The sequence below is a fragment of the Mobula birostris genome, chromosome 6 (genome assembly GCF_030028105.1).
Source record: "Mobula birostris isolate sMobBir1 chromosome 6, sMobBir1.hap1, whole genome shotgun sequence".
NCBI lineage: Eukaryota > Metazoa > Chordata > Chondrichthyes > Myliobatiformes > Myliobatidae > Mobula > Mobula birostris.
In genome coordinates, this window is record NC_092375.1 from 185,231,944 (window position 1) to 185,723,052 (window position 491,109).

Below are 491,109 nucleotides of genomic sequence, written 5' to 3' on the forward strand. Positions count from 1 at the left end.
TGTAATCTGCCATGATCTTACTGATTGATGAAGTGGTTGCGAGAAATCAAATGGTCTTTCTTCTCCTACTTATATCACTGACTCCTGAGAAATTCTGGCTGTATTCCATGTTAAAGCTAGTTGAGGTAAGTAAATCTACCAGACCTAGTGTAAGTGTTCTCATTTGCTTCACAGGCAACGTAATTATCTTCTCTTTCAGCTCAAGTATTATAATTGTAATGGAACCTATTCGATGCATGTGTCCAATCAAAATGCCAGGGAACTGCTTTCATTTTCTCTAAATGACTTCATTGCTTTATCACACTGAGGCCTGACATGGTCATTCTATCAGAAACCTCAAAGCAGGTGTGCTTTGGGAAGACCGGATCGCGGGGGCATTTGAGCAGAAGAAAGCCAAATAGCAGGAGTTGGGAGAGCAGTGCCGGCGATGGGCGTCAGCATGATGCAAGCCTATAGAAGTTTTGCTGGCTGCTCACTATGCAGAACCTACTCTCTCCTTGGCACTACGGGGACCGCAAACAGGAGATAATCACGGAGGCTGCTGAGAGAGCCTCCAATGGCTATGGATGAAGAGGTGTGACCCATGGACCAATGCTACTGGGGTTCAGCCAGGGCCTGAGCAACCCTGGTTGGTCCCTTGGGTGACAGCGTCTGATATTGAGAGACCCAAAACATCCAAATATCCCAGATTGCATCACTGATGATGTGTCCAAGACTATCCTAGGATGTATCTCAGCATCAAAGATAGTTTCATCACTCCACAATATAGTCAAAGTAAATGACTGAGAGAAATTCAGGGTGGTTTTTACAGCAAGTAATGAAACTGCTCTGAATATCTACACATCAATGTCACAAAGTCAAAACTCATAGATACATTTTCAATGACCATCAACTGCTTTACAGCATAAAGGATATCCTTGTTTCAATTTATTTATGGTGAGATTAAAGCCTACATTTAATTTACAGTAGTAGCAGCCAGAGATGTCAATGGTTAAATTGTTATTATGAATCAAACTGCATCAAACAGAAATGCAAAGATACTTTCCTGATTTATGGGCTAAATGAAGCACGAACTACAAATTGACAAATTCAGTAATGTCTCATCAAGTTATTATCTCTGGGGAACAGCATAAGTAACTGGTTATAATGATGTGTGAGGAATACATTTTATATGTAATCGCTTTCTGTTTTTTATTAAAGTATAATCTGTGTTTAGGATAATGGCAAAAGAATAATCTCTGTTTAGAATAATACCAGGATACAACACAACTGCTAAAATGGCAGCTGATGCTGCCTTTACTTAGAATAGATAACATAATGATGACTCAAAGTAGTGGTATATTTAAATAGATTCAGTTTGAATGCTTTGTATTTACATTTTTAAACAATGTTCCCTTTGAATTTTTTTTAACAGCTACGCAGCTCAACCATTGTTCTGGGCAGGAATATTTACACAGCCTGACACCTGCGCAGGACTTTACAAAAACCTGCATCATCGTCATCATTATGAGGCCATAAGACATAGGAGCAGAATCAGGCCATCTGGACCGTCAAGCCTGCTTCATCATTCAATCATGGCTGATCCTATTTTTTTCCATCTCAGCCCCACTCTCCGGCCTTCTCCCAAACATCTGATGCCATGTCCAATCAAGAACCAATCAATCTCTGCCTTAAATACACCCAATGACAGCCTCCACAGCTGCCTGTGGTAACAAATTCCACAAATTCACCAAACTTTGGCTGAAGAAATTTCTCCACCTCTCTGTTTTAAATGGACGCCTTTCTATCCTGAGGCTGTGCCCTCTTGTCCTAGACTCCACCACTGTGGGAAACATCCTTTGCACATCTACTCTGTCTAGGTCTTTCAACATTCAAATGGTATCAATGAGATCCCCCTTCATCCTTCTAAATTCCAGCAAGTACAGACCCAGAGCCATCAAACGTTCCTCATATGGTAACCCTTTCATTCCTGGAATCATCTTTGTGAACCTCCTCAGAATGCTCTCCAATACCAGCATATCTTTTCTTTGATGAGGAGCCCAAAACTGTTCACAATACTCAAGGTGAAGCCTCACCATTGCCTTATAAAGCCTCAGCATCACAACCCTGTTCTTGTATTTGAGACCTCTTGAAATGAATGCTAATATTGCAATTTTCTTCCTCATCACTGACTCTACCTGCTAGTTAACCTTTAGGTTGTTCTGTACAAGGACTCCCAAGTCATTTTGTATCTCAGATTTTTGCATTTCCTCCCCTTTTAGAATATAGTTTGCACATTTATTTCTTCTACCGAAGTGTATGACCATGCATGTTCAACAATGTATTTCATTTGCCATTTCCTTGCCCATTCTCCTAATCTGTCTAAGTCCTTCATCAGCCTACGTGTTTCATCACCACTACCTGGCCCTCCACCAGTCTCTGTATCATCTGCAAACTTGGCAACAAAGCCATCTAAATCATTGATATACAGCATAAAAAGAAGTGGTCCCAACACTGACCCCTGCGGAACACAGCTAGTTACTGGCAGTCAACCAGAAAAGGATACTTTTATTCCCACCCACTGCTTCCTACCAATCAGCAAATGCTCTAACCATGCCAATAACTTTCCTTAAGTACCATGGGCTCTTAACTTGGTAAGCAGGCTCATATGTGGCACCTTGTCAAAGGCATTCTGAAAGTCCAAATATACAACATCCACTGCATTCCCTTTATATATCCTACTTGTAATCTCCTCAATGAATTCCAACAAGTTCATTAGGCAAGATTTTCCCTGAAGGAAACCATGCTGACTTTGTCCTATCTTCTCCTGTTTTCACCAAGTACTTCAGCACCTCGTCCTTAACAATTGACTCTACCATCTTCCCAACCACTGAGGTCAGGCTAACTGGTCTATAATTTCCTTCCTGCTGCCTTCCTCCTTTCTTAAAGAGTGGAGTGACACTTGCAATTTTCCAGTCCTCCAGCACCATGCCAGAGTCCAATAATTTTTGAAAGATCATTACTAATGCCCCCACAATCTTTACTGCTACTACTTTCAGAACTATAGGATGCAGTTCAGCTGGTCCAGGTGACTTATGTACCCCTAGGTCTTTCTGCTTTCTGAGCACTTTCTCTCTTGTAATAGTAACTGCACTCACTTCTCTTCTCTCACACCCTTTAACATCTGGCACTTTGCACAGTGAAGACATGCAAAATACTCATTTAGTTCATATGCCATCTCCTTGTCCCCCATTATTATTTCTCTGGCCTCATTTTCTAGGAGTCCTATATCCACTTCCATCTCTCTTTTATTTTTTACATACATGAAAAAGCTTTTACTATACATTTCGATATTGTTTGGAAGGAAAGGTACCTCGCATCTGGAGTTCCTCCAGTTAGCAGGCGATTTCGCTCCAGGCCTTTCTGACGCAGTGGGGAACCATGTACGAGGCAAGTGACAGCAGTGGTTTGCCATTACCTTCCGCCTGAGTTTCCAAAGAGATCACCAGCTCATAACCCAGCACAGATGGAAAGCGTGCAGGGGAGCCGGCTGGATTTGAACTTGGGACCTTTTGTCCCGAAGTCCGGCAGTGATGCCACTACGCCACCAGCCGGGTCTGATATTGTTTACTAGCTTGTTTTCATATTTCATCTTCTTCCTCCTAATGATTCTTTTAGTTACCCTCTGTAGGATTTTAAAAGCTTCCCAATCCTCTATCTTTCCACTAATTTTTGCTTTGTTGTATGCCTCCCTTTTGCTTTTATATTAATTTTGACTTCCCTTGTCAGCAATGATTGTACTATTTTGCCATTTGAGTATTTCTTCATTTTTGGAATACATTACCCTGCACCTTCCTCATTCTTTCCCAGAAACTCACATCATTGTTGCTCTCTGTCATCCCTACCAGCATGTCCTTCCAATTTACTTCGGCCAACTCCTCTCTCATACCACTGAAATTTCCTTTACTCCACTGAAATACTGCTATGCCAGACCTTACTTTCAATCTATCAAATTTCAAGTTGAACTCAATCATATTGCGATCACCAGCTCCTAAGGGTTCCTTTACCATAAGCTCCCTATTCGCTTCTGGTTCATTATATAACACCTTATCCAGTATAGCTGATCCTTAGTCAGCTCAATGACAAGCTGTTTCAAAAAGCCATCTTGTAGGCATTCAACAAACTCACTAAATTGAGATTTATTGCCTTTGACACACCTTTTGACATGCCTTTTCTATTTCCCGTTATAATATATGGTCCACATCCCAGCTACTGTTGGTAGCCCTATATATAACTGCCATCAGTGTCCTTTTACTCTTGCAGTTTCCTAACTCAACTTTCGATCCTATGTCACATCTTTCTACTGATTTGATGCCGTTCTTTACCAGCAGAACCACACTACCCTCTCTGCCTACCTTTCTATCCCTCCGATACAACATGTAACCTCAGACATTCAGCTCCCAACTACAACTATCCTTCAGGCACAATTCAGTGATGGCCACAACATCATACCTGACAATCTATAAAAGTGCATCAAGATCACCCACCTTATTTCTTCTACTCTGTGCATGAGATATAAAACTTTGAGTACTGTATTTGCTAACTGCACCCTTAATGCACTGATGCTCACCCTGCTGGATGCAATTATGTCCTATCACCTGCCTGCCCTTCCTGGCAGTCTGACTGCATGCTATCTTCATTTTTTACCGTTTGTCCTATCCTGAGTCCTTTCACTTCAGCTCCCACCCCCCTGCTAAATTAGTTTAAACACTCCCCAACAGCTCTAACAAACCTGCCCATGAGAATATTGGTCCCCCTTGGGTTCAGGTGCAACCCGTCACTTTTGTAAGGTCATACCTCACCCAGAAGAGATCCCAAAGATCCAAGAACCTGAAGCCCTGCCCCCTGCATCAGCCACACACTTATCTGCCAAATCATCCTGTTTCTACCCTCACTGGGATATGGCACAGGAAGCAATCCAGAAATTAGTAACCTTGAGGTCTTGCTTCTCAACTTCCTGCCTACCCCTGTAAATTCTCTCTTCAGGACCTTTTTGCTTTTCCTTCCAATGTCATTGGTACCGATACGCACCAAGACATCTGGCTGCTCTCTCTCCCCCTCCAAAATGCTGTGGACACGATCTGAGATGTCACTGACCCTGGCATCTAGAAGGCAACATACCATCCGGGTGTCCTGTTCCCATCCACAGAATCTTCTGTCTGTTCCTCTGACTATTGAGTCTCCTATCACTACTGTTCTCCCCTTCTCCCTCTTTCCCTCCTGCACCATGGACCCATGCTCAGTGCCAGTAACCCAGTCTCTGCGGCATTTCCCAGGAGGTCATCCCCCGCAACAGTATACTTATCATTGAGGGGAATGGCCACAAGGGTGCTCTGCACTCACTGCCTATTCACATTTCCATTTCTCCTGATGGCCAGCCAGCTACTCAACTGTAACTCTGATCGATTATCTCCTCTCTCTCTCTCCCGTACAAGCCAAAGGTCATCCAGTTGCTGCTCCAGATCCCTAATAAGATTTTCAAGCAGATGCAGCTGGATGTGCTTCCCTGGGAGACTCTGGGTCTCCCAGGACTCCAACGTCCGGCATGAAGAACACACAATGGCCATTTACTACACTAGGTGCAGTAAGAGAAAAAAAGAGGAGCCGTAACAGTAATTTACCTAGAGCCAAAGCCTGACACTCTTACTCTCACAACTGGCCTACTCCCAACAATGGCCACCCCGCATATTCTTTCTCTACTTTTATTAAACTCACTGTGCTCTGCTCCCACTGCTGATTGGACCAGAGGAATGAGCCCGAATGCCCATGAAGCCCTCCTTTTAAACAAGCATCGCCGACCTGCGAGAAAACTCGTCACCTTGCTCGGCTCCCACCACTGACTGGGCCACCAGAGTTATGTGCCGTTTCATATGACATGGGCGATCGTGGTCTTCCTCCTGTCTTTAATCGGAGAAGTTGCAGTAAGCTCTTCGAAACTTTTGCCCGTTCATCCCTTGATGTAACTCACGAATGATGTGTACTGTTGACTGCAACGTTTTCTTCTGCAATTTTTTTTCCCATTGCTGCAAGTTGTTCGAGCTTCTCTTTCCTCAGTACGTGTCCCAGAAATCCCAGCTGCATGGCAACAAAGGTTATGTGCGCGGGAGCATTTCAGTCACTGCGTTGCTTAGAGGGAACAGTATTTCTAAGTCATTTTCCAAAAATACAGACATAATCAGTTGGAGATGTTGCCAGATAAATATTAGTCAAAAATACTAACTCACCATTTGTATGCTAAGTAGTAATAAATATTGTTACGTCTTGTGTGGGAGACAAACAGTCTATCTGTCACTGGGGAGAAATGATTTGATGGAATTAAATAAAAGGGAGTGGGAGAAGACTCAAGTGGAGTGTAAACACCCACACGAACTGACAGGTTTTAATGGCCTGTTTCAGAACTACGTTCTTCATTATACAAGCACTGTATGTTATACTGGCAAAGCCAGAAAGTAAATTCTCTGTTGCTTGTACATTAAGATTAATGAGTTAAATGTATTTTTCTCCCTTTTAACTTCATCCTCCACTTTCTTCCCTTTCTTCTGTACATGATCTAACTTTAAATCTACTGCCATAACTGACAATTCCTGTTAAGATTACTAGTTAATGACTCTTCAGTCTGTGGTAAACCATGTATATATGTTGTAACACGGTTACCTGTCTGGACACACCCCTCTGCTGACTGCCCCTGTGGCTCCTCCCACAGAGTCCTGTATAAAGGTGTTCGCCTTGCCCCTCCCCCTCAGTCCGGGGGCAGACACTCACTGTGGAGGTCGTATTGTACAGCGAATAAAAGCCTTTCAGTATTTTACCAAACCTCAATCTTTTGGAGTAATTGAAGGTGCTTCAATTTTATTCGTTGTACAATACAACCTCCACAGTGAGTGTCTGGGAGTCACCCGGCTTTTCCACTTCGTGAAAGCCCGGAACCTGCCTTACTCCCTTGAGGAGATCAGGATGATGACCAGGGACTGCCAAGTCTGCGCAGAGTGCAAACGGCACTTCTACCGACCCGAAAAGGCACCACTCATCAAGGCCACCCGCCCCTTTGAGCGACTGAGTGTTGACTTTAAGGGCCCCCTTCCCTCCACCGACCGCAATGTGTACTTTCTTAACGTAATTGACGAGTACTCGCGGTTCCCCTTCTCCATCCCCTGCCCCAACACCACTACCACGTCAGTTATAAAAGCCCTGCGCAAGCTCTTCACTCTGTTCGGATACCCATGCTATATCCACAGTGACAGAGGGTCCTCGTTTATGAGTGACGAGCTGCGCCAATACCTGCTGGCTAGGGGAATTGCAACTAGTAGGACCACGAGCTATAATCCCCAGGGGAATGGACAGGTAGAGAAGGAGAATGGCACAGTGTGGAAAGCCACACTCTTAGCCCTCAGGTCAAAGGGACTGCCGGTCTCCCGCTGGCAGGAGGTCCTTCCCGAGGCACTCCACTCCATCCGCTCCCTGTTACACACGGCCACCAATGCCACCCCTCATGAGCGGCTCTTTTCTTTTCCCAGAAAATCGACCACTGGGACCACCCTACCAACTTGGCTGACGTCCCCGGGGCCAGTGCTGCTTCGGAAACATGCGAGGAGCAATAAATACTCCCCAATAATCGAGAGGTTTCACTTACTTCATGCGAACCCCCAGTATGCCTACGAGGTTTTACCTGATGGGCGGGAGGACACGGTCTCCATCCACGACCTGGCGCCCGCAGGAGCTCCGGGCCCCTACCCTGAACACTCCGTGGTGACTATTGACCCCATACCCACCAACGTATGTACCTACAAGACACTGTGCACCCCAAACCCTATACAGACACCACACGACACTCCCATACCGGGCGCGACGCACACGCACGAGGGATTACTGACGCCTAACGTGCTGGCACCTGAAGTCAGGCCGGAGCCAGCACAACCGCCATCGCCGGTGCTACGTCGATCACAGCGACGGACTCGACCGCCTGATAGACTTAACCTGTAAATATACTTCTTGTAAATATTGTCAGTCACTTCACCCCGCGGGACTCTTTTTAAAAAAAGGAGGGGTGAATGTGGTAAACCATGTATATATGTTGTAACTCGGTTACCTGTCTGGACACACCCCTCTGCTGACTGCCCCTGTGGCTCCTCCCACAGAGTCCTGTATAAAGGTGTTCACCTTGCCCCTCCCCCTCAGTCCGGGGGCAGACACTCACTGTGGAGGTCGTATTGTACAGCGAATAAAAGCCTTTCAGTATTTTACCAAACCTCAGTCTTTTGGAGTAATTGAAGGTGCTTCACAGTCCAATTGTTCAAGGCTTCCACACTGTTCAACCGAGGTCCTAAATCAGTCTGGAAGGATTTGCAGGATTTTAGCAGATGAATAATTATAACAGCTCGCAAAATATCCAGAGTCAAGTGCATGTTTATGTTGGCTGCAGAAACTAGTCCAATGTATCCAAAGATTTAATAAAATCAAAACATACTGTCTGTTGTAAAAGTGCTATTGCCTTTTCTCAGTTTCTTCGCCTCCGCCACATCTGTTCCCAGGATGCGGTTGTAAAGAACGGGGTTTCCCTACTTCCACCATTGCTGCTGTCCTCACCGCCATCTCCTCCGCTTCCCGAACATTTGCGCTCACCTCATCTTCCCACTGCCTTAACAGTGTATCTACCACCCCGTCAGCCCCTGCATCCAACACACTATACTCTGCAACTTCCGCCATCTGCAGAGTTATACTGGGGGAACGCTTCATTGAGCACCTCCACTCCATTAACCACAAGTGGAACTTCCTGGCAGCCAAACATTTTAATTCTGATTCTCATTCCCATTCCGACATTTTGGTCCATGGCCTCCTCTTGAGCCAAGATGAGGCCACCCTCACGATGGAGAAGCAATACTTTATACCCTGTAACCTGATCACATATATATTACTTTCTTCTTCCGGTAAACAAATTTACCACCCCCCCCACCCACCCCCAACACTTCCTCTGTTTCCCACTTTAACCTTTCCCCTCTTTTCACTTGCCTATTACTTCCCTCTAGGTCCCCTCCTGCTTCACTTTCTCCTATGGTCCACTCTCCTTTCCTATCAGATTCCTTCTTCTCCGGCCCTTTACCTTTCCCACCCACCTGGCTTCACCTATCACCTTCTAGCTAGCTTTCTTCCTCTCGCCCCGCCCCCCACCCCATGTTCTCATTCTGGCATCTTCTCCTTCCTTTCCAATCCTGAAGAAGGGCCTCAACCCGAAATATCGACTATTTATTTCCATAGATGCTGCCTGACCTACTGAGTTCCTCCAGCATTTTGTATATATTGCTCTGGATTTCCAGCATCTGCAGAACCTCTTGTGTTTATACTGAGGAATGTATTACACATTTATGTATGTTTTATGTGTCCTAATAATCACACAATTTTTCTTTATAATGACACAAATATACTCTAGGAATGTATTTTGCATTTTATTTTTCCTTGAAAATGCTTTCACTTCTTAACAACAGCACCTTCAGATGTTAGAAATTGGTATTTTTTAAAACATACAGATATGGGGAACAGATGAATTTTGCCTCTATTATTATGCGCTGTCTTCACTGTGTTGTATTTGGAAGTTATATTGAATAAACAATTTCTCTAGTTGAACTGCAGTTTGACAGCACAGAAATTTGTTCACTGTTCACTTCATGGACTGCAAACTGCTAACTTTTGCTACTTCACTAATTATTGCTTATATTCTTGCACATTATGGAAGTATTATTTCCTTATGATAACAAGCCATTTGTTTACTGTAACAGACATAAAAATTGCTGGTGAACATTGCAGGCCAGGCAGCATCTATAGGATCAAAAAAAACGGGAATTGCAGGCATGGATCTGACGGAGGATGAAATAACGGGCAGGTCCATTACAAACGGCGAAGAAAGTGTCCCGAAGGTGTGGAAGGGTCTGGGATAGGGACGCCAAGTACCTCCTCATGGCGGAGAGGATCGCCTTCAGAGCTTGACGGGAGAAGCGACGGGAGGCAGAAAAAATGTGAGTATCTGGGATCCTCAGATGGTCCAAATTGAGAGGCTCGAAAATGAGTCCTAAAGCCAACTGGAGTAAGTTGGCAGCGGAGACACGTTTCAAGAAAGGATACATGGCTGTAATAGCGAGTCTGAGTCAAAATGTGGTTGAAAAGTTGAAGGGTTGAAGAAATTATAGATGGGGAGCAGTGAGAGATGGTTTCACTAAACTCCTGTCGAAGAGAAGATTTAAACTTCTTCGGTGTAGGCCTCACTGGAAGAGGCTTCGCAGTAGTGTTTACTGTATTCATCTTTGCGCTATCCTCATCACATTTACATTCTCGTCACACCAGCGGTCAGTACTCTGATTCCGGGGAAAGTAATGTTCCTCCAGGATACTGAATTCCGCTTTTACAGGAATTCCTCTGCAGGATCATTGCCTCTGCTGTCATGTAATATATACAGCACTGTGCAAAAGTCTTAGGCACTTATAGTATATTGCTAGGGTGCCTAAGACTTTTACACAGACATCATCATCATAATTAGCCGGTTGGTGGTGCAGTGGCATCTACACCAGGCTTCGAAGTGAGTGGTCCTGGTTTGAATCTGGCTGGCTCCTTGCACACCTTCCATCTGTTGAGCTAGCAGCTCAGCCTTATAACAAAAAACAGACAGATGCTAAAAAAATGGCAAAGTTGCTGCCCGATGTGCCACAAGGCACGGAGAGGAACAACAACAACGTCATCATCATCATGTGCTGTGTCGTATGACGTGGGTGATCGTAGCCCCATGACCATGATTGCCCTTGGCAGATTTTTCTACAGAGGTGTTTTGCCATTGCTTTCTTCTGAGCAGTGTCATTACAAGATGGGTGACCCTAGCCATGATCAATACTTTTCAGAGACTGTCTGTCAGGTGTCAGTGGATGCAGAACCAAAACTTGTGATGTGCACCAGCTGCTCATACAACCGTCCACCACCTGCTCCCATGAGCTTCACCTGACCCTGATCGGGGAGGGGTGGGGGAGGGCTAGGCAGGTGCTGTATCTTGCCCTAGGGTGACCTGCAGGCTAGTGGAGGGAAGGAGTGCCTTACACTTCCTTTGGTAGGGATGTGAAGTATCAACAACCTGCCACGCATTCTGCGCAGTACTGTAGTAATTTTATGTATTGCACGGTACTGCTGCCACAAAAAAAAATTTCATGACATATAGTCATAGTCATAGTCATACTTCATTGATCCCAGAGGAAACTGGTTTTCGTTACTGTTGCACCATAAATAATTAAATAGTAATAAAACCATAAATAGTTAAATAGTAATATGTAAATTATGCCAGGAAATAAGTCCAGGACCAGCCTATTGGCTCAGGGTGTCTGACCCTCCAAGGGAGGAGTTGTAAAGTTTGATGGCCACAGGCAGGAATGACTTCCTATGACGCTCTGTGTTGCATCTTGGTGGAGTGAGTCTCTGGCTGAATGTACTCCTGTGCCCACCCAGTACATTATGTAGTGGATGGAAGACATTGTCCAAGATGGCATGCAACTTGGACAGCATCCTCTTTTCAGACACCACCGTCAGAGAGTCCAGTTCCATCCCCACAACATCACTGGCCTTATGAATGAGTTTGTTGATTCTGTTGGTGTCTGCTACCCTCAGCCTGCTGCCCCAGCACACAACAGCAAACATGATCGCACTGGCCACCACAAACTCGTAGAACATCCTCAGCATCGTCCAGCAGATGTTAAAGGACCTCAGTTTCCTTAGGAAATAGAGACGGCTCTGACCCTTCTTGTAGACAGCCTCAGTGTTCTTTCAGCATTCCAGTTTATTGTCAATTTGTATCCCCAGGCATTTGTAATCCTCCACCATGTCCATACTGACCCCCTGGATGGAAACAGGGGTCACCAGTACCTTAGCTCTCCTCAGGTCTACCACCAGCTCCTTAGTCTTTTTCACATTAAGCTGCAGATAATTCTGCTCACACCATGTGACAAAGTTTCCTACCGTAGCCCTGTACTCAGCCTCATCTCCCTTGCTGATGCATCCAACTATGGCAGAGTCATCCGAAAACTTCTGAAGATGACAAGACTCTGTGCAGTAGTTGAAGTCCGAGGTGCAAATGGTGAAGAGAAAGGGAGACAAGACAGTCCTCTGTGGAGCCCCAGTGCTGCTGATCACTCTGTCGGACACACAGTGTTGCAAGCACACGTGTGAGTGATGATAAACCTGATTCTGATACGGGGCTCTGTTGTGGACTGAGAGTGGGGATTCATGGTTGGGAAAAGGGAAGGGAGAGCAAAGGGAGTGGGAAGCACCAGAGAGACATTCTGGAATGATCGATAAACCAATTATTTGGAATAAAATGACCTTGCCTGGTGTCTCAGGCCTGGGTGCGCCTGCACATGTGCCATCCCCTGCCCCGGACACTCCTTCTCTGCCACCTGTCTCACAGCCCTCTCAAGGACTCCACCCTCACCAATCCAAATATTTGCTCCAGTCATTCAGAACATAAGAAATAGGAGCAGGAGTAGGTCATCTGGCCCATCAGGCCTGCTCCGACATTCAGTAAGATCGTGGCTGATATGGCCATGGACCCATTTCCAATTGCCTGCCTTTTCCCCATAACCCTTAATTCCCCTACTAGGTAAAACTCTGTCCAATCCTGTCTTAAATATATTTACTGGGTGGCCTTCACTGCTTCATAGGGCAGAGAACTCCACAGATTCACCACTCTCTGGGAAATGCAGCTCCTCTTCATCTCTGTCTTAAATCTACTCCACTGAATTTTGACGCTATGTCCCCTTGTTCTAGTCTCACCTACCAGTGGAAACAACCTTCCTGCCTTTATCTTATCTATCCCTTTCATAATTTTACATGTTTCTGTAAGATCTCCTCTCATTCTTCTGAATTCCAGTGAGTACAGTCCCAGGCAACTCAATCTCTCCTCATAATTTAACCTCCTCATCTTTGGAATCAACTGATGAATCTCCTCTGCACCACCTCCAAAGCCAGTATATCCTTCCTCAAGTAAGGAGACCAGAACTGCACACAGTACTCCAGGTGCGGCCTCACCAGTACCCTGTACAGTTGCAGCATAACTTCCCTGCTCTTAAATTCAATCCCTCTAGCAATGAAGGCCAACATTCTGTTTGCCTTCTTGATAGCCTGGTGCACCTGCAAACCAACCTTTTGTGATTCATGCACAACTACTCCCAAGTCCCTCTGCACAGCAGCCTGCTGCAATTTTTACCACTTAAATAATAATCTGCTCTTTTATTATCCCTTCTAAAGTGGATGACCTTGCATTTACCAACATTGTACTCCATCTGCCAGACCCTTGCCCACTCACCTGACCTATCTATATCTCTCTCCAGACACTCCATATCTTCTACACAATTTGCTTTACCACTCAATTTAGTATCATCAGCAAACTTAGACACAGTATGTTCAGTCCCTTCCTCCAGATCATTAATATATATCGTGAACAGTTGCGGTCCCAGCACCGACCCCTGCAGCACACCACTCACCACTGATTGCCAACCAGAGTTACACCCATGTATTTCAACTCCCTGCTTTCTATTAGTTAACCAACCCTCTTTCCATGCTAATACATCACCCCAACTCTATGCATCCTTATCTTATGGATAAGTCTTATGTGGCACCTTATCACATGCCTTCTGGAAATCCAACTAAATAACTTCCATCTGTTCCTCTCTATCCACTGCACTCGTTATATCCACAAAGAACTCCAGTAAGTTTGTCAAACAGGACCTGCCTTTACTGAATCCATGCTTTGTCTGTCTGATGGGTCAATTTCTTTCCAGATGCCTCACTATTTCTTCTGTAATGATAGCTTCAAGCATTTTCCCAACTACAGATGTTAAACTAACTGGCCTATAGTTACCTACCAGTATAGTTACCAATCAGATTTATAAACTCACCCTCTGCTCTACATTGATAAACACAGTACTGTGCACAATTCTTAGGCACATTAGTTATATATACAGTATATATAGAAACAAGAAACACATGATCAGCTCAGTACACAGCATCATCTCCTCAAAGGCAGCACAGTTCCTTAATGATTCACACTGAACCTCAGGGCTGAATTGCCACAAGTTTACAGAATGAACAGGAAAAGCTTTGTAAAGCCACTGCAATCATTGGAACAGATCTCTTGTCTGATAAAGATGAACTCTCAATCTACCTCGACATAGCCTTACACCCTATTTGTCTTTCCTGCACTTTCTCTGTAAATGTAACTTTATTTTTGCCTTTTCTTTTGTCCACTCTCTATGTCAGGGGTTCCCAGCCTTTTTTTATATGTCATGAACCCTTAGTATTAACCAAGGGATTGGTGGGACCCAGCTTGGGAACCCCTGCTCTAAGTGGTTATGTATGGAATAATCTGACTGGACATACAAACAAAAGCTTTTCACTGTATCTCAGTACATGTGACAATGATAAACCAAATTATTTTTGTGGATCTGTCAGCAACACAGTCGCCAAGAGACATCATATTTGGCCTCTGTATATCCATTATCTTGTAATGAAGTATGGTGCATCATTTGAGGACTGTGACTCGACCTCAGATGTGAAACGTGGGGCAGCCATCAGACTGAATCCCTAAACTGTGCTAAATGCGTCAGCTAGGACAAGGTACTTATGAATTTGAACTATATGCATTTCAGATGGAAATTCCTGTGCTTCATTTTAACTCTTTTCTCTGACTTAGCAACTAATACGACGGCCTATGAATGCTACTCAAGTAGCGAGTCAACAACGCTACGTGGGGAAGATACCTATAGAAAATGAGGTGGTGATCTCAAGACAGCAAAAATCTTTTGAAGGAACTACAACCTCATTCTTTCATTGACTCTTTCAGGGTTCCAGTGCTGGATACAGCACCATGTCTTTCACAGCTCCAAAGATAACAATCCAGAGTTTCTGAATCACTTGGGTCCACTTAGCTTCCCTTGGCTGGCACTATATTTCACAAGAGCCATCAACTAGGGGAATCTATCAAAAATCCAATGAATATCAATGGTTATCTGTTTCCCATAACCTGCTAAAGACCCAAAATCAGGTATTAATTATCCTTTATAATTACTTCACTCTGAAGAACAGGGAATTCTCCAATAATAACACCAGAGAATCAAGTACATGATCTTACCATTTACATTAAACACAGTCATTATCGTTCTTAAACTCAGTGCAATAGATGAAACGGTGGGACAATTGAGTCCAATCAATAACATTTCTTCCTGTTTCAATAGCCTAGTTATGGTATTCAAGGGTTACTTCACTGGAAATTTTTCACCGTGAACACAGATTTTAAATAAAAAACTAGTATTCAGAGAATTAGTTTTCGAGGCATCTGGTTATCCAAATGATCTGTTCCAATCCCAAACTTGTTCAAACTATGTACCAATGACCTGCCACTAACTCAATTACAATAAAAAAATCCCGTGAAAAATGACATGCCTCAACTTTACCTGAGCTGGAGAAGACAAAGTAATATTGCAAAGATGGTCAACTAATGCAAGATAATCCATCTTCAGCCTAGCATCCGTAAACTCTGACATAGTTATAGAGTCATAGAAAAGTACAGCACAGAAACAGGCCCTTTGGTCCATCTAGTCCATGCCAAAGCATTTAAATTGTTTTGTCCCATCTACCTGTCCAGGGACTATAACCCTCTATACCCCTACCATCCATGTACCTATCCAAACTTCTCTTAAATGTTGAAAATGAGGTCACTAGCACCACTTGTGCTGGAAGCTCAGCTCATACTCCCACAACTTTCTGGTTGAAAACCTTGCCCCTCATGTTCCCCTTAAATTTTACACCTTTCTCTCTTAACCCATGACCTTTAGTTGTAGTCCCACCCAACCTTACTGGAAAAAAATTGCTTGCATTAACCCTATCTATATCCCTATTAATTTTGTATACCTCTATCAAATCTCCTCTCAAGCCTTTGCGTTCTAAGCAATACAGTCCTAACCTATTCAATCTTTCCTTATAATTCAGGCCCACCAGACCCAGCAACATCCTTGTAAATTTTCTTTGTATTCTTCCTAACTTGTTTACATCTTTTTCTGTAGGTAGGTGACCAAAACTGCACATAATACTCCAGATTAGGCCTCACCAATGTCTTATACAACTTCAACATAACATCCCATCACCTGTACTCAATACACTGATTTATGAACACCAAAGCTTTCTTTACGACCCAGATCCCTGAGGTAGAAATTAACACTCCATTGAATGGCCTAAGGCTGAAGTGTAAAATATACTTTTCTTCAGCATTTCCCTGGAGTACATATGACCATACAAAAAGAATTTTTGGGAGGCAACAAAGAATATCAAGATATAACCATTCTCCATAAGTTAACAGGCTCTGAAGACCTTTACCCTTGTCATCTATACCAGAGAGGAGATGACCAAAAATTCCTATCAGGGGATGGTAGTGATTTAAAGTTCCTGTTGTGTCCATTACTCAGTAATATTACCCAGTAATATCTGGCCCACTGGGGTGTATGGGGTGTCCAGGGAGGGGTAACACCTCTGGTGAAGTGGCTTGTCACATCCAGTCTGAGGCAGCTCTCTCACTTTAGCCCCACCGACTACTCAGCTCTCACCTGTGATTCCAAGTAGTTGGCCGCATGTGGCAGTAGCCACACCCTGGTACACCGCTTCAACGGGCTAAACCTGGGAAAACAAGGTAGCCAGTGGCCTCATACCCTGGTGAGATAGGGACATGTCTGTCCTTGCATGCGAAGTCAGCTCTAGCGGACTGGGCAGATGAGATCTACAGTGAAATCCAACGGCCAGGAAGGTGGCACTGCAACACTCCATGAAGAGCGAAAGGCAAGACAAGGCAAGGAAGACATCATAGTCATCCACTGCAATCAAGGGTGACTCCAGTTTGTGACGCTTCTTTGTACCACTGGTCATGGACTTTTGAGGTCGAGAGGGGGGAACAGCACCAGTGCAATGGCTTTTGCACTTTAAAAAATCTCCCGCATGGATTTCCTGTCACTTTTGGGTACGATGGACAAGCACCACCATCCATCTCAATATTTTATGGAGTATCAGGAACCTAAGAAACAAGTTAGGGCAGTGCACATTACTCACCAATATCTGGCCCAATATTTCATGTGGTTGGCCCTAAGTTACACAGGGGCTTTCTCACATGTTTCTCACTCTCTGATAGCTTTCTTTGATTCTGGCTGGGTTTCAATTTTATAAAGGAACAGTGATTGAGAAACACTACTCTGAAAATTAATCAATACAATATCTGTTTTGCTGATGTAAAGTTAGCACTTAAATATTTGATGTGTGTGCTGTTAACTTGTTTTATAGCTAAAGACAAACATCAAGAATTTTGGATAAGCAAATAGCGACATCGGTTTTGTGATTCCTTTCCTCAAAGTGACCTGCCAGGAACCAGTAGGTGCTTGTTGCAATACAGTCACAATAATCGAATAGATATGTGGCTTAAGTATCGGTTGTCATTGGCAAGGAGGAGTTTGCATGCCTTTTTATAAATTACACTGGACAGCAAAGATTTTGCTTCCTCAGTACATTTGGGTGTGTCTTATGGATTTTGGGCTGCATGAAATTTCCCTATCACACACCATTTTTAAAGAAAAAATCACCTATATTTGGTATTTCAATTCATAATTCAAATCAGAATAACTGATGCCAAGATTAAGGAAGGCACTTTTATTGGTCCACAAATCAAACAAGAAGTCATCAATAATAGGCAATTCGAAGAATTTCTAATGGGAACAGAGAAAATCACCTGGAAGGCATTCAAAGATGTTGTTGAAAAATTTCATGGCAACTACAGAGCACCAAACTACATGCAGCCATTTGCCAATGTGCTTCAAGCATACAAAACCATGAAGTGCAACATGTTACTAAAGATTTATTTTCTGCATTCCCATTTGGTCTTCCTCCCTGCAAATGTTGGTGCTGTCAGTGACGAACATGGTGAAAGGTTTCATCAGGAGATTGTGGTCTTGGAGAAATGGTGTTAGGGCAATTGGAATCCATCAATGCTGGCTGATTATTGTTGGACCTTTAAGTGAGAAGCCTCAGACACTGAATACAAAGGAGAATCATCAACAAACATTTTTAGCTTTGTTGAACTATGGCATCATTATGCAATTCCATGCATTATATTAAATAAAAGTTTATTTCTTGTTTCTCCAAATTCCTACATGATACAAGTGGTCTGAAATTATGTGTTCAGCTTCAAGTGCTGTATCATAAACACAAAAAAATACTGAGGAAACAATACCTTTGAAAAAATTTGCTTTCCAGTGTTCTGCATCAGTTAGGTAATGGACGAAACTAAGCTGGACTTGGCCTACTGCCTGGACTTGCAGCAACTGGCCCCTGCCAGTCTGTGCTTACCTGGCCTCAATACAAGGGCTAAGGAATCAGACAGTAGAACACAACACAGCATCTAAGCCTCAGAAATCCTAAACTCTCTGCTCCCAGAATATCCTGACAGCTTTTGACAGGACACAAGTAAGAGACAAAGCTTCATTTGTCAGAAATCAAAGGCATTTGTAACAGTTTTTAAATGTCTTTGACATTGAAGGATATTTAAAAAAGTTTTTAAAATTGTAAGTAATTTCAAAAATAGAAATTACATAAATAGGGTACTATGTAGAAGTCAGTGAGGATGTGGAGAGCAAGTTTTTAAATCTGTGAAGCAAGGGATGTTGAGAATGATGAGGGTAGAGCGCTGTGGGAGGGATATGAGACAGGGGGCAGAGAAGGGGTGTCATGGGCAGGGGATTGGTGCAGATGCAGACACACCCAGCTCTGAAACACCAGGCAAGGTCATTTAATTCCAAACAATTGGTTTATTGATCATTACAGAATGTCTCTCTAGTGTTCTCACATCCTTCCCTCTCGCTCACCCTGTTCTCAACCATGATTCCCGTCTCCCTGCACCCCTCCCACTCTCAGTCCACAATAGAGACTCATATTAGAATCAGGTTTATCATCACTCACGTATGTCATGAAATTCATTTATTTTTGCGACAGCAGTACAGTGCAATACATAAAATGACTCAGTACTGTGCAGAAGTCTAAGGTAACCCAGCTGTATATATGTGCCTAAAACTTTTGTGCAGTACTATATGTTAATAAAGAACAAATTAAAAATGTCTTAACTCCAGCTTTGCAATCATTGGCCAAATCCAGCCTGATTCTGCCCATCATTCTAATACAAATTGAATATGAAACGGCATTTAATGGGCACCTTTATCCTTTACCTAAGTTAATGTCAACTATGCAAACAAAATGTTCTAGTTATTCCAAGCATGATGTGGAGAACATTCTCAGATGATTTACAGCGTGGACTAAAAAATAATAAAATAGATCAAAGAAAGGAACATTGCAGCACAGGGAGAGATTGAGGTGAGGTGATTGACAGCGTACATTATGAATGGAGAGATATATGAATAGGTAAAGAGGTTTGACCTTCTGAAAGTACAACATAAGTCACTGAAGAAGCTATCAAATGTAAACAGAGTAAAGATGAATTGATCAAACTGACAACAGAAAGTTGAAGGTCCTGAAGAGAATCTACAGTAATGTGCAAAACTCTTAGGCATATACAGTATATATACCTGGGGTGCCTAAAACTTTTGTAATTTTATGCGTTGAACTGTACTGTTTTTGTTGGGGGGTTGGGGGTTTGATATTCTTGTTGCCATTGTACAGGTGCTGCAATCCGTTAATTTTTTGTGCGAGTGAGGGGCTGGGGGGTGGATTGGAATTCGATGTTCTTGTTGCTGTTTTCTGTGTAGCACGATCTAAGGTTTTTTATGTAAGGGAGATGATTTATGGATTTGTGAGATTTGTTAGTTTTCTTGTTTGGGGGAGCGGAATTTATGTTTTTCTTTGAACAGCTTCCATGGTTTTCATGGTTTAGTAGCTATCTGGAGAAAATGGATCTATACATATTTTGATAATAAATTAACCTTTGAACTTCAACCCTTTGTACTGCTGCTGCAAAAAAAACAAATTTCAAAACATATATGAGCGATGATAAGCCTGATTCTGATATGAAGCACAGAAACATAGAAAACATACAGCACAATACAGGCTCTTTGGCCCACAAAGCTGTGCCAAACATGTCCCTACCTTAGAACTACCTAAGCTTCACCCATAGCCCTCTAATTTTTCTAAGCTCCATGTAGCCATCCAGGAGTCTCTTAAAAGGCCCTATCGTTTCCGCCTCCACCACCGCCGCCGGCAGCCCATTCCACGCACTCACCATTCTCTGCGTAAAAAACACCCCTGACATCTCCTCTGTACCCACTTCCAAGCACCTTAAAACTGTGCCCTCTCATGCTAGCCATTTCAGCCCTGGGGAAAAGCCTCCGACTATCCACACGATCAATGCCTCTCATCATCTTCTACACCTCTATCAGGTCACTTCTCATCCTCCGTCGCTCCAAGGAGAAAAGGCTGAGTTCACTCAACCTATTCCCATAAGGTATGCTTCTCAATCCAGGCATCATCCTTGTAAATCTCCTCTGCACCCCTTCTATGGTTTCCACGTCCTTCCTATAGTGAGGCGACCAGATTGAGCACAGTACTTCAAGTGCGCTCTGACCAGGGTCCTATATTCCTGCAACATTAAATCTCGACTCTTAAACTCAGTCCCATGATTGATAAAGGTCAATGCACCATATGCCTTCTTAACCACAGAGTCAACATGTGTAGCAGCTTTGAGTGTCCTATGGACTCGGACCCCAAGATCCCTCTGATCCTCCACACTGCCAAAAGTCTTACCATTAATACTTTATTCTGCCATCGTATTTGACCTACCAAAATGAACCACCTCACACTTAACTGGGTTGAACTCCATCTGCAACTTCTCATCCCAGTTTTGCATCTTATCAATATCCTGTTGTAACCTCCGACAGCCCGCCACACTATCCACAGCACTTCCAAACTTTGTGTCATCAGCAAATTTACTAACCCATCCCTCCACTTCCTCATCCAGGTCATTTATGACTCATAGAGCGAGTGCTTTGTAAGAAGACTTCCTTACCAGCTCTCCTTAATAGCCCCACTGCAGTTAATAAGTCAAATTTTAGTAACAGCTTCGTGGTTGGCAGCACTATAAGAATTTGGAAGCAGGTTCAACTACACATTAAGGCCCCAAAAACTTATATTAACACTCCAACTTGTGACAATCATTCTTTTTTGCCTGGCCTGAATGATACTAGTTTTTCTACCTGGAAACAGAGAGGCATCTGTAGTGTAGGTGACCTATATATTAATGGAAACTTTGCCTCATTTGCGCAGTTACAAGCAGTTTACAATATCCCTACATCTAGTTTTTTTAGATATTTACAAATTCGAGATTATGTGAGGAAATATATACCTAACTTCGAAGTTTTAGACAAATATGAGTCCCCGGAGGCAATAAATAAATTTGATCCTGTTACTCGTGGTGCAGTATCCTACTTTTATCAGATCCTACATAATGGAGCTCGGGTGAATACTGTAGGTCTTGGGTGGACGAATTGGGTACAGAACTGACAGAGAAGGTCTGGGATGAGTGTTTAAAGAATATACATGATTGTTCGGTCAATGTCAGACACGGACATACGGTGTAAAACAATACATAGCCTTCATTATTCCAAAGGAAAGTTGCACAGTTTCTACCCTGATGTTTCACCAGTTTGTAATAGATGTAAATCTGTGAACAGTAACTTGCCACATTCATTCTGGTCATGCTGTCAGCTTTACGCATACTGGAAAAGTATTTTTCACTGTTTCTCTGAGGCTTTTGGGAAGCGGTGGGAACCAGACCCGCTCATAGCCACCCTTGGAGCAACAAGCTCCCTATCTTCAGCCAATAAGTATGAAGAAAGGATGTATTGTTTGGCATGGTGATTGCTGAGAAGTTAATCCTGCAAATGTGGAAAATGGACTCTGTGCCTACGTACGATCTGTGGCTGAGAGAACTAGCAAATACTTTACATTTGGAGAGACTGAGACTATGTAATGAGGACAGAGGGAACATCTTTGAAAGGATATGGGGCCCTGTATTGGACTTTCTCACGGGGTGAGGACTGAGGTTTTTTGGTGTGGTGCACCTCTGCTGTGTATGTTTACTTTTGCCTTTATATTTTTCTCCCTTTTGCTGCTCAATATTTAATTAGATTTTGTTAAGGTCGTGGTTTTTGTAGATGTGCTGTTTTTTTTGTTTTTTTGTTTTTTTTGTTTGTAATAAAAAACATAAAAAGAATACGTCATTTATAAAAATCACAAAGAGTAGGGGTCCCAGAACAGATCCCTGATGCACACCGCTGGTCACTGACCTCCATGCAGAATATGACCCATCTACAACCACTCTTTGCCTTCTGTGGGCAAGCCAGTTCTGGATCCACAAAGCAATGTCCCCTTGGATCCCATGCCTCCTTACTTTCTCAATAAGCCTTGCATGTGGTACCTTATCAAATGCCTTATTAAAATCCATATACACTACATCTATGGCTCTACCTTCATCAATGTGCTTAGTCACATCCTCAAAAAATTCAATCAGGCTCATAAGGCACGACCATGCTGACTATTCCTAATTATATTATGCCTCTCCAGATGTTCATAGATCCTGCCTCTCAAGATCTTCTCCATCAACTTACCAACCACTGAAGTAAGACTCACTGGCCTATAATTTCCTGAGCTATCTCTACTCCCTTTCTTGAATAAGGGAACAACATCCACAACCCTCCAATCCTCCAGAACCTCTCCCATCCTCATTGATGATGCAAAGATCATTGCCAGAGGCTCAGCAATCTCCTCCCTCGCTTCCCACAGTAGCCTGGGGTACATCTCATCCAATCCTGGTGACTTACCCAACTTGATGCTTTCCAAAAGCTCCAGCACATCCTCTTTTTTTAATATCTACATTCTCAAGCTTTTCAGTCCACTGCAAGTCATCCCCTACAATCCTCAAGTTCCTTTTCCGTAGTGAATACTGAAGCAAAGTATTCATTAAGTACCTCCGCTTTTTCCTCCGTTTCCATACACACTTTTCCATTGTCACACTTGATTGGTCCCATTCTCTCATGTCTTATCCTCTTGCTCTTCACATACCTGTAGAATGCCTCAGGGTTTTCCTTAATCCTCTCCACCAAGGCCTTCTCATGGCCCCTTCTGGCTCTCCTAATTTCATTCTTAAACTCCTTCCTGCTAGCCTTATAATCTCCTAGATTCATATCATTACCTAGTTTTTTGAACCTTTCGTAAGCTCTTCTTTTCTTCTTGACTGGATTTACAACAGCCTTTTACCCTACCATCCTTTCCATGTCTCATTCCAACGTACCTGCTCAGAACCCCACACAAATATCCCCTGAACATTTCCCACATTTCTTCTATATGTTCCTGAGAACATCTGTTTCCAATTCATGCTTCCGTTCCTGCCTGGAAGCCTCATATTTCCCCTTACTCCAATTAAACGTTTCCCTAACTTGTCTGTTCCTATCCCTCTCCAATGCTATGGTAAAGGAAATAGAATTGTGATCACTATCTCCAAAGTGCTCTCCCACTGAGAGACCTGACACCTGACCAGGTTCATTTCCCAGTACCAGATCAGGTACAGTCTCTCCTCTTGCAGGCTTATCTACATATTGTGTCAAGAAACCTTCCTGAATACACCTAACAAACTCCACCCCATCTAAACCCCTCACTCTAGGGAGATGCCAATCAATATTTGGGAAATTAAAATCTCCCACCACAACAGCCCTGTTATTATTACACCTTTCCAGAATCTGTCTCCCTATCTGCTCCTCGATGTCCCTGTTACTATTGGGTGGTCTATAAAAAACACCCAGTAGAGTTATTGACCCCTTCCTGTTCCTAACTTCCACCCACAGACACTCTGTAGACAAGCCCTCCATGACTTTCTCCTTTTCTGCAGCCGTGACACTATCTCTGATCAACAGTGCCACACCCCCACCTCTTTTGCCTCCCTCCCTGTCCTTCCTGAAACATCTAAAGCCTGGAAGTAGCCATTTCTCCCCCTGCACCATCCAAGTCTCTGTAATGGCCACAACATCATAGCTCCAAGTACTGATCCATGCTCTAGGCTCATCTGCTTTATTCATGATACTCCTCGCATTAAAATAGACACATCTCAAATGATTGGACTGAGCACGTCCCTTCTCTATCACCTGCCTATCCTCCCTTTCGCACTGTCTCCAAACTTTCTCTATTTGTGAACCAACCTCCCTTTCCTCCTTCACCTCAGTTTGGTTCCCACCCCACTGCAATTTTAGTTTAAACTCTCCCCAATAGCCTTAGCAAACCTTCCCTCCAGGATATTGGTCCCCCTGGGATTCAAGTACAACCTGTCCTTTTTGTACAGGTCAGACCTGCCCCAGAAGAGGTCCCAATGATCCAGAAATCTGAATCCCTGTCCCCTGCTCCAATCCCTCAGCCACACATTTATCCTCCACCTCATTCTATTTGTATACTCACTGTCACATGGCACGGGCAGTAATCGTGAGATTACTACCTTTGAGGTGCTGCTTCTCAACTTCTTTCTGAACTCCCTGTCATCTTTTTTCAGGACCTCCTCCCTAATGGGTCTCTATTGTGGACTGGGAGAGGGAGGAGCATTTAATAGGTAGTGGGTGCTTATCCCCACTACCTCTCCCGGCTATGGCAACCTTATAGAACCAATCAAAGAGATAAGGAACCTTGACATATCACAGTACCAGAGCTTGTCATTCTTGATTTTGGCTGGTACTTGCACTTCGTGGAAAGGTTGAGAGGAGAGAAAGGAAATGGAACAGTGGAAAGAGCTGGGAAAATGGGAAATATTTCAAATGGCATAGGAGAGTCACAGAACCTAAAGTAAGACAACTTACAACAACTCATTACCTTGCCCTACATAATCAATGTTGAGCACAGGTTCGAAGGCAGAGAGAAGAAACTCAATAAGAGGCAGTTGATGAAGTAGTTCTAGAGTCTATGAAGATAAAAGTAAGTTGAAGATAGCTGGACAGAATAGGTGGATAGAGAGTAGATTTTTATTTTTATGGAATATTCCCTTATTTCCATTTCTCAAGACGATGAGATGGTGGTGCTATTCCAGTCCATGCAGAACAGATATTTACAATGCATGTGGTTCTGCTTAATTTTTTAAAAAATCCCATATTTACATGCAACAAGTGACTTTGATAGCCCATAACACTCAAAGGCCATTGGAAAGCCAGGGTGTTGCATTATTCAGCTGCACAACAGCCCTTGCAAAGAAGCTGCTTTTCAGCCTTACTGTCTTGGCTAAGATGTTCCGCATCTCCAGCTATATGGCAGGAGATTGAACAGACCATTCAGTCTGGGATGGGATGGGTCTTTAATGATGTTACAAGTGTGCCGTAGGCATTGAGAACTGTAGATTGTCTCCAAATCCAGTAGTTGGGTCCCAGTGATGAGCTGAGCCATCCTAATCACCCATCAGAGTGCTTTGTGAGAAAGAGGAAAGAGGATAAAGACATTTTTTAAGCAGAAGCACAGGGTCTGTGAGGAATGCTTTACCAATGGGCTGTCATGGTGTGCCCTCAGAAGGCAGGATCCAAGAGCTGTGTATGGCAGGCTCACAACTTGACCCTGGAATAGAGGAATGGCAGGATCCACAGGAGGAGATGGAAACAAGAGGTTAAGCATAGGAATAGGAGTAGAGCCTCGGGGTAACTACTGAGCGACACCATGCGATAACTCTTTCTCTCCAACACAGTGACTCCACTAAGGCACTAAATGAGAGTCCTCTTTAAATACTCATTGACTGTGGGAAACACATGCCAGTCACCACTAACTTGACAAGATCAAACCAAAACCGCAAGGGCTTAACCATTAGTAAATACAGATAATCAAACCCCTGGAAGGTCAATGCTCTACAGCAAGCTGCAGAGGCTGCAGAGCTCATGACCTGGGCTTGCATAAGGTTGAATAAACAGCTCTAGAGTCAAACTCCCATTATACTTATTGTAATGTTGCTTTGAGCTGCAATGCTGTTAATTATGGTTACAGGGTGATTGTTACAATTTCTTGTTTAGTGTCTCAGGAAAGAGTATTTAAAAATAGTTGGAACTAAAGAAGACTAGTAGAACGAGGAAATGGGCGATTCAGCCTATACAGACCACAGAGTTGTAGAATCATTCAGCACAGAAACAGAACCTTTGGACTAATTTGGATATACCAACTGTGTTGCCCAGCGAGCTAGTCCCATCTGTCTGTGTTTGGCCCATTGCCCACTATACCTCACCTATCCATGAACTTATCTAGACGGTTTTTAAATGTTGCTAATGCCCATCTTGGGGTGGCGGGGTGGAGATACGTCTCTACCAAACGAGGAACAAGGCACTCCTTCCCTCCACCAGCCTGTAGGTCACCCTTGGGCAAGGTACAGAGCCTACTTTGCCCCCCGAACAGGGTCATGTGAAGTCACGGGAGCAGGTAGTGGATGGTCATATGAGCAGCTGGTGCATATCACAGGTCCTGGTTATGCAACCACTGACGCCAGGCAGACAATCTCTGAAGAGTATAGATAATGGCTGGGGTCACCCATCTCGTAAAGACACTGCCCAGAAGAAGGCAATGGCAAACTACTTCTGTAGAAAAATTTTCCAAGAACAATCATGGTCATGGAAAGACCATAATCGCAAGTGTCATATGACAAGGAACATAACAATGATGAAGAATGCCATTTTAACCACTACCTTTTTTTAAAATTACACTTCTAAATCGCAGAATTCAATACCTAAAACTATAAGGAATGTCTCATTGATACTTTTCAATGCCAGATCAAAACCTATTTATTAACGTTGCTTTTAACTAACATCTTTTTGTCTTTTATTGTCATGTTTGCACTTTTTTCTATTGTAAAGCATTTTGATATGCATCATTCTTATGAAAAGTGCTCAACAAGTAAGTTATTATTATTATTTCTGACAGCTCATTCCAAATATGCATCAGCATTTGCAAAAAGAAGATGACCTTGATATCCTTTTTAAATCTCTCACTTCTGATCTCAAGTGTATGCCCTCCTGTATTTAGAAACCCTTCCCTGGAGAAAGGACTATGTCATTTCACTTTGTCTATGTCCCTCATGATCTTATATACCACTATCAGGTCATCCCTCAATCTCCTACATTCTTGGGAATAAGGTTCTAGTCTCTCTGTTAAGTCTGGGCCCCAAGACCAGGGAACATCCGAGTACATATTTTCTGCACTCAGCCTAGTTCAATGACATCTCTCCTATAATAGGGTGCGATGGAGAGCTCTAGGTAACCACACTGCTTATACACTCACCAACGTTACCTTGTCATCCTGCTGTCATTGTGCTGAGTGTAAGCACTTCAATGTCTTCCCCGGTACATTCTCCAAATGGGTCGGAAACTGAGCTGATGCACTCGGGTCAGCCCTATGATGTCTTGCCCGCCGCACACGGTGAATATCCCATTCCTTTAGTAATGAGGATGTGCAAATATGTAGATGTCGTTTGGATTCTGTATTGGAGGTGAATACTTCTGTTTATTTTGTAATATGATTGTAACTACATTGTGGGGTGCATCATATTCTAATTCATGTGTAGTCTTAAGATAACTTTGTGGGTAATTAAAGATGGTATGTCCTGGTGCCTAATAAACAGGGCACTTAACTCTCTGGAGGAGAGAGAGATCGAGGCTGCTTGGAGTTCACACTGGACAAAAATAGTACAAAGCTATTTTGTGTTTACTGGTAGATATCTTTTTATAGTTATTGGCAGTTTTCACAATTTTTGCTAATTTTTTTTAGATCAGATTAGATTATGAGGACACTCAGTCCTCATTTATTGTCATTTAGAAATGCATGCATTAAAAAATGATACAACGTTCCTCCAGAAAGATATCACAGAAACACAGGACAACCAAGACTAAACTGACAAAACCACATAATTATAACATATAGTTACAACAGTGAAAAACAATACTGTAATTTGATAAAGAGCAGACCATGGGCACGGTAAAAAAATGTCTCAAGTCCTGATAGCCCCATCATCTCACGCAGACGGTAGAAAGGAGAAACTCTCCCTCCCATGAACTCCAAGCGTCGCCAACTTGCCGATGCATTGAAAGCACCCGACCACAGCCGACTCTGAGTCTGTCCGGAAACTTCGAGCCTTTGACCAGCCCTCCGACACCGAGCACCGAGCACCATCTCTGCCGAGTGCTTCGACCCCATCCCAGCTGCTGAGCAACAAGCAAAGCCGAGGACTTGGGGCCTTCCCCTCCGGAGATTCTGGATCACACAGTAGCAGCAGCAGCGAAACAGGCATTTCAGAAGTTTCACCAGATGTTCCTCCGTGCTCTCACGTCTGTTTCCATCAAATCAGGATAGTGCACGGGCACCCTACTTGATAGATAACAGATATCATTCATCGGAGTGGCCGCTGCGAGCTGCGTCGCGCCGCTATCTTCTCCTCCCTCTTAACATAACAATTTGACTTGTTATGCACCTAATAAACACCCTTTCACTAAAGTGTTACGCGACTCCAACCATATTTCTTTCAGTCATAACCTACGTATCTAACACAGGTAGCTCCAGGTAGAGGAGATGAATGGTGGTGTGGTAGGAAGACTATGGCAGGTGAATGATAGATGGAAAATAGAATATAGAATACCACAGCACAGTAAAAGCCCTAGGGCCCACGATGCTGTGCCAACCCTTTAAGCAAGGTCAATCTAATGTTTCCCTCCCCCATTGGCCTCCATTTTTCTTTCAACTATGTGCCTATCTGAGTCTCTTAAATCTCCCTAATATATCTGCCTCTATCATGACCCCTGGCAGTGTATTCTACCCACTCACCACTCTGTGTACATCCAACCACCCTCCATAATTCCCTCCAATCACCTTAAAATCTCTCGTATTAGCTATTTCCACACTGGGATAAAAGAGTTGGCTGCCCACTCTACCTATGCCTCTTATCATTATGCACATCTACATCAACTTATCTCTCATCCTCCTTCGCTTTAAAGAGGAAAGACCTAGATCATCAAACCTTTCCTGATAAGATATACTCTCTAATCCAGGCAGTATCCTAGTAAATTCCATCTGCACCCTCTCTAAAACTTCCACACCCTTCCTATAACAAGGCGACCAGAACAGAACACAACGTTCCATGTGTGGTCTAACCAGGGTCTGATAGAGCTGCAACTTTACCTCATGGCAATTGAACTCAATCACCTGACTAATGAAGTCCAATACACCATATGTCTTCCTAACAATCCTATCAACTTGTGGGGCAACCTTGAGGGATCTATGTACACAAACAGTGTGCAATTCCTCTACATTGTGAAGATTCCTGCCATTGACCTTGTCCTCTGCCTTCAAGTTCAACCATCTACAGTGTATCACTTCACACTTTTCTGGACTGAGCTCCATCTCCCACTTTTCAGCCTAGCCCTTCATCCTATCATAGTCCTATTGTGACCTATCACAACCTTCTACACTACCCACAACTCTGCCAACATTCGCATCATCTGCAAACTTACTAACCCACCATTGCACTTCCTCATTGAAGTCATCAAGAAACATAACAAACTGCAGGGGTGCCAGAACAGATCACTGCAGTACACCACTGATCACTGACAAAGGCAGACAACATGAGTGGAAACAGATTCTTACAAAATCAGCATTTGCAAGAGAGAAAGAGTGGGGAGGAATGTGAAGATGGGAGACAGATATTGGAGAGTGTGCATATTTTTGGTGTCATCAGCAAACTTTCTAATCATACCACTTACATTCTCAGAGATCAAAACATTCAAAGTTCAAAGTAACTTTATTATCAAAGTACATATATGTCACCATACACTACCCTGAGTTTCATTTCATGCAGATATTCACAGTAGAACAAAGAAATACAATAGAATCAATGAAAATTTACGCACAAACAAGGACTGATAAACAACTAATGTGCAAAAGAGGATACTCTACGCAAATACAAGAGCAAAAATAAATAGATAGATAGATAGATAGATAGAAGGATAGATAAGTAAGTAAATAAGTAATAGAGAACATGAATTATTGAGTCCGTGGATTGCGGAGCCATTTCAGAATTGAGGTGATTTGTACATTAACGTAACTGCAAACACACCATAGACCATAGGAACCCAATCTGAAAACCAACTCTCCACTACCACCCACCAAACCAATTTTGTATCCAATTGGTCAGCTCACACTGGATCCCACGTGATGTAACCTTCTACCCTAGTACCATGCAGAATCTTGTTAAAATCCTCGATAACCTCTACCCTCACCATTGTCAATCCTCTTGGTCATTTCCGCCAAAAGCTCAATCAAGTTCATGAGACGTAATTTCCCACACATAATCAGCCTAATATCCTTAATCAATCTTTTCCTTTCCAATACAGAGAGATCCAGCCTCTTAGAATCATTTCCAGTAACTTTGCCAGCACTTATTTTTTGCTCATTGGCTTGTGTTTCCCTGCTTTGTCCTTGTAGGCCTTCCAGAGTAAAGGTACACAACATTAGTCACACATCCGTCTTCCGGTAGTTCATCTATGACTAAGGAAGATGCAGAAATCTTGATGAGATCCCCAGCAATTTCTTTCTTACCTTCTCACAGCATCCTGAGACATATTTGGTTGAAAATGTCCCACATTTACCTTGATGCATTTCAACAGTGCCAGCATCTCCTCTTTCATAAAGTCAATATGTTTCAGTATATCAGTGCTCTTTTCTCAAATTCACTGGCTTTCATGACCTTCAACGCAGTTAACACATATGAGATGTATTCATTTTTTTGCAAATATTGGCAGCTTTCTTTTTGTTATTTTCATTAATTCTTGTAAGTTTGATTTTGTCTCACCTAGCAAACACCCTTGCACTAAAGTGCTAAGTGGCTTCAGCCATTTTTTCTTTGATCATAACCCACGTATCTAACCCAGGGAAACCAAAACTGTATACTCTAAATGCAGCCTCAACTCATAATGCAACAAACTTCCCATCTCCTATACTCAATGCCCTGAATGGTGAGGCCAGCTTGCTAACTGCCTTTCAACCTTCGTGGCCTTGGGACATGGGGATGAAAAAGGTAGAAATCTGTGTGGTCACTGGAAAATGTGCAAGATCCACACATAGTGCACCAGAGGCCGGGATTGGACCCAGCTCCTGTAGCGTGAGGCGACAGTGCTGTTTGCTATGTCACTATGCTGGCCAAGATGTAGTCAAAACTAAAGTTCCAAAGTTCAAAGTTCAAAGTAAATTTTATTATCAAAGTACATATATGTCACCATATACAACCGTGAGATTCATTTTCCTGCGGGCAGACTCAGCAAATCTATAGAATAGTAACTATAACAGGATCAATGAAAGATCAGCCAGAGTGCAGAAGACAACAAACTCTGCAAATGAAAATAAAAATAAATAACAATAAATAACAAGAACTTGAAATAACGAGGTAAGGGGTCCTTAAAGTGAGATCATTGGTTGTAGGAACATTTCAATGACGGAGCAAGTAAGTGTAGTTATCCCCTTCTATTCAAGTGACTGAATGTTGAGGGGTAGTAACTATTCTTGAAGCTGGTGGTCTGAGTCTTGAGGTTCTTGTACCTTTTACCCGATGGCGGCAGTGAGAAGAGAGCATGACCTGGGTACTGGTGCTCTCTGATGTTGGATGCTACTTTCCTATGACCATCATTTCACGTTGATGTGCTCAAGTTTAGATAGTTTAGATATTCAAACCAATGAAATTGATTCCTCATTCTGAGTTGAATTAGCTGTTCTCAGTATGAATGTCAGTATGTTTGATGAGACTAACCTTAGCATCTCTGTAGCCATTAAATTCAACTCTGTGGTATGTCTCAGTCGCATATTTATAATATTAATTAAACATGAATTTTTCAGTCTTCTTTTTAGCTCAAACTGCTAATAAAAAATCTGTTAACTTTATCTTCTCCATATCACTTCCATAAGTGAAAGGTAGTCATTTACAGTACTTAACTAGAGCATTATTGTGATGCACTAAATCCCCTTGGACACTGGGACTGGTTTATTTATATCGAGTTAATTTGCTCTCAGAGATGTTGTCAGATCCAGAGGGAATGTTGGGATAGATGGGAATAAAACGTAGGCAAGATCATTTATTGAAGGAAAATTCTGCAGCTTAGCTTTTACAACAATGGCCTTCAAAGCAATGGAGGGGAAACATGGATGTACAGTATCAAATGGTCAAAAGGGATTTTGCCAGGAATGTATCAACTATTTCAGTAGTTTCTAATGATTTGATTCTTTTGTTTATCCACTGATGGCACAGCTCATTGATTGGCATCCCAGTCACTACCCATCTTCAATACACTAAGGACGTAGTATATACTACAGGCAAAAAGGAAGTGTTTATACTCACTTAATGCACTCTGACAGAAACCTACCAAACTTTGCCCTCTACCACATGGAAAGGCAAGCCCTTTCTCATAGCTCTCCATCATCTACACAATCCTCCCACCCCACAAGTTATCCTGACTTGGAAATCTTTTCTTGTATCTACACATCATGGCGTTGAATTCCTGAAACTCTCTATAGCACAGCATTGGGAGAATATTTTCACCCCAAGGGCAGTATGATTCCGAATGATAGCTTGCCATCACCTTCTCAAAGCAGCATATGATACTTTTACCAATGATGTTGATGCACTGTAAATAAATCATTAAAGTATTATTCTTTCCATGGGTTGCTCATGTCAGCTCGAGTCTCCAGACACAGTGATTTAGCAAGATGGTAGGTGGCCAGCATGTCTGACACTATCCATTATTGATAATGGAGTTTCCCATTTTAATGTTCCTGTGAGCATCTGCCCTGGATAGCTCAATAGCTGCTATTGATCCCCAGTTTCTCAGGAGTGAATAGGTTACTTTCTTATTATCGTCACGTGAACAGAGGTACTTTAAAAAGAACTGTCTCAATGCCCTCTATGCTTGCTTTGACCAACAAAACAAGGAGGAACTCCCCGATGATCCTGTGATTTCGGTCTCTGAGTCCGATGTGCGAGCAGTCTTCAGGAGGGTGAACCCACAAAAAACATTCAGCCCAGAAGGGGTACCCGGCCAATAATAAAAACCTGTGCTGATCAACTGGCTGGATTCCTTCATCTCTTGCTTCAGCAGCCTGAGGTACCTACCTGCTTCAGGCAGGCTCCAATTACACCAGTGCCTAAGAAACTTGGTAAATTGCCTCAGTGACTAACATCTAGTTGCACTCTCAGTATATCCACATTGTTGAAGTGTTTTGAGAGAGCGGTGATGAAACGTTTGAACTCCTGACTGAGAAGTAACTTGGTACTGCTCCAATTTGCCTACAGGTACAGTACTATTATTATTTCTTTTTAGATTTGCACAGTTAGTTTTCTTTTGCACACCCAGTTCATGAGGTCTTCCATTGATTCTATTACCGTTATTATTCTATCATGGATTTATTGGGTATCCTTGCAAGACAATGAAACTCGGGGTTGTATATGGTAACATGTATGTACTTCAATAATAAATTTACTTTGAATTTTGAACTTCCTTGGGTTGAACAGTAGGAAGAGCATGATGAGGAACAGAAAACACCACGTTTATCCTCTGCAGCAAAAAAAGACCCTAGTTTGTTACTTGATCGTACCACTGGACCCGAACTTCTGTGGTTGAGAGAGTGGAACCGCCCCAGTGCAATGGTTTTTCCGCTTTAAAAACTCTCTTGTGCAGGTTTCCTGTTATCGTTGAACATGACGGACAACCACCATCTAAACATAGGAATTATGTGTATTCTTTTTCTCTTAGGTTAAACACTGCACCAACAAGGTAGAGGAAATTGTTGAAATTGAATACATTAATCACAGCCTCAGACGAACATTTTCCAATGTATCACTGATCCTTTTCCTGTATTTTTATCAGCAACACCAGAGACCCTTCAAGGTCAACAATTATTGCCACAAGAAGAGTGGCTTTGTACTGCACACCTGCACCCTCAGGAAGCTGTTCAGGATCATTTAATTTCGGACTTTCATAGCCAGCAGAAAGATTATTGCCTGGGCTGCCCTCAAATTGAGGGGCACTGTTTGAAAATACAACATGCTGACTCTTTATGTCACACAGACTGTCTAATTTATTTTTGCTCATAGGTAGTACAACGATATTTCATTGTGATGCTCTTAAATAGATTTTGTTTTCAGCTGCTAGCTAACGGTAAACATAACAAAGACAATTTTTTTTAAAATGGGTGGATTAGTGCAAAATTAAGTCGAATCCATTAATTAATTTTGAACCTGTAACAGACTTAATATCTTTAAAATTAAATAAAATTCAGACAGTTGATGCTCCTCCATTGGATAGGGGAGGCTGCACCAGCAGTGTTCCATCTCAAACTTACCTATTTTTGAAACTACATTTCTTAGCCTGTAATGGTCTAATCTGATTCATTATCAGATATATCCCTGTCATTAAAAAACTTGGAAAACATTTCTCTTAACAATTATTAAAATTTAGTTAACTTAAAACAATTAATGCCACTATTGAGTTTTCCAATTTTAGGAATTCACCTGCTTCTATCTCTTTTTCCCTCTTTTCCCTCTTTCTTCTTCCGATCCTCCAGTCCTTCCATCATTAACCCCATTCCCACTCTCCTCCTGTCCCCTTCACACATCATTGACCCCATTCCCACCGTCCTTCAGTCCCTTTACCCATCTTTGACCCCATTCCCACTCTCCTCCAGTCCCCTTCACCTACCTTTGGCTCCCTCCCCCTCCTCTATCCACCAACTTTAACACGCAGGATTCCCCACCACTACTACCCTCAAAGAGCGCCCACCCACCTCGATCTGGTTGCATCTGTTAGTTCACCTCTCCATTCTCCTTTAATGGTTGCCATTCTCACTTCTTTTAATTATCCAAATCTAACACCGGTCTTCCTGCTTACCTCCCTCAGCAGCTGACTCCTGTCCACCTCCCTCCCTCACCCAGCAAGATCCATCTGTTGTTCTTTATCCCCTCTCTGTCTGCCTCTATCTATCATTCACCTGCCACTGTCTTCCAGCTCCACCTCCATTCACATCTACTGCCTGGACATACCTATGACCTACAGGGTCTCGGCCCGAAACATTGACTGTACCTCTTCCTAGAGATGCTGCCTGGCCTGCTGCGTTCACCAGCAACTTTGATATGTGTTGCTATGACCTACCTCACTGCTTTTTATAAAATTTCTGTTTTTTGCTCTACTTACCTTAATCTAAATATTTAATACACACATATATATTTACTGTAATTCAGTTTTTTTATTTACCATGTATTGCATCGTACTGCTGCTGCAAAATTAACTAATTTCACAACATATGCTGGTGATATTAAACCTGATTCTGATTCTGATTCTGCTGAACATCTTACCCCCTCCTCAGTCTAGCAATTACTTCGGACTGCTTTGTGCCACATTCTTTCTACCCTCTATGCTGGCCATCTCACCTCTCCAACTTCAGACCTGATGCAGGGTCTTGCCTGAAACATCACTAATTTCTTTCCTCCCCTTGATGCAGCTTGACCAGCCAATTATTTCCACTGGATTGTATGTTTCAGCATCTGCGGTCTTACACCTTTTCGTTCAAGCACAGCATTTGAGCATCAGGGGTTTGCGTTTCCTCCAGTCAATACTTGGCAGTCTCTCCCAGTAACTCTACTCTGCTTAAATTTCTTCTGAAGACATCATCATCGTACATGCCGTGTCATTTGACTTGATCATTCTTGCCAACATTTTTCTACAGAAGTGGTTTACCATTCCCTTCTTCTGGGCAGTGTCTTTACAAGACTGATGACTGCAGCCATTATCCATACTCTTCAGAGATTGTCTGCCTGGCATCAGTGATCACATAACCTGGACTTATGATATGCACCAGCTGCTCATACAACCATCCATCACCTGCACCCGTGACTTCATGTGACCCTGTTTGGGGGTGGGTGCTAAGCAGATACCAGGCCTTGCCTAAGCGTGACCTGCTGGCTAGCAGAGGGGAGGAGCACCTTACACCTCCTTTGAGAGAACATATCTCTAACCCACCACCCTCGTCTGAGGACAATGAGGCAATATTATTACTGCCCATTCCAGAAGAAGGGTCTCAGCCCAAAACATCAGCCAATTATTCTTTCCAGTGACACTGCTTGGCTTGCTGAGTTCCTCCAGTATTTTGTGTCTGCTGCTTTGGATTTCCGGCATCCACAGAATCTCCCTCCTGCTTATTATTACCTGGTGTTTGTTCACAGCTGAGGGACAGGAGAAGGGCAAACAGAACGTGTGCTGGATTGACACATCTCCCATTCCCATCATTCTACATCATTCTTTATTCACAGTTCCTGGTGACTCATATTAGCACAAGCCTTTCAAGTCTGAAATATCATAATATTTCCAATCTGTCAATACGCTAACTGGTGCTAAAATCAATGAGGCTGGTCCAGTCACATTAACATTCCCAAATTAATGAGGTTATTTTGAAATTGCACCTGGAACATCAGTGAAAAACAAACAACCCATATTTTGTGGCAAAATGTCAGCAGTTCTTTGTGAAACTGCTACCTCTCCCACACCTAACTGTCAAGTGCAGGATTCACATGGTTCAGAGTGTGAAAGATGAAATCCCCAACTGCTGTTTGCCAGCAATTCCATGACTCATGGTGAAGAATCAAGTGGAAAGGAGTGGCTTTGAAAGAGTAAACTAAAATATAAGGGTTATATGTTTATAATAGTTCTCATTTTATTTCAATGTTTTAAATTGATTTAAAATTATTTGATTGCATTAAGCAATTTCTTTTTTTCTGTTCTTTTAAATGATCAAATTTAAACTTCTTTTGCACTCCTTTAATAGTTTCCAAAAGTTTTTAACTATTTCAGAAATAGTGGACATACTGAAAGTCTGAGGGAGTTTCATAAGTGACAATGAAATTCACCAAATAAATTAGAAAGGCAACATATATGTTGATAATTGCCACAATGACTTTTAACAAGGCACCACATCACAGTTCAAAGAAAATTTATTACCAAGGTACATATATGTCACCATATACAACCATGAAATTGAAAGACCGCACCAATTTGGGTATTCAACTGGTGTGCAAATGACAACAATCTGCTCAAATACAGAAGAATGAAAAATAGTAATAAATAAATCAGCAATAAATATCCATCGCCTACAATGTCATTAGTTTTAAAGTAAATATGCAAAAAGATAGGTGTGGTCTACAGGTTGAGATTCTAAATTGGAGAAAGGCCAATTGTGATGGTATCAGAAAGGATCTGGCAAGTGTGGATTGGGACGGGCTGTTGTCTGGCGTCGGTGTACTTGGTAAGTGGGAGGCCTTCAACAGTGAAAGTTTGAGAGTAGAAAGCTTGTATGTGCCTGTCAGAATAAAAGATAAAGATCACAAGTGTAAGGAACCATGATTTTGAAGAGAAAAATGGGTTTCAAATGAACTGCTTATGGAGTACAAGAAATGCAAGAGAGGATTGGCGGCTAGCCATTGTTGTACAGCTGTTTAAAAAAAAAACTCTAAGCAGAAAACAGGAAATTATATGCCATTATGTCTGACATCAGTTATGGGAAAGTTATTGAAAGGTATTCTAGGTGACTGGATATATATATAAATATTTGGATAGATGTGGACTGATTAAGGATAGTCAACATGGCTTTGTACATGGTAGGTCATGTCTAACCAATATTATAGGGTTTTTAGAGGAAGGAACCAGGAAAGTGGATGAAGGCAAGGCAGTGGATGTTGTCTACAAGGAGTTTAGTAAGGCATTTGACAAGGTCCTGCATGGGAGTCTGGTCAAGCAGGCTGAGTCGCTCAGCATTCAGGATGAGGTAGTAAATTGGACTAGTCATTGGCTTTGTGGGAGAAGCCAGAGAGTGGTCATCGAGGTTTGCCTCTCTGAGTGGACGCCTGTGACTAGTGGTGTGCCACAGGGACTGGTGTTGCATCTGTCGCTGTTTGTCATCTATATCAACAACCTGGATGATAATGTGGTTAACTGGATCAGCACGTTTATGGAAAAGCACCAAGATTAGGGGTGTATTGGACAGTGAGGAAGACTATCATGGCTTGCAGAGGGATAAAAAAAATGGGCTAAAAATGACAGATGGAATTTAATGCAGTCAAGTGTGAGGTGTTGCACTTTGGTAGGATCAGCCAGGGTAGGTCTCACACAGTGAATGGTAGGGTACTGAGGAGTGTCGAGAACAAAGAGATCTGGGAATACAGTACCATAATTTATTGAAAGTGGCATAACACATAGAGAAAGCTTTTGGCACATTGGTCTTCATAAATCAATGTACTGAGTACAGGAGATGAGATGTTATGTTGAAAATTGCGTAAGACGTTGGTGAGGCTTAGTTTGGAGTATTGTGCACAGTTTTACTCACCTACCTATAGGAAAGATGTAAATAAGATTGAAAGAGTACAGAAAAAATGTACAAGGATGTTGCCGGTTCTGGAGGACCTAAGTTACAAGCAAAGATTGAATAGGTTATGACTTTATTCCTTAGAATGTAGAAGATTGAGAGGAGATTTAATAGAGGAATGCAAAATTATGAGAGGTATAGATTCAAGCAGGCTTTTTCCACGGAGTTTGTGTGGGACTGCAACCAGAAGTCATGGGTCAAGGGAGAATGGTGGAAAATTTAAGGGAACATGAGGGGCAACTTTGTCACTCAGAGGTCATGAGAGTGTGGAACAAGCTGCCAGCGCAAGTGGTGCATACAAGCTCGATTTAAATGCTTAAGCCAAGTTTGCTTAGGTACATAAAGGAAAGGTATAGAGGGCTATGGTCCCGATGAAGGTTGATGGGAGTAGGTAAGTTAAGTGGCTCGGCACATACTAGATGGGCCAAAGGGCCTGCTCCTGTGCTGTACTCCATAACCCTATTGAGAACATGAGATGAAGTCCTTGAATGTGAGTTTATAGGTTTTGGGAATATTTCAGTGATGAGGTAAGTTGAGTGAAATCATCCCCTTTGGTTCAAGAGCCTCCTCCTATAGTCAATTATTAGCTCCTTGGTCTTTCTGACATTGAGTAAGAGGTTGTTGTTGAGGCTCCACTTAGCCAGATTTTTGATCTCCCTCCTATATACTGATTCATTACCACCTTTGATTTGACTCAATTTGACAGTGGTGTCATCGGCAAAGTTTAATATGGCATTTGTATTCATTAAGCTTAACAAGGAAGTACAAGCCCATGGATTCTGCATGAGTGTGGCAAATTAGATACAAAATTGGACCAGTGGTACGATGCAAAAGGTAATGGTTAACCAGTAATTGGAAGACTGTTACCGTAATCAATCTCTTGCTTTTTTGAAATATATTAGTGATTCCTTCCCAAACCCACATGTCATAATAAATACAGTGGTATGCAAAAGTTTGGGCACCCCCGGTCAAAATTTCTGTTACTGTGAATAGCTTAGCGAGTAAAAGATGACTTGATTTCCAAAAGGTATAAAGTTAAAGATGACACATTCCTTCAATATTTGAAGCAAGATTACTTTTTTATTTCCATCTTCTACAGTTTCAAAATAATAAAAAAGGAAAAGGGCCTGAAGCAAAAGTTTGGGCACCCTGCATGGTCAGTACTTAGTAACACCCCCTTTGGCAAGTAGCGTGTAAATGCTTTCTGTAGTCAGCTAAGAGTCTTTCAATTCTTGTTTGGGGGATTTTCGCCCATTTTTCCTTGCAAAAGGCTTCTAGTTCTGTGAGGTTCTTGGGCCGTCTTGCATGCACTGCTCTTTTGAGGTCTATCCACAGATTCTCGATGATGTTTAGGTCGGGGGACTGTGAGGGCCATGGCAAACCCTTCAGATTGCGCTTCTTGAGGTAGTCCATTGTGGATTTTGAGGTGTGTTTAGGATCATTATCCTGTTGTAGAAGCCATCCTCTTTTCATCTTCAGCTTTTTTACAGACAGAGTGATGTTTGCTTCCAGAATTTGCTGGTACTTAATTGAATTCATTCTTCCCTCTACCAGTGAAATGTTCCCCGTGCCACTGGCTACAACACAAGCCCAAAACATAATTGATCCACTCCCGTGCTTAACAGTTGGAGAGGTGCTCTTTTCCTGAAATTCTGTACCCTTTTTTCTCCAAACATACCTTTGCTCATTGCGGCCAAAAAGTTCCATTTTAACTTCATCAGTCGACAGCACTTGTTTGCAAAATGCATCAGGCTTGTTTAGATCTTCCTTTGCAAACTTCTGACGCTGAATTTTGTGGTGAGGATGCAGGAAAGGTTTTCTTCTGATGACTCTTTCATGAAGGTCATATTTGTGCAGGTGTCGCTGCACTGTGGAACAGAGCACCACCATTCCAGAGTCTGCTAAATCTTCCTGAAGTTCTTTTGCAGTCAAACGGGGGTTTTGATTTGCCTTTCTAGCAATCCTACGAGCAGTTCTCTCGGTCTTCCAGACCTCAACTTGACCTCCACCATTCCTGTTAACTGCCATTTCTTAATTACATTATGAACTAAGGAAACGGCTACCTGAAAACACTTCGCTATCTTATTATAGTCTTCTCCTGCTTTGTGGGCAACATTTATTTTAATTTTCAGAATGCTAGGCAGCTGCTTAGAGGAGCCCATGGCTGCTGATTGTTGGGACAAGGTTTGAGGAGATAAAGCTTTGAAATTTGCATCACCTGGCCTTTCCTGATGATGACTGTGAACAAGCCATAGCCCTAACAAGCTAATTGAGACCTTGGTAAAAGTTATCTGAGAGCTCAAATCTCTTGGTATTGCCAAACTTTTGCATGGTGCTCCTTTCCTATTCTTCACTCTAAAATTGTACAAAACAAAAATAATACACTATTGTTGCTTAAAATGTTGAAAGAATATTTCATCTTTAACTTTATGACTTTTGGAGATCAGTTCATCTTCTACTCACTTAACTATTCACAGTAACAGAAATTTTGACCAGGGGTGCCCAAACTTTTGCATGCCACTGTATATGTGACGATGATGAATATATGGGATAATTTGCAATGTAAAAGGAGAACAAAATTGAAAAGAGTGACAGAAACAACGTCACAACCACAGATTTGGCTGCACAGCAGATTTGGCAATTGCACTCGTGAATATGCACGTGTCAGCTCATTATTATTTCATTATGGCGGTATTTATCTCCCTTCTTTTCCTTGTAGTGCTTTTCAAGAGCTGAGCAAAGCACGGCAGCATTTCACTGCCTGCTTGCATTCAGCTTTGCCTGAGAAAATGGACTATCAAGTCAACTGATGCTGAAGACTAGTGGTATTCCTTTCAACTGCAGCATTGGCATCTAATTTTCCATTTCAGAGTTTTAGTTAATGGCCCTCTTTGGCCTAGCATCTATTGTTTTCTTTTCCTGTAAAATCCCGTTTGCATTAAAGTCTGTGAACTACCAACCTGCTTCAGTGTCTCTCTCTCTCACTCCACACTCTCTCTGTATGTACAGACACGCAGGACTGATGTTATATTTGAATGCACGCAGTATATGGAATAAGGTAGATGATGTTGTAGCGCAGTTAGAGATTGGCAGGTATGACGTTGGGGGCATCACTGAATTGTGGCTGAAAGAAGATTATAGTTGGAAACTTAACATCCAAAGTACATCTTGTATCAAAAGGACAGACAGGTAGGCAGAGAGGGTGACATGGACCCTATTGGTATAAAATGATTTCAAATCCTCAGAGAGAGGTGACAGAGAATCGAAAGGTGTAGAATCCTTGTGGGTAAAGCTAAGAAACTGCAAAGGTAAAAAGACGCTGATGGGAGTTTTATATAGGTCTCCGGACAGTAGCCAGGGTGTGGGCTACAATTTACAATGGGAGATAGGAAGCACAAGTCAAAAGGGCAATATTATGATAGTGATGAGGGATTTCAATATGCAGGTAGATGGGAAAATCAAGTTGATGCTAGGTCCCAAGAGAGTATTTGTAGAATGCCTACAAGATGGTTTTTAGAGCAGCTTGTGTTTGAACCCACTAGGGTATCAACTATTCTATATTGGGTGTTGTGTAATGAATCAGTTTTGATTAGGGAGCTTAAGCTAAATGAACCCTACAGAGACACTGATCATAATATGATAGCAGTCACCCTGAAATTCGAGAGGGAGAAAGCTAAAGTCGAAGTATCAGTATTACCGTGGAGTAAAGGAAATTACAGAGGCATGAGAGAGGAGTTGATTGAAAGGGGATACCAGTAGCGATGAAGGCAGAGCAGCCATGGCTGGAGCTTTTGGGAACAATTCAAAAGATGTAGGGTAGATACATCCCAGAGAAGAAGTACCTGTAGTATTCTACAGACAGGATGACATAACTGTGGCTGACAAGAAGTCAAAGCCAACATGAAAGCAAAAGAGAAGGCATATAATGGAGCAAAAGTTAGTGGGAAGTTAGAGGTTTGGGAGACTTTTAAAAAACAACAGAAAATGACCAAAAAAAAGCAATGGGCGGGGGGGGAAGGAAGATGAAATACGAAGGTAATCTAGCCAAAAACATGAAAGAGGTTTAGATATACAGTATAAAGAGTAAAAGAAAGGCAAGAGTAGATATTGGATCACTGGAAAAAGACACTGGATAGGTAGATGAGTGGCAGATGAATTGAAAAAATATTTTGCATCAGTTTTCACTGTTGATAACACGAAGTATGCCAGAAGTTTGAGAGTATCAGGAGTCAGAAATGAGTGTAGTTGCTATTACTAGGGAGAAGGTCTTGGGGCAACTGAAAGATCTGAAGCTAGATAAGTCACCTAGACCAGAATAGACTACACACAATGGTTCTGAAATTAATAGCTTAGCAATGGATTCTTCAAAATTGCAAATATCACTCCACCCTTCAAGAGAGAGGGAGGCAGAAGTAAGGAAATTATAGGCCAGTTAGCGTGACCTCATCCTTAACGATCGTTAAGTACGTGGTTTCGGGGTACTTGGAGGCACTTGGTAAAATAGGTCAAAGTCAGCATGGTTTACTTAAGGTAAAATCATGCCTGGCAAATCTGTTGGAAACCTTTGAGGAAATATCAAGCAGGATAGACAAAGGAGAATCGGTGGATGTTGTGTACCTGGCGGATTTTCAGAAGAGCTTTGACAAGGTGCTAAATATGAGGCTGCTTAACCAGATAAGAGCCCATGATATTACAGGGAAGATACTGCAATGGATAGAACATTGGCTGATTGACAGGAGGCAAACAGTGAGAATAAAGAGAGCCTTTTCCTGATTAGCTGTCGGTGACTAGTGGTGCTCCACAGGGGTTGCGGTTAGGACCGCTTTGTTTTAAGCTATCGGTCAATGATTTGAGCGATGGAATTGATGGATCTGTGCCAAGTTTGCAGATTATATGAAGATAGATGGAGGGGCATGTAGTGTTGAGGAAACAGAGAGGCTACAGAAGGACCTAAAGGCATTAGGAGAATGAGCAAAAAAGTGGAAAATGAAAAACAGTTTTGGGAAGTGTATGGTCTGCACTTTGTTAGAAGGAGGAAAAGCATAGACTATTCAAGGGTCAAAGGGTCGTGGGAGTCCTCATCTAGGATTCCATGAAGGTGAATTTGCAGGTTGAGTCAGTGGTGAGGAAGACAAATGCAATGTTAGCATTTGGGGGATTTCATTGAAACCTGGCAAACGTTGAAAGGCCTAGATAGAGTAGATGTGGACAGGACGTTTCCTTTGGTGGGGTAGTCTAGGACCAGAGGGAATGGCATCCTTTTAGAACAGAGATGAGGCGGGATTTCTTTAGCCAGAGGGTGGCAAATCGGAATTCATTGCCACGGGCGGCTGTGGAGCCCAAGTCATTGAGTGTATTTAAGGCAGGGGTTGGTAGGTTCTTGATCAGTCAGGACATGAAAGGTTACGGGAAAAAGGCTGTAGAACGTGGTTGAGTGTTTAATGAATTAGCCATGATAAAATGGCAGAGCGGACTCAATGGGCTGAATGGCCTAATTCTGCTCCTATGTCTTATGGTCTTATGATACAATAGTATGGTGAGTGTGGTTGGCAGTGAGAATGAAAGCTTTACTGCTGGATGACACAGTCTGGCCGACTGTGGAGAAAAATGGCAAATGAAATTTAATCAGAAAACCGTGTGGGAAAGCACTTTATTGTGGGTACAACAAGACAGGAAATATACAGTAGTTGAAAGGACAGAACATTATAAAAGGAACAAGACAACAAAATCAATTCTGCAAAATCCAGAGCCCCATCAATAAAGCTATTTGAAACAAAAAATAGAGGATGATTTCATTTAATAGTCATGGCACAGATCACAAGAGCAGGGAGGCTGTGCCAGAGTTGTAGACAATGTAAGTTAGATCACAGCTTAAGTACTGTGCACATCACTGATCACCATATGGCAGGAACGTTACGACTGTACTGAAAAGAGAGGCCAGAGAAGGATAAAGATGTTGCTATTGTAGTGTATTTAATATTTCAGAATTATTTGGGTAATATTGTAAATATATTGTTTTATTAAGCATTCTTTGTTTGTTTACATAATTCATTATGGCTTATATGTAAGAGGTTTGTGAATGGCATATGTCACTATGCCACTACGTCATATGTGAGTGCCTCACTGAAAGAAAAAGGAACTAAGTATACGCATTCCAGTTCTTGTGTTTCTCTGTCAATTAGTTTTGGAGTTACATATCATAACAGTGGTGACAAATAAGGTTAAAAATGAATCCAATATGGTTATCTACTTGTTGAGCGCAGTGTGTTTTTGTCTTTTATTGATCCCCTAGTGAAAGCCATCTCGCAGGCATTCTAGAAATTCCAATTTTGGAGTCCCACAGCAACCCCATTTTCCCAATCTACCTGCATGTTGAAATCCCCCTGTGGCTATTGTGACATTGCCCTTTTGGCATGCATTTTCCAGCTCCTGTTGTAACTTGTAGACCACATCCTTGGTACTGTTTGGAGCTCCGTATTATCAGGGTCTTTTTACCCTTGCTGTTCACAACACTCCAGCACCTTACAACCCTATTTCACCTCTTTCTAATGACTTGATTTCATTTTTTACCAATAGAGCAACACCATCCGCTCTGCTTTCCTGCCTGTGTTCCATACAATGTTTATCCTTCGATATTAAACTCCCAGCTATAATCTTCTTTCAGCCATGATTCAGTGATGCCTATAACATCGCACCTGCCAATCTATAACTGTGCTGCAAGTTCATGTACCTTAATCTATATAGTGCGCACATTCAAATATAACACCTTCAGTCCTATGTTCATCCTTTTGATTTTTTCCACCTTTTACATTGCAACTCAACCTGTTGACTGCAATTTTGCCCTATCATCAGCCTCTCCTTGCTACACACTGCCTCTGCTTGTGAACCAACTACCTGAATCCCTCTGCCAAATTAGTTTAAACCCACCTGAACAACTCTAGCCAACCTGCCCGCAAGGATATTGGACCCCCTCAAGTTCAGATGTAACCTGCCCCTTTTGTACAGGTCATTCCCTCCCCAGAAGAGATCCTAATGATCCATAAATCTGAACCCCTGCCCCACACACCAGTTCCTCAGCCACACATTCACCTATCAAATCATCCTATTTTTACTCTCATTGGCCCGTGATACAGGCAGCAATCCACAGATTACTGCCCTAGAGGTCCCGTTTCTCAGCTTTCTACCTAGTTCCCTGAAACCTCTCTTCAGGACCTCCTCACCTTCTCTACCAATGTCATTGGTGTCAATATGTACAAAGATTTCCGGTTGCTTATTCTCGCCCTTGAGAATGCCATGGGCATGATCCGAGACATTCCTGATCCTGACACGAGAGAAGCAATGCACCATCCGGGTGTCTCTATTGTGCCCATTGAACCTCATCTCTGTTCCTCTGACTAGGGAATCCACTATCAACATTACAGTCCTCTTCTGAGCCATAGCACCAGACTCAATGGCAGAAATCCAGTCTCCCCAGTAGGCTGTCTCCTTCAATTGTATCTAAAGTTGTGCAATTATTATTGAGGGGAACAGCACAGGTGTACTCTGCACAGGCTGTGCATTTCCCTTCCTTCTCCTGACAGTCACCCAGTTTCTTGCTTCCTGCAATCTATGGGTGACTAGCTCCCTGTAGCTCCTGTCTATCACCTCCTCATTCTCCTGTACGTCAAGACATCATCAAGCTGCAACTCCTTTTCCTTAATACGTTCTCTCAGGAGCTGCAGCTCAGTGCACCTGCTGCAGATGTGTTTACCTGGGAGACTGGAGGTCTCCCAGATTTCCCACATCCCAAACACTGTCCCTGGAGCCAGTGCCACTACACTACTGTGCCCTAATAGATGAGGATTGAACAAATAAGAACAGAGAGAAAGCAACTTACAAGATATTTTACCTCACTCAAGCCCGACGAGCCAAAGCCACTCTAAGGTTGGCACACTCCAAAAGAATGGCTGCACTTGAATTATTCTGATTGGACCTTTCTAATGAATCCCTCTTGCTCATTGGTCTCTCCTCATCTCAGAGAAACTGCTGTGAAACTCAGCCTTTGAAATCTCGATTGCCATCCTGATTAAAACATAGCTGGTTTTACACACTGTCCCTTCCTCCTCAACTCAGAGAAACTGCCACAAAACTCTGCCTTTAAAAGCTCGTTCGGCCTCCTCATTAAAAAGTAGCATTTTTTAAGCATCGCTGATGTGGATTGTCCAAGTCAAATGACTTTCTGATTATTCTGGTCAATTAACGGTGACTGACACAAGTTTCCCACGTTTTATATTACTTAAAGAGGACTCTTGTTCAGTACCTTAGCAGAGTCATTGTGTTGGAGAGAATGAGTTGTCCCACAGAGCTACTCAGTTATTCCACCAAGGCTCTGATGGGATTCCTTTGTCTAACCTCTTGAGTCCGTCTCTTCATGGTGAATCTGCCATCCTCCACTCCTGGGCTCAATTCGTTGTCAGCGCTTCCCGTGTCTGAGGCAGTGCCAGCAACTGCTGTGATAGAGAGACTTTGCTGTTCCTCTGCACTTGGGTCCAGTCCTGCAAGCACTTAGAGTAATTTTTATTTTGTTTATTTATTGACATACAACACCGAATAGGCCCTTCCAGGTCTTCGAGTTTATTCCTAGCCTAATCATGGACAATTTACAATGATTGATTAACCTACCATATACTGTGAGCTGTGAGCTGTGTGAGGAAACTGGAGCGGTCACGGGGAGAACGTACAAACTCCTTACAGGCAGTGGCAGGAATTGAACCCAGGGCACTGGTACTGTAAAGCGTCATGCTAACCATTATGCTACCATGCGACCCCTGTTATCTCCATGGTCTTCCGGCTACTTTTGATTTTCACCTTGACTAAAACAGGTGAGCTGGTCCTGTCATCAGTTCTGTTTCTTTTTCTATTTTCCAGGAATCACAGACTTTTTGCTTTTCTGAAGTTGAGAATTACTTCCTCACTAATCAAATTACATTGCTGGGAATTCAACTTATTAGAAGCCATTTGCATGATCTTCATTCATTTATATTGTTATTTGTTATTACTTATATTTATATTGCCTGCAAGAAAATGAATCTCAGGGTGGTATATAGTGGCATATTTTAGAATGAGAATCACTTTATTGCCAGTATATGAAACATATCGGAATTGTTTATAGTTTGGTGCCAGGCATAAAACACAGGACAATGCCATAGCAGAGAACACAACAGCAACCAACAATTTACAAGACAATAGTGCAAACAGCCAGGAACAATCAACAATTAGCAGAACGGTCACATGTTAACCCAGATAAATGTGAGGTGTTAAGGGCAGTCAGTTAGGATTTGCAAAAACATCTCCTCTACAATCTCCATCAGCACAGGTGCACCACGCCCAGCTCTACTCGCTTTACACCTGCAACTGTGTGGCTAAGTACAGCTCCAATACCATATTCAAGTTCACTGAAGACACCACTGTTGGGGCCACATCAAAGGTGGTGATGAATCAGCATACAGGATTGAAAATTTGTCTGAGTGGTGTCATGCAACAACCTCTCACTCAATGTCAGCAAGACCAAGGAACTGATCGCCGACTTCAGGAGAGGTAAAGCAGAGACCCATTAGCCAGTCCTCATTGGGGGGATCAGAGGTAGAGTGAGTCAGTAACTTCAAATTCCTGGGTGTCGCTATCTCCAAGGAACTGTACTGGCCCCATCATATAAATATATTTGCAAAGAAAGCACGGCAGCACCTCTATGTCCTGAGGAGCCTGCGGAGATTTGGTTCATCATAAAAAATCTTGAGAAACTTCTATAAATGTGCAGTAGAAAATGTATTGAATGGCTGCATTATGGCCTGGTATGGGAATTACAATGACTTTGAGTGGAAAATACTAAAAAAGGCAATGGATTCAGCCAAGTACATCACAGGTAAAGCCCTGCCAACCACTGAGCATCAATCTCCAAAGATCCTCACCACCCAGGCCATGTTCTTTTCTCATGGCCTTCAGATAGAAGGTACAAGAGCCTCAGGACTTGCATCACCTTGCTCAAGAGCAGTTACTACCCCTCAACTATCAGGCTCTTCAGCAAAAGAGGATAACTACATTAATAACTCTATTGAGATGTTCCCACAACCAATGATCTCACTTTAATGACTCTTTATCTTGTTATTTATTGTGATTACTTGTATTTTCGCAGTTTGTTGTCTTCTATAATCTTGCTCTTTCAATGATCCTGTTTACATTTACTGTTCTATAGATTTGCTAAGTATTCCCACAGGAAAAATAATCTCGGGGTTGTATGTGGTGACATGTATGCATTTTACAATACATTTTACTTTGATCTTTGGCTTTGAAGATCATTAACAGTGTTAAGGAAGATCCTAAAGAGACATTTGGATAGGAATATGGAAGTAAGGAAGATAGAGGGATATGCACATTGTGTCGGTAGAAGGGATTAGTGTTTGGGTACTTTTGATTTGCTTCTTAGATGGTTTGGCACAACATTGTGGGCCGAATAGCCTGTTCTTGTGCTGTAATAGAACATAGAACATAGAATAGTACAGCACATTACAGGCCCTTCGGCCCACAATGTTGTGCCGACCCTCAAACCCTGCCTCCCATATAAGCCCCCACCTTAAGTTCTTCCATATACCTGTCTAGTAGTCTCTTAAACTTCACTAGTGTGTCTGCCTCCACCACTGACTCAGGCAGTGCATTCCATGCACCAACCACTCTCTGGGTAAAAAACCTTCCTCTAATATCCCCCTTGAACTTCCCACCCCTTACCTTAAAGCCATGTCCTCTTGTATTGAGCGGTAGTGCCCTGGGGAAGAGGCACCGGCTGTCCACTCTGTCTATTCCTCTTATTACCTTGTACACCTCTATCATGTCTCCTCTCATCCTCCTTCTCTCCAAAGAGTAAAGCCCTAGCTCCCTTAATCTCTGATCATAATGCATACTCTCTAAACCAGGCAGCATTCTGGTAAATTTTCTCTGTACCCTTTCCAATGCTTCCACATCCTTCCTATAGTGAGGCGACCAGAACTGGACTCAGTACTCCAAGTGTGGCCTAACCAGAGTTTTATAGAGCTGCATCATTACATCGTGAATCTTAAACTCTATCCCTCGACTTATGAAAGCTAACACCCCATAAGATTTCTTAACTATCCTATCCACCTGTGAGGCAACTTTCAGGGATCTGTGGACATGTACTCCCAGATCCCGATGCTCCTCCACACTACCAAGTATCCTGCCATTTACTTTGTACTCTGCCTTGGAGTTTGTCCTTCCAAAGTGTAGCACCTCACACTTCTCCGAGTTGAACTCCATCTGCCACTTCTCAGCCCACTTCTGCATCCTATCAATGTCTCCCTGCAATCTTTGACAATCCTCTACACTATCTACAACACCACCAACCTTTGTGTCGTCTGCAAACTTGCCAACCCACCCTTCTACCCCCACATTCAGGTCGTTAATAAAAATCACGGAAAGTAGAGGTCCAAGAAAGAGATCCTTGTGGGACACCACTAGTCACAGTCCTCCAATCTGAATGTACTCCCTCCACCATGACCCTCTGTCTTCTGCAGGCAAGCCAATTCTGAATCCACCTGGCCAAACTTCCCTGGATCCTATGCCTTCTGACTTTCTGAATAAGCCTACCATGTGGAACCTTGTCAAATGCCTTACTAAAATCCATATAGATCACATCCACTGCACTACCCTCATCTCTATGCCTGGTCACCTCCTCAAAGAACTCTATCAGGCTTGTTAGACATGATCTGCCCTTCACAAAGCCATGCTGACTGTCCCTGATCAGACCATGATTCTCTAAATGCCCAGAGATCCTATCTCTAAGAATCTTTTCCAACAGCCTTCCTACCACAGATGTAAGGCTCACTGGTCTATAATTACCCGGACTATCCCTACTACCTTTTTTGAACAAGGGGACAACTTTTGCCTCCCTCCAATCCTCTGGTACCATTCCCGTGGACAATGAGGACATAAAGATCCTAGCCAGAGGCTCAGCAACCTCTTCCCTCACCTCGTGGAGCAGCCTGGGGAATATTCCGTCAGGCCCCGGGGACTTATCCGTCCTAATGTACTTAAACAACTCCAACACCTCCTCTCCCTTAATATCAACATGCTCCAGAACATCAACTTCACTCATATTGTCCTCACCATCATCAAGTTCCCTCCCATTGGTGAATACTGAAGAGAAGTATTCATTGAGGACCTCACTCACTTCCACAGCCTCCAGGCACATCTTCCCATCTTTATCTCTAATCGGTCCTACCTTCACTCCTGTCATCCTTTTTTTCTTCACATAATTGAAGAATGTCTTGGGGTTTTCCTTTACCCTACTCACCAAGGCCTTCTCATGCCCCCTTCTTGCTCTTCTCAGCCCCTTCCTAAGTTCCTTTCTTACTTCCCTATATTCCTCAATAGACCCATCTGATCCTTGCTTCCTAAACCTCATGTATGCTGCCTTCTTCCACCTGACTAGATTTTCCACCTCACTTGTCACCCATGGTTCCTTCACCCTACCATTCTTCATCTTCCTCCCTGGGACAAATTTATCCCTAACATCCTGCAAGAGATCTCTAAACATTGACCACTTGTCCATAGTACATTTCTCTGCAAAAACATCATCCCAATTCACACCCGCAAGTTCTAGCCTTATAGCCTAATAATTTGCCCTTCCCCAATTAAAAATTTTCCTGTCCTCTCTGATTCTATCCTTTTCCATGATAATGCTAAAGGCCAGGGAGTGGTGGTCACTGTCCCCCAGGTGCTCACCCACTGAGAGATCTGTGACCTCACCCAGTTCATTACCAAGTACTAGATCTAGTATGGCATTCCCCCTAGGTGGCCTGTCCACATACTGTGACAGGAATCCATCCTGGACACACTTAACAAACTCTGCCCCATCTAAACCCTTGGAACTAATCAGGTGCCAATCAATATTAGGTAAGTTAAAGTCACCCATGATAACAACCCTGTTATTTTTGCACCTTTCCAAAATCTGCCTCCCAATCTGCTCCTTTGTATCTCTGCTGCTACCAGGGGGCCTATAGAATACCCCCAGTAGAGTAACTGCTCCCTTCCTGTTCCTGACTTCCACCCATACTGACTCAAAAGAGGATCCAGCTACATTACCCACCCTTTCTGTAGCTGTAATAGTATCCCTGACCAGTAATGCCACCCCTCCTCCCCTTTTCCCTTTTTAATGTTCCATGTGCGATCATCAATAATCAAACTTAAATAAATGTGAATATATGAGCAGACTCAGTAATTATTAACAGAACAAGGTGAGCAGGAAAGATCATTTAACGGATGATCAGGGACAGTTAGGGTATTACACCTGAGTGAGTTTTTTTGAGAAGCTGGATAGCTATGGTAACGTTTATGCAATACTGTTCTATATTGTTGCATAAATGTCATATTTTATGCATTATAAAAGTGCTTACACTTCAAAATTACATAATTACTTATAAAATGTTTCAAGATGTCCTGAGGTTGTGAAAGGTGCTTTTGGAGTAAAAGTTTTATTTCCTTCACAGTTAAACTTATCCATGTATAAAATAGGTTAAGTGATAATGCATCTCACACTAAAGAAAACAACAGTAACATCTGGTCTATAGATAAACTGACATGCTATAAATCAAACATATTGTTCAAAGTTCAAAGTAAATTTATTACTAAAGTACATGTATGTCATCATACACTTCCTGAGATTCATTTTCTTGCAGGCATACTGAGTAAATCCAATAGAACCATGAAAGACAGCACAAACAGGGCCGACAAACAGCCAATGTGCAAAAGATAACAATCTGTGCACATGCAAAAGTAAAAAAAATAATAGTAATAAATGATTAAGCAATAAATATCGAGAACATAAGATGAAGAGTCTTTGAAAGTGAGTCCATAGGTTGTGGGAACAGTTCAGTGATGGGGCGAGTGAAGTTATTCCCACTGGTCCAGGAGCCTGAAGGTTGACTGGTAATAACCGTTCCTGAACCTGGTGGTGCAAGTCTTGAGGATCCTGTACCTTCTTCCTGTTGGCAGCAGCGAGAAGAGAGCATGTCCTGGGGGGCGAGTGTCCCTGATGATGGATTTACTGTGACAACTCGCCGTGTAGATGTGCTCAGTGGCGGGCACAATTGTGCACATAACGAATCAATGCTGAACTAATCTGGCATTGGCTAACTCAATATGACCAAAATACTGTATAATACCAGAAATTATTTACTTAGGAATAATAAAACCAGTAATGTTTTGGGGATGGAACTGGACTCTCTGACGCTGGTGTCTGAAAAGAGGATGCTGTCCAAGTTGCATGCCATCTTGGACAATGTCTCCCATCCACTACATAATGTACTGGTTGGGCACAGGAGTACATTCAGCCAGAGGCTCATTCCACCGGGATGCAACACAGAGCGTTATAGGAAGTCATTCCTGCCTGTGGCCATCAAACTTTACAACTCCTCCCTTGGAGGGTCAGACACCCTGAGCCAATAGGCTGATCCTGGACTTATTTCCTGGCATAATTTACATATTACTATTTAACTATTTATGGTTTTATTACTATTTAATTATTTATGGTGCAACTGTGACGAAAACTGATTTCCCTCGGGATCAATAAAGTATGACTATGACTATGACTAAACCAGAAACAGCAACGCTAAAAACACTTTACAAAAAAACAAATCAGAATCTGCAATTACATCATGTAATCCAGTTGGATTATTGTAATTACTTCCTCAAATGTTCTCTTCAGTTACAGCTGTTATTCGTCCCGTTATGATCAATATTTTTCTACCATTGTTATTACGGTAACATCTCTGGATTGGAAGAAATGACTGTGCTTTGTTCAGCATATTTTCTCATCTTTATCGCCGTCGTTTCTGCAGGTGGTGAAAGGAAAAGTCACATTTTGCGTGTGTGTTTTGACACACATGCATGGTAATACCTTCAATGGTCTGTAAGGTGAACGGCTGACTTTGGCCCTAGTTACACTTTCCCTTGCCGTGTGCGCGACAGTCGTGGTAGCCAATCGCCTGGTCTCGAGTGGATGGTGTGTGACACTTCCCATTGGAGGTAGGCGACACTGTGAGTGTGTGTGTGCGTGAGAGAGAGAGAGAGAGAGAGAGAGAGAGAGGACAAAAAGAAAAGCGAGAAGGGAATCTATCGGCCGCTTGCCTATCTGGTGAAGCGAGCCGTTCAGACGGAGTTTACCAGGCAGAGAACGAGCGCTCAGTAGCCGGAACCACGAGCGGAGTGCAGTCGCCGCTCGCCACGCCACGCCACGCTGAAGATGGCAGGTATCCTCGCTTGGTTCTGGAATGAGAGATTCTGGCTGCCTCACAACGTAACCTGGGCAGATCTGAAAAATACGGACGAAGCCACTTTCCCGCAGGCTGAGGACTTGTACCTGGCGTTTCCCCTGGCCTTCTGCATTTTTATGGTCCGGCTGATTTTCGAAAGGTAGGCAATTCGCCCTCGCATTATCTTGCTCATGAAGCTACCGTGGTAGGCCAAGTATTATAATGTAATGAAACTAAGAAAGTTCAATGAATATTACATGTGAAATCACCATTGTGCAGCGTTCAGGCTTTGCGGGGGGGGGGGGGGGTGGTTAATGTTCAGACTGAAATGTGGCTCCTCCAGTAGCCGACGGTGGCAAGGGTGCAGGCAAGCTCCGCAAACTTGCCGTATGTCTCGTGTGCCATTGATGGATGGAGCCGGCTGCTCCCAGTCGCCTGCCGACTCTCGTTTGCAGCCGGCTGCTTAAGATTTACTTTCAGTGCAGAGAAGGAGAGAACGCCCTGTCATATCTGGCGGAGATTATGGGATGTGTGTGTGTACGCGCAGTGTTTTGGTTTTCAAATTTAAAAAAAAAGGCGAAACCGTGAAATTTACGCGTCTCATTCGGGCTCAGCGAACGCCAGGAGAGAGATCAGCTTTGTTCTGTTGATTTGGGGAAGCGCTGTTAGTTCCCCGTGGAGGAAGTAGGGATGCTGAGGCAAGTAGAATAGTCCCGTGGCTATTCAACCTCTCTTTCCGCTTGAGAATGGTGTAGATTTGTAACCCGGGCTCAGTCCCGCCTGTTTTAGCCTTAATGATTTAAACAAAGAGACGCCTTCGATGCTGACAGCGCGAGGTGAGGTCCGGCTGATACAACAATCTGCGGCTACTAGTTTAAGTATCGCTGCAATTTTAAACTAATCCCTCCCGTCTGGTTCAACCCCACTTCGGTGGTACAGAGTTTCTTGGTTAATGATGTTATGTTCCTCGTTCATGTATCGGTTGGGCAATTGTCAAACTTGTTAAAATAGCAGCACTGGAGAGAAGGGGAGTTAACAGTTCGATTATGTCCAATTACCCAGCAAACGTATCAGAATCTGAGTCAGGTTTAATATCACCGGCGTATGTCGTGAAATGTGTTAACTTTGCGGCAGCAGTACAAAGGAATACATACTAATAGAACAAACTCAATTACTGTAAGTATATGAAATTGTTAAACTAAGTAGAGTGAAAATAGAAATTTAAAAAAGTAGTGAGGTAGTGTTCATTGTCCATTCAGAAATTAGATGGCAGAGGGGAGGAAGCTGTTCCTGAAATGTGTGTGTGCCTTCAGGCTCCCTGATGGTAGCGATGAGAGGAGGACATGTTCTGGGTGATGGGGCTCCTTAATGGTGGATGCCGTCTTTTTGAGACACCGCTCCTTGAAGATGTCCTGGATGCCTGGGAGTCTAGTGCCCATGATGGAGCTGATTGAGTTTTGCATAAAAACGGATTTTTATATTTCATATTCTAATAAGTGAATTTAAAAAGTGTTTGGAATTTTTAATTTAAACATCACAGCAAATTAGTGCAAATGTTGAATTCCATTATGGCATGTATGTTTAAATACCTTGTGCGGTCTGCTGTACTTACAAATGGAGTACCCCTTGCCACCATGATTTATTTAGTCTGATTAATCAATAAGCATCAATGTGTTCAGCAGTAATATAGTTAGCAGGAAAGCTGATTCCTTGGAGTTCTGTGTATTAGCATTGATATTTACCTCATAGGATGGGGGTTCCCAAACTGGCGTCCCAACCTTTGGGGGCTCCTTGTCCGAAAAAAGATGTGGAGAAGGTTCAAAGGAGCTTCATGAAAATGATTCCGGGATTGAAAGGCTTGTCATATGAGGAGCGTTTGATATCTCGGGGCCTGTACTTGCTGGAATTCAGAAGAATGAGGGGAGACCTCATTGAAACCCATCGAATATTGAAAGGCCTCAATAAACTGGATGTGGAGAGGATGTTTCCTGTGGTGGGGGTGTCTAAGACCAGAGGACACAGCCTCAAAATAGAGGTGCGTTCTCTTAGAACGGAGATGAGGAGGAATTACCTTAGCCAGAGAGAGGTGAATGTGGAATTCATTGCCACAGGCAGCTGTGGAGGCCGTTAATGAGGAGATTTAAGGCAGAGGATGATAGATTAGTGATTAGTCGAGGCATGAAAGGATACAGGGAGAAGGCTGAGGCTGAGAGGGAAAATGGATCAGCCATGATGAAATGGTGGACCAAATGCCCCAATTCTGCTCCAATGCCTCGTGGTCAGATGGACCCCTTGGTTAATGGTAGGGGTCCATGGCATAAAGAAGGTTGGGAGCCCCTGCCATAGAAGATCTCCTCTCTGCTCTCTGACTGCAGAAAATGTGAAGTATTTGAGAAATGTGTTAAGGTTTTGCTGGGGATGGAGGGGAAGCAGTCAAGGATACACGGTGAGTGACTGAAATGCAGGTCCACCATCAGAAATTTGCTCCGCAGGAATAGGCCCTTTGTCTGTGCCTGTCAATGATGACAGCTTCCCCATTTATTCCCACCCCAGATTATTTTGTTTTTTTGAGTATGGTACCAATTGACTTTTGAAAGCTCTTATGGATTATAATTCCAGAACACAGTCAGGTAATGTTTTACAGATTTTAATTGCCCTCCATGGAAATAAATCCTGTTTTTAATTAGTTATTTTAAATTCAGGTGAACAGTTTCTCTGTTCCATGCTTTATCAAAACTCCTCAAGATTATCAACACTGCCATAATGTCCTTAACCTTCTCTGCTTCCAGTGTCTTCACCTAATTAGCCCCTTTATTCCTAGTCCCATTCTTTTATCCCCTTTTGAGGGCTTTGACATTTTCCAAAACATAATGCCCTGTATTATGCATAGTCTTCCTGAAGTTAAATTAAAAATTATAAACGATTAGCATAACTTTTTCTTTTGCATTCAGTATCCAACTTGCAAAACCAAGCATCCCATAAGCATAACAGCCTTGTCACATACTCAGCCCTCTTTAAAGACCTGCAGATACAGTTCTGTGCAAAGGTCATAGACATCCTGGATTTGATATATGGTTTCTGATAGCATGACCTCCACAGAGTCCTCATCTCAACATCATCAAGCTTGTCTGGGATTACCTGGAGGGACAGAAGCAAACAAGACAGCCAAAGTCTGCAGAGGAACTGTGGCAAGTTCTCCAAGACGCTTGGAGAACCAACTTGCCAATTTACTTATAAAAGATATAGTGTACCTAAGACAACTGATACAATTTTAAAGGGTGGCCACACCAAATATTGATCTGATTTAGATTTTTTTACTGTTTACTGCTCTTCATAGTAAATTTCTGAATACCTGGAGGAGAGCAGTGTAAGAATATCAATGGTACAGTACTGTGCAAAAGTCTTAGGCACATGTTTTTTTAAAAAAAATTTCGGTAAAATGAAGATGCTTTCCAAAAACAATGAATATCAGAAAATTACTATAAAGAACAGTAAACAGTAAAACACGAAATCAAACTTTAATCTTTGCAGATAGTATAAATCTCAAGAAGTAGGAAGTAATGACAGCAGGTATCAGTGGGGCTAAGAAAGGATGGTGAATTGGACAAACAGAAAACAGATCGATTTATATGTAAAAAAAGATTGTCCACCCTACCACTTGAACTACCAAAAGGAAATTATGTTTGAATTTAATAATGTGGTCTTTGCTTCTGGTCAATTAGATAAGATTATAATCATTACCATTCAGCTTTCAGCCAGTGAAGTTTTGTCTTGCAAAACCTACAAAGCAATTCTATATCGGAGGAAGGACTTCTGTTAAATGATATCCCTTTTCCTGTTTACTCTAGTATCAAACATTTGGCATATATTTGTTTTCATACAAGTAAAATAATTGCATGGTAATTCCATTGGTTTAGAAAAACAATCTGTTAATCATATCAATTTCAGGATTTAGAATTAATTTCTAATAATGCTTTGATTGTTATACACTTTAAAGCCTTAGGATTTAAATCATCACACTCAAATACCTTCATTTTCTAATACAGTGCAAACAAAACGCTGGAGGAACTCAGCAGGTCAGGCAGCACCTGTGGAAATGAATAAATGATCGATGTTTTGGACTGAGACCCTTTTTCAGGACTGGAAAAGAAGGGAGAAGATGCAAGAATAAAAAGGTGTGGGGGGGAGGAAGGAGAATAGCCAGAAGGTGATAGGTGAAGCCAGGTGGGTATAAAAGGTAAAGGGCTGGAGAAGAGGGAATCTGACAGGAGAAAAGAGTAGATGACAGGGGAAAGGGAAGGAGGAGGGGACCCAGGTGCAGTTGATAGGCAGATGAGAAGAAGTAAGAGGCCAGAATGAGGAACCGAGAAAGATGGAAAGGGTAGGGAAAACATTTTTTTTTACCAGAAGGGTAAGTCGACATTCATGCCATCGGGTTGGAGGCCACCTAGAAGGAATATAAGGTGTTGCTCCTCCACCCTGAGGGTGGTGTCATCGTGGCACAAGAGGAGGCCATGGACCAATATGTCATGGGAAAGGGAATCAGAATTAAATGTGTGGTCACCAGGAAGGTCTGCTTTTGGTGGATGGAGTGGAGCTGCTTGAGGAAGTGCCCTCCCCCCCCCCATTTATGTCGGGTCCACCAGTGTAGAGGAGGTCGTATCAGGGTCACTGGATACAATAGATGACCCCACCAGAATCGCAGATCGCAGGTGAAGTGGGAGGGAGGATAGGGGAGGGAGGAGGTGAATGGGCAGGTGGAGCTTAGTGCGGAGGGACGAATGGACAAGGGAATCGCTGAGGGAGCGATCCCTGCAGGAAGTGGCTAAGGGCGAGAGGGGAGATAAAGTTATGTTTAGTGGTAGAATCTAATTTATTTTCTAATGTTGATATTCAGTCATATTAGAAAAGAGTATTTCTATCGGCAGTTTCATCCTGGTGTTCTGGCACCAATGATATTAATTCCATTCTAGGACAGTGCAAGGTTGCTTAATTGTTCAAAGTATTTTTTATTCAATCATCAGCAACACTAATTCTTAAGTTAGTCGGTGAAAACCCGAAATCTATGATTACTTTCATGTAAGCTGATGAAGGTGTGCTAATCAGAAGGGTGTTGCTTTATGAGCCTCAGAGGAGTTGATTAGTATATCAATATTGTGCAGCTGGTCCACCTGGAAGTATTTAGTTACTGCTTCATATACAGAACTGTACAAAAGTCGTAGGCATATAGCTCGGGCGTCGAAGACTTTTGCAAAATACTGCAATAATTTTATGTATTGCACTGCACTGCAGCCACACAAAAAAATCAAATTTTATGACACGTGAGTGATGATAAACCTGATTCTGATACGGGTCTCTATTGTGGATGGCGAGTGGGAAGGGGGCAGGGAGAGGGGAATCATGGTGGGAAAAGGGGAAGGAGAGGGAAGCACCAGAGAGACATTCTGTAATGATCAATAAACCAATTACTTGGAATCAAATGACCTTGTCTGGTGTCTCAAGGCTGGGTGTGCCTGCACCCACACCGGCCCCACCCCAGGCACTCTTTCTCTGCCACCTGTCCCACACCCCTCCCACAGGGTTCCACTCTCACCATTCCCAACACCTTTTTCTCCTGCCTGATTTACAAACTTGCTCTCTGCTCCATGTTGACGAACACAGTACTGTTTAAAAGTCTTGGGCACCATAGCGCTATATATATATATATATAAGAATTTTGCACAGTACTGTAGGTGTAAAATGTAGATGTGCTTGTCTACCTGGTCTTGATATACAGTGGAGAAAAAGGGAAATGTGTATCTACAGTATAATGAATATTATTTACTGAAGCCTTCAATGTCTGTTTGGAACTTTGTGGTATCTAGCAATTAGTGCATTGGATCTGTATTCTTACACTTTCATGCAATCATTGAACAAATAGCAGTTCATCACAGGAACAGGCCCTTTGCCCATAGGTTCTCTGCCGAACATGACGGCAAATTAAATTAATCCCTTCTGCCTGCTTAGGTTCAAAATTCAAAGTACAATTTGTTGTCAAATTTTGTAAATGTTACTACATACTACCTTGAGTGTCATTTTCTTGCAGTCAGTTATCAGGAAAAAAGAAATGCAATCGAATTTACAAAAAGCTATACTTAGAGAAGCAAATACTGACAAACGTAAATGCATTATGAACCAAGCGAATAAAAATAATACTATGAACATGAGAGTGTGTAAAGTGACCTTGGAAGTGTGTCTGTTGGTTATAGAATCAATTCAGAGTAGTGGCGAATGAAGTTATCCATGCAATTCAGGAGCCTGATGGTTCCAGGGTAATACTGTTCCTGAGCCTGCTGATGTAGGACATATGGCACATCCTGCTTCATGGTAGTAAACATAGAAATATAGAAAACCTACAGCTCAATACAGGCCCTTCAGCCCACAATGCTGTGCCGAACATGTACTTACTTTAGAAATTACCTAGGCTCACCCAGGTAATCTCTAAGCTCTATGTTCCTATCCAGGAGTCTCTTAAAAGACCATATTGTATCCACCTCCACCACCGTCACCGGCAGCCCATTCCATGCACTCATTAGTCATTTCAGCCCTGGGGAAAAAGCCTCTGACTACCCACACGATCAATGCCTCTCATCATCTTCTACACCTCTATCAGGTCACCTCTCATCCTCTGTCATTCCAAGGAGAAAAGGCAAAGTGGTAAGGAGATGGAAAGGCCCAGATGGTGGGGGTCTTGGATGGTCTTTGAGGGTCTTTCTTGTGGCAGCGCTCTATGTAAATGTATTCAATGGTGTGGCGGGCTCTACTTTACCCACCATTTTCTACAGCCTTTTCCATTCCTGGGTGTTGGTGTATCCATACCAGCCTGTGATGCAACTACAGAAGTTTCTCTATTTTTTTGGTGATATAGAGTCTTTTGAGTACAGCACAGAAACAGGCCCTTTGGCCCATCTAGTCCAGGTTGAAACCATATAAACTGCCTACTCCCCTCAACCTGCACAGGGACCATAGCCCTCCATACGCCTACCATCCATGTACCTGTCCAAACATCTCCTAAAACTTTGGAATTGAGCTCGTGTGTGCCGCTTGCGCTGGCAACTCATTCCGCACTCCCATGACCCTCTGAGTGAAGATGTTCCCCTTACACTTTTCTCCTTTCATACTTAACCCACAGCCTCTGGTAGTAGTTTCACCCAACCTCAGTGGAAAAAGCCTGCTTCCATTAATTCTATCTATACTCCTCATAATTCTGTATACTGTACCTCTACCAAATCTCCTTCCAATCTTCTACGTTCTACAGTACTAACTTATTCAGTCTTTCTTTACAATTCATAGCCTCCAGACCTGGCAACATCCTTGTAAGTTTTCTCTGTACTCTTTCAACTTTGTTTACATCCTTCCTGACCAAAACTGCATACAATATTCCAAATTGGGTCTCACCAACATCTTGTACAACTTCAACATAACATGCTATCTCCTGTGCTCAATACATTGATTTATGAAGGCCAAAGGTTTCTTTACAACTCTATCTACCTGTGACGTCACTTTCAATGAATTATGGACCTATATTTCCAGATCCCTTTGTTCTACCGCACTCCTCGGTGCCCTACCGTTCACTGTGTAAGACCTACCCTGGCTGATCCTACCAACATCAATGCTAATTATCCTTAATCAGTCCATGTCTATCCAAATATGTTTATATTCGGTCCCTTGGAATACCTTCCAATAACTTTCATGCAACTAATGTCGGACTCATCGGCTTCTAATTTCCTGGTTTCTGTTTAGAGCCTTTTTAAACAGCGGAACAACATTGGCTATCCTGCAACCCTCTAATACCTCTCCTGTCGCTAAGGATGATTTAAATGTCTCTAATGGGGCCCTGGCAATTTCAGCACTCGTCTCTCATGGGGTCCAAGGGAACACCTTGTCAGGCCCTGGGATTTATCCACCCTGATCTGCCTCCGGATAGCATACACCTCCTCCTCTCTAATTGGTACAGTGTCCATGAAGTTGATGCTGCTTTGTCTTCCTTCTATAGCCTCTGTATCTATTTCCTGAGTAAATACAGATGCAAAAACATTATTTAAGATCTATGCCATCTGTTTTGGTTTCAGACATGAATTTCCATTCTGATCTTCCAATGTTGCAATTTTGTCCCTTGGAATTCTCCTTTACCTTGTCTGCTAGAGCAACTTCATGCCTTCTCTTAGCATTCCTGATTCCTTTCTTAAGTGTTCTCTTTCATTTCTTATACTCAACTAGCACCTCATTTGTTACGACCTATCTATTCATGCTATGCACCTCCTTTTTTTCTCTCTTAACCAGGGGCTCAATATTTCTTGAAAACCAAGGTTCCCTACATTTGTTATCATTACCTTTATTCTAACAGGCATATACAAGTTGTGTACTGTCTAAGATTCACTTTTGAAGACCTTCCACTTACCAAGTACCCCTTTGGCAGAAAACAGCCCATCCCAATCCACACTTACCAGATCACTTCTGATACCATCAAAATTGGGCTTTCTCCAATTTAGAATTTTGACCTGCAACCTTTATGCATATTTACTTTAAAACTAATGGCATTGTGGTCACTAGATGCAAAGTGTTCTCCTGCACAAACTTCTGTCACCTGCTCTGTCATCCCAAATCTATGCAAACAACTGAAAAAGTAGAGGTGCAGCTGTGCCTTCTTTGTGCTGATACTTGTATATTGGCCCCAGAACATATCCTCTGAATTGTTGACGCCAAGGAAGTTCAATGAGAGTTTCAATCTCCTTTCAATATGCTGATATGTCACCACCTTTGATTTAGCCAACAACAGTGAACTTAGATATAGCCTGGGAGCTGTACAGTCAGAAGTATAAAGTGAGTAGAGCAGGGGGCTAAGAACATAGCCCTGTGGTGCACCTGTGCTGCTGGTGAGTGTTGTTGCCAATCTGTACTAACTGTGGTGTGCCAGTGAGGAAATCGAGGATCCATTTGTGCCTATCTATATACCCCTTGAATGCCATAGGCATATTCACTTCCGTGAGTGCTCCACTCTGCATAATCCAGGCACCTATCACTTCCTGTGTCTTAACAAAGAATTGGCCTTGCACATCCCTTTAAACTTTTGCCCTTTGACAAACTAAATCAAAACATGATTTAATTTGTTCTGGCATCAAAAGCATTTGACTTAATTCTAAATGATCAAGGTTATGAAATGATATTTCCAAAATATAGTAAATAAACTTTGATTAATTGTCAATCCAAAATAGTGACCCTGCAATTAATTTTCAAACAGCTCAACCGTCAAAGTGCAGATTTGTTTTAGTTGTCACTTTTACTCATTTCTATTCTGTGTTAATTCTATGCACTCTGAAATTTAAACTCAACATTAAAGAACAATTTGTCTAACTTCTGGTAACTACTCTCCTCTGTTCCCCGCGCTGTCATTGTTTTTCCTCTCCCTCTGGTCCTTTTACCCCTTTTCTTTTGCCTCCCCAATCTTCATGACCTGCGCATTACCGGCGGTTTCCTTCTGCTGGTTCTATATGTTCTTCCCTTTATTCGAAGATCTAATCTCCTCTCCTAACAGGTTGCTTCTTCAGTCCTTAGCCTCTTCCACCTCCCAGCTTTTCACATCAATCCATTTTTACATTCTCCCATATTTCGAACCTTCCCCCCTCCCCACCCAGATCCACCTATCACCTCCCAACTTTTGCTCTTCATCCTCTTCCCACCCTTTATTCTGGCTTCTTCCCACTTTCTCTCCAGTCCCGATGAAGGGTCTCAGCTCAAAATGTTGAATGACCATTTCTTTGTTGCTTCAGAACTTTTTTGCTTTCTAACTTACGATATCATGTACTCAAGTTTTCTTACCTCCAGTCTGAGATAACGCTTCATTAAACTTCAAAGTGGTGCTGAATTGTGTATATACACTGTTACCCATGGAATTCTATAGCTGAGATGATAGTAAGGAAAGGTATTCCGTCCTAAGGTTTCAACAAAGTATTTAAATCACTGATTTGCAATTCTCATAGACAAAACAATATAAGATCGAAAGATAGTCTCACAAGTGCTACTAAAAATCATGAAAACACCACATGATAAAGACAGAACTTCATTTATTCTGTTTTTGCAAAATGTTGATTCTGTTTGCTACCTGGGATTTGTATATAAGATTTGTATTTTTATTATTATTGTGGTTTTCCAGACTATGTTTTTTTATTTCTGGAAAAGACTCTTTCTCTTCTCTTTGAAACCAATACAGTTCGTAGCTGTTGATGATGACAAGAATCAAGTTGTAATGAGCTCTTCAAGCCTTTGTGGGGCGCCAGAGAGCATTATGCTTTGAGGTTTTTAAAGCGCCTGAATTGGTTAATTGTTATTTTATAGGAGTTGTTAAATGCTTAGCGCCCCTTGTGTTTTTCCCGAGCAACTCGCACTTTGTAATGCGGTCTCCCGGTGCTGTCTGCATAAGCTTAAGTTTATTTTGATATACTCAGGGATGCCTGAGTATGATTTAAATGAAAGCCCAATTAGCACTAATCGCGGGGTCTAGGTTTTGAGAATGGTACGCATCGAGGAGTCGCTCAGCCAAGCCGCTGTTGTTCTGTTGGAATTCCTATGAATAAATGTTTGTCAAGGTCTCTACTTTTCTTTACACCTGGGTTCTTATATTGTCAGTGTACATCGTGACACAGGTATTGTAAATTGGAAATAAATTATGAAATGAATTGAAACACTAAATTATATTACCACTTTGAATCCTTTTGAAGTTTTAAGTGAAGTTTTTAGTTGTGGCTATGTTTAAAACTACAATCCAACTTGGGATAATAAACAAGGTAAAATTCATTTTTCAAAATTACCAGCATGAATATATTACAATCAAAATGCCTGCAGCTGACGTAGGTGAGGAAGCTGACTAGAGAACTAGTGCTAAAGAATAATTTGTGGATAGCTGTGGATGCTAACGAAGATGTTCTTCAATTAGTTGAGGTTGAGTAGACCCCCAGGAACACAATTAACTATTCAATGGCCAGCATCTAGGAAGTTGCAAATTACAGTGCCCATATTCTGTACAGATAGCAAAATACTAAATTCTCATTTAGCAAAATGCATTACTGTACCATCAAACAAACACCAGATGCATTAGCATTGAAGTTGCACAGTACTCACTGCCTGATATGTTGCTGGCGTTTAGGGTAGCAATGGAGGTCCTCCATCTCTGGTGGTGTTCAGGGCTTCCTTCATCATGTCAGAAGATTCCTATCGGTTTTCGCTGCTGTCAGGCATGCAAGTCCAGCGCAGAAACTCAGGAATACCGTCAAAATCAGATGTAGAAAGATTCTTCATTGTTGTTTCCTTAACAATTTTGGTTTACCATCAGGGCCGCTGGCCCTGAGCTGAACCCCTAAACTTGGAGGACCAGTGGAATACTCTTAGTCTGGCCTCACTCCAGCTAACATTGCTCTCTGGGTCATTGAGGCACACAAGCCTCCAAAGCCTGTGATAAGACTGTGGTCCTCTTGGAGGAAAGTTACACAGAACAACCACTAACTTTCCCTACTACCTCCAAATCCCATAGCTCCCAAAAGCTGAGGAAGGCCTTTGGTAGGAAGCCTGGTATTTAATCTTTATATCTGCATTCTACACTGCCATGCAAACTGAGGCTTACAGTTTGAAGATGATGAAAGATCAGGTGCAAGATGCTGATGTTTAAAGAAGTGTTTAACCATGTATTTTTATTTGTTATTTATTCATCTTCTCGAGAGTTGGGAATGCCCCTGCTTTGGTTTGAGGAATACCTGAGTAGGTACTTGTGCACTGAAGTAAGAAGCACAGCTTTACTGCTGTGGGTAGAAAATATCTCCCTCTTCAGCAACACACACACACACACACACACACAAAATGCTGGAGGAATTCAGCAGGCTAGGCAGCATCTATGGGAAAGAGTAAGCAAGCCAACATTTCGGGCCAAAACCCTTCATCAGGATGGGGAAGGAGGTTGAGAAGTCAGAACAAGAAGGTGGGGGGAGGGGAGGAAGAAGTACAAGGTGGCAGGTGATAGGTGAAAATGGGGGAGGGAAAGGTGGTGAAGTGAAGAGTTGGGAAGTTGATTGGCGAAAGAGATTGAGAAGGAGGAATCTGATAGAACAGCCAGGTATGAAAGATTTGTGTGATTGCCACAATCTGGACATCCTATGAAGCCACCATTTCAGCACAGAAGGGAGATAGAAAATACTGAACAGAACCATGCTTCTTAAGTGCACCAACTTTGACTACATCCTTCAACTTCTAAGAAAGCTTTGTTATCTATTATGCTATGGTGTTATGAATACATTGATTCTTCTTGTGATGATACGTAGTATTTATTATTTATGTATTTTAGAGATACCACACAATAACTTCTGGCCTAATGAAACCACACCTAATTGCAACCATAAGATTGTAAGATATAGGTGCAGAATTAGGCCATTTGGCCTATCGAGTCTGTTCTGCCACTTCATCTTGACTAATCTAATTTTCCTTCTCAGCCCCAATCTCCTGCCTTCTCCCCATATCCCTTCATGCCCTGACCAATGGAGAATCTATCAACCTCTTCTTTAAATATATCTAATGACTTGGACTCTGCAGCTGCCTGTGGCAATGAATTCCACAGATTCACCACACTCAGGCTAAAGAAATCCCTCCTCATCTTCATTCTAAGTGGACATCCCTCTATTCTGAGGCTGTGTCCTCTGATCTTAGACACCCCATCATAGGAAACATCCTCCCCACATCCACTCTATTGAAGCCTTTCACCATTCGATACGTTTTAATGAACACCCATGTATCCAATTAACCGACCCAACTGTACGTCTTTGGAATGTGGGAAGAAACCAGAGCACTACGAGGAAACCCACCTGGTGACTGGAGAAAGTACAAATTCCTTACAGAGAGTAATGGAATTCAGCCTGGGTCCCTGCGCTGTAATAGTGTTATATCTACTGTGCCTGCCCCTCCCCTGTAGTCTCTTAAGAGTTCTTCCTGCATGCAAGTATTCTGATCCCAAAACAACAATATTGCCCTCACCTTCTTACAGCCTAATCAAGTAATTTAGTTGTTAATTAGGTCTATCTCCACCCTGTGAACATAGTTCACTTACTGTTGTTCCTTTTCACATCTTGCGGTGCATCGGGTGGCATTTTTGCCACTTTGGTAACGTTTTGTTTTGACCGTTTTTTATGGGGCTGAGTCCACCCCAGCTCAGTTAACGCAATGTTCCAGCCAGCATGGACAGAAAGCGTGCAAGGAGCCAGCCAGATCTGAACTCGGGACCGCTCACCTCGAAGTTCGGTGCTGATACCAGCTATAGTTCACTTACAGCTGAAGTCAAATAGCCCAGTGGTTAATTCATATAGAATCTACCTCTCCCCATTAGGTCAATGCATTTCTAAGATTTGGGCCAGTATACAGTTATTTTTACCAGAATTTAACAAATAGTGTAAATTCTACCACATGGGGACCTAATTAAGCTTATAGCAGTAGAACATCTGCTTCCCAAAAGGATAGCAAACCAGGCAGATAAGGCCAAAGCATTCAGTGACAAATATACATGTTGAATCAGAATTGGGTTTAATTTCACTGGCATATGGCGTGAAATTTGTTGTTATGTACATTGTAATGCATAATAATAAAAACTGAATTGCAGTAAGAAGTATGTATATATTTTAAAAAGTTGGATTATATAAGTAGTGCAAAAAGAGAATTAAAGAAAAGCAGTGAGGTAGTGTTCATGGGTTCACTGTCCATTCAGGAACCTGATGGCAGGGGGGAAGAAGCTGTTCCTGAATCATTGTGTGTGTGCCTTCAGGCTCCTGTACCTCCTCCCTGATGGTAGCAATGAGAAGAAGGCATGTTCTGGGTGGTGGGGGTCCTGAACGATGGACTCTGCCTCTTTGAGGCATTGCTCCATGAAGATGATCTGGATTCTGGAGTGGCTAGTTCCCATGATGGAGAACTGACTGAGTCGACAACTTTCTCCAGCCTACTTTGATACTGTGGGGTATCATCTACTCCCTCCCCCCACCCATACCAGACGGTGATGCGGCCAGTTACAATGCTTTCCACAGTACATCTGTAGAAATTTGTCTTTGGTAACATCCCAAGTCTCTTCAAACTCCCAATGAAATATAGACACTGTCATGCTTTCTTTGTAACTGCATCAATATTTTGGGCCTATGATAGATCGTCAGAGATGTTTACACCCAGAAAGTTAAAATTGCTCATCCTGTCCACCTCTGATCCCTTTATGACGACTGGTGTGTGTTCCCTCATCTTACCCTTTCTGAAGTTTCTCTGTTGTGGAGCACATAATTCAAAATTAAAAATTTATTTTAAATTAAAAATTAGAAATAAAAAGGTTTGCCAAGCAGTTACTACATGGATTTCTTAAAGGGAAGCTGTATTTGATAAAGTTAAAAGATTTATTGTTAGAACAATTGATATACAGTAGATATATAAAGGAAATATAGTAACTTCATAAGGAATATTACAAGACAAAAAGTGCCGTGGCTGGCCTGGCATGTTTTGAAATAAATGTAATAGCATTTATTTGTTGACAAATAGGGCACTTTAGTCCAATGTATTGTGTAATACTTCTATGGCTAATTGGGTTTTCAGATGTGAAGAGTTACAGTTTTATTCCTGGTGAAAAGAAATCTCTGTCTGAAATATCCACCCCTTATTGTGAGATTGTGCCATCCAATTTTACAATTTTCAGCAAAGGATAATAGCTTCAGCATTGCCTTGTATTAAATATTCCAGTAAGATTACCTTTCATTCTTCTAAATGCCAATGTAGCTCTATTCCACTAAATATCTTCATTTGCTAAGACTGCTTATTTATTGAATGGTGCTGAATATTTTCTGTGTGAATACAGTACTGTGCAAAATTCTTAGATGCATATATAGGGTACCTAAGAGTTTTACACAGTACTGTAGTAATTTTATATATTGCATTGTACTGCTGCAAAAAAAAATGTTTCATGACATATGTGAGTGATGATAAACCTGAGAGACATTCTGCAATGATCAATAATCCAATTGCTCGGAATAAAATGACCTTGCCTGGTATCTCAGACCTGGATGTGTCTGTACCCGAGCCACTGCCCAGCCCTGGAACTCCTCTGCCACCTGCCCCACACTCCTCCTGCAACGCACACCTCACCATGCTCAACATCCTTTGCCTCTACCAGATTTATACTGTTCACAAATACAGTATTTTACACAAGTTTAATATATACAGTATATATAAAAAAAGTCTCAGACCTTTGTACAGTACTGTAGGTCCAGTGTTGGTGAAGAAATTATGTCATAATTGCAAGCTGGGACAGATATGTGACTAGAAAAGAAATATACAGATGATAATGCCCCACGAATGTGCTGCCCTTGACGGTCTTTGGAAGGAATTAGCAGACGTTCTCAGAAAAGCCGAGCCAAGTAACTGCAATGCACAGTAACTTCAATAGAGAAGAGATGGACTGTTTTGGGTACTATTTGGGATTTCATCGGTGCAGATCAAGAACAGTGTCAATACAAATACCAGGTAAGCAGTCTGACATCTTGGAGTGGCACAGTGGTGTAGTGGTTAGCAGAACGCATTATAGTACAGATGACCGGAGTTCAATTCCTGTCACCGCCGGTGAGGAGTTTTTACGCTCTCCCCATGATCCTGTGGGTTTTATCCGGGTGCTCCAGTTTCTTCCCACAGTCCAAAGATGTACCAGTTGGTAGGCTAATTGGTCATTGTAAATTGACTCTTGATTAGGCCAAGGTTAAATCAAGGGTTGCTGAGCGCTCAGCTCAAAGGGTCTGAAATACCATAGAAACTACAGCACAGAAACAGTCCTTTTGGCCCTTCTTGGCTGTGCCGAACCGTTTTCTGCCTAGTCCCACTGACCTGCACACGGACCATATCCCTCCATACACCTCCCATCCATGTATCTGTCCAATTTATTCTTAAATGTTAAAAAAGAACCCACATTTACCACCTCATCTGGCAGCTCATTCCATACTCCCACCACTCTCTGTGTGAAGAAGCCCCCCCCCTAATGTTCCCTTTAAACTTCTCCCCACCAATTCCACGCTGTTTCTCAATTAATTAATTAAGGGCAGCACATGGCTTAGCAGAGGTTCTCATGTAAAAACTGATGGTGTGGCTTGAAATGCTGTTTCCAAGGGACAGAATCTGGCTGCAATACCTAGAACATAAAGAGTAGAGTTACCACAAATTTATGACTCCTTCCATTAACCTAACATAAATGATGTGAAATACTAATATAATTATCTCAGTATAGACATCTCTAAGTATTATGGCCATTTTGTGGAACATTTTTGAAGGGAATTGCTTTCATGGGCTTTGTAAGAAAAAAATGGCCTTACAGAACCTAGTAGTCATAATCAGAAGGGGTATTTTTCATGGGAAAGTAACTGGTCATGATGGAAAAAGATACTGTAGTTTGAGAATGCATATCTTCTGTCATGTGCTTTTTAAGCAACTTTTCCCCATAAGTTTTCCTTTCTTAAGAGCAACTCAAGTGACTTGTCTTTCAATTTCCTTCATCCCTTTTCAGGATTTTTTGCCTTTGGCTTGTCTGCTATAAGGAGCTTATTATGTGGGAAATCAGACATGTTTAGCCTAATAATTATTCCAAATGCACTCATATCTATCTTTGTCCCTAGCAAGAGCATATTTTTAAATTGTACTTTAGTAGACAGGAATCTAATCCAGTTCTGGTGTTAAACATCGCTGGTGATTGGAATAGAGATCTTAAAACTGTGGATTGTTTCAGAGGAATTTAAAACCCGTTGTCACTCAGCTATGCTGCTATCCCAAGGGAAATGTATGTCTATCATTTTTTTTAATGTACTCGAGGGCTGGGCTCAAGTGGTTACTCAACAGTAGAAATGTACTCATAAATTCTGACTTCCTTTCTCACACTGAATAAAAGGGATAAAACACAGTGTTATTCATCACCTCAAATTTTGCCAATGCACTTTACGGCACATTGTTGTCAGGAGAAACGAAGTTCATATACAGCGTTACGAATATCACTTGATAATCTATTTTTGCGAGTTTGGTTGATGGAACAATGTTAAATAAGACATCCCCTTATACTTAGAATTACGCCATGCAAATGGATATAGAATTAGCGTAAATCTCACCCTGAGAGCCATGGCTTCTGCAGTGTTGTATTCCTTAAGTGGTACAGTATAAAAAGCAATCGATGAGATTTTTTTGCTCAAGTGTTTCAAGCATCTAAAATGGGACTTGGAATCAAACAATTCAGACTTAGAGACCAGTTTACTATAATTGAGCCATGGGCAATAACTTAAAAGGAGAATAATGCTCCTGTTACTTACAGTTTGTCATGAAATATCATTTGAGAATGAAATAAATTTGAAATATTGAGTTGCAATGCTCTCAGGAGTACACAGCATAAAATTTCAAAAGGAGTACAAATGAGGGAGGCTGGTGACATAAATTAGCTCTTATTTTTTTGGAAATGGCCTGCTATCCACATCAGAATGAGGATCAGGTTTAATATCACTGGCATATGTCATAAATTTTTTTATCTTTGCAGCAAAAGTACAATGCAATACTTAATAATAGAAAAAATTATGAATTATTCTAAGTATATATACTAAAAGCAGTGCCCTTAAAAAGTATTCACCCCACCCCCAGAAGTTTTCATATTTTATTCTTTCACAACAATGAATCATAGTGGATTTAATTTGGCTTTTGTTGACACTGATCAACAGAAAAAAGACTCTTTCATGTCAGGTGAAAACAGATCTCTACAAAGTGATCTAAATTAATTACAAATATAAAGCACAAAACAATTGATTGCATAAGTATTCACCCCCTTTAATATGATACACCAAATCATCAGTGCTGATTGGTTTTGGAGTCACATAATTAGTTGAATGGCGATCACCTGTGTGTGGTCAACATGTTTCAATTAATTGTAGTAAAAATACACCTGTATCTGGAAGATCACACTGCTGGTGAGTCAATAACCTGGCAAAGACTACACCATTAAGGTAAAAGAATACTCTAAGCAACTCTGTCAAAATGTTACTCAAAGCACAAGTCAGAAGATAGATAGAGGAAAATTTCCAAGTCACTGAATATCCTTTGGAGTACAGTTAAGTCAATCATCAAGAAGTGGAAAGAATATGGCACAGCTGTAAATAGAAACATAGAAAACCAACAGCAAAATACAGCCCCTTCAGCCCACAATGCTGTGCCAAACATGTATGTACCTTAGAGATAACCTAGGGTTACCCATAGCCCTCTATTTTTCTAAGTTCCATGTACCTATCCAGGAGCCTCTTAAAAGACCATATTGTATCTGCCTCCACCACTGATGCCGGCAGCCCATTCCACGGATTCACCACTCTCTGTGTGTAAAATAAATAAATAAAATACCCAACAAACTAACTTACTCCCGACATCCCCTTTGTACCTACTTCCAAGCACCTTAAAACTATGCCCTCTCATGTTGGCTATTTCAGCCCTGGGGGAAAAGCCTCTGACTATCCATACGATCAATGCCTCTCATCATCTTATATACCTCTAACAGGTCACCTCTCATACTACGCCGCTCCAAGGAGAAAAGGCCGAGTTCACTCAACCTATTCTCATAAGGCATGCTTCCCAATCCAGGCAACATCCTTGTAAATCTCCTCTGCACCCTTTCTATGGTTCCCAGGTCTTTCCTGTAGTGAGGTGACCAGAAGTGAGCACTGTACTTCAAGTGGGGTCTGTCCAGGGTCCTATACAGCTGTAACATTACCTCGTGGCTCTTAAACTCAATCCCACGGTTGATGAAGGCCAATGCACTGTATGCTTTCTTAATCACAGAGTCAACCTGTGCAGCAGCTTGGAGTGTCCTATGGACTCGGACCCCAAGATCCCTCTGATCCTCCACACTGCCAAGAGTCTTACCATTAATACTATATTCTGCCATCATATTTGACCTACCAATATGAACCACCTTACACTTATCTGGGTTGAACTCCATCTGCCAATTCCCAGCTCAATTTTGCATCTTATCTATGCCCCGCTGTAACATCTGACAGCCCTCCACACTATCCACAACACCCCCAACCTTTGTGACATCAGCAAATTTACTAACCCATCCCTCCACTTCCTCATCCAGGTCATTTATAAAAATCGTGAAGAGAAGGGGTCTCAGAACAGATCTCTGAGGCACACCACTGGTCACCGACCTCCATGCAGAATATGACCCGTCTACAACCACTCTTTACCTTCTGTGGGCAAGCTAGTTCTGGATCCACAAAGCAAGGTCTCCTTGGATCACATGCCTCCTTACTTTCTCAATAAACCTTACATGGGGTACCTTATCAAATGCCCTGCTGAAATCCATATACACTACATCTACTGCTCTACCTTCATCAATGTGTTTAGCCACATCCTCATAAAATCCTATCAGGCTCTTAAGGCACGACCTGCCTTTGACAAAGCCATGCTGATTATTCCTAATGATATTATGCCTCTCCAAATGTTCATAAATTCTATCTCTCAGGATCTTCTCCACCAACTTACCAACCACTGAAGTAAGCCTCACTGGTCTACAATTTCCTGGGCTTTCTCTACTCCCTTTCTTGAATAAGGGAACAACATCTGCAACCCTCCAATCCTCTGGAGCCTCTCCCGTTCCCATTGATGATGCAAAGATCATTACCAGAGGCTCAGCAATCTCCTTCCTCGCCTCCCACAGTAGCCTGGGGTACATTGCATCTGGTCCCGGAGACTTATCCAACTTGGTGCTTTCCAAAAGCTCCAGCACATCCTCTTAATGTCTATATGCTCAACCTTTTCAATCCGCTGTAAGTCATCCCTACAATTGCCAAGCTCCTTTTCTGTTGTGAATACTGAAGCAAAGTATTCATTATGTACTTCAGCTGTTTCCTCTGATTCTCTACACACTTTTCCACTGTCACACTTGATTGGTCCTATTCTCTCATGTCTTATCTTCTTGCTCTTCACATACCTGTAGGATGCCTTGGGGTTTTCCTTAATCCTTTCCGCCAAGGTCTTCTGATAGCCCCTTCTGGCTCTCCTGATTTCATTCTTAAGCTCCTTCCTGCTAGACTTATAATCTTCTAGATCTCTATCATTACCTAGTAAACTTGCCTAGAGCAGGCCATCTTCGAAAACTGAGTGACTGTGCAAGAAGGGGACTAGTGAGGGAGGCCACCAAGAGACCTATGACATCTCTGGAGGGGTTACAAGCTTCAGTGGCTGAGATGGGAGAGACTGCGCATACAACAGCTACTGCCCCAGTGCTTCACCAATCGGAGCTTTATGGGAGAGTGGCAAAGAGAAAGCTACTCTTGAAAAAAACACATGGAATCTCAGCTATATTTGCCAGAAGGCATGTGGTAGATTCTGTAGTCAGCTGGAAGAAGGTTCAATGGTCTGATGAAACCAAAATTGAGCTTTTTGGCCATCAGACTAGATGCTATGTTTGGCATAAGCCAAACACTGTGCATCATCAAAAACACACCATCCCTACTGTGAAGCATAGAAACATAGAAAATAGGTGCAGGAGTAGGCCATTCGGCCCTTCGAACCTGCACCGCCATTCAGTATGATCATGGCTGATCATCCAACTCAGAACCCTGTACCTGCCTTCTCTCCGTACCCCCGATCCCTTTAGCCACAAGGGCCATATCTAACTCCCTCTTAAATATAGCCATGAACTGGCCTCAACTGTTTCCTGTGGCAGAGAATTCCACAGATTCACCACTCTCTGTGTTAAGAAGTTTTTCCTAATCTCGGTCCTAAAAGGCTTTCCCTTTATCCTCAAACTGTGACCCCTCGTTCTGGACTTCCCCAACATCGGGAACAATCTTCCTGCACCTAGCCTGTCCAATCCCTTTAGGATTTTATACGTTTCAATAAGATCCCCCCTCAATCTTCTAAATTCCAAAGAGTATAAGCCTAGCCGATCCAGTCTTTCATCATATGAAAGTCCTGCCATTCCAGGGATCAATAGTGGTGGCTACATCATGCTGTGAGGATTCTTCACTGCAGCAGGCCCTGGAAGGGTTGTGAAGGTAGAGGGTAAAATGAATGCAGCCAAATACCAGGAAATCCTGAAGGAAAACCTGATGCAGTCTTCAAGAGAACTGCAACTTGAAAGATTTGTTTTCCAGCAAGACAATGACTTTAAGCATAAGGCCAAAGCTACCCAGGAATGGCTTAAAAACAACAAAGTTAATGTCCTGGAGTGGCCAAGTCAGAGTCCAGACCTCAATCCAACTGAGAATTTGTGGCTGGACTTGAAAAGGGCTGTTCACTCATGATCCCTGTGCAATCTGACAGAGCTTGAGCACTTTTTTAAAGAAGAGCGGGGGAAAATTGCAGTGTCCAGATGTGCAAAGCTGATAGAGACCTATCCACACAGACTCAAGGCTGTAATCACTGCCAAATGTGCATCTACTACATATGGACCTGAATGGGGGTAATTATGTAGTCAATTATTTTGTTAATAATTGTAATAAATTTAGACCAATTTGTAGAAATTTGTTTTCACTTTGGTATCAAAGAGCCTTTTCTGTTGATCAGTGTCAAAAAGCCTAATTAAATCCACTCTGATTCAATATTGTAAACCAATAAAACATGAAAACTTCCAGGGGGTGGGGGTGAATACATTTTATAGCCACTGCAACTGACCCTACCCTAACCTGTCCCACTTTGGAAAGTGGGAGGAACCAGCACACTTGGAGGAAACCCACACGGTCATGGGAAGAACATACAAACTTCTTACAGAGTCAGGAACTGAACTCCATCTCTGGTGCTGTAAAGTGTCACGCTAAACGCTATGCTACCGTGCTGCCATTTGTGACCAATACGCAACTCGTAAAGAATTAATTGGAGCATTATATTGGTTTGGTCTGTTCGGCTGGTGGTGTAATGGCATCCGCTCTGGACTTCGGGGTGAGTGGTCCTGGGTTCGAATCTGGCCAGCTCCTTGCATGCTTTCCATCTGTGCAGGATTGAGCTTTGAGCCAGAAACTCAGCCTTGTAAAACAGACAAACACTAAGGAAATGGTAAGGTGGCTGCCGGATAGGAACTTTTATATTTTAGATTATGAAGACACGCAGTCCTCTTTTATTGTCATTTAGTAATGCATGCATTAAGAAATGATACAATATTTCCTCCGGTGTGATATCATAAAACACAGGACAGACCAAGACTGAAAAAAAACTAACAAATCCACATAATTATAACATATAGTTACAACAGTGCAACAATACCATAACTTGATGAAGAAGTCCATGAGCACAGTAAAAGTTTAAAGTCTCTCAAATGTCCCACATCTCACGCAGATGGGAGAAGGAAGAAAATCTCTCCCTGCCATACCCGACCACAATCCGACTCTGAGTCATCCGTGAACTTCGAGCTCTGATCAGCTCTCCAACACCGAGTACTAAGCGCCATCTCTATCCGAACGATTCGACCTCCATCTCAGTCACCAACAGCAGGCAAAGCCGGGGATTTTGGGGCCTTCCCTGCGAAAGATTCCCGACAGCGCAGTAACGACTGTAGTGAACGAGCATTTCAGAAATTTTTCCAGATGTTCCCCTGTGCTTTCACGTCCATCTCCATCAAATCAGAATTGTCCACGGCCCCTATTTAAGGGATACGATCTCATTTTTCACCGGAGGGCTGTGCACGCGTGGCGCGCTGCTCCTCTCTCCTCCCGCCGATTGAGCAAGTACAGTACTGTGGAAAACTCTTAGGCACATGGATATTGCTAGGCTGCCTAAGACTTTTACACAGTACTGAAGTAATTTTATATATTGCACTGAACTGCTGCCGCAAAAAAAAACTAATTTCATAACATGTATACCTAAATCTGATTTTGATATGGGTCTCTATTGTGGACTGAGAGTGGGAAGGGGGCAGGGAGAGAGGAATCATGGTTGGGGAAAAGGGGAAGGGAGAGGGGAGGGAGCGGGAAGCACCAGAGAAATGTTCTGTAATGATCAATAAACTAATTGTTTGGAATCAAATGACCTTGCCTGGTGTCTCAGGGCTGGGTGTGTCTGTACCCACACCACACCCTGCCCCGGAACTCCTTCTCTGCCACCTGTCCCACACCCCTGCCGTGGTGCTCCACCCTCACCGCTCCCACCAGGTTTGCATACTTGCCCTCTGCTTCACGTTGATAAATACAGTACCGTGCAAAAGTCTTAGGCACCCTAACTATATGTATGTGCCTAAGACTTTTGCACAGTACTGTAAGTCACCATAAGGACTGCTGTATGCAGCTGGATTCTGGATTTCTTTTCTGCTTCCTGGGGTTGAAGTGACATGCTGTGAACTTGTGGAAATACTGCTTCAGATTCCTGGATGATCAATCAAATAGAATTCAATAAGCAATTATATATGAATATCAGAGACAAAGGTTTCTATTAGCATGGTTTATGATACTCTGGAGAATTCCCACAGCTTTTGATAGAAGCTCTATTTAGAAAGGATCACCAGTGGCGCCCAGTGGAGCTATTCTGTGTTGGAATCCAGCTATGTAGAGCTGTTGTACATCGTAACCCAAATTCCAACTGTGAATTCTGCTGCACTTAGTTTATTACTGCACGTTTTGACAGGAAATATTACATTGAATGTGTTCAGAAATGAGTTAATGTGTAAAAATCGCAGCAACCCTGTGCATTGCAACTTGATTACAATCTTTTGTTGGAACTCTTCATTTGTTCTGCTGTGTTCCTCCTCAGCCTTGTTCCACAACATGACCACTTAGTTTTATCGAGGATTTTTTTTTACCTCTTCTCTCCCACCCACCCCTGCCGCCCCCCCCCCCGCAGCTCCTCAGCTCTAACCACTTTTCACTGAAATACATTGTCTCCCTACTGTGCATCGGGGACACTTCAAAGTGCATTTGTTATCAAAGAATGTAGGTCATACAACCTTGACATTCATTTCCTTACAGGCAGCCACAATGCAAGAAATCCGAACAAACCCAATTTAAAAAAAAAGAAAATAAAGATTAACACCCGATGTGCAGACAATCCTGCCAAAGGGTTTTGGCCCGGAATGTCGACTGTACTCTTTTTCCATAGATGCTGCCTGGCCTGCTGAGCTCCTCCAGCATTTGGTGTGTGTTGTTTAAATTTTCCAAACGGCATATTGTACCTCACACTAGGACCCAGGCAACACTGCAGCAAAAGGCTCCAGGCCCAGAACATACCACCCAGCCACTCATTCCAGGCCCAAATTTCGCTGCCCAGCCCAAAGCCACTCTCGATTGTCAAAGGGTCTTGGCCCAAAACGTCAAATGTACTCTCTTCCATAGATGTTGCCAGGCCTGCTGAGTTCCTCCAGCATTTTGTGTGTGTTGCTCAATTTCTCCAAATTGTTCCGCGCCCAGAGCGATTCAGCCTTGCACACGGGCCATTTGTATGGGCATCGGAATCCCTCTGCCTCAACTTCTCCTCTCTGTTTCAGTTCTGCAACATACCAGCATGGTTCATCCCTCGAATTTGCTTCACCTTCACTCACCTCTTCATTGTTTGCAGGGATAATTTATTTCAGAAAAGTTGTTATTAGTAATATTCAAATTAGTCAAATTTCTTGTCTTTTGAACACTGAGCTGCCGTACATGTTTGGTGGCGCCATCTTAAACCGAAAGACGTCTGGAGTGCTGTGCACAAAGGACCCTTAGAATCAAGGATCACACTCATCCATCCTGCATCCTCTTTGACTTTCCACCATCAGGCAGGAGACTCCGATGTGTAAAAGCAAAACTGGTCAGGATGGAAAACAATTTCTTCCCCCAGGCCATGAGGCTCTGAACACCCTGCCACACTACACTGGAAGTGTCATCGGGTAGTTTGTACTGTACCCTGCAATATTTAATTTATGCACTTTATAAGTGAACTACAGATCGATAAACAAAGTAGATTTAATTCTTACTTCTCTAAGTTATTGTATGTTATATATGCGTGTAAGTTTTTGCAAATTAAACAGCACAGGTGTTTTATGTTCAATGAAACCTATAACACATCATATTGAACTCCAAAACCTAAACACAAAAGCAAACTAAAAATTCTTATGTAACAATGTCATCATGTCAGACCAGCTTCTGAAAGCAAAACCCCAATCACTGTGGGTTGTTGTGAATTATGTGCATTTCTCCTCATTACGTTACCTTACATATGTTATTTGTACTCTGTCTTTCTACCCTAGACTAACATTGTCTCATTTGATAATATACATGTGCGTAGCTAAATGACGAACTTGACTTGAACCGATGATGTAAACTCTATGAGTGTCATGTTATGCTGTAAAGTAAATGAGTTTACTAAAAAGAAAGTCTTGATTTTAAAAAAATAATGTTTTGGATCTAGAAATCACTGGCAAGAACAGTATTTACAGTTCATCCCTAAATGACCTTCAGAAGATGTTGTTGGATTGTTTCTATAAGCCTTTGTGGTCCATCAAGAGAAGGCAATTCCAAAGTGCTGTTATGATCTGAACCCAGTGCCAATGAAGGACCTGTGATGTATTTCTAAGTCAGGTTTGCGCATGAATTGGGGGAGTGCCTACAGGTATTATAAATCCCTGGTCATTCATCTTTGGGTGTTGGTACCAGAGGCAAGGGTCGGGCTGGTTCTGCTCACTGCTCTGTGATGTTTACCCGGCTTTGCGCTGAACTGAGGCTAAGGCCTGCTCCAGGCTTTGTGTCTGAGGGCTCTGTGAAGTTTATTCAGCTCTGTCCTGAACTGAGGCTGGGGTTTGTTTCTATAGATTCACTTTTGTTCTGAATGCTATTTACATAGAAACCATAGAAAAACTACAGCACAGAAACAAGCCTTTTGTCCCTTCTTGTCTGTGCCGAACCATTTTCTGCCTAGTCCCACTGACCTGCACACGGACCATATCCCTCCATACACCTCCCATCCATGTATCTGTCCAATTTATTCTTAAATGTTAAAAAAGAACCCGCATTTACCACCTCGTCTGGCAGCTCATTCCATACTCCCACCACTCTCTGTGTGAAGAAGCCCCCCCAATATTCCTTTTAAACTTTTCCCCCCTCACCATTAACCCATGTCCTCTGGTTTTTTTTCTCCCCTTGCCTCAGTGGAAAAAGCCTGCTTGCATTCACTCTATCTATACCCATCATAATTTTATATACCTCTATCAAATCTCCCCTCATTCTTCTACGCTCCAGGGAATAAAGTCCTAACCTATTCAACCTTCCTCTGTAACTGAGTTTCTCAAGTCCCGGCAACATCCTTGTAAACCTTCTCTGCACTCTTTCAACCTTATTTATATCCTTCCTGTAATTTGGTGACCAAAACTGATATGTTTAATTTTCTCTCTGCACATTAGGTGTCTGATGGTCTTTTTTTTAAATGAGTTCTTTTTGGGTTTCTTTGTTTTGTGGCTGCCTGTAAGGAGATGAATCTCAAGATTGCATAATGTATATATACTTTGAACTTCAGAAGTGAGTTTTGATTAATTCTGTTTGTTGTCAGATTGCTGTCCTTGTCCTTGGAGATGAAGGTTGCAGGTTTAGAAGGTACTACAGCAATGGCGTCAGTAAGTAATTGTAATGCATTCTATGCACACTGCGGCCCCTAATCTTCGCTACTGAAAGAAATTAATGTTTATGCTAGTTCTTGCAGTGTCAACGAAGCAGTATGCTTTTTATTGTGAAAGGCTCTGGATTTGTTGGGTGGCGTGGTGGAGATGCATCTTTACCAGAGGAGGTGTAAGGTGCTCCTTCCCTCCGCTAGCCAGCAGGTCACCCTTGGGCAAGGTGTAGCACCTATTTAGCCCCCGATTAGGGTCACATGAAGCTGTGGGAGCAGGTAGAGGATGGCCGTATGAGCAGCTGGTGCATATCACACTTGTTATGCGACCAATGACATCAGGCAGACAATCTATGAAGAGAGTATTGATAATGGCTGGGGTCACCCATCTTGTAAAGACACTGCCCAGAAGAAGACAATGGCAAACCACTTCTGTAGAAAAATTTGCCAAGAACAATCACGATTATGAAACCGTGATCTCCCACGCCATATGACATGGCACATAATGATGGTGATGATTCTGATTTGTGCCTTGATAGCGATGTTGGGGAACTTGGTGGTAATTATACATTGAATGTTAAGTGGTTAGATTGTTTCTTGTTGGAATTGATCATTTCCAGCACCCTTTGTTCTGAATGGAATGATGTTGTGCAGTCATCTATAAACTTTCCCACTTATGACAGAAGGAAAGTTATCGAAGAAACAGCTAAATATAACTGAGCTTGGGGCACTGCCTTGAACTTGTGCAATGATGTCGTAGGAGTGGAATGATTGATCTGTGAAACCACAGCTACGATAGTTTTCCCTTTGATGCTCATTGTGATCTGTTTTACCAAGGCATGCTTATTCCAAGCCAGTGACTCTCACTTCCTATCTGAAACTCAGCTCCTTGTTCTATGCTTTTGCTGTTGGTGTGATGACATCTGAAACCAAGTGAAATCCATCTGTACGTAGGTTAAATGTTGTGTAATTGCTGCTAGATAGGGTTATCAACAAGAGCTTCTATCACTTAGCTGATGCTTGAGAGTATACTGGTTAGTGGTAATGAGCTGCACTGGATTTCTGCTTTTAGTAACTGGACAATTTGCCAGTGTTCTACTGGTATTGGAGCAATCCCACTAGAGCTGTGGTTCAAAAGCTCAAAGTAAATTTATTATTGAAGTCTGTATTTATCACCAACTACTACCCTGAGATTCATTTTCTTGTGATCATCCACAGTTGAACAAAGAATTACGATAGTTTGAAAAACTACAAAAACTGACAGGCCATCAATGTGCAAAAGAAGACAAAGTATAGCTCTGGCATGCGAGCCTTCCATACTGTATAACCCAGTTCAGTATTCCAGCAATACACATCAAAGTTGCTGGTGAATGCAGCAGGCCAGGCAGCATCTGTAGGAAGAGGTGCAGTCGACGTTTCAGGCCGAGACCCTTCGTCAGGACTAACTGAAGGAAGAGTGAGTAAGGGATTTGAAAGTTGGAGGGGGAGAGGGAGATCCAAAATGATAAGAGAAGACAGGAGGGTGAGGGATAGAGCCAAGAGCTGGACAGGTGATAGGCAAAAGGGGATACGAGAGGATCATGGGACAGGAGGTCCAGGAAGAAAGACAAGGTGGGGGGACCGAGATGATTCCTCTTCTCACCCTGTCTCTTGCAAAAACGCCATCCCCTTCTCGCAATTCCTCCGTCTCCGCCGCATCTGCTCTCAGGATGAGGCTTTTCATTCTAGGATGAGGGAGATGTCTTCCTTTTTTAAAGAAAGGGGCTTCCCTTCCTCCACTATCAACTCTGCTCTTAAACGCATCTCCCCCATTTCACGTACATCTGCTCTCACTCCATCCTCCCGCCACCCCACTAGGAATAGGGTTCCCCTGGTCCTCACCTACCACCCCACCAGCCTCCAGGTCCAACATATTATTCTCCGTAACTTCCGCCACCTCCAAGGGGATCCCACCACTAAGCACATCTTTCCCTCGCCCCCCTCTCTGCATTCCGCAGGGATCGCTCCCTACGCAACTCCCCTGTCCATTCGTCTCCCCCATCCCTCCCCACTGATCTCCCTCCTGGCACTTATCCGTGTAAGCGGAACAAGTGCTACACATGCCCTTACACTTCCTCCCTTACCACCATTCAGGGCCCCAAACAATCCTTCCAGGTGAGGCAACACTTCACCTGTGAGTCGACTGGGGTGATATACTGCGTCCGGTGCTCCCGATGTGGCCTTTTATATATTGCCGAGACCCGACGCAGACTGGGAGACCGCTTTGCTGAACATCTACACTCTGTCCGCCAGAGAAAGCAGGATCTCCCAGTGGCCACACATTTTAATTCCACATCCCATTCCCATTCTGACATGTCTATCCACGGCCTTCTCTACTGTAAAGATGAAGCCACACTCAGGTTGGAGGAACAACACCTTATATTCCGTCTGGGTAGCCTCCAACCTGATGGCATGAACATCGACTTCTCTAACTTCCGCTAAGGCCCCACCTCCCCCTCGTACCCCATCTGTTACTTATTTTTATGCACACATTCTTTCTCTCACTCTCCTTTTTCTCCCTCTGTCCCTCTGAATATACATCTTGCCCATCCTCTGGGTCCCCCCCCTTGTCTTTCTTCCTGGACCTCCTGTCCCATGATCCTCTCGTATCCCCTTTTGCCAATCACCTGTCCAGCTCTTGGCTCTATCCCTCCCCCTCCTGTCTTCTCCTATCATTTTGGATCTCCCCCTCCCCCTCCAACTTTCAAATCCCTTACTCACTCTTCCTTAAGTTAGTCCTGACGAAGGGTCTCGGCCTGAAACGTCGACTGCACCTCTTCCTACAGATGCTGCCTGGCCTGCTGCGTTCACCAGCAACTTTGATGTGTGTTGCTTGAATTTCCAGCATCTGCAGAATTCCTGTTGTCAGTATTCCAGGCTGTCTTCATTAATTTAAGCTGCACTGTCACCTAGTTCTAATGAGTTTACTTGAAGATTTCCTGCAGCATTGTTCATGGAGGGGAAAAATGATTAAAACAATAAAGCAGATTATTTTTTTCATAACACAATGAGAGAATTTCCATTGCTGCTGTTGCAGGCCCAGATTCAGTATTTTTGGCTGACTCCAAGGTTGAGATTTTCTCAGATCCAAGTTTCTGGGAAGGAGAATATGGAACCAACATCTTTGCCTGCTCCTCATTTCTGTCTGTCTTGATATCATACTCTGTATTTACCTCTCTGTTCTTCCTTGTGTATTAGTTTCTCAGCTCTCTGCCTTCCTTTGAGTACTATATTTTCTTGTTGGTCTGGTTTGTTACTCTTTAACTTTTTACAGTAAGCCTCGTTTTCCCCTCATTTCTTCATTTCCTCTCTTGCTACCACCACATATTTATTCACCCTTCTCTTCTCATTTCTCTTTCTGTAAAATAAGGACGTGTATGACAGGATATGATGACAATCATCAACCTTCACATGAATGTATTATCCATCCATAAATGAACTAACTCATCTAGGAATACATTCCACATATCAGAATCAGGTTCAATATCTCTGGCCTATGTTGTGAAATGTGTTAACTTTGCGACAGCAGTACAATGCAATACACTGTAATATGAGGGAAAAACTGTGATTTTTGTGTGTGTGTGTATGTGTGTATGTGTGTGTGTGTGTGTGAGAGAGATATTCAGAAATTGGATGTCAGAGGGGAGGAAGCTGTTCCGGAATTGTTGGTTGTGTGCATTCAGACTTCTGAACCTCCTTCCTTTTAGTAACAATGGGAAGAGGGCATGTCCTGGGAGATGAGGGTTTTTACTGTTGAACATAGTCTTTTTGAGACACTGTACCTTGAAGTTGTTCTGGATACTACAGAGGCTAGTGCCCATGATTGAGCTGAATAAGTTTACAACACTCTGCAGCTTATTTCGATCCTATGCATATTCACTATTTTCTATGAACTTTTAGAACGCCAGGACTCTGAACTCTAGTAAAATAGTTTGGTTGTATTCACTAATCAACATTAATAATTATTTCTATTCTAAAATATTAAGATCCTTCCATTCCAGCCAATGCCTGATGGCTGCTTTTACACTTGTGTTAATTTCTATTGATATAGAGTTATAGAAAAGTACAGCACAGAAACAGACCCTTCAGCCCATCGAGTCCATGCCAAACCACGTAAACTGCCTACTCCTATCAACCTGAACTGAGACCATGGCCCTCCACACTCCTACCATCCATATACCTTCCAAACTTCTCTAAAACATTAAAATCCAGCTTGCATGCCTTGAGGTTGGGTGAGACCACGCTAGAGATTCCACTTGCACTGACAACTCTTTCCACACTCCCTTGACCCTCTGAGTGAAGTTGTTTCCTCTCAAGTTCCCCTTAAAATTTTCACCTTTCACCCTTTACCCGTGACCTGTAGTTGTAGTCCCACCCAAGCTCTGGGGAAAAAGCCTGCAACTCCCTCAGTTGTCCACCAAGAAACATGATGCCTTTTTCTCCAAGGTTAAGACTAGAAAGGGACAGTTTGAGATAGTTTGGATTGCTAGTTAAAATTTCTATCCTATTAAGCTTTTTCCATGATCAAAACCCACAAAGAGACAGATAGGTCATGTGAGGCTTGTGAAGTTTCAGAATGGGTAATGGAGCACATTTCAAAACCCCTGTCACTTTCTTAAACTTGTCCTGCCTCGCTGCACAAGCATTCTTTTGCTTAACTTCCTGACTTGAAGAGGTCAGGGAGGACGGATGTCATGAGGAAGAATGCATTAAGGTAACATTCAGCAGATTTGGGACAGCTAAGAAGAAATCTTTGCATCTTGCTTCACACTATCTGGGCACTCAGGGAGAGACACGAATTTCTTTGAAGAAAATTGAGGGAGTGAGTTGTAGGAGGTCACAATACTATAGATTTTCAGTTCCAGCTGCTGAATCCTGCGCTTGGGGAAATGTTGCAACAATCTGAAACTAGTAAATCTGGGAAGCTGCTGTGTTGTCACTCCATAGGGGTGAATACTTTAGCTGGAGGGATAAGATAACTGGAGGAGTAATGACATCCTCAAATTCCGTCAGAAGTGACCAGTGGAGGATCACCTTGGCTTCCCCATGAGATACCCACTTGCACTGGCACAGAATTCTTTTCGAGAATTTCAAAAAATCACTGGAAGCAGCGGGTGTGTTCTGGACAACAATCCTACCTAGATTTCTTCTTCCTGACAAACAAGTCCAGTATGGTTTCCATACCAAATGTATTCTATTGTGTATTTAATATTACAGTAATGTTTGAGTAGTATTGTAAATATATTGTTTGATTAAGTATTCTTTATTGTTTACATAATTCTTTACAAGCTGTATATAAAAATACACGAATGGCATACATCAATATGTTGCCACATCATTTGGGCATGCCTCACTAAGAATTATTGTTTAAGCATTCTTTGTTTACATAATTCAGTATGAGTTGTATGTAAAATTACATGAATGGCGTTCGTCTTTATGCCTCCACGTCATTTGTGTGCACCTCACTAAGAGTAAAACGAAACAAATGCATGCATCTCCTGGTTCTTCTTTCCATTCAATTAGTTTTGTGTTTCGGAGTTACAAAACATATAACATATTCGACTGCAGAAAACTGTCCGTTCAGCTGACCGATTGCTATCCACTCATCTACTCTCACCCATCGGTGAACTGATGGGAGGTGTATCAAAAGACATTTACTTTTTATTAACACGTCTAACAATATTCATTTTAGTTTTGCTAGGTCCACTCTTCAACATAACTTGCCATAATCGCGGTTTGAACAGGGACCAAGGATACTGAAACGCAGAGGTGAAGTGAGGGTGATTGTCCTTGTAGACGAAAGGAATGGAAAAATAAGTTGACCACTTAGCCCCACGTTTCTGATGTGGAATTCAACAATATGGCTGATGTTTTACCTGAGGGTGGCACGGAAGTGTAGTGGTTAGCACAACTCTTTACAGTTCCAGCGATCTGGGTTCAATTCCTGCTACTGCCTTAAGGAGTTTGTATGTTCTCCTAGTGACTGCGTGGGTTTCCTCTGGGTGCTCTGGTTTCCTCCCACAGACCAAAGATGGAGCAGTTGGTAGGTTAATTGGCTATCGCAAGCTGTCCCATGATTAGGCTAAGATTAAATCGGGGACTGCTGGGCAATGTGGCTGAACAACCAGAGGGCCTATTCTGCTCTGTATCTCAATAAATAAATAAAATAGATAAAATACTTTTCCACACTCTTGAATAATTTAATGCCTAAACCTCTATTGACCTCTAAATCTTAAAAAAATTGACTCTCCGCAAGCTTCTTTGTTGGAGCTTTCCAAAGCTTCACTTCCCTATGCATGAAAGGAGTTTCTTCACCTCAGTCATGACTGATTGTCCCCTTATTTTGTAATTATGGCACCGGTTTCTACACCCACCCATCAAGCCAAATAATAAGTCTACCCTGTCAACTCTGTATGGCTATTCTACATTTCAATAAGATTGCATTAAATAATCTTTTGAATGAGTGGTATAAAGAAAGGCTCATAAAACTGAAGGAGACGGGTATTAAGAGGAAAACACCAAAGCATGAAGTCATGCTTCATACAAAGGCAGATAGTTCTGATTGTTGGACGTTGATCATACCAACTTCAAGGCCCTCTCAGGGGCTGTGCCCCACCCACCTTCAGTTGCTTCAACAAAGAGTGTTCTTCCAAAATAACAACTAAACAATGTTCGATTCCACTTGCAACTGCTCAGCAAATGTAGCAGGCAAGATGCATGCAGGAAGACCTGATCAATGATAAGCATGCTGTGCTATGTGGCAGGTAATATCTCTCTGCCAACAAGGGTAGCCGATGTATAGAAATACCACCTGTAGGTTTTCTTCCAAATTGCACACCATTCAAACGTGTAAATGTATCACCATTCCCCTTTGATTGTTCAATCTAAGTCCTCCATTTCCCCACCCAACGTCATTGGAGGCTGTACTGCATTTCAGAAGTCAGCATACTACTGCCTTTTCAAGTTCATTTAGGAATGGCCAATAAATGCTGGCCTTCCCAGTGATTCCTGAGGGACAAATAACTAAAGGCTGAAAAGTTACCTATCAGAATCGGGTTTAATGTCACTGGAAATGTATACAAGGTGTGGGAGGAACTCTAGCAGGCCAGGCAGCATCTGTAGAGAAGAGTAAATGGTCAGTGTTTCAGGCTGAGTCCCTTCATCAGGATTGAAACATCACCTGTTTACTCTGTTTCATAGATGCTGCCTGACCTGCTGAGTTCCTCCAGCATTTGTCTGTGTTGCTTGGATTTCCAGCATCTGCAGATCTTCTCTTGTTTGTTACTATCACCGGCATATGTTGTGAAATTTGTTGTTATGTAGCAGCAGTACATTGCAACACATAACAATAAAATTTGTAAAATTATAGAAAGAAATACATGTATATATTTAAAAAGTGAAATTAAATAAGTGCAAAAAGAGAACGAAAGTAGTGAGTTAGTGTTCATGGGTTCAATGTCAATTCCGAAATCTGATGGCAGAGGGGAAGAAACAGTTCTTGAATAGTTCAGTGTGTGCCTTCAGGCTCCTGTTCTTCTCACTGATGGTAGCAATGAGAGGAGGGCATGTCCTGGGTATTGGGGATCCTTAATCATGGATGCCACGTTTTGAGGCATCACTCCTTGAAGATGTCTTGGATGCTGGGGAGGCTAGTGCCCATGATAGAGTGACCGAGTATACAACTTTCTGCAGCTTATTTCAATCCTGTGCAGTGTCCCCACTGTACATCTGGAAAGATTTGCGAGTGCCTTTGGTGACTTAATAAACCGCCTCAAATTCCTAATGAAATTACATTGAATACAGCTGCAGTTGTGCCCTCTTTGTAACTGCATGGATATGTTGGGTCCAGGACAGATCCTCAGAGATGCTGACACCTAGGAACTTGAAATTGCTCACCCCTTCCACTCCTGATCTCTGTGGGGACTGTGTGTGTTCCCTCATCTTACCCTTTCTGGTCCTTGTTCTTACTGACATTGAGTGCAAGGTTGTTGCTAAGATACCACTCAAGCAGCTGATATACCTCGCTCCTATATGCCCTCTCATCACCATCTGAAATTCTGTCAACAATAGTTATGTCATCTGTGAATTTATAGGTGGCATTTGAATGGATACATTCTGTAAATTAATTGTGATTGTTTGCAGTAAGCTTTCTACTGCTGCCAAAACAAAAAAAAATCATGATATATGTGAGTGATGATAAACCTGATTCTAATGTGGGTCTCTGTTGTGGAATGAGAGTGGGAAGCGGGCAGGGAGAGGGGATTGATGGTTGGGAAAGGGGGAAGGGATAAGAGAGGGAGCAAGAAGCACCAGAGAGACATTCTGTAATGATCAATAAACCAATTGTTTGGAATCAAATGACCTTGCCTGGTGTCTCAGGGCTGGGTGTGTCTGCACCCGTGTCACTCCCCACCCCTGGCACTCCTCTGCCACTTGTCCCACACCCTTCCCGTGGCGCTCTTCATTGCCTTTCCCAGCATCCTGCCTGATTTACCAAATTGCTGTCCACTCCACATTGACAAATACAGTACTGTGCAAAAGTCTTACGTACCTTAGCTTTATACAGTATACATAATTGCACAGTACTGTAGATAGAAATTTGTCACCATTTTGATAGCTGCAGGATAAAAGATCATCAAATATTTTGCGTGGTTGCTTGATGGAATTTTTAAACAGGATGGTACATGTAAAATTCTGCTGTTCAAAAATATGGTATTACATTCCAAGAGGAGGGTGAAATAATTTCTCGATTCTACCACCCATTGGTAAATGTCACTTCCCTTTTTTTAACTCCTCTGTCGCTTCCTTCAACGGAATTACATACAGGTCAAAAGGATCAAACAACTAGCACAGTACTCAAGATATTATTGGTTTGTAAAAATTTACAAAGTATGCAAAAAGACTTTCAAAGATCTTTAGTGACTGTAGCAATGGTGCTTGAAAGTTTATTAAGTCTCAGGAGTAAAGCAAGTCTGATGGTTTCAGCTGAAACTAGCAATCAGTACAGCTCCTTCACTTTGATCAAAGGAATATTATGTGGAATTCAATCACTGAGACACTCGTACCTGTTTTAGCACTCTGAGATTGTGGCTGATCTGTGACCTAACTTCCTTTATCTGCTTTTGCGGCACATCCCTTAATATCTTTTGTGTATTAAAAAAACTGTCAATTGAACAATTGATTCAGCATCATTGTTGCTTGAAGAAGAATGCTCTGAACATTGTGTGTTTCAGTACAGAAGTGTTTCTTGATTTCATCCTGGTTCTTTTTTTTTAAACTCTTCTCATCTTAGGTACCCCAAACTATGGACGTTATTTCTCTCTATCTGAATCTTTTTTTTCCCTTTTACCACCTTGAAAGCTTTTATCAAGGCACTTCTTAATCTTCCAAATAATCTTCAAAGTTCTGGAAAATGCAATCCTGTGAAATGTAATTTTTCATAATATAAGCTACCAATTACTTGCATTATATTTGGGATGGCTTACTGCGCTGTCTGCAATATCATTGCAGCAATGATGGCATGGTAGCATAGTGGTTAGCAAAATACTTTGTAGTACCAGTGACCCGGGTTCAATTCCTTCTGCTGCCTGTAAGGAATTTGTACGTTCTCCCCGTGACCGTGTTGGTCTCCTCCGGGTGCTTCGGTTTCCTCCCACATTCCGAAGACCTACTGGTTGGTAGGTTAATTGGTCATTGTAAATAGTTCTGTAATTAGACTAGGATTAAATTGGATATTGCTGGCAGAGCGGCTCAAGGGATCAGAAGGGCCTATTCCACGCTGTATGTCAATAAATAAATAGATCACTTATTATCTTTGCAATATTTTTAAACCAGTGATTTCAATTCCTGGAATAAAGCCAGAATTCCATTAGATGTTTGTATTTGCTATAAGACCATAAGACATAGGAGCAGAATTCGGCCATTCAACCCATGGAGTCTGCTCCCCCATTTCATCGTTGCTGATCCCAGACCCCATTCATCCCCATACACCTCTCCTCTCACCATATCCCTTGATGCCCCAACAAATCAGGAATCTGTCAACTTCCATTTTAAATATGCCACGGCAGTTTGTGGCAGAGCATTCCACAGATTCTCCAACGTTTGGCTAAAAAACAATCTTCCTTACCTCTGTTCTAAACAGTTCCCCTCAATTTTGAGCATGTGCCCTCTGGTTGCCCCCACCAGAGGAAACATCCTCTTCACATCCACCTTATCTAGACCTTTCAACATTCAGTAAGTTTCAGCTAATTAATTAAAGTAAGGATGATGCAGGATCAGGTGATGAGCTGTAGCTGCATGATGTGGGAGCTGGTGGACCCCATTGTGGTTCCTGGTGACCACATCTGCAGCAAGTATTGGCTGCTTAAGGAACTCAGGCTCAAAGTTGATGACCTGGAATCTGGGCTTCAAACATTGTGGCACATCAGGAGGGGTAGAGTTACCTGGATTTTCTGTTTCAGGAGGTAGTCACACTCATTAGATTAGCTGCCTCAAATTTGGTCTGTTTAGGGACAAGAGGGTGTGACTGCGTGTGAGGCGGGTAGTGGACCCAAGAGGCAGTGCTGTAGGAGCCTCAGCCATCGAGTTTGTTCAACAGGGCTGAGATCCTTACTCCCTGTGTGGATGAGAGTGGGGGCTATAGGAAGGGTGAGCAACCTAACTCCAGCACTGTAGTTCAGGGAGCCATTCAAGAGAGGAGAGAGAAGAAAAATATAGTGGTAATTGGGGATAATATAGCCTGGGGAATAGACAGAGCTCTCTGTCACGAGGATAGAGCGTCCTGAAGGCTGTGTTGCCTGTCTAGTACCTGGGTTCAGGACATCTTATCTGACCCATAGAGGAATCTGCAGTGGGAGGGGAGAGCTCCAGTTGTTGTGGTCCATGTGGGTACCAACGACATAGGTAGAATGAGGAAAGAGGTTCTGCTGAGGGAATTTGAGCAGCTAATGACTAAATTAAAAAGCAGAACCTAAAAGTTAGTAATCTCTAGATTACTACCTGAGCCATGTGTAAATTGGCATAGGGTCAAGAAGATTAGAGAGTTAAATGTGTGGCTCAAGGATTGGTGTGGGAGAAGTGGGTTTGAATTCATGGGAAATTGGCACCAGTATTGGGGAAGGGGAGAGCTATACCAATGGGACGGGCTCCACCCGAACCGTGGTGGGACCTGGATCCTAGTGAATCACATTACCAGGGCTGTGGAAAGGGCTTTAAACTAAATAGAAGGCTGGGTGGGTTCAGAATCAGAATCAGGTTTATCATCGTCATGTGATGTGAAATTTGTTAACTGAGCAGCAGCAGTTCAATGCAATACATGATGATATAGAAAGAAAAAAGTAAAATTAAATAAGTAAATCAATTGCAGTATATGTATATTGAATAGATTAAAATAGAAGAAATAATATATATTTTAAAAAAGTGAATTAATGTATAGTACATAGGTTCAATGTCCATTTAGGAATCGGATGGCGGAGGGGAAGAAGTTGTTCCTGAATTGCTGAGTGTGTGTCTTCAGGCTTCTGTACCTTTTACCTGATGGTAACAATGAGAAAAGGGCATGCTCTGGGTGCTGGGGTCCTTATTAATGGACACTGTCTTTCTGAGACACCGCTCCTTGAAGATGTCCTGGGTGCTTTGTAGACTAGTACCCAAGGTGGAGCTAACTAAATTTACGACCTTCTGCAGCTTCTTTCAGTCCTGTGCAGTAGCCCCTCCATACCAGACAGTGATGCAGCCTGTCAGAATGCTCTCCACGGTACATCTATGGAAGTTTTTGAGTGTATTTGTTAACATACCAAATCTCTTCAAACTCCTAACGAAGTATAGTCCCTGTTGTCCTGCTTTCTTTATAACTGTATCGATATGTTGGGACTAGGTTAGATCCTCAGAGATATTGACACCCAGGAAGTTGAAACTGCTCACTCTCTCCACTTCCGATCCCTCTGAGGATTGGTATGTGTTTCTTCGTCTTGTCATACCCGATGTCCACAATCAGCTCTTTCGTTTTACTGGCATTGTGTGCAAGGTTGTTGCTGTGACACCACTCCACCAGTTGGTATATATTGCTCCTGTACGCCCTCTCGCCTTCATCTGAGATTCTACCAACAATGCAAATTTTCTTCATTCTTCCTTCAGTTAGTCCTGACGAAGGGTCTCGGCCTGAAACGTTGACTGCACCTCTTCCTAGAGACGCTGCCTGGCCTGCTGCGTTCACCAGCAACTTTTATGTGTGTTGCATGCAAATTTATAGATGGTATTTGAGCTATGCCTAGCCACACAATCATGGGTATAGAGAGAGTAGAGCAGTGGGCTAAGCATATACCACCAAAGTGCACCAGTGTTGATTGTCAGCAGAGGAGGAGATATTATCACTAATCTGCACAGATTGTCATCTTCCAGTTAGGAAGTCAAGGATCCAGTTGCAGAGGGAGGTACAGAGGCCCAGGTTCTGTAACTTATCAATCAGCATTTTAGGAATGATGGTGTTCAATGCTGAGCTATCGTCAATGAACAGCAACCTGACACAGATGTTTGTATTGTCCAGGTGGTCTAAGGTTTGGAGAATTCAACAGATTAGGGAAGTAAAGTGAAAAAGAAAAGTGTGGATAAAAATAAAGAAAAAGCAAAAGATAAAAAGGATAAAAGTAAGTATGAAGAAAAGTGAAGTGCAGAAAAGTAAAATATTACAAGATTTTAAAAGCACGGTGAGTGTAAGGGCACTTATTTGAATGCCCGTAGTACTCGAAACAAGGTCAGTGAACTTGTGGCACAAATCAGTACAAAGGGGTATTTAGTGGTCATTACTGAAACGTGGTTGCAGGATGGAGAAGACTGGGAATTAAATATCCAAGGATGTCAGGTAATATGGAAGGATAGGCAGGAAGGTTAGGGAGGTGGGGTAGTGCTCTCAATTAAAGATAAGATCAGGGCGATAGAGAGAAATGATATAAGATCTAAGAAGCAGAATGTTGAATCCATCTGGGTAGAGATTAGGAATAGTAAAGGGAAAAAAATCACTGGTGGGAGTTGTCTATCAGCCACCGAATAATAACATTACAGTGGCACAGGCAATAAACCAAGAAATATCTGAGGCATGTAAGAATGGAACAGCAGTTATCGTGGGGGATTTTAACTTGCACGTAGATTGAGTGAATCAAGTTAGTCGAGGCAGTCTTGAGAAGGACTTCATAGAATGCATACATGATAGCTTTCTTGAACAGCACGTTACTGAACCTACAAAGAAACGTGCTATCTTAGATCTGGTCCTGTGCAATGACAGGTAAAATTAGTGATCTTGTAGTTAGGGATCCTCTTGGAAAGAGTGATCACAGTATGACTGAATTTCACATACAAATATACATGGGCATTACTCTGATTGGCAGTCAGTGGTGAGCGGTGTGCCATAGGGGTCGGTGCTGGGCCTACAACTGTTCACGATATACATTAACAATCTGGAAGAGGGATCTAGGTGTAGTGTATCTAAGTTTGCTGATAATACTAAATTAAGTGAAAAAGCAAATTGTGCAGAAGATACAGAGAGTTTGCAGAGAGATATAGATAGTTTAAGTAAGTGGGCAAGGGTCTGGCAGATGGAGTACAATGATGGTAAATGCAGGGTCATCCACTTTGGAAGGAAAAATGGAAGATCAGATTATTATTTAAATGGTAAAAGATTGCAGCATGCTGCTGTGCAGAGGGACTTGGGAGTGCTTGTGCATGAATCACAAAATTTGACTTGCAGGCTATCAAGAAGGCAAATGGGATGTTGGCCTTCATGCAAGAGGGATTGAATTTAAAATCAGGGCGGTTATACTGCAACTGTACCGGGTACTGGTGAGGCTGCACCTGGAGAACTGCATGTAGTTCTGGTCTCCTTACTTGAGGAAGGATATACTGGCTTGGGTGGTGGTGCAGAGGAGGTTCACCAGGTTGATTCCGGAGATGAGGGGGTTAGACTATGAAGAGAGATTGAATCACCTGGGACTGTACTCACTGGAATTCAGAAGAATGAGAGGAGATCTTATAGAAACATATAAAATTATGAAAGGGATAGATAAGATAGAGGCAAGAAAGTTGTTTCCACTGTTGGATGAGACTAGAACTAGTGGACATAGTCCCAAAAGTCAGGGGTGTAGATTTAGGATGAAGATGAGGAGGAACTGCTTTTCCCAAGGAGTGGTAAATCTGTGGAATTCTTTGCCCATGAAGCAGTGGAGGCTACTTCAGTAAGTATATGTAAGACAAGGTTGGATAGATTTTTGCATAGTAAGGGAATTAAGGGTTATGGGGAAAAGGTAGGTGGAGATGAATCCATGGTCAGATCAGCCATGATCTTATTGAATGGCGGAGCAGGCTCGACGGGCCAGATGGCTGACTACTGCTCCTATTTCTTACGTTCTTGTGTTCAATGAGATCCCCACACATTCTTCTAAATTCCATTGAGTACAGGCCCAAAGTTGTCAGATGCCTCTCATATGTTAACCCCTTTATTCCCAGAATCATCCTCATGAACCTCCTCTGGACTCTCTCCAATGATAATACATCCTTTCTGAGATATGGGGCCCAAAACTGTTGACCATACTCTAAGTGCAGCCTGACTATTGTCTTATAAAGCTTCAGCATTATCTCCTTGTTTTTATATTCTATTCCCTTTGAAATAAATGTCAACATTGCATTTGCCTTCTTCACCACAGACTCAACCTGTAAAATAACCTTCTAGTAGTCTTGCATAAGGACTCCAAAGTTCCTTAGCACCTCTGATGTTTGAATCTTCTCCTGATTTGGATAATAGTCTGCACTATTGTTCCCTTTACCAAAATGTATTATTATACATTTCCCAACACTGCATTCCATCTGCCACTTTTTCATTCTTCCAGTTTGTTTAAGTCCTGCTGCAATCACATTGCTTCCTCAGCACTACCTACCCCTCCACCTATCTTCATACCATCCACGAACTTTGCCACAAAGCCATCAATTCCACTGTTCAAATCATTGACAAACAATTTAAAAAGCAGTGGTCTCAATACTGACCCCTGAGGAACACCACTAGTCGCTGGCAGTCAACCAGAAAAGGCCCCCTTTATTCTTATTCACTGCCTCCTGTCTGTCAGCCATTCCTTTACCCATGCCAGGATATTTCTTTTATCTTGTTAAACAGCCGCACACGAGGAACCTTCTGAAAATCTAAGTAAATGGCATCCAATGCCTCTCCTTTGCCCACCCTGGTTGTTACTTCCTTGAAGAATTCTAACGGATTTCAGGCAAGATTTCCCTTCACAGAAACCATGCTGACTTTGACTTATTTTATCATTAATCTCCAAGTATTTTGAAACATCTTCCTTAGTAATGGACTCCAACACTTTCCCAACCACTGAAGTTGGGCTAACTGGACTGTAATTTCTTCTCTTTTGTCTTCCTCCCCTCTTAGAGAGTGGAATGACATTTGTAATCTTCCAGTCCTCTGGAACCATGCAAGAATCAGTGATTCTTGATAGATCGTGACCAATGCATCTGTTATCTCTTCAGTAACCTCTTTCAGGACTCTAGGATGTAGTCGTTCTGGTCCAGGTGATTTATCTGCCTTAAGACCTTTTGGTTTGCCTAGCACTTTTTCCTTCCTAATAGTAATGGCACTCACTCCTGCGTCCTGACACTCATGGACCTTTGGTACACTGCTAGTATCTTCCACAGTGAAGACTGAAGGAAAGTGCTTATTAAGTTCATCTGCCATTTCATTGTCCCCCATTACTACCTCACCAGCATCATGTTCCAGTGGTCCAATATCAACTCTCACCTCCCTTTTATTCTTTATATAACTGAAATAATTTTTTGTACCTTGCTTTATATTATCGGCCAGTTTGCCTTCATATTTCATCCTTTCCCTTTTTATAGCTTTTTAATTGCCTTTTGCTTAATTTGAAAAACTTCCCAATCATCCAACTTCCCACTCACTTTCCTTGGCTTCTATGCTGTCCTTAACTTCTCTTGTCAGCCACAGTTGCCTAGCCTTGCCACTTGAGTACAACTATTTCTGTGGGACATATCTATCCTGCGCCCTGTGAACTAATCCCAGAAACTTCAGCCACCTCTGTTCTGCCATCATCCCCACCAGTATCCCCCTCCAATACACCTGGTGGGATCACTATTTGTGAAGTATTCGGAGTTACCTTTTTCAGATCCAAAGTTAATGGCCTCTTACCTGTTTGTATTAAATACCATTTCCCATATTTGTCCATTAAGAGCTTATCTGCTTTGTGCAAAAATGGTCCAGTGGTTAGAGAGTTTAGAACTGCACCAATTATTATCTTTTTAGTTATGGCCATCAGGAAGAGGTCCCAAGCCACAGTATTGCCTGGTTACAGCCTCCAGGTGAGAGGTGCTGGAGCTGGTGTTCTCCACCGGGGGCAGTGTGGCATGATGAGCAGCTTGGAGTTGGCACTGCCCCCCCGCCGCCCCAACCCTAAATGTTTGCTTGGCAGAAGATGAGCTCTATTGTAGCTCAAGTCTGTACTCTTCTTTTATTAATGTATGGCTGTATCTTACTGATACCTTTATTTGATTGTTATCTTGTACGTGCTATGTGTGCTTTGTGCCGTGTGACTTTGTACTGGCCCTGGAGTAATGCTGTCTCATCTGGCTGTATTCATGAGTACTGTATTTATGTCTGGTTGAATGACAATTAAATTTGAATTGAATTGTGAGTAGGATGGAGAGAATAAGAAGTCAGTGTTGATTGTGGATATAGAGAAAGAAGCTATCAACATATTGAAAGGTCAGGAATTTCTCTAAATAATAGAAAGGTAGGGACTTTAGATTGTGAAGGTGTGGCGGAGAAGCAGATGGGAGTTCTGGGTAGGATAAAGGATTGGTTAACATTTTGCTAATCTGACATGAGCTGTGCTGATGTACCTAACGGTGATCATCTCCAAGATATCATGATCAAAGCTTCCCTCTGATGCTCAAAAAGAAGCATTTTATGGGGAATGTCATCCTAAAGTTGAAATGCCAATGATGTTAAAAGACTGACTGGACAGTAAGAACCAGTTGTATTTTGATGTGATCCCAAATGAACAATATTAATCTGCATTATTTACCTGTTTAAATGAGAGACTTAGGATAATTGATTAGCAGCACTCCATTACATTCTTAATGTTCACTCGCCTGCTTTAATGAAAATTACAGTATATTGGCCTTTACTGTGTACCTCAGCGATGGGGCGGGGGATGCTGGAGTTTAGAAGTAGGGAAGCATTGTTACAATTATCCAAGGTTCAGAGAGGCTTGGAGTACTGTGTAGTTTTGGTTCCTTTATTTTAGAAAGGATATGTTAGCTTTGCATGCCGTCTAAATAAGAATCGATAGGCTAATTCCTGGGATAAGAGGGTTATCCTTTCACAAGCAGATAAAGAAAGCAGATTTGTATTCTTTAGCGTTTGGAAGAATAAAGCATGATCTTAATGAAGCAACAGATTCTGAAGGGCAGGACAAGGTAGGTGTTAAGAGGTTTCCATGAGAGGGAGAATCTCAAACGCATGGTGACAAGAAATGCAGGTGGTCATTTAGAACATAAGACATAGAAGCAGAATTAGACTATTTTGCCCATTGAATCTGTTCCACTGTTTGATCGTGCCTAATTTATTTTCCCTCTTAACCCCATTCTCCTGCAAAAATTTTGACTTTAACCATTCTGAAAAAGTCAAATAATCTCTTGAGGTGCTTCATTAGAGATCGTATAAAGTGGTAATTCTTCATTAATAATGAAAACACTGATTTTGCAAATGATTCTTGCTGACTTCAAACTGACTAGACTGCATAAAATCAGCTGCAAGTAAATTATTCAAAACACCATTAAGATATTCTGAATCAAAAGATGTAAGACAAATTTATCACTGATAATTACATTGGATCAATCACAGTATACATCATTAATTTAAAGTTAACTCTTGGGCTCTTTTAATTTTTGTTCCAATCTAAAATAGAAAGTATTGAAAGTAGATTTGTGTCCAAGGTATGTTTTAATAGTAAAGGTGCCTCTGAAGACTCTCTATTTTGATACAACAGCTCAACTGAATACTAAGTGGGATCCAAACTAATTCCAAAAACAACAGCAAGATCCATATTGTAGGAGCCATACATCTATTTTCAATCTGCATTATTGAATTGACTTTATTTCTTACATCCTTCCCATACATGAGGAGTAAAACTCTTTACATTACGTCTCTGTCAAAATGTACAATGTGCAATCATGGTAATTTATAATAAATAGAACAATCAATGTAACATAGAAATACACTCAAATCAGCGTGAGTTAATCAGTCTGATGGCCTGGTGGAAGAAGCTGTCCTGGAGCCTGTTGGTCCTGGCTTTTATGCTGTGGTACCGTTTCCCAGATGGTAGCAGCTGGAATAGATTGTGGTTGGGGTGACACGGTTCCCCAATGATCCTTCGGGCTCTTTTCTTACATCTGTCTTTATAAGTGTCCTGAATCATGGGAATTTCACAACTACAGATGCGCTGGGCTGCCTGCACCAATCTCTGCAGAATCCCGTGATTAAGGGAGGTACAGTTCCCTTACCAGGCAGTGAAGCAACCAGTCAGGATGCTTTCAATTGTGCCCTTACAGAAATCTCTTAGGATTTGGGGGCCATACCAAACTTCTTCAACTGTCTGAGGTGAAAGAGGCGCTGTTGTGCCTTTTTCACCACATAACTGATGTGTACAGACTACATGAGGTCCTCGGTGATGTGGATGCCAAGGAACTTGAAGCCATTTACCGTCACTACCCCAGATCCATTGATGTCAATAGGGGTTAGCCGGTCTCCATTCCTCCTGTAATCCACAACCAGCTCCTTTGTTTTTGCGACATTGAGGGAGAAGTTGTTTTCTTGACACCACTGTGTCAGAGAGATGACTTCTTCCCTGTAGGCCACCTCATTATTTTTTGAAATTAGGCGAATGAATGTAGTGTTGTCGGTAAATTTAATTAGCAGATTAGAGCTGTGGGTGGTGACACAGTCATGGGTATACAGGGAGTAAAGGAGGGGACTTAGTACACAGGAGCCCCTTAGGGCTCTGTGCTGAGTCAGAGGGGTGGAGCTGAGGGAGCCCACTCTTACAACCTGCTAACAATCTGACAGGAAGTCCAGGATCCAACTGCACGAGGCGGGGGTCAAAGCCAAGGTCTCTGAGCTTCTTGAGCTTGGATGGAATTATGGTGTTGAATGCTGAACTGTAGTCCAAGAACAGCATTCTCAGATAAGCATCCTTCTTCTCCAGATGTGTAAGGACGGCATGTAGAGCTGTGGCTATTGTGTCGTCTGTCAATTGGTTGTGTCAGTAGGCGAATTGTGGGGGGGTCCAGTTTGGGTGGTATTCTGTATTCTGTGTAGCGCATTTATTATGGTAGTCACATGGGTTGGGGCATGGTAAAAGCTAAGGGTTTACTTACCTATTCATGCTTTGTTTTGAGAAGTTTAGAGCTGGGGACTGCTGGCTGTGGTATCTTTTGTTGACCGCTTAATTACATTTAAAACCGCTTAATTGCATTTAAAACCACTTAACTTCATTTAACTTTGTCCACTTAGCATCAGTAGTTTCAGTTTTGTTGCTTCAAGATTATTCGTTTTGCTAGTTTCCTAATAAAGGATCAAATTCATTTCTTCAACTTTGAACGTTATTGTTATTGGATTCCATGGCAGACACTTCAACCAGGATAACACTTGTCACATACACTTGTCGTTGGGAAACACAAATCCAAACTAATTCCAAAACAACAGCAAGATCCACTTACACACTTTCTACAGGCATGACGTCCAACTAACTATTTCAATTCCTAGACTATTTGTCTTCCTCTTTAAGATTCTATAACCCAGATTTTTGTAACATCCCGCGGTGGTCTGGGCAGGGGTATGAGGCAAAAGCTCAGCACACAGACCAGGTCTTTGAAACATTGTGTCTCGTATCAGTTCTTGTGAAACTTTGGTTGGAGTGTAATGGCTGCCCATCCCAGGTAAAGTTGTCAGTGATAGAGAGACCATGACCATCTAAGGGGAGAATGAGTGAGAGAGCTAGGCTAGTCTAGCATAAGCTCTTGAAGACATTGGTCTTGGTCTGTTCCTGATACAGGTCAAATTCCAAGATTTATCACTCCCATGTATGTGCTCTGTCAAGGTCAGAGGCAAAGGATGCTCAACAACTCCGCCTGATACTTATGACAGCAGCAAATGCCCACAGAGTTTCAGTTCTGATCTGTTTGTTTTGTATATCTCAGCAGCTTTATTGGAGAATGCGACTTTATTCTTTTAGATAAAGAAGTCAACGTTGGAAGTCTGTTTGCCCTTTGTATCTGCAGTTTTGAGTTGTAACTCAGCTTTCTGACTCACTTATGAAACTTTGCATCATGTTGGAGTGGTATTGAATAGGATTTCTTGTCCAGTGGACACTAATTCTTAAAAAGAAATCTGATTGAATATTCATAAGTAGGAAGACAGAGCCTGCGCAAACAAGAGAAAATCTGCAGATGCTGGAAATCTGAGCAACAAACACAAAATGCCGGAGGAATTCAGCAAGCCTACCAGAATCTATGGAAAAGAGTAAACAGTTAACCTTTCAGCTGAGAGTCTTCATCAGAACTCATATAATTTTAGTGCATTTCTTACTTGTTCAGATTAGTTTTGACAATGCTATTGTTTTACCAACATGATTTCATTCAAAGTACCACATATAAATGTTTTCAATTCTCCAACTGTCTTTTCTCAAGTACTGTACTCAGCTTCTGGAAAAAGTTTTGTAGTTGCTGTGTTGGAACTTATGACCCAAATAAATTTTTGATAAAGGATAATTTGTAGAATATGAAAAGTAGTGGGCATGGTGTTCTGGAGAATCGTGGGTAAATTAATAAGTTCTTTTCTTAAAAATAAACTGTTGCAGATGCAAGAAACCTGAAATCAGAGAATGCTGGAAATATCAGCAGGTCAGACAGCATCCATGAAGAGAGAAATAGATTAAAAATCAGATGATATGTGATTGACTTTAAAAGACCTCTTGAAAAGGTGGGATGGGTGGTAGGTGGCAATAGGTCGATATTATATCTGACTGCTCTATAATCACCGTTCCCTCTAAGCTGTGCAGTAACTGAAATGTTTCCACAGACATCGTGTCACAATGTGCGCCGGCAATGTTGGAACCCAAGTCTGGAGGAAAGACAGACTCCAATGTAGAGACTGCAACCAGGGTTTATTCATAAGAATTCCAATCAGTGGCTCATTCGGGTGAGACTGCGAGACATAACTTTCTCAAAACTTGGACCCCACAATTAGTGCTAATCAGGCATCCACTTAAATAACACAAGTTACACTGAATCCCTGAGCTTATCAAAATAAAGTTAACACGTTTAAGTCAAAAGTAGCAGAAGACCACATTACAAAGAGAGAGTTCAAAGTAAAATTCATTATTAGAGTACATATATATCACATAAAACCCTGAGATTCTTTTTCTGCGGGCATACTTAGTTACTTGAGAAAAAACATTGAGAATTCTAAACCATTATCAACTCTCATTAAGCAACAATTAACGAATTCAGGTGCTGCAAAAACCTTGGAGCCCAATGCTGTCTGACTCCTGCACAAGCTCAAAGAGCTCATTCCACGTAGCCTTTGTTGCTGCGCAGCTGGAATTGGACATGGCTAGAAAAAGTTTACAAAACATGAAAGATTTTCTTTGTTGTACTGTATTTCATTACAGCCTTCAACTAATAGATAAAATCAAAACTGTGCTTTTTCAACTTTCATTATAAACATTCATATTCTGCATTTTACAAAAAAAAAACAGTGTCGCATAGTTTTCAGTCGTATAAATAAATTTCCTGCTCAGAACAGTGGTTAGTTTTGCACCTGATACTTAAAAATTGAGAGGGAACATTATCTGTAATTGTATCTTTTATAGTGCACTAAAGTTGAATGTTCTATACTACATTTAATTTAAATGTTGTAGCACCATTTCCCAGTGCACATGATGACTCATTAAATAATGGCTCATATTCGTTGTATTAATCACTGGTGTCCAAGCATATGTTATTTTTAATGCATTAATTGTAAGTTTGTTCTTTCATTATGTGCCGTGTCATATGATGTAGGTAATCATGGTCTTTCCATGACCATGATTGTGCTTGGCAAATTTTTCTACAGAAGTGGTTTGTCATTGCCTTCTTCTGGGCAGTGTCTTTACAAGACTGATGACCCCAGCCATTATCAATATTCTTCAGAGATTGTCTTCCTGATGCTAGTGTTCACGTAATCAGGACTTGCGATATGCACCAACTGCTCATATGGCCTTACACCATCTGCTTCCGTGGCATCACGTGATCTGATTGGGGGGTTAAGCAGGAGCTACACGTTACCCAAAGGTGACCTGCAGGCTTACACCCCCTTTGATGGAGGCGTATCTCCACCCACCATCTTTCATTGTAAGTAGGAACTGTATTTGCTGATTTGGACAGATAAAACTTTATTACAGAGTACTTACTCTAATGATCTTTTTCAGTAAAATTGGTTGAGGAAGATCTGCTGGTCAATACATGAACTTTTTTTCAATTCAAGGGTTGCTTTTGGATCTTGTATGATGTAGCCAAGGCCTTTAATCCAAAAAGCGGGAAACTCCCCTAGTGCAACAATTCTTCAGCGCTCTACTGAAAGTCTAGTTGGCTGGTGGTGTAGCGGCATCAGCACGAAACTTCGAGGCAAATTGTCAGAGTTTGAATCCGGCCAGCTCTTTGAACGTTTTCCATCTGTGTTGGGTTGAGCAACAAGCTAGCAGCTCAGCCTCTTCTTAAAAATAAATAAATTTTAGAGTTAAATGCGATAGAATGGGGAAAATGCCACCCAATGTGCCACAAGATGCGATAAGGAACAACATCAAAAATAATTGAAATATCTTTTATCTACACCTGTCTCTCAATTATGCTCCAACAATCTTCTGACTCCAAGGCAAAAATGTCATGACTGAGACATCTGTTAACAAAACAAGATTGAAAAGGTCCTCAAAACCAGGCTGATGGCTTGCTAAGTACTTTCAGTGAGTGATCTTAAATTTTTGATGTCATTCATTTAAAATTTATTTATTTTAGTGCACAAAGGAAGTATTTACATTTTGAGCAATGCGTTGGAGGAACTCATCAAGTCAGGCTGCATCAGGATCTTACGTGCATCTGTTCAAATGGATTTTAACATAATCATGACTCCTGATGAATGTTTTCAGCCAAAACGCCGGCTGTATTTTCCTCTCCATAGATGTTGCTCGACATGCTGAGTTCCTCCAGCATTTTATGTTTGTTAGAGTCATCAAGTCACAGAAAGGTCCAACACAGAAGCTGGCCCTTCAGCCCATCTTATCTATGCAGAACCGTTTAAACTACTTTGTCTCATCATCCTGTTCTGGGACCATAGCCCTCCATATCCCTACATTCTATGCACCTATCCAAACATCTCTTAAACATCAAAACTGAGCTTGCATGCATCACTTGCACTGACAGCTCATTCCATACTCTCATGACCCTCTGAGTGAAGAAGTTTTCCCTCATGTTAAAGTGGGTAAAAATGTTAGAACTATTTTATTTACGGATTTACAGAATATCTTCAGCTTGACCACATCTTACTTGGACACTCCAGCCCACCAAGAGCATGGTAGTGACCAGCGCACCAGTGTCACTTCCAGTTCTGGGTGAACCACCCACATTGCACACTGGGAACTGCTGTTCTTTATCATGTACACATGTCATAACACATCTTCACCCTTTAAAGAAAACGAACACCAGAGTATGTCTTCATTAACCTGCAAGACACAATAAAGCTTTCCAACAAAGATATCTACATTAACTTCAATTGCAGTGAGCAAATACAGACTCTTATTCACTCTCCTACTTTCAATCCGCCTCTGAGGTGACTTGGTGATCTTTCAGTCTGCTATTTGGTTCCATGGATGTATAGCTTTCACTTGCTGTGTTCAGTCTCTGTTCTTGTTCTTGCTGTGTGGCCATTATTTGCTCCATGTGCCCTGGACTATATCTATGTGATCAGTGAGTCTTTGCTCAAATTCCAACTGATTCCATCTCAGTTCACAGAGTTCTTCCTGTTGGCGGCATATCTTAGATAGCAACCCCTCCTGTAGGCAGCATATCATAGATAGCAACTCCTCCTGTAGGTTTGTGCTGACCTGGTGCTGTTGCTCTGACCTTGGGGAGTTTACTTTGAGAATCTTGTAATCATTGATGGATAACAGATTCACTTTGGCTCCAGTGTCAAGCCTGAATGGAATTACCGTCTCATTCACGGTCACTAGGACAATCCATTCTGTTTGGACAGCACCAACAGTCTGTAGAGAATGTACAAAGACTTCCGGTTACCTCAGCAACTGTGTGCAATTTTCTCTTGGTAGCTCGTGCTTTGCAGCACTTTGCCAAGTGATTCTTCCCACAATTATTGCAGGACTTTCCATAAACAGGACACATCTTTGGAGTGTGCCTGCTTCCCCATTTGCTGCATTTACTGTCTGAGCCTACCTCTTTGCTATTGCTTTGGGAAGCACCTTGTGCTCTGCCCCTCTGTATTAACAGTATGCACTGTTTCTGCTGTGCGTATCTATTTAGCTTGTGCTCCTGTCTAACTTGTCTCTGACTGGTGAGGCTGTCAAGTCTAAATTCATAGGACATACTCAGTGCACAAAGCTCAGCTAAGTATTGGTCAAAGTGAATACCTTGTTTCTGGTCACAGGAAAAGAACTTGTACCTTTCAAACATGAGGTTTTTACTTTGGACAAAATATTCCTCAAATTTTTTCATCAGAATATCCAATGTTAAGTCTACCTCATCAATTTGAAAGCTGTTGACATGTTGAAAGCCTATTACGTGTAGACAGACAGATGCATTAATTTTTTCCTCCAACCCGCTGGCTCTACTTGCTGCTAAACATATATTGAATCATTGTTTAAAATGGTTCCAGTTATCATTTCAAATCCTGGTAAGCTGCATAGCTGCAGGAGGTCTTAGGTTTTCCATTGAGGGGAGTTTTTCGGTCTCACTGCAATTTCAGGGGGGGTGCCTTCAGGTTCTTGGATCATTGGGATCTCTTCTAGGGGAGGTATGACCTGTACAAACGTGACGGGCTGCACCTGAACTTGAGGGGCAACAATATTCTTGCGGGCAGGTTTGTTAGAGCTGTTCAAACTAATTTGGCAGAGGGGTGGGAACCAGAGTGAAGAGACTCAGGATAGGACAGATGGTAAAAAAGTAAGAATAGCGTACAGTCAGCCTGTCGGGAAGGGCAGGCAGATGATAGGACAAGAGCATTGATAATGGCTGGGGTCACCCGTCTTGTAAAGACACTGCCCAGAAGAAGGTAATGGAGAAACACATCCAAAGAAACATTTGCCAAGAACAATCTGGTCATGGAAAGACCATGAACACCTTCGTCATTTGACACGGTACAAAATGAATGGAAGAACTGTCTCTGCATACGTCTCATTGGCCTGGAGGGAGAAGAAATGGGGTCGGGGGGGAAGACAGCATACATCGTGAGCAGTTAGACCCAGTTGATGTTTTGGGCCAGGACCTGCTGAAGGGGCTCAGCTTGAACTGTCGACTGTTCATTTCCCTTCCTAAATCCTGCCTGACCTGCTGAGTTCATTCAAGATTCTAGGAGTGGCACAGTAGCGTAGTGCTCTTCAGAGATTGTCTGCCTGGCATCAGTGGTCACATAACCAGGACTTGTGATATGCACCAGCTGCTCATACAATCATCCACCACCTGCTCCCATGGCTTCAGGTGACTCTGATTGGGGGGGGGGCTGGGGCAGGGGAAGGTGCTAAGTAGGTGCTACACCTTCTCCAAGGGTGATCTGCAGGCTAGTGGAGGGAAGGAGCAGCTTACACCTTTGGTAGAGATCTATATCCACCTCGCCACCCTAATATTGCAATTGTTAACGCTAATCTCATACTATTGCAAATCTGTGTAATATGAGGTTGATCACAAATAATTCTGAGTCTGTCTGATGGATATTGTCTGTCTATTCCGGAGTGATCCTGCAGGTCTTCCAAAACACCAATCTTTTTGTTATGTTTTCTTATCAGGGTTATGTTAAAGGCTGCTCTACTGTCTATACGACTGTTTGACTAGGCAGAGCTCAAATGCTGTCTGTAAATTTGCTGATGATACACCGGTTAGTTGTTTGTGCAATTTCTGAATTGTGTGTCAGACACAGCTATAAGACACGGCCACAGGGAACTGTATTAGCTCCTTTCCTGTTTACTCTGTATAATCCAGACTGCACCAAGTCATGTCATCTGCAGAAATTCTCTGATGACTGAGCAATAGTTGGGTTTATAAAGAGAGGACAGGAGGATGAATACAGGGCCCTGGTGGAGGACCTTGTCAAATGGTGTAAGCAACTCAACATCAGTAAGACAAAGGAGATGGTGATGGACTTCAGGAAGACCAAGCCTACACTGCTCCCTGGATGTGATGAGGACCTACAGGTACCTGGGGGTGCACCTGGATGACAGACTTGAGTGCAACACCAACACAGAGGCTGTGTACAAGAAGGGCCAGAGTCACCTCTATTTCCTGAAGAGACTGAGGTCCTTTGGAATATACAGGCCTCTCCTTCACATGTTCTACCAGTCTGATGTCGCCAGTACAATCTTCTATGTGGTGGTGTGCTGAGGCAATGGTATCAACACTGGTAGTGTGAACAGGCTCAATAGACTGATTAGAAAGGCTGGCTCTGTTATAGGAGTCAAACTGGACACACCGGAGGCTGTGGTAGAACAAAGGACCCCATTGAAAATCCTGGCAATTCTGGACAATGTTTCTCACCCTCTGCATGCCAGCTTGGCTGAACAGAGAAACACTTTCAGTAATAGACTAAGACAACTGTGCTGCTCCAAAGGTCACTATGTGAGGTCATTGTTACCATTGACCATTAGGATCTATAATGAGTCAACCTTTAGCCAGGGAAGAAATAAACCACCCCCCCTTCCTGTTAGACTGTTGTCGAACTCTGCTTACCACACCCTGCTATTGCGGACTCTCTGTGCAATGCTAGCATCACTTGTTATCTGGGTGGTGTAAATGTGCACCCATTTCTGTATAATATTACAGTAATTCATATGCTACCATCTTATCAGCGTGAACTTGGAAATCTTGCAAACTTTGACTTGTAGATCTTGTACGTCTTATTTTTAAAATAACTTTTTTTTCTTACTTCTCTTCTAATAGATGTATAACTGTGCACTTGTAATGCTTCTGTGACACTGTAATTTCCTTTGGGATCAATAAAGTATCTATCAATCTATTATTAGCAGAAATTCAGTTGATGATGGGAGGGCATAGAGGAACGAGATATATCAACTAGTTGAGTGCACCAGATTTGCACTCAATGTCAGTAAGATCAAAGAACTGATTGTGAACTTCAGAAAGGGTAAGATAAGTCAACACATCAGTACTCAGAGAGATCAGAAGTGGAAAGAGTGAGCAACTTCAAGTTCCTAGGTGTCAATATCTCTGAGGACCTAATCTGGATGCAACAGATCAATGCAGTTGCAAAAAAGGCAAGACAGTGGCTGTATTTCATTAGAAGTTTGAGAAGATTTAGTATATCACCAATGATACTTGCAAATTTCTATAGATGTACCATAGAGAGCATTCTAGTTAGTTGCATCATCATCTGGTATGGAGGTATGGGGGGGGGGGGAGCATTGCGCAGGGTTGAAATAAGCTGCAGAAAGTTGTAAACTCAGTCAGCTCCTTCATGGGCACTAGCCTTGCCAGCATCCAGCATATCTTCAAGGAGCGATGCCTCAAAAGGAGACATCCATCATTAAGGACCCCCATCACCCAGGTCATACCTTGTTCTCAGTGCTACCACCAGGGAGGAGGTACAGGAGCCTGAAGGCACAAACTCATCAATTCAGGGATGTCTTCTTCCCCTCTGCCGTCTGATTTCTGAATGGACAATGAACCTATGAACACTACCTCACTACTTTTTTATTTCTATTTTTGCATTACTTATTTAAATATTATATAGTTTTTACTGTGATTCATGTTATTTTATTATCATGTATTGAATTGTACTGCTGCCACAAAGACAATAAGTTTCACGAGATATTCTGGTGATATTAAGCCTGATTCTGATTCTGACTCTGCTTTGTCAAAGTTCTTTGTCTGAGTTTTCTGCAACGTAACTTATATTGAACCTGAACACGAGATAATCTGCAGATGCTGGAAATTCAAGCAACACACGGAAAATGCTGGTGGAACGCAGCAGGCCAGACAGCATCTATAGGAAGAAGTCCTGACGAAGGGTCTCAGCCCGAAATGTCGATTGTCCCTCTTCCTATAGATACTGCCTGGCGTGCTGCGTTCCACCAGCATTTTGTGTGTGTTGCTTATATTGAACCTGGCTATCAGGGGGTGTTAGAACCTATGCTGTACTGTCCAACCATACATATACATCATTCCCATACTCACCATGAGCAGATCTTGAATGTAAAGTAGAATTTACTGTGCACAAAATATCTGTATCCGACCTGGTAGTTGCAATATCTAAACAAGTCATAGTGCATCTGCATCTTCATCTTTGCCTTGCTTTTGAAACACTACGTGGCACGGCTGTATTTCTCGGCTGTTTGAAATAAGAAATTGAGAAGGATACAGTCATGTTCAGGGGTGTAAATATTATATTTACAACATTGTGGAATGAGGGGAAGTAGGATCGTAAGGGAAAAGATTAGGTATGAGCGTACATCATCTGCAATCTACCTAACTGTGCCTTTGGCTACAGTGAGCATTTTTTCTTTGAGGAGATTAAACTGATGCAGTCACACAGGCTCCCATTGCTTTGCTTTTTGCCTGGTGTTTTAGTAAATAAAGCACCTTATATTTCCACTCTAAATATAATTTTAAAAAGACTTTTGCAGAAGTTACTTGAGCAATATTAAATGAGGGATTCCCATCCTGTTTTACACCATAGACCAATACCATTAAGCAAAGGGACGCTGGACTCCATGTTGGGAACTCCTGCAAGGAATGCTATTTGTAGCGGCAAAAATTGATGCAAAATCAAAACAAAGCAATTGCCACCAGCCTGCGACTCCATGGAGTTGTTATATTTGTGTGACGTGACCGCAGCTCCAATAATTGCTTCAAAGAGTCTAATTTCCTATTCCAATCCTTCATTAGAACTAAGTAAACATACAATTAAGCATTAGGATTAGGATTAGGATTATGAGGACACGCAGTCCCCTTTTATTGTCATTTAGTAATGCATGCATTAAGAAATGATACATTTTGTTCCTCCAGAGTGATATTACAGAAACACAAGACAAACCAAGGCTAAAAAAACTGACAAAAACCACATAATTATAACATATAGTTACAACAGTGCAAGCAATACTGTAATTTGATAGAAGAACAGACCATGGGCACAGTAAAAAGTCTCAAAGTCTCTCGGAAGTCCCATCATCTCACGCAGACGGTTGAAGGAAGAAATCTCTTCCTGCCATGAGCTTCCAGCACCGCAAACTTGCCGATGCAACATCCTGGAAGCACCCGACCACAGCCTGAGTCCGTCTGAAAAATTCAAACCTCAGACCAGCTCTCCGACACTGAGCACCCAGCACCATCTCTGCCGAGCGCTTCGACCCCGGCCCCGGCAACAGGCAATAGGCAAGGTGGAGGATTTGGGGCCTTCCCCTCCAGAGATTCTCGATCGCAAAGTAGTAGCGGCAGCAAAGCGGGCATTTCAGAAGTTTCACCAGATGTTCCTTCGTGCTTCTCACGGCTGTCTCCATCAAATCAGGATTGTGCACAGCATTCTACTTCACAAATACGATATCAATTTGGAGCGGCCGCGCGCGCTGCGTCGCGCTGCCGTCTTTTCCTCTTCCTCCAAGAGTCCTCCAATAACATTATTGAGTGTTATCTCAGTGGACAGCAAAGATATGACCTCTGCAGTCCCAAGCTACAAACTGTCAAAAAAAAAGAATGAATATGTAATTCATTCCCTTCACTTTTACCACATCCCCACAAAGAGACTATTTACCATAATAAACGCACAGCACAGAATACACGGCTCCTACCGCCACTCATTTATGAAAAATATATTTGTGATTAAGTCTTTATGGGAAGGATAGAATAATAGATTATGATTCAGATAGAATTATAATAGTGGAGAAAACAGTTTAGCTTCTGATATTGAATTATAATTATTCAATAATTCGTCATTTCACTAAATTTTGACTGTCAGTACAACAGCAATTGCTTCAGAATAAAATAAAAACCCATCAAATAATAATTGGACTCTGCAATTGTTATTTTTATCTCCATTTTGAGCTACGCATCAAAATAGAAAGACATGACAGTTTTGATTTGAGAACTGAGTGTGATATATAAATCGACAGCCAGCTTGAGCATTAACACATTTTGTGCAACTAGCAAAGACAAATTTCACTCTTCACTCTTCAAGGTTTCACATTCCTCGGTGTCAACCATCTCTGAGGAACTATCCTAGGCCCAATATATCAATGCAATTTCAAAGAAGGCACAACATTTTATTAGGAATTTGAGATCTGGTATGTCACCAAGACGCTCACAAATTTCTATAAGTCTACCATGGAGAGCATTCTAACAGTCTACATCATTGTCTGGTTGGGGGAGGCCAGTGCACAAGATCGAAATACGCTGCAGAAAGTTGTGAACTCAGTCAGCTCCATCACAGGCACCAGCCTCTGTACGATCCAGGACACCTTCAAGGAGCGATGCCTCAAAAAGGCAGCATCCATCATTAAGGACCCCCATCACCCAGGCCATGCCCTGTTCTCTTTCCTGCCATCAGTGAGGAGGTACAGGAGCCTGAAGACATAAACTCAGTGACTCAGGAACAGCTTCTTCCCTTCTGCCATCTGATTTCTGAATGGACATTGAACCCATAAACACAACCTCACTTTTTTTTCTCTTTGCTCTACTAATTAAATTTAACTTTATAAATATATAAATAACATACTTAACAGTAATTTAAAGTTTTTATTATGTATTGCAATGTACTGCTGTCACATTACAACAAATTTCGTAATGCATACTGGTGATTCTGATCATTTCAATTTCTTCATTAGCATGTTATGTTGCTTAAGACAGGAAACATCAATGGTACCGTAAGTGTACAAAACAATGGAAAAACTAGAAAAGACCACAATGATTCACACTTGCACATGTAATTTGGTGTATCTGTTTATATGGAATCTCTCTTTAGTGAAATTCAGCCAAATTTAATTTTAAATACAAGCTCCATTTCAGACAAATATATTATGATGAAGGAGGGAAGTATTTCTTACTTGGTTATTCAAGCAATTTACAAACGTTAGTAGAATATGTGAAAACAGGATCAGTTGTAGGCCTCCTCTACCCCCAAGCCTGTTCCTCTCAGTCAATCTGACCTGTGCTACAATTCCTGTTCCCCATAGCCCTCAATTTTTCCATCTTTAAAATAATACCGATCACCTGTATAAGTGCATCCACTGATCTGGCCTCACAACCCCGTGGAGTTGGTTGGGACCGCTTCTTTTTATGTTGCATATTAATGATTTAGATGATGGAATACATGGCTTTGTTGCAAATTCTGTAGATGATACGAAGATTGGTGGAGGGCAGGTAGTGTTGAGGAACAGGTAGACTGCAGAAGGACTTAGACAGATTAGGGGAATGGGCAAGAGAGTGGCAAATGAAATACAATGTTGGAAAATGCATGGTTATGCACTTTAGTAGTAGAAATAAATGTGCAGACTATTTTCTAAATGGGGAGAAAATCCAAAACTCTGAGATGTAAAGGGACTTGGGAGTCCTTGTGCAGAACACTCTAGAGGTAAACTTGCAGGTAGAGTCGATTGTGAGGAAGGCAAATGCAATGTTAGCATTCATTTCAAGAGGTCTAGAATGCAAAAGCAGGGATGTGATGCTGAGCCTTAATAAGATATTGGTGAGGCACTGGCCTCACCTTGATTATTGTGAACAGTTTTGGACTCCTCATTTAAGAAAAGTTGTGCTGGCATTGGAGAGGGTTCAGAGGAGGTTCACAAAGATGATTCCAGGAATGAAAGGGTTATTATACGAGGAACATTTGATAGCTCTGGGTCTGTACTCTGTGGACTTGAGGATGAAATCTTTTAAATGTTGAAAGGCCTAGACAGAGTAGATGTGGAAAGGATGTTTCCCATGGTGAGGGAGTCTAGGACAAGAGGACACAGCCTCAGGATAGAGGGGTGTCTATTTAAAACAGAGATGCAGAGAGATTTCTGTAGCCAGAAGATGGTGAATTTGTTACCACAGGCAGCTGTGGAGGCCAGGTCATTGGGTGTATTTAAGGCAGAGCTTGAGAGGTTCTTGATTAGACATGGCATCAAAGGTTACAGGGAGAACGCAGGGAAGTGAGGCTGAGGAGGAGAAAAAAGTATTAGCCATGATTGAATGGCGGAGCAGACTCGATTGGCCAAGTGGCCTAATTTTGCTCCTATGTCTTAAGGTCTCTGGATTGGATAATTTTGGAGATTTATTGGCCTCCATGAGAAGAAATTCATATCTATCTCAGTTGTAAGTGACTGCCTCCTTATTAAATAGCTTTATCTTCCTTTTTTGATCCTTTCATGAATTTTGAATAGAAAGCTGAGACTGTTATAGAGGCACAGCTTTAAAATTCTTTCTCAAATCAGGAGCACCAGCCAGTGCCAATCATATCATTTTGTAGACTTGGGCTTTCTCAAAATAAATCTGAAAGTAGACACCCTATCCAGACTTCAAACTAGTTAAATACATAAAGGTTGGGCCTGCAGTTCCTGAACCATATTAAATGTTTTGCATAAACACAAGAGTTTCTGCAGATACTGGAAATCTGATTATGCAGATGTTGGATGCTATTGATTCCTTCTTGTTCAAGCTAGTGCTTCTTCCACCTTTCCCTTCCCAGCATCTCACTTCATCTCCCCTTTCCCACCCCCTCACCTGGCTTCACATATCACATGCCAGCCTATACTCCTTCCCCTCCCTTCACCTTCTTATTTTGGCTTCTTCCCCCTTCCTTTCCAGTCTATGAAGGGTATCGGCCCAAGACGACGACTTTTAGTCTTTTAGTACTGAAGAGAGCAAAACAATAAATACCGTGTGAGGTCACCTTGTCGCCTGTTATTATGTTGTGGTACTGGGAAGCCGGGTGGCCGCGAATAACTCACAAAAGAGACAACGAGGCGAGGAACAAATGTGCTGCTGTTTATTTTACTTGTAAGTCATCTACCCAGAATGCCCTCTCACATTACGTTCAATGTTTAACACACAGGGAAACATGACAGCAACCGTGAGGGTCAAAATATACATGAGTACATAGCAAATCTGAACTGGCAGATCAGTGCAGACATCTATTCATTCAGACGTACTGTGTCAACTGTAATATTGTGAAGAGTCACTGTTTAATTGCTTGGCAGTGAGCTGCTACTGACACAAACTTGACCCATCTTCCGCACTTGGTAGAAAAGACATCCAGAGAATAACTGTCTTAAAATCCTAAAGAGAATTTGCATTTCAAAGAGAAACTGCACACTGAATTAGCCTTGAGCAGAAATCAGAATTCAATTCTGGCGGCTTCTGGTATGAAATCTTTGTATTTTGTAAATGACCATTCATGTTGTTACTCCGGCTGTTTTAAAAGCAGACATCGCTGCTACTTGGGAAGGTAAATGAACAGGATATTTCAGTGCAACACAGACAAAACGCTGGAGGAATGCAGCAGGCCAGGCAGCATCTGTGGAAAAGAGTTGACTGTTCTCTTTTCCATAGATGGATGCTGCCTGGCCTGTTGAGTTCCTCCAGCATTTTGTGTGTGCTGCTTAGAATTCCAACATCTGCAGATTTTCTCTGGATTGTGATTGGATATTTCTGTTTTGGCAAGGAATCCTGAGTCCTGGGGTCTTGGGCAATGTTTACTCAAAGCGATTTATGGATCGCACACAGTAGTCCATGCTATGATGTGTTTCTGGTTTCTGGACGCTCTGTTTTTGTTGCTATTTTATGCAATTTTTGATTGAGGTGGACTGGCTTTGTGGCCTTCAGATAATGAACTATGTAGAGCTAGATTGAACTGAACTGAATATGCGTGGGCGGATTCAATGATTTGTACTCTGGTGTTTTATATTCTGTCTTTATCACTCGTTTTTTCTACTGTTTGTGCGATCTGTTCTTTTTTTGCACATTGGGGGTTTGCTGCTTTCAGGGTTGTATACATCATATATACTTCAATAACAAATGTACTTTGAATCTATAAATTAAAAACAAAGATTAACTACTGCAAAAAAACATCTGCAATGGTCGTGGAGATATTGAATCCCTTGCCTTTGATTATGAAAACCTCTGCGTGGGTTCCACTAGAAAGAAAGAAAGGGAAACTCGGAATCAGAATGAAGGGCGGTCAAAGGCAGCACAGTAGCATAGTGGTTAGCACAACGCTTTACAGTACCAGTGACCCAGGTTCAATTCCCACCACTGCCTGTAAGGAGTTTGTACGTTCTCACCATGACCACGTGGGTTTCGTTCAAGTGCTTCGGTTTCCTCCCACGTTTCAAAGACCTACCGGTTGGTAGGTTAATTGGTCTTTGTCAGTTGTCCCACGCTTAGGCTAGGATTGACTAGGGAGATTGCAGGGCAGCATGGCTCAAAGGGTCAGAAGGGCTATTCTCAGAATCAGATTCAGGTTTATTATCACTGGCATGTGATGTGAAATTTGTTAACTTAGCAGCAGCAGTTCAATGCAATACATAGTCTAGCAGAGAGAGAAAAAAATAATAAATAAAATGAAACATAATAAATAAGTAATTCAATTACATATATTGAATAGATTATTAAAAATGTGCAAAAATAGGAATACTGTATATTAAAAAAGTGAGGTAGTGTCCAAAGCTTCAAAGTCCATTTAAGAATCGGATGGCAGAGGGGAAGAAGCTGTTCCTGAATCGCTGAGTGTGTGCCTTCAGGCTTCTGTACCTCCTACCTGATGGTAACAGTGAGAAAAGGGCATGCCCTGGGTGCTGGAGGTCTTTAATAATGGACGCTGCCTTTCTGCGCTAAATCTTAATAAATTGATACAGTAAATAACGTATATCAACAATGCTATGTGGTGGCCACAGAAGATTTCATATTTAGTAAGAGAAACCAACATTGACATGGTGTTGCGTTTGCTGACAGCGAAGTTCTAAACTCAAATGAAGATCTTAAATCCTATCCCATATAAGTAGCCGCAAGTACCAATGCTCTCTCAAGGGTGTGTGTGTGTGCACTCACACAAATCTTTTGCTACTAGCACACAAAGGAATTTAAACTGAACACAAAAGGTTGTTGCCCTCTACCTCATTGGCATGTTAAGTATATTTTACGATCGTACACAATCACATTTCCTTTTCCGGTTTCTGATGCGGACGGTGTTGACAATGTGGAGTTTATGATGATTTGGCTGCAGATTTTAGAACTGGCTTATTTATACTGATTTTATTGAAGAAAGTAGTATGTGCATACATGGGCAAAAATTTGCACAATACAAAATTTTGCGCACACTGGTCATTACAAATTAGAGGGAACATTGACGAGTATCCTCACTAAATGGAGACTATAAAGTAACAACCCAATCTTCAAAGAATAGTTCACTTCCCAGTTTATTCATCATGTTGAGTTTTAGTTGCAATTTGGGCAAGATTTCAATTCTTATTCCCAGTTGCTACAAAGTGGCTTTTGCTGTAATTGGAAGTACATGGATATTGGATGGTGTTTGCCCTCAGTTATGGTTCTTACTGGCTGGGACTTGTAATTTTTCAGGTATCAACTTTGATTCAGTTTTAACACTCCTTCCTTCTAAGTCAGAGGCATTAGATTCAAATCCTATTTCTTGTTGTGAGAGTCACTGAGATTACTGGCCTATGAAAATAATATTGACTCTTCTTTCATCTGTACATAAGCTATGTTTATGAAGAGAAACATGGCAACTAATATTATGATATATTTGATATGTTTCAGTGTTAATTAAGATAAGGACATAAATAGGAGCAGGGGTAGGCCAGTTTCCTGTTGAGCCAAGATGGCGCTAGTGAACAAGACCAACAGCGACATCCTGCAGGCAGTTTACAAAACTACTTCTTTCACTACTTCTTTCAAATTTGATTCTACTATTTAGCTACCTGCAATTGGAACCTGTGATTTACATTTTGATGGTGTGTTTTTGGCTGATTGAGCAATCTGGAGCTTTGCTGTCTGTGAGGGAATACAGTGAAGACAGCGCAGTGTGTGTGCTGGGGGCCTGGAGCCAGGAAGTGAGCTCGTGACAGACTCCATTGCTTCCCTCCGAATGAGGCATCAAGCAAGGTTGAAGTCGATGAGAACTAGAGCGGACAACAAGCAGGTGTTCAGCACCGTCTGCCCGTGTTTGACCAGTCTTCTTCTCCCTCTCACTAGCTGCTGTCAGAGGAAAGTGCAGGAGCCTTGGGTTCAATGCTGCGAAGATTGATCTACAAGGCTGTGGACTTGTTTTGGGGGACTTTGAGGTTCTTGGTGCATGTATTTCTGGATTCTGGTTAGTATTTTTTTTACTGTTTTTGAGCAGTCGGATCAGGGTGACCGAGGAGCTTCAGTGAAGAATGGCACTGCAGCCTGCCGTGGGCTAGGGGCATGGTCCTGAACTGAACTGAATACTGCCAGACGAATACGCCTGGGCTGACGTTTGATATTCTATGTGTTGTTCATTTGCCCTTTGCAGTTTATGCAATGTGCTCTTTCTTCATGCATTGGGTGTTTGATGTTTACTTGAACAGATTCCATGGTGTTCGAATCACAAACAAGAGAAAATCTGTAGATGCTGGAAATCCAAGCAATGCACACAAAATACTGGAGGAACTCAGCAGGCCAGGCAGCACAGTCTGTACTTTTTCCATTGCTTGTACTTTTTTCCATAGATGCTGCCTGGCCTGCTGAGTTCCTCCTGCATTTTGTGTCTGTTCCATGGTGTTTCTTTGTTTCCTGGCTCCCTGTGGATGGGGGGGGGCGGGTGGAGGGGAGATGAATCTCGGAGTTGTATACTGTATGGATATTTTGATAGTAAATGCACTTTGAATCTTTGAGTATTCAGAAAGATCATGGACGCAGTTTCACCTACATGCCTTTCCCCATAACTCTTAATTCTCCTACCATGCAAAAATATATCTAACTGTTTCTTAAATATTTTTATCAGATAGCCTCTACTGCTTTCCTGGGCAGAGAGTTCTACAGATTGGCTACACTCTGGGAAACAGAGTTGCTCTTCATCACCATTCTAAATCTGTTCCTCTGAATCTTGAGGCTATGTGCCCCAATTCTCGTCTCACTTACCACTGGAGCCAACCTCCCTGCCTCTACCTGTTCTATCTCTTTGATCATTTTATAAGTTTCTGTGAGATCCTGTCTGGTTACTTGGTTGTGAAACATAATGGGACATTTTGAGGCAGTGTCATTATGTCTGATTAGATGTAAAGTCATAAAACAGTAGAAGTTGCCTGGAAACCACAGAATTGCACCCCAGAGAGGAAGCGATGTCTGCAGGAGAGGAAAAGGAGAGAAGCAGCGGAAAAGAAGATATAAATATTATTCACTGTTCTATTCGGTTGATTGCCTGTCTTTATTGTTCCTTCCATTAAACGTCAAGTTTATGCTACCTGTTCTTTGTTTTAGAACACAGAACAGTAAGCACTGTACAGGCCTTTTGGCCGACAATGTTGTACCGACCTTTTAATCTGCTCCAAGACTTCCCTCCATAAAGTACTGTACAAGTCTTAAGCACATACGTGTATACAGCAAGGATGCCTAAGAATTTAACACAGTACTCTAGTAATTTTATGTATTGCACTGTACTGCTGCTGCACAAAAAAAAACAAATTTCATGACATGTGAGTGATGATAAACCTGATTCTGATAGGGGTCTCTGTTGTGGACTGAGATTGAGAAGTGGGCAGGGAGAGGGGAATCATGATGAGGAAATAGGGAAGGGAGACGGAGGGAGCAGGAAGCACCAGAGAGATGCTCTGTAATGTTCAATAAACTAGTAGTTTGGAATCAAGTTACCTTGCCTGGTGTCTAAGGGCTGGGTGTGCCTGCACCCTGCCCCAGGCACTGCTTCTCTGGCAATATCCCACACCCCTCCATGGTATTCCAGCCCCGCCATTCCCAACGTCCGTTGCTCCCAGCAGATTTCTCAGTCTTTGTTCCAATTTGACAAATAGAGCACTGTGCAAACTTCGTCATCCTAGATATATATTTGCACAGTACTGTTTGTTTAAGAGTTTCTCAAAAGTACCTAATGTGTCTGCCTCTACCACCACCCCTGGCAGCCTTTTCTACACATCCACCATTCTTGATGTAAAAAACCTACCTCTTATATCCCCCTATACTTTCCTCCAATCACCTTCTATTAGTCATTTCCACCTTGGGAAGAACGTGCTGGCTGTTCACTCTGTCGATGCCTCTTATCTTATACACCTCTATTAAGTCACCTCTCATCCGCCTTCTCTCCAAAGAGTAAACCCCAGCTTGCTCATCCCAATCCAGACAGAATCCTGGTAAATCTCCTCTGCACCCTCACCAAGCTTCCACATTCCTCCTTTCTCAAGGAACCAGAACTAAACAGAATACTCCAAGTGTGATCTGACCAAAGTTTTATAGAGCTATAATATTTCCTCGAGGCTCTTGAACTCAGTCCCTTGACTAATGAAGGTCAACACACCATATGCCTTCCTAACCTCTCGTAATCCTATAGTCCACCACTTGGTGTGGAGCCATTCTGTTCAAACCTTCTTTAGAACACATCCAAATACTAATGAAATGAAATGAAATTGGTCTATTATTGTCTTATACTGAAGTACGGTGGGAAACATGTCTTGTATGCTGCTCATACAGATCAATTAGCAGAAGTTAAAACAATAACAGAGTGCAACTGAAGTGTTGTACTTAAGGAGAAAGTGCAGTGCAGGGTCATGATAAAATAGACTGTGAGGATAATAGTCCATTTTATTGTACTAGGAAATGATGTTAGTGCATCAAAGGTGGCACGATGGCGTGGTTGGCACGATGGCGTAGTGTTAGCACAACACTTTGCAGTACAACTGACCAGCGTTCAGTTCCTGCTAGTGCCTGTAAAGAGTTTGAACGTGGGTTTCGTCTGGGTGCTCCGGTGTTCTCCCACAGTCCATAGGCAAGGGCTAATTGGTCATTGTAAATTGTTCCATGTTTAGGCTAGGATTAAATTGTGGGATTGCTGGGTGGTGTGGCTCGAAGGGCGGGAAGGGCCTATTCTGCACTGGATCTCAATAAGATCAAAAAGAAACCATTCAATGGTCTTACAACTGTGAAACAGAAGTGGTCCTTGGGCCTAGCAGTTTTATTTTAGGAGGAGGAAGAAGAACGAATGTTCAGGCTGGAAAAAGTCTTTTGTTATGTTGACTACTTTACTGAGCCAGTGAGAAGTATAGACAGAGTCCATGGAGGGGAGGTTGGTTTCCATGATGTTCTGAGCTGTTTTCCCCATTCCATGCATTTTCTTGTGATCATGGGCAGAGCAGTTGTCGTATCATCTGGCCATGATACACCTGGATAGGATGCTTTCTGTGGAGTATTGATAAAAATTGGTCAAAAGGGAAATGCCAGATATCTTTTGTGTCCTGTGGAAGTAGGGGTGTCGGTGTGATTTCTTGGTGATGACGTCATTGTTGTTTGAACAGGACCAAAGTTCAAAGGTTCATTTTATTGTCAAAGTATGTATGTACAATACAACTCTGTTATTTGTCTTCTCCAGATGAAATACAGAAAGACTAATGAAAGAAAAGACACCAACTCCTCCCCCAGCATGAAAAAGATGAGAAACAAAACTCACTGATCCCAAAATTCCCACTCCACAGAAAAAAAGTCACAATAGCATCAAATCCCCCCCTCCCCTGCAGGAAAAAAACAGTAACAATAACAATCCCCGACCGCCTCATTCGCAGAGAAAAACAGCGCAAAGAAACATTCGCAGAGAAAAATTGCATTAAAACCTCCAACTCTTACAAAAAATTAACAGATCATGCACCCCCCAATCGGCCTTAAGAAAGAAAATAGGCCAGGACAGGCTGTTGGCAATGTCCATTCTTCAAAAATTGAAGCTCCCGATCTCAGTATTGTTGATGTAAACAGGAGCATGTGGATATTCCTGTTTAATAACCAGCTCTTTTGTTTTACTCATTGTTATTTGACGTACAGCCCATTGCAGTGATATCATTTGCAAACATGTAGATGGAGATGGAACAGAACCTGGCCATGAATGTATAGAGTATGGGGCTGAGGACACTGCCTTGTTGGGCACCATTGTTGAGAACAGCCATGGCAGTGGTTGTTGTTATCACTTATCGTTACTGATTGTGGTGTTTTATTCCCTGAGTCAGGAGGCATAGCAGTGCCTCCACTTCCTGAGGGGATTGAGGCCCTCCCACCCCATCGTAACTAAATTTTACAAGGGCACCATTAAGAACATCCTGTCAAGTTGCATCTCCATCTGGGATGGGAGCAGCTGAGCATTGGACTGGAAGGTCTACAAAGGACTGTGAGAATGGCTGAGAAGATCATGGGAGTTTCCCTACCATCCATCGGGGACATTTATCAGGAGCGCTGCGTACCCAGGGCCCTTAGTATTATTAAGGATTCCACCCGTCCATCCGGCATTCCCTTTGACTTTCTACCTCCAATGCATAAAAACAACAACAGTCAGGATAAGAAACAGCTTCTTCCCTCAGGCTTCTTAATTCCCACTCATCGCATTCAAAGTGTCACTGGATAATTTCTACTGTACCCAACAGTATTTAATTTTTGCACTTTACTTTGTTTACCTATGCATAATTCATTTGTAGATTGAAGTCTTACTTTCCTGTTATGGTGTTTTATATGTGTGCTTTACACCCTGATCTGGAGAAACGTTGTCTCATTTGGTGATACATGTATATACTTAAATGACAATAAACTTGACTTGAATTGACTTGACACAGAGACAGGGCACCGGCTGCAAAGAGAGATGTTGGTCTAGAAGTTTGGAGAAGAGTTTGCTTGGAATTATAGTCCTGAAGGCTGAAATGTAGTCAATAAGCGATTGTTTAGCATACGTGTCTTTACTGACCAGATGCTCTAAAGATGAGCATAGGGCCAGAGAGATAGAATCTGTCATAGACTTTTTCAGCAGGAGGTGAATTGCGTTGGTCGAGGCTGTCTAGGAGCTGGAGTTAATGCTAGGCATGACCAGACTCCTGAAGCATATCGTGGTGGTGGATGTCAGAGCCACTGGGCATTCATTAAGTGTATTGAGGGGCTCTGCCTCTACCACCACCACTTCAGACAGAGGGTTATCATCCCCATTACCCTCTAGATGAAAATATTTTCATCTTCCTTCTTGCAAATACTTTACTACTACGATCCTGGGATTTTGACCCCTCTGCTCAGGGAAATGGATGTTTTTCATTTACATTGAGAAGATGTTTCATATTTCGCACACCTCAGTTCAATCTCCTCTCAGTCTTATCTGTTTCAAAGGAAGCAACTGTGGCTTATCCAACCTTTTTCACAGCTACAAATTTCCTGTCCTAGCAACATCTTTATCCTTCTCCTTTGTACTCTCTTTTGCTTGCAGTCATAATGTTCCTGCCATATAGTGAGCAGTGATGTGCACAGTATTTAAACTGTGATCTACCTTACATTGTCTACAGCTTTTAGATTTTAGATTATGAGGAGTCCTCGTTTATTGTCATTGAGAAGTTCGTGCATTAAAAAATGATACAATGTTCCTCCAGAAAGATATCACAGAAGCACAGGACAAACCAAGACTAAAACCGACAAAACCACATAATTATAACATATAGTTACAACAGTGCAAAGCAATACTGTAATTTGATAAAGAGCAGACCATGGGCATGGTAAAAAAATGTCTCAAGTCTCGATAGCCCCATCATCTCACACAGACGGTAGAAAGGAGAAACTCTCCCTCCCATGAACTCCAAGCGCCACAAACTTACCGATGCATTGGAAGCACCCGACCACAGCCGACTCTGAGTCTGTCCGAAAACATCGAGCCTCCGACCAGCCCTCCGACACCGAGCACCGAGCACCATCTCTGCCAAGCGCTTCAACCCCGCCCCGGCTGCTGAGCAACAAGCAAAGCCGAGGACTTGGGGCCTTCCCCTCCGGAGATTCTGGATCACACAGTAGCAGCAGAAGCGAAACAGGCATTTCAGAAGTTTCACAGATGTTCCTCCGTGCTCTCACGTCCGTCTCCATCAAATCAGGATTGTGCACGGGCACCCTACTTGATAGATAACAGATGTCATTCACGGAGTGGCCGCTGCGAGCTACGTCGCGCTGCCATCAGCTTTGGCACAACCTCTTCATTGGAGAGTGTATTGACTATCTGCATTACAGCCTAGTATGGGAACACCAATGCCTTTGATCAGAAGTCCTACCGAAGGTAGTGGATTCAGCCCAAAACATCATGGGTAAAGCTCTCCCAACTATTGAGCACATCTACATGAAATGCTGTCGTAGTTAAACAGCATCCATCGTCAGAGATCCTCACCACCCAGACCACGTTTTTCACTGTTGCCCTCAAGTAGAAGGTCCAAGTGCCTCAGGACTTGCACCACCACGTTCAAGAACAGTTACTACTGTTGACCCCTAGCCAACAACTTAAACATGAATTCTACCGTTCCCTCTGTGCCAATACTCACTCAGAGAACTTGTCTAATTTATAATACTGAAATAGAGGATCTCTGTTACAAGACTATCCGTCAACAATCAGACTCTTGAACAAGAAGGGATAGGTACACTCATACACTGAGATGTTCCCACAGCCAATGATCTCACTTTAAGGAATCTTTATCTTGTTATCTCATGTTCTTGTTATTTATTGTTATTTATTTATATTTGTATTTACACAGTTTGTTGTCTTCTGCACGCTAGTTAATCTTTCAATGATCCTGTTTACAGTTACTGTTCTATAGATTTGCTGAATATGCCCACAGGAAAATGACTGTCAGGGTTGTATGTGGTGACATACAAAATTTGATAACAAAATTTACTTTGAACTTTGAACAACCTGCTCTTGTGGTCTGTCTCTTGACTAATAAATGAAATCATCTTTAATTTTTGTTTCAAAAAGTTTTAGTGATGAGGCTCTGGCTTTTGTAGAATTGATTTTGTTCTTTTGTTCCTTTTATAATATTCCATCCTCTCAACTATTTCATGCTTCCTTGCCTTGTTGCACCCACATAAAATGCATTCCCATCGAGACCCGTTGTTCATTCGCTTCCCCCCCCGCCCCAAAAACTAATCTCCATCCCGGCACTTACAATATCCCTGCAGGCCGCCAAAGTGCTACACCTCCTCCCTCATCTCCGTTCAGGGAGCCAAGTCAGTCTTTCCAGGCGAGGTCACACTTCATCCGCAAATCTGCTAAGGTCGTCCATTGTGCCTGGTGCTCCCATTGTGGCCTCCTCTACTTTGGTGAAACCTGTCATGCATTGAGGGACTGCTTCGACGAGCACCTTGGCTTCATCTGCCAAAACCAGGATTTCCTGGTGGCCCAACTCCCAACTTTTAATCCTGACCCCCCCCCCCCCATTCCCATTCCAACATGTTGGTCCATGGCCCCATGTTGTGTCAAGATGAACCACTCTTAGAGTAGAGAAGCAAAACCTTATATTCCATGAATATCAATTTCTCCTGGTAATTTTTTCTCTCCCCCTCCCCTCTTCTTCTATTCCCCACTCTGGCCTCTTACCTTTTCTCACCTGCCTACCACCTCCCCTGGGTCCCCTCCTCTTTCCCTTTCTCCTATGGTCCACTCTGCTCTCCAATCAGATTCCTTCCCCTCCAGCCTTTACCTTTCCCACACACCTGGCTCCACCTATCACCTTCCAGCTCACCTCCTTCTCCTCCCTCCCACCTTTTCATTCTGGTGTCTTCCCACTTCCTTTCCTTTCCTGATGAAGGGTCTTGGCCCAAAACATCAAGAGTCTGTTCATTCCATAGATGCTGCCCGACCTGCTGAGTTCCTCCAGCATTTTGTGCATGTCTTCCCATACAGTTCACTGGATTCAATTTCATTTCCATTTTTTCTCCACAGTGACCAGACCATCTTCCAGCAGTAATGCTTTCATTTTCATTACGAACAACACTAATCTTATTTTTGTGTCATTTGTAAACTTATTTATTATGACTCATAGATTTGGGAAGGAATCATTAATATATCTCATAAAAGCAAGTGATCAATTATGGTTAATCTAGCCTTCCAATTAGTAGTCAACTATTCCTTTTGCATCATACCACTGCATCAATTTTGGATGCAATTTGCCACAGAATCTCTGGGCTTTTACCATTGGTGCCTTGTCAGAAGCATTTTTGGCAATTATCCTCATACAGTTCTGTGCAAAAGTCTTAGGCACACTTGATTTTTTTATATGGTTTCAGATGGTATGACCTCCAAAGAGCCCTGATCTTACCATCATCAAAGCTGTTTGGGATTACCTGGAGAGACAGAAGCAAGCAAGATAGCCAAAATCTGCAGAAGAACTGTGGCAAGTTTTCCAAGGTGCTTGCATTGACCTACCAACCAAAACTGCACAACAGGGAATTGATGCAACTTTAATGACAAAGGGTGGTCACCCCCAAGTTTGATTTGATTTAGTTTTTACTATTTACTACTCTTTATAGTAAATTTTTTGATACTTAGAAACTTAGAAGCTCTGACAGACTACAAGATCAGGCAGAAAACTGATGACAGCAACACCTCTCTACCAGACAGGCTTAACAATTTCTTTGCCCGCTTTGAAGCATCAAACACTACAGCAAGGGGGAGAGCCAGTCCCTTTTTACCATCAGACCAGCCAGCTCTAATCATTGATCCACAGCAAACACGGAGGACCCTTGCCAGGGTCAACCCACAAAAAGCGGGAGGTCCCGACAACATCCCTGGCCGTGTGCTCAAGGAATGTGCTGATGTATTGGCAGATGTCCTGACAGACATTTTCAACATCTCCCTTAGTCAAGCCATTGTCCCCAGATGCTTCAAAACCTCCACAATCATCCCTGCAGCAAAGAAATCAGTTGTAGCCTGTCTGAATGATTACTGTCCCGTTGCCCTGACCCCCATAGTGGTGAAATGTTTTGAATGGCTTGTCAAGCCTCATATCGCAGCCAGCCTCCCCTCATCACTGGATCCTCTGCAGTTTGCTTATCGTCCAAATCACCCTACGGAGGACGCAATATCCACCACACTGCACACAGTTCTCTCTCACTTGGACAACAAAGACACTTATGCTAGAATCCTGTACATTGATTTCAGTTCAGCGTTCAATACCATCATCCCACAGAGACTGGTAGAGAAACTGTCGCTGCTTGGCCTTAGCACTGCCATGTGTCGCTGGATTCTCCATTTCTTGACAGAGAGACCGCAGTCAGTCCATGTTGGCAGGAACATCTCTGACTCCATCACACTGAGCACTGGATCCCCACAATTGCTGGCAAACAGTAGTTGGGGAATTCGTCTTTCACACTCCGAACCATGTGAATCCTGCACTTGACATTTAGGTGTGGGAGAGATAGCAGTTTCACAAAGAACTGCTGACATTTTGCCACAAAATATGGGTTGTTTGTTTTTCATTGATGCTCCAGGTGCAATTTAAAAATAACCTCATTAATTTGGGAATATTAATGTGACTGGACCAGCCTCATTGATTTTACCTCCAGTCAGCGTATTGGCAGATTGGAAATATGATAATATTTCAGAGTTGAAAGGCTTGTGCTAATATGAGTGACCAGAAACTGTGAATAAAGAATGATGTAGAATTGATGTGAATGGGAGATGAGTCCATCCAGCACAAGTTCTGTTTGTCCCTCTCCTGTCCCTCAGCTGTGAACAAACATCAAGTAATAATATTGCTGCATTGTCCTCAGACGAGGGTGGCGGGGTGTGGATATATCTCTGTCAAAGGAGGTGTAAGGCGCTCCTTCCTTCCACTAGCCTGCACGTCACCCTTAGGCAAGGTGTAACACCTGCTTAGCACCCTACATAGGGTCATGTGAAGCTATGGGAGCAGCTGGTGCATATCACAAGTCCTGGTTATGCGATCACTGATGCCAGACAGACAATCTCTGAAGACTTTGATAATGGCTGAGGTTGTAAAGACACTGCCCAGAAGGCAGCAATGGCAAAGCACTTCTGTAGAAAACTTTGCCAAGAACAATTATAGTCATGGTCAACCTGAACGCCCATGTCATACAACACGGCACCTCATGATAATGTCATACAACACGGCAGGTAACGATGATGATGTCTTCAGATGAAACTTAAGCAGAATAGAGAGCAGAGTAGAGTTACTGGGAGAGAATGCCAGTGGAGGAAAAGCAAACCCTTGATGCTGAAATGCTGTACATGAACGAAAAAGTGCGAGACCGCAGGTGGTGAAATCTGGAGCAACACACAATCCAGTGGAAATACTCAGCCGGTCGAGCTGCATCAGGGGAGGAAAGAAATTGGTTACGTTTCAGGCAAAACCCTGCATCAGGACTGAGAGAGCATAGAGGGGAGAAGGAAAATGACAATAGAGCTCTCCAAAGTAATGAGTGGACTGAAAAGGGGGCAAAACGTTAGGCAGGTAGTCCAAGGTAGGAGATGTGAATGGAGGTGGAGTTCGAAGACTGTGACAGGTGAATGATAGATACTGTAGAGGCAGACAGAGAGGGGGGAAATAACAACAGGTAGATCAGGGTGGGTGGCTGTCACTGCTGAGGGAGGTAAGCAGGAAGACCAGTGTTAGATTTGGATAATTAAAAGAAGTGAAAACGGCAACCATTAAAGGAGAATGGAGAGGTGAACTAACAGGTGCAACCAGATCAAGGTGGGAGAGGTCCATTGAGTCTGGTGGCGGTGGGTAATCCTGTGTGTTCAAATTGGTAGATGGAGGAAGGGGAACGGGGAGAAAGATGGGTGAAGGGGACTAGAGGATTGGAAGAAGAAGGAGCAGGGCGGGGAGAAAAGTGCAAAAAAGTGGGTGTTTACCCAAAGTTGGAAAAGTCAATAGCGGTAGTCATCATCATCATCATGTGCCACTGGGTTGTGTGTATGACGTTGGGGATCATGGTCCTTGACCATGGTTGTCCTTGGCAAATTTTTCTACAGAAGTAGTTTTCAATTGCCTTCATCTGGGCAGTGTCTTTACAAGACAAATGGCCCCAGCCATTATCAATACTCGTCAGCCATTATCAATACTCGTCAGAGATTGTCTGCTGGCATCAATGGTTGCATAATCAGGACTTGAAATCTGCATTCATCTGCTCAGGGGCTACACCTTATGCAAGGGTGACCTGCAAACTAGCGGAGGGGAGGAGTGCCTTACACCTCTGGTAGAGATGTATCTTCACCCCACCACACAAACAGTAGCAGGTGTGGTTTTAGATCAGCAGCCCCCCTTATCCAGTGGGGAAGCATCAATGGTCTGAATTCAATTAGATATTAAAGAAATTAAGCCTGTTACAGGTTCAAAAAAAATTCATGGATGTAACTTAATTTTGTGCTAATGCAAATTTTAAAAAAATTGCCTTTGCTATGATTACCGTTAGCAAGCAGCTGAAAACAAAGTCTATTTAGAGCGTCACAATGAAATATCGATGAACTACCTATGAGCAAAAATAAGTTAGACAGTCTGGGTGACATAAAGAGTCAGCATGTTGTGTTTTCAAACAGTGCCCCTCAATTTGAGGGCAGCCCAGACAATAATCTTTCTGCTGGCTATGAAAGTCCGAAATTAAATGATCCTGAACAGCTTCCTGAGGGTGCAGGTGTGCAGTACAAAACCACTCTTCTTGTGGCAATAATTGTTGACCTTGAAGGGTCTCTAGTGTTGCTGATAAAAATACAGGAAAAGGATCAGTGATACATTGGAAAATGTTCGTCTGAGGCTGTGATTAATGTATTCAATTTCAACAATTTCCTTCACCTTGTGGTGCTAGCAATGAGTGACATTTCTTAGTGTTTAACCTAAGAGAAAAAGAATATACAAAAGAAAAGAAAAAAGAATTTCTCTGTTTAGATGGTGGTTGACCACTGTGCCTGACAATGACGGGAAACCTGTGTGGGAGAGTTTTTAAAGTGGAAAAGGCATTGCACTGCGGCAGTTCCACTCTCTTGTCCTCAGAAGCCCAGGTCCAGTGGTACAAATAAGCCTCACAAACTGGGGGTTTTCCTTGGTTGCAGTGGATGACCATCACGCCTTCCGTGCCTTGTCATACCCTTGGCTCTCCATGGAGGGTTGCAGTCCTGGCCATTGGATCTCACTGTAGATCTCATCTGCCCCGTCCGCCAGAGCTGACTTCGCACACTAGGTCAGGCATGTCCCTGTCTCACTGGGGTGTGAGGCCACTGGCCTCCCTCAACTGATTCAGCCAATCTATAGAAGTGGTGTGCCAGGTGGTGGCTACTGTCACATGCAAACAACTACTTGGAGCCACAGGTGAGAGCTGAGTGTCCGATGGGGACCAAAGGTGAGTGAGCTGATGGACACAACAAGCCCCTCACTGGACACCGCATACACTCCAATGTTTAGATAGGAATGGTTACTAGACAGAATTCTATTAAAATAAATATAATATTATAATTTCTAACTTTTATTCTGAATTATTTAATATTGATGTTCTTATAAATTTGTAGTACTTTGAATACTATTATAAAGCTGCATTTTTCTTTCAAGTTATGACAGACTGATCTATATATTGAGCAATATTTCTACATTTACTTACACACTTGCCTGGCTTATATTGGTCTGTTGATGTTAAAGTTATAAGCTCACTGCTACTTAAACATCCGTGTATGGTAACATGACCCATTCTACCCCCAGTGCTCAGTCTTATTCACTGGATTCTTTCATTTGTTTTGTGCCATGTCATATGACGTGGGCGATCATGGCCTTTCCATGACCATGATTGTTCTTAGCAATTTTTTCTACACCAGTGGTTTGCCATTGCCTTCTTCTTGGCAGTATCTTTACAAGATGGGTGACCCCAGCCATTATTAATGTCAGTCAGAGTTTGTCTGCCTGGTGTCAATGATCACATAACCAGGACTCATACAGCCATCCACCACTCCCATAGAAACATAGAAAACCTACAGCACAATACAGGCCCTACAGCCCACAAAGATTTGCCGAACACGTCCTTAGCTCAGAAGTTACCTCGGGTTACCTGTCGCCCTCTATTTTTCTAAGCTACATGTACCTGTCCAGAAGTCTCTTAAAAGACCCTATTGTTTCCGCCTCCACCACAGTCACTGGCAGCCCATTCCACGCACTCACCACTCTCTGTGTTTAAAAAAAAACTAACCCCTGATATCTCCTCTGTACCTACTTCCAAGCACTTTAAAACTGTGCCCTCTCATGCTAGCCATTTCAGCCCTGGGAACAAGCCTCTGACTATCCACACAATCAATTCCTCTCATCAACTTATACACCTCTATCGGGTCACCTCTCATCCTCTGTCGCTCCAAGGAAAAGGGGCCGAGTTCACTCAACCTATTCTCATAAGGCATGCTCCCCAATCCAGGCAACATTCTTGTAAACCTCCTCTGCACCCTTTCTATGGCTTCCACATCCTTCCTGTAGTGAGGCGACCAGAAGTGAGCACAGTACTCCAAGTGGGGTCTGACCAGGGTCCTATATAGCTGCAACATTACCTCTCGGCTTCTAAACTCAATCCCACGGTTGATGAAGGCCAATGCACTGCATGCTTTCTTAACCATCAGTGGCATCAGTGATCACATAACCAGGACTTCATCCACCACCTGCTGCCATGGCTTCACACGACCCTGATCAGGGAGCTAAGCAGGGGTTACACCTTGCCCGAGGGTGACCTACAGACTCGCGGATGAGTGCCTTACACCTGCTTTGGTAGAGCACATTATACCTCCACCACCCAACTCTTTAGTCTCCTATTTTAATGATTGGGTGTTTATTAAGGTAATTAACTAAGAATGCATTAGTAAACACTAGCAACTAAGTGTTTACAAATACTGAGGTCATTCCTGAAAGAAAACACCTCTACGTACTGTATATCGTACTTCTCTGTTTTTTAATTCTTGGGTGTATAAGGTGGGAGGGAGCAGCCTCCCTTTGCCCTGAGTTGTGTGTCGCTGGACTGCTATTCATTGCATTTGTCTCTGTTCCATCACAGATGTTGGTAGGGGGTTCAAGTTTTGGAAAATACTATAGATGCTGCGGTTACTTGAACTGATAACAGGGTTGGAAGCCAGAATTCTTATAGAGCTATGCAAATCCTGTCACACTCGCTGACATCAAAGATCTACCCATGTATTTAAAATTCTCTTATCACCCAGTGGAATATTTTCTGTATTTATTTTGTTGAGAAGTATAGAAAGGTTTTGGCATTCAAATCTTCTTTAACTGATTCCACCTGTGGAGTTTCTTGTTATTTATAGCTGTAATTTATTCTTCATTCTCCTCATGCTGTTAAAGTATTTACAAAATCAGCATCAGCATTGAGTTAATGACTTCCCCCTCATCTTATTCCCTTTTGATTGCAAGTTTTGGTACAAGATATCTAAGATTAAAGAATTGTTTGTCAGGTCACAGCTTAGATCTTATTGATACCTCTCTCAGAAGAAAATGCACTTTGAGTGGCAAAAACATTAATAATAAAACTGCAAAATTAAAGCTTCTAGCATCAATTATAATATGTAAAAAAATCACTGAGTGCCATTTCGAGTTCTTACTGCACTGCAGTTCTGCTTGGTCTTGGACAAAGTTTATGGATTGGACTCTAGTTCACATTATATGTTTCTGGTCCCCGGATGCTACTTCTTTTGTTGCTGTTTTGTGATATTTTGATTGATGCAGACTAGCTGGGTTGAACTGAACAATATTGAACTGAATATGCCTGGACTCCTTCGTTGTCTTTGTGATCTGGTGTTTTGTATTCTGTGCTTTTCGCTCATTTATTTTTCTTGCCGTTTGTGCGATTTGTTCTTTTATTCAGGCGTTGGGAGTTTGATGTTTTTCTTAAAACGGGTTCTTTGGTTTTCTTTGTTTCGTGGCTGTCTGTGGGGAAGGCGAATCTCAGGGTGTATACTGCATGCAGACTAGCGATCTGAAGGTCGTGAGTTCAAGCCTCAGCCAAGGCAGCGTGTTGTGTCCTTGAGCAAGACACATTGCTCTGCGACGACACTGGTGCCAAGCTGTATGGGTCCTAATGCCCTTCCCTTGGACAACATCGGTGTCGTGGAGAGGGGAGACTTGCAGCATGGGCAACTGCCGGTCTCCCATACAACCTTGCCCGGGCCTGCGCCCTGGAGACTTTGAAGACTTTCCAGGCGCAGATCCATGGTCTCGCAAGACTAACGGATGCCTTTACTTATTTACTTTGATAATAAATGTACTTTGAATCTTCAAATCTGTAGCGATAGGTAACAATTGATGTGTTGATGGCAGCAGTCAGAGTGATGCTACTGACAAAGGAGTGTAAAGTGTTGTAAAATAAACCATACAAGAGCTAGTAGATTTGGTTCAGTCCATCACAAGTAAAGCCCTCCCCACCATTGAGCACATCTACTTGAAATGTTGGCATAGAAAAGAAGCATCCATCATCAAAGATCCTCACCACCCTAGCCATGCTGTTTTGTTGCTGCTGCCATCAGGTAGAAGGTCCGGGAGCCTCAGGACTCGCACCACCAGGTTCAAGAACAGTTACCTCTCAACCTTTAGGCTCTTGAACAAAAGACAATAACTAAGAAAGAAGGAAGGCAGCAGAAAGGAAATTATAGACACCTTAGCTTGAACTCAGTGGTTGGGAAAATGTTGGAATTGATTGTTAAGGATGAGGTGATGGAGTTCTTGGTGACACAGGACAAGATAGGACAAAGTCAGCATAATTTCCTTAAGAGAAAACCTTGCCTGACAAACCTGTTGGAATTTTATAAGGAGGATACACATAGGATAGATAAAGAGAGCGCAGTGGATGCTGTATATCTGGACTTTCAGAAGGCATTTGACAAGGTGCCACACATGAGGCTGCTTACCACATTAAGAGCCCGTGGCAACACAGGAAAGTTACTGTCATGGTTAGAGCATTGGCTGATTGGTGGGAGGCGGTGAGTGGGAATAAAAGGATCCTTCTCCGGTTTGTTGCCAGTGACTAGTGGTGTTCTGCAGAGGTCAGTGTTAAGACTGCTTCTTTTTATGCTGTATATCAATGATTTAGATGATGGAACAGATTACTGTTGACAGCTTTGCAGATGATATGAAGATTGGTGGAGGGACAGGTAGTGTTGAGGAAACAGATAGGATGCAGAAGGACTTAGATTAGGAGAATGGTAAGAAAGCGGTGAATGAAATATAATGTTGGAAAATGCATGGCCATGCACTTTGGTAGTAGAAATAAATGTGTGGACTATTTTCTAAATGGGGAGAAAATCCAAAAATCTGAGATACAAAGGGACTTGGGAGTCTTTGTGCAGAACACCCTAAAGATTAACTTGCAGGCAAATGCAATGTTAGCATTCATTTCAAGAGGTTTAGAATACAAGAGCAGGGATGTGATGCTGAGGCTTTATAAGGCATTAGTGAGGCAACACCTTGAGTATTATGAACAGTTTTTGGCCCCTCATCTTAGAAAAGATGTGCTAGCTTTGGAGAGGATCCAGAGGAGGTTCAGAAAGATGATTCCAGGAATTAAAGGGTTATCATATGAGGAAAGTTTTATAGCTCTGGGTCTGTACTCACAGGAGTTTAGAAGAATGATGGGGTATCTCAATGAAAACTTTTGAATGTTGAAACATCCTAGACAGGATAGATGTAGAAAGGATGTTTCCCATGGTGGTGGAGTCTAGGACAAGAGGGCACAGCCTCAGGATGAAGGAGCATCCATTTAAAACAGAAATGCAGAGAAATTTCTTTATCCAGAGGGCGGTGAATTTGTGGAATTTATTACCACAGGCATCTGTGCAGGCCAGGTCGTTGGGTGTTTTTAAGGCAGAGCTTGATAGGTTCCTGATGGCCATGGCATCAAAGGTTATGGGGAGAAGGCCAGGGAGCGGGGCTGCAGAGGGGGAGAAAGGATCAACCATGATTGAATGGTGGAGCAGACTTGATGGCCAAATGGCCTAATTCTGCTCATATGCCTTATGATCTAACTACACTCATCCATTGAGGTATTCCCACGATAAATGATCTCACCTTAAGGACTCCTTACCTGGCTATTTCATGCTCTCGTTATTTGTTGCTATTTATTTATATTTGTACTTGCTCAGTTTATTGTCTTCTACAGTATGCTCTGCTTGACATTTCATTGATCCTGTTTACAGTTACTAATCCATAGATCTGCTGAGTAAAAAGAATCTCAGGATTGTATATGGTGACATATATAAAGTTTGATAATAAAGCTTACTTTGAACTTTGAACTTTTTGAACTTTGATTGTTGGACAAACCCTTCTAATTGGCTACATGCCCTTACTTGGCATAGTCCAAATGGGCCAACCTAACTAGCCGGATCTTTGGCAACTTAAGTCAGCCCATTTATCAAATTTCTGGTCTCTCCAAGTCTATTACGGAATTGGGGGTCATCGTGTTCTGCTGCCCTTTAATTCCATAAGGCACAGGAGCAGAATTAGGCCATTTTCCCATGCTCACTGCTGATAAGCTTTCTTCAGGTATAGTTTGCATGATAGTTCCCTCCTCACTTAGATCCGCAATCTCAAGTACCTCCAGATTTTCCAATCAATGTATTGCCTCTACATTATTCTCATTCACAATTACAAATGAGAATTTGATGATCTGGTCTTTCAATCTTTCCAACGCCTGCCTTTCTGCACATTTAAAACCACAGTTATATTTCCCGTCCCAGTTTGGACAAAGCGCATTCAGCCTGAAATAAGGTGCTTGCAAACTTGAGGCAAATTAAAGTGGATAAATCCCCAGGACCTGACAGGGTGTTCCCTCGGACCTTGAAGGAGACTAGAGTTGAAATTGCAGGGGTCCTGGCAGATATATTTAAAATGTCGGTGTCTATGGGTGAGGTTGCGGAGGATTGGAGAGTGGCTCATGTTGTTCCGTTATTTAAAAAAGGAGCAAAAAGTAATCTAGGAAATTATAGGCCAGTAAGTTTGACGTCGGTCGTGGGTAAGTTATTGGAGGGAGTACTAAGAGACAGAATCTACAAGCATTGGGATAGACAGGGACTTATTAGGGAGAGTCAACATGGCTTTGTGCGTGGTAGGTCATGTTTGACCAATCTATTGGAGTTTTTCAAGGAGGTTACCAGGAAAGTGGATGAAGGGAAGGCAGTGGATATTGTCTACATGGACTTCAGTAAGGCCTTTGACAAGGTCCCGCATGGGAGGTTAGTTAGGAAAATTCAGTCGCTAGGTATACGTGGAGCGGTGGTAAATTGGATTAGACATTGGCTCAATGGAAGAAGCCAAAGAGTGGTAGTAGAGAACTGCTTCTCCGAGTGGAGGCCTGTGACTAATGGTGTGCCACAGGGATCAGTGCTGGCTCTGTTGTTATTTGTCATCTATATCAATGATCTGGGTGATAATGTGGTAAATTGGATCAGCAAATTTGCTGATGATACAAAGATTGGAGGTATAGTGGACAGTGAGGAAGGTTTTCAGAGCCTGCAGAGGGACTTGGACCAGCTGGAAAAATGGGCTGAAAAATGGCAGATGGAGTTTAATACAGACAAGTGTGAGGTATTGCACGTTGGAAGGACAAACCAAGGTAGAACATACAGAGTTAGTGGTAAGGCACTGAGGAGTGCAGTGGAACAGAGGGATCTGGGAATACAGATACAAAATTCCCTAAAAGTGGCGTCACAGGTAGATAGGGTCGTAAAGGGAGCTTTTGGTACATTGGCCTTTGTTAATCAAAGTATTGAGTATAAGAACTGGAATGTTATGATGAGGTTGTATAAGGCATTGGTGAGGCCGAATCTGGAGTACTGTGTTCAGTTTTGGTCACCAAATTACAGGAAGGATATTAATAAGGTTGAAAGAGTGCAGAGAAGGTTTACAGGGATGTTGCCGGGACTTGAAAACCTCAGTTACAGAGAAAGGTTGAATCGGTTAGGACTTTATTCCCTGGAGCGTAGAAGAATGAGGGGAGATTTGATAGAGGTATATAAAATTATGATGAGTATAGATAGAATGAATGCAAGTAGGCTTTTTCCACTGAGGCAAGGGGAGAAAAAAACCAGAGGACATGGGTTAAGGGTGGGGGGGAAAGTTTAAGGGGAACATTAGGGGGGGCTTCTTCACACAGAGAGTGATGGGGGTATGGAATGAGCTGCCAGACGAGGTGGTAAATGTGGGTTCTTTTTTAACATTTAAGAATAAGTTGGACAGATACATGGATGGGAGGTGTATGGAGCAATATGGTCCGTGTGCAGATCAGTGGGACTAGGCAGAAAATGGTTCAGCACAGTCAAAAGGGCCAAAAGGCTTGTTTCTGTGCTGTAGTTTTTCTATGGTTTCTGTGGTTCTATAATATCTCTGTTTTTCTTCCTGGTTGACCTGTTGTGTGTTTAAGTAATCTGTATTTATTTCAGATCTACAGCATTTGTAGATTTTATTATTTTTATTTTAAAAAGTATTTAGTATTTTAACTATAGCTTTTCTGAAAGATAACTACAAAGCAAATAACAAACATACGAAAGTCTGCAGATGCCGGAAATCCAGAGCAAAACACACAAAATGCTGGAGGAGCTCAGCAGGCCAGGCAGCATCTCTGGAAAAGAGTAAACATCAATGTTTTGGGCCAAGACCCTTCTTCAGGACGTCAAGTCCTACAAAGTAAATAATTTGTTTTACAAAATTAGTAATTGACTTCCATTCAACTGAGTAAGATAAGGAGCAGCCTTGGCTGGCATTTGAAACTAGTTTATATGCTGAGGCTTTTCTAGAAAAATGGGCAATGGAAAATCTCTGGCAAATTATGATTAATAGGAGGCTACAAAGCACAAAATGAAAGGGTGGAACTGCAAATTTCACAATATTACAAAGAAGTGCTAGTATAATTTTGACTGTTCCAGCATCTTTTTTTTTGCCTTTCCCATTGTTCTTAAATGTTGTTATGTGGTAGCAGTACATTGCAATATATAATAATAAAACCTGTAAATTACACTAAGTAGTATCCATTCTTTCATTATGTGCCGTGTTGTATAAAATGTGCAATCGTAGTCTTTCCATGACCATGATTATTCTTGGCAAATTTTTCTGCAGGTGTGGTTTGCCATTGCCTTCCTCTGGGCAGTGTCTGTACAAGACGTGTGACTCCAGCCATTCTTAATACTCTTCAGAGATCGTCTGACTGGTCACATAACCCGGTGATATGCACCAGCTGCTCATACGATCATCCACCACCTGCTCCCATGGCTTGTCATCCCCAGATCGGGGGTGGGGGTTGCTAAGCAAGTGCTACGCCTTGTCCAAGGGTAACCTGCAGGCTAGCGGAGGGAAGGAGCACCTTACACCTCATGGGTTCAACGTCCTTTCAGAAATCAGATGACAGTGGGGAAAAAGCTGCTTCTGTACCTCCTCCCTGACAGTAACAACGAGAAGAGGGCATATCCTGGGTGATGGGGTCCTTAATAATTGATGCCGCCATTTTGAGGCAAGGCATCGCTCCTTGAAGATGTCCTGGATGCTGGGGAGGCTAGTGTCCACGATGGAGCTGACTGAGTTTCCAACTTATTGCAGCTTATTTTGATCCTGTGCAGTGCTGCCCCCCCCCCATACCAGCGGGTGATACACCCAGTTAGAATACTCTCCGCAGTACATCTGTAGAAATTTGCCAGTGTCTTTGCTGTCATACCAAATCTCCTCAAGCTCCTAAAGAAATATAGCTGCTGTCATAGGAAATCTATTATAAAACAATCACACACACACACACACACACACACACACACGACACTAAAGACACTAACTTTGCGGATGACTCTGATAACCCAAGAACAATAACCAATTCTGAATATTTTCAAGTAAACACATCATTGTATTAAAATATGGCCATTTAATTCATGTAGGATATAAAAACATATTGAAAATATATGGAGTATATATTTTAATATATGGAGGAATTTAAGGTGGGGGCTTGTATGGGAGACAGGGTTTGAGGGTCGGCACAACATTGTGGGCCGAAGGGCCTGTACTGTGCTGTGTCTATAAAAGAAATGGGACATTTTGGCCAGGCAATCAGTTTTCATTTATACTGCAAGCGAGGCTTGCATTTTTTAATAATTATTACTCTTTATTGGATATCATCAAAACTGTCAAGGCCAGCATCCGTTATCCATACCTATTTGCCATTGAAAGAGTTTTGGTGAGCCTCCCTCTCAAGCTCTGTAGGTCATATGGTGAATACATTGAATTCAAGATTGTTTAGTGTCATTGCTGGTACAGAAATATAAAAGATAACAAAATAATTGTTATTCCAGATCCAATACAACACGAAAAACACAATAAGATAAAGAGAACAATATTAAAAACATAATAAATATAAATACTTAAGATGGCTTATGCACATAGATTGATTGTTTGTCTATAAAGAGACACTAGGCACAAGAGTGTCTACAGATACGTTAAGAGCAAAAGGATTGCAGAGGCCAAAATTGGAAGATATTGGAAGATCAGAACTGGCAGATCAGAATGATAATCTGAGTGGAACCAAAAGAGATCGATGAGATCTTAAATTAATTTTTTGAATCTGTATTTACTTGGGAGATCGACGCAGAGTCTATAGAACTGAGGCAAAGTAGCAGTGAAGTCATATAGATCACAGAGGAAGAGGTGCTTGCTGTCTTGAGGCAAATTAGAGTGGTTGAATCCCCAGGGCCTGACATAGGGTTCCTTCAGATCCTGTGGGAGACAAGTGCAGTAATGCAGTTCTGTGGCGAAGCACATTGAGTGTTGTAGTGCATTCATCAATATGCTTAATACTGGCCAGGATTTAGAACCGACAATAATATATTTGCAAGTCAATAGAGAGTGGTGTGGTTCATGAAAATAATTCCGGGATTGAAAAGCTTGTCATATAAAGAGCGTTTGATGGCTCTGGGCCTATACTTACTGGAATTCAGAAGAATGAGGGGTGACCTCATTGAAACCTATTGAATGTTGAAAGGCCTCGATAGAGTGGATTTGAGAGGATGCTTCCTCTGGTGGGGAGTCTAAGACCAGAGAACACAGCCTTAGAATAAGGGCAGGAGACTGGAGCTGAGAGGGAAATGGGTCAGTCATGATGAACTGGCAGAGCAGACTCGATGGCCCAATTCTGCTCCTATATATTATGGCCTTAAATCTTGTGGACGTAGATTTATGTAGCATGAAAACACGCCCTTTAGCCAAGCAAGCTCAGGCCAACCTTCAACCATCCAGTAAAACTCATTGAATACTGGTTCTTCCTCCCATTTTCTGTTCTCCAAAAGTTCTCACCAACTTTTCAGATTCTACATTCCCCTATACAGCGGGGTCAATTCATTATGGCCAATTAACCTATCAGCTCACAGGTCTTTGTGATGTGGAAGTAAAGAGAGCACCCAGAGTGTTCACGTAGTCTCAGGGAGAACATACAAAATCTACACGGATAGCATTTGAGGTCAGGATTGAACTCTGGCTTTGGGTACTGCAAGGCAGCAGCTGTACGAGCTGTGAGCCATACTATGTGATGTCAGCGTGTCCTCGTCCTCTTTAGTGTTACTCGTTTTGGGCACTGTTGTTAAAAGAAAGTCTTGGTAGGTGGTTTCAGCCCCTTTTTTGGATGTAGCGCACTGTAACCAGGGTACACAGGTAATAGAGCTTCATAGAGTGAATGTTTGGTATGTTCATATGATGGCAATCAAACGGATTGGGATCTTCAGCAATATATCAAGTTCTGTGTGTGATGGAACTACACTCCATCATAATGCTGCAAATAGTGCAAATACTCTGGGGAATCAGAAAGTGAATCAATTAATGAAGGGACTTGGAAGTCCATGTGCAAGATACCCTAAAGGTTAACCTCCAGGTTGAGTTGGTTGTGAAGAAGGTATTCATTCTAGAGGCATAGAATGTAAGAGCAGGGATATGATGTTGAAAGTCTATAGGGCACTCCTGAGACCACACTTGGAGTATTGTGTGCAGTTTTGGGCTCCTTATTTTAGAAAAGATATACTGACATTGGAGAGGTTTTAGAAAAGATTCACAAGAATGATTCTGGGAATGCAAGGGTTACTGTATGAGAAACATCTGGCAGCTCTTGGGCTGTATTCCCTGGAGTTCAGGAGAAGGATTTCATAGAAACATTCCAAATGTTAAAAGGCCTGAACAGATTAGATATGGCAAAGTTATTTTCCATGGTAGGGGATTCTAAGATAAAAGGGCACGACTTCAGGATCGAAGGATGACCATTTAGAACTGAGATGTGGAGAAATATTTTAGTCAGAGGGTGGTAAATCTGTGGAATTTGTTGCCATGAGCAAGGTAGAGATAGATAGGGTCTTGATTACCCAGGGCATCAAAGGGTATGAGGTGAAGGCAGGGGAGTGGAGAATTGGAAGAATTGGATCAGTCCATGATTGAACGGTGGAGCAGACTTGATGGGCCAAATGGCTTACTTCTGCTCCCATATCTTATGGTCTTATGACACTTCCTCAAAGCTAACTCTTAAAATTAGATTTTAAACTGTGTGAAGTATCTTCCAGAAAGTTCTGGAGCAAAAAGCAAACCGCTGCAGGGTCTTGCTCAAAAGATTGCCTCCCAAGATGCTGCCTGAACCACTAAGTTCCAGCAGTTTGTTCTTTGCTCCAGAACTTTCTAGAAGATGCTTCACACAGTTCACAGAGGAGATTCGAGCATCTATACTCTCCTGTGTTTCTACAAAGTTGTGGTTGATATTTTCCACTGACTATTAAATTAGTGTTAATTCATTTGTACATTCATTTTATGGGTTCCTTAAGGTTGTGATGGCCAGGGGAGGTAATGTGGACAAGCTCCTATGAAATACTCCCAATGGCATGTATCTCAAATAGCCCCTGACGACCAAGTCCAGCTCCTGGCCTTCAGGTGTGGCTTAGCTACTAAGCCGGGCGGAACCATTTCTACTGACAAGAGAACAGGCAAAGGCGGGTTACTCGTGACTTAAAACCAGTCACTTTGGGCAGATGGGGCTCATCAGCAATGGTTGGCAGCTCATCTAGGAGATGGAAAACTGCAATCTCAAAGCTCTGCTGCTTTGTGTCTATACCCACACATGGGGCTGGCTTCAGGTGTAAACCCCAAGGAAAAATCCGGACTTGGAGTCCCTAAGGCTGAGTTCAAAGCTAACTGGCAACTCCTACAATGCCATTGGTGCCAAACTGTATTGGTCACTGCCATTCCATTGAATTCATCAGCTGAGTGGAGATTGGGAGCCTGCTAAATGGGCAACAGTTTGCTGTCCATATTGTACTGCCCTGGCTTGCGTACTGGCTGCATATCATGTAGAAGCTGGGACACAACATCCTTGTCAACCCTGACCAATAGAAGGCACTTATTTATACAATTCTAGATGATAATTTGTAAGAATTACAGTAAAATCGCTGAGGGAAAAGAAATATTCCAGAACCTCTGTGAAGTTCAATAAAAGAAAAACAAATATTTTAATAATATTTGTCTTATTGCAACTATTATCTGAAGTAAGGCTTGAATGTAAGTTTAGGATGCAGGTTTACTCATAACATTTAATAATTTGTGTACTTTTGCAGGTTCGTTGCCAAACCATGTGCTTTAAGCCTCAAAATCCAAGCGAATGGGCCACAGAAAGCTCAGCCGAATGCAATCCTGGAAAAAGTCTTCACTGCAATCACAAAGGCAAGCATTCACCAACCGAAAGTGCAGTATAACACATTTTGAGATTTGATTTTTATAAATATTGATCTTAGACATTGACATTCTTCCTTCTCGCTGTCCTCTTTCAGTGAATGCTTTAAATGTTTAAGTAGTTTATATGTTCTCTGCAGTCAAAGTGGATTTATATAAGACAAGAACTAGAAAAAGACTTGATAAAAGAAGTTGTTCCACCTCCCCATATCACCACATAGGATAACATCTGTAACGTTTTGTATCTTATCTCTTTGAACAGCTGTAATGTCAAATTATTATATTCCTTCAGAAATATACATTGAGCTTGCAAGGAAGCTGCTATGCTGTAATGTTAATAGTCATCATTACCTGCCATGTCATATGACATGAGCGATCATGGTCTATGACCATGATTGTTCTTTGCAAATAGTTCTACTGAAGTGTTTTGCCATTGCTGCCTCCTGTGCAGTGTCTTTACAAGATGGGTGATCCCAGCCATTATCAATACTCTTCAGAGACTGTCTGCCTGGTATCAGTAGTCACATAACTAGGACTTTGATATGCACCAGCTGCTCATATGACCCTCCCTTGGTGTCACATGATCAGATCCAGTGAACTAAGCAGGGGCTACACCTTGCCCAAAGGTGACTTGCAGGCTAGCAGAAGGAAGAAGCGCCTTACGCCTCCTTTGGTACAGTCGCATTTCCATCCTGCCACCTGGGGAAATTAACAGTAATTAACCAGTCTATCAAAAGTGATTAATTATGTTTGAAACCTGTTAGAGGAGAATGTTCACTATCTATACATTGTCCTGGTAGACTTCACAAATACGTATTTACAAATATGGAATCCAAAAGGGACTGAAATTGCTATTACCGGGGCAGCACGGTACGTTAGAGGCTCGGACAATGCTTTACAGTACATGTCACCACCTGGGTTCAATTCCTCCCGCTGCTATTTGTAGCGGGTTTGTATGTTCTCCCCATGTGACCATGTGTGTTTCCTCCGCATGCTCCAGTTTCACCCCACAGTCCAAAGACATACCAGTTGGTCAGTTAATTGGTTATTATATATAAATCAGGGCATCGCTGGGTGACACAGCTTGAAAGGCTGGAGTGGCCTGCTCCATAAATTTTGTTTCAACATCAGTACTTGAGTACCAAACTTCATTTAGAAATTTCTAGAAGTTTGGATGTATTTGGGAGTGATATGAATAATGCACAATTGAGGAGCTCGTTAGAAGTCACCAGCATGAATTCTGCCTGGCGCATTGAGACTAAATCTAGCAATGAAGTAATTTTAATTTGCGAGAAATGGAGAGAAAGTCAGAAAGCCTGAACACATCCTATCAAGGCATCGTGACATCCGCTCTACAAAGTCGCGAAAAAAAAACAGTGGTGAAGCAGGTGCAGAAGATCATCACGCGGAACGCCATTTTGAGGTCATTCAACAGGTGAGGACGGAGGGTATCTAAAATAAAGTTTATTCTTCGTAATAGATTTAGTTGGCTCTCAAATATTCCTGCATACTTTCTGTCATCAAGACACATTTCATTCAGCTGAGCCTCAGTAAAAAAAAGTCTGTTTCTGCTAAAATAAATGGTAAACATTTTTAAATTGTTCACTTGTATTTTAATATTTCCCCTAACAGCGAGAGGAGCACAGATGGGAAGAAGGAATTTAACAGGCCTAATCTTTCGCCTTTAAAGATATTCATCAGCTGCAAAGATGTGCGTGGCAAAAATGGTGCAAGAGCTGATACACTGAAAACTCACCTGGCTTGTATGATTATAAATACACACCTCCCTATTGCCAATATACAGTAATTCAATAGGCCAGAAGAAGCAACGGTGCAGAAAATTGTGTAATATTTCTGTATTAAAAATTTCTAACAAAGTATTCCGTCTATTTTAGGCATGCTTCACCACGAGAGCTACGATCTAGATTTCTCTAGCATTAGTTCACAGCAGTCTACATCATCACCACTTAAAGCAGACCCCAATACCGAGACAGGTATAGTGGAGGATTTTACTGATTTGGAGGTGAAACACACATGATAGATCACTTCCCCTGCTGTGATTGGGGCAGGAAGTAGTGACTGAATGGCAGTTGCAGAATGGAGGTTCAGCACCATCAAAGGCCCCTTTGCAAGGCTGGGGCAAGTAAATGAAAGATGCCTCATAGACATGGTGGCTCCATTTTTTTGGTAACAGTTTTCTCTCTGCACTGTCTCACAGATTCCTCCACTCTTCTGAAATTGATCCCAAAAGTCAGAAAACTTGTGCACTGCAGTGACATAGCATCAGAGACAGAAACGGGGGAAGTTTTGTGCACTGGGGGAAATGGGAGCATTTCTCAGGAATGCCCTCAGTGATGGTGCTGTGGTCCACACACCATGATGTAGCAACAGGCAGTGTCAACAAGCTTAGAGGTTTCCAAACCTGATCAGGCATGCACTATGAGCAGACTTGCAAGCGAAGCAAGAGTGTCCTCATTTATCATTGGCTCTCCTATGGCAGCAGCTTCTGATAAGAACCATTGCTAAAGGCCGCCGATGCTGTCGCCCGCGTAAGAAGCAGGCAGGATTGTGTGGATCGGCCACATGTCAAGATAAGCAAGCCGCTGAATCATAAGCGAAGTGCGTCAGGAAGCTGTCACAACTACCGCTTCCTGTAATATATCAGATGAGAGGCAGGAGAGTTATCATGCCGAGAAGCACTAGTTCATGTGCAAGAGCATCGATTTCTACTGATGATATATGAAATAGATGTTGCTTTTTGCATTAAGTAGTTCCTTTCTGAATTAGCAAGTTATTTAATTGGATCAGGTCTGGGTTACCCAGGAGCATTGTACATGGTGGATGCTGACTGGGAATGTCACCAGATTGATGTCAGATGGGACTACCATCCTCAGTTGTTCCAGTAGCAAGCTGCCACAAAGCCAGCTCACCTACCCTGGGAGGCAGCAAGACTTGTTTACACCAGCCAAGGTTGCAATTTGACTCTGGAGGGATGAGGATGTAAATGGTAAACAGGGAAATTAGGAATACAAAAGACTGCATCCTTTGTTACAAATTGCGCTTCCTACTGTGACTCACTTCATTCAGGAATATTTTGAGAGCTGACCTGAAGAACCTAAAGTTTTCTGCTCTGCATTTCACTGGATACCTGATATCTTAATCTACTGAAGGGTTTTAAATCATGCTGGACCACAGGCAGTACCCTGGCATCCCACATGCCAGGGTACGGGATGTCTCGAATCGGGTGCAGAGTATTCTGAAGGGAGAGGGTGAACAGAAGTCTTGTTACACGCTGGTACCAATGACAGAGGTAGAAAAAGGGAGGAGGTCCTGAAGAGAGAATTCAGGGAGTTAGGTAGGAAGCTGAAGGGCAGGACCCTCAGGTTGGTAATCTCAGGATTGATGCCTGTGCCACGTGCTAGCGAATGCAAAAATAGCATGATCAGGCGTATTAATGTGTGGCTGAGAGACTGATGTAGAGGGCAGGGCTTCAGATTCTTGGATCATTGGGGCCTCTTCTGGGGGAGGAATGACCTGTACAAAAAGGATGGGTTTCACCTGAACCCAAAGGGGTCCAAGATCCTAGCCGGCATATTTAATAGAGCTGTTAGGGAGAGTTTAAACTAATTTGGCAGGAGATGGGAACCAGAGTCATAGGGTTGAGGAAGGGGAAAACGGAAATAAATCAAAGATAGCGTGCAACAGAGATTATAGAAAGAATAGGCAGGAGATAAGGCTGAATCACAGCCAGTGGCATGAGTTACAGGGCAATAGAGATGTGGTGCAGTTAAAACAGAAAGCAACAAATACTGGACTGAAAGTGTTACATTTGAATGCACGCAGCATAAGAAATAAAATGGACGATCTCGAAAATCAGCTACAGATTGGTAAATATGACATTGTGGCCATCTCTGAAACTTGCTAAAGGATGACTGCCATTGGGAGCTGAATGTCCAATGATATACGGTTTGTCGGAAAGATAGGATAGTAGGCAGAGGGGGTGGTGTGGCTCTGTGTATAAGAAATGATATTAAATCATTAGAAAGAGATGACATAAGATTGACAGTGTAGAGCCTCTATGGGTTAAGTTAAGAAATGACAAGGGTAAAAGGACCCTAATGGCAGTTGTATACAGGCCTCCAAACAGCAGCCGGGATGTGGATTACAAATTACAGCAGGAGATAGAAAAGGCGTGTCAGAAGGGCAAAGTCATGATAATCGTTGCGGATTTTAACATGAAAGTGGATTGGGAAAACCATGCCAGTACTGGACCTCAAGAGAGAGAATTTGTAGAATGTCTAAGGGATGGCTTTTTAGAACAGCTTGTTGTTGAGCCCACCAGTGGATCGGCTGTTCTAGAGTGGGTGTTGTGCAATGATCCAGAGGTGATAAGAGAGCCTGAGGTTAAGGAACCCTTGGGGAACAGTGATCACAATATGATCGAGTTCACATTGAAATTTGAGAGGGAAAAAAATAAAATCCAACGTGTCGGTATTTCAGTGGAATAAAGGAAATTATAATGGCATGAGTGGGGAACTGGCTGAAGTTGCTGGAAAGGGACGTTTGTAGGAAGGACGGCAGAGCAGCAATGGCTGGAGTTTCTGCGAACAATGAGGGAAGTGCAAGGCAGATATATTCCAAGTAAGAAGAAATTTTCGAATGGAAGAAGGACACTACCGTGGCTGACAAGTGAAGTCAGAGCCAAAGTAAAAACAAAAGAGAGGGCATGCAAAGAAGCCAAAGCTAGTGAGAATATGGAGGATTGGGAAGCTTTTAAAAACTTGCAGAGGGAAAATAAGAAGGTCATTAGGAAGGAAAAGATGAATTATGAGAGAAAGCTGGTGACCAATATCAAAGAAGATACTAAAAGCTTTTTGAAGTATATAAAGGATAAAAGAGAGTTGAGGGCAGATATAGGACCAATATGAAATGCTGCTGAAGATATTGTAATGAGAGATGCAGAGATGGCAGAGGAAATGAATGCATATTTTGCATCAGTTTTCACAGTGGAAGACATCAGTATACTGAACATTCAGGAGTGTCAGGGAAGTGAAATTTGTGCAGTGAAAATTACAACTCAGAAGGTGCTCAGGAAGCTTAGTGGTCTGAGGGTGGATAAATCTCCTGGACCTGATGGAATGCACCCTCGGGTTCTGAAGGAAGTAGCTGGAGAGCTTGCAGAGGCATTAATGATGATCTTTCAAGAATTGATACATTCTGGCATTGTACCGGATGACTGGAAAATTGCAGATGTTACTCTGCTATTTAAGAAGGGTGGGAGGCTGCAGAAAAGAAACTATAGACCTGTTAGCCTGACATCAGTGGTTGGGAAGTTGTTAAAGGCGATTGTTAGGGATGAGGTTAAGGGGTACCTGGAGGCACATGACAAGATAGGCCAAAGCCAGCATGGTTCCTAAAAGGAAAATCTTGTCTGACAAACCCACTGCAATTCTTTGAGGAAATTACAAGCAGGTTAGACAAAGGAGATGCAGTGGATGTGGTGTACTTGGATTTTCAGAAGGCCTTTGACAAGGTGCCGCACATGAAGCTGCTTAGCAAGATAAGAGCTCATGGAATTACAGTGAAGTTACGAGCATGGGTGGAGCATTGGCTGGTTGGCAGAAAACAGAGAGTGGGAATAAAGGGATCCTATTCTGGCTGGCTGCTGGTTACCAGTGGAGTTCCACAGGGGTTGGTGTTGGGACCACTGCTATTTATGATGTATGTCAATGATTTGGACTATGGTATTAATGGATTTGTGGCTAAATTTGCCGATGATATGAAGATAGGTGGAGGAATGGGTAGTGTTGAGGAAACAGAGGACCTGCAGAGAGACTTGGATAGTTTAGGGGAATGGGCAAAGAAGTGGCAAATGAAATACAACGTTAGAAAGTGTATGGTCATGCACTTTGGTGGAAGAAATAAACGGGCAGACAATTATTTAGGTTGAGAGAGAATTCAAAATGCAGAGATGCAAAGGGACTTGAGAATCTTTGTGCAAGATACCCTAAAGGTTAACCTCCAGGTTGAGTCAGTTGTGAAGAAGGTGAATGCAATGTTGGCATTCATTTCTAGAGGTACAGAATATAAGAACAGGGATGTGATGTTGAGACTCTATAAGGCACTCATGAGACCACACTTGAAGTATTGTGTGCAGTTTTGGGCTCCTTATTTTAGAAAAGATATACTGACATTGGAGAGGGTTCAGAGAAGATTCACAAGAATGATTCCAGGAATGAAAGGGTTACCGTATGAGAAACATCTGGCAGCTCTTGGGCTGTATTCCCTGGAGTTCAGGAGAATGAAAGGGGATTTTATAGAAATATTCCGAATGTTAAAAGGCCTGAACAGATTAGATATGGCAAAGTTATTTCCCATGGTAGGAGATTCTAGGATAAGAGGACATGACTTCAGGATTGAAGGACGTCCTTTTAGAACTGAGATGCGGAGAAATGACTTTAGTCAGAGGGTGGTAAATCTGTGGAATTTGTTGCTACGAGCGGCTGTGGAGGCCAAGTCATTGGGCGTACTTAAGGCAGAGATAGATAGGTTCTTGATTAGCCAAGCCTTCAAAGGGTATGGGGTGAAAGCAGGGGAGTGGAGATGACTGGAAGAATTGGATCAGCCCATGATTGGATGGCGGAGCAGACTCGATGGGCCAAATAGCCTACTTCTGCTCCTATGTCTTATAGTCTTATGGTTTGATGATCTTATCTCTGCTCCCTCACCTACAGCCACCCAAAGTAATGTCCCAAATTGAAATGCTGTTTACTGTACTGACTCAAGAAATTATAGTGGTATTAAAAAACTCTGCAGCTGGATGCTGTACACTAAAAGGAGTGGTACAGTAGTGTAGTGGTTAGCACAACGCTTTACAGTGCAGGCAATTCAGGTTCAATTCCCACCACTGCCTGTAAGGAGTTTGTACGTTCTTCCCATGATCACATGGGTTTCCTCTGGGGGGGGGGCAGTTTCCTCCCACAGTCCGAAGACGGTTGGTCAGTTCATTGGTGATTGAAAATTGTCGTGTGAATAGTCTCAGATTATATCAGGGGTTTGGGCAGTGCGGCTTGGAGGCCCAGAAGTGCCTATTCCACACTGTATCTCAATAAATTGAGTAAATGAATTGTATTATTATTAATGCAGATGTTGCTCAGTGAAAACTTTAGCTAGAAGATTTCATCCAGACCAAGAGAAACTCTTTCTGGAGGACTGTGCTCCATGATGCAGGGAAGCCAGAAGCCCAAGCTAATCCGTGACCATGAAAAATATTACATTTAAGCCAAAGCCAAATGGTATAAAATTGCAGCAGGCTGCTGTGCAGAGGGACTTGGGAGTGCTTGTACATGAGTCACAAAAGGTTGGTTTGCAGGTGCAGCAGGCTATCAAGAAGGCAAATGGAATGTTGGTCTTCATTGCTAGAGGGATTGAATTTAAGAGCAGGGAGGTCTATCTATCCTACTTGTAATCTCCTCAAAGGATTCCAACAGGTTTGTCAGGCAGGATTTTCCCTGAAGGAAACCATGCTGACTTTGTCCTATCTTGTTCTGTGTCACCAAGTACTCCATAATCTCATTCTTAACAATTGACTCCAACCTCTTCCCAACCACTGAGGTCAGGCTAATTGGTCTATAATTTCCTTTCTGCTGCCTTCCTCTCTTCTTAAAGAGTGGAGTAACATTTGCAATTTTCCAATCCTTGGGCACCATGCCAGAGTCCAATGATCTTTGAAAGATTATTTCTAATGCCACCACAATCCCTAATGCTACCTCTTTCAGAACCCTAGGGTGCAGTTCATCTGGTCCAGGTGACATGTACCTATAGGTTTTTCAGCTTTTTGAGCACCTTCTCTCTTGTAACAGTAACTGCACCCACTTCTCTTCCTTCACACACTACAACATCAGGCATATTGTTTGTGTCTTCCGCAGTGAAGACTCACGCAAATTACTCATTTAGTTCGTCAGCCATCTCCTTGTTCCCTGTTACTATTTCTCCTGCCTCATTTTCTAGTGGTCCTATATCCACTCTCATTTCTCTTTTATTTTTAAAATACTTGAAAAAAACTTTTGTACTATTTGCTAGCTTGCTATCATGTTTCATCTTTTTCCGTTCTAATGATTTTTTTTAGTTGCCCTCTGTAGGTTTTTAAAAACTTCCCAATCCTCTATCTTCCCACTAATTTTTGCTTTGTTGTATGCCCTTTCTTTTGCTTTTACAACTGCTTTGACTTCTTGTCAGCCATGGTTGTACTATGTTACCCTTTGAGTATCATTTTTGGAATACAGATGTCCTGCATTTTCCTAATTTTTCCCAGAAATGCAAGCCATTGCTGCTCTGCTGACATCCCTGCTAGCAGCTTCTTCCAATTAACTTTGGCCAACTCCTCTCTCATCCCACTATAATTTCCCTTACTCCACTGAAATACTGCTACATCAGACTTTCCCCCTATCAAATTTCAGGTTGAACTCAATCATATGTGATCACTGCCTTCCAAGGGCTCTTTTACCTTAAGCTCCCTTATTGCCTCCAGTTCATCACATAACAGTATAGCGGGTTCCCCTAGTAGGCTCAATGACAAACTGCTCTAAAAAGCTCTCTCTTCGGCATTCAATAAACTCACTCTCTTGAGATCCATTACCAACCTGATTTTCCCAATCAACCTGCATGTTAAAATCTCCCATGACTACGCATTGCCCTTTTGACTCGCCTTTTCTATTTCCTGTTGTAAGCTGTGGTCCACCTCCCAGCCACTGTTGGGAGGCCTGTATATAACTGCCATCAACGTCCTTTTACCCTTGCAGTTTCTTAACTCAACCCACATGGATTCAACATCTTCAGATCCTATGTCACATCTTTCTACTGATTTGATGCCATTCTTTACCAGTAGAGCCACACCACCCCCTCTGCCTACCTTCCTATCACTCCGATATAACGTGTAATGCTGGACATTCAGCTCCCAACTACAACCATCCTTCAGCCACGATTCAGTTATGACCACAACATCGTACCTGGCAATCTGCAATATTGCAACAAGATCATCCACCTTATTTCTCATACTACGCGCATTTAGATACAACACCTTGAGTACCGTATTTGCTATCCTTTCTGATTCTGCATCCCTAATGATTTGATACTCAGCCTGTTGGCTGCAACTAAGTCCCATCACCTGTCTGCCCTTCCTGACAATCTGACTACACGCTATCTTTACTTTCTTACCATCCGTTCTATCCTGAGTCCCTTCACTCCATCCAGTTCCCACCCCCCTGCCAAGTTAGTTTAAACCAGGGGTCCCCAACCTTTTTTGCACTGCGGACCGGTTTAATATTGACAATGTTCTTGCGACCGGCAGTCAAATATGTTGTGTTTACCCAGAAAAAGACTACAATGACCACGAAGCCTTGCGCGGGCACCAGTGCGCATGCGCGTCGTGACCTGCCGATTTTTCTCCTGCAAATCCTTTTTGGCGATTCTGTACGGGGTGGGGGGACGGGTGGTGTTAATCACGACCGGAATATAGGTGATAAGTGGCTAATACACTCAATTTTGTTTCCAAAAGGGTTTATCTAATTAATTGAATATTAAACACAGCGCATATTTTCCTCGCATGAATATAGTGATAAGTTAATTATCAGGGGAGCTTGAAGTAAGTGTTGAATGAACTTCCAGTAGAAGTGCAGAAGCAGGTTCGATATTATCATTTAAAGTTAAATTGGATAGGTATATGGACAGGAAAGGGATGGAGGATTATGGGCTGAGTGCAGGTCGGTGGGACTAGGTGAGAGTAGCGTTCGACACGGGCTAGAAGGGCCGAGATGGCCTGTTTCCGTGCTGTAATTGTTATATGGTTATGTAAGTAAGTCAATAGCATCATAACATTTTAAGTAATGTTTGGATATTAAACACACAGCAGATATTTTCCCCGTATGAACATATAAAATCATTGCAACACACCAATATCGCTGAATCAGTGGGAGCCCTGGGCTTGTTTCCCTGCAACAACACAGTCCTATTGAGGGGTGATGGGAGACAGCGATACTCGAAGGGGGTTCCTTAGGTCCAGTCTATTCCGCAATTTAGTTTTCATTGCATTCACTGCAGAGATATGTTGGAAATGGAAGCAACGTTTTCAGTGCTTTCGTGGCTATCTCAGGATATCTAGCCTTGACTGTGATCCAGAATGCCGGCAGAGATGCTATGGCAAACATACTTTTCAGCCCACCATCATTTGCAAGCTCGAGGATGACGCGGGTAATGACCTCGCGTGTGTTCAAGCTCAATAGTGGGCGTGACAGGGAATGAGGAAAGGTGCAGCTGACTCATATCGCCAAATCATATTGTTTCCTCGCGGCCCGGTAGCAAATGCTTTGCGGCCCGGTAGTTGGGGACTGCTGGTTTAAACTCTCCCCAACATCTCTGACAAACCTGCCCGTGAGAATATATGGTAGGCAAGTCTGTGTCTGTGATGGAGCTGGCTGAGTGTCTAACCTTCGGCAACTCCTTCAGTCCCGTGCATTGGAGCCTTCAGACCAAGCTGTGATGTAACCAGTCACAGTGCTCTTCATCAGTAAAAATTTACAAGAGCCTAGTGAAATACCAAATCTCTACAAACACCTAATGAAGAAGAGCCACTAGCATGCATTCTTAGTGATTGTACAAAACAAAGACTCAGAGATATTGACAACAAGAACTTGAAACTGCACACCCTTTCCACCGTTGGCCCCCTCTGTGAGTACTGGCATGTGTTCTCCCAGCTTCCACCCCTCCTGAGGTCCACAATCAATCCCTTGGTCATCCTGATCTTGAGTGTGAGGTTTATGATGGGACACCACTCAAGCAACTGATATACCTCACTCCTGTTCACCACCTCATTGCCATCTGTGATTCTACCAATAACAATATTGTTATCAGTGAATTTATAGATGGCGGTTGAACTATATCTCCATCCACCCAGTCATTATTGTAGGGGGAGTGGAACAGTGGGCTACCTGTCTGCCCTTCTGCTTACCGTCCTCACTGAAGCTCAACAATCACCAAAGCCAGCACTTTGACCTCAAGCCTGCCCTTCTCAATATGGCCACCCTGCTTGGCCTACCTGTAAAAAAAAACCTCATTCTTACCTATACCCATTATTTTCAATGGTCTAAATAACTTTTATCTAAATAAACATATCATCCAAGAGGAGATTTGTTTAAAGATTTGATAGTTTGGTGTCAATTTTTCATGCACGATACGACATAGTCCATGATTTTCCAACCAGGTTCATGAATTTGAAGAATTAGTGCACAAAGGAGCCCAGACTTGTACAGCACAAAGTGAATTTGGGATTGTTTCCATGAGACCATAAGACATTGGAGCAGAATCTGACCATTCAGCCCATCAAGTCTGGTCTGCCATTCCATCATGGCTGATTCATTCTCTCTCTGAATACCATTCTCCTGCCTTCTCCATGTAACCTTTGATATCCTCACTAATTAAGAACATATCAACCCTTGCTTTAAATATACACTGGCTTGACCTCCACAGCTATCCATGGTAGTGGTCATGACTTCCAAAAATTCACCACACTCTGGCTGAAGAAGTCCTTCCTAAAGGGATGTCCCTGTATTCTGAGGCTGTGCCCCCTGGTCCGAGATCCTTCAACTAGTGGAACCATCCTTTCCATGCCCACTCTTTCTAGACCATTCATTCATGTTTGAGTGCGTTCCTTGCCAAAGGAGGCCATCACTGCATTCACAGAGGAACTGTCTAAGCAGTGGCAACTGAAAATGGAGCTGGTGTCGAGCTGACTAAATGCTGAGAAAATGGAGTGGCGTGTTTTGATCTAGCTTGATGGGGTGGTATCAGGCTGGAGGGAAGTTCAGTATTGTCAACACAAGTAATTGTCACAGTTTATCACGGTGAGAAGGTGAGACTGTAAGCCTTGGCAACCTTGCTGTCCACCTTTCAGCCTACATGTCATGGTTAACCTTTGTTAACACACTTCAGCACACAGCAGCAATTCATTGATTTTTGTCTCAACCTTGTAGTGAAGTACTGAATGTTCCAAGCAACTTGAAATAAATTCCTCACAACCTCTCTGTATTTTGGTGATCATTTCAAATGTCTGTCTTTAATAACTCTTCAACCAGGGGAAATTGTTCTTTTCAAAGCCCTTTCTGATTCTAGAGTCGTTGATTGAAGCTGGTCCTCTCCTCCAGTTAAAGTGGATCCAGCACTGATGGTTTGATTTATTGGGGGAGTTCTTGTGCTGAGCACAATCGAGCAAGCAAGAAGGCAAGGCTATTCCTGGGCACCTTCTCTATTTGAACAAGCTTTTCACTTTAATTCCTCATTTTGACATCTATTCATGTTGCTAATTTATTATTCTGGTTTGTTTGGTTTTCAGAAGTTGTTTTACTCACTTTGTTCTGGATCGACCTGGTAAATCAACCCAGAAATCACAGAAATTCTGTATTTTGGGGTGGGTAGGATATATATTAGAAGGGAGACATGATTATTGTAGGAGCCTTGTGTCTGTCTTCTGTCTGTATTGTATTTTGTATTGCGTTTCGTATTATGGGTTACGGTACTATGTCACATTGTTTGGGATGTGGTAGAAGTAAATGAGTAGTCATGTATTCACGCTCTGTGTGAGTTTCATTAGAGACAGACTTAGTAGGGGACGAATATTTTTTGTTGACTGTTTATTACATTAATTCTGTTATTGCTAATTTTGATCGCCCGTCTTTGCTGATTTCATAATAAAGGATTGAACGTACTTTTTATTGACTTGGAACTCAGTTATTTGGAAGCACGTCACACACTGTCTATTCCTCCACTCAGTCTCTCAATGGTTTTGGTTTCTACGGTTATAAAGGAATATCCATTGTCTGCACATTTGATACATCTGCAGGCTGTCAATTAGAAAACAAGTTAAAGGGTACAAATGGAACGTAACATTGAAGCTGAGGCAATTTCAGTTCCACTGTTCTCTTTATTGCACGGATTCCCAACCTGGAATCCATGGACCCCCTTCTCAATGGCATTGGTCCATGGCATAAAAAAGACTGGGAACCCCTGCTCTTTTGCAATATACTGATTCTCCTAGCACTTACTTGTGTTCCAAATACTATTTTTGGACTGCAACTCGAGAAAACCTTTTGACTGTTTACAGGATTTATTCAGGTTAACACACACGAAATGCTGGAGGAACTCAGCAGGTCAAAGAGGATCTATGGAAAAGAATAAATAGTTGACATTTCAGGCCAAGGCCCTTCATCAGGAATGAGAAGGAAGGGGGAAGATGCCAGAATAAAATGCTGGGGGAGGGTAAGGAGGCTAGCTGGATGGTGATAGGTGAAGCCAAGTGGGTAGGAAAGGTCATGGGGTGGAGAAGAAAGAATCTGATAGGAGAAGAGAGTGGACGATAGGAGAAAGGGATTCAAGTTGATTACTCTGATTATTTGAGATTAATTTGGAGTCAACGATAAAGTGAAATAAAATACTAACATATATTCACCATGAAATATCTACATTTTGTGGTAAGTTTTCTATTTCAGTATCTACAATTTAGGGCAAGAGTCAACTGACGCTTTCTCAAGAAGGAAAAAATTGGGTAAAATTATTAAGGAATTGAGGGGAAAATTAGTCTTTCAGTGTTGTGCATAATAACCTGACAGAATATGAACAGCTCCTCGTCACATGTTGAAAACTGCTGGGCATTTTCCATTCAAGGGCATTTGTGTTTCCATACCAAGCTGTAATGCAGCCAGTCAATACACTGTCCATCACATATCTGTAGAAGTTTGACAAAGTTTTAGATGTTACGCTAAACTTAGAGGCAATTCGACATTTGAGGTTGAGACCTGCATCAAGCTTCCAGTATCTGCAGTCTCTTGGGTCTCTTCTTTTACATAAGTGAGGCAGCATAACCTATCATTGAAATAATTGTCAGTTTAACGTCATATGAAATCTGCAATAATTTGCACAGTGATTTAACAATAATAATTTATGAAAGAAATGTATTGGTGTATAATTTGCTATTAAGAAAGTAAGTACTGAAATTCCATAAATCTCCCTCTTCCTCACAACTCTTAAACCCTCAGTTAAACAAACCATCTCATAGACCTGTGTGTACCCTCTTGTTTGTCTCAATGTCTGTTATAAGATGAGAAACACTGCCATACAATGTAAATGTAGATTGATTTTTCTTTATCAAGAAGAAATTCTGAATTGGCTAAATTCTTCTTATTTTCAGCATCCAGATGAGAAGAGGTTGGAAGGGCTTTCCAAGCAACTGGATTGGGATGTTCGCACAATTCAACGCTGGTTTCGGCAGAGAAGGAACCAGGAAAAGCCCAGCATCCTCACCAAATTCTGTGAGAGCATGTACGGATTTAACCTGTTGTGTTTTACTAATGCAGAGTTGAAGACAGCTTATAATCTGACTGAAACAAAGACTGATTTTTGTTACTTATTCTTTAGACTTTAAAATCAAACATTGGCAGAGAAGGCTGGCAAATTTACAAGACCTATTTAGTGCTAATAACCAAAGATTAATTTTTATGTAATATTGTTTTCCAATGTGCTTTAGTAATTTGTTTTCGTAAGCAAATTTAACAAATTCATATTGTGGGGGGAGAAAAGATGTAGTCAATATTAGAAAGACACTTTGTAACTTGGGTGGATTTGATGCTTGGTTTCTCCTCTGGTGAAGGGGCTTGTCATGACTATTTGGGGCAGCTCACTCACCTTTAGTTCCCACCAGACACTCAGCTCTCACCTGCGGCTCCAAGTAGCTATTTGCATGTGACAGTGGCCACGCCCCGGTACACCGCTTCGACAGGCGGGCTGAATCAGGTGAGGATAGCCTGCAGCCTCATACCTTGGTAAGGTGGGGTCATGCCTGTCCTAGTATGCGAAGTCAGATGCGGACTGGACAGATAGAGATCTACAGTGAGATCCAGTAGCCAGGAAGGTGGTGCTGCAACGCTCCGTGCTGGGAAAAGGCATGACAAGGCACAGGAGAAGTCATGGTCGTCCACTGCAACCAAGAAAGACCCCAGTTTGTGATGCTTGTTTGTACCACAGGACCCCAACTTCTGAGGTCGGAGAGAGTGGAACTACCCAGTGCGATGAGTTTTCCACTTCAAAAACTCTCCCGCACAGGTCTTCTGCCATCTTCGGATACAATGGACAACCACCAAATGCTTGATCACAGCAATCCATAAAGCAACAAGGCAAGAAGAATTGCTGAATGACTATGAATCAAGAAAGATGTGTAGAAGTTAAATGAAGTCACTCTTGCATTCTTCAATGATCAGATCAGATCACGTCTTGCACTTTGGCAAAAAGACAATGAAGTGCTAACAAAAGCAAATTACTGTAGATACTGCAAATCTGAACGAAATGTTAAAGGTTGCTTAGTGGGCCGCAGAGCATCTGTGAGAAGAGAAGTATTTCAGATTATTGACCTTTCATCAGAACTGGTCTTTCACCTGAGCTTCAGTTTACTTTATGGTGGCTTGGAGATGAACCACAGGACTGATCCATAATCAGAGAATCAAGGTCCAAAGTAGAATTATTATCATAGTATGTATACATTATACAACCTCGTGATTTGTCTCCTTGCAGGCGGTCACAGAACAAAGAAACCCTAAAAGAACCCATTTTAAAAAAGACCAACAAACACCTAATGCGCAGAGAGCGAAAAAAATGCAATTAAAGTAAGCAAATAGCATTCCGAAGTCAAGTTTTATGAAAGGCACAAAGCCAGGCATCACTGCAGCTGGGGCAGTTCAGCACAAAGCTGAGTAAACGTCATGGGATCACGGACGCGGAGCCAGGCATCGCTGCACATGTAGCAGGCCGTAGTCTCAGTTCAGCGCAAAGCTGTGTAAACATCGTGGAGCAGCAAACAGACTTGTCCCATTACTCTCCTCTGGTGCCAACACCCTGACCTTTTCAATCTGACCTGGTACTTAAATTTGTCCAAGCATTGGGCCATTCTTCTCTCTCTGATAGCTCTGGGGCCTGGACCCGTTACCTGACCTTTCCAACCCAGCCCGGCACTCAAATGGATCAGACATCTCGACTTTCCTCACTCCCGCCTCCACTTGCCTCCGACATGCCTTGCCTTTATCTCTGCCTCTGCCTCCAGTTGCCTAGCTTCACGTCTGCGCACCTCTCCGTTGTTAGCACTGATTATTATTAATAAAATGTTTTGTAGTTTCTATTGGTTCGTATTTTGCTGCCAAGAAGTAGTCATTGGTCATCACCAGCGCCATTTTAAATCAGCCAATTGAAAGAAGGCAACCAAAGGGGTTATCTTAAAAAAATTATGACAGAAATTACACATGTGAATGATGACTTAAGACTAAATTCCTGTATCCCATTTAACTCTGGTAGTTGGATTGTTCCAGACTAATGTAGGTTGGTTAACTTCCTATTACTGGGGAAAGGCTTGTGTACAGTTACCTAGACAGACCAGTAAGACAAGTGTCTTGTATGATGCTGACTCAGTATATTTAATCTGCTTGTACTTGATTCCCTGGCAACTCTACCGTGTAAGATGTTGTAGAAGGCTTTGACAGAATACAGTCTTTAGCAGTCAAGTTTGAAGTATGATTTCTGCAGAAGGATGAGAGAGCAGCAATGTATTATAAAATCTTTGATTCAGTCTGTCGACTGTCAGGTGGGCTTTACTGAAGGAAATGACCAAAAAAAGGATGTGAGGAACGGAGGGAGGGGGAGGGGGGATATCTGTTTACCAGAAGGAAGAGTTAATGTTTATGTCATCAGGTTGGAGGCTACCCAGATGGAGTAGAAGGTGTTGCTCCTCCACCCTGAGGGTGACCTCATCGTGACACACTGTTGACATAGTAATTAACATGGGGCATTAGAGAGAATTGAGCTGGAGTTGATAAGTCTGACTGGACTGCATTAAGTGGTGAGTTACACTGTTTAGCTTGGTGCATATTTTTTTAAATCTCTGTTTATTAATTTGTTGTTTTATATAATGGCAGTGACAGGGTTACCATTTGCATATGCCACCAGAATATATTGTGCTGCTGATTTAGTTTGATTGCTGGTTCCCAGTTGCCAGTGCAAGCCTATTATAAAATCTTCCTTTGATGAGGAATCTGTACTGCAACGCATTTACAGTTGACTAGTGCAAAATTAATTGCAGTGACCCAGATTTTGCAGTCCACAGTGAAGGTAGAGTGCTCACAGCTGATCTCTTAAAGATCTAGCCATGAATATTTACCTATTGAGGAGGCACAGCACTGCTTCCACTTCCCAAGGAGATTGAGACAAGTGAGGCTCCCTCAGACATCCCACCCTACAAAAACTCACTTCAGGGAGGTAGCACCGTCAATTTGCAGGAGATTCCCGGGAGAGGTGGGATGTCTGCAGTAGAGTAGCTCCTTAGCGGCTGGCCAGCTAGTTTAAATAACGTTAGCTATGCTAATGAACGAATGACACCCGTTAAACTCACCTCAACACGTCTTTTACAGTCTTAACCCACCATGGGCAATAGAAACGTCACTGTTGCAAACAGCGCAGGGAGCAACACTGTCATTATTTTGACCCCTGTTAGACAGGGGTACACTTTAGTGTAGTCTGGGGTGATGTATGTTTTATACATTTTTTTGGAACACTCTGCCATGGCGCGTTCTCACTTGTGCGCTCTCTCTCTCTCCCTCTCTCTCTCGCTCTCGCTCGCGCGCTCTCGCTTGCTTTCTCTCTCGGTCGCTCTCGCTCGCTTGCTTTCGCTCTCGCTTGCTTTCTCGCTCGCTCTCTCGTTCTCTCGTTTGCTTGCTTGCTCTCGCTCTCTCTCGCGTGCGCGCTGTCTCTTGTGGTCGCTCTCGTGCTCTCTTTTGCTTTCTCTCACTTACTCTCAAAAAAATTGATTTCCATGATTTTGTATATAATTTGTGGGCATCAGGGAGCCACTATTAATATGTGGGAGACTCCTGGAACTTCCAGGAGAGGTGGGATGTCTGCTCCCTTCGCCTCACCGTTTTAACTGAATTTTATAGGAGCAGCTTTGAGAGTGTCTTGACAAGCTGTATTCTCATCTGGTATGGGAGCAGCAGAGCATCGGACAGGAAGTCCCTACAAAGGCCTATGAGAAAGGCTTGGAGGATCATGGAGGTCTCCCTACCATCCATCAAGATATTTATCAGGAGCGCTGCATTCACGGGGTCTTTAGTATTATCAAGGATCCCACCCATCCATCCAGCATCCCCTTTGACTTTCTACCATCAGGCAGGAGTCTCCGATGCATAAAGACAACGACTATAGTCAGGACGGGAAAGCAGCTTCTTCCCGCAGGCCATTAGGCCTGCTGCATCACATTCAAAGTGTGACTGGATAATTTGTACTGTTCCCACAATATTTGATTTATGCACTTTACTTTGTTTATCTATGCATAATTCATTTGTAGATGTAATTCTACTTCCCTAAGTTATTGTGCATTATATGTGTGTTACGTGTACTACAGTGCTTTACACCCTGGTTTGGAGAAACATTGTCTCGTTTGATGGTGCACATGTATATAGTTAAATGACAATAAACTTCACTTGGTGGTAACAGGAGCCACACATGATCAATCGGCCTTTCAATTAAAGAATTCTCAAAGCCAGCAAATCAGAAAGTAAAAAGCAAAGATTACAGCTTACATTTTTGTTTCAGTGTAGAGAAAGCGAAATAAAGACTGTAATGTAAGTTTGAGATCAATGGAGAGATTGGAATATTTTAAACATTTTACAAAAATTATGGTTTTCTAAGTCCTGCTATTTTACATGCATTCCAACCCTACATTGGTGAGAACCGTTGTAAGTTGGGGGACTGCTTTGTTGAGCACCTCTGCTCCATCCGTCAAAAGCAGAACTTCCCAGTGGCCAAATGTTTTAATTCTCTTTCCCATTCCCATTTCAGCATGTTGGTCCCTGGCCTCCTTCTGTGCCAAGATGAGGCCACCACAGGATAGAGGAGCAACACCTTATATTCCAACTGTGTAGCCTCCAACTTGATGGTATGAGCATTGATTCCTCCTTCGGATTAAAAAATACCCTCCTCCTTCCCCTTTTCTTCTATTCCACACTCTGGCCTCTTACCTCTTCTCACCTGCCTATCACCTCCCCCTGAGTCCCCTTCCCCTTCCCTCTCTCCTATGGCCCATTCTCCTCTCCTCTCAGATTCCTTCCTCTCCAACCCTTTACCTTTCCCACCCATCTGGTTTCACCTATCACGTTTCAACTCGCCGCTTCATTCCCCCCACCCCCGACCTTTTTATTCGGAGGTCTTTCCATTTCCGTTTCAGTCCTGAAGAAGGGTCTCAACCCGAAACGTCAACTGTTTATTCAATTTTATCAATGCTGCCTGACCTGCTGAATTCCTCCAGTGTTTTGTTTGTGTTGTTTTACGTGTAATTTTTTTGTGACTCTTACAATGTAAAATCAGATTTTCAGGGTCAAACATGTTCAACAGGTTTTGAGTTACTGCAGCAATTAAAATCTCAGTATTTTCAGAATAAGACTTAACATTCCTATTGCATTTTCTAACAATGTGCTTAAAAGTATTGTTTTTTAACAATATTCACAAGTCCAGTGATGCTCTATTGATTATTTCTGCAAAGACTGCACAAGAACACATAACGGAGAAACAGGGTATACTTTAGAGCCAAGAGGAAGTCTGCAGATGCTGGAAATCCAAAGCAACACACACAAAATGCTGGAGGAACTCAACAGGTCAGGCAGCATCTATGGAAATGAATAAACAGTTGACGTTTTGAGCCAAGATCCTTTTTCAGGACTGAGAGGGAAAGGGGGGAATGAGATGCCTGAAAATTAAAAGGTGGGAGGAGGGGAAAGAGGCTAGCTGGAAGGAGGTAGGTGAATCCAGGTGGGTGGGAAAGGTCAAAGTCTGGAGAAGAAATAATCTAATAGGAGAGGACAGTGGACAATAGGGGAAAGAGAAGGAGGAGGGGACACATGGGGAAGTGATAGGCAGGTGAGAAGAAATGAAGGATCAGATTGGGAATAGAGGAAGGCAGGGGGCAGTTGTTTACCAGAAGGAAAAATTAATATTTATGCCGTCAGGTTGAAGGGTATCAAGATGGAATATAAGGTGTTGCTCCTCCACCCTGAGGGTGGCCTCGTCTTAGGACAAGAGAATGCCATAGATCAACATGTTTGAATGGGAATGGGTTTTGGAATTAAAACGTTTGGACACTGGGAAGTCCTGCCTGTGGTGGATGGTGCAGAGGTGTTCGACAAAGCTGTCCCCCAATTTATGATTGGTCTCACCAATGTTGATGTGGCCCCATTGGAAATACTGGACACAATAGACGACCCCAGCAGACTTGCAAGTGAAGTCTGTCTCACATGGAAGGTCTGTTTGGTGCCCTGAATGGAGGTGAAGAATGAGGAGTAGAACTCAGGCTGCGCAGGAATATTTACTTGTTATAGGTGAGCATTCAAGCTACAAAAAGCTGTCAGTTCTCATGAAGAGCAGAAATTCTGCCTCAGTAAAGCAGGTTTCTTCAACAGTTTTATTTGAATACTGTATGTTAATATGCTTTGTTTAGAAAGGTATAGGATATAGTTTTTGAATATTAAAAATTTTTTAACCTAATAATTCATAATTGAGGTAAGTGTAAAAGATTTTTCTGCCACTGGTTTGATTTATCCTGTCATTAGATACAATAAGTTAGAATGAACTGCTGACTCACATGCAGCTTTGCCTTGAATGCATTTTCATTACCATGACTCATTAGTAAAATTTGAAATGAGTTTTACAAGTTAAAATTAGCTTTAGTTAATTGTGAATATACTGTATTTCTGTTTGAAAAAAAGTACTACCAACAATCATTTTAACAATTTTTTTGGAATATTTTGGCCGACCATGCTGTAATTTAAAATTTATTTTTACTATATTAATGGATGGCTATTCAATTAAAATGACTTACAAAAGTGTCTGTTAGTTTAATAATACCAAAAACAAGACAGAACATTTTGTGATTCAAGTCTATGATTGCCTGTGTAACAAAAGGTGATAACCTACACTAATGATTTTTGTTGAGCCGTACTCCATGCATAATAGCTGCTAAATTATAGTAATGATTATATTTGAAAAATACTCTGTTGATTGTAATATATGATGGGATATCCCAAGGACATTTAAATTGCTAATTGCTTGTCCAACATCGAGTGTGAGGTGAACAGGCATTTCTTCAGACCCCATTCACTCATTACTCTTGTATCTTTGGTGTCAAAGGAAAGTGATATCTCCAAGTGGAACAAAGCATTTTACACTTCTTGCCTTGTTTGTTTTCCAAGCCCTTCACGATCTCACCCATATTGTTCTAACCTCCTCCAATGCTAGATGTGGACAGTATAATGTTGTGACTGACAAATTTGCAAAAAACACTAATTTGTTATTGGGTGTGTAAAGTGGTTACAGTCTCTACACAATTTAAATAATGGATTAAAAGCAAATGATGCTGGAGAAATTGTTAGAAAACTTAAGCTAAAATATAAGTTGAACAGCAACTATAATGTTGAGAAGGTCAGCCGTAATTCCTTGTGGAAAGAAGAATACAATAGATTCTCATTAATTGGGCCATCGGTTAATCGAGGCAGCCACTTCTATGGGACAGCTGTTAAAGAGCAAAAACAAATCAAGAAAATAGCTTGGATAATCATTGTTTATTTGGGGCGCCATGCCATTTAATTGAGACAGGACACTGTTGCTGAACGGTTTCTAACTAGTGAACTTGTGTGGCCCTTGGCACTACACAGTGCTTGGAGCAAACAGTTTTTAAAAGACGTCAGTTGCTGCAGCCTCCTCTGCACTGGTGAAAGCGGAATTAGATTGGAAGGCCACTTTGTCAAGCACCTCCACTCCATCCACAAATAGCAGTATTTCCTGAAGCCAACTATTCCAATTCCTATTCCCATTCCCATTCTGACATGTCAGTCCATGACCACCTCATATTCCATTCAGGTAGCTCCAACCTGATGGCATGAACATCAATTTTTCCAACTTTGGGTAATTTTTTTCTCCCACTCCCCCTTCCCTTTTCAATTCCCCACTCTAGCCTCTTACCTCTTCTCCTCATCTACCTACCCCCTCCCTCTGGTGCCCGTCCTCCTTCCCCTTCCCCCATGCTCCACTCTCTTCTCTGATCATATTCCACCTATCACCTCTGAGCTTCCTACTTCATCTCTCCTCCCCTACCCACCTGGCTTCACCTATCAACTTCTAGTTTGTCCTCCCGCCGCCTTATTCTCAATTCATTTCCATAGATGGTGCCTGACGTGTGGGCACGTGGCCAAGTGGCTTAGCGACCTGAAGGTCGTGAGTTCGAGCCCCAGCCGAGGCAACGGGTTGTGTCCTTGAGCAAGGCACTTAATCACACAGTGCTCTGCGACAACACTGGTGCCAAGCTGTATGGGTCCTAATGCCCTTCCCTTGGACAACATTGGTGTCATGGAGAGGGGAGACTTCAGCATGGGCAACTGCCAGTCTTCCATACAACCTTGCCCAGGCCTGCCCCCTGGAGAGTGAAGACTTTCCAGGTGCAGATCCATGGTCTCGCAAGACTAACGGATGCCTGAGCTGCCGAGTTTCTCCAGCAATCTTATTTGTTCCTCTCTATTTCTAGCATCTGCAGAATCTTTTGTTTTCATATCATTTCAAAACTCATTTGGAACGGGGCTTAAAGGTGAGTCTTAAAAAGACTTTGACAAACTTCTATCAATGAGTAGTGGAGAGAATATTGATTGACTGTATTACAACCTGGTTTGGAAACACCAATGCCTTCAAACTGAAAGTTCTACAAAAAGTAGTGGGTGCGGCCCGGTCCATCATGGGTAAAGCCCTCCCCACCATTGAGCATATCTACATGAAATGCTGTCACAGGAAAGCAGCATCCATCATCAGGGACCCCCCACCACTCATGACATGCTCTGTTCTCACTGCTGCCATCAGGAAGAAGGTACAGAAGCCTCAGGCCTCATTCCAGCCCTCAACCGTTAGGCTCTTGAAACAAAGAGGATAACTTCATTCAACTTTACTTGCCCCATCATTGAAATGTTCCCACAACAAATGGACTCTTCATCTCACGTTCTCACTATTTATAGTTTATTTATTTCTTATTGACTTATATGTTTCTGTTTGTGTTTGCACAATTTGTTGTCCTTTGCACATTAGCTGAATGCCCAAGTTGATGCAGTCTTTCACTGTGACCGGTTGGGTTATTATTCTATAGATCTATTGAGTTTGTCCAATAGAAAATAAATCTCAGAGTTGTATATGGTGACATATATGTACTTTGATAATAAATTTACTTTGAACATTTTGAACTTTGATTTATTTGCGTACTTTAACACAACTTTAGGTAAGTAAGTCTCAGCTAATGTATAAATTACTAACCCAGGATTTAGCAGTATCTACTGAGCATCACAGGAACTCTTGTGGTTTGAGTGATGTTGTGTCCTTTGCTTTTTACTTCTTGGTTGATTGAAACAGATCAAAACTCAAGTACCACAAAAGAGAGAAGACAAAGACTGGGAAGCATTTTCCCAGAAAAAAATATTTGTATATATTCACTACTGAATCTAATTGCTGGGCTCCATTCCTGACTGGGTGAAGGCATATATGCTCACAGACATTTCAGCCAACTCATCAGTTGATTAAATGATTCAGAAAGCAATTATGTACTGCCAAAGCCTTGGTGTTGTGAGTCAGAAAACAGTCATGTGTAACAGCAACAATTTAAGAATCTTCCTCAGTCAGTTCAATTTCTGTTCTTACTTTGCTGGCTTCTTGCTCAACTTACTTATATTGAAATAGTTCAGCATTTGTTCTCTTTTTGTCAAGGTATTCTGTCAAAAAATTCTTAATAAAATATCCTGACCTTTATATATGTCTAGACAGAGAATCTTTAACTGATAATTTTTCTGCCTTCTTTTCTAATTTGACTAAACTAACTCTGCTTGTGATTTCATAACTTACTGTGATGAAAATTGCATAACATGGCTGAATAAACCTTGCAAGCACAATTTTTAAATATTCTCTCTGAATGGTCATTTACATTCTTCCTAAGTGATTTGTATCATAGTAACGTGTAATTTTTGTATTGCAGTAGATTAGGCAGGTTCCTGAGAACTTCCAACCCCTGTTATCTAATCCTGTGGAAAATCTTAACAAAACATAATGGATTTGGCCCAGTACATCAATTTGGCCCAGTCCTTCCAATCAATGTGCACATCTATATGATACCCCGTTGGAGAAAAGCAGCATCCATCATCAAAGACCCTCACCACATAGTTCATGCACTTTTCTTGCTGCTGTCATCAGATAGAAGGTACAAATGCCTCAGGACTCGCACCACCAGATTGAAAAACAATTACTACCCCTCAACCATCAGGCTCTTGAACAAAAGGGGATAACTGTACTCGTCCATTGAGATGTTCCCACAACCAATGATCTCCCTTTAAGGACTCTTTATCTTGTTTTTTCATACTCTCATTATTCATTGTTATTTATTTATATTTGCTTTGGCACAGTTTGTCTTCTATGCTGTACTTGATCTTTCATTGATCTTCTTATAGTTACTATTCTATAAATTTGCCAAGTATGCCCATGGAAAAATGAATCTCAGGACTGTATGTGGTGACATGTATGCCATAGTCATAGTCATACTTTATCGATCCCGAGGGAAATTGGGTTTTGTTACAGTTGCACCAACCAAGAATAGAGTATAAATATAGCAATATAAAACCATAAATAATTAGATTCAAGATTCAAAGATTCAAAAAACTTTATTGCCATTCTAACTACATCAGCTCTGCAGGGCAGAATGAGACAGCGTTTCCCAGGAGCAGTGCAATCATAACATAACAAACGCAACACTAAATAATAAACATAACAATAAATAGTAAAACACAACAGCCACATGTCAGTTAAAATCAAGTTATAAGTGTCCAGTGCAAGTTAAAAGTGTCCAAAGCAGAGTCAGGTAGAGCAGCTATTTAGCAGTCTGACTGCCTGTGGGAGGAAGCTGTTTAGTAGCCTTGTGGTTTTAGGTTTGATGCTCCTGTAACGTTTGCCTGATGGCAGAAGAACAAACAGTTCATGGAGAGGGTGTGAGGGGTCTTTAATGATGTACCGTGTCTTCTGGGGGCATCGACTCTGAAAGAGGTCTTGGACAGAAGGTAGGGAGACCCCAATAACCTTCTCTGCTCCTCTAACCACCCTCTGCAAGGCTTTTTTGTCGACAGCACTGCAGCTGGAGTACCAGGTTGTGATGCAAAAGGTCAGCACACTCTCAACCATGCCTCTGTAGAATGTAGTTAAGATGTTAGTGGGGAGTGATGATTGTTTAAGCTTCCTCAGAAAGTGCAATCTCTGCTGGGCCCGTTTCACAATCCCAGTGGTGTTCCTGGACCAGGTGAGATTGTCCGAAATCTGCACCCCAAGGAACTTGATGTTTTCTACTCTCTCCACTGTGGAGCTGCTGATGCTGAGGGGTGTGTGCTCAGGCTGAGACCGTCTGAAATCGACGATCATCTCCTTGGTTTTGGTGACATTAAGCAGCAACTTGTTATCCCTGCACCAGCTCTCTAGGTGTTTGACCTCCTCCCTGTACATAGTTTCATCATTAAATTATGCCAGGAAATAAGTCCAGGACCAGCCTATCGGCTCAGGGTGTCTGACTCTCCAAGGGAGGAGTTGTAAAGTTTGATGGCCACAGGCAGGAATATCTTCCTATGACGCTCAGTGCTGCATCTCGGTGGAATGAGTCTCTGGCTGAATGTACTCCTGTGCCCACCCAGTACATTATGTAGTGGATGGGAGACATTGTCCAAGATGGCATGCAACTTGCCATCTTGTATGTACTGTGATAATAAAATTTACTTTGCTGAATAAGTTTTAGTAAAAGTAAATTTTAACCCATGTTGTCCGGAGGAGAATGGAAGGAGTGGTGCAGGTTTTAGAGACAAAGTAAGCAAAGCTCCTGATAATAATACGTGCTTTCCTGTTTCAGCCAAACTGTTGCCTATTTCAACATGGCTAACTCAGAACTGTTTATTGAGGTTCCAAGGCATATGAATGTTCCACTGAGTGGGTTCCTGCTCGGTAAAGCATGACAAGGAAGAATAATATCCTCTAAGATAAACTAAACACTTTTTTTTATTCGTGAGGCAGGGGAAATGAGCATATTTCATCAGGGTATACACCAGGCAACCAGTGGAAACAGAAGAATTAGTCAAGATAAAAACATTTCCATTGAGCAAACTCTGGGGAATAGTGAGAAAAAAATCGGTTCTAAAAGTCTCAGTTTAATGAAACATCAGGAAATTGTATTATTGCAGTTTGAAATGTCATGAGAATAGCCCTCATCTTTGGTGCATATAAAAGTGAGTAAAGCAAAATAACAAACTCTGCTATTAATAATTTGAGCTTCGAAAATCTGATTTCACAATTATTCTTTTATTTGTGTAACAAATCCCCAGAACTAACCCAGTTAATACTGCATATTATATTCTAACCATTTATCAATGGGGCCATCTTATTTCTCTCAGTAGAACGATAGAAAATATCCCCAGTATAAACTAAAAGTGATGATGTGTCTGTTAATAAATCGAAATTTTCTACCTTTTCAAGATTTTGTTGGATTAAAGTTATGAAAGAGAAAGGAAAAGCTGCTTCACGTGAAAATATTAGAACTTTTGAAATGTTATAAGTCTATAATTTATGGGGTAAAGGACATTCAAAGATACGAGAATGTTTGATGAAAAATTGCCAAAATTATGGCACGGACGATCCCTTGGCCTAATAAGTCCTTGCTGGCTAAGAAATAGGCAAGTTAATTCCATCTCCTAGCTCCTGCTTCTTCGTCTTATAGTTTATAGCTCTTCATGTTCATCTAGGTACTGTAGTATGCAACAGTCCTAGGCACATAAATATAGGAGGGTGTCAAAGACTTTTGCACAGTACTGTCATAATTTTATGCATTGCATGGTACTGCTGCGCAAAAAAGACAAATTTCATGATTGAGTGATGATAAACCTGATTCTGATATGGGTCTCTATTGTGGACTGAGAGTGGGAAGGGGGCAGGGAGAGGGGAATCATGGCTGGGAAGGTGAGAAGGGAGAGGGGAGGAAGTGGGAAGCACCAGAGAGACATTTTGTAATGATTAATAAACAAATTGTTTGGAATCAAATGACTTTGCCTGGTGTCCCTTGCTGGGTGTGTCTGCGCCCACACCACCCCTGCCCCTGGCACACCTTCTCTGCCACCTGTCCCGTGGCACTCCACCCCCACCATTCCCAACATTCTTTGCTCCCGCCAGATTTACGAACTCGCTCTCCACTCCATGTTGACAACTACAATACTGTGCAAAAGTCTAAGGCACCCTAGCTCTCTATATATACCCAAGACTTTTGCACAGTACTTTTCTTTATAAGTTTACTAAGGGTTTCTGCCATCTCCATCCTTTTATTCACTTAGTTCCAACAGCATTACTCATCTGAGTGAAAAAAAGAAAATTCCTCAGTTCCCCCCTAACCTACTTATTGAATTGTCTGTATAATATTAGTTGTGTCATCTTCTAAGGAGAATAGATTGTTCAAGTTCATCCTGTCTAGGACTCTCATAATTCTGTATGGCTCAATTAAATCTCTTATCAGCTTTTTTTTTTAATTTAAAAGCAAATGACTTCATTCCAGCTAATCTCTCCAAAGAACAATAATTCTCCAGCCCTGTCAACAATCTCATAAATCCCCTCCTACTGCAATCACATCACTCTTACGGGAGCCTAACAGCAGTAGTTTGTTCTACGCTTGATCAGTGACCCTGTTCTTGTATTAGACCGTAAACCCATTAGGATATAGAACCTGAATGAGGCCATATGACGCATCGAGTCTGCTCTGCCATTTCACCATGGCTGATCCATTTCCCTCTCAGCACCAATCTCCTGCCTTCTCCCCGTATCCCTTCATGCCCTGACCAATCAAGAATCTATCAACTTCCGCCTTAAATATACCCAATGACTTGGCCTCCACAGCCGCCTGTGGCAACAAATTCCACAGATTCACCACTCTCTGGCCAAAGAAATACCTCCTCATCTCTATTCTGGAAGGACACCCCTCTATTCTGGGGCCATGTTCTCTGGTCTTGGACTCTCCCACCATAGGAAACATCTTCTGGTATTCTATGTCTTGGCCAATAAATGCAAGTATATCACAAGCCGCCTTAAGCTCTGTAGGGGTTTGAAGGGATAAAGTTATGAAAACCACCAAGGGGTTTTAAATAACCATATGAAATTAATCCGTTGAGAGTTAGCAGACAAATTGAGTGAAGCAAGGACGAGAGCGCTGAGCAAGAAGAAATAAACATTGGTTATGATGGTTTGGCTAATGGAAATTAGAGCACTGGAGGCCAGGAGCAGACTATAAACCAGTGAAGGTGGACGAAGTGTAAATGAAACCATATCACTAGAGATGTGGAGGCAGCTTTACTAAGGCTGTGAAGCAGCTTCTTTGCTTGTGTGTTAGGATATCCAGGTTTTGCAGAGTCTGGATGGTGCAAACAAATTGATACAGAAAGAGACAGAGCTAATGACAATGAAAAGTATTTCATAATGGGAAGGTCGGGTACAGGCCGAATGGAGGTGGTGGGGTCAAGGCCCCAGAGTGTATTGAGGCAACGGAACCCGATGTTTGGATGATTTAGGCACCAGACCAAATTGAAAAGTGTGGGTGTCGAAGCCCGAAGCGAGGAATGGGCTGGTGCAGCTCGCTGCTCCGCTCTGCACGGAACTAAGTGTCTGGGGACAGACTCTCTGTGGATTACAGTTCAGAACGCTATTTGCTTGCACTTTTTGTTTGCATGATTTTTTTTTCTCTTTGCACATTAGGTGTTCATTTATTTATTATTTATTTATTGAGGTACAGTGTGGAATAGACCCTCCTGGATTTAATCCTAGCCTAATCACGGGACAATTAACCTACCAACTGGTGCAGACACGTGGTCACAGGGAGAACTCCTTACAGACAGCAGTGGGAATTGTTCCTGGGTCACTGGTACTGTAATGCGTGTGCTAACCACTTCTCTACCATGCCACCCCAATGGTTTGATGTTTTTTCTTAGGAGACAAATCTCAAGGTTGTTTAAAGTATACATTCTTTGAATATGAATGTACTTTGAACTTCAGAACGGTTGCTTTGATTTTCCTCATCAAAGTAAGTTTTGACTTCCCCATCACTTGATGTTGGACATCATATCTAAAAGTTGTGTGTAATCAGGAGGTATAATCATAGGATAAGTTTACTAACAAAGTACATATATGTCACCATATAAAACCCTGAGCTTCATCTTCTCATGGACACAGTCAGTAAATCCAAGAAACATTATAGAATCGATGAAAGACCACACCCAACGGGGCAGGGAAACAGTCAAAGTGCAAAAGATGACAAACTCTGCAAATACAAAAGAAATAATAATAGTAAGAATAAATAGGCAATATATATCTAGAATGTGAGATGAAGGTGAGTCCATAGGCTGTGGGAACAGTTCAAAGTGATGGGGCCAGTAAAGCTATCACCACTGGCTGAGGGCTAATAACTGTTCCTGAACCTGTTGGTGTGGGTCCTGAGGCTCCTGTATCTTCTTCCTGATGGCAGCAGCGAGAAAAGAGGATGGCCGGGGTGGTGGGGGTCCTCGATGATGGATGCTGTTTTCCTGTGACAGTACTCTGTGTAGATGTGCTCAATGGTGGGGAAGGCTTTACCCGTGACAGACTGGGCCATATCCACTATTTTTGCAGGATTCTCCGCTCAAGATTATTGGTGCTTCCATATCAGGCTGTGATGCAACCAATCTATATTCTCTCCACCAGGCATCCATAGTAGTTTGTCCGAGTTTTAGATATCATGCTGAATCTACAGAAACTTCTAAGAAAGTGGGGACACTGTCTTCATAATTGCATGTAAGTGCAATTACAAAGTGTTGTTACGAAGAGAGGTTATGGAGGGTCATCAGATCAAATATGAACATTGGTCAGCTGTGTAATATGATAAAAAAAACTCAACACTTGAACTGATGTGTGTGGAGGCTAGTATGGTTCTGCCTCATAACTTGTGTCCTACTCTGAATAAAGATTGAAAGGACACATCTATCTCACAGAAGTTAATGACCTTAGAAAGAGGAGGGAGTTTGAAATATATTTTTAATCTGGGGCAAATTTCATATCTGTCATGCCTGCACAGGCAGGTATCTCCCAGATTCTACCCTGATAGCAGGCAGGCACCTCCCAGTCTCCACCCTGATAACAGGCAGGCACCTCCTGGTTTCCCCACTAACAGAAGTCACTTGCCACTCATTTCCAAATCATCACCTACGGCCTGTTTTAACCCAGCTCTCATTCACTGTCCTTGTTCTAACTCGACATCGAATTGGGCATATGATGCTTAATTATTCTTTGTATCTTGTTGGAAAACATCACTCTGGGGCGTGTAGGTTTTGACATCATTATGAAACAGTTGAACACAATCTTTTACAGTGTGAAGCATATAAGGTTGAAAGAAATAAAATGCAGGCTTCACTACTATCTTTGGGGTTGATAGTTTTCATTTAAAAACTTTATTAAGTTATGGAAGTGACTTTAATTTAATTCACAGTATTGTCTTTCATTACTTACGATCTATAGGGCTTTTGGGATAATTTAGTTTTCATTTGATAAAGATCTAGTAGTGGTTTTATTTCCCAACTTTCTACACCACACGCCAGTCCGGTTGGTGGTGGGAATGCTAAATCATCTCTGTTGCTCTGCCTTTGAGTCAAGCCTCCACTACGTTTCCTAACAGGATTAGTGAACCAACAATGGACACAACGCAGTGTGCTTGTCTAAAGAAAGTCATTTGTCAACAGGAGCACACGATCCTGAAGCAACAGGAAGCTATTGACAATCTGCCTACCACTCCTAACCAACTCTCTGTCTCCAGACAGCAGCGCTGTGACGGGCAACGTCTTCCCTCAAAACCCTGGATTCCATTACCCAACTACTTTGATGAATCTCCAACCTGCTGCCACTTCCTGTCTACTAGGACAACTTCCTGTCCTAGTGTGCCTTACACTTCGGGCTCCAGCTCTCTCTGTATGTTACAGACCGAACCAAAATGACCCTTATTATTTCTCTCTTGACTGGGTGAGCTCTGATCTGGGCAGCCGCTAACTGAGACAATAAAACCGCCATTTGGAATAAATATGAAAACTTTGACCATTGAGATGCGCTGGGATTTTGACCTTCTGGGAAGTGGATGGGAAACAGTGGATCGGATGCCTTGCCTCCATCAAGGCTTGTGGTTGGTCTTGGATTACACCTTGGAATTCAGGATCCTCGTGGCGGAGTGCAGCTGGAATGTGGAAGTGCTGCTGACCCATTACAATCACGCCTTCTTGGAGCGCTTGAAAGTTGAGATGTCAACCAACCTCAAGAACCTCATTACTCAGGTCCTCTGAATTGACGGACATCTTATGTCATGTCATCTGCCAGGTCCCATGTAGTTAGGAAGAGCTCCCTTAACCAGCCCTCCTTCCCCACCCAGGAGCATAAACACCGGTGGAGAAACAACATGCACTTATTGCAGAGCCATTGATCACCCATGCATCAAATACTCTGTACGTACAGGAAAGTGGCACCACCAGGTAGAGATGAGGGGCCTCCCCTCATGCCAGCACCAAGGCCCGACTCACTTTCTCTGCCCTCTTCCACACTACAACAGCTCTAAGCACCTTAAATGGCAAACTCAAGCCACGATTTTATGTGAGATTTTTTAACAGTGGCTTTCTCTTTGCCACTCTCTCATAAAGCTGTGACTGGTGAAGCACCTGGGCAACAGTTGTTGTATGCACAGTCTCTCCCATCTCAGCCACTGGAGCTTTTATCTCCTCCAGAGTTGTCACAGGTCACTTGTTGGCCTCCCTCACTAGTCCGTTGCATGGTCACCCAGTGTTTGAGGACGGCCTGCTCCAGGCAGATTTACAGCTGTGCCATGTTCTTTCCATTGCTCAATGATTGACTTAACTGTACTCTGAGGGATATTCAGTAACTTGGAAATTTTCTTGTATCCATCTCCTGACTTGAGCTGTTCAATAACCTTTTTGCAGAGTTGTTTGGAGAGTTGTTTTGTCTTCATGGTGTAGATTTTGCCAGGATACTGACTCACCAGCTGTTGGACCTTCTGGATGCAGGTATATTTTTACTATAAACAATTGAAGCACCTTGACAGCACTCAGGCTTGAAAAACAGATCTACATTTAACTAATTATGTGACTTTTAGAACTTACAGGCTGCACCAGTGATGATTTGGTGTGTAAATACTTATGCAATCAATAATTCTGTGTTTTACATTTGTAATTAATTTAGATCACTTTGTAGAGATTTGTTTTCACTTAGACATGAAAGACACTTTTTCTACTGATCAGTGTTAAAAAAGGAAATTAAATCCGCTGTGACTCATTGTTGTAAAACAATAAAGCATGAAAACTTATGAGGGGCATGAATACTTTTTATAGGTACTGTAGCTCCTAGTCTCTGCCCAGCTAACAAGATTCACCTGACACTCATTTCCAAATCATCACCTGTAGCCTATTTAAACCCAGCTCTCATCTACAATCCTTGCTCACTAATAAGAACTAGCCAGCCTTAACCAGTTCTTCGTTGCCTTGTTGTATCAAGTATCTGTTCTCTCATTTTTGTGGCTCCTTATGGCTTGTAATTTTGCAGCTTATTAGTAAAATATCTTTTACTGCTAAATCATCTCCATTGCTCTGATTTCGGGTCAAACATCCTCTACATTTCCTGAGCAATATTAATATACCTTCTTACAGAAGGTACTTCTGTTCATGAATTAAAATAATAAATAGTCGCTAATAGGCATTGTGACTGGTTGACATATCATAGCTTCTGTTTTCAACTTCCATATAATATCAACTTCTTAACCCAACTCAGTGAAAACTTATATATTTGATCTGATTAGGACTGTTTATTAAATTTTTTTTATTATCTGGCATTTTACAATTCAAAGTGGGATTGTTAATCAGATTTTTTTAAATTTTCTGGCACTTTAAAGTTCAAAGTACATTTAGTATCAAAGTATGTATACTTCATACAACGTTGAGATTTGTCTCATTACTGGCAGTCACGAAACAAAGAAACCCAAGAGAACCCATTTTAAAAAAGACAGTCCAACACCCAATGTGCAGAGAGAGGGGGAAAAAAATCAAGCAAACAATAAAAGTAAGCAAATAGTATTCGGAACTGAAGTTCACGAGGGTGAGTTCACAGTCAGATATCACTGCAGCTGATTCAGAAGCCCGTTTGCTTCAGGCCGCAGCCGCAGTTCAGCGCAGAGTCGAGTACACCTCACAAAGCAGTGAGCTGAACCGGCCCGTCCCTTTCCCCTCATCCAAACCTCGGACCGTTCCTTGCTCTCGGGCCTGGGCAGCTTCCACTTTGATATGCTCTCTTGCCCAAGCCTCGCTGCCGCTATTTAATGTACATTCCAGGAATTTCAAAAGCTGAAGGATTAGAGAACAAGAGAAAATTGCAGAAGTTGCCTGGAGCGTGTTGAAATCTTGTTGCTGCAGACTTCATTTTTATTTCTATGGTTAATAAACTCTCTAGCAACCGTGGATATTCATTATAAATCAACAAAAAGACTTTCACATATCGTATAACGTAATGATACAGGGCACACATGGAAAAGTTCAAAGTGCATGTATTATTGAAGTATGTACACTTATACAACCTTGAGATTAACTTCCTTACAGGCAGCCACAAAACAAGAAACTCAAAAGAACGCTTTAAAAAGAGACAAGCTAACACCCAATGTGCAGAGAAGAGAGGAAAATATGCAAATTGTGCAAACAAAAACAAATAGCAAGCAACAGCATTGAGAAGCAAAATGAGCACAAGATGCACATGGAAATATATACATTTTTTGTGGGACTGTGTGTTTACTTGCTGTCTTATATATGCTATATGTGCCTTGTGCTGTGTGTGACTGTTGCTAAAGTGCTTTGCACCTTGGCCCCAGAGTAACGCTGTTCCATTTGTCTGTATTCATGAGCATCCATGTATGGTTAAATGACAATTAAATTGAATTTGAATTGATGGCACTCCATCTTGCTGTATATTCTGCTATGATGTTCCTGTTATAAAGATGCATGCTAAGTGCCAACTCGGCAATGACCCAGCAGAGCCAGTTTTCACCAAATTAAATTGGCCCATTAAATGGATGAAGTTAGAGCCATCAGATGAATATTTATGTAAATCACTATGCAACCATACATACTAGAGCAAGCAGTATAAAATATTTAACCGATTAATGATATAAAATCAATGAACCAGATCAGTGGGAGGTATTATTGTAACATATTGCATTTTAGAAATTCAAGTCCAAGTTTAATTATCATTCAACCGTACACGAATACCCATGAATACAGACAAATGAAACACCGTTATTTTCGGACCAAGGCAGAAAGCACAGTACCAACAGTCACACAGCATAAGGCACATATTGCACTTATGTGCTGAATCTGGAAAGGGTTCAAAGAAGGTTCACAAAAATGATTCCAGGATTGAATGGCTTGTCATATGAAGAGTGTTTGATGGCTCTGGGCCTATATTCACTGGACTCTAGAAGAGTAAGGAGTGACCTCGCTGAAACCTATCGAATGTTGAAAGGGATTGACAGAGTGGACATGGAGAAGATGTTTCCAATGGTGGGAGAGTCTAACACCAGAGGACACAGCCTTAGAATAGAGGAGTATCCTGTTAGGGAAAGAGATAAGGCAGGTGACACAAGTTTGTGTAGTGGAATACTTTGAATCCAGTGACCACAGTCTCATTCGTTTCAAAGTAAATATGCAACAAGATAGGTCTGATCCATGGTTTGAGATTCTAAATTGGAAAAATGTCAATTTTGATGGTATCAGAAATTATTTGGCAAGTGTGGATTAGGACAGGCTGATTTCTGGCAAAGGTGTACTTGTTAAGTGACAGGCCTTCAAAAACAAAATTTTGAGAGTACAAAGCTTGTTTGTGCCTGTCAGATAAAAGGTAAAGACAGCAATTGCAGAGAAACTTGGTTGTCAAGAGAAATTTGTGACGAGGGACCTCGGTGAGTACAGTTAGCACCGAGGTGCTAGCATATCCCCCCAGACTGGAATCGAGGCACGGTACAAGACTGAATTGAAGAAACGTTCTAAACTAGATGCTAGATGAAAATCCAAAACTGAGCTGACGATTGAGCTCCAAACTTCAGTTCAGGTGCTTTTTTAATATTAAATCCTGGCACCAAAACATGGCCGCCAACTAGCGAAGCAGCCTGAATCTTTAGAGAGGTCACGCCAGCTATCCATATTCTGGAGTGTTAGAGCATCTAAACCCCGGGAGCTGATGTGGTTGAGTGTGTGTTGTAACAGGACCCCCTCCTCTACAGCTGACTCCTGGCGGCCCTGGCTGCTCGGAGAGATGATGACAGTAGTCACGGATGAGAGGCGAATCCAAGATGGCCCTTTCAGGAACCCAGCACCGCTTCTCAGGTTTGAATCCTTCCCAGTCCATGAGGAACCACCGAACACCCCCACCCCAAACAGTTTGTGAATCCAAAATTCTTCTCACGGTGAAGACTTGCACTCCATTAACAAACCTGGGTGGTGGTGGACTGATGATGGTGGGGTTAAAAGGCTGGTGTTCAAAGGTTTTAATTTGGAAATGTGAAAAGGGGGATTGATCTTGAGGTCTTGGGGAGCTGCCAGGTGTTAGCCACTGGATTTATTTTCCTAAGAGTCTTGAAGGGCCCAGTTAACTTTGGTGCCTTTTTCCTAGACTCCACCAGGAGAGACAAATCCTAAGTCAACAGCCAGACCTGTTGCCCAGTCTGCACGACTGGTCCCTGTCTCCTCTTGCAGTTATCCTTCATTTCAGCCTTCTGGGTAGAAACTAACAAGATCTCCCTTGCCCTAATCCATTTCTCCTTGCAGCTTTGGATGAGAGTTTTGGCTGCAAGGACCCCAATTTCAGCCTCCTACTCAGGGAAGAGTGGTGGAGAATATCCAAGTTGGCATTTGAGAGGGGCCAGCTCATGCGCCGAATGCCGTAAAGTGTTGTGGGCGACCTCTGCCCACGTGAAATGGTCGCACCACTCATCCTGCCTTTCAGAGGTCAGGCAAATTAGAGTTTGTTCCAAATCTTGATTTTCCTGCTCTGGCTGGCTGTTTGACTGCAGGTGAAACCCGGAATAAAGACTTACTGTTGCCCCAATAAGCTTACGGAATGCTCTCCGAAATGATGACACGAATTGCGGACTGCGATCCGACACAATGTCCCTTGGAAAACAGTGGATCCTGAAGATCTGCTGCAGGCCAATCTCAGTTGTTTCTGCTGTGGATGGTAGACTGCCCAAGGCGATTAATTTGCAGGCCTTCAAAAAGTTATCCACAATTACCATGATAATGGTCTTCCCCTTGAAAGGAGTAAGACCAGTGACAAAGTCCATAGAGATGGGAGCCCATGGTCTTTCCGGAGTAGGCAGAGGGTGAAAAGTTCCTTGTTCCAGGTGCACACCTCACATGCCTGCACATATAGACAAATCTCCTTCACCATTCCAATACTTCAGTACCTGCTCATAAAGAGCTCGAGGGTCTTGGCAATCGCATGGTCAGATGTCGATCTTCTTGCATGTCCCATTGAAGAACCTAAGACTGAACAGGAATAGGAATGAACAGCCGACCCAGAGGGCCGTTCTGAGGAATCTCCCCTTGAGCATGGGCCTTGGGAACAAGTGTGTCCACCTCCACGATGAAAGGAAGTTACGGGTTAGGTACAACCAAAATGGAAGCTGTTGCGCACCATTGTTTGAACTCTGAAAGCAGCCTCTGCTTTGGTAGTCCATGTAAAAGGGCCTGTGGATGTCTTGGTTAGTGCTGTCAGCAGAGCCATCACAGAGCTGAGGTTTCTGATTAACTTTCAGTAAAAGCTGGCAAATCTCAGGAATCATTGGACTTGTTTCACATTGGATGGTTGTGGCCAGATTCTGACTACTTACATCTTACTAGGGCCCATCTTGTGCTGGCCACTCAAGATGATGAAACCCAGGAATGTGGATGAAGGCAAGGCATTGGATATTGTCTACATGACCTTTAGCAAGGCATTTGACAAGGTCCCACCTGGGAGATTGGTCAAGAAAGTTCAGTCACTCAGCATTCAGGATGAGGTAGTAAATTCGATTACACATTGGCTTTGTAGGAAATGCCAGAGAGTGGTAATAGATAGTCGCCTCTCTGACTGGAGGCCTGTGACTAGTAGTGTGCCACAGGGATCGGTGCTGGTTCCTTTGTTGTTTATTACCTATATCAATGATCTGGATAATAATATGGTTAACTGGATCAGCAAATTTGCGATTGACACCAAGATTGGGGGTGTAGTGGTCAGTGAAGAAGGCTATCATGGCTTGCAGAGGAAATCTGCATCAGCTGGAACAATGGACTAAAAAGTGGCAGATGCAAACAAGTGCAAGGCATTGCACTTCAGTACGACCAACCAGGGTAGGTCTTACATAGTGAATGGTAGGGCACTGAGGAGTGCGGCAGAACAAAGAGGTCCATATTCCTTGAAAGTGGGGTCACAGGGAGATAGGGTCGTAAAGGAAGCTTTGGCACATTGGCCTTCGTAAATCAAAGTAATGAGTACAGCAGATAGGACATTATGTTGAAGTTGTATAAGATGTTAGTGAGGTGTAATTTGGAGTTTTGTGTGCAGTTTTGATCACCTACCTACAGGAAAGATGTAAACAAGGTTGAAAGAGTACATAGAAAATTTATAAGGATGTTGCTGGGTCTTTGAGGACCAGAGTTATAAGGAAAGATCGAATAGGTTTGGACTGTGTTCTTTAGAACTTAGAAGATTGAGAGGAGATTTGATAAATGTACACAAAGTTGGATAAGAAAAATTCAAGCAGGCTTTTTTCAACTGAGGTTCAGTGGGACTACAACCAGAGGTCATGGGTTAAGGGTGAAAGGTGAAAAGTTTAAGCGGAACATGAGGAGAAACTTTCTTACTCAAGGGGTTTTGAGAGTGTGGAATGAGCTGCCAGATTAAGTGGTGCTTTTGAGCTCAATTTTAACATTTAAAAGAAGTTTGGATAGGTACATGAATAGTTGGGGTATGGAGTGCAGGTCAATGGGAGTCGGCAGTTGAAATAGTTTTGCCATGGACTAGATGGGCCAAAGGGCCTGTTTCCCTTCTCTATGACTCTCTGACTTGTGATATGCACCAGGTGCTCCAGCCAAGATCATTTCTCTTTCCTGGCTCATATGGGAAAACGAGGAGGTGCTAGATAGGTGCTACGCACTACACTAGACGTAGTCACCCCTCTGTCGCAGGAGGCAGGTACCTGCTTGACTGTCAGGAGAGGAAAGGGAATGGGCAGCCAGTACAGGGGTACCTCGAGGACGTTGCCCTCTGTAATAAGGATACCGTTTTGGACACTGTTGTGGGGGGACGAGCTAACAGTGGGGAGTGGCAGCGACCAGGTCTCTGGCATTGAATCCAGCGTTGTGGCTCAGAAAGGACTGGGAAAGAAAAGGACTGCAGTAACGATAGGGAATTCCAAAGTTAGAGGATCAGACACAAAGTTCTGTGGGCGCAATAAAGACAACCAGATGGCATGTTGCCACCCAAGTGCCAGGGTCAGGAGCATCTCAGACTGGGTCCTTGCATTCGAAAGGGGGAGTGTGAGCTGCCCAATCTTGCAACATATTGGCACCAATGACATAGGTAGGAAAAGGGAGGAGATCCTAAAGAGAGAATTTGGGGAGCTGGATAGAAAGCTGATATGCAGGATGTCTAGTGTAGCAATCTGTGGGTTGCTGCCTGTGACACGTGACAGTGAGGGTAAGAATGGGATGATTTGGTAGATGAATGCATGGCTGAGGAACTGGTGCAGGGGGCAAGGTTTCAGATTTCTGCATCATTGGGACCTCTTCTGGGGAAGGTGTAACCTTTACAAAAGGGATGAGTTACATCTGAACCCAGGGGTGGGGACCAATATCCTTGTAAGTATGTTTGCTAGAGCTGTTCAGGGGGGTTTAGAATAGTTTGGCAGAGGAATAGGAAACTGAGTGATAGGGCTGAGGATGGGGCAGTTGATATACAAGCAGAGGAAGTGCGTAGTGAGACTGTCAGAAAGGACAGGTGGATGATAGGGCAAAATTGAGTATCGAATGGGCAGGCAAGTAGACAGAGGAGGCTGTATTGGTAAAAATTGAAATCAAACCCTTAGAAAGGGGTGACATATGATTAGAAGATGTAGAGTTGTGTGTAGATTTATGGAACTACAAGGGCAAAAAGACCCTGATGGGAGTTATGTACAGACCACCGAACAACAGCCAGGATATGGGCTACAAATGGCAAAAGGAGATAGAAAATGCATGTCAAAGGGAAATGTTATGACAGTCATGGGGGATTGCAATACGCAGATGGACTTGGAAAATCAGGTTAGTGGGGAGAGAATTCAAAGTTCTGAGATGCAACAGGACTTGCGAGTCCTCGTACAGGATACCTTTAAGGTTAACCTCCAGGTTGAGTCGGTGGTGAAGAAGGCGAAAGCAATGTTGGCATTCATTTCTAGAGGAATAGAGTATAGGAGCAGGGATGTGATGTTAAGGCTCTATAAGGTGCTGGTGAGACCTCACTTGGAATACTGTGGGCAGTTTTGGTCTCCTTATTTAAGAAAGGATGTGCTGACGTTAGAGAGGGTACAGAGAAGATTCACAAGAATGATTCCGGGAATGAGAGGGTTAACATATGAGGAATGTTTGTCTGCTCTTGGACTGTATTCCTTGGAGTTTAGAAGAATGAGGGGAGACCTCATAGAAACATTTCGAATGTTGAAAGGCATGGACAGAGGGGATGTGGCAAAGTTATTTCCCATGATGGGGGAGTCTAGTACGAGAGGGCATGACTTAAGGATTGAAGGGCGCCCATTCAGAACAGAGGTGCGAAGAAATTTTTTTCACCAGAGGGTGGTGAATCTATGGAATTTGTTGTCACGGGCAGCAGTGGAGGCCAAGTCATTGGGTGTATTTAAGGCAGAGATTGATGGGTATCTGAGTAGCCAGGGCATCAAAGGCTATGGTGAGAAGGCGGGAGAGTGGGACTAAGTGGGAGAATGGATCAGCTCATGATAAAATGGTGGAGCAGACTCGATGGGCTGAATGGCTGACTTCTGCTCCTTTGTCTTATGGTCTTACGACTTTCGAGCCAAAGAGAGAGAATTTATAGAATGCGCACAAGGTAGTTTTTAAAGCAGCTTGTGGTTGAGCCCACAAGGGGATCAGCTATACTGGATTGGTTGTTGTGTAATAAGCCAGAGGAGCTTAAGGTAAAGGAACCCTTTGGAAGCGGTGATCATAATATGATAGAATTCAGCCTGCTTTTTGAGAGGGGGAAGCTAAGGTGAAATGTATCAGTATTACAGCGGAGTAAAGGGAATTACAGAGACATGAGAGTTGATTGGTAATGTTGGTTGGAAGAGATGACAGCATAGCAGCAATGGCTTAAGTTTCTGGGATCAGTTCAGAAGGTACAAGATAGATACGTCCCAAAAAGGAAGTATTCTAAAAGTAGGATGATGCAACAGTGAGGAGAGGAATAGAATGAGATGGCAGATAAATGCATGGCTTAAGAACTGCAGCAGGGGGCAGGATTCAGATTTCTGGATAATTGGGACCTCTTCTTGGGCAGGAGGGACCTGTACAAAAGGGATGGGTTGCACTTGAATGTGAGGAGTACCAATATTCCTGTGGACAGATTTATCAGAGATGTTGGGAGTGGTGTAAACTAATATATCAGGGGGATGATAACAAGGGTGATAGAGCAGAGGATGAGCCAACAGGTTTACAAGTGGCTGTAATATGAATGTAAGGAAGGACAAGCCAATGATTGGGTATAAATACAAACCGAGCAAAGAGTTAAATTGTACCACAGAGGCAAAATTCAAAAGGGTGAAGAATACAGTACTGAGGGTATTTAAATGCACATAGTAGTGGGAATAAGGTGGACTATTTAAATGCACATAGTAGTGGGAATAAGGTGGACAAACTCAAGGCGCAATTAGAGATTGGTCGGTATGACATTGTGGGCATCACTGAGTGGTGCCTGAAAGAAGGTCATGGCTGGGAGCCTAACATCAAATGATATACTTTGTATTGAAAGACAGGCAGGAAGGCACAGGTGGTGGTGTGGTTCTGTTGGTAAGAGATGGAATTACGTATTTAGAAAGAGGTGACATAGGGTCAGAGAATATTGAATCTTTGTGGGTGGAATTTAGAAACTGCAAGGGTGAAAAGAACCCATCATGGGAATCATATATAGGCCTCCAAATAGTAGCCAAGATGTGGGATTGAGATTGTAAAGGGAGCTGGAAAAGGCATGTAATAAGCAGAATGACTCAATTGTAATGAGGGACTTTAATATGCAAGGGGATTGGGAAAATCAGGTTGGTTTCAGATCAGAAGAGAGGGAATTTGTTGAATGCCTATGAGGTGGCTTTTTAGAGCAGGTTTTGCTTGAGCCTACTCAGGGAAAGGCTATCTTAGTTTGGGTGTTGTATAATAACCAAGATCTTATTAGGGAGCTTAATGTAAAGGAACCCTTAGGAGACAGTGATAATAATATAATTCAATTCATATGCACTTTGAGAGGGAGAAGCATAACTCACATGTATCAGTATTGCAAAGGAACAAAGGGAAATACAGAGGCATAAGAGAGGAGCTTGCCCAGGTGGATTGGAGGAGGATACTGGCAGGGATGATGGCAGAGTAGAGATAGCTGAAGTTTCTGAGAATAGGTCACAAGGCGCAGGATAGATATATCCCACAGAGGAAGAAGTTCTCAAATGACAGGGGTAAGCAACCGTGCCTGACAAAGGAAGTTAAGGACTGCATAAAAACTAAGGAAAGCACATATAACCCTCCAGTGAAAAATGATATCGTATCCGTTAAATAGGGGCCGTGGACAATTCTGATTTGATGGAAACTGATGTGAAAGCACAGAGAAATATCTGGAGAAATTTCTGAAATGCCAGTTCGCTGCTGTTGTTACTGCGCGGTCGGGAATCTTCCAGAGGGAAGGCCTTGCTGTTGGCGACCGAGACTGAGGTTGAATCGTTCGGACAGAGATGGCGCTTAGTACCCGGTGTCGGAGAGCTGATCGGAGGCTCGAAGTTTTCGGATGACTCAGAGTTGGACTGTGGTCGGGCGTGGCAGGGAGAGTTTTGCTTCCTTCTCCCGTCTGCGTGAGATGTGGGACATTTGAGAGACTGAACTTTTTACTGTGCTCATGGACTTCTTCATCAAGTTATGGTATTGTTGCACTGTTGTAACTATATGTTATAATTATGTGGTTTTGTTAGTTTTTTCAGTCTTGGTCTGTCCTGTGTTTTGTGATATCACACCGGAGGAAATATTGTATCATTTCTTAATGCATGCGTTACTAAATGACAATAAAAGAGGACTGTGTGTCTTCATAATCTATAAAAAAAATAATCTAATGTAGCAAAAGGGAGTAGGATGTTGGATAATTTTGAATTTTTTTTAAATCCAACAAAAGGCAACTAAAAAAGCTATAAGAAGAGAAAAAATGAAATATGAGGGCTGATGACCCAAAAATTTAAAGCAGGATAATAGAAGTTTTTTTCAGTTCTATAAAGCATAAAAGGGAGGTGAGAGTTGATATTGGACCACTGGAAAATGGTGTTGGTGAGGTAGTATTTGTGGACAAAGATATGGCAGATGAACTTAATAGGTACTTTGCATCTGTCTTCACTATGGAAGACACTAGCAGTGTGCTGAAGGTCCATGAGTGTCGGGGAGCATGAGTGAATGCCATTGCTATTACAAAGAAAAAAAGTGCAAACTCAAAGGTCTTAAGGTGGATGAGTCACCTGGGCCAGATGGACTACATCCCAGAGTCCTGAGAGAGGTTGCTGAAGAGATAACAGATGCATTGGTCATGATATTTCAAGAATCAATTGATTCTGGCTCTGGAAGATTGCAAATGTCACTCCACTCTAAGAAGGGAGGGAGGCAAAAGAAAGGAAATTATAGGCCAGTTTGCCCAACCTCAGTGATTGGAAAAGTGCTGGAGTCTATTATTAAAGATGAGGTTTCAAGGTACTTGGAGACTGATGATAAAATAAGTCAAAGTCAGCATAGTTTCTGTAAAGGAAAACCTTGCCTGTCAAATCTGTTGGAGTTCTTCGAGGAAGTAACAAACAGGGTGGACGAAGGAGAGGCAAAGAATAATATTTACTTGGATTTTCAGAAGAGGTTTGAATAGTAGTAGTAGTCGACATAGTAGTAGTTTGATAAGGTGCCACACATGAGACTGCTTATCAAGGTAAAATCCTATGGCATTACAGGAAAGATACTGGCATGGATAAAGGAATGGCTGACTAGCAGGAGGCAGCGAGTGGGAACAAAAGGGGCCTTTTCTGGTTGGCTGCCCGTGACTAGTGGTGTTCCTCAGGAGTCAGTATTGGGACGCTGTTTTTCACATTGTTTGTCAATGATTTAGATAATGGAGTTAATAGTTTAGTGGCAAAGTGTGCAGATAATATAAAGATAGGTGTTGGGGTAGGTAGTGTTGAGGAAGCAATGCAATTGCAGCAGGGCTTAGACAAATTGGAGGAATGGGCAAAAAAAGTAGCAGATGGAATAAAGTGTTGGGAAATGTATAATAATGCATTTTGGTAAAAGGAACAATAGTACGGACTGTTACCTAAATGGGGAGAAGGTTCAAACATCAAAGGTGCAGAGGGACCTAGGAGTTCTCATGCAAGACTCCCAGAAAATTGATTCACAAGTTGAGTCTGTGGTAAAGAAGGAAAATGCAATGTTGGCATTTATTTCAAGGGGAATTGAATATAAAAGCATGGAGGTAATGCTGAGCCATTATAAGACACTAGTCAGAGCGCACTTAGAGTATTGTCAACAGTTTTGGATCCCATATCTCACGACGATGTGTTGTTATTGGAGAGAGTCCAGAGGAGGATCACAAGGATGATTCCAGGAATGAAGGGGTTAACATATGAGGAGTGTTTGGCAGCTTTGGACCTGTACTCACTGTAATTTAGAAGAATGCAGGGGGATCTCAATGAAACCTACTGAATGTTGGAAGGACTGGATAGGGTGGATGTGAAGAGGATGTTTATCTATAGTGGGGGTATTCAGAACTAGACAGCATAGCCTCAAAATTGAAGGGTGACCCTTTAGAGCAGAGGTAAGGAGGCATTTTTTTCATCCAGAGAGTAGTAAACCTGTGGAATGCTCTGCCGCAGACTGTGGTGGAGGCCAAGTCCGTAAAGAGAGGGCATATAGTAGAGTAAAAATTTGTGGAGAGTTAGTGGATAGGAAAGCTTTTAAAAACCAACAGGAGGCAACTAAAAAGACCATAAGGAAGGAAAAGATGAAATACTAAGTTAAGCTAGCTAATAATATCAAAGAGGACATCAAAAGTTTTTTTTTCAGATATATAAAGAGTAAAAGAAAGGTGAGTGTCAGTTTCAGATCGCTGGAAAATGATGCTGGAGAGCTACTGTAGTAACCGGGGACAAGGATACAGCAGATAAACTGAACCTGTATTTTGCATCAGTCTTCACTGTGAAATACACGGGCAGTATGCCAGAAGTTTGAGAATGTCAGGGAGTAGAAGTTACTATTTCTAGGGAAAAGGTACTTGGGATGCTGAAAGGTCTGAAGGTAGATACTGTAAGTCACCAGAACCAGATGAACTACACCTTAAAGTAGTAGATAAAGAGATTATGGAGGCATTAGTAATGATCTTTCAAGAATCAATAACTTCCGGCATTGTTCCGGAGGACTGGGAAAGGCAGAAAAAAAGAAATTATAGACCAGTTAGCCTGACTTCAATGGGTGGGAAGAAGTTGGAGTCAATCGTTAAGGATTTGGTTTCAGGATACTTGGGGGCAGATGGCATAATAGTCCCCATAGTTTCCTTAATGGAACATCTTGCCTGACAAATCTATTGGAATTATTTGAAACACAACAAGCAGGGTAGACTAAGGAAATGAGTGGATGTTGTGTACTTGGACTTTCAGAAGGCTTTTGACAACATGCTGCTCATGAGGCTGCTGAACAAGGTAAGAGCTAATGGTATTACAGGAAAGATACTAGCATGGATAGGGCATTGCCTGATTGTCAGGAGGCAAAGCATGGGAATAAAGGGAGCAACACACATTAAAGTTGCTGGTGGACGCAGCAGGCCAGGCAGCATCTGTAGGAAGAGGTGCAGTTGACGTTTCAGGCCGAGACCCTTCGTCAGGACTAACTGAAGGAAGAGTGAGTAAGGGATTTGAAAGTTGGAGGGGGAGGAGGAGATCCAAAATGATAGGAGAAGACAGGAGGGGGAGGGATAGAGCCAAGAGCTGGACAGGTGATAAGCAAAAGGGATACGAGAGGATCATGGGACAGGAGGTCCGGGAAGAAAGACAAGGAGGTGGGGGAGGACCCAGAGGATGGGCAAGAGGTATATTCAGAGGGACAGAGGGAGAAAAAGGAGAGTGAGAGAAAGAATGTGTGCATAAAAATAAGTAACAGATGGGGTACGAGGGGGAGGTGGGGCCTTAGCGGAAGTTAGAGAAGTCGATGTTCATGCCATCAGGTTGGAGGCTACCCAGACGGAATATAAGGTGTTGTTCCTCCAACCTGAGTGTGGCTTCATCTTTACAGTAGAGGAGGCCGTGGATAGACATGTCAGAATGGGAATGGGATGTGGAATTAAAATGTGTGGCCACTGGGAGATCCTGCTTTCTGTGGCGGACAGAGCATAGATGTTCAGCAAAGCGGTCTCCCAGTCTGTGTCGGGTCTCGGCAATATATAAAAGGCCACATCGGGAGCACCGGACGCAGTATATCACCCCAGTCGACTCACAGGTGAAGTGTTGCCTCACCTGGAAGGACTGTTTGTAGCACCGGATGCAGTATTTTCTGACTGGCTACTGGTGACTAGTGGTGTTCCACAGGGCTCTGTGTTGGGACCACCTCTTTTTACGTTGTATGTCAATGATTTGGGTGATAGAATTGATGGTTTTGTGGCCAAGTTTACAGACATTACCAAGATAGGTGAAAGGGCAGGTAGTGCTGAGGCAAGGGATGATCACAAAATTATTCTGGAAATGAAAGGCTTATCGTATGAGGAGCAATCGATGGTCCTGGGCCTGTACTCACTGGAATTCAGAAGAATGAGGGGGATCTCATTGAAACATATTGAATGTTGAAAGGCCTGGACAGAGAGGGTGTTTCCTATAGTAGGGCAGTGTAGGACCAGTTGTCACAACCTCAGAATAGAGTAATGTCCACTTAGAATGGAGATGAGGAGGAATTTATTTAGACAGAGGATGGTGAATCTGTGGAATTCATTGCCACAGGTGGCTGTGGAGGCCAGGTCACTGAGTGTATTTAAGACGGAGGTTGATCAGTTCTTGATTAGTCAGGATGTGAAAGCTTATGGGGAGAAGGCAGGGGAATGGGATTGAGAGGAAAATGGTGGATGAAATGACAGAGCAGACTCAGTAGGCTGAATGGCCTAATTCTGCTCCTATGTCTTATGTTGTGATGGTTTAATCTCATCCTTTATCCTCAAGTTATTCCAACTACCCTGTTCTCATAGCCCCACCACCCATCCCTGACTTCTGTGCAGCTAAATGGCTCTTTTTCCATTTCCATTACCCTTTTTGCATTGAAATGCTTATTTTTTAACCTAAGGCAGTCTCCATAATGGGTCTTAGATTAACCCCACTTAATTTTGCCATGTGATTTATTTATACTTCATTATCTTCTGATTTGTTATCTGCAGCCTCAGTCTTTTTTTTAAACTTGTTTGAGGAGATATAAATCTGCAAGTACACAACTGTACATATTGAGGACCTGGCCAGTGAATAAATAGTAATCTTTTATGACCACATATTTCAAATGGTTTCCTGCTATGCTCAATTTCAATATTGAGAGGTTGTCGTTCACACAGCTGCATCTTGTGATTTGAAAGCGTACTGCAACCTATAAGTTCTATTAAGTTCAATTAAAATAGTTTGTTTATTTACAACATTCCATCTCATTTTTTTACAGCTGTGCAGACCAACCATTGCTCTAAGCAAGAAATTTTTACATGGCCTGAAAACTGCGTGGCATTTTAAAAATTTTTTTGTGATATGCATACCATGAATGACTGGACGGCATTGGTGTTCATTCATAGTATGCCAACTTCCATTCTGTGTTTATTGTTACAATTTGTAACAATGTTGTAACTTGAAACACAACAGTGCAAATATATTGAAGCTCTAAAATGTTTTGAAGTAAAAGTTGTGGTGTGTTTATATTTAGAAAATGTATGGATTATATTCATTAACACATTATTAATTTTTAAATTATGCTAATATAATTTTGATATCTATATTAACATAGATTTGTAAAATTATATTAGAATACCTACAAAATTATATTAACATGATGTAAAAGAAAATTCCAGCTGCATGGCAACAAAGGCTTAGTGCGTGGGAGCATTTTAGTTACTGGGCGGCGCGCACCCACACAGATTAGCAGGAACAGTTTCTGCTACTATTACTTCCTTTTAGACATTTGAACAATTTGATGTGTTGATTTATCACATTAAGGTTAATAGAATATTAGAACAAATACCTATTTATTTGCAAGTGGGAAATGAACAGGACTTTTGGTAGTGTCACCACTTTTGCCTTTGGCGTGAAAAAAAGAGGATAATGTAAATTGATCTATACCTTGGAAATGTTTGAGAAATTTGGATGTTGTCCTTTTATTTTACTCTTTCCCTTCTCTTGCCCTGTTGTCATGAAAGCCCCATTAGCTTTGTTTGCTTGCCTATCTCCAGCTGCTGAAAACAAGCACTTTATTCTGTGTTGTCGTGGAAGGGATTATCAGGTGAGCAGATCGATTGGTTCAGGGACTTGCTGAAATTCTCTAAGAAAAATACAACAATTCTACTGTCTCTTTGGAGTCCTTGGGCTATGACTACACAAAGCAGACAAGGAGCATTTGACATGACACTTAGAACCTCAATTCCATGTGTTCTGAACATACGGTAGCTCTGCATAAACTGTGGAAAGGGTGTACCGTCAGTTGGCAACCTGACAGCCTACCCCATCAGTCTGCCCTTCCTACAGTGGCCTCAACAGACATGTCAGAACCCAAAGGGCTGTCAAAGACGACAGTAACATTTGTTTGTTCTCTTTCTCTGTCTGTCCCTCATGAGCAGATCTGTTACACTGCATCAGTATCAGGTTGATTGTTTCTCCAACTGCTATTGAAAATACTCTTTCCTGAATGATCTTCTCTTCATCAATCACACATAAATTTTGCTGAAGTCATGCCATCTACAAGGTAAATGAACCAAAGTCTGCTGTTTCTTTTTATTGACAGCTGATAAAACCAGGAGTCGTATCTTGGCTGTGAAAACAAAATTAGTGTTTAGTCCTCCTTAGAAAGGCCTTGGGTTGCAGATGTTCTTAACTACAAAATACAGCACTTCCGATGCATTTTTATAGACCACCTCTTTCAAAGAGCGGGGTTTCCCTCCCTCGATTATTGATGTTGCCCTCACCCATTTCTCCTCCATTTCCTGGACATCCACCCTCACCCCATCTTCCCACTGCCTTATCAGTGATAGAGTTCCTCTTGTTCTTACCTACCACCCTATCAGTCTCTACATCCAAAACATTATCCTCTACAACTTCCGCCATCTCCAGAGGGATCCGACCACTAAACATACCTTTACCTCTCCATTCCTCTCTGCTTTCAGGAGGGATCACTCCCTCCACAATTCCCTTGCCCATTTGTCCCTCCCCATAAATGTCCCTCCCAGCCCTTATCATTGAAAACGGCCCAAGTGCTACACCTGCCCATTCACCTCCTCCCTCACCTCATTTCAGTGCCACAAGCAGTACTTCCAGATGAAGTAACACGTCACCTGCAAAACTGCTGGGGTTATCTATTGTATCTGCTGCTCCCGATCGTCCTCCTCCACATTGGTTGCAAATTGGGGGTGCACTTGTCAAGCACATCTGCTTCATCCAGCACAAGCAGAACTTCCCGGTGTCCAAACATTTTAATTCTGATTTGCATTCCTGTTCTGACATGTTGATCCATGGCCTCCTATTGTGCCAAGATGAGGCCACCCTCAGGGTGGAGGATCAACACATTATATTCCATCTGGGTAGCCTCCAACCTGATGGCATGAACATTGATTTCTCCCACCACCACCCTTTCCTCTATTCCAAACTCTGACCTTTTACTTCTTCTCACCTGCCTATCACTTCCTCTGGGTCTCCTCCTTCGTCCCTTTCTCCTATTGTCCAAGCTCCTCTCCTATCAGATTCCTTCTTTTCCAGTACATTCCCTTTAGTACCCACCTGAATTCACCTACCAGCTAGCCTCTTTCCCCTTCCCCCACCTTTTTATTCTGGCATTTCCCCCTTCCTTTCCAGTCCTGATGAAAGGTCTCAATCCAAAACATCGAATGTTTATTTATTTCCATAGATACTGCCTGACCTGCTGAGTTCTTCCAGCACCTTGTCTGTGTTCACAAAATACTCTGCAGATGCTGGGATCTAAGCAACACTCACAACACGCTGGAGGAACTCAGCAGGTCAGGCAGCATCCGTGGAAACGATTAGTCAACGTTTTGGGCCGGAACCCTTCGTCAGAACTGTAGAGGGAAGGGGCAGAGTCCCTATAAAGAAGGGAGAGTGGGAAGGAGAAGGCTGGTAGATTCCAGGTGAAAAACCAGTAAGGGGAAAGATAAAGGGGTGGGGGAAGGGAAGCAGGGAGGTGATAGGCAGGAAAGGTGAAGAAGGAATATGGGAAAGCACAATGGGTAGTAGAAGGAGGCGGAACCATGAGGGAGGTAATCAGCATCTGTAAACAGTCCTGCCGAAGGGTCTCAGACCAAAACATCTGCTGTACTCTTTTCCATAGATGCTGCCTGGCCTGCTGAGTTCCTGCAGCCCTTTTTGTGTGTGGCTTTGATTTCCAGTATCTGCAGATTTTCTCGTGTTTGCGATTGGATTATCTGTAAACTTGCTCTGTTTATATATCTAATCATACCTCTTGACTCACTTACTCTGCTGTTTTTTTTGTAGATGTTGGTAAAAACATTTCCTAAATCTCTTGGTTGCTAAGGAAACATAGAAACGTAGAAAACCTACAGCACAATACAGGCCCTTCGGCCCTCAAAGTTGTGCCAAACCTGTCCCTACTTTAGAAATTACTAGGCTTACTCATAGCCCCCTATTTTTCTAAGCTCCATGTACCTATCCAAAAGTCTCTTAAAAGACCCTATTGTATTGGCCTCCACCGCCATTGCTGGCAGCCCAGTCCACACATTCACCACTCTCTGAGTAAAAAACTTACCCCTGATATCTCCCCTGTACCTACTCCCCAACACCTTAAACCTGTGTCCTCTTGTGGCAACTATTTCAGCCCTGGGAAAAAGTCTCTGACTATCCATGTGATCAATGCCTCTCACCATTTTATACACCTCTATCAGGTCACCTCTCATCCTGCGCTCCAAGGAGAAAGGGCTGAGTTCACTCAACCTATTCTGATAAGGCATGCTCCCCAATCCAGGCAACATCCTTGTAAATCTCCTCTGCACCCTTTCTATGGTTTCCACATCCTTCCTGTAGTGAGGTGACCAGAAGTGAGCACAGTACTCCAAGTGGGGTCTGACCAGGGCCCTATATAGCTGCAACATGACCTCTTGGCTCCTAAATTCAATTCCACGATTGATGAAGGCCAATGCACCGTATGCCTTCTTAACCACAGAGTCAACCTGTGTAGCTGCTTTGAGTGTCCTATGGACTCGGACCCCAAGATCCCTCTGATCCTCCACACTGCCAAGAGTCTTACCATTAATTCTATATCCTGCCATCATATTTGACCTACCAAAATGAACCACTTCACACTTAACTGGGTTGAACTCCATCTGCCACTGCTCAGCCCAGTTTTGCATCCTATCAATGTCGCGCTGTAACCTCTGACAGCCCTCCGCACAATCCACAACACCCCCAACCTTTGTGTCATCAGCAAATTTACTAACCCATCCCTCCACTTCCTCATCCAGGTCATTTATAAAAATCACAAAGAGTAAGGGTCCCAGAACAGATCCCTGAGGCACACCACTGGTGACCGACCTCCATGAAGAATATGACCTGTCAACAGTTATGTTGTCATAAATTGTACTTCAAGCGTCTCAGTATTTTAAAATTGTTCTCCTCTGCCTTAGTCTTTGCTTGCATTTTCCCTCTCAGTAATAAACACAGAACGCTGGAGGAACTCAGCAGGCCAGGCAGCATCTTCCCCCTCAGTAATAAACACAGAACTCTGGAGGAACTCAGCAGGCCAGGCAGCATCTTGCCCCTCAGTAATAAACACAGAACGCTGGAGGAACTCAGCAGGCCAGGCAGCATCTTCCCCCTCAGTAATAAACACAGAACGCTGGAGGAACTCAACAGGCCAGGCAGCATCTTCCCCCTCAGTAATAAACACAGAACTCTGGAGGAACTCAGCAGGCCAGGCAGCATCTATGGAAAAGAGTAAGCAATCGACGGTTTGGGCCGACTTCCTTCATCAGGATTGGTTGAAAGGTCTCGGCCCAAAACATCAACTGTTTACTCTTTTCCATAGATGCTGCCTGGCCTGCTGAGTTCCTCCAGCATTCTGTGTGTACTACTTGGATTTCCAGCATCTGCAGATTTTCTCTTGTTTGATCGTCCCTCTCAGTTATTGTCATTTTACCTTGCATGTACAGTTCCAGTACCTGGCTGCAGAGTAATGGAGGATTGGTGATCAAGGTCAGTGACAGCATCGTCAGATCTTGTCCACTACACTCACAGACTGCTCTTCCTTCAAAGTCTTATTGCTCACCTTAGAATAAACTCCACCAATCATAAATTTTACCTGATATTCACATGGTTTGCAACACCCTTACAATGTATCACTCCTGGATTGTTCATCTCAGAACCCAATACATACCTACATTTGCTGATAGTCACCCAAATCCATTCTACATTCTCACTACAGTATGTTCCTTTCACTGGCCAAATGGGTGGTGGGGTAGAGATATGTCTGTATAAAGGAGGTGTGAAGCGCTCCTTCCCTCTGTTAGCCTGCAGATCACCCTTGGGCAAGATACAGCACCTGCTTAGCCACTCCCCCCCCCCCCACCACCCCCAATCAGGGTCACATGAAGCCATGGGAACAGGTGATGGATGGTTGTATGAGCGGCTGGTGCATATCATAGGTCCTGGCTATGTGACCACTCACGCCATGCAGACAATCTCTGAGGAGTATTGATAATGGCTAGGGTCACTGGTCTTGTTAAGACACTGCCCAGAAGAAGACAATTGCAAACCGCTTCTGTCGAAAAATTTGCCAAGAAAGACCATGATCACCCATGTCATACAACACGGCGCATAACAAACAAACAGTATAGTTGCCACAGCAACCACGACAGGCATTTCACAACATTGTGTATGTTGGGCCAACAACATCGAAGACACTGGCAATAGGCCCAAATTATATTAATCATAAAGTTAACAAGTTCAGGCCGATTGAGAGAAATGACTTTGGCTCAGCTGATCAAGATGTAGAATTAGATTGAGTGAAAGCAAAGACTAACAAAGGAAAGAATTCATTGATTCTTCCATAGCATAAACTATAGAAACTCTAACAATAATTGCATTGTTAAACAGGAGCACATTAAAAAAAAAGAGCTACTAGGGACCATCTCTGGAGGCCAATTCTCTGGATTCTTTCAAGAAAGAGTTAGATAGAGCTCTTAAAGCTAGTGGAGTGAAGGGATATGGGGAGAAGGCAGGAATGGGGTACTGATTGTGGATGATCAGCCATGATCACAGTGAATGGTGGTGCTGGCTTGAAGGGCTGAATGGCCTACTCCTGTACCTATTGTCTATTGTCTATTATCTCATTGTTCATAACTTAGAGACTCACAATACTCATGGTCTTTCCGAGATCTTTCATACAGTACTGTGAAAAAGTCTTAGTTATCCTAGCTATATATATGTGCCTAAGACTTATGCACAGTGCTGTGTAATTTTATATATTGCGCTGGAGTGCAGCCATAATAAAAAAAATTTTATGCCATAAATGAGTGATGATAAACCTGATTCTGATACGGGTCTCTATTGGGGGCTGAGAGTGGGAAGGGGACAGGGAGAGGGGAATCCTGGTTGGGAAAAGGGGAAGGGAGAGGGGAGGGAGCAGCAATCACCAGAGAGATATTCTGTAAGGGAGCAGCACGGTAGTGTAGCAGTTAGCACAACACTTTATAGTACCAGCGAACCAGATTCAATTCCCGCCGCTGCCCGTAAGGAGTTTGTACATTCTCCACATGAACGCGTCTGTTTCCTCCCACTGCTCCGGTTTCCTCCCACAGTACAAAGATGTACCGGTTGGTAGGTTAATTGGTCATTGCAAATTGTCCTGTGATTAGGCTAGGGTTAAATTGGGGATTACTGGGCAGCATGGCTTGAAGGGCCAGAAAAGCCTGTCCGTTCTGCATCTCAATAATTAATTAATAATCAATCAATCAATCAATCAACCAATTGTTTGGAATCAAATGACCTTGCCTGGTGTCTTAGGGTTGGGTGTGTTTGCACCCGTGCCAGCCCCCGCCCCTACTGTTCCTTTGCCACCTGTCCCACACCCCTGCCATTGTGCTCCACCTTTACCAGTCCCAGCACCCTTTGCTCCCACCAGATTTACGAACTTGCTGTCTGCTTCACGATGACACATACAGTACTGTGCAAAAATCTTAGGCACCCTAGTTATATATACGGTGCCTTAGACTTTTGCAGAGTACTATATTTACTGAGGGAAATCCAGGGTCAAAGATTGCAGTGAGTTGGTGAGGACAGTTAAAAGAAGACCTTTACTGTCCTGGTGTTGTAAAAAAGATTAGAATAGAGTGCCTGTTTTCAGAATCCTGTTAGGTATGTACTCACAAGAGATAGTGGCGTGTGATCAGGGTCTCAGTACTCAGAATATTGAACAGAAAGAGTACCCTGATGTTATGCTGAACTTTGCCTTCAGATTCTGCCTTCTCTGAAAGCTAGAACCTGACATGTAGAATATTATCTTCATTTTCCAGAGTCTTGCTGTTAGGACCATTACTTTTGAGAAGTTTTTGTAAGACCATTCCTTTCTGTGCTTTGTTAACAGAGTTAATAACGACTTAGATCTCTGTCTAAGAATTTACATACACTGAATGCAAGTGTTATCCATGGACTGTAACTCAATGATCTTACCTCTGGTCTGGAAAAGACAAAGGTTGAACAGTGTCCTTGGAGTAGTTGAATAGATTAGAAGAGGGTTGGTACAAGGTGGCAAGGTGGAGATATGTCTCTACCAAAGGAGGTGTAAGACACTCCTTCCGTCCATTAGCCTGTAGGTCATCCTTGGGCAAGGTGTAGCACCTACAGAGCTACCCCCCCCCCACCGATCAAGGTCACATGAAGCCATGGGAGCAGGTGGTGGATGGTCATATGAGCAGCTGGTGCACATCACAAGACCTGGTTACACGACCACAGACACCAGGCAGACAATCTCTGAAGAATATCGATAATGGCTGGGGTTGCCTGTCTTGCAAAGACACTGCCCAGAAGAAGGTAATGGCAAACCACATCTGTTAAAGAATTTGTCATAGAACATAATCGCCCATGTCATAACGACATGACACATGATGGTGATGGGACTCTGACACGGTCTTACCTCGTCCTCTGAATGCACGCAGCTTGGGTTGGTGCTGGGGCCATTGATTAGATTCATGACTTTCCAGTTTTGAGAAACTGAAGATTAATTTCAATAGCAAGCATATTTATTGATAATAATAAACAATTACTTTCTAGCTTAACAGGTAAATGTAGCTCTTCAGTGTACTTTTGTTCCACATTTGGATCCCAAAGTACCTTGCAATTGCCAGGCACATTGCTTGCAAGCATATTCAGCTCTGTGCTCTTAATAAGAGTGTGATTTGATTGCAAATCAGGCTATAAATGAGAAACAAACATTAGCCGCTGCTGGGATATAATGACACTTGTTTTAATTGTCTCATTGAAACTGACTGATATTTGCCTGCAAGCCGTTTTAGATAGAAATGATGACTGTATACATATGAATGAAGGAACCATGTTGAGTTGTCCACAGGGGACCAACAGGTTGGCATCAGTTTCAATCTAGTTTCCTGTGCTTTTAATATAAAAATAAAACCCTTGAGTTAAAGGTTGTTTTTGAAATGTTACTACTTTTTGCACAAAAGCTTTTCTACCATTTTACTTCAGGGATCACATATATTTTAGCTTCCAAATGTGTTTCCAACCTATCAATAGAATACATTTAATATTGTGACTGTGATTACACCTGTTTTTGTAAGTTTGTTTATGAACTATTTATTCAAGTCCAGGTTTCATAATAAGATAAATAGGTTCCCATATCCATTTGGCAATGACAAATTTCAAAATAAAAAATGTGCAATGTAGTAAAAGTGAAATTTCCTTTTTTGAACAATTTGCATTTAAATGTATTAAAACAGCTATCCCCATGCAAGATAGCCGGTGTGGGATCTTCACCGGACTTCGAGGCAGGTGGTCCTAGGTTTAAATACGGCCGGCTTCTTGTGTGCTTTCCACCTGTGCTGGGTTCATTTCAGAGCATTGAGAAATGGCAAGGGTGCCACCCAATGCACCACAAATTGTGGAAAGGAACAACAACAGCAACCACGCGCAAGTTATATTTACTGGCCATTACACCACTAGCGTCTGGAACAGCAATGAAGGTCCTCCATCTCTGACTGTGTTCAGGAGCTGGGTACATTGTGTTCGTAGCTTCCCCTCAGTTTTATCTACTGTCAACCATGGAAGTCCCTGCTGGAGACTCGGGAATACCATGGCATCCAGACGTAGGGTTCTTCATTGACGTTTCCGTAACAATTTTGTTTTACCAGTTAGGATTGTTAGCCCTGAAGTGAACGCCAAAGCCTGGATGACCCATGGAGAACTCTTAGTCAGGCCTCTACTCTTTGACCTGTTTGACACAGGTGACCCTGCCAAGAGCCAAAGCCTAAAGCCCTGACTCCCCCCAGCTACGTCTCCGGGTCATTAAGGCACACAAGCCTCCAAATCACAACAAGGTTGCCATCTTCTTGGAGAACATGCAAGTTGTAATTGCATAAAAATCGCTTCATAACAACCTTTTTTATGCCATGGGCTCCTACCACTAACCAAAGGGTACACGGACCCCAGGTTGGGAACCCCTGCTCTATAGATACCTGCTTTTGCATTATTATCAGAAATGTGCTCCATCTTCTCTATGGATCTTAGCTAGAAACATGCTTAAAATCCAAAACATGTTTTTCTCCCTGTAATAGCCACACTTGCTAGACAAGCTTGCAGTGCTGGAAGCTAAAGAATTTAAGTAATAATTTAAGACAGTCAAAATTGAATCAGCTAGATGAGAAATTGAATTGGGATTCATTTAAATTCTTTGTAAACATAAGTATTTCTAGCTTCTTTAGTTAGAGCCTTCAGCATTTTGGGCATCGAGAGAGAGAGGAAGAGGAGAGCCATCTGCAGTACCACCGATGTGGCAGAGAGGGCCTCAAGATGGCTGTGGCTCAAAAGAAGGGAACCATGGAGTCATAAGTAGCTAGCCATCTAGACACAAGCTGGGGTCTGATCAGCCCCGGCTGGGTCACCTGGAGGAGGTTGTATGATGTTGAAAGACCCGAAACACCCGATGATTCCAGGAACATCACTGCAGATGTGTTCAGAAGCATCAATAGATGTATGTACACAGCTTACACTGTATTTTATTGGATATTAGATTTAAGACATTTGGAAATTAATATTGCTGTAGCAATATGACACTATTTTAAAACAATACATTTATGACTGATTTGCTTAAAAAGAAATTTGTGCTGATGGAAAATGACGATAATAACATTGGTGGACAAGTTATCTTTAATTAAGTTGTTAATATAACTTCTATTTTAATGTTATCCATTTCTATGTTCATTAGAAAGAAAAGTGTAACTATTACAGCTTCATCAATGAATCAAAACATGAGGACAGGGAGGTTCTATAAGTGTGATTGCGAGCAGGACTTCGACCAATGTATAAATACTGTACCAATACATAAATTCCAAGCACTGCTGCTGTACAGTGCTCAGCATCACAAAATGCCTAATAAAATTATGTTTGGTGTTTTTAATATATATTTACACAAAATTTATTTCACTGAAGAGACATGCATAAATATCTAGACTGACACTGTACAATACTGCAGGATGCTATGTGGACACTATCAGGAGCTATTTTCAGATGAAATACTAAACCAACATGCCACGTGCTTTCTGAAATAGATGTTTAAGATACAATAGTGCTAATTTAAAGAAGGGAAGGAGAATCATCGGCAATATCCTGGCTAGTACTTATCCCTCAGCCAACATTGCTTTAAAAACTAGAATTGAACATCAAAACGACTGCAGATGGTGAAATCTGAAATTAAAAGAGAAATTACTGGAAACATCCAATAGGACAGACAGTATCAATAGAAAGAGAAACTATTAATATTTCTGGGCAAAGATGTAGTATTTGAATTTGCAAGGAAAAAGCAATTATCTGCTTGTTAACACACTGCTATCGGCGGGAGATTACTATGCATAAATTAAATGCTGCCTTTCCTGTATTGCAAGAATGGTTACCCTTAAGTAATACTTCATTGCAGTAAAATGTTTTGGGAAGCACCGAATGGAACATGAAAGATGTTATATAAAAGCCAAGCTTCTTCCTTTGTGTATGGATTTCTTTCCATCAATTTAGTTCTTCAGCAAATCTTGGCCATCGTAGCTATTTTAAGTTGCTAGTATTTTTATGATGTAACTGCAATTGATTTTGTAAGTTGTTGAAAGGGGTGGCACAGACATTAGTGGTTAGCACAACGCTTAACAGTACAGATGACCTGGGTTCAATTCCCACCATTCCCTGTAAGAGTTAGCACATTCTCCCCGAGACCGCATGGGTTCCACCCACAGTCCAAGGACGTATCGGTTGGTAGGTTAATTGGTCATTGTAAATTTTCCTGTGATTAGGCTAAAGGCTAATTTATATTTCTGCATCAACTCAACGCCGTAAGTACAGCGTTGCCGCGAACTCTACGCAGAGCCTACGCGGATCTCTACGCCGTAGCCTGACACGCACCTCTCCCAAAATGTAACTACGTGTCGCGGCAACACAGACCGAACAGCTGTGATTGGTCTGCTTGGTAGCATTGCATTTCCTCCTACGCTGCAATAGCTTCCCATTGGCCGACTGAAGGGCAGGGAAGGAACTCTGGCTGCAATGCTTTCCATAAAGCTTTACAGACCTCCGAAATTATGGAGGACACATTTCGCTTTTACGAAAAAAGACGCTTGCTTTAAACTTTACCCCGAGAAAGACTACCATGACCATGAAGCCTTGCACGGGCAGGTGTGTGTGCATGTGCAACGTACCCGAATTGCAGAGCGATGCAGACAAACCAACGCACAAGTATAAATGTTCACAACGCGCGTCAGCCACTTGCGTAGGTTACAGCGTTGAGTTGACGCACAAGTACGAGTCAGCCTTAAGAGTGGCTCAAAGGTGGGAAGGCCTGCTCCAGGCTGAATCTCAATAAATAAATAAATATGTAGCAAAATACCTGCTCTCACAATTGTTTTATGTTCTCTTCTTTTACAGGTGGAAATTTACATTTTATCTATATATATTTTCCTATGGTGTAAGATTCCTGAAGAAGGTAAGGCTTCAGCATGTTCAAACAGTTTGGGATAATTTTTATTCTATTCACCAATTCTAATAACAAAGTTGATGCAAACAGAATAAAGAAAACAACACTTTATGGTCATCTCACTGCAGCATTCAGAAGGGAAGTAATTGGTGCTTAAAATACGTAAATAAGATTTGGAAACCAGCAAATCATGGATCAGACAACAATATGATCAAGAAGGACTCATTTCCTACTGACTAAAATTATTGGTGTACTCATGGTTATTAGATATTTCATTGGACATCAAAAAGATCTGGTTTTCACAATAGCAACTTAAGGTTGTGAGGACCATTTTATATTTGAACCGTTTGTCCGATTGGGAAATATGACTTAACTGTTTTGACTAGATCGGGTTTCCCAGCCTTTTTTATGCCATGGATCCCTCACTACCCTTAACCAAGGGATCCGAGAACTGCAGGTGGGGAACCCCTGGACTAAATGGTAATATCGTACAAGGGCACAAATATATCCTGTAAGTAAACATTGGTATCACCAATTGAATAGTTATAAAGTGAATATTTCTGTATAGTAATAGCAATACAAAAATATGGTTGGGAATCTTGAAGGTAGGCGGTGAAAGTGTCAAGAAAACACTCTTAAATTGGTCATCATTGTTGACTTGATAGCATTCATTTTTTTTAGAAATTCTTACAGAATTCTTTTAGTACAGTACAATACATTAAAAACTATGAATTACAATTATATGTATGTATATAGTGGATTCTGGTAAACCGGGACACATTGGTACCAGTACATTTTAGCCAATTAAGTGGCTGCCACAGTTAGCTGAAGTTTCATGGAAATAGTTAAAAAAAATATAAAAAAGACAAACGGAGTTTAACTGAGTAACAAATTATGTATTTAAATAAAGTATTAAACGAATTAGAACACCGCCAATAATACTGGTGGTTGTCCGTCATATCCAATTAATTCAGGAAACCTGTGCAGGATAGTTTTTTTAAAGTGTAAAAGCCATTCCGCTGGGGCAGTTCCACTCTCTTGACCTTGGATGCCTGGGTCCAGGGGTAATGGTAGACGTCACATCTGGGATCTTCCCTGGCTGTGGAGGATGACCATGACTTCCGTGCCTCACCATGCCCTTCGCTCGCTATGAAGCATTGTAGAACTGCCTTCCTGACTGAGTACCGACCTCACTGTAAATCTCTTCCTCCCAGACAGGCTAGGAGCAGGTGGGGGTAGCAAGAGACAAAGAAAAGGAAGCAGGTGGAGCCAAATGGAGGGAGGGAGACATGAATACAGAGGGTAACAGTAACACAAAAGCAACCAGCATTAGAATCATTCTGCCAATCTACATTCCAATCCTTGCTCTGATGGTGACTAGAAACTTACTCTGTAGAGCTGGTTACTGTTCTTCTGAGTATTTCCAGCACCTTGTGCCTTTATTCCGCTGGCCAGAATCTGTCAGCATTCAGCATTTACGATATCTGGCTCTTTGGTGCTACATACATTGTAATCCCTAACTTGACAGTAATTCTGTTGGGTGGTGCGTTGCTTAAAACAAAGTAAAAGGTCAACTTTATTGTAATTTTAGCAGTATACATGTACTGTATACAGTACACAGCAATGAAATAAAGAAACACCATGGAATCCATGCAAAGAAAAGCATCAAACCCCCAACAAGCAAAAAAAAACAAATCTCACAAATGCCAAAAAATGAGGGAATAACACAGAATATAAGATATCAAATAACATTCCTCTGCATCAAGATGCACAACACTATACACATAACCCACAAACAACACATTACCACATATTACAACCAATGTTCCCGCTAATTTTTAGTAGTCAGTGTGCGCAAAAATCTTATGTTGTGCAAATATTTTTCCTGTGACAAAAGTATGTGCGCACTGAATACACACATGGCACAGTATATGTAGGTTTACAAAATATTTGACATAAAACTGCACAGAATAACAACAAAATAACATACACATTTAAGTCACTCAGTTATTTTTTCTCTCTCCTGTCTTTGGCATTTACCCATTCTTTGTAAACTCTACCTAGACTAATAGAACTTCCATCCAATTGATAGCTTTTGATTCTCATTAACATATCGAAATGACATTCACCTAAACATTTTCTCAGCTTGTTTTTGAGTTGATTCATTAGGCTAAAACCTCGCTCACAGTCCGCACTAGATGCAAGAACAGTTCCCCCAATGTCCATCAACTGTGCAAGGTCGCAAACTGTTCATTTTGAAGTACAAATGCCACCATTTGAGCAAAGTTTGAAATCAGTTTGGATTTAATTTTTTCTTACACGGAAAATTTCAAATCATTAAACTGTCTAACTATTACAGTGTTTTCGGCTAGAAAATCATGATATTTTAGACATAAGACATTAACTTGTTCATCGCCAAATGTGAAGTCACAATCTGCAATTGCAGAGAAATCAAAAGCTGACCATTCTTGTACCTCATCTTCAGGAAACCTTTCTTCTAAATGAACACAAAGACTATTTATAAAAGTCAACAGCGAACTTGTATTACTGTGACGTTTTCTTCACGTTGTTGGCTTAGCAAAATTTTAACTTTGTCACTCCACGAAACATTGTCTTCCAGATACTGCTTTCTTATCATGTTAATTTTGCCTCGCGCAAAATGAAGTGAATCAATTGGTGTCAGGTCACTCTTTTGCAGAATCTTGCACAGTACAGCCAGTTCATCACTTAAAACCTGTAAAGCTACTTTGTATGTGATGTTTATCAATTTCTTGTGACAGTATTTAGCCACAGGGTCATTTGGCTGATCTTTTACAATAAAAACTTAGTAAGCTATGTACAGGATTTGAAACAGATCTTTATAAACTTTACGATATGAACACTGTCCGCAAAAGATGGCTGTCGCCGTGATGCAGCTGTACAAACCGGAACAGGAACGGTGAGGTGAAGTAAATTAGTGACGTGCATTGTATTTGAAAAAACGACTAAATAGTTAACAGAAACATTTAGCTAAAAGATTATTTTCAATAAGTATAATTATTAATTATTACATTATTTTAGGTAACTAACCTTTTGTGCGCACATTAATTTCCTTTGTGCGTTATTTGAAAAACGTGTGTGCGTGCGCACACGCGCACAGCTTAGAGGGAACATAGATTACAACATAGTACCACAAATAAATTAATAAATTACAAGGTGCATTTACAGTACAAGTTAAAAAGTAAACAGTATAATGCTAGTGATGCTTCATACGTGGTGAGACCCGGGTGGTAGCAGGGAGTTCAGCAGTCTCACAACCGGGGAGGAAGAAGCTGTTTCCCATCCTAACAGTCCTTGTTCTAATGCTACGTGCCTCCTGGCTGATGGCAGGGGGTCAGAGAGATTGTTGCCTGGATAAAAGGAATCATTGACAGTGCTAAGGGCCCTGCATATGCAGCTCTCCTGGTAAACATCTTGGATGGGTGGAAGAGAGATCCCAGTGACTCTCAGATCATCAGTTTGCAATTCCCGTACAAGATGGTAATGCAGCTGCTCAGGACATTCTCAATGGTGCTCCTGTAAAAATTGGTTAGATTGGTGGGGAGAAATGGAGCTTTGCTTGCCTCAATCTCCGCAGCAAGAGGAGACGTTATTGTGCTTTCTTGACTAAAGAGGTGATGTTGAGGGACCAGATGCATTGGTTATGTGCACTCCCAGAAACTTGGTGCTCCTAACTCTCTTCACTGAGAATCCATTGATGTGCAGTAGGAGTGTTCAGTCTGCACTTCCCTAAAGTCCGCCATCATCTGTTTGGTGTCGTGCACAATGAGACTCAAGTTGTTGTGCTCACACCATCCTACCAGAAGCTCTACCTCCTCTCTGTGTGCCGTCTCATTGTCATCGATGATGACACCAACCACTGTTGTGTTATTGGCAAACTTTAAGATTCCAATTGAACTGGATCTAGCAGTACAGTCATGTGTCAGCACCAAGACCTGGGGTGTGCCAGTGCTCAGCATAATAGAGCTAGAGATGTGGCTGTCAACACAGACTGACTGTGGTCTTTCTGTCAGAAAGTCTAAAATCCGGTTACAGAGGCAGGTGTTGGGACCCAAGAAGAACAGTTTACCCACCAGCTCCTGAGGGATAATCATATTTAAGTGTCGTCTTGAAGTTGATAAACAACATCCTGGTGGATGAGGCATCATTTTCCAGGTGGTTGTGGGAAGGTAGGGAGCTGTTGGGGTGTAAATGCAAAACACAAAAATTGGTGGAGGAACTCAGCTGGCCAGGCAGCATCTATGGAAAAAGGTACATTCGTCGTTTTGGGCCGAAACTTTCCAGCACCTGCAGATTTTCTCTTGTTTGTGTAAATGCAAGAAACGGCTCTCATTTAGGGTGGCAGGGTGGAATTATGTCTCTACCAAAGGATATGTAAACCACTTCTTCCATCCACCAGCCTGCAAGTCACCCTTGGACAAGGTGTAGCACCTGCTTAACCCCCTGCCCCACAAAACAGGGTCATGTGAAGCCTTGGGAGCAGGTGGTGGTCGTATGGAGAGTATTGATAATGACTGAGGTCATCCATTTTGTAAAGACATTGCCCAGAAGAAAGCAATGGCAAAGCACCTCTGTAGCAAAAAAATTGCCAAGAACAGTCATGGTCTTGGATAGAAGAAAAATAAGCACAACTGCTTTGGAACTTCTCAGATTAAAGATAGAAGGAAGACCATGATTGTCCGCATTATCCACAATGCATAATGATGATGATGATTATTCTCATTTTCTAGTAGTATTTGGGTTAATAATTCAGGGGAATAACTGATATTGTATCAGGCAGTAGATGTCCAATGACATTTCACTTTGCTTATATGCAAATGAGCTGAGAAAAGCAGATTAACCAGACACTATCAGAGGAGGCAAATATAATGCCGGGATTACCTACCCCATAAGATATATAATGGAAGTTACAAATTTTGAAAGGAAGATTTCTAGTCTCCACATCCCTAAATTATTTTATTGCTGCTTGAGTATAGGGGCTCCCTGGGTTATGAAAGTGGTGAAATCATCGGACAAAGTCAGCATGGATCTGTGAAAGGAAAATCATGTCTGATGAATCTCATAGAATTTTTTGAGGATGTAACTAGTAGAGTGGATAGGGGAGAACCAGTGGATGTGATATATTTGGATTTTCAAAAGGCTTCTGACAGGGTCCCACACAGGAGATTAGTGTGCAAACTTAAAGCACACGGTATTGGGGGTAAGGTATGATGTGGATAGAGAATTGGTTGGCAGACAGGACGCAAAGAGTGGGAATAAATGGGACCTTTTCAGAATGGCAGGCAGTGACTAGTGGGGTACTGCAAGGCTCAGTGCTGGGACCCCAGTTGTTTACAATATATATTAATGACTTACATGAGGGAATTAAATGCAGCATCTCCAAGTTTGCGGATGACACGAAGCTGGGCGACAGTGTTAGCTGTGAGGAGGATGCTAAGAGGATGCAGGGTGACTTGGGTAGGTTAGGAAGATGGCAAATTCATGGCAGATGCAATTTAATGTGGATAAATGTGAGGTTATCCACTTTGGTGGCAAAAACAGGACAACAGATTATTGTCTGAATGGTGGCCGATTAGGAAAAGGGGAGGTGCAACGAGACCTGGGTGTCATTGTACACCAGTCATTGAAAGTGGGCATGCAGGTACAGCAGGCGGTGAAAAAGGCGAATGGTACGCTGGCATTCATAGCAAGAGGATTCGAGTACAGGAGCAGGGAGGTACTACTGCAGTTGTACAAAGCCTTGGTGAGACCACACCTGGAGTATTGTGTGCAGTTTTGGTCCCCTAATCTGAGGAAAGATATTCCTGCCGTAGAGGGAGTACAAAGAAGGTTCACCAGATTGATTCCTGGAATGGCAGGACTTTCATATGGTGAAAGGCTGGATCGACTAGGCTTGTACTCTCTGGAATTTAGAAGATTAAGGGGGGATCTGATTGAAACGTATAAAATTCTAAAGGGATTGGACAGGCTAGATGCAGGAAGATTGTTCCCGATGTTGGGGAAGTCCAGAACGAGGGGTCACAGTTTGAGGATAAAGGGGAAGCCTTTTAGGACCGAGATTAGGAAAAACTTCTTCACACAGAGAGTGGTGAATCTGTGGAATTCTCTACCACAGGAAACAGTTGAGGCCAGTTCATTGGTTATATTTAAGAGGGAGTTAGATATGGCCCTTGTGGCTAAAGGGATCAGGGGGTATGGAGAGAAGGCTGGTGCAGGGTTCTGAGTTGGATGATCAGCTATGATCATACTGAATGGCGGTGCAGGCTCGAAGGGCCGAATGGCCTACCCTGCACCTATTTTCTATGTTTCTATGAATGACCTGAATTATGGAAATCTGGCTTTATACAATTCTCCCAAATATTTAAAAACATTTTTAAAAATAGGGATAATGATTATTATGAAGACATGTAGTCCTCTTTTATTGTCATTTAGTAATGCATGCATTAAGAAATGATACCTTATTTCCTCCGGTGTGATATCACAAAACACAGGACAAACCAAGACTGAAAAAACTGACAAAACCACATAATTATAACATATGGTTACAAACAGTGTAACAATACCATAACTTGATGAAGGAGCACAGTAAAGTTCAAAGTTTCTCAAATGTCCTACATCTCACGCAGACGGGAGCAGGAAGAAAAACTCCCTGCCATGCCGACCACAGTCCGACTCTGCGTCATCCAAAAACTTTGATCTCTGATCAGCTCTCCAACACCGAGTACTGAGCGCCATCTCTGTCTGAATGTTTCGACCTCCTTCTTGGTCGCCAAAAGCAGGCAAGGCCGGGGATTTTGAGACCTACCTTCCGAAAGATTCCCGACCACACGGTAACGACAGCAGCGAACGGGTGTTCCAGAAATTTCTCCAGATGTTCCTCTGTGCTTTCACATCCATTCTCCATCAAATCAGAATTGTCCACGGCCCCTATTTAACAGATACAATATCATTTTTCACCGGAGGGCTGCACACGCGCGGCGCGCCACCATCTTCTCCTCCCACCATCATAGTGCTTTGAGGTATTTGTTAATGACTGTATACCATATAGTTCCAGTAGTTTACATATGTATTGTGATTGGCTGAATATTCAACATAATAAAACAGGGTATGTATAGAAAATGGATGTTTCTGACATAAGGAGAAATTGGTTTATTAACAGATTCCAGGAACAGAACCCTTAGGTTTGTTTCTAGGAACTGTTATGACTGCCCCCAAGGGGATTACAGAGGAATAAGGGAGGAGCTGACCAAAGTTGATTGGAAGGGGACTCCAGCAAGGATGATGGCAGAGCAACGATGACTGGAGTTTCTGGAAGCAATTCGGAAGGTGCTAGATTGATACATCACAAAGAAGAAGAAGTATTCTAAAGGCAGGATGAAGTACCTGTGGCTGACAAGGGAATGCAAAGCCAACATAAAAGCAAAAGCGAGGGAATATACAGAGCAAAAATTAGTGCGAAGTTAGAGCATTGAGAAACTTTTAAAAATGAACAGAAGGCAATTAAAAAAGTCGTAAGGGGAGAAAAGCTGAACTATGAAGGGAAGCTAACCAATAATATCAAAGAGGACACCTGAAGTTTTATCAGATACATAAAGAGTAAAAGAGACACAAGTGTAGACATTGGATGCTAAAAATGATGGCGGAACAGTTGTAATGGTGGGACAGGGAAATGGCAGACAAAATGAAAAAGTATTTTGCATCGATTTTCACTGTGGAAGACACTGGCAGTATACCAGAAGTTTGAGAGTGTCAGAGGGCAGAAGTGAGTGCAGTTGCTATCATTGGGGAAAAAATGCTTGGGAAACTAAATGGTCTGAAGGTAAATAAATCACCTGGACCAGATAGACTACACCCCAGGATTCTGAAAGAGTTAGCTTAAGAGATTGTGGAGGCATTAGTAATGAACTTTTAAGAATCAATAGATTCCAGGGGACTGGAAAATTGCAAATGTCCCTCAACTTTTCAAGAAGGGAGGGAGGCAGAAGAAAGGAAGTTATAGGCCAGTTAGTCTGATCTCAGTCATTGTGAAGATCTTGGAGTCAATTGTTAAGGATGTACTTTCAGGGTACTTGGAGGTACATGATAAAATAGGCCAAATTCAGCATAGTTTCCTTAAGGGAAAATATTGCCTGACACATCTTTTGGAATTTGCTGAGGAATTAACAAACAGGACAGACAAAGAAGACTCTGTGGGTATCCTGTACTTGGATTTTCAGAAGGCCTTTGACAAAGTGACACACATGAGGCTACTCATCAAGATAAGAACCCATGGTGATACTGAAAAGATACCAAGGATAGAGGATTGGCTAATTGGCAGAAGGCAAAGAATGGGAGTAAAGGGAGCCTTTTCTGATTGACTGCTGGTGACTAGTGGTGTTCCGCTGGGGTAAGTATTGGGACCGATGACGGAATTGCTGGCTTTGTGACAAGTTTGCGAACAATACAAAAACAGATGGGGACCAGGTAGTTTTGAAGAAGCAGGGGTGCAGCAGAAGGATATCCACAGATTAGGAGAATGGGCAAAGAAGTAGTGGATGGAATGTATTGTTGTGATGTGTACGGCCATACACTGGGGTAGAGGAGAAAAGCATAGATTATTTTCTAAATGGGGTCAAAAATCAGAAGTGCAAAGAAACTTCAGTGTCCTCATGTAGGATTCCCTAAAGGTTAATTTGTAGGTTGGATCAGTAGTGAGGAAAGCAAATATAATGATATCATTCATTTCAAGATGACTAGAATATAAAAGCATGGATGTAATGATGAGACTTTATAAAGCACTGGTGGGGTCTCACTTGGAGTATTGTGAGCAGTTTTGGGCTCTTTATTTAAGAAAGGACGTGCTGACATTGGAGAGGGTTCACAGGAGGTTCAGGAGAATGATCCCGGGAATGTAAGACTTATTGTATGAGAGGCGATACACAGCTCTGTGCCTGTACTCACTGCAATTCAGAAGAAAAGGGGGATCTCATTAAAAGCTATCAAATGTTGAAAGGCTTAGATAAAGTGGCTGTGGAGAAAGTGAGCACAGAATGGAGATGAGGATGATTTTCTTTAGCCAGAGCTAAAGAATCTGTCGAATTCTCTACCACAAGCAGCTGTGGGGGCCAGGTCACTGAATGTGTTTAAGACGGAGGTTGATGGATTCTTCTAGTCAGGGCATGAAAGGTTAAGGGGAGAAGTCAGGAAAATGGTATTGAAAGGGAAATAGATTAGCCATGATGAATTGACGGAGCAGACTTGATGGGCCAAATGGCCTGATTCAGCTTCTATGTCTTACAGTTTTATGGCCTGTACTATTAAAATGGCAATTTCCCATAGTTGCAATATGCTAGTTGATCTGTTATAGCATTGTGGAGTGAGGGATAAATATTGGCATGGACACTGTGGATCATCCCTGAGTTTCTGTGAAGTTGAGTATGGGCAGGGCCTCTATTTAATATTTAATCTGAAAGAAAGGTGGCACATCAGAGAGGCAACGCTGTCTCTCATTGCTGTACCGGAGGATCAGATGAGAAGTATCAGAAAATCTGTACTATTTGTTGAGATCAATTTGCAAATAGATTTCATAGCATGCACACAGATTGTGATAGAGAAAATGATAATGTCTTTCTGCTTCTAATTACCGACATTTACAGTTCTAACAATAATTCATAAAACCGGTCATTCGCATATCATTTGCCAACAGTAATTTAGTTTGTACAATGTTATGAAACACCCAGATAGGTAAGACCATAAGACATAGGAGCAGAATTAGGCCATTCAGCCCATTGAGTCTTCTCCACCATTCATCATGGCTGATCCATTTCCCTCTCAACCCCAATCTTCTGCCTTCTCCCCTTATCCCTTCATGTTCTGATTAATCAAGAATCTATTAACCTCTGCCTTAAATATAGTCCATGACGTGGCCTCCACAGCCTGCCTGTGCCAACAAATTCCACAAATTCACCGCTCCCTGGCTACAGATAATCATCCTCATCTCCGTTCTAAATGGACTTTCCTCTATTCTGGGGCTGTGTCCTCGGGTCTTAGACTCCCCACCATAGGAAATGCCCTCTGCACATCCACTCTATCGAGGTCTTTCAGCATTCAATATTTTCAATGAGGGGGAATAATAGGAATTTCTGGATTCTTTAAAATTAGGCTTCCTATTGAGTGGCTAGGAGACAAACGAATTCAGTCGGACTACTTTGATGAATAGAGTTGTATTATTGAAAAATCCCATCCCATCAAAGAGCAACTTACTCCTTCTAATGGTCTGAGCTAGCAATACTATCCCCATCCTGAATTCTCCATATCAGCATATCAGTTGTCCATGGTTGAAGAGGGCCAAATCCAGTTACTCCAATGACTTACTATAATCGTCTCCAAAGATGATTTAAGTGACTTGTTTTTGCCAGCCTTTCTGACCATACAAACACTACTTATTCTGTTGCTGGTTTTCTCTGCCTCGCCCAAGATTTGAGATGAGCCTCTGTGAATGGAGGAGGCTCTTCTTTCAAAGTACCCGCTTTCTGGTTTGGACACAGAGAAAACTGATTCTTTGTCATGCAGTGTCCCTGGATGTCATTTCTACAGTGACTCCAAGGGATGCAAGAACTGGAAGTGCATAGTACTCCACACTGCCTTCAGTTAGTGTTGCCAATGGTGGTTTATACTGCAGTATTTGTATCCTTGCACTGTTATCATCTGTAACAGCTGCAGACAAATCAAATGCTTGCCTTTTCTTTCCAGTTGCAGCAGCCATTGAGACCTGCTCACCCATTAAACTCCATGTGAGGCTTTAAATTACCCATTGCCTTAATTTCCTCACCTCTTACCAATTGTAATTAGGTACCTGGTGAGAGGATTCACACACATGACACACAGGAATTAATGAATTTAAGAGATTACAAGACGACCAGCTATGCCAGGTATAATAACCCTTAGGCCAGCATGTTGGAAACAAAAGAATTAAAAGCCTAATTGATTGCATCTGCTTTCTGTTTAATTTAGTACCTGCAGTGGTGCTGCATTGCCTCAGAGATGCTAAGCACATCTATAGCATAAATAATTTATGGTGAGCTGATCAGACATGGTTTTCTGAATCCCTGTGTAATCTGAAGTAGTAAATTTGATAGATGGACTGCGATAGTTTAATCATCATTCCAGTCAGGTGTTGAAGTTCATCTTTGTCGCTGAAAATTCCTGAAGTCCATCTTATGATTTAACATCATTTGATCTTTCTGTCAGAAAGATATTGAATAGTTTCTGTTCTCTTTTTATGCAGGCCATGAGTTCATTCAATGACAATTGTGGGATTATTTGGTATATCAAATGATATGATGGTGTTGTAATCACTATTTGACTCATGCTGTCAAAATGTGATAAAACTACAAAGGATTACAATGCACTGAATAGGAAGGTTGGTCTGACACATTCAGGGGATTTCTGTTTAGTCCTCAGAAGGTCCTTGGTGTAGATTCCGTAACTCCTAAACTTAAAAATAATAGCAAGAAAAAGACAGAAGACAAGGTGAACGTGTCTTATATCATTTTTATGTATAACCCACAATGAATTATTTAAATAAATAGATAATGTTTACTCAGACAATATATTTATAATATTACTCAAATATTACTGAAATATTAAATACTCCTCCCTGCTTAGATATAAACTCCAACTTCTTATAGAAGGCAACTCTACTATGCAAAAGTACCCTGTCAAGATGGCACCTGCATACAATGTTCCTGAGGTTCACATCTACTGGATAGATCATGAAACCATATATTTCACTCGTCTTATGTACAGTTGTTTTTCATCTTGAATGTGACTCTGGAACTGTTGGAGCCTGTGATTTGCTGTTCAGAGATTGTTAGGGTGTTCCAGCGCTCTACAGTCTTTCAGAGGACTCCAGGTGTGCACGAGTCTCATAGTGGGCAGGCTGTGGGATGGGGTGCAAGCCGATGTTTGACTCCATTTCACCAATTAAAGCGATGAGGGAGATTGAAACATCCAGGCGAATGCGGAGAGTGATCACTGACTGCCTGCCTTTTGATCACTCTGCTATGGAAAGGGCGAAGCCTGCTGCTGTTGCGCCTGGAGAGTGTTTCCCAGGTTTTCTGCGTTTTGGATGTGGACTTGGACTGTAAACCTTTATTGCAGTCTTACAGTTTCTCATCTTCTATTTTTCGTTTGATCTTTCTCGGTGTAGGGAGGGGGATTTGCTGGTCAACGTGCCTGTTCCAATTTGTCCGTTTTCTTTGCATGGGAGGAGGGATTTGAGGGTTGATGTGCCTGTTCTGTTTTTGTTCGTTTTTTGTACGGGAGGAGGGATTAAGGGGTTGATAATCATGCTGCCTTTCTTTTCTTTCTTGGCTTCATGGCTACCCGGAGAAGAATTTCAGAATTGTATACTTTGATAATAAATTAGCTTTTGAACTTTTGAAAAGTCTTGGGCCTAAGACTTTTGCACAGTACTATATTTGTCAATGTGGTGCAGAGAGCGAGTTTGTAAATCTGGAGCAAAGGATGATGGGAATGGTGAGGGTGGAGCGACATGGGACTGGTATGGGACAGGTGGCAGAGAAGGAGTGCCGGGGTGGGGGCTCTATACACACACACATACACACAGTATGCATGTATGTATGTATTTATTTATTTATAGATTTACAGTTGATTGAACTTGGCCTTTTCTCCTTGGAGCGACAGAGGATGAGGTGACCTGATAGCAGTGTACAAGATGATGAGAGGCATTGATCGTGTGGATAGTCAGAGGCTTTTTCCCAGGGCTGAAATGGCTGCCACAAGAGGACACAGGTTTAAGGTGCTGGGGAGTAGGTACAGAGGAGATGTCAGGGGTAAGTTTCTTACTCAGTGGTGAGTGCGTGGAATGGGCTGCTGGCAACAGTGGTGGAGGCGGATACGGTAGGGTCTTTTAAGAGACTTCTGGATAGGTACATGGAACTTAGAAAAATAGAGGGCTATGGGTAACCCTAGTAATTTCTAAGGTAGGAACATGTTCGGTACAACTCTGTGGGCCGAAGGGCCTGTGTTGTGCTGTAGGTTTTCTATGTTTCTATGTTTCCCTAGCCTAAGACTTTTGTACAGCAATGTTTGTGTGAATATATATATACACACACACTGGATGATGTGGATCATAATGATGTACAGTGTCTGATGTCACCATTTCCTTAACTGTTTGGAAAGCCACCTCACACTGTCTTCACCATTGCCATTTCTTCCCAATCTGTAGTAATGTGTTGAAGGAGTGGAACACGGTCACGGCAGCCTGGTATGGCAGGAACCTGTTACAATAATTGACATGTCCTGAAAAGGACGGCAACTGTGACATGTCCTTTGGCCTTAAGGATCCACCACCACTTGAATTTTCTCAGCAGAGTCATGTAATCCTTGTGCATCAATCACGTGATACTTGGTTTGAAGAATTCACACTTGTTACACCATGCACTAAACCCATAATCTTCTAATCTTTCTCATGCTGTCTTTAGATTTTGGAGATGTTTCTTGTCATCCTCACTGGTAACAATGATATCATCCAGGTAACACTGAGTAACTGAGCTGTCTTACAGCACCTGGTCCATAGCTTTCTGCTAGAATGCAGATCAGAATCAGTGTCATTATCACCGTCATGTGATGTGAATGTTGTTAACAGCAGCAGCAGTTCAATGCAATACATAATCTAGAAAAAAAAACCAAAATAAAATAATAAGAAGTAAATAAGTAAATCAATTACAGTGTACATATATTGAATAGATTTAAAATCGTGCAAAAAAGAGAAATACTATATATTTAAAAGTGAGGTAGTGTCTAAGGGTTCAATGTTCATTTAGGAATCAGATGGCAGAGGGGAAGAAGCTGTTTCTGAATCACTGAGTGTGTGCCTTCAAAATTCTGTATCTCTTACCTGATGGTAACCCTGAGAAAAGGGCATGCCCTGGGTGCTGGAGGTCCTTAATAATGGACGCTGCCTTTCTGAGACACCGCTGCTTGAAGATGACCTGGGTACTTTGTAGGCTAGTACCCAAGATGGAGCTGACTAGATTTACAACCCTCTGCAGCTTCTTTCGGTCCTGTTCAGCAGACACCCCCCCATACCAGACAGTGATGCAGCCTGTCAGAATGCTCTTCACAGTACATCTATAGAAGTTTTTGCATGTATTTGTTGACATCTCTTCAAACTCCTAATGAAGTATAGCCACTGTCTTGCCTTCTCTATAATCGCATCGATATGTTGGGACCAGGTTAGATTCTCAGAGATCTTGACACCGAGGAACTTCTGATCCTTCTTCGAGGATTGGTATGTGTTCCTTCGTTTTACCCTTCCGGAAGTCCACAGTCAGCTCTTTCATCTTACTGACGTTGAGTGCCAGGTTGTTGCTGCGACAGCACTCCACTAGTTGGCATATCTCACTCCTGTATGCCCTCTCGTCATGACCTGAGATTCTACCAACAATGGTTGTATCGCCAGCAAATTTATAGATGGTATTTGTGCTATGGCTAACCACACAGTCCTGAGTACATAGAGAGCAGAGCAGTGTGAGAGCTAAGCACGCACCCCTGAGGTGCACCAGTGTTGATCATCAGTGAGGAGGAGATGTTATCACCAATCAACACAAATTGTGGTCTTCCGGTTAGTAAAGCGAAGATCCAATTGTAGAGGGAGGTACAGAGGCCCAGGTTCTGCAACTTCTAATTCAGGATTATGTGAACGATGGTATTAAATGCTGAGCTATAGTCGATGAACAGCATCCTGACGTAGGTGTTTTTGCTGTCCAGGTGGTCTAAAGCCATGTGGAGAGCCATTGAGATAGATTACATCTTCCATTAACCTATTGTAATGATGGGCAAATTGCAATGGGTCCAGTTCCTTGCTGAGGCAGGAGTTTAGTCTAGTCATGACCAACCTCTCAAAGCATTTCATCACTGCAGATGTGAGTGCCACTGGGCGATGGTCATTAAGGCAGCTCAGGTACAGATGCTACTCCAAAAATACACCTATTGTATCAATAAAGGTACTGAGCATTTATGGTGTGAAGCAGTTTGGACTAGTTGGACAACAGCTGAGTACACTTTGTTGAAATGTTTTCTTCCAGAAAGGGTTTCAAAGATATCCTCTATCCTGGGCAGAGTGTATTGGTCTGCTTTCAGTACTGAGTTAATGGTGACTTTAAAATCACCTGAGATCCTGACAGACCTGGCTTACTGGAACACTGGCATTGCCTGTGATCCTGACAGACCTGGTTTACTGGAACTCTGGCATTGCCCATGGGCTCCTTTCCTCCTTCAGCCTTCATGTGATATATCTCACTGGCTACTTTATCAAAGATGGTATAAGAACTGAACGGGCTTTTCAAAACTTCGGTGTGGCATTTACATTTAACAAAATTTTACCCTTGATATGCTTGAGTTTTCCAATCCCATCCTTGAAAACTGCTATAGCATCACCCAGTACCTTTCTTAATTCTCTTTCAGACTCTTGCAGGGGATGTGGCATGCAAATGGGGGATGGATCTCCAATCAGATTGTAGTCGTCTCAGTCAATGATGACCCACAATGCTAGTCCTCCTGTTTTTACCACATACAAGCCCAATGTGGTTTGGTTGATGTTGTATTTAATTTTTACAAATGTCATTACCACAGGATGACATTTTCCCCTGTATATTTTCTTCATTAGACATCTAAAGGCTTCAGGTTATTTTCTTTGAAATGCCATTCAAACGCATTTTCTAGAATGATTGGAACAACTGAGCCAGTGTCCAATTTTATTTTGATTAATTTAACATTCACTTCTGGTGTAAGCCATATTGCTTGCCTATTATTAGTTTTTGCATTGTAAATCCTAAGACTGCCCATCCTGAGTCACTCTCATCATACTCAGATGTTTCATCAGCAGCATGCAGATTAGTGCTCTTTTTGAAACTGCAACTTGACTCTTTATCTTTTTCTCCTCCCTTTGCAGTCCACTTATACCTGTCTGCCCAACATGCTCTTAGTATGTGTCCTACTTTGTTGCGTTTCTGCAAGTTTCACCTTTAAACCTGCATTGATCTGGTCTATGTGAGCCCCTGCCGCAATGGTAACACAACTTGCTTGACTGGGTAAATCTCTGTTTGGACATTGGAATTGTGTTCATGCTCACTTTCATTCCTGACTGCAACTCAATTGTGCCTCTCTTCAACTGCTCTTTTAAATGTGAGTTGTGCTTCATGTAGGAGGTGTTTGTAAATGTTTTCTTGTAAGATACCACAAACTAAATGATCTCTCAGTGCATCGTTAGGCCCATTAGTGAACTGACAATGTTCAAATGATCTCTACAGTTTAGCTATGTACACTGAAATGGACTCGACTTCCTTTTGATTCTGCTTATGAAACCCAAAGTGTTCTGCCATCAGTAATCGTTTTGGTTCTAAGTGTTCCTGCATTACTTTTTTGACATCAGCAAAGCTCATTTTGGCTGGTTTGGTTGGAGCAGTCGAACATCTAAGCAAACTGTATGCCTTTAAATCTAATACACTCAGCAAAATTGGCACTTGCTTCTCATTGGCTATTCCATTTGCTTCAAAGTACTTCTCAATTTGTTCTGTATACATATTCTAGTTACATTTTGTTCAATCGAATGCGCCTATCTTTCCAGCCGGTTTTGTTCTTTTTTAAATTTGTTATTATTATCATCTGGTAGTCAGTGTTTATGAACCCAAGATTTATACATTTTCTGCTTTTTTTTGTTTCCGTTGTCGTCATGGTCTCTTTTTCTGAAGAGACATGTGCTGCACTGTTTTTTTTTACTTGAATGTCTTGCAGTGCTTCAACAGGTAGGTAATTGCTTTGTGATAATTTAAAACTTAAACATCACCACTGCTATGTTCTGTAACTCCAAAACATAAAACTAATTGCAAGGAAAAGACAGGAGCCAAGGAGAACGTGTCTTAGTTCATTTTTACCTTAAGCAAGACATCACATGTTAGTGTGATGACATATGCAAGTCACATATTTTTACATATAACCCATAATGAATTATTTAAATGAGTAAAGAATGCTCACTCAAACAATATATTTACAATATTACTCAAATATTACCAAAATATTTTATACAGAACACTTGGATTATGAAATGTTTATAAAATTTTGGCATCTTTAATATTGTTTTCCTCCACATACTTCTTTCAGGGAAAATAGACACAGGAATTGGCCAGTTAGCCCTTTAAGCCTGATCTAATCATTGTATATTGTAATTGTTTGATCCTTTATTTTAACCTTACTCTTGCTCTTTCCACATTCAGCTTTATGCCAATTGAGTCCTGCTCATTTCTTAAAATTCTGTAAAATAGCTTTTCAGCCCAAAGACTGAGACATATTATCATGTAGTTATCCACGTCATACAAGATTTACCATGAGCACTTCCAACAGCTGTGAAATTTTAATTTGCATGTAATTTGTAGTGTTGTTCTCTTGTGGTTTATCAAATGTGTCCTTTCAGTATGTTAAAAGCTTTTTAAGTACAATGCATTGTAACTAGAATGATAATTTGGAAGTACTTTGACTGGAAATGCTACGATGATAAAGCATATTCATCACTGTAAATTTGTGTTTTTCAACCTATGTAATTTTCTTAGTCATCTTAGAACAAAAAGTCCCACCTCTGAATCTCAGAAGGCAGATACCTTACAGATTCCTTTTAAGGAATTTTTTAAGGCAGAACATCCATATCAAGATAACTCCACATAAATAAGTTATATTTGAAGAAATCCACTTTGCTTTCCATGATCATTTGTTCGTTATGTGACATGGGCAATCATGGTCTTTAACCATGATTGTTCTTGGAAGTTTTTTCTACAGAAGTGGTTTGCCATTGCCTTCTTCTGGACAGTGGCTTTACAAGCTGGGTGCCTCCTGCCGTTATCAATACTCTTTAGAGATTGTCTGGCTGGCACCAGTGGTCACATTACCAGGAATTGTGATACGAATTAGCGGCTCATTCGACCATCCACCACCTGCTGCCATGGCTTCACGTGACCCCAAGTGGGGAGCTAAGCAGGTGCTACACCTTGCCTAAGGGTGACCTGCAGGCTAGTGGAGGGAAGGAGTGCCTTACTCTTCCTTTAGAAGAGACATAGCTCCACCCCAGCACCCAGCTTTCTTCATGGGCCTCAATATTTAACTGTGCGTTGCATGCCAGATTTGTTCTGATATGACATCTAATACAGTTAATCTTTGGATTCTTTCCTCTCTGCGGCTTGTGGCACATCAGGTGGCAACCTTGCCATTTCTTTGGCATTTGTCTGTTTTACGAAGCCGAGTTGCTAGCTCGATGTTCAACCCAGCAGGGATGGAAAGTGTGCAAGGAGCCGACCAGATGCGAACCTGGGTCCACTCGCCGCAGAGTCTGGAATGAATGCCACTACACTACCAGCCAGCCTGTCAATGGATGCTATTAACTTCAGTGGAAGTAGCAGAAGGAAACCTAAACTGTCATGTACAGGACTGGTATACCAGAGGCCTGGACTGACAATCCCTGGACCCAAGTTCAAAGTACACCATGGTAGCTGGACAGTTTAAATTCAATTGATAATCTAAAAATTAATAACATTCTCATATTGGTGTTGAGGATATCTGACCATTGTAAAAGCTCATTTCCCTCTCAGGAGAAAATAAAGTGCAATCCTTATTCTGTCTGGAGAACATGTGATTGCAGACCCATTGTATGCATTGAGTTTTAAAACCCCTTTATGTTGCCTTGAAAACCATTTAGGTGTTCTTTACTGTTACAATCAAACATAGAAAAAAATCAACCAATGAACCACCTTCATTGACCTGGGCACTGAATTCAGACATGGTAAAGTCTTTCCCCAGTCCAATGAACCTGCGAGGTCCTCCTCTCAAATATCCAGGATCTGAAGTCTGAATTGGGAGAATTGTTCCACAGAGTCAAAACAATATGCTACTCTGGAGGAATTTCCTTCACCAGAGGGTGGTGAATCTTTGGAATTCATTGCCACATGCAGCTGTGGAGGCCAGGTTACTGGGTACACTCAAGGTGGAGGTTGATAGATTCTTGATTAATCTGGGCGTGAAATGTTATGGGCAGAAGGCAGGAGAATAGAGTTGAGAGGAGAATGGATTGGCCATGATGAAATAGTGGAGCCGACTCAATGGGACGAATGGCCTAATACTGCTCACAGAACATGATTCACAGACAATGCGCTCAACCCCTCTACGACCATCTCTGGGTACATCCTGTTCCAGCAATAGGACCTAACTTCATGTTTGCTGCAGAAGAGGAATTACCACTGAGTCTCTTCAACGTCAGCTCCAGACCTCAGGAAATCTCACGGCATCTGCTTAGATGATGGGAATAAAGCCACCTTATGCTTATTTTAATGTGCAGGTCATTTGGGCAGATCAGGTTGGCAATGGATCTCCAGGGAGTGAGTTTGTTCAATGTGTAAGAGATGGCTTTTTAGAGCAGTTTGTTGTTGAGCCTACTAGGGGATGAACTATACTGGATTGGGTGTTATGTAATGAACTGGAGGCAATTAGGGAGCTTAGCTTTTTTAGATTTTTTAGATTATGAAGGCACGCAGTCCTCTTTTATTGTCATTTAGTAATGCATGCATTAAGAAATGATACAAGCTTAAGGTAAAAGAAGGCAGTGATCACAACATAAAATTTGATAGGGAGAAAGTAAATTGTTTCGTAGCAGTATTTCAGTGGAGTAAGGGAAAATACAGTGGGATGAGAGAGGAGTAGGTCAAAGTAAATTGGAAGGAGCTGTTGGCAGGGATGTCAGCAGAGCAGCAATGGCGTGTGTTTCTGGGAAAAATGAGGAAAATGCAGGACGTGTATTCCAAAAATGAAGAAATACTGTACTCAAATGGCAGAATAGTACAATCGTGACTGACAAGGGAAGTTAACCTAATGTAAAAACAAAAGAGAGGGCATGCAACAAAGCAAAAATTAGTGGGAAGATAGAGGATTGGGAAGTTTTTGAAAACCTACAGAGAGCAGCTAAAAAAAAGTCATTAGAAGGAAAAAGATGGAATATGAAAGCAAGCTAGCAAATAATATCAAAGTGGAGAGTAAAAGTTGAAAAAAAACTTTCAAGTATATTAAAAATAAAAGAGAAATGAGAGTGGACATTAGACCACTAGAAAATGAGGCAGGAGAAATAATAACGGGGGTGGGGGGGGGACAAGGAGATGGCTAATCAACTAAATGAGTATTTTGCATCAGTCTTCACTGTGGAAGACATTAGGAGTATGCCTGATGTTGTAGTGGTGAAGGAAGAGAAGTGGGTGCAGTTACTATTACAAAAGAGAAGGTGCTCAAAAAGCTGAAAGACCTAAAGGTACATAAGTCACCTGGACCAGAGGAACTGCACCCTAGGGTTCTGAAAGAGGTAGTGTTTGAGATTGTGGCGGCATTAGAAATGATCTTTCAAAAATCATTGGACTCTGACATGATACCAGAGGACTGGAAAATTTCAAATGTCATTCCACTGTTTAAGAAAGGAGGAAGGCAGCAGAAAGGAAATTATAGACCAGTTAGACTGACAATCAACAGGAATTCTGCAGATGCTGGAAATTCAAGCAACACACGTCAAAGTTGCTGGTGTACGCAGCAGGCCAGGCAGCATCTGTAGGAAGAGGTACAGTCAACGTTTCGGGCCGAAACCCTTCGTCAGGACTAACTGAAGGAAGAGTGAGTAAGGGATTTGAAAGTGGGAGGGGGAGGGGGAGATCCAAATTGATAGGAGAAGACAGGAGGGGGAGGGATGGAGCCAAGAGCTGGACAGGTGAGCGGAAAGCGTTAGCGGAAGTTAGAGAAGTCGATGTTCATGAATGGCATGAACATCGACTTCTCTAACTTCCGCTAATGCCCCACCTCCCCCTCGTACCCCATCCGTTATTTATTTTTATACACAGATTCTTTCTCTCACTCTCCTTTTTCTCCCTCTGTCCCTCTGACTATACCCCTTGCCCATCCTCTGGGTTCCCCCCCGCTGGTCTTTCTCCCCGGACCTCCTGTCCCATGATCCTCTCATATCCCCTTTGCCAATCACCTGTCCAGCTCTTGGCTCCATCCCTCCCCCTCCTGTCTTCTCCTATCAATTTGGATCTCCCCCTCCCCCTCCCACTTTCAAATCTCTTACTAACTCCTCCTTCAGTTAGTCCTGATGAAGGGTCTCGGCCTGAAACGTAGACTGACAATCAGTGATTGGGAAGATGTTAGAGTCAATCGTTCAGGATGAAGTGATGGAGTACTTGGTGACACAGGACAAGATAGTACAAAGTCATCATAGTTCCCTTCAGGGAAAATCCTGCCTGATGAATCTGTTAAAACTCTTTGAGGAGATTACAAGTAAGATGGATAAAGGGGATGCAGTGGATATTGTACATTTGGACTTTCAGAAGGCCTTTGACAAGGTGCCACACATGAAGCTGCTTACCAAGTTAAGAGCCCAAGGTATTATAGGAAAGTTACTAACATGGTTAGAGCATTGGCTGATTGGTAGGAGGCAGCGAGTGGGAATAAAGGACACTTTTCTGGTTGGCTGCCAGTGACTAGTGGTGTTCAGCAGGGGTCGGTATTGGGACCACTTCTTTTCCTACTGTATATAAGTGATAGATGATGGAATAAATGGCTTTGTTGCCAAGTTTGCAGATGATATGAAGATTGGTGGAGGGGCAGATAGTGTTGAGGAAACAGGTAGGATGCAGAAGGACTTAGACAGATTAGGAGAATGTACAAGAAAATGGCAACTGAAATGCAATATAGGACAATGCATGGTCATGCACTTTGGTAGTAGAAATAAATGTGCAGACTATTTCTAAAAGGGGAGAAAATCCAAAAATCTGAGATGCAAAGGGACTTGGGAATCCTTCTGCAAACCACCCTGAAGGTTAACTTGCAGATTGAGTCAGTGGTGAGGAAGGCAAATGCCCTGTTTGCATTTATTTCAAGAGGTCTGGAATACAAGAGCAATGATGTGGTGCTGAGTCTTTATCAGGCACTGGTGAGGCCTCACCATGAGTATTGTGAACAGTTTTGAGACCCTCATCTTAAAAAAGATGTGCTGGCATTGGAGAGGGTTCAGAGGAGGTTCACAAAGATGATTCCAGGAATGAAAGTGTTGTCATACGAGGAAGATTTGTTGGCTCTAGGTCTGTACTCGCTGGAATTCAGAAGGATGAGGTGGGATCTCATTGAAACCTTTCGAATATTGAAAGGCCTAGGCAGAGTAGATGTGGAAAGGATGTTTCCCATGGTGGGAGAGTCTAGGACAAGAGGGCAGAGCCACAGGATAGAGGGGCACCCTTTTAAAACAGAGATGCGGAGAAATTTCTTTAGCCAAAGGGTGGTGAATTTGTGGAATTTGTTGCCACACACAGCTGTGGAGGCTGGGTTGTTGTGTGTATTTAAGGCAGAGATTGATAGGTTCTTGATTGGACATGGCAGCAAAGATTACGGAGAGAAGTCCAGGAACTGGGGTTGACGAGAATGAAAAACAAGGGTCTGCCATGATTAGGTGGTGGAGCAGAGCCGATGGGCCAGATAGCCTAATTCTGCTCCTATGTCTTATGGACTAATGGTCTTATGGTCTATCACTTAACTAAACACACACAGGGAGTCAGTCTATGTCTACAATGCTCCTTCAGCGCTGGTCATGACTTCAGCCTGAAGCAGGCCATGGATTCAAAAGAAAGAGGCCAAGCCTCCTGCATGTGCTGTTTTTATACTCCTGAGGTGCTCAGAACTGGAAACCGGTGATGTGGCACACAAACCAACCAATGGGAAAGAGCAGTGGCATCATTTAAATGGGTCAAACAATGACTGGTCTGGTAGAAGAGGATTTCGAATGACAAGTAGCTAACCCCCTACACGATACCTGCCAAAAAGAGCCCTAAGTAGCAGGAGCCTCAGTGCTGTGAACATTGACCTGAGGTGGAATATGTTAGATTATTTAATCTTCCGGTGAACTTGGAAGGTTTTGTGATGACATTGGTGGTATTTTTCTGGAGCCTTACTGTAGATGTAGATAGTCCAGATTTCAGAAATATGCAGGAGGTCAGGGAGCACTGTTGCCCAACGGACTGAGTTTTGTATCATTTCATTGGCAAATTTCATCATCAATATCTGCTTTCATTGAGTTTAGTAATGGGTGAAAGCAAATCTTTTATTTATCAGTGAGGGTCAGCTCATCAAACAGTGGGGCAATAGAGCCGGTTATGGATTTTCTGATTAGGACTTGGCACGAATATGATAACCCAAATTTCCTTCTCCTCCTCTGTAAGTCGTTCAGGTTCTGAAGTCATATAGTGAAAACATTTCTTCTTCTTCTGGAATTAATGGCTGAGTTCTCTCATGGAGCTCTATTCAAATTAAATACCAAAGGAAGTCACGTTCCTTGAAATCTGGATGAGGCCTAGTATAAGGAATTAGCTCCACATTTAAATTTAATGAACAACTGAGTTTCAATGGCTGCTAATGGGTGCTTCAAGAGAGGCCTATAATAAATTAGCTTTCCTTTTACTAATAAATGCTCTCCTTATACTAATAAGCCACTATTTAAGGTATCATTTTATCTATCAGATTAGATTCTCAACCTCAGAAAAACTGCTTATAAACATTGTGTCAATCTCAAAAACAGTATTTTAACCATTCAATAACTACTCCTGCACCTATAGCTCTCAAATGCTCAGCAGTCTAACACTCACCTTCAAAGCATATGATTGTGTGAAACACCAGGTGACAGCTGGTCAAATTGCACATCAGCAAATCATTAACAGGTCCTAGTAGTTCTCAAATGTGGAAATTCCATCTCTGTCCATTTACTATAATATATCCTTATGTGACTCCACATCTAAACTGAGTTGTATAACTTTCTTATGAATCACCATGGGTACCACTATTGGATGCTCTAGCACACTATAGGTGGTGGGGTGGAGATACGTCTCTACCAAAGGAGGTGTAAGGTTCTTCTTCCCTCCGTTAGCCTACAAGTCACCCTTGAGCAAGGTGTAGACCGTTCTTAGCACCCCCCACCCTCAATTAGAGTCACATGAAGTCATGGGAGCAGGTGGTGCATATCACAAGTCCTGGTTATGCGACCACTGACGCCAGGCAAACAATCTCTGAAGAGTATTGATAATGGCTGGAGTCACCCGTCCTGTAAAGGCTCTGCCCAGGAGAAGGCAATGGCAAACCATTCTGTAGAAGAATTTGCCAAGGACGATCATGGTCATCGAACGACCATGATCACCCACATCACACAACACAGCACACGATTATGATTATGATAACACTTTAATTAATTGTGTCAAAGCTTTTGTGAAAATCCTGCTTGAGTTTTGATATGTGACAGCTGTCAGCAAATAATCATTATCAGCACATCAATGTGAAAAATAGACCAGTAAAATTGCCCTCTCATAAAGTCTGGCATTCATAAAGTGCCTTTTTTTATAAGGCGGAATGCAGTGTGTGTCATCCTGGTGTGTGTAGCAATTGTTAATGTATGAAACCAAAGTTGATGTGCACAGTTTTATGTGATGTGTGGCAGGAGCTGTCTGTGACAACTAGAATGGTTCTTTCCTCTGTGGCCAACCCAGATAATTATATGCAGCATGAAAGAATTCATTCACTAGTCTATTTATATTCACATTTGGAAAAGCAAGCTATGTAGCTCAAATTTAAGAAATGTCCCTTAATGTTTCTTTAATTTGTAATTTACTAAAATTGTGCAACAAAATAATAGTTATAGTGATTACACTCAGTTACTCTCCTAACCAACAGTGATGCAGCTGTTATCTTGGTTCCTTCTTAATTCCTCTGAGAAGCTTTAATCTGCAGGCAAAGCACATTTATCAAGATGTTATCAAGTCTTTGAGCAGCCATAGAACCTTTCATGAGAACCTCTCTTCCAGCATCAAACTTTCTCAAGCACATGCATAATGATGCCTTGTCTGCAATCTTTACAGATTAACTGTGAAGAGTTGTACACAAGGTTATCTAAGTTGTACAGCTCCCGTCCTGGGGTAAAAATGTACCATGCAGTTTCTGCTCAGTATTGAAAGATTTATGGGTTTTCAATTACATCTTGAGCATGAAATCCAGTTTGACACTTCAGCCGTACTTTGGAAGGACAATCTGTCAGATGAGACATTAAACCAGCATCCTACAAGATGCCTCAGGTGGGCATAAAAAATCCATTGGCGTTAATGCTGAGAAGACCCTAGGAGTTATCACTGGTCCACAATTCAGCTTACTTGATGTTATTGCATTGCTTTGTTCAAATCATCTACTAGTTATGTTACAAAAGAAATACAACTCCATAATTGGAGCTGGTGCAGGTTGATGGGAGTAGGCAGTTTAAATAGTTCGGCATGGACTAGTCATAGTCATTGTCATACTTTATTGATCCCGAGGGAAATTGGTTTTCGTTACAGTTGCACCATAAATAATTAAATAGTAATAAAACCATAAATAATTAAATAGTAATATGTAAATTATGCCAGGAAATAAGTCCAGCCTATCGGCTCAGGGTGTCTGACCCTCTAAGGGAGGAGTTGTAAAGTTTGATGGCCACAGGCAGGAATGACTTCCTATGACGCTCTGCGTTGCATCTCGGTGGAATGAGTCTCTGGCTGAATGTACTCCTGTGCTCAACCAGTACATTATGTAGTGGATGGGAGACATTGTCCAAGATGGCATGCAACTTGGACAGCATCCTCTTTTCAGACACCACCGTCAGAGAGTCCAGTTCCATCCCCACAACATCACTGGCCTTACGAATGAGTTTGTTGATTCTGTTGGTGTCTGCTACCCTCAGCCTGCTGCCCCAGCACACCACAGCAAACATGATAGCACTGGCCACCACAGACTCGTAGAACATCCTCAGCATCGGCACTAGATGGGCCAAAGGGCTGATTTCTATGACCCTAATTGCTTCATTGATGGTAAACAATGAGATGTTGCCTTGAAACAGTAAAAGTATGATGAAGCCTCATATCATGGATATGAGATGCCTGTAAGACATAACATCAGAATCAGTCCATTCAGCCCATTGAGCTGCTCTGCAGTTCAATCATAGGAGATTTATTTTCCCTCCCAACCCCATTCTCCTTCCTTCTCTCTGTGACCCTTGATGTTTTTCTAATCAAGATCTGTCATTCTCTATGTTAAATACATCCAAAGACCTGGCGGGTCTGTTAGATCCAGGAATTGATCACAAACCATTGTCTCAGTGTTGATCTCGCCAGGAACAGCAGCTAGTGGTGCCTGTAATGTAATAGAATTCCACATGGAAATATCTTTCTGTTTTTGTACCTACATGATTGACTAACCAACTAGGTTTATTTGTGCTGGCAACAGCAGTACAGGCAATCACTCTTAACAGCTGGCCTGGTCCATTTGCACCAACCAATTTCAACCAGATCCAACCAAGGCAACCATCCCAGCCAATCAGCCTCTTTAGTTTGTGTGAGCACAGTGTGAGAGAAGAGGTAAACGTCAACTTGAATGACATCTTTTGAAATCCTTGTATAAATCCAGTTCATGTCAATGAGAAGACAGAAGAAGCTGCAAGCAAATGCTGAAATCTAGAGCAACAAAAAAATCTGTTGGAGGTACTGAGCGGGTCAAGCAACATCTGTGTAAGGAAATGTTTTATCAGTATTTTGGGTTGAAACTCTGCATCATAAATTGCTCAGTCTGCTGAATTCCTCCAAGAATAGTGGGACCAGCAAACAATGTGACCAACAGCGATGTCCTGCAGTCAGGTTACAAAATTACTTCTTTTCCTCCTCCTCCTTCTTTCAAATATAATTCTGCTACTAAGCTGTGTGCGATTGTTATTTTGATGGTGTGTTTTTGGGCCAATTGAGCAATCTGGTTCTTTGCTGTCTGCGAGAGAGTTCGCTGAGGTTTGGAGCAAGTGTGTGGCTGAAGGCCTGGAAGACAGGAGATGGGGCCGGAGCCCATGATTGACTCCATTGCTTCTTTCTGGTTGAAGTCGACCAGTACGAGAGTGGAGGACAGCTGGATGTTGGCCCCCAGCCGCTTGGATTTGACCAGTCTTCCTCTCCCTCTCATGAGCTGCTGTTAGAGGAAAGCAAGAGCCTTGGCTTCTGTGCTGCAAGGATTGATAGGCGAGGCTATGCACTCATTTCGGGGGACTTTGGAGTTCGTGGCACATGTATTTCTGATTTCTGGTTACTCTTTTTGCTGTTTTTGAGCTGTTTGATCGGGACGAGCAATACGGTCTGGGGTGCTTCATCAAAAAAGGGTTCTGCATGTGCACTGTGCTGGCAGCACAGCACTGAACTCAACTAGACTGAATACTATTGGACTCTTGGTGTGATCTTTGATATTCTGCATGCTCTTTTGACTCGCTTATTACTGTTAGTGCAATTTTTTCATTTTTCATGCATTGGGTTTTTGATGTGTTCTTGAACGAGTTCCATGGTGTTTCTTTGTTTTGTGGCTGCCTGCGGGGAGTGGGTGGGTGGGGGGACGAATCTCAGTGGTGTATTCTGTATACATACTTTGATAATACATGTACTTTGAATCCTCCAGCAAATTGTTTGCTGCTTACATTAGAATGACCTAGTCCTCCCACTCCCTTCAAACAGGAAAAAACAGGATGAGAAGCAGGTCACAAAATGAGTTCAAAATAGGGGAAGTGCACAGCCACAATCATAAGCACCCACTGGACCACGGTGCTCCAGTATGCCTTCCTTTCCGCATCCTTACGAAAACGGTTAACCTGACACTGAGTTCCATGTGTCCAAAAATAACCAACATCAGTGGCTTGTGCATCCCCATGGCTACAATGCTGTCTTTGAAGAATCATGTCTATACATGGAGAGCTGAGGAAGCAGCAGAGTTTGCCAGATTCCAAATGCATCAACTTGCCCAGGAGGTCCTTCAGCATTACATCAGCTACCAGGGAACTGTGGCAGGCACAACCAGGAAACCTTGAAGTTGGGGCCGATATAGACATTGGGACCTGTAGAGATGGAGGAGGGTTGGGGGTCATAGAAAAGCTCAGGCACCCTCTGCATGTAGATTGGTGGATAGACAGGAGACATGACAAAATGAACCTACAATGCCAAACTCAAGGCCTACTCTGAGAGACAGGACTGTACAATACATTGTGCTCTGCTCAATGCTCACCGGTAACACCATGCATGGTTTTAGATCTTGTACGGTTTGGAAGGTGAGATCGATGGTTAGGTATAGGAACAATTAATTGGCTACAAGGCATCATAAAAAGAGCCTTATTACTAGAGAAACTAGCTTCAAATACTCTGCTTCTGAAATTATTCTTTATATTTTACTTCAGCCAGTTATTTTATTTTGCAAAATAACTGCAGCTGTTCAAGATCTATTTGATACTTCTGTCAACACAGTAAAAGAAGTTATTTTCTAAGTGCACAACAGTTGTTGCCTAGCAACAGAATGTCAAACTGGCACAGGTGATTTGGTAAAAATAACAACGAATGAATTGCAACCAAAATGTAAGTTTATTTATCCTGCAAAATGTAATTTATAAAAGAATTTTTTTTTAAATTTAATTTTTAAGTCGTCTCATTTATTTTGGTGCTGACATTGTTTTGCTAAACTCACAGAGGGCTGTTCCCCTCTAGCATAACTCTCTGAAATTTGATTTTATCTAAAAATAGAATATTTTTATTTAGGAATCTGTGAGGCTTTATAAAGCACTGGAGAAGCCTCATTTGGATATTGTGAGCAGTTTTGGGCCCCTCATCAAAGAAAAGCTATGCTGATATTTGAAAGGGTTCAAAAGAAGGTTCACAGAAATGATTCTGACATTGAAAGGCTTGTCACATGAGAAATGTTTGATGGCTCTGGGCTGCTACTCACTGGAATTCAGAAGCTGAAGGGTGACCTCATTGAAACCTTTTTTCTAGTTTAAACTAGATTTGCAGGGGGGTGGGAACCGAAGTGAGGAGGCAGAGGATGGGGCAGTTGGTGCACAAGTAGTGACACCTTGTAGTGAGTTTGTGAGGAACGATAGGCAGATGATAAAGCAAAGAAGCACTCAGCCAGACGGCTTGAGATGTGTCTATTTTAATGCAAGGAGTATCATTAACAAGGCGGATGAACTTAGAGCGTGGATCAATATGTGGAACTACAATGTTGTGGCCATTACAGAGACTTGGATGACTCAGGGGCAGGAATGGCTGCTGAATGTGCTGGGCTTTAGATGTTTCGAAAAGGACAAGGAGGGAGGCAATAGAGGTGGGGAGGAGTGGCACTGCTAATCAGGGATAGTATCGCGGCTGCAGAAAAGGAGGAAGTTATGGAGGAATTGTCTACTGAGACATTGTGGGTGGAAGTCAGAAACAGGAAGGGGGCAATAACTGCGCTGGGTGTTTTTCATAGACCCCCCCCCCAATAGTAACAGAGACATCAAGGAGCTGATATGGAGGCAGATTCTGGAACGGCACAATAACAATACGGTTGTTGTGATGAGTGATTTTAACTTCCCTAATATTGCCCGGCATCTTCTGAGCGAAGGGGTTTATATGGGGTGGAGTTTGTTAGGTGTGTTCAGGAAGGTTTCCTGATGCAATATGCAGATAAGCCAACTGGAGGAGAGGCTGTACTTGATCTGGTATCGGGAAATAAGCCTGGTCAGGTGTCAGATCTCCTGGTGGGAGAGCATTTTGGAGGTAGTGATCACAACTCTATCCCCTTTACCATAATGGTGTAGAGGGATAGGAGCAGAAAATTTGGGAAAACATTCAATTGTGGTAGGGGAAAGTATGAGACTATTAGGCAGGAATTTGGAAACATATATGGGGAGCAGATGTTCTCAGGGAAACGCACAGCAGAAGTGTGGCAAATGTTCGGGAAAAGGTTTAGAAAACTAGGTACTCTTAGAGCTCTAGAAAATTAGGACGAAGCTCAGGAATGAAGTTAGGAGAGCTAGAAGGGGCCCTGAGAAGGCCTTGGCGAGCAGGATTAAGGAAGACCCAAGACATTCTACAAGTATGTGAAGAGTAAGAGGATGAGCCGTGTGAGAATAGGACCAATCAGGAGGGATAGTGGAAACGTGTGCATAGAGTCGGAGGAGGTAGTGGAGCTACTTAATGAAAACTTTGCTTCAGTCTTCACCAGGGAAAAGGACTCTGGCAATTGTGGGGATGACTTACAGCAGACTGAAATGCTTGAGAATATAGGCATTGAGAAAGAGGATGTGCTGGAGCTTTTGAAAGCTATTAAGTTAGATAAGTCGCTGGGACCAGATGCGATATACCCCAGGCTAATTTGGGAAGCGAGGGAGGAGATTGCGATCCTCCGGCATCATCAATAGGGACGGGAGAAGTACCGGAGGATTGGAGGGTTGTAAATATTGTTCAAGAAAGAGAGTAGGGATGACCCAGGAAATTATAGACCAGTGAGTCTTACTTCAGTGGTGGGCAAGTTGTTGGAAAAGGTCCTGAGAAGCAGGATTTATGAGCACTTGGAGAGACATAATCTGATTAGGGATAGTCAGCATGGCTTTGTCAAGGGCAGGTTGTGCCTTATGAACCTGATTGAATTCTTTGAGGTAGTAACAAACCACATTGATGAAGGTAGAGCAGTGGAAGTAGTGTATATGGATTTCAGCAAAGCATTTGATAAGTTTTCTCATGCAAGGCTCATTCAGAAAGTAAGGAGGCCTGGGGTCCAAGGAGCCCTTGCTTTGTGGATCTAGAACTGGCTTGTCCACAGAAAGCAAAAGGTGATTGTAGATGGTTCGTATTCTGCATGGAGGTTGGTGACCAGTGGTGTTCCACAGGGATCTGTTCTGGGATCCCTCCTCTTCGTGATTTTTATGAATGACCTGGATGAGGAAGTAGATGATACCAGGTTCAGCCCAAGTGAGCAGTGAGAGATACTGTAGCAGGTCAATAGTTCACAGCCTTTAATGCGAGCAGTGTTAAAGGGAAGTTAAAGGGAAAATAAAACAATAAACGCTAGGCCAGACAAGGCCATTAACTAAAACTCTCAAATAGACAACGAGGCTTACACTGCGGCTGAAAAGAATATCTAAACATTAAAGGAATACCGCTGGTCTTCAGAGTCAGTTGACTCGGCAATCCAATTTCTCAGGGAAGGACAAATGCAAACAGGCAGCGAAGCATTGCTGTGCCATGTCCAAGTGTACAATGACAAGTATGGAGTTAAATACTATCACGATTAAATAATAATTAGCTAACAGGTGCATATTCACAAGCACAATTGCCGTATCTACTGCGCTGGTTGTGACAGGGCCCCCTTCTCTAAGCGCAGCCCCTGAGGCACCACAGACCTGAGCCCGCTGGAATCCGGAATCAGCGACTTGTCCAATATGTCCTCCGCCGGGATCCAAGTACATTCTTCTGGGCCATACCCTTCCCAGTCCACAAGTTATTTGACTTTACCATGTACACGGCAAGATGCCAGGAGGCGCCACACAGTATAGACAAGGGAACGAAACATCTACCAGACGGGGAGGAGGAGGAGGTGGGGTGACTGGGGCCAGGGGATATGTAGTAACCGGCTTGAGCTGGGAAACATGGAATACTGGGTGGATCTTCAGTGATGCTGGCAGATGCAATCTATAGGACACCTTGTTGACAGCCTTTTCCACCACCAACGGTCCCACGTAGCGCGGTGCCAATTTCCAGTTCTCAACTTTCAGCGGAAGATCCCTTGATGCCAACCAGACCTCCTCTCCTGGCTCCTGTCAACAGAAACGATCTGCCTGCCGGGAATGCTGTTTCTGGGCGTGCAGCAGGGAAGCCCTGGCTCGTCTCCAGGTGCGCTGGTAGCGCTGGATCAGCCGTTCAGCAGCAGCAACTCCTGTGTCAACCTCCTGACCAGGGAAGAGCGGGGGCTGGAGTCCCTTCTGGCATTCAAAGGGAGACATACCGGTGGAGGATGACTGGAGGTTATTGTGGGCGATCTCTGCCCAAACCAATTGGGAGCTCCAGAATGTGGGGTTGGAAGAGGCAAGACAGCACAGGGTAGTCTCTAACTCCTGGTTCACTCAGTCTGGTCATTAGATTGGGGGTGGAAGCCAGAAGAGAGGCTGGCCGTGACTCCTACAACACAGCAGAAAGCCTTCTAAAAGTGGGAAGTTTGAACCATGAGTGTGGCAGTCTCACGAGCCGATGGGAGCTTGGGGAGGGCAATGAAGTGGACAGCCTCGGAAAATCGATCCACAATGACCAAAATGGTGGTGTTTCCGTTAGACGGGGGGCAGACCAGTGATGAAATCTGCTGAGAGGTAGGACCAGGGATGGTGGGTACAGACAGTGGACATAATAGACCCGCAGGATGCTGGTGTGATGTCTTGTTCTGAGCACTGGTGGGACAGGCAGATACAAAGTCATGGACATAGATGGCCATAGATAGCCACCAAAATTGTCTCTTTATAAACTCCTGAGTCCGTTGAATTTCCGGATGTCCAGCCAGACGGGAGGAGTGTCCACATTCCAACCCTTTGGAACACACCGCAGCAGGGACAAACAGCCGGTTGGGAAGAACCCCATCCGGGCCTGGATCTGATTGTTGGGTGGCCCTCACCTCTGCCTCTATTCCCCAGATCACCGGAGCAGCCATACACGAGCGAGGAAGAATGGATCAACATTGTCCTCAGATCTGTCGAACTGCCAGGAGAGAGCGTCAGCCTTTGTATTCTTGCTGCCGGGACGATAAGTGAGGATGAAGTTAAACCGTGTGAAGAAGAGAGCCCACCATGCTTGACGAGAGTTGAGTCTCTTAGCATCCTGAATACAGGAGAGGTTCTTGTGATCTGTCCAGACCAAGAATGGATGCTCTGCCCCCTCCAGCCAGTGTCGCCATTCCTCCAGGACCTCCATGACAGCCAGAAGCTCCTGGTTTCCAACGTCGTAATACCTCTTGGCCAGAGTCAAACGACGATAAAGAAAGGCACAAGGGTGCAGCCGGCTATCCGCAGACGAGCGCTGAGAGAGGACAGCTCCAATGTCTACATCGGATACATCCACCTCGACAATGAATGGCTGAGATGGGTCTGGTGTTGCAGCAGCGGGGCAGTGGTGAAACGTCGCTCTAGCTCGGAAAATGCTTGGTCGGCATCGTCTGTCCAATGGAATCCTTCTTGTTGAGTACATTAATTGCAGCCACAATAGAGCTGAAATTCCCAATGAAGCGGTGATAAAAGTTCACAAACCCAATGAAGCGCTGTACCTGTTTGACTGTAGACGGTTTGGGCCACCCTGCAACTGCCTGAACTTTACTAGGGTCCATTTGAACACTGGATGGTGTAAGTATATAGCCCAAAAACGACACCTGGTCTTTATGGAAATCACATTTCTCAAGCTTGGCATACAGGTTATTTTCAAGAAAGCATCTGAGTACTCTCCGGACAAGCTGGACATGCTCCTGATGAGAGTGGGAATAGATAAGGATGTCATCTAAATACACAAACACAAACTGGTTCAACATGTCCCTGAGCACATTGTTAACTAAGGCCTGGAACACAGTTGGCCAGACCAAAAGGCATCACCAGGTACTCATAGTGGCCATTAGAGGTGTTGAAAGGTGTTTCCACTCGTCCCCTTCTCTTATGTGGATCAGATTGTAAGCATTGTGCGGATCACTATTGGAAAATATTGTTGCTCCCTGGAGATGTTCAAAGGGAAGAGGGTAGTGGTTCTTCACAGTGATGTTGTTCAGGGACCGGTAATCGATACAGGGACGGAGCTTGCCATCTTTCTTGCTCACGAAAAAGAAGCCCGCTCCTGTCAGCGAGGTTGACGGACAGATAAACCCCATGCTCAATGTCTCCTTAATGTACTCCTCCATGGCCACCGTTTCAGGATGAGAGAGGGAAAAGAGCTGGCCCCAGGAAGGAATAGTGCCAGATAGGAGGTCTATGGCACAGTCGTATGGCCGGTGTGGGGGCAGGGAGGTGGCCTTTCCTTTACTGAAAACCTCAAGGAAATCAGCATATTCAGCTGGAATCCCAGACAGGTCCACATCCTTAGCCGACACAGGAGGGGTTCATGGAACGGAGCTTGAGCTGGACCCAGACAGGTAGACAGGCATACCAGTTCCCACTCTTGGAGTACCTTCAGAGACCAATCAATCCGTGGGTTATGGCGGGATAACCAGGGGAGACCAAGTACCAGTGGCAGTTCAAGTGAATTAACCAGATAGAAAGATATTTCTTCATGATGGTTGCCTTCGAGCACCAGTTGGAGGGGTTGGGTGGAAAGGTGGATCTGGCTGGTTCCCAGAGGTCAGCCATTCAGTGCCTTGACGTTGATCTTTTCTCTTAATTCCTGAGTTGGAACTCCCCATCTTTGAGCGAGAGAGATGTCCATAATATTCCCGGCTGCACCAGAGTCAATAAACGCTCTAAGTTCATGGGTCTGAGACCTCCATGACAAGGAAGCTGCGAGCATTACAGAATTACGGGAAGCTGAGTGAAGAGAGAGCCACCCTGTCAGGATTTCCCTCCCTGCTAATGGGCATTATCTGGTACTGGATGCTTGGAACATGCCGCCCGGAAGTGTCCTGGATCACCGCAGTAGAGGCAGGAACCTGTTCTCCAGCACTGCACTCATTCCTCCTGAGGCAGGCGCATGCACCCCACTTGTATAGGCTCGTCCACGGGCTGGGTGCTGGGTGGTGATGGGGGGGGGAGAGGGCGAGGAAAGATGGTGATCAGGAAGTTTGAAACATTCTTTCCCTGCGCCACTCAATACTCAGTCGTCAACTGGAATAGCCAGATTAATCAGGTCATCCAGACTATCCTGCTCATCCCGGACAGCGATCTCTTGCCGGACCCCTGCATTCAGTCCACGCTAGAAGGCAGTGACGAGAGATCTCTCATTTCATCTCATCTCTACTGCAAGGGTACGGAATTTAACTGCATAGGCTCTCACCGTTCCTCTGCCTTGGCGCAGGTCCAAGAGTTGGTGGGCAGCCTCCTGACCCCATACTGAAAGATCAAAAACCCTCCTGGAGGGTTGTCAGAGGCTACAGTGGGACATCAATAGGATGCAGAACTGGGCTGAGAAGTGGCAGATGGAGTTCAACCCAGATCAGTGTGAAGGGTTTCATCCTGGTAGGTCGACCTTGAAGACAGAATATATTATTGGTAAGACTTCTGGCAGTGTGCAGGTTCAACAAGATCTTGGGGTCTGTGTCCATAGGACACTCAAAGCTGCTGCGCAGGTTGACAGTGTTGTCTTCATCAACCGTGGGATTGAGTTCACGAGCTGTGAGGTAATGTTACAGCTATGTAAGACCTTAGTCAGACCCCACTTGGAGTACTGTGTTGATTTCTGGTCACCTCAGTACAGGAAGGATGTGGATACTATAGAGAGAGTGCAGAGGAGATTTACAAGGATGTTGCCTAGATTGGAGAGCATGCCTTATGAGAATAGTTTGAGTGAACTTGGCCTTTTCTCCTTCGAGCGACAGAGGATGAGAGGTGATTTGATAGAGGTGTATAAGATGATGAGAGGTATTGATAATGTGGATAGCCAGAGGCTTTTTCTCAGGGCTGAAATGGCTAACAAGAGGGGGCATAGTTTTAAGGTGCTTGGAAGTAGGTACAAGGGGGATGTCAGAGGTAAGTTTTCCTCACAGAGAGTGGTGGGTGTGTGGAATGCACTGCCAGTGATAGTGGTAGATGTAGATAGAATCGGGTCGTTTAAGAGACTTTAGGTAGGTACATAGAGCTTAGGAAAATAGAGGGCTAAGCAGTAAGAAAATTCTAGGCAATTTCTGGAGTGGGTTACATGGTCAGCACAACATTGTGGGCCGAAGGGCCTGTAATGTGCTGTAGATTTCTATGTTCTATATTCTAAACTTATTAAATACCGAAAGGCCTTGATAGACTGGATGTAGAAAGGATGTTTCCTGTGGTGGAAGAGTATAAGGCCAGAGGACACAGCCCCACAGGAGACAGCCATGAGAGCACGGAGGAACATCTGGAGTAACTTCTGAAATGCCCGGTTCACTGCCGCTGCTACTGTGCGATAGAGAATCTCCGGAGGCAAGGCCCCAAAATCCTCGGCTTTGTCTGCTGCTGGCAGCCGGGGCTGGGGTCGAAGCGTTCGGCAGAGATGGTGCTCGGTATTCGGTGTCGGAGGGCTGGTCGGAGGCTCGAAGTTTTTGGATGACTCAGAGTCGGACTGTAGTCAGGTATCCAGGGAGAGTTTTCTTCCTTCTCCCGTCTACGTGAGATGTGGGACTTTCGAGAGACTTCGAACTTTTTTTACCGTGCCCATTGCCTGTTCTTCATCAAGTTGTGGTATTGTTGCACTGTTGTAACTGTATGTTATAATTATGTGGTTTTTTGTCAGTTTTTCAGTCTTGGTCTGTCCTGTGTTTCTGTGCTATCACACCGGAGGAATATTGTATCATTTCTTAATGTATGCATTACTAAATGACAATAAAAGAGGACTGCATGTCCTCATAATCTAAATCTAAAATAGAGGGGTATTCTTTTAGAATGGAGATGAGGAGGAATTCCTTTGGTCAGATAGTGGTGATTCTGTGGATTCATTGCCACAGGCAGCTGTGGAGAGCAAGTCATTGGGCATATTTAAGGCAGAAGTTGATAGATTTTTGATTAGTCAGGGCATGAAGGGATACAGGGAGAAGGCAGGAGATTGAGGCTGAGAGGGAAAATGGATCAGCCATGATGAAATAACAGAACGAACTCAATGGGCCAAAAGGCCTAATTTTGCTCCTGTATCTTACGGCTCTATAATGAATAGTAAGCATTCAGAAATTTGCAACTCCAAAATTATACATTCAGAATCATGGAGAGCATTATATGTACTTAAAGGTACACATCCTTTAGCACAGTTTCTCAGATTCAAATTTCCCTGACGGATGAGAGAAGGTAGTATAGATAAGAAGGAAAATTCCATGAAGTCTTCAGCTATTATACCCAGTTTCAATATCAAGCAGCCCAGTCCAGCTCCCCTGCTGGTTTTGACCCTGCAACCTGCCAGGATGCACAGGCACGTTAACATCTCACTGTTCTTATTTACTTAATTTGATTCCTTGCAGTGTGCAATTATTTGTAAATCTCTGGGACTTTCAGTGTGAATGATTGGTGCTACATAGCTGCAAATTCTTTATAAACTATTTTCTGAGGAAATAATGGTTAAGATATTTCAAGGAGTCCTTAGTCATAGGTAGGAGCATTTAATATAACGCGAATCTGACATTTCATAATCAAATCGCACACAAGCTTCAGAATACCAATGTTAAGATGTTATTGTTAGAAGCAATCTTCCTCAACATTCATTGACCTTGTGATAATGCATCTTTTGGATGTGTTGCACAATGACTGATCTCTGATGAATTGCTAGTTTTCATGGTGTGAAAATGGAGAGCACTTGTAAACTGTTCTTCATATTACACTTATTACAGTTACTTGCCAGCAATATTGTAAGGGAGAATCTTTCAGTCAAATATTTTCCAAGCATTCACTTCCTTTCTTTCTTTCTGTGATCTGTTTCAATGATCACCAGGCAATAACCTCAACAATTCACAAACTTGCACAGTGATACGACCATAAGCCCATAAGACACAGGAGCGGAATTAGGCAATTTGGCCCATCAAGTCTGCTGTAATATTTCATCATAGCTGTTCCATTCCCCTCTTGGTCCCAATCTCTCACCTGCACCCCATATTCTTGACGAATCAAAAATCTATCAACCTCTGCCTTAAATATATCCAATGACTGGGCCTCCACATGTGGCAAAATGATTCCATGGATTCACCATTCTCTGGATAAAGAAATTCCCCACATCTCCATTCCAAATGGACATCCCTCTATTCTGAGGCTCTGGTCTTAGACTCTTCCACCATAGGAAACATCCTCTCTATCAAGGCCTTTCACCATTCAATAGGTTTCAATGAAAACCCCCCTCTTTTGTCTGAATTCCAGTGAGTAGAGACCCAGAGCCATCAAACGCTCCTCATATGACAAGCCTTTCAACCCCAGAATCATCTTTATAAACCTCCTTTGAACTCTCTTCAATGTCAACACATCCTTTCTTTGATAAGGGGTCCAAAATGGCCAGATTTGGGAACAGCTTCCTTCCAACTATGATAAGACTGCTGAACAGACCCTGACCCGGATCTGGGCCGTATCCTCCAAAAATCCAGACCTGCATCTCGGTTTTTTTGCACTACCTTACTTTCCATTTTTCTAATTTTTCTATTTATGATTTATAATTTAAATTTTTAATATTTACTATTGATTTGTAATCCAGGGAGTGGGAAGCACAGAATCAAATATCGCTATGATGATTGTACATTCTAGTATCAATTGTTTGGCGACAATAAAGTATATAGTATAAAACTGCTCACAATACTCCAAGTGAGGCCTCACCAGTGCCTTATAAAGCTTCAGCATCATATTCTTGCTTTGTATTCTAGTCAATATAATTATGTGTTATTTTTCATAAGCTATATAATTACAGTGGTTGTCGAAGATGAAACAATTCCTCACGTCACATCGTCACACATACATTCTAGCAGGACAGATGAAGTAAGATTTCAGAAATGGGAAAAGGTTTATCCTTGTCCTTAACTCAGGAATGATATTGCATGTTCTTGGATAGTGCAATTAACATGGGTCAAAGTTCAGAGATGAAGGGCAGGGGTGTGAGGTGTGAAGTTTATGATTATTAGTAATAATCCTATAAACCAAATGAAGCACCAGACATATCTGAGACAAAATACAATTAACCCCTTTAGTGCTGCAAAAAGGAGCAAAGAACTTTTAGCTTCCAAAACACAGTTCCATTTTCTTGTGAAGGATTTTATAAAACATGCTTCTAGCCAGAAAATAATTTGAAATGAAAGAGCAGATTAGCGACTCAGGTTGGCAGCTTGTCTTTAGGGTTATTGGCAGAGCCTGAAGGTCACAAATATTTTGTCACCCAGTGGGGTGACATCATCAGTGTGCAATTGAGTGTTGTTTCTGTCAAGTGCTTGCGTTTATTTTGGTCTGACTTGTTCTGATTGGTTGGCTGTCACGCTGGCCAATAGACGCTGCTGGGTCCCAGTCAACTGGATAGTCTCCCAGCAGAGGCTAGCGGCCAGCGTGACAGCCAACCAATCAGAACCTAGAGTCAGACCAATATAAACTCTCAATTGTGCTCTGATGATGTCACCTCAACTGGTGACGAAACATTTCTGACCACCTCCAGGCTCGGGGATCAGCCCTACAAATAAGGAAAGAATTACTTTAACTCTCTGGTGTTGGTTCATTAAGTATATCACGTTATTTCAAATGACCCACAGAAACCTAAAGTTGCAGATATAATGCATGGCCCCTGCTGAGTTTATTTACAGAGATACAGTGCGGAACAGGCCCTGCTGGGCCTTTGAGCCACGACACCTAGCAACCCCTGACTTAGCACTAGCTAACCACGGGATCAGTTACAATGACCAATTAACCTCCCAACCAATACGTCTTTGGACTGTGAGAGGAAACTGGAGCTCCCGGAAGAAACCCATGCGGTCACAGGGAGAACGTAAAAATTCCTTCCAGACGGCGGCGGGGATTGAACGCGAGTCGCTGATATTGTACAGCATTGTGCTGACCACTACGCTACCATGTCGTATCTGAACTAGTGAAATTGTGTGTGTGTGTGTGTGTGTGTGTGTATGTGTGTGTGTGTGTGCGCGCGCGTGCGTGTGCATGTTAGTCAAGGACAGTCATGTACTCATAGAATTATACAGTAAGGAAATAGGCTGCTCAGCTGACTTGAGTCCACGCTGGCCATAAAACACCCATTTACAACAATCCTACACTACTTCCACTTTGCTGTTGTCACAGGGAGTGAACAATCTTATCCTGGATTTTGGTAACACACACAAAATGCTGGAGGAACTCAGCAGGTCTGGCTGTACCTATGGAAATGAATGAACATTTTGATGTTTCGGGCCAAGACCCTTCATCGGGAGTGGAAGGGAAAGAGGAAGAAGACAGAATAAGGAAGTAGGAAGAGGGGAAGGTTTAGAAACTAGAAGGTGATAGGTGAAACCAGGTCGGTGAGAGAGGGTGTATTCTGCATTTCCAGCATCTGCAGAATTTCTGGTGTCCTGGATTTTGGTCTTTGTTTTCTGAATCTCATGAATAATTCACATTCATAGCATTCTTTAGCAGTTTACTTCTATACAGTTATGGAAAAAGATCAAATCAATGTATGCATGAAACATTGTCCTGTTTTCTGTGACGTCACTCCAGAGAAACATTGTATCATTTCTTAATGCATGTATGCATTTCTAAATGACAATAAAAGAGGACTAATCTAAAAAAAACAAAAATTAATCCACCTCATATTTTCTTGAAGAGCTCTTATCTAGGCACAAACTTTTCAATTCTGGGACATTGAATTTGACTTCAGTCATGCTTCTTACGAATATATAACTCAAATAGGCTTACAAAGCCGTTGAAGAAACAGTTGAATGGGCAAGAAAGTCAAAGCAACATTAATGAAATGGGCTGGAAGACCAGTGAATTGGCAAACTTTGATGAACTATAGATGTGTAGTGGAGACTATAATGACAGGTTGCAACACAGCTTGGTATGAAAACAGCAATGCCTTTGAACGGAAAACCCTACAGAAAGTAGTGGATGCGGCCCAGTCTATCACAAGCAATGCTCTCCAAACCTTTGAGCACACTTACCTGAAACATTGTCACAGAAAAGCAAAATTCATCATCAGGGCCCCATGCTCTCTTCTCATTGCTACCATCAGGAAGAAGGTACAGGAGCCTCACACCATCAACTTCAGGAACAGTTATTACCCCTCAACCATCAGGGTCTTGTACCACAGAGGAGGTATTCACTCAACCTCACTTGTCCCATCGTTGAAATGTTCTCACTTTTCAAGCACTCTTCATTTCAGGTTCTTGATATTTATTGCCTATTTATTTATACAGTATTATTGTTTCTTCATTTTTTACACTTGCACAGTTTGTTGTCTTCTGCATTCTGGCTGATCACCCTAGCTGGGTGGTCTTTCATTGATTATGTTATAGTTGCAATTCTACAGATTTGTTGAGTATGCCAACAAGAAAATGAACCCCAGGGCTGTATATGATGATAAGTATGTACTTTAATAATAAAACCTACTTTGAACTTTGTATTGTTTGACCAGATGGCACAGGAAATTTTGGGATTATGAAGTGGAGAGAATGGTAGGGGAAATAGGCAATGTTAATACCAGAGTCTTGGCTCAAGATGATCATAAGAGGTTCATGGTTTTTCATGGGATTAGAAGGCAAGGATATGAATCTTCAAATCAACTTGCTGAAACAGATTTAATGCTGGTGACACAGTTGCCAGGAGGAAAGTGATTACATCAGCTGTTGAGATCCCAATCCAAAAGCACTTAACACTTGATGGTGTGAAAGTGACAAACACTTTAGATGGTGCAGCAGGGTAACAAATAACAACACAAACAATCCACTTGAATTTTATAAAACAAAGAGGTGTCTGCAGCTTCCATTTGATGTTCTTTATTCGTCAGGTTGTAGTGTGAAGCCTGCAAGCCACTATTGAATCCACAACAGGTTCCAAATCAGTGTAGACTGCTGTCAAACTCGGCTGCTTTATCACCCCAATCCTTTTCGTAATTTTTAATCCTATCCCACGCCAGAAGTGGAAATAAAGGGCAAATAGGAAGTCCAATCAACCTGTGCTGCCGCTACTTCAGAACCAAGAACACCCAACTGCAGTCTTCCCGCTTCCATATTCACTTCATTAGCTATTGAAAAATCTGAACCGGAGTCTGGTTTAACACCATCGGCAGGTGTCGTGAAATTTGTTGTTACGTGGCAGCAGTACATTGCAACACATAACAATAAAATCTGTGAATTACAGTAAGGAGTATATATTAAAAAGTTAAATAAGTCATGCAAAAAGAAAAAAAGGTAATGAAGTAGTGTTCATGGGTTCAATGTCCATTCCGAAATCTGATGGCAGAGGGAAAGAAGCTGTTCCTGAATCATTGTGTTTGTGTCTTCAGGCTCCTGTACCTCCTCCCTGATGGTAGCAATGAGAAGAGGGCATGTCCTGGGTGATGGGGTCCTTTTTGATGGATGCTGCCTTTTTGAGGATGTCTTGGATGCTGGGGAGGCCGGTGACTAAGCTTACAACTCTCTGCAGTTTATTTCGATCCTGTGCAATGCGCGCCCCCCCCCCCACCCGTACCAGAACGCGATGCAACCAGTTAGAATGCTCTCTACAGTACATCTGTAGAAATCTGCGATTGTCTTTGGTGATATACCAACTCTCCTCAAATGCCTCTTGAAATATAGCAGCTTTGATATAGGGGCCCAGGATAGATCCTCAGTGACGTTGACATACAGGAACTTAAAGTTGCTTGCCCTTTCCACTCCTGAACCCTCTGTGAGGACTGGTGTGTGCTCCCTCATCTTATCCTTTCTGAAGTCCACAACCAGTTCTTTGGTTTTACTGACATTGAGTGCAAGGTTGTTGCAGTGACTTTACTCAACTAGGTGATATATCTTGCTCCTGTACGGCTTCTCATTACCATCTGTAATTCTGCCAACAACAGTTGTATCATCTGCAAGTTTATAGAAGGCATTTGAGCTGTGCCTAGCCCCACAGTTATGGTTGTAGAGAGAGTAGAGCAGTGGGCTAAGCACACATCCCCAAGGTGCGCTAGTATTGATTATCAGTGAGGTGGAGACGTTATTTCTGATCTGCCCTGACTGTGGTCCTCTGGGGAGGAAGTCAAGGGGCCCAGGTTTTGGAGCTCGCTAATTAGAACTGAGGGTATGATTGTGTTGAACACTGAGGTGTAGTCAATAAATAGCAGCCTGATGTAGGTATTACCATTGTGCAGATAATCCAAGGCCACTTGAAGAGCTGATGAAATTGCATGCACTGTAGACCTATTGTGGTGATAGGCAAATTGTAGTGGGTCCAGGCCCTTGCTGAGGCAAGAGTTGATTCTGCAGAGGAAACAGAACCAAAGCAGAAGCGAGTCTTTATTGGTCATAAGGGACTATCTAATAAGAAGGATGATCAAAGTTCAAAGTAAATTTGTTATTAATGTCACCATATACAACACTGAGATTCAATTTCTTGCGGGCATTCTCAATAAATCCGATAACCCATAATAAAATCAATGAAAGACTGCCCCAATGACCTTGCCTGGCAGACAACCAGTGGGCCAAAAACTACAACTGGGAAAATACAAAAAGGCAAAATAATAATAAATAAATAAACAATAGGTATCATGAACATGAGTCCTTGAAAGTGAGTCCGTCGGTTGTGGTCCAATCACAAACAAGAGAAAAACTGCAGATGCTGGACATCCCAGCAACACACACAAAATGCTGGAGGAACGCAGCAGGTCAGGAGGCATCGATGGAGAAGAGTACAGTCGATGTTTCAGGCCCTGACCCTTCATCAGGGTTGGAAACAAAGAGGAGGAGTCAGAGTACGTAAGTGGGTGGGGGGGAGAGGAAGAACTACAAGATGATAGGTGGAACTGGGAGGGGGAGGGGTCAAGTAAACTGCTGAGTAGTAGATTGGTGAAAGAGATACAGGGCTGGAGAAGGGGGAATCTGATATGAGAGGACAGAAGGCCATGGAAGAAAGAAATCAGTGCTCCTGGTGTGGCTTCCAGTATATCAGTAAGACCCGACACAGATTGGGAGACCACTTCACTGAGCGCCTACGCTCTGTCTGCCAGAAAAAGCAGGATCTCCCACTGGCCCCCCATTTTAATTCCAGTTCCCATTCTCATTCATACCTGTCAGTCTATGGCCTCCTCTATTGCCATGATGAGGCCACACTCAGGTTGGAGAAGGAACACCTTGTGTTCTGTCTGGGTAGCCTCTAACCTGATAGCATGAACTTTGACTTCTTGAACTTCCGGTAATGCCCCCAGCCTCTTCTTCACCATTTCCCCATTCTCGTTTCCCTCTCTCACATTTCTCCTTACCTGCCCATCACCTCCCTTTGGTGCTCCTCCCCCTTTTCTTTCTTCCATGGCCTTCTGTCTTTTCCTATCAGATTCCCCCTTCTCAAGCCCTGTATCTCTTTCATCAATTAACTTCCCAGCTCTTCACTTCATCCCTCCCCCCTTCCCAGTTTCACCTATTACCCTGAGGTTCTTCATCCTCTTCCCCCCAAATTTCTTACTCTGACTCCTCATCTTTTTATCCAGTCCTGCTAAAGTGTCTCGGCCCATAGATGCTGCCTGACCCGCTGAGTTCCTCTGGCATTTTGTGTGTGTTGCTGTTGGTTGTGGGAACAGTTCGGTGGTAGGGCAAGTGAAGGTGAGTGAAGTTATCCCCACTGATTCAGGAGCCTGATAGTTGAGGGGTGATAACTGTTCCTGAACCTGTTGGTGTGATTCCTGAGGACCCTTTTGATCATTGTACTTCAGTAGCTATAAACTTGCCTAGAAAACAGTACAGTATACCCAAGTCTTGGAATGTTCTCTCTGCTCTATTTCACCTCCCACATTCGTACATTAAAACCTGTTTTTTTAGCCTAATTTTTGATCATCTGAAACATCTCCTTCTGAACTGTTTGGTAATTAATTTTCCTTTGGGATGTTAAAAGCATTATAATCAAGCTAATTGTTGTTTATGGCCTGATTTCTTCATTTTGAAATTTAACCTTTGCCCCGCCTTTCCTACGTGTTGAAATTGCACTTACTCCACCCCACCCCACATCTTTCTTGTTCCAGTGTTCTTGTAGAAAAAAACTTTGTAAAGCTGATTGAAAGCTAAGGAGAACATTGTTTAAACAAAGACATTAACAGCAGAATGAAAGCACTGGATCTGCTATAAGGAATTGAGACAAAAAAAATGTTATTATGCATTAGGGCTTCATGCCCATGTGAGAGTTGACAGGTAAAAACGTATCGAACTTCCTGATGGCAGCAGCGAGAAGAAAGCGTGGTGGGGGTCCACAATGATGGATGCTGCTTTCCTGTGACAACACTCCTTGTAGATGTGCTCAATGGTGTGGTAGAGCTTTACTTGTGATGAACTGGGCTGTACCCACTGTTTTTTGTAGGATTTTCGGTCCAAGGGCATTGATGTTTCCATAGCAGACTGTGATGCAGCCAGTCAATATACTCTCCACCACACATCTATTGATTTAGTCAAAATTTTGGGTGTCATGCCAGATCTACACAAACTTCTAAGGAAGTAGAGTTGCTGCCATGCTTTCTTCATAATTTCACTTGCATACCAGGCCCAAGACAGGTCCACTGAAATGACAGCACTGAGAAATTTACAGTTGCTGACCCTCTCCCGCTCAAACCCCCAATGACCGGCTCATGGACCTCTGGTTTCCTCCTCCTGAAGTCAACAATCAAAGATTCAAAGTACATTTGTTATCAAAGTATGTATACATTATATAATGTTGAAATTCATCTCCTAACTGCGAGCCTCGAAACAAAGACACCCAAAAAAAGAATATATATATAAAGCAGACTGGCAGAGAATAAAAACCAACATCATGCCCATAAAAAAAATAAAAGAATAAAACAACCCTTAAAAAAGACCATCGAACAATGTGCAATGAAAAAAGACTTCATGCAAACAGTAACCGCAAGCAGGTAGTGTTTCTGAACTGAAGTCTGCAGAAGAGTTCCATAGTTCAGTGCAGAGCTGAGTAAATGATCTGAACTGGCGTGCAGCTTGCCCTCGGGCTCCTACTCCCTGACCTTTTCAATCTGGCCTGGCTCTTAACTCTCCATCCAAACATCTGGTTCTGCCACCTTAAGCAGGGATCTGAGCCGGCTTGTACCTCTTGGCCCTCGACACCCTGACCTTCTTAATCTGGCCCGGTGCTTGAACCTCCATCTGAACAATGGGTTCTGCCGCTCGGATAAACCGGACTTTGCCGCCTCGATGCAGCCTGTAAATCTCCGTCCGAACATCATGTTCAGCAGCATCGACACCGTTTGGGGCCTGGGCTCTGCAGCTTCGATTCAGCCTGTACGTGACCTTTCACACTCTTCCACGTTCTCGGCAACAAGCCCACCACCTCGCCTTGCGTTCTGGAATGCCACGTCAAATTGCCGTCAAGTCCAAAGGGAAGTTACAGACCATTACTTGTGATGCTCGTTTGCCAGAAAAAGTGTGATTAATGAGGTATTTAGTTGCTTTGCTTATTTCATTAGCCTCCAGCCAGAAGGCGCTGAGGGTCACCAGCTACTTGCTTTGCTGACAATGAGTTGTGACACCACTGAACCAGATTTTCAATCTCACTCCTATGTGCTAATCTGTCGCCACCTTTGATTCAGCCAAAAACTGTGGTGTCACCAGCAAACTTGAATATATGATTGGAGCTGTGCTTAGCCACACAGTCATAAGTGTAAAGTGAGTGGACCAGGGGGCTGAGCACACAGCCCTGTGGTGCACCTGTGCTGATGGAAATTGTGGAGATGTTGGTGCCAATCCGAACTGTCGGGTCTGCCAGTGAGAAGAAGAACGTTGCGAGATATTGCATATGGATTCTGCACTTGATGCTTTGGATCTTTCAAAGTTATGTGTAACCATGGTCAAATGAACAGGAATGAAATTTGGGCTTTTTTTGCAGCAGCAGTGCAGTGCAATACATAAAATTACTACAGTACTGTGCAAAAGTCTTAGGAACCCTGGCTGTTTATGTATGTGTCTAAGACTTTTGCACAGTACTGTACATCAAAATAGAATGGAAGAGGATGTATGAGCATTTTGTATATATTGTAATATTAATATCTAATATGCTAGTTTTATGAATTAATTTTAGAAGGAAGTTTGTTCCTTATTTCAATATATCTGTGGCATGTTCTGTATGTAAAGTCCTGTCTCATTAGATTCAACTCCAAGCAGCGCTGATAAAGACCTGAGGCAAAATGTAATGACTGAGCATCTGGCTTTAGACCGGTGTCTTGATGAGTAGCTTCCAGCGATTGTGTTTAATGTATCAATTCAGCTTCAAATTGGTGAGTGCAGGTCACTGTTCTTTTTCTAGAGAGCATTCTCTTCTCTCTTAAAAGGATCTTGCTTAAAACAACTTTAGAGTTGGCTTAAATGTATATTGAGAGATGGATTGGCTGTATAGCATGGGTTCCTGCATGTCCTGCCAAATCGAACAGCATTTAGGATCTACAACTCCATTTCTCAGGTGTAACTACCTAGGCTCAGAGGCTTGCTGGCAGATTATTCAAGCCGCACTCAGAAGCTGGAAAATCGGGAGGGGTAGATAAGTCATGTCAAGTTTATTGTCATTTAACGGTGTACATGTATACCATCAAATGAGACAATGTTTCTCCAAACTACAGTGTTAAGCACAGTAGTGTACGTAACACACAATAACTTTGGGAAGTAAGGATAAAATCTACAGATGAATTACACATAAACAAGAAAAGTAAAGTGCATAAATTAAATATTGTAAGGTACAGATCAGATTAACTAGTGACACTTTGAATGTGATGCGGCAGGGAGTTCAGAAGTCTAATGACCTGAGGGAAGAAACTGTTTCCCATCCTGACCATTCTTGTCTTTATGCATCGGAGACTCCTGCCTGATGGTAGAAAGTCAAAGAGGATGCTGGATGGATCAGTGGGATCATTGATAGTACTAAGAGCCGTGGGTATACAGCGCTCCTGTTAAATGACCCCGGTGGATGGTAGGAGGACCCCCATGATCTTCTCAGCCGCTCGCCCAGTCCTTTGTAAGGACTTTCAGTCCAGTGTTTGACTGTTCCCATACCAGGTGGAGATGCAGCTTGTCAGAACGCTCTCAATGGTGCTCCTATAGAATTCAGTTAAGATGGGGGGGAGGCATTGTTGATGGTTAGGTATCAGTGGAGTTGAGAGGGTGGAGAGGGTGGGGATGATGAGGATTCAGGGGTCAGACTGATCATGAGGGCCATAATTCAGCATTGCACAATTTCAGCAGGAAGATGACAGCACAATGGTAATCATGGAGATGTTCACAGGCTTGTAAGTTTGACTTGTCTCCCCTTCTGATCCACAATTAGAGCCAAACACCTTCACATAGACTTCTAGGCAATACTGTGTGTCTGAACCAAATACTGTGTGTCTGAACTAGAGATGAACGCTGAAATAAAGAGATGCATTTTTGGTCTTTGTACCTTAGTAACTACAAACTTGTCTTGAAAACAGTGTAGCATACCTAAGCCAGGAATAGTCTCTCTACACTATCTCACCTCCCTCTGTTGTACATTAAAACTTGTGTTTTTTAGCCTAATTTTTGATCATCTGTGAAATATTTCTTTCTGTATCTTGTTTGGTAATTTTACTATGGGATTCTTTACTGTGTTAAAGGCATTATGATCAAGCTCATTCTTGTCTATGGCCTGATTTTTCTGTTTTAAAATTTAACCTTTGTCTTTCCTAAGTGTTGAACTTGCATCCTCCCCCTCCCCCGCCCCGTTAGTTTTGTAACTTCAAAACATTAATCTAATTTAAAAGAAAGCACAGGCATCTGGGGATATGGGTGTAACTTTGTCTTTACTTTATGCAAGGTGCGCACGTATCACATGGCAGCGTGATGATGTATGCAATTAACATATTTTTACAAATAACCCTTATTTAATTATTTAAGTGAACAAAAATGTTTAATCAACCAATGTATGTACAAAATTACTCAAATCATACACATCCCCCACCCCACATCTTTCTTGGTCCAATGTTCATGTAATAAAACTTTCTAAAGCCAATTAAAAACAAGACAGAAATTGATAGGAGAATAGAGACACTGGATCTGCTATAAAACATTGAGACAAAAAAAAACATGTTTAAAGTTTAAAGTTCAAAGAACCTTTATTATCAAATATAGTGAGGTATTAGGACGGGAGTTCCCAACTTGGGATTCACAGACCTCTCAGTCAATGGTAGGTGTCCATGGCACGCAAAACGTTGGGAACCCTTGCAACAGGGCTTCACATCAGTGCGAGAATTGCCAGGTAAAAATGCATCGAAGTTTCTGCACATCCCTCAACATCATCTCACTTGCAGCAGTCTAGACATGCAGTACTCTGGAGCCAATGGATAATGCAGCCCAGGTCGTGAAGCTGTATTCCCCGAATGCGTGTTCAGATTCAGTTGTATTAAACTGCTGATCCAGCCTCTACCTTGAGAAATTGGGTGAAGTTATATAAACCATTCAGCTCGGAATTGGTGACTGCTTTATCCTTTGATCAGACTGCTATTCTCCATGAGATAAAGAGAAAGCATTTAACATTTTTACCGTGGCTTCTGTCAGTGAATTACACTGTTGTTCTTTATATTCTGCCGTCTCAGTGAGCTCTAACCGGTCATATGAGTGACAGTCAATGTTTAATTATATGTGCACTGCCCGTAAAGTTTAGTGGGATAAAGTTTTATTGCACCTCGTGTCAGCTACAAATTTGCATTCACACAGTGGCTATATTTCATTAGGAGATAGAGGGGATTTGTTATGACATCAAAGACACTCACAATTTTTTACAGATGTACGGTAGAGAGCATTCAAACTGGCTGCATCATCGTCTGGTATGGGGGGGGGGTGGCTACTGCACAGGATCGAAATAAGCTGCAGGGAGTTGTAAACGTATTCAGCTCCATCATGTCGTATCCAGAACATCGTCAGGGAGCGATGCCTCAAAAAGGCTATTCTGATTAAGCTAGAGGCTGAGGAGGGCCTTGATAGATGTTTTTAAAGTTAAGGAAGGCATAGATAGAGTAGACAGTCAGAATCGCTTCTCCAGTGTGGAAACGTCAATCACCAGCAAACATGCTTTTAAGGTTAGAGTGGGTAAAGTTTAAAGATGACGTCAGGAGAAAGATTTTTTAGAAGAGTGGTAAGTGTTGGAATCAGTTATTGGGGTAGTGGTGGAACCAGACACATGAATATATAGAGATGAAGGGATATTAATGATACGAGGGGTGATTGATAAGTTAGTGGCCTAAGTCAGAAAGAGTCAATTTTAGAAAACCTAGCACATTTATTTTTCAACATAATCCCCTCCTACATGTACACACTTAGTCCAGCGGTCGTGGAGCATACGGATCCCATTTGTAGAAGTGGTCCACAGCAGAGGTGATTGATAAGTTAGTGGCCTAAGGTAGAAGGAGATGAGTTATTAACTTCAAACTTCCTGCATTATCACTCAAAGAGTTGAACTGCATGTGCACATAACTGTGGTCCACAGCAGGGGTGATTGATAAGTTTGTGGCCTAAGGTAGAAGGAGATGAGTTATACAGCTCTCGTTACATGCACGTCCAGTTCAACTCTTTGAGTGAAAATGCAGAATGTTTGAAGTTTCTCCTCATCTCCTTCAGGCCATGAACTTATGAATCACCCCTATTGTGGACCACTTTCTGGAGGTCCAAGACACCAACTTCTACAAAGAAGGGATCTGTATCCTCCATGTCCGCTGGACTAAGTGTGTAAGTGTAGGAAAAAATAAATGTGCTAGGTTTTCTAAAATTGACTCCCTCGACCTCAGGCCACGAACTTATCAATCACCCCTTGTACAAAGGAGTATAATTCAAGATTAGCATACTATTGTGGGCCAAATGGCCTGTCCAGAGTTGTGCTGTGCTGTTCTGTCTAAAACTTATTTCAACTGATTAAGTAGCAGATTGTAATAGCTAAATTACTAATAATTGGAGAGTTTAATGTAAAAGTGAAAGTATAGTATATAATTCACTTACAAATTTTACTCCACCGATCATCTTCTGGTAAGATGGTGATGTGTTTGATCACAGAGGCTTCTACGGGGTCAACCAAAGGTGTTATTGCCCCCTTTAAACAGAATTTTTATGATTGTAAGACCCTGCTGGCCATTAAGGACTTAAAGTACAACCCATCAGTGAGTTGCTCATTGGTGGAGAAACTGAAGGAGCTGAACCTGGGGCAGATTCTGCTGCTGCCTGCATCAGAGAGGCGCTGGAGGCATCGGTGCCTGTAGGGAGTGTGCAGTCTAATAGTGAGCGATCATGTTAGTCGCATTTCTTGTTGATGTGAAATGCTGTAAGCCCGAATCACTGATTTATTGGTGGACGACGGGGGAGCTGCGTGGCCTCTGTTATTATTGAGGACCGGGTCTCAAGCCGCAGCGATGCCAGTTTACGGCTGCCCAGGGAGAGGCATGGAGTCTGTGTGCTCCGCCAGGGTAGTGTGGTGTGGTGTCCAAGCCGGAGTCGCTGCTGCCCCCCGGTGTTCACTCAGCAGAAGACAAACTATATGGTGCTCAACTGCAGATTTCTGCATCATTTATGGACTTGATCTTGGACTATATTTTTTCATGTGACTGTATATTACTGATATCTTGTACGTGCCTTGTGCTGTGTATGACTGTTGTTACTGTGTTTTGCCCCTTGAACCTGGAGTAATGCTGTTTCATTTGACTGTATTCGTGGATATTTGCGTACAGTTGAATGACAATTAAACTTGAACTATCTTGTTTCTTAGGGACGTTGATTCATTAAGTTTGTACCAGTTTATCAAGCTTCAGTCATTTATGGCAAAATACCTTTGCTCTGGCGCATCCAACTGGTGGGAATCTGTACCTCGCACCCTGATCAAGGGTAGACACTAGACATCCAAACAGTGGGAGTCCGTACCTCCCACCCAGATCAAGGGTAAACGCTGTACATCCAAGAAGTTTAAAAAAATAACATCCTGACCCAGGTCCCCAAGAAGACTTTGGTCTATCCTGGACGTGCTAATCACACACAAGCGTTCTCTGTCCTGTAGGACGCTGATGTTTTTGATTCGAGGCTCTTCGGAAGTAAAGAATTAGGCATAAAGCTTGTTACTTATGATTCTTTATTATCAGAATCAGATTTAATATCACTGGCATATGGTATGTTGTTACATAGTAGCAGTATATTGCAATACATCATAATAAAAAACTGAATTAGAGTAAGAGGCATATGTACGTATCTATATATGTTAAAAAGTTAGGTTAAATGAGTGGTACAAAAATAGTAGTGCGGTAGTGTCAATGGGCTCAATGTCCAACAGAAATCTGATGGCAGAGGGGAAGAAGCGGTTCCAGAATCATTGAGTGTGTTCCTTCAGGCTCCCGTACCTCCTCCCTGATGGTAGCAATGAGAAGAGGGCATGCCCCGGGTGATGGGGGTCCTTAATGAGAGATGCCACTTTTTCAAGGCATTGCTCCTTGGTGATTTCCTGGATGTAGGGGAGGCTAGTGCCGATGATAGAGCTGGGTGAGTCTAGCACTATGAGAACAAAGGGGATTAGGAACAGAGGGTAATGAAAGCAGAGCCTCGTAGTGAGAGAAGGTGAAGGCTGAAAAGAGGCAATGTGGTGTAGTCTTATATCAATTTGTTAACTCAATAAATAGCATTCAAATTTTTTTGACATAAGTTAACCAATCTGATAGCCTCTATTCAAATAATGTGGTACCCACAACTGCAACTAATATGTTACGAAAGCAGGTGCACTGTACACCATGGGACAGCACAGTAGCATAGTGCTTAGCCCAACGCTGCAGTACAGGTGATTAGGCTACGATTAGGTCGGGGGATTGCTGGGCAGCACAGCTTGAGGGACTGGAATATATAATAAGTAAATAAAAATAATTTTGTACCATGCCATATGATGTGGGTGATCATGGTCTATCCATGTCCATGATTGTTCTTGGCAAATTTTTCTGCAGAAGTGGTTTGCCATTGCCTTCTTCTGGACAGTGTCTTTACAAGACAGGTGACCCCAGCCATTATCAATACATTTCAGAGATTGTTTGCCTGATGTCAGTGGTCACATAACCAGGACTTGAGACCTGCAGCAGCTGCTCATACAACCATCCACCACCTGCTCCCATGGCTTCACGTGACCCTGGTCGGGGGCTAAGCAGGTGCTACACCTTGCACAAGGGGGACCTATTTAGCAGAATCAAGCCTTAAAAGTTGTCATACTCTGCAGTCACAGGCATTGTCTATCTAAACTGCACAGCAAGGTAGAGATTCCTGTACAGTGAGGATATTATATTCAGGCCTTGACTTTTGGAACTGAGAGAGAAAGGCCTAGTTCTTTGCAAGAAGCCAGTACCACCATATTTAATTAGTGAATACAATTCACCTATAATCATTCACAAAACCATTATGCATTATAGACCTAGAATCATAGAATTGTAATGGTCTATGAGGAAGTACGAGTACTAAGAACTCTAGAGATAGTCTGGCTTGAGTTAAAAGCTCATGTGTAAAAAGTCGCAAAGAGTAGTGGGAGACTGGAGGATTGGGAAAACTTTAAAAAGCAACAGGGAAACAAGAAATAAGGAAAGGGAAGATAGAGTATGAAAGTAAATTAGCACAAAATATAAAAACAGATAGCAAAAGTTTTTATAAATATATAAAGCAGAAGAAGGTGGCTAAAGTCAACGTAGGTCCCTTGGAAGACAAGAAGGGGAGATTGATATTAGGTGATAAGGAATTGGCTGAGGCATTGAACGACTATTTTGTGTCGGTCTTCGCAGTGGAGGACACGTCTAATATGCCAAAGAATGATGTTATAGACGAAATGGGAGATGAGGACCTCGATAAAATCACTGTCACTAAAGAGATAGTGATGAGCAAACTAGAAGGCCTGAAGGTAGATAAGTCCCCTGGTCCTGATGGGATGCATCCCAGGGTGCTGAGGGAATTGGCGGAGGTTACAGTAGACGCATTGGCAATCATTTACCAAAATTCTCTAGACTCTGGGCAGGTCCCGGTGGATTGGAAGACAGCAAATGTCATGCCATTTTTTGAAAATTGAAAAAGGATGTAAGCAAAAGACGGGCAACTATAAGACCAGTTAGCTTAACATCTGTAGTCGGGAAAATGCTTGAAGCCGTCATTAAGGAAGAAATAACGAAACATTTAGAAGGGAGTGGTTCCATTAGACAGACGCAGCATGGATTCAGAAAGGGCAGGGGCTATTTGACAAACATACTGGAGTTCTTTGAGGACATGATGAGTGCAGTGGATAGAGGGGAACAGATGGATGTCGTATACTTGGATTTTCAGAAGGCTTTCGATAAGGTGCTGCACAAGTGTCTTATAAATAAGATACGGATGCTTGGAGTCAGAGGAAGTGTATTGGCATGGATAGTAGATTGGTTAACCAATAGAAGGCAGAGAGTTGGTATAAATGGGTGTTTCTCCGGTTGGCAGTCAGTGGTGAGTGGGGTGCCGCAGGGGTCGGTGCTGGGCCCGCAGCTGTTTACCATTTACATTGATGATTTGGAAGAGGGGACTGAGTGTAGCGTAGCAAAATTTGCTGATGACACTAAACTGAGTGGAAAAGCAAATTGTACAAAGGATGTGGAAAGTCTGCAGGGGGATAGAGATCGGTTAAATGAGTAGGCCAAGGTCTGGCAGATGGAATACAACGTTGGTAAATGAGAGATCATCCACTTTGGAAGGAATAATAGAAGAGTAGATTATTATTTAATTGGTGAAAGATTGCAGCATTTTGTTGTGCAGAGGGACTTGGGAGTGCTTGTGCATGAATTACAAAAAGTTGGCTTGCAGGTACAACAGGTTATTAAGAAGGCAAATGGTATGTTGGCCTTCATTGCTACAGGAAGGATATACTGGCTTTGGAGACAGTGCAGAGGAGGTTCACTAGGTTGATTCCAGAGATGAAGGGGTCAACCTATGAGGAGAGATTGAGTTGCCTGGGACTATACTCTCTGGAGTTCAGAAGAATGAGAGGGGATCTTATAGAAACATACAAAATTTTGAAAGGGATAGATAAGATAGAAGTAGGAAAGTTGTTTCCATTGGTAGGTGAGACTAGAACTGGGGGACATTGCCTCAAGATTCAGGGGAGAAGGTTTAGGACGGAGACGAGGAGAAACTGTTTTTCCCCAGAGAGTGGTGAATCTGTGCCCGGGGAAGCAGTTGAGGCTTCTTCACTAAATATATTTAAGATACAGTTAGATTTTTACATAGTAGGGGAATTAAGAGTTATGGGAAAAAGGCAGGTAGATGGAGCTGAGTTTACAGACAGATCAGCCATGATCTTGTTGAATGGCAGGGCAGGCTCGATGGGCCAGATGGCCTACTCCTGCTCCTATTTCTTATGTTCTTATGAGTGGACTATTACCAGGTCTATCTTAGAGGTGAGATAGTCCATGAACCAAGACAGTAGAGGAGAGGTGAATCCAAGCAGGTTTCATTCATCACATCAACTCCTAAATCCTGTTCTATCAGTGGTGTATACTCCCTTGCCAAACTCAGGACTTACCTCATCCACATTTCTCTGAACCTGCTTAAAAGAAGAAAAGGAAAATATGTAGAGTTCATTTGAAATGTTATCATTCTATGGGTTTCTTTGTTTTGCAGAAGTCTGTGAAGAGGATGAATTTCAGGCTGTGTGCTGGATACATACTCTGATATTAAATGTACTTTGAAATGTAATGCAAAGAAAGTTAGAATTTACTGTTTCTTACCTGAGCTAAAGAAAATATTTTTACTGATAAGAACTATTTGAAGAAAAGGAATTCCTGTTGTTATAACCTGATGTTATTTCACTGGTTATGCCAAACATTGTAAATTCAATTAGGTCTCAACTGCAAATCAGTTTGAAGGCCTTTAATAAGATTTCAACCAATTCATCCACCAGTGGATTTTTAATAGCGCGTTAAAATTAGACAGCATTAGAGATGCAATGATGCAGTTGGTGATGCTGTGGTTTCTATGGGGACAACATGTTTTAGTTCTGATGGAGCTGATGGGAATCGAAGCACTCATTTATTGACTTTGTAAAGTTGACGTTGCAATGATTAAAGTCTGGTACTAGATCAATGATATTGTAGGCCTTAATCATAATGATAAAGATTAGCTTGAGATAACTTCAGTGCCAAAGCATCTTGCTGAAATGCTTTCTGTTGTCTTTAGATCTTGATCTATTATATGATGAATAAAGATTACAGCATCATCTCCAAATTTCCATTTGCAGTAATTTGCCCACCAGCCTTTTGCAAACACTAATGAACTAATTACTGAGACTTCATTGGTAAAAAGATGTTCCTATTATCCAAGGTTCATTTCATCTAAGTAACATCATAGCCACCATTAAAATCAAGGAGACAAGGCTTAGATTAGCAGATAGGACTGATCTGAGATTTTTCAACTAGAAAATTAAATTAGTTACTTTTGTTTCAATCTTTAACAGTTAAAAAGAATACAGATATAAAAATGTGGAAATAATTCTGAAGTTGGGTTGAGTTGTCCTCCAGTCTTTACTTACAAATGTTTCGTCACCATGTGAGGAGAATGACGATGTCTCCTCACGTGTGATGAAACGTTTGCAAGTAAATTGCAAAGATCAATGAACTCAACCCAGCCATAAAATATCAATTTATGAAATATGCATATTCAGCCTTTAGAAATGGCAACAGTAAAACTGGTGTTCACTATTGTTCCGCCTATTTAAGTCCTTTATAACAACTTGACGCATAGAGTTACTTGAGCAACTGGACTGAGGAATTCTTTATGTCTTTATCTCAGCATGTAACATTCTGTAATTGAATGCTGCCATAGCCTGATCTAGAGATATTGAACTTCCTTTATTGATTTAACACAATTAGTTAATTGGCATAGGAAATCTTTTCCAGGTTGAAAATTTAGGAAGGAAAACTTCCTGTACAATCTTTGGCATCAGGATATTTCTGCTGAGCTCTTGTAATGGTACTGCTTTGTCCTGAAACTTCCGTGAACTGATTCTTATTCATTCAGTGGCTCCTTTTCTTCTCTGAACAGCTTTTTTTGAGGCAAGCAAATAGTCTCGTTGTTCTGGGATGGCCAAGTCATTGTCCAAGAGATATATTTAATGAGAGATACTAATAATGAACTTATCCTGGATTCAGAACATTTTTCTCTTACCGTGGTCTAATTCTCGGGCCACTATTCCCTTTCTGGGAGAAGCAGCAGTCCTGATAAAGGTTCTCAGCTGGAAATGTGGACTGTTTACTCTTTTCCATGATGCTGCCTGGCCTGCTGAGTTCCTCCGGCATTTTGTGTGGGTTCCTTTTTAGATCTGTCTCTCAACCTCCATGATTACATCCATTTTTTTAAAATTTCTGTAATTACCATCTTCTTTGCTGGCATATTGGAGGTACACAAAATTATGAGTATAGAGATAGGATAAATGCAAACAGGCTTTTTCCACTGGGGTTGGGTGGGACTACAACCAGAGGTCATGGTTAAAGGTGAAAGGTTTATGGGGAACATAAGGGGAAACTTCTTCTCTCAGAGGATCGTGAATGTGGAACGAGCTGCCAGTGCAAGTGGTGCATGTGAGCTCAGTTTCAACACTTAAGAGAAGTTTGGATAGGTACATGGAGTGGTCTATGGTCCCAGTGCAGGTCGATGGGAGCAGGCAGTTTAAATGTTTCGGCATGGGGCAAAAGGCCTGTTTCAGTGCTGTACTTTTCTAGGACTATATGAAAAATCAAAAAAACTGCAAATATTGGAAATTTCCTTCTATTTTAGGCAATGTGCAGAAACATCAGTCCATTGTTCAGTACCTCTTAAATTCTATTCATTAATAGGATGTTAATACGACTGAACAGTGATGACCATCTGGGCAAATATAGTAATTCATAGCTAAGCCAGTCGATGTGGTCTAGCATAGCACAGAAACATTCTGCCTTGAGCGTCGATGTTGAAATATTAGTTTCAACTCTTTGGAATCTGGTTACAAAAATTATCAGAAATCCCCACATCCAGGCTGTAATGTATGGATCTATTTCTTTTAGAGCAATGACACTTCCACCCCCTTAGAACTATGCATTGATCTGTTATCTGCACGTGTTGCACATTGTTCTCTCTCTCTGTCACTGCAATGTGAATACACTAGTTAAAGCTATCTCCCACACGCGTGCTTTTACTTAATTAATATGTAGTTGTGCACAGACACAACAAATTGGCGACAAGTACGAACATAAATGTCAGAAAATATCACAAACTGACCCACAGTTACGAGACAAGAGTTAAGCAGCACGAGAAAGCCATCACAGATGCTAACAAAGGAATGTGTGAGTAACAGTAAAAGGCAGACTGAATTTAAGGTGAAAATAATGTGGCGATGGCTTCAGCTGGGACAAATTAGACCACAAGACCATATATAAGAGCAGAACTAGACCATTCAGCCCATCGAGTCTGCTCTGCCCTTCCATCATGGCTGATCCCGGATCTCACTCAACCCCATACACCTGCCTTAACATTGATGAATTTGATAGCACGAATGAAGGCTGAGAGTTGTATATCGAGAGGGTTGAGCTGTATTATAATATGAACAACGTGGAGGAGCAAAGGAAAGCCCCTGCGCTTACTAGCTTAAATGGGAGCAAGAACATACAGTCTCTTTCGCAACTTAGTACCTCCTGCAAAGCCAGCAAGCAAGACATTCGATGAAATTGTTACAATTTTACATAGTCACTCAAGTCCTAAACCACTGGTAATAGCTGAGAGATTTCGATTTTACAAAAGGAACCACTCAAAAGATGAAAGCATTTCTGAATACACTGCTGAACCGTGCAAACCTTTCTAGTTCTGTGACTTTAGAGATTGACTTCCTGATGCATTAAGGGACAGGCTTGTGTATTGGGTGCATAGTCAAAGCACTCAAAAAAGGCTACTGTCCAAAAGAGACCTAACCTTAGAATGGGCATTAACCATTGCATTATCATTAGAGACTGCAGCAAAAGATGCAGTAGAACTACAGAAAAGGAGGTTAGAATGTGAAATGCACAAAATGCCCCTGAACGCTGCAAAAAACCGAAGATGTTATCGAATGTGACAAATCCTCCCATGATGCAAATGACTGTTGTTTCTAAGAAAAAGTCTGTGGAAAATGTCACAGACAAAGCCACAGAGAGAATGTGCAAGGCAGATAAAAAGCACAACCAAGTGAAAAGTCCCAAACACAAATCTAAGCAAATCAGACAACAGAGTCTGACAAAGGTGAACTGTCATGTATAGAACTGCATAGTATTACTGAAGCAGATCGCAATGTAATATAGATCACAATAGATGTGTGTGGTGTAAAACTGAAAATGGAGCTGTATACAGGGTCAACTTTGTCTTTTGTTCAAGGGGTTGACTACAACAGTCAGTTTTCTAAGATACCAATAGAGAAGACCTCAGTGATACCACTCCTCAGGTCTAGAGGTGCTATCCTGAAAGGAACAGAGCACCACCCAAAAGACTGAACCTTTCCTAACTTGTGGCGGAAAGAAAGACATAGGTGAGAGTTTGGCATCAAAGAATTATAGATTATGTTAGAAAGGACAGGCAGGAAGGCACAGGCAGAGGTGTGGCGCTGTTGGTAAGAGATGGAATTACATCTTTAGAAAGTGGTGACGTAGGGTCAGAGAATGTCCAAACTTTGTGGATGGAGTTAAGAAACTGTAAGGGTAAAAATAAACATTATGGAAATCATATAGATCTCCAAATAGTAGCCAAGATAGGAGGTTGAGATTGTAAATGGAGCCGGAAAAAGCAGGAAATAAGGGTAATGACACAATTGTAATGGGTCTCTTCAATATGCAAATTGGGTTGGTGTCGGATTGCAAGAGAGGGAATTTGATACAACACACTGGAGGGAATTTGATGAATGCCTACAAGATGGCATTTTAAGAACAGCTTGTGCTGGAACCTACTTGGGGAAAGGCTATCTTACATTGGGTGTTGTGTAAAATCCAAGATGTCATAAAGGAGCTTAATGTAAAGGAACCCTTAGGAGACAGTGATCATAATATGACTGAATTCATACAACACATATATCAATAAAGGGAATTACAGGGGAGCTTTCCCAGGTGGAATAGAGGATGGTGCTGGCAGGGATGATGGCAGAGCAGAGATGGCTGAAGTTTCTGGGAACAGTTCACAGGATAGATTAGGCACCAGTAGCTGAGAAGGGATGTTAATGACTGCATAAAAGGAGCGGGCATATAAGGTGGCAAAAGTGAGTGGGAAGTTGGATGATTGGGAAGTTTTTAAAATCCAACAAAAGGCAACAACAAAAAAAACTATAAGAAGGGAAAAGGTGAAATATAAAGCAGGATACTAAAAGTTTTTTCAATTATATAAAAAGAGAGGTGAGAGTTGATATTGGACCACTGGAAAATCATGCTGGTGAGGTAGTAATGAGGGACAAAGAAATGGCAGATGAACTTAATGGGTACTTTCCATCTGTCCTTACTGTGGAAGACACTAGTAGCGTGCCAGAGGTCCGTGAGTGTCAGGGAGCAGAGGTGAGTGCCATTGCTATTACAAAGGAAAAAGTGCTAGGTAAACTGAAAAGTCTTAAGATGGATAAGTCACCGGGGCCATATGGACTGCATCCCAGAGTCCTGAGAGAGGTTGCTGAAGAGATAATGGAAGCATTGGTCATGATCTTTCAAGAATCACTTGATTCTGGCATGGTCCCAGAGGACTGGAAGATTGCAAATGTCACTCCACTTTTTAAGGGAGGAAGGCAATAGAAAGGATATTTTTGGCCAGTTAGCCTAACCTCTGTGTTTGGGAAAGTGTTGGAGTCTATTATTAAGGATGAGCTTTCAGCATATTTGGAGACTAATGATGAAATAAGTCAAAGTTAGCATGGTTTCTGTATAGGGAAATCTTGCCTGACAAATCTGTAAGAGTAAAGTCTGATGTAGCAGTATTTCAGTGGGGTAAAGGAAATTACAGTGGTATGAGAGAGGAGTTAGTCAAAATAAATTGGAAGGAGTTGCTGGCAGGGATGTCAGCAGAGCAGCAATGGTGTGCGTTTCTGGGAAAAATGAGGAAGGTGCAGGACATGTGTGTTCCAAAAATGAAGAAGTACTCAAATGGTAAAATAGTACAACCATGGCTGACAAGGGAAGTCAAAGCTATTGTAAAAGCAGAAGAAAGGGCATACAACAGAGCAAAAATTAGTGGGAAGATAGAGAATTGGGAAGTTTTTAAAAACCTACAGAAAGCAACTAAAAAAATCATTAGAAGGAAAATGATGAAATATGTGTCTTCACTGTGGAAGACACTAGCAGGGTGCCTCATGTTGTAGTGTGTGAAGGAACAGAAGTGGGTGTAGTTACTATTATAAGAGAGAAGGTGCTGAAAAAGCTAAAAGATCTAAAGGTACACAAGTCACCCGGACCAGAGGAACTGCACCCTAGGTTTCTGACAGAGACATCATTAGAAATGATGTTTCAAATCATTGGATTCTGGCATGGTGCCAGAGGACTGGAAAATTGCAATTGTCACTCCACTCTTTAAGAAAGGAGGAAGGCAGCAGAAAAGAAATCAGACCAGTTAGCCTGACCTCAGTGGTTGGGAAGATGTTGGAGTCAATTGTTAAGGATGAGGTGATGGAATACTTGGTGACACAGGACAAGATAGTACCAAGTCAGCATGGTTTCCTTCATGGGAAATCTTGCCTGATGAACCTGTTGGAATTCTTTGAGGAGATTACAAGTAGGTTGGGTAAAGGGGATGCAGTGAATGTTGTATATTTGGACTTTCAGAAGGCCTTTGACAAGGTATCACACATGAGGCTGTTTACCAAATTAAGAGCAGCCAAATTATGTTAGGAAAATTACTAACATGATTAGATTATTGGCTGATTGGTAGGAAGCAGTGAGTGGGAATAAAATGATCCTTTTCTGGTTGGCTGCCAGTGTCTAGTGATGTTCCACAGGGGTTGGTGCTGGGACCACTTCTTTTTATGTTGTATATAAATGATTTAGATGATGAAATAGATGGCTTTGCTGCTAAGTTTGGAGATGAATCGCAGATTGGTGGAGGGGCAGGTAGTGTTGAGGGAAAAGGTAGGATGCATAAGAACCTAAACAGGTTAGGAGAATGGGCAAGAAAGTGGCAAATGAAACACGATGTTGGAAAACGCATGGTCATGCACTTTGTTAGTAGATATAAATTTGCAGACTATTTTCTAAACAGGGAGAAAATCCAAAAATCTGAGAACCAAAGGGACTTGTGAGTCCTTGTGCAGAACACCCTTAAGGTTAACTGGCAGATTGAGTCAGTGGTGAGGAAGGCAAATGCCATGTTAGCATTCATTTCAAGAGATCTAGAATACAAGAGCAGGGATGTGATGCTGAGGTTTTATAAGGCACTGGTGAGGCCTCACCCTGAGTACTGTGAATGGTTTTGGGCCCCTCATCTTAGAAAAGATGTGTTGGCATTGGAGAGGGTCCAGAGGAGGTTCACAAGGATGATTCCAGGAATGAAAGGGTTATCATACGACGAACATCTGATGGCTCTGGGTCTGTACTCGCTGGAATTCAGAAGGATGAGGGGGATCTCATTGAAACCTTTTGAATGTTGAAAGGCCTAGACAGAGTAGATGTGGAAAGGATGTTTCCCGTGGTGAGAGAGTCTAGGACAAGAGGACACAGCCTCAGGATAGAGGGGCACCCTTTTAAAACAGAGATGCGGAGAAATTTCTTTAGCCATAGGGTGGTGAATTTGTGAAATTTGTTGCCACATCCAGCTGTGGAGGCCAGGTTGTTAGGTGTATTTATGACAGAGATTGATAGGTTCTTGATTGGACATGGCATCAAAGGTTACGGGGAGGAGGTCCGGAACTGGGGTTGATGAGGAGGAAAAATGATCAGCAATGATTGAATGGCGGAGCAGACTCAATGGGCCAGACAGCCTAATTCCGCTCCTATGTCTTTTGGTCTTATGGTCTAAAGGGGCTTTTTCTAATTTGCTGCCAGTTACTAGAGGTGTTCCTCAGGAGTCAGTATTGGGATCGCTACTTTTCACATTGTTTATCAATGATTTGGATAGTGGAATTGTTGGCTTGGTGGCAAAATTTGCTGGTGATATGAAGATAAGTGGAGGGCTAGGTAGTGCTGAGGAAGCAATGCGATTGCAGCAGGACAGATGAGTTGGAAGAATGGACAAAAATGTGGCAGATGGAATACAGTGTTGGGAAATGTGTGACATTGAATTTTGGTAAAAGGAACACTAGTGCTGGGACTGTTATCTAAATGGGGAGAAGATTCAAATATCAGAGGTGCAGGACACTTGTGCAAGACTCCCAGAAGGTAAATTTACAGGTTGAGTATGTGGTAAAGAAGGCAAATGCAATATTGGCATTTATTTCAAGGGGAATAGAATATAAAAGCAATGAGGTAATGCTGAGGCTTTATAAGACCTAGTCAGGCCATACTTGGAGTATTGTCAACAATTTTTGGCACAATATCACAGAAAGGTTGTGTTGACATTGGAGAGAGTCCAGAGGAGGTTTACAAGGATGATTCCAGGAATGAAGGGGTTAACATATGAATCAGAATCAGGTTTATTATCACCAGCATGTGTGGTGAAATTTGTTAACTTAGCAGTAGTTCGATGCAATACATAATAAAGATGAAAAAAATAATAAGTTAATCAATCACAGTGTATGTAAATGGAATAGATTAAAATCGTGCAAAAAACAGAAATAATATATTTTAAAAGTGAGGTAGTGTTCAAGGTTCAATGTCCATTTAGGAATTGGATGGCAGAGGGGAAGAAACTGTTCCTGAGTCGCTGAGTGTGTGCCTTCAGGCTTCTGTACAGGCATGCCCTGGGTGCTGGAGGTCCTTAATAATGGGGACTTCCTTTCTGAGGTACCGCTCCTTGAAGATGTCCTGGGTACTTTGTAGGCTAGTACTCAATATGGAGCAGACTAAACTTACAACCCTCTGCAACTTCTTTTGGTCCAATGCAGTAGCGCTCCCCCCCATACCAGAAGGTGATGCAGCCTATCAAAATGCTCTCGATGGTACATCTATAGAAGTTTTTGAGTGTATTTGTTTACATACCAAATATGAGGAGTGTTTGGCAGCTTTGGACCTGTACTCACTGGAATTTCGAAGAACGTGGGTGGATCTCCTTGAAACCTATCAAATGTTGAAAGGACTAGATAGGGTGGATGTGGAGAGGATGTTTCCTATGGTGGGGGTATCCAGATCTAGTGGTCACAGCCTCAAAATTGAGGGGTGACCTTCTTAGAACAGAGGTAAGGAGGAACTTTTTTTAGCCACAGTGTAATGAATCTGTGGAATAATCTGCCACAGACTGTGGTGGAGTCCACGTCTGTGGGTATATTTAAAGTGGAAGTTGATAGCTTCCTTACCGGTCAGGGTGTCAAAGGATATTGTGGGAAGGTAGGTGTATGGGGTTGAGTTGGATCAGGATCAACCATGATGGAATGATGGAGCAGACTCAATGGGCTCAATGGCCTAATTCTGCTCTTTAGAACTGTGAAGTAAACTATGGACTATTATTGTGAATATATGTTTATTTGGAATATGGGTTTAAAGGGAAATTGGATATCCAGTTTATGTTGCATTAATTTAAAGGGAGAGGAAGTGTAATGTATGGATCCATTTCTTTTAGAGCAATGATTCCGCACCCCCCCCCCCCCAGCACTACATATTGATCTGTTGTCTGCACATGCACTGGTGTCTACACATGTACATTGTTCTGTCTCACTCTCGCTGCAATGCGAATACACCAGTTAAAGCCATCTCCCGCGAGCGTGCTTTTATTTAATCGATGTGTCGTTGTGCACAGGCAGAACAGAGGCTAAAGGAGGATCATTGGCATTTTGTGATTGCAATTAAAACTCAAAAATTCAATGGATTTTAGTGGAAAAAAATGGACAGACTGTATAAATAAATGAGATAATTTTCAGTTGAGTGCAGATAGATCTGGTGCAGGAATCTTTGTAAAACCAGAAGACCATAAGACAAAGGAGCAGAAGTAGGCCATTCGGCCCATTGGGTCTGCTCCGCCATTTTATCATGAGCTGATCCATTTTATCCTATTTAGTCCCACTGCCCCGCCTTCTCACCATAACCTTTGATGCCCTGGCTACTCAGATACCTATTAATCTCTGCCTTAAATACACCCAATGACTTGACCTCCACTGCTGCCCGTGGCAACAAATTCCATAGATTCACCACCCTCTGACTAAAAAAATTTTTTCGCATTTCTGTTCTGAAAGGGCGCCCTTCAATCCTGAAGTCATGCCCTCTTGTACTAGACTCCCCCATCATGGGAAACAACTTTGCCACATCCACTCTGTCCATGCCTTTTAACATTCAAAATGTTTCTATGAGCTCTCCTTCATTCTTCTAAACTCCAAGGAATACAGTCCAAGAGCGGACAAACGTTCCTCATATGTTAACCCTCTCATTCCCGGAATCATTCTAGTGAATCTTCTCTGTACCCTCTCCAACGTCAGCACATCCTTTCTTAAATAAGGAGACCAAAACTGCCCACGGTACTCCAAGTGAGGTCTCACCAGCACCTTATAGAGCTTCAACATCACATCCCTGCTCCTATACTCTATTCCTCTAGAAATGAATGCCAACATTGCATTCGCCTTCTTCACTACTGACTCAACCTGGAGGTTAACTTTAAGGAATCCTGTACGAGGACTCCCAAGTCCTGTTGCATCTCAGAACTTTGAATTCTTTCCCCATTTAAATAATAGTCTGCCCGTTTATTTTTTCTGCCAAAGTGCATAACCATATACTTTGCAACATTGTACTTCATTTGCCACTTCTCTGCCCATCCTTCCAATCTATCCAAGTCTCTCTGCAGACTCTCCGTTTCCTCAGCACTACCGGCCCCTCCACCTATCTTCGTATCGTCAGCAAACTTAGCCACAAAGCCATCTATTCCATAATCCAAATTGTTGATGTACAATGTAAAAAGAAGCGGCCCCAACACTGATCCCTGTGGAACACCACTGGTAACCGGCAGCCAACCAGAATAGGATCCCTTTATTCCCACTCTCTGTTTCCTGCCAATCAGCCAACGCTCTATCCACGTATGTAACTTTCCTGTAATTCCATGGGCTCTTATCTTGTTAAGTAGCCTCATGTGTGGCACCTTGTCAAAGGCCTTCTGAAAATCCAAATATACAACATCCACTGCGTCTCCCTTGTCTAGCCTACTGGTAATTTCCTCAAAAAATTGTAATAGGTTTGTCAGGCAGGATTTTCCTTTAAGGAATCCATGCTGAGTTCTGCCTATCTTGTCATATCCCTCCAGGTACTCTGTAACCTCATCCTTGACAATCGACTCCACAAACTTCCCAACCACCGACGTCAAGCTAACAGGTCTATAATTTCCTTTTTGCTTCCTTGCCCCCTTCTTAAATAGCGGAGTGACATATGCAATCTTCCAGTCTTCCAGAACCATGCTAGAATCTATCGACTTTTGGAAGATCATCGCTAATGCCTCCGCAATCTCCACAGCTCCTTCCTTCAGAACACGAGGGTGCATTCCATCTGGTCCAGGAGATTTATCGACCTTTAGCCTATTCAGCTTCCTGAGTACTTTCTCTGTCGTAATTGTGACTGTGCACACTTCTCTTCCCTGCCACCCTTGAGTGTCCAGTATCCTGCTGTCTTCCTCAGTGAAGATTGATACAAAATACTTGTTCAGTTCCTCTGCCATCTCCTCATCTCCCATTATCATAACACTGCCCTTATGACAAGCCTTTTCTATTTCCAATTGTAATTTGTAGTCCACATCCCTGCAGCTGTTTGGAGGCCTATAAATAACTGCCATTAGGTTCCTTTTACCCCTGCTATTCCTTAACTCAACCCATAATGATTCTGCACCTTCCGATCCTATATCACCTCTTTCTAATGATTTAATATAATTTCTTACCAATAAAGCCACGCCTCCCCCTCTGCCTACCTTCCTATCCTTCCGATACACCGTGTATCCTTGGACGTTCAGCTCCCAGAGACATGCATCCTTTAGCCAGGTCTCAGTGATGGCCACAATATCATACCTGCCAGTCTGTAGCTGTACAACAAGATCATCCACCTTATTCTTTATGCTGCGTGCATTTAAGTACAACACCTTAAGACCAGTATTTGATACTTTTTGCTTTGATTTCACTGCAACTTTATTGCACTGCAACTCATCCCAATGGCTACACATTTGCCCCATCACCTGCCTGTCTTTCCTGACATCTTTACTGCTCACTATCTTAGATTTATTTCTGTTTTCCCCTTCCTCCGCTTTATCATTCCGGTTCCCATACCCCTCCCAAATTAGTTTAAACCCTCCCTAACAGCTCTATTAAACTTTCCCGCCAGGATATTAGTCCCCTTCGGGTTCAGGTGTAACCTGTCCTTTTTAAACAGGTCATACTTCCCCCAGAAGAGATCCCAATTATCCAAGAATCTGAAGCCCTGCCCCCTACACCAGTCTCTCAGCCACGCATTCATCTAGTAAGTGGCAGTACAAGTTGAAAAATTAAGTGTTAGGAAAGTATATCAGAACTTTTGTTCATAGATAAAGAATGCAAAAGCAAGGAAGTTATGCCATAGCATTATAAAATACTTGTTCGTTGTAAGTTGGAGTATTTTATTTTATCTAGACCAAGAGTTTCCTAACCTGGGGTCCATGGACACCTTGCTTAATGGTATCGGTCCATGGCATAATAAAGTTGGTGAACCCCTGAATGAGAGATACAGTGAGGAGTAGGCCTTTCCAGCCCTTCCTGCTGTGTTGCTCAGCAACACCCCCCCACCCCCAATTTAACCCCAGCCTAATCACAGGCCAATTTACAATGACTAGTTAACCCACTGACCGTTACATCTTTGGACTGCCAGAGGAAACCCACACATCACAGGGAGGACATATAGAGTCCTTACAGAAGATGTCAGGATTAAACTCCAAACTCAGAGTGTGGTGCTAGCTGCTGTACTATGGTGGTCTCCAGTTGTGGGCATCATACCTTAGGAAGGGTCCTGGATCAATCACAGACCAGATTTGTTAAAAGCAAATTAAGGAGTTGTTTGAAGAAAGAGTTTTGCTTAAAGATTAAAGCAAAAATAAAGATTTGAAAGAACTGTTCAAAATCATAATTAGTTTTGACAGGATCACGATTAACTGTTATTCTGTAATTGCATCATAAATATAAAAATGGAAGTTAGACTTTTTCTTAAATTAATTTTGTGCTTCTAAATTATTTTAGTAAAAATGGACTCTCTTTCTTCCTACCACAAAGACTTTCTACTCCCCTGCCAAGGGTGTGCCCTTTTTCTGTGCTTTCATCAATTTTTTTCCCTTCATCTTGTGGGGACCCCATAATTTTGTTAGGCAGTTAATTTTGCTATGCATGTTACATTGTACGTTATTACAGTTTGGGGGCAGGGTTTTTAAATACAGCATTGCTATTTGTTTGGGGGTTAATAAAGTGTACGTTAGAAGTAATTATGATGTCGATTTTTGCCGACACTCCTACAATCTTTCTGTGCTTCCAGATGATACCAGCCACCGTTGCTCCTATTACCATCCCCATTCCAACCTCATACTTCATTCTGATTCCTCATGATACAAGACAGTTAGACCTCCAGCACTCCTTCCTCATTCAATCTTCAAATATTCAACCAAATTAAATTTGATGTTCTGTAAGTGGTTGACTCATCTCTAAACATCACATTCGAAGCATTGCCAGTTAATTTGTTCTGTAACCTACAATATTTAATTAGATTAGATTAGATTATGAGGACACGCAGTCCTCTTTTATTGTCATTTAGTAATGCATGCATTAAGAAATGATACAATTTGTTCCTCCAGAATGATATCACAGAATCACAAGACAAACCAAGACTTAAAAAAAACTGGCAAAAAACCACATAATTATAACGTATAGTTACAACAGTGCAAAGCAGTACCATAATTTGATGAAGAACCAGACCATGGGCACGGTAAAAAGTCTCAAAGTCTCTCGAAAGTCCCATCATCTCACGCATGCGGTAGAAGGGAGGAACTTTCCCTGCCGTGAGCTTCCAGCACCGCAAACTTGCCAATGCTGCACCCTGGAAGCACCCAACCACAGTCCGACTCCGAGTCTGTCCGAAAGCTTCGAGCCTCCGACCAGCCCTCCGACACCGAGCACCATCTCTGCCGAGCCATCTCTTCATCCCCAGCCCCGGCCGCCAGCAACAGGCAAAGCTGAGGATTTGGGGCCTTCCCCTCCGGAGGTTCTCGATCGCACAATAGCAGCGGCAGCAAAGCAGGCATTTCAGAAGTTTCTCCAGATGTTCCTCCGTGCATCTCATGTCCATCTGCATCAAATCAGGATTGTGCACGGCCCCTATTTAACAATTACGATATCAATTCGGAGTGGCCGCGTGTGCTGCGTCGCGCCACCATCTTCTCCCCTCCCTTATTTATGATAATTCAATTGTATATTTAATTCTTAGTTTCCCAAGTTATTGTGTGCTTTACACCCTAGTCTGGAGAATCATTGTCTTATTTGTACGTAAATACAGTATTTAAATGACAATAAACTTGACTTGACATGAAAAACTAAGGCTGTGGCCTGCAACTAACAGGCTCCTGGATTGGCTGTAGTGATGACTGACTTCGTAGCTGTCAACACATTTCTGTGAACTTCAGTTCTGAATGTTATTTGCGTATTTTTATTGTTTACACATTGTTTTTTCCCTGGGTATTTGCCTTCCCTTTTTTTTAGGAATGGGTTCTATTGTGTTGCTTTGTTTTGTGGCTGCCTGTAAGGAGATTAATCTCAAGGTTGTATGTAGCATACATAATATATGTACTTTGAATTTTGGAAGCAGATTCTCTTATCAGTGGAGCTAGTGTTTGTCCACTGACAGAATAAAATTAATTATCGTTCAGTTTAATTATCAACAGGAAGCAGACACCTACAAAGTTATAAGGGGGAAATCAAAATAACTTTCTCAATCAGAATACAATGGAGCCAGAAATAGGAAAAGGTCTGGAGCGAAAAGAGGCAATGAAAGACAATTAGGGGAGTGGCAACCATCCTACAACCCCAGCAACTTATGGCAGAAATATCTTTGGAGATTGTCATTCAGAGTTTGACAAAGCTCTGGTATTGTTTCTAAAAACGTGTTCTGTTTCTTACATAGGTTCCTTGGCTCTGGGAAACAAGACAGTGTTGGTACAGCTATCCCTACCAGGTAGTATCTGCTTTAAACATTTTTATGTCAGATTTGCAGCAACTGTAACAATTAATTATTTTATATTGTGAGATAGTGCATTGATTGGCGCACAATATTTTTCTCTGTATTGTAGTGGTTTGCCTGATTTAAGGGTTTTCCACAGCTTTTCTACATTATATAGAAACAATACTAGTTGTCTCTCATGTCCAACTATGGCAGGAGCCCTGTGCAGGAGAGTTTTTAAAGTGGATAAGCTGTTGCACTCTCAACCTCATGGGTCTGGATCCAGTGGTATGATCAAATGTCACAATCTGGGGTCTTCCTTGGTTGCATTGGATGACCATGTTGTCACCTGTGCCTTGCCATGCCCTTTGCTCTCCACAGAACATTGCAGAACAGCCTTCCTGGCTGTTGGATCTCACTGCAGATCTCATCCATCCAGTCTGCCAGAGCTGACTTCGCATGCTAGGACAGGCATGTCCTTATCTCTCCGGTTTACAAAGCCCACTGGCTCCCCTCACCTAGTTTAGCCAACATGTCGAAGCGGTGTACCAGGGTGAGGCCGTTGTCGCATGCAAACAGCTACTTGGAACCACAGGTGAGAGCCGAGTGGCCAAAGGTGAGTGAGCTGTCCCAGAATGGACAGAAGCCACATCACCAGAGGAACAACCCCTCCCTGGACACACTGTGTATAAAAGAAATGACACAGGTCTTGTTTAAATGTAACAATAGTGACTGGAAACTCATCCCTATTGCTGGTACTAAAAGTGCCACATACAATAGTCACAGTGTTATACTCTGCTGCCAAAAACAAGTATCCAAAAGGCTGAGGCCCAACAAGACTCTAGAGCTGACAGACAGGCAGTGAGTGGAGAGAGTGCAGGAGAAAAAGACAAAGTTCAACACCTTTCTCAACTTGAATTGCCACTTTTGAAGGTTAGGTCTATTTGCAAATCACATGAAAAGTTAATAACTATAACGTGTGGATTCATCAGCACTGTTAAGACCATCTATGGGGCAAGACCCTTCTATAGATGTATGGTGCAGAGTATATTGACTGGTCACATCACAGCCTGGTATGGAAACACCAATGCCCTTGAATGGAAAATCCTACAGGATGTAGTGGATATGGCCCAGTAAGATCCTCCCCACAACTGAGCACGTCTACATGGAATACTGTCACAGGAAAGCAGAATCCGTCATCAAGGACTCCCAGCACTCAGGTCACACTCTCTGTTCATTGCTGCCATCAGGAAGGTGGTACATGAGCCTCATGACTCTCACCATGTTCAGGAACAGTTATTACCTCACAACCATCAGGCTCTTGAACCAGAGGGGATAACTTTACTCAGCTTCACTTATCCATCATTGAAATGTTTCCAGAACCTGTGGACTCACTTTCAAGGATGCTTCATCTCATGCTCTCGATAGTTATTGCTTAGTTATTTATTATTACCATTTCTTTTCTATTTGCCCAGTTTGTTCTCTTTTCCACATTCTTGTCTGTCCACCCCGTGGGTGCGGACTTTCAGCGATTCCATCACAGTCCTTCGATTTACTGAGTATGCCTGCAAAAAAGTAAATCTCAGGTTTATATGTGGTGATCTATACAAGACTATAGATAACAAGATACAGGAGCAGAAGTAGGCCATTTGGCCCATCAAGTCTGCTCTACTGTTTCATCATAACTGATCCATTTCCTGCCTTCTCCCCATATCCCTTCATGCCCTGACCAATCGGGAATCTATCAACCTCTGCCTTAAATATACCAATGACTTAACCTCCACAGCCACCTGTGGCAATGAATTCCACAGGTTCATCAGTCTGGCTGAAGAAATTCCTCCTCATCTCTATTGTAAATGGATGTCCACCTATTCTGAGGCTGTGCTCTCTAGTCCTAGACACACCCACTATAGGAAACATCCTCTGCACATCCACTTTATCGAGGCCAGCACATCCTTTCTTAGGTAAGGGACCCAAAGCTGCTCACAATACTCCAAGTGAGGTCTCACCAGTGCTTTATAAAGTTTCAACATTACATCCTTGCTTTTATATTCTAGTCCTCTTGAAACAAATGCTAACATTGTATTTGCCTTCCTCACCACAGACTCAAACTCCAAACTAGGGAATCCTGCAAAAGGACTCCCAAGTCCCTTTGCACATCAGATTTTGAATTTTCTGTCCATCTCTCTGAGATTAAAACATCAACCAAGTATCAAATTCACAACGTGCTGAGCAATTTTGGAATCTCTGCTCCTGAATGCTTCAGGTAGATGGGCAGCCTACTCAAAGTACTGGAAGAATGTCACTAATACCATCTGCACTAAATCCTCAAAATCCATACCAGATTAGATGAGCCAGTTTCAACTTCTTCCAGGTCAGCATCATCTGATCATCACTTAACCAGCTCTGATAGACATCATGGGTGTTCCAGATGTCCCAAAGCATCCAAAACAGTTCCAGGTGGACACAGAAAACTCTTCATGGACATCCTCAAAGTCTTCTTGAAGCAAAGTAGTATCTTCATTGCCTCTTGGGAATCCCTGCTAATGACTACTCCAAATGGAAATGGACCAGGGAGAAGTCAAGTCACCACCGTGGACTATGAGGAGATGAAGGGAAAGTGCAGGCGACCTTTGAACCCTTCCAACTGCTCCATAAAGCACCACCTGCCTGACCTGGGTCAGAGGCTACACATCCTGTCTAGGATTCGGCAGCCATCCCCAAACCCACAGGATGTCATCTGCCACCTCAAGGGCTGCCTTAGGAAATCAATACTCTGCCCCCAAAATTCATTCCATTGATTTCAATGGAATACACAGTACCATGCGAAAGTCTTAGGCACGTATAGTATAGATAGCTAGGGTGCCCAAGACCTTTGCAGAGTACTGTGGTAATTTGATGTATTGTGCTGTAATGCTAGCACAAAAAATAAACAAATTTCCTGACACATGGGAGTGATGATAATCCTGATTCTGATCATGGATCTTTATCGTGGACAGAGAACGGGAAGTGTTATGGAGAGGGGAATCAAAGGTAGGAAAAGGGAAAGGGAGAGGGGAGGGAGCAGCAAGCACCTGAGAGACATTCTGTCATGATTAATAAACCAATTGTTTGGAATCAAATGAGCTTGCCTGGAGTCTAAGGGATGTTTGTGACAGCCCCTGCGCCACTCCCTGTCCCTGGCACTTTTCTCTGCCACCTGTCCCACAGCTCTCCTGTGGCACTCTGCTCCCACTCTTGTGATTCCCAACATCCTTTGCTCTCACAAATTCACGTAGAAACATAGAAAACCTACAGCACAATACAGGCCCTTCAGCCCACAAAGTTGTGCTGAACATGTCCCTACCTTAGAACTACCTAGGCTTACACATAGCCCTCTATTTTTCTAAGCTCCATGTGCCTATCCAGGAGTCTCTTAAAAGACCTTATCATTTCCTCCTCCACCACCGCTAGCCCGTTCCATGCACTCACCACTGTCTGCGTAAAAAACTTACCCCTGACATCTCCTCTGTACCTACTTCCAAGCACCTTAAAACTATGCCCTCTCGTGCTAGCCATTTCAGCCTTAGGAAAAAGCCTCTGACTATCCACACAATCAATGCCTTTCATTATCTTGTACACCTCTATCAGGTCACCTCTCATCCTCTGTTGCTGCAAGGAGAAAAGACTGAGTTCACTTAACCTATTCTCATAAGGCATGCTCCCCAAACCAGGCAACATCCTTGTAAATCTCTTCTGCACCCTTTCGATAGTTTCCACATCTGTCCTGTAGTGAGGTGACCAGAACTGAGCATAGTACTCCAAGTGGTCCTATATAGCTGTAACATTATCTCTCGGCTCTTAAACTCAATCCTACCGTATGCCTTCTTAGCCAGAGAGTCAACCTGCACAGCAGCTTTGAGTGACCTCTGGACTCTGACCCCAAAATCCCTCTGATCCTCCACACTGCCAAGAGTCTTACCATTAATACTATATTCTGCCTTCATATTTGACCTACCAAAATGAACCACACTTATCTAGGTTGAACTCCATCTGCCACTTCTCAGCCCAGTTTTGCATCCTATTGATGTCCTGCTGTAACCTCTGACAGCCCTCCACACTATCCACAACACCTCCAACATTTGTGTCATCAGCAAATTTACTAACCCATCCCTCCACTTCCTCATCCAGGTCATTTATAAAAATCATGAAGAGAGGGAGTCCCAGAGCACATCCACTGGTCACTGACCTCCATACAGAATATGACCTGCCTACAACCACTCTTTGCCTTCTGTGGGCTAGCCAATTCTGGATCCACAAAGCAGGGTCCCCTTGGATCCTGTGCCTCCTTACTTTCTCAATAAGCCTTGCATGGGGTACCTTGAAATCCATATACACTATATCTACTGCTCTACCTTCATCAACATGTTTAGGCACATCCTCAAAAATCTCAATCAGGCTCGTAAGGCACGATCTGCCCTTGACAAAGCCATGCTGACTATTTCTAACCATATTATGTCTCTCCAAATGTTCATAAATCCTGCCTCTCAGGATCTTTTCCATCAACTCACCAACCCCTGAATTAAGACTCACGGGTCTATAATTTCCTGGGCTATCTCTACTCCCTTTCTTGAATAAGGAAACAACATCTGCAACCCCCAATCCTCCAGAACCTCCCCTGTCCCCATTGATGGTGCAAAGCTGGGCAATCTCCTCCCTCATCTCCCACAGTAGCCTGGGGTACAGTTTATCAGTTCCCAGAGACTTATCCAACTTGATACTTTGCAAAAATTCCAGCACATCCTATTTCTTAATGTCTATATGCTCAAGCTTTTCAATCCACTGCAAGTCATCCCTACAATCACCAAGATCCTTTTCCATAGTGAATACTAGGAATCTCATTACCTAGTTTTTGGAACCTTTTGTAAGCTTTTCTTTTCTTCTTGACTAGATTTTCAACAGCCTTTATGCCATGTTTCCTGTACCATACCATCCTTTCCCTGTCTCATTGGAATGTACCTATGCAGAATGCCACACAAATATCCCCTGAACATTTGCCACATTTCTGCCACACTTTCCCGGAGAACATTTGTTCCCAATCTAGGCTTCCAAGTTCCTGCCTGATAGCTTCATATTTCCCCTTACTCCAATTAAACGCTTTCCAAACCTGTCTGTTCCTATTCCTCTCCAATGCTATGGTAAAGGAGATAGAATTGTGATCACTATCTCCAAAATGCTCTCCCGCTGAGAGACCCAACACTTGACCAGGTTCATTTCCCAATACCAGATCAAGTACAGCCTCTCCTCTTGTCGACTTATCTACATATTGTGTCAGGAAAACTTCCTGAACACACCTAACAAACTCCACCCCATCTAAACCCCTTGCTCTAGGGAGATGCCAATCGATATTTGGAAAATTAAAAACCACCACAACAACCCTGTTATTATTACAGCTTTCCAGAATCTGTTTCCCTACCTGCTCCTGTTACTATTGGGTAGTCAATAGAAAACACCCAGTAGAGTTATTGACCCCTTCCCGTTTCTAACTTCCACCCAAAGAGACTCAGTAGATAATCCCTCCATGACTTCCTCCTTTTCTGCAGTCTTGACACTATTCCTGATCATCAGTGCCACGCCCCCATCTCTTTTGCCTCCCTCCCTGTTCTTTCTGAAACACCTAAAGCCTGGCACTCTTAAGTAGCCATTCCTGCCCTGAGCCATCCAAGTCTCTGTAATGGGCACAACATCATAGCTCCAAGTACTGTTCCATGCTCCAAGCCCATCCGCTTTGTTCGTGATGCTTCTTGCATTAAAATAGACACATCTCAAACCATCGGACTGAGCATATCCCTTCTCTCCCACCTGCCAACCTTCCTCTCGCACTGTCTCCAAGCTTTCTCTATATGTGAGCCAACCGCCCCTTCCTCAATCTCTTCAGTTTGGTTCCCAACTCCTCCAGCAGTTTAAACTCTCCCCAATAGCCTTAGCAAACCTCCCTGCCAGGGTATTGGTCCCCCTGGGATTCAAGTGCAACACGTCCTTTTTGTACAGGTCACACCTGCCCAAAAGAGGTCCCAATGATCCAGAAATTGGAATCCCTGCCCCCTGCTCCAATCCCTCAGCCAAGTATTTATCCTCCACCTCAATCTATTCCTATACTCACTGTCACATGGCACAGGCAGTAATCCCAAGATTACTACCTTTGAGGTCCTGCTTCTCAACTTCTGGCCTAACTCCCTGAATCTGTTTTCCTACCTTTTCCTACCTATGTCATTGGTACCAATATGTACCACGATCTCACATACATATATACATACAGTGACAATAAAAAATATTCACCCACCCCTCCCCCTTGGAAGTTTTCATGTTTTATTGTTTTACAACATTGAATCACAGTGGATTTAATTTGTTTTTTGACACTAATCAACAGAAAAGACTTTTGTGTCAAAGTGAAAACAATTTCTACAAACTAATCTAAATTAAATTGATCAAACTAATTGATTACATAATTACTCACCTTCCCTCAAGTCAGTATTTAGTAGCAGTACCTTTGCTAGCAATTACAGCCTTGAGTCTGTGTGGATAAGTGTCTATCAGCTTTGCACATCTGAACACTGCAATTTTTCCCCATTCTTCTTTACAAAACTGCTCAAGCTCTGTCAGATTGCATTGGGATTGTGAGCAGACAGCCCTTTTCAAGTTCAGCCATAAATTCACAATTGGATTGAGGTCTGGACTCAGACTTGGCCACTACAGTATATTAACTTCATTGTTTTCAAGTCATTCCTGTGTAACTTTGGCTTTATGCATGGGGTTATTGTCTTGCTGGAAAATAAATCTTCTCCCAAGTCGTAGTTCTCTTGCAGACTGCATCAGGTTTTCCTCCAGAATTTCTCTGTATTTTGATGCATTCATTTTACTCTCTACTTTCAAAAGCCTTCCGGGGTCTGCTGCAGTGAAGCATCCCCACAGCATGATGCAGCCACCACTATGCTTCACGGTAGGGATGGTGGTTTTTGATGGTTTGTAGTGTTTGGCTTACACTAAACATATCATTTAGTTTGATGGACAAAAAACTCAATTTTGGTTTCATCAGACCATAGAACGTTCTTCCATCTGACTTCAGAATCTCCCACATGCCTTCTGGCAAACTCTAGCCAAGATTTCATGTGAGATTTTTTTCAACATGGCTTTCTCTTTGCTACTCTCCCATAAAGCTGCGACTGGTGAAGCACCCAGGCTGCAGTCTCTCCCACCTCAGCCACTTAAGCTTGTAGCTCCTCCAGAATTGTCGTAGGTCTTTGGTGACCTCCCTTATTAGTCCTCTTCTTGCATGGTCACTTGGTTTTTGAGGATGGGCTGCTCTAGGCAGATTTACAGCTGTGCCATATTCTTTCCATTTCCTGATGTTTGACATAACTGCACTCCAAGGGATATTGAGAGACTAGGAAATTTTCTTGTATCCATCTCCTGACTTGTGTTTTACAATACCTTTTCATGGAGTTGCGGGAGTGTTCTTTTATCTTCGTGATGTAGTTTTTGTCTGGATACTGACTCACCAGCATTTGGACATTACAGATACTGGTGTATTTTAACTACAGTCAGTTGAAACACCTTGACTGCACACAGGTGATCTCCATTTAACTAATTATGTGACTTTCTGAAAACCAGTTGGCTGCATCAGTGATGATTTGGTGTGTCATATCAAGGGGGTGAATACTTATGCAATCAGTAATTTTCTGTTTTATATTTGTAATGAATTTAGATCGCTTTGTAGAGATCTGTTTTCACTTTGACACAAAAGAGTCTTTTCCTGTCAGCAAGAAAGTATTATGGGATTGAAAACCCTATTACTGTACTATAAATGTGCTTGTTACTGTTGTAATTAGATGACCAAATCTCATTTCATTAGTGCTAATAGGCAATAAAGAGTCATGTTTCAGAATCAAGGAGGACATGTTGAGATTGAGTTGCTGAAAAATATGTTGGATAACTGCCTGGAGGTGAACTGGTATAATGCCTCAGTTTCACCAAGAGATTAACAAAGAGGAAATTATTGCGGTATTCATGATATACAGCTGTGTTTAACAAGAATGCCTAATCATGTATGCCCTCAAAAATTATGAATTTGGCAAAAGTCCAGCTTAAATTTTTGTTAGAGTGGCTTATACTCAGAATGACAGTTCACAGTGGGGACAAAATCAATGTGTCGTCAGAAAGTCATCACCTCTTCAAGGACACACTTCAAAAATACACACTATGACTGTGAAGAAAGAGACACTGCAGGAGAAAGGGAAAGGGAAAGTTTCATAATCCTATGACTGGGATAGTGAGGTCTTAGAACTGACTTATATGCCAGGAGGGATGTCTTGCGTGCTGAGGGAACGGCTACAGACCCATAACGATCACATTCAAAAGGCTGGGTAGGTAGTGGCTGAAATGAGAAACCCTGCAAAAGTTGCAAACTCCATCGGGTCCATCTTAGGCATCATCAAGCTTCCAGGAAGCCTTCAAAAGATGATGCTTCAAAAAGGCCGCATCCATTATTAAGGAGCCCCATTACCTACGACATGTCCTCTTTTCATTGCTACCATCAGGGTCATCTATTTGTCATCTATATCAATGATCTGATGATAATGTGGTAAATTGGATCAGCAAGTTTGCTGATGATACAAAGATTGGAGGTGTAGCAGACAGTGAGGAAGGTTTTCAGAGCCTGCAGAGGGACTTGGACCAGCTGGAAAAATGGGCTGAAAAATGGCAGATGGAGTTTAATACTGACAAGTGTGAGGTATTGCACGTTGGAAGGACAAACCAAGGTAGAACATACAGGGTTAATGGTAAGGCACCGAGGAGTGCAGTGGAACAGAGGGATCTGGGAATACAGATACAAAATTCCCTAAAAGTGTCATCACAGGTAGATAGGGTCGTAAAGAGAGCTTTTGGTACATTGGCCTTTATTAATCAAAGTATTGAGTATAAGAGCTGGAATGTTATGATGAGGTTGTATAAGGCATTGGTGAGGCTGAATCTGGAGTATTGTGTTCAGTTTTGGTCACCAAATTACAGGAAGGATATAAATAAGGTTGAAAGAGTGCAGAGAAGGTTTACAAGGATGTTGCCGGGACTTGAGAAACTCAGTTACAGAGAAAGGTTGAATAGGTTAGGACTTTATTCCCTGGAGCGTAGAAGAATGAGGGGAGATTTGATAGAGGTATATAAAATTATGATAGGTATAGATAGAGTGAATGCAAGCAGGCTTTTTCCACTGAGGCAAGGGGAGAAAAAAACCAGAGGACATGGGTTAAGTGTGAGGGGGGAAAAGTTTAAAGGGAACATTAGGGGGGGGGCTTCTTCACACAGAGAGTGGTGGGAGTATGGAATGAGCTGCCAGACAAGGTGGTAAATGTGGGTTCTTTTTTAACATTTAAGAATAAATTGGACAGATACATGGATGGGAGGTGTATGGAGGGATATGGTCCGTGTGCAGGTCAGTGGGACTAGGCAGAAAATGGTTCGGCATAGCCAAGAAGGGCCAAAGGGCCTGTTTCTGTGCTGTAGTTTCTATGGTTCTATGGTTTCTATGGAGGAGGTGCAGGTGCCTGAAGACACACACTCAACAATTCAGGAACAGTTTCTTTTCCTCTGCCATCAGATTGCTGGATGAATATTGAACTCCTGAACACTACATCACTATTTTTTCTTCTTTTTTTGCCCTTGTTTTGCACATCTTATTTAATTTATTTATATATATTTCTTATTTAATTTATAGTTTTTATTAGTATGTATTGCCATGTACTGCTGATGCTAAACAACAAACTTCATGACTTATGCCAGTGATATTAAATATGATTCTGATTCTGATATTTTCTGGTTAAGTAGAATGTATTATATCCTTATTGTGTTTTGTTTGGTTTCTGTATATCATGCTACTTCAAGGTAAAAGTGGACTTAGACTTGGGCTATAATATGTATTTTAATGTGACTGTACTTTTTACTGGTGTCTTATATGTGCCATATTTGCCTTGGGCTATGAATGACTACTGGTACAGTGTTTGCACACTAGCCCCACAGTAACATTGTTTTGTTTGGCTGTATTCACGAGTATCCATGTGTTTGGTTGAATGATAATTAAACTTGAACTTCAAAAAATTCAGCATAGAGTGAAAAGAAGATGAGAGTGTATAATACATTTTTAAAAATCAGGCAAACACAAGGGAACATAGCTTTAAGGTGCTTGGAAATAGGTATGGAGTGGATGTCAGGGGTAAGTTTTTCACGCACAAAGAGCGTTGGGTGTGTGGAATGCACTACCGGCGGCAGTGGTGGAAGCGGATATAACAGGGTCTTTTAAGAGCCTCTTAGATAGGTACATGGAGCTAGTAAAATAGAGGGATATCCGCTGGGGAAGTCCTAGGCAATTTCTAGAAAAGGTTACATGGCTGGTACGAACCATTGTGGGCCGAAAGGGCCTGTAATGTGCTGTAAATTTCTATGTTCAATGTTCTAGCTATAAAATAAGTCCTTATCTGTAAATGATAATAAATGGTTTTATTTTTAAGTTCCATCAAAGCAAGGTGACTACACTTGGCTTTGAAAAACAAGCAGGAATTTACTGCCTCCAGTTCCAATAAACTTTAGAAGCAATATCCTAAACATGTCTGGAGTATGTACAACTTTGAACAGAACACAAACTATTATATATATATATATATATCTCACTTTAATAACTTATTTGAAAGTTATTTGCAGGTGGAGACAGGTGGGATAAAATGTGTTTCATTGATACAATAAGATTGATGGGAATTAGAGAAAGGAAAGAACTGTAAGGGATAAAGTTGCAAGCTGAGCTTGACTTTATTATCTTTTGTGAAGTCATATAACTTTTGTTTAAATACTTCCAATCTTTGGGCAAGACTTCCAGTATTCTGCCTTTCATATTCCATTAGGAGCAGGAAGGGAATGGGTAATGTAAAATCAGGAAAATCTGAAAAATGTTGCAGCAGGCAATCTTTTAAAATAGTTACTGAATTAACATCAATTTCACCGGGCAGCAAAGATTTTGCTTCCTGAATACTTTGTGTGCATTTTATGGATTTTAGGCTGCTAATCTTGAAAATCTCCATGAAATTTCCCTATCACACACCTTTTGTTTGAAATCACTTTTACTTGTTATTTTAATGCATAGTTCTGGTCAATTAAAATGTTGCCCTCAATGTAAGGTGTGTTCTATCTTTACCAGGCATGACTGAGCATGCTCAGGCAGGGAATATGTTGCATGGCAGGACAGGTTTAAGAAATGCTTTATAGACTTTGTAGTCTAGAGCAGACAGATGAAGATGCTTTGATGCATGAGCCAGGAATGGAAAACGACACTGATACTAATGCAGATTCTGAACCCTTTATGTCGAGTGAGCCTCATCTGATAATCTGAGATAAATGACCTGGTCAGACTTGGGTTTTCAAAGGCAGGAACAGAATTACTGAGTCCAAGACTGCAAGGCTGGAATCTGCTGTCACCAGGAACAAAAATTTCCACAAAGGATTTTGATATTTGAGACAGATGTTTCCCAAAAAACTGATGCTGAAATTAAGGAAGACATTTTGTTGGTCAACAAATCAGACAGGTGATCAATGACAGGCGTTTCGAAGAACTTCTAGTGGAATCAGAGGAAATCACATGGAAGGCATTCAAGGATGTTGTTGAAAATTTTTTTCTTGGCAACAACAGAGCACCAAACTACATGCATCTGGTTGACAACATGCTTCAAGCATACAAGACCATGAAGTGTAACATGTTACTAAAGATTCATGTTCAGCATTCTCATTTAAACAACTTCCCTGCAAATCTTGGCACTGTCAATGACAAGCATGGTGAAAGGTTTCACCAGGACGTTGCGGCCATGGAGAACCGGTATCAGGGCAAATGGAATCCATCAATGCTGGCTGAATATTGCTGGACACTTAAGCAAGAAACTCAGACACTGAGTACAAACAATAATCATCAAGCAAACGTTTTTAGCTCAGTTGAACTGTTGCAAAGCATCAGCACCATTATGCAATTAAATGCATTATATTCAATAAAAGTTAATTGCTTGTTTCTCCAAATTCCTACGTGATAAAAGTAGTCTGAAATTATATTTGTGTTCAGCTTCAAGCAGTCTATCATAAACAAAAACAGTTTTGAGGAAGCAACACTTTTAAAAAAATTTGCTGTCCAGTGTTTTCAGTGCTCCCAACTGCTAAGCTCTAACAGACCAAATGACAACTGCATGATACAATTTCAACTCCAAGGTATAAAGAACATGTCAAACGTGCAGTTTGAGGAAATTTTAAGTTAGGAACTAAAGGAAGTACCAGAGTGGAACCCAAACCAAAATTGTGGCTCCTCTCAATTGCGCCAGACATATTTGATGTGTTGTTGAGACCTGTGAATGCTCAGAATAATATTTGTTCTTCAAAGTAAAATTTGTCACCACATACAACCCTGAGATTCTTTTTCCTGTGGGCATACCTAGCAAATCTATAGAACAGTAAGTATAAACAGGATCAATAAACAACAAACTGTGCAAATGCAAATATAAATAAATAGAAATAAATAACAAGAGCATGAAATAATAAGACAAAGAGTCCTTAAAGTGAGACCATCAGTTGTGGGAACACCTGAAACAGAACGAGTGTAGTTATCCCCCTTTGTTCTAGAGCCTGATGGTTGAAGGGTATTAACTGTTCTTGAACATGGTGGTGTGAGTCCTGAGGTACCTATACCTTCGACCTAATGACAGCAGCAAGAAAAGCGCATGGCTTGGGTGGTGAGGATCTTTTCTATGGCAATGTTTCATCTAGATATGCTCAGTGGTTGGTAGGGTTTTACCTGTGATGTACTGGGGTGAATCCACTACCTTTTGCAGGATTTTCCATTCAAAGGCATTGGTGTTCCCATACCAGGCCATAATGCAGCCAGCTAGTCACCTCAATAAGTGTATGTACAATTCCCACCAACCTCCTCACTGTACCTCTGTTATCAGTACATCGCCGCACAAAGCCGCGTACGTTACAGGCAAAGCCAGCCTCTCCCTCCCATCATCTGCCAATATATTCTCAGCTGATGCACGTTAGTATTTGAAACCCATGAGAACTCTGCCAAGGTCTTTCCACATCCATCATGGTGAACTGGGACTCACAGCAGATGTGAGTGATAATAGAGATGGAGGGAGAACTTCAAAACAGTGGATGCAGTGGCACCAAATGTGAACCTCCCCTTTTATATAATCTATCCTGCAATCCTCCCTTAGAATTTCTTACTAGCCGTGACCACTGGCCATTCTGTCATTCATCGTGGACTACTGCATAACTAAAGTTCTGATATCTGTTAAAGCTGGTGGATGTCAGAACAGTCAGATTTTCTTTGATATTATTGATTTTCTGAAGCATACAAAAACTTCTTGTGTCCAGTAGTGCTTCAAGGGGGCTGGACATGGCAGACATTAACTTTAGCGTCCCAGACAACCTCGACCCACTGCAAACAGTCTACAGTTGATGTCATCTCCTTGGCTCCACTCTCACCTTGGAGCATCACATCAGTCAAGGCACCTATGTTCAACGATTATTTATTAACTACAGCTCAGCCTGCAGTACCACCAATCTTCTAGACCAGGTGTAGGAGCCATGCACCTGTTCTCCATCTGTATTGTATTCTGTGTTAGATACTTATTATGTACATGAGTGGGGGCATGGTAAAAGCAAACTACTACTACGTCGACTCAGGCCTAGGGGGCTGGCTTCGGGCACGATGACGGACTCTCCACTTCTCCCTCTCCCTCATCAGTGTGTTCAGTTCATCTGCATTAGCCGCGCCGCTGTCTTCTAGGAGCGTGTTGACCATAGTCTTGGGAGGGCGCCCAGGGTTCATCCTCCCATGCTTGGGCTCCCACATGATGACTAGGCAAAGGGAAGCAAACGGAATAAGTTATGTATTCTAATCACAGACAAGAGAAAATCTACAGATACTGGAAATCCAAGCAACACGCACAAAATGCTGGAGGAACTCAACAGGCCAGGCAGCATCTATGGAAAAAAAAGTACAGTCAACATTTTGGGCTGAGACCCTTCAGCAGGACTGGAGAAAAAATGCTGAGGAGTAGATTTAAGAGGTCGGGGGGAGGGGAGAGAGAACCACCAGGTGATAGGTGAAACTGGGAGGGGGAAGGATGAAGTGCAGATCTGGGAATTTGATTGGTGAAAGAGATGCAGGGCTGGAGAAGGGGGAATCTGATAGGAGAGGACAGAAGTCTATGGAAGAAAGAAAAGGGGAGAGGAGCACCAGAGGGAGGTGATGAGCAGGCAAGGAGATAAGGTGAGAGAGGGAAAAGGGGATGGAGATCATTTTGAGGCAGTTTGTAGACAGAGAGGCCAACGGATGTTGTATCTTTTTCTGTCCGCCTCAATAACGCTCAATTATGCTTAGCTTACACTTGTGTGCGCTTAAGTTTCATCACTTCAAGATTGTATGTTTGTTATTACTAATAAGGAATCAAATAAAGAATTTGACTTTTGGAGCAGTCATTGGAGCTGGTGGTGCGTCATGCAAGTGTAACAAATCCGTAGGGTCACAGGCTAGTGGCAATGCTTTGGTTTTGCTGCGACTGTACTCCGCAGCTGGTTCCCTAACTCCCTGACCCACACACCACAATGGGTAATAGTAAACAGCAACACCTCCTCCATGAATACTCTCAACACCGGTGCCCCACGAGACAGTGTATTCCGCCCCACACTCTGCACTCTGTACATCCTTGACCACGTGGCCAGCTTCTGTTCTAATTCCATAAGGCACAGGAGCAGGATTAGGCCACTTGGCTCTCTAGTCAGCTCCACCATTCAATCATGGCTGATCTTCTCTTCCCTTCTCAACCCCATTGCCCAGCCTTCTCCCCGTAACCTTTGATGTTGTGTCCAATCAAGAACCTATCAATCTCTGTCTTAAATACACCCAACGACCTGGCCTCCACAGCTGTCTGAGGTAACAAGTTCCATAAATTCTCCACCATTTGTCTAAAGAAATTTCTCCGCACCTCTGTTTTAAATGGACATCTCTCTACCCTGAGGCTGTGCCGTCTTGTCCTGGACTCTGCTGCCGTGGAAAACATCCTTTCTATATCTACTCCATCTAGGCCTTAAACATTCGAAAGGTTTCAATGTGATCCCTCCTCACCCTTTTCAATTCTAGTGAGTACAGGAGCAGAGCTATCCAATGTTCCTCTTATGATAACCCTTTCATTCCCAGAATCATCCTTGTAAGCAGCCTCTAGATCCTCTCCAAAGCCAGCATATCTTTTCTCAGATGAGGAGCCCAAAACTGTTCACAATTCTCAAGGTGAGGCTGCACCAGAGCCTTATAAAGCCTCAGTATCACATCCCTGCTCTTGAAATCAATGCTAACATTGCATTTGCCTTCCTCACCACCAACTCTAGCTACCAGTTAACCTTTAGTGTGTTCTACACAAGGACTCCCAAGTCTCTTTGCATCTCAGATTTTTGGATTTTCTCCCTGTTTAGAAAATAGTCTACATATAGACTGTGATAAGACCGCTGAACGGATCCCGACCCCGATCTGGGCTGTACCCTCCAAATATCCAGACCTGCCTCTTGGCTTTTTTGCACTACCTTACTTTCCATTTTTCTAGCTTCTATTTATGATTTATAATTTAAATTCTTAATATTTACTAATTTTAGCTATTTTTAATCATTTTAATATTTAATATTTGTAATCCAGGGAGTGGGAAGCGCAGAATCAAATATCGCTGTGATGATTGTACGTTCTAGTACCAATTGTTTGGCGACAATAAAATATAAAGTATAAAGCATATTTACTTCTACTACCAAAGTGTATTTCATTTGCTCATTATCCTAATCTGTCTAAGTCCTTCTGCATCCTACCTGTTTCATCAACACTACCTGTCCCTCCTCCATATCATCTGCAAACTTGGCAACAAAGCCACTAATTCAATCATCTAAATCATTGATGTACAGCATTGGAAGAAGTGGTCCCAATACCAACCATTGCAGAACACCACTAGTCACTGGCAGCCAATCAGACAAGGATCTTTTTATTCCCACTTGCTGCCTCCTACCAATCAGACAATGCTCTAACCATGTTAGTGACATTCCTGTAACACAATGGGCACTTAACTTGGTAAGCAGCCTCATGCGTGGCACCTTGTCAAAAGCCTTCTGAAAGTCCAAATATACAACATCCACTGCATCCTCTTTATGGATCTTACTTGTAATCTCCTCAAAGAATTCCAACAGGTTTGTCAGGCAAGATTTTTCATCAAGGAAACCACACTGACTTGTCCTGTGTCACCAAGTACTCCATAAACTCATCCTTAACAATTGACTCCAACATCTTCCCAACCACTGAGGTCAGGCTAACTGGTCTATAACTTCCTTTCTGTTGCCTTCCTCCTTTCTTAACGAGTGGAGGCGCATTTGCAATTTTCCAGTTCTCTGGCACCATGGCAGACTCCAATGATTTTTGAAAGATCATTGATAATGCCACCACAATCTCTACTGCTACACCTTTCAGAACCCTAGGGTGCAGTTCATCTGGTCCTGGTGACTTATCTTTCAACTTTTTGAGCACCTTCTTTCTTGTAACAGTAACTGCACCCACTTCTCTTCCTTCACACACTACAACATCAGGCACACTGCTAGTGTCTTCCACAGTGAAGACTGACACAAAATACTCATTTAGTTCGTCAGCCATCTCCTTGTCCCCTGTTATTATTTCTCCTGCCTCATTCTCTAGTGATCCTATATCCACTCTCATTTCTCTTTTATTTTTTACGTACTTGAAAAAAAGCTTTTACTATCCACTTTGATATTGTTTGCTAGCTTGCTTTCATATTTCATCTTTTCCCTTCTAATGATTCTTGTAGTTGCTCTCTGTAGGTTTTTAAAAGCTTCCCAATCTTCTATGTTCTGGCTAATGTTTGCTTTGTTGTATGGCCTCTCTTTTGATTTTATATTAGCTTTGACTTCCCTTGTTGGCCACAGTTGTACAATTTTGCCATTTGAGTATTTCTTCATTTTTGGAATACATCTGTCCTACACGTTCCTCATTTTTCCCAGAAATTCACAGCATTGCTGCTCTGCTGTCATCCCTGCCTGCAGCTCCTACCAGTTTACTTTGACCAGCTCCTCTGTCATCCCACTGTAATTTCCTTTACTCCACTGAAATACTGCTACATCAGACTTTACTTTCTCTCTATCAAATTTCAAGTTGAACTCTATCATATTGTGATCTCTGGTTCCTAAGGGTTATTTTAACCTTGAGCTCCCTAATCACCCCCGGTTCATTACATAATGCCCAATCCAGTATAGCTGATCCTCTAGCAGGCTCAACGACAAACTGCTCTAAAAAGCCATCTGTTAGACATTCAACAACCTCACTCTCCTGAGATCTCTTTCCAACCTGATTTTCCCCAATTGATCTGCATGTTGAATTCTCCCATGATTCTCATAACATTGTCCTTTTGACAGGCCTTTTCTATTTGCTGTGTAATCTGTGGTCTACATCCCAACTACCATAGGGAGCCCTATATATAGTTGTCATCAGGGTCCTTTTACCCCCGCAGTTTCTTAACTCAAACCACAAGGATTCCACATTTTCTGATTCCATGTCACATCTTTCCCCTGATTTGATGCCATTCTTTACCAACAGAGCCACACCATCCCCTCAGCCTACCTTCTTATCCCTCAGAATCAATGTGTAACCTTGGACTTTCAGCTCCCAACTACAATAATCCTTAAGCCACGATTCAGTGATGGCCACATGATACCTGACAATCTGTAATAGTGCAACACGATCATCCACCTGATTTGTTATACTCCATGCATTGAGATATAACACTTTGAGTACTGTATTTTGTACCCTTTTTGATTCTGCATCCCTAATGCACTGATTCCCACCCTGTTGGCTGCAATTTTGTCCTGTCGTCTGCCTGCCTTCCTGATAGTCTGATTGTATGCTATCTTTGCTTTTTTTACCATCCATCCTTTCCCGAGTCCCTTCATTCCGGTTCCCACCCCCCTGCCAAATTAATTTAAACCCTCACTAACAGCTCTAACAAACCTGCCCCTGAGAATATTTGTCCCCCTTGGGTTCAGGTACAACCCATCACTTTTGTACAGGTCATACATCCCCCAGAAGAGATCCCAATGATCCAAGAACTTGAAGCCCTGCCCTCTACACAGCTTCTCAGCCATGCATTAATCTGCCAGATCATCCTGTTTCTACCTTCACTAGCACATGGCACAGGTAGCAATCCAGAAATTACTATCCTGAGGATCCTGCTTTTCAGTTTTCTACCTAGCTCTCTAAATTCTCTCTTCAGGACCTCATTGCTTTTCCTTCATATGTCACTGGCACCAATACGTACCAAGACATCTGCCTGCTCTCCCTTCCTCTCTAAAATGTTGTGGGCGCGATCCAAGACATCCCTGACCCTGGCAACATACCATCCAGGTGTTCCGTTCATGTCCACAGAATCTCCTGTCGGTTCCCCAAACTATTGAGTCTCCTATCACTACCGCTCCCCTCTTCTCCCTCATTCCCTCCTGCACCACTGACCTATGCTCAGTGCCAGTAACCCAATCTCCGTGGCATTCTCCTGGGAGATCATCCCCCACAACAGTATCCAAAACTGTATACCTATTATTGAGGGGAATGGCCACAGGGCTGTCTATTCACATTTCCATTTCTTCTGACAGTCACCCAGCTAATCTCCTGAAACTTCGAAGTGACCCTGTAACTCTGATCGATCATCTCCTCTCACTCCCGTACAAGCCGAAGGTCATCCAGCCGCTGCTCCAGATCCCTAACACGGTCTTCAAGGAGGTTCAGCCGGATGCACTTCACACAGATATAGTTCCCTGGGAGACTCTGGGTCTCCCAGGATTCCAACATCCGGCTAGAAGAGCACACAACGGCCATTTACTACACTAAGTACAGTGAGAGAGATAAAAAGGGAAGCTTAACAGTAACTTACCTTGTCAACCAAAGCCTCCTTTGTGAGCCAAGACCTGACACTCCTACTCTCGCCACTAGCCTACTCCCAACAATTGCTGCCTCGTTTGTTCCTTCTGTACTTTTATTTAATTCACTGTGCTCTACTTCTGCTGTTGATTGGGCCTCCATCTACAAGTTTACTGATGGTCTCAAATGACAATAAGTTGGAGTACAGGAAGGAGAGCCTAGTGACATGTTGTCATGACAACAACCTTTCTCTCAATGTCAGCTAAGTAAAAGAGCTGGTCATTGACTTCATGAAGGATGTGGTGCTTATGCTCCTGTTTATATCAACATTATTGAGGTTGAGAGGGGTGAAAGTTTTAAGTTCCTAGGAGTGAACATCACCAGTAGCCCATCCAACCGTGTTAACGCTATAGACAAGAAAGCTCACCTGCGCCCTTATTTCTTCAGAAGGCTAAAGAAATTTGGCATGTCCCCATCAACTGTTATAAATTTTTATTAATGCACCATAGAGAGCATTGTATCTGGATGCAGAATGGCTTGATGTGGCAGCTGCTCTGCCTGAGACCACAAGAAAGTGCCGAGAGTTGTGGACACAGCCCAGCACCCCACAGAAACCAGCCTCCCCTCCATGGTTTCTACCTATACTTCTCACTGCAGCCAGCATAATCAAAGATCCCATCCACCCCAGTCATTCTCTCTTTCTCCCTCCTTTGGGGATGCAAAAGTATGAAAGCACATATCACCAATTCAAGAATAGCTTTTATCCAGTTGTATAAGACTATTGAAAATTTCCCTATTATGAGAAGATGGACTGTCGTCCAAGTAATCTACCTCATTGCTACTTTGTGCGTCATAGTCTACCTGCACTGGTCTTTCTCTGTATTGTAACACTTTATTCTATAGTCAGTTATTGTTTTAACTTTACTATCTCAATGTACCATTGTAATGAATTGACCTCGATAGATAGTATGCAAAATGAGTTTTCCACTGTACCTTGTTACTTGTAACAATAATAAACCAATTTACTTCAAAAAATCAAATTATCAATTTTAAAATATATATAAATGATTAAGCATTAAAATAAATAAATCACACAAAGCAAAACACTTTTAAACAATTAAGAATATTAGTGCAATCACAAATAATTTTAAAATACTAATTTACATTGCTCTTACTTTTTGTGCTCTTAGCTATCAATGCAAGTTTCTTTTCTAGTGAGTAGTCGTCACAACTGAAGAATCCGATATCTATGCTCCAGAAGGCTGATGCTAGGTCTCTGGCTGCAAAGTATGCGGCATTCTCATTTGTTCTTGATTAAGCCAGGGTTTGAAAGGTTATGGGGAGAAGGCAGGAGAATGGGGTTGAAAGAGGTAATGGTGAAATGGGGTAGCAGACTCGATGGACCAAATGGCCTAACTCTGTTCATATGTCTTTTAGCCTTATGCATGGGAACCCTGAGCTTGCGGGTGTTTGCAGTGGGGAACTGTTGGCTGTTAACTGTACAAAAATGCAGATATACCAGTTTGTACCATTATTTAGAGTAAATGGCCGCATCGCTACCAAGAGGCAATGTATTTAATGCTTTCCCTTTCTCAACAGCCTCTCTCGTCTGATCTTCACTACTATTACATCATGGAGCTGGCATTCTACTGGTCTTCAATGTTCTCTCAGTTTACTGATATCAAAAGGAAGGTAAGAATGTTGCACATGGCAAAGGTTTGTGTTAAATCCTCATTATACATCAATCCATGTATCATTATTTATATACAGATGCATATAATATTACTTGAAGTGTCATCGAGTCATAGAAAAGCACAAGAAAGAAACAGGTCCTTTGGCCCATCTAATCCATAGCAAATCATTTAAGCTGCCAACATCCATTGACCTGCACTTCCACTGACCCATTGTCCATAGCCCTCCACACCCCTACCATCCATGTACCTGTTCAAACTTCTCTTAAGCATTGAAATCAAGCTTGTGTGCTCCATTTGCTCTGGCAGATCGTTCCGCACCCTCACAACCCATGACCTCTAGTTGCATTCCCACCCAACCTCTATGGAAAAACCTGCTTGCATTTACCCTATCTATACCCCTCATATTTTGTACACCTCTATCAAATCTCCTCCCAATCTTCTACATTCCAAGGAATAAAGTCCTAACCTATTCAATCTTTCTCTATAACTCAGATCCTCCAGATCAGCCAATACCCTTGTATATTTATTCAGATGTAAAGAAAATCCCTATAAATAAATATTGTATGAAGCCATACCTTCATTTCTCCACAGTCTTATTGCATTTTTTGATTATCTTTCTGTGCTTTTACCCCATTGTGGCTATCCCTTTCTCACTTTGGGGATATTTAACCATTAAGCTGATGAAGTAGAAATTTTTAATGGTTATTACAAGATTAACTTTGCTTATTGCACATAATGAAGGCTTTTAAGGGTGATCTGGACCAAATACTGCTTTTAGTGGGATATATATGAAAATGGAATTAGAATTATAGAGTCATAGAAAACTACAGCACAGAAATAGGCCTTTTGGCCCATCCAGTCCATGCTGAACCATTTAAATTACCTAGTCCTATTGATCCATGTCATCATCATCATCAGGTGCCATGCCCAGTTTGAGCTTTGACTGCCATGGCCCACACACTCCTGTTTTGGGTCAAGTGGATCAATTCATTGGTATTCATTTCCAATTCTCTGGCTGCTGTCTCCATCATCATTTGTCTTTGCCTTCCTTTTGCTTTCTTCCCTTCAATCTTTCCCATAATTACCGTGCATTCTAACTCCTCTTTCCTAATCACATGTCCAATGAAGTTACATTGCCTTTCCATGATCTCATACATTATTTCTCTTTTTGTGCTTGCTCTGTTCATGACATCCTCGTTAGATGTTCGTTTCGTCTATAATATTCTTTGCATCCTCCTCAAAAACCACATCTCTGCTGCTTCAATTCATTTCCTCATGTTACTAGATATTTTCCAACATTCTGATCCATAAACAGGATAAATGTAACAGTTCAGTACTCTGAGGCGGGTTGTCATGCCTAGTTTAGTGTTGGTCACTATACTCTTCATTCTCATAACCCATGTACCTATCCAAATTCATTGCTCAATGTTATTTTTAGCAAGGGCATTCAATAGAATCCAATGATTCAACCTTCTTTAGACTGACAACACAAACAACGCAATCTTGCAGATGATGGTAGCTATTCTGCAATCTGTTCTCAGCTTGGTGTCAACATCAACACAGCTTACAATGCAAAAGCATCTTTTGGATTCCAGTAGAATTAGCTATTGGGTATGAAGTTGTAATAAAGGTTATGAGGAAATGAAGAATGAAATTATCCTCGGTAAACTCTGAATATTATTCATCAATGAGGCAGAACTGTGCTTTATCTGACTGGACTCTCATGTCCAGCAAATCATTTAGGAATCGAGTGTGATATCAAATGGTCAAACAAGATATGTAGATTGTCAAGCAAGATTTTAAAGTGTTTGTGTCACTGACATCCAACATTAAATAAATTACGATTCTGCACAATTTAATTATTTGAAAACTTTGGAAGTAATGATTATTTAAGATAAATTTAAAGATAGGAAGAACAGAAAATACTCAGTACCATGAAAGAAGAAAAACAGGGTTAACATTTGAGGTTAATGGTGTTTCATCAACTGCTACAGATTGTAATCCTCTATTGTGTAAAAAATGTGGTGAGCATTGGTCTTCAAGAAGTTACTAATTCCTCGGAAAGACAGAAACCTGACAGAAGGAATACAATTGAAGTTTGCTGGTTACACGGTGTACTTGTAAATGTGATTAGCTTGTTGACAAACCCTGCAGTAAGAAAATGTTTCACAATGACAGACTGACAGATTTTTATCACTACTAATCTCACGCTATAAAATTTCAATATATTCAGCTGCAATGCATCTCACATTTGCCATACATTGATAAAGACTGCTTGATTAAGGAACAATTATCAACTCTATTTATAATATGAATAAATATAAAATTAGCAACATTAGAATCTCTTTCTCCTGCTTGAACTTACTAAACACGCTACCATCTTACTGGTTACCATCTTAGTAGAATGGTGGTGTCCTTGATTGCAGCGGCTTCTACAGGGCCAACCAAAGGTGATAGTGCCCTTTTTAAATGTATTTTTCATGATCATAGGACTCTGCTGGTCTTAGGACCAAGAAGTTAAACTAAGAAGTTAAAGTACTGCAGGTCTACCCCATCAGTGAGTTGTTTGTTGGCGAAGAAACTGAAGGAGCTGGACCTGGTGCGGATCGTGCTGCTGCCTGCGTCAGAGAGATGTTGGAGGGGTTGGTGCATGAAGGTAGTGTGCAGTCCAACAGCTAGTGATCAGCTGGGTCTCTTTTCTTGAGATTGAAAGACCCTGTTGGACGTTGTTACTGTGGAATGCTGCAAGTCTGATTCACTGATTTATTGGTGAACAGCAGGGGCGGACAGTGGGGGAGCTGCGTGGCCTCGGTAGTAGAGAAGGCTAGACCTCAAGCCACGGTGTCACCTGTCTACAGCTGCCCAGAAGAGAGGCATCAAAGTCAGTGATGCCCGCTGGAGGCGGTGTGGTGCGGCATCCAAGCTGGAGATGGTGCTGCCCCCTACTGTTTGCTTGGCAAAAGACAAGCCGTATTGTGTCAGGACTGTAGACTGAGGCAATATTCCTGTACTCAGGGACTTGGACTGTATTTTGCTGATATCTTATATGTGCTTTTCAGGTCAGGTCACTCGTCGGAGTGCTACTGGTACCATGTAACCCAGCACTACCTGTCGCATGGTCGGGTGGTCGGCGACTAAACCGGCTCCCCCACCAGGCTTGCCTGGTGACGAGGGTGGCTAGGCACCCTGCAGAGTGAAAAACTAGACCTGTCAAAGGGCGGATGAACCCTCTCGTAGGGTCAACGGCCATCTAGCAAACAAGTGCCATGAAACGTGGAAAGGGCATCCCTTGCATCGAAGCTTGGTCTGGCCATTCACTGCAACAGAACTTGCCCCAGCCATCTTGGACCCCACCATGCTGCTGGATCCGGGAGGGGATGTCGAGAGGGTGGGTCTGGACCTGTGCAACCCCCTACTCACCTAAAATCCATTCATGCACACGCTGTTCTTTTCTGAGGAGTGGGGTATCCCACCCCACTAACTGACTGAAAGGAACCATCATCATCCTATTGGATAGATAGCCAGAGAGAGAGAGAGAGATGTGTTTTATGTGCCTTGTGCTTTGTATGACAGTTGGTATTGGATATTGCACCTTGGCCCTGCAGTAGCTCTGTTTTGTTTGGCTGTGTTCACGGGTACTCATGTGGCTGAATCACAATTAAACTTAAACCTGAACTTGAACTTGATACCAGTTTTTTTATACTTTGTTAGCTTTATCAAATTTTCTATAAATTCACTGTCATAAGGACAATGTTGTTCTCCTTCAATGCATCGTATAGACATCAGGAGAACTTGTCAGACAATTCTGCATCTTTTTTTAAAAGTTTTGGTTTCAGATATTTATTGACTCAGAGACTATTATCATCATTATGTGCCATGTTGTATGACGTGGGCGATCATGGTCTCCGGGACCATCATTGTCCTCGGCAAAGTTTACTATGGAAGTGGTTTGCCATTGTCGTCTTCTGGGCAGTGTCTTTACAAGATGGGTGACCCCAGCCATTATCAATATTCTTCAGAGATTGTCTGCCTGGCATCAGTGGTCACATAACCAGGACTTTTGATGTGGACCAACTGCTCATACGACCATCCATCACCTGCTCCCATGGCTTCATGTGACCCTGATCAGAGAGCGGAGGGGCTAAGTAGGTGCTACACTCTGCCCAAGGGTGACCTATAGGCTAGCAGAGGGAAGGAGTGCCTTACACGTATCTCCATCTTGTCACCCAAGACTCAGAGATATATAGTTTGAAAAGTAGCTTGCCGAAGATACAGCAATTATATTGATATAACAGGTAGAGCCGGATTAGAGCCAATATCATTGCTGAATAGTTTCCTGCTGCAAGTATAAATCAAAAACCCATATGATAATCAACAGATAACATACATTATGTAAAGTGAGTGGGCACTTTCATGCCATTAGATGCTGAATTAATGTATATTTCTTATTGTGCATGGCAGAGGAATTGGAAACCAGTAGCTCAACAATATATAAATTCTAATATTCAGTGCTTTAGCATATAATCTTCTGTTTCATTAAAGTGCTCGTTAGCAATCCAATCTTCCTAATCTGACTTTCTTTATGCCTCCTGCAAATTTCTCTGGGTGACAGGGCGGAGATATGTCTCTACTAAAGGAGGTTTAAGGCGCTCCTTCTCTCTGCTAGCTGGTAGATCACACTTGGGCAAGGTGTAGCCCCTGCTTAGCCCCCCGATCAGAGTCCTGAGAAGCCACGGGAATAGGTGGTGGATTGTTGTATGAGCAGCTGGTGCAAATCACATATCCTGGTTATGGTGACCAGTTTTTTCGGTGGCCAGACAGATAATTTCTGAAGTGTTTGAAAGTGGCTGGGGTCACCCGTCTTTGTAAAGACATTGCCGAGAAAAAGGCAATGGCAAACCACTCCTGTAGTAAAAATTTGCCAAAAACAATCATGGTCGCAGAGAGACCATGATCACCCATGTCATACAACGTGGCACAAAATGAATGAACAAGCAAAAAAAGTTCAAATTTCAAAGTAAATTTTATTATCAGAGTACATATACATCAGCACATACAATCCTGGATTAATTTTCCTGTGGGTTCCTCAGTAAATCTATAGAATATAACTATAACAGGATCAACAAAAGATCAGGTAGGTCAACCAGAAGACAACAATCTGTGCAAATGAAAATAAAAATAAACAGTAGGAAATAATGAGAGCATGAAATAACAATATAAAGAGTCTTTAAAATCAGATCGTTGGTTGTGGGAACATCTCAATAGAGAGTGTAGTTATCCACTTTTGTTCAAGAGCCTGATGGTTGAGGGGTAGTAATGGTTCTTGGACCTGATGGTGAGAATCCTGAGGCACCTGCACCTTCTACCTGAGGACAGCAGCGAGAAAAGAGCATGGACTGGCTGGTGAGGATCTTCAATGATGGATTCTGCTTTCCTACGACAGCATTTCAGGTAGATGCGCTCAAGGATTGAGAGGGCTTTACTGGTGATGTACTGGGCCGAGTCCATTACATTTTATAGAACATAGAAATCTACAGCGAATTACAGGCCCTTCGGCCCACAATGTGCTGACTATGTAACCTACTCTAGAAACTGCTTAGAATTTCCCTACTGGATAGCCCTCTATTTTTCTGAGCTCCATGTACCTATCCAAGAATCTCTTAAAAGACCCTATTGTATCCGCTTCCACCACCGTCACTGGCAATGCATTCCATGCTCCCACCACTCTCTGTGTGAAAAATTTACCCCTGACATCCCCTCGGTACCTACTTCCAAGCACCTTAAAACTATGCCCCCTCATGTTAGCCATTTCAGCCCTGGGAAAGAGCCACTGGTTATCCACACAATCAATGCCCCTCTTCATCTTATACACCTCTATCAGGTCACTGCTCTCCCAGAATATTAATTCCCCTCCAGTTCAAGAGCAACCCATCCCTCTTAAGCAGATCACCCCTTCCCCAGAAAAGGTTCCAATGATCCAAGAACTTGAAGTCCTGCTCCCTGATCCATCTGCTCAGCCACTCATTCATCTTCACTATCTTCCTGTTCTAATCTTCTCCAGCTCATTGCACCGGGCGTAACCGGGAGATTACCACCTTGGAGGTCCTGTTCTTTAGCCTTCTTCCTAACTCCCTAAACGTACTGCATAGGACCTCTACACCTCTGCTACCTATGTCATTGGTACCAATATTTACCATGACCTCTGGCTGCTCACCCTCTGCAACCGTTCAGAGACGTCCTGGAGCCTAGTACCCGGGAGGCATTACAATATCCTGGCATCTCTTTTACTGCCGCAGAATCTCCCGTCTGTCCCCCTAACTATTGAGTCCCCTATGACTATTGTTCCACCTGACTTCACCCTAGCCTTGAGGCTCAGAGCTGACCACAGTGCTATTGGTCTGGCTGCTGCTGCCTTGCCCAGTTAATTCACCCCCCTCAGCAGTATCCAAAGGGATATACCTGATGCTGAGGGAATGGTCACAGGGGGACCCAGCACTGACTTCCTTCTCCCTTTACCTCTCTCAGTGTTCACCCATTTACTCCCTGAATTCTGCACTCTGGGTGTAACCACCTGTTCAAAAGACTTATTTACCAATTATAACTATATAACAATTACAGCATGGAAACAGGCCATCTCGGCCCTTCTAGTCTGTGCCGAACTCTTACTCTCACCTAGTCCCACCGACCTACACTCTGCCCATAACCCTCCATTCCTTTCCTGTCCATATAGCTGTCCAATTTAACTTTAAATGACAACATCGAACCTGCCTCAACCTCTTCTGCTGGAAGCTCGTTCCACACAGCTACCACTCTCTGAGTAAAGAAGTTCCCCCTCATGTTACCCCTAAACTTTTGCCCTTTAACTCTCAACTCATGTCCTCTTGTTTGAATCTCCCCCACTCTCAATGGAAAAAGCCTATCCATGTCACCTCTATCTATCCCCCTCATAATTTTAAATACCTCTATCAAGTCCCCCCTCAATCTTCTACGCTCCAAAGAATAAAGACCCAACTTGTTCAACCTTTCTCTGTAACTTAGGAGATGAAACTTAGGCAACATTCTAGTAACACACATAAAAATTGCTGGTGAACGCAGCAGGTCAGGCAGCATCTCTAGGAAGAGGTACAGTCGACATTTCGGGCCGAGACCCCTTTTCAGGACTAACTGAAAGAAGAGATAGTAAGAGATTTGAAAGTGGGAGGGGGAGGGGGAGATCCAAAATGATAGGAGAAGTCAGGAGGGGGAGGGATGAAGCCAGGAGCTGGAAAGTTGATTGGCAAAAGGGATATGAAAGGATCATGGGACACTCTCCTCTGTCTAGTGAAATTGGTCCTTACTCTTAATAATTTCTCTTTTGGCTCCTCCCACTTCCTCCAAACTAAAGGTGTAGCCATGGGCACCCGTATGGGTCCCAGCTATGCCTGCCTTTTTGTTGGCTTTGTGGAACAATCCATGTTTCAAGCCTATTCTGGTATCTGTCCCCCACTTTTCCTTCGCTACATCGACGACTGCATTGGCGCATGCTGAGCTCATTGACTTTATTAACTTTGCCTCCAACTTTCACCCTGCCCTCAAGTTTACCTGGTCCATTTCCGAGACCTCCCTCCCCTTTCTGGATCTTCCTGTCTCTATCTCTGGAGACAGCTTATCTACTGATGTCTACTATAAGCCTACGGACTCTCACAGCTACCTGAACTATTCCTTTTCTCACCCTGTCTCTTGCAGAAATTTCATCCCCTTCTCGCAATTCCTACGATCCGCTGCATCTGCTCTCAGGATGAGGCTTTTCATTCCAGAACAAAGGAGATGTCCTGCTTTTTTAAAGAAAGGGGCTTCCCTTTCTCTACCATCAACTCTGCTGTCAAACGCATCTCCCCCATTTCACGCACATCTGCTCTCACTCCATCCTCTCGTCACCCCACTAGGAATAGGGTTCCCCTTGTCCTCACCTACTACCCCACCAACCTCCGGGTCCAACATATCATTCTCCGTAACTTCCGCCACCTCCAACGGGATCCCACCACTAAGCACGTCTTTCCCTCCCCCACCCTTGCTTTCTGCAGGGATCGCTCCCTACGCGACTCCCTTGTCCATTCGTCCCCCCCATCCCTTCCCACCGATCTCCCTCCCGGCACTTATCCTTGTAAGTGGAACAAGTGCTACACATGCCCTTACACTTCCTCCCTTACCGCCATTCAGAGTCCCAGACAGTCCTTCCAGGTGAGGCGACACTTCACCTGTGAGTCGGCTGGGGTGATATACTGTGTCCGGTGCTCCTGATGTGGCCTTCTATATATTGGTGAGACCCGACGCAGACTGGGAGACCGTTTCGCTGAACACCTACGCTGTGTCCGCCAGAGAAAGAGGATCTCCCAGTGGCCACACATTTTAATTCCACATCCCATTCCCATTCTGACATGTCTATCCACGGCCTCCTCTACTGTAAAGATGAAGCCACACTCAAGTTGGAAGAACAACAACTTATATTCCGTCTGGGTAGACTCCAACCTGATGGCATGAACATTGACTTCTCTAACTTCTGTTAATGCCCCACCTCCCCCTCGTACCCCATCCGTTATTTATTTATTTTATATATATAATTTTTTCTCTCTCTCTTTTTCTCCCTCTGTCCCTCTCACTATATTCCTTGCCCATCCTCTGGGTTCCCCCCTGCCCCTTTTCCTTCTCCCTGGGCCGCCTGTCCCATGATCCTCTCGTATCCCCTTTGCCAATCACCTGTCCAGCTCTTGGCTCCATCCCTCCCCCTCCTGTCTTCTCCTATCATTTTGGATCTCCCCCTCCCCCTCCCACTTTCAAATTTCTTACTATCTCTTCCTTCAGTTAGTCCTGACGAAGGGTCTCGGCCCAAAACGTTGACTGTACCTCTTCCTAGGGATGCTGCCTGGCCTGCTGCATTCACCAGCAAGTTTTATGTGTGTTGCTTGAAATTCCAGCATCTGCAGATTTCCTCGTGTTTGCAACATTCTTGTAAATCTCCTCTGTACTCTCTCAATGTTATTGACATCTTTCCTATAATTCAGTGACCAGAACTGTACACAATAAATTGCTCTGCCTCCCAGATGATCCTACGTTCATCCAGCTCCAGTTCCAGCTCCTTAATGCGGTCTTTGAGAGCTGGAGTTGGCTGCACTTCCTGCCTGTGTAGTCATCAGGGAGACTATCGGGTTCCATGAATTCCCACATCCTACCGGAGAAGCATTCCACTGCCGTCTCTGCCATCCTGCCTGCACTGTACAATGGGCAACTAAGACCAAATCAGCAATAACAAAAGGGAAAACCTACCCTTCTCACCTGTTTCTTTGGCGTCTTCTCGTCAAGGCCGCTTGGGTCAAAGTCTCTAAGTTCCCACTCTGACTCAGCTCCCACTCCAACGATGGCAGCTCCGCTGGACCCTATCTCTCTTTATGTTTTAGAAAAATAAGAAAAACCACGACGCAGGGAGAAAGTACTCACTGCATTTGGTGGTGCTCCGCCTGCCTTCCGCTATCACCAATGCCTATAATGCTTCTTGCGCCTGTGCGCTGGCTACTGTTTTGTAGGGTTTTCCGTTCAAAGGCATTGGTATTCCCATGGTGAAGCAGACTCGATGGGCTGAATGGCCTTATTCCGCTCCTATGTCTTACGGTCTTATATTTTGCTCTTTGACTTTCCTTGTCAGCCATGGTTGCTTCATCCTCCCTTCAGAATACTTCATTTTCTTTGGGTTGTATCTATCCTGCACCTTCCAAGTTGCTCCCAGAAGCTCCGGCCATTGCCGTTCTGCCATCATCTTCTCCCTCTCAAACTGCAGGGTGAATTCTATCGCAATATGATCACTGACTCCTAAGGGTTCCTTTACCTTAATCTCCCTAATCAAATCTGGGTCATTGTACTACACCCAATCCAGAAGGGCTGATCTCTAGTGGGCTCAGCTACAAGCTGCTCTAAAAACACACATGTATTCTGCAAATTCCATCTCTTGGAATCCAGCATCAACCTGATTTTCCCAATGTACCTGCATATAAAAATTCCCAAGACTATTGCAAATTTGGATCAAGTCTGCAGCCATATCGCATATAGTTATAAATATTAGAGAAAAGTACCATCATAGCAAGGACTATGATGCTCATTTAGAGTGGACAACCTTTCTACCCCGATCATTAACGCTTCCATGTTCATTTGTCATTAAAACAGACTGAATTCTAATATTAAACAGGAAATCAAATAGAATTCACTGCAATGTCTACTTCAGATCTTTCTTCCTCATTGTGTATTAGTTCATGGTTCTATAAATGAAGCAATGTTACTATTTAATATTACTAGTACAATGTACAGTAATCACTTCAGATCTTCCTTCCTGACTGTATGGTTCCATAAACCAGGCAATGTCTGTTCACGTTTGACATAGCATTAATTATTTCAACTTCAATAACAAAAATGAATCAAATTTTAGTCAGAGTGCTTGAATCTAATTCTCTTAAAGTTATGTTTAAGCCTGTATGAATAAATCCCCAAGAGAATTATCACATTAATCTATTCTTTCTTTCATCTTTCTGCTAATAAGGTCAAACCATGTGCTTGATTTGCAGCTGCTAACTTCAAACACTAGAACAGAAATCATAAAATCAATATCCTACTCTACATTAATCAGTGATATGCTATATAGAAGACAATTTTCTGTCCTCGACTACAGAGCTGAAGCTTTCTATGACTTTCTTGAGGATATTTTTTCCACAAAATCGCCAATCCATATTGCACAAAATGCTGGAGCACATCACACAAACCAATCTTCCGTCCTTGGACTCACTTTACACCTCACGCTGTTGGAGCAGTGCTGCCAGGATAATCAAGGACACGATCCACCCAGCCAACACACTTTTCGTCCCTCTTCCCTCCGGGAGAAGGCTCAGGAGTTTGAAGACTCGTAGAGCCAGATCTGGGAACAGCTTCTTTCCAAATGTGATAAGACTGCTGAACGGATCCTGACCCAGATCTGGGCCGTACCCTCCAAGTATCCGGACCTGCCTCTCGGTTTTTTGCACTACCTTACTTTCCCTTTTTTTTTCTATTTATGCTTTATAATTTAAATTTTTACTATTTACTATTGATTTGTACTCCAGGGAGTGCAAAGTGCAGAATCAAATATCGCTGTGATGATTGTACGCTCTAGTATCAATTGTTTGGCGACAATAAAGTAAAGTAAAGTAAAGCATCTCAGCAGGTCAGGCAGTACCTATGGAAATGAATAAATCGTTCATGTTTCAGGCAAAGACTCAGCCTGAAAGACCAACTGTTTATTCAGTTCCATGGATGCTGCCTGACCTGCTGAGTTCCTCCAGCATTGTGTGTATGTTGCTTTGTATTTATTGCACATGCAGAATTTCTCATGTTTACAATCCACGTAGATCAGTGGGGTCTTGAGGATTAATCTTGACTGAGTTTTTATTTTGGCCAATACAAGTGCAGCCATTGCCTTATTGACGCTAGGTTGGTGAGTGGAAGGGCAGCTTGAGTTTTTGCACTCTGATGTTGCATACTGATAGCCATCGGCTCTGTTGACTGCATTTTGTACTCACATGTGAGAAATAACCCCTAGGGCATCATGCCAGGTAGGCTAGTGGTCTTAAACGTAACAGAGTCAACAGCTTCAGTCAAGTGGAACATTGACAGGAGGAGTTAAAGTTAAAGGCAAAATAGGAAGTTACTTAATACAGTTTATAATTTTTACAATGGCTTGGAGTTTTTATTAACCTATTCTTATTGAGGGAGGGGAGTTTGGGGGTCAACGTCGTTGTTGTGTTTAGTGTGCGGAAGAGAGGGTTGGGTTCAATGTTCTTGTTGCGTTTCGTTAATTTTTTTGTGCAGGAGAGTGAGTTTGCTGTTTCTCTTTGAACAACAGCCATGGGTTTTCTTTGTTTTGTAGCTATCTGGAGAATCTCGGAGTTGAATACTGCATACATACTTTGATAATAAATGAACCTTTGAACCTGAAAGGAATGGAAAATTATGTTTTGTGTAGTTTCTACGATTATGAGAGTAAGTTGCAGAAGGACATCAGGTGAACAGTGTATAGGGACAACAATAATGAGGAGTGAAAACAGAATAACAATAGACACGATTAGATAAAATTTTAAATATAATGTAGAAGACTGCTAGCAAGGTTAAAATCAAGTTCAATGTTTCTTCCCATTACTGAGAACACAACAGTATGCAGCACATTCTTTGTAAATTACTTACATGATTTTCTTGACTGGCTCAAAATTCCAGGGAATGTTAACTCCTATCAGTAAAACCCAGCTATTTATAAAATGTAGTAATATTTATACAAATAATATTCAAACAGTTTTCCTAAGGATGACAACGCACTCAGACACAGTGGCTTCTACAGGGCCAGCCAAAGGTGTTATTGTCCTTACAAATGTATTTTTTATGATCATAAGAGCTTGCTGGACATTAAGAACCTAACGGACTGCAGGTCTATGCCACCAGCAAATTGCTCATAGAAGGAAAAACTAAAGGAGCTGGACTTAGTGGGGACTGTACTGCTGTTTGCTACAGAGAGGCAACGGTGCATGGAGGCGGTGTGAGTGATAGTCTAATTTGCTTTTCTTGTGATTGCAAGACCCTGTTGGACGTTGGTAATGTGGAATGCTGCAAGCCTCCGGTTTATTTGCGAGACAGGTGGCGAGGCATCTGCGTGGCCTTGGTTGCGGGGAGGACTAGGCCATAAGCTGTGGGGTCGCCTGTTTGCAGCCGTCCAGGAGAGTCACTGCCACCTGTGCTGCTCTCCAGTGTTCACGCAGCAGAGAACATGTATTGTGTTTGACTGCTGACTGCTATAGCACTCATGGACTCAGAAAGTTAAAATATATATTTTACGCATGACTGTATTTTACTGCTATCTTATATGTGCTATATGTGCCTTGTGCTGTGCATGACTGTTGCTACTGAGTCTCGAGCTTGTCCCCAGTGTAACACTGTTTCATTTGGCTGTATTCATGGGAATTCATTTTCAGCTGAATGACGGCTAAACTTGACCTTGAACTTGAAATGAAAGTTATATGGCAATTTCAATAAATTAATTTAAACTATTTTATACAATGAAGATTACAATAGGGGACAGTAATTAGTATTCTTGAAATGATTTGTTTTAAAATTGGATGGAGTACAGAAGAATTTGTTAAAAGATTTAGTCTAGTTTATTCCATGATCTCAGTGGACCCAGTGTGAGTTTGAAGCATTGCTGTCCACCACACACTTCCAGTTAGCTAATAACTAGGTGAAATCTCACTGCATCTCTGGACCTGGAGATGTCTGGTAAGGCAAATTTAAGCCTCATTTACAAGAAAGTGTCAAACAGCATTGTACTGAGACCTTTTGCCTGAAATACCCCTGACAGTCTTTGAGAGAAACTGAAGCTTGGGAAGGAGCTTTGTTGCCTGTCAAACTGCATAGTCGGAGGCTCTCAGTAAGTTTCTAGTAAGTTTTATTTTCTCTTTTTTTATTTATTAGAAGATATCTAGTGTGGTGAGAATGGGTCCACGGTTTGTGGTGTGTGAAATGCGGGCACTCTGGGAGAATGAGGAGGTGATAGGTAAGAGCTACAGGGAGGTAGTTACCCTGAAGATGCAGCAGGCAGGTACCTGGGTGACCGTCACGAGAGGGAAAGGGAATAGGAGGCCAAGTCATGTCAAGTCAAGTCACTTTTATTGTCATTTCGACCATAACTGCTTGTACAGTACACAGTAAAAACGAGACAACGTTTTTCAGGACCATGGTGCTACCTGAACAATACAAAATATACACTGAACTACGTAAAAAAAAGCACAAACTACACTAGACTACAGACCTACCCAGGACTGCATAAAATGCACAAAACAGTGCAGGCATTACAATAAATAGTAAACAAGACAAAACGCACAGTAGAGGGAATTAGGTTGGTGTCAGTCTGGGCTCTGGGTATTGAGGAGTCTGATGGCTTGGGGGAAGAAACTGTTACATAGTCTGGTCGTGAGAGCCCAAATGCTTCGGTGCCTTTTGCCGGATGGCAGGAGGGAGAAGAGTTTGTATGAGGGGTGCGTGGGGTTCTTCATAATGCTGTTTGCTTTACGGATGCAGTGTGTGGTTTAAATGTCTGTAATGGCAGGAAGAGAGACTCTGATGATCTTCTCAGCTGACCTCACTATCCGCTGCAGGGTCTTGTGATCTGAGGTGGTGCAATTTCCGAACCAGGCCGTGATACAGCTGCTCAGGATGCTCTCAATACAACCTCTGTAGAATGTGGTGAGGGTGGGGGTTGGGAGATGGACTTTTCTCAGCCTTCACAGAAAGTAGAGACGCTGCTGAGCTTTCTTGACTATGAAGCTGGTGTTGAGGGACCAGGTGAGATTCTCCGCCAGGTGAAGACCAAGAAATTTGGTGCTCTTAATGATCTCTACGGAGGAGTCGTCGATGTTCAGCGGAGAGTGGTCGCTCCGTGTCCTCCTGAAGTTAACAACCATCTCTTTTGTTTTGTTCACATTCAGAGACAGGTTGTTGGCTCTGCACCAGTCCGTTAGCCGCTGCACCTCCTGTCTTCTGTGCCAACTCATCGTCCTTGCTGATGAGACCCACCACGGTCATGTCATCGGCGAACTTGATGATGTGGTTCGAGCTGTGTGTTGCAGCACAGTCGTGGATCAGCCAGTACAGATTACCACTGTGGTCATTCCCTCAATAATAAATATACCCCTTTGGATGCTGTTGGTGGAGTTGACCTACCAGAAGGGAGCGGCAGTGATTGAATCTGGCTCTGTAGCTTGGAAATGATTCCATACTTTCTAGAGTTGAGCAGCTCTCATTAATCCATCATTCTCATGAATGGCTATATGGCAGTGATTTGACACAGCCAACACAATTCAATTGTTTCTTCCTTAACAGGGTATACTGCTCCATCTTTTGAGTTACATTGAGATTTGGTATGTCATTACAGGCACTCACAAATTTCTATAGATGTACCGTTAGAGCATTCTAACAGGCCGTGTCACCGACCGGTATGGTGGGGGGGGGGCACTTCACAGGATCGAAATAAACTGCAGGGAGTTGTAAATACAGTCATCTCCATCATGGGCAGCAGCCTCCCCTGCGCCAAGCACATTTACAAGGAGTGATACCTCAAAAAGGCGGCATCCATCATTAAGGACCCCCCATCACACAGGTCTTGCCCTCTCATTGCTACCAGCAGAGGGGACGTACAGGAGCCTGAAGGCATACAGTCAGTGATTCAGGAACAGCTGCTGCCCCTCTGCCATCCGATTTTTGAATGGACATTGAACCTCACTACTTTTTTCCTCTTCTTTCACCACTGATTTAATTTAGCATTTTTTAATGTTAAACATAATTTAACATTTTAACAAGTTTATATGTATATATACTTCCTACTGTAATTTCCACTTTTTGTTGTTATGTAGTGCAACGTAGTGCTGCCACATAACAACAAACTTCACGACATCTCCCGGTGATATTGAACCTGATTCTGATTCTCACTACAATCTCTGTACTCTGTACCTACCGAGTCAAATTGTATGGAGGGCAATCTGTGGGAAACAGGAAGAAATCTGAAATGCATTTCTGACTCACCTGTAGTTCATTTTGGACTTCAAACAACAGTACACACATGATCAATTATGTCATAATGTGTCATCACACCTCGATACACTGCATATGCTCAACACTGATTCCCACGATAAAACAAAGAGAGAAAAACTAGTTTAACAACATTTAGAAAATTTACAAGACCTTAAGATATAGGAGCTGAATTAGGATATTTGACCCATCAAGTCTGCTCTGCCATTTCATCATGGCTGATCTGTTTCACTCTCAGCCCCCAATTCCTTGTATCCATTAAAGTGCTGACTAATCAAGAATCAATCAACCTCTGCCTTAAATATACCCAATGGCCTGGCCTCTATAGCCACCCAAGGCAACGAATTCCAGAGATTCACCACTCTCTGGCTAAAGAAATTCCTCCTCATCTCCTTTCTAAATGTACATCCCTCTATTCTGAGGTATAGACTCTGCCACCATAGAAAACATCCTCTCCACATCCACTCTCTGCAGCAATTTTTCTTATTAGGCGGGCCCTTAGGATGGATTCAGCAGGCCAAGCAGCATCTAGGTAAAGAGTGCAGTCGACATTTCAGGCCGAACCCCTTTGGCAGGACTGTGTTGTTGCTGGGATTTCCAGCATTTGTAGATTTTCTCTTGTTTCCCTTAGGATGGTTGCTGGTTTATTGGTTTCTGAGGTGGGTAGTGGGGCTAAGGAACTGGATTCTCCTTTAGATGAAGCAGGAGGTGTCAGATTGAATGGACAGGAGGCTCGGATGGGTGGTGTGGCATTTCTTCTCTCATGCCTCCGTAATTCCTTTGACTCCACTGTAATACTGATACCTCTGACTTTCTTTTTGTGCATACACACTCCTGTATTCTTGTTGTCTTTTGCACACTGGTGGAATGCCCAAGCAGCTGCAGTCTTTCATTGATTCTGCTATGGTTATTATTCTATAGTTTTACTGAGTATACCCACAAGAAAATGTATCTTCGGTTTGTATATGGTGACATATATGTACTTTGATACTAAGTTGACTTGAACTTTGAACTTTTTAATTTTTGTCATATTTGATGGTCATGCTAGACTTGCTGACATTTCACCTGTGAATCTATCGGTATCATCTAATCTACATGGTTCTCACGATTCGGTCTCCTCTACATTGGTGAGCTCCGACATAGATTGGGAACTGTTTCGTTAAGCACAGTTATTCTCCTCACCACAAAATGTGGGTTTTCCTAGTGGCCACTATTTTAACGCTACTTTCCATTCTCATTCCAACATCATGATCCATGACCTCCTATGTTGCCATGATGAGGCAACACCTCATATTTCATCTGGGTAGCCTCCAACCTGATCGCATGAACATTGTTTTAACCATATAACAATATAACCATATAATAATTACAGCACGGAAACAGGCCATCTCGGCCCTTCTAGTCCATGCCGAACTCTTACTCTCACCTAGTCCCACCGACCTGCACTCAGCCCATAACCTTCCATTCCTTTCCTGTCCATATATCTATCCAATTTAACTTTAAACGACAACATCGTACCTGCCTCAACCACTTCTGCTGGAAGCTTGTTCCACACAGTGACCACTCTCTGAGTAAAGAAGTTCCCCCTCATGATACCCCTAAACTTTTGCCATTTAGCTCTCAACTCATGTCCTCTTGGTTGAATCTCCCCCTCTCTCAATGGAAAAAGCCTATCCATGTCAACTCTATCTATCCCCCTCATAATTTTAAATACCGCTGTCAAGTCCCCCCTCAACCTTCTACGCTCCAAAGAATAAAGACCTAACTTGTTCAACCTTTCTCTGTAACTTAGGAGATGAAACTCAGGCAACATTTTAGTAAATCTCCGCTGTACTCTCTCAATTTTATTGACATCTTTCCTATAATTCGGTGACCAGAACTGTATACAATACTCCAAATTTGGCCTTACCAGTGCCTTGTACAATTTCAACATTACATCCCAACTCCTATACTCAATGCTCTGATTAATAAAGGCCAGCAAACCAAAAGCTTTCTTCACCACCCTATCCACATGAGATTCTGCCTTCAGGGAACTATGCACCATTATTCCTAGATCCCTCTGTTCTACTGCATTCTTTAATGCCCTACCATTTACCATTTCTCTAATTTCCATTAATTTCTCTCTCGTTCCTTATCCCTTTTCCATTCCCCATTCTGGTTCTCCTCTCACCCCTTCTCTTCTTGTCCCCTACCATCACATCACTCTGATTCCCCTCTTTGTTCCCTTTCTTCTATGGCTCATTACCCTGCCCTATCACAATCCTTCTTCTTCAGCCCTTTACCTCTTCTACCTATCACCTCCCAGCTTCTCACTTCACCCCTCCTCCCTCACCCAGCATCCTTCCCACTCACCTGGTTTCACCCATCACGTGCTGCCTTGTACTGATCCCCCTCACCTACCTTCTTATTCTGGCGTCTTCCCCCTCCCTTTGCAGTCCTGATGAAGGGTCCGGGCCCAAATATTGACTGTTCATTCCTCCCCATAGATGCTACTGAACCAGCTAAGTTTCTTAGGCATTTTGTACGTTTGTATTTGTGTTTTTTTTTTACATCATTTCAACTCTTCCATACTTAAATTATTCATTCTAGCAGGGGTTCCCAACCTGGAGTCCATGGACCCCTTGCTTAATGGTATTGGGCCATGGTATAAAAAAGGTTGGGAACCCCAGCCCTAGAAGCACATCACTGCACTCTGGTTAAATATATGATATTGCACACTCTATTTCTTCTTATTAGTTCCTGCATCTTCATATTCTAAATGCAGCTGTCCTTGCTGATTAAGGTAACATTGTTGATGCAGTACAAGGGACATTTTTTCAATTGCCTTTTAAATATTAATGTACTTGGGAATTATAGTGTTACGGCACTGAATACAAATGCTGGAGTTGCTTACATAATGATGATTCTTAAAACTGACAGTATTAAAATTGATGTTACATTAAGGCCTATCTTCGATAAGCTCAGTAATTTATCTATATTATCATTAACTTTGCAGTTTGTATTATCTAAGACAAATTCAAGAGAGCTGTTCAAATGATGAGCTCTGAGAGAAAAAAATAATGAGTCATTCATGAGAAATTATAACTTTGGAAGGGATGCTAATTTAAGAGAGAAGTTCATTTCAAATTATACACTTGATACAAAGAGTCTTAACTCCACATCATTTTAAGATTACACAATGAGCATTAAATGCGTACTGATCTTAGTCCTCAGTTACTAAGTGTAGTGATTATTTGAATCAGAATCAGTTTTATTATCACCAACAAATATCATGAAATTCATTGTTTTGTCACAGCAATACATACGGCAGCAGTGATATATTGTTCACAGTCTGGTATGGCGGGGAGGTCTACTGTGCAGGATCAAAGTAAGCTGCAGGGAGTTGGAAATTTAGTCAGCTCCATCATGGGTACTAGCCTAGGTAGTATTCAAGACATCTTCAAGGAGCAATGCCTCAAAAAAGAGGCATCCGTTATGAAGGACCCCCATCACCCAAGACATGCCTTCTTCTCATTGCTACCAGCAGGAAGGAGGTACAGAAGCCTGAAGGCACACATTCAACAATTCAGGAACAGCTTCTTCCCCTCTGCAATTTGATTTTTGAATGCACATTGAACCCATGAACCCTACCTCACTACTTTATTTTTGTTTTTGCTCAACTTATTTAATTTAAATATATATATATACTTCCTGTATTTCACAGTTTTTGTCTGTAATTATGTATTGCATTATACTACAGCTGCAAAGTGAACAAATTTCCTGAAATATGTCAATGATATTAAACCTGATTCTGTCACAACAGTGCAATACAGAAAAGTTACAATAATATACTATACTGGTATACACAGTATAAATATGTTATACATTTATAATAAAAATATATTAACAAATCACTCATTCATTTATTATGTGCTGTTGTGTATGACAGACAATCATACTCTTCACCTTGATTGTTCTTGACAATTTTTTTTACAGAAGTGGTTTGCCATTACCTTCTTCTGGGCCATGTCTCTGCAAGATGGGTGACCCCAGCCAGTATCAATTCTCTTCAGAGATTGTCTGCCTGGCGTCAGTAGTTGCATAGCCAGCACTTGTGATATGCACCAGCCGCTCTCATGCATCACATGACATTGATCGGGGGTGGGGGGGGTGGTTAAGCAGGTGCTACTCCTTGCCCAAGAGTGCCCTGTAGACTGGCGGAGGAAAGGAGTGCTGCACTCCTCCTTTAATATATGTACTCTTTGCCATGGTGATGACAGCCACCCGCATGGGTGTGACACTGCCTGTGGGGGTGCACTTTGAATTTTTTGGCATCCCAAGCAGCTTTTGGCCAAGTTTTCAATCTGTTTATCTATTCCCAGCCACCACACATAACTCCAGGCAAGATGCTTCATCTTAACTGTGTACCCAGGTGTCCTTCATGCAGATTCTCTAACACTCTGGTGTGCAGTTTAGAGGGAATCACAACACGTGGTAAACAGCAGTGTTCTTTGACATCTCAACAGTTGGTCTACATCTCCCTGAGAACTCTGGAAACATAGGGTTACCATGAACTGGCCATCCTTGCATAGTGATTTCATAGACTTTTGATAATGCCGGACCATTCCTTGTTTCCCTTTGTATCTCAAAATTTGTTACCAGCAACTGGTCCACCATTGCGGTGTGGAACACTTCTGCTGGGTTGCAGTATGAAGACTTTCCTTCTTCAGTTGCCAGTAGTGGAAGATGTGACAAGCCATCAGCGTTGCTGTTTTGTTTGGTACCCTTGGACTCGATGTCATAAAAGTGGGTAGTCATCACTGGAATTCCCTTCCTGGGATTGAAAATAGACACAAGGGGCTGGTGATCTGTCACTAGTTTAAACTTTTGTCCATAGAGGTAGTGGTGGAACTTCTTTATTCCCCATACCAGACTAAGGGTCTCTTGGTTGATCTGAGCGTAGTTGCATTCTGCTCTCGTCAGTGATCTTGAAGCAAACGCAATCGGATATTTAGATCCATCTTGCATAATGTTTGACAAAATGGCTCAATACCTTAAGGGGACGTATCACACACCAGTCTGATGGGCAGAAATGGGTCATAATGGGTGAACAGCTCATGTGATGTTATTAGTCTCTTTGTTTCCTTGAATGCTCTTTCACATCTTTCTGACCATTCCCACTTTGCTCCTGTCTGTAACAGTACATTCAATGGATGCAGCACTGTAGCAATGTTTGGGAGAAACCAGTGGTAGTAGTTTACAGGGCCCGAGTATGAGCTGAGTTGTGACACATTTTTCAGTTTGGGTGCATGTAGCACTGCTTCAGTCTTCTCTTGTGACTTATGTAAGCCATGTTTGTCAATGACATGTCCACAATATGAGATTTCATTCTTGAAAAACTCCCATTTCTCTCTCTTTGTGTGCAGACCACACTCACTCAGCCTGGTGAGTGCTTTACCAAGGCTGTGGAGGTGCTCCTCATCATTTTTGCCAGATACGATGAGGTCATCAAGGTAACATTGTGTTCCTGGGGTATCTTGGAGCACTTGGTCCATTGCCCTTTGCCAAATTGCTGGAATTGATGAGATGCCAAACACGAGACGATTACACTGGACCAGTCTCTTGTGAGTGTTGATTGTGAGGAACTTCCTGCTTTACTCCTCAATCTCCATTTGAGAAAGGCTTGTGACAAGCCAATCTTTGAAAACCTCTCCCCGCCTGCCAAAGATGCAAGTACCTACGAGCATATTTGCTCATGTTTCATAATGATTTCAGGCAGATTGTTATGATTGGTATGTACTGTATGTATGGAGGCTTCTGGGTCACATTGTGTTCAATGAAGGCTGAAGATGTTCTTAGTGGTTTATTTTATCCTCTGTGGTGGAAACTTTCTTTCTTACAGACATGTAGCAAAATGATAAACATGCCTACAACTGGCAGCCCTATGAGCAAATGTGCAGAAAAAAATCTTCACCTTCTGAATCTTCCCCAAAAGAATGGGTGATACACTGCAGCTAATAATGTCTTTCTTTGTACTGTTTCTCAGAAAGGGATTGTGTTTTTCACTTAACAGATTTATTTTGGATGTGATTCAGCAGCTGACAAAACAAATTGCATCTTTCAGTTATTTATTGGACAAGATGCCACACTACATCCAAACTAGATTCACAGAATTGCATTCTAACTGGTCAGATGCTTCACATTCAATGTGCAATATTCACAGTTCAATAGCAGTATTTTTTTGTAAATAGGTTACTTAGATGCTGAAGCACATTTAGGAAGGCCATTTCACAAAGCATTTCTCCTCATTTTACCATCCATACACAGAATGCAATGCCTAGCATGGTTTCCTTACATTAGATTAAATTGAAATTGGGGAATCAAAAACATAACTCACAAATTAAGATCTAGAGATTGCCGAAATCCTTTAAGATTTTGGCAGTTAGAACAGGATAGAGTCGACTAATGTCCTACAGATCCCACAGAACTGACAAGATTTAAGACTAATGATTGGTAGATATAAGCTGCTTGCACATTCTGCTGCTCACATAACTTACCCATTCCCCTCTGAACATGGCCCCTTTCGCCCCAGCCATTCTCTTCTTGACTTAAAACCATAAGACCATAAGATATAGGATCAGAAGTAAGCCATTTGGCCCATCGAGTCTGCTCCGCCATTCAATCATGGGCTGATCCAATACTTCCAGTCATCCCCACTCCCCTGCTTTCATCCCATACCCTTTGATACCCTGGCTAATCAAGAACCTATCTATCTCTGCCTTAAATGCACCCAATGACTTGGCCTCCACAGCCACTCGTGGCAAGATTTACCAGCCTCTGACTAAAGTAATTTCTCTGCCTCTCAGTTCCAAGTGGACGTCCTTCAATCCTGAAGTCGTGCCCTCTTGTCCTAGACTCCCCTACCATGGGAAATAACTTTGCCATGTCTAATCTGTTCAGGCCTTTTAACATTCGGAATGTTCCTATGAGATCCCCCCTCATTCTCCTGAACCCCAGGGAATACAGCCCAAGAGCTGCCAGACGTTCCTCATACAGTAACACTTTCATTCCTGGAATCATTCTCGTGAATCTTCTTTGAACCCTCTCCAATGTCAGTATATCGTTTCTAAAATAAGGAGCCCAAAATTGCACACAATACTCCAAGTGTGGTCTCAAGAGTGTCTTATAGACCCTCAACATCACATCCCTGCTCTTATATTCTATACCTCTAGAAATGAATGCCAACATTGCATTTGCCTTCTTCCCAACCGACTCAACTTGGAGGCTAACCTTTAGGGTATCCTGCACAAGGACTCCCAAGACCCTTTGCATCTTTGCATTTTGAATTCTCTCCCCATCTAAATAATAGTCTGCCCGTTTATTTCTTCCACCAAAGTGCATGACCATGCAATTTCCAATATCGTATTTCATTTGCCACTTCTTTGTCTATTCCCCTAAACTATGTAAGTCTCCCTGCAGGCTCTGTTTCCTCAACACTACCCACTCCTCCACCTATCTTTGTATCTTTGTCAAATTTATCCACAAATCCATTAACCCCATAGTCCACATCATTGATATTCATCGTAAAAAGCAGCGGTCCCAACACCGACCTCTGTGGAACTTCACTGGTAACCGGCCCCCAGCCAGAATATGATCCCTTTATTCCCACTCTCTGTTTTATCCCAACCAGGCAATGCTCCACCCATGCTAGTAACTCCCCTGTAATTCCATGGGATCTTATCTTGCTATGCAGCCTCATGTGCGGCACCTTGTCAAAGGCCTTCTGAAAATCCAAGTACACCACATCTACTACATCTCCTTTGTCTACCCTGCTTGCAGTTTCCTCAAAAAATTGCAGTAGGTTAGTCAGGTAGGATTTTCCTTTCAGGAAACCATGCTGGTTTTGGCCTATCATGTCATGTGCCTCCAGGTACTCCATAATCTCATCCCTAACAATCAATTTCAACAGCTTCCCAACCACTGATGTCAGGCTAACAGGTCTATAGTTTCCTTTCTGCTGCCTCCCACCCTTCTTAAATAGCAGAGTAACATTTGCAATTTTCCAGTCATCTGGTACAATGCCAGAATCTATCAATTCTTGAAAGATCATTGTTAATGCCTCCACAATCTCTCCAGCTACTTCCTTCAGAACCCAAGTGTGCATTCCATCAGGTCCAGGAGATTTATCCACCCTCAGACCATTGAGCTTCCAGAGCACCTTCTCAGTCGTAATTTTCACTGCACAAACTTCACTTCCCTGACACTTTTGAATGTCTGGAATACTGCATATGTCTTTCACTGTGAAGACTGATGCAAAATACACATTCAGTTCCTCTGCCATCTCTGTGTCTCTCATTACAATATCTCCAGCATTATTTTCTATGGGTCCTATATCTACCCTCAACTCTTTTTTACCCTTTATATACTTAGATTAGTCGCCAGCTTCCTTTCATAGTTCATATTTTCATTCCTGAAGACCATCTTAGTTTCCTTCTGCAAGTTTTTAAAAGCTTCCCTCCCAATCCTCTATCTTCCCACTAGCTTTGGCTTCCTTGTATACCCTTTCTTTTGCTTTTTCTTTGGCTCTGACTTCACTTGTCAGCCACAGTAGAGTCCTTCTTCCATTTGAAAATTTCTTCTTATTTGGAATATATCTGTTTTGCACTTCCCTCATTTTTTGCAGGAACTCCAGCCATTGCTGCTCTGCTGTCCTTCCTGCTAGTGTCTCTTTCCAGTCAACCTTGGCCAGTTCCTCTCTCATGCCATTGTAATTTCCTTTATTCCACTGAAATACCGACATATTGGAATTCAGTTCCTCCTTCTCAAATTTCAAAGTGAACTCGATCATATTGTGATCACTATTCACCAAGGGTTCCTTAACTTTAAGCTCTCTTATCACCTGCAGATCATTGCACAGTCGATCCCCTAGTGAGCTCAACAACAAGCTGTTCTAAAAAGCCATCCCTTAGACATCCTGCAAATTCTCTCTCTTGAGGTCTAGTACTGGCCTGGTTTTCCCAATCCACTTTCATGTTAAAATCCCCAATGGTTATCATGATATTGCCCTTCTGACATGCCTTTTCTATCTCCTGCTGTAATTTGTAATCTACATCCCGGCTGCTGTTTGTAGGCCTGAGAAATGGGAAGTCAATGTTCTTTGGTCTTCGGAGGGTTCATTTTACAGTACTGTGCAAAATTGGAAGAATGGGCAAAAAAGTGGCAAATGGAATACAGTGTTGGGAAATGTATGATAATGCATTTTGGATAAAAGGAACAATGGTACAGACTATTTTCTAAATGGGGAAACAATTCAAACATAAGAGGTGCAAAGGGACTTAGGAGTCCTCATGCAAGACTCCCAGAAGTTTAATTTACATGTTGTGTCTGTGGTAAAGAAGGCAAATGCAATATTGGCATTTATTTCAAGGGGAATAGAATATAAAACCAAGGAGATAATGCGGAGGCTTTATAAGACACTAGTCATGCCACACTTGTGATTTTGTCAACAGTTTTGTGCCCCATATCTCAGAAAGGATGTGTTGTGTTTGGAGAGAGTCCAGAGGAGGTTTATGAGCATAATGAAAGGGTTAACACATGAGGAGCGTTTGGCAGCCTTGAGCCTGTACTTCCTGGAATTTGAAACCTACCTTATGTTGAAAGGACTAGAAAAGGTGTATGTGGAGAGGATGTTTCCTATGGTGGGGGTATCCAGAATTAAAAGGCACAGCCTCAAAATATAGAGAGCCTACCTTTTAGAACAGAGGTAAGGAGGAATTTCTTTAGACGATAAAAGTTAATCTGTGGAATGCTCTGCCACAGACTGCGGTGGAGGCCAAGTCCATGGGTATATTTGAAGCAGAGGTTGATAGTTTCCTGATTGGTCAAGGCATCGATGGATATGGCAAGCAGGCAGGTGTATGGGTTAAATGGAATTGGGATCGGCCATGATGGAATGGCGGAGCAGTCTTGATGGGCTGAATGGTTTTATATGTAGTAGGTGTCTACGATTTTTGCTCAATACTGTATACTGAGCTATTACAGTTGCCACAGAAACACAAGAGAAATTTGACCCTTCCCCTTTCCACTCCCCCAACGGCCAGGGAAGTTCGTCAGTGCCCCATCGTGTGCTAAAGTTAAATTGGAAGTGGTTGCACTTACTCCAACCTACTTGCAAGAGGAAAGCATCAAGTATGTTGCAGATGTAAACGAGATTCATGCCTCACATAATCGCAGACTGGTACCTTCAGCATTTATGGGCTAGTTTTCGGAAGTCAGGGAGTCTGGCAGCTGAAGGGGGCAAGAATTCCTGACCAAGCAGGTTTAGTGGTTTCCAGAATCAAAAGGAACAGGAGCACCACCTCTAAACTCCAAACTGAGGTGTGTGATCATCCTCATCTCTGTGAGTGACCATGCACCCTTCCATCCATTGCCATGATCAACACACACGCACGCACGCACACTCACACTCACACTCACCTCCAGGCTGACAGAAGATTTAACCTTTGGCCAAAGCCCCTAATTGTCTACCAGCCCCTCCTCTCTCATAAGATCCCCTCTCCCTCACTGCAACAAGGAATACTGTATTTCCCTGCTCTTCCGGCTCAGACCATAACAAATAATAACTATCTATTGACATTTCCTAGGCGCTGAAGAAATGAGCTACTGTCTTCAATGTGGCTCCTTATTATTTTCATTTCAAGGATTCCCAACAAATGAAACTATAACATTCTTCTCACCCCATCCTACCCATCATTGTCTCTCAATTATTATCAGGGCCAGGAGGCAGGAAATCCAGAGCCAAGGCCTCTTAATTTAATTTTCAATTTCATTATGTGTTCATGTGGCTTTGTCCCTTTTTCTGCCAGCAAGCTTTAGAAATCAATTATTTTTCCCTCGAGTGATCTGACCAACTCAAAATAAATTATGATGAGGGTTGGTAGACTCCCAGAAGAATCTAGTGGTAATTTGTTTTGTTAAACCATTTTTGTCAAGCAGATTTTGTAGATAACTTCAAGTGGTTCAAAATGTGTCATTACATTACAAAAATCATTTAACTATTGAGTCAAGCAGCAGGAAATTCCACCTAGATAGACATCCACACAGACCAGGCGCCCACTATTTAGGAATATTCAAGTCAAGTTGCTAAGAAATATCCAACAGAGGAGATTCAGCCTATTGAGTCTATGCTGACTATCAGGATGTTCTCATCAATCTCATTCTCCTCACAACCTATTCTTTCACAGTACATCATTTCCCACTTCCTTCTCCTGCTAGCTGTTCCTGGGACAACTTACAATGGTCTTTCCTTAGCTAAGCATGTCTTTGGGATGTAGGAGAAAGAAACACGGTACCCTCAGTAAGAAACAACAAATTCCACACTGACAGTGTCTGTCAGAGTCAGGTTTTGCAATCACCATCTTGTATGATGCAAAATTTGTTGCTTTATGGCATAATTACAGTACAAAGACTTTAAATTACAAAATAAATAAAATAAGGTAGTGTCCATGGGTTCATGGACCATGCAGAAATCGGATGGCAGAGGGGAAGAACCACTTACTAATTACTGAGCGTAGATATTCTGCCCCCTGTAGCTCCTCTCTGATGGTAGGAGTGAGAAGAGAACATGCCTCAGATGGCAAGTGTCCTTCCTGATAGGTTCCTCCTTCTTGAGGCATTGCATATTGATGATGTGCTCGATGGCCAAACACTAGAGCAATCCTTTTTATGCCAAGGACCCCTACCATTAACCAAGGGGTCCATGGACCCCAGACTGGGAACCCTGCAGTAGAGCTATATAGCAGCGACACCAACTCCCGTACCTCTCTGCCAACATGTCTATGTGGCGCTAGCACTTTCTCCTCATATCTATCAAGGCTTTGTTTGGGAGCTCTGCTTTCCTGCCACATCTTAAGGGTGTTCTGGTAGATTAATTAGCCACTATAAGTTACCCTTTCGTGTAGGTAAGTGGCTTTGTACTACAGCGGTTTCTACAAAACAAACCAGAACCGCTGAGAGGCTAAGCATGATGTGGGGGGGCAGGAGCTGATGCTGTGCGATGCATGATGTGGGGGGGGGGGAGCTGATGCTGTGCGATGCATGATGTGGGGGGGGAGCTGATGCTGTACTAAGCATGATGTGGGGGGGGAGCTGATGCTGTACTAAGCATGATGTGGGGGGGCGGGAGCTGATGCTGTACTAAGCATGATGTGGGGGGGGGCTGATGCTGTGCGATGCATGATGTGGGGGGGGAGCTGATGCTGTACTAAGCATGATGTGGGGGGGGCTGATGCTGTGCGATGCATGATGTGGGGGGGCTGATGCTGTGCGATGCATGATGTGGGGGGGAGCTGATGCTGTGCGATGCATGATGTGGGGGGGGAGCTGATGCTGTACTAAGCATGATGTGGGGGGGGGAGCTGATGCTGTGCGATGCATGATGTGGGGGGGCGGGAGCTGATGCTGTGCAATGCATGATGTGGGGGGGGCTGATGCTGTGCGATGCATGATGTGGGGGGGGGCTGATGCTGTACTAAGCATGATGTGGGGGGGGAGCTGATGCTGTGCGATGTATGATGTGGGGGGGGCTGATGCTGTGCGATGCATGATGTGGGGGGGGGCTGATGCTGTACTAAGCATGATGTGGGGGGGGCTGATGCTGTACTAAGCATGATGTGGGGGGGAGCTGATGCTGTACTAAGCATGATGTGGGGGGGGGAGCTGATGCTGTACTAAGCATGATGTGGGGGGGGGAGCTGATGCTGTACCAAGCATGATGTGGGGGGGGGAGCTGATGCTGTACTAAGCATGATGTGGGGGGGGGACCTGATGCTGTACTAAGCATGATGGGGGGGGGAGCTGATGCTGTACTAAGCATGATGTGGGGGGGAGCTGATGCTGTACTAAGCATGATGTGGGGGGGGGGGAGCTGATGCTGTGCGATGTACTTGCCATCAATAACAAAGTTCAAACTTTGAAGAAAGTACATTTCATCATTTATTGATAAATCAGCAAAGGCAAACTATCTTGCAGCGTTGAAACTAACTGAAACTAAAACCAATGATATAACGAAAGAAGCAGTCTAAGCACATTCAGACGTACTTATGCCAAGCATTCTTAAACATATTTAAATGATAAATGAACTGTAACTAAGCGAAGTGAACTTACATGAAGTGATCAACAAAATAAATCATTCCCAGCCGCCTCTGACTCTGACCAGACGAAAAACTGAATCAAAGATAAAGCATAAATACATTACTATACTTTTCACTTCTATCACACCCCAACCCACATGAAATGCCTGCTTCGCTGCTGCTGCTACTGTGCGATTGAGAATCTCCGGAGGGGAAGGCCCCAAATCCTTGGCTTTGCCTATTGCCTGTTGCTGGGGCCGGGGTTGAAGCGCTCGGCATAGATGGTGCTCAGTGCTCGGTGTCAGAGGGCTGGTCAGAGGTTCAAAGTTTTCAGACGGACTCAAGAGTCAACTGTGGTCGGGTGCTTCCAGGGTTCTGCATCAGTAAGTTTGCGGTGCTGGAGGTTCATGGCAGGGAAAGTTTCTCCCTTCTACCATCTGCGTGAGATGATGGGACTTTTGAGAGACTTTGAGACGTTTTTTTTTACCGTGCCCATGGTCTGTTCTTTCTCAAATTACAGTATTTCTTTTCACTGTTGTAACTATATGTTATAATTATGTGGGTTTTTTTTCAGTTTTTTTACTCTTGGTTTGTCTTGTGTTTCTGTGATATCACACTGGAGGAACATTGTATCATTTCCTAATGCATACATTACTAAATGACAATAAAAGAGGACGGCGTGCCCTCATAATCTAATCTAATCTAAATACCCATACTAAACGTCATATACGCGCAACACAAAATATAATACACATAGAAAATAGATGCATGACTCCTCCAATTACCAAATGTTAACTGTCATCATTGTTGTTATGTGCTATAATATAACGTGGGCGATCATGGTCTCATGACCATGATTGTTCTTGGCAAATTTTTCTACTGAAGCGTCATTACAAGATAGGTCACCCCAGCCATTATCAATGCTCTTCAGAGATTGTCTTTCTGGTATCAGTGGACACTTAACCAGGGCTTGAGATCTGCACCAGTTGCTCATACGACCATCCATCACCTGCTCCCATGGCTTCAAGTGGCCCTGATCATGGGGCTAAGGAGGTGCTACATCTTACTCAAGAGTGACCCACAGGGTAGCGGAGGGAAGCAGCGCCTTACACATCCTTTGGTAGAGACGTATGTCAACCCTGGCACCCAAAATGTTAATGTCAATAGGCATGTGCAGAAATGAAAACAGGAAAAATTAGGAGAGGGAGAATGTGACTAATAGGATTGATCCCTTGAGTGCCATCATAGACTTGGTGATCCAGAAGGCCTCCTCCTCGGTCATTATAAGATCCCTCGTACTTTATATTATAATTGTTGCCTTGGCAGAACTTCCACAGGGAGTGCTTATTTGTTAACAACTTACATTAAAATTACGTCCAAGTATCTTTAATCGCCAAGATATCTTAGAATGATAGAGCAATCCAGCACAGCTGCAGGCACTTGGGCCCAATCAGTCCATACTGACCCAGCCAGTCCCAATTTCCTGTGTGTGGCTCAGATCCCTCTTCATCCCACCCTCTATGTACCTGTCCAAGTGCTCCTTAAATGATACTATTGTACTTGACCTGGCAGCTCGCTCTCGGAAAAGCAGAATCAAACAAAGTTTGAAAACAAAGTGCATCAAGGCAAAGGATCAAATTTTTTGTCAGATGGGAAATTCGACAGGCCTGGAAGTTTAGGGAGGAAATTCAAGAGTTTGGGGCCTAGGCTACTGATGGAATGATTAAAGTGTGGGATCCACTAGATGTCAGGATGGAAAGGAGATGTTCCATTGAGGAAGAGACTAGCTAACCGAGCAACTTGAATGCAGGAATGTGAATTTTAATACTGAGATAACGGCTGTGTTAGTGATCACGCTAGTGATGAATCAAAGGGACAGTGTGAGGTTGAAGGAGCTGTGGTTTGTAGTTCAATGTCATTAAAAGACAGAAAAACTTAATTGATGAAGATAAGCATTTCCAGATAGCTTGGCCTGTAACATACACATGATGCATTCTAAATCTAATGTGGGGAACAGCAGTTTAAGGGCCACATGTGTTATTAAAGAGGAACTGGTGAGAAGCTGAGGGGAAGAAAAATAGTGGAATTATTCATCATGGAGCATGGTGGAGATGTGTGGTAAACATGGCTCCATCCCTCAATGCAAAGAGAAATGTTCCGCTACAATCTCATCAAATCATTGCAAGACGCAAAAAATGCTTACTCTATATGCAAACTATTTGAATAGGGAAGTCACTGGATCCTGGGTTTCCTCACTTGCAGACCCAGTCAGTATAGATTGGCAAACACATCTCCATGATCTCCATCAGCACAGGTTCACCACAGGGCTGTGTGCTCAGCCCGCTGATCTAGTCACTTTATATTTATGACTGTGAGACAAAGTGCAGCTCCAGCACCACATTTAAGTTTGCTGATGATACCACTGTTGTTGGCTGAACCAAAGGTGGTATTGAATTGGCATATACTTTATACTTTATTGTCGCCAAACAATTGATACTAGAACGTACAATCATCATAGCGATATTTGATTCTGCGCTTCCCGCTCCTTGGATTACAAATCGATAGTAAGTATTAAAAATTTAAATTATAAATCATAAATAGAAAATAGAAAAATGGAAAGTAAGGTAGTGCAAAAAAACCGAGATGCAGGTCCAGATATTTGGAGGGTACGGCCCAGATCTGGGATCAAGTCATATAGATCATATAGGAGGGAGACTGAAAATCGGTTTACACGGTGCGACAACAACCTCCAACTGAACATCAACACAATCAAACAGCTGATTATTGACCACAGGAGGAAGAAATTGAGGGTCCATGAGCCAGTCCTTATTGAGAGTCAGAGGTGGAGAGGGTCAGTAACTTTCAATTCCTATTGGAGAACCAGCACATTTGAACCATTTTAAAGAAGGCACAGCAATGCCTCTACTTTCATAGAAGTTTGTGCAAATTTAGCATGTCATCTAAAACTTCTACAAACTTTTATAGATGGACTTTGGAGAGTATCCTGACGAGTTGCATCATAGCCCAGTATGGAAACACCAGTGCCAAAAAATAGAAAGGCATAAACAAAGTGTTGGCTACAGCCCAGTCCATCAGCGGAAAATCCCTACTCACCATTGATCACATCTACAAAGAGCAGCACCCATCATCCAGACCACGCTCCCTTCTCACTGCTGCCATTGAGACGGAGATTCAGAAGCCTTTGGTCCCACATACCAAGTTCAGAAGTTGTTATCCTTGTAACTTTTCATTGATTCTGTTGTATTCATTTGTTCTGCTGTGAATGCCTGCAAGAAAATGAATCTTAGGGTTCTTTATGGTGACATATACATACTCTGATAATAAAATGACTTTGATCCCCTTGTTGAGAACACAGACTTACATTATTTCCCGTGAAATGGTACTTGCAACATTTCAAAATCAGAATCAAGTTTAATGTCATATGTCATGAAATTTGTTGTTTTGCTGCCACAATACCTTACAATACATAATAATATAACAAAACTATAAATTGCTGTAAGTAGTGCAAAGAGGGAAAAAAAGTGAGGTAGTGTTCACGGGTTCATTATCCATTCAGATTTCTGATGGTGGAAGAGAAGAAGCTGTTTCTAAATCATTGAGTGTGTGCCTTCGGGTTCCTGTGCCTCCTCCTTGATGGTTGCAATGAGAAGAGAGCAGGTGCTGGGTGATGGGGGTCTTCAGTGACGTATGCCGCCTTTTGAAGGTGCCCTGGATGCTGGGGAGGCTAGTGACCATGATGGAGCTGGCTGAGCTTACAACTTTCTGCAGCTTCTTTTCTGAATCTGTACAGTGGCCCCTCCATACCAGACAGTAGTGCAACCAGTTATAATGCTCTCCGTAGTACATCTGTAGAAACTTGTGAGATTATTTGTGACATACCAATTCTCCTCAAACTCCTAATGAAATATAGCCACAGTCATGCCGCCTTGGTAATTAGATCATTATAAGCACATAAGACATAAGGCATTGAGTCTGCTCTGAAATTCAATCATGGCGTATCCTTTTTACCTCTCCTCAGCCCTTCACCCCGTAACCTTTGATGGTGTGGCCAATCAAGTCTGTCAATCTCTATCTTAAAAACACCCAATGATCTGCCTCCACAGCCACCTGCAGCAACAAATTTTTCAAATTCACCATTCTCTAGCTAAAAATTATTCTCCACATCTCTGCTTTAAATGGACACCCATCTATCCTGAGGCTGTGCTCTCTTGTCATAAACTCCCCCACCATGGGAAACATCCTTTCCACATCTACTCTGCCTAGGCATTTCAACATTCAAAAGGTTTCAATGAGATCCCCCCGCCATCCTTCTAAATCAGCAAGTACAGATCCAGGGATATCAAATGTGTTCTTCGTATGATAACCCTTTAACTCCTGGAATCATTTTTTCTAAGATGAAGGGCCCAAAACTGTTCACAGTACTCAAGGTGAGGCCTCATCAGTGCCTTATAAAAGCCTCAGCATCTCATCCTTGCTCTTGTATTCTAGACCTCTTGAAATGGATGCTAACATGGCATTTGCCTTCCTCACCACTGACTCTACCTGCAAAGTACCTTCAGGGTGTTCTACACAAGGACTCCTAAGTATCTTTGCATCTCAGATTTTTGGATTTTCTCCCCATTTAGAAAATACTCCGCACATTTATTTCTACCACCAAATTGCATGACCATGCATTTTCCAACGTTGTATTTCATTTGCCACTCTTTTGCCCGTTCTCCTAATCTAAGTCCTTCTGCAGCCTACCTGTTTCCTCAACACTAACTGTCGCTCCACCGATCTTTGTACCAAATGCAAACTTGGCAACAAAGTCATCTATTCCGTCATCTAAATCATTGATATACATCATAAAGAGAAGTGGTCCCAACACCGACCCCTGCGGAACACCACTAGTCACTGGCAGCCAACCAGAAAAGGATCCTCTTATTCCCACACGCTGCCTCTGACCAATCAGTCAATGTTCTAACCATGCCAGTAACTTTTCTTTAATAGCATGGGCTCTTAACTTGGCAAGCAGCTTCATGTGTGGCACCTTGTCAAAGGCCTTCTGAAAGTCTAAATATATAACATTCATTGCATCCCCTTTATCCATCCTACTTGTAATCTCCTCAAAGAATTCCAACAGGTTCATCAGGCAAGATTTTCCCTTAAGAAAACCATGCTGATTTTATCCTATCTTGTCCTGTATCACCAAGTACTCCATAACCTCATCCTTAACAATTAACTCTAACATCTTTCCAACTACTGAGGTCAGGCAAACTGGTCTATAATTTCCTTTCTGGTGCCTTCCTCCTTTCTTAAAGAGTGGAGTGACATTTGCAATTTTCCAGTCCTCTGGCACCATGTCAGAGTCCAATAATTTTTGAAAGAACATTACTAATGTCAACACAATCTCTTTCAGAACCCTAGGGTACAGTTCATCTAGTCTGGATGACTTATGTACCCCTAGGTCTTTCTGCTTTTTGAGCACCTTCTCCCTTGTAATAGTAACTGCACTCACTTCTCTTCCCTCACACCCTTCAACACCAGGTACACTGCTAGTGTCTTCCACAGTGAAGACTGATGCAAAATGCTCATTTAATTCATCTGCCATCTCCTTGTCCCTCGTTATTATTTTTCTAGCCCCATTTTCTAGTGGTCCTATATCCACTCTCATCTCTCTTTTATGTTTTACATACTTGAAAAAGTTTTTACTATCCACTTTGATATTGTTTGCTAGCTTGCTTTCATATTTCATCTTTTCCCTTCTAATGATTCTTTTAGTTGCTCTCTGTAGGTTTTTAAAATCTTCCCCCTAAATTTTGCTGATCTGTATGCCCTCTCTTTTGCTTCTACATGAGTTTTGACTTCCCTTGTCTGTCACGGTTGTACTATTTTGCCATTAGAGTATTTCTGCGTTTTTGGAATACATCTATCCACCCTCCTCATTTTTCCAAAACAGTATACTTATTATTAGGAGGAATGGCTACAGGGATGCTCTGGCTACAGTCCTGACTGCAGGGCCTTCAGGAGAAATTTCCATTTCTCCTGACAGTCACCCAGCTACTCGCCTCCCGCAACTTCGGGGTGACTACTTCCCTGTAACTCTGATCGATTATCTCCTCACTCTCCTGTAAAAGCCGAAGGTCATCCAGCTGCTGCTCCAGATCCCTAACACGGTCTTCAAGGAAATTCAGCCGGATGCACTTTATGCCGACATATTTCCCTGGGAGACTCTGGGTCTCCCAGGACTCCAACATCCAGCATGAAGAACACACAATGGCCATTTACAACACTAGGTACAGTGAGAGAGAAAAAAAGGGAATCCTAATAGAAATTTACGCAGAGTCAACGCCTCTTCTGACCAAAGCCTCCTTTGAGCCAAAGCCTGACACATAAATCACACCACTGGCCTACTCTAGACGATAGCTGCCCCACTTATCCCTTCTGAGCATCGCCTACCTGCGAGAAACCTCAACACTGTGGCCTGCTCCTGCCACTGACTGGACCATCAGATTGAGCCCGAACATCCGTGAAGTTCTCCTTTTAAGCAAGCGTCACTGACTTGTGAGAAACCTCGTCGCTGTGACCTGTTCCTACCTTTGATTGGGCCGCTGGAATCCATATGTTGAGCCCATCATAAACTGAAGAAAAGGTCCTCCAAGACGTTGACACCCTAAAAACTTAAAACTGCTCATCCTTCCCACTGCTGGTCCCTCGATGAGGACATTTCCTTTTGGTTCTTACATAAAACTTTTTTGATGTTATGTCCTTCCCAACTTCAGAATAACATATGGATGAAACAATAGAGGACAACTTGCTTTGTCTCAACTACCGTGAGAATCTAAGTGTCTATGTTCAGTGGTGTGAAACAAGCTAACTGCTAAATTCTGACAAATCCTCATGGAAATTATTTCTGTTTGCTTTTGATCTTTTTCTTCCATAATTACGTCACTTGTTGTCCTTTACGAAAGCAACCATGTTCTGGAAAGTGGCATGGAACCAACACCATTTGAACAATATAACAAATTAAGCAAGCTTTAGTGAAGAACTGGGATAGCAGTATTATAGGACCGATTTTTGCACTTAAAGTCCAAGTGTCTAACATAAAAACTGAAACTAAAGAATTCAGACATAAACCAAAAGAAACACTTCAATAACTTGGAAGCACAGTGGCAGAACCAATGAAGCTTCATAGCTCCAACGACTCAGGTTTAATTCTGATCTCAGGTCAGTGTGGGATTTGCACATTCCCCCAATGATCACAGTGGTTTCCTCTGGAAGGTCCAGTTTCCTCTCTCATCCCAAAGACGTGGATTAGTAGGCTAATAGGTCCTCATACTTGGGTGAGTGGTAAAATCTCAGAGTAGTTGATAGGAATTAGTGTAACTGCTTGCCTAATATTCTGTGTGGACTCAGTGGATTGAGAATCTGTTTCTGTGCTGTAATACTCTGTTAGCGCATATTCTGGAGTAAGGGTATACAGCAAATATTAATTTCACCAGCAACCGGTCTTCAGATTTGAATGTGGATTACGGATTGAAATTAAAATGCAGCTCAGAAGAATTAGACCTCGGATGTCCCTGCAGATGTATGAATACAGCCTAGAGTCAAGTGGCAATTAACATTCACTTTGGAGTGAGCAGCGAAGGACGTGTTTAAAAATTATACGTAATTCTCCCTGACTTTCAAATTTAGAAGACTAAGGGTATTTCACGGTTTTTGGATTTATTTTTAGATGACTCCCTTATGTCTTTTGAACAATTATCTAACAAATATAACTTACCAAGAATACATTTTTTTAGATATCTCCAAGTTAGAAATTTCCTAAGTACTATACTCTCTTCCTTTCCGACGCTACCTCCTACATATATTTTAGATACTATAATTAACCTTAATCCATGTCAGAAAGGTGTAACGGCTATTATTTATAATATAATTATGAAACTTAGGAAAGCTCCATTCGACAAGATTGGGTCAGATTGGGAAAAGGAATTGGGCTTTATTATTTCAGTGAATGACTGGGTGCATATTTTACAACTAGTCAATACTTCCTCTATCTGTTCTAAACACTCTCTAATTCAATTTAAAGTTGTCCATAGAGCACATATGTCTAAAGATAAATTAGCTCGTTTTCATTCTCATATTAACCCTCTTTGTGACAGATGTCATGGGGAGATAGCTTCCTTAACTCATATGTTTTGGGCCTGTCCTACTTTGGAAACTTTTTGGAAAGACATTTTTAATATTATTTCAAAGGTATTGAATATAGATATTTCTCCCCATCCTATTACTGCTATCTTTGGATTACCTAAAATTTCCAGTAATCTTTCCCCTTCAGCCCGTAGGTTGATTGCGTTTCTTACTTTAATGGTGAAAAGATGTATTTTACAATATTGGAAGGAGATTAATGCTCCAACTACGTTCTTTTGGTTTTCCCAGACGATACTATGTCTAAATTTGGAAAAAATTAGATGTAATCTTTATGATTCTTCAGTTAAATTTGAACAGAACTGGAGATCTTTTATTCAACATTTTCATTTAATGTAACCTTTTTTCTTTCTCTGTCCATATTTACATTCCCTTCTTGCTTTTTAACTGTTTTTAATGGAGGTCAGGTTTGAGGACGTGATTGTTTTAAGTTGTTTAAGTCTACTTGGTACCTAGTTAGCCCATTGCTTTGCTTTGCTTTTTAGATCAGTTACACGGTGGGTTTTTTTTGGGGGGTTTTTTTGCGTTTTTTTTTTCCTTTTCCTTATTGACATGTATGAAAATTAGTATACTATTATATTACCTTATTTTATATCTAAACTGCACTGTTTGTACTAACTTCTTTTTGTGTATTAATATTTCTTGTAAAGTTATATTGCAACAGTGTATCAGTGCCTATATGGTTTACCTTTTGTGTACTAATTCAATAAAAAGATTTAAAAAGAAAGAAAAATTATACGTAATTCAAAGGAAGCATTGTAGATACATCGGAACGATAAATTTGTCCTGCTGTTACCTTTGTTACCTTTATAAAACGTCATGTAATATTGGGTTGAGCAGGCTCCTCCTTCCAAGATTGTCTCAGTATGTTATGCCTGTTGCTTGTTTCTGCTGAATAAAATACTCCCGTATCCATGAGCCTCGGTGTCTCTCCGCTGACTTTATTCACTGTGACAACAGACTTTATGACTAATTCTGCCCTCTTGCAACAAGTTGATATGTGAGATGTTTGTAAACTGTCTGGAGATGGGTTCAAATTGTTCTCTTCAGCAAATAGTCACCCAAGGGTATATCCAAAGACCATCTAATGGAATTTTCATTCTAAGCTTGCTCTGCATTGGACAGTTGTTGTTGTATAAAGTTGTTACCAAGCTTTTCTTCTTCTTGTAGGATTTTGCCATTATGTTTTTGCATCACGTTGCAACAATAGCGCTTATAACTTTTTCATACGTTAACAACATGGTGCGAGTGGGAACTCTGGTGCTGTGCCTTCATGATGCAGCTGACTTTCTGCTAGAGGTAAGGGAAGTGCTCATTACTTTTAATAATTGTTATTGACATTATAACTGGGTATTCTCATACCTATCACTTCATAAAAAGATCCATACTGATAATATTTTGTGAAATGGGAAAGAGAAGTCACAAAACATGCAGTAGTTATACTTCCAGTAGTTGGTTTTGCTTCACGCACAAAACGCTGGAGGAACTCAGCAGGTCAGGCAGTATCTTTGGAAAAGAGTAAACAGTCGACATTTCGGGCCGAGACCCTCCTTCAGGACTGAGAGAGAAGCAATCAGAGGCCTGAATTGGAAGGTGGGAGGCGGGGAAAGAGGCTAGCTGGAAGGTGATAGGTGAAGCCAGGCGAGTGGGCAAGTCAAGGGCTGGAGGAGAACAAATCTGATAGGAGAGGCAAGTAGACAATAGAAGAAAGGGAAGTGGAGGGGACCAAGGGGGAGGTAATACGCATACGCAGGTGAGAAGTAAAAGGTCAGAGTGGGGAACAGAGGGGGGGCGGCAGTGTAATTTTGTTCACCAAAAGGAGGAGTTGATATTTATGCCGTCAGGTTGGAGGGTAACCAGACGGAATATAAGGTGTTGTTCCTCCACCTTGAGGGTGGCCTCTTCTTGGTACAAGAGGAGGCCATGGATAGACACATCCAAAATGGAATGGGAATCTGAATTGCTTACTTTTTTTCTGTTTATGTAAGTCCTTTTTCATTATTACTGACTGCTTTCCAAATCCTCTATGCTATAAATGAGCTTCCTCTCATTTGTTAGGATTACTCAGTGAGCTTGTTTGGTATCTGTCCAAAAGAGTTATCCAATATAAGAAATTGTATAGATTAATGAATGAACTTTCTCGAGTCTCCATCCGAGTATAGGTATCGATTTTAACTGACTTTGCAATGACAAACTCTGCCATCTTTATCGGAGATGATGCCTGGGCATGTCTAGTCCAGTGGTATTTATACCCCGGTGTCTGTTCCCCCAATTAGCCAGTCCTCATCCAATCAGGTTTCCCCTGTCCCACTTTGTTTACAATCAAATTCCAGTTCTTACTTTATAGTGAGACCTTTTCCTTTGTTAAAACTATTTTCATCAAGTTTTATTTCAATGGCTTCCTACATCAGGTGATCCCAAAAGCTATTGGCGTGGCACAGTAGTTTTGTGCTGTTGAAGTCAATCCTATGGCCATTGTGAGTGCAATGCTCTTCAATCTCATTGAAACCTATGGAATGTTGATAGGCCTAGATAGAGTGTATGTGAAGAGAACGTTTCATCAGATAGAAGAGTCTAGGATCAGAGGGTACAGCCTCTAAATTGAGAGATGTTCATTTAGAGCAGAGATGTGGAGGCATTTCTTTAGCCAGAGGTTGGTAGATCGATGAAATTCATTGCCACAGAGGTCAGGCCACTGGATGCATTTAAGGCGGAGGCTGATGGGTTCTTGGTTAGTCAGGCCATGAAAGGTCATGGGGAGAAGGGAGGAGAATGGGATAAAGAGGGAAATTGATCGGCCATGATGAAGCAATGGAGCTGACTTGATGAGCCGAGTGGACTAATTCTGCTCCAGTGTCTTATGGTCTTACTTAACTTGATATTCTTCATGCATAATGCTAAAGAATGAATGGCAACAGTCGATCTTTTGGGTCAAAAATCATTTTCAGGACTGAGAAAGGAGGAAGATGCCAGAATAAAAAGGTGGGGGAAGAGGGGGAAGGAGGCTAGCTGGAAGGTGATAGGAGAAGCGAAGTGGGTGGAAACGGTCAAGGACCGGAGAAGAAAGAATCTGATAGGAGAGGAGAGTGGACCATAGGAGAAAGGGATGGACCCGGGAGAAGTAATAGGCAGGTAAGAAGATGTGAAAGGTCAGAGTGGGGATAGAGGGTGGGAGGAGAGAACTCTAATCACCAGAAGGTGAAATCGATATTCATGCCATCAGGTTGGAGGATACCCCAACAGATTATAAGGTGTTGTTCCTCCACCCTGAGAATGGCCTAATTGTAGCAAATAACCAGTAGACATATTTTGAGCAAATTCCCTCAGGTAAACTAAATTTTTCAAAGATCAGTGTAAATTATTCTCTATGCAGCAAATAGAATTAGTCATTGATTAAGCAGTCTGTCATTTGTTGAATGTGCAATTTATTTGCACATTTATGTACAAAATAGCTTTGTAATTTATCTACGTATTTCATCTACATTATTTCCATTTTCTGAAGCTATTTACTTACCATGTTAGTAAATGTGTGTTTGTGAGCTGGATCCACAGATAATAATTGAATGAGAAATATACCCATCTCAAGGCATTAGATATGTTTAATGTTCCTGGTACTGTCATACTTATTTGTGACTAGGCACAGACTAATAAACTCTTGTGTCACTTTTCATCTACTTGTTCCTAAGGAGAGAGCAAATTTAAGACAATGATATTAGTCAGATACAGTATTGAACATTCAAAGCCAGTCTTTTTTTTTTAATTTACAGGCAGCTAAGATGGCAAACTATGCCAAATGTCAACGACTGTGTGACCTCCTATTTGTAATGTTTAGCTTGGTCTTCATAAGTACGAGGCTTGGTCTTTACCCAATATGGTAAGTAAACAGTAAACCTAATATCACAATTTATTTAACAACAACGTTGTTGCTTGACTATTATAAACATGCCAAAATACAAAAACATCTTGGAAACTGCACAAATAATTAGACAACATCATTTCACAGATTCCTTGAAATAAGACTAGATTTCATGCTGCACTTTTCACACTACTGAGTTGAGCCAAAGTTCTTCACAGCAAATGAAATCACTTTCAGATGTAGCCATTATTGCAGGGGACACAATAGGAATCTGCTGATGGTACATTTCTGCTAACAGCAATCCTAATAATAATATTAGGCTAATAACTCTAATATTTTACTATTTGTTGATTTATTTGTGGTAATATTACTCGATATGTTGTGTGTACTGTGTTGTGCACTTTGCTCCAGAGGACCATTGATTCGCGTGGCTGTCGTACTGCCCTCACTGAGGTGTTGTAACGTCAACTAGACAGTCAACCAAACTCCATTCAAAAATGACAGAACGGGTAGGATATAGCCTCCTAGCTCCTTGGTTTTATTGCATTCTCAGTGGTATGACAGAATAAAGAGTGAAGCTGAAAAGCAACAAAATACAGTGCAAACACTGCATTGTTCCATTCACACAAAGGTAAGTAAGAACTTAGTTACATTTCCTGCAGGTAAATATTATGGCATTCCAACAAGTAAATACTACAGGGAAATGGTACGTGAAAACAATTAGCATCCAGGCCTAATACATTCAAAAATAACATTCTACTTCAGTGTAATCTTATTGATCCCTTTAAATTAACTTCTAAACAATGTAACATCAACTTACAAGCAATGCTTCTTCTGGGAAACAACAAGATGGCTTTAGTCAGAAAATTCTTTAACTCCAAACATAATCCTCTGGTTTTCTACCGCCCCCCCTCATTGTAGTTTCCTACTTACTATGTTCTGACTACACAGGAAGTGACCTAATACAGATCTGAAGCTGCTTATTTTCATAATAAAAGCCAAATGTGCTGAATCACTTAGAAAGAAACAAACATAAAACGCTTGCTGAAGGGCAGCACAATGGTATACAAATATAAGGTTGATTGACAATAAACCTGATCTTGAACTTGAACTCTTTAAAGACTACTGTTTGATTATTGGAACAATAGGAAACCATTTAGACCCCCAAGCCTAATGAGTTCATGGCTGATGTGCCACCTCATTGCACCTTTGCCCACATATTTTGAACATGGCGGGTACAGGGTCCTGTTTCTGTAATCTCCATTATTCTACAAACATTTACCCTCGTCATCAAAATTAAGGACAGCACAGTATTATAGTAGTTAGTACAACGCTTTACAGTACCAGTAACCTGGGTTAAATTCCCACCGCTGCCTGTAAGCGGTTTGTATGTTCTCCCCCGTGACAGCTTGGGTTTCCTCCTGGTGCTCCGGTTTCCTTCCACATTCCAAAGGCGTACTGTTTGGTAGGTTAATTGGTCATCGCAAATCGTTCCGTGATTAGGCTGGGGTTAAATCGGGGGATTGCTGGGCGGCGTGGCTCCTAGGACCAGAAGGGCCTATTCCGTGCTGTATTTCAATAATTGCTGTATTTCAATTAATTAAACTTATTAATTTCAAATTACAATTGACTTCACGTCACTTGACATTTCTGGAAGAGTTATAAGTATTCTTTGTATACAGGAATGTTTCCTAACCTGATTCTTGTAAAGCACAGCTCGATGTTTTGATGGTGATCTTTCATCTTAGATTATCCAGCTTCAGAAATAATTCATTTTTATCTTCCAATCAACACTCCTTAAAAGATGCAACTTTTTTATAATATCATCTTTTGGTTAAATTGCAAAGAGAAAATACAGAAATCAGATATCATTCAGTAACTTAATGCTGCATGTAATTCACAGCTTAAAATATCCTTTTTGGCAAAGTTCCTCCTGACTGAGAAAATATTTTTGGCCCTGGGGGAATTAAAGTATGGAAGAAAACGTCAACCTCGAATGGGTCAAGGACAGTGGAAACAGCCAAATCAATTGTCTTTGCTCTTGCCATGAGTTTGAAGGAATGGAGGCAGCCATTTTTTGAAGCTGCTGTTCATCCTCCATTTTGTGAACTGGAGTTGCTTGGTATGATTGGTGCTTTAATATAGACACAATGATGCCCCAGGTAATCTGCTGGACTAAAGACCATTTCCAAATACAAAGTTCTTTGGTTAGATATACATGCAGGTTTGTAAATGCTGTGGTCTGTGTCTGGCCAGAGTGATTGGAGCTGGTTACTGGTTTGGTAACTGATTTAAAATGAAGTACCATAAATTACCAGTTGTCACTTTCAGAAGAGGGCAATAAATGGTTGCTGGTTTGGACCAGAGCCAATAAGAAAATATAGGTCAGTCAGTTGACCCATAGCAAATAACACTGAAATGCAACATTTGAACTGTTAAGGAATGAATATAAAAGCAGAAGCTTTGAATGTAGGATAGTGATAACTTCAAAGATTCACCAATCCAAGGAAGAACGCCCCCTGCCAGGGGCTGGGAGAAAAAGGATAGATCGTCTGGCCAGCGGGAGATCCCCTATTTCAGTGTTATAAATTACAGAAGTGATCTGAGTGAGAACTGGTACAAAAAGAACAGTAGAATTTGTGTTTTAAGTTGTTAGCCTGGGGTCAACATATTTACGTTGTTGTTTGAGCAGAGACAATAAAGTACAAGTTTTGATTAGTTAAGAGTTGCATAGTGAGTTTCCTAACCAAGTTCTGCTGATGAATGGTCAACAGTGTAGACTCCTCTTCCTTTTGAGGATCTCAAAGCTAGCCAAAGAAAAAGGGAAAGACATTTATCAAAATTCAAAATATACAGCATACTAAGTTTTCACCAAATTTGTCAATGGATCCTGAAAGAGGAGCATGACCCTTTTATGAACATTTGAAATAAGCCAACATAGATTTTAAGCACTATGAACCAATATAATAGAGGCCTTACCACTGGTACAGACTGGGTAATGTGTTCACCCAGAACTTTCATTTTATACTCAATGGAATGGACAAGGTTCAAACCAATTTCACTACCCATATGTCTAGATTAATACAAACCAATTCAGAAGTCAAATTTAGGCAGAGATTGCTAATGGTTAACAGCTCTAATTTTTGTCTGTTATTAGCTATTGTGCTTATAAGAGAAAGATTTAAAAATCTGTATGTGGCAGACACTTGTAACTTTGCACTCTTGTGATTTTTGAGAAATTTGTAGTTACAAAAATAGCTTTCTATAAAATATATTGTTGTGTATAATCGTTGGACAAATACCATAAAGTACAACTACTCGCTGTCAAAGAGTTTAAAGCAATAATTTACCATTTGGCTCTGCTGGCATTTTGACATTTTCTAGAAGTGTTCAATTCACTTCCTGTCATCTAACTTTATTGCCGGCAATTTATTATAATCTGCATGTACCATTCTGCAGCGGTTTCAGAAAAAATGTATAAAGGTACAACTTCTTCTTTATACTTTGAATATAGTTTCAGCCCATTAGCTTTAATCTTAGTATGGTCAATACTTCGTAGAAATTGGTGTGAAAGCTAGATAGGGTCATAAAGAAATCTTTTGACACATCATAAGTCTAAGTTTTGAATAAGGGGATGGGATGTTATGCTGAAGTTGAATAAGACATCGGTGAGGCCTAATTTGGAGTATTGTGTGCCGTTTTGGTCACCTACCTATAGGACAAATGTAACCAAGGTTGAAATTTACAAGGGTGTTACTGTGTCTGGGGGACCGGATTTATAAGGAAAGATTGAATAGGTTAGGACTGTATACCTTGGAAAGTAGAAGATTGAGAGGAGATTTGATAGAGGTATACAAAATTATGAAGGGTATAAATAGGGTGAACGCAAGCAGACTTTTTCTACGGAGGTTGGGTGGGACTACAACCAGAGGTCATGGGTTAATGGTGAAAGGTGAAAAGTTTAAGGGGAACATGAGAGGAAACTTCTTCACTCAGGGGGTTGTGAGAGCATGGAATGAGCTGCCAGCACAAGTGATGTAAGCTCAATTTCAACATTTAAGAGAAGTTTGGATAGGTACATGGATGGCAGGTGTATGCAGGGCTATGGTCCCGGTGCAGGTTGATGGGAGTAGACAGTTTAAATAGTTCGACACAGGCTGTATGGGCTGAAGGGCCTGTTTCTGTGCTGTACTTTTTTATGACTCTAATATCATTTATACTAAGGATGAATCTTTAGGCCAGTAGTCTATATTTCTATTAAAATCCAGCAATTTAAAACATGATAGCTAAGTTTTAAAATGGCATTTGAAGAATATGTCATTGCTCGTTCGTTTGTTATGTGCCATGTAGACAATTGTGGTCTTTCCATGACCATGATCGTTCTTGGCAATTTTTCCAACAGAAGTGGTTTGCCATACAAGACTCTTTACAAGACAGGTGACCCCAGCCATTATCCATACTCTTCAGATATTGTCTGCCTGGTGTCAGTGTTCTGGACACAAAATAATCTGCAGATGCTGGGGTCAAAGCAACACTCACAACACGCTGGAGGAACTCAGCAGGTCAGGCAGCATCCGTGGAAAAGATCAGTCGACATTTCGGGCCGGAACCCTTCGTCAGGACTGTGGAGGGAAGGAGCAACACCTCATATACCGTCTAGGTAGTCTCCAGCCCCTTGGTATGAACATAGAATTCTCCAACTTCCGGTAATTCCCTCCCCCTCCCTTCCCCTATCCCTATGTCACTCTGCCCCCTCCCCCAGCTGCCTATCACCTCCCTCATGGTTATGCCTCCTTCTACTACCCATTGTGTTTTCCCCTATTCCTTCTTCACCTTTCCTGCCTATCACCTCCCCCTCCCCCACCCCCACCCCTTTATCTTTCCCCTTACTGGTTTTTCACCTGGAACCTACCAGCCTTCTCCTTCTCACCCTCACCCCACCTTCCTTACAGGGCCTCTGCCCCCTCCCTCTACAGTCCTGACGAAGGGTTCCGGCCCGAAACGTCGACCGATCTTTTCCACGGATGCTGCCCGACCTGCTGAGTTCCTCCAGTGTGTTGTGAATGTCAGTGATCTGGATAGGCTAGGTGAGTGACTCAGATAGGTTAGGTGAGTGGGCAAATTAATGGCAGATGCAATTTAATGTGGATAAATGTGAGGTTATCCACTTTGGTGGCAAGAACAGGAAAACAGATTATTATCTGAATGGTGGCCGATTAGGAAAAGGGGAGGTGCAATGAGACCTGGGTGTCATTATACACCAGTCATTGAAAATGGGCATGCAGGTACAGCAGGCGGTGAAAAAGGCGAATGGTATGCTGGCATTCATAGCAAGTGGATTCAAGTACAGGAGCAGGGAGGTTCTACTGCAGTTGTACAAGGCCTTGGTGAGACCACACCTGGAGTATTGTGTGCAGTTTTGGTCCCCTAATCTAAGGAAAGACATTCTTGCCATAGAGGGAGTACAAAGAAGGTTTACCAGATTGATTGCTGGGATGGCAGGACTTTCATATGAAGAAAGACTGGATCGACTAGGCTTATACTCGCTGGAATTTAGGAGATTGAGGGGTATCTTATTGAAACGTATAAAATTCTAAAGGAATTGGACAGGCTAGATGCAGGAAGATTGATCCCGATGTTGGGGAAGTCCAGAATGAGGGGTCACAGTTTGAGGATAAAGGGGAAGCCTTTTAGGACCAAGATGAGGAAAAAGTTCTTCACACAGAGAGTGGTGAATGTGTGGAATTCTCTGCCACAGGAAACAGTTGAGGCCAGTTCATTGGCTATATTTAAGAGGGAGTTAGATATGGCCCTTGTAGCTAAAGGGATCAGGGGGTATGGAGAGAAGGCAGGTACAGGGTTCTGAGTTGGATGATCAGCCATGATCGTACTGAATGGTGGTGCAGGCTCGAAGGGCCGAATGGCCTACTCTTGCACCTATTTTTCATGTTTTTATGTTTCTATCACATAACCAGGACTTGTGATATACACCAGCTGCTCATACGACCATCCACCACCTGCTCCCATGACTTCACATGACCCTTATCAGGTGGGGGAAGGGGCTAAGCAGGTGCTACACCTTGTCCAAGGGTGACCTGCAGGCTAGTGGAGGAAAGGAACACCTTACACCTCCTTTGGTAGAGACCCTTCCACCCCACGTTATTTCTATTGAATGAATTATGAAAAATGGCTTCATTTATCAGTATATATCATTATAATTATGTCTACAAAAATATTGATATTTATTTATTGAGAGACATTGTGGAATAGGTCCTTCTGGCCCTTCAAGATGCACCACCCAGCAATTTCCTGATTTAACCCCAGCCTAATCACAGGACAATTTACAACGACCGATTAACCTACCAACTGGTACGTCTCTGGAATGTGGAAGGAAACCAGAGCACCCGGCGGAAATCCACGCAGTCACGTGGTGAACATACAAACTCCTTACGGGTAGTGACGGGAATTGAACCCAGGTTGCCTGTACTGTAAAGCATTGCGCAAACCACTACGCTACTGGGTCGTCCCAGTTAAGTATTTGTCTGTGGTTGGTTTTAAGGTGCTAATTTTGCAAAATGAGAGGTGGGAGTCAATCCTCTGAGAGTTCAGCAAGAAACCCCAATCAGTTTCTTTCCCATCTATCATTAGCATTTACCAATACCATAAAGATGGAAAGGACGTCAGATCTGACAAACACTCTTTCCAGAGGAGACGTCCTGCCACACTGAAGGGCGGGTTGTTCAGTAACTGCAGTGAGATCAATGCAAATCATGTTAGTGTTTCTGAATAGGAAAATCAGCATTTGCATTTCTACTGCAGGCACAGCAGGCGGAAATAACCTCAGAGCTAGCTGATAAGAACAGTTTATCAGGCCTCAGAGACTGACTGGATGGAAAAGTCCCAATGTAAAGTTGCTGTGAGAAAGAGGAAATCAGAGGTTATGGGGGGCTGTTGAGAGGAATCGTATGGGGTGAGTTAGGGTTGATGAAGTTGTCAAAATAGTTCAGTGCATAAGTTTGTCTGATAAGCTACCCATCCAGCTGTTTCAGAATCAGGTTTGGTATCCCTAGCATATGTCATGAAATCTTTGTTTTGTGGCAGCAGTACAATACAATATATTAAGATAGAGAAAAAAACTGAAAAAACATTTAATACTGTTAATTACATTTAAATAGTTACATTCAATGAGTGGTACAAAAAAAATAAGAACGTAGAGAGGTAGTGTTCATGGGTTCAATGTCCATTCAGGAATTTGATGGTAGAGGGGAAGAAGCTGTTCCTGAATCGTTGAATGTGTGTCTTCAGTACCTTCTTCCTGATGGTAGCAATGAGAAGAGGGCATGTCCTGGGTGATGGATGTCCTTAGTGATGGACACCACCTTTTTGAGGCATTACTCCTTGAAGATGTCCTAGATATTACAGTGTGTAGTACCCGTGATGGAGCTGACTAAGTTTACAACTCTCTGAAGCCTACTTTGATCCTGTGCAGTGCCCACCCCATACCACATAGTGATGCAGCCAGTTAGAATGCTCTCTACAGCACATCTCATGCTGTGAGCAAGCAGACCTGCAGGATGGATGGCAATTCCTATCTTCTACTTCTGACCTTTTCAAAACTCAATCTAACATCATTTGTGGCTTGATTTTACTTTTCACACAAGTAATGCTGCTACAGAAAAATACAAGCGTCAATCTGGGGCACCACAGTAGTGTAGGGATTAGTGCAACACCATTATTGTTTGGGCCGTCAGAGTTTGGAGTCCATTCTGACACCATCTTAAAGATGTTGGTACGTTCTTTCCCTGAGTACTTGTATTTCTTCCGGGTGCTCCGGTTTCCTCTCACAGTCCAAAGGTGTACCAGTTAGTAGATTAATTGGTCACTGTAAACTGTCCTGTGATTACAGTAGGGTTAAATAGGTGGGGCGACTCGTTGTGCCAGAAGGGCCTGTTCCACACTGTATCTCTACATAAAAAATAAATAAATTTAAATAGGTGACAACATGTGGAACATTTTCCTAGCATTGTTATTTCCTCAGTTAAATTGTATATTTTATTGATAATGTGGAATGTGGACATTGGTAATGTGCAAATCCAATTCACTGTCTCATTGGCTACCGGCGGGTGCGGATGGCGGAGGAGCCAGGTGGCCTCGATTGTAGTGAGGACCAGGCCTCAGACCATGATGTCAACTGTTTGCAGGAGAGAGGCTTTGGAGTCAGTGCGCTCCAACGGAGTGCCAGTAGCAGTGTGGTGCAGCATCCAAGCTGGAGTCAATGCTGCCCTGCTCACTCGACAGAAGAGATGATGTATTGTGTTTGACTAGACTGCTGCCACATTCATGGACTTGGGGACTTTCACCATACTATTCTTCTTGTGTGACTGTATTTTAAGACTTCTTACATGTGCTGTGTCTGACTGTTGGGACTGTGGTTTGCACCTTGGCCCTGGAGTAACACTGTTTCATTTGGCTGTATTCACGGGTATTCATGTATAGTTGGATGACAATTAAACTTGAAGTTGAACTTTAATACAACATACAATCTACTAGAGGAACTCAGTGGATCAACAGATAGTCCATTGACAATTCCTGCCCCCTTGAGTGAGGGGAAGGAATTGTTTATGTTTCAAGATAAATCCCTGCATCAGGACAATATATTTTAATAATTCCTTTTCACCGAAACTAATACTGGAGAAGTAGTTATAATTAAATTCATTTTTAAAGTAACTTCAAATTAATAATTTTGAATCATGTTGTGATAGAGTTAAGCAAACACAGCGGTTGTTTTTACTCCCTTGAATTGACTTTGCTTTCCAGGCACTGAAGTAATACCCTCATTCCTTCCAGTTGTAGTCACATCCAGACTTCCCAAAACCCACTGAAAAATCATCAGTTACATCATGTGCGTACATCTGTTCCCACTAAGACAAAATTATTATTAAGAAGAGTTGTGAAAGTGTCCAAAGCATACTTTGTGAAGTATTTTTTGGCATTCGTTTCCATGGTGAAGCAACTATCTGAAACTACAACTTGTCAAATATCAGCTGCAGAGTCAATAACATACACACAGATTGGAACTGAATAGATTATGATATCATTTAACTGCTATAAATACCTGTTACATATTTCCTTCAAGTGTTCCATCTGACAATGATTGACAACTAATTACTTCTGATATGCTTCAGCATGAATGCAGAAATGTCACCGGTTTCCCTGTATGTTAATATAAGGTCTTATCTGCTCTCTCAATAGAGATGAATAGCACCATTATCTCAGGTGTCCTGTCAGTATTTCAATAAAAATCAATCATGTGCTTATTACCGCATAGAAGTTTTAGGGAGTATGCCCTGTCCCACATCACAACAGTGAGGAGATTTCAAAAATACTTCATTGTCTCCAAAATACATTGGGAGATCCTGAGGCCATGAAAGATGCTGTATGAAAATCAACTCTGTGCAGAAACTCATAACAGAACAAGTTGGCAGGAGGTATATTAACTATCACGGAGCTTGTTGCCAGTAAAAAGCATGCATCTCAGGCCATTGGCAGACCAATGTTATGACACAGTCTTGTTGGAGGGAGTACTATGTAAAGAGAAAATGGAAGTATTAGCAAGTTCAGTACAGCCATAGCTGTAGTGTCTAGGGAAGGGTTTCTGCTCCTACTTCACTGAGTTCAATAAAGATAAATTATACTACCTAATAGGCCACTCTTCACTTGTTCCTTGACATTCCTTAGATCAGGGGTTCTCAAACTTTTTTATGCCATGGACCTCTTACTATTAACCTTGTTGGGAACCCCTGCCTTTTGTCTCGAGTCACAGGAAGTGAGTTAGTTTTTTGATGGATAATTCTCCTTGGTGTTTGTTGTTGTTCCTTTCCATGCCTTGTGGTGCATCAGGTAGCAACCTTGCCGTTCCTTTAGAAGTTTTGTCTGCTTTTTGTGAAGCCGCGTTGCTAGGTCGACGCTCAACCCAGCACGGATGGAAAGAATGCAATGACCCAGCCAGTTTCGAAGCCGGGACTGCTCGCCTTGAAGTCCAGTGCAGATGCCACCGCACTACCAGCTGGCTCCTTGATGTTCAGTGAGGAGAAACTTATGGTTGTTCAAGAGATAAGTGAAACAAGAGAAGATATTCATGCTGGGACTTAGTGGGAGGCTAGGGAGGAAATTACAGAGCCTCTGCTTCAGCGTTAGCCGCGGTTGAAATTCCTGAACACTGAAAGGTGACTAAATGGTACTCCATTGGTTAAAAAGGTAGCAAGGAAGTACAAGTCAGTCAGACTGACATCAGTGGTGGGGAAATTACTTGAGGGAATTCTGAGGGACAGGATTTGCCAGCACTGGGATAGGTGGATTCTGATTGGTAGGAGTCGGCTTGGTTTGTGCATGGAATGTCATGTTTGATGAACCTTTTAGAATTTTATTGAAGAGGTAAACAAAAACATAGATAAACATAAGGAAGTTGATGTTATTTATTTGTACTTTACAGAAACCTTTGACAAAGTCCTGCATGGCAGGCTGGTCTAGAAGGTTAAGTCCATGAAAGTCAGAAAGATCTAGTTAAGTGGATTGAAAATTGGCTCAAAGCTAGGAAGCAGAGAATGGTGGTTGGAGTTTGTTTCTCATAGTGGAGGCCCATGAGTAGTGGTGTGCCACAGGGTTCGGTGTTAGGACCCTGTTATTTGTAATTTATATAAACAGTCTTTGAGTACAGTCTTTTCCCCAAGGTAGGGGAGTCCAAAACTACAGGGCATAGATTTGGGGTCAGAGGGGAAAGATTTAAAAAGGACGTGAGGGGCAAACATTTTTCACACAGAAGGTTGTGAGTTTATGGACTGAGCTGCCAATGAAGGTGGTTGGGGCAGGTACAAAAGTATCATTTAAGAGGCACTAGGATAGGTACATGGAATGGCAGGACTTTAAAGGATATAGGCAGATGGTAGCGTAGGGGTCAGCACAAAACTTTACAGTTCTAGCAATCCGAGTTTAATTCCCACCACTGCCTGTAATGAGTTTGTACGTTCTTCCCGTGACCACGTGGGTTTCCTCTGGGTGCTCCAGTTTCCCTCCACTATCCAAAGAACTACAGGTTCTAGGTTAATTGGTCATTGTAAATTTCCTCATGATTAGGCTAGGATTAAATTGGGAGATTATGGGATGGTGAGGCTCCAAGTCCCAGAAGGGTCTACTCCGTGCTGTAGCTCAATAAAAATTTATGAAAAAGCAAACTGAGGCTAGGCGGGTGGACCCTATGATCAGCACTTATTGGGCCGAAGTCCTGTATCCACACTGCGTTACTCCATGGTTTTAAAGATGCAGTGGCTCTGTGAATTCAATGCTGAAGTCTATAATAATGGCTTATAAAGAGAGGGCATACAAGGAAGCAAGAATTAGTGGGAAGAGAGAGGATTGGGAAGTTTTTAAAACCTTACAAAAGGAAACCAAGAAGGTCATTAAGAGAGAAAAGAATAACTATGAAAGGAAGCTAGCAAATAATATCGAAGAGGATACTAAAAGCTTTTTCAAGTATATAAAGAGTAAATGACAGGTGAGAGTAGATATAGGACCGATAGAAAATGATGCTGGAGAAATTGTAATGGGAGATGAGGAGATGGCAGAGGAACTGAACAAGTATTTTGCATCAGTCTTCACTGAGGAAGACAGCAGTATACCGGACACTCAAGGGTGGCAGGGAAGAGAAGTGTGCGCAGCCACAATTACGACAGAGAAAGTACTAGGCTAAAGGTAGATAAATCTCCTGGAGCAGATGGAATGCACCCTCGTGTTCTGAAGGAAGTAGCTGTGGAGATTGCGGAGGCATTAGCGATGTTCTTTCAAAAGTTGATAGATTCTGGCATGGTTCCGGAGGACTGGAAGATTGCAAATCTCACTCCGCTATTTAAGAAGGAGGCAAGGAAGCAAAAAGGAAATTATAGACCTGTTAGCTTGACATCCGTGGTTGGGAAGTTGTTGGAGTCGATTGTCAAGGATAAGGTTACAGAGTACCTGGAGGCATATGACAAGATAGGCAGAACTCAGCATGGATTCCTTAAAGGAAAATCCTGCCTGACAAACCTATTATAATTTTTTGAGGAAATTACCAGTAGACTAGACAAGGGGGATGCAGTGAATGTTGTATATTTGGATTTTCAGAAGGCCTTTGACAAGGTGCCACACATGAGGCCACTTAACAAGATAAGAGCCCATGGAATTACGGGAAAGTTACATACGTGGATAGAGCGATGGCCGATTGGCAGGAAACAGAGAGTGGGAATAAAGGGATCCAACTCTGGTTGGCTGCCGGTTACCAGTGGTGTTCCGCAGGGATCAGTGTTGGGGCCGCTTCTTTTTACATTGTACATCAATGATTTAGATTATGGAATAGATGGCTTTGTGGCTAAGTTTGCTGACGATACGAAGATAGGTGGAGGGGCCGGTAGTGCTGAGGAAACGGAGAGTCTGCAGAGAGACTTGGATAGAATGGAAGAATGGGCAGAGGAGTGGCAAATGAAGTACAATGTTGGAAAGTGTATGGTTATGCACTTTGGCAGAAAAAATAAAGGGGCAGACTATTATTTAAATGGGGAAAGAATTCAAAGTTCTGAGATGCAACAGGACTTGGGAGTCCTCGTACAGGATACCCTTAAAGTTAACCTCCAGGTTGAGTAAGTAGTGAAGAAGGCGAATGCAATGTTGGCATTCATTTCTAGAGGAATAGAGTATAGGAGCAGGGATGTGATGTTGAGGCTCTATAAGGCGCTGGTGAGACCTCACTTGGAGTACTGTGGGCAGTTTTGGTCTCCTTATTTAAGAAAGGATGTGCTGACGTTGGAGAGGGTACAGAGAAGATTCACTAGAATGATTCCGGGAATGAGAGGATTAACATATGAGGAACGTTTGTCCGGTCTTGGACTGTATTCCTGAGTTTAGAAGAATGAGGGGAGACCTCATAGAAACATTTCGAATGTTAAAAGGCATGGACAGAGGGGATGTGGCAAAGTTGTTTCCCATGATGGGGGAATCTAGTATGAGAAAGCATGACTTAAGGATTGAAGGGCGCCCTTTCAGAACAGAAATGCGAAGAAATTTTTTTAGTCAGAGGGTGGTGAATCTATGGAATTTGTTACCATGGGCAGCAGTGGAGGCCAAGTCATTGGGCGTATTTAAGGCAGAGATTGATAGGTACAGGGCATCAAAGGTTATGGTGAGAAGGCGGGGGAGTGGGACTAAATAGGAGAAAATGGATCAGATCTTGATAAAATGGCAGAGCAGACTCGATGGGCCGAATGGCCTACTTCTGCTCCTTTGTCTTATGGTCTTATGGTCTATATTCCCATGGTAAATATAACTCAAAAAAATGTTCCAAGATAATGCCTTACAGCAGATCCAAATGAAAACAAAGGAGAAGAAACTTAATGAAAAAGACTGATTTAAAGTAGAATCTTAAAAACAAAGTGGTGGCGTTGGGCATGTGGTCAAGTAGGTAAGGGATTCCAAACATGAAACCTCAGTATATTCAGGTTTAGCAAGAATGAAAAGCAACGGGAATTGGACAGGAAGCCTGAATAAAATTCATGAAGTTATATTGATAAATTGGTAAATTAATTTATTATTGTCACATGTGCTAAAGTACAGTCAAAAACGTGTCTTGCATACCATTCGGACAGGTCAATTAATTACAACAGTGCACTGAGGCAGTCCTGTGCAAAACAGTAACAGTGCAGAGTGAAGAGCTACAGCTAGAGAGGAAGTGCAGTGCAGGTAGACACTGAGATGCAAGGTGGACTGTGAGGGTCTGTCACACTCTGGAACCACTAACAGCAAGATAGAGCCTGTCCTTGAGCCTGCTGTCACGTGGTGAGTAACAGCAGAAGGACTTACTCTTCTGGACATCATCTGATTCTACCGCAACACCATTATCCCATGTTCTTTCAGCTGGATATCTATCGATCTGGGTTTTGAACGAACACAATAAATGAATCCCTATGGCACACTGGAGTACATAACTTGAAAGCTTCATCAACCTCAAAATGAAGGAATTTCCCCTCATCTCCGCTCTAATTGTTACTCTGAAAGAGCAAGCCATACACTGGACTCCTCAGCCATCATGCATGCATTAATCTTGCATATCCTTTAATAACTTTGTGTTTCTGTGGGATCTCCTCTCATCCTTCTAATCTCCAAAGAATGAAGTCCCACTTTGCTCCATTTCCCCTCATGCTGCCAGCCTGCTGTTGAGTGATTCTTTCCCCAGTTTGCTCCATTTCCCCTCATGCTGGAACCAGCTGAGTGATCCTTTGCCGCACTGCTTCCATGGCAACGACATTCTTACCTGTGCGCAATATTCCAGGCGTGGGCTCACCAAAGGCCTAAGCAATTTCAATAAAGCTTCCTATCCCTGTATTCAAATCCTCACATAATTTGGCCTTCTTAACCACCTGATGCACCTGTTCATTGATTTTTGGTGACTTGTGCGCCAAGGTCCCCTTAAATTTGAGCACCACCCAAAAAAATTGAGTGTTATACTACATGTTATGTACACCAAAGTAGTTTGAGGAGATTTGATATGTCACCAAAGAAACTGTCAAGTTTCTACAGATTTACCATGGAGAGCATTCCAACAGGCTGCATCATCATCTGGTATGTGAGGGGTGGTGCTACTGAACGGGCTCAAAAGAAGTTGCAAAAAGTTATAAGCTCGGTCAGCTTCATCATGGGCACTAGCCTCCCCAGCATCCAGGACATCTTTAAGGAGTGATGCCTTAAAAAGGAGGCGTCTATTATTAAGGACGCTCGTCTCATTTCTACAATCAGGGAGGAGGTACGGCAGCCTGAAGACACACACTCAACAATTCAGGAACAGCTTCTTTCCCTCTGCCATCAGATTTCTGAATGGACATTGAACCCATGAACACTACCTCACTACTTTCTTGCACTATTTATCACATATATCTATTTTACATATGCAGTATATAAAATATCATTCATATATGTATTTACTGTAATTCGCAGATTTCATTACTAAGTATTGCAATATCCTACTGTCTCAAAAACAACAAATTTAATGATAGATGCTGGCGATATTGAACTTTATTCTGATTCTGATTAGGTCACCACCTCATTCTTCTGAATTCCAGTGAATACAGGCTCAGAGATATCAAATGGTCTTCATATGACAAGCCAGTTAACCCTGGAATCATTTCTGTGAACCCCCTTTGAACCCACTCTAGTTTCTTTATTATATGCTCTCTATTATATTTCCTCCCGATAGGTGCAATTGGATGCATTTTCAGAGGACTAATAAAGATAGGACGTATACAATGAATGGCAGGACCTTAAGGAGAAATGAAGAATAGAGGGACCCAAGTGTGCATCCAAAATATCATCTTACTGAAGCTGGCATGACAGGGTGGAGATACGTCTCTACCAAAGGAGGTGTAAGGTGTTCCTTCCCTCCGCTAGCCGGCAGGTCACCCTTGGGCAAGGTGTAGCACCTGCTTAGCCTCCCGCTGATAAGGGTCATGTGAGGCCATGGGAACAAGTGGTGGATGGTTGTATGAGCAGCTGGTGGACATCACAAGTCCTGGTTATGCCACTACTGATGCTAGGCAATTTCTGAAGCATATTGTTAATGGCTGGGGCCCCCTGTTTTGTAAATCATTACACAGAAGAAGGCAACGGCAAACCACTTCTGTAAAAAAAAATTTGCCAAGAACAATTATGGTCATGGAAGGACGATGATCGCCCACATTATACAACATGGCACATAATGAATGAAGAGGGGCAGAACTAGCTACAACAGCATTAAAGTATCTAGACATGCACTTGAATCAGTAGCTCATTAAAAGCTACAGACCAAGTACTGATGAATGGGATTAATATAGATAGACACTTCATAGTCAATATGGACATGGTGAGGGTGAAGTGGCTGTTTCTGTGCTCTGTGGTCTATCACTTTGGCTTTATATGAAATATACAGTTGAAAGCCCAGACTGAGGTTAAGCCAGATGATAATATTACAAGCAGTGGCATAAAGCAGTTGCTGAAAACAAAAAGAATCTAAAAAAAAGAGGGTAAACACACGAGTTGCAGGAAGTATGGTATTATTCTCCTGAGTGTTTACTAGAGTACAGTTTGATTTATCTGACCGCAGTTTGTGACAACACAGAACACTAGAGGCCAGCCAAGGAGAGACAGAGGAGCTGTGTACATACATCTATTGATGCCTCTGAACACATCTTCAGTGATGTTCCTGGAATCATCAGGTGTTTCGGGTCTTTCAACATCATACAACCTCCTCCAGGTGACCCAGCCGGGGCTGATCAGACCCCAGCTTGTGTCCAGATGGCTAGCTACTTATGACTCCATAGCTCCCCTCTTTTGAGCCACAGCCATCTTGAAGCCCTCTCTGCCGCATCGGTGGTACTGCGGATGGCTCTCCTCTTCCTCTCTCCCTCAATGCCCAAAATGCTGAAGGCTCTAACTAAAGAACGGGCTACGAATCCCCTACAATCAACCTCCACTGGGAGACACCTCGCTCTCCATCCAGCCTGCTGACAGTTGCTGACCAGTCCTGCGTACTTGGAGAGCTTCCTCTCAAAGGCCTCTTCCAAGCTATCTTCCCATGGGACTGTCAGCTCCAGCAGCACCACTTGCCTAGTAGACTCAGACACTAGCTCAATGTCTGGTCGCAGGGTGGTGGCTGTGATATGGTTGGGGAACTTCAGCTGCCCTTCGAGGTCCACCAACAGCTGCCAGTCCCTTGCAGAGGTCAGAATGAGAATATTACCACTACATATTTGGAGCCTGGCTCCGTGTCTTTGAATTCTGTATTCAAAAGACAGTATCTGAATAAAGCAGAGGTGCAAAATAGATCTTATGATGCCGAGAAAATAGGGCTGTGGCAGATTCGGGTCAGTCATCGAAGTTGTGATACATGTGATACTGTTTGGTAATGTTTCAGAATAACTGATCTGGTCATTGACAAATGTGTGTAGTTACCATTGGTCATGTTTCAGAAATAAAAGGATTTATGCATCAGATATAATTAAGTTTAAAAATCTCAAATAAAATAACTGTAATTTGTCATGCTGCGTTCATTTGCATTTTGAACTAATTTTAAATAGATTGTTTTCCTCTGAAGCCACAATTGAGAAACATTGGGATAATGAATTTCATTGCAAAGTTATTAAATGCATCCTGTAACTTACATTTACTGACTGTAAGCCTTGGGGATCTCAGTAAGTGAAGAAAATGGATTGGACAAAGTAAAACCTGGAAATAATTTATATTTTGTAAACGAAGGCCATTCCATAAGGAATATAAGATATAGGAGCAGAACTCAGCCATTTGGTCCATCAAGTCTGCTCCATCAATTCATCATGGCTGATCCATTTTCCCTCTCAGTCCTAATCTCTTGCCTTCTTCCCATATCCCTTCAGGCCTTGATTAATCAAGAATCTACCAACCTCTGCCTTAAAGATACATAAAATCTTGGCCTCCACAGCCACCTGTGGCAGTGAATTTCACTGATTCACCATTCTCTGTCTAAAGAAATTCCTCCTCATCTCTGTTCTAAAACGATGCCCTTCTAGTCTGACGCTGTGGCCTCTGATCTTAAACTCTCTCACCATAGGAAACATCCTCTCCACATCCCCTCTATCAAGGCCTTTCACTATCCGATAGGTTTCAGTTAGGTCACCCCTCATTCTTCTGAATTCCAGTGAGTACAGAGCCAGAGCCCTCAAACGCTCCTCATATGACAAGCCTTTCACTCCCAGAATAATTTTCATAAATGTCCTTCGAACTCCCTCCAGTGTCAACACATCCTTTCTAAGATAAACAGCCCAAACCTGCTCACAACATTCCAGTGATGCCTCACTGGTGCTTTATACTTGCATGTATTGATCCTTTCAGATACAGGAGATAAAAACAAGTTACTATTAAAAGAGTTTTGTTTTACTCATGTGCTTCTTGTGAGAACTGCGAAGCATATCGATAGCAAATTCTTTAAAGCATTGATACATTTGATATTTTTCTAAAATTAATATTTGATTAGTTTTAACCTGCATTCCAGGTGGTAAAAATTGCCATCTCTGATGATAATGTGTATCTTGTTTCAGGGTATTAAATACCACCTTGTTTGAAAGTTGGGAGATTGTTGGTCCATATCCATCATGGTGGGTCTTCAACTTGCTTCTCCTCTTGCTTCAGCTTCTGCATAGCTTCTGGTCATATCTCATCATCGGGATCACTTGTAGAGCTATTGCCAAAGGAAAGGTATGTCCTGCTTAATGTTGGGAAAATGACAATGTATTTCTCCAGTATTCTGATATAGATTCACAGATTTATTAACATATCATACAGTTCTGTGCAAAGTCTTGGGCACTTACATATAGCTAGGCTGCTGAAGACTTTTGCATAGTACTGTATGTTGGTTAAAATAGGAAGGTGGTTGGGAAACAAAAATAAGAGTGTGAATAAACTTCTCAGGCTGCCATCCAAGTACAGGTATTAATTTTAAGCAACATTTCGATGACAGACTCTGCCATCTTCATCAGTGATGATGCCTGGTCATGTCTAGTCCAGTGGTATTTATACCCCATCGTCCATTTCCCCCTGATTGGCCAGTCCTCATCCAATCAGGTTTCCACTGTCGCACCTTGTTTACAATCGAATTCCAGTTCTTACTTCGAGTGGGACTTTCGTCTTTGTTAAAATTCATTTCCTTTATTTCAATAGCTTCCTTCACCAGGTGGTCCCAAAAGCCATTGGCATGGCACTGTAGTCTTGTGCCATTGAAGTCAATCCTATGGCCATTGTGAATGTAATGTTCAGCTACCACCAATTTCTCTGGGTAAGCCAAACAGATACACCTCCTGGGCTCCTTGACATGGGATTCCAACATGCTTCCCAGCGCATATCGGCCAGACGGGACACATATATACAGTGACATAATATACAGCACTATGCAAAATTCTTAGGCACACTCTATATATATATATATTTGTTCATTTCTGTATCTTGTAGTGCATCAGGCAGCAATCTTACTGTTTCTTTAGCATTTTTATCTGTTTTTTATGAGGCCAAGTTGCTAGCTCAGTGCTCAACCCAGCATGGATAGAAAGCGTGTAAGGAGCTGGCTGGATTCGAACCTGGAACCACTCGCCTTGAAGACCAGTGTAGATGCCACTACACCACCTTACTGTGTCGTAATCATCATCATTATGTGTCATGTCTTATGACATGGGTGATCATAGACTCATGACCATGATTGTTCTTGGCAAATTTTTCTACGGAAGTGGTTTGCCATTGTCGTCTTCTGGACAGTGTCTTTACAGGACAGGTGATCCCAGCCATATTCAATACACTTCAAAGATTGTCTGCTTGGCACCAGTGTTTGCATAACCAGGACTTGTGACTGGCCGCTCATACAATCATTAACCACCTGCTTCCATGGTTTCACGTGACTCTGATCGGGGGGTGCTAAGCAGGTGCTACACCTTGCCCAAGGGTACCCTGCAGGCTAGCAGAGGGAAGGAGACATTGGTATAGATGTATCTCCACCCCACCACCCAACAGTACTCTTATTTTGCATCAAAAAATGTAAACTACTTGACCTCTCTACAATTAAACATTTTAAGCATCTGTTACAGCCGGGGTATTGTTGTCAGTGTTATATAGATACAAAGTAACATTGTAAAACAGGATCACAGAATGTTATATAAGACTATAATATATAGGAGCAGAATTAAGTCATTTAGCCAATTGAGTCTGCTCTGCCATTTCATCATGGCTGATCCAATTTTCCCTCTCATCCCCAATCTCTCTGCCTTCTCCCCGTATCCCTTCACGCCCTGACTAATCAAGAGTCGATCAAGCCCTGCCTTAAATATACCCGATGATTTGGCCTCCACACAGCATGTGGCAATGAATTCCACCGATTCACCACTCACTGGCTAAAGAAATCCTCTCCACATCCACTCTATAGAGGCCTTTCAACATCCGACAGCTTTCAGTCTGGTAGAACATAGTAGTGATAGATAAAGTACTTATGTGTGCCTTTTGTTTACACTCACTTATACTTTCAACGGTGAGTTACTATAATAAACTGTATACAGTAAAACTGCATAAATCCAGTGTGCTACTAACTTAGTAGCAGCAAATTGGCAGACTTTTCAAACTTTAGTAACGTTCCTATTACTACTCTAACACACTTTTACTTTACTTTAACGTCTCTGTACGTCCTCCCCACAGAATGTGTGGGTTTTCCCAGTTTCCTCTCGTTTCCCTCTACAGTCCAAAGATGTATTGGGTTGGTTAACTGGCCATCGTAAATTGCCCCGTGACTAGGTTGGGGTTGATTGGTTTGGGGTGGCGTGCCTCGAAGGGCCAGAAGGGCTCACTCTACGCTCTATCACCAAATAAATAAACATCCCTTCTGCAATCTATATTTACTATTCGTTATTATACATTAATTTCTAGATATTTTTCTATTCTCTTTAGCAGCAATTGACTTATTTTCTCTGCATTAAGTTGACTATCTATCATTCCCTGACTGTTCCCCATCCTATATGTAGATATGGTATTATTTATCTGTCAGCCTTCTTCGGATGAATTATTAAACGTGAGGCAATGGGCTTGCACTCATCATGAAATTATTTTAAAATGCATGGATGCAATCTATCCGGAGAAATTCTCCAAGGGTTTGATTAGCTATTTTTTTAATATATACCCCTTTTCTATGTTAATTTCTTCTGTCTCATTAGTCATCATATCATTCATCATTTTGTCTAATCCTTCCATGGTAATTGCCAGAACAAAATTTTATTGATTGATTGATTGACATACAACGCTAAGTAGACCCTTCTGGCCCTTTGAGCCATGGCACCCAGCAATCACCTATTTAAACCTATTCTTATCACAGGATGAATTTACAATGACCAATTAACCTACTAACTAGTACATATTTGGACTGTGGGAGGAAACTGGAGCACCCGGAAGAAACCCGTGCAGTCATGGGAAGAACGTACAAATTCCTTACAAACAGTGACAAGAATTAAACCCGTGTCACCTGCACTGTAACGTGTTGTCCTAGCCACTATGATATCGTGCCTCCCATTTTTAAGAGTTAAGTAGTTTATATTACAAGGAAACAACAAGAATTCTGCAGATGCTGGAAATTCAAGCAACACACATCAAAGTTGCTGGTGAACGCAGCAGACCTGGCAGCATCTCTAGGAAGAGGTACAGTTGACGTTTCAGGCCGAGACCCTGACGAAGGGTCTTGGCCTGAAACGTCGACTGTACCTCTTCCCAGAGATGCTGCCTGGCCTGCTGCGTTCACCAGCAACTTTGATGTCTGTTGCTATATTACAAGGAAGGTCACTTAACCCTTGTATATGTTGAGTCTTCAGGCATCCAGAATAGTTTGAGTACTCCAGTTAGGGCAGGAGTTCCCAAGCCTTTTTACGCCATGGACCCCTACCATTAACCGATCAGTCCGTGGACCCAGGATGGGAACCCTCGCGTTAGAGTAACAATTGATATTGCAGTGTTCAACGAGCTTGCCAATTAGCTTGCAGACATTTCATCTCCAGTCAAGGTGACATCCTCAGTGCGCAGTTGTTGGTGTTTCTCTCTGGGAGTTTTTGCATTTATGGAGGCCCTGCTTTGTTTGCTTGGTCCAGATTGGCTACCCCTTCAGTTGAGCATTGAATTATATTGGCTCACATTTCTTTGGCTCTTAGGGGTTTGTAGGTACTGTCTATTTCAATATGATTGTTTACAGAGTTAGCAGAAGAGAACCACACTTCTAAAAATTCTCTTGCTTACTTCGTGTTTTCCTCTCGTCATTGGCTTGTGAGAAAAGTCACACAGACCTTATTCAACTGGCGACCTCGCCCTACATCGAGAATACTGTATCTCTGAAATGACAGCTTGACTGCTCAAACCTCATGGCATCACAGTCACACACAAACCAACGGCAACTTTAACAAAGCTTGTCTCAAGAACCAAGGTACCAGTGAACACAATTGACCAAAGCAATGCGATGTACAGGATCACCTGTGGAGACTGCAACAAGAACTACGTCGGCCAGTCAGGACGTAAACTCCCAACTTATTTACGGGAACACAAACTGGCGGTACGGAGACATGATACACTGTCGCTGATCTCGGTAGACGAGGACCGACAAGAACACCACTTTAACTGGGGCACTGTGGAGGTTCTGGCACAGGCAAACCTGAAGCAGGCACAGGAATTTTTAGAAGCCTGGTTCTCTTCTGATAACTCCGTAAACAAGCATATCGAAATTGACGACATCTACGAACCCCTAAGAGCCAAAGAAGCGCAAGTCAATTGAATTCAAACACGAGCAAATTACCAAGCTTGGCAGACACCACAACATCAAACGCCTCAACCCAAGCTACCAATATTCACCACCATCACTAGAGTAACAGACACTAAGTAGACACCACAGCGTTTTCTTTCCAATCCTGTTTCAATATGTTGACACAGACTAATATCTTCACATGACGATGCCAAAAGTTTCTTCAGATACATAAAGCGCAAAAGAGAGGCAAGGGTGGACATCAGACCACTGGAAAACAATGCTGAAGAGGTAGTGATGGGGGCGAAGGAAATGGCGGATGAACTGAATAAGTATTTTGCATCATTCTTCACTGTGGAAGACGCTGGCAGTATGGTGGAAGTTCCAGATGTCAGGAGTGATGAAGTGTGTGAAGATGCCTTTACTGGAGAGAAGGGTCTTGGGAAACTGAAAGGTTTAAAAGTAGATAAATCACCTGGACCAGATGGTGTGCACCCCAAGGTTCTAAAATAGGTGGCTCATTAGTAATGATCTTTCAAGAATCACTAGATTCTGGAAGACTGAAAAATTGTAAATGTCACTCCACTCTTCGAGAGGGGTGAGAGGAAGAAGAAAAGAAACTATAGGCTGGTTAGTCTGACCTCAGTGGTTGAGAAGATGTTGGAGTCAATTATTAAGGATGAAGTCTCAGGGTACTTGGAGACACACGTTCAAATAGGCAGTAGTCAGCATGGTTTCCTCAAAGGAAAATCTTGCCTGACAAATCTATTGGAATTCTTTGAAGAAACGAAAAGCAAGTTAGACAAAGGAGAATTGGTTCATGTTGTGTACTTAGATTTTCAGAGGCCTTTGACAAGGTGCCACATATGAGGCTGCTTAACAAGCTATGAATCCATGGTATTACAGGAAAGATTCCAGCATGGGTAAAGCAGTGGCTGATTCGCAGGAGGCAGAGAGAGGGAGTCTTCTCTGACTGGCTGCTGGTGACACGGTATTGGGAGCGATTCTTCTTACGTTATATGTCAATGATTTGGATAATGGAATTAATGATATTGTTGCTAAGTTTGCAGATGATTATGAAGATAGATGGAGGGGCAGGTAGTATTGAGGAAGTAGGGAGGCTTTAGAATGACTTAGACAGATTAGGAGAATGGGCAAAAGTGACAAATGGAATACAGTGTCAGGAAGTGTATGGTCATGCACTTTAGTAGAAGAAATGAAAGAGAGAGAAATGGAGAGAAAATGCAAAAAAACTGAGGCATAAAGAGACTTGGGAGTCTTTGTGCAGGATTCCCTAAAGGTTAATTTGCAGGGTGAGACTGTGGGGAGGAAGACAAATGCAATGTCCGCACTCGTTTCAAGAGGGCCAGAATATAAAAGTAAGGATGTAATGTTGAGACTTTATAAAGTACTGGTGAGGCCTCACTTCGAGTATTGTGAGCAGTTTTGGTCCCCTTATCTCAGAAAGAATGTGCTGAAACTGGGAGGGTTCAAAGGAGGTTTATGAAAATGATTCCAGAATTGAATGGCTTGTCATATGAAGAGCGTTTGGCGGCTCTGGGCCTGTATTCACTGGAATTGGGAAAAATGAAGGGTGACTTCATTGAAACCTATCGAATTGTGAAAGCCCTTGACACAGCCTCAGAGTAGAGGGGCATCCTTTTAGAACAGAGATTAAGAGGAATTTCTTCAGCCGGAGGTGGTGAATCTGTGGAATTCTTTGCCACAGGTAGCTGTGGAGGCCATGTCTTTATGTATATTAAAGGAAGAGGTTGATAGATGTTTGATTGGTCAGGGCATGAACGGATATGGGGAGATAGCAGGATATTGGGACTGAGAGGAAAATTGGATCAGCCATGATGTAATGGTGGTGCAGACTTGATGGGCCAAACGACCTAATTCTGCTCCTTTATCTTATAGTTTTATGGTATTATTCAAGAATGATGCCAGCTTTATAATTTGTTCTTTCCAGTTATTTGAAAATGAAATTATGATTATGTAGCAGAACAAATTCTGATTCATACCATGTTGCCACGTATGTATGGGAGCCCTGACAAACAAGAACTTTTCAAATGAATTTCACATCTGAAGCCACTTACCTTGCTTAGTGTCGCTGCCAAACCCTGAATGAAACATCCACATAGTCCCTGGTCGTGGTTTTCCACCATTTGCTCCCCTGTCCAGCAGTTGGCCGATCTGCATATTTAGCCAGCTGCCAAGCTGAAAGACGTACAACACAGAACAAACCAGTTCAGCAATGGACAAGCCATTCATCCCACGTGATGTGCAATATTGGTGCCAATTTATGCTAAATGTCCTCCTCCATATTCCTCCATTCCTTTCATAGTCATGTGTCTATCTAGAAGTCCCTTAAACTCCACCAAGCTATCTGCTTCCACTGCTATACCTGGTCACCACTATTACTATATCACTTCTGTACTTGTTGAAGAAGATGGCACCAGCAGATAACACGATTAAAGGCAATGTCCTTCAGACAGTTCACAGAATCTTCTTTTACTTCTTCTTCTTTCAAATATGATTCTGCTACTAAGCTGCGTGCAATTGGAACCTGTAATTTACATTGTGACGATGCGTTTGAGCGATCTCATGCTTTGCTGTCTCGGAGGGAATTCGGTGAGGTTTGGAGTGGAGTGGTGCGGGCTGGAGGCCAAGAAGTCTGGAGACAGGGTGCAAACGTACGATCAACTCTATTTCTCACAGATGCCCCTGACTAAAGTGCGTGCAAGATTGAAATCGTCAGGGACGAGAGCGAAACGCGAGCAGGTGTTCAGTACCATCTACCTGCATTTGACCTGTCTCTCCCCTTCTCTCCCTCTCACTCAGTACTGCTGGAGTCTGGAGTCTTGGGTCCTGGGCAAGGTTAAATCGGTGCAGTCTGTGAATTGAACTCTGCAGCTCATGTTATGATGTGTTTCTGGTTTCTAGTTACCCTTTTTTTTAGCAAATTTTGTGCGACTTTGATCTGGGCAGACTGGCTCTGCGGCCTGCAGTCAGTGAACGACACGGTGCTAACCGGAACATTCCCAGCCTGGCTCAAGGACTCTGTGGTTTGATGTTTAGGGTTCTGTGTGTTTTCTTTTGCTGTTCGCATGACTTGTTCTTTTTTTGCGCATTTGGCATTCTTTTTTATGGGTACCATGTTGTTTCTTGCTTCATGGCTGTCTCTGGTAAGACAAATCTCAGGGTTGTATGCTATGTACGTACTTCGTTATAAATGTACTTTGAATCATTCAATCTTTAATCTATTCCAAGCACTTGTCACTCCCTGAATAAAATATTTGTTACTCATGTTACCTTTAAACGTTGTTCCATCTTACTTAAAAATGGCCTCTGGTGTATGACATTTTTGCTTGTGGAAAGGATTCTGACTCTCTACTCTACCTGGACCCCTTATAATTTTTAAAACCTCTATCAGGTCTTTCTTCATTCTCCAAACACAGGGGCAAACAACTGAAGTTTGTCCAACGTTTATAGCTGGTGCTCTCTAGCCCAGACAGCCCTCTGGTAAACCCTCTCTTAACCCCCTCCACAGACTACATGTTCTTACTATAATGGGGCAACCAGGGCTGCACATAATACCCCAAGTGTGGTCTGAGTAAAGTTTTATACACCTGCAACACAACTTTTTTATTCTTGTACTCAAAAATAAAACAAAAACAAAATAAAATAATGAAAAATTGTTCTTGATGTTAAATTTGCCTAGACACCATGTTCTGGGTTCGAGTCTCCCCAACAGCAGCAAACTCCTTCCCTCAAATTACCATCTTTTCTTTTCTGTAACCATACTGCCCTGTTCCTTCCTTGTACACGTCATTGTCATGTTTGCCCATAGCAATCATCCTTCTCTTCCACAATTCCTCTTTACTGTTCTTACTTCGGATATGGTTTATCCTTGAAAGGAAAGAAATGCTATAAAAAGAACTAAACTAAAAATGTTCTTGCTCATTTTTCTAAATATTAGGCTCTTCCAATATTGTACCTCTAAGTGGATACATGACCATGCAGTAAGTGAAATGCTCCCACACACATAAACTTTGCTGCTGTACAGCTGGAATTGGGCACAGTTAGAAAACTTTCACAAAACATGAAAGATTTACCTTGTTGTACTGTTTTTCATTATACCCTTCAGTTAATAAATTAGATCAAAAGTATGTGAATTTTACTTTTCATGCTAACCATTTAAAGTATCGTTTGCTCATTATATGCCATGTTGTATGACGTAGGCAATTATGGTCTTCCTATGTTTCAATAATTTGTTCAATGTATTTGGTGTGTTTTACAAAGGCTTGCACTGGCATGGATATCATGAATACAATATTTGATAATTACTTTGTAATTTCTTCATTTCTTTCATAAATGATCATATTTTGGTTCATGTTTTATTTAAAGTTTCACAATCCAGATTTGAGATCTGATCAAGTTCATTCATTCGTTCATTATGTGCCCTGTTGTATGACATGGGCACTCATGGTTTTTCCATAACCATGATTGTTCTTGGCAAACTTTTCCTACCGAAGTGGTCTGCTATTTCCTTCTTCTGGGCAGTGTCTTTACAAGACAGGTGACCCCAGCCATTATCAATACTCTTCAGAGATTGTCTGCCTGGCATCAGTGGTTGCATAACCAGGACTTGTGATATGCACCAGCTGCTCATATGACCATCCGTCACTTGCTCCCATGGCTTCACGTGACCCTGATCTGGGAGGTTGAGGTGCTGCACCTTGCCCAAGGGTGACGTGCAGGTTAGCAGAGGGAAGAAGTACTTTACACCTCCTTTGATAGAGACGTAACTCCACCCTGCCATCATAGTATGCATATTACAAAAAAAACATTTAAAGTTTTTCACACAACGAGTGGTGGGCGCGTGGAATGCACTGCCAGCGGCAGTGGTGGAAGCGCATATAATAGGGTCTTTTAAGAGCCTCTTAGATAGGTAGATGGAGCTCAGAAAAATAGAAGGCTATGTGCTAGGGAAATTCGAGGCAGTCTCTAGAGTAGATTACATGGCTGGCACAACATTGTGGGCCGAAGGGCCTGTAATGTCCTGTAAATTTCGATGTTCTATGTTCTATGTAAGTGCCAGGGCAACACACACAAAATGCTAAACGAAGTCAGCAGGTCGGGCATCATCTATGGATAAGTGTGAACAGTCAACGTTTTGCTCCAAGACCCTTCTTCAGCACTGTGGGTGTTGCTTTGGATTTCCAGCATCTGCAGACCTTCTCGTGTTTATGATTTGCCGTTTTCAGGCCGTGGAAAAATCTCCTGCTCAGATCAATGACATGTCCATGCAGCTGTTAAAAAAATTATAGAGGGAACACTGATGTTTCCTATCGCTTATGTTTAAATATGTTCGGTGTCCCACAGCACAGCTGCAGCAAGTGCATAATGAGAAAGCCCAGCTGTTCATTGCACTTCGTGGCAATGTTAGAGAGAGATCAAATGTTAGAGGGAGATCAAGGCAGGGAATAAATAAACAAAATAGTGATTTATCCAAACTATAATTATAGATTAAGTGACACTAATTGTAACATGTGCTGTAGCTCCTTCAAATTTCCAAAACTGTTGGCATTCCAAAACAAAACAATGTTGCAGTTAACAACATATATTTGGTTTTGTTCCTCATATGCTGGCTAAAATTAGAGGGAAATTGATAGCCAAAGAATCCCTTTTCTGACTAACTACAGCTTAACAACAAAGAGAAAAAACACCTGCATTTGTATAGAGTCTTCAACATGATGAGCTAGTCCAAAGCACACTACAGTAATATAAGCAGAAAAACAAGATCTTGGTTACAAACATGACAAAATCTGCAGATGCTGGAAATCCAAAGCAACACACACAAAATGCTTCAGGAACTCAGCAGGCCAGGCACTATCTATGGAAAAGAGTAAATAGTTGACAATTCTAGCCGAAACTCTTAAGTCTCGGCCCAAAACGTCAACTGTTTACTCCTTTCTTTAAATGCTGCCTGGTCTGTTGAGTTCCTCCAGCATTTTGTTTGTGTTGCTGTTGTTGCTTACAAAGCAAGGTTTTGGGTAGGTTCTTCAAAGAGGAGAGGGAAGGGTAGTTTAAAGAATCATTCATTTGTCATGTGCCGTCTGACATGGGTTGTCATGATCTGTCCATGACCATGATTGCCCTTGGCAAATTTTTCTACAGAGGTGATTTGCCATTGCCTTCTTCTGGGCAGTGTCTTTACAAGATGGATGATCCCACCATTATCAATACTCTTCAGAGATTGTCTGCCTGGCGTCAGTGGTCACATAACCAAGGCTTGTGATGTGCACCTGTTGCTCGTACAACCATCCACCACCTGCTCCCATGGCTTCAGGTGACCCTGATCAGGGGGAGGTGCTAAGCAGGTGCTACACCTGCCCAAGGGTGACCTGCAGGCTAGCGGAGGGAAGGAGCACCTTACTCCTCCTTTGGTAGAGACATATCTCCACCCCGCCACCCAAGTTTAAAGAGTATGTAGCCTAAATGCCTGAAGGTAAAACTGCTAATAAATAATGTAAAAAGGAATGGGATGCAGATAAGACGAAAGTGGGTATTAAATTTTACATTCTAACGTGTGTAGACATGGTTAACTGAATGGCAATAAAAACTCTGGAGGTTGTATGCTGATCCTGTTCCTGTCCAAAGAGTGCCAGAGCTGTAGAAAGATCACAGTAGCTCTACAGGAAACAATAGTACATTAGCAGTCAGAATTATTATTGTCGTTCATTAACAATAAATATATTTACAACAGCAAGATGTCCACTTAGTACATTTTTTTCTCACTCTGCCTATTTGATCTCTTTTTTTTGGTGCACACCTCGAAGGCTGGAAAGTGGAATCCTTTGCATGTAAGTTTTAACTCTTGCACCTAGTAGAATAGTGCTTTCATTCTTTGTTCCTATTCTTGTGTAATTTAACTTAATAACCCCATGAGAGCCATATTTAATTTCAAATGTAGTTTGCTCTCAGTTTTAAGGATCGTGTTTGATGAAGGGTTGTTATCACTATGAAGGCTTCAAGTTACCCTACACTGACAATTATATCGCAATTCAAAGCTTTGCTTCTGCAGTGTGGATTTTAATTGCTTGTTTAATTGCTAATAGTGCCACTGCTCAAAAGATATTGGGAGCCTCAGGATATATTCAGCAAACCTTGTGGAAATTGCTTGGATACTGCAGTGTGGTACACTGTGAAAAGATCTGGCTCTTTGCAGTTCATCAGTAATGAATGGTGGAGATCTCAAAATATTAAAAAGGGTAACTTTTGAAATACAGAATGTTAGGAGTTTTGATTAAGGCTACCCTAAAAATAGTGTCATATCACATAATCATTAATCCTGCATGGGCAACAGACACAGTGCCGGAGAATTCGGCAGGTCAGGCAGCATCAGAAGAGCGGGGAAAGCAGTCAATTTTTTTTGGACCGGGACCTTGCGGGACCTTGCAGGACCTTTGAGCATATCCTTCATTTTTTCATTTAATAATCTTCTTCATGATAGAGCTTGGAGCAGAGTTCTGGGAATCTGGTGCTGAGCATGAGTGTGGCATGTCTGGCTTTGTGTGGCTGACTTATTGCAAGCAGGGCCTCAGTATTTGAGATATTGATTGGCCTAGAGAGGATACTGACACCCCAGCACTGGTACTATTTTCCAGTGCCTTGAAGTGCGTGCTGCAGACAGTCCAGATTTCAGAAGTATAAGGTGGGGGGGAGATCACTGCTACATGATAGATATGAATTTTTTGAATGAAATCTGAGGTCACTATCTTTCAGACACTGTTTTCCTCAAAATATTTTTTTAAATCATTTATATTGGCTGTTACTGTTCTCAGTTTATTTTTGAGTTGCAGTGTGGTGATCATCTCTACTGTATTCCTAGACAGAGAGACCCCACACTACGGTTCAGGGAGTCACTCCTCAGCCACTGGAAAAGGACAATTGAAATGACCCAGGCAAAAAAATCAATTCCCTTACAGCAGTAAAACTCCTTTGTGGTAACCTGTTAGACTTCTCTTGTTTCTTGAAGATTGTAAACAGTTTTCTGCCCCTTATCTAAGAAGGGACGTGCTGACATTGGAAAAGGTTCAGAGGTAGGTCACGGAAATGATTCAGGGATTGAAAGGCTTGTCATATGAGGTGTTTTTGATGGTTCTGGGCCCCTACTCACTGGAATTCAGAAAAATTAGGGGGAGACCTCATTGAAACCTAATTTTGAAAGGCCTCAATAAAGCAGATGTAAAGAGCATGTTTCCTAAAGCAAGGGAATCTAAGACCTGAGGGATGTCCATTCAGAACAGAGATGAGGAGGAATTTCTTTAACCAGAGATTGGTCAATCTGTGGAATTCATTGCCAGTGGCACCTGTGGAGGCCAAGTCACTGGGTATATTTAAAGCAGAGGTTGATAGATTCTTGATTAGTCAGGGCATGAAAGGATAGGGGAAGAAGGCAGGAGACTGGGGATGAGAGGGAAGTGGATCAGGCATGATGAAATGGTGGAGGGAACTCAATGAGCCAAATGGCCTAATTCTGCTCCTATATCTTATGCTGTTATGGTCTTGATTATAGCACCTCTGAGATCCCCTGGTATATCCTTTGCTTTCCAAATATGGACAATTGACCGATGGATCTGTAATTGAACCTCTTCACTGATGAGCTTCAGAATTTTAGCCCAGATAAACTCTGCTCCTCAGGACTTGTGATAGTTTAGTTGGAACATGCCTTGTTGACTTCTTGATGTTCAGAAGGAGTAGTAGGACTAGACTGAGATGGAAGCTGCGAGATAGAGTCAAAGGTGATTGTGGCAGAGACTTTGTTGAGCAAGACTTTGAAATATTTTGTCTGACAGGCATTAGTTGCCTCTGAAGTGGCCGGAGAATTGATGACAGACATTATTTTCACCCAACCTCCTTATGGAAAATTAATATATCCATTTTTATGCTCACCTGAGTTTTACTAACTATTAGCTAAGAATTTAAGAATGAAATAGCTTTGAGGGGAGCCTTTCATCACTGGATTCTGTGCCACTCATTCCAGGGCAGTCCGTCTCTTTGTCATTTTTACAATATTCTTGCAATCAGTTGTCCCACCTTCTACCTCTTTCATTGGCTTTCAATGATCACAACAAAAATAGACCAGAATAGCATTTTTAATAAGTGATATATTTAGTGGAGATGTTAACATTCCTCTCAAAGCAATAATTAAAAACAAGAAGTTAACCTCTACATTATGTAAGGATTTGTGGTCTATCTTATGCCAACAGGTTTTTGACCCAGTCAATTCATTTCAATTGACGTATTAATTTGCATCTTACTTTTAAGCTCTTCATTTCACTAATTTACATGACAAAAATTGTCTTTGTTTTAATGTCCCGCAATTCCCCAGGTATCGAAAGATGACCGAAGCGACATTGAATCCAGCTCCGATGAGGAAGAATCGCCACTGTCAGCTGCAAAAAGTGGACACAACAGCACCACAAATGGGACAAATGGATACCTAAGTGGTGGCGTCTATTCGGAGGAACATTAGCTGTTCTATAGAGTACTATAGAGTGTTGCACATCCATTAATTCAAAGTATTGCACAGACGAGCTGTCAATTCACTCCTGGAAATATTTCACAAAATGCATTTTATCATGTATCTCCATATCAGAAATATCACAACATTCTGACAGTGCACTGCCATTTTCTGTATGAGAACGAATGACAATAACCGCCATCGACATGTGGGCATGCTGTGTACGTAAGTGTAATCCAACTCAATGGGAACGGTATTTTCATATGTATTGTCTTTCTATATTACATTATTTATTTTTATATGTTTGAAATTTGTGGAAAAGGGAAGATTTCAGTGTTTTACTCTACCACATGTTGTTTGGGAAGAGTAAAATCCATTTTAGATAAATTATGTTGTGCACCGCTCAATCTGCTGTAGTTTGTGACATGTCACATGCAGTAGGCCACTTCTAGTTCTTGAATACGGTGGTTTAGGCATCAGCAGTAATATGTTTTGTGCTCTTTTGTGTTCCTAATTGTTTTATTTCAATGGTTTCTTTGGTATGATGTTTGCAGAGGCCATTTGGTCCCCATTGAAAGAGAAAAAAACGAATGCTTGAGTTAAAGAGATAAATTAAACAGCAAGATTGCTTTCAGTATATTTCTGTGGAACAATCTAACCACTTCTGAATTTATGACACTGATTCCTGATAAATAAAATCCTTTCTGTGCCACATCAACAGAAAATGTCACTTTTTTCATCACAGCCATCTATAGTGACACAAGTATTCATATTATCCCAAGGGGGTACCTAATGTTTAGGTGAACTCAATAGGGTTCCATGGAGGAGGAAGTCATATTTAACAAATCTAAGCATTCCTGGGGATGTTACCAATAGAGTATAAAATTAGAAACTAAGGCATCCCTTGTATTTGAATATTCAAAATGCAATTGAGAAAGGAACACTCGAAAGAATGTTAGATAAAGGCCAGGTGGTTCGGGCAAGGAAGAGACCAACTATAATAACAGCGACACAGGAGTGTAGTGGTTAGCACAAAGCTTTTACAGTATCGGCGACCCGGGTTCAACTTCCATTGTGGCCTGTAAGGAGTTCATACATTCTCCCCATGACTGGGAGGGTTTCCTCCCACAGTTCAAAACCATACCGGTTGATAGATGAATTGATCATTGTAAATTGTCCAATGATTAGGCTAGGATTAAGTTGGGGTTTGCTGGGCGGCAGGGCTTGAAGGGCCAAAAAGGCCTATTCTGCACTATATTTCAATAATAAAAAAATAAGCTTAACCCAGTTTGTTTGGATAGAGAGTAGCTAGAAACAGTTGTGCTCTAGGGAAGATGCGAGAGTCTGGGAAATGGACAAGGTGTAGGATCTGCACTGTTTTATTGAATGGCAAAGTAGGCTTCATGAGCAACACACACCAAAGGCTGGAGGAACTCATCAGGCAAGGCATTATCTATAGAAATGAGTAAACAGTCGACGTTTCGGGCTGAGACCCTTCATCAGGACTCTTGTTTTTGTTGCTAAGCAACTGATATTTCTGATGTTCACATATTCTAATGTTCTAGCACTTTAGGGTAGAATAGGCTAATATAATCCACAATGTGCAAGGTCAAAAGAAACCTTATAATTAATAAACATGAGGAAATCTGCAGATACTGGAAATCCAGAGCAACACAAACACAAAATGCTTGTGGAGCACAGCAGGTCAGGCAGCATCTATGGAAATGAATAAACACTCAACGCTTTGGGCTGAGATCCTTCTTCGGGACTGAAAAGGAAGAGGAAAGATGCCAGAATTAAAAAGTAGGGGAGGGGAAGGAGGCAATCTGGAAGGTGATAGGTGAAGCCAGGTGGGTGGGAAAAGTGGATGGCAAGAGAAGAAGGAATTTGATAGGGGAGGAGAGTAGACCATGGGAGAAACAGAAGGAGGAGGGGACCCAGGAGAAGGTGATAGGTAAGTGAGAAGAGGTAAAAGTTGGAGTGGGGAATGGGGTGTGGGGCGAAATTTGTTTGCCAGAAAAAGAAATCAATATTCATGCTATCAGGTAGGAGGTTTGGAGGTTAGCCAGACAAAATAGAAGGTGTTGTTCATCCACCCTGAGGGTGGCTCGTCTTGGCACAAGAGGAGGCCATGGATCAACACATTGGAACAAGAATGGGAATGGGAATTAAAATGTTTGGCCCCTGGGAATTCCCGCTTGTAGCGGATGGTGCGGAGGTGCTCAGTGAACCGATCCCCTTAACTTACGATGGGTCTCACCAGTATAGAGGAGGCCACATCAGGAGTACCAGACACAACAGATGATGCCAACAGATTCACAGGTGAAAAATTGCCTCACCTGGAAGGACTGTTTGGGGCCCTGAATGGTGGTGAGGAAGGAGGTGTATGGGCAGCTCTTAGGCTGCTCGCAAGTGGAGGGAAAAAATGGACAAGGGAATAACGGAGGGAGCACTCTCTGTGGAAAGCATTGGGGGGGAGGTAACGTTATGTTTAGCAGTAGGATGCCTTTGGAGATGGCAAATATTGCAGTGGATAACGTTGGCTGAAGAGATAATAGGTAAGGGCAAGAAGGACTATCACTATTAATGTGGCGGGAAGAGGGGTGAGTATGAATGTCTGGGAAATGGAGGAGATGCAGGTGAGGGCAGCATCAATGGTGGAGGAAGGGAAATTCCTGTTCATTGAAGAAGGAGGACATCTCTGATGTCCTGGAATGGAAAGCTGCATCCTGGGAGGAGATGTGGTGGAGACGAAGAAACTGAGAAAAGTGAATAGCATTTTTACAGGAGATAGGGTGGGAAGAACTCTAGTCGAGATAACCGGGATAATTGCAGGTGTTCCCAGCCCGTTTAAGAAAATCAGTAAATCTTATTTTTTGGCTAAACTCCTCCAATGGAAATCATCACCACTAATCAAATTCTAGTACAATTAAAAATAAAAGCATCAGATTCAGAACACAAAACATAGAACAGTACAGCACAGTACAGGCACTTTGGCCCATGATGTTGTGCAACTTTTTAACCTATTCTAAGATCAATCTAAAACTCCACTCTCACATAGACCTCCATTTACTTTCACCCACACATCTAGGAGTCAGTTCAATGTCCCTAAAGAATCTACCTCTATCAACCCTCCTGGCAGTGCGTTCCATGTGCTCACCACCGTCTCAGTCCTGAAGAACGGTCTTGGCCAAAACATTGACTGTCTATTAATTTCCATAGGTGCTACCTGACCTGCTCCGAGTTCCTGCAGAATCTTGTGTGTGTTGCTGTGGATTTCCAGCACCTGCAGACTTTCTCATGTTTATGATTTACCTCTGACCTACTTGCAGGGGAAGGGAACCAGAAGGCTGGAACAGATAGTGGAGGGGTTGTGGAGAAAGATGCTGTTAAGCTTACATACAAATTCAGGGTTGAGCACGGTTGCACTGATGTTCTGAGCTGCCTTTATTTCAATGCAAAAAATATTGTAGGAATGGCAGATGAGTTTAGGGCATAGATCAGCACCTGGAATTATGACATTGTAGTCATTACTGAGAATTGTTTGCAGGAGGGGCAGGACTGGCAGCTCAGTGATCCAGGGTTCTGCTGTTTTAGATGTGATAGAACAGGAGGGATTAAAGGGGGAGAGGCCGCATTATTAGTCAGGGAAAATGTCATGGCAGTACTCAGTCAGGACAGACTGGGGAGCTTGTCTAGTGAGACATTACGTGTAGAACTGAGGAATAAGAAAGGTATGACCAGGTTAATAGGATTATATTATAGACCATCCACAGTCTGTGGGATTTAGAGGAGCAAATTTGAAGAGAGAATGCAGACTGGTGCAAGAAATAAATAATAATCGATGACTGGAATTCCCATATTGTAAAAGGGCTGGATGGGCAAGAGTCTGCCAAATGTGTTCAAGAAATGTGTTTAATCAGTACATAGTCCCAACTAGAGAGAGTGCAATACTGGATCTCCTATTAGGGAATGAGACAGGGCAGGTGACAGAAGTTTGTGCACAAGAACACTTTGCATCTCGTGATCATAATGCTATTAGTTTGAAGGTAATTATGGAAAAGGAAAGGTCTGGTCCTTGGGTTGAGATTCTAAATTGGAGAAAGGTCAATTTTGATGGTATCAGCAGGGATCTGGCAAGTGTGGATTGGGACGGGCTGTTTTCTGGCAAAGGTGTACTTGGTAAGTGAGAAAGTGAAATTTCGAGAGTACATAGTTTGTATGTTCCTGTCAAAGTAAAAAGCAAGGATAACAGGTATAGGGAAACTTTTTTTTGGGAAAATATTGAGGCCCTGGTTAAGAAAGAGAAGTTGGTGCGTAGCAGATATAGGCAGTGCAAGTACAATACAGTCCATCACTCTATTCTATGATATTCCCCCTATACTTTTCTCTAATCACCTTAAAATTATACCCTCTGGGAAAAAGGCACTGGCTGCCCACCCTGTCAAAGCCTCTTGTCATTTTATGCAACTCTATCAATTCACCTCTCATCTCCCTTCACTCTAAAGAAAAAGGCCCAACTCGTTTAACCTTTCCTCAGTCTTCATAACGAAGGAAAAGATTAAATACAAAGGTAAGCTAGACAATACAAGAAGTTTCCACAGATATATAAAGTGTAAAAGAGAGGCGAGGGTGGATATTGGCCTGCTGGAAAATGATGCTTGAGAGGTAGTAATGCAGGACAAAGAAATGGTGGACGAGCTGAATAAGTATTTTCCACAGTCTGCACTGTGGAAGTATGCAAGAAGTCCAAGAGTGCCAGGGGGCATAAGTACATCAAGTTACCATTACTAGAGAGAAGGTGCTTGGAAAACTGAAAGATCTAAAGGTAGGTAAGTCACCTGGATCAGAAAGGGTTCTGAAGAAATTGTGGAGAGATTAATCGTGATCATTCAAAAATCACTTGATTCTGGCATGGTTCCAGAGGACTAGAAAATTGCAAATGTCACTCCACTCCTCAAGAAGGGAGAGGGGCAGAAGAAAATAAACTATAGGCCAATTAGTCTGACCTCAGTGGTTGGGAAGTTGCTGGAGTCAATCGTTAAGGATGTGGTTTTGGTGTATTTGAAGGCACATGATAAAATAGGTTGTAGTCAGCATGGTTTCCTTAAGAGAAAACTCTGACAGACAAACCTGTTGGAATTCTTTGAAGAAATAAAAAGCAGGATAGACAAAGGAGAATCGGTGGATGTTGTTTACTTGAATTTTCAGAAGGCCTTTGACAAGGTGCCACACATGAGGCTACTTAATAAGTTATGACCCCAGGGTATTACAGGAAAGATGCTAGCATGGATAAAGCATTGGCTGATTGGCAGAAAGCAAAGAGTAGGAATAAAGGGAGCCTTTCCTGGTTGGCTGACGATGAATAGTGGTGTTCCACAGGGGGTGTGCTGGGACTGATTATTTTTATGCTATATGTCAATAATTTTCGATAACAGAATTCATGGTTTAGTGGCCAGGTTTGGGAATGAAATGAAGATAGGTGGGGCAGCTGGTAATATTGGGAAGTAGAAAGGCTACCCAAGGACTTAGACAGATTAGCAGAATGGACAATGAATTGGCAGATGAAATACAATGTCAGAAAGTTATGCACTCTGGTAGAAGAAATGAAAGCATAGACTATAAGGTGCAAATGGACTTGGGAGTTCACGTGCAGGATTCCCTGAGGGGTAGTTTGCAGGTTGACTCTGTGGTGAGGAAGGCAAATATAACAAATGTTTGCATTCATTTCGAGAGGACTAGAATGTAAAAGCAAGGACGTAATGCTGAGCTTTATAAGGCACTGGTGAGGTCTCACTTGCAGTATTGTGAGCAGTTTGGGACTCCTCATCTAAGAAAGAACGTCCTGCCATTGGAGAGGTTCAAAGGAGGTTCACAAAAATGATTCCAGAATTGAAAGGCTTGACATATGAAGAGTGTTTAATGGTTCAGACCTGTACTTACTGGAATTCAGAACAATGGGATGGGGAGGGGGGATTTCATCGAAACCTATCGAATGTTAAAAGGCCTCGATAGAATGGATGTGGATAAAATGCTTCCAATGGTGCAGAAGTCTAAGACCTGCGGCAAAGCCTCAGAATAGAAGGACGTCCATTTAAAATGGAGCGGAGGAATTTCTTTAGCCAGGGAGTGTGAATCTGTGGAATTCATTACCACAGGTGGTGTTGGAAGCCAAGTCTTAATGTATATTTAAGGCAGAGCTTGATAGATTTTTGATTTGTCCAAGCAGGAAGGGATACTCTGGGAAGACAGGATCAGATAAGTCTTGCTGATGGTTATATAGTTGTACAGCAGAGAAGCAGGCCCTTCAGCCCAGCACAATGTGTTTCTATACTAATCTCACTTGCCCAGAACTGCACACAATGCTCCAAGTGCAGCCAAACTTGTGTTTTCTAAAACTGTAAAGTGACATCGGTTCCTTAAGGTTGTTAAAACTGGAGTAGGTAATAAGTAAAGGTGAGTTACTGTCAAATTAAAACCAGTCACTCCGGGCAGATGGGCCTTGTCAGCTGTGGTTGGCAGCTCATCTAGGAAAAGCAAAACTCTAATCTCAAACCTCTGCTGCCTTGTGGCTGTACCTACGCAAGGAAAAGGCTTCAGATGTAAACCCCAAGGGAAAATCCAGACCCGATTCCCTAAGGCAGCCCGACATTAAAATCAATGCGGACTGGCAACTCCTGTAATGCCAACGGTGCCAAACTGTATTGATCTCTCCCAATCCTTTGGGTTTATCTGCTGCGAGGAGAGGGGGAGCCTGCTGTACGGACAACAGTTTGGAACAAGGAGGTTACCTGAAGCTGGAAATTTGATGTCCAGTGAAGAAGTCTACAACGTGGCCAGAAGGAAAATGAGGTATCACATCTCTCCGTAATAATACAGGAGGTAACAGGCAGGGAGGTCAGAGTGCGAGTGGGATGGGAAATGAAAATAGAAAGCAACAGGAAACTCAGGGTCAAAAGAGAAGATCTGCAGATGCTGGAAATCGAAGCATCACACACAAAATGCTGGACGAACTCAGCAGGCCAGGCAACATCTATGGAAAAAAGTGCAGTCGACGTTTTGTGCTGAGACCTCATTGGCAGCACTGGAGAAAAGAAGATGAGGAATAGATTTAAAAGGTGGAGGGAGGGGAGAGAGAAAGAGAAGGTGATAGGTGAAACCGGGAGGGGGAAGGATGAAGTAAAGAGCTGGGAAGTTGATTAGTGAAAGAGATACAGGGCTGGAGAAGGGGGGTATCTGATAGGAAAGGACAGAAGGCCATGGAAGGAAGAAAACAGAAGAGGAGCACCGGAGGGAGGTGATGGGCAGGCAAGGAGATAAGGTGAGAGAGGGAAAAGGGGATGGGGAAGGTTGAGGGTGTGGGGGGTGGGGCGGGGTAGGGAAGGAGCATCACCAGAAGTTTGAGAGATCGATGTTCGTGTCATCAAGTTGGAGGCTACCCCAGATGGAATATAAGGTGCTGTTCTTCCAACCAGAGTGTGGCCTCATCTCGACAGTAGAGGAGGTGTTGGGTTGATATATCGGAATGGCAATAGGAAGTGGAATTAAAATGATGGCCACTGGGAGATCCCAGTTCTTCCAGCAGACGAAGCGTAGGTGCTCGGCGAAGCGGTCTCCCAATCTACTTGAGCGAGCTCAGGGTGCTCCTTCGAGGCCAGCTTGACGAAGTCTCTGATGAACTGATAAGGGGAGCCAAAGGGGCCACACTTCTATGAACACTTAGTGTGCCATTCTGAGGCGAGACTTTGGCAAGATCAATCATCTGGCTGTACTTCTACTCCTGCATACAGGCAGAAACCAAATACCGCAGCACCAGCGGTGAGAACTACAAAGGTATGGTAATGGGAACTGAGAGGAAAAATGGATACAGAACAGATTCAATAGGCCAAATGGCCTAATTTTATTCCTACATCTTATGGTCTTATGGCGTTATACCTGCTCTCTACCAAAGGGAGACAAAATTGCCAGTCACCTTAATCTGAAATGAATGAGATGCAATATAAGTGGAAAGAAACAAACACAACCTATGTACATGGTTAAAAATTAAGTTATCATAAAACTGAATACCACAGTGGTATTACTTAGACCACAGTTGAACATACCTGAGATCCTGTATGCATCTACTAGAGTTTAACATTCAAACAAGAACAATAACAGTTATCTCATAGATAGGTTGCGAATCAGGTATCAGTACCAGACCATGCATTTCTTCAAGTTATCTCTAAAGTTCATCCGTGGTTCACTTTATTATTAATGAATGTAGCTAATGTTGACCAAGTTTTGAGGGCATTCATCAACGAAAACAGTGTGAAACTAAACTGCGCCCTTGCTTTAATTGCTGAGTGAAACTGAGAACAAGTGAATCATGGTGTTCAGCAGAGTCCAGATGAAAAGAATTCCAAAAAGAGGAGGAGGTGCTGGCTGTATTGAGGCCATTTAGGGTGGATAGATCTGCTAGGCCTGATGAGATTTACCCTCGGACCCCGCAGGAGGCTAGTGCAGAAACTGCAGGGGCCCTAGCAGAGATACTTAGAGCGTCCGTAGTCACGGGTGAGGATCCTGAGGATCAGAGGACAGCTAATGTTGTTCCATTGTTTAGGAAAGGCTCTAAGGATAAGCCAGGGAATTATAGGCTGGTGAGCCTGACATTAGTAGTGGGTAACTTATCAGAAGGTATTTTAAGGGACCAGATATGGATAGACAGGGACTGATTAGGGATAGTCAACATGGTTTTGAGCGTGATAGGTCATGTCTAGCCAATTTACTGGAGCTTTCTTGAGGAAGGTACCAGGAAAATGGATGAAGGAAAGACAGTTCACCCATGACCTCCAGTTCTAGTCTCACCAAACTCCATGGAAAAAGCCTGCTTGCATTTACCCCATCTGTACCTCTCAATTTTGTATACCTCTATCAAATCTCCCCTCATTCTCCTACACTCTAAGGAATAAAGTCCTAACCGATTCAACATGTCCATTTAACTCACATCCTGAAGTCCTGGCAACATCCTAGTAAATTTTCTCTTCACTCTTTCAATCTTATTGATATCCTTCCTGTAGGTAGATGACTGGAACAGCACGTAATATTTCATAGTGGTGTCAAGAAAACAACCTCTCCCTCAATGTCGCAAAAGGAGCTGGTTGTGGGCTACAGGAGGAATGGAGACAGGCTAGCCCCTATTGACATCAATGGATCTGGGTTGAGAGGGTGAACAGCTTTAAGTTCCTCAGCATAAAGATCACCGAGGATCTCACGTGGTCTGTACACATCAGCTGTGCGGTGAAAAAGGCACAACAGCGCCTCTTTCACCTCAGACGGTTGAAGAAGTTTTCTATGGGCCCCCAAATCCTAAGGACCTTCTACAGGGGACACAATTGAGATCATCCTGACTGGCTGCATCACTGTCCAGTATGGGAGCTGTACTTCCCTCGATCACAGGACTCTGCAGAGAGTGGTGTGGACAGCCCAGCGGATATGTAGATGTGAACTTCCCGTGATTCAGGAAATTTACAAAAACAGGTGTGTAAAAAGGACCCGATAGGATCATTGGAGACCCAGGTCACCGCAACCACAAACTGTTCCAGTTGCTACCATCTGGGAAATGGTACCACAGCATAAAAGCCAGGACCAACAGGCTCCAGGACAGCTTCTTCCACCAGGCCATCAGACTGATTAATTCATACTTACACAATTTTATTTCTATGTTATACTGACTATCCTGTTGTACCTAATATTTATTATAAATTACTATGATTGCACATTGCTCATTTAGATGGAGACGTAACATAAATATTTTTAACCCTCATGTATATGAAGGATGTAAGTAATGAAGTCAATTCAATTCAAAATTAGGCCCTACCAGAGTTTAATACAACAACATTGTAACACCCCCCCCCAACAGTTTCAGAATTAGGGGTAGGCCATTTAGAACGGAGTTGAGGAAAAATTTTTTCACCCAGAGAGTGGTGGATATATGGAATGCTCTGCCCCAGAAGGCTTTGGAGGCCAAGTCTCTGGATGCTTTCAAAAAAGAGATAGCTAGAGCTCTTAAAGATAATGGAATCAAAGGTTATGGGGATAAGGCAGGAACTGGATACTGATAGTGGATGATCAGCCATGATCACAGTGAATGGTGTTGCTGGCTTGAAGGGCCGAATGGCCTATTCCTGCACCTATTGCCTATCTCCTGTGCTCCTGGCTTTATGAAGGCCAATGTGCCAAAAGCATTCTTTCCAACACTATCTACCTGTGATGCCACTTACAAGGAATTATGGACCAGTATTCCCAGATCCATTCATTCTACCGCACACCTCAGTGACCTGCTGCTCACCATGTAAACTAGCACTGGCTGGTGCTCCCTAAGTGCGACACTTGTCTGCATTAAGTTCCAGCTGCCATTTTTCAACTATAAGAGTAAATAATATATTCACGTTTTTCAGGTTAGTCCACTGAACTCTGATGCTGCTTAAAGTAACAACAGATCAAAATCAAAATCAAATCAAGTTTATTATCACCCAAATATACATGTATGCTGCCAAATGAAACAGCATTCCTCTGAGGCCAAGATGCTAAACATACACAGCATATTCAAAATAGCAAGCAAGGAAAAACATTCACCCAAAAAAAAACATATACAGTCCAAGACTCTGAGCGACAAGTCTCACAGTTGCCAGCAATCCGGCCTGTCATTCTAGTAACCAAACAAACACTGGAGGGCAGCAGTGACGAGAGACGCCAGTCCCCGACCAAGCATGGTCGCCACACTAACCCGCCTCCAGCATCCCCTCACCTGCACTGCAGCAGCAGGCAAGCCTGCGTCTTGAGGCCTAGTCCTCGGTACAACCGAGGCTACACAACTCCCATGCCGCCTGTCTCACCACCAAACAAGGGAGACAGGCCTGTGGCATCTTACATTATCAGTGTCCAACAGGATCTTGTGATCTCAAGAGAAACATCCAAGACAACAGCAATATTGCCATTTTGTTTTATATATGTGTTCATCCATCGTCGACGTCAATAAGGACCTCGACACGATCATGATGGTGTCGAGACTAGCGCGTGATTTGGATTTAAGTGAGGGAGAGTTGCGCAGCGTCAGCCTCACTCTCCCTTCCCAATTCCCATCTGGATCCAGTGGCAAGACAGAGTCTAGACAGCTGGAGATGGGACTAGGCGCCGTGGATGACCAGGACGTCTTCTGTGTCTTGTTCTGCTCTACACGTTTCACGACGCTTGCAGAGGCCGCCTCTCTTGACCATTGGACCTTTGGTCTCGTCCACTCAATCCGCCGGAGTCTGTCTTCACATGCTGGGATAGACAACTCCCTATCACACCGAGGGTTTGAGAACCGTCGGCTACCCTCACCTGGTTTAGCCGGCGTGTCGAAGCCGTTGCCCGGGGTGTGGCCGCTGTCGCATGCAAACAGCTACGGGGAGCCACAGGTGAGAGCTGAGTTCCAGGTGGGGACCAAAGTTGGACAAACCACCTTGAAAAGGGCGCGACATGTTCCCCCACCAGAGGTGCTACCCCTCCCTGACACCCCATACACCCCTTATATAAAGATTTATATATAAAGATAAGATGATTGATTTTTTATAAAGGATATCAGACAAAATATTTGAAACCACTGAATTTTCCTGCATAGCATATAAAAGTCTATCACCTATTTAATAACTAATAGATGATCATCCTGTATCCTCCTACATTGCAGTGTCCCATCAGAATACATGTGCAGAGGAAAACCGACTCTAACATAGAGATGGCGACATGAGTTTATTTGTAATAACTCCAAAAGACGCTCAGCTGGGCGACATCGCGTGAAGTAACATTCTGAAAATTAGGACCCTTCTGTTAATACTAATTGGGCACCTGCTTAAATTATACAAGCAACACAGAATCCCTGAGCTTATCAAAATAAACTTAACAAGCTTCAACAGAAGGTACCAAGAGACCGCAAGAGCGACTGTCTCTAGAAAAACAAGAAACTCAGAACCATTAATGACTGGTGTTAAACAACAATTAACCAATTCAGGTGCTCTAGAAACCTCAGAGCCCAACACTCTCAAACACCCCGCAGAGGCCGGAAGAACTCATTACAGCACGTGCATTGGAAATGACTACAACAAAAGCCTACAGTGAAGCAGGTCAATACCTTAACAGTCGTACTTGCTCTTTATTCAGTAAGATGCCTCTCTCACCAAAACTGATAAACCGTAATATGTACAAATGAATTAATAGCAGGAATAGACCATTCAGCCCATCAAACATGCTGTACCACTTAATAAGTTGTTGGCTGATGTTATTGTGATCTCAACTTTGCATTCCATTGGTCCACATACCTTTTCTTTCCCTTGCTTACTAAGAATTTACCTCACCCTACCTTAAAACATTCTTTGAAGGAGACAGTTCCAAAGACTCACAGTCCACAAAGAAACAAATGCTACCTCATCTCTGTCTTCAATGACCTGTGCAATATATTTAAACAGTGATGATTACTTCCTGCTTCTCCCTCAAAAGGAAACATCCTCTCCACATCCGTCTTCTCAAGACCATTCAGGAGCTTTTACATTTCAATAAAGTCCTTTCTCACAGTAATATGATCCTAACAACCATATCTAGAAATAATACAACATTAATTATACCTGATTATTTTAATAAGGCCAGATTTTCTCACCACTTCTGAAACTTTTCAACTGATCAAGTAAAATACATCATTAGATTATAGACACCAGAGGTACTACAAATGCTGGAAATCTAGAGCAATATACACAATGTGCAGGGGGCGCACAGCAGGTCAGGCAGCATCAATGGATGGGAATAAACAGTCGATACTTTACTTTGGTCAAGACCCTTCATCAGGACCACGATCCCGATGAAGTCCTAATGAAGAGTCTCAGCCCAAAACATTGACTGTTTATTCCCATCCATAGATGCTGCCCGACCCGCTGAGAGCCTCCAGCACATTGTGTACAGCAAATGTTCCACTTGCTCTGTTTGCTTGGCTTTCTGTTTACCCATCTCTGCATTCAGCAACAGAATGTACCCCACTTCCCTATACTTGTGGCCCCTGTGTTAACTGTTTGCTTTGCAAGCAGTCATAGAGTCATGTACGGTACAGCCCTTCAGCCCATCAAGTCCATCCCAAAACCACTTAAACTGCCAACTCCCATGGACCTGCACCAGGACCATCGCCCTCCACACCCCTACCATCCATGTACTTATCCAAACTTCTCTTAAATGTTGAAATCAAGCTTGCAAGCACCACTTGTGCTGGCAGCTCGTTCCACACTCTCGCCACCCTCTGAGTGAAGAAGCTTCCACTTAAACTGTTCACCTTTCACCTTTTAACTCATGAGTTCCGGATGTAAACCCACCCAATCTCAGTGGAAAAAATCTGCTTGCATATACCCTGTCTATACCCCTCATAACTTTGTATACCTCTATCAAATCTCCTTTCAATCATCTACTGTATGTTCCAAGGAATAAAGTCCTAACCTATTCAATCTTTCCACTTACAGTAACTCGGGTCTTTCAGCTGTGAATGCTTCACTTTCTTCAAAAAGTAATTCTGTCCCTGCTGCAGTAACAGGCTTTTGGTGTAACCTCTTGTTCCTGGCTCAACGCCACAGCAGAGGTCAAAGAGACAGCATCCACAATGCTAGTGACTTAAGGGTCATGGAGTGGGCCAGGGTTGGGTATCATGCAGTGGGGGCACCGCATTGAAAGGACATAATCCCTGATGTGTATTAAAAATATGACCAAAACAGTTTCGTGCAAACAGACTAACTTGGTGTGCAGTTAAGTTGTTCATACCAGGTAGAGTTCACTAGCATTAATATTGAAAACATGTTACTTTTCGTTCATTTAATTTGAAAAAATATGTATACTTCTATTCAGTACCGTTTCATTCCCATTGGATTTATTGACTCTACTGAATAATTCTCAATCTGCTGTTTGGTGGTTCTGCATGAAGAAAGGTTGTTTTTTATTTTGATTATTATAGTTGTGCACAAGGATTTGGAGTTGATGTGAGTTAGATAAATATGGCAATTTACTTTATGCAAATAAACTTAAAAGTTCTATTCAATGGGAAAAAAAAGCAAAATATTTTTGGAATCAAAACAAAGTGATTGCAGAACGCTTTAAAAAATGTAATCCAGATTCTCAACAGGAAATGCAAATTGTTCTAAACATAAACATTTAAACTCAGCAGATTTCAGGAAATGGCCCTAGGCTGTTAATTACCAACTTCCATTGAATTCAGTGGATGGGTCCAGCCTCAGGAATGCAAAATGAGAAGTAAGCTGAGTGTAACATAATTGAAGATTTCCATGAATTTATTGTGTGGGAAAAAAAACCTTGGAGAATACTGAAGTGTACAGCATCCCAAATTTAAAAATAACATATCCATATCTCAATGTCTCCTTTTGAGTATCCTAATCTAAATAACACCTTAACTGGCAATGAAGCTAATCCATTTAGTAAAGAAAAATAAAAAAAAAAACAAAAACTCTCAAGTGTCACCTACTTACTGCTCATTACTTGGCTGGCATTTGGGGCAGCAAGGAATGTCCTCCATCTCTGGTGGTGTTTACAGCTTCCTTCATCGTGTAAGTAGCTTCCTCTCAGTTTTCACTACTGTCAGTCGTGCAAGTACCCGGGTAGAGACTCAGGAATACTGTCGCACTCAGATCTAAAAGGATTCTTCATTGGTGTTTCCATGACAATTTTGTTCTACCAGTCCGGGTTGTTAGGCCTGAGATGAATCCCCCAACTAGTGGACCACTCTTAGTCTGGCCTCTACCCTTTGACCTGTTTAACATGGGTGACCCTACCTCCAAATCTCATGACAAGGTTGTGATCCCTCTAGAAGGATCGACTGTCAACATTAGTCTAAACAACACACACAAGATGCTGGTGAACGCAGCAGGCCAGGCAGCATCAATAGGAAGAAGTACAGTCAACGTTTCGGGTCGAGACCCTTCGTCAGGATTAACGGAAAAAAGAGATAGTAAGAGATTTGAAAGTAGGAGGGGGAGGGGGAGACCTGAAATGATAGGAGAAGACAGGAGGGGGAGGGATGAGGACAAGAGCTGGGAAGTTGATTGGCAAAAGGGATACAAGGCTGGAGAAGGGGGAGTATCATGAGACAGAAGGCCTTAGAGGAAGATGGAGAACAGGCAAGGAGTTATTGTGAGAGGGAAAGAGAGGGGAAAATAAGTAAGTAAATAAATAAATAAATAAATAAATAGGGATGGGGTAAGAAGGGAAGGAGGGGCATTAACGGAAGTTAGAGAAATCAATGTTCATGCCATCAGGTCGGAGGCTACCCAAACGGAATATAACGTGTTGTTCCTCCAACCTGAGTGTGGCTTCATCTTGACAGCAGAGGAGGCCATGGATTGACATGTCGGAATGGGAATGGGATGTGGAATTAAAATGTGTGGCCACTGGGAGATCCTGCGTTCTCTGGCGGACAGAGCATAGGTGTTCAGCGAAGCGGTCTCCCAGTCTGCGTCAGGTCTCTTCTCCAGCCTCGTATCCCTTTGCCAATCAGCTTCCCAGCTCTTGGCTTCATCCCTCCCCCTCCTGTCTTCTCCTATCATTTCGGATCTACCCCTCCCACTTTCAAATCTCTTACTATCTCTTTTTTCAGTTAGTCCTGACGAAGGGTCTCGACCCGAAACGTTGACTGTACTACTTCCTATAGATGCTGCCTGGCCTGCTGCGTTCACCAGAATTTTGTGTGTGTTGCTTAACATTAGTTTAATTTTATTTAATCAAACCAAAGCGATGTTTTAGAAAGCTGGTGAGCAGATGAATATGCACAAATATGGGCCTCACCATTGCTATCCAAACATTTATTTATGTAATCCACACCAAAGATCTGTGAATTTATAAATGTGCCCTTCCTTATTTCTGGAAGAATATCTCCCTGGTACCTTAAAGTTTACCACAATGAGGACTGGAGCTGGCTCCTCAAAAGGAACTTGACAGGACCCAACTGCAGTACTGTGCCAAAATCTTAGACACATATACAAGTATATAACTAGGTTGTCTAAGACCTTAGCACAGTGCGGTAGTTATTTAATATATTGAACTGTACTACTGCCACAAAAAGCATATTTCATGACATATGTGAGTGATGATAAGCCTGATTCTGATATGGGTGGGTTGAGAGTCAGAAAGAGTCAGGGAGAGGGGAAAGCATGGGAAGCACTAGAGAGACATTCTGTAATGATCAATACATCAATTGTTTGGCGTCGAGTGACCTTGTCTGGTATCTCAGGGCTGGGTGTTTCTGCACCTGTGCCACCCCTCACCCCTGGCACTCCTTCTCTGCCATTTATCTCACACCCCTCCCTCAGCACTCCACCCTCGTCATTCCCAACATCCTTTGCTCCTGCCAGATCTACAGACTCGCTGTCTGCTCCACATTGACAAATATAGTACTGTGCAAAAGTGTTAGGCACCCTAGCTACAGTATATACGTGTGCCTAAGACTTTTGCACAGTACTGTAGTGTAAAAATAACAGAAAATGCCAGAAACCCTCAACAGATCAGGCAACATCTGTGCAGACAGATGGGATTGGTGTTTCTGGACAATTATGTTTCATCAAAACTGAAAAGGGGATAAATACAAGTATGCTTAAAGTTACAGAACAATGATGAGGTGAAAATGGTCGTGGAGACAACTGTTGCCTGGGTAACAAGAATTTGTCAGTGCTGTCAAGTTAATAAACTCTGCCACCTTCATCAGGAACGATGCCTAGACATGTCTAGTTCGATGGTATATATGCCCCAGTAATCTGTCCATCCTGATTGGTTAGTCCTCAACCAATCAGTTTTCTGCTGTCACACCTTGCTTACAATTGAATTCCAGTCCATACTTAGAGCGAGACATTGGTATTTGTTAAAATTGTTATTCTCTAGTCTTAGTTTAGTGGCTTCCGTGACTTGGCGGCTTCAAAAGCCATTGGTGCGGCACAGTAGTTTTGTGCCATCCAGGTCAATCCTATGACGATTGCGTGTGCAATGTTCTGCTACCGCCGATTACATGAGGTGGCATTTGAGGTAATATAGGAATATTAACATGGTAAAAGCAACATGCAATGGACACAGCTGAGCAGCTTCACAGTTCAAAAACCAGTCTCCAGCTAGAACACTCATTTACTCCTTCTACGGAAAGCACTGCACCTTGACCTCTCTGCCAACATCTCGTGAAGTCGTGATCTCTACCACCAAGGTGTGAACAGTGCAGTAGTGCCACAGTTAATGCAACAGCCTCATTGTCCAGGGACCCCCGTCCAATCCTCACTTTCACTGACGATGATGCAGAGTTTTCTCGCTCTCCCTATGATTGTGCGAGTATTCCGCAGTCTCCTCCGATATCACAAAGTTGTACTCGTTGGTTAATTGATTACTGCAAATGACCCCTTAGTGTAACTTAATGTCAAAAAATAATTGAAAAGAGGTTGATGTGGTGTGCCAGTCTTGATTGTCAGCTGGCCACAACATCCATCCAGTTACAAAGAAAACACAACAGCGGCTATATTTCATTAGGCGTTTCAGGAGATTTGGTATGTCACCAGAGATACTTGCAAATTTCTACTGATGTTCCATGGAGAGCATTCTGACAGGCTGACTAGTATGGGGGAGGGTGGCTACTGCACAGGATCAAAAGAAAATACAGAAAGTTATAAAAGTAGTCAGCTCTGTCTTGGGTACTGGCCTCCATAGTATCCAAGACATTATCAAGAAGAGGTGCTTCAGAAAGGTGACATCCATCATTAAGGACCCCCATCACCCAGGACATGTCCTCTTCTCATTGCTTTCATCAGGGGGGAGGTACAGAAGCCTGAAGGCACACACTCAATGATTCAGGAACAGCTTCTTCCCCTCTGCCATCACATTTCAGAATGGACATTGATCCCATAAACTCTACCTCACTATTCTTGTAAACCTATTTCTGCTTGTTTCACTGCTTATATCTATCATGAATTGCATTGTACTGGTACCACAAAGTTAACAAATTTCACGACATATACCAGTGATATTAACCCTGATTCTGATTCTGATCAGAATCAGAATCTGTATGTTATAATTATGTGTTTTTTGTTAGTTTTTCAGTCTTGGTCTGTCCTGCGTTTCTGTGATATCACACTGGAGGAATATTGTATCATTTCTTAATGCATGCATTACTAAATGACAATAAAAGAGGACTGCGTGTCCTCATAATCTAATATAAGCTGCAACGGTAAATGGAAAAATGGAAACAGAGGAGGGAAACAATGATCAAAGTTCAAAATAAATACTATCAAAGTACATTTATGTTACCACATACAACTCTGAAATTCACTTTCCTGTGGGCATACTCAGCAAATCTATAAAATAGTAACTATAATAGGTTAGTGAACGCATGGCCAAGTGGTTAAGGCATTGGACTAGCTACCTGAAGGTCGTGAGTTCGAGCCCCAGCCGAGGGACCGTGTTGTGTCCGTGAGCAAGGCACTTAATCACACATTGCTCTGCGACGACACCGGTGCCAAGCTGTATGGGTCCTAATGCCCTTCCCTTGGACAACATTGGTGTCGTGGAGAGGGGAGACTTGCAGCATGGGCAACTGCTGGTTTTCCATACAACCTTGCCCAGGCCTGTGCCCTGGAGAGTGAAGGCTTTCCAGGCGCAGATCCATGGTCTCGCAAGACTAACGGATGCCTTTTATAATAGGGTCAATGAAAGATCAACCAAAGAGCAGAAAACAACGAACTGTGCAAATACAAAAATTGCCCACTTGGTATTATTATTTATCAATATAAAGCAAAGTGAATATAATTTGTGCATCCTCACACACGATCCTAACTTGATAAGGTGTTGGTGGTCATTCACTGTCACTGAAACTCTGCATCCCTCACTTCACCAGAATAATGTTCAAGAAAGCAATTGTCAGATTAGGTTTTAGTTTAGTACCAAAGGAGGTGTAAGGTGTTCCTTCCCTTTGCTAGCCTGCAGGTCACTTTTTTGCAAGGTGTAGCACCTGCATAGCTGCACCCCCCCCCCCCACCCAATCAGGGTCACGTGAAGTCATGGGAGCAGGGGGTGGATGGTCATATGAGCAGCAGGTGCAGATCACAGGTCCTGGTTATGTGACCACTGACGCCTGGCAGACAGTCTCTGAAGAGTATTGATAACGTCTGGGGTCACCTGTCTTGTAAAGACCCTGCCTAGAAGAAGGCAATGGTAAACCACTTCTACAGAAAAATTTGCCATGATCATGATCATGGGAATACCATGACTGCCCATGTCATATGACATGGCACATAACGAACTAATGAACAAACCTGATCAGACATCTAATCTGTTGTGAAACTTTAGTTAATTAAAATGTGAGCCAAAAATATAATCATCCATAAAGGAAATGAAGAAATTACAATGTAATTATTAACTTTTGTATTCATGATATCCACATCAGTGCAAGCCTTTGTAAAAAAAAACCAAATATACCAAATACATTGAACAAATCAATTCTTCATTGTCAACTACCAAAATAGCAACTTCTTCAAAGGTCAAAGTTCAAACTTCTTATCAATATGCCAGCACTGTATATTTAAAACAATTTGCATAGAGCAGCTTAACCTTTTTCTCCTTTGTGGTGCTACCTCACAATCAAGAATTTTTTGCTTGGTGTACCTTGTTGAAATTTGAACATTTGAAACGGGTGCTCATCTCAAATGAATTGTTTGTGTGTCAAATGCTTAATGTGCTAAGCCTAGAAACTTCATCCCGTACTCACATTTTGATTCAGGCACAATTTCACTTTTGCGTGATTTAGCAAAATCTGAATTCCACAATTTCTGGGGATAGGCTCAGGTGAGCTAATAGTCTTTGCAAAAGATGGTTGAAATGTCCCATTGAAACACTTGAAGTTCAGTGCTTTTTTGTCCATTAGGCTACCAATGAAAACAGCCTTTGCTATGCTTCTAAATGAAGCACTGACCTTTGAATGCTTCCCGAAAAAAGGCTTCATAAATCTTAAGAACTGCCAACATTCCACACACTTGCATCCTGCACAGTGCTTGTGTCTCAGCTCTGTCGTCAATCTGAATGAATTAGGTGAAAGTGCATATAGGCAAATATTCAATCTGTATAGAACATCGAAAACTACAGCACAGTACAGGCCCATGAGCTCACAATGTTGTGTCGACATTATAGCCTACTCTAAGGTCAACCTACCCCTTCCCTTCCACCTAGCCCCCATTCTTCTATCTTCCATGTGCCTACCTCCTCCAAAAGGACCACAATCTTGACCTGGTTAGGAGGCTTGCATGCCTCAATCACAATATTTTTCTTGAGAGTAGAGAGCTGAGCACAAAGTTTACAGTTTGTTGTATTAGAGGCATTCAGGCAGTTGTTGTGGAATATTTTCCTTTTGTTTCTATTACTCTGGACCCAACAGCTCAATGGTCCATGTTACACATTGTTTGATTTTCCTCGGCAGAGTACAAAGGCATAGCAGTGTAGAGGAACAGGGAAACCCTGGGGACCACGTCCACAGATCCCTCAAAGTTGACAGGCTGGTTAACAAGACATATGGTGTGTTGGCCTTCATTAGTCAGCAGACTGAGTTCAAGAGCCACGAGGTAATGTTGCAGCTCTATAAAAATGTGGTTAGACCCATAGGAGTATTGTTGGCTGGAGTTAGGGCCTTGTACTTTGGCTCTTGGTAGCGTCACCCATGCCAAAGGGTAGAGGACAGTCTTAGAGTGGTCTACCAGTCCTCCAGGCTCGGGGGTTCAGCTCAGGGCTAACAACCCTAACCGGTAAAACTAAATTCTTGTGGAAACAGCAATGAAGAATCCTTCTACACCTGAGTGCAACGGTATTCCTGAGTCTCCACCCAGGACTCATACGACTGATAGTACTGAAAACCAATAGGAAGCTGCTGACATGATGTAAGAAGCCCTGAGCACTGCCCAAGAAGGGGGACCTTCATTGCTGCCCCAAATGCCAGCGGTGTAACAGACAGTAAGTTAGTAAGTATGTGCCTGAAATATCTCTATTGTATATCCCTCCACCAATGCCCCAGGCAATGCATTTCACACCTACCTCTCGCTGTGTAAATGCCTTATCTCTGACATCCCCCATACGTTCCTTGAATCACCCTAAAATTGGGCCCCCTTGTATTAGCCATTTCTGTCCTGAGATAAACCACTTGATCTACATCTCTTATGATCTTGTACACCTCTATCAAGTCAACTCTCGTCCTCTTTCTCTACAAAGAGAAACCCTACCTCACCCAGTCTATCCTCATAAAATATGCTCTCTTCCAGGCAGTATCCTGGTAAATCTCCTCTGCACCCTCTCTAAATTTCAACATCCTTCCTACAATGAGGTGACCAGAACTGGATACAATACTCCTATGGGTCTAACCACACTTTTATAGAGCTGCAACATTACCTCGTGGCTCTTTACTCAATCTGCCAACTAATGAAGGCCAACACACCATATGGCTTGTTAACCAGCCTGTCAACTTGTGTGGCAGCTTTGAGGGATCTGTGGACGTGGTCCCCAAGGTCACCCTGTTCCTCTACACTACTATGACTTTGTACTCTGCTTAGGAAAATCAAACAATGTGTAACATGGACCATTGAGCTGTTGGGTTGAGAGTAATAGAAACAAAAGGAAAATATTCCACAGCTGCCTGAATGCCTCTAATACAACAAACTGTAAACTTTGTGCACAGCTCTCTATTCTCAAGAAAAGTATTGTCAAAATCTAAACCAATAGGAAGTCCTGAGTCTTCAGTTAAAAAGCTGAATAACGGTATGCAGAATGTAAATTACACATCTTGGCACAACTCACCCATGCTGATCAAGTTGCCTGTCTAAACTAATCTCTTCATAAATCAAAGTGTTGAGTAGAGGAGACGGGGTGTTATGTTGAAGTTGTATAAGACCTAATTGGTGAGACCTAATTTGGAATAATGTGTGCAGTTTTATTTATTTGGTTATTGGAATACAGCACCGAATAGGCCCTTCCAGCACTTCGAGCCACACCACCCAGCAATCCCCCAGCTTAATCTGAGTCTAATCGTGGAACAATTTACAATGACCAATTAACCTAGCAACCAGTACGTCTTTGGACTGTGGGAGGAAACCGGAGCACCCGGAGGAAACCCACACGGACACAGCAAGAATGTACAAACCCCTTACAGGCAGTGGTGGGAATTGAACCTTAGTTGCCCGCACTGTAAAGTATTGTGATAACCACTACACTACCGTGCTGCCCAACAGGAAACCTACCTACAGGATAGATGTAAATAAGGTTGAAAGACTACAGAGAAAATTTACGAGGATGTTGCCAGGTCTGGAGGACCTAATTTACTGTATATGGAAAGATTGAATAGGTTAGGACTTTATTCCTTGGGATGTAGCAGACTGAGAGGAGATTTGATAGAGGAATACAAAGTTATGAGAGGTTTACATAGGGTAAATGCAAGCAGGCTTTTTCCACTGAGGTTGGGTGGGACTACAACCAGAGGAATTGGACTTTCAAGTCAACTGACTCTGAAGACTAGCGGTATTCATTTAACATTTAGATGTTCTTTTCAGCCGCAGCGTAGGCTTCGTTTTCCATTTGAGAGTTTTAGTTAACGGCCCTGTTTGGCCTAGCGTGTATTGATTGTTTTATTTTCCCTTTAACACTGTTCGCATTAAAGTCTGTGAACTATCGACCTGCTTCAATGACTCTCACTCCGCACTTGGGCCATATCCGAAACCAGTAACAGCGTTTGTCTGTTCCCCCGTGACCATGTGGTTTCCTCCGGGTGCTCTGGTTTCCTCCCAGAATCCAAAGAAGTACGGGTTGGCAGGTTAATTGGTCATTATAAATTGTCCTGTGATTAGGTTAGGGTTAAATTGGGGGATTGCTGGCTGGCATGACTCGAAGAGTCTATTCAGTCTGTCCTGCATCTCAATAAATAAATGATTAAATAACAGATAAATACATACTTAGATAATAAATGTACTTTGGACTTTGAACTTTAAACTTTGACTGTGAATCTCTATTTTTTTTCTATGCCCCTTATAATTTTAACTTCTTTCGCACCAGGAACAAAATTCTGAGTTGTGAGTTACTGAAGTCTGAACAGGAATATAGATGAATAGAGTCACAGAGTCACAGAAAAGTACTGCACAGAAACAGTTCCTTCCCATCAACCTGCCTACTCCCTTTGACCTGCACCAGGACCATAGCCCTCCACACCCTGCCATTCATGTACATATCCAAACTTTGTTTAAAAGTTGAAATCCAGCTCACATGTACCAGTTGTGCTGGCAGCTCATTCCACATTCTCACCACCTTCTGAGCTAAGAAGTTCCCCTTAAACTTTTCACCTTTCACCCTTAACTCATGACCTTTGGTTGTAGAAATTGCCAAGTTTAGTATTATATGGGAACATTAGATTTTCTCTTTGGGAAGAATAGTAGGAAAATCAGTATACCTTTTAGACATTGATGTGCAAAGGGTGCTTGCTGTGGTGGTTTATGTGGTTCAGGAAATCAACAGGCAGTTACAGGAAACAATTAAGAAGGCAAATGTTGGCTCTCATTGAAAGGAGGTTGGAGGACTTAAGGATGTTTTCCGAGATTGCACGATATTTTGGTGAGTCTTTATCTAGGCAGAGCTTGGAGCCCATTGTTTTCAGCTTAGAATTAATGACCACCAGATATCTGGGCATTGCAGTAGAAGCTCAAATTTCAGTTCTGCAAATTTAATGTGGTGCAAAGGAAACTATTATTCTCACCATCAGGTTTGGCAAAGGCTTCTCTTCCAGAAATCAGTCTACCAACAGATTGCTTGTAGTGCTGAGATGCTTTCCCAGGAGAATGGAACTGGCTATGTGGAACGTGATGATTAGAAGAATCCGAATAAAATTCAGAATTAGGTTTATTGCCTCTGACATACCATACGTCGTGAATTTTTTTGTTTTGAAACAGCAAGAGCGCAAGATAGTGCTTACAGTTTTACAGACTGGTCAGAAATATCATGGTAGAGAGAAGTAGTTGTTTCTAAAAATGTTGAGTGTGTGTCTTCAGGCTCCTGTACTTCCTCAATGAGAAGAGAAGAGGGGATGTTCTGGAAGATGGATGCCATCTTCTTGAGGCATCAGCTTTTGAAGATGTCCTTGATGGTGAGAAGGCTAGAGCTTATGATGGAACTGGCGGAGTTTACAACTCTGCAGTTTTTTGCAATCTGGTGGTTTCGCTCTTCCATACCAGATGGTAATGATGCAACCAGATGGATTCTAATTCCATCAGTACCCCAGCTGCCCAGCCCCAACTGCTGCCACACTTGCCAAGATGGTACAAGTTCAAAGCTGGAAGTTATGGGACCAGAGCTACTCTATGTTGCCTTCCAAGCGTCCCACCAACTATGTAACAGTCAGCTAGGAGGCACTAAATTGCAGCAGATGGCATTATACAGAAAATAATCAGTAAGAAAAAGGACAAGGTTGATTGATTGATGTTTCAATGCAACGTGGCATCTTTTGACTTGTAAATTTGTTTTGGATAGCTTAATTTTTCTTTCACAACATCCTAAGCATACGATGACGGTCAACAAAAAAAGGGAGAAAGAAAATTATGGGAATTTTGGCAACTCGGATTTTGGGATTATGGACATTGATATCACAAATAGACAAGCTGTTCACAAGGTGTCCAGACAGAAAGAAGCTGCTTCCGTTGATCCATTCCTCTTCTTCCTTGTCATCCCCTTCTTCGTTCTCCTCTTTTTACTCTTCCAATTCTACCCACTGCTTGACTGATGGCACATGCTGTACATACTGTACCATGATCTTGTGTAACGTACAGCCAACCGCTGTAAATCTTGATACTGCCATGGTTTGTTTGCGGAGGACAGGACCCAAGTGCAGAAGACTGCAGGTTCCCTCTGTCATGGAGGTCACTGGCGCCAACTCAACCCAGGAGCTGTCATCTGTAGATGCACAACTCAACCCAGGAGCTGTCATCTGTAGGCTCACAACTCAAACCAGGAGCTGTCGTCTGTAGATGCACAACTCAACCCAGGAGCTGTCGTCTGTAGATGCACAACTCAACCCAGGAGCTGTCGTCTGTAGATGCACAACTCAACCCAGGAGCTGTCGTCTGTAGGCTCACGACTCAAGTCAGGAACAGACGAGTGGCAGCTTCCCCAGGAGGAAATGGAAGCAAGAGGTGAGACACAGGAATACCAGCAGAGCCTCAGGATAGCGACTGAGCAACATCTCCAGACAATTCATTCTCTCCAACACAATGACTCCGCTAAGGCACTAACTGAGAGTCCTCTTTAAATAATCATAGACGATGGGAGGCACATGCTAGCGGCAATTAACTTGACAAGATTAAACTGAAAGCACAAGGGCTTAACAGCTCTAGTTAAGATAACTATTAGTAAATATAGGTGCTCAAGAAACCTAGAAGCTCAACATTCTATGACAAGCAGCAGATGCCCAAATGGAGAATCATTATTTCTTCTCCTTCAAATTCCATACTTCAGATTGAATACATGCTACCCATTGTGTGTAGGTTAGACAGCTGAATCAAAAGGATGTGTTATCATTGGAGAGAGTCCAGAGGAGGTCCATAAGGAGATTCCAGGAAGGAAGGAGTTAATGTATGAGGAGCATTTGGGAGCTTTGGGCCTGTACTCAAGAATGAGTAGCGATCTTATTGAAACCTACCAAATGGTAAAAGGACTAGATATGGTGGATGTGGAGAGGATGGTTCTTATAGTCTGGGTATCCATAGCGAGAGGACACAATCTCAAAATTGAGGGGTGACCTTTTAGAATTGAGGTAAGGAGGAATTTTTTTAGCCAGGGAGTAGTGAATCTGTGGAATAGTCTGCCACAGCTTGTGGTGGAGGCCAAGTCCGTGAGTATAGTTAAGGCATAAGTTGACCATTGTATGGGATCTAGGATCAGCCATGCTGGAATGGTGGAGCAGACTCAATGAGATGAATGGTCTAATTCTGTTCCTATGTCTTATGGTCTTATGAGGGATTATTCAATGGCTTTGGCCTCTGCGTATCCAACCACTGGATACTATGGTACCTTAAATGAATATAACACATCACTGTTACAGGATGAAGACTCCACAGCTACTGCCAGATATCAGGCATTAGGATATAAAAATTCCTTTAGATTCTGTAATGGCACTTAGAAAATGCTGGAGGAACTCAACAGATCAGGTAACATCTATAGAGCTGTCTGACCTGCTGAGTTCCTCATATTTTTTGTGTGTGCTGCTCCATATCCCAGCACCTCTAGTCTCTTATGTCTTCATTAATGTGCATGTTTGATACCTGTGGTCATGTACCAGTTGAGAGCTGAGGAGATGAAATCCTATTAGATCACTGGTTCCGAACCTGGTGTCCATGGACCCTTTGGTTAATGGTAAGGTTCCATGGCGTAAAAATGGTTGGGAACCCCTGCTTTAGATTCAGTTACGGCACTTTCAAAATGCTGGAGGAACTCAGCAGGTCAGGCAGCCTCTATGGAGGGAAATGAAAAGTCGATGTTTCAAGCTGAGATCTTTAAGTCATGATAGAGTACCTCGCCCAAAGCATCCACTGTTTAATTCTCACCAGAGATGCTGCCTAACCTGTTGAGTTCCTTCAGCATTTTGTGTGTGGTGCTGAAGATGTTCAGCATCTGCAGAATTGCTTGTGTCTGTAACGGCACGTAATGTCTTTAAAGCCGTATCTGTGCAGGGACAAGAACCCTGCTCCATGATGAAGCCAGAATTCCCTGCACAACCATGTAGTCATCTTGTGCAATGAGTGTGTTTCCCCCCTTGTGCATCTATTTGCAGTGACACAAAAAAATGCTGAGGGAACTCAGCAGGCCAGGCAGCATCTATGGAAAAAATTACAGTCGACATTATGGGCTGAAACCCTTTGGCAGTCCTGCCCGAAACGTCGACTGTACTTTTTTCCATGGATGTTGCCTGGCCTGCTGAGTTCCTCCAGCATTTTGTGTGCGTTACACAAATATCTATGATTCCAGCCAGAAGGGAACCTAATGCATGAAAGCTCACAGCAGGTCACCTTGACAACTCTGAATCTACAGTTCAGGGAGCAGCAGGGGGCAGAAGCTGAGGATGTCCTGCCTGATAACACAGAGCCTGACATACCGTCCCTTTCTGAGCTTCAAGTAGAAGAATTACACTCAGAATTCCCAGCCAGTTATGGCATTCTTCAGATATTCCACAAGACCATAAGATCATAAGACATAGGAGCAGAATTAGGCCATTCTGCTCTGCTATTCCTTCCATTCCTTCATCTTCTTTTGTCTTCCAGCAACTTACCCTTTGCTAGGTGCTCTTTATCCCGGTTATGATGTATTCCAGAGGGATGTGGATGAATGCAACCATCTTTGGAGGCATTTCAATGTGCACACCCTTGATCTTAATTCAAATTCCTTCTGCAGTCCTCAATAACTTTAAAGACCTTTAGAAAGCATTAAATAGTTGCATCATTATGACAACAAGCCATAGAAATGAATGAATGACTGGCTGGGTGTTAACATCTATGATGACCTATCCTGTGCAATCATGAAGAAAGCCTTTACTTCTTTAGAAGATTAAGGAGATTAAAATTTCACCATATACTCTAATAAGTTTCTGCAAGTGCACTGTTGAAAGTATCCTGACTGGTTGCATCACAGCCTAGTAGGATAGTTTCAAAGTTCAAAGGGTCAAAGTACATTTATTATCAAAGTACATATGCAATATGCAGCCCTGAGGTTCATCTTCTCCACAAGCAGCCACATAAACAAAGAAAACCGTGGAGTGAGTTCAAAAGAAACTTCAAACCCCATCCCATGCTCAAAAAAACCATTCAAATGGCAACAAGAACATCAAACTGCATCCTCCCACACGCAAAAAAGCAAATCATGCAAACAGCAACAAAGATATCAACGCCCTGCCAACATGAAAAAAAAGCAAATTGCAGAAATGGCAAGCAGCATTCTTGTACACTGAATGGCATTCACTGCACAAAAATACAAGTCGCTCAGAGAGTAATGGACACAGACCAGTGGATCAGGATGCACACCAGGACAGGCAGGTGGAGAACGTTCCATCACACTTCCGATTAGTGCCTTGCAGGTAGTGGAAATGTCTTTTGGTGTCAGGTGCTGAGTCTGTGTATCCAGACTCGGATCTACTCTCATTGTTATTTGATCTGTGTGACTTGTCCACTTAAGTTTTCGGGCAACCACAGGATATAGGCAGTGGGGGCTACATTGATGGCAGTACCTTTGAATGTCAAGATAGATGGTTAAACCTGTACATGTTGGGAATGGTTATTGCCTGACACTTTTCCAGCACAAATATTTTTTGCCGCAAATCAACCTATGCCTGAATGTTACCTGCATCTTCGGTCTGCTTCATCCACTGAAGAGTTGTGAATGGGATTGAACCCTGTGCAATCATCAGAAAACATCCAAACATTTGACCTTAAAGAGTCATAGAGCAATACAGCATGAATACAGACCCTTTGGCCCATCCAGTCCATGCAAACCAAATTGTCCTCCTAGCTCATGTCAATTTCCTGTTGTGAGCCCATATTCCCCAGCACCCTCCCCTCCATGAATGGCTGATAGAGAGGAAGCAGACAGTGGGGATAAAGGGGGCCTTTTCTATTTGGCTACCAGTTTCTCATGGTGTTCCTCAGGGGTCAGTATTGGGACTATTACTTTTCACATTGCTTGTCAATGATTTGGATAATAGAATTGATGGCTTTGTGGCAAAGTTTGCAGATGACGCGAAGATAGGTGAAGGGGTAGGTAGTGTTGAGAAAGCAATGAGATTGCAGCAGGACTTAAGACAAATTGGAAGAATGGGCACAGAAGTGGCAGAAGGAATACAGTGTTGGGAAATGTACAATAATGCATTTTGGTTAAAGGAATAATAGTGCAGACTATTATCTAAATGGGGAGAAGGTTCAAACATCAGAGGTGCAGAGTGAATTTAGGAGTCCTTGTGCAAAACTCCCAGAAGGTTGAATCTGTAGTAAAGAAGGCACGTGCAATGTTGGCATTTATTTCAAGTGGAATAGAATATAAAAGCAAGGAGATAATTCTGAGACTTTATAAGACACGAGTCAGGTCGCACTTGGAGTATTGTCAACAGTTTTGGGCCCCATATCTCAGAAAGGATGTGTTGTCATTGGAGAGAGTCCAGAGGAGGTTCACGAGGATGATTCCAGGAAAGAAGGGGTTAACATATGAGGAACATTTGGCAGCTTTGGGCCTGGACTCACTGGAATTTAGAAGAATGCAGGGGGATCTCATTGAAGCCCACTGAATGTTGAAAGGACTAGAGAGGGTGGATGTGGAGAGGATGTTTCCTTTGATGGGGGTATCCAGAACTAGAGGGCACAGTCCCAAAATTGACGGGCGACCTTTTAGAACGGAGGTAAGAAGGAATTTTTTAGCCAAAGAGTAGTGAACCTGAGGAATGCTCTGCCACAGGCTGTGACGAAGGCCAAGCCCATGGGTATACTTAAGTCAGAAGTTGATAGTTTCCTGATTGGTCAGGGCATCAAAGGATATGGTGAGAAAGCTCAGGGTCTGAACTCGCTGGAATTCAGAAGGATGAGAGGGGATCTCATTGAAACCTTTCAAACGTTGAAAGGCCTAAACAGAGTAGATGTGGAAAGGACGTTTCCCATGGTGGGACAGTCTAGGACAAGAGCACACAGCCTCAGGATAGAAGGGTGCCCTTTCAAAACAGAGAAGCAAAGAAATTTCTTTAGCTAAAGGGTGGTGAATTTGTGGAATATGTTGCCACATGCGGCTGTGGAGGCCAGGTCACTGGGTGTATTTTAGGCAGAGAGTGATAAATTCTTAATTGGACATGGCATCAAAGGTTACGGGGAGAAGGCCAGGAACTGGGGTCGAGGAAGAGAGAAGAAGAAGGATCAGCCATGATTGAATGGTAGAGCAGACTCGATGGGCCAGATGGCCTAACTCTGCTCCTATGTCTTATGGTTCTATGGTCTAAGGCAGGTGTATGGGGTTGAGTGGGATCTGGGATCAGCCCTGATTGAATGGTGGAGCAGACTCGATAGGCTAAATGGCATAATTCTGCTCCTATGTTTAATGGTCTTATGACCTATCCAAGCCCTTCTCAGATGACATAATTGAAATCAGCACAAAGCAGTCTGGAATGTGTGTACATCAGTTTCATTTTTACTTTTAATGAGACATGCACATATGACATATTCTGTGATGACGTAGGCCATGAACATAATTTTACATCTAACCCGAAATGAAGTATTTAAACAACAAAGTGCTTAATCAGAAAATATGTTTATAATACTGTATTACCCAAACATTAATGAAATGTTAAATAGACAACACAGGCCCTTAACTGGCCCAGTCAATACATAAGAAATTAGGATCTCTCGGAAAATCTGCAGATGCTGGAAATCCAAGCAACACACACCAGATGCTGGAGGAACAGCAGGCCAGGCAGTATCTATGGAGTTGACGTTTCAGTCAGAGACCCTTCATCAGGACTGGAGAAAAAAAATTTGCGGTTACTTTTGCACCTATGAGGAATTTCTCTACACACCTGCTCCTCAAGTTCCTGCTGTCTGTTGGGGGTGTATATAACGCAGCCCTGCTAGAGGAACCCTCCACTTCTTGCTCCCCAGTTCCACTCATATGGCCTCACTGGACAATACTCCGAGGATGTCGTCTCAACACTTCGTTGTTGGTGCCTCTCTTATCAAAGAGGTAAAACTCTCTCCTCACTTACTTGTACCTCTGTCACACCTGTAGCATCTGCATCCCAGAACGCTCAGCTGTCAGTCCTTCACTTACCTCAGCCATGTTTCTGTTAGGGCTCTAACGCCCTGGTCCCCAAAGCCAATCCGAACTCTGAGTTCATCTGTTTTCCCTGCCAATCCTTATGCATTGAAACAAGGGCTGTTTAACCAGGTATTTCTTTCTCTCCTTTACTGTGCCCCTGCCAATCCTGATTACTAAATGTTCTTTTTGCAGGCTACTGCTTTGGCCCATGTCTTACTCCTACTCAGGGTCCCAACTCCTCTACAGATCTATTTTAAATCCTCCCGTGTAGCACTAGTAAACTTCCCTGCAAGGAGAGTATCCTCTCTGCAGTTGAAGTGCAACATGTTCCTCATGTACAGGCCACACCCCTACCCCAGAAAAGATCTTAACGGCCTAAGAACTTGATGGAAGAAATGTCATTGATAAAACAATTGGAGATGGTTGTGTGTAGGATAATGCCCTGAAGAACACCTGAAAGGTATTAACTGCAGCACTCTTGTTTGCAACCAATGTCATGGCTCTTTATGAGGAGATCCAACAATGTTCTTGTCATGGTCCGGATTGGGGTCCCTTTAAATTTACTTTGTTTATGTTACAATCCGGACCATTGACTCCCTGTTTCCCTTTGGTTCCCTGTTTTCCTGTGTCCCTCGGGCTTGGTGATCGGAGGCAATTTACTCTTGGTTGAACCGGCAGTTTATAGTCTCTGGCAATCAGCCGTTCGGTGCGAGAGCATTTGTAAAGTCACCAAAGGTACTGTGAGCCAATGTCATCTGGCCGGAGCAAGCCTAGTCTCCTCCCGGAGCGAGTGCCAGCAAGCCACCTTCCCTTGTCAGTACGGATCAGTCGAAGTTAACCCGCTGTGGTGAGTCATGAGCTCGCCGTGGCTTGGAGCGTACTTGAGCCCAGTTATAGTTATGTCCATCGTTGTGTGGTCTCCGTATCCATGTCCTGCATCTAAAAGGGGTCCCGGCCCTGTACCCTGGAAGGGTCCTGACCCTGTGTCAGGAAGACTCCCGACTCCATCCTGTGTCCTAAGAGGATTGCCGGCTCTATGTTTTATGTCCTGTGTCCGTGTCTGCCCCATGATTAAGAAGAGTTCCTGGCTCCGGCAGCTCCAAGTACCAAGTCAAGTCCTGGCCCTGGCGGTCCGTGATTCCGAGTCCTAGACCAGACCCCTAGTCCCAGACTAGTTGTAGTCCTGAGTCCTTGTCCAGTACGCTATTCCTGCTTCTGCTTTGCTCTCCTTGTAACGAGCAATTAACTCAATTAAGTTAACCTCACAAGATGTGTCTTGCATTTGGGTCCACCCTTGCTCCCAACACCCCTTAGTGTGACAGTTCTGTTGCAGAAGAAAAGGTGCAATCCAATTTCTACGTTTCAGGAAAAGCCTCCTCCCCACTGCCACCTGATTTCTGAATGGACACTGAACCCATCAACACGACCTCACTACTTTTTTATTTATGTTTTTGCACTACTTATTTAATTTAACTTTTTTAATAATTACTGTAATTTGCAGTTTTTATTATTATGCATTGCAATGTACCGCTAGTGCATATCGACAAATGTCACGCAATATGCCAGTGATTCTGAAACTGATAATCAAATCTGCCCCCACTGCACATTTCTGGAGTGCCTGAGGCACACTCACATTAATCTCCAGGGCAATATAACATCCAATGGGATCTGCATGATAAATTGCGAGTTTATATCAGAAGTTGGCACCCAAAGTTCCCCAGAACCAAGTTTCTAGAATGGAAGCAGTTTACTTCATTATTGTTGGTGTGTTAGGAAACTAGACATTCCTTTTTATCACATCATAATAATGTAACATTTAGGCATGGGTTTAAAATATGGACAGAATTACTCAGAATATAAAGTAAATTCTGGCTGGCAGGATATAACAATATAACCATATAACAATTACAGCACGGAAACAGGCCATCTCAGCCCTTCTAGTCCGTGCCGAGCTCTCATTCTCACCTAGTCCCACTGACCTGCACTCAGCCCATAACCCTCTATTCCTTTCCTGTCCATATAGCTATCCAATTTAACTTTAAATGACAACATCCAACCTGCCTCAACCACTTCTGCTGGAAGCACGTTCCACACAGCTACCACTCTCTGAGTAAAGAAGTTCCCCCTCATGTTACCCCTAAACTTTTGCCCTTTAACTCTCATGTCCTCTTGTTTGAATCTCCTCCACTCTCAATGGAAAAAGTCTAACCACGTCAACTCTATCTATCCCCCTCATAATTTTAAATACCTCTATCAAGTCTCCACTCAACCTTCCACGCTCCAAAGAATAAAGACCAACTTGTTCAACCTTTCTCTGTAACTTAGGAGATGAAACCCAGGTAACATTCTAGTAAATCTTCTCTGTACTCTCTCTATTTTGTTGACATCTTTCCTATAATTCGGTGAACAGAACTGTACACAATACTCCAAATTTGGCCTTACCAGTGCCTTGTACAATTTCAACATTACATCCTAACTCCTATACTCAATGCTCTGATTTATAAAGGCCAGCATACCAAAAGCTTTCTTCACCACCCTGTCCACATGAGATTCCACCTTCAGGGAACTATGCACCATTATTCTTAGATCCTTCTGTTCTACTGCATTCTTCAATGCCCTACCATTTACCATGTATGTGCAATGGAGATACATCTCTACCAAAGTAGCTGTAAGGTGCTTATTAGCTGCACTAGCTTGCAGAGCACCCTTGGGCAAGTTATAGCACCTGCTTAACCCTTCCCCCTCCTGATCAGGGCCATGGGAAGCCATGGGAGCAGCTGGTGGATGGTCGTATGAGCAGCTGGTGCATATCACGTCCTGGTTATGCAACCACTGATGCCAGGCAGACAATCTCTGAAGAGTATTGATAATGGCTGGGGTCACCTGTCTTGTAAAGAAGAAGGCAAGGGCAAACCACCTCCATAGAAAATTTGCCAAGGACAGTGATGGTCATGGAAAGACCAGGATCACCAATGTCATATGACAAATGAAAGTGAAGTATGAGGGCTTACACACTGGAAATTATCAGCAGATACTTTCAGATTGTCACCTTTAGATCAAGTATTGGGTTACTGTGCATTACTTATCCTGTGTACCTTTGATCTGCTTGCTGAATAAAAGCAACAAGTTTCAGCTCTACAGTAAGCATGTACTTCAGAGTCAGAATCAGAATCAGGGTTAATATCACTGGCATACGCCATGAAATTTATTAACTTTGTGGCAGCAGTACACTGCAATACATGGTAATATAGGGGGAAACTGCAAATTGCAGTAAGCATTTAAGAGTGTGTGTGTGTGTATCAAATACCTAAATAAGTAATGCAAAAACACATATTAGTAGAGTAGTGAGGTAGTGTTCATGGTTTCAATGTCCATTCCGAAATCTGATGGCAGAGGGGAAGAAGCTGTTCCTGAATCATTGAGTGGGTGCCTTCAGGCTTCTGTACCTCCTCCCTGATGGTAACAATGAGAAGAGAATGTACTTGTATTTATATCTGTCTCTTGACCTCACCATCTACCTCGTTAGGACCTCGCACCTTATTATCTACCTTGTACTACCTTAATTGTTCAGTGTATTTGCCTTGTTATACTTCCATTGAGCTTCCTGAACAACATGCAGTACAAGCCTTCCACTGTATTTCAGTACATGTGACAAGAACAATAAATATCACCCAGTTGCATGTGTTGAAACATATCAGCTCCTGCCTGAGAAGTGACTTGGATCTGCTCCAATTTGCCTGCCGGAGCAACATGTCCACAGCAGATGCCATCTCAATGGCTTTTCATTCAACAGAAAATCTGGACAGCAAAGATGCATACATGAGGATTCTCTTTATTGATTACAGTTTGGCATTTAATACCATCATCCCCTTGAAATTAATCAATAAGCTCCAAGACTTTGGCCTCAATACCTCCTTGTGCAATTGGAACCTTGATTTCCTCACTAGCAGACCCCATTCAGTTTGGATTGGCAACAACATCTCCTCCACAATCTCCATCAGCACAGGTGTACCACAGAGCTGCATGCTTAGCCCCCTGCTCTACGCTCTACTCACTTTGCACCCGTGACTGTGTGGCTGAGCACAGCTCCAACACCAGATACAAGTTGGCCGATGACATCACTGTTGTGGGCCATATCAAAGGTGGAGGCGAATCAGTTTACAGCAGGGAGATTGAAAGTTCCTTTACTGATCCTGTCACAGTTACTATTCAATATATTTGCTGAGTATGCCTATAGAAAAATGAATCTCAGGGTTGTATATGGTGACACATACGTACTTAGATAATAAATTTTACTTCGAACTTTGGATTACAATTCCAGATCCATTATAATGGGGTGGACGCCCTTTTATAAACAATTGCAATCTGACAGGCTATAAAAACTAGTGAAACTTTTATCACCTATTTCACATTAAACTCCTCCAAGGTTATTTCATACTAACGTGTCAAATGACTGGCTTAGGTCCCGATCCACGCCACGCAACGTTTTTGTTTGCATCCCTAGACCTATATATAAGACATAATGCGGTAAAATACTGCTCTAACGCATTCATTGGATGACTGATGAATACAATGGAAAAGCTTCAATCCACACGTATTTTTTTAATCACGGAAACGTAAGAATGGAGAATAATTTAGGTTTATTTTACTGAGCTACCTTCTAATATGCAAAGGCGCCGAATTGTGACCCAGTTTTCCACAGCTCGGCAGCCAGCCACCAGGAACAGGAATTGCTCTCTGTATTTTCCTGGTCGTCGCAGCGAGAGGGCATTAGGACCCAAGGGCTACTCTTTTACTTGCGGTGACTTTATCAGATGACTGCTCAAAGTGCAAGTGTAAACTCGCGAGCACTATTTTTCCCTAATGCGTGTGAATCTAGTGAAAAAAGTCAAAATGAAAGACCCAGTGGGTGGATGCACAGTAAGAAAATATTTTCTTTTTGTCCAATCTTCTTGCTAATATCTTGGAAGTTGAATAATTGAAATGTTTCGTTATTCTTACGTAAACAGATGTGGGGAAAAAACTTTGCTTTCACTTCAGATTTCCAAATACAAATATTAAAAATGTTGAAGTTTTTGCCGAGATTTTATGACCGTGGGGTGGTTTGTGTAATTACCAATATGTCAGTGCTTTGCGTAAACTGTTTTTAACGTTGTGTGCAGGTATAAAATAATTGATATTCCAGCATCTGCAGATTTTCTCTTGTTTGTGGTATATTAAGTGAGTTTGTCAAGTCCACTTGATTAAACGTTGTATCCAGTGGAAGATTAGCTTGAGAGCCGACTGAAGCTAAATTAATAAACTTATTTGGAAGACTTTAGATATCAAACCAGGAAGTGAGAAACCAGCAAATTGTATACCAGTCGGTTTAATATATTTTCTAAGAGGGTTATTGTAATTTAATCTCGGTGAGTCTGTCTTCGAGCATGTATAAACTGAACGAAGGAAGTCTGTATTGATTTATAAAGAGTAGGTCATGTTGATTCATCGAGCCAGAATTTTAAGCAGATTGTAAATATGTTGAGGGTGTGGCCCTGGATGTTCCCTGCATGGAATTCGAGAAGGCTTTTATTTAAGATTATAGGTGATTGCTAGCAAAAATTCAAAGTATTGGCAAAAAACGGCAGCCAGTGACCTGGTCATTTGTAAAGAAGAAGGGGATCAAAGTGGGATTATGGTAGTTTATATTTAAGAAAGAGTAGGTTAAGGAAGGGGGCAATATTATGGCAGATGAAGTATAACGTGGGAACAATGAATAAAATCATTTCTGAAAACAAAAATTAGTAAGGTCATAGAGAAGTACAGCACAGAAACAGGCTCGTTGGCCCATCTAGTCCAAGCTAAACCATTTAAACTGCCTACTCCCATTGTCCTGCATGGAGACCATAGCCCTTCATACCCCAACCATCCATGTACCTATCCAAACTTCTCCTAAACTTTGAAATTGACCTCACACGCACCACTTATGCCGGCTGCCCACTCCACACTCTCACAACCCTCTGTGTGAAGAAGTTTCCCCTCATGTTCCCCTTAAACATTTCACCTTTCACCCTTAACCCATGACACCTGGTTGTAGTCCCACCCAACCTCAGTGGAAAAAGCCTGCTTCTATTAACCCTATCTATACCCTCAAATTTTATGTACCTCTATCAAATCTCCTGTCAATCTCCTATGTTCTGAGGAATACGGTCCTAACCTATTCAATCTTTCCTTATAAACTCAGGTCCTCGAGACCTGGCAATGTTCTTGTAAATTTTCTCTGTACCCTTTCAACCTTATTTACATCTTTCCTGTAGATAGCAGAGCAAAACTGCACACAATACTCCAAATTAGATCTCACCAATGTCTTGTATGTAATGTCCCATCTGCTGTACTCAGTACATTGATTTATCAAAGCCACAGTGCCAAAGGCTTTCTTTATGACACATTCTACCTGTGACACCACTCTCAATGGATTGTGGATCTGTATTCCCTGATCCCTTTGTTCTACCGCATTCCTCAATGCCCTACTGTTGACTGTGTAAGTCCTACCCTAGTTGGCCCTACCAAAGTGCAACACCTCGCACTTATCTGCGTTAAATTCTTTCTGCTATTTTTCTGAGGATAATCAGAAACTGGTGCAGCAGCAAGTTACCAAATGCAGTTTCAAAGAAATTCAAAAGAAACAGCCGCCCAAATCCCATTTCTTAAATTCAGTAGAACCTCCTACACAAAATTTTTTTTTAAAATTGTGGATTAAAGGCTTACACAAAATGCTGGAGGAACTCAGCAGTCAGGCATCATCTAAGGAAAAGAGTAAAGATGTTGGCTGAGGGTCCTGGTGAAGGCTGTTGGCCAGAAACATCAACGCTTTATTCCTCTCCACCGATACTGCCTGACCTTCAGAGTTATTTCCAGCATTTTGTGTCTTTTGGTCAAACTATTAAAGCTGGTTCTGTCAACTAGAAATGTGATTTATTGAAGTGCTTTAAATTGCAGAATAATTGATCAGGTATCATGGTAGTTTTTTGCACTGATGGGACAGTATTTAAAGAGAAAAGAATATTTTGGGTAAAGGAAACTCAATAATAGAGAAAAGTAACATTTTAAAATGAGAACCGAGCCATTCAGGAATGAAACTGGGTTGCACTTCTTCAAGCAAGATATAATGGAAAAAATTTACTCCCTCTCATAAAGGATTTTTGTGATGGATTGGTTGAAAACATCAAGAATGACTACTTGCATTTTATTTATGAGACACTATACACTGCCAAAAAGGCTATAGGTCCTAGGAGCAAAATTAGGCCATTTGGCTCATCGAGTCTTCTGTCTTCTCCCCATAACCTATGACTCTCTGATTGATCAAGAAGCTGTCAACCCCCACCTAAAATATACCAGTAACTTGGCCTACCCACCACCTGTGGCAAAGAATTCCACAGATTTAAATTGGATACAATAGGGTATTTTAAGAGACTCCTGGGTAGGTACATGGAGCTTAGAAAAATAGAGGGCTATGGGTAACCTGAGGTAATTTCTAAAGTAAGTACATGTTCGGCACAGCATTGTGGGTTGAAGGGCCTGTATTGTGCTGTAGGTTTTCTGTATTTCTGGATTCACCACCCTATGGCTCTGGGATTCCCAACCTGGTGTCCATTAACCCCTCAGTTAATGGTGAGTGTCCATGACATAAAAAAGTTTGGGAACCCCTGCTCTGATTAACTGAAGACTTTTTTCTCATCTCTGTTCTAAATGGACTTCTCTCAATTCTGAAACTGTGCCCTCTTGGCCTAGACTCCCCCACTATAGGAAATATCCTCTCCACATACTGCCTAGCCAGACTTTCAATATTCAATATGTTTTAATGAGATCCCCCCCCCCGCCCCCATTCTTCTAAACTCCAGTGTGCACTGGCCGAGAGCCATCAAATGCTCCTCATACATTAACCTTTTTATTCCAAGGTTCACTCTCCTGAACCTCCTCTGGACTCTCTCCAATGCTGGCAACAGATTTCATATTAGTAATGTATGTCAAGGGATTTGCACAAAAAGCAATTAAATGGAATTGAAGGACAGATTCTTTAATTCAAAAGAGAATTGAGGAGTTCATCATAAACACAAGAGATTCTGCAGATGCTGGAAATCCAGAGCAACACGCACAAAATGCTGGAGGAACTCAGCAGGTCAGGCAGCATCTGTGGAAATGAATAAATAGTTCTGCCCGCCTAGCTTCACCTATCATCTTCTAGCGGTCCTCCTACCTCCACCCCTCCACCTTTTTTTTAATTCTGGCATCTTCCCCTTCCTTTCCAGACCTCAGCCTGAAAAGTCAACTGTTCCTTCATTTCCATGGATGCTGACTTATTTGTGTATGTTACTAAGGAGTTGAATCTTCTGTCCTATGTCCCAGTGACTATGCAGTAAAGAGATACTATGAAAAAAAAAAGTGTTGTAAATTCAGCATATGATGGGCCTATTTCTACACTGTACGATTCTAATTCAAATTGCTTTTGTATGCTGCTCATTTTTTTCAAATGTTAGATAAATATATTAAATAATGAGTATGAATAATATGTTACTTTTTAAAAAAAAAGTGTCCATTAACTGTTTTGTGATTGTTTTCAGTATAATAGAATATATCAGCATATCAAAAAGTTTGCCAAACATGGTGACAATTACTGCAAAGACCTGGTTTATGTCCTTCAGCAGAGGTACAATATGTATAGCCTTTATATTTAACTGCATAAAATCTGTAATGGTATTATAGAAGAATAATCTATTGTTATGTTTCCAATTTGATTATTGAAAGGAAGCTTTATTCCGCACATTAGTGATCCACTTTACCGCTAGACAGAAGGTATCCTTGTAATGTCGATTCAGTTTTTCTTTAATGGAAAATATAATTGCATCAAAGGCAGTAAGATGCAGAACATAAAATATAGAACGTAGACCAGTACAGGGCATTCAGTTCATGATATGTGCCAACCCTTTAATGCACTCTAAGATTAATCTAGCCCTTCCCTTCATTTTCCTTCATCCACCTAACAGTTTCTTAAAGGCCACTCGTATATCTCTACCATCAAACCTGGCAGTGCTTTGATGCACCTAACCACTCTGTCTTTTAAAAAAAAACTGCCTCTGACATTCCCCCCCCTCCCTTTTTACTTTCTTCCCAACACTTAATTGTTATCAATCCACCCTCTTATACGAACCATGTCCAACTCGGGAAAACAACTGTGGATGTCCACTCCTCCTATGTCCATACACCTTCTTGACCACGCTGCCAATTTGCATTGCGGCTTTGAGATATCTATGGATGTGGACCCCAAGATTCCTCTTTCTCTTCTAAGTTGAAAGTAAATTTTATTACCGAAGTACCTAGATGTCACCGTATACAAGCCTGAGATTCATTTTCCTGTGGGCATACTCAGCAAATCTATAGAAAGTCTAACTGTTAACGGGATCAATGAAAGATTACTCAGAGTGGAGAAGACAACAGAATGTGCAAATAACGAGAACATGAGATAGTGTCTTTAAAGTCAGATTATTGGTTGTGGGAACACTTCAACAATAGGACAAGTGGCTGTAGTTAACCCCTTTTATCCAAGAGCCTGATGATTGAGGGGCAGCAACTGTTCTTGAACCTGGTGGTGCAAGTCCTGAGGTTCTTGTACCCTCTTCCTGATGGCAGCTATGAGAAGAGAGCATGGTCTGGGTGGTGGGGATCTCTGATGACTGATGCTGCTTTCCTATAACAGTGTTTCGTGTAGATGTAGTCAATGGTTGGGAGGGCTCTGCCCACAATGTACTGGACCGAATCCAATACCTTTTGTAGGATTTTCCATTCAAAGGCTTGGTGTTCCCATATCAGACTGTGATGGTTTCCATACCAGTCAATATACTCTCCACCACACATCTATCAAAGTTTCTCTCTCGAAGCACCACTAAGATTCGTCAGGTATTCCAGTGGGTGTTACAAAGAGTACTATACAGTTACTTTTTCACAAATATTGAATCTTCTAACATAATTTCATTTATAATTATTACTGGTTCATTCTAATGATATTCTTCAATAAATGCAGTATATTCATTATGAAGAAGCAAATAGTGATTTAACAGATAGTTAATTAAAACAAGTATTTGTTCTTGCAGAATTGTTTAATGCAGTAATATTTTCAGTGCAATATTTAATATTTGTACTAAATAAAACCAAATATCAATTTCAAAAATAGAACATAAAGAATGAAAAAGTTAATCTCAGGAAAAAGTGGTGAATTTTAAACCCACAATATCTTCATAGCATGGGTTTATCAGGCTATGATACCCCACCTGACTGTTAATACAACTGCGATTCAGTTTGCTGTGAAATTGAAGGAACTCTTCTGTTAGTGCATGTTAATGGTATATTTTCCTGTGGCTGAAATGCCTTGCCTGTTAGAAAATTCATTTGGTGACAGGAAGACTTGCCCTTCTCTGGCATCAGGAGTCAGGATGTCTATAAGTATTTTTAAAGTGAGGTTGCTGCAATAGATGGGGAACTATGCTTCCCTGAAATGTCCTTCCGGTTTTCCGCCACCTGAAATGTTTGTTTTAGTTAAGTTCCAATTCATTTGAAACTTTTGCTATCAATGTTTTCCAATACTGCAAAATTAATATCATAAATGATTCTCTTCGGTGTAATTTATGTGGTGAACTGGTTGTCAGTTCTCATTGTTCCGAGTATTATCATTTTGTGAAGCAGAGCTTTGACATCAGAGAGTATCCATGCTATGTTTATTAATGCCGATAACCTATGATCCACTGGTAATGAATTGGTATAGGAAATCTGTCTCCGAGTCCTTCCGTCTGCTCAGGGAAGTGATAAACTTCCGATGCTCTAAAGGCTGCCGTTTCTGACGATTGTACAATGAGTTAACCCACAGTGTGCCATGAGCTTTGCGTTAGTGAGCGTGGGACGTGGAAGGTGACACGGTAGTGGAGTGGGTAGCACAACACCTCACAGTAACACCGACCCAGATTCAGTTCCCGCTGTTGCCTGTGAGGAGTTTGTCCGTTCTCCCTGTGAGCGTGTGAGTTTCCCCCGGGTGCTCCGGTTTCCTCCCACAGTCCAGAAACGTACTGGTTAGTAGGTTAATTGGTCACTGTAAATTGTCCCATGATTAGGCTAGGATTAAATCTGGGGATTGCTGGGTGGTGCAGTTCGAAGGGCCGAAAGGGCCTATTCTGCACTGTGTGTCAATAAAATAAACAAAATTGTGAACTGAAGCACCACAAATGGTCTGAAATTAGATTATTTATTTACTTATTTATTTATTGAGATACAGTGTACTTCCAGCCCTTCGATTCATGCTGCCCAGCAACCCTCTGATTTAACCCTAACCTGATCAATGGACAATTTACAATGGCTATTTAACCTAACAACTAGTACACCTTTGGACTGTGTGAGGAAACTTGAGCACCCAGAAGAAACCCACACAGTCATGTGGGAGAGCGTACAAACTCCTTACGGGCAGTGGCGGGAATCGAACCCGGGTCGCTGGTACTGCACAGCGTTGTGCTAACCACTATGCTACTGCACTGCTCTCTGGTTACTTTTTAAAGCTTCATGGTAAATGTGTTGTATTATGAGACCTAGGTTATGCACAACTAATTTTATTTAATTTTTTAACGGACATTGAAGCAGGAAATGGAGGATGATTATTGGATGATTCCAGAGTGAATACTCAAAAAGATTGATAAACCCCAGAAGATAACATCGATAACTAAAATTGAAACATGCAGATGGATTCTGATGGAACTCTTCTGATAAAGGGAAACTACTCTGATCTTAGCTAAAGGTTCTCAGTCAACAAATTGGTGAGACCTAATTTGGAGTATTGTGTGAAGTCTTCGTCACCTACCTACAGGAAAGATGTAAATCAAGTCAAAAGAGTACATAGGAAATTTACAAGGATGTTGCCATGTCTGGAGAACCTGAGTTATATGGAAAGATTGAATAGGTTAGGACGGTATTCTTCAGAACAAAGAAGAGTGAGAGCAGATTTGATAGAGGTATACAAAATTATGAAGGGTATAGATAGGGTAAGTGCAAGCAGACTTTTTCTTCTGAGATTGGTTGGGACAACAACTAGAGGTCATAGGTTAAGGGTGAAAGGTGAAACGTGTAAGAGGAACATGAGGGGAAACTTTATTTAGAGGGTCATGAGAGTGTGGAATGAGCTGCCAGCACAAGTGGTGCATGCGAGCTCAATTTCAAAGTATAAGAAAAGTTTGGATTGGTACATTGATGGTAGGGGTATGGAGGGCTGTGGTCCTGGTACAGGCCGAGACTAGATGGGCCAAATGTCCTATTTGTTTCTCTGCTGTATTTTTCTATGACTCTAACATTGCCTCATTCCATTGCCAGCATCATTAATGAATGAGGCTGCATTATTTGATCTTGCTGAGGAGAAAATTCTTCAGTCTGGCACCGATTTGACTTAGAATTTTGTTCTGTTCGTCCACACATAGTCAGTGTGGACAAGTAGGGTATGGACCAAATGGGACAACCTTGGATGGGCATCTTGGTTGTCATGGACCAGTTGGGCTGAAAGGTTTGTTCCTGTGCCAGGGCTCTAGTTCAAGCTAATATTAAAACAATACTTATCAACACTGAACCAGAAATTTGAGAATTCGCATTCCAATGCTGGGCAGAGAGCTTCTACTCTGGATCAATCCAAATCAAAATTTGCGAAGCTGTCTTTGCCAAGTATGGCCATGGCTCGCCTTTTCCTGTCAGAGCAACAAGAGACCAGCATATCAGAATCGGGATTAATATTACCGACATACGTTGTGAAATTTGTTATGCAGCAGCAGTGCAGTGCAATACATTATAATAACATCTGTAAATTACAGTAAGGAGTGTATGTATAAAGTTTGATTAAGTTAGTACAAAAAGAGAAAAATTTAGTGAGGATATATTCATGGTTCAATATCAAGGATACTTGGAAGAATTGATTCAGAACACTTCTCTCTAGTAATAGCAATCTAGAATGGAGAGGGAGATTGGACCAACCTTCCTAAAGTGTACAGGATGCCCAGACCTGAGTGACCCTGAGCCACATTGTCAAAGTTGATTCATTCCACAGGGTTGTAATATTTGCATAATCCTCAGCAGACTCTCGTTAAGGTCTGCTAGCTTTGGGCTGCATTCAATTGCCGGATTGAAAGGTTGTGCACTGTTATTAATTTTAAAAGCAATTCAAGGAAGAAAAGACAACTTTTCAAAACTTAAATACATATCCCCACAGTTTGCCTGTAAAATGGAGAATGAACTTCAGTAATGTAACTGGAATGGTGTGAAGATCTTCACCGGCTGTGAGGACTAGTCCTCATTGAGGGATCAAAAGTGGAAAAGGTGAGCAATTTCAACTTCCTGGGTGTCGTCTCTGACCGTCCATCCTGAGGCTAACATGTCGATGTATTTACAAAGAAGGCATGACAGCGGCTATATTTTTTTTTGAGGAGATTTGGTATGTCACCAAGGACACTCGCAAATTTTCACAGATGTACTGTGGGGAGCATTCTAACTGGCTGCACCACTGTCTGGTGTGGGGGGCCAGAGGCTACTGCACAGGATCAAAAGAAGCTGCAGAAAGTTGTGAAATCTGTCGGCTCCACCATGGCCACTAGCCTCCATAGCATCCAAGGCATCTTTAAGGAGTAATGCTTCAAAAAGGTGTTGTCCATCAGCAAGACCCCCCCCCCCCCCACTCACCCAGGACTTGCCCTCTTCTCAGTGCTAATGTTGGGAAGGAGGCCCAGGAGCCCGAAGGCACGCGCTGAATGATTCAGGAACAGTTTTTTCTGCCATCAGTTTTCTGAAAGGACATTGAACCCATGAACACTACCTCACTACTTTTTTGGCACTAAGTATTTATGTACAGTTTTATTATTATGTATTTCATTGTACTGCTGCCACAAAACAACAAACAACGTTTGCCGGTGATAGGAAATCTGATTCTGATTTGGCTAGATGATTGAACTGTTCATTTTGTGCTGTTACAACAATCAGTGGCTTGCTCTACTAGTAAGAACTTGTCAGAAGGTTCTTCTCCCACACAAATAACAGCCTGTATGAGTTTGCTTAATCATCTCCTCTTTCCGACTCACACTCCAGAAAGGCTCCGAACATCAGGAGAATCCCTGGCGTGAATCATCCTTCAATTGTGAGTCTTGCAGTTATTTAGTGAACTGGCAAGTTCTTATGAACAAAAAGTCAGGCTTAAAGTCAATTTCATTCCTGTGTTTTCTGTTCAGCTACCCACCGTTTGCCCAGTAGATACTCTTTAGAGTCATAGAAAAGTACAGCTCAGAAATAGGCTCTTCAGTTCATCTAGTTCATGCCGAATTACTTAACTTGCCTACTCCCGTCGAGTTGCACTGGGACCACAGCCCTCCATAACCCTACTATCCGTGTACCTAGCTAAACTTCCCTTAAACCTTGAAGTTGAGCTCGCACGGACCACTTGTGATGGCAACTCATTCCACACTCTCACTCTTTCCATTGCTCTCATGCAATGACTCGAGAAAAAAAAAAAACAGATAGCCAGACACATTGGGATGGGGCACAACATGTAGATCTGCTCAGGTAAAGGGAGGATGAATGGAGTCCTGACAAAGGGTTTCGACCAAAATATCGACTGCTTACTCTTTTCCATAGATGCTGCCTGGACTGCTGAGTTCCTCCAGCATCTTGTGTGCGTTGCTTGGATTTCCAGCATCTGCAGATTTCCTCTTGTCAGTATCAGATGATATTGACTTTGCACTGAGGTTGAAAGATGACAAAACTTGAAGAAGTTTGCGGTTTAAAACAATGGATGCTAACCCAGCTTTGCATCCATATGGGCAAGTAAAGAAGTCTCTTAGAATGTGCTGCTTCTGCCCATTCTTGCCCATATCGCCAGGCCCAGCGCCAACAAGGAAGGCTTCTCCCGCTACAGAGAAAATGTACCTAATCAATTCTCCTAAGTATCCTTTGATGTCGATGACACCTTGTCACTAACCTCTCTATCTTCCTGCACTTCAGCTCAAAGTTATTTAAGATTTAATCCACCAGAGTGGTGCCATTTCTAAACTTGTAGATAGAGCAGCATCTGGCCATGCAGTTACAAGTGTATAGGGCAGGGGTCCTCAACCTGGAGTCTGCGGACCCTTTGCGTGAAGGTATTGGTCCATGGCATTAAAAAGGTTATAAGGAGTAAAGTAGAGGATTGAGGACACAGCATTGTGGGGTAGCAGCCTGGTGAGGAATCTGGAGTAGTATGTGTCAGACATGTGAGAGTGAGTATATCTTTTTTAAAAACTGTATTGTGGTTTAATTTTTACTGCATTATTGTATCAGCCACTGCTCTTAGTTGCGAGTTGATGATCTTCAATAGCATTTTGTTGGTGAGTCTGACCTTGATAAATTCAAGCTTATTGTCACAGACATACTGCATGTAACCATCCAGGCTACTCTAGCTTCTTGCTGCTGCCATCAGGAAGGAGGTACAGGGACCTTAAACCTCTAAAACTAATCTTTTGAAAATTAGCCCTTTGTAGCAGATGCACAGTACAGTGTAAGACAAGGACCAACACAAGTTAACATAATCTTAACATTAACATAAATTCTCGCTGCTGTCCTCAGGAAGGTGGTACAGGAGCCTCAGGATTCGCACCACCAGTTTCAGGAACAGTTATTTTATGCCTCAACCATCAGGCTCTTGAGCCAGAGGGGATAACTTCCCTCAACTTCATTTGCCCCGTCATTGAAATGTTCCCACAACCTATGGACTCACTTTCAAGAACTCTTCATCTCAAGTTCTTGCGCGCTCTCTCTCGCTCTGGCTCTCGCTCTCTCTTTCTATTTCCACAGTTTGTGGACTTTTGTACACTGTATGCTCAAGTTGATGCGGTCTTTCATTGATTCTGTTATGGTTATTATTCGATTATAGATTGATTGGATATACCTGCAAGAAAATGAATCTCAGGATTGTATATGGTGTCATTATATGTACTTTGATGATAAAATTTACTTTACTTTGAACATAACTTCCATATGTGCAAAATAAACGTGACAGTACTAGTGCAAGATTGAGAGAGAGATTTTAAAAAAACATAGTTCGAGGTAGTGTTAAAGATTTTCAGATTGGTTGAAAAATTTGACGGCACTGTGGAAGGAGTCACTGCTGAACTTTGAGGTGTGGGTCTTGGCGCTGCTGTACCACCGAACTGGTGGCAGCATCAGGAGGAGGGCATGGCCTGATGGCAGGGGTGCATGATGATGGGTACCACCTTCCTGATCAGCTCTTGTAGATGTCCTTGAGTGTGGGGAGATGGAACTGACTGAGCTCACAACTTTCTGTTACAAGGCAGCACCACTGCTTCCTTCGAAGTTTGCAAAGATTTGGCATGACATCTAAAACTTCCATAGATGTGTGCTGCAAAGTGTATTGACTGGCTGCATCACAGCCTGGTATGGAAACACCAATGCCCTTGAATGGAAAATCTACAGAACGTAGTGGATATGGCCCAGTCCATCACTGGTAATACCCTGCGCACCTGAACAGAGTGTTATTGCAGGGAAGCAGGGTCCGTCATCAGGGACCACCACCATGTATATGAATAGTATCACCATTCTCGCCGCTGCTATCAGGAGTGAAGATACAGGAGCCTCAGGGCCCACACCACCAGGTTCAGGTTCATGACAGTTATTGCTCCTCAATCATCAGGCTCTTGGACCAGAGGGGATAACTTCACTTACTCCATTACCGAACTGTTCCCGCAACCTATGGACTCACTACCAAGCAACACACATCAAAGTTGCTGGTGAACGCAGCAGGCCAGGCAGCATCTCTAGGAAGAGGCACAGTTGACGTTTCTGTGTTCAGTGTTCCCGATGTGGCCTTCTATGTATTGGCGAGACCCGACGCAGACTGGGAGATCATTTTGCTGAGCACCTACGCTCTGTCCACCAGAGAAAGCAGGATCTCCCAGTGGCCACACATTTTAATTCCACCTCCCATTCCCATTCTGATATGTCTATCCACGGCCTCCTCTACTGTAAAGATGAAGCCACACTCAGGTTGGAGGAACAACACCTTATATTCCGTCTGGGTAGCCTCCAACCTGATGGCATGAACATTGACTTCTCAAACTTCCGCTAATGCCCCACCTCCCCCTCGTACCCCATCCGTTATTTATTTATATACACACATTCTTTCTCTCACTCTCCTTTTTCTCCCTCTGTCCCTCTCACTATACTCCTTGCCCATCCTCTGGACTTCTCCCCTCCCCCTTTCTTTCTCCCTGGGCCTCCTGTCCCATGATCCTCTCGTATCCCCTTTTGCCTATCACCTGTCCAGCTCTTGGCTCCATCCCTCCCCCTCCTGTCTTCTGCTATCATTTTGGATCTCCCCCTCCCCCTCCCACTTCCAAATCTCTTACTAGCTCTTCTTTCAGTTAGTCCTGACGAAGGGTCTCGGCCCGAAACGACAACTGTGCCTCTTCCTAGAGATGCTGCCTGACCTGCTGCGTTCACCAGCAACTTTGATGTATGTTGCTTGAATTTCCAGCGTCTGCAGAATTCCTTGCGTTTGCGTTTTTAGACTCACTACCGAGGACTCTTCATCTCATGTTCTTGATATTTATTGCTTTTTTTTTCCTTTTGAGAATGTGACACATTTCTAGGATCGGTAACCAGATGACTTTCAGGATGGTCTTCGTGTTTTTGTTGGATAATTATCTCTTTCTATATTCTCCTCCCTCTCCAAAGTTAACTCCTCCACTTGCTGTGCTGGATTCTCTGCAGTGCGTAATCAGGCAGAGAGAAATTAATGATAGCTTTTCTCGATACTTGCAGAGTACAAATATTGGGCTTGTAACGTAATTAATATAGGGATGGACGATCCTGTCAGATGTGACTGTTTTAATAATCTTGACAACTAACTGAAAGCACAAGATCTGTGTGGCTGCTGGCTGCACCCACCCTAGCAGTCACCTATTCACCAAATTCCCATCAGGAAGGTTTTTTAAAAAAAGTCCATCACCACCAGGATTACAGGCTTCTTTCCTGCAGCTAACCAGCTTCTCAACAAAACTCAGTCACGTGTAATACTCTAACTGGCCTGCTGTTAAATGGTCTTTCCTGTTGTTCTTCTGTTGATAATTATTGAGTCTAATCATATGTTAAAAGTAAATTTTATTATCAAAGTATATAAATGTCACCACATTCATTTTCCTGTGGGCATACTTAATAAATCTATAGAATAGAAACTATAACAGAGTCAATGAAAGATCAACCAGAATGCAGAAGGCAACAAACTGCAAATGCAAATATAAATAAATAGCATTAAATAACGAGAACACAAGGTAGCAAGATAGGCCTTAAAGTGAGATCATTGGTTGTAGGGACATTTTGATGATTGGGCAAGTGAGTGTAGCTATCCCCTTTTGTTCAAGAGCCTGATGGTTGAGGGGTAGTAACTGTTCTTGGACCTTGTATTGCAAGTCCTGAGGCTCTTGCACCTTCTACCTGCTGGCAGCAGTGAGAAAAGAGCATGGCCTGGGTGATGGGGATCTCTGTTGACGGATGCTGCTTTCCTATAACAGTGTTTCATGTAGATGTGCTAATTGGCTGGGAGGGCTTTACCCATGATGTACTGAGCCAATCACTATCTTTTACAAGATTTTCCATTCAAAGGCACATGTGCTCATTTATGTGCTTGATTATTATTGTTTGCACATGTGACCATTCTGCTAATTGTTGATTGCTCATGGCTTGTTAGTACTATTGCCTTAAGAAGGGTGGGAGGCAGCAGAAAGGAAACTATAGGCCTGTTAGCCTGACATCAGTGGTTAGGAAGTTGTTGGAATCAATTGTTAGGGATGAGATTACGGCGTACCTGGAGGCACATGACAAGATAGGCCAAAGCCAGCATGGTTTCCTGAAAGGAAAATCATGCCTGATAAACCTACTGCAATTCTTTGAGGAAATTACAAGCAGGGTAGACAAAGGAGATGTAGTAGATGTGGTGTACTTGGATTTTCAGAGGCCTTTTGACAAGGTGCCCCACATGAGGCTGCTTAGCAAGATAAGAGCCCATGGAATTACAGGGAGGTTACTAGCATATTTGGAGCATTGGCTGATCAGCAGAAAACAGAGTGGGAATAAAGGGATCCTATTCTGGCTGGCTGCCAGTTACCAGTGGAGTTCCACAGGGGTCTGTGTTGGGACCGCTGTTTTTTACGATGTATGTAATGATTTGGACTCCGGTATTAATGGATTTGTGGCTAAATTTGCCGATGATACAAAGATAGGTGGAGGAGTGGGTAGTGTTGAGGAAACAGAGCCTGCAGAGAGATTTAGTTTAGGGGAATGGGCAAAGAAGTGGCAAATGAAATACAGTGTCAGAAAAGGTATGGTCATGCATTTTGGTGGAAGAAATAAATGGGCAGACAATTCAAATTGCAGAGATGCAAAGGGACTTGGGAGCCTTTGTGCAAGATATCCTAAAGGTTAACCTTCAAATTGAGTCCGTTGTGAAGAAGGCAAATGCAATGTTGGCATTCATTTTTAGAAGTGTAGAATATAAGAGCAGGGATGTGATGTTGAGGATCTACAAGGCACTCGTGAGACCACACTTGGAGTATTGTGTGCAGTTTTGGGCTCCTTATTTTGGAAAGGATATACTTGGAGAGGGTTCAGAGAAGATTCACGAGAATGATTCCAGGAATGAAAGGGTTACCGTATGAGGAATGTCTGGCAGCTCTTGGGCTGTATTCTCTGGAGTTCAGGAAAATGAGGGGGGATCTCATTGAAACATTCCAAATGTTGAAAGGCCTGAACAGATTAGATATGGCAAAGTTATTTCCCATGGTAGGGGGTTCCAGGACAAGAGGTCACGACCTCAGGATTGAAGGACGTGCTTTTAGAACTGAGATGTGGAGAAATGACTTTAGTCAGAGGGTGGTAAATCTGTGGAACTTGTTGCCATGAGTGGCTCTGGATGCCAAATCATTGGGTGTCTTTAAGGCAGAGGTAGGTTCTTGATTACCCAGGGCATCAAAGGGTATGGGGTGAAGGCAGGGGAGTGGGGATGACTGGAAGAATTGGATCAGCCCATGATTGAATGGCGGAGCAGGCTTGATGGGCTGAATGGTCTACTTCTGTTCCTGTATCTTATGGTTTTATAGTGAATTGTTGGTTTCTATTGTGCTGTCCGTCATGGCATTGTCCTGTTGTTTCATGTTCAACATCAAACCACAATCGATTCTGGTATGTTCCACATACTGGCAATAAAATAATTCTGATTCATCCTACAGGGTGTTGTTTCAAAGCAAAATCAAACGGTTGTGCAGCATTAAAAACTGAATAGTGTTTCAAAACTATGTGTTGGCCTTAAAAAAAAGGCAGGATTAGCTTGCAGTGACATTTATCAACCATTTTGATGTGCTGTAAATCACATTATAGTTTCTTATGTCTGTTTTAGGATTGAACTGGAAAAGATGTATGCCAAAGGACTCAACAGGCTAGCTAACAAAGTTACAAAAGCATCCAAAGACATCATTAAAAAGTAAGATATTTATTTGAAAGTTTCAGCTTATTTTTACAAAAATATCAACTAGAAGCTGTTGTTCCCTGTTTGCCTCTTGCATCTGCCCCCCCCATTCACAAAGGTGCTGCTGACTTTTACCTTAACTTTCAGTTTCTAGGCCCTATATCCCTTGATTTCTTTAATATCCAAAAATCTATCCATCTCCTTCTTGGATAAGCTAAGTAATTGTGTCTCTATCGCTCTCCGGGACAGAGAATTCCAAAGATCCAGTCTTCACTACGTGAAGAAATTTCTCCCAATCTCAACCAGAATTCCCTCTAAATTTATTACAATCAAAAATAACAGCTTATCGCTACCATCAAGGAAGAGGGACAGGAACTAAGAGGCACAACTCAACAGTTCAGGAACAGCTTCTTCCTCTCTGCCATCAGATTTCTGAATGAACATTGAACCCATGAACACTACCTCACTACTTTTTTATTTCTGTTTTTGCACTACTTGTTTAATTTAACTATTTATTATGTTTACATACTGTAATTTGTTTTTTTTCTATTATTCCGTATTGCATTATCCTGCTGCAGCAAAGGCAACAAATTTCACGATATATGCCGGTGAAAATAAATTTGATTCTGATATGAACGTAATTATTGCTTAATTCTAGTTTATGTACTGAAAGATTGTCCTACGCCTGGTATTGAAATTGTAATGAAGAAATCTGTTTTTTTTTTTGGCTAAAGATTCTTTCTGTAAAGTGTCAGGTTTGAGTTGGAAATCCCAAGAACTTCAGATGCTGGTAACTGCAATTCAAAACAGAAAATGCTGGCAACTGTCAGCTGGTCATGCACTGTGTGGAATGAGAGAGTTATTGTTTCAAGTGAAAGATCCTTCATCAAAATTGGGAAAACGAGTTGGATTTAGTGTACAGAAAAGCTGGGGTTGTGTTGAGAGATGGTTAGGATAATGGGAATATCTATGATTTTTCTGAGGCTAAGACTGGCCAGAAACAAAGGGTATCAGATTGATTGATGGCTTGTGTGTGCCACTTTTCCTCCGCTCGGTCGACAACCGCATCAGTGCTGCTCCCTGCACCCATTTCAAGCTCATCGACTTCATCAACTTTGCCTCCTACTTCCACCCTGCCCTCAAGTTTACCTGGTCCGTTTCCAACACATCCCTCTCCTTTCTTGATCTCTCTGTCTCTATCCTATCTACTAATGTCTACTATAAACTCACAGACTCTCACAGCTACCTGGACTATACCACTTCCTGCACTGTTACTTGTAAAAATGCCATCCCCTTCTCTCAATTTCTCCATCTCTGGCACATCTGCTCTCAGGTTGAGACTTTGCATTCCAGAACGAAGGAGATGCCCTCCTTTTTCCCTCCTTCCACCATCAACGCTGCCCTCAACCGCATCCTTTCTATTTCATGCACATCTGCCCTCACACCATCCTCCCACCACCCCAACAGGGATAGGGTTCCTCTACAATTTAATGTCAGAGAGACATATACAATATACATCCTGAAAAGAGAGGAACCATCCACAAAAACAGAGGAGTGCCCCAAAGAATGAACGACAGTTAAATGTTAGAACCCCAAAGCCCCCCCCAGCTCCCCCATCCCACGCATAAGCGGCAGCGAACAACAATCCCCCCCTCCCCACCAACAAAACAAAAGCACCGACAGCACCACCGAGCACTCAAGCGTGAGCAAAGCAATAGCAAAGACAACAGACTTCCAGTTACCCCAAAGACTTCGCGTTTCACCCGGTATTCGACATACCGCAGGTTCTCTCTCTCCCTAATAAGGGAAGAGGTGTCTCCATTTTCCCAGCAAGCAGGGAGACATAACAAACAACTTGCTGGTTTACGATGTTAAAAGCATGTTACGTCGCTTTCTTTTGAGCTCTGTGCCTGAAGATTGCAAAGATCCCAGGTCTCCAGGCACACAGCTGTAGATATTTTGACTCCCCCGGCGACACACGGGTCTCCTGTCATGACACCGCCCCTCGATCCGCCCCTCTCCAGAGTCAGACTCTTAGGCCGAGCCTTTGGCGTGCTGAACAACGGCCAGTTATGGACCCCTGAGAGCGGGTCCCATTCCCACAAAGAACCGAAGTCAGTGTGTCACTCCAGGTCAGGGTCTTCAAAAGAACCCTGAAAGGGAAAAATAGAGATATTAAAGAAGGAAAAAGAGCTCTTTCCGAAGATGCAAGCAAAGGAGTTGCCACTAATCCTCCTAAGCTCCACCTTCTTTTCCTCACCTACCACAAAACAAGTCTCTGCGTACAGCACATAACCCTCCGAAATATCCACTATCTCCAACAGGATCCCACCACGAAACACATCCCCTCCCCCCCCCCCCCCCCCCCCCACTTTCTGCTTTCCACAGGGATCACTCCCCAAGTGACTCCCTTGTCCATTTGTCCCTCCCCACTGATCTCCCTCTCCCTCCTGGCACTTATCTTCGCAAACACAACAAGTGCTACACCTGACCCATGCCTCCTCCCTTACTGCTATTCCGGGCCCCAAGCAGTCCTTCCAGGTGAGGCAACACTTCACCTTTGGGTCTGTTGGGGTCATCTACTTTATCCGGTGCTCCTGTTGTGGCCTCCTGTGTATCGACGTAGATTGGGAGACCACTTCGCCGAGCACCTGCACTCCATCCATCAGAAAAAGTGGGATCTCCCAGTAGCCACCCATTTTAATTTCACTTCCCATTCTGACATCAATCCATGGCCTCCTCTACTGTCACAATGAGGCCATAGGTTGGAGGAGCATTCTGTCTGGGTTGCCTCCAACCTGATGTTATAGAATTCAATATTGAGTCAAAAGTCTACAACCAGGCCAGATGTAAGAAAGTTTGCCACCTCTACATCTTCAAGTTTGCCTTGGAGCTGATTGTAACAGTGCAGGAGGCCACAGACCAGTGGTCTGAGTGGGAGTGTGATGGAAAAGTTGATATTTCTGTTGTCTGCCACTTGAGATCACCCCTGTGGAACAAGTGCAGATACTCTACAAAACATTCACTCATTCCATACTTTAATTTCTTCAATGTACAGTACTGTGCAAAAGTCACAGAGTCATAGGAAAGTACAGCACAGACCAGGCCATTTGGCCCATCTAGTCCATGCCAAAACCATTTAAGCTGCCTACTTCCATTGACCATAGCCCTCCATCTCCCTACCATCCATGTATCTATTCAAACTTCGATTAAGTATTGAAATCGAGCTTGCATGCACCACTTGTGCTGGCAGCTTGTTCCATACTCTCACTACCCTCTGAGTGAGAAGCTTCCTCTCACGTTCTTCTTAAACTTTCACCTTTCATCCTTAACCCTTGAGCTCCAGTTGTAGTCCCACCCAACCCCAGTGGAAAGGAAGAAAAGAGAAATCTGCAGATGCTGGAAATCCAAGCAACACACACAGCATGCTAGAGGACTCAGCAGGCCAGGCAGCTTCTATGGAAAAGAATAAACACTCAATGTTTTTGTCTTGAGACCCTTCATCAGGACTCAATCCTGGAAATGTTTTTGTGAACCTGCTTTGGACCCTCTTCAATGTCAGCACATCCTTTCTTAGATATTGGACCCAAAACTACTCACAGTACTTGCTCTAAGTGAGGCTCACCAGTGCTTTAGTTAAACGTTGACATTATAATCTGTCAGATTGTCTTTCCCAATTGTTTATGAAGTTAAATCAGATACTGTCTCTGGTAGAATGAGGATAAATGGTCAAGATTCTTGACGAAGTGGAGGAGCTATCAAAATGCTAACTGCATTGGAAATAGTCTACTTGGAGCATAGAAGAGGCCACAGGGAACAGGCCACTCTGCCCACAGTGTTGCGCTACACCAGCTAAAAAGCAAATCAAACACCCAAACATTAATCCCTCCTACCTACACCATGTCTATATCCCTCCATTTTCCTCACATTCATGTGCCTATCTAAATGTCTCTAAAAACCTCTAATGTATTTGCCTCTTTCACCATATCAGGCAGTGCATTCCAGACATCCACCACTCTCTAAGTTTAAAAAAAACTTACCCCTCTCATCCCCTCTGAACCCACCTCCTCTCTCCCTCAGCGCCTCCTCTCTGGTATTACACATTTCAGCCTTGGGGAACAGATACCCTCTGTCCACTCTATCTATACCTTTCATAATCTTTATATACCAAATAATGGCCAGATGTCAATTGAGATTCAAGGAATGGTGTCTCGGGTGGGAATTAATGACGTTAGAAGGGGAAGGGATAACATTGTAGAGAAAAATTGGCAATGTTACTATCTCCATAGAAACTAATACCCTTCGGACAAAACAGTCTAGTCATTTTCAGGTTTTGAAATTTCTGTGGAAATTCAGTGAGTTGGCAGAATTTCAGTGAAATGTACTTGTTAGTACAAAAATCTCAGCTGGAAATTACTGGAAATTCCAATTGTACTGGAATGTCCGAAGTACTGCAATTCCTGAGGTACAATCACGTTATAATTGTTATGGAAACTCTGTTCTTGATCCTTTAACTTTCCTTTTGCAGCTCTATTTTTGAAGGATGGAATTGTATTTCTCAAGAAATGGCATACACTGCAGATCTGCACACGTGAGTTTAACGTGGGTCTCTGGTGGTCTGGGGGGGTGGTTGTCATAGTCTGCTTCGTTTTTCCTACTTTTCCTAGGTCTGATGAAAAGTCATTGGTCTGAAATTATAAACGCAAGAGATAACTACAGATGCTGGAAATCCAAAGAAACACACACAAAATGCTGGAGGAACTCAGCAGGTCAGGTAGCATCCATGAATAAACAGTTGGAGTTCCAAGCTGAGACCCTTCTTCGGGACTGGAAAGGAAGGGGGGGAGATGCCAGAATAAAAAGATGGGGGAGGGGAATTTACGATGTAGAGGAGGCCGCATCGAGGACACCAGACACAATAGACAACCCCAGCAGATTTGCAGGTGAAGTGTTGCCTCACCTTTTTGTGGCCCTGAATGACCTGAAGCATTAACTTTGTTTCTTTCTTTACAGCTTGATTATTACGAGCAACTTCTGCTTTAACTTTGTATTTCCAGCAAAAAATTACTTTGTTTGTCACTTGTATCAATATGTTTTAACTACTGCTTTGAAGTTTTTATTATATAATCATCATCACAATGTCATTTTGTGCCGTGTCGTGTGACGTGCTAATCATAGTTTTGGCCGTAATTGTTCTTAGCAAATTTTTCTACAGAAGTGGTTTGCCATTGCCTTCTTCTGGGCAGTGTCTTTACAAGACGGGTGATCCCAGCCATTATCAATACTCTTCAGAGATTGTCTGCCTGGTGTCTGTGGTCGCATAACCAGGACTTGTGATGTGCACCAGCTGCTCATCCGACCATCCACCACCAGCTCCCATGGCTTCACGTGACCCTGATCGGGCGGGGTAGGGGTTGGGGGGTGCTAAGTAGGTGCTACACCTTGCCCAAGGGTGAACTGCCAACCAGCAGAGGGAAGGAGTGCCTTACACCTCCTTTGGTAGAGACGTATTTCTCACCACCGCCCCCCCCAAACATGAGTAATCTGCTGAAAAGCAGACCAGTGTTTAGAGAGTACAGGAGTTGAAATTAGTCCTTGGTGCACTGTGGTATGCCTGGGACATAACGCTGATTTCAATGATGACATTTTGGAAGCAAAGGAATTGACCTTCAAAAGTGGGACATGCCATTACTCTGTCACCCCTTTAGCAAATCAGGTAATCAACGGTGAATGTCTCTCCCCTTAACTGCGGAATATCAGTGAAATTTCAATCAGTTTTGAAATGCTTCTGAGAAACATTGATCTGGTGCAGTCACGAGGAAATCTGCAGATGCTGGAATTTCGAGCAACACACACAAAAATGCTGGTGAACGCAGCAGGCCAGGCAGCATCTCTAGGAAGAGGTACAGTCGACGTTTCGGGCCGAGACCCTTCGTCAGGACTAACTGAAAGAAATGATAGTAAGAGATTTGAAAGTGGGAGGGGGAGATCCAAAATGATAGGAGAAGACAGGAGGGGGTGGGATGGAGCCAAGAGCTGGACAGGTGATTGGCAAAAGGGATACAAGGCTGGAGAAGGGAGAGGATCATGGGACGGGAGGCCTAGGGGGAAAGAAAGGGGGAGGGGAGAAGCCCAGAAGATGGGCAAGGAGTATAGTGAGAGTGATGGAGGGAGAAAAAAGAGAGAATTATTTTTAAATATAATAAATAACGGATGGGGTACGAGGGGGAGGTGGAGCATTAGCAGAAGTTAGAGAAGTCAATGTTCATGCCATCAGGTTGGAGGCTACCCAGACAGAATATAAGGTGTTGCTCCTCCAACCTGAGTGTGGCTTCATCTTTACAGTAGAGGAGGCCGTGGATAGACATATCAGAATGGGAATGGGACGTGGAATTAAAATGTGTGGCCACTGGGAGATCCTGCTTTTTCTGGTGCAGTGTTTCCTTTCTCCACAAGGTGGCAGATTTGGGCTAAAATCCGCACCTTTGTCACTTTATACCATCCTCGTTTTCTACTTTTCATTTGGACAGTCTTCAGAATTTCTTGTAATTTAGAAAGCTTTGTTGTCTCTAACACTTATTCCTTCAGTTGTATTGATGGATTTTTTTTTTTTTTTGGTTGAGAAATATCCACTAACGTCTCTTTGAGTGTAACAGTATACGGCTACTGTTTTCGTCGCTTTGCTTCCAGTGCAGCTGAGGTGGCTCATTTTCAGCAACTTATTTCCTCTCAATTTTCAGGGATGTCTTGTTCTCCATCAGTGTAATGTTCCCTTATTGCCCTGTTTGCTGTAGTATACATGGATCTGGGACCATTTTTTAAAGCTATTCACAGTACGTTTGATATTGAAGTATATATACATTATATAACCCTAAGGTTTGTCTCCTTACAAGACAAGAAACCCTAAAGACATACAAACACCCAATGTGCAGAGGGAGAAAAAACACACGAATCGGGCAAGCAGCAGCATTCGGAACTAAAGTGAGCCCATAAACATGAAGTCCAGACCAGGCCCATCGCTTCAGCCTTGGTCCATCACAGTGGAGCAAAACCGAGATCACAGACCCAAAGCCCTGAGTGGGCCCACACCCTCAGCCTCAGTGCAGTGAAGAGTGGAGCAAACATCGTGGAGCAGCATGCAGATCCAGCCCGACACTTGCCTCCAGTCCCAATGTTTAAATCGTCAAACATCGGCTTGTTCCTTCCCCTAAGCACTGGGTTCCGTCGCATCGATACGCTCTGGGCCTGGACCTGCCACCAAGTTCCAGCCTGTACCCAACTTTTCCAAATCCACCTGGCACTTAGATCGGTCCAACCTCGCTCTCAGTGTAGATGGACGGGCTCTGAAATTCCTCCGCTGTGAATTTTTTTCCACTTTGCACACCCTGACTCCTTCTCAACCATGCCTTGGTCTTGCTCCAACCATTTCTGCTCGAACATGATCCATCAAGGTCCACCCAGTATCTGTCTCGTAATTTTCTACAGTGAGGGTATCGTTGATCCTGCTGTCTGCTTTGCTTGAAACCCTTCACTGCAGGCTTTATAACTGTTCACTGCAATTTCATTTCTAAATATAGAGCCAAGCCACAGTCCCATTCGAGGTAGGCAGAATCAGGTCAATTCATGTACAATGGGAATAGGGAACTTGGAAGATTTGAGAATAACTGAATGAATGATGAAATGGCTACAATTTCAAACATGGCAGTCTATTTGAGATTTTATTCTACCCTTGATGTAAAAGATTGAATCTTGCATTTCCTCACACATTGACGTCCATCTTGTCGCACATCAGCTTTAATTACAAAGCAAATTTCACACTAACCTATTCAATCACTTTGTCAAAAACATTGAGGCCGCATTGAAAACCTTTCAGAAATCCAAGTGCATTACATCCACTGGATTCCCTCGGATCTGTTCTAGAACTCAAACAGATTAGTCAAACCTGGCTTTCCCTTCATACACTCCGATTCTACGCAATACTAATATTCTTTTCAAGATAACACACACAAAATGCTGGAGGAACTCAGCAAGTCAAGCAGCATCGATAGAACTGAATAAACAGTTGACATTTCAGGTTGAGACCCTTCTTTAGCACCCTTCTTCTTTTCAAGATGATCTGCCTTTCTATCCATCATAGTAGGTTCCTGGGTGGCGGGTTGGAGATGCGCCTCCACCAGAGGAGGTGTAAGGTGCTCCTTCCCTCCACTAGCCTTGGGATATTAGATATTAGATCAGCCTTGGGAAAGGCGTAGCAGCTGCTTAGCGCCATGGGAGGTGTGGATGATCGTGGGAACAGCTGGTGCATATCACAAGTCCTGGCTCTGTGACCACTGACACCAGGCAGACAGTCTCTGAAGAGTATTGATAGTGGCTGGGATCACCCATCTTGTAAAGACACTGCCCAGAAGGCAATGGCAAATCACTTCTGTAGAAAAGTTTGCCAAGAACAGTCATTGAAAGACCATGATTGCCTATGTTATATGACACCGCCCATAATTACGATGATGAGTAGCCTCCAGCATTTGCCGTCCCACTGATCTTAGACTAATAGGTTATTAGTTCCATGCTTTTTCTCTCTCTTTTTTTCTTAAGTAGTGTGGTCATATTTGCTACCTTCCAATCCAGAGGGATATTCCAGATCCTGCAGAAACTTGGACATTTTAACCAGAGCATCTCTATTTCCGAATCTTTCAAAAGATGCTTCCTACTTTCATTCCTAAATGACCTTCCCAATTATAAAATTATACATCTTTAATATTAATCAGTTTGCCGTTATTATCATTTGAGCCAATTGATAGATTTTCTCCACGATCTAATTGTAAAATTTTTGGTATATTTTTCTTTATTGCTGGCGGTTTGATGTTTACTTTTAGAAGCTTTTTGTATGATGCATGGCTCTAGGGTTGTACACCTAATGGGGTTTTTTCCCCACTTTTTTTTTAATTATCACAAAATTTTCTAATCGTTAAGATAATGTTTTTTTCCCTTGAGATATTGTAAGTGTTGTTACTTGGATGTACCCGTGTATCTTTTTTGAATAATATAATAATAAAAAGATTTGGGAAAAAAAGATATTAATCAGTTTGCTTCAGCACACTTCTCAACTGATATTTGAAAATCTTTTTTTTCCCCCCAGTTCCCTAAACACCTCTACTTGTGGTTCAGCTTTGGCCTTTCTGGAAGCGCTCTGAAATGCTTGTTGAGAAAAATATGTTCCAGTTACAGCGTTTTATATGTTAAAACAAATAAGCAAAGTAAAACTAGTCGTGTGACATTGGGCATTGAAGTCAAGGTGATTTTATCTGACAAATCAAATCAAGTTTAATGCTATTCTTATTATTTAATCTAGGACATTAGCCAGTGCCATTCAGGAGGAAGCAGTTAGACCAATTACTAAAATGTTGGATGAGCATTCTAAAAGAAGAAAATCAGTATGTATTTCCTTTTTCTACAGACTGAAAGTATCTCTCTTTATTTTTTTTTGGTGTTGAGTTATTTATTTCTGATTTGAAGTTTGCATTAATTTCTCCATGCTCTGTCCATTTTTGAACTTCAAACTTTTACATCAGATGGACAATGCAGTTGAAAAGTCCTCAAAGCTTGTCACAGGCAACTGGAATCAACAGATTCAGGTACAATTTATAATTATAACATTTGTCTCAATGATGCCCATCTTGCATGAAACATGGCATAAAATCATTTGGAAGTCAGAATGGAAATTAATTCTACTAACATTGTTTTATTTACATGAAGTTATTTATTTATTCATTGAGATACAGCATAGTATAAGCCCTTCGAGCGGCGCTGCCCAGCAATCCCCCGATTTGACACTAGCCTAATCACAGGACAATTTACAACGACCAATTAACCTGCCAACTGGTAGGTCTTTTGATTGTGGAAGGAGAATTTTACAAGCTCCTTACAGGCAGTGGCGGGAATTGAACCTGGGTACTTGGTACTGGAAAGCTTTGTGCCAACCACACTGCTACCGTTCCGCTCCTGTATTGATGAGCGTAATTTGTAAACTGTGGATTCTGAGATTAATAATTCTAAAAAAATACATATTGTCTTGCTTTATCAAATGTTGTCACAAGGGACGGGCAGCCTTGTGTATTCACCACTTTCTAATTCCAAGTATAATTAGTTAGAATGTTGATACATTACAGTGTAAGAAGAAAGTGATGGGACTTACCAAAGACCGTGAAGCTGTATTTCGTGCTGTGGAAAGCAACAAGCAAGTAGTATCTGAAAAAGAGAAAAATAAGGTTTTTGATTCTTATATTTAAAGTGATTAAATTCAGCACCATCTTGTCATTTTCTTTTTAATGACATCCAATATAATTTAAATAATTTTGTTAAAATGATTTACTTAACTTTATTGTTTGGTTATAGGTCTTTAGCATTGAAAGTTTCTGTGGCTAGAAATGGGTCTGTTGGGTCCTGATTATTGTAATCTATATATAGAAGTGGTATGCATTAAAATATAGAGCAGTGTTTCACTGCATCTGTATAAGGAATTCAAGAAATGATATTATATCTTTAGCTGCAGGTCCCATAAAACCTGATTGTCCATTCAATATCTTCATTGGGAGAAAAACACAACTTTTCTCACCTTCATTCCTGATTGTGCAGTATAAGGTTAGAAATTGAATTTATAGGGGAATTGACTGTGTTGACTGCAGAACCCAGTTAGAATTAGGTTTAATATATAAAATATAGTACATTAAATAGGTAGTGCAAAAATGTTGGGAGGAAGTGTTGATGAGTTCAGTGTCCATCAGAAATCAGAGGGCAGAGGGGAAGGAGCTGTTCCTGAATCACTGAGTGTGTGTCTTCAGGCTCCTGTGCCACCTCCTTGCGGGTAGCAATGAGACAAAAACATGTCCTGGGTGATGGGGGGTGGGGAGGGGGGTTCCTTAACGATGGATGCCTTTTTGGGTCATTGCTTCTTGAAAATGTCCTGAATGCTGGGGAGACTAGTGCCCAATATGGAGCTGACTAAGTTTAAAACTTTCTGCAGCTTATTTCAGTCCTGTGCAGTGCCATGCCCCCCACAAACAATAGCAGACGATGATACAGCCAGTTACATTGTTCTGCATGGTACACCTGTAGAAATTTGAAAGTATTTGGTGACATACTAAATCTCCTCAAACTGCGAATGAAATATAGCTGCTGTCCTGCCTTCTTTGTAACTGAATCAATATTTTGGGCCCAGGGTAGATCCTCAGAGATGTTGACACCCAGGAGCAAATTACTCAGTCTTTCCACTTCTGATCCCTCCATGAGGACTGATTTGTGTTTCCTTGTCTTACCCTTTCTGAAGTCCAGTCATTTCTTAGATCTTACTGATGTTGAGTGCGAGGTTGTTGCTGTGACTAGCTGATATATCTTGCTTCTGTATGCCTGGTGTATCTGTGTATGGATGTATAATGAGAGTCAGTCATATTGTGAGTTAAGTTTATTCCATTTTCTTAAATAACTATTCATTGAACTTTAAAATCTAAATACAATATTTACAGCTTATGTGAATTGATGTGAGATAAAAATATTTTTGTTACATGTTGGAGTGATTCTATTTATGTTATTGAATTGTTTGCTGCTAATGGTTCAATTCCACAGCTGCAAAAAAAACTGAAAAAATCAACAGAGATGCTGTCAAAAGTAGACCAACAATATTATGATCTGAACAGAGCCGGTGAAGACGTCAGGTTGAAATGGGAATCTGTGTTTGAACAGTCTTACCAGGCAAGTAATAAGTATCTTCAAAAAAACTGTTGAAAAGATTGCATAATTAATACAAAAACATTATTCAGGAACCAAAAGAAATTTTGAAAGTAAAAAAAAACTCCTACAAAGTAGTAATGGTTACCTATTCATTTCCTAACAGTTTCAATGGAAATTCCATTTTCATTTAGTTCTGCACACCAATATAATTATTAATCATGAGGGACTCTAATTAGCATCTAGGCCAGGCAAACTCTTGAGCATTAGTAATAAGACCATAAGATATAGGAGCAGAATTAGCCCATTTGCCCCATTGAGTCTCCTCCGCCATTTCATCTTGGTTGATCCATTTTCCCCCTCAGCCCCAGTTTCCTGCCTTCTCCCCATATCCCTTCAGGCCCTGACCAATCGAGAATCTGTCAACCACTGCCTTAAGTGTATCCAATGATTTGGCCTCCACAGCCGTCTGGGCAAACAAATTCCCAAGATTCACCACTTTCCGGCAAAAGAAATTCCTCCTCATCTCTGTTCTAAAAGGGCACCCCTCTATTCTGTGTTCTCTCGTCTTAGACTCTCCCACCATAGGAAACATCCTCTCCACATTCGGTCTATCGAGGCCTTTCAACATTTGATAGGTTTCAATGAGGTCACCCCTCATTCTTCTGAATTCCAGTGAGTTCAGGCCCAGAGCCATCAAACGCTCCTCATGTGATAAGCCTTTCAATCCTGGAAAAAAGAATTTTGGGATTGGTATTGTATACATTTCTCTGACATTAAATGTACCTATTGAAACTTATTAAATCGTTTTCATGAACCTCCTTTAAAACCTCTCCAATATCAGCACTTCACTGTTCACTGTTGGGGGAGATGTCTCGTCAGGGGAAGGCAGCAGCAGCCAAGTTCATGGCACCATGGGTGGCTCTGCGGCACAGGAGGGAAGGAAAAGGAGAGCTATAGTGATATGGGATTCGATTGTAAGGGGAATAGATAGGCGTTTCTGCAGCTGCAAACAAGACTCCAGGAGGGTATGTTGCTTCCCTGGTGCAAGGGTTAAGGATGTCTCTGAGCAGCTGCAGGACATTCTGGAGTGAGAGGGTGAACAGCCAGTGGTTGTGGTGCACATAGGTACCAACGATATAGGTAAAAACGGGATGAGGTTCTACAAGGTGAATTTAGGGAGTTAGGAGGTAAACTAAAAAGTAGGACCACAAAGGTAATAATCTCTGGATTACTACCAGTGCCATGTGCTAGTCTGAGTAGAAATAGGAGGATATTTCAGATGAATACGTGGCTTGAAAAGTGGTGCAAGGGGGAGGGATTCAAATTTCTGGGGTATTGGAACCAGTTCTGGAGGAGGTGGGACCGGTACAAACAGGACGGTCTGCACCTGGGCTGGACTGGAACCAATGTCCTAGGGGGAGCGTTTGCTACTGTTGTTCAGGAGGATCTAAACTAATGTGGCAGGGGGATGGGAACAAGTACAGAGAGACAGAGGGGTGTAAAGTGAGGGTAGAAGCAAAAAGTAGTAAGGTGAAAAGTAAAAGTGACAGGCCGGCAAATCCAGGGCAAAAATCAAAAAGGGCCACTTTTCAACATAATGGTATAAGGGCTAAGAGTGTTGTAAAAGCAAGCCTGAAGGCTTTGTGTGTCAATGCAAGGAGCATTCGTAACAAGGTGGATGAATTGAATGTGCAGATAGTTATTAATGAATATGATATGGTTGGGATCACAGAGACATGGGTCCAGGGTGACCAAGGATGGGAGCTCAACATTCAGGAATATTCAATATCCAGGAGGGATAGACATGAAAGGAAAGGAGGTGGGGTGGCATTGCTGGTTAGAGAGGAGATTAACACAATAGAAAGGAAGGACATTAGCCAGGAGGATGTGGGATCGATATGGGTAGAGCTACATAACACTAAGGGGCAGAAAACGCTGGTGGGAGTTGTGTACAGGCCACCTAACAGTAGTAGTGAGGTTGGGGATGGTATTAAACAGGAAATTAGAAATGCATACAATAAAGGAACAGCAGTTATAATAGGTGACTTCAATCTACATATGGATTGGGTGAACGAAATTGGTAAGGGTGCTGAGGAAGAGGATTTCTTGGAGTGTATGCGGGATACTTTTCTGAACCAACTTGTTGAGGAACCAACTAGAGAGCAGGCCATTCTAGACTGGGTATTGAGCAATGAGGAAGGGTTAGTTAGCAATCTTGTCGTGCGAGGCCCCTTGGGTAAGAGCGACCATAATATGGTGGAATTCTTCATTAGGATGGAGAGTGATACAGCTAATTCAGTAACAAAGGTTCTGAACTTAAAGAAGGGTAACTTTGAAGGTATGAGACATGAATTAGCGAAGATAGACTGGCAAATGATGGTTAAAGGGTTGATGGTGGATATGCAATGGCAAGCATTTAAAGATCGCATGGATGAACTACAACAATTGTTCTTCCCAGTTTGGCAAAAGAATAAACCAGGGAAGGTAGTGCACCGTGGCTGACAAGGGAAATTAGGGATAGTATCAATTCCAAAGACAAAACATACAAATTAGCCAGAAAAAGCGGCACACCTGAGAACTGGGAGAAATTCAAAATCCAGCAGAGGACGACAAAGGGCTTAATTAGGAAAGGGAAAAAAGATTATGAGAGAAAACTGGCAGCGAACATAAAAACTGACTGTAAAAAGCTTTTATAGATATGTGAAAAGAAAAAGATTGGTTAAGACAAATGTAGGTCCCTTACAGTCAGAAACAGGTGAATTGATCATGGGGAGCAAGGACATGGCAGACCAATTGAATAACTACTTTGGTTGTGTCTTCACTAAGGAGGACATAAATAATCTTCCGGAAATAGTAGGGGACCGAGGGTCTAGTAAGATGGGGGAACTGAGGGAAATACATGTTAGTAGGGAAGTGGTGTTAGGTAAATTGAACGAATTAAAGGCAGATAAATCCCCAGGGCCAGATGGTCTGCATCCCAGAGTGCTTAACGAAGTAGCCCAAGAAGTAGTGGATGCATTAGTGATAATTTTTCAAAACTCTTTAGATTCTGGATTAGTTTCTGAGGATTGGAGGGTGGCTAATGTAACCCCGCTTTTTTAAATAAGAGGAGGGAGAGAGAATCTGGGGAATTATAGACTGGCAAGCCTGACATCGGTGGTGGGGAAACTGCTAGAGTCAGTTATCAAAGATGTAATAACAGCACATTTGGAAAGCGGTGAAATCATTGGACAAAGTCAGCATGGATTTGTGAAAGGAAAATCATGTCTGACGAATCTCATAGAATTTTTTGAGGATGTAACTAGTAGAGTGGATAGGGGAGAACCAGTGGATGTGGGTTATTTGGATTTTCAAAAGGCTTTTGACAAGGTCCCACACAGGAGATTAGTGTGCAAACTTACAGCACATGGTATTGAGGGTATGGTATTGATGTGGATAGAGAATTGGTTGGCAGACAGGAAGCAAAGAATGGGAATAAACTGGACCTTTTCAGAAGGGTAGGCAGTGACTAGTGGGGTACCGCAAGGCTCAGTGCTGGGACCCCAGTTGTTTACAATATATATTAATGACTTAGACAAGGGAATTAAATGCAGCATCTCCAAGTTTGCGGATGACACGAAGCTGGGCGGCAGTGTTAGCTGTGAGGAGGATGCTAGGAGGATGCTAAGAGAATGCAGGGTGATTGGATAGGTTAGGTGAGTGGGCAAATTCATGGCAGATACAACTTAAAGTGGATAAATGTGAGGTTATCCAGTTTGGTGGCAAGAACAGGAAAACAGATTATTATCTGAATGGTGGCCGATTAGGAAAAGGGGAGGTGCGATGAGACCTGGGTGTCATTGTACACCAGTCATTGAAACTGGGCATGCAGGTACAGCAGGCGGTGAAAAAGGCAAATGGTATGTTGGCCTTCATAGCAAGAGGATTAAAGTACAGAAGCAGGGAGGTACTGCTGCAGTTGTACAAGGCCTTGGTGAGACCACACCTGGAGTATGGTGTGCAGTTGTGGTCCCCTAATCTGAGGAAAGACATTCTTGCCATAGAGGGAGTATAAAGAAGGTTCACCAGATTGATTCCTGGGATGGCAGGACTTTCATATGATGAAAGACTGGATGAACTAGGCTTATACTCGCTGGAATTTAGAAAATTGAGGGGGGATCTTATTGAAACGTATAAAATTCTAAAGAGATTGGACAGGCTAGATGCAGGAACATTGTTCCCGATGTTGGGGAAGTCCAGGACGAGGGGTCACAGTTTAAGGATAAAGGGGAAGCCTTTTAGGACCGAGATGAGGAAAAACTTCTTCACACAGAGAGTGGTGAATCTGTGGAATTCTCTGCCACAGGAAACAGTTGAGGCCAGTTCATTGGCTATATTTAAGAGGGAGTTGGATATAACCCTTGTGGCTAAAGGGATCAGGGGGTATGGAGAGAAGGCAGTTACAGGGTTCTGAGTTGGATGATTAGCCATGATCATACTGAATGGCAGTGCAGGCTCGAAGGGCCGAATGGCCTACTCCTGCACCTATTTTCTATGTTTCTATCAGTACTGTATCATCCGCATAGTGGAGGTTGTTGATATTGTATCCTCCTATACTTATTCCAGGTAGGTCTTGTATGATTCTCATGATATTTTCACTGTACAGGGAGAACAGGTCTGGTGATAGAACACAACCCTGTCTGACTCCTCACTTTATTGGCTGATATTCAATTTCGTTGTCTATCCGTATGGCTGCACTTTGTTGCCAGTAGAGATTCCTGATTATTGTTATATCTTTTCTGTCGATATTAATATCTTTAAGCATTTTCATGATGACTTGGTGTTTCACTGTGTCAAAGGCGTAAACCTCCACTGGTAATGCCTCTGAATTTCAAAAGACTCTGTCTTGTTAGGTGGCATTTGTGCTCTACAGACTTGTTGAAGCCTGAGTAATTTCCAGCACTTGCAGTATACAAGACTTCCAGTATATGAGGAATTGCAAATGTAGCTGTTGTTAACATTGAATGTTCCTGTTTCTGACATGGTAGGTGGTAGAACCCACTTTTTAAATACTTTTTGTAAGATGAATTAATGTAAAGCTAAAGTTGTAGTTTAATCATTTGTACTTCTTAACTTGTGTACTTTTCAGTAAGTGGTAGTTTGTCCCCATTCACTGGCAGAAAGCAGCATAGCAGTTAAAGTAATAGCTTATCACCATTCTCATTTTTCATTGGCTAAGTACATTACCTGCGTGATTTAATTGGGCAATCATTGGTTTATTTTATCGAAGGAACTTCTCTTATCTTGATTATGAAAGTGATGGATGTTTCATAGGTTCAATCTTTAATTTGTATCTTCAGCTTGTGACTGCTTTTCATTCATCTTCGCTTTGTTTCCCAGCTCTTTATTTAGTTTGTATGTTTGTTTGTACTTTAAAATAAACAATGGTTAAGAATTTAAGACTGCTTGCCATTCTTGACTCCTGGATCAGAAAATAAACAGAGATTGTACATAGGAGAAGGTCATTGATAAAACCAGAACTCAGGGTACTACCCAGAGAGGAACTGTCAGAATTGTTTGGGTCAGTGAGGGCTGAATGAGCACAGTTATTCTTCTTTTGCTAGGCAGTGAAGCGTTTGTAGTCATAGTCATACTTTACTGATCCCAGGGGAAATTGGTTTTTGTTACAGTTGCACCATAAATAATTTAATAGTAATAAAACCAAAAATAGTTAAATAGTAATATGTAAATTATGCCAGGAAATAAGTCCAGGACCAGCCTATTGGCTCAGGGTGTCTGACCCTCCAAGGGAGGAGTTGTAAAGTTTGATGGCCACAGGCAGGAATGACTTTCTATGACGCTCTGTGTTGCATCTTGGTGGAATGAGTCTCTGGCTGAATGTACTCCTGTGCCCAACCAGTCCATTATGTAGTGGGTGGGAGACATTGTCCAAGATGGCATGCAACTTGGACAGCATCCTCTTTTCAGGCACCACCGTCAGAGAGTCCAGTTCCATCCCCACAACATCACTGGCCTTACGAATGAGCTTGTTGATTCTGTTGGTGTCTGATACCCTCAGCCTGCTGCCCCAGCACACAACAGCAAACATGATCGCACTGGCCACCACAGACTCGTAGAACATCCTCAGCATCGTCCGGCAGATGTTAAAGGACCTCAGTCTCCTCAGGAAATAGATACGGCTCTGACCCTTCATGTAGACAGCCTCAGTGTTCTTTGACCAGTCCAGTTTATTGTCAATTCGTATCCCCAGGTCTTTGTAATCCTCCACCATGTCCACACTGACCCCCTGGTTATTATGTTTAGTTTTACCAAGGGTTATTTAAAGCTACACTCAATGAAATGCTGCCTTGTTCTCAATAGTAATCTCTCCCATCTTCTCTCTAAAATACAGTTCTGTTGCACAAATTTGAAGCAGGACTTTGAGACCTGGGACAGAGTAGTCCTAGTGGAACCCAGTCTGAGAAACAATGTGCAGATTATTGAGGGTATCACTTTTTAACACTGTTAGCGACCCATCCCAGGTGCTACACAAAGGTGACCTGCAGACTAGCAGAGGGAAGGAGCATCTTACACCTCCTTTAGTAGAGACATTTCTCCACCCCACCTTCCCATGTTATTGCTTTGCATGTTTTTAATGAATTATGTTTCCTATGTTGAGGGATTCTAAAACCAGAAGACAACAGCCTCAGAATAGAGGAACGTCCATTCAGAACAGAGATGAGGAGGAATTTCTTTAGCCAGAGAGTGGTGAATCTGTGGTATGCATTGCCTCAAATGGCTGTGGAGGCCAAGTCATGAGGTATATTTAAGCCAGAGGTTGATAGGTTCTTGATTAGTCAAGGCTTGAAGGGATACCGGGAGAAAGAAGATTGGTGCTGAGAGGTAAATGTATTGGCCATGGAGAAATGGCAGAGCAGACTCAATGGGCCTAATTGCCTAATTTTGCTCCTATATCATATGGTCTTATAGTGTTAATGGTGGCAAACACTTCAGCCATGACTTTTGTACATGTGCTTTATTCTGCCATCATTGAGGATGATGATAGTTTTTAGAGAAAATTGTGCATATTGGCTCACTACTTGTGAAAATATTTCAGAGCTGTGTTTGTAATGATGTGTAGACTCTACTGCTCTGTAGGAAATGTACAGTATACTCCCATAATTAAAAGTGATCTTGATAAAATACTGTTTATTGAGCAGTAATTGACAGGGACAGTCAGGATACCTGCCCTAGTTCCCTCTGGAATCGTGCCATGAGATCTTTCTCATTCACCCATGTGGACAAATAAAGCCTTTGTTTAACATCTCAGGGGAAAGATGACACTTTTGAAATAAGGCCGTAAGATATAGGCCATTCAGCCCATACTGTACCATTCTATCATTGCTTATTTATTGTCCCTCTCAATCTTATTCTCCTGCTTTCGCCCCGTAACCTTTGACGACCTGAGTAACCAAGAAACTATCAACCTCTGTTTTAAATACACCCAATGATCTGGCCTCCACGGCCACCTGTGGCAATGAATTCCACAGATTCACCACCTTCTGGCGAAATAAGCTCCTCTTAATTTCTATTCGAAAGGATGTACTTCTATTCTGAGGCTGTGACCTTCGGTTCTAGACTTCCCCGCAATGGGAAACATCCTCGCCACATCCACTCTATCTCAGCCTTTCAATATTCGAGAGGTTGCCCTCGTTCTTCTAAACTCCAGTAAGTACAGGCACAGAATCATCAAACATTCCATTTGTCTTAACCCTTTCATTTCTGGGATCATTCTTGTGAACCCCCTCTGGACCCTCCCCAATGTTAGCACATCCTTTCTTAGAAAAGGAGCCCAAAACTGCTCACAATACACCAAATACGGTCTGACCAGTGCCTTACATTGTTGCTTTTATATTCTAGACCTCTCAAAATGAATGCTCTCAATGTCAGCCTACTCTTCCGGTCTGTGGAGCTTTAATCCACAACCTCGTCATTCAGAGGCGAGAGTACTATCAATTCAAAGATTCAAAGTGCATTTATTATCAACGTATGTATGCAGTATACTACCCTGAGATTTATCTTTCCCATAGACAGACATGAAACAAAAAAACCATGGAACCGATTCAAAGAAAAGCATCAACCTCTCCATCCCCTATATGCAAGAAAAAACACATCATGCAAACAGCAACAAAAAAAGTGAATAACACAATATCAAGAGTCCAGACATAGTTCAGTTCAGTGTTTGTTATCGGCAGGCCATCCCAATTCAAATTGAAGTCACTAGGCAAACAAGGAAAGGACAGCAGATACCTTTTCTTAAAAGAAATTACTGAACTCGGTGTTTGCATTATAATCAGTAGTTTCATTGTCAGTAGCTTTTCTTCAGATTTACTTAATCAAATGAATTTAAATTTTCCATGCTGGTGTAGAGGATTTTGACATGCCACATGATAGCTCACAGATCTAATAATTGTTACTTTCTTCTTCCTAACAGGTAATCCATGATTTGGAAAAAGAGAAAATAAAACTCCTGTCTAATATCTTAAATAAATACAGCCAGCATATCAATTGCTTTGGAAGAACACTAATAGAAGTAAGGGTAGTATAATCAACTATAAAACATAATTACTGGAGTTAGAGGAAAAACTGCAGTTGAGCAATATTAAGTAAGCAATTTTGAAATCTTGATGTATTTCTGTGAAGATAAATCTTATTTTGTTTGTCATACAGCGTCAAATGCAAATTCATCAAGTTGTACAAAACGTCAGTGTCGATCAGGATATTCGGTCATTGTTGGATAATGCATCCATTTTATCAGATGAAAACAAAATAGGATTTCTACTGACAGATTATTATGTAGGTATTACTGTGATATTCAGTATTAGCATGTATTTCACCATTTTACAGTGCCTGCATTTGTAAATGTGAAAAAAAAAGTTAAAGAATGTAAAAGTTAATGAAATAATTGAAGGGCAGTATCCTGTTATATCATCAATGGACACTAAATAAACCAAAGCTGTTTGGTGGATGAGTCCCAAATTATGGAACTCCTCACATCAACCACTTGTTGGTTCCAGGATGAACCTCATTACACCACTGGGTATCCCAGGAAGTTATTATTTAGCTGTGTATATTTAAAGCAGAGGTTGATAGGTTCTTAGTTAATAGGAGTGTCAAAGATAATGGGGAGAAGGCACTCAGTGCTATCATCCCCTCAAAAGTAATCAATAAGCTTCAATACCTCCTGTGCGACTGGATCCTCAATTTCTTCACTTGCAGACTCCCCAAGTCAGTTCAGATCGACATCTCCTCCACGATCTCCATCAGCACAGGTGCACCATGAGGCTGTGTGCTTATCCCCTGCTTTGCTCACTTTACTCTTCTGACTGAGACTAAGCACAGCTCCAATGCCAGATTTGAGTTTGCTGATGACACCACTGTCAGTGGCTGAATCAAAGGTGACGAATCAGCAGATAGAAATGAGTCTCGAAATCTGGCTGACTGGTGCCATAACAATAACCTTTTACTCAATGTCAGCAAGGCCAGCCAGTCCTCATTGGGGGACAGAGGATCTGTCCTGGGTCGTGCATGTAAGTGCCATTACAAAGAAAGCATGGCAGCGCCTCTACTTTTGAAAAAGTTTGTGAAGATTCGCCATGTCATCTTAAAAGTTTGACAAACTTCTATAGAAATGGAGAGTATGTTGACTGGCTACATCATAGCTTGGTCTGGGAACACCAATGCCAATGAATGGAAGAGTAGTGGATACTGCCCAGTTCACAGGTAAAACCCTCCCCAGAATTGAGCATATTTACATTGAGTGCTATTGCAGAACCCCTACCCCAACCATCAGGTCAACCTCTCTTCTCACTGCTGCCATCAGAAAGCAGTTACAGGAGCCTCAGGACCCACACCACCAGGTTCAGGAAATTATTACCCTTCAACCATCAGGCTCTTGAACTAAAGGGGATAACTTCACTCAATTTCACTTGGCAACAACCTACAAACTCACTTTTGAGGACTCTTTATCTCATGTCCTTGATATTTATTGCTTATTTGTTTATGGTTGTCTTTTTATTTTGCATTTGCACAGGTTGTTGTCCTTTGCACATTGGTTGATGTCTGTCCTTTTAAGGGGTGGTCTTTCATTGATTCTATTGTGTTTCTTGGATGAAAATGAATCTCAGTGAGGCATATGGTGACAAATAAGTACTTTGATAATAAATTTACTTTGAATTTTGAAGGCATGAGAGTGGGGTTGAGGGTGTAATAAATCAGTCATAATGGAATGGCTGAGCAGATTTGGTGGGCTGAATAGCCTAATTCTGCCCCTAAGTCTTATGGTCTTGGGATCTATAGACTGGCCATTCTGGGACAGAATAAGAGATGTGTCTCAATCTCAACATGGCATTTGAGAAATTTAAATTCAAGTAAGTGTGTATGCCGAACTTAAAACTAATATTGGTAATCATAATCTCATAACTATCCAATTATTATTTTTAAAATAGTTATTGGGTTCATTAAAATTCCCCTTCTTGCCCAGTCTCTTGTATACAACTAGTATATGACTCCTGAACACTGCAATGGGGCTTACTCTTTATTTTCTCAGTTCAAAAGTAATTTAGGATCGACTACAACTGCTGGCCCTGCCGTTCATGTTCTGAAAAGTACAATACTTTTCTGGAGAAAAGGAAATTATTATTTCAAAGTTCAAAAGTAAATGTATTATCAAAGTACATATGTCACCATATACAACCCTGAGATTTGTTTTCTTGCAGGCATACTCAATAAATCCAATAACCATAATAGAATCAATTATAGACCACACCAACAGGAACACCCAGGATGCAAAAAATAAACTAAATACAAAAAAAATTAATAAATAAGCAATAAATATCAAGAACATGAGATGAAGAGTCCTTGAAGAGTCCTTAGAAGTGAGGCCATAGGTTGTGGGAACGGTTCAGTGAAGAGGTGAGTGAAGTTTTCCCCTCTGGTTCAGTAGACTGCTGGTTAAGGGGTACTAACTGTTCGTAAACCTGGTACTGAGAGTCCTGAGGCTTCTGTACCTTCTTCCTGATGGCAAAAGCGAAAAGAGAGCATGGCCAGGGTGGTGGGGGACCCTAATGGTGCTGCTTTCCTGCAACAACACTCTTTGTAGATGTGCTCAATGGTTTAGAGGGCTTTACCCAAGATGGACTGGGCCGTATCCACTACTCTTTGTAGGGATTTCTATTCAAGGCCACTGGTGTTTTCATACCAGGCTGTGTCTGCATTCTGTTATTTTTGATTTCAAAAACTCTACAATCTGATAATACAAAATGGATTACAAGTCTGTCTGTCTTTCCTGTAATGACTATAGTCGCTGAAGAGAGTTTAATGGGATGATGGAAAGAGGGTGGATGTAAATATAACATTTTCTCAAAATGCAGTGCCTCTACTTTCTTAGGTGTCTGCAGATTCAGCATGACATCTAAAACTTTGACAAACTTGTGTAGAGGTGTAGTGGTGAGTATATTGACAGCCTAATATGAAAACGCCAATGCCTTTGAACAAAAAGTAGTGATTTGGCCCAATATATCACGGGTAAAACCCTCCCAACGATTAAGCACATCCACATGAAACTCTGTCGCAGGAAAGTAACATCCATCATCAGAGATGCTCACCACTGAAGTCACGCTTTCTTCTCACTACTGCCATCAGGTAGAAAGTACAGAAGCCTCAGGTCTCTCACCACCAGGTTCAAGAACAGTTACTACCTCTCAACCATCAGGCTCCTGAATAAATGGGGATAACTACACTCACTTTCACCATTATTGCAGTGTTCCCACAACCAATAATCCAACTTCAGATACTCTTTATCCCATGTTTTCGGTATTTATTTACATTTGCAGAGTTTATTGTCTTCTCCACTCTGGATGATCTTTCTTTGATCCTGTTACTGTATAGTTACTACTCGACACATTCACTAAGTATGCCCACAGGAAAATGAATCCCAGGGTGGTATCTGGTGACATATATATACTTCAATTATAAAATCTTTGATCCTTGAAAATAGGAGGAAGATGCTAGGAACAGTATGGATGAAGGGAGGAGGAAGGCTGGACTATCACTGAAAATCCAAAGGCTTCAAGAGGACATAGACAAAATAAAGAAGGGCCAACAAGGTTGCAGTGACCCTGATTTTCCTCTAAAATTGCACAATTTGTATTAGAATAAACAAGTTCTGAAACAAAGGATATTTATTCTGGACACTTTACAGGTTTAGAGAAGATGGTTAGAACAAGTTTCAGAAATCCATCATTTTCAAATTCAAAAACTGATGAAGCAACTGCGTCAATGAGAGATGAGGTATTAATTCTACTGCTATTTGATAGAAAATGGTATAAGAAATGAAAGAGTTATAAGAAAACAGATTAAGAAGTTACAGTAATTAATATCACCACAGATTAATTAGATAAATGGTACTTGCTTGTAAACAAATCTATTGTACTTATAAATATGAAAGTCGTTTTTCTTTATTTTTTGGTTACATTTACCTGATATGCAATATGTAGATTCTGAATCTGCTTCTACAGCCACTGGAGGACCCACCATTAGACAACACCTTAGGAAAACTTCTTACTCAACTCGAGTGATCCTTAAGAATGGTGAAATAGATGATCAGTCTTGCAGAGTATGAATAGATCATTAACCACAATTAAATGAAAATACCAAATCCAGTATATAGATCTGCTATCTAAAACTAAACCTAGACTCCAAATGGAAGCAGTGAGAGAGTTTCTCCGGAATAGCTTTTTCTGCTTTGTTCCAGTGTCACTGAGCTCTTAACTTGTACTTTCGCGTCCAGCTGCATTGTGGGTGTGAAGAGAAACTACCACGTACTGCTACTTGTCATTGTGGGAATGATGCTAAATTTATAGTCATAGTAATAGAAAGGTACAGCATAGAAACAAGTCCTTGAGCCCATCTAGTCTATGACAAAACCTTTAAACCTACTCCCATCGATCTGCATCGGGTCCATAGCCTTCCATACTTTCACCATCCATGTACCTATCCAAACTTCGCTTAAACGTTGAAATCAAGCTCGCACACACCACTTGCGCTGGCAGCTTATTCCACACTCTCACAACCCTGTATGTGAAAGTTTCCCCTTATGTTCCCTTTAAACTTTCAGCCATAACCCATGACCTCTGGTTGAAGTCCCACCCAACCTCAGTTGAAAAAGCCTTCTTGCATTTACCCTATCTATACCCCTCATAATTTTGTACACCTCTATCATGTCTCACCTCAATCTTCTATGTTCCAAGAAATGAAGTCCTGACCTATTCAATCTTTCTTTATTACTCAGGTCCTCCAGACTTGGCAGCATCCTTGTAAATTTTCCCTGTACTCATTCAACATTATTTACATCTTTCCTGTAGGTAGGTGATTAGAACTGCACACAATACTCCAAATTAGGCCCGATCAGTGTTTTATACAACTTCATCATAATATCCCATCTCCATGTGCTATTAATTTGCACATTTATCTGTTCAAGAATGTAATTAAAATAAAATCGATATCATAAGTGAGTTCCTTACAAGAATGTAAAATATTGTGCCCACATTATATATTTTTTCATGGAATGTATTTTCTACCTGTAGTCAGCACTGAAACTAACACTCTTGGAAGTAAATCTCTACAAACTTACATCATCTATGGCAGAACTAGAAGGAAATCCCAAGCCTTTTCATCCACTGAGTGATAACATCACTAACTGGAAAGATAAGGTTAGTTCTTGTTTAAATTAACAGCACAACTGTCACAATATAAGTAGCAGCTGTTGGGGGGGGGGGGTGTGGGAGGAACAACGTTTCAGATCAAAGTCCTGCATCAGACTCGGGTGGAGAGGAAAGATAGTCGATATAGAGAGAAGGCAGCGAAGAGTGAGACAGAAGGGGTGGGGAAAAGGGGGAGTTTGGAGACAGATGAAGGTGGGTAATAGGTGAAAGCGGACAAGGGGGAATAAAAAAAAAAGGCAGGCTGCACATGGAGCCAAGTGGGGAGGGTGAAGGCGGTGACAGAGGCTGCAGGGTGACAAGCAGGGACCCAAAGGTTACAAGTGCAGGGGGTGAGGCTGTAAGTGGAGGTTGGGGGAACACAGGAAGAAAGGGTTACATAATAGTGGAAAACTATGTTCATAATAGTGGGTTGTAGACTACATTGGGCAGATAAGAGTTGGGCCTCCCAGTGGCAGTGAAAAAGGAAAGGTCAGTGTGGGAGCTGAAATGGCATGCACCAGGGAACTCAGGATGGTCACTAGAGTGCATGTACTCTGCAAACTGGTTACTTGATAACATTGAGGTAGAGTGTGCTTCAAGAATGCAGTAGATGAGATTGGGAGATGCACATGAATCTTTGCCTCACCTGGAAGGGCTGTTTAGAACCTTGGGTGATGAAGAGGAACAAGTGTTGCACCACCTGTGGTTGCAGGGAAACATGCATGGGATCAGGGAGGGGTGGGTGAGGAGGATTGGGAGAGCATCATCCCTGCAAGTGGAAAGTTGTTGGGAGGGGAAGTAGAAGTTTAATCATGCTAAAACCAGTAAAAAGTATCTTGGTGTTGGGTCAATAAAGGCCTTTGTTAGGCACTCAAAACCATGCCTAGATTCTTAGATATATTTCAGTTAAGTATAGCCGTATTGAGGTGCAGATGTGTTTCTACTAAAGGAGGTTTAAGGTGCTCCTTCCCACCGCTAGCCTGCAGGTCACCATTGTGCAAGGTGTAGCACCTGCTTAGTTCCATGATCAGGGTCACGTGAAACCAAGGGAGCAGGTGGTAGATGGGCGTTTGAGCAGCTGGTGCATATCACAAGTCCTGACACCAAACAATCTCGGTAGAGTATTGATAATAGCTAGGGACATCCATCTGAAGACACTCTCCAGAAGTAAACAATGGCAAAGTATTTCTGTAGAAAAATTTTCCAAGAATAATCCTAATTGCCTACATCATATGACATGGCACACAATGATGATAGCAGTGGCTTAAGACATTTGAGTAAGAGCAGCTGATTAATTTAGAAACTTTCTGCTGAGGTAGGATGGTAGCAAGTGCACCTATAAAGGCTAGTACTTTTACTGAACTAATTGCATCTTCCCAATGTATGCTATAATATAGCAGCGGTGGAGGCGGATACAAAAGGGTCTTTTAAGAGACTCCTGGATAGGTACATGGAGCTTAGAAAAATAGAGGGCTATGGGTAACTAGGTAATTCCTAAAGTATGTACATGTTTGGCACAGCATTGTGGGCTGAAGGGCCTGTATTGCACTCTAGGTTTTCTATGTTTCTATAACCACAATGATCTTAGACCACAGTAATGGGTGCAACTACAGGACAAACAGTACCAGTTGAGAAGAGTATTTTAAACACATTTAAAGTTCAATTCAAAGAAATAATTTCCATAGAATGCAGTGGATGTTTACCATCCTGATTTCCAGGATGTGGGATTATCCCAAGTGTAGATTTAAGTATGTGAGGTGATCTAGTAGAAACTAACGCCTGCAGGATTTGGTAGTTAGGTGTCAGGATGATGTTTAGCCTGGCTGTAGTGTCCAGAACCAGGCTGGTGTATCTTTAGAAATCTGCATCCAGGAGTCTGTTTAAGAGAGATTTTTGGATATTAAAGGAAACAAGGGACATGTGATTAGTACAGGAAAGTGGTATTGCGATAATAAATGAACCATGACCTTACTGAATGCTGGAGTGTTCAATTGCCTACTCCTATTATCACCAGATTGGTAGATTATTTTCTTTTTAATCAAATCTATTGAGTTACAAATAGTGACATTGCATGTGTTGATGATTAAATTATTTTGGCAGGAATATTATCACAGTTTGGTGCAGATATCACGTCCTGTGAAAATGAAAACTATACATCGGAGGAGCCTGACAGACACTATATTTTTGGACGACAGTAATCATCACCATGGACCCGACACCCAGCAACTGTCTGAACCTATATACGCAAATCAGACAACTAATTCACATCATACAAAAATAAGGATCAAACAATCGGAAACAGCTGCAGGATCAGCTGACTACGGTAATTTGGATGAACAAATCCATTTTGGGGATAATTGTCTTTTTAATCCATGGAGCTGTATTATTTGGTTTCTAGTGTGACAATGCAAAGAAAACTAATCAAATTATTAAAATTAATTTTGATTCTTAACAGTTCTCTTTGCTTTTGATGTAGGTTATGTATTTATATTTTCAATTTTTAAGGCATACAAATAGCTGTTGCTTTCTGTGACATTCGAAACTTAGTAAGTATTAGCAATGAAATAATGCAGTCTTAAATTTTTAACCTTAAATTTTCCAATCTTAGTTTGTTCTTCGAGGCCATGGCAAAGGTTCCCAACCGTTTTGATGCCATAGACCAATAACATTAAGCATGAGATCTATAACCCCAGGCTGAGAACCCCTGTTCAAGGGTAAAGGGAGAAGATTGGAAAATGAAAACCTACTAATTAAATTCTTCTCTTGTAGGGATTTTAGCAACATAGATAAATGCTTTAGGAACTAATTACATAGACAATTGGAACATTTGGATTCAGTCTGTTATGAGTAAAAGGAGTCACAAACTTGTGCCAGCCTTATGAAAATAGCTGGCAATTATTTTCAAGAAAATGGCATCTTTAAAAAAAACTTTAAAAATACATTTATAAGTGTACCTTAATAAAGCTTAGCAATCATGAAATTGTATCATTTGTGCAGAAACAACAGATAGTGTTACAAAATTTTATGGGTTGCCATGCAGAGAAAAAGAGGCAATTGCAACATTCATTCAACTACTGTAGCTTCAAGGTACAAATATCAAATGTATAGGTCAGTAAAAAATACTGCAAATTTTCCATTTGCACCTAGTCATTGGCTTAGACTCATAGTCAGTCATAGAATGGTACAGCTCTGCTGCCCATCTGGTCTATGCTGAACCATTTCAACTGCCTTCTCGCATTGACCTGCACCAGGATCACAGCCCTCCATACCCCTACCATCCATGTACCTATCCAAATTACTTTCAAACATTGAAATTGAGCTAGTGTGTATCACTTGTGCAGGCAGCTTGTTCCACGCACTCACCACCCTGAGTTTCTCATGTTCCCCTTCAACTTTTCACCTTTCACCCTTAACCCATGACCTCTGGTCAGTAGAAAAAGCCTGCTTGTATTTACCCTATGTGTACTGCTCATAATTTTGTATACCTCTTCTAGATGATCTCTTAACCTTCTATGTTCCAAGAAATAAAGTCCTAACCTGTTCAATCTCTGCTTATAACTCAGGTCCTCCAGACTCAGCAACATCCTTGTAAATTTTCTCTGTACTCTTTCAAATTTATATACATCTTTCTTATAGGTAGGTGGCCAAAACTATACATAATACTCCAAATTAGGCCTCACCAATGTCATATACAACTTCAACATAACATTCCATTCTTCTTCTGGTTAAGAGGAAAAATAAGAGAGGTTCACAAATGAGAAAAAACTGCAGATGCTGGAAATCCAAGCAGCACAAGCAAAATACAGGAGGAAGACAGCATCTATGGAAAAAGAGTACAGTCAGTGTTTCAGGCTGAGACCCTTCAGGACTGAAGATGAGATGGGTTGCTGGGTGGTGCAGCTCGAAGGGCTGTATCGCAATAAATAAACAAAATGGACATTGCTAGTTTTGCTGGACAATAGCAAAATGCTCTAAAGCTCTGTTTTGTGTTCTTAAAGCTACAGTTGATAATCCTGGTCAAGAGGTTGGAACCTGCAAGGCTCTATATGATTATGAAGCTGCTAGAGATGATGAACTTAACCTGCAACAAGGTGAGTAAATGGCTAGGGTTGAAGCGGGTTTTTGTAATCTTGTTGCATGATGATAATTACTGGCATTAGATGTACCGTAGGATTGAGAAATCTGAACTTAACAGTGGCATTGTATATGGTGTAAATGGACAGCAATAATTATAACTGACAGATCAGATGCCTTGAGTGCATATTATGACTATGTACTTTTTCCTCTGTAGGTGATGTACTTATTATTTACAAGAAAGATGTGACTGGATGGTGGATTGGTAGTTTGCGAGGAAGAAAGGGCATTTTTCCAGCTACTTATGTGGAGGAATTGCCGCAAAAGGAAAACAGCACATCAGAAGCATAAAAGAATAGGGACTCATGTCATCACCTATCTTTGGCTGAAAATGGGATGGTATGACAAAATACACTGGACCTTGAAGAAATGGAAATACTATCATATGGATTTCTAACACATTTAAAGTCAACACTAATTTCCTGTTTTGGATACAGATCTTTTATATTGTCATACTATATCAACAGATTTTAAAAGGTTAGAATTTATCAAGAAAACTTTATCCTTTTGTGACCTTTGAATAGTGTACAAATCGGAGGTGAGCGTGATTGAGAGGGCATTTAGGAGACAAGGTGAGTATCACCTGAATTAGGTTGAAAGACCTTAACCGAGAATTGTGAATCTAGTGTCAAATCAATTACGAGAAAAATATTAAATGTAAAAGATCGGATTTAAGAAGGCTGTAAAAAGTAAAAAAAAAAACAATTATTAAAAAAACAATTCTCGCTGAATTTTCTATTTTTCAGTGATTGGCAGTGTTTACCACATTGCTTTAACAGAAGGATAATTAGATTGAAATGTACCACAACTCTCCCTGTGATGAACTGAGTCTGTTTCTACCACAGAAGTGTCACAACCTCACACTCTTCAGTACACAAGTCACATGCTAGATACTGAAATGTCAGTTACAAGCAACTGAAGGGATCCTCATTCCCTTGGACAGCAGTTTCTAGAGTATCAGATAGACAACTCACCTGTACTTGCTAATTCATCTATCATCAAGTTCCACCCTAAATCTAAGGCAGTTATGGGCAATACAAATTGATAAATTATAAACAGTACAGTACAAATTTTGACTGATATAATAATTCAGATATTTTTTCTCCTCCCAATCAAGTTTTAGGCTATGTCCTTTTCAAAACAATCACATTTATGAAAAGTAACACTCTATTAATACTATTACCTTGAATAGTTTTTGTGTTCTGTTGTACGAATGAGCAGTTGGGCACCATTTACAAACACTAATATTGTCAAAATAAAACTAATGTTTTATCCAAATACAAATATTAAAGTTTAAACAGCACAGGTGCTGATAATCTAAGGCAAAATTAATTCTAGCTTAATCACAAATAAAAATGTTAAACACATCTATTAATTCTCACCCTTGCCATACACTAGTCAAAAATGACATGAGCACTTACATCATACAGGATCCTCCTGAAATACATCTCCTATGCCACTTCAGCACAATATAAAAACAATAAAAAAGCATTCTAATATGCTCCACCCAAGCACAAAATGAATACCAAGCACTTCAAGAATTAGCTGTCCATTACTGTCTTTAGCATTGCAGTAAAAAAATTAACACTCATCTACAAAAAGGACAAAAAATGTTTATTATCCACAACTGCAATAAACTGTAATATTGAAGCTATCTTGTATTCCTGTCAGAAATAGATGAATTATTATTGACTTCTATAATACATGCAACAACCTCCAACAGACAAATAGTTATTAACAAGAGTAACATTTTAACATATTACACAATAAAATACAAAGTTTGTGGCTGACAAAAATAAAGAAAAACTACATTTAAGTTGAACACAAAACAGGAATGCATCTTGGAAGTTAAGCTAGTTCAGTAAAAGCTTTCCTAACATTAGCAAGAAATGCAGAAAAATTGTTGGTTTCCTTGAGTTTTTCCTGTAGCAGAGGCATACATTCCAGTGGTGGATCACATGACGTGACTGGAAAAAAAAAAGAAAGAAATTCGGCAGAATGTGAGCTATAATGTGTATAGTTACATTTGGAACAAATAGCATGTTGTACAGTTGCTGTATGAGCTTATTGTGTATGAACAGCAAGGTACTGGACCAGAGCAGACAAAAGATACAAGTTCAAAATCCCACCAAGGCAAGATGTAAAAGTGAATTTTTAAACCTACTTAATGCTATTTCAAACAAGATATCTGTAACTAGGAGAGTGCTAACTATCTAGATTCGTCAATTGAAATTGTAGTCTACACTACACTTCAAACTTGTATGACTCACAGGAAACAGGGATGGGCTATAAAATATATGTACAGAAATCTGACACTTCAAATTATTTTTTTTTTTACAAACTACTGATAATCAACAATTTATGCAGTATTATCCTTCTGGGCTATTAAATATGCTTCACTCTTGGTTCTCAAAAACCTGACTGGAAATCAATTTCTTAGTTTCTCTAATAAACAAGCTAGAAAATTGTTAACAAATTTCAAAACTTGCCCTTTGAATATATCAAAAGCTCTGACTTACCTCTGGACACCAATTTTATTTTTCCTTACAATAACTATTTATCTGCACGAAGTCAATAGCAAAAAGTAAACACTTAATTCAAAATAAGATTAGGATCCATACTACATATGCTCAAACAATTGACACCTGTGCTACATTAATATTTATTGCCTACAACTCTACCTCAATAATTCCAATCAAACTCAGCAGCAAACTCTGAGACCTGGGATTTAACGACTCCAATGTGCAACTGGATAATCAACTTCCTGACCAATGGACTGCAACCAGTAAGGATCTACTACAGGGGTTCCCAACCTTTTTTAATGCCATGGACCCCTACCATTAACCAAGGGGTCTGTGAACCACAGGTTGGGAACCTCTGATCTACTGGATCTCCTCTTGGGGAATGGGACAAGGCAGGTAACAGTAGTGGGTGTAGGGGAATACTTTAGATCTAATTATCATAATTCCATTAGTTTCAAGATAATAATGGAGAAGGATGGGACTGGTCCTCGGGTTGAGATTATAAATTGGAGAAAGGCCACTTTTGAGGGCATGCAAAAGGTCCTAGCAGGTGTGGACTGGGACAGGTGGTTTTTGGGCAAAGGGCTGCTTTGTAAGTGGGGGGCCTTCAAAAGTGAAACATTCACAGTACAAAGTTTGTATGTTCCTGTTTTTGTGCAGTAAAACTGTACTCGGCCCCCCTACATTGTACAATACAATGTGCTTCCTGTACATTCATGATTGCATAGCCAGTTTCTGCTCCAACTCTTATCTACAGAATTACAGATGATATCATAGTGGACCACACCTCAAACAATGATGAGTCAAGTACAGGAAGGAGATCAAAAACTTAGTAAAGTGGTGTCAAGATAACAACCGTTCCCTCAATCTCAGCAAAACAAGAGGTGGTCATTGACTTCAGGAAGGGGAACAATCCACATGCTCCTGTCTATATTACAGTGCAAGATCTAGAAGGCTGACAGTTTCAAGTTCCTGGCGTGAACATTTCCAACCAAGTGTATACCACAGCCAATACAGCCAACCAATGTCTCCGCTGCCTTAGGAGGCTAACGAAATTTGGCATGTTCCTGTCAACCTTACCAATTTTTATCAATGCACCACAGAAAACATCCTATCTGGATGCATCACAGCTCAGTATGGCAGCTGTTCTGCTAGTGACCACAAGAAATAGCAGAACATTATGGACACAGCTCAGCACATCATGGAAACCAGCTTTCACTTCTCAATGCCTCAGTAAAGCAGCCAGCATAATCAAAGATCCACCCATCCCAGAAATTCTGTCTTCTCCACTCTTCCATCTGGCAGAAGATACAAAAACCTGAAAGCATTTTCCACCAGGCTCAAGGATAGCTTCTTCTACTCCACTGTTATAAGATTATTGAACAGTTCCCTAATATGATAAGGGGGGCTCTTGACCTCACTCTAGCTCATTATGATCTTGCATCTTATTGTCTACCTTCAGTGAGTTACTCTGCAGCTGTCACACTTTATTCTGCATTCTGTTATTGTTTTACCTTGTGCTACCTCAATGCACTATATAATGAATTGGTCAGTATGAACAGTATGCAATGATAAGTTTTTCCACTGTACATCAGTACATGTGCCAATAGTCATACTTTATTGATCCTGGGGGAAATTGATTTTCATTACAGTTGCACCATAAATAATAAATAGTAATAGAACCATAAATAGTTAAATAGTAATATGTAAATTATGCCAGGAAATTATGAAATAACTCCAGGACCAGCCTATTGGCTCAGGATGTCTGACCCTCCAAGGGAGGAGTTGTAAAGTTTGATGGCCACAGGCGGGAATGACTTCCTATGTTGCTCTGTGTTGCATCTCGGTGGAATGAGTCTCTGGCTGAATGTACTCCTGTGCCCACCCAGTACATTGTGTAGTGGATGGGAGACATTGACCAAGATGGCATGCAACTTAGACAGCATCCTCTTTTCAGACACCACCGTGAGAGAGTCCAGTTCCATCCCCACAACATCACTGGCCTTACGAATGAGTTTGTTGATTCTGTTTGTGTCTGCTACCCTCAGCCTGCTGCCCCAGCACACAACAGCAAACATGATAGCACTGGCCACCATAGACTCATAGAACATCCTCAGCATCATCCGACAGATGTTAAAAGACCTCAGTCTCCTCAGGAAATAGATACGGCTCTGACCCTTCTTGTAGACAGCCTCAGTGTTCTTAGACCAGTCCAGTTTATTGTCAATAATAAACCAATTCCCAGTGATCAGTTTGATGCGGCTGATTGAACTTAGAAGCACATGTGCAGTGCAGCCAGACTAACAAACTATCACCACGCTACTAAAAAAGAAACAATGATGCAGTTTGGATTGACAAACAGATATGTGGAACAAACTTCCATCAAAAGCTGCTAACTTTAAAAAGCACAAAAAAATGCAAAAATAAACAATTCTGATGACAGTATACAATCACAAACTAAATGTATTTAATATTTATTGGATGCAATCCTTCCCTCTGTTCAGGCAAGAGGACAGGGATAATGTTAACCAAATCTATAATCTAGCAATGAATACTGGATATGTGAAAATTGTATAATCATAAGACCATAAGATATAGCAGCAAAATTAGGCCATTTGGACCATCAAGTCTGCTCCGCCATTTCATCATGGCTGCTCCATTTCCCTCTCAGCTCCAATCTCCTGCCTTCTCCCCATATCGCTTTTTGCCCCGATTAACCAAGAATCTATGAGCCTCTGCCTTGAATATACTTCATGCCCTGACTGATCACAAAACTGTCAACCTCTGCCTTAAATATACCCAATGTCATGGCCTCCACAGCCGCTTGTGGCAACAAATTCCACAGATTCACCGCTCTCTGGCTAAAGAAATTCCTCCTCAGCTCCATTCTAAATGGACGTCCCTCTATTTCAAAGCTGTGTCCCCTGGTCTTAGACTCCCCTACCATAGGAAACATCCTCTCTACATCCACTCTATTGAGACCTTCCAACATTTGACAGGTTTCAAGGAGGCCCTCCCACCTTATGAATTCTAGTGAGTACAGGCCCAGAGCCTTGGATATCAGGAAATATTTATACAGAACTGTCTCATAGTAGCTTAAATATGGGAAAAGTCATAATGGTGTAGGTTATGCAACTCACTTTTTGCTTTTAAGATTAAATACCATTTTCTCAAAATAGTCATACCTTCATAATTGCCCTCTTCATTAAATTTCAGTAAGAATGTAAACAGCTGCTCAGGGTTTTTGCTGTTGATGCATTTGAAGATAAACTGCAGCTGTTCCCCTGTTGAAGAACCAAAAAAAGGATGTTCAAAAAAAAAACATACAAACTGAGATATTACTTCAAAAATCTGGTCCAAACATTCAAGTCAATGCTACTATACTATGAAGATATATCTTATGTTTGTTATTTTCTTTGCTGATGTACAAGTACACTTTAACTTGGTCCAAATAACAAAAGAAATGCAATATATTGAACAAAGTTAGAAAACAAAGATTGCTATGTACTTTTATAATCCATTATTTTCTTCAATAAAAAACATTAAGTTAAATATTAAAGATTAATTATTTTCAAATTTGCAGCTGAAAACACATAGCATTTTCTACATAAAAGACTTTCCATTTTCCTACCATGGACCTTTCGAATTTCCAGACCCATTCGCTTCTTAAACATTTCTGCTGATGTATTCAATTTTTTAAGTTTTGCTTTATTTTCTTGCTTTTGTGCAGAAATTACTATTTGTGCAAGGAAAAAAAGTAATTATTTTCATGGCCAACAATACAAGAACAGTTTCAGGAATGATCAGCATGAACATTGATTATTAATAACAATAGTTATTTCTGCAATTCGAATTAAATTAATTAATTGAGTGATTGATTATATTACTCAAATTAATTTTATCAAAGCACAGATCAGTTATATATCCTTTCCTCATAAAAAACACACATACATTCCTGCTTTTTAGCAAGTGCTTCCTTCAGCTGCTTGATTTTTTCTAACACTTCTTGCTTTTGTTTTTCATTATTTTCAAATTTTTGGTCTGCAATCTGTAGATCTTCTCGCATTTTCTTTATTAATGCATTCTGCTCAGCAATCACTGCAAGAGAAAGGCAGTTCCTATTAGAGGAGTTATTTCATGACATGTATAGAACTGGTATTTAGCAGTTCATTAAGCTCATACCCTTTTTGCTCATTTTAATTTTATCACACATCTGGTCCTCCTCTTCACGTATTTCAATGCATCTGTCTGTAAAACAAATTAATAACTATAAGATTTTGAGGGGAAAGAAAATTAATATATAGAAATTAGCCATTAGAAAATGATTTTTACTAAACTATCCATGACAAACATTCATAATTATTTAAATGGTGCAAATGGAGTTCAACCTGAGTTTTCGGTGGAGAACTCCATTTACAGGTCTAGGAAACTATATTGCAACAGGTAAAACAAGTAAAAAAAAAAACAGCATTGCCAGAACAAGAGAAATTCAAACCAACAAACTATATACATGTACTCTGATATCAAATTTGGATGAACTATATTTCTCTCACTAAGGTCAAGGCAAAGTGAGAACATCCACTTCCCACAAAAAAAAAGCAATACATTAAAATATTCTGAATTCCTTTGAAATGAAAGAGCTTGAATTACTGCTTGTTTGTAGGGTTGTTTGCAGAGCCTGGAAGTTAGATCACAAACGTTTCACCAGCAGTTGAGGCGACATCATCGGTGTGCAATTGAGTGTTGTTTCTGCTGAGTGCTCTTGTTTGTACTAGTCCGACTTTTTGTTCAGATTAGTTGGCTGTCGCGCTGGCCGCTAGTCTCCATTGGGTCCCAGCCAACCGGATGGCTAAGTGATCTCCGCTGGCTCGGTCATTGTGAGTATTGGTCTCTTGGCCCCAATCCTGCAGATGCCTAGATTCATAAATTGCATCCAGTTCAACATGCTGGTTAATAGAGTCTTCTGTTGAGAATCAGGCTTCTAAGAATTATTTTAATTCCTTGTTTTGCGCTTCCGCCAGGAATTTTGAAGTTTCCCAGACAAACGTATATCCTTCTTGGTCTTCATGTACCGAGATGAGTGACAGAGGATCGTGTCTTATGACTCGCTTATGTCCATGTAGTCTCATGGATAGTTTTCTCCCCATCTGTCCTTCATAATGTTTGGGACAGTCTTCACATTGGATTTGGTCTATTGCATTTCTTCTCTCCATGTGGGCTGTTGGATTTTTGGGTCTTAAGACGAGCATTCTGATGGTTGTGCTGGGTTTGTGTGTTACCATTATTCCATGTGGTTGGAGCAGTCTTGCTGTCATTTTGGAAATATTGCTGATGATGGTAGGGTTAGCCTCTTTCCTGTCTGTTCAGTAGGAGTTAAAAGGTTGATCCCCTGTACAAGACACCTTCTGGTGGAGTTTTTTTGGACGGCCATTGTGTGTGAATACTTTGAAAAAAGGGTTTTCTTCTTTCTTCTTGAGGTCTGCGTGACTGCAGTATGAATAGCCTTTGGATGCAACTTTGTTTGTGGCAGAAGGACATAAGTTCATCTAGGAAACTACAAAAATCCTGGCAGAAGCACAAAACAGAAAGTTAAGAGAATGCTTTAACGCTTGGTTCTCAAGGGAAGACTATTAACAATCATATTGAATGGGATGCAATTTACAAACCTATGCATCTGCAGGATCGGGGCTGAGGGGTGAGCTGCAGGCACCCAAGGAACCAATACTCACAACAACCAACAACCAGGATATGGGCCAGCAGAGATCACTCAGCCATCCGGACGGCCAGGACCCAGCAGAGACTAGCGGCCAGTGCGACAGCCAACCAATCAGAACGTGTCAGTCCGATATAAATGAGAACACCCGGCAAAAACAAAACTCAATTGCACAGATGATGTCACCTCGACTGGGGGCGAAATGTTTGTAACACAACATCTAGGCTCAGCAAATAACCCTACAAACATTCCTTAATACTTCCCCACTTGCATCATACCTCATCTGGGCATAGTCTCTGGTCTAATCAAGCACACCACAACTTCAATATGCTGTTCAGATTACATCGAAGGGAACACAGACAGGTTACGTGAATGGATGAAACATGTAAAATTCTTATAAGACTTGCATGCAGGATTGATGTAGTGCCTGAAGCAAGGTTCTAAATAGCAGGTCAATGGTTCAGAAGAGGAATGAAATGAAATGTCATCCATGGAGGCATAGACTACCAAGTTTTTCAAGATATATTAATTGATTTTTCAAATGATATGGGGTTAGCAGGAAAGCAACATTGAGATCTTGAATGACAGAGCAGGTTTAAGGGGGAAAATTACAAACATCCTCTTCTATTATGTTCAACCTCCATGAAGTTGTTCATTATAAAAGGCTTTGAAGGCATAATTTTGATGGCAGAAATGTACAACTACAGGTTGACAACCTCTTATTCAAAATGCTTAGAACTGGAAGTGTTCCAGATTTTGAAATACATGTGATAGCTTGGGATCGCTAATATTTCCGACTCTGAAATTATGTGCTACCAGAGTATTCTTACACCTGTTCATCACTGTATGTTAAATTTTCATCAGCAATGACCTTGGCAAGCTCTTCAATGGATTTCTCTGCTGTTTCGTAATCAGCAGACTCGTTATCACCACAAATCTTTAAAACTTCAATGCTGTGCATTTTCTTAAATTTCTGCAATAACCTTCAATTTTCAGTTTGTCATGATAGATCTTTGCTGGTTTCCTGATCAGCATACCGTTAAGCAGCATATGTTCACTCCAATGCTGATAAATCCACTCTTTCAATACACATTCAAGATCTTCACTTCTCACTTTATGGAGTGTTTTTCTAGTTTTGAACTGAATTGACTTTATTACTTAAATCCTTCATATACATGAGGAGTAAAAATCCTCACATCACATCTCCGTCTAAATGTGCAATGTACAATTTATAATCAATAGTGTGTACAACAATGTAACATAGAAATACAGTTGTATAGGCATGAATTAATCAGTCTGATGGCTTGGTGGAAGAAGCTGCCCCAGAGCCTGTTGGTAGCAGCTGGACAGCTTGTGGTTGGGATGACTCGGGTCCTCAATGATCCTTCGGGCCCTTTTTACACACCAATCTTTGTAAATGTCCTGAATACCGTAAATTCCGGTGTATAAGCAGAGAACTTGGCCCTAAATATTGGTCCTAAAATTAGGGGGTCGGCTTACACAGAGGGTGTCAACTTTGGAAAAATGAATACACGGAAGACAGGTTGTATTTATCGGCTGTTTTTGAGTCAAGTTCATTCCACTGTCGACGCATGAATTCTTTGAATGGTTTGTTTAAACTCACATCTAGTGGCTGGAGCACAGACATCAAACCACCGGGGATGACCGCAATGTCCGTATTTTCAGCTTTCAGTGCTGCTTTTGTCTCACCTGACAAGTGCGCTTTGAACATGTCCCAGACAAGTGGCGACTTTTCCTTCCCAAAACCTTCGGGATGTTGACGCCTCACCTCTTTAACCCGCTTCGTCCATCCAGCAGTGTTTTTGGACGTAAACAACAACACCCTGTGGGAATTTTCTGAGCAACCTTTGTTTTTTGTCTCAACACAAGATCACGTCTATTCATAAATCGGGTGCACCAACTTTGCGTACCTTTGAAAGTTTCACTGCCCTCACGGTGTTTTTCGTCCCATTTCAACACTTGAACTCGAGTCATTTCTCTGGTAACAATGTATCCAGACGATCGCTGGCGATTCACCCACTCTAAAACTTTTTCTTCCCGTTCTGGCCACCGGCATGTTTTCCCGAAGTTTGCACATTTTGTCTTTGCCATTTCCCTCAGGGATGGGGGGGACGAATGAACAAGGGAGTCGCGTAGGGAGCCATCCCTGCGGAATGCGGGGGGGGGGGGGAGGGAAAGATGTGCTTAGTGGTGGGATCCCGTTGGAGGTGGCGGAAGTTACAGAGAATAATATGTTGGACCCAGAGGCTTTTTGTTGGATTTGTGGAACAATCTATGTTCCGTGCCTATTTTGGTATCTGTCCCCCACTTTTCCTTCGCTACATCGACGACTGCATTGGCGCTGCTTCCTGCACGCATGCAGAGCTCGTTAACTTCATTAACTTTGCCTCCAACTTTCACCCTGCCCTCAAGTTTACCTGGTCCATTTCCGACACCTCCCTCCCCTTTCTAGATCTTTCTGTCTCTGTCTCTGGAGACAGCTTATCCACTGATGTCTACGATAAGCCTACTGACTCTCACAGCTATCTGGACTATTCCTCTTCTCACCCTGTCTCTTGCAACAACGCCATCCCCTTCTCGCAATTCCTCCGTCTCTGCCGCATCTGCTCTCAGGATGAGGCTTTTCATTCTAGGACGAGGGAGATGTCTTCCTTTTTTAAAGAAAGGGGCTTCCCTTCCTCCACTATCAACTCTGCTCTCAAACGCATCTCCCCCATTTCACGTACATCTGCTCTCACTTCATCCTCCCGCCACCCCACTAGGAATAGGGTTCGCCTGGTCCTCACCTACCACCCCACCAGCCTCCGGGTCCAACATATTATTCTCCGTAACTTCCGCCACCTCCAACGGGATCCCACCACTAAGCACATCTTTCCCTCTCCCCCCCTGCATTCCGCAGGGATCGCTCCCTACGCAACTCCCTTGACCCCCCCATCCCTCCCCACTGATCTCCCTCCTGGCACTTATCCGTGTAAGCAGAACAAGTGCTACACATGCCCTCTCATTTCCTCCCTTACCACCATTCAGGGCCCCAAACAGTCCTTCCAGATGAGGCGACACTTCACCTGCGAGTCGGCTGGGGTGATATACTGCGTCCGGTGCTCCCGATGTGGCCTTTTATATATTGGCGAGACCCGACGCAGACTGGGAGACCGCTTTGCTGAACACCTATGCTCTGTCCGCCAGAGAAAGCAGGATCTCCCAGTGGCCACACATTTTAATTCCACATCCCATTCCCATTCTGACATGTCTTTCCACGGCCTCCTCTACTGTAAAGATGAAGCCACACTCAGGTTGGAGGAACAACACCTTATATTCCGTCTGGGTAGCCTCCAACCTGATGGCATGAACATCGACTTCTCTAACTTCCGCTAAGGCCCCACCTCCCCCTCGTACCCCATCTGTTACTTATTTTTATACACACATTCTTTCTCTCACTCTCCTTTTTCTCCCTCTGTCCCTCTGAATATACCCCTTGCCCATCCTCTGGGCCCCCCCCCCTTGTCTTTCTTCCCGGACCTCCTGTCCCATGATCCTCTCGTATCCCTTTTGCCTATCACCTGTCCAGCTCTTGGCTCCATCCCTCCCCCTCCTGTCTTCTCCTATCATTTTGGATCTCCCCCCCCCCTCCAACTTTCAAATCCCTTACTCACTCTTCCTTCAGTTAGTCCTGATGAAGGGTCTCGGCCTGAAACATTGACTGCACCTCTTCCTAGAGACGCTGCCTGGCCTGCTGCATTCACCAGCAACTTTGATGTGTGTTGCTACAACGTGTAGGCCTGTTTTCTTAGCAGGTACTGGTTCACAAAATTTCCACGTTCTGGATTCGGCAAAGCTGAGTACCAGCATGTGAGATCTTGTGATCTTTTCTGGTTAGATCAAAAACCTTTACAAAAGGGGTCAGCTTATACAAAGATAACATGAAAAAGTCACTTTTTTAACCTTGAAAATGGGGGCTCGGCTTATACTTCGGAATATACAGTAGTAGGAAGTTCATATCTACAGATGCGCTGGGCTGTCCGCACCACTCTCTGCAGGGTCCTGCAATTGAGGGAAGTACAGTTCCCATACCAGGCAGTGATGCGGCCAGTCAGAATGCTCTCAATTGTGCCCCTGTAGGAAGATCTTAGGATTTGGGGGCCCATACCAAACTCCTTCAACCATCTGAGGTGAAAGAGGCGTGGTTGTGCCTTTTTTTAAAATCACACAGCCAGTATGTACAGATCAGATGAGATCCTCGGTGATGTTTATGCTGAGGAAATTCAAGCTGTTCACCCTCTCAACCCAGAACCATTCATGTCAATAGGGGTTAGCCTGCCTCCATTCCTCCAGTAGTCCACTACCAGTTCCTTTGTTTTTGCGACATTGAGGGAGAGGTTGTTTTCTTGACACCACTGTGTCAGGGTGATGACTTCTTCTCTGTAGGCTGCCTCATTATTCAGTGTAGAATCATCAGCAAATGTAATTAGCAGATTGGAGCTGTAGGTGGTGACACAATCATGGGCATACAGAGAGTAAATGAGGGGGCTTAGGACACAGCCCTGAGGGGCACCTGTGTTGAGGGTCAGAGGTGCAGAGGTGAGGAAGCCCACTCTTGCCACCTGCCAGCAATCTGACAGCAAGTCCAGGATCCAGCTACGTATGGCAGGGTGAAGGCCGAGGTCTCTGAGCTTCTTGTCAAGCCTGGAGGGAATTATGGTGTTGAATGCTGAACTGTAGTCCGGAACAGCATTCACACATAAGCATCCTTCTGCTCCAGATGTGCAAGGACAGTATGTAGAGCTGTGGCTATTGCATCATCTGTCGATTGGTTGTGTTAGGCGAATTGTAGGGGATCCTGTGTGGGTGGAAGCACGCTGCAGATGTAGTCCTTGACCAGCCTCTCGAAGCATTTGCTAATATTGAGATGAGTGTGACAGGATGCCAGTCGGTCAGACATGTTACCTTGGTCTCTTTAGGTACACTTTTCATTAAGTTCTATTCACTACATATGTGAGGTCACTTCTCAGAACTGTCTGGTTGTGCAGAGACTTGTGCATCGCCTGGGAATCTTCCCAGAGCGCCTTGTGGAATTTTCCATTAGTGACATCATGTCAGTGCAGTGCTCAAAGTTTCAGATTTTGGAGCTTTATGGATTTCAGAATTTTGGATAAGGGGTACTCAACCTGTATTAGAAAAACAATTAGGGAATGGGAAGAATTTTCAGCGTTTGCTCAATCAGACCTTCTCTAGGGTGCTAATTCCTGACCTTAGGAATTAAATATGGAACCTTCTGACTCAGCTATAAAAATATCACCAACAGAGCAACAGCCAATGCTCACTTTTCCAATAAAATACTTCATGAGATAATTAATCTAACTATGACAATCATACCGTGAAGTTCAAAGTGTTTGTAACTAATGCATTTAGAAACATAGAAAACCTACAGCACAATACAGGCCCTTTGGCACACGATGCTGTGTCGAACATGCTCTTACTTTAGAAATTACCTACGGTTACCCATAGCCCTCTATTTTTCTAAGCTCCATGTACATATCCAGGAGTCTTAAAGACCCTATCGTAACAGCCTCCACCACCGTCACCAGCAGCCAATTTCACGTACTCACCACCCTCTGCGTAAAAAACTTACTCCTGAAATCTCCTCTGTACCTATCTCCAAGTACCTAAAAACTGTGCCCTCTCATGTTAGCCATTTCAGCCCCGGGAAAAAGCCTCCTACGATCAATGCTTCTCATCATCTTATACTCCTCTATCAGGTCATCTCTCATTCTCCATCGCTCCAAGGAAAAAAAAGCCAAGTTCACTCAACCGATTCTCATAGGGCATGCTCCCCAATCCAGGCAACATCCTTGTAAATCTCCTCTGCACCCTTCCTATGGTTTCCACATCCTTCCCGTAGTGAGGTGACCAGAACAGAGCACAGTATTCCAAGAGGGGTCTGACCAGGGTCCTATAAAGCTGTAACATTACTTCTCGGCTCCTAAACTCAATAACATGGTTGATGAAGGCCAATGCACCGTATGCCTTCTTAATTACACAGTCAACCTGCGCAGCAGTTTTGAGTAACCTATGGACTCGGACCACAAGATCCCTCTGAGACTCCACACTGCCAAGAGTCTTACCATTAATACTATATTCTACCATCATATTTGACCTACCAAAACGAACCATCTCATACTTAACTGGCTTGAACTCCATCTGCCACTTCTCAGCCCAGTTTTGCATCCTATCGATGTCCTGCTGTAACCTCTGACAGCCCTCCACACTATCCACAACATCCCCAACCTTTGTGTCATCAGCAAATTTACAAACCGATCCTCCCACTTCCTCATCCAGATCATTTATAAAAATCACAAAGAGAAAGAGTCCCAGCACAGACCCCTGAGGCACACCACTGGTCACCAACCTCCATGCAGAATATGACCCATCTACAACCACTCTTTGCCTTCTGTGGGCAAGCCAGTTCTGGATCCACAAAGCAGGGTCCCCTTGGATCCCATGCCTCTTTACTTTCTCAATAAGCCTTGCATGGGGTAACTTATCAAGTGCCTTGCTGAAATCCATATACACTACATCTACTGCTCTACCATCATCAATGTGTTTAGTCACATCCTCAAAAAAATTCAATCAGGCTCGTGAGGCACAACCTGCCTTTGACAAAGCCATGCTGACTATTGCTAATCATATTATGCTTCTCCAAATGTTCATAAATCCTGCCTCTCAGGATCTCCTCCATCAACTTACCAACCACTGAAGTAAGACTCACTGGTCTATAATCTCCTGGGCTATCTCTACTCCCTTTCTTGAATAAGGGAACAGCATCCACAACCCTCCAATCCTCCGGAACCTCTCTCGTCTTTCTTGATGATGCAAAGATCATTGCCAGAGGATCAGCAATCTCCTCCCTCGCCTCCCACAGTAGCCTGGGGTATATCTCGTCCGGTCCCGGCGACTTATACAGCTTGATGCTTTCCAAAAACTCCAGCACATCCTTTCCTAATGTCTATATGCTCAAGCTTTTCAGTCTGCTGTAAGTCATCCCTACAATCGCCAAGATCCTTTTCTGTAGTGAACACTGAAGCAAAGTATTCATTAAGTACCTCCGCTATCTCCTCCGGTTCTATACACACATTTCCACTGTCACACTTGACTGGTCCTATTCTCTCACATCTTATCCTCTTGCTTGTCACATACTTGTAGAATGCCTTGAGGTTTTCCTTAATTCTGCTCACCAAGGCCTTCTCATGGCCCCTTCTGGCTCTCCTAATTTCATTCTTAAGCTCCTTCTTGCTAGCCTTATAATCTTCTCGATCTCTATCATTACCTAGCTCTTTTGAACCTTTCATAATCTTTTTTTTCCTTCTTGTCTAGGTTTCCAACAGCCTTTGTACAACACGGTTGCTGTACCCTACCACCCTTTCCCTGTCTCATTGGAACGTACCTATGCAGAACGTCACGCATTTGCTACATCTCTGCCGTACGTTTCTGCCATACATTTCCCGGAGAACATCTGTTCCCTATTTATGCTTCCAAGTTTCCGCCTGATAGCTTCATATTTCCTCTAACTCCAATTAAACGCTTTCCTAACTTGTCTGTTCCTATCCCTCTCCAATGCTATGGTAAAGGAGATAGAATTATTATCACTATATCCAAAATGCTTTCCCACTGAAAGACCTGACACCTGACCAGGTTCATTTCCCAATACCAAATTAAGTATAGCCTCTCCTCTTGTAGGTTTATCTACATATTGTGTCAGGAAACTTTCCTGAACACACCTAACAAACTCCACCCCATCTAAAGCCCTGGCTCTAGGAAGTTGCCAATCATTATTTGGGAAATTAAAATCTCCCACCACAATGACCCTGTTATTATTGCACCTTTCCAGAATCTGTCTCCCTATCTATCTCAAACCATCAGAATGAGTGTGTCCCTCCTCTATCACCTGCCTATCTTCCCTTTCGCACGGTCTCCAAGTTTTCTCTATTTGTAAGCCAACCTCCCTTTCCTCCATCTCTTCAGTTCGGTTCCTACCCCCCCACCACCCCAGCAATTCTCATTTAAACGCTCCCCAGAAGCCTTAGCAAACCTCCCTGCCAGGATATTGGTCCCCCTCAGATTCAAGTGCAACCCGTCCTTTTTTTAAACAGGTCACACCTGCCCCAGAAGAGGTTCCAATTACCCAGAAATCTGAATCCCTGCCCCAATTCCTCAGCCACGCATTTATCCTCTGCCTCATTCTATTCCTATACTCACTGTCACGTGGCACAGGCATTAATCCCGCGATTACTACCTTTGAGGTCCTGCTTCTCAACTTCCTTCCAAACTCCCTGTAGTCTGCTTTCAGGACCTCCTCCCTTTTCCTACCTATGTCATAGTCATACTTTATTGATCCCGGGGGAAATTGGTTTTTGTTACAGTTGCACCATAAATAATTAAATAGTAATAAAACCATAAATAATTAAATAGCAATATGTAAATTATGCCAGGAAATAAGTCCAGGACCAGCCTATTGGCTCAGGGTGTCTGATCCTCCAAGGGAGGAGTTGTAAAGTTTGATGGCCACAGGTAGGAATGACTTCCTATGATCTCTGTGTTGCATCTCCGTGGAATGAGTCTGGCTGAATGTACTCCTGTGCCCAACGTGGATGGGAGACATTGTCCAAGATGGCATGCAACTTGGACAGCATCCTCTTTTCAGACACCACCGTCACAGAGTCCAGTTCCATCCCCACAACATCACTGGCCTTACGAATGAGTTTGTACCAACATGTACCACAACCTCTGGCTGTTCTCCTTCCCACTTCAAAATATTGTGGACGAACTTAATATAAGTATTTTAACTTGTAATTCACTGAACATAGCAAAAGCAGTAGTCAGTCATTCAAATTAAAGTACTGGAGCAGTTGATTTTAAAATAAATGAACATATGTCAGAATTTGATCCCTCTAATTTAGGTAAGGCAATAAGGTTTTGCAGTTGCCAGTTGTTAGCATTTTAATTAATATCAACCTTTACTTTCTCAGTTCATACTGTCAGCACGGCAGCAGTAAAGTCGGTCGATCAACCTCTGAGTAGAATTTAATAATTATTTAATTCAAAGATTCCAGTAATCAGAAATAAACTGGGTGGATGACACAAAGTGCCTAAAAGGAATACAGGCAAGTTGAGTAAATAGGGAAGTGATAGCAGGTGGAGTTTGAAATGGAAAAATATAAGGCTTTTCACTTTGATACAAAGTGCAGGAGGACACAGTACTATTACAATATTAAAATATGATAGACATGGGTTTGCAGATAGACCTTTGTACGACGGCTCATGAAAAGTAGAAAATGAACAGACAGGTATAAGAGAAAGTCATCATTGAGTGGATGTCATTTTCCATCATGGACAATTATCCATTAGTTAATGACATCTTTGGTCAATTACGATTTCAAACTAAATATCTTCAAAGCATTACCATGCTGAATTATTCAGTATTCTATGTTTTAGGAAAACTGCAACTGATACTACTCCTGCCCTTATAAACAGAAACTGTTTTCACAGAATATAAACACCAGCACTGTTATGATACTTTTAAATCTTAATAAATCCATTGTAAAGGAAGTCTTTAATTCCATTCCTATTCCAAAACCTATTTTCTGCATCTGCTGTTGAAATTAACTAATCTACACTGGACAGGAGAAAATCTACAGATGCTGGAAATCCAGAGCAACACACACAAAATGCCGGAGGAAATCAGCAGGCCTGCCCCAAACAAGTTCCCAATGATCCAGAAATCTGAATCACTGCCACCTGCTCCAATCCCTCAGCCACACATTTACCCTCCGCCTCACTCTATTCCTATCCTCACTGTCACGTGGCACAGGCAGTAATCCCAAGATTACTAACTTTGAGGTCCTGCTTCTCAGCTTCTTTCCTAACTCCCTGTAGTCTGTTTTCAGGACCTCCTCCCTTTTCCTACCCCTGTTGTTGGTATCAATATGTACCACGACCTCTGGCTGTTCACCTTCCCAGTTCAGGATATCATGGATGCGATCAGAAACATCCCAGACCCTGGCACCTGGGAGGCAAACTACCATCCGTGTTTCTTACCTGCGTCTGCAGAATCACCCGTCTGACCCCCTAACTATAGAGTTCCCTATCACTGCTGCCATCCTCTTCCTTTCCCTACCTTTCTGAGCCACAGGGCCAGACTTTGCGCCAGAGGCATCCCCCAGGTAGGCTGTTACCCACCAACAGTACTCAAACAGGAGTATTTATTGTTAGTAGCTGACTCTTGCCCTTCCAACTCCTGACTGTTACCCACTTATCTATCTCCTGAGGCCCCCGTGTGACTACTTGCCTATTGTTCCTCTCCGTCACCTCCTCACTTTCCCTGACCAGATGAAGGTCATCAAACTGCATCTCCAATTCCCTAACCCAGTCCCTAAGGACCTGCAGCTTGACACACCTGGCGCAAATGTGGCCGTCTGGGAGGCTGGGAGTGTTCCCGGACATCCCACATCTGACACCCAGTACAGAACACCAGCCTCACAGATATACTTCCTATTCCTCACAAGTAGCTTACCTCACCTCAACCCATTAACGCCAAAGCCCCCCACTCCGTCTCCCTCTGCCCCGTCGCCCGCTCCTGACACCTGCTCTATAAAAATGTCTTCTTTTAAATCTTCCCCTCTGGTCTAACTCGATTTGAAATTAAAATAAATCCAATGTACATCAAACTGTGTGCTTTACTTGTCATATTCAGTTATTTTACAAGATTTCCAGTTTCAGTGGTTAATTTTCATACACAGTGGAACATAGAGCAGTACAGCACAGGAACAGACCATTGAGGCCAATGTGCCAGCTAAAAAGTAAATCAAAAACCCCCGTAAACTCCTCCCTCCTACCCTTAGGCCCATATCCTTTCATCTCCCTCACACTCACATACCTATCTAAAAGCCTCTAGTGTACTTGCCTCCACCACCATACCAGGCAGCGCATTCCCGACATGCACCACTCTGAGTAAAAAATTTTACCCTTCACATCCCTTTTGAACCTACCCCCTCTCACCTTCAAGAGGAGCATAACCTTGTCGTGCTTTGGAGGCTTGTATGCCTCAACAACCCGGAGAGCCATCTTATCTTGGCCTGAGTCAGGGCTTTATGCTTTGGCTCTTGGTAAGGTCACCCATGCCAAACAGGTCAAAGGGTAGAAGCCAGACTAAGAGTAGTCTACCTGTCCTGCAGGTTCGGGGGTTCAACTCAGGGCTAACAACCCTGACTGGTAAAACAACACTGTTACAGAAACAACAATGAAGAATCCTTCTACATCTGAGCGCGACACTATTCCTGAGTCTCCACCCAGGACTTGTGTGACTGGCAATAGTGAAAACTGAGAGGAAGCTACTGACATGACGAAGGAAGTCCTTAACACTGCCAGAGATGGAGGACCTTCATTGGTGCCCTAATCGTTAATGGTGTAGCAGTCGGTGAACAATCTTAAATACGTGCCCTCTGGTAGTGTACATATAGATGAAAGCTATAGATATAATTATATATACAGTATAGATAGATCATACCTCTTGTAATCTTTATGGATTCTACATAATTGTGCTTAAATCCTGCTGGATTACAGCTCTCCCACAAACTAAAAAACTTCATCCTGGTTTCATTCAGCTTCTCATTCAGCTGACCTTGTACATCTTCTATACAGTTATCCATCGATCTGCAGAATTTAAAATATGTCACACTTACTAAGCAGCAGGTATTAAGTACTTTAAGATGCACAAGCTATGTCACTGGATCACTTTCATCACATTGCAATAACTGGTATCATTAATAATATAAACTTTAAAGATGTTAAAACGGTGATTTTGAATGTGAAAGCAGTTTTTAAGTGTAGGATTAAATACGTCACAATGAACAGTTAATTATTTTTTAGCTTTAGTTAACAGAGATGGTTTCCATCCAAGATAGTAGAAAGATGAGCAATCACACTTGGGTCAAACAGAATTGTTGTTTAACAGATATGCTGTATGGAATAAATGGAGCTGACAAGAGAAGGTACAGTAAAACTGAATATTCGGCACACTTGGAACCTTAGTGATCCGAGACTAGAAGATCTTTTGGAACTAATAGCTGTTACATCTGATCCTCTTTTTAAAATATCACACAACAGTATAATAAAAATTCCAAGGATCCAATTGTATTTTAAAAGGGAACGGGTTTGGGTAGAGAACCAGGTTACCAGATGCCAGAACATCAGCATTTCCAAACAACCCTCACTATTGGAGTGTTAGGAACACCCAAAATGCTGGAGGACCTCAGCAGGCCATGCAGCACCTATGGAAAAGAGTACAGTCGACCTTCAGTCAGCTGAAGGATCTCTGTCCAAAATGTCGACTGTACTGTTTTCCCTAGATACTGCCTGGCCTGCTGTGTTCCTCCAGCATTTTGTGTGTGTTGCTTGGATTCCAGCATCTACTGACTTTCTCTTATTTGTTATTGGAGTGTTACTCCACTTGCAGCTAAAATCAGCACCACATACAGATCAATTTCCGTTGGCATGAAAATAAAACTACAGTTATATAACTGAACAAATTTAGTAAAACACTATCCCACTTTCCCTGCACCTTAACCTCGCCTGCCTACCCCTCTCACCCCCTCTCTACCCTGCACCCAAGTGCAACTCTCTCACCCCCTCATAACCACACCTAACAGCACCCCTCTATTCCACACCGAGCACCCCTCTCACCCCCTCTATCCCACACCCACAGCACCCCTCTCACCCCCTCTATCCCACACCCACAGCACCCCTCTCACCCCCTCTATCCCACACCCACAGCACCCCTCTCACCCCCTCTATCCCACACCCACAGCACCCCTCTCACTCCCTCTATCCCACACCCACAGCACCCCTCTCACCCCCTCTATCCCACACCCACAGCACCCCTCACCCCCTCTATCCCACACCCACAGCACCCCTCTCACCCCCTCTATCCCACACCCATAAACCCCTCTCATCCCCTCTATCCCACACCCATAAACCCCTCTCATCCCCTCTATCCCACACCCAAGAGCACCCCTCACCCCCTCTATCCCACACCCACAGCACCCCCTCACCCCCTATCCCCACACCCAAGAGCACCCCTCTCACCCCCTCTATCCCCACACCCACAGCACCCCCACCCCCTCTATCCCACACCCACAGCACCCCTCTCACCCCCTCTATCCCACACCCATAAACCCCTCTCATCCCCTCTATCCCACACCCATAAACCCCTCTCATCCCCTCTATCCCACACCCAAGAGCACCCCTCACCCCCTCTATCCCACACCCACAGCACCCCCTCACCCCCTATCCCCACACCCAAGAGCACCCCTCTCACCCCCTCTATCCCCACACCCACAGCACCCCCTCACCCCCTCTATCCCACACCCACAGCACCCCTCTCACTCCCTCTATCCCACACCCACAGCACCCCTCTCACCCCCTCTATCCCACACCCACAGCACCCCTCTCACTCCCTCTATCCCACACCCACAGCACCCCTCTCACCCCCTCTATCCCACACCCACAGCACCCCTCACCCCCTCTATCCCACACCCACAGCACCCCTCTCACCCCCTCTATCCCACACCCAAGAGCACCCCTCTCACCCCCTCTATCCCCACACCCATAAACCCCTCTCATCCCCTCTATCCCCACACCCATAAACCCCTCTCATCCCCTCTATCCCACACCCAAGAGCACCCCTCACCCCCTCTATCCCACACCCACAGCACCCCCTCACCCCCTATCCCCACACCCAAGAGCACCCCTCTCACCCCCTCTATCCCACACCCACAGCACCCCTCTCACTCCCTCTATCCCACACCCACAGCACCCCTCTCACCCCCTCTATCCCACACCCACAGCACCCCTCACCCCCTCTATCCCACACCCACAGCACCCCTCTCACCCCCTCTATCCCACACCCAAGAGCACCCCTCTCACCCCCTCTATCCCCACACCCATAAACCCCTCTCATCCCCTCTATCCCACACCCAAGAGCACCCCTCACCCCCTCTATCCCACACCCACAGCACCCCCTCACCCCCTATCCCCACACCCAAGAGCACCCCTCTCACCCCCTCTATCCCCACACCCACAGCACCCCCTCACCCCCTATCCCCACACCCATAAACCCCTCTCACTCCCTCTATCCCACACCCACAGCACCCCTCTCACCCCCTCACCCCCTATCCCCACACCCATAAACCCCTCTCACTCCCTTATCCCACACCCACAGCACCCCTCTCACCCCCTCTATCCCACACCCACAGCACCCCTCACCCCCTCTATCCCACACCCACAGCACCCCTCTCACCCCCTCTATCCCACACCCAAGAGCACCCCTCTCACCCCCTCTATCCCCACACCCATGAACCCCTCTCATCCCCTCTATCCCACACCCACAGCACCCCTCACCCCCTCTATCCCACACCCACAGCACCCCCTCACCCCCTATCCCCACACCCATAAACCCCTCTCACTCCCTTATCCCACACCCACAGCACCCCTCTCACCCCCTCTATCCCACACCCATAAACTCCTTTCACCCCCTCTACTCCACACCCATAAACCTCTCTCACCCCTCTATCCCACACCCAGAGCACTTCTCTCACCCCCCTCTACCCCACACCCGTACACCCCTCTCCTCTACCCCATAACCTACGGTCCCACCCCCCCCCCACTCCTGCCCTTCTCCACCTTGCACCCTACGGACACCCTCCCGCCCTCTCCATCACGCACCCTACGGCCCCCTCTAGCCCGTGCCCGGCACCCCCTCTCCCGCCGCAGCTCGTCCCCTCCCACCCACTCTCGATCCCGTTTACCCGGTACTTTACCCTCGCCCTCTTTCCCGCCGCTTTTCAAATTTCTCCGACCGACCGCCGGGGAGGCTCCACCTCTCGGGGGAAGAACCGCCTTTTCGTCAAAATACTGTGAAGGTTTCGTCCGCCTGGGGAACCGACCCGCGTTTGAAGTCAATTCACATCGAACGCATCAGGAATTCGTCGCTGCCGTCGGGAATTTTGAGCAGTTTTGCGCCGATCACGCTGACGTGATTTCCGTCGGGCGGCGACATGAGCCGGAAGGAGGGCGGGAGGCGCGGAGCCCGGAGCCGAGGCGGGTACACTGAGCAGCCGGCGTCTGGGGCCGCGCACGGTAAATACATTTTATCACCAAAGTACATAAATGTCAGCATATACAGCCCTGAGATTCATTTTCCTGTGGGCATACTTAACAGATCTATATAATAGTACCTGTAACAGGATCAATGAAAGTTCAACCAGAATGCAGAAGACAACAAACTGCAAATGCAAATATAAATAAATAGCAATAAATAACAAGAACATGAGAAAAAGTCCTTAAAGTGAGATCATTGGTTGTGGGAACACCTCAATGGATGGGCAAGGGAGCGTGGTTAACGCCTTTTGTTCAAGAACCTGATGGTTGAGGTTACCACACTGTCCTTGAACCTGATGGTGTGAGTCCAGAGGCACTTGAACCTTCTACCTGACGGCAGCAGCGAGAAGAGCATGGCCTGGGTGGCTACACTCATTTGAGGACTCTGTTATATAGTTATTTCATGCTCATTATTTATATCTGCAATTGCACGGTTTGTTTACAGTTCCTGATGTTTACAGTTATTCTATAGATTTGCTAAGTATGCCTGCAGAAAAAGAATCTCGGGGTTGTATGTGGTGACATTTAGTACTCTGATAATCAATTTTACTTTGAACTTTGCTGCTTCCGTATGACAACGTGGGGCTGTACTAAGTAGGTGGGGGAAGGTTGTAGGACTTGGGGCTACAGCTGGCCACACTGGATAAGGCGGTGGGAGCAGCGTGAGGAGTTCGTTTAATTGTCATTCAACCATACATAAATACAGCGTGACTCCGGGGCCAAGGTGCAACACACAGCACATATAAGATGGCAGTAAAATAGTCACACAGAAAATATACGGAAAATTATGGAGTGCTGCCAGTGCGTGCGAAACATCCAGGGAATGCAACAATCAATCTGCGGGACTAGCTGAACGGGAGGGAAGGAATTATCGATGTTGGGTCGACTCGCCTAACGTTTGTGAGGGGGATGGAATTGTCGATGTTTCGGATCGAAATCCTGTATTAGAAACGCAGGCACTTCCTTCCACTAATACTGCTCGACCCGCTGAGTTTCTCCAGCAGACTGGACATAAACAAGAAACCGCAGATGCTGTAAGTCTCGATTTTTCTGAGGCTTTCAAGGCATTCTCGTAAAAATGTTCCATACTCCTTGATAAGTGGACAGTGAGTAATTGCTACTTACAGAAAATAAGTTGACTACTCACCCTCTGCATGCCACCTTGGCTGAACAGAGAAGAGCACTTTCAGTATTAGACAACTGCGCTGCTCCAAAGAACTCTACCTGAGATCATTTTTACTCTCGGCCGTTAGGCTCTATGAGTCAACAGATAGCCGGGGAAGTGATGACCCTCTCCTGTGAGGCTGTTTGTGGTAATATATTTTTTTATTCTTTCTATTTCCCTTATAATATTTATATCTGGTCACTTGTAATGCTACCGTGACGTTGTAATTTCCTTTGGAATCAATAAAGTATCTATCTACCTACTACTACTACTTTAATAGTATAGTCCACTTTGGTTCTCCGGTATACATTAAGTCTGTCAGGACTGCAGGTAATAGTAGCTTGCATTTTACACAATAAGTCTCTTCCACATAAGTTTGCAGGCACATGATCCTGGTCTCCTATGCTAACGTCCATCGAGTCTGATTTCGGGGCATTAATAGACTGTCCTCTGGGAAGGACAGAATGCAATTCGAAACATAGACCGTTTCCAATACTAATTGTAGGTCCAATAGGAGAATTAAGCCATTCAGGCCATCGAGTCTGCGCCACTATCCCATCATGTCTGATCCCGGATCCACTCAACCCCATATATCTGCCTTCCCGACATATCCTTTGAAGCCCTGACTGATCAGGAAACGATCGACTTCCGCCTTAAATATATCCACGGACTTGGCCTCCATTGCAGTCTGTGGCAGAACATTCCCCAGATTTACTACTCTTAACTAAAAAAAAATCCTCCTTACCTCTGTTCTAAAGGGTCGCCCCTCAACTTTGAGGCTATGCCCTCTAGTTCTGAATACCCCCACCATTGGAAACATCCTCTCCACATCCACCCTATCTAGTTCTTTCAACATTCGGTAGGTTTCAACAAGATCCTCACTTATTCTTCTAAATTCCAGTGAGTACAGGCCCAAAACTGCCAAACGCTCCTCATATGTTAACTCCTACATTCCCAGAACCTCCAATGACAACACATCCTTTCCGAGATAAAGGCTCAGAATTATCTCGTTTTTATATTCTATTCCCCTTGAAATAAATGACAACATTGCATTTGCCTTCTTTACCAAAGACTCAACCTGTAAATTAACATTCTGGGAGTCTTGCACAAGAAATTGAATTGAATTAAATTTACTTTATTATTTACATCCTTCATATACATGAGTAAAAATCTTTACGTTGCATCTCCCATCTAAATGTGCACTGTGCAATTTATAATAAATATTATGTACAAGATAGTCAATATAATATAGAAACACAGTTGTGTCAGCATGAATTAAGCAGTCTGATGGCCTGGTGGAAGGAGTTGTCCTGGAGCTTGTTGATCCTGGCTTTTATGATGCAGTACCGTTTCCCGGATGGTAGCAGCTGGAACAGTTGGTGGTTGAGGTGACTCGAGTCCCCAATCATCTTTCGGGCCCTTTTTACACACCTGTCTTTGTAAATGTCCTGAATTGTGGATAGTCCACATCTACAGATGTGTTGGGCTGTCCGCACCACTCTCTGCAGAGTCCTGCGATTGAAGGAAATACAGTTCCCATACCAGGCAATGATGCAGCCAGTCAGGATGCTCTCAATTGTACCCCTATAGAAAGTTCTTAGGGTTTGGGGGCCCAAACCAAACTTCCTCAACCGTCTGAGGTGAAAGAGGCGCTGTTGAGCCTTTCTCGCACACAGCTGGTGTGTACAGACCACGTACATACCAAGATTATGCCAAGGAACTGGGGTTGAGAAGCTGTTCACCCTTTCAACCCCAGATCCATTCATGTCAATAGGGGCTAGCCTGTTTCCATTCCTCAAGTAGTCCACAACCAACTCCTTTGATTTTTCCACATTGTTTTCTTGACACTGCTTCTTCTTTGTTGGCTACCTCATTATTATTTGAGATTAGGCTAATTGATGTAGTATTGTCAGCAAATTTAAATTAGCACATTGGAGCTGTTGAAGGTCAGAGGTGAGGGAGCCCACTCTTACCACCAGGGTCCAGTTACACATGGCAGGGTGAAGGCCGAGGTCTCTGAGCTTCTTGTCGAGCCTGGAGGAAATTATGGTGTTGAATTATGGCGTCCCAAGTCCCCTTGCACCTCTGATGTTTGAACTTTCTCCCCGCTTAGATAATAGTCCGCAATATTGTTCCTTTTACCAAAATGCATTATCATACATTTCCCATCACTGTACTGAATTCCATCTGCCTCTTTTTTGCCCATTCTTCCAATTTGTCTTAAGTCCTATTGCAATCACAATACTTCCTCAGCACTACCTATCCCTTCACCTATCTTTGTATCATCTGCAAACTTTACCACAAAGCTAGCAATTCCATTATCCAAATCACTGACAATGTGAAAAGTAATGGTGGCAATGTTGACCGAGGAACACTAGTCACTGGCAGCCACCAGAGAAGGCCCCTTTAATTCCCACTCGCTACCTCTTGCCTGTCAGCCATGCCTCTATCCATGCCAGTATCTTTCCTGTAACACCATATGATTTTATCTTGTTAAGCAGCCTCGTGTATGGCATCTCATCAAATGCCTTCTGAAAATCCAAGTAAATGACATCCACTGCCTCTCCTTTGTCCACCCTGCTTGTTACTTCCTTGAAGAACAGATTCGTCATGCAAGATTTCCCTTTACGGAAACCATACTGACTTTGACTTATTTTAACGTGTCTCCAAGTACGTCGAAATCTCATCCTTAATAATAAGACTCCAACACTTTTCCTACCACTGAGGTTAGGCTAACTGGCCTGTAATTTCCTTTCTTTTGCCTTCCACCCTTCTTAAAGAGTGGAGTGACATTATGCAATCCTCCGGGACCAAGAAGAATCAAGTGATTCTTGGAAGACCATGACCAGTGCATCTGTTATCTCTTCAGCAACCTCTCGCAGGACTCTGAGATGTAGTCCATGTGGTCCACATCACCTGTCCACTTCAAGATCTTTCAGTTTACCTCACCCTTTTCCTTTGTAATAGCAGTGGCACACAGTCCTGCTCCGAAACCCATGGACCTCTAGCCCACTACTAGTGTCTTCCACAGTAGACTGATGCAATGTACCCATTAAGTTCATCTGCCATTTCTTTGTCCCCCATTACTACCTCACCAGCATCATTTTCCAGTGGTCCATTATCAAGTCTCACCTCTCTTTTACTCTTATATAACTGAAAAACTTTTGGTATCCCACTTTATATTATCAGCTAGTTTGCCCTCATTTCAGCTTTTCCCTTATAACTTTTTTAATTAACTTTTGCTGGATTATAAAAGCTTCCCACTCACTTTTGCTACCTTGTATGCCCTTTCCTTGGCTTTTATGCAGTCCTTACATTCCATTGTCAGCCACAGTTGCCTACTCCTGCCATTTGAGAATTTCTTCTTCCGTGGGACATATCTATCCTGTGCCTTGTGAACTATTCCCAGAAACTTCAGCCATCTCTGCTTTGCCCTCATCCCCACCAGTATTGTCCTCCAATCCACCAGCACAATGTTTAGACTGCTTTGTTGGCAGTCCTGATCGATTTTCTGTACCATCTTCTACAGACCCACTTCCACCTCACTGTCTCTCTATAAGCGTAAGACCAATTAACCCTTTTTTTTTTAGGAAAGGCAGCATGTAATGCACCATACATAGTTTTATAAAAATCTTCATTTGGCATGGTGTTTCTTCGTGTTCCTAAAAGCCCTGAAATATAGAAGTTTGCAGGACAGGAAACAAATTCAATAGGTTGCATCTATGTCAGTTAAAAATTAGAGCTTTTGTTAATCCCTCTTCCTAGCTCAGTCCATTGCTCTGTGGGTTAAGTCTCTTCAAGTGTTCATCCGCATACACTAATTTTGGAACCCAGTCATCTTTCTGCTAACACACACACAAAATGCTGGTGGAATGCAGCAGGCCAGGCAGCATCTATAGGAAAAAGTACAGTCTCGACCCGAAACATCGACTGTACTTCCTCCTGTAGATGCTGCCTGGCCTGCTGCATTCCACCAGCATTTTGTGTGTGTGTATGTGTGTTGCTTGAATTTCTAGCATCTGCAGATTTCCTCCTGTTTGCATCTTTCTGCTAATCTGTTAAGGATGTCTTCTGTTTATACTACCAGGCATCTCAGGGCAGTTGAGGGTATCAGCAAGTAAATGTGGTGAAGGTGACCAACATATTCTGGTGCCCTTTCATATAACAAAGCTATAATTTCTCAAAATTATAAAACTTCAACAGGACCAAAGCCTAAAGAACACCACACTTTAACTTCCCAAGTTTCTGGCACAAGAACACAGCTCTAAAGCAATGTAAGAGACATACAAAATAAAGAGTTTCATAGATTGTGTTTCAGCAAGGTATTCTTTATTTTGGAATAAACATCTATATAAAGAATTGATTGTTTCACTTTACCACATTAAATAGCCATTTATACACAAAGCATTAAAACGATTCATGCTGCACACATTTAACATCAAATCATAGACATTTTGTACTATTCTATTAGATTCACTATCACAAGAACTAGAGGTCATAGGTTTAAAGTTAATTTATTAAAGTATGTATATTAGACACAACCTAGAGATTTATCCTCTTACAGGCAGCCACAAAACAAACACAATATTAAAAAAGCCAAACAAACAAGACCATCAAAGGGGACCATGAAAGGGGAAATATTTAAGTGCAACTTAGGGGGAAGCTTCATCACTCAGAGGTGGTGCAAGTGTGGAACAAGCTACCAGTGGAAGTGCAGAACTCCAACATTGTAACATTTAAGTTTGGATAAGTACATTGATTGGAGGGGTATGGAAGGCTATGGTCAAGATGCTAGGAAGTCTAACAGTTTGACATAGACTAGATAGATAAAGAGGCCTTGTTTCTGTACTGTGGTGCTCTATGACTATTTCCTTTTTCCAAAACTTGCAACTAATTTTTCAGGTGTGATATTTTACTGATTATTCCAGTCATGTTTCATTTTCTAACTTTTTTGCATGGTTATTTATGGTATCAGTAGAAACCATTTAAAAGATTCCACCATTGTTTGTCTTCAACATGCATTGCAATGATCTAGAACTTTTAGAATATTTAACTTTAAAAAATACAGAATTTGATATGTTGCAACATTCCCTCTAATTATATTTATTTGCACAGTTGCACTAAACAAACATTGCTCTGAGCAAACGTTTACACGGCCTGAAACTGGCAAGCACTAACTTTTATTTTGTAGGTGCCACTGGGTTGATTATCAATGAGCTGACTGCCATTCTGTGTTTATTGTTACAATCTGTAACAGCATTATAACTTGAAATATATTGTAACTCTAAAAAGTTTCCAAGGTTGTGGTACATTTATTATTTAGAAAATATATGGATTAAACACATAATTACAGTGCATTTCACTGTTATATTAGTATAATTTCAAAATATACACTATACAAAAAGTGAAAGGGTTAAGCTTATAGACATTAACAATAAATTCCCCAGCTTGATATATACTTGACCTAGCAGAGTGTCAATGCTTAAGACCCAAGTTAAGAGTCTATACAAAATTAATTCATCCATAGTTGCCACACTGCATATGGTGTTTTGGCTTTTATTAGTCAGGATGTTGTGTTCAAGAGACACGAGGTAATGCTTCAGCTCTACAACCCTAGTTAGGGCACAGATGGAGCATTATGTTCAGTTCTGGTCAGCTCATTATAGAAAGGATGTCAAAAACTTTCAAAAGGTGCAGAAATTTATTTAGGTGCTTCCTGGATTAGAGAGCATATCTTATGAGGATATGTTGAGCCAGCTAGTTATTCACTTTGGAGTGAAGGAGGAAGGGAGGTGATTTGATAGAGGTATACAATATTGAGAAATATAGATAAAGTGTACTGCCAGAGACTTTCTCCAGGGCAGAAATTACTAATACGAGAGGACATAACTTTAAGAAAGTATGGGATATACATTTTTTACATACAGGAAGTGGTAGGCACATGGAATGCACTGCCATGGGTGGTGGTAGAGGCAGACACATTAGGGACATTTAACAAACTCTTAGATAAGCACATGGCTGATAGAAAAATGGATGGCTATGAGGGAAGGAAGGTTTAGATTGACTTTGAAGTAGGTTAAAAGTGCAGGACAATAGGATGGGCAGAAGATCCTGGACTGTGCTGTAATGTTCTAATTCATACAATATCAAGTAAATTATTTTAATTTCATATAATGTCTAACTCAGAACAAAACACTGTCATTACAGAACAGTGAAAATAGAACACATCATGCTGGATCAAAGTCAACAGCAGACAATTTTATATAAATCACTTTCTTGTAAAATAGCTTTAAAATATAAGAAAGCAATTTAAAACTAATTCATATCAAAATATGAAAAATATTGTATACCTTCAAGGTAACAAAATCATAGGCTTGTAGTCTGAAAAACCATGTGAAAATATACCTACACAAAAGGACTTCCAGGGCAGATCTCACCGAAGAATATTGACTGGCCAAACATCTGTAAGATACAGAATATCCATTAGGTTCATTCTTCAGCATATATAAAAATGTGTGAATATACACTAGAATGAACTATTTACAAAAATATAGTCCATTGGAAAAGTATTTATTCACTTAATATACCTCCATTTCTTACAAGCTTGCAAGCAAAACAATACAAGCTTGCCTTTGTGGGAGGGTCACAGTAAAGCCCAGTCTTAGTCCCCAAAATTTCTTTACATTCTTAGATAATCTACATAGCAACTTCAGAACAATGATTAATATCCACTATTGTGTGATTTAATTTTCATGAGAGGTCAGATATGCTATGGTAAAAAGAATACATCTTACCATGTACATGGATTAGTTGTAGTAAATCAAATTCCTTTCACAAAGCCGAGACACCAATTTTCAAGCATAACTTTCAAAAGCTGGAAAACAGATAAAAGTCCTCAAACATGGAAAAATGGCTGTAAAGTAGAATGCCATTTCAAAATTGAATTTGTTGGAATTAATGTATACCGGTCAGTAAAGCGAGTTAAACATGACCAGTCGTAGGTATCTTCCATTTTTTTCTTCCCTCCATTGTTTGTAGGATGCAGACTTGTGTAATATTTCACAAGTCCACCTTGTACTGGAGGGTTTCCAATAACTCAAAAGATTCATGCTTACAAAATAATGTACTGTTATGAAAAACTAGATTCTTTTTTCATGCACAAGTAATTTTCTCCTTCTACACAAATGGAAATAAACATTCTCTAAAATTCAGAAATTGCAGACCTTTATATATTTAAGCAAACTACCTATCCAATCTCATAAAATGAAAACTGCAGAAAGAAAGCTGTCTCTAGGGAACATCAACAGAAAAAATGCTTGCATTTCAGATCCTACATCCATCATAAATGGAACAATTCTCCAACCTCAGTACTGATCAAGGATCTTTGACTTGAAATGTTAAATCATTCTCTTCCATAGATGCTGCCCAACCCAAGTTTCTTCCCCCCAGCATTTCCTTTATATATCCATTTTAGTGCCTAGACATTTTACCCTTTTCCACGTAAATTTTGTATCTGGCAGTTTTTAGATATTAAAAACATCTAGGAATGTGAAGGTAGCGACGATTTTAAGTGAGCAATGATTACTTAAATAGTGAAGACACAACAGATGACAGATACTGGAATCTGGAACTACACCATCTGCTGGATAAACTCAACAGGTTGAGCAGCATCAGTGGGAGGACGGAAACCAAAACCCTGCCGAATTCTTCCAGCAGATTGCATTGAAGTTAAATAGTGAGGCGGACTTTTGGAGCCCAAATGCCTATTTCTGCTTCTGTTTTTAATATCAAGTTCCCCTTTCCCTTCCATACCTTGGAATTTAATCTAAGTATACCACCAAAAAGTATCAGAAAAAAAACTACTAAACGTGTCAGATAGGGGAGACCAACTGGTATTAAAAGGGAAAACACATTTCAAAATTTCAACTACAATAACAGACCATACTACTCTTCTATTCTCCACTCTGCCCTCTTACCTCTTCTCACCTCTTCCTGGATGTCCTTCTCCTTCCTTCTCATATAGTCCAGTCTCCTCTCCTGTCAGATTCCTCTCAGCCCTTCACCCTACCTACCCACCTATCTTCACCTAACACCTTCTAGCTATCCCCCTTCCCCTCCCCCCACCTTTTTCAGATCTGAAGGCTCTTGGCCTAAGATATCAACTGTTCATTCATCGATCCTGCCTGACCTGCTAAGTTCTTCCAGCATCTTGTGTGCTGCTTTGGATTTCCAGCAGCTGCAGAATCTCATGCTTTTCATTTTAATTTACTAGGTTGGGCTGTAAAATAGGCCACTGATCAATAGTGTCAAAGGCAAATAACCTTTCTCAATGTCAACAAGACAAAGGAGATGGTTATCGACTTCACACACCTCACACCTCCACCCCCCCCTTTACATCAGCAGCACAGCAGTAGAAACTGTGCAGTTTCAAACTTCTGGAAGTGCACATCTCACACAACCACTTATGATCCCACAACACATGCTACACAATTAAGAAAGCTCACCAATGCCTCTACTTTCCAAGGACGCCGAAGAAAGCTGGACCGTGCACCTCAATACTCACGACCTTCTACAGCTGCACAGTAAAGAGCATCCTAACAGGCTGCAGCATTGCATGGTACAGAAACTGCACTACAGTGGACAAGGCAGCTCCGCAAGGGACAGTCAAAACTGCCCAATGCATTACTGCCACTGGCATCAAGGAGATATATATTGGCAATTGGAAGCTCAAGTTCAAAGGAAGCATTGCCCAGGTCAACACTTCAGTTAACTAACTGCCCTTTAACTTGGTGAAATTGACAAAAGTCAACCACACTGTAGTCAGAAAACCAGCATTCCCTTCCTAGAGAAAAAGTCAGGAAAACTGGGTTCGCAAAACAATAGAAACGCAGAAAACCGACAGCACAATACAGGCTCTTCGGCCCACAAAGCTGTGCTGAACACATCCTTATCTTAGAAATTACTAAGGAATACCCATAGCCCTCTATTTTTCTAAACTCCATGTACCTGCCCAGGAGTCTCACCCTATTGTATTCCCCTCCACCACTGTCGCCGGCTGCCCATTCCATGCACTCACCACTCTCCGCGTAAAAAACTTACCCGACATCTCCACTGTACCTACTTCCAAGCACCTTAAAACTGTGCTCTCTTACGCTAGCCATTTCAGCCCTGGGAAAAAGCCTCGTCTATCCACACGATCATCGTCTTATGCACCTCTATCACGTCACTTCTCATCCTCCATCGCCCTGAGGGAAAAAGGCCAGGTTCACTCAAACTATTCTCATAAGGCATGCTCCCCAATCCAGGCAACATCCTTGTAAATCTCCTCTGCACCCTTTCTATGGTTTCCACATCCTTCCTAGAGTGAAGCGACCAGAACTGAGCACAGTACTCCAAGTGGGGTCTGACCAGAGTCCTATATAGCTGCAACATTACCTCTCGGCTCCTAAATTCAATCCCACGATTGATGAAGGCCAATGCACCATATGCTTTCTTAACTACAGAGTCAACCTGCGCAGCAGCCTAGTGTCCTATGGACTCAGACCCCAAGATCCTTCTGATCCTCCACACTGCCAAGAATCTTCCCATTAATACTATATCCTGTCATCATATTTGATCTACCAAAATGAACCACCTTACACTTAACGGGTTGAACTCTATCTGCCACTTCTCAGCCCAGTATCACATCCTATCAATGTCCCACTGTAACCTCTGACAGCCCTCCACACTATCCACATCTCCTCCAACCTTTGTGTCATCAGCAAATTTACTAACCCATCCCTCCACTTCTTTATCCAGGTCATTTATAAAAATCACAAAGAGTAGGGGTCCCAGAACAGATCCGTGAGGCACACCACTGGAGACTGACTTCCATGCAGAATATGGCCTGTCTACAACCACTCTTTGCCTTCTGTGGGCAAGCCACTTATGGTTCCACAAGGCAATGTACCCTTGGATCCTATGCCTCCTTACTTTCTCAATAAGCCTTGCATGGGGTACCTTATCAAATGCCCTGCTGAAATCCATATACACTACATCTACTGCTCTACCTTCATCAATGTGTTTAGTCACATCCTCAAAAAGTTCAATCAGGCTCGTAAGGCACAACCTGCCTTTCACAAAGCCATGAAGACTATTCCTAATCATATCATGCCTCTCAGGATCTTCTCCGTAAACTTACCAACCACTGAAGTAAGATTCACTGGTCTATAATTTCCTGGGCTATCTCTACTCCCTTTCTTGAATAAGGGAACAACACCCGCAACCCTCCAATCCTCCAGAACCTCTCCCATCCCCATTGATGATGTAAAAAATCATCGCCAGAGGCTCAGCAATCTCCTCCCTCACTTCCCACAGAAGCCTGGGGTATAACTCATCCAGTCCCAGTGACTTATCCAACTTCATGCTTTCCAAAAGCTCCAGCACATCCTCTTTCTTAATATCTACATGCTCAAGCTTTTCAGTCTGCTGTAAGTCATCCCTACAATCACCAAGATCCTTTTCCATAGTGAATACTGAAGCAAAGTACTCATTACATACCTCTGCTATCTCCTCCGGTTCCATACACACTTTTCCACTGTCACACTTGATTGGTCTTATTCTCTCACATCTTATCCTCTTCACATACTTCTAGCCTAGTTAAGCAATTAACAAAATTTATGATTTTCCATGTAAACAATCAGGATTTATGCTCACGCCCCAAAAGTTTTAAGACAGGTTACTATTATTCATAATTACTTTACAAATAATTACACAAAAATGCCCTGGCACAGCCAAAGTACTATCTTTCCAATGTCATCCACAACATAAAAATTATCATTCTTTTCTGTTGGTTAATTGAGACTCCCACTTACCCAGATGTGAGGACGTACTGCTGTTCAAGAAACAGCAGCACTTCCCAAGCTGACGAAGAGTACAGTTCAGAGCACTAATCTACCTTGCCTGGTTGCCACACGTTAAAGGCCAGTTCCAAAGCAGCCACTCATTTCCAGGATGGCCTAAGAATCCGGCAAAGTGCTGCTGCCACAGCAGCGGTCTCCCCAAACCCAAACTCTGTATGGAACCTACCCAAAGGAATGACTTCACCCAGATGCGCCCCAGCAACTAGCACACCACACGGGCAGCACAACCCCCTTCTCCACTGATGAGACCAGCTCCACCATTCTAACTATGAGGAGGCCTGCCACCGCTGCTGAACGCAATGCTAACACCCACCTGACTATGCCAGCGTCCTTGTTCCCATACCTGCCAACCTCACTATCCTGCTTCCCCCACCCTGCCTATCCCACTCAATCTGTCACCCTCCTCCCACCACTTCTATTCCCACCTACTGCACTGTTCTCATCTACCCACTCCACGTTTCTCTCCTAATTCCTATCGCAACTTCTCTTCCTCCCTCCTCCTCTTCCAATTACTCCCTCCTCTCCCGACCACCTCATTCCTCCTGCACTCTCCCCGCTACTCCCTCAGCCCCCTCGCCCTGTCCCTCTCCCCGCCGCTCCCTCGCCCTCTCCGCGCCGCTCCCTCGGCCCCCTCACCCTCTCCGCGCCGCTCCCTCGTCCTCATCCCCCTCCGCCGTCTCCCCGCCGCTCCCTCGTCCGCACTCCCCTCGCCGTCTCCCCGCCGCTCCCTCGTCCGCACTCCCCTCGCCGTCTCCCCGCCGCTCCCTCGACCTCACTCCCCTCGCCGTCTCCCCGCCGCTCCCTCGACCTCACTCCCCTCGCCGTCTCCCCGCCGCTCCCTCGACCTCACTCCCCTCGCCGTCTCCCCGCCGCCCCCTCGACCTCACTCCCCTCGCCGTCTCCCCGCCGCTCCCTCGTCCTCATCCCCCTCCGCCGTCTCCCCGCCGCTCCCTCGACCTCACTCCCCTCGCCGTCTCCCCGCCGCTCCCTCGTCCTCACTCCCCTCGCTGTCTCCCCGCCGCTCCCTCGTCCGCACTCTCCCCGCCGCTCCCTCGTCCTCACTCCCCTCGCCGTCTCCCCGCCGCTCCCTCGTCGTCACTCCCCTCCGCCGTCTCCCCGCCGCTCCCTCGACCTCACTCCCCTCGCCGTCTCCCCGCCGCTCCCTCGACCTCACTCCCCTCGCCGTCTCCCCGCCGCTCCCTCGTCCGCACTCCCCTCGCCGTCTCCCCGCCGCTCCCTCGTCCTCACTCCCCTCCGCCGTCTCCCCGCCGCTCCCTCGTCCGCACTCTCCCCGCCGCTCCCTCGTCCTCACTCCCCTCGCCGTCTCCCCGCCGCTCCCTCGTCCTCACTCCCCTCGCCGTCTCCCCGCCGCTCCCTCGTCGTCACTCCCCTCCGCCGTCTCCCCGCCGCTCCCTCGACCTCACTCCCCTCGCCGTCTCCCCGCCGCTCCCTCGTCCGCACTCCCCTCGCCGTCTCCCCGCCGCTCCCTCGTCCTCACTCCCCTCCGCCGTCTCACACCGACATTTCATGCCGCCAAACACGCGGAACCTCGGAACAAAATGGTCACCGGGCGCATCCATCTGAGCGAGGGGGAATTCGGCTGGATTTGGTTCTGCCCCATTAAAGAACCATCTCACAAATTACCTTTGCAAGTATTATGCAAATATTTGATTTTATATTATGTTAAATATTAATACTTACTATTTATAACAATTCTGAAGAAAAACGTTTGAAGGAAGGAGTACCATAAATTATGCTGCCCTATGTCAACAGTGGTATGGCTCAACAGCTACGTGCTGCAGATGTTGCAAAGGTGAAATTTATACTGGCGTGACGTGACGTGATGTGATGTGGAGTGGGGTGGCGTGGCGTGGCGTGGCGTGGCGTGGCGTGGAGTGGAGTCGGGGGATGTGGACGTACGGCCCGAGGCAGGGTGTACACAGTTCGGGGTGACTGTCGGTGTATGGGGGCAGCACCTAACTCACTATTCGTAACATTATTGCCATTGTAGCTGCGGCGAGGCTGCCAGATCGCAGAGCCCCCCGTGACTCGGGTGGGGGAGGCGTGTACAGAGAGCAGTTCTGGGCTGGAGGCCCAAGAGATTCTGCATGTTATGCGGATCTCGATTCATACCCAGATCCAACACCTTTCTCCATAGATCCTGCCTGCCTTCTGAACTTTGCAGTATTTTATACAGTTTATCAGGGCTGGAGACTAGTCAGCTACTCACCAGGGAACCATCCCTGTTCCACGCATTCTAGCAGTCCCACCCTTCTATATTATTGAAAACTAGCTTGCTTTCTCTCATTCCCAGTTCTGACCGAGGAGCTCAGTCCTTGAGCTTTAACTCTTGTTTCCTTTTCCATGGATACTGCCTGACCTATTGAGTGCAGTTTTTAAAATATGTTTTTCATTTGACACAAACCCCATCCAGAAGAACTCACATCCTGCTCAGTTTATCAAAGTACACAGATCGAGTGTCTGGCATTTGTGCTCGTTGATGGTGCAAGAGCATCAGTGATTCAGGACACATTACATTTGTTCTTTGATTTATGAAATACAGGAATAAAAATATTTTCTTTGCAAATTCAACTGTTGCATAGCAGTATACTTTTAAGACCGTAAGACATATAAGCAGAATTAGGCCATTCAGCCCATCGAGTCTGCTCTGCCATTCCATCATGGCTGATCCTAGATGCCACTCAACTCCATACACCTGCCTCCTTGCCATATTCTTTGATGCCCTGACTTACCAGGAAACGGTCGCCTTAAATATATCTACGGACTCCACCACAATCTGTGGCAGTGCATTCCACAGATTTCCCCTGACCCAGATCTGGGCCGTACCCTCAAAATATCTGGACCTGCCGCTCGTTTTTTTTCGCTCTACCTTACTTTCCCTTTTCTATTTTCTATTTATGATTTATAATTTAAATTTTTACTATTTACTATCGATTTGTATTCCAGGGAGCGCAAAGCACAGAATCAAATATTGCTGTGATGATTGTACACTCTAGTATCAATTGTTTGGCGACAATAAAGTAAAGATTTACTACTCTCTGGCTAAAATATGCTTTATATAGATCATCGATAGAGGCTCAGCAATCTCCTCCCTCACCTCCCACAGTTGCCTGGGGTACATCTCATACGGTCCCAGTGACTTATCCAACTTGATGCTTTCCATATCCTCTTTCTTAATATCTACATGCTCAAGCTTTTCAGTCTGCTGCAAGTCATCATTACAATCACCAAGCAACACACATAAAAGTTGGTGAACACAGCAAGTCAGGCAGCATCTCTAGGAAGAGGTACAGTCGACGTTTCGGGCCAAGACCCCTTGTCAGGACTAACTGAAAGAAAAGCTAGTAAGAGATTTGAAAGTGGGAGGGGGAGGGGGAGATCCGAAATGATAGGAGAAGACAGGAGGGGGAGGGATGGAGCCAAGAGCTGGACAGGTGATTGGCAAAAGGGATATGAGAGGATCATGGGACAGGAGGCCTAGGGAGAAAGAAAGGAGGAGTGGGGGAAGCCCGGAGGATAGGCAAGGGGTATAGTGAGTGGGACAGAGGGAGAAAAAGGAGAGAGAGAAAAAAAGAATATGTGTATATAAATAAATAACGGATGAGGTGGGGCATTAGTGGAAGTTTGAGAAGTCAATGTTCATGCCATCAGGTTGGAGTCTACCCAGACGGAATATAAGGTGTTGTTACTCCAACCTGAGTGTGGCTTCATCTTTACAGTAGAGGAGGCCGTGGATAGACATATCAGATATCAAAGTTGCTGGTGAACGCAGCAGGCCAGGCAGCATCTGTAGGAAGAGGTGCAGTTGACGTTTCAGGCCAAGACCCTTCGTCAGGACTAACTGAAGGAAGAGTGGGTAAGGGATTTGAAAGTTGGGGGGGGGGGGAGATCCAAAATGATAGGAGAAGACAGGAGGGGGAGGGATAGAGCCAAGAGCTGGACAGGTGATAGGCAAAAGGGGATACGAGAGGATCATGGGACAGGAGGTCCGGGAAGAAAGACAAGGTGGGTGGGGGACCCAGAGGATGGGTAAGAGGTATATTCAGAGGGACAGAGGGAGAAAAAGGAGAGTGAGAGAAAGAATGTGTGCATAAAAATAAGTAACAGATGGGGTACGAGGGGGAGGTGGGGCCTTAGCGGAAGTTAGAGAAGTTGATGTTCATGCCATCAGGTTGGAGGCTACCCAGACGGAATATAAGGTGTTGTTCCTCCAACCTGAGTGTGGCTTCATCTTTACAGTAGAGGAGGCCGTGGATAGACATGTCAGAATGGGAATGGGATGTGGAATTAAAATGTGTGGCCACTGGGAGATCCTGCTTTCTCTGGCGGACAGAGCGTAGATGTTCAGCAAAGCGGTCTCCCAGTCTGCGTCGGGTCTCGGCGATATATAAAAGGCCACATCGGGAGTACCGGACGCAGTATATCACCCCAGTCGACTCACAGGTGAAGTGTTACCTCACCTGGAAGGACTGTTTGGGGCCCTGAATGGTGGTAAGGGAGGAAGTGTAAGGGCATGTGTAGCACTTGTTCCGCTTACACGGATAAGTGCCAGGAGGGAGGTCAGTGGGGAGGGATGGGGGGGACGAATTGACAAGGGAGTTGCGTAGGGAGCAATCCCTGCAGAATGCAGACAGAGGGAGGGAGGGAAAGATGTGCTTAGTGGTGGGATCCTGTTGGAGGTGGCGGAAGTTACAGAGAATAATATGTTGGACCCGGAGGCTGGTGGGGTGGTAGGTGAGGACCAGGGGAACCCTATTCCTAGTGGGGTGGCGGGAGGATGGAGTGAGAGCAGATGTACGTGAAATGGGGGAGATGCGTTTAAGAGCAGAGTTGATAGTGGAGGAAGGGAAGCCCCTTTCTTTAAAAAAGGAAGACATCTCCCTCGTCCTAGAATGAAAAGCCTCATCCTGAGAGCAGATGCGGCGGAGACGGAGGAATTGCGAGAAGGGGATGGCGTTTTTGCAAGAGACAGGGTGAGAAGAGGAATAGTCCAGATAGCTGTGAGAGTCAGTAGGCTTATCGTAGACATCAGTGGATAAGCTGTCTCCAGAGACAGAGACAGAAAGATCTAGAAAGGGGAGGGAGGTGTCGGAAATGGACCAGGTAAACTTGAGGGCAGGGTGAAAGTTGGAGGCAAAGTTAATGAAGTCAACAAGTTCTGCATGCGTGCAGGAAGCAGCGCCAATGCAGTCGTCGATGTAGCGAAGGAAAAGTGGTGGACAGATACCAGAATAGGCACGGAACATAGGTTGTTCCACAAACCCAACAAAAAGGCAGGCATAGCTAGGACCCATACGGGTGCCCATAGCTACACCTTTAGTTTGGAGGAAGTGGGAGGAGCCAAAGGAGAAATTATTAAGAGTAAGGGCTAATTCCGCTAGACGGAGCAGAGTGGTGGTAGAGGGGAACTGATTAGGTCTGGAATCCAAAAAGAAGCGTAGAGCTTTGAGACCTTCCTGATGGGGGATGGAAGTATATAAGGACTGGACATCCATGGTGAAAATAAAGCGGTGGGGGCCAGGGAACTTAAAATCATCGATAAGCTCTACGCTTCTTTTTGGATTCCAGACCTAATCAGTTCTCAAAGCTCTATGCTTCTTTTCCATCGTGAATACAATAACCTATCCCTCAACGTCAGCAAGACGAAGGAATTGGTTGTTGACTTCAGAAGGAGTAGCGGACCGCATGACCCAATTTACGTCGGTGGTGCGCAAGTGGAACAGGTCAAAAGCTTTAAGTTCCTCGGGGTCAATATCACAAATGACCTTACTTGGTCCAACCAAGCAGAGTTCACTGCCAAGAAGGCCCACCAGCGCCTTTACTTCCTGAGAAAACCAAAGAAATTTGGCCTGTCCCCTAAAACCCTCACTAATTTTTATAGATGCACTGTAGAAAGCATTCTTCTAGGGTGCATCACAACCTGGTATGGAAGTTGTCCTGTCCAAGACCGAAAGAAGCTGCAGAAGATCGTGAACACGGCGCAGCACATAACACAAACCAATCTTCTGTCCTTGGACTCACTTTACACCGCACGCTGTCAGAGCAGTGCTGCCAGGATAATCAAGGACACGACCAAACCAGCCAACACACTTTTCGTCCCTCTTCCCTCTGGGAGAAGGCTCAGGAGCTTGAAGACTCGTACGGCCAGATTTGGGAACAGCTTCTTTCCAACTGTGATAAGACTGCTGAACGGATCCTGATCCGGATCTGGGCCATACCCTCCAAATATCCGGACCTGCCTCTCAGTTTTTTTGCACTACCTCACTTTCTATTTTTCTATTTATGATTTATAATTTAAATATTTAATATTTACTATTTTTAATATTTAATATTTGCAATCCAGGGAGTGGGAAGCGCAAAATCAAATATCGCTGTGATGATTGTACGTTCTAGTATCAATTATTTGGTGACAATAAAGTATAAAGTATAAAGTATACTGAAGTAAAGTATTCATTAAGTACCTCTGCTATTTTCCCTGGTTCCATACATACTTTCCCACTGGCACACTTGATAGGTCCTATTCTTTCATGTCCTATCCTCTTGCTCTTCACATACTTGTAGAATGCCTTGGGGTTTTCCTTAATCCTGCCTGCCAAGGCATTCTCATGGCCCCTTTTGGCTCTCCTAATTTCCTTCTTAAACTCCATACTATTAGTCTTATAATCTTCTAGATCTCTAACATTACCTAGCTCTCTGAACCTTTTGTAAGCTTTTCTTTTCTTCTTGACTAGATTTATTACAGCCTTTGTACACTGTATTCTGGATTCTGGAGGTGGGGTATATAACAAATACTAAGTTCAGCAGCAGCCGTTCTTTAGATATGAATGTGGATTGTAGATTAAGTTTAAAATGCAGCCTTGGGCAATAGTTTTCATGGAGTTGTGAACATTAGTTGATTGGAAACCAGACAATGATGGTTAACATTCATTTTGGGTGTCTGGCGTGAGGATGCAAAGACGGACGTGTATGAAAAATATATGTAGTTCAAAGGAAGTATTGTAACTATAGAATTGCCCTACCGATCTTTAGCGAATAAAGTAACATTTAATATTGGGTCAAACAGGCCTCTTCCTCCAAGAGTGTCTTATTGTGTTGAATAAAACACTTATGTATCCACTAGCTTCATTGTTTTTCGAGTGATTTTGTTTAGATTACAAAACATAAAGTTAAAATTAGGGTATTATTACTGTTACGTACCCCGTAACTGGGTTGCCAAACCAGCAGAAATGGACCACTAGTTGGAGTCTGGATTACTAGAAACTAATAAAGTTTTATTAAAGAAATAAGTAACACAGTACTCTAATCGTAAGGATATAACTGCAACAGGTTAGCAATGATAAAACACACATGTACACAGAACTAGGGTAACCAAGCTCTATCGCAGACTAGGGGTAAAATAATCAGTCTTAAGTGATGCAGAGTTCAGTTCAGCTTAGTGCAGTTCGCAGTAATCGCTGTTGTGCCATTGGAGAGAGCGCGAGAGAGAGAGAGGGGGGAATGCAAATTTGATTCAAGCAGACCTTTGATGTTCTTCGCAGTTGGCTTTCAGGCGGACCCTTTTATGTCTTCTATCCCGCTGTGGTCACCAACTGTGACCCCTCCGTTCCGGATGCAACCGTTCTTCCGCGGCAAGGGTGGACACACATACACACCAGGTTCCCACCAATCGTACCTTTGCACCCTGTGCATCTATGGTCGGTTCCCACGAACCGGACCTCCAAACTCCCACCAACTTGTGGGGGCACACCGCTTTTCCAGGGTCTCATTATCTCGTGATCTCGTGGTGTGTGTCGTGCCTTAGCGAACCTGTTCTTTTTATCCCCCTGCTGGGGTATCGCCTGTCCATCAAACTTCAAACAGTTCAGGTTCAAAGCAAACGGTCTGTCAATATCTGAATTATGTTTCTTCCTCGTTAATCCTCTCTTCTCTCTTATTAGCATTTTGAATGTTTCTCCATTGTCTCCCCTATCTCTCTCTCATTAGCATCAATCTTCTGATGACTTGGTTTGTCGTCACATTACATAATTTATATGGACGGTTTTAAAATTAACATTATGCACAAATCTAAACTGGTAGTAGTAAGATAAAATTATGCTTAAACTCACTTGATAAAATTGGAATTTTTTTTAGATTATGAGGACACGCAGTCCTCTTTTATTGTCATTTAGTAATGCATGCATTAAGAAACGATACAATATTCCTCCGGTGTGATATCACAGAAACATAGAACAGACCAAGACTGAACAACTAACAAAAACCACATAATTATAACATATAGTTACAACAGTGCAACAATACCATAACTTGATGACAAACAGGCCATGCAAAAAACGTTCAAAGTCTCTCGAAAGTCCCACATCTCACGCAGACAGGAGAAGGAAGAAAACTCTCCCTGCCATGCCCGACCACAGTCCGACTCTGAGTCGTCCGAAAATTTCGATCTCTGATCAGCCCTCCGACACCGAGTACGGAGCACCATCTCTATCCGAACGCTTCGACCTCAACCTCGGTCGGCAGCAGCAGGCAAAGCCGGGGATTTTGGGGCCTTCCCTCCGGAGATTCTCGATCGCGCAGTAACAGTGGCAGCGAACTGGCATTTCAGAAATTTCTCCAGATGTTCCTCTGTGCTTTCACGTCTGTCTCTATCAAATCAGAATTGTCCACGGCCCCTATTTAACAGATACGATATCATTTCACCGGAGAGCTGCGCGCGCTGCCATCTTCTCCTCCCGCCAAATATTTCTCATTTAAGTGCTTATATTGGTTTCTCAAATTGTGATTGGCCCCACGAGCTTTTTGAGTAATGGAAGATTATAATAATGCACAAAAATGTTGGAGGAACTCGGCAGGTCAGGCACCATCTTAGGCAAAACATTGAATGTTTATGCATTTCCATAGATGCTGCCTGACCTGCTGAGTTCCTCCAGCATTTTGTGTGTGACGCTTTGGATTTCCAGCATCTGCAGAATTTCTGGTCATTATGATGATAGTAATATGTGTTTATTACAGTGTGGGGTGGATATATATCTCTACCATAGAAAATGTAAGGTGATCCTTCCCTCCACTAGCCTGCAGGTCACCCTTGGGCAAGGTGTAGCACCTGCTTAGCAACTCCTCCCCCCCCCCCCCCCCCCCCCGCCGGGTCAGGGTCACGTGAAGCCATGGGAGCAGGTGGTGGATGGTCGTATGAGCTGCTGGTGCATATCACAAGTCCTGGTTATGCGACCACTGATGCCATGCAGACAATCTCTGAAGAGTATTGATAATGGCTGGAGTCACCTGTCTTGTAAAGACACTGCCCAGAAGGCAGCACTGGCAAACCACTTCTGTAGAAAATGTGCCAAGAACAATCAGGCAAAGAACAGACCATGATCGCCTACGTCATACGACATGGCACATAATGAACGAACGATTCGAGTGCATTTACATTTTTGATCAATCTAGCAGAAATTTTAAGAAACTTCCTGAGACATCTGATAAACCTTTCAGTGGAATTTCTGAAGGATTATTTGCATATTATATGCACATTCGATCTATGTTTTTATTTCCTTTTGGTTAAAAAGATGACAGTTACAATGACATGGGCAAATTAGTTTGGAATATCCATATTATTAAATGATTACTACTGCGAATGTTGTTGACACCTTTTAGCACAATACCTCTAACTAATGAAAGTGATTGCTTTATTCGTGGACTACCACTGATAACAAATTAGCCATCAAAGGAATAATGATGAAAGAAATAAATTATACATTATTATATAATTATACATTGTTGTGGTTCCTTAAGATTGTTATAGCCGGAGGAGGTAGTGGGGATAAGCTCCCACTACCTATTAAATGCTTTCAATGACATGCTTCTCAAACAGCCTCTGACAACCAAGTCCAGCTCCTGGCCTTCACATGTGGCTTAGTTACTAAACCCAGCAGAATCATTTCTACTGACAGGAGAAGGAATAAAGGCAAGTTACTGGCACCTTAAAACCAGTCACTTTGGGAAGATGGGACTCGTTGGCTGTGGCTGCAGTTCATGTAGGAGAAGGAAATCTCTGATCTCAAACCTCCACTGCCTTGCAGCTACATACACTCACGGGGAAAGTTTTTGGGGGTAAATGCAGAGCTGGACTCCCTAAGGCAGCCCCATATTGAGCTCAATGCTGACTGGCAACTCCTGTGACGCTGTTCCTTTGGGTTCATCAGCTCCGTGGAGAAGAGGAGCCTGCTGCATGGGCAACAGTTTGCTCTGTGTATTGTACTACCCTGGTTTGCGTATCATGTAGACAGTTGGGATGCAACATCCATGGCCAACCCCAACCACTGAGGCCCTTCATGGTCGACCATGGATGTTGCATCCCAGCTCTACTTTGCTGTGGAGTGTATCTCTGAATATACTGTTTTCTGTGGAACTGACTCCAAAATATTGCAACATCGTATCCAGTGGAAGAAGTGTGAAAAAATAATGCGAAGAGAATATGGAGATCTTGTATGTTAGTACATTACAGCAAGATAAACATTCTTAGTTTTTAATAAAAGTTATTACGCCTTCCAGAACTGTGGCAAGAAAGCTTAATATCCCAGTTGAATCTTAAATATGACTCATCCACATAAAACTTCATCATTGTTAGCCATAGATGGACGTTGCTAACTACCCTTCATAAGATTGCAAGC

General features: G+C 42.5%; 3 protein-coding genes across 15 annotated transcripts; 2 read left to right on the forward strand and 1 right to left on the reverse strand.

Annotated features, from left to right (window-relative positions):
* The first annotated feature begins 53,359 nt into the window (after window positions 1-53,359).
* Window positions 53,360-364,545, forward strand: LOC140199642 (ceramide synthase 6-like). Of its 4 annotated transcripts, none has more exons than XM_072262067.1 (11): window positions 53,360-53,610; window positions 141,376-141,481; window positions 155,727-155,857; window positions 200,400-200,457; window positions 270,456-270,506; window positions 291,106-291,198; window positions 329,312-329,440; window positions 331,909-332,015; window positions 350,123-350,279; window positions 361,176-361,199; window positions 363,731-364,545. In XM_072262067.1, exons 1-11 carry the CDS (start codon window positions 53,585-53,587, stop codon window positions 363,872-363,874), a joined length of 1,026 nt encoding a protein of 341 aa, XP_072118168.1. In that variant the 5' UTR covers window positions 53,360-53,584; the 3' UTR covers window positions 363,875-364,545. The 4 variants fall into 4 exon arrangements, with proteins under 4 accessions (XP_072118168.1, XP_072118166.1, XP_072118167.1 ...); XM_072262065.1 differs by lacking the exon at window positions 53,360-53,610 and adding an exon at window positions 53,647-53,997; XM_072262066.1 differs by lacking the exons at window positions 53,360-53,610; window positions 361,176-361,199 and adding an exon at window positions 53,647-53,997.
* Window positions 364,546-399,543: 34,998 nt separating this feature from the next.
* nostrin (nitric oxide synthase trafficking) lies at window positions 399,544-447,309 on the forward strand. 4 transcript variants are annotated; one of them, XM_072262061.1, is made up of 16 exons: window positions 399,544-399,655; window positions 403,336-403,421; window positions 415,221-415,304; window positions 419,818-419,880; window positions 424,639-424,720; window positions 424,859-424,921; window positions 425,456-425,554; window positions 426,909-427,034; window positions 435,487-435,585; window positions 435,723-435,848; window positions 439,051-439,159; window positions 439,255-439,343; window positions 440,639-440,764; window positions 442,856-443,078; window positions 444,754-444,846; window positions 445,047-447,308. In XM_072262061.1, exons 1-16 carry the CDS (start codon window positions 399,599-399,601, stop codon window positions 445,178-445,180), a joined length of 1,659 nt encoding a protein of 552 aa, XP_072118162.1. In that variant the 5' UTR covers window positions 399,544-399,598; the 3' UTR covers window positions 445,181-447,308. The 4 variants fall into 4 exon arrangements, with proteins under 4 accessions (XP_072118162.1, XP_072118163.1, XP_072118165.1 ...); XM_072262062.1 differs by lacking the exon at window positions 435,487-435,585 and having other exon boundaries at window positions 445,047-447,309; XM_072262064.1 differs by lacking the exon at window positions 403,336-403,421 and having other exon boundaries at window positions 399,599-399,655.
* spc25 (SPC25 component of NDC80 kinetochore complex) lies at window positions 446,483-482,207 on the reverse strand. 7 transcript variants are annotated; one of them, XM_072262073.1, is made up of 11 exons: window positions 482,123-482,207; window positions 480,060-480,154; window positions 478,620-478,765; window positions 476,315-476,394; window positions 475,930-475,982; window positions 464,706-464,851; window positions 451,594-451,659; window positions 451,363-451,509; window positions 451,043-451,147; window positions 450,597-450,695; window positions 446,483-446,856 (listed from the first exon to the last, which is right to left on the reverse strand). In XM_072262073.1, the coding sequence occupies exons 4-11, from the start codon at window positions 476,321-476,323 to the stop codon at window positions 446,738-446,740; spliced, it is 744 nt and encodes a 247-aa protein (XP_072118174.1). In that variant the 5' UTR covers window positions 476,324-476,394; window positions 478,620-478,765; window positions 480,060-480,154; window positions 482,123-482,207; the 3' UTR covers window positions 446,483-446,737. The 7 variants fall into 7 exon arrangements, with proteins under 7 accessions (XP_072118174.1, XP_072118171.1, XP_072118172.1 ...); XM_072262070.1 differs by lacking the exon at window positions 482,123-482,207 and adding an exon at window positions 480,374-480,948; XM_072262071.1 differs by lacking the exon at window positions 482,123-482,207 and adding an exon at window positions 480,374-480,948 and having other exon boundaries at window positions 477,497-478,765.
* Between the last annotated feature and the right edge of the window lie 8,902 nt (window positions 482,208-491,109).

Bases quoted from the DNA above. Each gene is read 5' to 3' on its own strand.
- LOC140199642 (XM_072262065.1), top strand. From the start codon at position 53,828: ATGGCAGGTATCCTCGCTTGGTTCTGGAATGAGAGATTCTGGCTGCCT. The intron at 53,998-141,375 runs GTAGGCAATTCG...GTACTTTTGCAG, and splicing joins GTCCGGCTGATTTTCGAAAG to GTTCGTTGCCAAACCATGTG. The intron at 350,280-361,175 runs GTATGTCCTGCT...CACACCTCGAAG, and splicing joins GAGCTATTGCCAAAGGAAAG to GCTGGAAAGTGGAATCCTTT.
- spc25 (XM_072262073.1), bottom strand. The intron at 451,148-451,362 runs GTATGTGTGTTT...TTGCACAAATAG, and splicing joins ACTTGCTAAAAAGCAGGAAT to TAATTTCTGCACAAAAGCAA. The intron at 446,857-450,596 runs GTATGACTATTT...TTTTTTTTCCAG, and splicing joins TGAAGAGGGCAATTATGAAG to TCACGTCATGTGATCCACCA.
- nostrin (XM_072262061.1), top strand. From the start codon at position 399,599: ATGCGTGTGAATCTAGTGAAAAAAGTCAAAATGAAAGACCCAGTGGGT. The intron at 399,656-403,335 runs GTAAGAAAATAT...GATTGTTTTCAG, and splicing joins ACCCAGTGGGTGGATGCACA to TATAATAGAATATATCAGCA. The intron at 435,586-435,722 runs GTAAGGGTAGTA...TTTGTCATACAG, and splicing joins TTGGAAGAACACTAATAGAA to CGTCAAATGCAAATTCATCA.